Genomic DNA, 576,716 nt, shown 5'->3' on the forward strand with positions numbered 1-576,716 from the left:
TGCTGATGGGATTCTTCCTCTTGCTCAGAATAATCGCCTGAGAGGGCATAAATTCAAATTGTGGAAAGACGGTTGTAGGATAGATGTGCGGAGGTTTGCCTTTAGCCAGCGGGTGGTTGATTGCTGGAACAAACTTCCATCTGTCACTGTAGAAGTTGATAGCTTAAATAGATTCAAGGCAGAATTTGACAAACATTTGGAGAGAATAGATGGGTAAAAAAAAAAAATTTTTTTTTTTTTTTTTTTTGGCTGATGCTATCTAAGCTTGCATCAGGTGCCTTTGCTAATGTTAATGCTAATATTCTAGCTCAATTTACTGTTACACTTAATTCAGTGATCCATATTACTTTTCTGAAAATGATACATGAATTTCTGATGATACATGGCTAGTCATTATAAGAAGTTAAATGAAATAAATACACTGTTGCACCATGAAAGTAAGTCTTAAGATATTTTAAGGAAGTGTTATCATATCAATCTACACTTAATACACTGGCTATGTTTCAAACTTCTGCTGAACCCTGCGCTCAGTCCTCTTATGGTTATAGAAAAATAAAAATCAATTACGTAACAGGATACAGATATTCAGAAAATATACACTGATGTAGTAACAATAGTAAATTTAAAGAAGCTAAAAAATTAACTGAAGAATTTAAAGCCGAATCTTAAGACAGCTGAGAATGCAGCTGATAATGTTAGTTCATAGCCTCCTTCTGAAGAATAACATATCATTTTAAGCTATTAATAAGACCAGCCTTATTAATAGCTTTAAAAAACTGCAGATAACTGAGAGTTACAACAAACAAAACCAAATGATATCATCTAGTAACATAAATAATATTATGAAAAGTACTCTTCATTCATATCACCTATTGTTCATTGTAACTCTTTTTTTTATCTGCAATTTTTTAACCCAGAATTAGGGCTGTGTAGTTTCTTTAGTTAAATGATATTATGTTATTCTTTAGATTCATCAGTTCATTTTTTAGTTGCTTCAAATTTACTACTGTTACTATCAGATGTACTCTCTGATCATCTGTATTCTCACATTACTGAATTGTACTGCAATTTTTTTTTTTCTTCAGGCCTCCTAGGAATACAGAAGAATAAAAATCATTGCCAATTGTATTAATGGCAGAATGATGTGATAACACCATATTTATTTTAACTTATAATGATATTACTTTTCCTGCCGTATGATATATTTGAGTCACATCAGCACAAACTGAAAAATATAGCCCCCCCCTTCCATTTTCTGACTCCAGATTACAGCACATGCCCTAATATATATAAAACATGCTGTATATAGAAATTAATATTCAAGACAATTCAAGAAAACAATACCAAGATAGATTTATAGAAAATGCAAGGGATAAAGTAAGGTTAGTAGAAGAAGAAAAAAAAAAAAAAAAAAAAATATATATATATATATATATATACATACAAAAAGAGGGAAAGAAGAGAATATAAATTAAAATGTATACAAACCTAGGTGACTTCAGTCTGGGTGGTTGGCCCCAGACAAAGTCACCTAGATTGTGGGTAAATAGCAATAAGTTTCGTGTATATATTTTAATTTATATTCTCTTCTTTCTCTTTTTTTTGTGTGTGTGTGTATATATATATATATTTTTTTTTTTTTTTTCTCCTACTAACCTTACTTTATCCCTTGCATTTTCTATAAATCTATCTTGGTATTGTCTTCAATATTAATTGCTATATACAACAATTTTATACACATTATGGTCATAATGCATCATTGCTGTTGCAAGTGTGTTGACCCATAAGTATTAGTTACAGTTTGTTCTAAATTCTTGAAATTTAAATTAGCATTTATCATTTGACATTACTGCTTGTATTTGAAGTAAATATAAAAACTTTTTCCGATTAAATCTTGACTTTTATAAACTAGGCTGGACATAGTTCACAACCATGCAAAGTAATGATAATGAATACTAAAGGAAATGAATGAATGGTAGGCATTACATTATATAGCAAAGAACACTAAGTGAAAATAAAGCAGCATGTTTTTCACATATTAAATTTAAGAATTTTTTTAAATTCCCAGATAAATGGCCATCAAGCTTCTTCATCTGAGCTGAAAAGAGAATTGTAAGAACATACAGGAGTGGTAGCAAGTGTAGTAACAGTCAGAAGACGCCTCTTCAAAAATGGACTTGTAGCCTATCGTCCCCTCCTCTCAAAAAATGAAAACGGTTTGATTAATTTGGTGTAGGGAGCATGTCAATTGGACCCCACGAGCAGTGGAAGTCAGTTATTTTCTCGGATGAGAAGAAAAAATTCAACCTGCATGGCTCTGATGGGAGACAAACGATTCGCCGTAGGCATGGTGAAGAATACCATCCAGACTGCATGGTGTCTAAAGTGAAATTCCCTATCAGCCAAATGATATGGGGGGTGCATTTCGTATTGCGGAGTAGGTCACCTGCAGTTTATAAAAGGTTCCGTAAATGCCAATGGATACCTGGCTATAATGGAAGGCAAATTGCTGCCAACCATTAGAGACCATTTCAACTTGCCAAATAACTGCATCTTTCAGGATGACTCTGCCCCTTGTCATTGGGCAAAAAGTGTAAGTAGGCACTTCTGTAGTTACTTTAGCTTCATTTCTGCACTAGAGGTTCGACAGTAATGTCTTTACATTGTTACAGGTGAAAAAATGGGTTGGAAAAACGGTTCATTGCAACTCTTAGCTGGCTAGGAAACAGCCCAGACCAGAATCCTATAGAGAACTGTTGGCATCGTGTGGAATTTGCAGTTACCAGAAAGAAACCAAAGACCCTTCATGAACTTCAGGAAGCCATAATTGGTGTTTGTAACCACGAACTATCAGTTGATTATCTTCAGAAATTGATCTTGTCAATGCCTTGATGGTGAAGACAGCAGCACACCATCAATGCCTTGATGGTGTGCTGCTGTCTTCAGGGCCAGAGGCAGTTCAACTAAATATTAATTTGCATCTGGTGAACTTTTCATTTTGTTTTCCATTTAAAATGATAAACTGAAGCAAATTGAGGGCTTCTGATAACATTTCAGTCACAATTGCTGTGTTTACCAAAACTGTTGTATAAAGGTTGCAAATGTTCATTTTGGAATATTTTGAGAGCACCTGCCAAATATTACTTAGCTTTGCCTTACTATTAATAAATATCTTTTGTTTTTATTTCTATTTGTGATGCTAGTCATTAACGTAACATACTATCGCGAAAAAGGATTAAAAATGTGAAATTCCTAGGTGATGCACTTTCTTTGAACACCAGTGTATGTATTTCACATTGTAAATATGATTAAAATATTGTTTTCCAAAAATGGGAGAGCTTTTCTGGAACATCTGATTTAAGTGGTGCGCGTAAAACCATCAACTAAAATAGCCAGTTTATCTGATTCCTCTGAGACTTTTTTTTTTTTTTTTTTACTACCACAGTAGTTTATGGGAGATGGCTATTTCTATCTATGCGTATTTTAGGTGCACATTGTTAAATTCAGTATATAAAATTAATGTATCCGAATAGGTAAAAAACAAACTTGACCAAAAAAGTCTGAAGAAAACTGAATTAATAGGAAAACAGGAAGCCCTATTCAATTATCTTATCAGGAAACTTCCAACTAAATTGGAAGAGGAAGCAGATATATATATCTATGTGAGTGAAAACAATAAAAAAACTGACATATGCAAGTTAAAAATAATTTTCAATTATCCATGATTTCCACGAAATTAATGCCAGTGTAATTTGCCTGATTTTACTGATTTATTTTAGCTACTGAACTTTAATATTTTAATTTAACAGCTATTTGATTAACAGCATAGGTCAGATATGTTAAATTGGAGGTAATAATTTTACTCACATGTTCGATATAACCTATTTACAGAGGTTATATTGGACATATGGGTTAAAATAATCTCCGATTAATTTGTGCATCTTTCTCTACCCACCTGGATAGTCAGGAGCTTACTATATAAGCATCAAATAAAAACAAAATTATTTACAGCATAGATAATCAAGATGTTATATTTTCTCTGAGCTGAGCTTAAGTTTAAACAACAATACTAATACAAAATGTAACACAGATGGAAAAAACTTAAAAATTAGCAAACCCCCCCCCATGTTTCTTTAGTGACCTTGTCCACATTGTGTAATGCAGATATTTGTTATGAGAATTTTGTGATGCTTCCTAACCATTTTTTTAAGAGATGAAATGGAGTCCTTATTAAAACAGGTGTGAAGCTGACAGTATAACTAGGACAGTAACTCAAGTCACTGACAAAGTGATACAGGAAGAGAATTATCTATATTTATTCCTTTGTGATTTTAAGGAGGGATTTTACTCTATGCAAGCTGAATTTCTTAAATTATTGCTTTACTCCACTGAAAAAAATACAAACTAGACTAATGTGGTAAACTGCATTATGCTCATTTAGATGTAATGAAAAGGTGAAATGAAACTAAAAAAAAATATATATATATAAATAAATAAAATACAATAAGAAAACTTATTTGCAGCTGGCATGAAAGTATAACAGAATATGACAAAGTTAAAAAGGGCCATGGTGATATGATCTGTTAACTGTTTCACTGGATGTGGGGAAAAGACAATGAGACACTGTGTGCCACTATAGTTTAATCACTGGAAAGATCTCTCCCCATCTGGTAGTTAACATTAGATGGATAGTGGAGAGTTCAATGGATCTCTCCCTCCATCTAATATAGCTTCACTGTAGGTTTAGTTGCAGTAACAATCCTACAGTGGGGTACTACTGCAGACTTCTCTTCAATATTCAGAAATTTATTTTTGAGGGGGGGGAGGCCTGTTCAAATGTGAATTTGATATGCCACCAGTCTACCATGATTCGCCTTTAATAACAGTGGGCTATTTAGTAGAGAAATTTATTGAGTAAAACTTTACTCCCATTGATTCAAGCAAGAAGTAACTTGCTGGATGAAAGTTTAAAGTTTTGCTAGGCCAATATTAGGAGAATATCCTTGAGATATTGCATGTAAGCTGACATCAGTATGTTAATAGTCAGACATAAGGCTTTTTAGCAAAAGGTGTTATCAATACTATCAGCAACTTTCCCATTATGTGCTCAGTAAACCAAGAATATGTGCACTTGGTCAACAGTGTTCCAATACCCAGGACAGGAAAATGCAAATGGAAGTAAATCAAGGCTGGTTTCACATAAGGATATGCATAACTTTTTTTTTTTTTTTTTTTGGTAGTTGTTGTCGCATTGGCTTCTGTGGCCATAATGCACCTCCCAAGGTTTTTGCAGTACTTTGATCCAAGCCCGAGGCGGGATTCGAACCCGCGACCTTCGGGTTGCCAGGCAGGCACTTTACCCACCTGGCTAGCCTGGTCGGCTATGCATAACTAAGATAACGATAAACCATTAAAGCTAGTGGAGCCTTTCAGATGGCAATGTGTATTGTATGGTGATACACAATTTGAGTATCGCTACTGCCTGAACCACTGTCACCAGTGACAGAGGTATCTAGGCAGCTGATGTATTGTTGTTGGCTACTGCACCATTCACAGACAGGATTCTGTATTGGATGCTTCACAAATAATGTTCCTCCTCAAGCTTTCTATTCTTATTTTGCTATTTTATATTGTTTTACTATTTCCGAACTTGTGATGGAGGGAGTCTTTGACAATAATAAATTCATTGCTATTGTAGTGTCCCTACTTTGTGGGACAAATCCCACAGTGATTAAGCAGACAAAGTGAAGAGGGAAGATACATGGAGGAATGTCAAGCAATCTATGTATGCAGAGGAATTTGACACTTGGGATCAAGAAAAGCAAAATGAAGTTGGTAAGTTTCCTTTAATTAATGACATTCAAGTAACAAATAAATTTACTGATACACCAATAAATAATACATTCAAATGTAAAAATTATTGACACATTCAAAAGTAATTGAAAAATTTATTGGGATCACACAGAACTTCTTTGAAGAGTAAATGAAAAGTTTCATTCAAAGCTATGCAATAGTATTTATTTATGCAAACTCATGATTAGATGAATCCAACATTTCCTTTCCCATTTTTTACTTGTCAGTTTTTTTGTACAAAATTCGAAAGAGAGTTGTGTCGGCTCTGTTCATAATAAACAAACAAAACTCTTGGCGGCAATGCGAGCAATCAGCTGGGGAGAGGAGCACTTGGTCGTACCCCAATTCTTGGCCCAAGCTGCCTAATACTGCACTGCTCATGTGAAATCAGTACCTCGGTATCGTAGATATGCATATCCTTGTGTGAAACCAACCTAAGAACAAGTGACTACAAGTTAGCGAACAGTCCTGCCATGTGAAGGAACATTGTAACATCAGAAAAGACAAAACTGCTCATTCATATGAATTCCAAATTCTAACGGGCCATTTTGCAAATTTCTTTAACAACCTAGCTAATCGTAATGAAACATTTAATTTTATGTAGCGAAATAGTTGCTGATAGCATTATCTTGTGCTCTCAGTAAGCATAAATCACCAAGATGACAATTTGGTTATAGTGAACACTAGGAAGCTTGAGTTTCACATGTAAAAGAGCAGAGCACTGATGGTAGTAATTAGAAGTACACTTACTACATGGATATTTTTTAACAGCCCAAAGGGAGATCCCATAAAGCAACAAAAGTTAAAAATTAGGTATCCCTTATGTTGTAGGTTAAAATTTTATGCCATCACATCACATCTGATTTCAAAGGAAAATGACTCCAATTAAAATCAGAAAGCCTGTATTGCTTGAGATTTTTCTACAAATTGCATAAGTTAATAGTTATCTAATTCTTTGGTAAAACAAATTATATATATATTTTTTCTTTTCTTTTTTTTTTTTGATAATAGTATGATATGTTAAAAGAATCTGCAAACTAGTGAATTAAAGTAAATTTTACTTTAATGGACCTAATTAAATGGACTTTGTAAATAATGGGCAGAATCCAGTGAAGCATGCTTTTAGTTGCATGGAACCTGGTGACATAATTTCCTCAGTCTGACAGTATTTATCATCTCTTAAAATATTTTTACAATGAAGCAGAGTGCCAGGATTTTCCACAACATTTTCTACTGAATGAACACCCAGAAAATGTATAAGACTGACTCTCCACAGCCACTATCATGACATGGAAAAATTTAATGCTCTTCTATACCATACAATTAGTGCAGTAAAATACAGTATTGCAAAATTTAATGTTTTTTTTTTTTTTTTTTATTTATTTCACAGTATAGCATTTCTTTTTCAAATTTACTGTGTTTCAAAAACAGTATTTCAAAAGAAACAGTATTTCTTTTAAATTTAACAGACAACAGGATTTAATGGACAGGCCTTATTCCAATATAGTTTGTGAAAGCAGGGTTTTATTGTATTAGTTTGAAATAATCACGCAGGCTCTTAGAAAGGGTTATAATACATAACTGCTGCCTTTTCAAACAGATTATACCTGCGTTCTCTTTATTAGAAATATCACAGAAAAAGTTTCACACTTTCAATAACTCCACTCACATAATTCCTTCCAGCTTTCACAATAAGGTAGTAGTTTGGTCATATCATATAGTAATCCCACAGATAAAAACATTCACCAAGTGCCACAAGTATTAATACAAATTGATCTTTCCCTATTTTTCTCATTCTATTATCATATTAGTACTACTGTCAATAAATGCAATAATAATTTAATTTGTGACTAAAATAATGCTGTTATATGATTTCCTGCCAGAGCAGTTGTGACGTAAAAATATATTAGCATTATTACAAGATATATGTTGTCCAGAAACATGAACATACTGTCATAAAAAAAAAAAAAAAAAAAAAAAAAAGAAGTCTTGTGTCTAATTATAGTCACACTGGGATGAGTTTACCATTGTCTTACAAGAAATTCTTCTAGTATTGACCAGCTGAAACTCAATTAAACTTACACATTTAGCAAGCTAATTCTTATTTATGAATTTACAGCAGTAAATCACTCTTATACTAAATTTTAATTGCCAATAAATGCACACACTCCTCCCCTTCATTATCACAGTTGTCTTCATGTTCTTTTATATACTTTTTGCAAAAAGTGATGATTTGAGATACAGCAATGGGATACAACTCTGGCAGTAGTTTTTTAAGGTTTTATTCAACAAACTGAGGTATTCAATGGATGCATTGTGATTGGTTTAAAAAAAAATTTTTTTTTTAAATTTCTAATTCAATTTTATTTTTTTTAATGAGTTTCATATCCCTTTCATCACATATAAATGAATATATACAGTTTACAAGGTGAATATGGTTTTTCCAGCCATGCTGTCATTTTGTATTACTAGAGAATAACAAAAAGTTTTGAAACATCAACTGAAGCTCTCTCTCTCTCTCTTTTTTGGTTTAGGAATGTAAGCTGCTTGATCCAGAAACTTAAGGTCTGCTTTACTGGTTAACTCTATGGTGATGACCTAATGCAGTAGAATGTGTCATCTTTATACATAAAGGCTAAGCTTTTAAAAATTGAATTTCTCATCCTGTTTAATTAATATCACATTAATTCCTAGAAAAATGAGATTTTTGCAATTTTTAAAGGGAAAGTGAGTTGTATGATCCTCATTTAAAACTTAAGGTCTCCGTTAGTAGTTAACTTTCTATGGTGATTTGATGTTTTCAAGGCTTTTAAAAATTTGATTTCTCATCCTGCTAAATTAATATTTCATTAATTCCAAGAATGAGGACTACTGCTAACCTTTCATTTTAGCAAACTAAAATAAAGATATATATATATATATATATATATCTAAAACCCACTGTCAGATGGCAACAAACAATTAGCTCTCATTATGCTGTATCGTATGCATATACATAACCTTGGTTTTGAAGTACATAGAGTCTTCGTTCTACAGCATTGGTATCTGAAAAACAGCCAAAACGATTTCTTTTTTAATATTTATTATAATTATAAATATTTATATGAAAATAATTTTAAATTATTTATAATTAATTTTTTTCTTGTCCTGAAACAAAAATGCTTGAAGTGTGTGTTTTTTTTTTTTTTTTTAATGCTCTTAATTTCAGGTTTAAAAGCTCAAGTTTTCATAACATGAATAGAGTAAAAGCAGTTTTCTTGAAACCAATTGAGGTTGGGTGATGCTGCTTTTGGAAGTATGCATGCAGGAGGTGCATTCAGATAATGAGGAACAGTTAATAACCCATGATTTTATGGACCTTAATTTATTGGATGAAAAACTTTCACTGACACTGGAGTTTATCTTGAGTGTGCTTGAGATATGGAAAACTAGGAACTTGCTATCATATTGTTAAGTGCTTGCCTGTGCCTCCTTCTTTCTCTATTATAACCTCACACAGCATACCATAATGGCCCTAAGAAAAACTGGTGAAAAGAAGTTATATTCTGGTGAGTCTGTTTCTCAGATCTGTGAGGAATACTGAATGAAAAAAAAAATCAGATATTGTAAAAAACAAGGCTTGAGGAATTTTTAAGAAGTCTGAGCCTGAAGATACACCAGTATCTCAACTTTGGGTTCTCCACCACCTTGAGTGTTGAGTGTAGTGGAAAATGAAGAGACCTAGGGATAACTGTACAGGCCATGAAGTTTCCTGAGCAGCGCAGACAGGCTGCTAGGACAGCTCATCAGGTCTGTCGATATACAGGAATTTTGTCAGCAGGGATAAGGAGATGTTTATGCCATTGAATAAGACAATGGTTAGGCCAAACCCTGAGCACTGCATAGAGATCTAGTAGCCTCATTTTAAGAAGGATGTGAAACTGTTGGAATGGGTGCAGTGAAAGAGTAACAAGATTAGTAAAGTACAACGGAGTACTCTTACCACTAAATACTTAGTTTTTCAAACTGCAATGCTAGGAAACTAGATACCTGCTAGAACACTTAACTAAAGTGAATTGAATGCTTTAAATGAATTGAATAAACTAAATGATATAAGAGGTGAACGATGTGGAATTTGCAGAATCTTGAGGAATGTCAGTAATGAACGCTTTTTTCAAGAAAAGGGTGAACAGAAAGAGGACATGGAAGAGCCCAAATGGATTAACAACTAATGAAGTCGACTTCATCCTCACTAACAGAAGATATATCGTGAATGATGTTACTGTCCTGAACAAGGTAAGCGTTTGAAATGATCACAGAATGGTAAGATGCACACACTTGATATAAATGTAAGAAAAGAAAGGAAAAAACTGACTAAAGTAAATAATATGAAGGTCTTTGAGATAACAGACGAGGAGAGAAAGCAGTATGTACTGGAACTTAAGAACAAGTTTGTGCTTCTACAGACTTTTCAGGACCAAGATATTGACATGGAATAAAACAACTTTTTGAAAGTGATAAAGCCCGAGAAACCTATAGGTAAAAGGAAATCCAAAGAAGAAAAAATTAGTCAAGAAGCACTTGTCATGATGAACCAAAGACGACAAATGAAGAGAAAGATAAACACTGACAAGGAGAAAATTGAGTATACTGAGTTATGCAAAGCCATTAGAAAGAGATTCAGAGAGGACATAAGAAGATTTAACACAAGAAAAGTAGAACAAGCATTAAGGGAAAACAAAGGATTTAAATCAACAGCCATGAGCAGTAATACAGAAAGACAAATAATACTGAAACTGAAGAACAGTGATGGTGTACTTATAAATAGCAGAGAAGGCATAATTCAAATAGCAGAAGACGACTACAGAGAATTATACAAGGAGCGAGGGAATGATGCCAGCAGTGGGGAAGATGGATCGCAAATTAGTAACACATACGACATACCCGATATCCTTCCTGATGAGGCAGAACATGCGTTGAAGAAAATGAAGAACCAGAAAGCCCCGGGGGAAGATGAAGTTACTGTAGAGTTGTTAAAATTGGGAGCAAGAGACATGACACAAAAACTGGTAAGACTCTTCAAAAAATGCATTAGAAAAGGTGTGACGCCTAAGCAGTGGAATAATGCAATCATAGTTTTGCTGCATAAGAAAGGACATAAATCAGAAATTATAGACCAATTAGCTTGTTATCCCACATTTACAAGTTGTTCACAAGGGTCATTACTAACAGATTAGAAAGAATACTTGATGAAAATCAACCGAAAGAGCAAGCTGGCTTTAGGATAGGATTCTCAACTTTGGATCACCTTCATGTAATATCATAGCTAATGGAGAAAGCAAATGAATATAAAACACCATTATGCCTGGCATTTGTGGATTATGAAAAGGCATTTGACTCCATAAAGCATAAGGGAATGTTTTGGGTACTGGAAAGACAAGGCATAGATACCCCATATATTATGATTTTGAAGAAAATATATGAGAATCCTACCTCCTTTATTAGACTGGACAAAGACAGTAGTAAATTTAAAATTGAGAACTGAGTTCAACAAGGAGAACACAAAATCTCCGAAGTTGTTTACTGCTGTCCTTGAGGAAGCTTTCAGAAGATTAGACTGGTCACAGAAAGGAGTCAATGTGAATGGAGAGTACATTAAACCAGCATAGAGTAATTTAAACTCTGTTTAAATTACTCTATGCTGGTTTAATGTCATCTGCCACAATCCCAAAGAATTATGCAGAGTTAGTAAGGATTTTGGACTAAAGATGAATATGGCTAAAACTAAAGTAATGATGAACAAGTATGCCAAAGAAAGGGATATAATGATTGAAGGAGCAGTAATTGAAAAGGTGGAGTCATGTACTTATCTTGGACAAGTCATTAGCTGTAATAATGATAAATTGGCTTGAAGTCAAGAGGAGAATAAATTTTGGATGAATGGCATTCAGGAAATATAGTCACATACCAAGGAGCAATATCTCAGTTTGTCTGAAACATAAAATAATGAACCAATGTATACTCCCCACCATGACTTATGGAAGTGAAACTTGGGCACTCACCAAAAAGATGGAAGAGAAGCTGAGAACTACACAGTGAAGAATGGAACGAATTATATTGGGAATCAGACTGTTAGATGAGAAGAGAAACACATGTATTAGGCAGCAAACTCAAGTGAACGACATTCTTATTAAAACTAAAGAACTAAAACAGCCTTGGGCAGGACACATAGCTCGAAGATATGATGACAGATGGACTAAGAAAATAACAGAATGATACCCAGGAGAAGCTAGAAGAAAACCTGGAAGACAACGACGGAGATGGACAGATGAAATTCACAAGTTCGTGGGTAGTAGTAAATGGATGGCCATTGCACAAAACAGAAGGAATTGGAAAGTTACTGGAGAGGCCTTCATCTTGCAGTGGATTGAAAATGACTGATGATGATGATTAAATGGTATAAGCTTCACATACACTTGATTGGAAAAAAAAAAAAAAAAAAGGTGGCTGAAGGACAGATGTGTGAAAATTCACTTTCAGTCAGAGAGTAATTAATTTTAAAAAGAATTAGACAAATTACTGGAGTGGGGGGAGATATATTAGGTGGATAGGCTTTTTTTGGCTCATGCTGTATAAGCTTAATTCCTTGCATTGTTTGCCACTAGTAACACTTGCTGATCCCCTTTCTTATCTATTTGCCAACTACTTGCCTATGGATATAGTGCTGCTGAGGAACACCATTTTCTGTGGGATGTTTTGGTTTTCAACTGAATTGAAAGAAATCAGAATAATAATAATAATAATAATAATAATAATAATTTGTTCTGGATATTGAGATGCATAAAGTTTAGCTGGTTTTCTATAGTTATTTGTACATTTGCCTAATACTCTGGGGCCTCAAAATCAGCAAAAGTAAAGATATAAAGTAAAAATATGAAAATAAATTACTTATATATTCCTGACATAAGTCAAATTTCAGTTCCCAACTCAGAAAAATGGAGAGACGTGTGTTTTATTTTCTTTAAAAGAAACTATATATACTATCTCTACACTTATTCTATGAATAGAGTTGGGGAATAAATAATGATCATTTTCTACCAACCAACCACCTCTTTACCCATAACAGTAACTTGCTCCTAATGCCACACTGCTCCAATTTGTATAATAGTCAATGATTAGATAAATAATGATCACTATTTGTCTAAAGAGCAAATGTTATAAAAACAATAGGTAGTCAGAATGTGCTCAGCAGTGGTACAAGATAAGAAAAAATTCTACAAGAAATTTACTCAGTTCAGCAAGAACTATCAGAATATGTAATTACATACTATTGTGCCATTTTAAATTGAGGTACAGTAAACTCGATTTAATGTACTAATAGGGGGAAGGGAATGTCCGTTAAATTGAAAGTTTCTTTCCAAAGGCCATTTGTACCTCACAATTTAAAATTTAAACAGTTACTCTGTTTATGTATTAGAAACACTAAAATAAAGTTCTGCCTCCTCTCAGCCCATCAGCAGTAGATTTCTTCTTTTTCTTTTTTTTTTTCTCCTTTTTTAAATCCCAAGCATGAGAGGTATTATAACCTATAATACTTAATACGATGCATGGGCTGAATGCTGAGAAGATGAAAGATACTTGTTGACATGCTTTGATTCCTGTCATTAACCATCCTACTTAGACAATAAGATTGTAAACTTTGACAATCGTATTGATATGCTTTCATCAATATCGTTAATAAATATTGAATCAGGAAGGGGCCCAGCACTAAATCCCGAGGGACATCACTAATAACACAAGCCCAAGAAGGACAGTGTTCATTTATAACAACCCTCTGCTTTCTACCAACCAACCACCCACCCCTTTACCCATAGCAGTAACTTGCTGCCGACCGGGCTAGCCAGGTGGGTAAAGTGCCTGCCTGGCAACCCAAAGGTCGCGGGTTCGATTCCCGCCTCGGGCTTGGATCAAAGTACTGCAAAACCTTGGAAGGTGCATTATGGCCACAGACGCCTATGCGCCAACAACTACCAAATAAAAAAAAAAAAAAAAAAAAAAAAAAAGTAACTTGCTCCTAATGCCACACTGCCAAAAGCTTTTCTGAAATCTAAGTACAGGTAACCTTGTATAACACGGTAGTTTGGTTCCTACAATCTCCGTGTAATGCGAAACCGTGTTATACGGGTTTGGTTTGATTGTGGGTTTTGCGGCGCAAGAGCAACATGGCCATAATGCGCCTAATGTGTTATACGGGACTAAGAACCAGTACAAAAAAAAAAGGGGGCGGCTACATTCCAAAAGCTAACAAAAATACACCATTTTTTTATAACTATCGGAAACTTAATTTTTATAGTAGTGATAACTTAATTATTAATAACTGAACAAACTACTTACCTTACAAACTGTGATACTTATATATCAGATAATGTACGTTCATTTAACTAAAGAACATGACAAGCACAAGTTGCAACAAACATGATACGCACAAGTGAGATAGGGATTAATGAGTTTCTGAGCATTTATTTATGTTTTTTATATGACTGAATATTTCATGGAAGGTGAAATATATTTCGCTATAATAACGTGAAAACCCACAGAATTCCAGCTATCAGTATTATTGCAAATGCAAGAAGATTGAGTTTACTAACCGTTTATAACTGATTACACTAACAGAAAAGACCAATAAACCGGAAACTGCAAATTGTTTTTATTGTTTTATGGTAGTGACCTGCAGAAATGTGCTTTAGAAAAATACCATGAAGGCGATAACAACTAGCAAGTTAACAGCAGGGATTCATAAAACGGAATGGAAATGTTAAAAATTAAATCTAACATAATAGCAGGGTTTCCCCAGCACAAAAGCTCAAAAATACAGTGTTATGCAAGGTTTCCCAAAATTCATGTTAGAGTGAAATCTTGTTATATATTCCTCGTTCCTCTCTAGCATACTACAAATGGGTGATATTCCAAAATCTCTCAAATATGCGAAAATTGTCATCCGGAGCCAGGAAAACCAGCACACCACAAAGTTATCGTCCTATTGCTTTACTAAGTGTAACTTATAACCTACTTGAAACGCTACTCTACAACAAGATCAGCTCCAAAATACTTGAAAAAATTCCCATCGAGCATGTAGGATTCCGCCCAAACTGAAGCTCAAGTCCTCGCCTTAATAACGCATACATCGAGGCAGGGTTTCAAAAACAACTTGAAACCTCAGTGGTCTTCATTGATCTAACTGCAGCTTATGACACTGTTTGGAGACATGGCTTAATGTATATAATACTCTGTACAATAACTTGCAAAACAACTGTCAGACTTATTGATAACATACTCACAAATAGAACTTTCCAGGTGATAATGGGACACACAATGAGCAACAAAAAGAAACTCAGCAATGGCCTACCTCAAGACTGTCCTTGCTCCATTACTTTTCAGCCTTTACATTGCAGACATGCTGAGACTCGCTCCAGAAAGTTTGGCTATGCGGATGATTGGACAATAGCAATGAGACACAAATCAGTTGAAAAAACAGAAGGGATTTTAACAACTTACCTATCCACCTTGGCAAAATTCTTTCCCAAGTGGAGGCTCCAACCTGGCGCAGCCAAGACTGAGGCATCTTGCTTCCATCTCAATAATAAGATGGTGACTAGACAGCTAAACATACACTTCGAGAATGCCCGTCTTAACCACAACAAATATCCGAAATACTTGGGTGTCACACTACACAGAACCTTATCTTTCAGCGAACCTTTGACAAGGACTGCAGCAAAACTGAAAACAAGGAATAAAATTCTGCGAAAGCTGTGTGGTACCACATGGGGCTCCTCTGCCTCGACCTTATATTCGTAAGCTCTCAGTCTTGTCTATGCAGCTGCTGAGTACTGTACTCCAGTTTGGCTTAACGGTAACCACATAAAAAGGTGGATGTACAGCTAAATAACACCATGCGCATCATAACCGGAACAGTCAGGTCCACCCCTACCTTTTGTCTATCCGTCTTGAGCCGCATCCCCCAATAGACCTCAGAAGAAAGTGTGCCCTCATCAGCGAATACAAAAAAATAATAGACAATCTGAACTACCAACAAACTCTGACATTCGAGACCTAGGAATAAACAGGCTCCATTCCAGACATCCAACAATCCTGATGGCTAAAACATTGCAACAAGCCAATTTCAACCTTCTGGATATCTGGACACAAGAGTGGCTACAAAACTCTCCTCCTCAATGTCATACCATGCCTTGTATCTCAGAAACACCACCTGGTTTTGACCAGCCTCATAGGAAATGGCTAGCATTAAACAGGGCACGACCATGCCATGATAGATGTGCAGTCCTTCTCTATAAGTACGGCAAAATTCCTTCCCTGGTGTGTGAATGCAGAGCCGATAGACAGACCATCCAACACATAATAGAGGACTGTGCCTTGTGAGCCTATGAAGGAAACCCTGGAGACCTCCTGATGGTGATCGATGTGGCAATTGACTATTTATATAGGTTAAATGTTCATCTGTGATTATTGTTCTATTTAATTTAATTTTATACTTAATTTTATATCAAACATTCTTGAGTCATTTAATTTGATTCCATGTGTACTGTACAAGCCATACGATAAATAAATAAATAAACTTGTTATATATGCACAGTGTTGTGCGAGGATTGCCACAATTTATCAATCGTGTTAAAGTGAAACTGTGTTTTATGAAAACTCCAAACACGAAAGGTATCAAACCTATATCTTTAATCTAAGTCTTAGTCTAAGATGCTGGAAGTTTTGTAGAAGTATTGTGTTAAAACGGTCAGGGTTAAGTATAGGTTGCACAAAAGCTATAAATTGTGAATACTTTGCTCCGGAGACTAAACATGTCACCACTTCAAGTCTCCAATAAGCAAAGTGATGGTATTGCATTGGTTGATGAGAGTCATCTACTACCTGGTTGTAGTTATTATATTACTATTATATTAGAGCATCATATTATTAGTGTTATATTATATTATATTATTTTTATAGTGGCACTAGTTAGTAGTAATGTGCATGGGTTGAAGGAGATGGAGTGGAAGGGATGCCAGAAACTCTGCTCTGGAGACTAAACATGGGATGCACCACTTCAGGCCTCCAGTTAGCAGAACAGCAGTAGTACAACAGTTGATGAGAATCATCTACCACCTAGAATTGCCAGGTGAAAATTTCTAATCATCCCTTAAATATGACAAAGGGAGCATTAAGATAATATAATTGCAACATTTATTTTCTTTAACTACACCAATTAACAAAATTTCCCTTTTTGCTAAATTCAGTGAAACAGTTTTAAGTCTTCAGCAGAGCCAAATTTACATATAAGCTAAACAAAGTTTAGGGCCTCACATTACAAGGGGTCTTGCTCCATCTTAAAAAATCCTTTTTTAACATTGTCACAGGTGAGCAGTAAGAGAGAAGGGCCTCATACATGTTATAGCTTAGGGCAACAACAAGTTTAAATCCAGCCCTGGTCTTCAGTAAGGCTTGAAATGAGTTTCCTCATTTACCATGAAAAACTGAAGATGTGTTATGGTTTATCCTTGCTTGTAACTATAAGAATCTGTTCTGCAAAACATAGCTAAATTCCCTTGCTCATTACAGTGTCCATTTGATGATTATTATTTTATTTTATTTTTTTTACAGTTTTTTTAAAGAATGAATGTAAGGTCAGTTACCCTCCTTTCTGTGTTTGGATCCAAGTCTAAAACAATTTTTGTCAAAACTTTAATGCTTTTACAAAAATGCTTTTTAATGATTTTTTTTTTTTTTTAAATGTATTTTACAGGATCTTCCAGAAATTTTTTTTACAGAAATGAATTCAGTGGATTTATTTTCTGCTAAGGAATAGCCATTCTGTTGCACCCATGATTCTATTTTGGTGATGGATAGTTGAAGTTGCCTTTCAATGGCATTCATAGATTGTGAATGACAAGAGTTAATGAGGTCATCAGCAACCATGTACGATTCAACTGCTTTTGGCATATCTTGCGTCATATTTGTAATTCTTATTGTAAACTTGTAATTCTTGTTCAAATTATTTGGATAAACTGTTCATATATCTGACCTGACACGTTCTGTGGTGTAAGAAGTTATGAATTGCAGTAACTACCCCCTCAAACCAGAAGAACGAATGAGCATTCTGTGGTGTAAGAAGTTTTGTATGAGTTGTGGTAACTACTCCCTCAAACCAAAAGAACGAAGGTCCTGGAGGACACCATATCGCCAAGTGGTGATGAAGGCTTTTTCTCAATATCGAGATTAACCTTGACCAGATGTTGTCTCCATACGAAAGCACTGCGGATATTTGCTTCTGCATTGATCATCACATCTAAGGTTGAGCAATTCTTCCGAAACTCATATACTGGTTTCTGATTAGCAGATTGTTAGTTTCCAGAAACCATTTTAGCCGTCTGTGACCCATTTTTCCTAAAACTTTGCCTAAACAGCTAGTCAGTGAAATCAGCCTGTAATTATGCAGGATGGTATGCTAATACAATTGAGTGATGCCAGGAGTGCGGATAAGTATTTTGTAAAAATATTCAGTTGACGAAATTCAACAAGAAGGTTATTGTTTTAAGTGCTGGGTGTTCACGGTTGCACTATTCATAAATAAGTCATGTTTTTAATTTAGTACTGAAATTTTAAATTAGTACTATTTCCCCCACCCCCCAAATCATATTACAAATAGGATTTACTGACATTGGTTTTTATATTTATTAATGATATTAATAAAGGCAAATCAGGCTTAAAGTCTAGGTTTGCAGATGATATGAATGACAGTAATCAGGGTATGTTACTACAACAACATCAAGAAAAATTAGGCAGATAGGCCAAGAAGTGGCAAGTGAAGGTCAACGTTGACAAATGCAATGTACTGTATGGGTAGCAGTAATATCAGATTACCATACCAATCACTTGGCACCACACCCAAGGTCGTGGAGAACATAACAGATCTGGTTGGATAACTGTGAAGTCAGATATGAAGTTCTCTGAGTAGTGTAGAGAGGATGCCAGGGCAGCTGCTGGAGCTTTGCTAATAACATACTGGAATTTTGTCAGCAGGGATAACGAGATGATTATCCTCCTGTATAAGGCAATGATTAGGCCACATCCTGGGCATACAGGTCTATAAGCCTCATTTTAGGAAGGATATGGATCTGTTGGATGGTACAAGAATAGTGAGGGGAACAAAAGGGTAACTTACCAGGAAGGGCTTCAGTTCTGAAAATTGCAATATTTGGAGATTAAGATCCTGCGAGATTTGACTGAGGTGTTTAAAGCTTTGAACGAACTGATTAAGCTCACTGAAAATAAAATCCTTCCTCTTGCTCAGAGTCGCCTCCGTAGCCAGGTGGGAAGGAGCAGCAGTGCATAGCACACACTTCTTGATTAGACAGGGGTTCGAGCCCGTCACCACCAAATATGGAGGATGCGGAAAGGTCAAGGGAATGACCACCACATATTCCCGGAGCAATATGGCCTTAGTTGCTAATGATCCTAAAAACCAAATAACAAACGAACAACCTCTTGCTCAGACTGCACACAAGGGCATAAATTCAAATTGCAGAAGGAGGATTATAGGAAAGATATGCGGAAATTTGCCTTCACCTGGAAGCTAGTTTGAATAGATTTAATGAAGAAGTAGACAAACTATTAGAAGGAGTGGGAGGTGATATAAGAAGGGTTTTTTTTTTTGGCCATTTTTTTGGCATGTGTTTGAGAATCTCTTCCAATGTCTTTACAACTTCTGACAGCTAGCAACGTTTTCCTCACAGCTCTTTTAACTTTGGGGGGGCAGAGTGCAAGGTCAGGGCTTTAGGGTGAATAAGGAACACATCTTACATTAATGCTGGCTAGTATAACAATATAAACAATGTGAGGTTTTGCATTGTTGTGATGCAGCAGCTACTCATCTGCATGCAGCTGCGGTTTGCAACAAATGTGATCCTGTACGGTTCTGTAGTAAGGTCCTGTAACAGTTGTATGACACGGAACAACATGCTGGTAAACCATATCTTGAATGTCAAAAATAGAGATGACCATAACCTTTTCTGCAGAAGCCACAACTTTTGCTTTTTTTTTTGGTGTTGGCAATGGCACAGACTTTCAAACAGAGCTTTGCTACTTACTTTCTGGGTTGAAATGATCAAGTCATGTCATATACCATTTATCACCTCGTGCAGAACCTCACCATCTTCAATAACTATCTGTTGCAGCTCCCGACAAATCTCCTTGCAAACTTGCTGTTGCTCTTGTAGTAGTAGTAGTGGCATGTGATGCAAGAAAGCAAATGTATGAGCTTATGCAGCATCAGCCAAAAAAAAAGAAAAAAATTCACACCATTCCCTCCAAATGCCTGTCCAGTTCCTCCTTAAATTTATTCAACCTATCAACTTCCACGACAGATGGAAGTTTGTTCCAGCAATTAACCACCCGCTGGCTAAAGGCAAATTTCCACACATCTATTCTACATCTGTCCTTTCTTAATTTGAATTTATGCCCCCTTAGGTTCGTAATATGAACAAGTGGAAGGATCCCATCAGAATTCAGCATGCTCAACCCATTCAAGGCCTTATACACCTCAATCAGATCACTGCGCAGGTGCCTAGTCTCCAGCCACTGCAATTTGCAGAACTTAAGCCTCTCTTGATAAGAGGATCCCTTCATTCCCCTCACCAATCTTGTTGCCCTTCTCTGTACACGCTCAAGTAAATCTACATCCATCCTAAAATGAGGCCTCCAGACCTGTACGCAGTACTCAAGGCGTGGCCTGACCATTGCTTTATACAGAGGGATAATCACCTCCTTTTCCCTGCTAGCAAAATTCCTATATATCATTGACAAAACCCCATGACCTGCCCTGGCAGCCTGTCTGCATTGCTCAGAAAACTTCATATCTGCCTGCACAATTACTCCCAGGTCTTTTTCATTTTCTACCACCTTAAGTGTAGTACCACACAGTTGGTACGTTTCTCTGGGGTTACTTCTACCCATATGCAGTACTTTGCTTTTGTCAATGTTAAACTTCAGTTGCCACTTCTTAGCCCATCTGCCCAAATTATCTAGATCCTGCTGCAGTAGCACATTGCCATTACTGTCATTAACAGCCGACCGGGCCAGCCGAGTGGGTAAAGTACCTGCCCGGCAACCCAAAGGTCGCGGGTTCGATTCCCGCCTCGGGCTTGGATCAAAGTACTGCAAAAACCTTGGGAGGTGCAATATGGCCACAGAAGCCGATGCGCCAACAACTACCAAATCAAATCACTGTCATTAACAACCCTGCCAACCTTTGTATCATCTGCAAACTTCGACACTAAGCCTGATATACCTTCATCAATATCATTGATAAATATACAAAACAACAGTGGACCCAACACCGAACCCTGTGGGACTCCACTAATAACATTAGTCCAAGAAGAGCAGCACCCATCGATTACCACCCTCTGTCTTCTCGCACTTAACCATCCTTTTATCCATTGTAGCAACTTACCCTTAATACCATTCTGCTCCAATTTGTACAATAGTCTTCCATGCGCAACAGTGTCAAAAGCTTTCCTGAAATACAAATATATGATATCAAAATTATTTTTTGCATCCAGTTCCTTTGTAACCACATCATAATATCCTATCAAATTTGTCAGACAAGACTTTCCCTTAACAAACCCAGGCTGTGTCTGAATTATTGCTGCAGTCTTGTCTAGATGATCCTGCAATGCATCTTTCACCAGCGACTCCACTATTTTACCCGGAACAGAAGTTAAGCTAACTGGTCTGTAATTACTCGTGTCACCCTTCGATCCCCATTTGTGAATTGGGGATACATTTGCACATCTCCAGTCCATGGGAACCTCCCCTGAGTCCAAGGATGCTCTCATAATTATGGCTAAGGGTTTGCTTAGTTGCTTTGCTGCCTCCTTTAATATAACTGGATAGATCCCATCCACCCCAGGTGCTTTTCTTACGTTTAACTTCAACAGTTTCTCTTCCACTTTGCTCTCAGTTATTACAAAATCATTAAGTATCCTGCTACAATTTGATAACCTTCTGACATTTTCAAACCTTAATAATTCCTCACGTGTGAATGTAGATTCAAAATACTCATTCAGTTTGTTTGTTATCTGAGCAGGATCATCAACAGTCGAACCATCAATGTCAAGTGGACCAATCAGATTCATCCCCTTCCTTTTAGAGTTTATATAAGTAAAGAAATCGTTGCTGTTTTTCTTAGCATCTTTTGCAAAGGATTTCTCGTAATCTGCCTTCGCCTGCCGAACCTCCTTTGTGATCTGATTACAGATTAACTTATATCTGCCATAGGCTTCTGAGTTTCTTGATAATTTATATGCATCCCATGCATTTTTCTTCTCTGTTACGAGTTAGTTCATTTGACAACCATTTAGGCCTAAACCTTGAACAATATTTCTTAATAGGTATGAAACTTTTAGTAGCATCCACGATTAATTCCTTGAATGCTTCCCACTTAGAATTTACTGTTGGTAACATCGTCAGTTGATCCCACTGTACAGAATTTAAAAACTGTCGGAGACCACTGTACTCGCCTTTATGAAAGCAAAAACCCTTTCCTTTACCCCTGATGGTAATTAAATCTTTAAGTAAATCCCACATCAGTACACTGTGATCACTGCCTCCTAGTGGTTCTTTTATCTGCAAATTCCTAATACATGAATGATCACTGCTGATAATCAGATCAAGAGTATTACTTTCTCTGGTTGCCTCTCGAACATGCTGCTGCAGAAAACAATCATCCAATAAATCCACAAAAGTCTGACTAGTGTGTGAGTGCCCAACCCACAAGTTCCAGTCAATATCTGGGAAGTTAAAATCCCCCATTATAAGATATTCCGATTTACTAGCCCACTCTATTTCTCTGTACAATTGTTCATTGTACTCATTCGAGTCATTAGGCCTATAACACACTCCTACTCTTATTTTTGCTTTCGCAGTGCTTATGTCACACCAAACTGACTCGACAGTGCCTATTCATCTATATCAACTGGATGCACTTCTTTTGATTTTATGTTTTTCTTAATTAACAGCATAACACCTCCTCCCTTCCTATCCTTTCTGTACACATTGTACTCCCCAAATTCCAGTTCGGCATTCCTTATATCAGTGTGACACCATGTCTCTGATATCTCAACAATATCCGCCTTTGATGTCTTGACCAACACTTCAAATTCATCAAATTTATTTACTATACAGTAATACCCCGAATGTTACGCGATAGGTGGGTCCGACGAAAATCGCGTAAGTCGAATTCGCATAAGTCGGGGTACAACTTTGCATATAAATACATATAAATTTTGCTTAATTGGGACCAAGGACTAACAAAAACACTAGTTTAGAAGAAAAATATTAATAAAATTGCAGTTCTTTATACATATTAATACAAAATATGTATTAAAAAACAAATGACTTACGTTAAAAAATTATTTCAATGTCGATGTCTTCATAAAATCTAACAAATTCGTCTGACGACACAGCGCGTTCTTTTTTTCACGCAGAATTTCTTCGTAGCAAGCTAATAATTTTTTTATTCCTTGCTTTGTAGCTATAACGCGTTCTTCGTTGGAGTCTATGTTTTCTAAAATTTTTAAGCCCTTTTCAATTTTCAACCTGTCAAGTTTGCAATTGTCATGTGCTTTTCGCCGTTGCTTCGTTTAGGCCTGTATCACGTGCAATACTATCACATGGTCTTTCATTTCGCTCAAAGCGTTTCACAATTTTATATTTTTTCTCTATCGACAGAGGCGGACTGGCCATAAGCCTTACCGGGGAAACCCCGGTGGGCCAGTGTGATTTTGGCCATAAACCATAGTATGAGGCCACTATAAATTTTCCCGGGTAAGAATTTTTGATCCAGTCCGCCTCTGTTCATCGATAATTGCTTTTCTTTTTCTCTTTGAATCTGCAGTGTCTTCAGTACGCTTCCTTTTCACACATTTTAAGTATTTTACTCATTTTTAGGGAATAAAGCACAATTACAAAACGAGGAGGCACGCTTGATACGCATAAACAAAGCTGCGTGCATGTAGCAACTGAATAAACAACACCATAAAGGCAGAGATACACTATTAATTAACACCTCACATTTCTAGGGGTTACTACCATAAAACAATAAAAATCCAGTTGCGTTTCTGCTAGTGAAATCTGTTATAAACTGGTAGTAAACTCGATCTAATTGCATTTGCGATTATACCGATAGCTGGAATTGTGTTGGTTTTTACGTTATTATGGTGAAATGTGTTTCCCCTTCACTGATATAAAAAACATAGCAGCAAAGTTGAATTTTGTTCATCTTTCGCTTTCATTCTCCGCCGTCGCACCGTATATCGATAACATATGAAAAACGACCTTGAAGATAGTGGGCGGCAGCGTTGCCAAACGAAAAAATCAAGAACCGCGTAACTCCGAGTTCGCGCAAGTCGGGGTAGCGTAAGTCGGAGTATTACTGTACTTCTAGCATTGGTATACATGCACCTATTCTTATTCTTATGTGTGAGTAGTCTTAGAACCCAGTGTTCACAAACAAATGTCATATGGAAATGGTCATGAAGAATACTGTGCATGCTTCCTACAGATATTCTCAACATCTCTGCCAGTTGCCTTACTGTTACATAATGATCTTTTCTCATGATTACAGAAGCAGTGTTTATTATTTCTGCGGCGACAGCAGCAGCTGGAGCTCCAGGACTGCCAATTTTTGTGATTGAATCATGTCCATCTTTAAACATTCTAAACTACCTGCAAGCTGGATCTGTGCTATATGGAAGCATAGCTTTACCATAAGCCCTTTTTAACATTTCATATACTTCAGCTGTTTTTTGAGATAGAAACAAAACTTGAGATCAACATTGTTCAAGGTTTAGGCCTAAATGGTTATCAAATGAACTAATGAAACTCGTAACAGAGAAGAAAAATGCATGGGATGCATATAAATTATCAAGCAACTGAGAAGTCTATGGCAGATATAAGCTAGTCTGTAATCAGGTCACAAAGGAGGTTAGGCAGGCGAAGGCAGATTACGAGAAATCCTTGGCAAAAGATGCTAAGAAAAACAGAAAGGATTTCTTTATTTATATAAACTCTAAAAGGAAGGGGATGAATCTGATTGGTCCACTTGACATCGATGGTTCGACTGTTGATGATCCTGCTCAGATAGCAAACAAACTGAATGATTATTTTGCATCTACATCCACATATGAGGAATTAAGGTTTGAAAATGGCAGAAGGTTATCAAATTGTAGGAGGATACTTAATGATTTTGTAATAACTGAGAGCAAAGTGGAGGAGAAATTGTTGAAGTTAAACATAAGAAAAGCACCTGGAGTGGATGGGATCTATACAGTTATATTAAAGGAGGCGGCAAAGCAACTAAGCAAACCCTTAGCCATAATTATGAGAGCATCCTTGGACTCAGGGGAGGTTCCCACGGACTGGAGATGTGCAAATGTATCCCCAAGTGACACGAGTAATTACAGACCAGTTAGTTTAACTTCTGTTCTGGGTAACATAATGGAGTCACTGGTTAAAGATGCATTGCAGGATCATCTAGACAAGACTGCAGCAATAATTCAGACACAGCATGGGTTTGTTAAGGGAAAGTCTTGTCTGACAAATTTGATAGGATATTATGATGTGGTTACAAAGGAACCGAATGCAAAAAATAATTTTGAAATCATATATTTGTATTTCAGGAAAGCTTTTGACACTGTTGCGCATGAAAGACTATTGTACAAATTGGAGCAGAATGGTATTAAGGGTAAGTTGCTACAATGGATAAAAGGATGGTTAAGTGGGAGAAGACAGAGGGTGGTAATCAATGGGTGCTGCTCTTCGTGGACTAATGTTATTAATGGAGTCCCACAGGGTTTGGTGTTGGGTCCACTGTTCTTTTGTATATTTATCAATGATATTGATGAAGGTATATCAGGCTTAATGTTGAAGTTTGCAGATGATACAAAGGTTGGCAGGGTTGTTAATGACAGTAATGGCAGTGTGCTACTGCAACAGGATCTAGATAATTTGGGCAGATGGGCTAAGAAGTGGCAACTGAAGTTTAACCTTGACAAATGCAAAGTACTGCATATGGGTAGAAGTAACCCCAGAGAAACGTACCAACTGTGTGGTACTACACTTAAGGTGGTAGAAAATGAAAAAGACCTGGGAGTAATTGTGCAGGCAGATATGAAGTTTTCTGAGCAATGCAGACAGGCTGCCAGGGCAGGTCATGGGGTTTTGTCAATGATATATAGGAATTTTGCTAGCAGGGAAAAGGAGGTGATTATCCCTCTGTATAAGGCAATGGTCAGGCCACGCCTTGAGTACTGCGTACAGGTCTGGAGGCCTTATTTTAGGAAGGATGTCGATTTGCTTGAACGTGTACAGAGAAGGGCAACACGATTGGTGAGGGGAATAAAGGGATCTTCTTACCAAGAGAGGCTTAAGTTCTGCAAACTGCAGTGGCTGGAGACTAAGCACCTTCGCGGTGATCTGATTGAGGTGTATAAGGCCTTCAATGGGTAGAGCACACTAAATTCAGATGGGATCCTTCCACTTGTTTAGATTACGAACCTAAGGGGGCATAAATTCAAATTAAGAAAGGACAGATGTAGAATAGATGTGCGGAAATTTGCCTTTAGCTAGCGGGTGGTTAATTGCTGGAACAAACTTCCATCTGTCGTTGTGTAAGTTGATAGGTTGAATAAATTTAAGGAGGAACTGGACAGGTATTTGGAGGGAACGGTGTGATTTTTTTTTTTTTGGCTGATGCTGCATAAGCTCATACACATGTCACTACTACTACTTAGTGTTCCTCACGTGTCATGTCCATTGTTATGTAAGCAAAACTGAACAAGCATAAACCTGACAAAGTGCCGAGGTCACACAGTGTACACAGGTCAACTGCGCAGTTGCTTGGTGATGCAGCCTGGTCTGGTTCTGAATTCTGTAGCTCAGCTAGAAATAATATGGTTGTTCATGAAATACGATCATTCTTTATTGAACAGCTCTCATAGAAGTCAGAGCCATCTATGAGGTCTGTTGTGGTTGTTTGCACTGAATGTGATCCTGCAAAGTGTGCAGTACAGTTCTGTAACAGTCGTATGACATGGCACAACATTCTGGCAAACCATTTTTTGAATGTCAAAAATAGCACCTATCATCACCTGAATTGAGAGGTTGATGAATACCCACAAAAACAGAAGGCAAACCATAAGATGGAAGCTTGTTTAGAAGATTATTACTAAACATAATACCACTCTTATACCACATGAAATTAATAATATAGTTTATTAAGCTATTTGCCTTAACTATTATATATTAAGGTAACATTTCAGGTATCTCACCGATACCCATCATCAAACTGTGCTGTTGGGGGGGGGGGGGGGGGGACAAAAATAGAAGGGTCACAAATTTGAATACAATTAGCAATCTTGATATTAATAATTGTAACCCTTTCTATTTTTGTTCCCGCACAGCACAGCACAGCACAGCACAGCACAGCACAGTCTGATGGTAAGATACCTGAAAACGTTACCTTAATATATAGTAGTTTAGGCGAATAGCTTAATAAATTATATTATTAATTTCCCTTGGTATTATATTTAGTAATAATCTTAATGGAAAACAACCACGTAATGTCCTTCTCTAACTATATCAGAACTTGTTTAGAAGGTTTTTACCAAATACAAACAAAATTCTTAGAACTGTCAGGAGTAACAGCTTGAATTTAACAACTTTTACACTGAATTTGTCCGCAGATGAAATCCATACTGGAAATCTTTAATCAGAACTTTTTGAGAAGGTGTGCGAGTTGCCAGTTAATTTTTTATTCATTGTTTTGAAAGAGTAGAGGTAAGTGCAAAGGAATAATAATTATTCTTCTATTTAGGATAAATTTTCATGCCGAAGGAAATACACCAATAGACTCAAAACAGCAGGTTAAGCTCTAGAACAGAGGTTCCCAACCTTTATAAGCCTGCATACCAGTCAATTGGTATCTTGTGACGTACCAGTGTGTTAATTAATGAGTACATAAATCTGTTTTGAAAAGTCACATAAATAATTAGGTAAGCAAAAACCGAGCTATTCTACTAAAAACAGAAAAACATTAATTAAGAAAATACAATTTATAAATGAGGTTTTTATTTTTTCACATAACATATGGTTTAAACTCTTCAAACAGGCCTCTGAGGTTGGGTATATTCATACTGTAGATTTTAGTGTTTTGCACCAACCTTACGTAAAAATAAAAACACAAAGGAAACTGGACTTTTAATAACTGTGTTTATAATAAATTATAATAACCTGTATTTACAATAAATTTAACTTTACGATAAACTATACATATAAAATATTAAAATCTGCTACATTAAGAACAATAAAATGCATTAAAATATACTAAGTTAAAAGCGATAAAAAACCATAGCTTTCAAAGGCTCCAGCCTTCTTCTTCAGCGGTATTTTCTTATTCTGCAGTACATCTTTAAATATCAGCAGGTTCATGGTACTCATCACGTGTTTCATTCTCACGCGTTCCGTTCTCTTGCGTTGTGGAACCGGAAGTGGCTCGAGCGGGAGTCATACGGAACCGTTCATCCCTTCTGAGGATAGTGGCCTCAAAGAGGGGATGAATCCGAGTACCTCTATCTCTATAACATTCCCCACAATCCGGGCATCTAATGCTATATACGACCCCACTTGTGTTCTCTTTTTGAATGGGGTCCTTAACCTGAGACACGATTGTGTGCAGCCTCCGCCCCGGAAGCTGCACACAATGTGTCTGGTACTTTCTTAGTATTCTAGCTATATGATCAGTCAGACCCGGATAATAGGGAATGTATGCAGTGGATGTTGGTGTAAAAGACTCGCCTCTCCTCTGATTTCCTTTAACATATTTATCTATAATCCTCTGGGGGTAACCACATTTTGCAAGATCCGTCGTGACCCGTTCATACTCTAACTTCCTATCATCGGAGGCACTGCAATGTGATTTTGCTCTATCAACTAATGTTCTTATCACACTCTTCCTATGATGGTTGGTCTGAGCTGAACTGTAGTGCGAATATTGCCCTTTACACATGGATTTCCTGTATACCTTAGTCTTTAGCTGTCGGTCTTCCCTACAGACCAACACATCTAGGAACGGCAAAACTCCTCCTTCTTCTGCCTCCGATGTAAATTGTATGAATGGGGAGAAGCCATTTAAGATGTTCAACACCTGATCTTCACTCCCCTTCTGAATGATAGAAAACGTATCATCTACATACCTTTTCCAGGGGCGCATAGGGAGAACACTACCATTAAATATTCTGGCCTCGAGCTCCTCCATAGCTAAATTAGCTACAATTGCGCTAATGGGGGAGCCCATGGCTGTACCATTAACCTGCTTATACATAGTATTGTCAAACACCATAGTGGTGCTTGAGAGGCATAACTCTATTCCTTTCCCAATATCCTCTAGCTTTAGTTGTGTTCTAGTATTTAGGGTGGTGTCCCTCCGTAATGCCATGTGTGCACACCACACCCCATGGTCAATCAGAATACATGTAAATAGCGATTTCACGTCGAAAGATATCATGATTTCATTCTCTTCTATGCGTTGGCTTCTAATAAAATCATGATATCTTTCAAAGGTTTCAAAGAGAATTGCCAAAATTTACATCGAGGCTGTTTTCTGACAAAGGACATTAGAAGAATCCTGTGTTTAGTAAGGTAGGAAGTGGTTCACCAAGATTGTCAATGTAAGAGTTAGTAAGAAGTATAATTTCTTTGTGTTGACTGATGATTTACTATGGAAGATGTAATGTGGTGAGGTCCTGATCTCTTCCACAAGAAAAGTATAACAGTAATAAGTCAGCTTCATCTTTAGAAGAGGTTATAACCCGATGGCTCTGTTGCATCCTTTGTTATACTTTTCTTGCAGGGGTGAAAGTTTGAACGGACAGAAAGTTGCAGCCAATACTCTAGCTGCAAATCAAAAGACCTTACCACCACTTTGACAAGAAAAGTTTACTACTCTATACTACCATTGTTTAAAATCCATTTTGAACTGATTAAAACTTTTTTCCCCTAAAGGAAAATGAATGGTGGTAAAGTGAAATGAAATTTCACTTTACCACCATTAAAATGAAAGAAATCACAGAACAAATAATTAGAAAATACAGAATGTCATCCCTACAAAAATTGTTTCACTAATGCAATCTGAGCAAACATTAGGATTGGCAGATTTAAAACAGAAATACAATCTAGGAAAATAGGAAGGGAAATCATGTGGATCATTCCATTTTTTATGTAATGCTAAATAACACATGGCTGAGAATGGCCATAGGGCACAATACCCAAAGAAGAGCTGTTTTGAGTCTACTGATGTTTCTGTCAAGTAGACGAGGTATCTTGAAGACCATTAATATTAACCATCTACTTTCAATGGTTGCAGTGAGAAAATCAAGAGTATTAAGTGTGCGGTTAAGATTGTCCGATATTCTAGCATATAAATAAACAAACAGATTGTGTAAGGTCATTAGTAATAGCAAATTCCTCAGCATCTTTACCAGTTCAGTCTGTGAAATTAGAATATTGAAGCCAGCTGGAGCATATTTACATTAAAATCACCAAGGAGAATTACTTTACTGTATTAAAGTGAGACCAAGAAATTGAGTTCCAAAGAAAGAGAGAAAGGAAGTTAAAGTTCTCAGTAATTTGTAGATTTGGGAGGATGGTAGAGGTAAGAGATAAAGTTGACAGAATCGGAAAAGAAGTTTTAAGCCAAAGGAGATCAAAAGAAGGAAATTTCGACTATAAATTGACTGATTAGGGATATCATAGGAAATATATTCATTTCACTTTACTACCATTAAAATGAAAGAAATCACAGAACAAATAAGATGACCAGCAGTTGAGGCAAAGTATGATTCAGATCCCATCAAAAAAAAAAATAAATAAATAAATGGAATTTAGCAGATTGCACGTGGAAATGAACATCATGGAGATTGGAACTGAAACCACATATATTTATGAAATGAATTAGGAACTTTTTGGGAGGTTTATATCTTTCCACAAATGAATATGTTCCATTACTTTGCTCATGATGCACTGATGTAGATGAGATAAAAGTTGGGAGAAGGGGGGGAGGCATGCATGACCTGATGTGGTGTGCATACAGCAAAAATAAACCCATCTCCTTTTACGTAACACCTTAGCAGTTCCCACATCATACACACTACTTGGACTCTCCAGTCACAGATGAAAGAATACAATGAGATTATGCACTAATCTGAATGCTTCTATTCTGATCTAGATGCCTGCTAGAGCATTACCAATAGGTTCTGTTCAGCTATCCAGTGGATGGCCTGCAAAAACCCCTTTACAGCTGCACCCTCAAAATATACATATATAAGATTATCTTGATTTCCATCATAATATCAGAAGGAAGGCCAAACTGCATTAAAGAAGAGATGGGAATGAATAAAAACCATGAATAACATCAAATTAAAGCGAGTAAATGTTGAATTCTAAAAACTTTTATATTTAATGCAAAATATAAAGCACTTTTTGTATTTCAATTTTTTCTTGAAACTGTGAGTAAATGCTGTTTTCCTAATTTTATATTGTTTTATATGTATCAATAATAAATTCATAATTAATATTATTCTTTGTTTTTATATTTTATATTTCATGTGTGCTTGGAAATATTGGTCAAATTATCTTTTTTTTTTTTTTTTTTTTTTTAATCTAGTTATACTGTTATATAGTCATATTTTAGTAAAATAGAGCACTATATAAAGAGCATGATAGATGCCTGAAACAAGACTAGATAATCAGTAATCAAATGAATTAGAGCTGTGAAACAATTTTTTGGCATGCAAAGGATTGCTAATTTATTATTGTAGCTCTCAAATGCTTTACTTTACTTTTCTTAAAGCAAAATGATATAGTTACTGTAGTTGCTAATTATGGTATATAGAATGAGCTATTTTATATAATAATAACTTACATTTGCTAAGCAGTTTCTTATCTTCTTCATGTTTGACCTGTTGTGCAAGACTGTGGAGTAAAATTTGGGCAGTTTGGTAGCGACGGAAGCACTGTAAGTGAGAAAATATTGTTAAACACATGGAACACTGGTACAAATCAAATGTGAAATTTATGGTTAAATTTTTAATTTTGTTAAAAGAGAGAATTTAGTTAGCAACTTGGAGTTCAACACTTTCAAATTTACATTTAGACATTCTAGTACACATGACAAGAGTTAATAAAAAATAAAAAAAAAATTATTCTCGACACTTTTACTTTTAATATGGCACAATCTTTCACCTCATGAAATATTCAAAACTCATATTAGTTAAAATGCCTACACTCAAGAAAATTCACAGCAGTAGAGAAAAGCTGAATTTAGGTTATTGTGGTAGGGTTTAGGAGCATCAGCTACTAAAGCCATATTTCTCCATATAAATAAATTGTATGTTCTATGGTTGATTTTTGGGAAAAAAAAAAAAAAAAAAAAAAACCCATGCTACCTTTGCCTGAGACTAACTAACTAACTCAGCCACGTTGTGAAAAAAGTCCATAAAAATTCATCATATCATCGATGGGACTTGAACTTGGGTCTTTTCAACCTGGTGGGGGAAGGTGGTGGTTCTACCAACTGTGCTATCCACGAGGGCCTGAATTTATGTGTCCAGCAGCCAATGAAAGTGTCCAGGCCATGCTGAGAATTAAGAGCTATATATTACTGCAACTGAATATTGCTTTCGAGATTCTAAAGTATAACCAAAATATGTTTTTCAATATCCAGGTGTAATCTGTATATGTTATCCAAAATTATACAATCAACTAGTTTTAAAATATGTAATTGTTTCAATAAGATTTTAGAATTAAAAAAAAAAATGGGTTAATACATTTTTATAACATGATCATTAGATTCTTCAGGATGGCTCAAATGAAAATGAGCTCAACTGCATTGAAATTAATTAGAATACTTTTCTTATTTAGTAAGTCATGATCCTTAGCATAAATAAAAAAAAAAAAAATCAAGCAAAATAAAAATTAACAAAGAATTTGTAATATAATAAACCAGACTACAAGAGTACAGAAAACCCTAATTTTACAATGTTTGTTTTGCGATAATTCACAATAATGATGGTTTTGAAACCAGAAGACCAAAATTATCAAAAAAACTATCCCCATCTACCATTTAAGACAATCAGGGATGAGGTGGCTGGAGATAAGAGGAGAGGAACACTCAGTTTGCTTTTTGATGTATTATTCTTGGGTCACTATTCTATAGTGTCAATTTGTGAGTTTTAATTAAAAATTATCGATTAAATTAATAAAATAAGAGTTGCCATGTCTAATAAGAAAAGTGCAGTAAAGTCAAGTGAATGTGAAAATGTGGCTAAAAAGTCATGTAGATCTGTGATCATGTGGGAAAAAAAAGATGGAGGTAATTAGTAGAATGGAAGATGGTCAGACATGTCCTAACGTGTGTAGAAGTATGAAATTGCCTCCACTGTCTCGAGTACCATAATGAAAAATGCAGATAAATTAAAACAACAGTCAATGCAACATGCTATGACAGTAAGTGCAACACAAGTGAGTTAGCATTAGCATTAGTTGAGGCATATGATGCAAGAAAGCAAGCCAATAGAGCATCAGACAAAAAAAAAAAACTCCCCATTTCACCCATCCGGTCACTCCAAACATTTGTCTAGTTCAGCCTTAAATTTATTTAAGGAATCAACTTCCACAACAACAGATGGAAGTCTATAGTCACAGCAGAAGTAAACTTAAAAAAAAAAAAAAAAAAAAAAAAAAACAGGTGACATAAGTTATTACTGATAAGGCAAAGTCAATTTTTGAAGATCTTAAGAAAAAAAAAGAGGGTGGTGATGAGACATTTTTAGCAAGGGATGGTTAATGCAATTTAAATCTCAACATGTCACTGTGTGAAATTAAGTGGAGAGGTGGCAAGTGCAGATCCTGAGGCAGCATTTCGTGCAGAGTTTCAAGCCATTGTAGAGGAGGGTAATTATTGTCCTGATCTTATTTTTTAATGTTGACGAGACCGGGCTTTATTGGAGGAAATTGTCATCACGAACCTTCATTGTCCATGAAGAGCAGTCTGCACCAGATTTCAGGCCTGCTGCAAAAGACAGGCTCACTGCTGGGTGCAAATGTCTCTGGCACATTAAAACTAAAACAATTCACCAACAATTGTTGGTGAATTGTTTCACAGACACCATGTGCTCTGATGGAAATGAAACAGGAGGGCTTGGGTGACACACGAAATCTTGGTTTGGTACACAAACTATTTTTGAACAATGTCCCTGGCCATCTTGTAAACCTTGCTGAAGTCAGAACATCTCTGGACATCAATGTCGTTTACATGCCACCAAACACCACTTCAGTTTTGGAACCAATTGACCAGAGGGTAATAGCAACTTTTAAAGCCTATTACCTCTGCCAAACCTTCATGGAAATGGTAAGAGTTTTGGCCAGGTCAGACAAAACTGTGAAGGATTATTGGTGCTCATTCAACATTTTGAAGGGCATTAATAACATCAGTGCAGATTGGGAGGTAGTGTCAGTGAACTGCTTGAATGGAGTGTGGTGCAAACTTCTTCCAGAATTTATGCACGACCTGACAGAATTAGAGCCAGTGGAGAACACTTAAAGAAGATGTTAGCAGGCTGGAGTAAGAGGTGGGATTAGACGAGGTTACAGATGAAAATGTAACAGAGCTATTGGATAGCCACAGACAGCAGCTTTCCAATGAAGACATGGCTAAAGAACTAGGACAAGAGAAGGAGGAGGAGAACAAAAAAAGATGAAGAGCCTCCTCTAAAATCTATGAATACAAACGATCTACAGTGCATCCTTTCAGCCAAGCCATGGAGACCGTCAATGATCAGCTTCATTAGAGAGAAGTGTGAAAGTGAAATGAAGCGTAATTGTATCCATTGTCTCTTATTAATGTCCAAGTTTGCAAACGATACAAAGGTTGGCAGGGTTGTTAGGACACTACTGACGCTATGCTGCTGCAACAGGGATGGGATACACTTAAATAGAAAAAAAGTAAAGTAAAGTGCAGCCATTATCAACCCACTGCAGGGTGGAAGCCTCCTCAACAATTCATGCTGAGGGAAATGGACCATAATCTGCCACGCTGGTCCAGTGCGGGTTGGCAGATCGACCGTATTCAGCAGTCAGGGGCTTGAACCCCGGTCTACTCAAAGAGCATGTGCTACTGCACTCCCGCTCCTGCCCGCTCGGCTACGGAGGCTGTTTGGGTGCAAGAATGTTTGCTGATGCTATCGAGGCAGTGTTAGGTGGGTTGGAAAACTGCTAGATTGGGGGGGGGGGAAACAAGGACTAATAGATTAACAGTAGCCACTGGCAGAGGTGAAAGTGATTCTTGCACTGCTTCTATTGGAATGAGCCGCAGCCTGGAAAATAAGATGCAGGATATTTCAGAGACTGCTGGGAATCATTGGGGTACAAGTAAACACATGGGTTGTGTTAGGGTAGCTAAGAAAAAGAACAGGTGCATGAATACTTGCGTGTACACCAATGCTAGGAGTTTAGTAAATAAATTTGATGAATTTGAGGTATTGCTCAAAACATCAAAGGCAGATATTGTGGGGATTTCAGAGACGTGGTGTCACACAGATATAAGGAATGCAGAACTGGAATTTGGGGAGTACAATGTCTACAGAAGAGAAAGAGAGGATAGGAAGGGAGGAGGGGTTATGCTATTAGTCAAGAAATACATAAAATCCAAGGAAGTGAAGCCAGTGGACATTGCTGGACAGTGCAGTGTTGAGTCAGTTTGGTGTGACATAAGCTCATTGGGAGATCAAAATGGAGAGTAGGAGTGTGCTATAGGCCTAATGACTCTGATGAGTATAATAAGAAATTGTACAGGGAAATAGAGTGTGCCAGTAAATCAGAGAGTCTTATAATGGGAGATTTTAATTTCCCAGATATTGACTGGAATTTGGGGGCTGGTCACTCAGACAACAGCAAGGCTTTTGTGGATTTATTGGATGATTGTTTTCTACATCAGCATGTTCGGGAGGCAACTAGAGGGAGTAATACTCTTGATTTGATTATCAGTAGTGATTCTTCATGCATTAAGAATCTGAAGGTAAATAAACCACTAGGTGGCAGTGATCACAGTGTGCTGAAGTGGGATTTACTCAAAGAGGTAACTACCATTAGGGGTAAAGGGAAGGGTTATTGCTTTCGTAAAGGCGACTACGATGGTCTGAGACAGTATTTAAATTCTATACAGTGGGACCAACTGATCATGTTACCAACAGCAAATTCAAAATGGGAAGCATTCAAAGAACTTACCTTGGAAGCTACTAGGCTTTACATACCAACTAAGAAATATTGTTCAAGGTTTAGGCCTAAGTGGATGTCAGATGAACTAATGAGACATACGGCAGAGAAGAAAAATGCATGGGATGTCAGATGAACTAATGAGACATATGGCAGAGAAGAAAAATGCATGGGATACATACAAATTAACACGTGACACAGAAGCCTATGATAGATACAAGTTGATCTGTAACCAAGTTACAAAGGAGGTTAGGCAGGCGAAGGCAGATTACGAGAAATCTTTGGCAAGGGATGCAAAGAAAAACAGCAAAGAGTTCTTTACTTATGTAAACTCTAGAAGGAAGGGGATGAATCAGATTGGTCCACTTGATATCGATGGGTCAACTGTTGATGATCCTGCTCAGGTAGCTAACAAACTAAATGAATATTTTGCATCGACATTCACACATAAGGAGTTATTCAGCGAGGGGAATGCCAGAGGTGTATTCAACTCTTGCAGTAAGCTAGAGAATCTTGTAATAACTGAGAGTAAAGTGGAGGAGAAATTGTTGAAGATAAATACAAGAAAGGCACCTGGGGTGGATGGGATCTACCCAGCTGCTGCAACAGGGATGGGATACACTTAAATAGAAAGGGTGCAAGAATGTTTGCTGATGCTATCGAGGCAGTGTTAGGTGGGTTGGAAAACTGCTAGATTGGGGGGGGGGGAAACAAGGACTAATAGGTTAACAGTAGCCACTGGCAGAGGTGAAAGTGATTCTTGCACTGCTTCTATTGGAATGAGCCGCAGCCTGGAAAATAAGATGCAGGATATTTCAGAGACTGCTGGGAATCATTGGGGTACAAGTAAACACATGGGTTGTGTTAGGGTAGCTAAGAAAAAGAACAGGTGCATGAATACTTGCGTGTACACCAATGCTAGGAGTTTAGTAAATAAATTTGATGAATTTGAGGTATTGCTCAAAACATCAAAGGCAGATATTGTGGGGATTTCAGAGACGTGGTGTCACACAGATATAAGGAATGCAGAACTGGAATTTGGGGAGTACAATGTCTACAGAAGAGAAAGAGAGGATAGGAAGGGAGGAGGGGTTATGCTATTAGTCAAGAAATACATAAAATCCAAGGAAGTGAAGCCAGTGGACATTGCTGGACAGTGCAGTGTTGAGTCAGTTTGGTGTGACATAAGCTCATTGGGAGATCAAAATGGAGAGTAGGAGTGTGCTATAGGCCTAATGACTCTGATGAGTATAATAAGAAATTGTACAGGGAAATAGAGTGTGCCAGTAAATCAGAGAGTCTTATAATGGGAGATTTTAATTTCCCAGATATTGACTGGAATTTGGGGGCTGGTCACTCAGACAATAGCAAGGCTTTTGTGGATTTATTGGATGATTGTTTTCTACATCAGCATGTTCGGGAGGCAACTAGAGGGAGTAATACTCTTGATTTGATTATCAGTAGTGATTCTTCATGCATTAAGAATCTGAAGGTAAATGAACCACTAGGTGGCAGTGATCACAGTGTGCTGAAGTGGGATTTACTCAAAGAGGTAACTACCATTAGGGGTAAAGGGAAGGGTTATTGCTTTCGTAAAGGCGACTACGATGGTCTGAGACAGTATTTAAATTCTATACAGTGGGACCAACTGATCATGTTACCAACAGCAAATTCAAAATGGGAAGCATTCAAAGAACTTACCTTGGAAGCTACTAGGCTTTACATACCAACTAAGAAATATTGTTCAAGGTTTAGGCCTAAGTGGATGTCAGATGAACTAATGAGACATACGGCAGAGAAGAAAAATGCATGGGATGTCAGATGAACTAATGAGACATATGGCAGAGAAGAAAAATGCATGGGATACATACAAATTAACACGTGACACAGAAGCCTATGATAGATACAAGTTGATCTGTAACCAAGTTACAAAGGAGGTTAGGCAGGCGAAGGCAGATTACGAGAAATCTTTGGCAAGGGATGCAAAGAAAAACAGCAAAGAGTTCTTTACTTATGTAAACTCTAGAAGGAAGGGGATGAATCAGATTGGTCCACTTGATATCGATGGGTCAACTGTTGATGATCCTGCTCAGGTAGCTAACAAACTAAATGAATATTTTGCATCGACATTCACACATAAGGAGTTATTCAGCGAGGGGAATGCCAGAGGTGTATTCAACTCTTGCAGTAAGCTAGAGAATCTTGTAATAACTGAGAGTAAAGTGGAGGAGAAATTGTTGAAGATAAATACAAGAAAGGCACCTGGGGTGGATGGGATCTATCCAGTTATATTAAAGGAGGCAGCAAAGGAAGTAAGCAAACCCTTAGCCATAATTATGAGAGCTTCCTTGGACTCAGGGGAAGTACCCATGGACTGGAGATGTGCAAATGTGACCCCAATTCACACAGGAGGATCAAAGGGCGACACAAGTAATTATAGACCTGTTAGTTTAACTTCTGTTCCCGGAAAATTAATGGAGGCACTGGTTAAAGAAGCACTGCAGGATCATCTAAACAAGACTTCAGTTATAGCTCAGACACAGCATGGTTTTGTTAAGGGGAAGTCTTGCCTGACCAATTTGATTGGTTACTATGATGCAGTCACAAAAGAACTGGATGCAGGGAATAACTTTGATATTATATACTTGGATCTTAGAAAGGCTTTTGATACTATTGCACATGGAAGACTGTTGCACAAATTGGAGCAGTGTGGCATTGGAGGCAAATTGCTGCTATGGATAAAGGGGTGGTTGAGGGGGAGAAGACAGAGAGTGGTAATCAATGGACACTGCTCATCGTGGACTAATATTATTAGTGGAGTCCCTCAGGGTTCAGTGTTGGGTCCATTATTGTTTTCTGTATTTATAAATGATATTGATGATGGTATATCAAGCTTAATGTCCAAGTTTGCAGACGATACGAAGGTTGGCAGGGTTGTCAAGGACACTACTGACACTATGCTACTGAAACAGGACCTGGAAAGTTTGAGCAGATGGGCTGAGAGGTGGCAAATTAAGTTTAACATTGACAAATGTAAAGTACTACATATGGGAAACAGCAACCCCAGAGCAACGTATCAACTCTGTGGTACTACACTGACAGTGGTAGAGAATGAAAGGGACCTGGGGGTGGTTGTGCAGGCAGATATGAAGTTTTCTGAGCAGTGCAGACGGGCTGCAAGAGTAGCTCATGGTGTATTGTCGATGATATATAGGAATTTTTCTAGCAGGGATAAGGAGGTGATTATTCCCTTGTATAAGGCAATGGTCAGGCCACACCTAGAGTACTGTATACAGGTCTGGAGGCCTCATTTCAAGAAGGATGTAGAGCTGCTGGAATGAGTCCAGAGAAGGGCAACAAGATTGGTGAATGGAACAAAGGGTTACTCTTACGAAGAAAGGCTTAAGTTTTGCAAATTAGTGTCTGGAGACTAGGCACCAGCGAGGTGATCTGATAGAGGTGTATAAGGCCTTGAATGGTTTGAGCATGCTCAATGCTGATGGGATTCTTCCTCTTGCTCAGAATAATCACCTGAGAGGGCATAAATTCAAACTGAGGAAAGACAGATGTAGGATAGACGTGAGGAAATTTGCCTTTCGCCAGCGGGTGGTTGGTTAGTGGAACAGACTTCCATCCCTTGTTGTGGAAGTTGATAACCTAAATAAGTTTAAGCCTCAGCTGGACAGGTATTTCGAACGAACAGAGGGGTGAAGTGGAAGTGGTTATTTTTTATTTATTTATTATTTTTTTTTTTTTTGGCTGATGCTGCATAAGCTTGCTTTCTTGCATCAAATGCCTCTACTAATGCTAATGCTAATATTACTTATGTCAATTTTGAGAGGGGCCTGAAATGTAACTCCCTGACTTACATTATATAATTAGGCTCATTTTACATTGAATGGAACCCTGTCGAAAACTGAGGGTTACCTCAGTTTGCGACAGGGTTCCATTTGATGAAATTTTATTGTATTCATAATATAATAAAATTTCTTAAATCCATCACTTTTTAAAAATTTTACCAGAATGAATGAAATGAAAAGAGAGATGAGGAGAAGGGGGAAACTAGAAATCATTGAAGTTTTTATTCCCTTTTTTTTACGAAACCCCACACACAGAATTAGAACCTACAGTACTTGGTACCATGCATGGGTTGAGAAGATGAAAGAAGATACTTGCTGACATTAGACTTGAACTTCTGTAGATAATTTTCAGGAAATATGTATGAAGGTAGAAGAAAAGTTCATGCCAATGTATCTCGATTACTTAGTGGGTCTTTTATATGATGAAGAATTATCAAGGGTATTGCATTCTTTCGTTTTCCTCTCTCTAACATACTAGTGTACAAAAGTCATTCACAAAAGTCTTGGTATTGTGTTGGCGACCAAACTAAAAGTTCCCCTCAGTATGTGGAAAGTTAAATCACACATTTTAAGACATTCTGATTTGCTGACCCACTCTCTTTGTCTGTACATTTATTATGCTTAGTCAGTCATTAGGTCCATAACTTACTCCTGTTCTCAGTTTGGTCTTCCAGTGCTTTTCATACCAAACCAACTCAACATTGCACTGTCCACCCAGGCCAGTGATGCACCTTAGATTTTATAGTGCTTCTTAACTAAGAGTATAACTTCCTCCTCCCATTCTGTCTGTTTTTCTAAACAAATTGTACTCCCCATACTCAAAAATTATCAGTCCCTTATGTCTGACTGACACCATGTCTCTAATATCCCTACAGTATCTGCATCTGGTGATTTAACCTTCATATTTTTCAAATTTATTTATTATCATAAAGGATAAAGGGAATGGCTTTTGTTTTCATAAAGGTTACTACAATGTCTCAGAACAGTTTTTAAATTCTCAATGGGAAAAATTCAAGGACACAGTTGTAGAAGCTACTGGGCTTTCATACCAAGTGAGAAATACAGTTCAAGGCTTAAACCAAAATGGATTTCAGATGAACTAATGACTTGTGGCAGAGAAGAAAAATGCATGGGATGCATATAAATTATCAGGTGATACAAAAGCCTATGGTAGATATAAAATAGATTGCAATTAAGTCACAAAGGGAGTTAGGCAAGAGAAGGCAGATTATGAGAAGTCTTTGGCAAAGGATGCAAAGAAAAACAGCAAAGACATTTTTATTTATGTAAACACTAGAAGGAATGGGATGAATCACATTAGCCCACTTGATGTCTATGATTTAACTGTTGACGATCCTGCTGAGAATGCTGACAAACTGAATAGATATTCTGCATTTACACTCATATATGTAAAAGTAAAGTAAAGTGCAGCCATTATCAACCCACTGCAGGATGGAAGCCTCCTCAACAATTCATGCTGAGGGAAATGGACCATAATCTGCCACGCTGGTCCAGTGCGGGTTGGCAGATCAACCATATTCAGCAGTCAGGGGCTTGAACCCCGGTCTACTCAAAGAGCGTGTGCTACTGCACTCCCGCTCCTGCCCACTTGGCTACGGAGGACTCATATATGAGGGGATGCCAAAAGTTTATTAAACTCTAAACAGGGCACTGAATGATTTTATGGATATCTGAAAGAAGATGGAGAGAAATTGTTGAAGTTAAACAAAAAAAAAAAAAAAAGGGGGGCACATGGGAGAGTGGTATCTATCCAATTATATTGATAGTAATAGCCATACAATGTAAGGAAGCTGCAGGCTTTTGCTGCACTAGCTGGGGGAGAAAAAAAAATGAGTAGATAAGAAAACACAAAATGTTTACTTCCCTCCTCACATAGGTAACTATCCAGTTGACCAGTGAATTTATTCAAACTGTCAGCCTCAACTACCTGTGAAGGCAACATGTTCCAGCAATCAATGACTCTCTGCCTAAAAGAAAACTTCCTGGAATTCTCTATAAAATTCCACCTTCATTCATTTTACTAACCCCTTTCAGAGATTTATAAACCTCAATGAGGTCACCTCTGGGGTTCCTGGTAGCCAAGCTCTATAATCCACATGTACAGAGTCTTTCCTCATATGGTCGTCCTTTTGCCGATCTCCCTATGTAAGTTACTATTAGTAATGAGTAATGGCCATATGGTGCAAAAAAAAAAAAAAAAAGAGAAAAATAATAAAAAAAATTAAATAAAATTAATAAATAATAAAAAAAATTAAATAAAATTAATAAATAATAAAAAAATTAAATAAAATTAATAAATAATAAAAAAAATTAAATAAAATTAATAAATAATAAAAAAATTAAATAAAATTAATAAATAATAAAAAAAATTAAATAAAATTAATAAATAATAAAAGAAAAAGTAACCGGCAACTTATGCATTTCCCTCCTCCCGTAAGTAACTATCCAGTTGACCTTTCAACTATCCAGCTGACCTTTGAATTTCCCCAAACTGCAACCTATACCACTCACATAGGTAACTTATGCCAGTAATTAATAACTTGCTGGCTAAAATAAAAACTTCCTGCAATCCAGTCTAAACATCTCCTCCCATAATTGAAATTATGGACCCTGGTTCTAGAATCATTTATAATCACGAAAATTCCATCTCATTCATTTTACTTTTGCCTCACAGAGCCTTAAACACCCCAATCAAGTCTCCTCTAAGGTGTCTAGTTTCCAAGCTGTTCAACCCACATATTCGAAGTTTTTTTTTTTGATTTGGTAGTTGTTGGCGCATCGGCTTCTGTGGCCATATTGCACCTCCCAAGGTTTTTGCAGTACTTTGATCCAAGCCCGAGGCGGGAATCGAACCCGCGACCTTTGGGTTGCCGGGCAGGTACTTTACCCACTCGGCTAGCCCGGTCGGCATATTCGATGTCTTTCCCCCTTTTCCTGATCTCATCAGGCAAGTTACCTATTTTTGGACCCTTTCAAGAAGCTTGATGTCTTTTTTTAGGTGTAGTCTCCATACTTGAACAAAGGATTCCAAGTGTGGTCTAACAATAGCCTTGTATAATGGGATTATGACGTCCTTATCTCTACTAGCAAACATTTGATAAATCATCAAGAGGACACCATGGACCTTCCTTGCAACCTGTCTACAAATGCTCGGAGAACTTCATGTCTGACTGTATCGTAACTCCCAAGTCCCTTTCTTCCATACTGACTTTAGTTCAACTCCACCAAGTGTATAACTTATTTTAGGATTACTATTCCCCAGGTGTAAGACCTTGCACTTTGCTGGATTAAAGCAAAGCTGCCACTTTTCTGACTATCTCTGAAGTCTATCTAGGTCACTCTGAAGAAGCCCTACTGCTTGGCAGTGATCATTAACTGCTCTACCAATCTTTACATTACATCATTTTCAAATTTATCTGCTTTACATCATCTGCTAGATATGATATTCTCTGAGCAGTGCAGAGAGGCTGACAGGCTAGTTCATGGGGTTTTGTCAATGATATAAACAGGAATTTTGTCAACAAGGAGTTGATTAATCTGGTGTGTAAGGCAATGGTTAGGCCACATCTTGAGTACTTCATATAGGTCTGGAGTCCACATTTTAGGAAGGATGTGGATCTTTTGGAAAGAATGGGGGAGAAGAGCAATGAGATCAGAGACAAGAATAAAAGGACACTCTTATCAGGAAAGGATGATAAGAGCACCCCTTTCGTTCATTATTTATATCATTTATGCAAGCTGCACCATTTGGAGACTAGGCATCTGTAAGGAGCCTAGTCTCCAAATTTTGTGTAAGTGCATTGGTAACGGAATCCTTCTTCTTGCTGACAATATACACACAGGAGGCATAAATTCAAAATGAAAAAGGATCATTACAAGAGAGATGTGCAGAAGTTTGCCTTCATCCAGTGCTGTTAAAGTGGGTAGTTTGAATAAATTCAAGGAGGAACTTAACTATTAGAGGGGATGAACAAGTGATATGGGAAGTGGTTTTATTTTATTTTTTGGCTGATGCTGTATAAGCTTGTTTTTTTGCATTTGCTACTATTAACGCTAATAGCTACCACTTTCATGCTGGTGGATAATGGCACATGTAGAAATAGGATGTGATTGCCCACAAGGATAGCAACTTCGCCATGGAGAGAACCATCCCCAGTTCTGTCCATATAGAGGATGGTAATGTTATTCAAGAAAGGGTGTACATTTGTCTTTAAGTTTGTCTTCTGCAAGGAAAAGCACCAGGACCAGATTTACATATAAGCTAAACAAGTAAGGCCTCACATTACAACCCCAGGGGGCTCACATCTGGTGAGTGTGGGTTTGGCACACCCAGGGTCCTGAGCTGGATATCATCATTCTTCTCTTTCTTGGTGATTCCCTTCTACTTCTCTCTCTCTCTCTCGGAGTGGTTCAGAAATTTTTTTTTTCGCTGATGCAGCATAAGCCTCAAGCTTCCTTGCACCATATGGCTAATACAATGGATTCCGGTTATTTGGGCCACCGTTTATATCGGGGCAGCCGTTTATACGGGGCAAATCTTAAAAAACAAAAAGCAATCGAGAAAATAGCCAGGGTTTACTTCGCTTAATTGGGACAAAATGCCGTTTAATCGGGGCAGGAAACCTCGGCACTGGAGATTACCCTACGATTGTCTCCGACCGTACCGCATAATTCGATCGGATTTCTGGAGGTCACAACCATAAAACAATAAATACAATTAGCAGCCACCTATTTATTGGGCTTTTCTGTTAGTGCAATCTATCATAAACGGACAGTAAACTCGATCTTATTGAATTTGCGGTAATACCGACAGCTGGAATTCTGTGGGTTATTATGGTAAAATGTGTTTACACTTCCATGGAATCTTCAATCATATAAAAAAAAATTATTTTCACAATCTTCTCTTCATTCCAATTTTAAAGCTTCGTAATTTGTTACTCCGTTCTCACTTGGGCGTGTTGTGTTACTTGCAATTTGTGTGTGCCGTGTCCTTTGTTATTGATTGCTTATCTTTTTACTGTTTTAAATTTTAACCCCCACCCACAAATGTCAGTGAACAGAATTGTCAACTAGTTAGTATGTACATATTACAGTACGTATTAATTATTCCGATTATCACGTATCATTTAATTTTTTAATTAGTAAGGTAATAAAGAGTAAATTTATGCTTAATATATCTTTACTTTTATAGCCTGTGGATAATATTCCTCCTATTTTCGCTAATTAGAATCGCTGTTTAATAGAATTAAAATTCAATTCACAAACGTGATCACAATGACCGATGCTTACTACACATCGTATAGTGAACGGTACTTTACTGTGGTGAGTTCGTCGTAACGTGATTTGATTGTACAGTGAACTAATTGTAAAGGGGGGAGGGATAAATTGTATTTTTAACTATTTACGTGAAACTTCGGATAATCGAGGCAGCCGCTTAATCGGGCCAAAATGCACTAGTCCCGATGTGTCTCAAATAACCGGAATCGACTGTAATAATAATAATAATAGTTCTCATCAATGAGAACTAAATCAACAACTAATTCTCATCAATGACAAAAGAAGTTTCTAGAATCCTTAGTTAGTTGATCTCAGGTAAAGGAGTAGGGTTCCCCCTGAGCTATAATCAGTTTTTCAACCAGCACAACATACAAATCAGCCCACGAATAAACAATTTTACAGATTAAACATACATATATGGATTTTGGCAAATGGGCAATAAATGCTATTTAGAAATTATTTCATTTAATATGAATAAAATAATAATCAGGCACAGAAAAAATAATTTATATCATGAAAATGAAAACCAGAAGATATGCATTTTGAATTACAATTAAGCAAAATGATTAGTCTATTTGTATGTTAACACACACACACACACACACACACACACACACACACACACACACACACACACACACACACACACACACACACACACACACACACACTTTTGTTCATAGCAAAATCTTATTTTACTGAAGCATGTGCATTTTTTTTGGCTGGTCCCATATATTATCAATTATGAAATGTCTATATTTATCAAACATAAAAAACGACAATACGTACTTCTTGGGAATTCCCAAATAATTCATCCAGAGCTGCTGATTGGCACTGTAAATGAGATAAGAAAACATCACAAAATATAAATAGATTATATTATAATATAAAAATTCTCATTATATTAAGTGCATTTATCTGTACGTTCTTATTCATGATGTAATATATCTTCTATTTCTGGAAGAAAAGCAAAGGAAAAAAACACATTTCTTAATAATTCTCATAGTGTGTCAAATGTTTCACAATACAGAGGGAATTCTTAGCATACATCACTCTGCAAATAACGAAGAATAAAGTAATATGAAAAACTAATTTAAATGATTAAAGTTAATTTATCTTTTTGTGAAGTGATTTCACTGCTGATTAAACTGAAAGTACTTCTAATTGGCACATACTCTATAACCTGCTCACTTACATATCTTTCGTGACATTTTTTTATATTCCGTAGGAAAGGATATAAATAGGGATGAAGAGATGACACGCATAAATCAGTGCTTTTCATACTTTATTTATAGTTGGGGAACATTTTTATAAATAAATATTCTGTGGAAATCATATCTTTAAAAATAGTATTAATTAATAATAAATTAAAAACAATACTACATGTACAAATTACATACAGTGGATCACCCAGCATTAAGAATGGACTGTCAATAATAAAAAGTTGTTTGCAAATTGAATTTTAATTCTATTAAATGGCGATTCTAATAAGTCAAAATAGGAGGAATATTATCCACAGGCTATAAAAGTAAAGCATATTAAACACAAATTTACACTTTATTACCTTACCAATAAACAAAATTAAATGATATGTGAAAATCAGAAGAATATTTTCCACAGGTTAGCTTTTTTTTTTTTTTTTTTTTTGATTTGGTAGTTGTTGGCGCATCGGCTTCTGTGGCCATATTGCACCTCCCAAGGTTTTTGCAGTACTTTGATCCAAGCCCGAGGCGGGAATCGAACCCGCGACCTTTGGGTTGCCGGGCAGGTACTTTACCCACTCGGCTAGCCCGGTCGGCCCACAGGTTAGCAAAATAAAAATAAATTTATGCTTACGTACATAGCTTAATACGGTAATATGTACATATTAACTAATTGATATTTCTGTTCACTGACTTTTTTTTTTGGGAGGGGGGTGTAAAATTTAAAACAGTAAAAAAGATAAGCAATCAATAAACACACACACACACACACACACACACACACACACACACACACACACACACACACACACACACACACACACACACACACACACACACACACACTCACTCACTCACTCACTCACTCACTCACTCACTCACTCAAGTGAGATATGGAGTAACAAGCTTAAAAATAGGAACAAAGAGAAGATTCTGAAAATTTATTTTATGTTTTTACATGATTGAAGAGGAATGGAAAACACATTTTGCCATAATAATGTATTTTTTTGGTATTTGATTTGGTAGTTGTTGGCGCATCGGCTTCTGTGGCCATATTGCACCTCCCAAGGTTTTTGCAGTACTTTGATCCAAGCCCGAGGCGGGAATCGAACCCGCGACCTTGGGGTTGCCAGGCAGGTACTTTACCCACTCGGCTAGCCCGGTCGGCCTCATAATAATGTAAAACCCACAGAATTCCAAATATTGGTATTAGCATATATGCAATCAAATCAAGTTTACTACCTGTTTATAACAGATTGCACAAACAGAAAAGCCCAATAAACCAGAAACTGCAAATTGTTTTTATTGTTTTATGGAAGTGACCACCAGAAATGTGCTTGAGAAAAATATCATAAAGAGGCATTCAAAATTCATTCTTATAACCAAACATATAACGATGAAAGTGTAGTGCATTTTAATGATTTAAATTGTTTTTTAAATTTGATTCTATAAAGCTGCTGATTCTACTAACTAGAGATCATGTTAACCTGCACCTACTTATTTCACTTTACAATGGGCTTACGACTGTCTCCGATTGGACCACGTGGTTCTTCCTTTCAGCCAATGGTAGCATTTGTAAATGTGTTGGCTGCATGTTTTGTTTTTGCATCCTTTAGTCGAAGTGATTTTTTGTGTTGTGTTCATTTGACATAAATTTACTGTATTGAATTCATGTATGTACAATGTTGTATGTACACAAACTATTTAACTAAATACTATATAACTAAATAGCTTAGTTATATAGTGAAAATTTCAACTTCCGAGGTCTTGGAACGAATTATCAAAAAACTCCGTTTTATTGGGTTTGCATTACAATACAAAGGGTACTAGGAAAGTTTTGCAATACAGCTTTGTTTATTTAATTTTTTCAAAGTAATTTCCTCTACATTCAATACACCTCTCCATCCTCCAAAACCAATCTTTAAACCAGTTCTGCCAAGTTTCACTAGGGAGTAAAGCACACTCGTTTTCCCAAGCCCGTAGAAGGTCCTCATCACTGGAAAACCACCTCCCTTTTAGCTTCATTTTCACATACGGGAACAGTGCAAAGTCGCAGGGAGCAAGGTCTGGACTGTAGGGAGGGTACTCGAGAAGTTTCAGTCCTGTCGTGGTCAAATATTCGGTGAAGGCTTTGGCGCGGTGAGCTGGAGCATTATCGTGATGGAGGTACCAGGTGTCCATTCTTGACTTTGGCTGCAGGTTCTTCATAGATCCAATGACTTTAGGCAGGCATTGTTCAGTATACCACTTAGCTGTGACTGTCTTCTGCGTGTCCAAAACGACACGTTCCACAATTCCACTCGATTTGAAAAATACAGCTATCATTTTCTTCTTTACAGATCGGGATTTTCTGACAATTACGGGTGTGTCGTCATCACCAAAGACCCAAACTTTGTTTTGAGCCTTGGTCGGCAGATCGTAATAGTACAGCCAAGTCTCGTCACCTGTCACGATGTTGTTCACATACCGAGATTGTCCCTTATCAAACTGTTTTAACATCTCCCGGCACCAAGTCACACGTCGTGTCATCTGCTCTTCAGTCAGTTGATGCGGCACCCAGAGAGAACAAAGTTTCTTCACGTGCAAGTGATCTTGCAGAATCGAACGAATTGCTGGTGCATTTAGGCCCAAAGTATCCTCTATCTGTTGGTAGGTCACTCGCCTGTTTTCGTCAAGCATTTTCCTCACAGCAGTAACGTTTTCCTCCGTAACTGACGTTCGTGGCCTTCCCGGCCTCTCAGAATCCTCCAGAGTGAAATTTCCCCTTTGGAATTCTCTATACCACCTGAATATCGTTGTACGATGTGGACAATCATCATCTAGTGCAAGGGTCATTTCTTCTAAGCACTGGTCTATGGTTAAACCACACGAAATTATACTGCAAAACTGTCCTTATCTCATTTTGTGACCACGATGCCATCGCAAGCACTTTACACTCTCACTACTAATGAATAACTGAGCCCATCGACTTGGCCCGGCGGCTACTATGCACGTATGAACATGTCTCAACATGCAGCAACAAGCAGCTTCCTGTGATTCATTGTTGCATCATATTGCAAAACTTTCCTAGTACCCTTTGTATTTTCATTAAACGATACTATGGTGTCTCTGGAACGGATTAATATCGCAAAGCGAGGGTTCACTGTACAAGAAAGAACAGAATTAAAGAACATTTGTGGAAGCGTTTGCCTGCTTATGATGGCACAAGAATTAACTTCCTCATACACTATTTTTCTTCTCTATTAAACTGTTCACTTCCTTATTTGTCCATCTCAGCATTTTCTTAATGGAATATATGTATTTGCGGCTTCTGTGGCTACTTCCTTAAAGAGGTGTCCAAATTTTTTCTTATATATCAGTGAAAGTATGCCAATTTAAACTGCATGTTACTTCAAGTCTAAGTACTAACATTTTCTATTCCACATATAAACACTGCTTTGTATACATTTTCTCTACTGCTTCGCTAGACCCTGCATCTCCTCCTGTAAAAGTTGCTGTTGCAAAAGAACCACTTCTTGATTGGTTGCAATGACAGCAGTGCTGTAAAGCAGCGTTTCCCACAAAACAGAGTGGACTAGTAAATCAGAATGTCTTGTTTTAACTTTTTAGATAATGATTGGAACTCGAGGGTTGGCAGCTTGCTCACAGAAGAACATCTCTCAATTTGCTTGATGACTGTTTTCTACAATGACAAGGGAAAGCAATAATCTTGATCTATTATTTAGTAAGTCAACATATATAAAGGAACTTTTAGCTGGCACTGATTAATATGCATTGATGTGAGATTTGTTGAAAGAAATAATTACTGGTGAGGGTAAAGGAAAGGGTTTTTGTTTTCAAAAAGGTGACTATAATGGGTGCAGGCATTTATAGATTATAGTATTCATTAGTTCAATAAACAAAATCATAAAAATTCTTAAAATACACATATCTGATACAAATGATCGCATCTCCATTTTTATATCTGTAATACTTAGCATCTTATAATGCAGCTGCAAATGAATACAGTAGACTCTTGATTTTCCAGGATAGACGGTAAAAAAAAAAAAAAAATCCTGGATAATCGATTTCCCAGTTAATCCAAAAATAACAAAACGTGTTCAGCAACCAAAGTAAAAAATATGGTGATAGATAAAAAAACTTACCATGCTTCCCTTTATTTTTTCATGTGGTTTAGTTACCAACACTATAATGGTTCATTAAAGATTTAATGGATGCAATTGAAATTATTCAAACTTTTGAATAATTTCAAAGTTTTTGTTCAATTGAAAGCACAACTCTTTTGCATTTATCCATCATCTTCGCGATTTCTAAAACAAAAAAAAAATTGATATCTCTGGCAAATAACAAAACAAAATGTGTCTTTTTCTTTTTGCAGTGCGACGGAACACAACAATTGATGCAACGGACTAAAACAAACTAAACATTTGTTCTCGGTCTCTCTCTTTTTTTTTTTTTGAGCAGTGGGTTGAAGACAGCAGGGTTGCGGGATAATAGGTACACATGTTAATCTTCCAATCACAACTTATAACGCCGTTTCTCACTTATTTACAACTTGCAAAACATCTGTTTATACCCACTATTCTATTTACTAATTGAATTTTATGATTTCCGGTTGATTTTTTTTTTTTTTTAATTTGGAATCTTGAAGTGTTCAGGTAAATCGAGAGTCTGCTGTACTTGTTAAATATTTTTTTCCATGTTGAACAATGCTATGCACAGTATAATAAAATATTGTATACACACTAAAAAATTTTTTTTATCACAAATAAACAATGACTCAACGAATAATAGACATGAAGTAGTAAGGAAGCATTTTTATTTTAAGCAATTTAATTTTGCATTTTTTTTATTTTTTTTTTATTATATTTTTAAATTTACTATTTTGGATGAAATATTAAATTTTAAAAACCAGTAGATGAAATGGGCTCAACAATTTAAATGGCAAATGTACTTTTTATTATTATTTTTAATAATATTGTACTTTAATCCTAAAGTAGTCACAAAGTAACAAAGACCAAGTACTTGAAAAGGCCCAGGAAGGAGATGCAAAGGAAATTCAATACTGTGCTGATAGCTGTGTAAAATTCTGAATGTCTTCCCCCTGAATGTACTTTTTATTATTATTTTTAATAATATTGTACTTTAATCCTAAAGTAGTCACGACAAAGACTGTTACACAAGTACTTGAAAAGGCCCAGGAAGGAGATGCAAAGGAAATTCAATACTGTGCTGATAGCTGTGTAAAATTCTGAATGTCTCCCCCCCCCCAGGTTAGTAATACTGTTTAGTTGGCAGAACCAAACTTCCTTGATAATAATCACAATTTAATTTTTTTTAAAAATTCCATTTACTAAATTTTGTTCTTTTTCTTTTTTTGACTTGATGCTGAATAAAATTCTGAATGTCTTTCCCCCCCCCCCCCCCAGGTTAGTAATACTGTTTAGTTGGCAGAACCAAACTTCCTTGCTAATAATCACAATTTAATTTTTTAAAAAATTCCATTTATTAAATTTTGTTCTTTTCTTTTTTTGACTTGATGCTAACTTTGCAAGTTTATAATGCAAACTAATAGATAAATTTCCTTGAAATTATCTTATTATATTAAATCAAATACATATAAAAGAAAGATTTTGTACCATATAAATTTCAGAAAACAATTTGTTATGAATAGCTAATTTTTTCCTCCCTTTCTTCTGTGTGCAAGTTTTCATCAAGACATCCATATTCAGAAGTTTATAGGTAGCTTCCAACAAATATTCTTCCTGTTTGTTGGTCAACTTCTTCTCCATTTTTATCTACAATTAGTGAATTTATAGCCATCTTACATTAAGAAGATACAAAAATACTCCTAACTGCAAAAACAGCAAAAGGGAAATGACAAACTGGCAATATTTCTCTCTCTCTCTCTCTCTCTCTCTCTCTCTCTCTCTCTCTCTCTCTCTCTCTCTCTCTCTCGCGTGTGCACACATGCATGCACGGACGGACGGACAGACAGACAGAGAGCAAAAGCTATAAACCTTGACAGTTTTAGCATTGTGGAAAAAAAAAAAAAAAAAATTACAGAAAGAAGGTTTTTCTGGTCCATTTTTATAATTTGTTACTAACAGGTGGTCATACAAATGGAAAATGTTTTCTGATTTATCATTCTATAGGCAAGAATTACTTAGCAACTGGCAGCACGAGTAACAGAGAGTATTTCCACAGTGGGGGGGGGGGGGGTCATCTAATAGCTAATGTGCAATATGTAGTGGGCATCTCAAGAGTAATTATGATCCAAACCTTTCACATACACTACAGTTGTTACAAAAAAATAAATAAATTTTTTGTAATGAAATATATTTTTTTTCTGCAGGAATAGAAAATGCAGACTTCATAACAGTTACACAATAACAGTACAGCCAGGCCTCGCATAACGCGAGTTCGATTAACGCGATTTTCAGTTAAAGCTATTTGAAAAATTACACCACTTTTCAATTTACACGATGCAAATTTTCAGTTAACGCAATCTTTTTTTTTTTTTTTATGCGATAGTTGAAAAAGATTTGAATCACGCATTAAGCTTACCGTGAGTCATACGGTCAATAAACAAACGTTTGCCTGCTGCCCGCCTCGGTGTGTTCCATCAACCATCGGAAGAAGACGTATTACTTGTTTGTCTCCTGCTAATAAAGTCAATGCACACTTGAATAAAAATTAAAATTTTTAAATGAGCCAGATGAAAATATTACCGCGAAGGAGATAACGGTAAAAGAATTAGATGAAATCTTTCGTATCGCAGAGAACCTCAAACAAAAGGTTTGAGGTTTTCTGCGATATTTATTTCGCAAGGGCCCAGAGAAGATTGTTGTCGGCTATCGGAAATTGATTGATGAAAAGAGAAAGTCAACACTGTCCAAATATTTCCGCAACAGTCATTTCTTTATTGTGTATTTTATGTCATAGGTTCCCAAACTTTCTCGGTTCACGGCACCCTTAGTGTCTCAGTAATTTTTTCAAGGCACACCCAAACCAAAAGAAATACCTAACAGTTCCATTTAGTAGTTAGGTCCAAACAACTTAATAAGAGAATTACTTAGCATAATTGTATAATGTAAATTGCATAATTGTAAAACAGTATAATGTATTTAGGAAGGATAGGGTAGATAGAAGGGGTGGTGGGGTAATGCTTCTTATCAGAAGCAGCCTGAGTGCGACGATAGCTTTCCCGGATTCAGACATTTCACATGCTAGTATAGAGTCTGTATGGTGTGAGATAGTTGGAAACAAAGGTACAATGCGAGTAGGAGTAATCTACAGACCAGGTGATTGTGAAGACTATGACAAAAGCCTCTACATGCAAATGGAATGGGCAAGTAAGCGTCAATGCCTTATTATGGGTGATTTCAATTTGCCTCTAATTGATTGGAGTAAATGGGAAGGAAACTCGACATGGGGAACAAAATTTTTAAATCAACTAGATGACTGTTATTTGTATCAACATGTCAGGGAAAGTACTAGAGAAAAGAATATCCTAGACCTCATCATCACACATGAATCAGATGACATAACAGGGCTGACAGTAGAGGAACCAGTAGCAGGAAGTGATATCATGGAGTTCTACGGTGGATGATGACGAGAGAGGTAGCAGTAATTAAAGGCAAAGGAATGGGTTTTAATTTCAGAAAAGGAAATTACGATGCCTTAAGGTACTACATGGCCTCTATTAACTGGGTAAATGCCAAGAAGAGCAGGACAAACCAGACTGGACCTTTACGTAAGGGAAAGGGGATAGTATTAAATACACCAGCTGCCGTTGCAGATGAACTAAACAGTTATTTTGCATCGATATTTACAAATGAAAAACCTTTTGTGGCAATGGGAAATTGTGAGAGCGAAGTTAAAAAATATGTAATTAACAATATTGAAATTTCGCAAGATTATTTAATGAAAAAACTTTCGAGCCTACAGACCAGTAAGGCTCCTGGAGCTGATGGAACATACCCTATAATCTTAAGGGAGGCAGCAAGCGAGCGCATTGAATTATTGAGGCTAATTATGCGAGCATCGCTAGACTCTGGGGAGATTCCCTTGGATTGGAAAAGTGCAAATGTATCTCCCATACATAAGGGTGGCTCTAAAAGTGAAGTTGGAAATTATCGACCTGTCAGTCTGACTTCAGTAGTAGGGAAAATCATGGAGGCAATGATTAAGGGTGGAATTCAGGATCATTTGGATCGAATTGAAATTCTCAAGGATACTCAGCATGGTTTTGTAAAGGGAAAATCATGTTTAACAAATCCAGTTCACTATTTCGAAAGGGTCACTCACGAGCTGGATTTAGGGAATAATTTCGACATTGTTTATTTAGATTTCAGCAAAGCTTTTGACTCAGTCCTACATGAGCGGTTGCTTTATAAGCTGGAACAGGTTGGAATCACTGGGAAAATCCTTAGATGGATATCAGGATGGCTTCAGGGCAGGAGGCAGAGGGTTGTGATAAATGGCTATTCCGCAGATTGGGTTGATGTAAGAAGTGGGGTTCCCCAAGGATCAGTATTAGGACCACTGTTGTTTTTAATTTTCATAAACGATATTGATGAAAGGATAGAGGGCGTGATGTCTAAATTTGCAGATGATGTTAAAATTGGTAGAGTAGTTAATGATCACTGTCAAGCTGAGCTTCTTCAGAGAGACCTAGATAAACTTCAGGAATGGTCAGAAAAATGGCAGCTATACTTTAATCCAACAAAGTGTAAGGTATTACACATGGGAAACAGTAATCTCAAAATAACCTATTCACTTGGTGGAGTTCAACTTAACCCAGTACTAGAGGAAAGGGACTTGGGTGTTGTGATACGGTCAGACATGAAATTCTCTGAGCATTGTAAACAGGTTGCAAGGAAGGCCCATGGTGTCCTATCGATGATCTATCGAACTTTTGCAAGTAGAGATAGGGACGTGATAATCCCATTATAAGGCTTATGTTAGACCACACTTGGAATACTGTGTTCAAGTATGGAGACCACACCTAAAGAAAGATATCGAGCTTCTTGAAAGGGTGCAAAGATGGGTAACTTGCCTGGTGAGTTCGGCAAAAGTACGTCCTTATGAAGAAAGACTTCAAATATTTGGGTTGCAGAGTTTGGAAACTAGACACCTTAGAGGAGATTTGACTGCGGTGTTTAAGGCTCTGAGAGGCATCAGTAAAATGAATGAGGACGAAATTTTCAAGATTGTAAATGATGCTAGAACTAGGGGACATAAATTCAGGTTACGAAGGGAAATGTTTAGATTGGACTGCAGGAAGTTTTATTTTAGCCAGCGAGTTATAAATTACTGGAATAAGTTGCCTTCATGGGTGGTAGAAGCCGACAGTGTGGGGAAATTCAAAGGTCATCTGGATAGTACTTTCAGGTAAGGGAAGCGCATAGGATGATAGATTTAATTTCCCTTTTTTTTATTAATTATTATTATTTATTTATTTTTTTGTTTTTATCATTGTTTTGTTCGGATTTTTTTTTTTTTTTGGATGGTGCAGCATAAGCCATGGGCTTTCTTGCACCATGCGGCCATTGCTAATACTAATACTAAGAAATGCTGAAACTTTGAACTACCTCAAGCTAGTAGTTCACGCGTAGTCCGACAGATGTAGAGTATCGCTGTGTTTCCCTCGAAAATTTAAAATATTCCATGGCGCGCAGTTTGGGAACCACTGTTTTATGCAATAAACATTTAATTCCATAATTATTTTCATTATCTTTTACATTGTATACAGTTAAAAAGTTATTTAAAAGGTATTTTTGAAATTCTTTATGGAGATTCCTGAAGGTCAAGGGCCAATTATAATTTTTCCTATTGATTATTATATTCGATTAATGCGTTTCCGTTTTGCGCGCGGGACGAATTACGCGTTAATCGAGGCCAGCCTGTATTTGATACTCAAGCTTGCATTTTTCATGTTTGAATGCTATCTAACAGAGAAATTTTTCTTGAAATTTTGTGATTATGCCATACACGTTTTAAAAATAAAAGAGATCTCTAATAATACAATTTTCAAAGAGCAATCCAATATGCATAGCACAAGCTTTTGTCTTTAGCATGCAAAGTAACAATGAAGGTGAAGTTTCAGATTAGATACTGCTTTTTGAATATTTATAACACGGCTGCCAATAAATATTTTTTTCTTGAAATTTTGTTACAGGATCAGATACACATCCCAGATAGCATGTGATGCAAGAAAACAAACTTATACAGCATCAGCAAAAAAAAAAAATAATAATAAAATAAAATAAAATAAACAAAACACCTTCCCATTTCATCCGATCATTTGCTCCAAAGGTTTGTCCACTTCCTTGAATTTATTTAAGCTATCCATAATGACAGATGGAACATTGTTCTAGCAATCAACTACTCACTGACTAAAGGCAAACTTCTGCATATCAATTATTGCCTTACACAAGGGAATAATCACCTCCTTATCTCTGCTAGCAAAATTCCTTTGACTACACACTTACAGCGTTGTTGTAATGCTGCAAAAAAACTTCATCTTCATAGCCCGAAGTAACCAGCATATTCGATTTGCTCACTGGTGTAAGACTTGCCACGTCATTCCAAAGGGCTTTCTCTACAGAGCTCCATTTCACAATGAATGCATGCAGTGTGCCAGTAGCAACTTCAGTTTCAGAACCCTATAAATATTTGGATGTCTTCACCAGGTCCTGTGGGGAGCTTCCATCAGCAAAGACATCCTCATGTTCGAACTGAGGAGCCTGGTCCCCTCCTCCGTATATTCCAATGTGATCGGAACCTTATGTAACCAAGCAGTCTGGGAATCTGACCGTTATCGCTCTCATCAGCAAAGTAAGTTTAACGAATTAGTTCAGGAGGACCATAACATCGGTCAACAGCAAAGAGCCCCTAGCATGGACTGCTCTCAGTTTGTACTAAACCTGTGTGACAAAACACGTGTCAAATGAGTAGTTAGATTTACTCACTCTAGGGAAGAAGTTCGCTGCTCTTCCCCGCAGCCTCCCGGTCACGGAACTTACTATGAGTGTTGAGGCATCATTGTCACGATTGACTGAAGAGACGGCTAATGCAGTTCACCTAAAAACTGCATTAGCCGTTTTTAAGTGAAACTGGGGTCAAATCTCTGCCTTCAACTTGTTGAGTCGGGATGATTCCACTATTGTTTTACCAGCAGATAAGGGAGGTTGAACAGTCATTCTAAATTGTTCCGGCTACAATATGAAAGCCCTATCTCTGCTACAAGGACACCTCCGTCTATGAGCCTGTATCCGACTCTCCCGTGAAGATCCTAGAGCAATGGGAGGTCAAAGTCTACAGCCTGGTCTACGGTTGGTTCAAGTCTGGCAAAATCTCTGGATCCTTGTGCTGGCGACTACATGCCTCTGGATGCCAGATTCCAGTTTGATGGCTTAACGAAAGTCCACAAACAAAGTGTCCCCTTACGACCCATCATCTCCAGTTGTAATTCCCCAGCGTATGATTTGTCAAAGTTCGTTACAAACCTGCTTTCACCCCTGGTAGGCAAGACTGTTCGCATGATTTCCGACAGCGGAGAGTTTCTAAACCTGGTTTCTGGTTTAACGATTTCAGAAGATCAGCTTGTGGCCTCGTTCAATATAGTATCACTCTTCATTTCAATTCCTGTCCAACTGGCTATCACACGTGCCAAACAACTCCTGGAAAATGACCAAGCCCTGGGCAGCAAAACTTCATGATCTGCAAACAACGCTTGTGTCGGCATCGAGTTGTGCCTGACTGGTGGTGTTGTTATGTACGGTGAATCCCTTTTCCATCAAATGCATGGCACTCCTCACAGTGATGGGTGCATCCGTCAGCTTGGTCACAACAAACATCGCTATGGAGGAACTGGAGATCGCACGTTTATGGGTCTAACAGATCCTATAGTCTTTTGGTGTCGCTATGTTGACGATGTGTTTGTCATCATTCACTGCAAGTCAGGAGACTGACTTTTATGACACCTCAACTCTCTGTTACCCTTTATTCAGTTCATCACTGAACTGGAGTTGGGCAATGCTCTTCATTTTTTGGATACCCTTGTTCGGCACGAAGACAACATTTAAAAACCTCTGTCTATCCCAAACTGATGTGTGCTGGTCAATTCAACTACCAGTCAGCATATGCTCACAGTCAGCTTCTCAGTAGCGCACGAGCCCTATTAACCGACACCTGGAACCACTCCAGTTCTGTGGATGAGAGGCTCACCAAGATTGTTAGAGTAAAAGCGAACCTGGCTAAATGTGGCTACCCTAGCAGTGCCTATTCAACATTCTTATCTTAAACAGCATTTAGCACAGTTACTGGAAAACCAGAGGTTAGATAAAGGTTGGGATTTTAAGATGGAGTGTGGAATAAAGAATTTCATCCCTACAAGGATAATTTCTCTAACACGATCTGAGTAAACAGTGACATCAGAAAATTTGAAACAGTTTTTCCAAATAAGGAAAGAAATCTCAGATCATCCCAATTTTGTATTTTTGTAATGCCAAACAACATGAGGTTGAGAATGGCCAAGAGAGAAAGACATCATTGAAGAAGAAAGTTATTATATGAAGTATCAAGAGGGCCACTCACTTCTACAGTTTACTTAGAAGGGTTGTTTGTGCAAAAAAGATCAAGTGTTGGCTGTGTGGTTAGGATTGTCTGGTGTTCTGATAAATGAACACCAGACAATCACTAGATAAATGAAGAATATGCGCAAGTTTACTAATAATTGCAAAAGTCTCAGCATCTTGAACAGTAGGGTCCATGTAACAAGTAAACGGAAGCCAACATTAAAATCACCAAGAAAAATTGCCTCACTGTTAGGAAATTTGGACTGGACAAAGTCAAGTTTCAAAGAGAGGAAGTCAAAGAGTTCCAAGCGATTGGTGCAGTTGGGAGAATGATAGAGGCAACAGATGAATTTGATAGAATGTAGTAGAGAGGTTTTAAGCCAGAGAAGATCGAAAGGAGGTGATTCCAAATTACTAAGTCTCTGACAGGGAAATATCAGAATGACATATATGCACAAGTACCACAGTTGAACCAAAAGAAATCATGAAGTGAAAATTTAGGACAACTGAGATGAGAGTGATTGAATCAACCAATAATTGGGATTCTATCAGAAAAAGTACATGACATTTGGCAGATTGTAAGTGGAAATGAGACCAAGTTTATTTGAGAAATGAACGAAAAGTGTTTGGGAGATCCAGCTCTTTTCGGCAATAAGTTTGTTCTATTAGTTTGACCAGTGATCATGATATATTCAGTAGTAAGAAAAGGTGCAGAGGACATATCGTATGACGTAATTAAATTTTTGAATATGGCGTACATGTGGTAAGAATATACCCAGCTCCTTGATATAACGTGGACTTGACAATTCCCCCTGCATACATACTATTCAGACCCCCTCCAGACACTATCTTGCAGAGGTGATGCATTGAGTTTATACACTAACTGATCCAGAAGCCTCCTAGAGAGTTAAGTTAACAATAGGTTCAGTCCAGGGGAATATCTAGCTGCCAGTCTGCAAACACTGTTTTAGAGAGCTGTACTCTCAAAGTGGGTTGTTAATGACAGTAATGGCAGTGTGCTACTGCAACACGATCTAGAAAATTTGGGAAGATGGGCTGAGAAATGGCAACTGAAGTTTAACATTGACAAATGCAAAGTACTGCATATGGGTAGAAGTAACACCAGAGGAACATACCAACTGTGTGGTACTACACTTAGGGTGGTAGAAAATGAAAAAGATCTGGGAGTAATTGTGCAGTCAGATATGAAGTTTTCTGAACAATGCAGACAGGTTGCAAGAGCAGGTCATGGGATTTTGTCAATGATATACATGAATTTTGCTAGCAGGGAAAAGGAGGTGATTGTCCCTCTGTATACGGCAATGGTCAGGTCATGCCTTGAGCACTGTGTACAGGTCTGGAGGCGTCATTTTAGGAAGGATGTAGATTTGCTTGAGCGTGTACAGAGAAGGGCAACAAGATTGGTGAGGGGAATGAAGGGATCATCTTACCAAGATGAGGCATAAGTTCTGCAAATTTCAGCGGATGGAGACTAGGCACCTGTGAGGTGATCTGATCGAGGTGTATATGGCCTTGAATGGGTTGAGCACGCTGAATTCTCATGGGATTCTTCCACTTGCTCAGATTTCAAACCTAAGGGGGCATAAATTCGAATTGAGGAAAGACAGCTGTAGAATAGATGTGCAGAAATTTGCCTTTAGCCAGCAGGTGGTTAATTGCTAGAAAAAACTTCCATCTGTCATTGTGGAAGTTGATAGGTTAAATAAATTTAAGGAGGAACTGGACAAACATTTAGAGGGAATTGTTTTGTAAATTTTTTATTTTTTTTTTGGCTGATGTTGCATAAGCTCACACACATGCTTTCTTGCATCACATGCCACTACTACTACCTCAAAAGCCATGTGTCATACTGCATGACGGAAGAAATTGTTGGGGGGGGGGGGGGTTCTGGAGAATTTCATAGTCCTACACAATTACCTGCAATCAAAACACTATTCCATGACTCTTGAGAACAGTGTCTACCTAAGAAGACTGCTGCTCATTAAACATGATTTTAATTGAAAACAGTTTGTTAACTTTGTTACTTCCTGCAGCTACATTTCACCTATGTATGGCTTTCATAGAATATTTATATTTTCTATTAAAGTCAAAAAGGAGGCAAGTTATTAAATGCTTTATTTAAAGAATTTCCTTTCACTTTTAAAGGAATAACAATTACTTTAAGAAATGAAAAATTCTTACCATTTCAATAGCATAATTATAGATAAGGTGATCAGCTGTGATGTTGGATGAATTCGGATCTACACCAGCAGCTTGAAGTATACCAGGCGTGTTCAGAGATTTGCACATGCTCAAACAAAAGTGATAATGATCCTTCATTGTCTGAAGAACTGAAACATAAGATTATTTTAATGTAAAACTCTTTAAAATTACAACTTAACAGCAAGCTAAGGGCTAATTTCCTTATGTCATAAAAAAACAGTAACAGGAAGTACTGAAAGAAAGATATACACCGAATGGACAGAAATCATGGGATATCTACTTAGTAACGGGTAGGCCCAACTTTCGCCTGGATAAGGGTAGTCACATGGCAAGGCACTGAATCCACTAGTTCACAAAGCGTTCCACAGGTATTTCCATCCATGCTTGTTGCATTGCTGTCCATAATTCCGTTGCATTCCTGGGTGGAGGATCCAAAGCTCAAACGGACCTTTCCACAGCATCCCAAAGATACTCCACAGGGTTCATGTCTGTGAACAGGGAGGCCATTCCATGGTGGTAAAATTTGAAGAATGCTTTTCAAACCATGTTCTAGTCCCACGGCTCTGTGGGGAGGCGCATTGTCCTGCTGGAAGAGTCCATTGCCTTGTGACCACGATGATCATGAAGGGATGCAGATGGTCTGCAAGAATAGACACGTAACCTGGACCGCTCTGGGATGTCTACCAGAGGTCCCAATGTGTGCCCGTTGAACACCCTCCAGACCATTACCGACTGTCCACCTGCCTGAACAATTCCTTGACATAGCAGGTGCACAGTTTCGTGCAATTTCCCCCAGATATGCACCCTCTCGTTCGCTTGAAATAACTGGAAATGGGACTCACCGGACCAGGAGACCAGTCTCCAATCACTCAAGGTCCAGTGACGATGTTCTTTCACCCAGTTGAAGTGTAGAGTCCTGTGTCATGGTGTTAGCAATGGGACTCTGGTGGTCGGCAGCTCCCATAACCTATTGCTGCTAATGATCGCCTGACAGTCTTGGTGGAGACGCTTCTGGCACTTCCCTTGTTGAAGTTGGAGGTGATTTGTGTCACTTTTGCTTTTCGGTTGGCTGAAACAATGCAAGACAGATGTTGACAGCCATGTTCATCCACCACCTTTCTCCATCCACAGCGCCGTCCATGATGAGATGTTATTCTGGAAAAAATGGCATATTCCCGATACACTCTTGATACTGTGAAACGGGGTTAGTGCAATTTCTGTACCATCTCCACGATAGAGTGATCCATGTGTCGGGCACCCACTATCATCCTCTTTCAAAGTCGGTTGTTAACTCACAACGTTTATCCATACCGACATCGAATTACCGCCTACGTGAGCAGTGTACCTATATACCTGCCAGGCAGTGGATTTGTCCACCAGCGAGAGGGGTGACAGCGTTGCATTGCCCAGGAACCAGGTATCCCATGAATTCTGTCCTTTCAGTGCATACAGCAGTTCCTCACAAAATAGTGCACTATTACCAGTGGTTTGCACATGAATAATTGGAATAACACACACACACACAATTTATGCATTTATTGACTTCCACACAGTTTTCTGCAACATCTTTAGACATCAATGCCAGTAGCACCCTCAATTTAATGATTTTATTACTCTACTAAATTAGCATTAGCATTAGTAGAGGCATACGATGCAAGAAAGCAAGCTTATTCAGCATCAGCCCAAAAAAAAAAAAAAAAAAAAAAAAACCCTCACCCATTTCACCCCTCCGTTCGTTCGAAATACCTGTCCAGCTGAGCTTTAAATTTGTTTAGGCTATCAACTTCAACAACAAGTGATGGAAGTCGGTTCCACCAACCAACCACCCGCTGGCCAAAGGCAAATTTCCGCACATCTATCCGACATCCGTCCTTCCTCAATTTGAATTTATGCCCTCTGAGGTGATTATTCTGAGAAAGATGAAGAATCCCATTGGCATTGAGCATGCTCAAACCATTCAAGGCCTTATACACCTCTATCAGATCACCTCGCCGGTGCCTAGTCTCCAGACTCTGTAATTTGCAAAACTTAAGCCTTTCTTCGTAAGAGCAACCCTTTGTTCCATTTACTAATCTTGTTGCCCTTCTCTGTACCCGTTCCAGCTCTACATCCTTCTTGAAATGAGGCCTCCAGACCTGTATACAGTACTCGAGATGTGGCCTAACCATTGCCTTATACAAGGGAATAATCACCTCCTTATCCCTGCTAGAAAAATTCCTGTATATCATTGACAAGACACCATGAGCTACTCTTGCAGCTCGTCTGCACTGCTCAGAGAACTTCATATCTCCCTGCACAATTACCCCCAGGTCCTTTTCATTCTCCACCACTGTCAGTGTGGTACCGCAGAGTTGATACGTTGCTCTGGGGTTACTGTTTCCCATATGCAGTACTTTACATTTGTCAATGTTAAACTTCATTTGCCACCTCTCAGCCCATCTGTTCAACCTTTCCAGATCCTGTTGCAGCAGCATAGCGGTCTAGTAGTGTCCTTGACGACCCTGCCAACACTTTGTATCATCTGCAAACTTGGACATTAAACTTGATATCCCATCATCAATATCATCAAAAACACCGAAAACAACAACGGACCCAACACTGAACCTTGAGGAACTCCACTAATAACATTAGTCCACGTTGAGCAGTGTCCATTGATTACCACTCTCTGTCTTCTGCCACTCAACCATCCCCTTAATCCATAGCAGCAATTTGCCTCCAATGCACACACTGCTCCAATTTGTGCAGCAGTCTTCCATGTGCAACAGTATCAAAAGCCTTTCTAAGATCCAAATATATAATATCAAAGTTATTCCCTGCATCCAGTTCTTTTGTGACTACATCATAGTATCCAATCAAATTGGTCAGGCAAGACCTGCCCTTAACAAAACCATGCTGCGTCTGAGCTATAACTGAATTCTTGTCTAGATGATCCTGCAGTGCTTCTTAACCAGTGCCCTCCATTAATTTACCTGGAACAGAAGTTAAACTAACAGGTCTATAATTACTTGTGTCAGCTTTGATCCTCCTTTGTGAATTGGGGTTACATTTGCACATCTCCAGTCTATGGGTACCTCCCCTGAGTCCAAAGAAGCTCTCATAATTATGGCTAGGGGTTTGCATACTTCCTTTGCTGCCTCCTTTAATATAACTGGATAGATCCCATCCACCCCAGGTGCCTTTTTTATGTTTATCCTCAACAATCTTCTCTCCACTTTCCTCTCAGTTATTACAAAATCATCCAGCTCACTGCCAATGTTTACTTTACCTACATCATTCTCCTTCCTGAAATAACTCCTCATGCGTGAATGTAGATGCAAAATACTCGTTTAGATTGTTAGCCACCTGAGCAGGATCCTCAACCTGTTGAACCATCAATATCCAGTGGACCAATCTGATTCATCCCTTTCCTTCTCGAGTTCAAGTATGTAAAGAACTCTTTTCTGTTTTTCTTTGCATCCTTTGCCAAGGATTTTTAGTAGTCTGCCTTTGCCTGCCTAATCTCCTTTGTGACTTGGTTACAGACCAACTTATATCTATCATAGGCTTCCATGTCACCCATTAATTTATATGTATCCCATGCATTTTTCTTCTCTGCCACATGTCTCATTAGTTCATCTGACAACCATTTAGGCCTAAACCTTGAACAATATTTCTTAGTTGGTATGTAAAGCCTGGTAGCCTCCAAGATTAGTTCCTTGAATGCTTCCCATTTTGAGTTTGCTGTTGGTAACATCATCAGTTGGTCCCACTGTATAGAATTTAAATACTGTCTCAGACCATCATAGTCGCCTTTACGAAAACAAAAACCCTTCCCTTTACCTCTGATGGTAGTTACCTCCTTGAGTAAATCCCACTTCAACACACTGTGATCACTGCCACCTAGTGGTTCATTTATCTGCAGGTTCTTAATGCATGAAGAGTCACTACTGATAATCAGATCAAGAGTATTGCTCCCTCTTGTTGCCTCACGAACATGCTGGTGTAGAAAACAATCATCCAATAAATCCACAAAAGCCTTGCTAGTGTGCGAGTGACCAACCCACAAATTCCAGTCAATATCTGGGAAATTAAAATCCCCCATTATAAGACTCTCTGATTTACTGGCCCACTCTATTTCCCTGTACAATATCTTATTATACTCATCAGAGTCATTAGGCCTATAGCACACTCCTACTCTCAATTTTGATTTCCCTATGCTTATGTCACACCAAACTGATTCGGCACTGCCCTGTCCATCGATGTCGACTGGCTTCACTTCCTTGGACTTTATGTGTTTCTTAATTAATAGCATAACCCCTCCTCCCCTCCTGTCCTGTCTATCCTTTCTATACACATTGTATTCCCCAAATTCCAGTTCCGCATTACTTATATCTGTGTGACACCACGTCTCTGATATCCCAACAATATCTGCCTTTGATGTTTTGAGCAATACCTCAAATTCATCAAATTTATTTACCAAACTCCTAGCATTGGTGTACACGCAGGTATACATGCACCTGTTTCTATTCTTAGCTACCCTAACACAACCCATGTGTTTACTTGTAACGCAATGACTACCAGCAGTCTCTGAAATATCCTGCATCTTGTTTTTCAGACTTCTGCTCATTTCAATAGAAGCAGTGCAAGAATCACTTCCACCTCTGCCAGTGGCTACTGTTAATCTATTAGTCCTTGTATCCCCCCCAACTAGCAGTTTTCCGACCCACCTAACACTGCCTCGACAGCATCAGCAAAAATTCTTGCACCCTTTCTATTTAAGTGTATCCCATCCCTGTAGAAGCAATCTCTCCTGTTAACAAGTACAGTCCAGGCTGAAAAAAATTCTACCCCTTGAGCCTTGCACAATCCCTCCAGGGCCGAATTGATCGACAAGGCTCTCATCATATACTCCCTCCTATCGTGTCTGGGCAGAATTGCAGACACTTTCAAGTTCAACCCTAATTCACGGCTTTTTTTCAGCAGTGACCTGTACTTGCTAAGTAATTCCGCCGGTCTCCTACTCTTAATATCATTCGTGCCAACGTGTACAACTATATCACCTTTTGTGCCCTTAAAAGATGATATCCGCTCTACAATGTCATCAACCTTTGCCCCTGGCAGACATACCCTGGTCCTATTCCACCTATCCTTTTTACAAAGCATGTTCCCCGTTTCCCTGACAATAGAGTCACCAACAACTACTAGTTCCTGTGGGACCAGCGCATTCTGCCTAGGGGGCTGCTTCTGTGTTGCCTGATGACCAAGTGCAAGCTCTGGCGTTGATGTGGGCAGCTGAGAACTTGATGGGCCCCTCAATTTATTTCCTTCGAGGGCATCCACCCTGTCCCTCAAGCTCTCATAAAGGCCCATAACAACGCTGAGTTGTCGCCTGATTTCCTTGCACTCCTTACATCGTGCACACACAAAGACATCCCCCTTGGCAGTATCATGTCCCGTACCCAACTGCTCCGCAAACATCAAGCAAACAGTGCATTTTAATAGACTGTGATTCAGAGGGCAACTGGCCCCCTCAGTTCTCCCCTGAACCACAGCACTCCCATTAGCTTGAGCCTTTTGCTTTGCTGCTCTGGTTAGAGTCATGATTCCAATGTAATTCAATAAAATTTAAAACAAAAATTAAATCCTTAAGTTATATTATATATATATATATATATATATATGGATATATATATTGTTTTGTTTTTTTTTTTTTTTTTTTTTTCGGTATCTAGTGTTCCCTTTATACAACTTCCGTATCACGTGTACCACTATAGTTATGTATTAATTATTTGTTACGATTAAGTCGTTATATATATTTATAGAGTTAAAAATACAATTTAATTGACAATAAAGTTTATCAAGATTAATAGATTTACTGAATAATTGACAATATTATATTATGCACTATACTACACTAAGCTTATGCTATCGTGTAAAAATGGCGGGAATTCACGAACGAGTATCAAGTATGTATTAATTATTTGTTACGTTTGTACTCTAAGTCGTTATATATATATAGTTAAAAGAACAATTTAATTGACAATGAAGTTTAACAAGATTAATAGATCTACTGATTAATTGACAATATTATATTATGCACTATACCAGACAAAGCTAATGCTATCGAATTCCGGATATGCTGTGTCGCGTTTCAGTAACGAGTGTTATCTACGAAGTCCCTTTATATAACTTCCGTATCAAGTTATGTATTAATTATTTATTTTTACTAATTATTTATGTTCCGTAACCTATTTGGTTATATGTATAGTTAAAAGTACAATTTAATTGCCAATGAAGTTCGACAAGATTAATAGATTTACTGATTAATTTTCACGTAACTATGGCGGCTGTCTATGAACGGTAAACTCGTGTATTTGATACCCTTTCCGATACTAAGTAATACCTACAAATCTCTATCTAAGTTACTTTAACTTTAAGTACCGTAAATAGGAATATAAAGCTACTCTAGAAATAAGTTAATATGTCAATTTAAACTAATAAAGCAGAATATAAATCAGAGAAAACTTCTCTGTTCATTAACTAACTTTTTTTTTTTTTTTGTAATTTTATATACTTAAAATTTATTTTACTGCTTGCCAAATCTAAAGGCCGTTTTCTACTTATTCATATCAAAAGGACTGTAGTGAAATAAGACATGTTCATTTTGCATTTATAATCTGTGATATTAGTGACTCATTCTGCTTGGATGACATCTAGAGTAGTTTTATAATTTTAGAAGGCAAATGCTAACTCATTGCATGTAATGCTTTCTTTTATAACAAGAACAAGGCTGCCATATAATGTTCTTTGTAAAGAACATTATATGGCAGCTATTATATAAACAATAGGTAATATCCTTTTATGCATTTTAGTTTACTAACGAAGAGGTGCATCCCCTCCACCTCCAAACACTTTCAATACTAAAATATACAGTTTGATTAAGTTCTGGATTCTTATTAACCTTGGCATACAGAAAAAGAGCATCAGTGAAGAACTTCATCTTAATGCTGTGATATGAAGCACCAGATGAGAGCCACAAGGCTCTCCTCTAGTGACAAGTGTGAACTGCTCTTTATGGAGTTATTGGCAAGAAAAAGTGTCATCAAGGGTGTTGAATGAGTAGTTAGCACTGTCTAGTAATTTAATATGTAAATGAATAATTTATTAGTATTCATAATGTGAACAATGCAATTAAGCAAACTTATATAACATCAGCCAATAAAATCAGATCCTGTCCACCTCCCCCACCCAACAGTCTGCCTAGTTCTGCCATGAATTTATTCTACCCACTTCCAAAACACCAAATAAGTTTATTCCAACAAACTACCAACTGGCTGAGAGCAAATTTCCACACATCAATCCTGCAACCATCCTTTGCAATTTGAATTTATGCCTTACTCAATTCATTTTTTCAAGCCTTAAACATCTTGATCAAACCTTCATGCAAGTTCTCCAAGCATTGCAGTTTGCATAACTGAAGCCTTTCCTGGAATGAACACCCTTTTATTCTCTTCGCTAATCTTGTTGTGCTTCTCTGCAGATGTTTTTACATCAGTCCTAAAATGAGGCTTCCAGCACTGTATGCAGTAGCCAAGGTGCAGCCTAAGCATTGTCTTCTACAATAGTATAATCACCTACATATTTCTGCTAGCAAAATTCCACGTCATTGATAAAACCCCATGAGCCGTCCTGGCAGTTGGTAAGCACTGCTCAGACAACTTCATACTGCTGACACAATTACCTCCAGATCTTTTTCACTCTCCACTATCCTCAGTATGGCGCCATACATTTGGAACATTAGTCTGGGATTACTGATACCCATATGAAGTGGCGTGCATTTGTCAATATTTAATTGCCACTTCTCAGTCCATTTGCCTAATTCCTCTAGTTCTTGCTGCAGTAGCACACCCTGATTACTATCATTAACCACTCTACCAACTTTAGTATCATCTGCAAACCTGCCATGCCTTCATCAATATCATTAATAAATGTAGAAAACAATGAATCCAGTACCGAATCCTGCAGGAATCCACTAATGACACTAGTTCAAGAAGAACACTACCCACCGACAAACATTTTGTCTTCTCTCACTCAACCAACCATTTATCCATAGCAGTAGCTTGCCCTTAATGCCACACTGCTCCAATTTGTACAGTAGTTTTTTTGTGTAACAGTCAAAAGCTTTTCTGAAATCCAAGTATATATGATATCAAAATTATTTATTGCATCCAGTTCCTTTGATAGTGCATCATAGTATCCAATCAGAGTGTCACCACTTAACATATCCATGCTGTGACTGCAGTATCACTGCATTGGTTCTTTAACGAGTGATGCTGTTATTTTTCCTGGAAAACAATCACACTAACAGCGCCTCCGTAGCCAGGTGGGCAGGAGCAGCAGTGCGTAGCACATGCTTCTTGATTAGACCGGGGTTCGAGCCTGTGACCACCAAATACGGATGATGCGGAAAGGTCAAGGAATAACCACCGCATATTCCCGGAGCAATATGGCCTTAGTTGCAAATGTTCCTAAAAACTAACAGGTCTGTAATTATTCATGTAACCCTTTGATTCCACTTGGTGAACTGGGGATACATTTGCACATTTCCAGTGACTGAATCCAAGAACACTCTTAAAACATGGCTACAGGTTTGCTTACCTCTTTTTCTTCCATCCTTAATATAACTGGATAGATCCCAACACCTAGGGGCTTTTTTACATTTCGCTACAACAATTTCACTTCAAAATTTTTTCTCAGTTGTTACAAAATTATTCAGCACTTTGTTAGAATTTAATATACTTGTATCTGGCATACTCTCCATAAAAAATTTCTCCCGTGCGAATGCAGATGCAAGATACCTATTCAGTTTGTCTGCAACCCAACAGGGATCACAAACAGTTAGAAGATTCGTATCTAGTGTACCAACACGATTCATCCCTCTTGTTTTAGTGTTTACATAAATAACGAAGTCTCTGCTGCTTATCTTTGCATTTTTTTGTAATCTGTCTTAGTTTGCATAACCTCCATTATGACTTGATTACAGACTAAGATTAAGAAAAACATAAAATCCAAATAAGTGCATTCAATTGAAAAAAGATGGACAGTGCACTGTTGAGTCAGTTTGGTGTGACATAAACACTGCGAAAGCAAAAATAAGAGTAGGATTGTGCAGGCCAGAGTAGGCCTAAATGATTCGAATGAGTACAATGAACAATTGTACAGAGAAATAGAGTGGGCTAGTAAATCAGGATGTCTTATAATAGGGGATTTTAACTTCCCAGATATTGACTGGAACTTGTGGGTTGGTCACTCACACACTAGTAAGACTTTTGTGGATTTATTGGATGACTGTTTTCTGCAGCAGCATATTCGAGAGGCAACCAGAGAGGGTAATACTCTGGTTATCAGCAGTGGTCATTCGTGTATTAAGAATTTGCAGATAAAGGAACCACTAGGTGGCGATGACCACAGTGTACTGATGTGGGATTTACTTAAAGATATAATTACCATCAGGGGTAAAGGAAGGGATTTTTGCTTCCGTAAAGGTGACTACACAGTGGTCACATACAGTTTTTAAATGCTGTACAGTGGGACCAACTGATGATGTTACCAACAGCAAATTCTAAGTGGGACACATTCAAGGAATTAACTTGAATGTGTTAATTCAAGGAATTAACTATTAAGAAATACTGTTCAAGGTTTAGGCCTAAATGGTTGCAAATGAACTAATACCCGTGGCACAGAAGAAAAATGCATGGGATGCATATAAATTATCAGGCGACACAGAAGACTATGGAAGATATAAGCTAGTCTGTAATCAAGTCACAAAGTAGGTTAGGCAGGCGAAGGCAGATTACGAGAAATCTTTGGCAAAGGATGCTAAGAAAAAGGGATTTCTTTACTTGTATAAACTCTAAAAGGAACAGGATGAATCAGATTGGTCCACTTGATATCGATTGTTCGACTGCTGATGATCCTGCTCAGATAACAAACAAACTGAAGAAGTATTTTGCATCTACATTCACACATGAGGAGTTATTAAAGATTGAAAATGCCAGAAGGTTATCAAATTGTAGCAGGGTGCTTAATAATTTTGTAAGTTAAACATAAGAAAGGCAACTGGGGTGGATGCAATCTATCCAGTTATATTAAAGGAGGTGGCAAAGGAACTAAGCAAACCCTTAGCCATAATTATGAGAGCATCCTTAGACTCAGGGACTGTGCAAATGTATCCCCAATTCACAAAGGGGATTGAAGGGTGACACGAGTAATTACAGGCTAATTAAACTTCTGTTCTGGGTAAAATAATGGAGTCTCTGGTTAAAGATGCACTGCAGGATCATCTACACAAGACTGCAGCGGCAATAATTCAAACACAGCATGGGTTTGTTAAGGGAAAGTCTTATCTGACAAATTTGATTGGATATTATGATGCGGTTACAAAGGAACTGGATGCAAAAAATAATTTTGATATCATATACTTGGATTTCAGGAAAGCTTTTGACACTGTTGTGCATGGAAGACTACTGTACAAATTGGTGCACAATGGTATTAAGGGTAAGTTGCTACAATGGATAAGATTGTTGTTGTTATTTAGTTTTTAGTAGCATTAGCAACTAAGGCCATATTGCTCCAGGAATATGCGGTGGTCATTTCCTGACCTTTCCGCATTCTCCGTATTTGGTGGTCACGGGCTCGAACCCCGGTCTGATAAAGAAGCGTGTGCTACGCACTGCTGCTCCTGCCCACCTGGCTACGGAGGCGCCTCAATGGATAAGAGGATGGTTGAGTGGGAGAACACAGAGGGTGGTGAGAATGATGGTGCCTTGTGTTTGAGTTGTTTTCTGTTGGCTCCTGGTTCCTCTTCCGTTCATTCTGGTGGCCGCTACAGAGGTACAGTAAAGGGCTGTGTGGATGGTATCTAGTGCATTCAATGTTCTTGAGGTAATCTGGTATTACACACTGCTAGATGGTCTGCAACTTGCCACAGGATTTTGAAGGGTCTCTGCTTCAGTCCGTGTCTTTGTGTGGGGGGGGGGCCCTGCCCTTGAATTCTGCAGGGGGGCCTTCTTCCATTCTTATCTATTCTGAATATCATGATCTCATCTGTTTCCACCTTGGCTGCTATTGGTTGCAGTTCTACTTGGTGTTCCTCCAGTTCTGGTTCAGTTGTGTCTATATTCATTGTTCTTTGTAGTTGGTCACTCACACCCTGCTTGACTTTTTCCAAGATTGCAGGTGCTATCAGTTTCTTTGACGACTGTTTCTGGTCTGCTATTCACTGTTTAGTGAATTCAACAATCAGGAACCGTTCAAACCACTTGGTGTATGGTTTCATTTTGCACATTCTCATGTCAATCTCTAGCTTCATTACTACACAGCATGTTCAAATGATCAATATATTCATTTCGTTGCTCCATTTCACATGTTGGCTCTTTCTTATTTCCTGGATGGTCACTTGTGCAGCAATCTCTAGCTTCATTACTACACAGCATGTTCAAATGATGAATATATTCATTTCGTTGCTCCACTTCACATGTTGGCTCTTTCTTATTTCCTGGATGGTCACTTGTGCAGGGAGCACTTCCAGTTGGTCGGCCTGGATAGTCTTGCCCTTCTCTTGTGGTAGCCATAGGGGTGACAGCACCGGCACCCTTTGCTCCACTACCTTCCTCAGGAGATAGTCTCCAGCTTTTCAAACCAACCCTTCTGCCTGAGGACTAACCATGAGTGATTTTATCCTGTGCCACACTTGATGCAGTATGTTCAATATTTCTACTTCTCGTCTTCATCCAAACATGGCGGTGGACCTGCTTAGGCTTTTGCATCCAGTGGTGAGTGAGAGATTGGAACTTGGGTCCATGATATTGCTGGTCCCAGCATTTGTGCCCCTTATTATTATTATTATTATTAGTAGTAGTAGTAGTATGGGCAAATAATGCAAAAAAGCAAGCTTATGTAGCCAAAAAAAAAAAAAAACCCTCCCATATCACCTGTCCATCCTCTCCAATAATTTGTTTAGGTCTTCCTCGAATTTATTCAAACTGCCCACTGCCAAACAGTTTGTTCAACAATCAAACACTTTTGGCTGATGGCAAATGTATGTACATCTACCCTACAACGATCTTTCCTCGATTTGAATTTATGTCCCATCATATGTAATCTGAGCAATAAGAGGAATGTTAAACTTGATTTTACTGCAGTTATTTTGTTTTCTCAATATGATTGTGATACAGAGCGAAATAGATTAAGAGCAGCTGCAGACAGAGGAAAGTGATTCTTGAACTACTTCTATTGAAACATGAAGCAGCAGCCTAGAAAGCAACGTGTTTGGGATCACACATGTTGGGAGGAGTAGGCTCTCATGATAAAAGCAAATACAAGAACCTTACTGAGCACAAGAACAGGTGCTTGTATACTTGCATGTACTAATGCTCAGAGTATAGTAAACAGATTTGATGAATTTGAACTACTGGTTATTATTATTATTAGCCATGTGCTGCAAAGGGGCCTGAGACTTATGCTGCACCAACTGGGGGGGGGGGGAGAGAGAGAGAGAGAGAGAGAGAGAGAGAGAGAGAGAGAGAGAGAGAGAGAGAGAGAGAGAGAGAGAGAATCAGAAGTAGGAGAGAAGGGAATCACCAAGAAAGAGAAGAATGATGATATCCAGCTCCTTTGTGGAAGTTTGTTCCAGCAATCAACCGCCCGCTGGCTAAAGGCAAACATCCGCACATCTATCCTACAACTGTCTTTCGTCAATTTGAATTTATGCCCTCTCAGGCGATTATTCTGAGCAAGAGGAAGAATCCCATCAGCATTGAGCATGCTCAAACCATTTAAGGCTTTATATCAATAAAATCACCTTGCAGGTGCCTAGTCTCCAGACACTGTAATTTGCAAAATTTAAGCCTTTCTTCGTAAGAGCAACCCTTTGTTCCATTCACAAATCTTGTTGCCCTTCTCTGAACTCGTTTCAACAGCCCTACATCCTTCTTAAAATAAGGTCTCCAGACCTGTAAAGAGTACTGAAGGTGTGGCCTGACCATTGCCTTATACAAGGGGATAATCACCTCCTTTTCCCTACTAGAAAAATTCCTGTATATGATTGACAAGACACCACGAGCTACTCTTGCAGACCATCTGCACTGGTCAGAAAACTTCATATCTGCCTGCACAATTACCCCCAGGTCCTTTTCATTCTCTACCACTGTCAGTGTGGTACCACAGAGTTGATACATTACTCTGGGATTACTGTTCTCATATGTAGTACTTTACATTTGTCAATGTTAAACTTTATTTGCAACCTCTCAGCCCATCTGCTCAACTTTTCTAGATCCCGTTGCAGCACTGTACTGTCATTAGTGTCATTAACAACCCAGCCAACCTTCATATCGTCTGCAAACTTGGACATTAAGCCTGATATACCATCATCAATATCATTTATAAATACAGAAAACAACAATGGACCCTGAGGGACTAAACTAATAACATTAGTCCATGAAGAGCAGTGTCCATTGATTACCACTCTCTGTCTTCTCCCGCTCAACCATCCCATTATCCATAGCAGCAATTTCCTCCAATGCCACACTGCTCCAATTTGTGGCAGTCTTCCATGTGCGACAGTATCAAAGGCTTTTCTAAGATCCAAATACAGTCCATTCCGGTTATTTGGGACACATTGGGACTAGTGCATTTTGGCCCGATTAAGCGGCTGCCCCAATTATCCAAAGTTTCACGTAAATAGTTAAAAATACAATGTACCCCCGGCTCTTTACAATTATTTCACTGTACAATCAAATCACGTTACGACGAACTCACCATAGTAAAGTACTGTTCACTATATGATGTGTAGTAAGCGCCGGTCATTGTGATCACATTTGTGAATTGAATTTTAATTCTATCAAACAGCGATTCTAATTAGAGAAAACAGGAGGAATATTATCCACAGGCTATAAAAGTAAAGATATATTAAGCACAAATTTACCCTTTATTACCTTACCAATTAAAAAATTAAATGATACGTGAAAATCGGAAGAATATACGTAATAATCGGAATAATATGTACATACTAACTAGCTGACATTTCTGTTCACTGACATTTGTGGGTGGGGTTAAAATTTAAAACAGTAAAAAGATAAGCAATCAATAACAAAGAACACGGCACACACAAATTGCAAGTAATACGATACGCAAAAATGAGAACGGAGGAACGAGTTACTAAACTTTAAAAATAGGAATGAAGAGAAGATCCGAAAATTAATTTTTTTATATGATGGAAGATTTCATGGAAGTGTAAACACATTTCACCATAATAACCCACAGAATTAGCTGTCGGTATTAATGCAAATTCAGTAAGATCGAGTTTACTGTCTGTTTATGATAGATTTCACTAACAGAAAAGTCCAATAAACAGGTGACTGCTAATTGTTTTTATTGTTTTATGGTTGTGACCTCTAGAATTTCGTACTGAACCATGTAGTACCGTCGGAGACAATCGTAGGGTAATCTCCAGGGCTGCAGTCTCCTGCCCCGATTAAACCGCATGCTGTCCCAAATAAGTGAAGTAAACACTGGCTATTTTCTCGATTGGTTTCTGTTTTTTAATATTTGCCCCAAATAAACGGCTGCCCCGATTAATTGGTGGCCCAAATAACTGGAATCCACTGTATATGATATCAAAGTTATTCTTTGCAACCAATTCCTTTGTGACTGCATCATAGCATCCAATCAAATTAGTCAGACAAGACTTCCCCTTAACAAAACCCATGCTGTGTTTGTTATTTCCTTTGCTGGCTCCTTTAATATAACTGGATAGATTCCATCCACCCCAGGTGCTGTGTTGCATGATGATCAAGTGAAAGCTCTTACACTTGATCATCACGAACAGTCTCTGGCAATGAATGTGAAAAAAAACGAAGGGAGGACTTCATTATTTATATTAGCATGCTGACAAAGTGAATAGATATTTTGCATGTACATTCACATAAAGAATATTTTAGATGCGGGGATGTCAGAAGTATGATTAACATACCAACAGTTGAATACTACACTCAGTGTAGTTGAAAATGAAAAAGACCCAATGGTAATTGTACAGTCAGATATGAAGCTCTCTGAGAAATGCAGACAGGTTTTGAGTACATCTCATGAGGTTTTGTCTATCATATACAGGATCTTTGTTCAAAGAGATAAGGAAGTGATATCCCATTGTATAAGGCAATGGTTAGGCCATATCCTAAGTACTGCATACAGGTCTGGAGGCTTCATTTTAGGAAAGATGTAGATCTGCTGGAACAGGTTCAGAGAAGAAGAGATTAGTGAGGGGAAGCAAAAGAGTGGTCTCACCAAGAAGCTTCAGTTCTGTAAATTTCAATGTCTGGAGTTTAGGCACATGTGAGGTGATATAATTGAGTGGTTTAAGGTTTTGAATGGATTGAGAAAACTCAATATTGATGACATTCTTCTTAAATGACTGTCAGCAGTGTAGATATGGAAAAGGTGTCAAGCAGCAGGGTCAGCAATTGTCATCAAATAAAATTTTGAAGTACTGTCTAAGCTGTTGTTGGAAGCCCAACAATAAAAATGGTTGAGATCATATTACAGTAGAAAAGCATTATTTAAATTTATTACCATCCTATAAAATTTTATATTGGTTGCAAGTGCCAAGAATTTTGTACCAACAACAAACAGCTGTGTTAACCCTGTGGCAGTATAATCAGTAAAGTCAAAGTGCACTTTGGCTTTTTTGTGTCTATTTTTATTCTCTGTCGATTTCAGTTAAATTTTTCTCCTCTCAGTGTTCATCTTATGCATGAAGAAACCAAAGCATAAACAGTCCTGCATAGTTGGTTCACGTGAGAATGTGATAAAAAAGAAAAACCACAAGTTTTACATAAAGATTTTTAGGGACACCGAAAAAAGGAGGGTATCAGAACTACAGTACTCTAGTATGTGATCCTCTGTGAAACTTCAGTCAGTATAATACATCATCCTTGTCAGCCACTCATTTAGAGAGATCTGGTTTTATTTCCTGCTGAAAATTGGAGGAATTTTTAAAGTCCTTTTCAATAGAGGCTGTAGTTAATTGATCTGAGGTGAAGGTAGTAGGATCCCCCCCCCACAAGTTATTCTGGGGTTTTCAGCCTGAATAATATGCAAAGCAAGAATATACGCTTCTTTAGACAAAAAAAAAAAAAAACCCAGATAATGAACATAAAGCACTGGTGCTGTTAAAATAATAATTTTGAATTAAGACGAGAGAATAAGCTATTAATTTTAAATACAAGAATGGGACAATTAACAAGCAACTTCATATTATGGGAGGTATGATGCTCCTGGTAAGAAGCTTTGTTTGCTAATATAGTTACACACAAAAGAATGCATTCATACTACTTGTATCTATCTCTAATTTTTAACAAACCAGGTTTACTTTATTTCATATTCTTAGAGGCAGCTCTAGAAATATAAAAAATTGAAGCTAAACCTAATTCATTTTGAGTGAATTGGGCTTACTTTATTTCAAATTTTTAGAGGCACCTCTTTATCTACCATGTCCTCATAGTAATTTCAGTCAAGGTTATCTGTTGAAAGACTGATAGAACTTACAGAAATTTCTGAAATTTAAGCTTACATTTATCTGGTTATGATGAAATTTATGACGTGATGCCTCAGTTAACACTTTTTTTTTTTTTTGGAAATAAAACCGAAAAACTATTTTACCATTCCTCACAGAAGTGGATGGTTGTAAACGGCCTGCTTGAACTTCAACTCTAGATAACTGAAGGGAAGAAGAGAGTAGCTGAAGGGCTCTCATATAAAGCACTAGTTGCTCTGCCCGACGGTAACCTTCACTCGATATCATAAGCTGATCTGTACTCTAAAAACAAAAACCTAAATTTATGAATACATTATGAAAAGAGACATATCAGTAAAATTTTTGAATACATTATAATTAGTATTAGCACTGAGCCAATGTTTCAAAAACATGGATGAAACTAGTTATTTAAAAACCTCTTAGTATATCAGTTAGGTTTAACTTCTGTATAAATTGCATTATGCATTATTTTTGTCTAACACTTCTCATTGCTTAGCTCAACTGGCTATTTGAATAGACATTGATCTTTGAAGTAACATGCAAAAAATGAAATGTAAACCTGCAGGCGAATACCACTAAGTTTTGTATATATATAAATTATGTTATAAAAGAATGCTATTCCAATTACATGTCCTATGAGTGTTTTGTCAACTTAATTTAATCAGATCAGTTTCAAAAACACAGGAATAATTTCAAAATCTTTTTGTATATAGAGTAATTCCATTATTTTTGTCCAGTAATTCCCTTTGCAGTGTGTATGATATAACCTCTTAATATCTTCATTAGTATCATTTTAATGTTTGGTAACTGGATGATGATAACCAGATTATAAAGTGTTCCCCTCTTCTGTTTAAATTTTAAACAATTTTATTAACTATTCAAACAAAACAAACAAATAAAAAAAAAAAATTATGAATGTTTGATTCAATGATGGAAAGTTGAATGATAAAATCTGATTCTACATTTGACCAATTCCTATACCAGGTTTCCATAAATCTGCTTGAAATTCCCCAATAATATGGAGGGGTTTGTAAGCAGATTTGAAGAAACAAGTTCTTACTGTACTTTACACTTCTACTTATTTAGGTAGTACTTATATATTTTTAGAAACAGTATTATATTATCAGTATTAATATCATAAAAATTATAAAAGGATTTTAGTAAACTTTGAGAGGATATCTCAAAAAAATATACAAGAATAGGAAGTGAAATAAAGACTAAAACTAAAACTAAAACTATATAACTATACAAGTTAATAATTTGTATAGTTATGTGTCAATTGTTCTTAAAAATTTTAAAAACAATTGACACATGGTCATTGTCTGATAAAACCTGAGTAAAAGCAGTAAAACATTTATTTTATTTACTGGTAAAATTACTACAGTCAAGTCATGTTGGACTATAAAAATGTAGTTACAGCATTCACACATAAGTGGGTCACCAATCCTTAGCAGAGCTGAAAAAGAACAAATTCCTCTTCATGATTTCTGCCCAGAGCAGACCACCATATTCTGATTACAAGCTTAATCTGATGTCATTTGTCAATAACCTGCCAAAGAATCTTGCCACTGGGAACATAGCATATTACCCATTATTTGCCTGCAGCATGTACGGGGGAATGATAGGCAAATTTATTGGTGGGAATTGCTGGTTTGGCAGCAGCAGCAGACATCACATTCAAGTACATAAAGAGAATGTATTGTCTGCTGTATCTGGGACAGGGCTGAGTGAACTGAATATCTATCACTGGTAATGCTAATAACGCAATGTTTCAAAAAAATGTTTCAAATAATCTCAAATAATCTGTATATATAATATATTAATGGTACTGGCAGATTCTTAGGTGATTTGAAGCTAACTCTATGGTATGCAACTCTGCAGTGTATATGCTGCATTGACAAAGAGTCTGGATAGTAATATCTACAAAGACAGAAGCAAATCACTCAGTAACTCTGACTTCAAACCAAATTATTTATATAAATTGAAAAGAAGTCAGGATGTTTGGCTCTGGGTGACAGAGTTTCAAGTTGAGTAGTTGGAAAGCGGCCTTCCCCAATTCTGGAGAGAGAAGTTCATGTTGGTACATTAGCATGCCATGATGGGGGGGGGGGTGCCTTGGTGAAATGGGAACCTTGTCTACTGAAATACAGTCAGTCCTCGTATAGCACGATAATTGTGTTCCTAGAAACCCTCGTGCAATATAAACAACAGGCCCTATGGGAAAAATAGGGTTAGGTGCTGACCACCCAAGATTGAACACACATTTGTAACCAAAACATTACCAAACACAATAAATAATCGAAATAAAATACTTAGGTATTTTATTACGACTATTACGTAATAAAATATTGCTACTGCTTTTGCTTTTATGGTAAGCAAACTTGTTTTTTTTGTTTGATTTTCTATCCAAACAGATGAAAGCTGTTCCATCTCTTCCAATTCTTTGTGTCTTAATCTAATGGATTTTAATTACACTTTGAGTTGTTCCTGCTATCAAAGTTGTTTTTATTTTCTCTGCATTCTTTGTAATTCTCGGCGTTGCCTCATTTAGGTCTGTAGCATATGCAATATCACATGGTCTTTCATTTCGCTCAAAGCGTTTCACAATTTCATATTTTTTTTCTCTATCGACAGAGGTGGACTGGCCATAAGCCTTACTGGGGAAACGATGGTGGGCCGGAGGCCGGTGTGATTTTGGCCACAAATATTTGGCCCATAGTATGAGGCCACTATAAATTTTCCCGGCTAAGAATTTTTGACCCAGTCCGCCTCTGTTTATCGATATTGCTTTTCTTTTTCTCTCTGAATCTGCAGTGTCTTCACCAGGATGCTTCCTTTTCACACCTTTTAAGTATTTTACTCATTTTTAGGGAATAAAGCACAATTACAAAAAAATAGGAGGCATGCTTGATACACAAACAAAGCTGCGTGCGTGTAGAAACTGAATAAACAATACCGTAAAGGCAGAGATTAACACCTCACTAAAGCACATTTCTAGGGGTTACTACCATAAAACAGTAAAAACAATTTCCAGTTGCATTTCTGCTAGTGGAATTTGTTATAAATTGGTAGTAAACTCGATCTAATTGCATTTGCGATTATACCGATTGCTGGAATTGTGCTGGTTTTTATGTTATTATGGTGAAATGTGTTTAAAACAAATACATTTTCAGAATATTCTCTTCATTCCTATTGTGTTGCGTTCGGTTGGGGTGATTCTGCGTTCGACTGCCATTTCATGTAAACACAAAGGCGAATCATGCATAAGCGAATTCGGTTCGTGTTATATAAGATATCGTTCCCCTATTTATAAATCGTATATGATCGAATTCGTGTAGTGTAAACATGTGTTATACGAGGACTGACTGTATATTTATATATTAACATTAGTAGAGGCATACGATGCAAGCAAGCAAGCTTATGCAGCATCAGCAAAAAAAAAAAAAAAAAAAACCTCATTTCACCCCTCCATTCATTCCAAATGCCTGTCCAGCTCACTCTTAAATTTATTGAGGCTATCAACTTCCACAACAAAAGATGAAACTCTGTTCCACCAATCAATTACCCGTTGACTAAAGGCAAATTCTACACATCTATTCTACAACTGTCTTTCCTTAATTCGAAACTGTGCCCTCTCAGGTTCTTAATCTGAGTAAGAGTAAGAATCCCATCAGAATTCAGCTTGCTCAACCCATTCAAGGCCTTATACACCTGAATCAGATCACCTTGCAGGTGTCTACTCTCCAGGTGCTCCAATTTGCAGAACTTAAGCCTTTCTTGGTAAGAGCACCTCTTTGTTCCCCCTCACAAAACTTGTTGCCCTTCTTTGTACTCATTCTAGCAACTCTACATCCTTCCTAAAATGAGGCCTCCAGACCTGTACACAGTACTCTAGGTGCCTGACCATTTCCTTGTATAAGGAGGTAATCAGCTCCCTGTCCCTGCTAGTAAAATTCCTATATATCATTGAAGTCTCTATGACCTGTCCTGGCAGCCTGTCTGCACTGTCAGCAAACCTCATATTTGAAGGCACAATTACCCCCAGGTCTTTTTCACTTTCCACTTTCCTGAGTGTAGTACCATACAGTTGGTATGTTTCTCTTCGGTTATTGCTACCCATATGCACTACTTTGCATTTGTCAATGTTAAACTTCAGTTGCCATTTCTCAGCCCATTTGCCCAACTTATCTAGATACAGTTGGAGTAGTATACTGTCTTTACTGCCATTTACAACCCTGCCAACCTTTGTATCATCTGCAAATTTGGACATTAAACCTGATATACCTTCATCGATATCACTGATAAATATACAAAACAACAATGGGCCCAACACCGAACCCTGGGGAACTCCACTAATAACATTCGTCCACGAAGAGCAGCGTCCGTTGATTACCACTTTCTATTGTCTCCCACTCAACCATCCCTTTATCCATTGTAGCAACTTACCCTTAATGCCATACCTCTCCAATTAGTACAGCAGTCTTCCATGTGCAACAGTATCAAAAGCTTTACTGAAATCCAACCAAGTATATGATATCAAAATTATTTTTGGTATTCAGTTCCTTTGTGACCACATCATAGTATCCATTCAAACTGGTGAGACAAGACCAATACCTCCAAGTTTGCAGACGATACAAAGGTTGGCAGGGTAGTTAAGGACACTACTGACGCTATGCTACTGCAACAGGATCTGGAAAGGTTGAGCAGATGGGCTGAGAGGGCAAATGAAGTTTAACATTGACAAATGTAAAGTACTACATATGGGAAACAGCAACCTCAGAGCAACGTATGAACTCTGTGGTACTACACTGACAGTGGTAGAGAATAAAAAGGACCTGGGGTTAATTGTGCAGGCAGATATGAAGTTCTCTGAGCAGAGCAGATGGGCTGCAAGAGTAGGTCATGGTGTCTTGTCAATGATATACAGGAACTTTTCTAGCAGGGATAACGAGGTGATTATTCCCTTGTATAAGGCAATGGTCAGGCCACACCTAGAGCCCTGTATACAGGTCTGGAGGCCTCATTTCAAACAGGCTGTAGAGCTGCTGGAATGAGTACAGAGATGGGCAACAAGATTAGTGAATGGAACAAAGGGTTACTCTTACGAAGAAAGGCTTAAGTTTTGCAAATTACAGTGTCTGGAGACCAGGCACCGGCGAGGTGATCTGATAGAGGTGTACAAAGCCTTGAATGGCTTGAGCATGCTCAATGCTGATGGGATACTGCCTCTTGCTCAGAATAATCACCTGAGAGGGCATAAATCCAAATTGAGGAAAGACAGATGTAGGATAGATGTGCGGAAGTTTGCCTTTAGCCAGCAGGTAGTTGATTGGTGGAATAGACTTCCATTTTTTGTTGTGGAAGTTGATAGCCTAAATAAATTTAAGGCAGAGCTGGATAGGTATCACAGAGGGGTGAAATGGGAGTGGTTTTTTTTTTGGCTGATGCTGCATAAGCTTGCTTTCTTGCATCACATACCTCTACTAATGCTAATATCAGCCACAGGCTTCTGTGTCACCTGATACTTTATATGTATCCCATACATTTTTCTTCTCTGCCACGAGCCACATAACTTCATCTGACATCCAATTAGGCCTAAACCTTGAACCGTATTTCTTAGTTGGAATGAAAAGCCTAGTAACCTTCAAAATTAAGTCACTGAAGGCTTCCTACTTAGAATTCAACATTGGTAACATCATCAGTTGATCCCATTGTACAGAATTAAAAACTGTCTGAGACCTCTGTAGTCACCTTTACGAAAGCAAAAGCCCTTTCTTTTAGCCTTGGTGGTAGTTATATCATTAAGTAATTCCCACATCAGTACATTGTGATCACTATCACCGAGTGGTTCCTTTATCTGCAAATTCTTAATATACGAATGATCACTGCTGATAACCAGATCAAGAGTATTACCCTCTCTGGTTGCCTCTTGAACATGCTGCTGCAGAAAGCAATCATCCAATAAATCCAAAAAAGTCTTGCTAGTGTGCGAGTGACCAATCCACAAGTTCCAGTCAATATCTGGAAAATTAAAATCCCCCATTGTAAGACATTCTGATTTACTGGCTCACTCTTTCTCTGCACAATTGCTCATTATATTCATCAGATTAATTATGCCTATAACACACACCTACTCTCATTTTTCCTTTTCCAGTGCTTATGTCACAACAAACAGACTCAACATTGCATTATCTGCCAACATCAATTGGATGCACTTCTTTAGATTTTATGTGTTTCTTAACTAACAGCATAACCCCTCCTCCCTTCCTGTCCTGTCTATCCTTTCTGTACACATTGGAATTTGGGGCGTACACATTGTACTCCCCAAATTCCAATTCTGCATTCCTTATCTGTGTCACACCACATCTCTTATATTCTGACAATATCCAGCTTTTATGTCTTCACCAGCACCTCAAATTCATCAAATTTATTTACTATACTCCTAGCATTGGTGTACATGCAAGTATACATGCACCTATTTTTCCGACCCACCTAACACAGCCTCAATAGCATAAGCAAATATTCTTGCACCCTTTCTATTTAAGTGTACCCCATCCCTGTAGAAGCAGTCTCACCTGTCAACAAGCACAGAACAGGCTGAAAAAAATTCTACCCCTTGAGCCTTGCACAATCTCTCTAGGGCCAAATTGATCAAGAAGGCTCTCATCACAAACTCCCTTTTATCATGTCTGGGCAGAATTGCAGACACTTTCACATTCAACCCTAACCTGCAACTTTTTTTCAACATTGACCTGTATTTGCTGAGTAAATTTGCAGCTCTTGACGTAGCCCAGTGGTCAGGAGTGAGAGTGTATAGCACGCATTCCTTGAGTGGACCTGGGTTCAAGCCCGTGACTACTAAATATGATAAATATTTGTATTTACGATTTATTGTAAACTCGACTGACTTGGTTGTCGTGCCAGAGTATAAACAGAAATTTAACTAATTAATGTCATTAGTGGCAACGTGTACAACAATATCACCTTTTGTGCCCTTAAAAGATATCTGCTCTACAACGTCATAAACTTCTGCCCCTGGCAGACATATACTGGTCCTGTTCCGCCTATCCTACTTGCATATTCCTCATCTCCCTGACAATAAGGTCACCAACAGTAACTAGTTCCTTTGGGACCAGCACATTCTGCCTTGGAGATTGCCTCAGTGTTGCCTGATGCACAGGAGCAAGCTCTGCCATTGAGCTGGGGAGCTTAGAGCTTGATGGGCCCCTTCTTCGAGGGCATTTACTCTACACCTCAAGCTCTCATAGACGCCCATCAGAATGCTGAGTTGGCGCCTAATTTCTTGACAATCTAGACACCTAACACACACAAAGGCATCCTCCTTGGCTAGATCATGTCCTGTTTTAGAAAAGTTGGCAAACATTTCACATTTCGCACATTTTTTGAGACTGTGATGCGTTGGAGAATCGTACCCTTCATTTCTCCCCCCGAGTCAAGCACTCTCGCTAGTCTGTGAACTTTGCTTCGCAGCTCTAGTCTGGGTCATGATTTCCATTAAAAACAATTTAATTAACAATGAAATTTAATAAGATTAATAATAATATTTTTGATTAATTGATAATACTGTAATAAGCAAACACATTCCTAATACAGTGCTTCGTATTACGTTATCTAGTTTTACTTTATTCTTTACGCTATCAGTTTCAGATATATATACGTTACACTATTTCTTATCGACTACAATATGCGGCTAGTTCAACAATATTGATGCCAAAACCACGTCATAACTTCCAAAAATCGCTGGTTAAATTCAAAATAAGAAGCAACGACTGCTACTAAACCTATTTAATATCTCTGTAAAACACAATGTACTATGTTAATTAACGAAGAATAAGGTAAAAATTAAAAATACTTATCCCTTTACAGCAGCCAAAAATCCACGGACTGTTCTCCTCTGCGAAACATCTCTATCACTTCTGCATGTGAATACCGGATAGGCAGTTTCGATGTTGGATGTTATACAAGTGTGAAAAATGTTATAGAAGTTTTCCATTGGGCTTGAAAAATAGATGTCCATGTTGGGTGATCTATCAGGGATTTCAGTTTGAGGGAGTAATGGATAAATAGTTGCTTCCACCAGAGCAATAAAGACAGCTCATTTGTTTCGACATACAGACTCTGGACAGAAAATGTCCAAAATGCTCCAGTACAACAATATGGATTGCCAGATTTGGATGGGATCCAGCCATCAAAGTATGCTGTTTCTAGAGGATGCATATACACGAGACCCACAGTATAATTTACTTCACCCCTTGAAGTAGATGAGAGAACACAAAGGATATTCAAACCTCCTGTGCACTCTGTGCACAGCTGTCAGTTGAAGGAGAATCAACTTTTAATCAAACATAAGCTGCAAGAATTTTGTTTCTTGTTCTACTGGAATAGCATTTTGATCCAAGCCTCAATTCAGAATTAAGATGAAGATTAGGCTTAAGATAAAAATGTATCAAACTGTCTTCTGTGGCAAGAACCTAAAGCCATTAACCAGTTCCCAGGAACTGAGGTGATCAATGGCTTTCTGCAGTTATCTTTCAATAACTCTCATGTTGCATGACTGGAAAAATATGCTAAGTCACACAAAGAGCAACGTTTACAACTGGATGAAGTTGTTCAGTAACGGAATTCACTTTGATTACAAAAAGCATAACACTTAAAACTGATCCCTGGGAAACTCCCTCCTTTTGGCAGAAGGATCAACAGGAGGGAGTTTCCCAAGTGGATCTTACACAAACTTGGAAAGATAACAAGGATAAGGATAACTATTATAAGATTCTAATAAAAACTGGGAGGTGACTTCTAAGACCACAGCTATAATGGACTTTTAAAATACCAGGTGCACTTGCTTTAGGAAAGTAAATCAGACAGATGTTTACAGCCTAATTTAAATGGTCAAAAGTAAATCCGTTCTTTTAGAAGCTGCACTGCTTAACTGTAGAGAATGTCAATTGCTTGTAAATACCACATAAGGCTAGTGCTGAATTCTGTCCAGTTTCAAATGCTGGTCAGAATGATGGAACTAAACATTTGGAACCTTTCCTGACTTAGAAAAGATAAGAACAGTTGCCTTGTATAAATTATGCTTCAAGAAAGACTGTGGTATATATAAGAAGAGCAGGTGTTTCATAGATTTTAGTGAAAAGTGCTTAATAATTTCATAACTATTTCATAGTCCAGTAGCACTTGCCTTTGTAAGGATGAGAGCTGTTTTCAAGTCTTGAATGTAAATGGCTTATTGTGTGTGTGTGTGGGTCACCCTCAACACGAAGTTAAATATTTGCCTGTAATTTTTTTTTACGTGAAAACATCTTTGGCAGCATCTACTAAATTTTGGACTGAAGTAAAACCAATTGGTCAAGAAAAATGGAAATGATGCAAATTGTGTCACTTCCTAAATGACGCTAATGGCAAAAATTCTTGATTCTTGATGTAAAAATTTAATATCAATGTGAAAAAATCTTTGGTGGCACATACTAAATTTCAGACTGAAGACTAAATTTCAGACTAAAACCAAATGGTCATGAAAATGTGAAGTGGAAATGACACAAGTCACGAATGAGCATAAAATGTTACATTGTTCATACTAAATATTTTGGACTGAAGTAAAACCGATTGGTGATGACATTTAGGAAGTAGCGTGTGTGAGCATATGCTCATGGCCACTACTTCCTAAATGATGCTCACCCAGTCACTAATGTTTATTCGGTAGAGTAAGTAGGCATAAGCATAAAACATCACATCATTCATAATTTTGGTTCTAGCAGTTCAATTTTAAAATGGTGCTGATTTTCGTCAAAGATGTTTTCACATAAAACATCTTTCGTGCGTACAGGCTACACATGAACTTTTCTTTTTGTTTTCAGGACCAGGACTCTGGGGAATAAAATGTTGGAGAGATGCTAGAAAATGTTCTCCCCAAAGAGAACATTTTCTAGCAAAGAGAACCAGTTATTACATTGAATCTGCAATACCTCATACATTACATTCCAGGATAGATGAAAGGTGAAAAGTGCATTTTCCCTTCATTTTCTGGATTTTGTCCCACATTGCCTTATTGCTGGATAATAGAGGATTTGATTTGATTTCGATTTTTTGTGGCGCAAAAACAGATCATAGAGGATGTAAGGTAGATTCCACAATACCTTTTGGTTCAAAGGCAAAAAAAAAAAAAAAAAAAAAAAAAAAACGACGACGACAAAGAAAAAAGCATGCTCTGGTGCAAGGCATGGTTAACGGATTTGAAGTGATATCTTCTGAATATCCACAGAAGCTCTATTTTGAGCCTTTTTTTTTTTTTTTTCAATTGCTGTGCATTCTACCATGGTTTTAGAAATGGTAGAAATTGAGTTCATGTTTTTGGAATTGCAAATGCATGGCAATATATTTGGTATGTAGGCTGTTGATTAAATGTAATGATGTTAAACTCTGCCAGTTGTTGGAAGGCATTCCAATCGACTTAATCAGTCTTTCACCAGGATAACCTTGAAGGAAAAGACATGGTTCCCACTAAGTAATGATGTTATCATAGGGAAGTGATTACCGACATACATGTTCTCCTCCACCTACCAAGTAAGAGAAGGGGAGGAGACAGAAAGATCAATGGCAGAAAATGTACAGATAAGCATGTGGAAGAAAGTGTTAGTTTAGAATGGATAGGTGATTGTCAGTAAGTATATGCTCTATCGTACATCCCTTCCATTAATGTCCATTGAAATCATGGATAAGCTGGTGGGGAGCTCCTTGTTAAAATTATGGGGATTATTCGAATCTTCATTAAAAATTTAGTTCCATAAAATGAACAGACTATTTAAACTCATAATTACCCTAGGGTGAAATTCTTTTCAAGCGAACTCCTTTTTAGCAATTTGGCTGTACACCCCTAATTGATATCCAAGAAGTAAGACCGGAAGGCAACTGCATGATATGATCATCAAGGTCAGTTTTTTTTTTTTTTTTTTTGGGGGATATCAGTCCTGGGTGTGGGATTTTGTGCACATATAGGATAGTAGAACCAGGCCGGTTTCATCGTACCTGGGGATGGGTACCAAGTGTTGGCTGCTCCCTGGTAGCAAGTGACCCAGAGTTTCTACATCACAGAGAACAAAGGTAGAGATGGGGTATTGCCTTGGAGCCACCATGACACACACACACTGGATGATGTGAATGGAAATGTATCTATAAATCTTCTATATAAGTTTTGTATATATATATGAATGCATGTATTAATAAATGGAAGGGAGTCCTGGGCGACAGCCCCCCACTGGTATTGCACTACTTCCGGTGGGTGCAGGATTTGTGCATTACAGCACTTACAAAACACACGCGCGCGCGCACATCCTTGATGACAAATACACGGAGCAGAAGACCTGTTAATAAAAACCTACAGTAAGGTTACTGTACATTTTATTAACAGTCTTCTATATTTTAGCTTTACTGCTATTGCTTCTACGTTGTTAGCAAGTGGCATAGTTGCTATCCTTATGGTCAACCCAATCCCATTGGGTTGACCATAAGGATAGTACTCTTCCACGGGCAGTTCCAAATCCATTTATTATTATTATTAGACATATGATGCAAGGAAGCCTGAGGCTTATGCTGCAACAGCCAAAACAAATTTCCGAGTTACCCTGTGAGAGAGAGAGAGAGAGCAAGTCAGAAGTAGAAAGGAATCACCAAGAAAGAGAAGAATAATAATATCCAGCTTGGGACCCTGGGTGTGCCAAGCCCATACTCACCAGATGTGAGCCCCTGGAGTATTTCTATCCTTTAGGATGATAGCAAGTTATGTGAAAAGAGTTGCAAGAATAAATGTGGGGTACAAGATTATAAGTGCCAGGATACAGAATTTTGAGCTTGTAGGAACACTACGTTTTTTGGAAATTTTTATCATCTTTTTTGATTAATTAACATATTAGATAGCCAACTCAATGCCAGAGCTCACTCTTGTGTATCAGGCAACACATTGGGAATCTTCAGGGCAGAATGTGCTGGTCCTACAGGAGTTATTGTCGGTGACTCGACTGTCAGGGAAACGGGAAATATATCGTGCAAAAAGGATAAGTGGAACAGGACTAGGGTATGTTTGCAAGGGGCAAAAACAGATGATGTTGTAGAGCAGATATCATCTTTTAAGGGCAAAAAAGGTGATATTGTTGTACATGCTGGCACTATTCATAAGAGTAAGTGATCTGAGGACTTGCTTAACAAGTACAGGACAATGTTGGGAAAAGTCATGAATTAGGACTGAATTTGAGTGTCTGCAATTCTGCCCAGACATGATAGGAGGGAGCATATGTTGAGAGAACCTTGTCAATCAATTCAGCCGTGGAGAGAATGTGCAAGGTTCAAGAGGTAGAATTTTTGTCAGTGTGGTCTGTGCTTGTTAACAGGAGAGACTGTTTTTACAAAGATGGAATATGCTTGAATAGAAGGGGTGCAAGAATATTTGCTGATGCAAATAAACAGAAAAATTTTGGGTTGGAAAACTGCAAGCTTGGTGAAATGCACCGACTTATAGATCAACAACAGCCACAGACAGAGGTGAAAGTAATTCTTTCATTGCTACTATTGGTACATGTAGCAGGCTGGAAAGCAAGGTGCTGGGATTTTAGGCACTGCTGTCGGTCATCACGAAATAAATAAATACACGGGCTGTGTTAGGGTAACTAAGACTAAGAACGTGAATGTACACTAATGGTAGGAGCATTGTAAATAAATTTGATGAATTTGAAGTATTGATTAAGACATCAAATGTAGATATTGTAGGAATAGCGGAAACATGGTGTCACTCAGACATAAAGGGGTAGTCTTGCCTAACAATTGATAAGTTACTATGATGCTGTGACCAAAAAAAATGGATGCTAAAAATAAATTTAACGTCATATACTTGGATTTCAGGAAAGCATTTGATACTGTTGCACATAAAATACTTAATAGATAAAAGAGTGCTATACAAGCTGGAGCAATATGACATTAAGGGCAAGTTACGGCTATGGATAAAGGGATGGTTAAGTGGAAGGCAGAGAGTGATTATCAATGGGCACTGCTCTTTGTGGACTAACTTTATTAGTGGAGTTCTCCAGCATTCAGTGTTGGGCCCATTGTTATTTTCAATATTTATCAATGATATTGATGAAGGTATATCAGGCTTAAGGCAGGTGATCAGGCTTTACAGATGATACAAAGGTTAGCAGGGTGGTTAATGACAGGCATCAGGGTGAGCTACTGCAACAAGATCTAGGAAAATTGGATTGATCAGCTGAGAAATGGAAGTTTGACGTTTAACATTGACAAATGCAAGATACTGCATATGGGTAGCAGTTACTCTAGAGTAACTTATCAACTGTATGCAGAATGAAAAAGACCCTGCAGATAATTGTGCACTCAGATATAAAATTCTCTGAGCAGTGTAGATATGCTGCCAGGACAGCTCACAGGGTTTTGTCCATGATATACAGAAACTTTGCTAGCAGGAATAAATAGGTGATTATCCCTTTGTATAAGGACACATCTTGAGTACTGTGTACAGGTCTGGAGGCCTCCTTTTAGGAAGGATGTAGATTGCTGGAATGGGTGCAGAGAATGGCAACCAGACTGGTAAAGGGAACAAAAGGGTGCTGTTACCTAGAATGGCTTAAGTTCTGCAAATTGCAGCAGCTTGAGACTAGACACTGCAGGAAGATCTGATTGAGGTGTTTAAAGCTTTGAATGGATTCAGTAAGCTGAATGTTAATGGCATTCTTCCACTTCCCAAGACTGCCCAAACACACATGAGTGGGCATAAATTCAAATTGAGGAAAGATGTTTGCATGATAGATGTGTGGAAATTTACCTTCAACCAGCAGGTAGTTGATTGCTGGAACAGGCTTCCATCTGTTGTTGTGGAAGTGGATGGGTTGAATTAATTCAAGAAAGAACTAAACAAATTCTTGGAGGGTATGGATGAGTGAACTGTGTAATTTTATTTTTGGCTGATGCAAGGCAAGCTTCCTTTCTTGCATCATTTGCCATTACTACTACTATTTGGCACCTCCTTCACATTGACATCCATTTTTTTCATGTGTTCAAAGGGTACTTCAATTTTTTCCTTTACCATTGGTTTCACACAAAGGAGATACAGGCACAGGAGTAACAGTTGACTGGCTTTGCTGTGTTTTTTTTTTTTTTTTTTTTTTTTTTGCTATCTATGTGTTTCACCACTTTTCTTTCCTTCTGGAATTATATGTTCAACTCTGCCTTTGGCATGCTTAGGAGCATGCATGATGTCAGTCGATACACGAGTTTTGGAGATTAACACAGTAAGTTTGGAGTCCTTTTCACCAGCACCCTGACAGGCTATTTGTGAGTGTCCATATTTCTGACACTTAAAGCACTTTAGTGGGTTAGGTTTATATGACAGTATTGGGCAGTGCAAGTACCCAGCTGTAACTGAATTTGGAGGTGTCAGTGAATTGAAAGTAAGGATGATGTTTCTATTGGGTACTCGATTCGCGTACTTATGTACAAATAGCAGGATCCAATTGAGATAGCACACCTGAGGATCAGTTTAGTGCCCTAATGGGCATTATAGTGACTGGCATTCCCCAATAGAGGTGGCCTGGAGGAGCTGTTCTGAGTGCTTGTCACTTTTTTTTTCAATTAGAAAGTCTTAATCCTGATAATATAACCCCTTCTTCTGGGATACAACGATGTCCCAATCACAAAATTTAGATGCTGATCCAGGTAACTGTTACCTCAGTACCAATGCCCCGACACCTAATAATTCATTCTACAAATTAAGAGAGTCTGTTAACCTCAAACCCTTCTGGATAAAGCGTGACATTTTCCTTATGGGCTTCTCATTTGTAGAATGAATTATCAGGTATTGAGGCATTGAAGCTGATATAAATTCAGTTCTCTGTCTTTTTTCTTTGGTCAACATCTAAATTTTCTGACAGAGACCTTGTTGGGATACCAGAAGGATTTATATTATCAGGATTGACAGAAGCTCATTTATTTATTTACTTTTTTTGTTTTCAGTGCTTGGGCTATTCACTCACCATGGAGCCCAAAAGGATGCTTATTCTCATGGCATTGATGCAGTTGACTCGCAGGCAAGCCTATTTAGCTGATTGATCCAGGGGGAACCATTCTAGGATCTCCTGGCTTGTAGAAAGAGGGCCCAAAGTGAAATTTTTAAGCTGGCCACGTCAACCATCAGAACCCCATTTCGAACTTCCATGGATTGTAGCACACAGAAACACACTGGATTCCTGTGATGTTAGCTTGGAATCTAAGCTGTGGATGTTGGGCTTACTGTACACGATGTGTACAGGTGCACACGTCAAAAGGAAAAATTAAATGTTCTTGCATCATGTTCAGAAAATGATTCAAAAACTGAAATTCCATGCATGCATTTCTTATATACATATATACTTCTTTTTTTTTATGAAAAGGTACTCAGTACCTATAGTACTTAGTATCGTGCTTCGGTTGGAGGTTGAGAAGATGAAAGAAGATATTTGTTGACATCAGACTTGAACTTCTGTAGACTGTAATTTTCAGGAAATACGTATGAAGGAAGGTTGTTCCAGAAAATGGCAGTTGAATGAATAAATGAGGAAGATGAAAAGTTGATTCTGTGAGTTTGAAGTTGGACAATAAACGGATGTTGGCACGTGTTCGGACTGTTTTGAAAAAGAGAGTGGGAATTATAGAAGCCAATTCAGAACAGTGCCTATGGAATTATCTGTAGAAAAGGCATGCATCAGAAACCGTAGATCTATCAGATAGCGAGTGGAGAGACTCTATTAGAGATGAGTCATTAATTAACCTAATTGCCCTGTTCTGAATGGAATCTAGAAGCCTCAGATTGGTTTTGGGGGCACCGCCCCAGATGTGGGAAAAATATTCCATGATAGGGCAGATTTGTGATTTGTACAGAGTGAACAGATGTTTGGAAGAAAAGTAAAGGCGAGAGCGAAAGAGAAAACCAAGTTTTTTAGATGCAGAGGAAGCAATATTTGTAATATGCTTGTGCCAGGAGAGATTAGAAGTCAGGGTAATCCCCAAAAGAGATATATCATTTTGCCTAGAAATCGGAGTGTCACCAAAGATAAGCATAGGAGCAGAAGAATCCTTTTTGCGAGATATAAGACTCAGAAATCCCAGGTCCCAGGTCTTTTTCATTTTCTACCACCTTAAGTGTAGAACCACACAGTTGGTACAATTCTCTGGGGTTACGTCTAGCCATATGCAGTACTTTGCATTTGTCAAGGTTAAACTTCAGTTGCCACATCTTAGCCGATCTGCCCAAATTATCTAGATCCTGTTGCAGTAGCACACTGCCATTACTATCATTAACAACCCTGCCAACCATTGTATCATCTGCAAACTTCGACACTAAGCCTGATATACCTTATCAATATCATTGATAAATATACAAAACAACAGAGGGCCCAACACCTAACCCTGTAGGATTCCACCAATAACATTAGTCCACGAAGAGCAGCACCCATTGATTACCACCCTCTGTCTTCTCCCACTTAACCATCCTTTTATCCATTGTAGCAACTTACCCTTAATACCATTCTGCTCCAATTTGTACAGTAGTCTTCCATGCGCAACAGTGTCAAAAGCTTTCCTGAAATCCAAATATATGATATTGAAATTATTTTTTGCATCCAATTCCTTTGAGACTACATCATAGTATCCAATCAAATTGGTCAGACAAGACTTTACCTTAACAAACCCATGCTTTGTCTCAATTACAGCTGCAGTCTTGTTTAGATGATCCTGCAATGCATCTTTAACCAGTGACTCCATTATTTTACCTGGAACAGAAGTTAAACTAACTGGTCTGTAATTACTCATGTCACCCTTCGGTCTCCCTTTGTGAATTGGGGATACATTTGCACATCTCCAGTCTGTGGGGATCTCCCCGGAGTCCAAGGATGCTCTCATAATTATGGCTAAGGGTTTGCTTAGTTGCTTTGCTGCCTCCTCTAATATAACTAGATAGATCCCATCCATCCCAGGTGCCTTTCTTATATTTAACTTCAACAATTTCTCCTCCGCTTTGCTCTCTATTATTACAAAATCATTAAGCACCCTGCTACATTTTGATAACCTTCTGCCATTTTCAAACCTTAATAACTCCCCATGTGTGAATGTAGATGCAAAATAATCACTCAGTTTGTTTGCTATCTGAGCAGGATCATCCACAGGCGAACCATCGATATCAAGTGGACCAATTAGATTCAACCCCTTCCTTTTAGAGTTTATATAAGTAAAGAAAAAAAAAGTAAAGCAATCCTTGTTGTTTTTCTTAGCATCCTTTGCCAAAGATTTCTCATAATCTGCCTTCGCCTGCCTAACCTCCTTTGTGAGCCACTGGCAGAGGTGAAAGAGATTCTTGCACTGCTTCTATTAGAATGAGCAGAAGCCTGAAAAACAAGATGCATGGTATTTCAGAGACTGCTGGGAGCCATTGCGGTACAAGTAAACACATGGGTTGTGTTAGGGTAGCTAAGAATAGAAACAGGTGCAGGTATACTTGCGTGTACACCAATGCTAGGAGTTTAGTAAATAAATTTGATGAATTTGAGGTATTGCTCAAAACATCAAAGGCAGATATTGTTGGGATATCAGAGACGTGGTGTCACACAGATATAAGGGATGCAGAAATGCAATTTGGGGAGTACAACGTCTACAGAAAGGATAGACAGGATAGGAAGGGGGGAGGGGTTATGCTATTAGTTAAGAAACACATAAAAACCAAGGAAGTGAAGCCAGTCGACATCGCTGGACAGTGCAGTGTTGAGTCAGTTTGGTGTGACATAAGCATTGGGAGATCAAAATTGAGAGTAGGAGTGTGCTATAGGCCTAATGACTCTGATGAGTATAATAAGGAACTGTACAGGGAAATAGAGTGGGCCAGTAAATCAGAGAGTCTTATAATGGGAGATTTTAATTTCCCAGATATTGACTGGAATTTGGGGGCTGGTTACTCACACACTAGCAGGGCTTTTGTGGATTTATTGGATGATTGTTTTCTACATCAGCATGTTCGGGAGGCAACTAGAGGGAGTAATACTCTTGATTTGATTATCAGCAGTGATTCTTCATGCATTAAGAATCTGCAGATAAATGAACCACTAGGTGGCAGTGATCACAGTGTGCTGAAGTGGGATTTACTGAAAGAGGTAACTACCATTAGGGGTAAAGGGAAGGGTTATTGCTTCCGTAAAGGCGACTACGATGGACTGAGACAGTATTTAAATTCTATACAGTGGGACCAACTGATGATGTTACCAACAGCAAATTCAAAATGGGAAGCATTCAAAGAACTTATCTTGGAAGCTACTAGGCTTTACATACCAACTAAGAAATATTGTTCAAGGTTTAGGCCAAAATGGATGTCAGATGAACTAATGAGGCATATGGCAGAGAAGAAAAATGCATGGGATACTTACAAATTAACACATGACACAGAAGCCTATGATAGATACAAGTTGATATGCAACCAAGTTACAAAGGAGGTTAGGCAGGCGAAGGCAGATTACGAGAAATCCTTGGCAAGGGATGCAAAGAAAAACAGCAAAGAGTTCTTTACTTATGTAAACTCTAGAAGGAAGGGGATGAATCAGATTGGTCCACTTGATATTGATGGGTCAACTGTTGATGATCCTGCTCAGGTAGCTAACAAACTAAATGAATATTTTGCATCGACATTCACACATGAGGAGTTATTCAGCAAGGGGAATGCCAGAGGTGTATTCAACTCTAGCAGTAAGATACAGAATCTTGAAATAACTGGGAGTAAAGTGGAGGAGAAACTGTTGAAGATAAACAAAAGAAAGGCACCCGGGGTGGATGGGATCTATCCAGTTATATTAAAGGAAGCAGCAAAGGAAGTAAGCAAACCCTTAGCCATAATTATGAGAGCTTCCTTGCACTCAGGGGGGGTACCCATAGACTGGAAATGTGCAAATGTGACCCCAATTCACAAAGGAGGATCAAAGGCTGACACAAGTAATTATAGACCTGTGAGCTTAACTTCTGTTCCAGGAAAATTAATGGAGGCACTGGTTAAAGCAGCACTGCAGGATCATTTAGACAAGACTTCAGTTATAGCTCAGACACAGCATGGTTTTGTTAAGGGGAAGTCTTGCCTGACCAACTTGATTGGATACTATGATGCAGTCACAAAAGAACTGGATGCAGGGAATAACTTTGATATTATATACTTGGATCTTAGAAAGGCTTTTGATACTGTTGCACATGGAAGACTGCTACACAAATTGGAGCAGTGTGACATTGGAGGCAAATTGCTGCTATGGATAAAGGGGTGGTTGAGGGGGAGAAGACAGAGAGTGGTAATCAATGGACACTGCTCATCATGGACTAATGTTATTAGTGGAGTCCCTCAGGGCTCAGTGTTGGGTCCATTATTGTTTTCTGTATTTATAAATGATATTGATGATGGTATATCAAGCTTAATGTCCAAGTTTGCAGATGATACAAAGGTTGGCAGGGTTGTCAAGGACACTACTGACACTATGCTGCTGCAACAGGATCTGGAAAGGTTGAGCAGATGGGCTGAGAGGTGGCAAATGAAGTTTAACATTGACAAATGTAAAGTACTACACATGGGAAAAAGCAACCCTAGAGCAACGTATCAACTCTGTGGTACTACACTGACAGTGGTAGAGAATGAAAGGGACCTGGGGGTGGTTGTGCAGGCAGATATGAAGTTCTCTGAGCAGTGCAGACGGGCTGCAAGAGTAGCTCATGGAGTATTGTCAATGATATACAGGAATTTTTCCAGCAGGGATAAGGAGGTGATTATTCCATTGTATAAGGCAATGGTCAGGCCACACCTAGAGTACTGTATACAGGTCTGGAGGCCTCATTTCAAGAAGGATGTAGAGCTGATGGAATGAGTACAGAGAAGGGCAACAAGATTAGTGAATGGAACAAAGGGGTGCTCTTACGAAGAAAGGCTTAAGTTTTGCAAATTACAGTGTCTGGAGACTAGGCACCAGCGAGGTGATCTGATAGAGGTGTATAAAGCCTTGAATGGTTTAAGCATGCTCAATGCTGATGGGATTCTTCCTCTAGCTCAGAAAAATCACCTGACAGGGCATAAATTCAAATTGAGGAAAGACAGATGTAGGATAGACGTGCGGAAATTTGCCTTTAGCCAGCGGGTGGTTGGTTGGTGGAACAGACTGCCATCCCTTGTGGTGGAGGTTGATAGCCTAAATAAGTTTAAGGCTCAGCTGGACAGGTATTTTGAACGAACAGAGGGGTGAAGTGGAAGTGGGTTTTTTTTTTTTTTTTTTTGGCTGATGCTGCATAAGCTTGCTTTCTTGCATCAAATGCCTCTACTAATGCTAATGCTAGTGACCTGATTACAGACTAGCTTATATCTGCCATAGGCTTCTGTTGCTCGATAATTTATATGCATCCCATGCATATTTCTTCTCTGTCACGAAACTCATTAGTTCCTTTGACAACCATTTAGGCCAAAACCTTGAACAATATTTCTTAATAGGTATGAAATTTTTAGTAGCTTCCATGATTGCATGCTTCCCACTTAGAATTTACTATTGGTTACATCGTCAGTTGATCCCACTGTACAGAATTTAAAAACTGTCTGAGACCACTGTACTCAACTTTACGGAAGCAAAAACCCTTTCCTTTACCCCTGATGGTAATTATATCTTGAAGTAAATCACACATCAGTACGGTGTGATCACTGCTACCTAGTGGTTCTTTTATCTGCAAATTATTAATACACGAATGATCACTGTTGATATCCAGATCAAGAGTATTACCCTCTCTGGTTGTCTCTCGAACATGCTGCTGCAGAAAACAATCATCCAATAAATCCACAAAATTTTCTTACTAGTGTGTGAGTGACCAACCCACAAGTTCCGGTCAATATCTGGGAAGTTAAAATCTCCCATTATAAGACATTCTGATTTATTAGCCCACTCTATTTCTCTGTACAATTGTTCATTGTATCATTCGAGTCATTAGGCCAATAACACACTCCTACTCTTATTTTTGCTTTCGCAGTGTTTATGTCGCACCAAACTGACTCAACAGTGCACTGTTCATCTATATCAACTGGATGCACTTCTTTTGATTTTATGTTTTTCTTAATTAACAGCATGGCACCTCCTCCCTTAGTATCCTGTCTATCCTTTCTGTACACATAGTACTCCCCAAATTCCAATTCTGCATTCCTAATACCAGTGTGACACCACGTCTCTGATATCCCAACAATATTCACCTTTGATGCCTTGACCAACACTTCAAATTCATCAATTTTATTTACTATACTCCTAGCATTGGTATACATGCACCTATTCCTATTTACCTTGACACATCCCATATACCCACCTGTTTCACGATGACTGCCATCAGCCTCTGAAACTCCAGCACCCCTCACTCCAGGTCGCTACTTATTCTAATAGAAGTTGTGCAAAAATCACCTTCACCTCTGCCTGCGGCTACTTAATTATAATGGTAATTATATCTTGAAGTAAATCACACATCAGTACGGTGTGATCACTGCTACCTAGTGGTTCTTTTATCTGCAAATTATTAATACACGAATGATCACTGTTGATATCCAGATCAAGAGTATTACCCTCTCTGGTTGTCTCTCGAACATGCTGCTGCAGAAAACAATCATCCAATAAATCCACAAAATTTTCTTACTAGTGTGTGAGTGACCAACCCACAAGTTCCGGTCAATATCTGGGAAGTTAAAATCTCCCATTATAAGACATTCTGATTTATTAGCCCACTCTATTTCTCTGTACAATTGTTCATTGTATCATTCGAGTCATTAGGCCAATAACACACTCCTACTCTTATTTTTGCTTTCGCAGTGTTTATGTCGCACCAAACTGACTCAACAGTGCACTGTTCATCTATATCAACTGGATGCACTTCTTTTGATTTTATGTTTTTCTTAATTAACAGCATGGCACCTCCTCCCTTAGTATCCTGTCTATCCTTTCTGTACACATAGTACTCCCCAAATTCCAATTCTGCATTCCTAATACCAGTGTGACACCACGTCTCTGATATCCCAACAATATTCACCTTTGATGCCTTGACCAACACTTCAAATTCATCAATTTTATTTACTATACTCCTAGCATTGGTATACATGCACCTATTCCTATTTACCTTGACACATCCCATATACCCACCTGTTTCACGATGACTGCCATCAGCCTCTGAAACTCCAGCACCCCTCACTCCAGGTCGCTACTTATTCTAATAGAAGTTGTGCAAAAATCACCTTCACCTCTGCCTGCGGCTACTTTTAACCTTTTAGTCTGTGAATCCCCCCAAGTTAGCAGTTTTTCGACCCATCTAACAATGCCTTGATAGCTCAGCAAATATTCTTGCACCTGTAGAAGCAGTCTCTCCTGTTAAGAAGCACAGACCACATTGAAAAAAATTCTACCCCTTGAACCTTGCACCTTCCCTCCCGGGCCGAATTGATTGACAAGGCTATCATCATGTACTCCCTCCTATCGAGTCTGGGCAGAATTGCAGACACTTCCAAATTTCACCCTAACTCACGACTTTTTTTGCAACATTGACCTATAGTTGTTAAGTAAATCTGCAGATCTTCTACTCTTAACGTCATTGGTGCCATTGTGTACACCTTAAAAGATATATGCTTTACAACGTCATCAACTTTTACCCCTGGCAGACATACTCTGGTCCTGTTATATCCATCCTTTTTACACAATATATTCCCCGTCTCCTTGACAATAGAGTCACCAACAATAACTAGTTCCTTTGGGACAAGCGCATTCTGCCTCGGGGATTGCTGCTGTGTTGCCTGATACCCAGGAGTGAGCTCTGTCGTTGAGTTGGGCGGCTGAGAGCCTGATGGGCCCTTCATATTAATTTCTTCGAGGGCATCTACCCTACACCTCAAGCTCTCAATAGACGCCCAATAGAACGCTGAGTTGATGCCTAATTTCTAGACACTCTGCACCTGGCACACACAAAGACATCCTCCTTGGCTAGATCATGTTTTGTTCCAGAGAGTTCGGCAAACATTTCACAAGTTGCACATTTTTTAAGGCTGTGATGCATTAGAGAATTCTCCCCCGAGTCACAGCACTCCTGCCACTTTGTGCCCATTGCTTTGCTGCTCTAGTCTGGGGCACGATATTTTAAATTAATAAGATCAATAAATTTAATTAATTAATTGTCAATACTACTCTATCTAATAGAATCCTAAATGCAGTGATGCATATTACGCTACATAATTATACATTAGAGCTACCTAGTTACCACAATTAAAAATTTGAATTCCCTACTATATAAAAACAATGGCTGCAAGATTCAAACGAAATAACGGTTTTACATATATTAAGTAGTAATCTATGAAAACTGTTTATCTAAATTAAAAATAAATATAACCAGCGTAGCTATAACTATAAGACTACATATAAAGTACAATATAAAATAACAATTAGGTAAATAAAAAGGCAAACACATCGCTTTTTCAGAGCCTGTAATTCACAGCTGTAATTTTTAAAGAGAGTCAGCACCCTCTTTCCAGTGTTACTTTTGTTCTTCAGATGGGAAAGACAGTGGACTTAAGCGAGTTTGACAAAGTACAAATTGTAATGGCCAGACAACTGGGTCAAAGCATATCCGAAATGGCATAGCTTGTGGGTGCTCATGATCAGCTGTGGTTAGTACATACCGAAAGTGATCTGAGAAGGGGGAATCCATGAACTGCCAGCAAGGTGTTGGACGACCACAGCTCATCAATGCTCAAAGGCTCTCCTGGATGGTATGTGGCAACAGAAGGGTGACTGTGGAAGAACTCGCTGGTAACTGGAATGCTGGTGACTGGAGTAATGTGTCACAACACACAGTACATCGAACCCTGCTGAAAATGGGGCTGCGTAGCCACAGGCAGCTCTGAGTGGCCATGCTAACCACGGTTCACCAGTGACAATGCCTACAATGGGCACGCTAGCATCGAAACTGGACCTTGAGTGACTAAAAGGTCATCTGGTCCGATGAATCATGTTTCCTGTTGCACCATGTGGACAGTCGGGTACATGTGCTTCGTTTACCTGGGGAAGTGATGGTGACTGGATACACTGTGGGACGAAAACAAGCCGGTGGCGGTTGTGTCATGCTTTGGGTGATGTTCTGCTGGATACCCTGGGTCCAGTCATCCATGTGCCGTGCACTCTGATATTTACCACCTACCTAAACATCATTGCTCACCAGGTACACCCTTTCATGACGTTATTCCCCACTGGCAATGCCATCTTTCAGCAGAATAATGCGCCATGCCACACCACCTGGATTGTTCGAGACTGGTTCGTGGAATATGAGGTAGACTTCCAGGTATTACCCTGGCCTCCAAATTCCCAGACATCAATCCCATCTAGCATCTGTGGTTTGTGTTGAAACAGCAACTCCGATCTGTGGTGTTTGAACTACAGACCATACAGGAGTTAAAGGATCTGCTGGTTACATGTCGGTATCAGATACCACAAGACACAGTTAGTAATCTTGTAGCATTCATGCCTCACTGGATACAAGCTGTTTTGCTGCACGTGGAGGACCAACACCATATTAGGTAGGTTGTCATAAGGTTTTGGCTCATCAGTCTATATAACTGTAGGAATATTGTTGGAATATATCATCGAGCCTTCTTTGGAAAAATAAGGAACCAATTCTTTCTCACGATGTCTGTGCCATGAAAAGACTGTTTCTGGGCCCAGCAGATACTTGGATTTCAGCTGTGATCCTAAAAACTCTGCTGATGCTTTGCATAAATTTAAATCTTTCACAAGATTGTAAAGGTTCATTTGGTGTGAACAGCGGCGATCTAGAGTTATGAATTTAACTATCACAATAGTTACATTACCCTCTAGATAAAAAATGTCAGATTTGGCATTGATGACATATGTTCAAGAAAGTAGCAGAGATGGTACTGTTAATTCTGGCTTGTGCGTTACTGGACTTAGCTGAATGCTGCTGGGGTACACATTGATTCTTTGCATTATAACATATTACATTTATGGAACAAACATAGCGGTCATTAATATGATCATGAGGTTCCATCTATAAAACGGGGAATGACAAATGTCATGGCTTTCTTTTTACTACTTTTCCACAATCACAATCCCTCTATATGGGAGGGCCCAATTCTTCATAAATGATGTTATATCCTGCTGTTATTTCACCATAATAGATTTTTCTATATATAGTCACCACAAACGTAACAAAATATATTTGGTTTGTTCACACAAGTTGCCACTGTGAAATATACAGAATAGGAAAGTTGCCTTAGAAGCAGATATCAGTTAGAACGACCACCAAAAAACAACCAAATGCAGGTCTTGAAATATCTAACATGTCTGGGTATGTCATACCTATCAGTCACAAAGGAAGTAGTACACGTTTCATGTATTTGTAAAATAATAAGAGAAGTTTACCTCAATATAATACGTAGAATACTTCCGTATTACTCTGGAGCAATTAAAACGAAAAAAATCAAAAATCTTACACTACAATAAACAAATAATTAAAAATCAATTGAACACAATTAAAAATCACATGAGCACAATTAAAAATCACATGAGCACAATTAAAAATTAAATTAATTAAAAGAAATTTAACGAAAAAATTGCAAATCGATTTCCCTTCCCGAAGCTAACAATGCTTTTTGCCCATATATCGTGATCAGAGGAAAGAAACTTACCGAATATGGGTGAGCATGAAATTTCAATAGGGATTATTTGTCTTCGTGCATGCATGTAAAAGCCCACGAATTGGAGATCAGAAATGGCAGGCGAACGTTAACAGAATTCTCATTCTCATATTGAGGTAAACTTCTCTTATTATTTTACAAATATTGATATCAACGTAGAACATATTGAACATTACAGTTCCGGTTCGTACTATCAAACATTTCATGTATGCAAGGAATTTGTATCTAAGAAAATAATTCTTACCATTTTTAAAAAAAATGTACACAATGGGGAAAAACAGTTTGGATTTTTAGAATTACAGTGGTACCTTGGATTGCAAGTATCTTGGTCTGAGAGTGTTTTGCAGGATGAGCAAAAATTTTTAATAAATTTTAACTTGATAAATGAGCGAGGTCTTGCAATATGAGTACAGTCAGTCCTCGTATAACACGTGTTTACATCACACGAATTTGATCATACACGATTTATAAATAGGGAAACGATATCTTATATAACACGAACCGAATTCGCTTATGCATGATTCGCCTTTGTGGTTACAAGAAATGGTAGTGGAATGCAGAATCACCCCAACCGAACGCAACACAATAGGAATGAAGAGAAGATTCTGAAAATGTATTTATGTTTTTTATATCAGTGAAGGGGGAAACACATTTCACCATAATAACGTAAAAACCAACACAATTCCAGCAATCGCAAATGCAATTAGATCAAGTTTACTACCAATTTATAACAGATTCCACTAGCAGAAATGCAACTGGAAATTGTTTTTATTGTTTTATGGTAGTAACCCCTAGATATGTGCATTAGTAAAATGTGAGGTGTTAATAGTGTATCTCTGCCTTTACGGTGTTGTTTATTCAGTTGCTACACGTGCACAGCTTTGTTTATGTGTATCAAGCGTGCCTCCTCATTTTGTAATTGTGCTTTATTCCCCAAAAATTGTCTGCCAAGTGTCACGTGATCACATGCTGATGGTGATTGTGGGTAATCATCTCACATGCTCTGTCTCAGTCGACATACTTCATTAGTATACAGTCAACATTCGTGCTAGCGTTGTGACCACGTGTGTATGTGCGTAAAGCATTTTTTTATTTTGTGTTCAAATGTAGTGACTGTTCTTTATTAACTGTACACTACGAAAATGGCCCCAATGAAGAAAAGGGTTGAAAAGGAAGGCGGTAAGAAGGAAATGATTACGGTAGAAGTTAAGAAGGAAATCATCGGGAAGCACGAACAAGGTATGAAAGTGGCTGCCATCGCAAGATTTTATAAGAAGTCTATGTCAACGATTTGCACAGTATTAAAGAAGAAAGAAGAACTAAGGGGACTAGATGTAGCAAAAGGAGTCACAAGAATATCAAAGCAACAGCCATGTATTCTGGAAGATGTAGAAAATTTGCTTTTGGTGTGGATAAATGAGAAGCAACTAGCAGGTGATACTGTGACCGAGAACTTGATCTGTGAGAAGGGAAAGGCCATGTCCGCCGACCTCTTAAGTAAACTGCCAGGTACGTCTACAGAAAACGAAGAAGGCTTCAAGGTGAGGCAGGGGATGGTTTCATAACTTTAAGAGGAGAAGTGGCATCCATAGTGTTGTGAGGCACGGAGAGGCTGCGAGTTCGGACACTAAAGCAGCTGAGGCGTTCGTTGCCGAGTTCCAGAAGCTCATGGTTTCCAAGTGTTACCTGCTGCAGCAAGTTTTTAATTGCGATGAGACAGGGATTTTTTGGAAAAAGATGCCAAAGAGGACCTACATTACAGCAGAAAAGAATGCAATGCTCGGTCACAAGCCCATGAAAGACCATCTCACCCTCTTGCTGTGTGCTAATGCAAGCGGTGATTTCAAAGTCAAGCCCCTGCTCGTGTATCATTCTGAGAATCCACGAGCCTTCAAGAAATCAAAGGTGGAGAAGAGCCAGTTAAATGTTATGTGGAGGTCCAACAGCAAGGCTTGGGTCACTCGTATCTTGTACGTTGAGTGGATCAACGAGGTCTTCGGTCCTGCAGTGAAGAAATACCTTTTAGAAAAAAAAAACTGCTACTCAAAGTCTTGCTGGTTATGGATAATGCTTCTGCTCATCCTCCAGGCCTTGAGGACGACTTACTGGAAGAATTCGAGTTCATTAAGGTCAAGTTCCTTCCTCCCAACACTACTCCATTACTCCAGCCCATGGATCAGCAGGTCATTTCGAACTTTAAAAAGCTTTACATCAAGGCACTATTTCAGCAATGCTTTGAGGTGACCGAAGGAACTAACCTTACTCTCCGAGAGTTTTTGAAAAATCATTTCCACATCGTAAACTGCCTCAAGATCATCGATAAAACCTGGGATGGGGTCACCAAGAGAACCCTCAATTCTGCTTAGAGAAAACCGTGGTCTGATTGCATTGAGGGGTTTGCTCATGAACAGGAGGTGAATAAGGACGACATTCAAGAGCTGGTGGAGGAATATGGCCAGGAGTTTACCACCGACGAACTGATGGATCTGCATCGCGAGCAACAGAGAGGTTATGGAGGAGATCTCGTCTGAGGAGGAGGAAAAAAAAAAATGGAGACATCTCTCTCTTCAGATGAGATTAGGGAGGTGTGTAAAATGTGGGAAACAGTGCAAAATTTTGTAGAAAAGCACCACCCGAGTAAGGCTGTGGCAGTGCGAGTGATGAATCTGTTTAACGACAATGCAATGTCATATTTCCGTGAAATCCTCAAAAGGAGGCAAAAGCAAGTGTCATTAGATAGATTCCTTGTTAAAGTCACACAAAAAGGAAAAGTCAACAGATAGCAGTGATTCCGTTAGTGACAGTGAAAATCGTCCTACCCAATAATTAATAAATTCGATTGCTTTATGTATATTAAATTTAAATATTAAAAATATAAAAAGGTATATGTATTTTGTATTAATCATTTTTACAGTATATGAATATTTTTGAGTTTTGGAACAAATCATCTGGGTTTCCATTATTTCTTATCGGGAAATTCGCTTTGATATACGAGTGCTTTGGATTATGAGCACGTTTCCGGAACGAATTATGCTCGCAAACCAAGGTACCACCGTAAGTAAACCTAGAAACACTATTAATTTGGAAACATTTTGAATCATCAAAATCTAGGCAGGCCAGTTAATTAATCAGTGGCATATTTAAATTTTTGAAATTTAAAAAAGGGTGAAAACACAAACCCTGAAAGATACTGCAAGTTGCATTGAGCTGACAATGTGATCAAAGAGCCAGAGATTTTATTTCAGTCAGTGTGTGTGTGTGTGTGTGTGTGTGTGTGTGTGTGTGTGTGTGTGCGCGCGTGTGTGTTGGTTTGAAGAACTCAGAAATGAATGGTTAATGGGTTATAAAAAGGTGATCAGATATTCTAGAATTTCTATTATGTTATTTAAATGGAAGTTATGTAGTTGTAAAAATCACAAATCACTCCATTAAAAACGAAAATATATGAGAAATAAACAAGGCCAAGAATAAACCTAAAAGACAGATAAACTATTTTCTTACCTCTTTTTTTGGAAAAGAATCTGTTAAAGCAGAGAGGGGATTTGACTTAATCTTTGCCAGTTCCAAAATACATTCGACCAAAGCTAATACGAAATTCAGCTTTGCTAAAGTCTGACTGTGCTCTTTCTGCAAATAATTAATTAGAACAAATAAATCTAAATGCAACCATATTGAATTATAATGATATATACTGAAAAGCAAGCACAATAAAATAAAATTATTACACTGAAAGTTAAATACATGTTCACAATGAAATACTTACACAATGGGAAGCCTTCTGTAATTGCTGATATATGATCATCTGATTCTTGGAGACTACTGTAGCAATAAAGCAGAAACTAAGTCTGTATTACTGAAGCGGTTGTATATTTCCATCAAGAAGTGAATCAAATGTTTTATTGCAAATTTACTGTAACCAACTGGGCTGGTCAAGAATAGTTGAATCGGTTCACAATTGGGAGATAACAGACTTCGAATTACATGTATGAGTAGAATCTTTTGCTTGTCATTGGCCATTCTCATTAAGTTGCAGAAGTTCTCACATTTCTTTCGAATTGTGCTGAGTTGGTTGAGCGTGGTGAGCTTTAGATCCTCATTCATCTTCGCTGTTTGGATGACTGTAAAAGCTTTGAAAGGGGTTTTCTTCTTGCAGTCATGTTACAAGGCTATGCAGGTCATTACCGCATGCTTCGCCAGGATCAACCTCGTTGTTGTTTTGACACATCTTACATATTTCAATCATTTTGTGAATGTCCAAGTCCAATTCATACAATTTACGATCTAATATGAGCACTTCGTTGTCATTGTACATCTTGATATATTTCATCATTGACAGTATCACTGTTTTCTCATTGCGAAATGGAATGTACAGTGTTACCATCTCACGCTTGTACTCTGAGATCCTGAGCCAAGTTATAGTTTTGTCGATAGGGTATTATGCATGGATACTGCTGTTTCTTGCATATCTCGTAGGGCTGCATGTGCAATCTGCGACAAACCATGACAGAGTAACGTGATCCAACATGAATCGGTTCACAATATAGTATGATTGTAACAATACAAATACTTGTATTGTTGCAACCATACTATTCAACAAATGGCTACAATTAAATGGGTAATTAGGCTATTGGCCTAATTACCCTAATTAACCTCTTCCAAGTGTTGATTCAGTAGAGTAAGCAGCAGGCGTGGGTATCCTATTTATCACTAAAATCGATTCAGTTAGAGTAAGTAGCGGGCGTGAGCATAAATTACATCGTTCATAATTTTGGTTCTAGCAGTTCGAAATTTAGTAGGTGTCTTCAAAGATTTTTACACAAAAAACATCTTTTGTGCGTACAGGGTACACGCGTGGTTTTTTTTTCCTGGCAGTCTCAATTATTGTCTTAATCACTACACATTTCAGTTGCCCTAATTATTTGCCTAATTATATGCGAAATTTATCTAACAAACTACCTCCAAATGCAACTTGTGCTGTTGCAGCCAACTGAAATGGGCATTATTAAAGGCTTCAAGGGTTATTCCAGGCAATTCTTGGTTCTCCAACTGACTGATGGAAGATAATGAGGGTCACATTAGAGTGTTTCTTGGATTCCATTCATTTAATGAAAATACCATAAGTATTTTCATCAAATGAATGAAAATAGTCTACAGGATACATTTCTAAACCTTCGGGCTGTTTAGGAAAAGATACCCAATGTTGTATCCAGTAGAGTCACCTTCTAATGCACACTGAGAGCATGCTGCTTTTGATTTAATGATATTTTTTTTAAATTATGAAAGTGATTCCAATCTATATCCCACAGTGGGATATAGATTGGAATCGCTTTGATTACTGCCATCTGTAGCAATCAAAAATTACCCATTTTTGGCCCCCTAATTTTGAATAATTTACAAGAGTGAAGAATTTGCCCTCACTCATTTCATCTTTTTTTTTTTTTACTTTCACCAAAAGACCTTGCATTTTGTTGTATTGAAAGAGCTGCCACTTTTTTGACCATCTCTGAAATCTAAATTGTCCAGATGATCTGCTTAGCACTGATAATTAACTACTCTACTGACCTTGACATCATCTGCATATTTTTACATTGTGCCCTCTATCCATTCATCAATGTTATTTAAGAAAATCAAAAAAAAAGGGTCCCAGTACTGACCTTTGAGAAAGCCCAAATTATTACAATGGTCCAATTATTTCAAACTTTCTTGTGTACTTTTCAGTTCCATAATCAAGAACCACTGTGCATCACTTCTTTCTTCTTTCATAACAGCATCTGGTAGGTTCACATACTGCAACTGACAGAGTTAGTGCTGCAGAACATCAGTTTTATCTGTTTTCTCATATATATAATGACACCAAAAAGTAACGTATCCACAAAAAATATCAAATTTAAAAATGACACAGTGGCAACTTATTTAATCTATACTCCCTCAACATATATTAAGGACATAATTTTTCAATGAGAACTTGTGCATTGTGCAGCGATAATGTACTTCCCCACTGAGCAAAAGAATATAATCTTCTCATGAATGGCACTCCTCTTGCTGAGACTACACATGAGGGGGCATAAATATAAGTTGAGGAAGGATGGTTGATTGTTCGAACAGGCTTCCATCTGTTGTTGCAGAAGTGGATACTTTGAACAAATTGAATCTTCTAATGAATGGAATGGCACTCTTCCCCTTGCTGAGACTACAAACGAGGGGGCAAAAATATAAGTTGAGGAAGGATGGTTAACTGTTCGAACAGGCTTCCATCTGTTGTTGCAGAAGTGGATACTTTGAACAAATTGAAGGAAGCACTAAACAAATTCTTGGAGGTATGGATGGGGGAGTGTATTGTTTTTTTTTTTGTTTTTTTTTTGCTAATACTATATAACCTTGCTTTCTTGCATTATTTGCCACTACTACTACCACCACTACCACTACAACCATGACAGTAGAAACCTATGGCTAATTACACTCATCCTTCTGGTTTAGTCTGGAGATTTATGTGGTACCACAGTGAAATTATATTTGTTACTGAGTAGCAAACTTAGGCAGAGTGCTCCCATTTACAGTTGGAACATTTCGGATTCTGAGCCACCACAGATGTTTGATTAGCATTAGCATTAGCATTAGTAGAGGCATATGATGCAAGAAAGCAAGCTTATTCAGCATCAGCCAAAAAAAAAAAAAAAAAAAACCCACTCCCATTTCACCCATCTGTTCGTTCCAAATACCTGTCCAGTTGAGCTTTAAATTTGTTTAGGCTATCAACTTCTACAACAAGTGATGGAAGTCGGTTCTACCAACCAACCACCCGCTGGCCAAAGGCAAATTTCCGCACATCTATCCGACATCCGTCCTTCCTCAATTTGAATTTATGCCCTCTCAGGTGATTATTCTGAGCAAGATGAAGAATCCCATTGGCATTGAGCATGCTCAAACCATTCAAAGCCTTGTACACCTCTATCAGATCACCTCGCCGGTGCCTAGTCTCCAGACTCTGTAATTTGCAAAACTTAAGCCTTTCTTCGTAAGAGCAACCCTTTGTTCCATTCACTAATCTTGTTGCCCTTCTCTGTACCCGTTCCAGCAGTTCTACATCCTTCTTGAAATGAGGCCTCCAGACCTGTATACAGTACTCAAGGTGTGGCCTAACCATTGCCTTATACAAGGGAATAATCACCTCCTTATCCCTGCTAGAAAAATTCCTGTATATCATTGACAACACATTATGAGCTACTCTTGCAGCTCGTCTGCACTGCTCAGAGAACTTCATATCTGCCTGCACAATTACCCCCAGGTCCTTTTCATTCTCCACCACTGTCAGTGTAGTACCGCAGAGTTGATACGTTGCTCTGGGGTTACTGTTTCCCATATGTAGTACTTTACATTTGTCAATGTTAAACTTCATTTGCCACCTCTCAGCCCATCTGTTCAACCTTTCCAGATCCTGTTGCAGCAGCATAGCGTCAGTAGTGTCCTTAACGACCCTGCCAACCTTTGTATCATCTGCAAACTTGGACATTAAACTTGATATCCCATCATCAATATCATTCATAAACACCGAAAACAACAACGGACCCAACACTGAACCTTGAGGAACTCCACTAATAACATTAGTCCACGTTGAGCAGTGTCCATTGATTACCACTCTCTGTCTTCTGCCACTCAACCAACCCCTTATCCATAGCAGCAATTTGCCTCCAATGCCACACTGCTCCAATTCGTGCAGCAGTCTTCCATGTGCAACAGTATCAAAAGCCTGTCTAAGATCCAAGTATATAATATCAAAGTTATTCCCTGCATCCAGTTCTTTTGTGACTACATCATAGTATCCAATCAAATTGGTCAGGCAAGACCTGCCCTTAACAAAACCATGCTGCGTCTGAGCTATAACTGAATTCTTGTCTAGATGATCCTGCAGTGCTTCTTTAACCAGTGCCTCCATTAATTTACCTGGAACAGAAGTTAAACTAACAGGTCTATAATTACTTGTGTCAGCCTTTGATCCTCCTTTGTGAATTGGGGTTACATTTGCACATCTCCAGTCTATGGGTACCTCCCCTGAGTCCAAAGAAGCTCTCATAATTATGGCTAGGGGTTTGCATACTTCCTTTGCTGCCTCCTTTAATATAACTGGATAGATCCCATCCACCCCAGGTGCCTTTTTTATGTTTATCCTCAACAATCTCTCCTCCACTTTCCTCTCAGTTATTACAAAATCATCCAGCTCACTGCCAATGTTTACTTTACCTACATCATTCTCCTTCCTGAATAACTCCTCATGCGTGAATGTAGATGCAAAATACTCGTTTAGATTGTTAGCCACCTGAGCAGGATCCTCAACTGTTGAACCATCAATATCCAGTGGACCAATCTGATTCATCCCTTTCCTTCTCGAGTTCAAATATGTAAAGAACTCTTTTCTGTTTTTCTTTGCATCCTTTGCCAAGGATTTTTCGTAGCCTGCCTTTGCCTGCCTAATCTCCTTTGTGACTTGGTTACAGACCAACTTATATCTATCATAGGCTTCCATGTCACCCATTAATTTGTACGTATCCCATGCATTTTTCTTCTCTGCCACATGTCTCATTAATTCATCTGACAACCATTTAGGCCTAAACCTTGAACAATATTTCTTAGTTGGTATGTAAAGCCTGGTAGCCTCCAAGATTAGTTCCTTGAATGCTTCCCATTTTGAGTTTGCTGTTGGTAACATCATCAGTTGGTCCCGCTGTATAGAATTTAAATACTGTCTCAGACCATCATAGTCGCCTTTACGAAAACAAAAACCCTTCCCTTTACCTCTGATGGTAGTTACCTCCTTGAGTAAATCCCACTTCAACACACTGTGATCACTGCCACCTAGTGGTTCATTTATCTGCAGATTCTTAATGCATGAAGAATCACTACTGATAATCAGATCAAGAGTATTGCTCCCTCTTGTTGCCTCACGAACATGCTGATGTAGAAAACAATCATCCAATAAATCCACAAAAGCCTTGCTAGTGTGCGAGTGACCAATCCACAAATTCCAGTCAATATCTGGGAAATTAAAATCCCCCATTATAAGACTCTCTGATTTACTGGCCCACTCTATTTCCCTGTACAATATCTTATTATACTCATCAGAGTCATTAGGCCTATAGCACACTCCTACTCTCAATTTTGAGTTCCCTATGCTTATGTCACACCAGACTGACTCGACACTGCCCCGTCCATCGATGTCGACTGGCTTCACTTCCTTGGACTTTATGTGTTTCTTAATTAATAGCATAACCCCTCCTCCCCTCCTGTCCTGTCTATCCTTCCTATACACATTGTATTCCCCAAATTCCAGTTCCGCATTACTTATATCTGTGTGACACCACGTCTCTGATATCCCAATAATATCTGCCTTTGATGTTTTGAGCAATACCTCAAATTCATCAAATTTATTTACCAAACTCCTAGCATTGGTGTACACGCAGGTATACATGCACCTGTTTCTATTCTTAGCTACCCTAACACAACCCATGTGTTTACTTGTACCGCAATGACTACCAGCAGTCTCTGAAATATCCTGCATCTTGTTTTCCAGGCTTCTGCTCATTTCAATAGAAGCAGTGCAAGAATCACTTCCACCTCTGCCAGTGGCTACTGTTAATCTATTAGTCCTTGTATCCCCTCCAACTAGCAGTTTTCCGACCCACCTAACACTGCCTCGACAGCATCAGCAAAAATTCTTGCACCCTTTCTATTTAAGTGTATCCCATCCCTGTAGAAGCAATCTCTCCTGTTAACAAGTACAGTCCAGGCTGAAAAAAATTCTACCCCTTGAGCCTTGCACAATCTTTCCAGGGCCGAATTGATCGACAAGGCTCTCATCATATACTCCCTCCTATCGTGTCTGTTTCAAGTTCAACCCTAATTCACGGCTTTTTTTCAACAGTGAGCTGTACTTGCTAAGTAATTCCGCCGGTCTCCTACTCTTAATATCATTTGTGCCAACGTGTACAACTATATCACCTTTTGTGCCCTTAAAAGATGATATCCGCTCTACAACGTCATCAACCTTTGCCCCTGGCAGACATACCCTGGTCCTATTCCACCTATCCTTTTTACAAAGCATGTTCCCCGTTTCCCTGACAATAGAGTCACCAACAACTACTAGTTCCTGTGGGACCAGCGCATTCTGCCTAGGGGGCTGCCTCTGTGTTGCCTGATGACCAAGTGCAAGCTCTGGCATTGATATGGGCAGCTGAGAGCTTGATGGGCCCTCAATTTATTTCCTTCGAGGGCATCCACCCTGTCCTTCAAGCTCTCATAAAGGCCCATAACAACGCTGAGTTGTCGCCTGATTTCCTTGCACTCCTTACATCGTGCACACACAAAGACATCCCCCTTGGCAGTATCATGTCCCGTACCCGACTGCTCCGCAAACATCAAGCAAACAGTGCATTTTAAAAGACTGTGATTCAGAGGGCAACTGCCCCCCTCAGTTCTTCCCTGAACCACAGCACTCCCATTAGCTTGAGCCTTTTGCTTTGCTGCTCTGGTCAGAGTCATGATTCCGATTTAATTCAATAAAATTCAAAACAAAAATTAAATCCTTAAGTTATATCCCAAAACAGTTATGTTATATATATTTTTTTTTTCGGTATCTAGTGTTTTCTAAGAGTTCCCTTTATACAACTTCCGTATCACGTGTACCACTATAGTTATGTATTAATTATTTGTTACGATTAAGTCGTTATATATATAGAGAGAGAGTTAAAAATAGAATTTAATTGACAATAAAGTTTATCAAGATTAATAGATTTACTGATTAATTGACAATATTATATTATGCACTATACTACACTAAGCTTATGCTATCGTGTAAAAATGGTGGGAATTCACGAACGGTATTTCTACGGACTCCTAAGTATTGATTAGCTTTCAAATCTCGCTATCTCAATTTAGAATAAACTAAGGATCCTAACTAGGTCTATAAATGGTGGGAATTCACGAACGGTATTTCTACGGACTCCTAAGTATTGATTAGCTTTCAAATCTCGCTATCTCAATTTAGAATAAACTAAGGATCCTAACTAGGTCTATAATCTACTTATAGAAGATAATTTGATATAACAATTGGTTAATAAATCGACTAAATTTGGTTAAAAAAAAAAAAGACCTCTCGTTCAATTTGTGACACGTGATTGTTATGGTTGGAAGACTCACAAATAGTGCACATTGTTATTCCACAGAATGCTACTTGTGAATACCAATTTCTTTGACACTTGAAGCATTGGAACAATATTACCATTTATTTATCCTGCTTTAATTGACTTAGGTGGAGTTTGAGCATTGCAAGTGAGGATCAAAATACAGTCATACCTCGGTTAACGTTACCTCTGATAATGAAGCTTCGATATAACGAAGTCCGCAATTTCAAGCTCCATTTAACATGAAAAATATTCCAATTTAAGGCCAACACCCAACAATCATCTAATTGGTGACTACGGCGACTCGTTGCATACTCCGGAGTGCACCTGAGCTGTGGGTATGTCTGTTATAACAGTTTTGCGCGTCATTGCCTAATTTAGTCATTGTTTACACTTCACAGGGTGTGTTTCAGTGTGGTACATTGCAAGGATCCATATCTGTCAGTTTTCTTGGCATGCCAGATCGTGATTTTTAACTGTCCTCCATTTCCTTTACATGACTGACGTTGTTTCAGTGTGTCGCATTGCAATAATTGACATAGGTTCCTTGATAGCATTACATAACGTAGATTTTATAAATTTTAATAGAAATATTTTTTTTTAGTTAAAATGTCAGAATCAAAGAAAAGCAATTTCTTTGGAAACTAAACTAAATATCGTACGATGTGTTGAAAGCGCCAAAAGAAAATCCGATGTGGCACATTCTTTAGGATTAGCGCAATCAACTTTAACAACCATACTAAGTCAATCAGAAAAAATAAAATAGTCTGCTCAGAATTGTACAGATGTTACAGCGGCAAAATTAACTCGTTTAAGGAGTACAATTTTAGAAAAAATGGAGAAAATGTTAAGTTTGTGGATAGATGATATGTCACAATGTCATATGCCTTTAAGTCAAATGGTGATTCAAGAAAAAAGCATTATTTTTGTTTAATCACCTGAAATCTAAACAAACTGAAGAAATTATGGAAACTTTGTGGCTTCTCGTGGTTGGTTCGAGAAATTTAAAAAACAGGCCAGGATTCATAGTGTAAAATTAACAGGAGAAGCTGCAAATAAGTTTCCAGAAAAACTAAAGGAAATAACTGAATGTGAAAATTTTCCACCAAATTTGGTGTTCAATGTTCATGAAAGCGGTTTGTTCTGGAAACTGCTACCAACAAAAAGCTTCATTTCTATTGAAGAAAAATCAGCTGCTGGGTTCAAAGCAGCCAAAGACTGTTTAACGTTTGGATCAAATGCCTCTGGCGATTATAAATTAAAATTGTTATTAGTTTACCATTCAGAAAATCCGAGGGCGTTAAAAGGTAACATAAAAACGAATTTACCTGTAATATGGAAAGCAAATAGAAAAGCGTGGGTTACCAAGGAGTTATTTACTGATTGGTTTGTTAACCACTTTTGTCCTGAAGTAAAACGGTACTGTCAAAAAAACAACTTTGAAGAAAAAGCTCTTTTGTTGTTAGACAATGCTCCGGGACATCCTACTAATCTTAACATGTTGGACACATGCATTCCAGTCAAAGTTGTGTTTCTTCCAGCAAACACAACTTCCCTGATTCAACCATTAGATCAGGAAGTAAAAGCATCATTTAAAGCTTATTATCTGCGTCAAACATTAAGCAATTTAACTGAACTAGAGGATAAAGAGGAAATGACAGTTAAAACTTTTTGGAAAAACTACACCATTAAAAACGCAATTGAAAACACTGATAGTTCTTGGAAAGAAGTCACTAAGAAATGCTTAAATGGAGTTTGGCGCAAATATTGGCCAGGAGTTGTACTAGAATAAGTTGTACTAAAATAACATCCAAGAAGTTAGAAATGAAGTTATCCAGATGGCTCAATCAATAGGTTTCGAAAATGTTGATGAAGAGGATGTTAGAAATTTATTGAATGCAGAAGATGATGGTTTTTCAGTGAAGATTTAGAAAACCTTGTTAGCAACGAAGCAAACAAAATGAAGACGAAGTTAAAGAAGTTCCTGCCGAAAAAGTGTTAACAATCAAAGATTTAAAAAGGTGCTTAAATGACATTGAAAACATTGAATGACATTTAAATTTTTTTAGTGAAAATGATCCTGATTTAGGAAGAAGTGTTATTGTTAAGCGATCAGTGTTAAATGCAATAACTCCGTATAGGCAATTGTTAAATGAAAGAGAAAAAGAGCATAAACAATCAACTTTAGACTCATATTTTAAAATGTGATTTCACTTTGTATGCAAGTTGACTGTTTATTTAATAAAACTTTTCTTTGTTCGAAAAAAAGCTTTTCATTTTCTTTACGTAGGAACGTATCCTTATTCTGGCCATAGTATTTTTACCTATGAAAACGAAGTTTTGCTTAACGAAGTAATTTCATGGAACGCATCCTATTCGTTAATCACGGTATGCCTGTATATGTTGGCCTACTAATCACTTCTTTTTTAATTGTGATTCTTTTTACATCTATTACTCCTTGTTATCACAGTTTGTTGTTTTTTATTTCATCCCACTCTCAAATAAATCCTTTCGTGAATTCAGTGCATTATGAGGGGAAAAATGTTGTTGGAATTCCTCCAAAAGCTTTCATCTGAAATAGACTCTCTGAATTTGGCACTGGTTGTCTCAACTAGAAGTTCACCTGATCTCAGTCTTTTTAAAATTTTTCAGTGATCCCACTATGCTCTCCGAGATTTTCTGGATATGGAATGATGACAGATTTCTTATGAGTTCTGTGATTGAGCATATAACCAAGAACAATGGTGAATGAAGAGAGTTCAAGTCTATTTTTGTCATTTTGTTGAGATGGGTTCATTTTCTCATTTTTCTTACTAGTTTGGGCCAGAACAATGGAGCCCCAACTGTGTTCAAGTCAGTGCAGTCATTTTTGCATCTTTCAGCCCCAAGAAAGAGTGACTTTCTTCTCCCAGGTTCCCAGCTGTACCATGTGGAGGCAGGAGCAATGGCACTAGAGTGACCAAGTGGTTTAAAGTTAGTTCGTTAGTTTAAAAAAAAAAAAAAAAACGTATTTCTTTTCTGTAGGACTTGATTTCAGTTCATAAGTGAAAAACTACTTTTTTTATATATAAACAGCCAAAACACATTTAAACTTTATAAGAACTGCAGATGATAGCTTCAAAAGTTGCTTTGTTAATCCTAAAGAGTCAAGTCATTTGGCCACGTGAATGCTGCTTGGCAGCACTCTGGGCCTAAGAACAAACACAGGAGTGTTATTTTCAAGGGTCACCTGTCAGGTGGTCAGCAACCACTGCCACCAAGTTAAATGCACTTTTGTTTATGCCAAATGATTTGGTATAGTTGTATAAACCCGAAAAAAAAAATTTTCAGCATACTCCTTCCTGTACATTATTAAATTTATGCATTATAATGTATGTATATTTATTCTAATATATATACAGGGTGGCCAAAAATTAACATTACAACTTATAATGGCCACCATTTTGGTTTGGTTCAAATGTGACAGTGCATATTTGACCATCAAGCAGTGTAGACACGGAAAATTTGTTATGGAGCGCTTAAAGATTCAACAAAGGATTTCTATTATTAAAACGTACTACGAAAATCAGTCATCAGTAATGGTGACCATCAGAAAATTGCGTTCAATTCTTGGCAGAAACAATATGCCTTCCAGACCCACAATTATTCATTTAGTGGCTAATTTCGAGGAAAGCGATGCTGTGGCAGATAGACCAAGGTCAGGCGGTGTTAGAAGTGCACGCTCAGTGGAGAATACTAAAATCGTGCGTGAAAGTATATCTGAAGAACCGACGTCCTCAAGGCGACATTCCCAACAAATTGGAATTTTGTGGCCGTCTCTGCAGAATATTCTCAAAAAATATTCGAGCCACAATCGAAACTTTGAATAGAATGTTTCCACACCGATTAATCTTTGGACGCGATGACATCGACTGGCCGCCAAGATTGCCAAATTTAACTGCTGCAGACTTTTTTCTGTAGGGTTATCTTAAAGAACGTGTCTATGTCAATAAGCCAACGTTGAAATATCGCCTGAAATTTGTGTAAATGTTATGAGAAATGCTCTTGAAAGAGCTCGTATTTGTGTGGCAGCAAGAGACGGCCATTTGGCTGACATTATATTCCACAAATAATTGCAAGGCCCAAATAAAGTATTTATGTTAAATTATTTATTGTTTTGTCTTTATTATAAGAATTATTTGAAATGAAAGTTGTAAAGTTAATTTTTGGCCACCTTGTGTATATATACAGGATGTCCCAGGAAGAAAGGTCAATATTCCAGGAGATGAAAGGATAGGTCATTTTAAGCAAAAAAGTTCATATAAACATGTGCCCTATCCCGAATGGTTTCCGAGATAGAGCTACTTTAATGTACATTAGTTTTGAAATTGATGCACAATATTTTCCTTCCCTCCCATCAGACTGCAGCATTTGATTGTCAGTTGCCAGTTACCAGTTGATTGTTGTGACTGTAGAAGTGAATCAGACTGCGAGTGAATCAGTGAGTAGCGTCAGTTGTCAGTTCTGATTGTAGAAGTGTTTTCTAAAAATATCCACATTTTTACTAATGCCGAATATGCAGATATGCTGTATGTTTACGGCTTCTGCAATGGTAGTGCCCCTGCTGCTGTTGAAGAACACCGTCAGCACTTTCCTACACGTCGAATTCCAGATCGTAGTGTTTTCCGAAGTTTTCAACACATTGCGTGAAAGTGGTATGCTTCCCAGTGCTCATGTTTCATCTGAACGAGGACGTCAAGAAAATGTGCAGGAACAGGAATACATTCTGAACATGGTTCAGCATAGTCCTACAATTAGCACATGGAGACTTTCTGCACATCTTGGTGTTTCACGAACACTACATGAAGAGAGCTTGTACCCATTTCACCCACAGCATGTGCAAAATCTTCACATAGGGGACAGTGCCATGTGTCTTGAATTTTGTCATTGGTTAAATGCCAATCGTGAAGTGCTTCCATCAATACTATTTACTGATGAAGCCACGTTTACCTGGAATGGAATCAACAACACATGTAACACTCATCGATGGTCGCATGAGAATCCACATGGTACAGTGGAAACAAATTTCCAAGTTCGTTTCTCAATCAATGTGTGCTGCGATATGATCGATAACCTGTTGATAGGTCCCATTATTTTAAAACATCGAATGACAGGACACAATTTTTTTACCTTCAGTTTTGCAAAATACATTAGCTGAACAACTAGGGAACATTCCTTGGCCACACGGTGTGCTAGGCGCCTCCGTAGCCAGGTGGGCAGGAGCAGCAGTGCGTAGCACATGCTTCTTGATTAGACCGGGGTTCGACCCCGTGACCACCAAATACGAAGGATGCGGAAAGGTTAGGGAATGATCGCCGGAGCAATATGGCCTTAGTTGCTAATGCTCCTAAAAACCAAACAACAACAACGGTATGCTATGCACTTTCAGCATGACGGAGTCCTTCCCATTCTACCAGACGTGTGAGGCAACATCTGGACCGAATTTTCCCTAATCGGTGGATTGGTCGTGGTGGTGCCATTAACTGGCCACCAAAATCAGACCTAACCTCATTAGATTTTTGCTTATGGGGTTGGATGAAGAGTGAAGTGTACAGAAGAAAGGTGGATACAAGAGATGATCTGCTAGCTCACATAATGGATGCTGTTGCCCATATAAAGGAACGTGAAGATACTCTTTGACAAGCAACACGCCATGTTCTCATGAGAGTAGAAAAGTGCATTGAAGTTGATGGTGGCATTTTTGAAAATTTATTATAAACTGTTCTAAATTTGTCACTTGAAAAATAAATATTCAAATGCTTCTATCTTGGAAACCATTAAGGGATAGGGCACATGTTTATATGAACTTTTTTTGCTTAAAATGACCTACCGTTTCACCTCCTGGAATATTAACCTTTCCTCATGGGACACACACACACACACACACACACACACACACACACACACACACACACACACACACACACACACACACACACACACACACACACACACACACACCTTGGGCAGAGTGCTCCCATTTACAGTTGGATCATTTTGGGTTCTGGGCCACCATAGAGGTTTGACTGTTATGATTAGAAGACCCACAAATAGTGCACATGGTCATTCCACAGAATGCTCCTTGTGAATACCAATATCTCTGACACTAGCATTGGAACACATGGCCAGATTTTCCATTTATTTATCCTGCTTTAATTGACTTAGGTGAGTTGGAGCATTGAAAGTGTGGATCAAAGTACATGTTGGCCTTTTAATCACTTCTTTTTTAACTGTTTACATCTATTACTCTTTGTTCTTGGAGTTTGTTTTTTATTTCATCCTCTGGGACGTACATCGAAAAGTTTATTTCATCCCACTCTTCATTTCATCACCTGTTTAGTCTGCACTTGAGGAATTTGGGAATCTAGAAAAACTTTTAATATGGAAATGGACAAGCTCCAAGGCTGGTGGATTTCAGAGTATATACTGACGTTTATTTTGGTGACAACAAACACAATTAAATTCTAACAGTGCCGACTTTGAATACCCTGTGAAAAACATGTTTTTTTTTTTGTTTTTTTTTATGTAAACCCCAAACACGAGAGGTATTAGAACCTATAGTACTTAGTGCCGTGCTTGGGTGTTGGAGGAAATAAATAATTGAGCAAAAAGAAAAATGGATCGGGATAAATCTTTACTATTACCTCTAGAAGAGTTTCTTCTGGAAGATCTGGGGCAACAAACATTAAAGATCCTTCCATATTAGGAGGTGAAGTGCCATAATGAAATAAGGTTGGTCCTGTAGGTGATGGATCTGTAAAGATGCCTCCATAAGTAGTAGAACTTCGTCTTACACGACCACATGAGCTGTGTGTTTCCCAGGCTCCTCCTCCTCCCCCTCCCCCCTGCCAACACTGATGATAAGGATGATTATAAGGCAATAGTGCGGTTGGCGGGGGGCTATGAGAAACTGAAAGAAACAACCATTTCATACAAAACTTCAAAATCTTTCAATATTATATTATCAAAGTAGTTATTAAACTTGAACTGGTCAAAAAAATATTCTAATCAAAATTTCAATGTGTTAATAAAATCACAATTTGATTACTTTACCCTTTTGTTTAGGAAGAATGATACTTAAATTCCTTACCAACTTTATTCCCTCATTAAAAAATCCACAGTTGAATCATCATTATAAGCTTGTTTCATTAAAAAATATATATATATGGGTTGAATCTGTATCTTGAAATTGCAGTGCTGTAGTAGGTTTCAACTTGTAGAAACACGTTCAGTGACTCAGCCACAGTGAGCAATGCATCACCTGTTTAGTCTGCAGTCAGTCTGAATTAGTGCACAATGACTACAAGTCATTTTTATGTAATTTGTCACATTTTAGAATGAGCGATTTTACCAAGTAGTGATTTGCATCAAATTTTGTTTCACATTAAGGAAAAATAGAACAGAAATCTACAAAATGTCAAAAACAAATTTCAGAGAAAATGCTATGTACACTTCAAGACTTTTTAGTGATTTGCAAAGTTTAAGCCACTTTCTTTGCTCTAGCTGTTCTTCAATTTCAAAAACCAATGATGAATGGCCTGTGTTTGTGTTCCGATCAGGAGAGACTGATGTTTAATGATTTGTGAAGCCGCTAGTGAAATTGTTATTTCTTATAAGACACGGCAATCAGTTTTAACACAAGATCTGGCAATGCAATGCATTTCAGCAAAGATTGTGTCTTTTTTTTTTTTTTTGGTAGTTGTTGGCGTATAGGCTTCTGTGGCCATAATGCACCTCCCAAAGTTTTTGCAGTACTTTGATCCAAGCCCAAGGCGGGAATCGAACCCGCAACCTTTGGGTTGCCAGGCAGGCATTTTACCCACCCGGCTAGCCCGGTCGGCTGATTGTGTCTTGCATCCTCACTAATGATCACAGAGATCAGTGAATTCTTGCATGTCAGGATCTCCATCAAATGCAGCAGCTGATCCACATTGTCTTCGATCATTACTCGTGTTAATTATAGGTGATGGCTATGACCCGTAAATAAAGGCACAATCTTCTCAATGGAAAACTTGAATTTTTCTTGCTTTGCCCAAATAATGCAAGACAATCTCAATGAAATGCCTGTTTATTTGTTTCAAATCGATTGGAAGATGCTAAGTAATTTTATGGCACTGAAGAAAAACCTCACCTTGCCAACAAGAAAAGGGGAATCAAATGGCCGATTTCTTCCCCTACTCCATTATATGATGCAGTGCTGGTAAAGCAGAGTTTTTTTAGTGCTGAGGAAAATATAAAGTTGACATGAGAAACTGAGAGGAGGAAAAAGAAGGCTGCTGTTCGATGTTAGTTTTGTTATATCACGGTCCATACAATTTTGGATAACAGAATATCCATCAGATTGAACTCAGTGAAAGGACATACGATACAAATGATGGGAGAGCACTGATTTTTTTGACTGAATAATCACTGTGAATTTTTTTTATTAATTTAATTTTTATAGCAAACATTAGATTTTTATGTCCTTTTTGTATAAATTGTACTGACCATATTCAAATTCCGCCTCCCCTATGTCTGACTGGCATGATCTTTCCAATATACCTATAATGTCCACATTTGATGACCAATACTACAAAATTCAAACTTATTTACTACACTCCTAGCATTAGTGTATAAGCATGTAAAAGTGTACTTGTGTTCACTCTTAATAATCCTAACACAGCTCATGTATTTGACTGTTCCATGAGGAATCCCCCCCCACCCCCATCAGCAGGCATTGTAATCTCTGACACCTTGTTTTTTCTGGAGTGCTGCATTTCCAAAAGAAGCAATGCAAGATTCAATTTCGACCTCTGCTTGTGCCAACACACCCAATGCTGACTCGATAGCATCAATAAATATTCTAGTACCCCTTCTATTTAAGTATATCCCATCCCTGTAAAACAGTCACCTCCGCCTGTGCAGGAGGACAGACCATATGAGAAAATTTTTATCCTAAGAGCCTTGCACAATCTCTACATATAAGCTTGCATCATGTACTCTCCTGTATTATGCCTGGACAAAACAGAGAGAATAACATTATGATATGTTCAAATGTAAACCTAACTTGTAACTTTTCTCAACACTGCCATATAAGTAGGTAATTATAATTCTTAAGATTACCTATTTTTAATATCATTGATACTAATGTGTACAATGTCACCTTTTTTTTCCCTTAAAACATGAGAACTGTTCTACTACATTAACTTTTTCCCTTGGCAGACAATGGGGTCAGATTTGTAGAGAATATTTGATTGATCTAGCCTTAGTGAGGTGAGATGTAAACCACTATTAACAACCAGCAGCATAGCACTAAATTCAAACTTTAAACTGAAACAAAAGCTGCTTCCTTTCCGTTTTTAGATGTCAGACTCCAACATAATCCAGACAAATCCATACACAGGTAACCTAGTGAATTTTAAATCCAACCATTCAGACAGCACAAAATCGGCTGTAAAGAATGTTGTGGTCCAGAACATCCTTCTACAAAATGATTATGAAGACATTTCACAGACTCCATAAATATCAATGACAAGAGACAAATTCAAAAAAATTCAAATTATTATCATAGTGGCAGAACAACTTGTCATTCATACCCGTATTGTAAGTATATGTCTTCATGGGCTGATTTGCATGTTGTATGGACCCAAAAGAAAATATGAATGGTGAGGTGGGGGAAGCTGCATCTAAAATTGGTTAACTAAAGTCTCAATTGAAGAGAACTTTAGAAATTCTAGTCATCAACAATAAATGAACACTGCCCTCTCCAGGTAAGATGCACAGAATGATATATATTGTGCCCACTAAGCTGCCATAGAAAAAATTACCAAGAAACAAAAAAATAAATAAAAATAAATTATTTTTGTGTATTTGTCTGTAGAACTGCATGTGTTCAGGTCAATCAGCATGATGTAAGGACTGAAACATTATAATCCCAAAACCTGAGACTGGCTACTGTTGAAAGCTTCAACTGGAGAGGAACTCAAATACTGTAGTGAACTTGGAATATGTTGAGGACTTCTCACTATATTCCCCAGCTTCCAACTTTTCAACGATGATCTACAGCCAAGCCTTGAATTCTGACTATCAATGATGGAAATCAAACCCAGACTTCTCCAAACAAGTGGCAGTTTGCCATGGCCCCTATCACAGGCCGAAAGTAGTAGACCATAAACAGGCATATAAGGGTTGGTCTGTAAGTATAAAATATACTGTTAGTATAGATATGAAGACATAAATATGCTAAAATAAAAGTTTTTGTCTATTAAAGAACTGTAAGAGACAAAAACTGAATAGATAAACTGATGTCTGTTTCTGCAATGGTTGGTAAAAGTTCCTTTTCAAGTCAAGAGAAACACAGCTATCTGTATTTTATACTATTGGATATAAGCAATTCATAGATGGCTGCCACGTTTTAAATGAGTTGCTGATATTTGTGACCAGCCAAGGAGCAGAACACTAAAGTCTGTGTGTACTGAAGAAAACATTAAGATTTTCGATGAAATGATATATGCAATGAATGTTAGGGTGTTGTTGTTGTTTGGTTTTTAGGAGCATTAGCAACTAAGGCCATATTGCTCCGGGATATGCGGTGGTCATTCCCTGACCTTTCCGCATCCTCCATATTTGGTGGCGACGGGCTCGAACTCCGGTCTAATCAAGAAGCGTGTGCTATGCACTGCTGCTCCTTCCCACCTGGCTACGGAGGCGCCTATGTTAGGGTGTTCAAAAGGAAATATATATTAACCATTTTAGATATTAGATTATAGGAAAATATGCTGCAAATGGGTACTCAAGCTGTTAACAAAAGAAATCACATTCTCCACGAAAATGATCTGTAGGAGTGCAATAAATTTCAAAATTTTTTTAAAGACTTGATAACAGGTGGTGAGACCTCACCTTCCATTACAACCCTTATTCTAACTGCCTGTCTAAAAAATGGACACACATACCAACTCCAGTGAAGAAACAACCTTGAACTGTCAAATCATCAAAAATTACGGTTGCAGTGTTTCGTGACAGAGAAGGCCCAATTTTGGTTGATTTCATAGGTCAGATTATAAATAAAGATACTACCAAAAACTTTATAAGCTTAATATGGCTATATAAAAAAAAAGGAAGGTTCTAACATGACATTATAAAATCACATTTTTATAATGCCAAGCCCCACACTGCCAATGTGACTCAGTTGAAAACTGTAGACTTGCAAAACTCTCCACACCAATGGTGTGGAGAGTTTGCCTCATCTTGCATGTAATTCTGATTTGATTCATTAGATGTAGCCATGCATTTGCACTGCTGGATGCAGATGTCACTTTCATTTGTTTTTTAATTTTATGATTTCAAAATGAAATCATAAAAGATGTGATACACAAGCAGCAACATTGCAACTTGACAATTTTAACATTAACTGTTGCATTATACTATACTAGCTTAATAGTTTAATAGTGTTTCTTTCTTTTCAACAGTCTTGAAGACACTGTTAATGTTTAAAATCTTTACAGCACATAGGCATAATGTGCCAACAATGGCTATTTAGTAACAGCTGTACAAAGAAGTAAGAAAGCCCTTAGTCACGATTATGAGGGCATACTTGGAGTCAGGGAAGGTCCCCACGGACTGGAGATGTGGGGACCTTCCCTGCGAAATTTGTTTTTTTTTTGGCTGATGCTAGATAAGCTGATACACTTGCTTTCTTATATCACATGCCTCCATTACTACTACTACAGTAGATTTTCGAAATAATGGCACCCCAAACAACGGAATATTGAGATCGGATGTTTACATACAGAGTAGATGTCTTGCAGTGGCGAAAAAAGAAAATGACAAGTCATGTGATTACTGTATTTGTTACGTTCGCCGTTTTGAAAGCGAATTCTGTACTGATATCACAGATTATATCACTGTTTTACATTTATTTTAAATTAAAAACCTCTCACTGTGGCTCCTAAAGTTAATAAACCTGATACAGAGAAGAAAAGGAGAACAACATTAAAGCTTAGTGACAAACTTGATATAATCCAAACTATTACATTATGGTCACCTGGAAAGTTAATTCATATTTACAGGCACAATAGCCATGTGTATTGTGTATGTAAATTGCATATATTTTCTGGTCGATGTGCTTGTTTTGCTGGACAAAAAACCTTGCTATCTACACCCAAAACTGACTAACTCAGCGACAGCGTGAAAAAGCCCATAAAAGTTCCTCGTGTCATCAACAGGATTCGAACCCTGGCCTTTTTTACCCGGTGTGGGGAGGACGGTGACGATACCACTGTGCTACCCACGCAGACTAAACTTGATATAATAAAGAAAATCGGTAGGGGCATAAGTAGGAGTGTATTAATGGCAGAATATAACATTAAATAGTCAACATGTTTGCTTTTTATGTGTAGTTAATAAAATTGCATTCTTAATCTCTCTATTTCTTATTTGGCCTCATTATTTCTGCATTAAATAATTAAAAAATAAGCACCATGAATCCCCAAAGGTGCCGTTATTCTGGAAGTCTGCTGTACTATATAGACCAACAGAGCACAAAGTAATTCATATAGCAGTTCTTAAACTGTGGTTCACAGCAAATATTGATAAATGTGAGTAAATTAAATATCTATTATAGAATTATTGAAATTATTATACACTGCAGCCTTTCAATTCTATATTTGTTTAGTTTATTGCAGAAATAAATGTCTTCAAGCATGATGACATGAACACAATTTCAATAATCATTTGTATTATTAACTAAGATAAACTAATAGCTTCCAGTGGTTGAAAAAGAGCAGTGGGAAAAAATTTTACTTTAATATGAATAACATGAGAAATTATCTCCAAATATGACAACAAATACTGATTTTTTAAAATTTGATTCAAATCTTCGAATCAAATTTTAAAGTTGAATTTTCAAAGAAAACCTTGAATGTCTTTTGGTTTATCATCAAGGTTGAATACCCAGTACTCTGAATTAGCACTGTCTGTTCTCCTACCATTTGCAACCACATATTTGTGTGAGTCAGCATTTTCAACATTAGTTGTAATAAAAGCAAAATAAAGTTCTCGACCTAACAACATGGAAATTGCCATGAGACCAGTGCTATCCATTATTAAGCCAAGACTGGATTTATTGCATGAAAATAAGCAAGCTCATCCATCCCATTAAATTTTTTTGATTATTATTATTTATTCGTAACAGTTACCTTTTCTAATTTTTTTATCTGCATATGTAAAGTTCGTAAACTATAAAAATTCAATTATATAATATTAAATATATAACTGTACGTGTATATAATATTTTTTGCAATAAATATGTTCATTATTTCTATTAATCACTTTATTTAAAACTGCTCAAAAACTGACACTATACTCTAGTGGTGGGTTTTTTATACTCTAGTCACTAAAGTATAAGAAACCTAACTTAACCAGTACTGCCAAGGGTCACTAATAATTTCGTCTTATGAAAAGAAATCGCAGATAAAAAAAGTTTAAGAACCTGTGCCATAAGGTGGTCTATAAGTAAGGAAACATGTGTTCTGTTTCCTTACTTATTTAAATTTAAACTAATTTAAATATACATTTTAATTAATGCCAGTACAATAGAATGGTCACACAAACTTAAAAAAAAAAATTCCATCTGTTCAATATGGCTGCCATATTGGTCATTACAAAACTGCAGTTATTTGGGCACAGATTAATAAACAGCAGAGCACAATTAATTAAAAATATTATCAAACTCTCTGGTAACTGTTAAGTGAAGCACAGGTCTCTGCTGAAGCTCCAGCAGAAACCTGTGCTTATTACTAAATACTTTATCCTTTAAGAATCTCTACAAGAAATTGCAAGGTGTAAAAAACAGGGAATGCAGTGAGCATCCAATGAAACCCTACTGATCAATTCACCTGAGAACCTTTCATTGATTTTGTGGACAATTTTTTCATAGTGGGCTGGCTCAATTTCCTTGTTCCATAAAAAAGCAATGCAATACTATCGATTGTTATGCAATTTCTGCAACACTTTCATTGCATGTCATTTTACTATTTCGATTGTTTCCTTCATTGTAAGACTCACAGTACTTTTCCTCTTCAAATTATGCTGAAACAATATATATATATAAAAAAATTATAAATATAGTTTTCAAATGATTTATACATATTTACAACAGCAGTTATTCAGAATAGAACTCATCCTGTAGAAGACTCGTATTAGTCCACTAAATAGACTAATATAAGCACAATGCCTTGAAATAAATAGAAGGAAAATCAGCAAGAATAAAAATTAATGGACAATAAAAAAAAACTTACCGAAGCTGCAAGGAAATGCACGTTTCCCTATACCATGATCACTCAGCCTTCCAGAGCTTCCTGATCGCTGCAGTCTGTCCTCTGTTGATACTGATTCTTTCATAGGTGTTCCTAACCAAAAGGCAACCCATATTAATTCATACATTGCAGAAAATTTAACTGGTCATCACATTTCTAAGACTGCAAAATTTTTTTCATTCTTACTACTAGTAAGAACATGATCTTCTGTGAGGTGATCTGATTGGGGTGTATAAGACTTTGAATGGTTTGAGCAAGCTCAATGCCGATGGGATTCTTGCTCTTGGTCAGTCAGATTACGCACTTGAGGATGCATAAATTCAAATTAAGAAAAGACAGATGTAGAATAGATGTGCGGAAATTTGCCTTTAGCCAGCGGGTGGTTAATCGGTGGAACAAACTTCCATCTGTCGCTGTGGAAGTTGACAGGTTAAATAAATTTAAGGAGGAACTGGACAGGCATTTGGAGGGACAATGGCGGCAAGTTATGAAGGGTATTTGGAAGTATTAATCAACTTCCAAATCTCGCTGTCTCAATTCAGAATAAACTAAGGATCCTGACTAGGTCTATAAGCTACTTTTAGAAAATAATTTAATATAACAATTGGTCAATAAAGTGGCTAAATATGGCTAAAAAACTTCTCGTTCAGCGGAGCTGCAACTTGTAACACGTGGATTTGATACCCTTACCGATACTAAATAATACTTACAAAATCTTATCTAAGTTAAACTTTAAACTAAGTATCGTAACTAGGAATATAAAGCTACTCTAGAAAATAAGTTAATATGCCAATTTAAGCTAATAAAACAAAAAACTTCTCTATTCCAGGAGCAGTAAAAACTTCACCTGCACAACGCTACTCAGGAGTAAACAAATACAAATAATGTATTTGTTTACTCTAGGCTAGAGTGAAAAATGCAAAAAAAGGTGAAAAAGTGAGATATAAGCAGATATAATGTGGAACAAATTACATTTAGGAGAAAATGAAGTATTATGTATCTGAAAAAAAGTTTTGATAAATAAGCCAAAAAGTTACAAATTAAGCCCAATGTGGGTAATTTAGACCATTGCCTGGCAGTAACACTGAAGCCAAAAGTGTATGCAATATCATAATGAGATAAACAATGCCAACTACAGAGAGAGAATGACATCTCTAATAAGTTAATGGATTTAAAAAAAAAAAAAATTATGATTGATTATGTTAAGAGCTTTATGACAATGATAATTTAAATAAGAGAAAGGAAAAGAACTGACACAACAGATCAAGGTTACGCCCATGGATAACCCTTCTTGTATTGTTGCATATTCATATCTTTACTGGTCTGAAATTTCTCTTCCTCAAAATATCCTGTTATTTAGGTATTTGATGACCTTTGTATACAGGTAACCCTCATATAACACACCAGTTTTGTTCCTACAAAACCATGTTATACAGGACTAAGAACCAGTACAAAAAAAAAGGTGTTACGTTCCAAAAGCTAACAAAAATATGCCATTTTTTTTATAACTATTGGAAACTTAATTTTGATAGTATTAATAACTTAATATTTTAACTTTATTTTTATAATAGTAGTAACTTAAATAGTCATAACTGAACAAATGTCTTACCTTACAAACTGTGATACTTATATGTCAGATAATTTCTGTTCATTTAATTTTCTTTCTCTTCCTTGCTGCTAAGCACAATCTCTTCTACAGTATCTACACTGTGCTGCCACTTTATTAGATACATCTACCTAATAAAGGAGGCTCAACACCTACCTAGTAGTGTGTTGAGCCTCCTTTAGTCTTCAAACAGCCTGAATTCAGATAGGCATGGATTGAACAAGATGCTGGTGCAGGAATGGAGTACCATGCAGACATGAGTGTGTCACGCAGCAAACAGCCCTTTCCAGCTCATCCCAAAGATGTTCAATAGGATTGAGATCCGCAGACTGAGAGGGCCATTGCAGCAAAGAAAAGTCATTGTCATGTTCCTGGAACCATTCCACAGTGATTCGAGCTTTGTGCACTAGTGCATTATCCTGCTGGAAGTAACCATCTGATTGAGAATAAACTGTCAACATGAACGGATGCACTTGGTCAGCAAAGATGTTTAGGTATGATATGGCATTCAGACGTGAATCTATGGGTATCAATGGACCCAGCATGTGCCAAGAAAACATTCTCCACACCATAACATTGCCCCACCACCTTGCAGAGTAGTCGTCAGACATGACGGGTCCAGGGATTCATGTTGTTTTCGCCAAATTCTGAGCCTTCCATCAACATGATGCACCAGGAACTTGACTCCTCAGACCAAGCAACTGTTTTCCAATCCTCGATAGTCCAATGCTCGTGTTGCTGTGCCCACAGGAGGTGTGCTGTCTTGTTCTTCATTGATAACAAAGGTACGCGATGTGGCCATCGGCTGTTGTAGCCCGTTCATGACAAAGTGCGACTAGTGGTCTGTTGTGATATTTCGTTTTGCACACCAAGGTTGTATTTTGACGTGATGTGTGACATTGTGGTCTGTCTGTTTGCTTGCACAATTCTAGACAACATCCTCTGACCTCTCATCAACAAGCGATTTTCTTCCTCAGGAGTGCCATTGAGAGGATGTTTTCTGTTCGTTGCACCATTCTCGATACACCCTTGAAACTGTGGTGCGTGAAAAGTTCGGGAGAACTGCTGTTTCAGAGATGGTTTGTCCAGCACGTCTTGCATCTACTACCATGCCATGCCACGTTCAAAGTCCGCTAGATCACTCCTTTTCCCCATTCTTGCTACTGTTTGTACACTTAACTGATACTAGAAAGGTTGTTCTGTTGCACTTATATCCACAACTGTGTCATGTGACTTGCAATGTTGTGGGACAAGCCATTTTCACTGCAGAAGTGTACCTAATAAAGTGGCAGCACAGTGTAGATTTCGTGTACCTTCTGCTCTCTTTAAAAGTCACAAACTGCACGCTTTGAAGTCACAAACTGCACGCTTTGAAGTCACAATTTTTTATGGTCTCAAACAAGCACAAGTTCAATAGCATAGAACCTAACCCAGGGATCTCCCAACAAAATACAGTGGACCCCCGCTTTAAATGATACGTGAAAATCAGAAGAATATTTTCCAGTTAGCAAAATAAAAATAAATTTACACTTACGTACATAGCTTAATTAATACATACTGTACTATGTACATACTAATTGATATTTCTGTTCACTGACTTTTTTTTTGTTGAAAAATTTAAAACAGTAATAAAAATGATAAGCAATTAATAACAAAGAACACGGCTCACACAAGTTGCAACAAACATGATACGCACAAGTGTGATACGGTGTAATGAGTTTCCGAACATTTATTTATGTTTTTTTATATGACTGAATATTTCATGGAAGGAGAAACACCATAATAACATGAAAACCCAAAGAATTCCAGCATCGGTACTACAGCAAATGCAAGAAGATCAAGTTTACTACCCATTTATCATTGATTACACTAACAGAAAAGAACAATAAATCGGAAACTACAAATTGTTTTATGGTAGTGACCTCCAGAAATGTGCTTTAGAAAAATATAATGAAAGTGATAACGACTAGTGAGTCAACAGCAGGGATTCACAAAAAGGAATGGAAACGTTGATAATTACATTTAACATAATAGCAGGGTTTTCTCAGCACAAAAGCTCAAAAATACTGTGTTATGCGAGATTTCCTGCAATTCTCAAATCTCAAATCTTAGAGCAAAACCGTGTTTAGAAGTACCGTGTTATATGGGGTTTGCCTGTAATTAATTATCCAAATTTTATTAAGGATTTTGGCCATTTGTATCCTCGACAACTTCCTTTAGAAAAAACTAATTCTGGAAACAACACCGCTAATTATTTGTACCTAAACCTTAGTATTGTTAATGACCATACTTTGGTTGATTTTTATAATAAAAGAATATATGTGCATTCTTTTTTTTTTTTTTTTTTTTTTGTTATCTTCTATCTCCCTCACTTTATTTATTTTTTTCTAACTTTATTATCCATGCTCTGCTTAGGTTTAGCATTTACTGCCATTGTCTGCACTAGACCACTTCCTCATTTTTCTATTTTACTTCCAGTTTTCTACCTCTTGTTATTCCATAAACATATATATGTTAATGGAATAACACATGTATATATAAAATTTGGAAAATCTAATATGCATGTGGTCTGGATATAAACAAAAGGTAAAATTTAAAAAAAACAATAAATTTCCATTTATTCTCAACATGGTTGAGATCAGAAGAGATTACCGTTTTCTTCTTTTGAATAATAACTGAGGTGCAGCAATTTTCTTTCATAATTTTCTGTTTACAACATAAATATATATATATATATATATATTTATACATTCTTTCTTCATCTACTAACAAAAGTTTAAGGTGATCTGAAAACTGACGTGAAACTGAACCTTTTAGCATCTATCTTAGCTTGGACGAGAGAGAGAGAGAGAGAGAGAGAGAGAGAGAGAGAGAGAGAGAGAGAGAGAGAGAACGTTTGGTACTTTGAATGAAGTGTTGTAACTGGTTACAAGCTCAAAACTTTTAAGTTGATTTCACAACAGTGAAATGAAAATTTTCTTTTGGAGTTATGAATAAAATAAATTGTTATAACAATTTGTTCATTTGAAAAATTAAATTTAAATAAAAATACACCAGGGACAGACTATCACTGCTTTTCTGTTAGATACTGGTTTCCAAGATATGGGGCACTATATATTTTGAAGAAATATTTCCTTTGAGAAATAACAGCACTATATTTTGTGAAAAAAAGGCCTACATACCCAGGATTCATTCTTGGAAAAATAATGTTGTGTCACTGGGAAAAACAGAATTAAATAAATGGGTTGAATTAAAATTTGTTTAAAACTAGGAACAAAAAACAAAAGTAATAAATGCAAAAGCTTTCGGATGGAGGATGTCCTTCTTCAGTTGTGACTGTGACCATTATTGTAAAAATACAGAATATCATATGCGTGCCATGGTGGTCATGTGTGGTGAAAATCATGTGCTACGGGTGCTTGCAACAATTAGTTGGTTGAAGTTGTAATACTTGGGAATGCTCTGAGTGCCAATGTTGGTCAGTTGAGGCAACCAGCAACCATCCTCCTAGCTGAGAAACGTTGCCGCTCAAAGCATTCCCAAGTATTACAACTACAACCTCAAGCCTCCACTGAAACCAGCTAATTGTTGCAAGCACCTGTAGCCCGTGATTTTCACCATGCATGACCACTATGGCATGCACATGATATTCTGTATTTTTACAATAACAGTCACAGTCACAACTAAAGAAGGATATCCTCTGTCCAAAAGCTTTTGCGTTTATTACTTTTGTTTTTTGTTCCTAGTATTAAACAAATTTTAATTCAACCTGTTTATTTAATTCTGTTTTTTCCAGAGATGCAACATTATTTCTCCAAGCATTATATTTTTTTACAGTAAAAAAAAAAATCAACAGAACAGGTTAAAGAAATGGGAACTTAGATTAAAAAGATGCTAATTTTTGTTCAAATGCTATTATCATAATAGGACATATTCATGAAAGTAAAGACTTACAAAAAATTCAAACAATGAAAGAGGAAAGAATCTCTTAACTGAATATTTTTCATTGATAAGGATAAGCAGTTTGATTCACTCATTGTAAAATAGAATGATTCAATAATGTTACCCTGGGAATTATATCATATATTTTGTCAACTGCATCTGAAGCTGCTAACAAATCTAAACAATAAGGATGCTTACATCTACCTTCATCAACAAGCCTTGCATTTCCGTCTCATTCATATGAAACCTTAGTTCTGTAATATATTTTTACAGTGTAAATTATCATTCATATAATAGATAATAGATAACTCATCCAAAGATAATTTCAAACATTCTACCTTAGACATAGCATGTCTAGCAATCATTTCAGGCCTTGATAGGTGGGTAAGGATGTTGAGAACTGTAGCAACTGTTTTTTTTTGTTTTTTTTTCCATTTTCTTTTATATACAGTCGATTCCAGTTATTTGGGACACATCGGGACTAGTGCATTTTGGCCCGATTAAGCGGCTGCCCCAATTATCTGAATTTTCACATAAAAAAAAAAAAAGGTAAAATTACAATGGACCCCGCTTTATAATTGGTTCACTGTACAATCAAATCACGTTACAATGGAGTCACCATAGTAAAGTACCATTCACTATGTCGACGTGTAGTAAGCGCCTGTCATTGTGATAACGTTTGTGAATTGAATTTTAATTTTATTAAACAGCGATTCTAATTAGCGAAAATAGGGGGAATATTATTCACAGACTATAAAAGTAAAGATATATTAAGCACAAATTTACCCTTTATTACCTTACCAATTAAAAAATTAAATGATACGTGAAAATCGGAATAATATACGTGATAATCAGAATAATTAATACATACTGTAATATGTACATACTAACTAGTTGACATTTCTGTTCACTGACATTTGTGGGTGGGGGTTAAAATTTAAAACAGTAAAAAGATAAGCAATCAATAACAAAGAACACGGCACACACAAATTGCAAGTAACACTATACGTGCAAGTGAGAACGGACTAACAAGTTACGAAGCTTTAAAAATAGGAATGAAGAGAAGATTCTGAAAATTAATTTTTTAATATGATTGAAGATTCCATGGAAGTGTAAACACATTTCACCACAATAACCCACAGAATTCCAGCTGTCAGTATTATCGCAAATTCAATAAGATCGAGTTTACTATCCGTTTATGATAGATTACACTAACAGAAAAGTCCAATAAACAGGTGACTGCTAATTGTTTTTATTGTTTTATGGTTGTGACCTCCAGAAATCCGAACGAACCACATGGTACAGTCGGAGACAATCGTAGGGTAATCTCCAGTGCTGCGGTCTCCTGCCCCGATTAAACGGCATTTTGTCCCAATTAAGCGAAGTAAACCCTGGCTATTTTCTCGATTGGGTTCTGTTTTTTTAAGATTTGCCCCAAATAAATGGCTGCCCCGATTAACCAGTGACCCAAATAACCGGATGGATTCCGGTTATTTGGGTCACTGGTATTTACCTATATAATAAATTCCATTACTAGTCTGTTTTTCTTCTGCTCTTTCTCATCTTTCATTATTGTCCTCTCAATTTACTGTCAAATCTCTTTCCTAATTAGCAGCAGGCTATTACATTCAATACTGTCATGGCTAAATCATGGCTATTACATTCAATACCGTCAGCTTCAACATCATTGTCTCGATCTTCAGAATTTAGTTCATCATTTGTAGATTCATTTAACCACCGTAATAACAATGCTTCACTCTCAGCAATAAAATCACATACTCTAATTCTTTTAGAAAACAGGACATGGCAAACTCTACGTACACATAAAATAAAATAAGCACAAAGAACAATGAACTCTAAAATTAATTTTAGGTTTCTCTAAAATCTAAACAAGGCTGAAATTGTAATAAGATCGGAAGAAAATAATTGTGCAACGAACAATAAGCTGCAATCTGAAACTGAAACACGGTAAGCTATGTCGATCACTACTGATCTTTGGGACAATATGTGCACTAATTACTCTGTGTGAACTGATGACTATCTGACCTAGAATCTAAATAATTAGCTACTGAGAGCCATTTAAGAGCCCTTCATCCTCTGCAAAGATTTAGCAGTGCAGGCCCAAAGCATTTAGGCACCCTGGGCGGAAAGACGTTTATACGCCTCTCTCCATTCACAGGTAATGAAATGCATAAGGAATTTTAATTGAATTTATTTTTAAGATATGAAACTGCAATAATGTAATGAACTGTGATTGAACAACATACTACTTTCAAGGCTATATCATATCTTATCCATTATTTAGTTGATGATCAGAATGAGATTATAAAAATATCAGTAATATTATAATAACATACTCTAATACATACACTGATGAGCTAAAAAAATATTATGACCAGCCAGTCGTTATGCAAATCGAAGCAACTGCAGTTGAACTATGGTGCGTGCACAGGTCGGGACATGGTATAAAAAAACACCTGACACCGAGCTCCATTAATCAGTGTTACTCTTGTTCTACAGATGGGAAAGGCAGTGGACTTAAGCGAGTTTGACAAAGTTCAAATTGTAATGGCCAGACGACTGGGTCAGAGCATATCTGAAATGGCACGGCTGGTGGGTTGCTCACGGTCAGCTGTGGTTAGTACCTACCGAAAGTGGTCCGAGAAGGGGATAACCCACGAACCGCCAGCAAGGTGTTGGATGACCACGGCTCAACGGGAAGCGAGGTGAGTGAAGGCTCTCCCAGATGGTACAGGGCAAAACTGTGGTGCAACTTGCCAGTAATTGGAATGCTGGTGACGGGAGTAATGTGTCACAACACACAGTACATTGAACCCTGCTGAAAATGGGGCTACATAGCCGCAAGCTGCTCCGAGTGCCTATGCTAACTACGGTTCACTGGCGACAGCACCTACAATGGGCATGCGAGCATCGAAACTGGACCTTCAGTGATTGGAAGAAGGTCGTCAGGTCCGATGAATCACTTTTCCTGTTGCACCATGGACAGCTGGGTATGTGTGCATCATTTACCTGGGGAAGTGATGGCACCTGGATGCACTGTGGGACAAAAACAAGCCAGTGATGGTGGTGTCATGCTTTGGGCGATGTTCTGCTGGGATACCCTGGGTCCAGTCACCCATGTGATGGGCACTCTGACATCTATCACCTACCTAAACATCATTGTTGACCGAGTACACGGTTTCACGACAACGGTCTTTCCCTCTGGGGGTGCCTTCTTTCAGCAGGATACTGTGCCATGCCACACAGTCCGGATTGTTCGAGACTGGTTCGCGGAACACGAGGAAGATTTCCAGGTATTGCCCTGCCCTCCAAATTCCCCAGACATCAATCCCATCGAGCATCTGTGGTTTGTGTTGGAACAGCAATCCCGATCTGCGGTGTCTCCAACCACGGACCTTACAGGAGTTAAAAAGATCTGCCGGTTACGTGATGGTACCAGATACCACAAGACACATTTAGAAATCTTGTAGCATCCATGCCTCGCTGGGTTCAAGCTGTTTTGACAGCACGTAGAGGATCAACATCATATTAGGTAGGTGGTCATAATGTTTTGGGCTCATCGGTGTACAATCTAATTAATTCCAACAAGAGAATACACATTTCAATACACTTATTAAAGCTATCAATTATTATAATCATCGATCTCATAATTTACATGAACAATATTTTAATATAACACAATAGAAACATTAATTAGTCTTTCCATTAATTAATGCTTTAATCAAATGAAATCAATAACATTTCTCTTAATGTATCTTCTTTCTAGATTTCATTTTGGCAAAGTTATTAATAATTTATGATAAATCCAATTTTGCTACTGTGTCATTTTCGATAGATAAAATTGCCAGCGAATTCAACCTTGTCTCTGTCTTGGATGATTGCCTGTATGTTTTAATTATCCTTAGTTTACTGAAACTTCTCTCACCACTTGCCACAGTTATAGGAATGGTTAGCATAATTCGCAATTCAATCCATAAGTTTGCTAGCATACCTTGCATCTTGTTTGAATTTATAAACTTTAAAATACCCAAAGTATTATTAGGTACAGTTTCAGGCAAGTACCACCAATGCCTCAATTTCTTGGCATAACTCTTCACCATTTACATCACATTCAAGTTTTATTTAAAGTTTTTTGAACCTTTTAATAATTCATCATGGCCCACGTCTTTTTTGATATACAAAAAAACCCCAATTATCATAGAGCTCTTCCATTTGTTGAAATAGTTCTGTCAGGAACATGACTGCATTGTCTAATATCACATTAAAAACGCTGTTTTGAAATTGTTTTTCTTCGCTTTCTTGTAGTGATTGGCCATTAAAATGATTAAGTTGGATGAATCTTGTAGTGATTGGCCATTAAAATGATTAAGTTGGATGAATCGGATATTTTTAAATTCACATTTCACATCTAATTTTTCTGCCAAACATTTTATTGATCCCAAAGCTTCTACATAACCAGTTTCTGTATACCTTTAGAAATTCTGTACAGTTCTTTATAAGCATGGCTGTAGTGCCTACGTCCATGTCAGGGCCCTGCACTGATTTGCTTACAATATTGGTTTTAAATAAAATATCATTCTACATGCAAAGGGTATTCAAAAAGCTAAAATCTTCAATTTTTACTATTAGAGATTCAACTTCAGATACATCAATGGATTCAGCGTTTGGGCGGTTTTTGCCCAACTCAGCTAAGGAGTTCATTAATTCTAAAATTTCATTTTTAATAGCTTTAACGCTATCAACTCTATCCCCGATTACTAAATTTAAAGAATGACATCCACAAGGCATAACAAAAATGCTCGAGTTGTGCTTTAAAATTCTAGCCTGAATTGTTTCTGAGAGTGGACAGAAAGTCCACTCTCAGAAACAATTATTGTTTCTGAGAGTGGACCTATTGTTTCTGAGAGTGGACCTAGTGTTTCTGAGAGAGCACCTATTGTTTCTGAGAGTGGACAGAAAGAAAATGTTATTGTATTTTGATTTCATCAATATCTACAAATCTGATTGTTAACAAAAGCTGTTCAATGTAACTGACTTCCATACTGCAATCAGCTATTATGCCAAAGTACTTTGCTTTCCTTGCTGACTTCAGTATATTTTCCAAAGTAGAATTTCCTATTCCTATAACACGGCATGCCCGCTCATGGGTTAACTTTTAGATGATGAATCACCAAAATTCAGCACCCGGGCAAGATTTAGTCAGAGAATCCACTGCTATTATATGGCTGCAAAATTTCACGCACTTTCATTCCACAAAAAGAATTGCAGCAAAATACAATATTTAAGTACAGTGATTTGATTTTTCATAACCACATGTATTTAGACCTGGTGAGTGAGTGAGTGAGTGAGTGAGTGAGTGAGTGAGTGAGTGAGTGAGTGAGTGAGTGAGTGAGTGAGTGAGTGAGTGAGTGAGTGAGTGAGTGAGTGAGTGAGTGAGTGAGTGAGTGAGTGAGTGAGTGAGTGAGTGAGTGAGTGAGTGAGTGAGTGAGTGAGTGAGTGAGTGAGTGAGTGAGTGAGTGAGTGAGTGAGTGAGTGAGTGAGTGAGTGAGTGAGTGAGTGAGTGAGTGAGTGAGTGAGTGAGTGAGTGAGTGAGTGAGTGAGTGAGTGAGTGAGTGAGTGAGTGAGTGAGTGAGTGAGTGAGTGAGTGAGTGAGTGAGTGAGTGAGTGAGTGAGTGAGTGAGTGAGTGAGTGAGTGAGTGAGTGAGTGAGTGAGTGAGTGAGTGAGTGAGTGAGTGAGTGAGTGAGTGAGTGAGTGAGTGAGTGAGTGAGTGAGTGAGTGAGTGAGTGAGTGAGTGAGTGAGTGAGTGAGTGAGTGAGTGAGTGAGTGAGTGAGTGAGTGAGTGAGTGAGTGAGTGAGTGAGTGAGTGAGTGAGTGAGTGAGTGAGTGAGTGAGTGAGTGCGTGCGTGCGTGCGTGCGTGCGTGCGTGCGTGCGTGCGTGCGTGCGTGCGTGCGTGCGTGCGTGCGTGCGTGCGTGCGTGCGTGCGTGCGTGCGTGCGTGCGTGCGTGCGTGCGTGCGTGCGTGAGTGAGTGAGTCAGTCAGTCAGTCAGTGAGTGAGTGAGTGAGTGAGTTAACAATTTCAATCGTAGCCAGAATCTGAAACCAAACAAAGACATAATTTATAGAATTTGAAAGTATTTCTATAATATATACAGAAACCATGAAAATCAATGTGGGATTCCTTCCCACATGCAAAGTAAAACCAAAAATACTCAAAAAATAACCAAACTCTTGAGCAATTATGTAATAATATTGAAAAATCAACATTAACTTTTATTATACAGTGCTATTATTGAGAGAGATCAGATGGTGAAATTTTCTTTAAAATGGTATTCAAGTATTTGTAATCTTGTATTTTTCTAATCAAAGATGAGAATTAATATAAATTGGTTCAAGATCAATAAGTAATTTCTCACCAGGCCACAGGTCCTTGGAATGTATCTCTGGTAAGGTTACAGTTCGAGCTCCAAAAGCTATCCTTAAAGGAGAGGCAGCAGCATTTACATTCCTATAGTCTAAACCTCTAAGTGTGGCCAAAGACGGTTCTGTATGGCACCTAAATGTTGATAGTTCTCCTTGAGGAGATGCCAAGATAGGTGAAAGGGGATTAACTGTTCCTGAAAATGGCAAATAACTTGAAACAGGTGCTGAATTTCCTGCAAGACAAAAAAATAATAATAATAAAATAATAAATATATTACACATAGACAATACAGGAATGAATGCAAATACAAGTCCATAAAGGTACAAGATAAAAGTACATTGAGAAATAGATCTGCAGATTTGTACCACATTATTTAAAAAATATATAATATATATATATATATATATATATATATATATATATATATATATATATTAATAGTTATATTAGTGATAAAAGGAAAGCAAGAAATAAAGCAAAGCAAGAAAGTTAAAAGACAATAACTAATATTTATGGGTTAATGCAGTTGCAAGCAATCATGCAATACACCCACAATGTCTATAGAATATCATTAGAAAAAGTAAATCAATCCAATAATAAGAATACCATCAAGGACTTAAGAAAACGCAAAAAAAAAAAAAAAAAAAAAAAAATATTATTATCGCTTTTTACCGACAATCTAGATGACTTCAACTGGGGCCAACCACCCAGAATGAAGGCAAAAAACGACAAGAAGTTCTCTGTTTCTGTGATGATCAATATATGCTAAGTAATTTAAATCTAAACCAAATATAAACCAGTATAGGCCGAACATAAATCGAATATAAATAAATCGAATGAAGATAATTAATTAAGAAAAATTTTGAAATATTAGAATCAAAGGTAAGAAATATAAGTAAAATATAAATGTAAGCATATATTAATCATCGTTGACCCGACAGAGAACGTAATTTGAGGATTAAAACAAGATTAAATATATAATACATACTACATTTGACCGTATCTAGGACATAATGTAATAGTCGTCAAAATAATATGTGGTGCCCCCTATGTGATGGATACGGTAAAAATAAATAATTAAATTAAATTAACGCAAAGAGAAACATGCAGATAGTAAGAAGAAAAACTAAAGGAGTAGGAAAAATAGAACCTGAACTCCACAAAGGCGAAAAATAGTGGTATAGATAAGAAATAGTTTCTCCTACGTCCTCGGATTGCCCTAATAATTTCGGAGAAATAAAAATAAAGAGTGTAGGACAGCTTAAAGGCATTACAAGATATAAGTTGTGGCTCGGGTATGCCCGGGATCGCAAACCCGTTCCTATAGTAGGACCCTGAGCTGAATTTGCATGTTATCTCAGCGTGAATTTAAGTAAATTTAAATGAAATTAACTATATGTATTAAAAAAAAAAAAAAAAAAAAAAATGATACACTGTAATTTGCAAGCCAGTGGGTACAAGTTTTCTACGCCGTAAGACACCAAGAATGCAAAGTGTATCCTATTTACATATATACATGGCACTAAATATAACGATTTTATTGAAAATTATATTGAAACGATAGGTTCAGAAAACAAATTTTTGAAATTAATTATGCTAATTGCTTTCCTGAAGTGATATTTCAGGTAAGCGATAGGGAAATTATTATTAATCAACTTGCCGTACAACGCTGTTAAGCCTGTTGAACAATTTTTATTACTATTGCAGATATAAGCAATCCTTAAACATTGCGATAAAATTATATTAGCATGCACCGATTTTGATACATTTGATTTCCAGTTTGTAAGGCTGACTACGTTAAAATTAAATGCATCTCTTTTATTATATACGTTTACGTCTATTTTATTATTATGTAATATTTCTATATGAAGATCCAAGTAATTTGCTATAGTATCGGAACTATTAGTTTTTTCCAACACAAGCTCCCCTGGATATAATCCACTGTAATCCTGGACAAAATGTGGACAATTAAAAACACATATCATCTACGTATCTGTATATAAGTAGGTTATCTTGAAATTCTCTTTCTGTATAATACAGATAAAGGTTTGCGATTATGCTTGATGCTGGACTTCCCATAGGGGTGCCAGTGACTTGCAAATATAACGATGTTCCGTCATATACATAGTTATTAAAGATGCATAATTTTATTAGAGAATTCCAATAGGTTAAATCAACCTTTATAGCATTTTTATTTTCTAAATATAGTTTCTGGAGGACGACTTCTAAGTTATTAAGGTTAATGCTCGTAAATAGACTGTTAAAGTCAAAAGTTTGTATTTGATGAATATTATTATTTTTTAGAGCATTTATAATAGGTAAGTTATTATTTATTATAATAGTTTTATTTAAGTTATTTAATATACTTTTAAGTAACTTTTCTAACGTTTTTCCGGGAAATTTAGCATAACTATCTCTACATGATGTTATGAATCTAAAAGCAATTGGTGTTTTGTGAAATTTGGGTATGCAATATATAAACGGATATTTTAGGTTATTATACTTTAACTCTAATTTTTTATGCAATGCAATTAATTTTTTGATTATTATATTAGAAGAAGATGTTATCTGTTTATATGTACGGCTAGACTGTAGTTCATTTTTTATAATATCTATATAATATGATTTACATATGATTGTATAATTGCAAGCAGCTTTGTCAACGGGAGTTATTATAAAATGTTCATGTATATCTTTGAGCTGCCTATTTATTAATTTGGTATTATATAGATTATCCTGTACGAATTTCAATTGATTATATTTATTAGATATGATATTAAGCATTGTAAATAACCACATGTGATAAGCTTCAACCGGTATATTATGTTTGTATGCTGATCTTATGCAGTATTTTAGTAAATCTAGATATAACAATTTTTTAAAATTAGATTTATTAATAGGTGGATTAGGTCGAAATTTAAAACCCAGTGATAAAATATCTCTAAGTTCGGGATATGGGATTATATCTAAATTGCCGGTTATAATGTGATTATGGTTAGGATCCACGTATCTATGAAATGAAGGTTTGTGACAAACACATGTATCCTGTCCGATGTTAATATTGTGAAGGTTTGTAGCTATTGTTTTATAGTTACACGCTTTAAGACCAAATGGTTTAGAATATCTAAATCTGATATTAATATGTAAGTTATTAATAGGCAGCAAGTCATTACGTAAATTAATAGTTTTATGTATATCTAAATCATCCATCATTTTATTTTGAAAGTATAAGATGAGGACAGAGTTTTCAGGCTGCTTGCTAACATTCAAAATATTAATTCTGAATTTAAAAATATCCAATATAATGTGCATAAGGTGGGAGGATGCAAAGACGTAATCATAACAAGACGTAAAATTCACAACACACTTTTCAGTATTAAACTTAGTGTACTCAAAGCACTATATAGAAAAACCAATGATTACGTCTTTGCATCCTCCCACCTTATGCACATTATATTGGATATTTTTAAATTCAGAATTAATATTTTGAATGTTAGCAAGCAGCCTGAAAACTCTGTCCTCATCTTATACTTTCAAAATAAAATGATGGATGATTTAGATATACATAAAACTATTAATTTACGTAATGACTTGCTGCCTATTAATAACTTACATATTAATATCAGATTTAGATATTCTAAACCATTTGGTCTTAAAGCGTGTAACTATAAAACAATAGCTACAAACCTTCACAATATTAACATCGGACAGGATACATGTGTTTGTCACAAACCTTCATTTCATATATACGGGGATCCTAACCATAATCACATTATAACCGGCAATTTAGATATAATCCCATATCCCGAACTTAGAGATATTTTATCACTGGGTTTTAAATTTCGACCTAATCCACCTATTAATAAATCTAATTTTAAAAAATTGTTATATCTAGATTTACTAAAATACTGCATAAGATCAGCATACAAACATAATATACCGGTTGAAGCTTATCACATGTGGTTATTTACAATGCTTAATATCATATCTAATAAATATAATCAATTGAAATTCGTACAGGATAATCTATATAATACCAAATTAATAAATAGGCAGCTCAAAGATATACATGAACATTTTATAATAACTCCCGTTGACAAAGCTGCTTGCAATTATGCAATCATATGTAAATCATATTATATAGATATTATAAAAAATGAACTACAGTCTAGCCGTACATATAAACAGATAACATCTTCTTCTAATATAATAATCAAAAAATTAATTGCATTGCATAAAAAATTAAAGTTAAAGTATAATAACCTAAAATATCCGTTTATATATTGCATACCCAAATTTCACAAAACACCAATTGCTTTTAGATTCATAACATCATGTAGAGATAGTTATGCTAAATTTCCCGGAAAAACGTTAGAAAAGTTACTTAAAAGTATATTAAATAACTTAAATAAAACTATTATAATAAATAATAACTTACCTATTATAAATGCTCTAAAAAATAATAATATTCATCAAATACAAACTTTTGACTTTAACAGTCTATTTACGAGCATTAACCTTAATAACTTAGAAGTCGTCCTCCAGAAACTATATTTAGAAAATAAAAATGCTATAAAGGTTGATTTAACCTATTGGAATTCTCTAATAAAATTATGCATCTTTAATAACTATGTATATGACGGAACATCGTTATATTTGCAAGTCACTGGCACCCCTATGGGAAGTCCAGCATCAAGCATAATCGCAAACCTTTATCTGTATTATACAGAAAGAGAATTTCAAGATAACCTACTTATATACAGATACGTAGATGATATGTGTTTTTAATTGTCCACATTTTGTCCAGGATTACAGTGGATTATATCCAGGGGAGCTTGTGTTGGAAAAAACTAATAGTTCCGATACTATAGCAAATTACTTGGATCTTCATATAGAAATATTACATAATAATAAAATAGACGTAAACGTACATAATAAAAGAGATGCATTTAATTTTAACGTAGTCAGCCTTACAAACTGGAAATCAAATGTATCAAAATCAGTGCATGCTAATATAATTTTATCGCAATGTTTAAGGATTGCTTATATCTGCAATAGTAATAAAAATTGTTCAACAGGCTTAACAGCGTTGTACGGCAAGTTGATTAATAATAATTTCCCTATCGCTTACCTGAAATATCACTTCAGGAAAGCAATTAGCATAATTAATTTCAAAAATTTGTTTTCTGAACCTATCGTTTCAATATAATTTTCAATAAAATCGTTATATTTAGTGCCATGTATATATGTAAATAGGATACACTTTGCATTCTTGGTGTCTTACGGCGTAGAAAACTTGTACCCACCGGCTTGCAAATTACAGTGTATCATTTTTTTTTTTTTTTTTTTTAATACATATAGTTAATTTCATTTAAATTTACTTAAATTCAGGCTGAGATAACATGCAAATTCAGCTCAGGGTCCTACTATAGGAACGGGTTTGCGATCCCGGGCATACCCGAGCCACAACTTATATCTTGTAATGCCTTTAAGCTGTCCTACACTCTTTATTTTTATTTCTCCGAAATTATTAGGGCAATCCGAGGACGTAGGAGAAACTATTTCTTATCTATACCACTATTTTTCGCCTTTGTGGAGTTCAGGTTCTATTTTTCCTACTCCTTTAGTTTTTCTTCTTACTATCTGCATGTTTCTCTTTGCGTTAATTTAATTTAATTATTTATTTTTACCGTATCCATCACATAGGGGGCACCACATATTATTTTGACGACTATTACATTATGTCCTAGATACGGTCAAATGTAGTATGTATTATATATTTAATCTTGTTTTAATCCTCAAATTACGTTCTCTGTCGGGTCAACGATGATTAATATATGCTTACATTTATATTTTACTTATATTTCTTACCTTTGATTCTAATATTTCAAAATTTTTCTTAATTAATTATCTTCATTCGATTTATTTATATTCGATTTATGTTCGGCCTATACTGGTTTATATTTGGTTTAGATTTAAATTACTTAGCATATATTGATCATCACAGAAACAGAGAACTTCTTGTCGTTTTTTGCCTTCATTCTGGGTGGTTGGCCCCAGTTGAAGTCATCTAGATTGTCGGTAAAAAGCGATAATAATATTTTTTTTTTTTTTTTTTTTTTTTGCGTTTTCTTAAGTCCTTGATGGTATTCTTATTATTGGATTGATTTACTTTTCCTAATGATATTCTATATATATATACACACATATATATACACAAGGTATGCCAATAAAGTTCCTGGACTGGTGTTGCAGTCATGTTGAACAAGTTTAAAAATAAATGAAAGTGATGCAAAAAAAGAAGTAATATAAAAAAATTTTTTTTAAAGTCAATTCCTACTTAGGTCAACAAAGAAAAATTTTATTTTAGTTACTTTTTATTGAATAATTACAATAATATAAATATGTATATACATATGACAGAATCACAATATTAAGTGGCAAAATAGAAAGCGAATTTCCTTGCAATTTTCCATTTTCCTTTCTATATATGGTGTTGGACTATTATTTTTATTCACATGTTTCATTTTATTAATTTAATTAATTAATACTAAAATTAATTAATTAAATTTAATTAATATTTGAAAAAACTATATTAACATCAATTGTCATCCCCTACAAGTTTAAAAAAATGTATTTGAACTTGAGTGGATGAATAACAAAAATTTCTCAAAAATTATTGATTTTCGGAAGAATTGAAATCACATTCTTCACCTTCACGTGAAAAATACTGAAATCCTTGCATTTTACCGATTGAGCTACTGCCTGTTGATTTCAATTTTATTCCTAAATTTATATCCTGCTAAATATCTTATATAAGAGAAATTTTTTTCTCCATATAAAACTGAAATTAATTAATTAAATTTAATTAATGAATTAATATTTGAAAAAACTGTATTAACATCAAGTGTCATCCACTACAAGTTTAAAAAAATTTATTTGAACTTGAGTGGATGAATAAAAAGTATTTTATTAACGATTGAAAATTTGAACAAGATATATAAATATATATAGGGAGAATAGTAGTAGGAATTGAATAAATAAATGAAAGTGAAAAGTTAAAACTGCCTCCACAGATGGTGATACAGATATTTCGAATAGGCTGAAAAAGTTGCAAGTAACAACCATTTTCGTTAGTAGTGCTAATGTTTGCATGATTTTGCAATGAAGGAATGAACAAAAATCAAACTTTACTTTAAACTGGGAAAATCTCAAAAATGGATGAACTGTTAAGCCATACCAGTGTGCATTTGATAGTATAATTGATTCAAAGGTGAATATCAACATTTCACCTTTGAATGGTTAAAGAATTGGACATCCATTAACCCCCTGAAATGAGGATAGAATTGCAAAAGTTCGGGAAATTGTGGCAAGAGATCATCATTTCAGCCTCTGAGTGATGGCTGAGGAGTGGATATGAACAAAGATGATTCATCAAATGCTGCATGCAGATTTAGGGAAAAGGAAGGTCTGAGCAAAACTTCTGCTATACTGCATCATCATTTTTTGCTATACTGCAAAAAAAGTGTCATCAAGTGACACTTTTTTTGGTTCTGACAATTACGACTGTCTTGACAAATAAGGGCTTCATCCTTACTTGTCAAGACAGTTCTAATTTCCTTAATTGTATTGTCATTGGAGATGAGTGCTGGGTGTTTCAGTACAATCCAGAGATGAAGCATAAGGGCTTACAGTGGACTTTAAAGCCATCACCAAGGCCCAAAATGTTTTGCTTACAGAAATCCAGGATCAAGATGCTGATCAAGTTTTGACAAACAAGATGTGATTCACACAATTTGTTTGTGAGAGAGAGAGAGAGAGAGAGAGAGTCAATGCTGCATTCTATTTAATTTATTGATTTTATTAATTTAAAATATCATGCCCCAAATTAGAGCAGCAAAACAACAGGCACAAAGTGGCAGAAGTGCTGTGACTAGGGGAAGAACTGAGGGGAGCGATTCACCAACGCATCAGAGCCTAAAAAAATGTGCGGCTTGTGAAATGTTTGCCGAACTCTCAGGAACGGAACATGATATTGCCATGGGGGATGTCTCTGTGTGTGCGCAATGTAAGCAGTGTAAGGAAAGATTGTGCAAGGCTCAAGGGGTAGAATTTTTTTCAGCCTGGACTGTACTTGTTAACAGGAGAGATTGCTTCTACAGGGATGGGATACACTTAAATAGAAAGGGTGCAAGAATATTTGCTGATGCTATCGAGGCAGTGTTAGGTGGGTCGGAAAACTGCTAGCTTGGGGGGAGACAAAGACCAATAGATTGACAGTAGCCACTGGCAGAGGTGAAAGAGATTCTTGCACTGCTTCTATTAGAATGAGCAGAAGCCTGGAAAACAAGATGCATGGTATTTCAGAGACTGCTGGGAGCCATTGCGGTACAAGTAAACACATGGGTTGTGTTAGGGTAGCTAAGAATAGAAACAGGTGCAGGTATACTTGCGTGTACACCAATGCTAGGAATTTAGTAAATAAATTTGATGAATTTGAGGTATTGCTCAAAACATCAAAGGCAGATATTGTTGGGATATCAGAGACGTGGTGTCACACAGATATAAGGGATGCAGAACTGCAATTTGGGGAGTACAACATCTACAGAAAGGATAGACAGGATAGGAAGGGGGGAGGGGTTATGCTATTAGTTAAGAAACACATAAAAACCAAGGAAGTGAAGCCAGTCGACATCGCCGGACAGTGCAGTGTTGAGTCAGTTTGGTGTGACATAAGCATTGGGAGATCAAAATTGAGAGTAGGAGTGTGCTATAGGCCTAATGACTCTGATGAGTATAATAAGGAACTGTACAGGGAAATAGACAGGGCCAGTAAATCAGAGAGTCTTATAATGGGAGATTTTAATTTCCCAGATATTGACTGGAATTTGGGGGCTGGTTACTCACACACTAGCAGGGCTTTTGTGGGTTTATTGGATGATTGTTTTCTACATCAGCATGTTCGGGAGGCAACTAGAGGGAGGAATACTCTTGATTTGATTATCACCAGTGATTCTTCATGCATTAAGAATCTGCAGATAAATGAACCACTAGGTGGCAGTGATCACAGTGTGCTGAAGTGGGATTTACTCAAAGAGGTAACTACCATTAGGGGTAAAGGGAAGGGTTATTGCTTCCGTAAAGGCGACTACGATGGACTGAGACAGTATTTAAATTCTATACAGTGGGACCAACTGATGATGTTACCAACAGCAAATTCAAAATGGGAAGCATTCAAAGAACTTATCTTGGAAGCTACTAGGCTTTACATACCAACTAAGAAATATTGTTCAAGGTTTAGGCCAAAATGGATGTCAGATGAACTAATGAGGCATATGGCAGAGAAGAAAAATGCATGGGATACTTACAAATTAACACATGACACAGAAGCCTATGATAGATACAAGTTGATATGCAACCAAGTTACAAAGGAGGTTAGGCAGGCGAAGGCAGATTACGAGAAATCCTTGGCAAGGGATGCAAAGAAAAACAGCAAAGAGTTCTTTACTTATGTTAACTCTAGAAGGAAGGGGATGAATCAGATTGGTCCACTTGATATTGATGGGTCAACTGTTGATGATCCTGCTCAGGTAGCTAACAAACTAAATGAATATTTTGCATCGACATTCACACATGAGGAGTTATTCAGCAAGGGGAATGCCAGAGGTGTATTCAACTCTAGCAGTAAGCTACAGAATCTGGAAATAACTGGGAGTAAAGTGGAGGAGAAACTGTTGAAGATAAACACAAGAAAGGCACCCGGGGTGGATGGGATCTATCCAGTTATATTAAAGGAGGCAGCAAAGGAAGTAAGCAAACCCTTAGCCATAATTATGAGAGCTTCCTTGGACTCAGGGGAGGTACCCATAGACTGGAAATATGCAAATGTGACCCTAATATACAAAGGAGGATCAAAGGCTGACACAAGTAATTATAGACCGGTGAGCTTAACTTCTGTTCCAGGAAAATTAATGGAGGCACTAGTTAAAGAAGCACTGCAGGATCATTTAGACAAGACTTCAGTTATAGCTCAGACACAGCATGGTTTTGTTAAGGGGAAGTCTTGCCTGACCAACTTGATTGGATATTATGATGCAGTCACAAAAGAACTGGATGCAGGGAATAACTTTGATATTATATACTTGGATCTTAGAAAGGCTTTTGATACTGTTGCACATGGAAGACTGCTACACAAATTGGAGCAGTGTGACACTGGAGGCAAATTGCTGCTATGGATAAAGGGGTGGTTGAGGGGGAGAAGACAGAGAGTGGTAATCAATGGACACTGCTCATCGTGGACTAATGTTATTAGTGGAGTCCCTCAGAGCTCAGTGTTGGGTCCATTATTGTTTTCTTCATTTATAAATGATATTGATGATGGTATATCAAGCTTAATGTCCAAGTTTGCAGATGATACAAAGGTTGGCAGGGTTGTCAAGGACACTACTGACACTATGCTGCTGCAACAGGATCTGGAAAGGTTGAGCAGATGGGCTGAGAGGTGGCAAATGAAGTTTAACATTGACAAATGTAATGTACTACACATGGGAAACAGCAACCCCAGAGCAACGTATCAACTCTGTGGTACTACACTGACAGTGGTAGAGAATGAAAGGGACTTGGGGGTGGTTGTGCAGGCAGATATGAAGTTCTCTGAGCAGTGCAGACGGGCTGCAAGAGTAGCTCATGGAGTATTGTCAATGATATACAGGAATTTTTCCAGCAGGGATAAGGAGGTGATTATTCCATTGTATAAGGCAATGGTCAGGCCACACCTAGAGTACTGTATACAGGTCTGGAGGCCTCATTTCAAGAAGGATGTAGAGCTGCTGGAACGAGTACAGAGAAGGGCAACAAGATTAGTGAATGGAACAAAGGGGTGCTCTTACGAAGAAAGGCTTAAGTTTTGCAAATTACAGTGTCTGGAGACTAGGCACCAGCGAGGTGATCTGATAGAGGTGTATAAGGCCTTGAATGGTTTAAGCATGCTCAATGCTGATGGGATTCTTCCTCTAGCTCAGAAAAATCACCTGAGAGGGCATAAATTCAAATTGAGGAAAGACAGATGTAGGATAGACGTGAGGAAATTTGCCTTTAGCCAGCGGGTGGTTGGTTGGTGGAACAGACTTCCATCCCTTGTGGTGGAGGTTGATAGCCTAAATAAGTTTAAGGCTCAGCTGGACAGGTATTTTGAACGAACAGAGGGGTGAAGTGGAAGTGGGTTTTTTTTTTTTTTTTTTTGGCTGATGCTGCATAAGCTTGCTTTCTTGCATCAAATGCCTCTACTAATGCTAAATCTCATATACGCCCATAACAACTCAGCGTTGTTATGGGCCTATATGAGAGTTTGAAGGACAGGGTAGATGCCCTCGAAAGATCTAAATTGAGGGGCCCATCAAGCTCTCAGCTGCCCACATCAACGCCAGAGCTTGCACTTGGTCATCACACAACACAGTGGCAACCCCCAAAGCAGAATGCGCTGGTCCCATAGGAACTAGTAGTTGTTGGTGACTCTATTGATGACTCAGGGAAACGGGAAACATGCTTTGTAAAAAGGATGGGTGGAAGAGGACCAGGGTACGTCTGCCAGGGGCAAAGGTTGATGACGTTGTAGAGCGGATATCATTTTTTAAGGGCACAAAAGGTGATATAGTTGTACACATTGACACTAATGATATTAAGAGTAGGAGACCGGCAGAATTACTTAACAAGTACAGGTCACTGTTGAACAAAAGCTGACAATTAGGGTTGAATTTTAAAGTGCCTGCAATTCTGCCCAGACACGATAGAAGGAAGTATATGATGAGAGCCTTGTCGATCAATTCGGCCCTGGAAAGAATGTGCAAGGCTCAAGGGGTAGAATTTTTTTCATCCTGGACTGTACTTGTTAACAGGAGAGACTGCTTCTATAGGGATGGAATACACTCAAATAGAAAGGGTGCAAGAATATTTGCTAATGCTATCGAGGCAGTGTTAGGTGGGTCGGAAAACTGATAGCTTGGGGGGATACAAGGAATAATAGTTTAACAGTAGCCGTAGGCAGAGGTAAAGGTGATTCTTGCACAACTTCTATTAGAATAAGTAGCGACCTGGAGCATGGGGTGTTGGGGGTTTCAGGGACGGATGGGAGTCATCCTGAAATAGGTGGGTATATGGGATGTGTTAGGGTAACTAGGAATAGGAGTAGGAGCTTGTATGCTTGCATGTATACTAATGCTAGAAGTATAGTAAATAAATTTGATGAATTTGAAGTGTTGGTCAAGACATCAAAGGCGGATATTGTTGGGATAGCAGAGACGTGGTGTCACACAGATATAAGGAATGCTGAATTGGAATTTGGGGAGTACAATGTGTACAGAAAGGATAGACAGGATAGAATTAAGAAAAACATAAAATCAAAAGAAGTGCATCCAGTTGATACTGATAAACAGTGCACTGTTGAGTCAGTTTGGTGTGACATAAGCACTGCGAAAGCAAAAATTAGAGTAGGAGTGTGTTATAGGCCTAATGACTCGAATGAGTACAATGAACAATTGTACAGAGAAATAGAGTGGGCTAGTAAATCGGAATGTCTTATAATGGGGGATTTTAACTTCCCAGATATTGACTGGAACTTGTGGGTTGGACACTCACACACTAGTCAGATGTTTGTTGATTTATTGGATGACTCTTTTCTGCAGCAGCATGTTCGAGAAGCAACCAGAGAAAGTAATACTCTTGATCTGGTTATCAGCAGTGATCATTCGTGTATTAAGAATTTGCAGATAAAGGAACCACTAGGTGGCAGTGATCACAGTGTACTGATGTGGGATTTACTTAAAGATTTAATTACCATCAGGGGTAAAGGAAAGGGTTTTTGCCTCCGTAAAAGTGAGTACAGTGGTCTCCGACAGTTTTTAAATTCTGTACAGTGGGATCAACTGACGATGTTACCAACAGTAAATTCTAAGTGGGAATTCAAGGAATTAATCGTGGATGCTACTAAAAGTTTCATACCTATTAAGAAATATTGTTCAAGGTTTAGGCCTAAATGGTTGTCAAATGAACTAATGAGACTCGTAACAGAGAAGAAAAATGCATGGGATGCATATAAATTATCAAGCGACTCAGAAGCCTATGGCAGATATAAGCTAGTCTGTAATCAGGTCACAAAGGAGGTTCGGCAGGCGAAGGCAGATTACGAGAAATCCTTGACAAATGATGCTAAGAAAAACAGCAAGGATTTCTTTACTAATATAAACTCTAAAAGGTAGGGGATGAATCTGATTGGTCCACTTGATATCGATGGTTCGACTGTTGATGATCCTGCTCAGATAGCAAACAAACTGAATGAGTATTTTGCATCTACATTCACACATGAGGAGTTATTAAGGTTTGAAAATGCCACAAGGTTATCAAATTGTAGCAGGGTGCTTAATGATTTTGTAATAACTGAGAGCAAAGTGGAGGAGAAATTGTTGAAGTTAAACATAAGAAAGGCATCTGGGGTGGATGGGATCTATCCAGTTATATTAAAGGAGGTGGCAACGCAACTAAGCAAACCCTTAGCCATAATTATGAGAGCATCCTTGGACTCAGGGGAGGTCCCCACAGACTGGAGATTGCAAATGTATCCCCAATTCACAAAGGGGGATTGAAGGGTGACACGAGTAATTACAGACCAGTTAGTTTAACTTCTGTTCCAGGTAAAATAATGGAGTCACTGGTTAAAGATGCATTGCAGGATCATCTAGACAAGACTGCAGCAATAATTCAGACACAGCATGGGTTTGTTAAGGGAAAGTCTTGTCTGACAAATTTGATAGGATATTATGATGTGGTTACAAAGGAACTGGATGCAAAACATAATTTTGATATCATATATTTGGATTTCAGGAAAGTTTTTGACACTGTTGCGCATGGAAGACTATTGTACAAATTGGAGCAGAATGGTATTAAGGGTAAGTTGCTACAATCGATAAAAGGACGGTTTAGTGGGAGAAGACAGAGGGTGGTAATCAATGGGTGCTGCTCTTTGTGGACTAATGTTATTAGTGGAGTCCCACAGGGTTCGGTGTTAGGTCCACTGTTGTTTTGTATATTTATCAATGATATTGATGAAGGTATATCAGGCTTAATGTCGAAGTTTGCAGATGATACAAAGGTTGGCAGGGTTGTTAATGACAGTAATGGCAGTGTGCTACTGCAACAGGATCTAGATAATTTGGGCAGATGAGCTAAGAAGTGGCAATTGAATTTTAACCTTGACAAATGCAAAGTACTGCATATGGGTAGAAGTAACCCCCAGAGAAACGTACCAACTGTGTGATACTACACTAAAGGTGGTAGAAAATGAAAAAGACCTGGGAGTAATTGTGCAGTCAGATATGAAGTTTTCTGAGCAATGCAGACAGGCTGCTAGTGCAGGTCATGGGGTTTGGTCAATGATATATAGGAATTTTGCTAGCAGGGAGAAGGAGGTGATTGCCCTCTGTATAAGGCGATGGTTAGGCCATGCCTCGAGTACTGTGTACAGGTCTGGAGGCCTCATTTTAGGAAGGATGTAGATTTACTTGAGCGTGTACAGAGAAGGGCAACAAGATTGGTGTGGGGAATGAAGGGATCCTCTTACCAAGAGAGGCTTAAGTTCTGCAAATTGCAGTGGCTGGAGACTAGGCACCTGCACGGTGATCTGATTGAGGTATATAAGGCCTTGAATGGGTTGAGCATGCTGAATTCTGATGGGATCCTTCCACTTTTCAGATTACAAACCTAAGGGGGCATAAATTCAAATTAAGAAAAGACAGATGTAGAATAGATGTGCGGAAATTTGCCTTTAGCCCGCAGGTGGTTAATTGCTGGAACACAAATTTCCTTCTGTCGTTGTGGAATTTGACAGGTTAAATAAATTTAAGGAGGAACTGGACAGGCATTTGGAGGGAATGGTGTGATTTTTTTTTTTTTTTTGGCTGATGCTGCATAAGCTGATACACTTGCTTTCTTGCATCACATGCCACTACTACTACTACAGGTACTTCAAAGACTATTGAAGAGCATTTCACAGGTGAGCCCACAATTTTGAGTGAAAGACAGCTGGTTCTTGTTGGACAATGCCCTCATGCATTCTGCACTTGTGAAGACATTTCTGATGAAACATGGCTTTGTACAGTTCAACCATCCACCCTACTCTCCTAACCTGGCAACAGCTGACTTCTTCCTCTTTCCCAAGCTGGAAACTGTCAACAAAGAAAAGAGATTTCAGGACTTTACGTCCGCAGGATTTGAAGACATTAACCTTCACATTTTTCACAGTATCTGTATAAAAAAGCAAAGAAAATATCCATAAAATATATGTTTTTAGACTCTATTAGTAATGAAGAGATTCTACACTTTACATAGGCAAAATGTTTCACTTCATGTTCCTAAAAGTAGATGAATTATAAATAAATCATTTATGGTCCACGAGAAAAATGTTTCAATCTGTGGCAGAATTCCCGATAGACTTAGCAGGAGCATAGCTCTGGAAGAGCTACAGTTTATGAATACCTTCTTTTAATTGAACAGTGCAGTTGTGTTGTTAATGCTTAGTTAGAACAAGTAAAGAAAAATAGGTGAGTCTCAACAAAAATTATTGTGGTCCATTTTGATTTACATACACGCATGCATGTACTCTCAATTTCAGATCAAGAAGGAGAAGAACTCTTCATTGTATATAAAAGCATCAGACTATGAAAAAATTCACTAATAGAACAAGACAGTGTATAGCATCATGTTAGTTCGTTGTAAATCACCAAAGTATGTGAAATGGCATCGTTTTTAAGAACTAACATGATACTATGCTCTAATCTGCATGATTAGCAAATTTTCGAAATCTGAGGCTTTTAGCCCTAAAACCCTTTTTTAGTCTATAGTGGCATTTTAAAAATAGAATAAAAATTAAGTATGTGTCTGTTGTTTGTTTGTTATTTGGTTTTTAGGAGCATCAGCAACTAAGGCCGTATTGCTCTGGGAATATGTGGTAGTCATTCCCTGACCTTTCTGCACCCTCTGTATTTGGTGGTCACAGGCTCGAACCCCGGTCTAATCAAGAAGCCTGTGCTGCGCACTGCTGCTCCTGCCCACCTGGCGATGGAGGTGCCATATGTGTCTGAAGACAAATTCTAAATTTAATAAAGTTATGAGGCCAAGGCCAAAAAAGGAATATATACGTGTAAGAGGATAAGTTACTTATATCCTCCTGCCCATATATATTCCTTTTTTGGCCTTGGCTTCATAAATTTATTAAATTTACTAAATGCATTATAAAAGTTTTAATTCTTTGTTTTACCCTTATTTTTTGGCATGTACTTTGGGTCAAAAATGGAGATTTTGTATTGTCATCTCTTTGTACAAATCTTGTTGGTTGACTCTTAATAATGACAGTGGAGTGTGTTATATGACAATATACTTTTCTATTTTTATTTGTATTTTTTAAATGTATATTATTACTATTTATTTTTTTTTTTAAGTGAAAGTGATTTCTATCTTTCCTTTACTTTTTTCCAATAAGATTTGTAAAACACAGCTACTAGGCTCAGTAGCTTCTACATTGTAACTATATTTAAAAGAATAAGAGATTACCTCAATCTTTTGCGTAAAATGCTTCCGGTCGATGCTCTCTAAATGTAAACAAATAAAATAAAATAAACAGATAAAAAGATATTAATGAATTCTCTCACTCGTAGAGACATGACCGATCTGATGCACAACAGAATCGAAAGCTAAAGCCCCAACCTGACCCCGAAGCACATCGTCAGAATAATTAAAATAATTGAAATAGTTAAAGTCGGGAAAACCGTATACAAGAATAAATAATTAAAATCCCGATTATAAAATTTGGATAAACACATTGACATACAAATTAAACAAAATTCACTGTATTTTCCCTCCTTAAGCAAACAACGCTGTTCGACTATTTGTCTTGATCACAGATCGGATATAACGCAAAGTGTGTGTTAAGTTCTTAAATGGAGAGATTATTTGTATTAGTGCATGCATAAAAAAAGACCAGAAATCCGAAATTAGGTAAGGAAGGCACACGTTGATAGAATTTGAGAATTTCAGTGAAGCTTCATTTCAAGGGTCTCAGTGATAAATAATTTTATGTAATTATGTTGTACGTTTAAGATTTCCGCTTCATTAAAAATGAATACGTCACTCACTGATGGCACGAAATGCCAATTTCAATGCATTTGTGATGTGTGGACCAAAGCAGCATGTAGTTTCACGTGCAAGCTGAGAGCACACAGAGTCGACCCTTGATATGATGAATCGCACTGACCGTAACAAATGGCAGAGATGTGGGAAACCCCTGGTGTCATCAGACAATTAACACACTTGACCACAAGAAATATTGTATACAAGATCATGTACTTGTATCGAGAGAGAGAAGGAAGAACTGTGTGATTTCTCAATATATTATGGAGCTTCTGCAGAGGCCTGGCTACAATTATGAATTCTGTATCTTTAAAGAGTTTATTGAGTTGCCTATACCATTGTTTGATGTATGGAATATAAATAAAATATTTTTTTATTGGTTTCATTAATAGGTATCATATTTTCTGACTTATTTTTAGCTTGTAATCTGATATCCTTAATAATGGAAAGTGGATAGCCCCTATTTAAAAACCTATTGGTTAGTATATCAATTTCTAAGTTTAAGGTGGGTTCAGAAGTAGAAGACTTTAACAACATTCATATGAAACTACATTTTACATTGAAAGAAGAACATATAGAAACAAAAGCTCTAAATTTCTTAAATTTCACTCTTACACAAGATATGCAAAAAGTACAATTTAGCATCTACCAAAAACCCACCAATACGAGGGATGTATTAGTATTAGTTACGGCCGCATGGTGCAAGAAAGCCTATGGCTTATAATAATAAATAAATAAATAACTAATTAATAATTAAAAAAAAAAAAAAAAAAAAGGAAATTAAACCTATCATCCTAGGCGCTTCCCTTACCCAAAAGTACCATCCAGATGACCTTTGAATTTCCCCAAACAGTCGGCCTCTACCACCCATGAAGGCAACTTATTCCAGTAATTTATAACTCGCTGGCTAAAATAAAACTTCCTGCAGTCCAATCTAAACATTTCCCCCCCGTAACCTGAATTTATGTCCCCTAGTTCTAGCATCATTTACAATCTTGAAAATTTCGTCCTCATTCATTTTACTGATGCCTCTCAGAGCCTTAAACACCTCAATCAAATCTCCTCTAAGGTGTCTAGTTTCCAAACCCTGCAACCCGCATATTCGAAGTCTTTCTTCATAAGGACGCCCTTTTGACGATCTCACCAGGCGAGTTACCCGTCTTTGCACCCTTTCAAGACGCTCGATGTCTTTCTTCAGGTGCGGTCTCCATACTTGAACACAGTATTCCAAGTGTGGTCTAACATAAGCCTTATATAATGAGATTATCACATCCCTATCTCTACTTGCAAAAGTTCGATAGATCATTGATAGGACACCATGGGCCTTCCTTGCAACCTGTTTACAATGCTCAGAGAATTTCATGTCTGACCGTATCGTAACACCCAAGTCCCTTTCCTCCAGTACTGGATTTAGTTGAACTCCACCAAGAGAATAAGTTTTTTTGGGATTACTGTTTCCCAGGTGTAATACCTTACACTTTGTTGGATTAAAGCATAGCTGCCATTTTTCTGACCATTCCTGAAGTTTATCTAGGTCTCTCTGAAGAAGCTCAGCTTGACAGTGATCATTAACTACTCTACCAATTTTAATATCATCTGCAAATTTAGACATCACGCCCTCCATCCCTTCATCAATGTCGTTTATGAAAATTAAAAACAACAGTGGTCCTAATACTGATCCTTGGGGAACCCCACTTCTTACATCAACCCAATCTGAGGAATAGCCATTTATCACAACCCTCTGCCTCCTGCCCTGAAGCCATCCTTCTAAGGATTTTCCCAGTGATTCAAACCTGTTCCAGCTTATAAAGCAACCGCTCATGTGGGACTGAGTCAAAAGCTTTGCTGAAATCTAAATAAACAATGTCGAAATTATTCCCTAAATCCAGCTCGTGAGTGACTCTTTCGAAATAGCGAACCAGATTTGTTAAACATGATTTTCCCTTTACAAAACCATGCTGAGTATCTTTGAGAATTTCAATTTGATCCAAATGATCCTGAATTCCACCCTTGATCATTGCCTCCATGATTTTCCCTACTACTGAAGTCAGACTGACAGGTCGATAATTTCCAACTTCACTTTTAGAGCCACCCTTATGTATGGAAGATACATTTGCAGTTTTCCAATCCAAGGGAATCCCCCCAGAGTCTAGTGATGCTCGCATAATTAGCCTCAATGGTTCAATGCACTCGCTTGCCGCCTCCCTTAAGATTATAGGGTATATTCCATCAACTCCAGGAGCCTTACTGGTTTGTAGGCTCGAAAGTTTTTTCATTAAATAATCTTGCGAAATTTCAATATCATTAATTACATATTTTTTAACTTCGCTCCCACAATTTCCCATTGCAGATGTTCCTGCACTACAGAAGTTATCATCCCTCGACTTATAAAAGGTCCATAATATTTAACCAGTTCCTTAACACTCACAAATATTCAACTTCTGAACCCACCTTAGACTTAGAAATTGATATACCAACCAATAGGTTTTTAAATAGGGGCTATCCACTTTCCATTATTAAGGATATCAGATTACAAGCTAAAAATAAGTCAGAAAATACGATACCCAGTGCTTTTTTTGGGACGGTAAGCAATGGTATGGCGTATCGGCACCTTTATAACAGTGACGTGTGACATTTGGATGCATTGCACTTCGAAATTTGTAATACTGAATTCCGTAAATTTTTTTCACATGTTTACCTACTATTCAAATAAGCTTAAAATTATTTAACTAAATTTGCATTTTTTACTGTCTATTGTTAAGATGTTTACTATATAAAACTGTATAACCATTTTTATAATTCTAAATTACTCAGTTGGACCTCTGTTTAACGAAGTCCTTTTATTGTGAATTATTTTGAATTCCCCTTGGAAGTTACATTTAAAATAGTTTTCGTTGAGCGAAGCAAATTTTCATTAAGCGAACAGATTAAGAGAGAATTAACTCGGTATGCACTGTTCGCATTTAGGCAATTAGTGCTGCTGCATGAATTAAGAGAGCTAAAGGGATTACCATTCTACAACTTGGTGGTACCTGGCAAAACCTATACGACTACCTGTCCCACATACGGATAAGTCGTGCTGGTCAAGAGTGAGCAGTTAAAGGTTTATTCCCAATGGGCTCTGGCCCACCTTCTACTGTAGCATTGTCCAACCTTTTCCCGTACAGTGGCCATATTCAAAAAAATTAAAAGTTAGATTTCTTTAGTGTGCTACATTTTCCATATCTTGTTGCATGTAAAATTAAAATTGAAAATATTCAAAACTTTTATTAAGTACAATACAATTATAATACAAATTATTTTTACTTGTGATATTATTTTTTACTTATTTTATTCACATTTTACTTATTTTTTTATATACTTGAATAATAAATTTATGCTTAATAAACTCTGTTAATATACTTAATTTGTTGTTCTTATTCTAAAAACATTACTACTAAAGTAACAATATCAGGAAAAAAAAATTTTAGAGTAAAAATTTAAAAATTTTAGAGTAAAAAAAAAAAATTTAATCATATCCTTTTAATTTTCAGTTTTTCCTGATAGCAAAGAATCAGTACCGGCACCTATTTTTTTTTCAAAAAGAGCACTGACGATACCTATTAATGAAACCAATAAAAAATACTTTATTTCTATTCCGTACATTGAACAATGGTATAGGCAACACAAACTCTTTAAAGATACAGAATTCAAAATTATAGCCAGGCCTATGCAGAAGCTACATAATATATTGAGAAATCACACAGTTCTTCCTTCTCTCTCTTCGATACAAGTAAATGATTGTGTATACAGTATTTCTTGTGGTCAGTGAGTTTCATCATATCAAGGGTTGACCATGTGTACTCTTGCTTACGCATGAAACAACACGCTGCTTCATTCTGCACATCACACGCGAACACATTGGAATTGGAATTTCATGCAGTCAATAAAGGTATTCCTTTTTAATGAAGTGGAAATCTTAAACATACAACATAATTACATAAAATTATTTATCGCCGAGACCCTTGAAATGAAGCTTCACTCAAATTCTTTCAACATGCTTCCTTACCTAATTTCAGATTTCTGGTCTTTTTTACACATGCGCTAATACAAATAATCTTTCCATTTAAGAACTTAAACACACACACACACACACACACACACACACACACACACACACACACACACACACACACACACACACACACACACACACACACACACACACCGTGTTATTTCCGACCTGTGATCAAGACAAACAGTCGAAAAGCATTATCTGCTTAAGGAGGAAAATACAGTGAATTCTGTTTAATTTGTATGTCAATGTGTTTATCCAAATTTTAAAATCATGATTTTAATTATTTATCCTCGTATATTGTTTTCCGACTTTTAACTATTCTGACAGAATGTCTTCTCGCACTCATGGTTTTTCCTGATCCCCCTTTGTGAATTTGGGTTCATTTGCATATCTCCAGTCTGTGGGGACCTCCCCTGAGTCTAAGGATGCTCTCATAATTATGGCTAAGGGTTTGCGTAGTTGCTTTGCTGCCTCCTTTAATATAACTGGATAGATCCCATCCACCCCAGGTGCCTTTCTTATGTTTAACTTCAACAATTTCTCCTCCACTTTGCTCTCAGTTATTACAGAATCATTAAGCACCCTGCAGCAATTTGATAACCTTCTGCCATTTTCAAACCTTAATAACTCCTCATGTGTGAATGTAGAAGCAAAATACTCATTCAGTTTGTTTGCTATCTGAGCAGGATCATCAACAGTCGAACCTATCAAGTGGACCAATCAGATTCATCCCCTTCCTTTTAGAGTTTATATAAGTAAAGAAATCCTTGCTGTTTTTCTTAGCATCCTTTGCCAAAGATTTCTCGTAATCTGGCTTCTGCTGCCTAACCTCCTTTGTGACCTGATTACAGACTAGCTTATATCTGCCATAGGCTTCTGAGTCACTTGATAATTTATATGCATCCCATGCATTTTTTTTCCTTCTCTGTCGCGAGTCTCATTAGTTCATTTGACAACCATTTAGGCCTAAACCTTGAACAATATTTCTTAATAGGTATGAAACTTTTAGTAGCTTCCACGATTAATTCCTTCAATGCTTCCCACTTAGAAATTGTTGTTGGTAACATCATCAGTTGGTCCCACTGTACAGAATTTAAAAACCGTCTGAGACCACTGTACTCACCTTTACAGAAGAAAAAAACCCTTTCCATTACCCCTGATGGTAATTATATCTTTAAGTAAATCCCACATCAGTACACTGTGATCACTGCCAACTGGTGGTTCCTTTATCTGCAAATGCTTAATACACGAATGACCACTGCTGATAACCAAATAAGTTCGAGAGGCAACCCTCTCTGGTTAGAGGGTTGCCTCTCGAACATGCTGCTGCAGAAAACAATCATCCAATAAATCCACAAAAGTCTTATTAGTGTGTGTGTGACCAACCCACATGTTCCAGTCAATATCTGGGAAGTTAAAATCACCCATTACAAGACATTCTGATTTATTAGCCCACTCTATTTCTCTGTACAACTGTTCATTGTACTCATTCGAGTCATTAGGCCTATAACACACTCCTACTCTTATTTTTTCTTTCGCAGTGCTTATGTCACACCAAACTGACTCAACAGTGCACTGTTCGTCTATGTCAACTGGATGCACTTCTTTTGATTTTATGTTTTTCTTAATTAACAGCATAACACCTCCTCGCTTCCTATCCTATCTATCCTTTCTGTACACATTGTACTCCCCAAATTCCAATTCTGCATTCCTAATATCAGTGTGACACCACGTATCTGATATCCCAACAATATCCGCCTTTGATGGCTTGACCAACACTTCAAATTCATCAAATTTATTTACTATATTTCTAACATTGTATACATGCACCTATTCCTATTTCTAGTTACCCTGAAACATCCCATATACCCACCTGTTTCACGATTAATGCCATCAGTCCCTAAAACCCCAGCACTCCCTCACTCCAGGTCGCTACTTATTCTAATAGAAGTTGTGCAAGAATCACCTTCAAGTTAAAACTACTTTTAACCTTTTAGTCTGTGAATCCCCCCAAGCTAGCAGTTTTCCAACCCACCTAACACTGCCTCGATAGCATCAGCAAATATTCTTGCACCCTTTCTATTTAAGTGTATCCCATCCCTGTAGAAGCATTCTCTCCTGTTAACAAGCACAGACCACGCTGAAAAAAATTCTACCCCTTGAGCCTGCACATTCCCTCCAGGGCTGAATTTATTGACAAGGCTCTCATCATGTACTCCCTCCTATCGTGTCTGCAACACTGACCTGTACTTGTTAAGTAAATCTGCAGATCTTCTACTCTTAATGTCATTGGTGCCAACATGTACAACAATATCACCTTTTGTGCCCTTAAAAGATTATATATGCCTTACAACCTCATAAACTTTTGCCCCTGGTAGACATACCCCGGTCCTGTTCCATCTATCCTTTTTACACAATATATTCCTCGTCTCCCTGACAATAGAGTCACCAACAATAACTAGTTCCTTTGGGACCAGCACATTCTGCCTTGAATTTTGCCTCTGTGTTGCCTGATACCCAGGAGTGAGCTCTGGCGTTGTGTTGGACAGCTGAGAGCTTGACGGGCACCTCATATTAATTTCTTCGACGGCATCTACCCTACAAGTCAAGCTCTCATTCTACTGGACATCTATGAGAGCTTGACTTGTAGGGTAGCTCTCATCTATGAGAGCTACCCTACAAGTCAAGCTCTCATAGATGTCCAGTAGAATGCTGAGTTGATGCCTAATTTCTAGACACTCTGCACCTGGCACACAAAAAGACCTCCTTGGCTAGATCACGTTCTGTTCCAGAGAGTTCGGCAAACATTTCACAAGTTGCACATTTTTTTAGGCTGTGATGCGTTGGAGAATCTCCCCCCCCCCCAGTTCTCCCCCGAGTCACAGCACTTCTGCCACTTTGTGCCCGTTGCTTTGCTGCTCTAGTCTGGGGAATGATATTTTAAATTAATAAGATCAATAAATTTAATTAATTAATAGTCAATACTATGCTTTCTAATAGAATCCTAAATGCAGTGATGCGTATTACGCTATATAATTATACATTAGAGCTACCTAGTTACCAAAATTAAAAATTTGAATTCCTTACCACTCTATACAAAAACAATGGTTGCAAGATTCGAACGAAATAATGGTTTTACATATATTAAGTAGTAATCTACAAAAACTCTTTATCTAAATTAAAAATAACAAGCGTAACTATAACTATAAGACTACGTATAAAGTACAATATAAAATAACAATTAGATAAATAAAAAGGCAAACATAGCTTTTTCGGAGCCAGTAATTCACAGCTATAATTTTTAATGAGAGTCAGCACCCTCTCCTCCTTCGAATGCTATCACCTTCTTTGATCTTTTCACAATTCCCTCGTTATTTGTGGCCATATTTTTGTAGAGGTTAGAAAAGAACTTGTCCACAATAAAGTCACTTAGTTTTAACTGTTAACACACTCAAAAAAAGTCTGTTTACAATAACACACTGCAAAACAGTAGATTTTTCACTTTTGTAAGCATATTAATTAAAAGCAAATGATGAAACCTTCCACAACAAGCACATAACATAACGATTAGCAGAAAACATCCATGTTTGTGATTTTGTCACCCCTCTCCCCCCCACACACTGAGAGCTGTTTTGACTGAGCAACATGATTTTAGCCACGCCCATGTTTTTTATGGCGAAAAATATTAACAGTGCTTTAAAATTCACATTTTTTTTAGATTTCATTTTATATTAAATCAACGACTGTGAATAGTGGGGGTTTACTGTACTACCTTGCTCTTTTTCCCCATCTCTTTGTTATATTACTTACATACTGTGTATGTATACACACACACAAATTTTAAAAAACAGACAAACAAATTTGGTGCATCTAATGGGGTAAAGTGATTGATATGTGCACCTACAAAACACCAGATGATATTTCTTCTTTCCAGAATATTAAATAACTTTATGATTTCAGAAATCACAGATGTCTACAAAATAATTACAGGATATGCATGAAACCGTGTCTTTGTGATCAGGTATAATAATAAATCAACATCATGGGATACCTGATCGGCGCAATGGAGATCCAGAAAAGGTAGGTGGAGTAGTCATTTGCTGTCTCCAGTTATTAGAAGTTTGTCGCCCAGGCGGTGTGCCTCCACTATAGCTTCGCATTCTTCCACCTGTTGTTGTCGGCGGCGGTGTGCCTATTGTGAACTGAACTACAAATGAGAAATGGAAATAATCATTATTTTTGGAAGTATTTACAGCCCATTAATGAAAACTTAATGTCAGTAAAAAATTATTGAATGCCATAACTCAGATGTGTCAAATATGGCACATTCAAAAAAATAGCTGTTTAACTGATCAAGTTGAACTAGATATAAAGCTGTAAAAAATCTCACATTAAAGTTGTCAGGCAATTTTTTCGGGATAGTGAAAACCTGTAATTCAATGTTAAAATATGCCATTTTATTGGGGTGTGACTTCTAAACTAAGTTCTGCACCTCGTACAATTAAGTTTGTGATTAAATTCTTGTAACCTTTTGACTATTAATAATTAACTAAGGATAAGTTTTTCCCTAGACAGTTAGTATTAAGATCTTAAAATCACAGCTAAGTTTTCCTATTTTCTTTCATCTAAATCTTAACCTTTATGTACTGCCAGTGCCACATTTGTAAAGTGTAAATTGAAAATGAGCCTGTATTAAGTAGTATCAACCCATGACAACCAAAGCACCTGCTTAACAGAGGTGGCCAGTGTAATGTTGAATCAGTTTTGTGTAATAAAAACTGCAGCCATTATCAACCCACTGCAGGATGGAAGCCTCCTCAACAATTCATGCTGAGGGACATGGACCATAATCTACCACACTGTTCCAGTGTGGGTTGGCAGATCGACTGTATTTAGCAGTCAGGGGCTTGAACCCCAGTCTACTCAAAGAGTAGTGTGCCACTGCACTCCCGCTCCTGACCACTCGGCTATGGAGGCCATAATACGAGCACTGAAAAACAAAAATGAGGGTAGGGGATATGTTATAGGCAAAATGACTATGACGAAAATAATGAAGAGCTATACATAGAAATAGAAAGGACCAATAGATCAGATTGTCTTATGGGGGATTTTAAATTTGCAGATAGTGACTAGAATTTGTGGACTGGTCACTCATAAGGTAGAATCTTCCTGATTTGTTGGATGACAGCTTTCTATACAAGCAAGTAAGAGTCAACAAGAGAAAAGCAATATTCTTGATTTGATTATCACCAGTGACTCTTCATGCATTAAGGATCTGCAGATAAAGAAACCATTAAGTGGAAGTGATCACAGTGTATTATTGATGTGAGATTTACTTCGAGGTGTAACTAAAAAGGGTAAAGGGTAGGAAACTTTTGTAAATTTTTCCAAAATTTCAAAATCATTGTAGAAGCTACCAAGTTTTACATATCAACTGAAGATATTACTGAAATTTGATACTCGTGGATGACAATGAACTAATGAGATCAGTGACAGAAAAGAAAAAAAGAGCAGTGTGCGTACCCTTACATGCACGAAAGATTTTTATTTTATGTGAAAACATCCTTGGCTTAGACGAGGTTAAAGGATTTTAGGAATGAAAAGAATCCGAATGTGTTTAACATTTTAAAGCATTTATCTTTTTTAGACAGTTTCATCAATTTGAGGTTGTACCGCTTACACCGTTTCCCATATTTGAAAAATAAATCTGCAAATGATTATAAAAATTCTGTGTTAAATTCATCCTTGGATACCATTATGTCAATTGCTCAAGACATATTTGTCGGGTGCAGAACGTGAGGATCATGTGACACTGGTAGATTACCGTATGGACCTCCTTTACTTATTGGCAAACCATAGTCGGTAACCACTAATAATGACGTATCCAATTGTTTGGTTAATGGAGCTTTAGGAGAACTGGCATGTAATGAATATGATGAAGAGAATAATTCTATTCTAAATTTCAGCCAAAGACATTTGTCTTTGGCTGAAATTTCCAGGATTACCTGCTGTGGGTCAACTTGCTAGAACGAAGGTTCGCTGATTTGCTATGGCTTGAGAAATCAATTTAGAAGCCATACCAATCACAAGAAGAACTAAAAGTGTTTTGTTGAATAACAATGGAACAATCTCGGCTAAACGAAATCATTTACCGCTAATATCGGCTTGTGCTATTACCATCCATAATCTCAGGGAAGTACTTTCGATTCCATAGTTTATGAATACGAGAAATGTCACGAACAACTAGCTTATGTTGCATTATCTCGAGTTACCCATATCAATGATTTTTACATTATTGGTGCAAATGGAGAAAAGAAATTTTATCATGGACTGAGAAATGCTACATCCACTATGGCACTTCAAGCTGAAATGCAAGAGTGGTGAAGTTTTTTAGATGCAGAGGAAGCAATATTTGTAATGTGCTTGTGCCAAGAGAGATTAGAAGTCAGGATAATCCCCAAAAGAGATATATCATTTTGCCTAGAAATCGGAGTGTCAATAAAGATAAGCATAGGAGCAGAAGAATCCTTTTTGGGAGATATAAGACAAGACTGAGTTTTAGAAGGGTTGAAATCAACTAAGTTGTCTTTGCCCCACTGGAGAATTACCTGAAAATCGGCATTTAAGGAATTGGTAGCAGATTTTCGAGAAGTTGAAGCTGATTGAGCAGGACAAGGTTTCTCAAAATGGAAAGTGGAATGCAATGTGCTATCATCGGCAAAACTATGGATAGGATTTCCAGTCAATGGAAGAAGGTCATTAATATACAAGAGGAAAAGAGTGAGGAAAAGAACTGAACATTGGGGGACACCGGCATTAGTAGACCTTTATGCCAAACACGATCAAAAGCCTTTGATCGTGTTTGGCATAAAGGTCTACTACTTGTGTACAAAAGAGCAACTACTTGTGTTTCACCGAACCTTTCCATTGAATTAGTCCATAAATGGGTAACATAAGCCAGAATATCACCAGTGGATCAACACTGACGGAATCCATACTGGCGATCGTTGATCGGACGGAAGGTTTCTAGGTAGTTTAAGAGTTGATGGTTAATTGATTTCTCCATTACTTTAGAAAGAGTAGAAGTAATTGCAATGAGATGATAATTGGATGGGAGGGATTTGTCACCCTTTTTAGGCGGATATGAGCAAATTTCCAAGCAGAAGGAAAAACACCTTTGGAATAAGAAAGTGCAAAAGGCAGCAAAGAATAGGAGTAGTTCAGGAGCACAGGTTTTGAGAACAAGTGGAGAAATACCATCAGGACCTGGAGCTTTCTTAGCATCAAGATTCATCAAAATCCTTCTGATATCCTTCTGACGGTAGACCACAGGAGGCATTGAATGGAGCGTGTTGGGAATGGTGGGAGGTGTTTTACCAAGATCATTAATACATGAGTCGGAAGAAAAATGGGATGTTAGCAGCTCAGCTTTATCCTTGGCTGAAGTGACAACAGAACCATCTGGTTTGAACAGAGGTGGGAGCAGAGATGGGCAAAAGTTGCGGCCAATAGCTTTGGCAAGAGACCCGAATGCTCGGCTACCATTAGGGCAAGAAGCAAGTTTTCTACTCTTAGCCTGTTCAAACTCTAGTTTGGACAGATTAATAACTGCTTTACAATTGTTGCGAGCTTTAGTGTAGGCAGAAAATGAAACTGAAGAATTAGAAACAAGCCAATTATGATATGCAACATTCTTCTCTTGAACAGCTTTAGCACATTTATTTGAAAACCAAGGTTTAGATAAAGGATGAGATTTTAAAGTGGAGTGTGGGATAAAGGATTCCATTCCTGACACGACATGATTCTGAGCAAACGTTGACATCAGAAGTTTTGAAACAGTAATCCAACCAAGGAAAAGAAAAAAAGAAGTCTCGCAGGTCATCCCATTTTGCATTCTTGTAATGCCAAACAACACGAGGTTGGGAATAGCCATGAGATAAAGGTTCCATTGGAGAAGAGACAATCACCAAGTTGTGATCTGAAGTGCCTAAAGGACCTGTCACTTAAAAGTGAGAGGTTCTTTGACGACCGTGTACTTAGAAGAGTTGTTTGTGAGAAAAATCAAGCATATTGGCTGTATGATTAGGATTGTTCGGTATTCTTGTTGGTAAATGAACAATCTGTGCTATGTCATTAGTAATTACAAAAGCCTCAGCATCTCGACCTGCTGGGTCGGTGTGACTAGAAAACGGAAGCCAGCTGGAGTTGTGAACATTAAAATCACCAAGGAAAATTACCTCACTGTTAGGAAAGTTGGAGTGGAGAAAGTTAAGTTGCAAAGAGAGGAAGTCAAAGAGCTCCAAGTGATTAGTGGAGTTGGGAGAACGGTACAGACAACAGATGAATTTGACACAATGAGGTACAGAGATTTTAAGCCAGAGAAGATCAAAGAGAGGAGATTCCAAATTGCCAAGTCTCTGACAGGGAATATCAGAACGGACATATGTAGAAGTACCACCTTTGAGGCAAAAGGAATCATACAGCAAATAATTTGGGCATCTGAGATGAGCAGTAATTGAATCAACCGATAACTGAGATTCTGTCAGAAAAAGTATGGGGTTTGGCAGACTGCAAGTGGAAATGGACATCGTTGAGATTAGAATTGAGACCACGTATATTTGTGAAATGAATTAGGAAGTGCTTGGGAGGTTTAGATCTTTTTGCAGATAAGCTTGCTCTATTAGTTTGACAATTCATGGTGTATTCAATAGTAAGAAAAGTGGGTGGGACATGCTGTATGAAGTAATGAAATTTTTGGATGTGGTGTACACGTGGTAAGAATATACCCAGATCCTTGACATAACGTGGCCTCGACAATGCTCCCTGCATACACACTATTCGGACTCCCTCCAGTCAGTATCTGGCAGAGTAGAGGTAGCAACATTATACACTAGCTGATCCGGAAGCCTCCTAGAGAGTTACCAACAGGTTCAGTCCGGTGTACTAACTAGCGGCTGGCCTGCAAACACCGTTTTAGAGCTGTACCCTCGAAATGTAAGGAATATTGGATCTCGCCACGACATTCATCATAACCTCAAAAGTCATCAATCATACTGCATGATGGAAGAGATAGGGAAGGGTTGACCGGAACTTAGCTCTAGAGACTAAACATGGGTTCCACCACTTCAAGCCTTCAAAGCCTACTGTTGAAACCTGTGGAGGGTATCAACAGGCGATTGAGCCAAAATATGATTTTGTTTCTTTTTGGATTATGCAGTCGAAGCTGGTTGTTGTAGTATACTCTGTTTAGCTGGTTCAGGAATCAATCGAAAATCCTCAATTCATTTGAACTGAAATCTTCTGGATCGAAATCTTCAGGAAATTCTTGTGATGTCGACGGTCCAGCTTCTTGATAAGAAGTCGATGTTAGTCAAAATCTTGAGAAGCAGATTGTATTAAACTGCATTTTTTTTTGTTCTCTATGTTTTTAACTTGGTATTTTGTCAACATGTGTAGGCGATCTAAGTGATGGATGACTCGCGAATTGTAGGCTCCCTCTTTCTCCCTTTGTCTGGCACACCAATTGTAGGCGACTGCTTTTCTTATTTAGTTCCTTTCTTACGTTAATTTTAGGGAGAATGCCTACTTTAAAATATGAGTAACTGACAAGTAATATCAACTGATCAGTACTGATGTGTACTCACCTTGTTAAAATACTTCAACCCTGTTTAATCGAAAGGAAGTTAAGAATTATCAAGGGAAGACTATGTGTGCATGTATGTGTAAAGTATAAGACTGCAATGTTATATCTGAATTTTAACCAAAATTTTAACAAAGGCACCTAAGGGCATGATGCTTCATGTTCTCTGCTGCCTTAGTTAAAATTCTGTCTGGAAATAACTTACTCTTCAATTAGTTTTGTCTGCTTGTTGATGGAAAACTAGAGTTTCTGGGGAGAAAATATGTAATGCTCAAATCCAATTTTCTAGCTCTGCCACATATTAGGGTAGGAACTGAACTCAAGCCTTTTGATTTCATGACAGGGAAATGCAGCAATTCCTCTTAATTTACTGTATTTCACTACACCTTAATCATCTGATAAATAAGATATCTTGTAATGAAGGGTAATGCAGAAAGAACTTTCCTCCACTTGTTGAATTTATCTTTTAGGACAGAGCAGTCTTTGAACTAACTGCAGTGAGATGCCATTTTCCTTCTCTGTATCACTATGATGCTGAAATTCATTCTTGCAGCGAATTTCAGCATCTGTGAAAAAAAAAACATGAAATATTATCATTAGAGAAGGAGATAAAGACTTCTATTTTAATGGACTATAATTCTCTTTATGAAAAGTGAAAATAAAATTTTCACAAGCATGAAAGAAACTAATGTTTGTTTGTTTGTTTGTTATTTGGTTTTTGGATTAAAGCAAGAAATTCTCAAACTGCACATAAACCCAAAATGTGAAAATTATTTTGCACTGTGAAGTAAACCAATGAGTTTATTGAAATATAACTAAGGAGCAACTCTTTGTGCAAACGAATTTTTTTTTCCACACTAAAAAATCAATTCAGAACTGATAAAACTGCTCTTCCCCCCCAACACACACAGCATAAGATAAATAAGATATCTTGTAATGATATGTAATGAGATATAAAAAATAGTCTCAAGTGAAACTATTTTACAAAAGATATCTATTTTAACTGCTTAAAACAGAAAATGCTGACTAACTGTTAGGTTTCAGAGACATTTCATAAATGATCTTCTATTTTGCCTATTTCCTTAATCGACAAAAAGTTTCTTGGCTGCTTCTCAACTGAAATCAAGCAGTTTTTTTTGAAGAAAAGAGTTAATTATAAGGAAACTAAACAAACCCATGTACTTGGCTATGGATTCCCTAACTTAACAAAAGAGGATGAGTAAGAGCCATTAGCAAAGTTCAACTGAATGGCAAGGTAATTATTATCTTTGTTACACTTATAAATTTCTTTTTAAATATATTCAGCATCACAGTACAATAAAATTTACCTGTAGGTGGTGATAGAGAACTGATGTCTGTTATCATCTTGCTATTCTCACTACTCTGAGAGCTTACAGAATCCCGGCGTACTGGAATAGGATCTGAACGTGGTATAATTGGCTATTAAAAATAAAGTGATTAATAAATCCAAGTTTGTTAGAAATGAAAAAAAATTAACAGATTTTAATTTTCCATGTGAATGGGATCTGCGACTAACTTTTTAAAATAATGTGGTTAAAATGTTGTTTATCCATAAGTTATGGTAACTAAATTTAAACAGGAAATAAAAGTTTCAGTTCATAGCTTAGCATAGATTTAATCACATCTAACATAGTACTGAACAGAGTTTTTCCTAGTACTGAACTAAAGGATAATCTCAAAACCCATATCAGAAGCATAAAAAAATAATTCACAGCTGTAATCAAGTTCCAAGGGTCACAACAATAATACATTTACTGTAAAAGCAACTAGTTTCAATGATACCGAAATCAACAAGTATACAGAAATAGCTAAAATTATACAAAATGCAAAACTTTTAAAATCTTAACTATAACCTTTAAATCTTAATCACTGGGCCTTGAGATTGTCACAAACATTCTCTCAGATATGCCAGGCAAGCTGTACTTGCTACCTGGGAGTCTAAAGCCCTGATGGAACTGATATTCGGGTGACACTCAAGTCAAGTGGACCCAATTTTGGCGAAGTCCGGAGGATCTGTGACAGCCAAATCCTCTGCTTGCACTTTCACGATGGTGGGACTATTAGTAATCCTGGGTATAACCTCCATGCACAAGCACAAGGTGGGTGATGACCCAGGTGTGAACCAAAGCAAGCAGGGGTCGAGGTGTGGCATCCACACCACATGGAAGAATGCCACCCCCTCTGTGTTACCAAGCAGAACTAGGTGGTAGTTGACTCTCATCAACCAGTGAAATACCACCACTTTGCTTATTGGAGTCGTGAAGTGGTGGAACCCATGTTTAGTCTCCAGAGCTAAGTTCTGGTCATCTCTTCCATCATGCAGTATGACTGATGGCTTTTGAGGTTAAGATGAACATCATGGCAAGAGCCAATCTTCCTTACATTTCAAGGGTACAGCTCTAAAACGTTCACAGGCAAGCGGTTAGTTAGTACACTGGACCGAACCTATTGGCAACCTAAGAGGCTTCCGGATCGGCTAGTGTATGATCTTGCTACCTCTACTCTGCCAGATAGTGACCGGAGGGAATCCGAGTAGTGTGTATGCGGGAGGGGGGGGTGCATTGTCGAGGCCACATTATGTCAAGAACCTGGGTATATTCTTACCATGTGTACGCCATATCCAAATATTTCATTACTTCATACAGCATGTCCCACCCACTTTTTCTTACAATTGAATATACCATGAATTTTCAAACTAATACAGTAGGCTTATCTGCGAAAAGATCTAAACCTCCCAAACACTTCCTAGTTCATTTCACAAATATATGTGGTCTCAATTCAAATTTCAACGATGTCCATTTTCACTTGCAATCTGCCAAACCCCATATACTTTTTCTGACAGAATCTCAGTTATTGATTGATTCAACTACTGCTCATCTCAGTTGCCCAAACTATTCGCTGTATGATTCCTTTCGCCTCAAAGGTGGTACTTGTGCATATTTCCATTCCGATATTCCCTGTCAGAGACTTGGTAATTTGGAATCTCCTCTTTTCGATTTTCTCTGGCTTAAAATCTCTCTATCTCATTGTGTAAAATTCATTTGTTGTCTCCGCCGTTCTCCCAACTCCTCTAATCACTTGGAGCACTGACTTCCTCTCTTGGCAACTTGACTTTCTCCAGTCCAACTTTCCTAACAGTGAGGTAATTAATTTTCCTTGGTGATTTTAATGTTCACAACTCCAGCTGGCTTCCGTTTTCTATTCACACTAACCCAGCTGGTCAAGATGCTGAGGCTTTTGCAATTACTAATGACCTTGCACAGATTGTTCATTTACCTACAAGAATACTGGACAATCCTAACCATACAGCCAACACACTTGATCTTTTTCTCACAAACAACCCTTCTAAGTACACGGTGAGTGGTCCTTTAGGCACCACAGTTCACAACTCGGTGGTTGTCTCTTCTCGAATGGAGCCTTTATCTCACGCCTATTCCCAACCTCGAATTGTTTGGCATTACAAGAATGCAAAATGGGATGACCTGCGAGATTTCTTTTCTTCTTTTCTTTGGTCGGATTACTGTTTCAAAACTTCTGATATCAACGTTTGCTCAGATCATGTAAGTGAAATTATTTTTGAAGGAATGGAATACTTTATCCCATACTCCACATTAAAATCTCGTCCTTTATATAAACTGTGGTTTTCAAATAAATGTGCTAAGGCTGTTCAAGAGAACAACGTTGCATATCGGAATTGGCTTGTTTCTAATTCTTCAGTATCATTTTCTGCCTACACCAAAGCTCGCAACAGTTGTAAAGCAGTTATTAGTCAGTCCAAACTAGAGTTTGAACAGGCTAAGAGTAGAAAACTTGCTTCTTGCCCTAATGGTAGCCGAGCATTCTGGTCTCTTGCCAAAGCTATTGGCCGCAACTTTTGCCCATCTCTGCTCCCACCTCTGTCCAAACCAGATGGTTCTGTTATCACTTCAGCTAAGGATAAAGCAGACCTGCTAGCATCCCATTTTGTTTCCAACTCATGTATTAATGATCTTGGTAAAACACCTCCCACCATTCCCATCATGCTCCATTGAATGCCTCCTGTGGTCTTACATCAAAAAGATGTCAGAAGGATTTTGACAAATCTTGATGCTAAGAAAGCTCCAGGTCCTGATGGTATTTCTCCACTTGTTCTCAAAACCTGTGCTCCTGAACTTGTGCACCTATTCTTTGCCGCCTTTTTTCACTTCCTTATACTAAAGGTGTTTTTCCATCTGCTTGGAAATTTGCTCATATCCAGCCAGTTCCTAAAGAGGGTGACAAATCCCTCCCATCCGATTATTGTCCCATTGCAATTACTTCTACTCTTTCTAAAGTAATGGAGAAATCAATTAACCGCCAAATTTTAAACTACCTAGAAACCTTCCGTCTGATCAACGATCGCCAGTATGGATTCCGTCAGTGTCAATCCACTGGTGATATTCTGGCTTATGTTACCCATTTATGGACTAATTTAATGGAAAGGTTCGGTGAAACACAAGTAGTTCCTCTTGACATCTCAAAGGCTTTCGAATGTGTTTGGCATAAAGGTCTTCTAAACAAGCTTCCATCTTATGGTTTGCCAACTGTTTTTAGTAATTGGCCTTCTTCCATTGACTGGAACTCCTATCCATAGTTTTGTCGATGATAGCACATTGCATTCCACTTTCCATTTTGAGAAATCTTGCCCTGCTCAATCAGTTTCAACTTCTCGAATATCTGCTACCTATTCCTTAAATGCCGATCTCATGATAATTCTCCGGTGGGGCAAAGACAACTTAGTTGATTTCAATCGTTCTAAACCTCAGTCTTGTCTTATATCTCGCAAAAAGGATTCTTCTGCTCCTATACTTATCTTTGGTGACACTGCGATTTCTAGACAAAATGATATATCTCTTTTGGGGATTACCCTTATTTCTAATCTCTCTTGGCACATCGTCATGATCAGCCATTTTCAATCCACTGCAGGATGAAGGCCTCTCCAGCAACTTTCCAGTTCCTTCTGTTTTGAGCACTGGCCATCCATTTACTACCCACAAACTCGTGAATTTCATCTATCCAACTCCGCCTTTGTCTTCCAGGTTTTCTTCTAGCTCCTCTTGGGTACCATTCTGTTATTTTCTTAGTCCATCTATCATCATGTCTTCGAGCTATGTTTCCTGCCCAAGACCATTTTAGTTCTTTAGTTTTGATAAGAATGTTCTTTACTTGAGTTTGCTGCCTAATCCATGTGTTTCTCTTCTTATCTAACAGTCCGATTCCCATATAATTCAATCCATTCTTCGCTGTGTAGTTCTCAGCTTCTCTTCCATTCTTTTCGTGAGTGCCCAAGTTTCACTTCCATAAGTCATGGTGGGGAGTATATATTGGGTCATTATTTTACGTTTCAGACAAACTGGGATATTGCTCTTCAGTATGTGACTATATTTTCTGAATGCTATCCATCCAAAATTTTTTCTTCTCTTGACTTCCAGCCATTTATCATTATTACAGCTAATAACTTGTCCCAGATAAGTATATGACTCCACCTTTTCAATTACTGCTCCTTCAATCAATATATCCTTTTCTGTGGCATACTTGTTCATCATTACTTTTGTTTTAGCCATATTCATCTTTAGTCCAAAATCCTTACTAACTGTGCATAACTGATTAAGATTTTCCTCTAATTCTTTGGGATCGTGGCTTATGACCACAATGTCTGCAAATCGTAAATGGTTTAGGTACTCTCCGTTCACATTGACTCCTTTCTGCGACCAGTCTAATCTTCTGAAAGCTTCCTCAAGGGCAGCAGTGAACAGCTTAGGAGATATTGTGTCTTCTTGTCGAACTCCTTTCTCGATTTTAAATTTGCTACTGTCTTTGTCTAGTCTAATAAAGGAGGTAGCATTCTCATATATTTTCTTCGAATTCATAATATGTGGGGTATCTATGACTTGTCTTTAAAGTGCCCGAAACATTGCCTTATGTTGTATGGAGTCAAATGCCTTTCATAATTCACAAATGCCAGGCATAATGGTGTTTTATATTCATTTGCTTTCTAGGAGGAATTATTAAGGTTTGAAAATGGCAGAAGGTTATCATTTTGTACCAGGATACTTAATGATTTTGGAATAACTGAAAGCAAAGTGGAGGAGAAATTGTTGAAAAGCACCTGGGGTGGATGGGATCTATCCGATTATATTAAAGGAGGCGGCAATGCAACTAAGCAAACCCTTAGCCATAATTATGAGAGCATCCTTGGACTCAGGGGAGGATCCCACGGACTGGAGATGTGCAAATGAATCCCCAATTCACAAAGGGGTATTGAAAGGTGACACGAGTAATTACAGACCAGATAGTTTAACTTCTGTTCCGGGTAAAATAATGGAGTCATTGGTTCATCTAGACAAGACTGCAGCAATAATTCAGACACAGCATGGGTTTGTTAAGGGAAAAGTCTTGTCTGACAAATTTGATAGGATATTATGATGTGGTTAACAAAGGAACTGGATGCAAAAAATAATTTTGAAATCATATATTTGGATTTCAGGAAAGCTTTTGACACTGTTGTGCATGGAAGACTATTGTACAAATCGGAGCACAATGGTATTAAGGGTAAGTTGCTACAATGGATAAATGGATGGTTAAGTGGGAGAAGACAGAGGGTGGTAATCAATGGGTGCTGCTATTCGTGGACTAATGTTATTAGTGGAGTCCTACAGAGTTAGGTGTTGGGCCCACTGTTGTTTTGTATATTTATCAATAATATTGATAAGGTATATCAGGCTTAGTGTTGAATTTTGCAGATGATACAAAGGTTGGCAGGGTTGTTAATGACAGTAATGGCAGTGTGCTACTGCAACAAGATCTAGATAATTTGAGCAGATGGGCTAAGAAGTGGCAACTGAAGTTTAACCTTGACAAATGCAAAGTACTGCATATGGGTAGAAGTAACCACAGAGAAACGTACCAACTGTGTGGTACTACACTTAAGGTGGTAGAAAATGAAAAAGACCTGGGAGTAATTGTGCAGTCAGATATGAAGTCTTCTGAGCAATGCAGAGAGGCTGCCAGGGCAGGTCATGGAGTTTTGTCAACGATATATAGGAATTTTGGTAGCAGGGAAAAGGAGGTGATTATCCCTCTGTATAAGGCAATGGTCAGGCCACGCCTTGAGTACTGCGTACAGGTCTGGAGGCCTCATTTTAGGAAGGATGTAGATTTACTTGAGCGTGTACAGAGAAGGGCAACAAGATTGGTAAGGGGAATGAAGGGATCCGCTTACCAAGAGAGGCTGAAGTTCTGCAAAATGCATTAGCTGGAGACCAGGCAGCTGCATGGTAATATGATTGAGTGTATAAGGCCTTGAATGGGTTGAGCATGCTGAATTCTAATAGGATCCTTCCACTTGTTCAGATTACGAACCTAAGGGGGCATAAATTCAAATTAAGAAAAGACAGATGTAGAATAGATGTGCGGAAATTTTCCTTTAGCCAGTGGGTGGTTAATTACTGGAACAAACTTCCATCTGTCGTTGTGGAAGTTGATAGGCTGAATAAATTTAAGGAGGAACTGGACAGGCATTTGGAGGCAATGGTGTGATTTTTTTTTTTTTTTTTTTGGCTGATGCTGCAAATAGCTCATACACTTGCTTTCTTGCATCACATGCCACTACTACTACTACTACTACTACTATCCTATCCTAAAGCCAGCTTGCTCTTTCAGTTGATTCTCATCAAGTATTCTTTGAATCTGTTAGTAATGACCCTTGTGAACAACTTGTAGAGGATAACAAGCTAATTGGTCTCTAATTTCCAATTTCTGATTTATCTCCTTTCTTATGCAGCAAAACTATGATTGCATTATTCCACTGCTTAGGCGTTACTCCTTTTCTAATGCACTTTGTGAAGAGCCTTGCCAGTTTTTGCGTTATGTCTCTTCCTCCCAATTTTAACAACTCTACAGTAACTTCATCTTCCCACGGGGCTTTCTGATTCTTCATTTTCTTCAATGCATGTTCTACCTCATCAGGAAGAATATCGGGTATGTCGCATGTGTTGCTACTTTGCAATTCATCTTCTCCACTGCTGGCATCATTCCCTCGCTCCTTGTATAATTCTCTATAGTAGCCTTCTGCAATTTGAATTACGCCTTCTCTGCTGTTTATAAGTACACCATCGCTATTCTTCAGATTCAGTATCATTCGTATTTCCCTTAATGCTTGTTCTACTTTTCTTGTGTTAAATCTTCTTATGTCCTCTCTGAGTCTCTTTCTAATGGCTTAGCATAACTCAGTATACTCAATTTTCTCCCTGTCAGTGTTTTTTTTGCTTTTCATTTGTCGTCTTCGGTTCATCATGACAAGTGTTTCTTGATTAATTTTTTCTTCTTTGGATTTCTTTTTCCCTATGGGTTTCTTGAGCTTTATCACTTTCAAAAAGTTGTAATATTCCTCTTCGATATCTTGGTCCTGAGCAGTCTGCAGAAGCTCAAACTTGTTCTTAAGTTCCAGTACATACTGCTTTTTCTCCTCTTCTGTTATCTCAAAAATTCTTTGTATTATTTACTCGAGTCAGTTTTTTCCTTTCCTTTCCTACATCTATATCAAGTGTACATCTTACCATTCTGTGATCACTTCCAACATTTACCTTATTTAGGATGGTAACATCATTCACAATATATCTTCTGTTAGTGAGGATGAAGTCGATTTCATTAGTAGTTAATCCATTTGGACTCTTCCATGTCCACTTTCTGTTCACCCTTTTCTTGAAAAAAAAGTGTTCATTACTGACAGTCCTTGAGATTCTGCCACAAGTCTTTCACCTCTTTCATTTCTTTCACCAATTCCAAAATTTCCTTTGGTTGTTCCCCTTTCTGCGCTGTTTTGTCTTTTTCCAACCTTAGCATTGAAGTCTCCCATAATAACAGTATAGTGAGTTTTCTGCTCATCTAGAAGACTCTCAATTTCGGTGTACATTTCTTCAACCTCTTCATCATCGTGGCTCGATGTTGGTGCATAAATCATTATAATCTTTAGCTTGTACCTCTTAGAAATCTTGAGTATTAGTCTTGACACCCTTGGTGATGTACTTTTGAATTCCAAAATGTTGTTTTTAAAATCTTTATGGACCAGAAACCCAACTCCACCTTCACTCCTTTCACTGTTTCCATTGGTGTACAGCAGATTTCCACTTGATAAACTTAGCACACGCTTCTTGATTAGACCGGGGTTCGAGCCCGTCACCACCAAATACGGAGGATGCGGAAAGGTTAAGGAATGACCACCGCATATCCTGGAGCAATATGGCCTTAGTTGCTAATGCTCCTAAAAACCAAACAACAACAACAACAACTTGATAAACTTATATGTGTTTCATTTCTTCTTCTTGTTTCAGCCAATCCAATGATATTCCCTTGGATTATCATTCAAAAGTACATCACCCTTGGTGATGTATTTTTGAATTCCAAATATTGCTTCCTCTGCCTCTAAAAAATTTGGTTTTCTCTTTCGCTCTTGGCATTACTTTTCTTCCAAACAGCTGTTCACTTTGTAGAAATCGCAAATCTGCCCTACTGTGGAATATTGTTCCCACATCTGGGGCAGTGCCCCCCAAACCTCTCTCAGGCTTCTTGATTCCATTCAGAAGAGGGCAGTTAGGTTAATTAATGATTCATCTCTAACAGAGTCCCTCCACTTGCTGTCTCATAGACGTACTATTTCTGCTACATGTCTTTTCTACAGATACTTCGATGGGCACTGTTCTTCTGAACTGGCTTCTATAATTCCCTCTCTCTCTCTCTCTCTCTGAAAACAGTCCGAACACGTGCCGTCACCAACGTCCATTTACTGTTCCAACTTTACAGTCTACAAAAGATCAAGTCTAATGTCAACAAATATCTTCTTTCGTCTTCTCAACCTCCAACACAAGCATGGTACTAAGTACTATAGGTTCTAATACTTCTCGTGTTTGGGGTTTTCATAAAAAAAAAAATAATAAATAAAATAACTTTAACCACAATTTCCTGCTTACTGAAATCCCAACAAATACTCAGACAAACTGCAATAGACAATACCACGTGTGTCTGTTACAAGATTTCCAATTTCCCCTGCAAATGTTTTTATTATACTGCAAATATAAGAGAAATGAATTATACATTTGTTGAAAAGTTGGAGATTAGGTATTGGTAGGCAGGAGGAAAATTTGGATTTTTTTTCAGAAAAAGGTGGTTTTCTTTCAAAGACCACACTACAGCAGAAACTGACAATATACTCATTTTATATTAAAATAGGATTGTTTACCAGTACAGTAGGCTTTTAAACATTATTTTACCTAGAATTTTTCTTCCAGTGTAGTACTGTGTACTTTGTCTCACTTAAACTGTTTATGACTGTTTCAATGAAGATAGTGTGTATCTTTCTTGAAAATACTTTCAGAAATGTTCAGTCAAAGTTTTTTTTGTATAAGGACTTCACTACTTCCGATGTCAAGTGAACATTCCAAACCTGCACTAGAAAGAAAATATCGAAATTAGTTTTTTTTTTTTTTTTTTTTTTAACTGATTGAATATTCTGTGACGCTCAACAGTGCCATCAGGATGTATTAAAGTGCCAAAAAGACCTAGGATAACTTGTTACATTTCATGCCTCCTTGTGTACTTTCATTTCCCAGACCAATGATTCTTGTAGAATGCTTCCTTCTCTTTTCATAATAGAATCTGGTGCACTCTTACACTGGAAATGACAGAGAACTTATCTCTAAAGCAGGGGTGGGCAACTTTTTTCGTCAGCGGGCCGAATAAAATTTTTGTATCATGATGCGGGACGAATGAAATTTTCGCATCATGATGCGGGCCGGAATAGATTGGACAATTTAATAAAAAAATCAGAACCTAAAAAATGTTATATTACTTGAATTACCAAATTATTAATGTATTTTTAAAAAAAATATCTGAATGTCCAATTATCATTGAAAATGCGGCATTCGGCATCAATTTTTCTTTTTTTTTTAATTGGCTCATTTTATGGGCTATAAATTATATTAAATTAAAAATTGTAATAATTAGAAAAGGCATAAAACATAAAATATCTCGCACCAATATTATTTTTTTCAATAAGAAGTCAAACCCAAAGGAACTTTGTTCGATCGATGCTACAATAATAATTAGGAAATAACTCTTTGACACTGCGTAGAATCACTTGGTTACTGTTGTACTGGCTGCGATTCCCGATTGAACTGAATTAAGCCGAACGTTTATGGCGAGTGTAGTCAGGTATGGATTTTCTATATTTATGTATTTACCGATGGGGCCGGATTCAACATCGTCGAGGGGCAGATGTGGCCCGCGGGCCGGCTGTTGCCCACCCCTACTCTAAAGTATATATTTCTTTACCTTCAGTGATAGCAAAAAGTATTGACACCCTTCCTTTTTTTCTTTTTTTAATTTTATCTTGCAAAATTGATTAGTTTCAATTTAGTTAAAAAAGTTGTATTCCAAACCACATTACTGTGTGATGAACTGGTTCTCCAAATATTACATTTCAACCAAAGTTAAATAATATTCAACTTAACATTTCTGATAAGCCAGCTGAATAACTTGTTATCTATGAATTCTGTTTGTAGCTAGCAGACTTTTGATTGCTGTAAATAAACATGCTTCATTTAGGAATGAAGGAATTCAGAACAGGAATTCAGAACAGAAAGTCACTGCTACCAAACTAAGTCCACAATTTACCAAATTAATTCATGAAGTCATAAAACTTCTGTTATTTTTTTTTTTTGATTTGGTAGTTGTTGGCGCATCGGCTTCTGTGGCCATATTGCACCTCCCAAGGTTTTTGCAGTACTTTGATCCAAGCCCGAGGCGGGAATCGAACCCGCGACCTTTGGGTTTCCGGGCAGGTACTTCACCCACTCGGCTAGCCCGGTCGGCAACTTCTGTTATGAGCATATTAAATATTTCAAGTTGTAACACTTCATTGGATTGCATCATCATACAAATCACCTTGAGTGTATAATGTGTAAGCTTGCACTAACACTTCCCCCCCTCTTCTTTCTTTTATATTTCCATTGTTTGTATAAAAACCCTCAGGTAGTTTTACCATGTCAACCTGCTTTGATGTTCAACACACTTTTTTCTATACTTGTCTCTCCAAGGTCTCTTGTAACTGTGAGTAACAAGGGAGGAGGCCTTTACTAATTTATTTATAGGGGGGGGGATAGTAGTATTTCAGCTCATATTTCTGGATATTTGTGCTCCTAATTTGAGTCGCCTATTGGCAACTCAAATTAGGAGTTTGAAAATGCATAATTTATTTTAAATGAAACAATCTTCAATTACTTTAAGTTCTAATAAACCTTTCAAGTTCTTTTATTAATCTTTATTGCTCCTTCTATATTGAGAGAGATATTGTGCCTAGGCAATACTATGGATTGCATTAGAAATGAAAACCTGCAGAAAGTGTGTGTGTGTGCGTGTGTGTGTGTGTGTGTGTGTGTGTGTGTGTGTGTGTGTGTGTGTGTGTGTGTGTGTGTGTGTGTGTGTTTAATAGCAAACCAAACAATTATAACAAATTTTTGATTCTCAGGTGCCAATAATATCCATATCTTTAATGGAATTATGAAAAGAATTCCCTGGATTTTTCCACCTTTTAATCATTTTTTGAGAAAATTATAAAAAAAAAAAAAAAGATAAAAATGTATTAATAAATATGATAGTATAAACCAGAGCTGTGATGCTCATTAATAAATACAAAAAAACAACAATGGACCCAACAGTGAACCTTGGGGGGACTCCACTAATAACATTAGTCCACGAAGAGCAGTGTCCACTGATTACCACTCTGTCTTCTCCCACTTAACCATCCCTTTATCCATAGCAGCAACTTGCCCTTAATGCAATACTGCTACAATTTGTACAGCAGTCTTCCATGTGCAACAGTATGAAGAGCCTTCCTAAGTCCAAGTACATGATATCAAAATTCTTTGCATCCAGTTCCTTTGTGAACACATCACAGTATCCAATCAAACTGGTCAGACAAAACCTCCCGTTAACAAACCCATGCTGTGTTCGAACTATAACTGAAGTCTTATCAAGATGGACCTGCAATGCTTCTTTAATCATTAACCAATGCCACCATTAATTTCCTCGGAACAGAAGTTAAACTAACAGGTCTGTAATTACTTCTGTCACCCTTTGATCCTCCTTTGTGAAATGGGGTCACATTTGCACATCTCCAGTCCATGGGTACCTCCCATGAGTCCAAGGAAGCTCTCATAATTATGGCTAAGGGTTTTCTTACTTCCTTTGCTGCCTTCTTTAATATAACTGGATAGATCCCATCTGCTCCAGGTGCCTTTCTTATGTTTATTTTCAAAAATTTCTGCTCCACTTTGCTCTCGGTTATTACAAAATCATTTAGCTCACTGCCAGAGTTTAATACATCTCTGGCATTCCTCTCCCTGAATAACTCATGTATAAATGTTGATACAAAATACTCATTCAGTTTGTTAGCTACTTAAGCAGGATCATCAACAGTTGAATCATCAATATCAAGTGGACCAATCTGATTTATCCCCTTTCTTCTAGAGTTTACATAAGTAAAGAAAGAACTCTTTGCTGTTTTTCTTTGTATCCTTTGAAAATTAACCTGAATAATGGTAGGACATAACTGTAGTTGTAACTGTGCTACTTTTATTACTAGTGGTGGTTACTGGCAAAGTTGATGGCCTCTGTGTTGCTTGGTATGTCCTGACAGGAGTATATGCTGTACCAACTTTGGTCAGATTAATATTTACATTCTCGCCTAGCCTTTTAGGTGAATGATTACTAACTGGAATCTTTGATGGCAAACTAAGAATATATTTCACTACAATCACTATATGACTGATGACATGAAGTTACAAGGGAGTGTAAAACACAATCACATAATTTAACTACTGATTGAAATAACTGCAAGAATGAGCAAGAGGTCTTTTTTTTTCCAATGAATGTTCACTATCAAAAAATTAAATTTCCTTCAATTTTACCAAATAATGTAATTCCCCTTGCAAAACATGCAACAGTGCATATAGCACCAGTGGTAGATATCCATCAGCATGAGGATCTTTTTTCTAGGGTATGGGGCTATTCATAATTTCAGAAATTTCAAGAAGGTAGGGAACATATCACTGCACTCACTTAACTCAGATGAAAACATTTAAGCAGCAAAATATCAAACAAGACAGAAAAATTTGCATTTTTAACTGTAAACAATTAAATTCAAGTAATAAACACTTTTTATAGAATACCAGGACACTGATAGTGCATCAACTCACAATATGATCTTTTTAATATAATAATAATAAAAAAAAATATATATATATATAACAAAACACATTCACACAGCTCGATCATCTAACTTAATCACTAAATTTGGCCTCTCATGAATTTAAATGGACCTAAGTAATAACAAAAATCATGAATAATTTATTATTACCTTTGATGATAATGGAGATAATGACAATGGAGGTGATGATGATGCCTGGCTCCTTCCTTCAACAGATCGGGGTGATGATGAAGGCGAATCTTGTAAGCTCCGCTGAATTTGCTCATAAGCTTCTTTTTGAGATGGTACAGGAATTGGTTCTGAATAATGGTAGGACATAACTGTAGTTGTAACTGTGCTACATTTATTACTAGTGGTGGTTACTGGCAAAGTTGATGGCCTCAGTGTTGCTTCGTATGTTCTGACAGGAGTATATGCTGCACCAACTTTGGTCAGATTAATATTTACATTCTCGCCTAGCCTTTTAGGTGAATGATTACTAACTGGAATCTTTGATGGCGAACTAAGAATATATTTATGTCAAAGTATTAATAAACTGTAAATTGAACTTCATTAGATAAAGTATTTTTACATGCATATGAGAGAAGGATATGGGGGGGGGGAGTAAACCAATGCAAATTAAATTTACATATATTATTCTATAAAGGATATCACAGTTCGGTTAAAAATTAAACTTGCATATAAAATTACAACTGAATTCACACAGAGCAAACAAAGCCCACATCTTTTCAGCATGAGCTTCATGAATATTCTCCATATTCCCCTACTTCCCCAGAAAAGTCTGAAACTAAGTACTGGTCACAGAAATAAGTCTTACTGGATACAATCTAATATGATGCTCAACCTCAACCCAAAGGTGATCAGATAAATTCAAACCAGGTTAGAAATTTGAACCTGAAAACAGATAGTTTTTTTATATTGTTATACTGAAATCAGAATTTCACATTATCTATCATATATGTTGGCATGCTGTCATATTAAACAAAACAAGCTAGCTCTACTCATATAGTCAGACACAGCAAAATGATCCTAAACATCGCAGAAGGATACAACGCTCACACTAAAAAGAACATCAACTAAGTCAGTGTTTCACAAACTGGGATCTGCAAAACATTCAGAAGAGGTATCAAGTAATGTGTTTATAAAATATATATGCAAGGGAGATCTGCAAACTTTTTTTTTTTTTTTTTTTTTTATTTTTGAAGGGGTCCATAGATCTCAGTAGTTTGGGAGCTGCTGAACTAAGTGTTTCAGGATAAACCTAGAGAAAGAGAACACACTACAATCCACACTTCAACAGAAATTAGAACGCCTCTAGATATGTTCACAATGCTTTCTTTACACTTCATATTCTGTTGTTGAAAAACGTGATTTATCAGTACACAGAATCATTTATCACAGTTTTATTTAAGAATGATCATAAATAAAGATCTCTGCATATAGCTTTGGGAATTAATATGAATAACCATAAAGCTCAATTGGAGAGCTCTATTGCTTGCAATATTCCAATTGCAGCTAACCTCCCAGCAATCAGAATAATATGAAAATAATGGAGCAAAACAAACAGGATCACAGGAGAATCAAAAATCATCTTTAATAATTCTTCACCCTAGAATTATACTATGAGGTCTCAGTGACCCACCTTTAAGTAAATTTGCAATTTCCCCACCCACCTTTAAGTAAATTTGCAATTTCCCCACACATGAAATTATGGTAGACAAGACAACTCTAGCTCTACCTACTTTCAGTTTTTGCTGAGCTATTGATGAGGAGACCACATTGAAATTTTGTAATCAGCCCTAATCACCACTGTTTTGTTATCTATGCTCCCTGACTTTTTTTTTTTCTTTTATGCTGCACTCTTTCATAAATAGAAAAACAATGATATAATGATGCCACTACATGATTAAAGATGGAGAAAATTTTGACAAAAGAATTATATCATGACAGTTATGATAGTGTATCTGAGGTGAATACTGTAGATCAGGGATAAGTAACCTCCGGCCCGTGAACTTGTGTGATCTGGCCTGCGGTCGTTTTCAAAATACATACAATAAATAGATTGCCATTTATTATATATATTTTTGAATTAATGGAATTTCTTATGAAAATTTAGAAAATACTCTGCGCATTGCTATGACAAATATCGATCCACTGATTAAAACACACAGTATCAAATCTCTCTCATTACATATTATAAAAATAAAATATTGCAATTACCATTCCAATGTTGCAAATATTGCAATATTGGAATGGTATTTGTATTTTGCTACTATAACTGTATTTTTTCTGACATTTTCGGGAAAAATTGAGGAGTGTGTGTGTGTGGACCTTTTAAAGAACAGAAAAATAAACATACTTGGATCGAGTGAATCAAAATGGAAAGGAAATGGGCATAGAGAGTTATGAGGAGGCTATTACGAATATTGGTATTTAGTATTAGTAACGGCCGCATGGTGCAAGAAAGCCTATGGCTTATGCTGCACCAGCCAAAAAAAAAAAAAAAAAAAAAAATCCGAACAAAACAATGATAAAAACAAAAAAAAAAATAAATAAAATAAATAACTAAATAATAATAATTAATAAAAAATAAAATAATAAAATAAAATATAAATAAAAAGGAAATTAAACTTATCATCCTATGCGCTTCCCTTACGTGAAAGTACTATCCAGATGACCTTTGAATTTCCCCAAACTGTCGTCCTCTACCACCAATGAAGGCAACTTATTCCAGTAATTTATAACTCGCTGGCTAAAATAAAACTTCCTGCAGTCCAATCTAAACATTTCCCCCCGTAACTTGAATTTATGTCCCCTAGTTCTAGCATCATTTATAATCTTGAAAATTTTGTCCTCATTCATTTTACTGATGCCTCTCAGAGCCCTAAACACCTCAATCAAATCTCCTCTAAGGTGTCTAGTTTCCAAACTCTGCAACCCACATATTCGAAGTCTTTCTTCATAAGGACGCCCTTTTGCCGATCTCACCAGGCGAGTTACCCTTCTTTGCACCCTTTCAAGAAGCTCGATGTCTTTCTTCAGGTGTGGTCTCCATACTTGAACACAGTATTCCAAGTGTAGTCTACTAACATAAGCCTTATATAATGGGATTATCACGTCCCTATCTCTACTTGCAAAAGTTCGATAGATCATTGATAGGACACCATGGGCCTTCCTTGCAACCTGTTTACAATGCTCAGAGAATTTCATGTCTGACCGTATCGTAACACCCAAGTCCCTTTCCTCCAGTACTGGGTTTAGTGTAACTCCACCAAGTGAATAAGTTATTTTGGGATTACTGTTTCCCAGGTGTAATACCTTACACTTTGTTGGATTAAAGCACAGCTGCCATTTTTCTGACCATTCTTGAAGTCTATCTAGGTCTCTCTGAAGAAGCTCAGCTTGACAGTGATCATTAACTACTCTACCAATTTTAACATCATCTGCAAATTTAGACATCACGCCCTCTATCCCTTCATCAATGTCGTTTATGAAAATTAAAAACAACAGTGGTCCTAATACTGATCCTTGGGGAACCCCACTTCTTACATCAACCCAATCTGAGGAATAGCCATTTATCACAACCCTCTGCCTCCTGCCCTGAAGCCATCCTTCTATCCTTCTAAGGATTTTCCCAGTGATTCCAACCTGTTCCAGCTTATAAAGCAACCGCTCATGTGGAACTGAGTCAAAAGCTTTGCTGAAATCTAAATAAACAATGTCGAAATTATTCCCTAAATCCAGCTCGTGAGTGACTCTTTCGAAATAGCGAATCAGATTTCTTAAACATGATTTTCCCTTTACAAAACCATGCTGAGTATCCTTGAGAATTTCAATTCCATCCAAATGATCCTGAATTCCACCCTTGATCATTGCCACCATGATTGTCCCTACTACTGAAGTCAGACTGACAGGTCGATAATTTCCAACTTCACTTTTAGAGCCACCCTTATGTATGGAAGATACATTTGCACTTTTCCAATACAAGGGAATCCCCCCCAGAGTCTAGTGATGCTTGCATAATTAGCCTCAATGGTTCAATGCACTCGCTTGCCGCCTCTCTTATGATTATAGGGTATATTCCATCAACTCCAGGAGCCTTACTGGTCTGTAGGCTCGAAAGTTTTTTCATTAAGTAATCTTGCGGAATTTCAATATCATTAATTACATATTTTTTAACTTCGCTCCCACAATTTCCCATTGCCACAAAAGGCTTTTCATTTGTAAATATCGATGCAAAATGACTGTTGAGTTCATCTGCAACGGCAGCTGGTGTATTTATTACTATCCCCTTTCCCTTACGTAAAGGTCCAATCTGGTTTGTCCTGCTCTTCTTGGCATTTATATATGTGAAGAATTCTTTATCCCCCCTCTTTTCTCTGTTTGCTAGTGATTTCTCATAAACTGCCTTTGCCTGTCGAACCTTTTCTGTGGCTCTATTACAGATCACCTTGTGGTCTGGGGTTCATGTAGCAAGGAAGGGTGTAGCCATCATTACAGATCACAGGATTAAGGAAAGGCTACTGGAGGTGAATAATATCAGTGACAGACTCATGTAAATTAAACTGCAAATGAATGACGGCGAAACATTGAAAATAGTACAACGTTAGCACCGCAAACTGGTTGCAAACAAATGGAGAAGCTGGAGTTTGAGGACAAGCTGGAGTTTGAGGACAAGCTCGAAGAGAACATCATAGGTAGAGATATAGTCATCATGGGTGACTTGAACACAAGAGTGGAGAGACAAGAACTAGAATACATTATGGATCCACATGGTTGGGGACCCAGAAATGATGACGATGACAGGCTGTTATATTTCTGTTTACGGAACAGCTTGGTCATAGGAAACACCTGTTTCAAGAAGAGAAAGTCACAAAGTGACAAGATACGGTTGGGCCGGTCAACAAGAATCCCTCCTTGACTATATACTTGTGGATAAAGAGCGAGACACAGAAGACTAGTGGATGGCAAGGTCATTCCTGTCTCCCTGGTAGTGATCACAGGTTAGTTGGAGTTTTAAGATTTCCTAAAATGAAGAGGATGAAAATAACAAGAGAGAGAAAATAAGGGTGTGGAAGTTGAAAGAAGAGGAAAAAGGGGTGATGTTCAGAGAAGAGTTCAGGAATGTTGTACCTAAGACAGTGGTGAACAGTGTGGAATCAGAATGGAAAGCATACAAAGACTGTATAGTAGGACTGAAAGAGCAGGTTGGAGAAGGACAAGCAATAGAATGAGATGGAAAGAAACCTCAGGGTGGAATGAGAGTACAAGAGAGGCTGCAAAAATCAAGAATAATGCATTCAGGACCTACTTTCAGAACAGAAATGATGAAAATAAAGAGATATGAAACTGTGAAGAGAGAAGACAAGAGGATAGTTAACGAGGAGAGAAGACTGTGGTTGGAAGAACGGAGAAACTCGACAAGATATCGAAATGGTAATAAAAAGACGTATAGTATGCTGAGGAATAGAAGAGATGGCGAACAGAGTAAATACTTATTGGATGAGAAGGAGAACCTAATAAAAAAGGATGAAGAGATAGAAGAAACATGGAAGTATTTTGAAAATCTGTTGAATGTGCGGGACAGCCAGCAAAAGGGACAAAGGCAGGTGATCATAAGAGCGGACAAAAGAGAAGATACGGAGAGAGAATAGACAGACTTGATGTGGAATGATGTAGAAAAGGCATGGAAATACATCAAGACAGGTAAGCCTACTGGTATAAATGAGATAAACAGAGATATGCTGAAGGCTACAGGTGAGGCAGGGATAGAGTGAACATATACACTGTTCCGCAAGATCTGGAATGAGAAATAGGTGCCGAAGGACTGGAAAGAAGGTTTGATCATCCTGTTGTTCAAGAAAGGGAACAGGAAAAAGTGTTCGAATTATAGAAGCATCACACTGACATCACATGTGAGCAAGCTGTATGAGAGGCAAACGCCTCTCGTTCATCCTCTTGACTTGCCGAAACCATTTCAAACGGGACCTTTCAATCCTATTCTGGAGTTTTTCAACCTGAATTCTCTCCCTAATCACATCATTCCTGATTTTGTCGCATCATGTCTTTCCAGCTATGCTCCCTGAATTCTGCTTTCATCCTTTTTCCTCATAGTCCAAGATTCGGATGCATACATCAGAATTAGTACGTAATAGGTCTTCTTACACTTCAGTGGTATGTTCCTGTTTCAGATCAGATCTCTTATCTGCCTATAGAAATTTCAACCTGCTTGTTTATCACTCCAGTCTTTGTAACGGTGCTTCCTAGATACTTGAAGTTGTTAACCATTTTTAACTCTTTCCGTACTATTGTTATGTATCCGTCAGGCTTGCCACTCCTCTTTAGAACCATTACTTCACTCTTCTCCTGACTGAAAACCAGTCCAAATTCATTGGCTGTACTAACCCATATATCAGCTTGCCACTGCACTTGTTCCCTGCTCTCTCTCCCCATATACAGAGGTCATCTGCAAAGAGCATGACTTTCACTGATCTTGTCCAAGTTGTTATGCCACTCTACATTGCACATCATTCATGACAGCTATGAGCAGTAGTGGTGACGGGACACATCCTTGCCGTAAACCTGATGTTATTTCAAAGTTCTCCGTCATCCCCACAACTGTTCTTACTTTGTGCACTGTATTGTGTACATATTCTTAATTCTGTCCACAAGATGTTCCTCTATTCCCAAGTTTCTCAAAACCTCCCACACTTTTTCTCTCTTCACGGCATCAAATGCTCTCTTTATGTCCAAAAATGCCATCCATAATTCTTTATTGTGTTCATAACACTTTCCCATCAGTTGCCTGATGCAGAAAATTAGGTCCTCCATCGACCTGCCAGACCTAAAGCCATACTGTTCCTTAGCCATGCTATTTTCAATCATTCCTCTCATCTTCCACTCTAATACTCTCACATACAACTTATTTGATATGATTAGGGCAAGAATTCAGGTTGAAAAACTCCAGAATAGAATTGAAAGGTCCCATTTGAAATGGGCTGAACATGTCAAGAGGATGAACAAGAGGTGTTTGCCAAAAAGAATGTTTGATTTACAATTAAGGGACAAAAGACCAAGAATGAGGAGGCAGGACATGATAAAGACGGATGTCATTAAGAGAGGAGGAAACTGGCGTGAAATCAATGACACAGAGAAGTACACGGACAGGGCATGGTGGCAAGGCTTCATTCATCGACCCGTGGATTGGCGGAATGATGACAGATGATAAATTGTATTTTTGTAATTTTATTTTGAATTTGCATTTTGTTTTTCTTATTAATAAAATTAATTATATGTATGTGTATGTATAAATATTACAATAAATAACATAAAACTGTTTATGTATTATATAATAATGCATAAACAGTTTTATGCATTATTATATAATGCATAAAATAATCCACTCTATAATATTCCTAAAAATCAAGGAAAACTAAAAAAAATTGGCTCATGTGTACCTCACAGACATTTTATTTGGCCCGCCATTTACAAAGGTTGCCCACCCCAGCTGTAGAGGAAGGAGTGAATGATGAGGGTTTAATTATCCATGACTGTGAATATAACAAATTATTGAAAACATGAAAACAAGACAACTTGAGAAAACCTGTGTTTTCTCATGAGCAGTTTATTCCAGCATTCAATCCTTCTTGAGTGGGATTGCTGATGGGATTCATCATGGAATCCAGAAATGATGCACATCAAGTTGAAACTAACATGCAAGTAATTCTATTGTCCTTAAACAGGGTGTCTCAAAAATATTGGTACAAACGTTTAGGAGAGGTAGATAACATCTAAAGGAATGTGAATCGCATAGGAAACCATAACTGGAAACGTCACCATAAGTCAGTACACGGCGCTGTTCATCAGTTCGCGAGGGGGAAAATTTCTGGTTTACTCATTCAGGCAGTAGTCGCTGCACGAAGAGCATGCATCGATATACGAACTGTGAGCTGGCAGACATGCCACCTAGTGTATGGATTAGCAGAGGGCCCACATGGTGTGCGCCCCCATAATATCGCGGCGCAATATCGCTTTGCAATAAATGTGTGGGCAGGTATGGTCGGTAACTGCTTAGTCGGCCCATACCTGTTACCATCCTGCATGAACTCCGTTAAATATCGAATCTTTCTTGAACAAGTTCTACCAGGGTTACTTGACGATGTTCCAGCAAATATGAGATGCAACATTTGGTTTCAACATGACGGGGCACCTGCCCATTATGAAAGGTGAACAGGCGTTTTGGGCATCGATGGATTGGCCGTGGTGGACCCATTGCCTGGCCCCCATGCTCACCTGATTTATCGAGCTTTGATTTATTTCTGTGGGGGCCCTCAAATCTATCGTGTATGAATCGCCTGTGGAGACAGAAATGGATTTCGTGGCGAGACTCGTATGCGCTGCTGCTACTGTCAAAGAAACTCCAGGTGTGTTCGACCATGTCCGCCAATCCATGCTGTGTCGGTGTCACGCATGCATCGCATCTCATGGTGGAACCTTCGAGCATCTGTTGCAACATCATGAAATGCATCTATCTCGTACTCCATTGTTAATATTATGTCAAATAAATGTTTGCCACTAATTACTGTCTTGTGTTATTTCTGCTTCTTGTGCCTCTGCTACTACTTTCCCGTGACGTTTCCGGTTATGGGTTCCTATGCGATTCACATTCCTTTAGATGTTGCCTACCTCCCCTAAACGTTTGTACCAATATTTTTGAGACGCCCTGTATACTGTAACTCTTTGTACCCAATTAATTTTATTCATATGTCACAGTATTTAAACCTATATGTCATAGGTTTAAACACAAAAACCTGCCTTTTTCTGAACACATTATCACTATTTAATATTCATTATTGCAATTATAACAAGTGTAGTTACATATCAATGAAATTTTATTCTACTAAAACATTAGTAAAAAATAAATGAACATTACAGAGGTAATAATTATGATTCGTTAAATTACTGTATTAAATAAAACAATGAATGGTGCTGTACACAACCCCCAAATTGTGGTTCTAGGGTTACACTTTTCTTTTTTCATGTGTTCTTCATTATCCATTCCCAAATAAACCCTACTAAATCATATTACAGTAATCCGGCCCACACAAAGATTTTCACCATTTGCAAAGTTGAAGTGATCATAGAAAAGGACAAAGTTATTGTAGTCACTATTGTTGTTGTTGTAATCTCACCGTTATTGTAATCTCCATTGCCCCTATATTATTGCTAGGACTTGTTACAATATTTTTTGGTACGTTAAGTCACAAAATAAGAAGGCATGTGAGTTCGCAGGACAATTTTTATTTTGCAAAGACTGAAAAATCCAAAATAACTTTTGTGGGGACCACTCACTTGAGATTGGCTAACTACAGCACCAGTTGAAGTCTTCAAGAACTCCTCTAGTCTTGGATAGAATTCAAACCCAGATCTCTCCAAAAAATGATAAATGGCAAACCTACTATACTGTGACAGAAAGACGAATTCCAGCAGTAGCAACCAGATAACAATTTGACAATGATAATCACCTCATCAGTGGGTGATCCATAAACTAGCTACTTAAAAATGTACTTTTAAGTATATTTTTAAGTGACTAGTTTTTTAGCAGCACTGAAGACATTCTTGGGTGTCACCAATTGATTAGTGAGTGCATGAATGGCTCCCAGGATTATGCACTAACCACATAGGATACTAGTAACTGTCAAAAAGTGAACTGTATCCTAATTAATTACCATTATATTTTTATTTTCAATGGGGCAGATGAGGTCTGTTCCCTCCATCTGAGATTGGATAATTACAACCCAAGTTGAAGATGCCTTTAAGAATTCTTCATTCTTTAATGTGATGTGAACCTAGACTTCACCATGAAGGACAGAATTACAGTGCAATCAATCAGATGGTGATTATTATCTCATTAGTGGGTGACCCAAGACCTACTCCCAGGAAATGTATTTTTGTATAATATCATGCTGCACTTAAAACTTTGTGTGGACATGCATCAATCACCAGTAAGATGGATGAAATCATAAATTGTGCACTGAATATTAGCATTACATTCTTATTTTCAGATGTGCTGTGTATCTACAAATTGTTCTCTATATATAAAATTCCTATAACTCCTATTGTTATAGATTAGCATTGATGATATTTCTGGCAACTCTTTTTATTTGACTTATTTTAAATATTACGTTCATAAAGTTCACTCTAATTTCATCCTCTCTTAGTGTATCAGAATTTCCACCACTTGCAATGACTCCAGTATTAAACTCATTGGAAATCCTTTTCCTTTGTCCTATTTGCAATATTGTTTTCATAAAGCTCTTAACATTATCAATTTTAAAAAAAATTTTCCAGTTCATATTAACTTAAAGCAGATTTCTTGCTAAATTTTCATCAACTACAACTTAATCTTGGCATGGTGTTTTGGTTAATTTTATTCACTATTTCTCATTTTCAAGGTTTGTACATTCTGTAAATATCACACATTGTATGATGTATGACTATTTACGATGCTTGACACCAATGTATGACTCCATTTTTCTCCCTCACTTATTATTAGTTTATTATCCCTACTTTCACATTATTTTTCATGATTCATACTCTCAGAACTCAATTCAGGGAACTTTCTGTAGGAATGGGATTTGTGACTACTTAAGCCCTTCTATTTTGCTACATTTCCCCACCCTTTTTTACGCATTTCTGCATTCTTCCTATATTTCTTGTGAGCAATTAGTTTTACAAACACATAACAGAAAACTATTTTCTTCCTATATTAACTTTTTTCACTTTCACAAAGTTTTCAGTACTTTTCCTTTCTGCTTAGTTCATTAATTACCTTCTTATCTATATAGCTGTGTTCATCATGAATTTAACTTCTCATTTGTTTTTCAATAGAGGTCACTAGTCTGTGCTGTATATATTAAGCCATTTCTAGTTTCTGCTTTCTTTTTTGTGCCTCATTGCAAATGTCAATGTACCATTGATTTGTAATGAGTTCTTCATCTGTTGTATATGCTTTCTCTTTAGCATCAACTGTAAATTACATGCCTACTACATAATATTCCCTGCCTTTTTTTGCATCCACTTCGGCTTTAACTTCCTTATTTCTGATTTCAATAAACTTAATCTACATTTCCATTATTTATTTACTTTAATTTTGACAACTTTTTTTTTGGCATGTATATCGCATTGGTCAATGTTAATGATTGACATTGACTCCATGAAGAAGACACCAGTGTTGTAAGGTATGAAAATATTCTTTTCTAGTATATTTGTATAATTTTTTTAAATATATACTTCGATTTATTTAATTTCCTTACTCGTTGATTCCTTTTTTATTTATATTCAATCCTCTCTTTCCCTTTTTATCACTTACCTTATATATTCACCTTAATCATTAGGTTTTTCAGTGGCCCTAGTCCTCGAACCTTCTTATTTTTCTCTCCCTTTTCTTATGCACACACACACACACACAGTGGCAGCCACAGAAATTGCATCATCTTACAGTTTAATATTTCCTTAACTCCCTCTATAGGTAAAATTGTCATTTCAAAACACTATAATATCAACCTGTAAAACTAGTATGATATTGCATCGTTATAATATAATAATATTAGAGCAGTATTGTATTATCTCGTTTATGAAAGCATCCACCTGTTGCTATCTATTTTCACTTCCTGTTCAGCACCAATCTGGTATGCACTCAGTTAACTCCAAGGAAGAAATGTATAATTATTGCTCTTGACAGGGAGGGCTTCTTGAGTCAATAAACAACTGTAAAAGTGATCCTATAGCATATTTGACATTGTAAGAAGCCCTTCACAAAATCTATGAGGAAAAATAACTAAACTGGGCTAAAGAACATGCTAATTAGGCAACTGAACAATGGGAATCTGTAATTTCCCTGATGAATCCAAATTTAACCTCAATGGATATGATGGTAAACGACATTCAGATCTAACAAACCTCGTCACCACACAGTATTCAATCAATAGTAAAAATTTTTTTTAGATTGGGCCAGATGGTTTAGGAATGCTTAACAAGCAAAGGAGTGAGCAGAATATATTTTGTGAATGGTACTGTAAATGGTGACTACTACATAAAAATTTATGGAGGCTCTTCTGCACATCATCAGAGACCTATTTCAAGGAAGAGAAAATGTGGAATGTGTTCCTTTTCCAACATGACTCTGTGGTTTGCAATACTGAAGGTCAGCACAACATTTCATAATCATTTAACACAATTTCTACTATGCAAATTTTAGCTTGTTTCAAATACTGACTGTTTTAGTAATTTCTGTTTTTAACTTTCAAGTGAACAGTTCATGTAAGACTGCAACATCCAATCCTTATTGTGGCCAGTATATAGTGCTGATCGGAACCGGTTGAAAAGTGCTGGAGTGTTACGAGACAGAAAATTGCTGCTAAAAAGCCACGAAGCAAGATACCATTGTAAGAAACCATTATTTACAATTGATAGCATGCAATAAGCATCAATTTTATCAAGTATCTGATACAATGCATGCTAGACAGATGCAAGGCAGTAATATTAAATGTTGTGGCAGGCTAACTACTAATATCTGTTATAGAAGACCTAATGGTATCGCAACCATATTTGCTTGCTGGTGGTATACTTTTTTTAGACCCCCATATTATTGCATAATGCTAATTTTAAACACTGATCACAATGAAAAATCATTCATATGGCCTGTAGCGTATTTCTGTGATTATTTGTAAATAAGTAATGTCTAAATGACTCTTGTGCTTTTTCATTAATTCATTTGCTTATCAATAAAATGCATAATCATTTTACATCAGTGCATAACATTTAAGAATATATACAAGAAATTTACCTTTATTCTGTCTTATAGGAATTCTTCTTATCCTACCCCCCCTACTCTACTATTCATCAGCAATACTGATGAATTAACAAATGATAATTTAACTCAAAATGTGTTCCACACCTTCAGCACATGAATGATTCAATACCCCAGGATTGCAGCCGAAGACCTCAACCCGACACCATAGATTCCTTTATATATTCTTAAATGTTAATATAATGTAGGATATATTGAGCCTTTGAAAGCTCTTATTTAAATAGTAATCAGTGCATAACAAATTTGAGGTATACGGGCAATTATTTTGATTGTAATGTTAGTTTTGGAATAAAACTAACATTGGATGTTAAGAGGAATAAAATCTACAAGAAATTCGCAATCTACGTGGCCACCAATGCACACACATTCATTTTAAAAATATATCAAAGAATAGATGCAGAGTTCAGTACATATATTGCCGAACCTTGAAAGTGTTAGCAAAGTAGGAAGAATGAAAAGATGGAAATGAGAGTACAGAATATGAAAATTATAAGTAAACAGCAGTTTAGTTTATAATTAAACTGCATAAATAAATGGCTATACTTGTATTAATGCACTTTTGGGGGGAAAAACTGCCATGACCAAAACAGATACATATGAAAAAACTGAGAATAATCAAATTACATAAAAAATATACACATAATTAAATTTCAGACAATGTCTGCACAATAAAATAAAATATATACAATGAAAGAAAACGATGTAGATTACGGGATATCGAAGCTTTCAGAGGTGTCCGCTTCCTTTATCAACAGTAAAGCTTAACGTACAGTACAACCCCTATATATCAGCAGGCTCGTAGCATGTGTTTTCACAGGAGCATGGGCAGTACTCTCCATATGAGCACTGGAACTGGAAATGGCTCGGGAGCGTACCAGGTGGAACTGTTCACCCCATCCAAGAATCACAGCTTTGAAGAGGGGATGAATGCAGACTCCCCTGTCTCTATTAATAGTTGTTGTTGTTATTTGGTTTTAAGGAGCATTAGCAACTAAGGCCATAATGCTCCGGGGATATGCAGTGGTCATTCCCTGACCTTTCCGCATCCTCCATATTTGGTGGCTCACGGGCTCAAACCCCAGTCTAATCAAGAAGCATGCACTATGCACTGCTGCTCCTGCCCACCTGGCTACGGAGGCACCTCTATTAATGGTGTTATGCTCAGAGGAGTAAATTCTCAAGCTCTTGAGCCACTTGTGGTCCCAAAATCTGTGTGACCAGTTGACGATAACAGCCTTGCCAGGAGAGATTTGATGGTTCTACTCTCAATAATGCTCCACCACAGCGATCCTTCCATAATCCACAATCTTTATCACACTGATAATGGTCCCCCATACAATCTTTAAACCAATGCTTTGTTTCCAAACGATGCTTTTAAGCCAAGCAGAGAAAACATTCAACATTTAAGGTTTGCAAAGCATATGGTTTTATGCCCCGTGGATTCAGTGTTAAGTTGCCTTTTGAGGATGATCGTCTGTTGTGTACTACTAAATGGTACTAGAAGAAATTGTTAAACATTTGGATTGGAAAGCTAGATAGTAGTCTGAACTATATTAGGAGATGAAAAGGTTTGTTTTTGGGTAATTTAAGTGGCAGCGTGACTCCTGCACACCTTTTGCTTATTACGCGGGTAGTGTCGGCCAAAGCAGCTGGAATTTCAGATATTTACAGACAAACGCAAGTGGGTGAGTTCAATAGACTAATGGAGGAGGCCACGGGCGAATGTAATGTTAGAAACAGGAATGTAATTTGAGCAGCAAGCAATTAACTAAAGAACAAAGGGGGGGTTTTAAAACTAGGTACGAAGTTTGCGGTGATCCCTCCAAATCTGACAATAATGGAGGTGGCTGTGGACATCGAAAGAGCTGTGAGTAAACTATCGATGGTCGTGGCTAATGAGATCCGTACAAGAACCTCAGCAATTTTGAGTGAGGCCCGGGAAGCTCCCTCCAATCTTAGCATTAGCCAGAGGAAGGCCCTTAAGGAGCTGAAAGAAGACAACAGCATCGTGGTTTTGCTCACGGATAAAAGGAAGTCAAGGGTGATCCTTGACAAAGAGGAGTATTGTAATAAAGCCTTGGAACTTTTGAATGACAGAATGACTTACAGGGTTACTCGTAGGAATCCGTTAGTAGGATTAGAACGGCAGGTAAACAAGACTTTACAAGGTAGGTTAAAGGCTGAGAAGATTTCTAAAGATGTTTATTGGACACGGCATGCCAACAAACTAGGTTCTACGTCCTACCAAAGATTCATAAGGTGGCGGTTCTGCTTAGACTGATTGTGTCGTTTATAGGTAGCCTTACACATGCTTTGTCCAGGTTTGTAGCCAGTCTAATTTTTCCTATCGTTGGACGTTCCAATTTTACTATCAGGCATAGTGGAGACTGTACAATTTATAAGGGATCAGTTGAAGAAGAGGGTGAGACCATGGTGTCATTTAATGTGATATCCTTGTTTACAAGTATTCCTATTGACCATGGGATGAAATGTGCATGTATGGCATTAGAGAAAGATGATACCCTAAAGGATAGGACTCAGTTAAGTGTGGAGGATATTTGTAGTGGGGTGGAGCTGTGTCTCTCCAGTACCACCATAGTATTTCAAACCACAATGTATAAGCAGGTTCACGGCACAGCAATGGGCTCCCCTATTAGTGCTGTCATAGCAAATTTAGCTATGGAGCAGCTCAAGTCCAGGGTTTTTGATGGGTCTGTTCTAACCCATGCATGCATGGAAATGATACGTTCGCAATTATTCAGAGGGGGGGAGAGAGAGAGGACGAGGTACTTGGTTTCCTCAATAGCTTCTTCCCATTTATTCAGTTCACCTCGGAGATGGAAGTAGAGGGTACCCTCGCTTTCCTTGATGTGTTGGTACATAGGGAGAACCCTAGAGTGAAAACCAGTGTGTATAGGAAACCCCATGTGCCGGGGCCAATACACACATTACAATATGGCACAAGCTAAGTATCACAAGAATAGTGTCATTAGGGCATTACTGGATAGGGCTGGGTCCCATTGCAATACCTACGAGGATAGAAAAGAAGTTAAATGTGCCACAGCAGATCTCAGGAAATGCTGCTACCCCTGAAGGGTCATAGATAAACTTATCTGAGAAGCGGGGCATGGGTGTAGAGAGCCGTTTACACCCATTTCCAACGCATACATTCCCTACTATCCAGGCTTAACTGAGCATATAGCTGAGGTGTTGTGCAATCTGCCAGACACGCTGTGTGCGGCTACCAGGGCTGAGGCTGCACACAGTTGTGTGCAGCCTCATACCTGTGGAATGTGTAAGTGTCATATACGATCCCCATACCTGTGGAATGTGTAAGTGGGGTCATATACGAAATAAAATGCCCGGATTGCGGGGAATGTTATGTTGGTGGAACGAAGTGTCGATTTAAAGATCGTATGGGGAGCATATATCAGTGTGATAAAGACTGAGGATTATGAGAGGTCTGCTATGGTGCAGCATTTTTGTGAGAACCATCAAATCTCTCCTGACGAAGCTGTTGTCATCGACCAGTCACACACAGATTTTGGGACCACACATGGCTCAATAGCTTGTGGTTTGGTTTGGTTTAATGGAAGTTTATTGGCACAAGGGCAACTAAGGCCAAATTGTGCCTGTCACAGTAATTCTGCAAATGCTATATATATATATATTTTTTTTTTTTCCAGTCATATGTCAGATAAGTTCATATAAATGAATTTGTTTTAAAAATACAATAAATCGGATAAATTTGCGTCATCACTGAGAATATGGTTCATCTCTAATGAATTGTTTTGAGTTAAAACCGATTTAAAATTTGTTAGTTGAGCAGCATGATTGTAGGGACACTCGAGGAGAATGTGTTTCACTGTAAGTATGGTGGAACAATGACGACAGTGAGGAGGTTCATCCCCTGTCAACAAATGGAGGTGGGTCAGATGGGAATGGCCAATACGTGTCCTTGCAAGGACACATATTGGCCATTCCCATCTGACCTGATTAAACAGACGAGAAGAGTCTGATTAAACAGACTCTTCTCGTCTGTTTAATCGCGAACTAGATTTCCAGTATTGTGGCTTTTGCTTTATTTGGAAAAGTTTGTTATGGGTCTGTTGCTGTCATACTGATGTCCATTGGTCAATACATAACTGTTTTATGATGAGTTTACAGTCCATATAAGGAATCGAGGCAAGTGAAGACACGGGGTTGATTGGATTTTTTGCTGCCTGATCTGCTTTTTCATTTCCCTGGATTCCAGCATGCCCGGGAATCCAGCAGAATCTTACGTTTGTTTTATGCTCTGTGAGATTAGTTAACTTTGCTCTGATTTCTTTCAGGATAGGATGAGAGTTCGGACATTCCTCGACTACTCGAGGAATCGGTATAGATTATTATCTCTTCATTAGACCTGTTTTTGACGTGTTCGATAGCCATTTTTATTGCATGAAGTTCAGCGGTGTAAATACTGCAACTTGGGAAAACTTTTTGAGAGATTGCACAAGTGGGAAGAACTACTGCAGCGCCCACATCTGTATCAGATTTGGATCCATCAGTATATATTTGCAGACAGTGTTTGTTTGCTGATGCATGAGCTAAATGTAGCTGCTGTATATTTTCATTGTTCAGTGCCTGTTTTCCCCATTTTCGAAAAAAGTCATCACAAAGTTTTAAAAGTGGACCATGGAGGCTCTATTTCTCCGGTATCTTGGTGGATATTGTCGAGTGGGACAATCCAATACTGAGCAACATACTTCAATCTGATTTCAGCAGGTTTATTTTCATTTGGTTTATTCCTGTAGAAATTTATGAGACGGGTTAAAGAGGTAAGGACACATAGGATGTGAGGGCATACTCCGAAGTTTTGCAGCGTATGTAAGCAGCAGCATCTGTCTCCTTAAGGATAATGGAGGTTCATGTGCATCAATATATAGACTATGCACTTGAGATGTTCGGAAGGCACCTAGAGCTATTCTACGTGCATTATGTTGAATGGTATTTAGGGACTGTAATGCTGACTTTCTAGCTGAGTCACATACAGGTGCACCATAGTCTAGTCTGGATCAGATTATGGTTTTATATAAGTGAAGAAGGGAGTATCGGTCAGCTCCCCATGATATTGCAGAAAGAACTCTAAGGATATTCATTTTTTCCAAACAAATAGTTCGTACATGCTGTATGTGTTTCAGGAAGTTTAATTTCTTGTCCAATATTAAACCTAGGAATTTAATATTGTCATTGACTGGAATAGCATGATTTCCCAGGCGCAATTCAGGATCAGGGTGCAGTTTTCGTTTCTTGCAGAAGTGTATAGCAAACGTTTTCTGAGGAGATAGTCGGTAGCCATTTTGTAACATCCATGATTGCATTTTGTTTATTGACAGTTGGAGTTTCCTTTCAATGGAGAACATATTTTGCAAGTGACTGGATATAGTGAGATCGTTGTGTGTATTCTAACTGCGAAGAGTGTGGCACTGAGGACTGACCCTTGTGGGACTCCTTCCTCCTGTATGCAGATTTTCGAGAGTGAACTTTGAAAACAAACCTGAAAGGTTCGATATTCGAGAAAGCTCCGAATTAATGATGGTAAATGTGCCCTTAGTCCTAGGGCATGTAAGTCACGAAGGATGCCATGACGCCACGTGGTTTCAAAAGCTTTCTCTATATCTAAGCTCACCACGACCAAATGTTCGTTCTTTATGAATGTATTTCGCACATTTGTCTCAGCCTTAATCATAAGATCTAGGGTAGACCTGTTTTTATGAAATCCAAACTGATCGTTGTTCATAGTAGTTTGAGTTTCAAGATACCAGGTGAGGCGACTGTGTACCATTTTTTCCAGTCTTACCCAGACAGCTAGTCTGGGTAAGACTCTTATGCGGGTCTGATTGGTCTTTTCCTGGTTTTGGAATGGATAGAACAACAGAATGTCTCCAGGAAATGGGAAAATAATTTGCAACAAATATTCGGTTGAAAAGTTTTAGGAGAGAGTAACGAGTGCCCTCATTTAGATTCTTTAACATTAGGTAGTATATGCCATCTGGACCAGGTGCACTACTGGCTGAATTTTTTAAGGATTCTTCTAATTCATACATGGTTAGTGGTTTATTATAAGAGAGGGCTGACTTCGTTCCGAAATTTATTTTATATTTTTCAGTTATTGTTTTGGCTTTTAGGAAAGTTGGATCATATGCAGTTGAGGGAGAATGGTGAGCAAAAGATTCCGCAAGGATGTTTGCAATATCCTCTGGAAGGGTTATCTCCTGTCCTTTATAGACGATGATTGGGGAAGGAATTGATGGAAACTTACCAGTAAGGCATCTTATTTTCTGCCAGATTAGTCCTGCACTTGTGTCTTTAGTGACAGATGAAGCAAAACGAATCCAAGATTCCTTTTTAGCTTTTCGCCGGTGTAGCGGGCATGGGCTTTTAGTTTCTTGTATATAATGAGATTAGCAGTGGTTGGATTCTTTCAAACTGATTCCACGCCTTGTTCTTCTCTCTCTCTCTTAGCAGTGTTACATGCTGAATTCCACCAATAGTTTTTGTGTTTGGATCCTTTATTTGAAGTTTGAGGAATGGTAGTAGCAGCAGCTGTCAACATTTGTTCTGTGATATGTTTAACGGCATTATCTGTGGAGTGATGTTGGATAATATCATCCTCTAGTGTAATACTAGATGCATATTTGTTCCAGTCAGCTTTTGAGAATTTCCATTTAGATCGACTGCTTACTGGTAAGTTTGTCCTTGTGCACAGCTTACAGATTATAGGAAAATGATCACTATTTAATGGGTTCTCTGAGACTCTCCAATCGAAGTCTGGAAATAATGTGGGTGAGCATATCGACAGGTCTATAGCAGAGGTTGAGCCTGTTGGGAAATGGACATAGGTGTGGGAGCCTGTGTTAAGCAGAGTGAGATTATTCTTTACAAGAAAAGCCTCTATCGTGCATCCCCGATTGCCTGTTCTGCAAAGATCATCATAACTGGTGATGCGCATTAAAATTGCCCAACAGGCAGAAAGGAGAGGGTAGTTGTAGGATAAGGTCATTTAGTTCAATTATCGAGCAGTTCTGATTTGGTGAGATATATATTGATACAAGTGTCAGCGTTTTACCAAGAGTAGCGTACTGCAACAACTTCTAAAGGTTTGTAGGGGTATACGTCTGGAAGGGATTTTACTATCAATCAGTATAGCTACACCACCATGTGGAGAGAGATCCTGTCATGCCTGAATATTTTATAGTTTTTAACTGAAAGTGTCACTTGCGGAGAAAGATTCGTTTCTTGTAGACAGATGCCTACTGGATGATGCTGATTTATCAAATCGTGAATATCGTCTATGTTACTACGGAGGCCTCTACAATTGCATTGAATCAACTGATCCATTATTCAGTTTTTGAAGTAGGTGTTTCTGACTGTTTTTTAGATCCAATCTGTTTATAGCATTCCAATTTTATTTTATCTTTTCTCGGGAAAGTGGGTCGTGCGGTATCCATGTCTTCTTCGGCATGTATTTCTAAAACTGTTTCATCATTATGAGTTTTGTCATCGATTTCCATATCTGCGGTTAGAATCTTTTGAGGTTTAATATTTCTCAGACTCTCAGTATCTGAGTGTGAGGGAGTAATAGTTGGTGGTACGGTGACTGGGGTATTATTTGCTTGGCCTTTTACATGTTTTTTTAGGGGACTCCAGCGGACTCGCTAGGACAGCTCGTGCCCAGTCGGAAATGGATGTAGCTGGTGGTATGGACACTTCAGTTTGAGTTCCTTCCGATTTGTGTTTTTGTGTTGCGGCTGCATATGTGAGTTTCGGTACTGAGAGTAAAACTTGTTTCCTAGCTTCTTGGTAAATCACTTTGTTTTCTATTTTGTACTTTTGTATCTTCTTTCCAGTTTTCCAGGTTTCACAGATTTTCGAGTAAGCTGGATGGTTACCTTTACAGTTTGGACATACTGATGTTTGTGCTGGGCAGTCTGTTTGTGTGTGTTCCTTAGATCCACAGTTGGAGCACACTGAAACCCCTCTACACACTGTTTGAGCATGGCCGAATTTTTGGCACTTGAAGCACCTGAGAGGATTGGGGATATAAGGTCGAATATGGCAGTTCAGATATCCAGCCTTAACTGTAGCTGGAAGGATTGGTGTAGAAAAGGTCAGTATAACACTGTGAGTGGGAACTAATTCACCGTCTTTCTTGATTTTAATTCGCTTTGCCTGTACAACTTTTTGGTCTTGTAGCTCTTGGACTAATTCCTCTTTTGTAACATTTATTAAGTCCCATTCAGACAACATTCCTTCGGATGAATTTAAGGTGGAATGTGGAGTTACTGTGACAGGAATATTCGCGAATTTTGAAATTCTTTGCAGGGCTTCAGAGTGCCTGCTATTTACTGTCTCTATAAGTAGATCTCCAGAGCAGAGTCTTTTCACCATTTTAGGTGGCATTTCTGGATAAGAAATGGAGAAAGTGCACCTACTTGTTTGAGAATGTATAATAGAAACAGTGGTGTTTCCTTTTTGGATCCTTCTGTTCTTTGTTTCTTGGGATGGGAAGTGTCAAAGTCAGTTTGGTCTGTCCTTGAATAAGTTGAGGCATGAGGCTCAACAGATGGATTACGGACTTCGCAATCCATGTTAGCTCCTTTTAGCCCTTGGCAGAGAACCTTTTCTGCCAAGGTTACCGGCCCCGCCACAGGGAGGCAGGAGCAGTGCCGCTAGAGTGACCAAGCGGTGTAAGTTAGTTTGTTAGTTTTAATGAAAAGAAAAGAAAGGTGGTTTTCCTTTCTTAAACTTACTTACAAATCGTAAGAATAAGTTAATGGTAAATTACCTTAAACGTAAGAAAAACTTTCGAAAATTAACAAGATCTGTTGCACTGAGAAGACGCTCTGTAAATCGCTCGATCACAATAACGCTTGGCACCCGGGGCCAATAGCTTCTGAATTTGCCCCTCTGAGCATGACACTTAATAGAGACAGGGGAGTCTGCATTCATCCCCTCTTTGAAGCTGTGGTTTGGACAGGATGAACGGTTCCGCCTGGCACGCTCCCGAGCCATTTCCAGTTCCAGTGCGCATATGGAGAGTATTGCCCATGCTCCTGTGGAAACACGTACTGTGAACCATGAGCCTGCTGATATTTAAGGAACATTAAGTCTGCTGTACATTAAGCTTTACTGTTGATAAAAGAGGTGGATGCCTCTGAAAGCTTTGGTGTTTTATCGCTTTTATCCCATGATCTATTTCATTGTTTTATTTCATTGTACAGACAGTGTGTCTTATTTTATCAATTTTAACTGGGTTAATTATACTATTCATTTTACCTATTTTATCTTATTATTATTATTAACAATTTTAATTAATTTTATTTTATTTCAATAAAAGTTTATAAAGGTTGGTGTAGTATCGTTGTAGTCAGTATGAACCTATTAGATATTACAATTTTTCAGAGATTAAAACACAATTTCAAAAAATACATAAGGATTTTGTTATTACACAGGTAGATCAAGCCTCCAACAACAATGCCTTTATATGTAAGGCTTTCTATATTGATACATTGAACAAAGTGCTACAAGACAATGATACAAACTGGTGCCTTCCTCTCCTAACATTATCACTAAAAAATTATTAGCTTTAAATAAGAAATTAAAACTAAATATTAATAATTTTAAATTTTTCTTTGTTTATTTCATTCCTAAGTTTCATAAAACACCTGCCAAATTCAGATTTATTACTTCTTGTAAAAATAGTTATGTTCACCTTCCTGGAATTGCATTAGAACAGTTACTTAAACCTGTCTTGGGCATTTTACCTGAGAACAAAATTATTCTTAATAATTTACCAGCCTTGGAAATATTAAAATCTAATAAATTACAAGATATTCAAACTTTTGATTTCCAAAGTCTAGTAGTCTCTTTACTAGTACAGATCTGGCTGATTTAAAAACAATTCTTTAAGAAATTTTCCATAAATATAATCATGTTCTTAATAGTAACATCACTTTTTGAAACAACATGATCAATCTTTGTCTTTAATAACTATGTTTTTGATGGTTTCCAGGTCTTTCAACAGATTAAGGGTACCCATGGATAGCCCTGCCTCCTGTAACCTTGCAATATCTTTACAATTTAAAAAATCTGTAAAAAAATACATTTACAGGTCCAAAATTTCTCTTCCTCAAAATATCCTGTTATTTGGGTATATTGATGACCTTTGCATAATCAATTATCCCAACTTTATTAAGGATTTTGGCCATTTTGTATCCTCATGAACTTACTCTAGAAAAAACTAATTCCTGTAATAACACTGCTAATTATTTGCACCTGAACATTAGTACTGTTGGGAGCATAAAAGAAATCTCCTTGTGGTGCTCCTAGACAGCTTAGCCGACTGGTTCTTTCACAACGGATCGCACAACCAGATAATCAATGCATACAATTTTTCTAACAGGCAGAACTCAAATAATGAGAAACTGAAACTGCAGTCCCTCTCAGGACTTATTATTAAAATAATATCCATTAATATTGAAGGTCTCTCTTTAGGTAAGGAAGAACTTCTCCATGAACTAAGTGCTATTCCAAGTGAGACATACTCTGTATCCAAGAAACCCACCATGGTCCAAATCATCAACACCCTTATGTGAAAGGCATGCAAATGATATGCAAAAGACCAAGTGACAAATATGGCAGTGCAATTTTCACAAAGCAAGGAATTTTGATTGTCCCAATGGTGAGCTCTGCAGACAAAAATTCTGAAGTACTGAAGATTGAACTGGACAAATGCTTTGTTACACCAATTTACAAAACTCCAGATACCACTTTTGAACCCCCAGAAAGACTCATTCAGAGAGATGGCAAAATACATTTTGTCATCAGACTTCAACAGCCATAGTATCAGCTGTGGCTATCCTGAGACTGATGATAACGGGTGGGCAGTTGAAACCCAGGCAGAAACAAATAATTTAACCCTTATCCACGATGCAAAACTACAGCATCCTTCAACAGTGGGAGATGGAGGCAAATGAAACTAATGAACTCAGTAAACCTTTTATTCTAACACGGTGCTTTTCCACCAGGGTGCTGCAACAACAACATTCCAGGGGTGCCACATAATTTGGGTTTAAGTTACTTAAACTTTTTTTTTTAAATTTATATATTTATTTCATTATAAAAAGGTATACAGTATCTTTTTAATTTTGTGGTGATCTACAATTGATGTTTATTTCGTACCTCTATATAAAGAATAAAATTATTATATATATATAATTTGTATTGTGAATTGTAATTTTATTTATAGTTCTTATTATTGTAATAACTATCACATAACATATTTTTTTTAACATTAGACTTGGGGGCTTTGCCCCCTGCTCACTGCACTTGCTTCTTTTGATAAAATAAAATAAATATTTACAGAAGATTCGACTCTGTGTATGTCTTTTCCTCAGCTATGAATACATAAATAATTACTATATCAATATAATATTGGTGTAGATATACCACTGACAACTCTTAAAGAAAAACTATGATCGTAGTGTGAAAAGCATCATTTCATCTGTATCTCATAATGTGATCATCCTTCACAATGAGTTACCTTTTTTTATTCTAGTTGTTGGCGCATCGGCTTCTGTGGCCATAATGCAGCTCCCAAGGTTTTTGCAGTACTTTGATCCAAGCCCGAGGCGGGATTCAAACCCGCGACCTTTGGGTTGCCAGGCAGGCACTTTACCCACCCGGCTAGCCCGGTCGGCACAATAAGTTACCATGTACTGCATTACCTCGAATAAGTAACGCTTCACTAATAGTGAAGACTATTGTCACTTATTCTCGGTAGGCACCACCAGCACCCAGAAGGACCGTTGTTGGCTTTTCGTTGGTGGGGACCTTTCACACTACGATCGTAGTTTTTCTTTAAGAGTTGTCTATAGTGTATTTACACCAATATTATATCAATATAGAATCTTAAAATATTATGCCTTGTTGCATTTAATTTACCGTATTTAAATAAATACGTTACTCTTGATATTTTAAGGAGTCCTTATGTGCTGTAATGTAATAACTAGATCGTATGTATAGCTTAGCTTAATTTTCAGCACTCACCTCATAGTAATCCGCTTAGCTGGTGGAGGGTTTTACCACATACATAGTGGTTATAGGATTCTAATACTTTACAGGGATTATGGGTTTAAAATTAAGTTATGGGCTGTAGAAAAATTTTTAAGAAAGGAAAGTGCACCTTCCATGGTTGCCTAATTAAATTAAATTAAATTAAGAGAAAAAAAGAAAGGAAAATATAAGTTAATAATCGCGCACGAGTGACTTTCGAGTTTCCTCGTCTTCAGTTAGCTATAGTGGAGGGGGGGAGAGAGCGCGCTTGTGTTATATACGGGTTGGGTTCCCGAAATGCATTTCAGTGCACGTGGAAACTTGATACGTGCTAAATTCCAAATGGGGGAGAAATTGGCGGGAATCTTTTTGTTTAACACGTTGAGTGATGTATGGCGCTTAAACCATTCAATAACGAGGGCTTCGTTTTCAAGGATTTTGTAGCTAGAATTTAATTTAATTACTGTGATGGCCGAATCGATGAGTGGGTTGTGATTTTGAGATTGGACGTGTTGTGTTAGTTCTGTACTTGCTGAATTAGTTTTGAAGCTATTAAAGTGGTAGTATGCACGCGTGTTGGAAATTTTTGATGTCCCGAATTTTGCTGTTGTACTGCCTATGTAATGTGCTTGGCAATCTGATTGGCATCTGATCAAATATATAATGTTGTTGTAATCTTCTGTCTCGTACTCGTGTGTTGTCTTGTATGAATTGAATTTGGAACTTAATTTGTTATACGATGTGAATATTAATTTGATATCTGTATTTTTAAAAATCTGTTGAAGTCTTCTAGCGTATTGTTGATGATATGGGAGCGCGATAAGGGGTTTGTGTGTCTTATTCTTGTTCACGTGGTTAATAATTTTGTTTGGGTTATTAGTGTTATTATGAACTTTGGTGATGGTTTCTTTTATTAGTTGTGGTGGGTATTTTCTGTCGATGAATTTTTTGGTGAGGTATTGTAATTCTATAGTTAGGTCTGTTTGTGTGTGGCTATATTTTACAGCGTTGTATATCTGGTTGTATAGAACTGCTTTTTTGATGTATAGAGGGTGGTGTGAGTGATAAAGTAAGAATTTACCTGTATGTGTGTTTTTTCTGTATATTTTGGTGCCTAAAGATGTGTTTATTTTGTATACAGTGAGGTTTAGAAAATTAATTTTGTTATCGTTTTCTACTTCGAGGGTGAATTTGAGTCTTTCATGTGTTGTGTTAAAGGTGTTCAGTAAAGTATCGATAGTTCAGTAAAGGTTCTGTTGCCTATTAAGAGGACGTCATCTGCATACCTCATGTATAGTTTAATTCCTGGGGTAAAGGGTTGGAGAATTTTTTCTTCGATAGATGCGAGGTAGATCTCGGATAAAGGGGCAGAGATACCGAGGCCCATGAGAAGGCCGAAAATTTGTTCGTAGACGTTATTTTGGAATTTAAATTGTTTGGCGTCAAGTAACAGTGATGTGAGTTCTAAAATATCATTAATGTTTAAGTCGGTACGTTTTGTTAATGTGTCGTCTTTGATTAATAGATCTTTAAAGGCCAGTAGCATGGATTCTATGTGTACGTTTGTGTATAGGGAGACGACGTCGAAGGACGCGAGAATATCGTTTTCAGATATGGTTATGGAAGTTATATATTCGTGTGCTTGTTTAGTGTTGTAGACCCTGAACCGAGAAAATCTCATTAAAGGTGAAATGATTTTGACCAGGAATATGGATAGGTTAGCATAGGCGGACTGTTTATAAGAAACGATGGGCCTTAAAGGATAATCTTGTTTATGGAGTTTGACTATTCCAAAAATGTGTGGGAGAATGTTATTGCGTATGCCTATTTGCTGGAGGGTATGTAAATTAATTTGTTTGTTGGCTCTGAGTCTTCTTAGGATCCCATCAAGTTTATTTTTAAGCTTGTTAATATTAAACGTGTTGCAAGTTCTGTATGTTGTTGAATCTGATAAGATGTGTAACATTTTCTTTGTATATGTGTTTTTGTCCATGATTGCGATGGTATCCCCTTTGTCTGCCTTTTGTATTTAAATTTCCGGGTTTTCATGAAGTCTCGTATGTGGATTAATTGTTGTTGGGGAATGTTAGGTTTACTGGTTAATTGGGAGTTAAAAACAGCGTTAGTTTCATGTATGATTCGATATTTATCTGGGTGGTTATCAAGTTTGGTTTGTATTTCTATCATGGCGTCTTTAACTGGGTAGTTGTTGCTGTTAATGGCGAAATTGAATCCGTATTCTAGACTGGCAAGTTCGTTAGGGGAAAATGTTTGTGTGGAGATATTAACAACTGAGTTTGTGGGGAGTATTTTGTGTCTCCTAGTGAGTGTATCCCATTTCTTGGAGTGCTTTTGGGTAATCTGATTTAAAGTTGCTTGAATTCGTGTGTTGTTTTGTTGTACGTAATCGTACCAAGTCGTGGGGGTTAGTTCTCTTTTAAGTTTGAATTTAAGGGTATGTATTTGATCTAAAAGGAGATATTTTTCTCTGTATCTTTTCCGTAATTCGGCTTTAATTATGGCAATGGAGGCTTGGTGTATGATAAAAGGGTATTTTTTAACAGTGTTTTTGGTGCAGATACGAGCGAAATTGGGGATTATGTCATATGTAAGACATTTCTTTAAGAATGTGATGTGGAGTTTGTCTGAAAAGTATTTAACTAATAGTTTTGTGAAATGGAGTTTCCTATCGTGCAGATCTGAATGCATTGGAGAAAATGTGGAAATGATAGGCGTGCGGAAGAGGTGTAATATATAGTTAAAGGATTTGTGTTAAATTGACTCTTGATATTTTAAGGAGTCCTTATGTACTGCACTAGGAGACACAAAAAAACTCCCCACAAACTCAGTTGTTAACATCTCCACACAAACATTTTCCCCTAACGAACTTGCCAGTCTAGAATACGGATTCAATTTCGCCATTAACAGCAACAACTACCCAGTTAAAGACGCCATGATAGAAATACAAACCAAACTTGATAACCACCCAGATAAATATCGAATCATACATGAAACTAACGCTGTTTTTAACTCCCAATTAACCAGTAAACCTAACATTCCCCAACAACAATTAATCCACATACGAGACTTCATGAAAACCCCGAACATTATAATACAAAAGGCAGACAAAGGGGATACCATCGCAATCATGGACAAAAACACATATACAAAGAAAATGTTACACATCTTATCAGATTCAACAACATACAGAACTTGCAACACATTTAATATTAACAAGCTTAAAAATAAACTTGATGGGATCCTGAGAAGACTCAGAGCCAACAAACAAATTAATTTTCATACCCTCCAGCAAATAGGCATACGCAATAACATTCTCCCACACATTTTTGGAATAGTCAAACTCCATAAACAAGATTATCCTTTAAGGCCCATCATTTCTTATAAACAGTCCGCCTATGCTAACCTATCCATATTCCTGGTCAAAATCATTTCACCTTTAATGAGATTTTCTCGGTTCAGGGTCTACAACACTAAACAAGCACACGAATATATAACTTCCATAACCATATCTGAAAACGATATTCTCGCGTCCTTCGACGTCATCTCCTTATACACAAACGTACACATCGAATCCATGCTACTGGCCTTTAAAGATCTATTAATCAAAGACGACACATTAACAAAACGTACTGACTTAAACATTAATGATATTTTAGAACTCACATCACTGTTACTTGACGCCAAACAATTTAAATTCCAAAATAACGTCTACGAACAAATTTTCGGCCTTCTCATGGGCCTCAGCATCTCTGCCCCTTTATCCGAGATCTACCTCACATCTATCGAAGAAAAAATTCTCCAACCCTTTACCCCAGGAATTAAACTATACATGAGGTATGCAGATGACGTCCTCTTAATAGGCAACAGAACCACCATCGATACTTTACTGAACACCTTTAACACAACACATGAAAGACTCAAATTCACCCTCGAAGTAGAAAACGATAACAAAATTAATTTTCTAAACCTCACTGTATACAAAATAAACACATCTTTAGGCACCAAAATATACAGAAAAAACACACATACAGGTAAATTCTTACTTTACCACTCACACCACCCTCTATACATCAAAAAAGCAGTTCTATACAACCAGATATACAACGCTGTAAAATATAGCCACACACAAACAGACCTAACTAATGAATTACAATACCTCACCAAAAAATTCATCGACAGAAAATACCCACCACAACTAATAAAAGAAACCATCACCAAAGTTCATAATAACACTAATAACCCAAACAAAATTATTAACCATGTGAACAAGAATAAGACACACAAACCCCTTATCGCGCTCCCATATCATCAACAATACGCTAGAAGACTTCAACAGATTTTTAAAAATACAGATATCAAATTAATATTCACATCGTATAACAAATTAAGTTCCAAATTCAATTCATACAAGACAACACACGAGTACGAGACAGAAGATTACAACAACATTATATATTTGATCAGATGCCAATCAGATTGCCAAGCACGTTACATAGGCAGTACAACAGCAAAATTCGGGACATCAAAAATTTCCAACACGCGTGCATACTACCACTTTAATAGCTTCAAAACTAATTCAGCAAGTACAGAACTAACACAACACGTCCAATCTCAAAATCACAACCCACTCATCGATTCGGCCATCACAGTAATTAAATTAAATTCTAGCTACAAAATCCTTGAAAACGAAGCCCTCGTTATTGAATGGTTTAAGCGCCATACATCACTCAACGTGATAAACAAAAAGATTCCCGCCAATTTCTCCCCCATTTGGAATTTAGCACGTATGAAGTTTTCACGTGCACTGAAATGCATTTCGGGAACCCAACCCGTATATAACACAAGCGCGCTCTCTTCCCCCCCTCCACTATAGCTACTGAAGACGACTAAACTCGAAAGTTGCTCGTGCGCGATTATTAGCTTATATTTTCCTTTCTTTTTTTCTCTTAATTTAATTTAATTTAATTAGGCAACCATGGAAGGTGCACTTTCCTTTCTTAAAAATTTTTCTACAGCCCATAACTTAATTTTAAACCCATAATCCCTGTAAAGTATTAGAATCCTATAACCACTATGTATGTGGTAAAACCCTCCACCAGCTAAGCGGATTACTATGAGGTGAGTGCTGAAAATTAAGCTAAGCTAAACATACGATCTATAAATACGTTACATATGGAAATCAAGAATGGTACTGTGTGGTTGTGTCAGATAAACATAGCTGGTGACCACGCTTAAAGAGAAGCTTGTTTTACCACAGTAAAATAAGTTTTTGTTACATATTTTTGTATTGGTTACATATGATCATGTAATCCACATACCTCTTCTCCCACTGGCTGAATAAAAATCATTAGGAGGAAAACTATTTTAATGTATATATATATACGGAGCGAGAGAGAGAGAGAGAGAGAGAGAGAGAGAGAGAGAGAGAGAGAGAGAATCAGATCTAACAGGCAGAAAATTGAGTAAGGGTGCCACAAAATAAAATAAATTACTTAGGGGTGCCGTTATTAAAAAAAAGGTCGAAAACCACTGCTCTAACAGAACTCAAATCTGGAATCTGTGAGTTAAAAATGTGGAAAGATGACATCAAAATTAACAAATTTATAACTTTGAAGTTGGAACCAGGAAGTGAGTTGTTGATTCAACAACCCAAACAACTATATACCTATTGCCTTACTCTGTTATTTATATAAATTCTTTCAACGTATTCTTCTTAAATGCCTTACTGCCTTTGCAGATCCGAAACTTATCCAAGAACAGGCAGGATTTAAACCAGGAAAGTCAACCACAAATTATTACTACTGACTAAGAGTCAACCTTAGGACTTTAAGGCTGGACTTTAAGTGGCAAGATATTGCCTCGAAACATTGTAATGCCCCAAAATATCTGGGAGTCTCGCTAGACCGAGCCTTAATATACAGGAAACTGTGAAAACATTAAACAGAAGGTTGCTACATGCAACAATTTTCTAAAAAAAATTGAAAAATTCAAAGTAGGGGTGCACAGCCCAATATCTTAAGAACAACAGCCTTAGCAGTACGCTATCCCACAGATGCAAAGAAGGTAAATGTAACAATGAATGATAACCGGTGGCTTATAGGCAACTCCAGTTGAGAAGATATACATCCTTGTTAGAACAGCCCCCACTGGATGTGAGAGAGAAGATACAGATAGACACAGACAGACAGAAGATACAGACGAAACACAAAGTGACGGATAGTCCATTACACCCAATGTTCCAACAACAACCTTCTGTTCAGACTGAAATCAAGAAGAGAATTTTTCGTTATGATAAATGAACTGCTTAGCATACCATCATTGGCATGCATTGCCAAACGGAGAGCTAGAAGTGAAATGAACTCAAAATCAGATGACCCCACAAGAAAAATTAATCCCTGGACATCTGTATGGATGGAATTTGGCCATCACTCAACCGTCTTAGAACTGAAAAATGATAATTTTGGGGAGTATACAATTCGTGTAGTGCAAACACGTATAACACGTGTTTGCACTACACGAATTCGATCATACACGATTTACAAATAGGGGAACGATATCTTATATAACACAAACCGAATTCGCTTATGCACGATTTGCCTTTGTGTTTGCAAGAAATGGCAGTGGAACGCAGAATCACCCCAAACCGAATGCAACACGATAGGAATGAAGAGAAGATTCTGAAAATCTATTTATGTTTTTTATATCAGTCAAGGGGAAACACATTTCACCATAATAACTTAAAAACCAACACAATTCCAGCAATCGGTATAATCACAAATGCAATTAGATCGAGTTTACTACCAGTTTATAACAGATTCTACTAGCAGAAACGCAACTGGAAATTATTTTTTGTTTTATGGTAGTAACCCCTAGAAATGTGCTTTAGTAAAATGTGAAGTGTTAATAGTGTATCTCTGCCTTTACGGTGTTGTTTATTCAGTTGCTACACGCGCGCGCAGCTTTGTATATGTGTATCAAGCGTGCCTCGTCGTTTTGTGATTGTGCTTTATTCCCTAAAAATGAGTAAAATACTTAAAAGGTGTGAAAAGAAAGCATCCTGGTGAAGACACTGCAGATTCAGAGAGAAAAAGAAAACCAATATCGATAAACAGAGGTGGACTGGGTCATAAATTCTTAACCGGGAAAATTTATACTGGCCTCATACTATGGTTTGTGGCCAAAATCACACTGGCCTCCGGCCCACCGGGGTTTCCCTGGTAAGACTTATATCTAGTCCGCCTCTGTCGATAGAGAAAAAATATGAAATTGTGAAACGCTTTGAGCAAAATGAAAGACCATGTGATATTCCACATGCTACAGACCCAAATGAGGCAATGCCGAGAATTACAAAGAATGCAGAGAAAATAAAAACAACTTTCATAGCAGGAATAACTCAAAGTGTAATTAAAATCCATCAGAATAAGACACAAAGAATTGGAAGAGATGGAACGGTTGTCATCTGTTTCGATAGAAAATCAAGCAAAAAAACAAGTTTGCTTACGATAGAAGCAAAAGCATTAGCAATATTTTATTATGTAATAGTCGTAATAAAATACTTACGTATTTTATTACGAAATTGTGAAAAAAAATACGTAAGTATTTTATTACAATTATTTATTGTGTTTGGTTATGTTTTGGTTACAAATGTGTGTTCAATCGTGGGTGGTCGACACCTATCCCTATTTTTCCCATAGGGCCTGTAGTTTATATTGCACGATTTTTCATTGCACGAGGGTTTCCTAGGAACACAACTATCGTGCTATACGAGGACTGATTGTACTGACATCCAGGGACAATTTGAAGAAATGGGGTCATCATCAGCATCAGCCATTTTCAATCCACTGCAGGATGAAGGCCTCTCCAGCAACTTTCCAGTTCCTTCTGTTCTGAGCACTGGCCATCCATTTACTACCCACAAACTCATGAATTTCATCTATTCATCTCTGCCTTTGTCTTCCAGGTTTTCTTCTCACTCCTCTTGGATACCATTCTGTTATTTTCTTAGTCCATCTGTCATCATGTCCTCGAGCTATGTGTCCTGCCCAAGACCATTTTAGTTCTTTAGTTTTGATAAGAATGTCCTTTACTTGAGTTTGCTGCCTAATCCATGTGTTTCTCTTCTCATCTAACAGTGATTCCCAATATGATTCGTTCCATTCTTCGCTGTGTAGTTCTCAGCTTCTCTTCCATTCTTTTGGTGAGTGCCCAGGTTTCACTTCCATAAGTCATGGTGGGGAGTATACAATGGTTCATTATTTTACGTTTCAGACAAACTGGGATATTGCTCTTCAGTATGTGACTATATTTCCTGAATTCTATCCATCCAAAATTTATTCTTCTCTTGACTTCCAGCCATTTATCATTACTGCAGCTAATAACTTGTCCCAGATAAGTATATGACTCCACCTTTTCAATTACTGCTCCTTCAATCATTATATCCTTTTCTGTGGCATACTTGTTCATCATTACTTTTGTTTTAGCCATATTCATCTTTAGTCCAAAATCCTTACTATCTGTGCATAACTGATTAAAATTTTCCTCTAATTCTTTGGGATCGTGGCTTATGACCACAATGTCAACTGCAAATCGTAAATGGTTTAGGTACTCTCCATTCACATTGACTCGGAGTAAACAGCTTCGGAGATATTGTGTCTCCTTGTTGAACTCCTTTCTCAATTTTAAATTTCCTACTGTCTTTGTCTAGTCTACTAAAGGAGGTAGAACTCTCATATATTTTCATCAAAATCATAATATATAGGGTATCAATGCCTTGTCTTTCCAGTGCCCGAAACATTGCCTTATGCTGTATGGAGTCAAATACTTTTCATAATCCACAAATGCCAGGCATAATGGTGTTTTATATTCATTTGCTTTCTCCATTAGCTGTGATATTACGTGAAGGTGATCCATAGTTGAGAATCCTGTCCTAAAGCCAGCTTGCTCTTTCGGTTGATTCTCATCAAGTATTCTTTCTAATCTGTTAGTAATGACCATTGTGAACAACTTGTAGATGTGGGATAACAAGCTAATTGGTCTATAATTTCCAATTTCTGATTTATCTCCTTTCTGATGCAGCAAAACTATGATTGCATTATTCCACTGCTTAGGCATCACACCTTTTCTAATGCACTTTGTGAAGAGCCTTGCTAGTTTTTGTGTTATGTCTCTTCCTCCCAATTTTAACAACTCTACAGTAACTTCATCTTCCTCCGGGCCTTTCTGATTCTTCATTTTCTTCAATTAATGTTCTACCTCATCAGGAAGAATATCGGGTATGTCGTATGTGGAGCTACTTTGCAATCCATCTTCCCCACTGCTGGCATCATTCCCCTGCTCCTTGTATAATTCTCTATAGTAGTCTTCTGCTATTTGAATTATGCCTTCTCTGCTGTTTTTAAGTACACCACCGCTATTCTTCAGTTTCAGTATCATTTGTCTTTCTATATTACTGCTCATGGCTGCTGATTTAAATCCTTTGTTTTCCCTTAATGCTTGTTCTACTTTTCTTGTGTTAAATCTTATGTCCTCTCTGAGTCTCTTTCTAATGGTTTTGCATAACTCAGTATACTCAATTTTCTCCCAGTCAGTGTTTTTCTTGCTTTTCATTTGTCGTCTTCGGTTCATCATGACAAGTGTTTCTTGACTAATTTTTTCTTCTTTGGATTTCTTTTTCCCTATGGGTTTCTTGAGCTTTATCACTTTCAAAAAGTTGTAATATTCCTCTTCGATATCTTGGTCCTGAGCAGTCTGCAGAAGCTCAAACTTGTTCTTAAGTTCCAGTACATACTGCTTTTTCTCCTCTTCTGTTATCTCAAAAATTCTTTGTATTATTTATTCGAGTCAGTTTTTTCCTTTCCTTTCCTACATCTATATCAAGTGTACATCTTACCATTCTGTGATCACTTCCAACATTTACCTTATTTAGGACGGTAACATCATTCACAATATATCTTCTGTTAGTGAGGATGAAGTCGATTTCATTAGTAGTTAATCCATTTGGACTCTTCCATGTCCACTTTCTGTTCACCCTTTTCTTGAAAAAAAAGTGTTCATTACTGACAGTCCTTGAGATTCTGCCACAAGTCTTTCACCTCTTTCATTTCTTTCACCAATTCCAAAATTTCCTTTGGTTGTTCCCCTTTCTGCGCTGTTTTGTCTTTTTCCAAACCTTAGCATTGAAGTCTCCCATAATAACAGTATAGTGAGCTTTCTGCTCATCTAGAAGACTCTCAATTTCGGTGTACATTTCTTCAACCTCTTCATCATCGTGGCTCGATGTTGGTGCATAAATCATTATAATCTTTAGCTTGTACCTCTTAGAAATCTTGGGTATTAGTCTTGACACCCTTGGTGGTGTACTTTTGAATTCCAAAATGTTGTTTTTAAAATCTTTATGGACCAGAAACCCAACTCCACCTTCACTCCTTTCACTGTTTCCATTGGTGTACAGCAGAGTTCCACTTGATAAACTTATAAGTGTTTCATTTCTTCTTCTTGTTTCAGCCAATCCAATGATATTCCAATTCACATTTTCTAATTCCTTTTCCAGCTCTAATATCCTGTCTTCACCGATGAGTGATCTTACGTTATAACAGGCCAAGTTCAATTTCCGTGTATGGCAGCCTGGTCGCACCCAGAGATTCTTAGCACCCTCTGCTTCCACTCTGATCCACTCACTGCAGTAAGAGGTAGAGTGAAAGCTGCCATTTGTTTCGTCGTGCTGTCATATGCTGGAGGGTTTGGTGTTTTCCTGTTCACGCTGACCAGGCGTCTTGAAGAGAACCACTCTACACATTCGTTGCCACCTAAGTGACGTAACAGGGCTTACCATCGAGAAGGTGTGCATGAGTGAATTTTTGGGAGGCAGGCCAACTGGACGTCTCCTAAATCTTCTGTAATAGAGAGATATTGGATCCATCAGTGTTTTAGGCTGAGTGTCTGATAACACACAGGATACCTGTTCCTCTCTAAGCAATGGGGTATCCTACCCCAAATTTCAAATCTGTGTGAATGTGGTGCTAAAAAAACAATAAAACATCTCATCAGCTCCCCTCCCCCCCCATTAACGCATACACACCTTTAAGGAATTATTGCAGGAGGAGGATGCCAAAATTGATGACTGCCCATATAGAGTAGAAAAAATAGAATGGGGCAGTTACAGAGCAATGAAAAGTACTGAAGTCTACAACAGGTACAGGTTGATCTGTAAAAGTACCATAAATTAGGTCAGGGAGGTCAAGGCTGTGTATAAGAAAGTATCGACTAAGAGAGAGAAAAGAAAGGAGACAAGGAATTCTTCATGTGTGAATACAGCAAAGAAAGCTAATCAGATTGGACCATTGTGTGGGATGGGAAAGTCTTAGACAATCCAGCTGATGTTGCGGACGAATTGAATAGGTACTTTGCATCAGTCTTGATTGAAACTTCATGAAATTTTAAGATCAGAAGGGGTTATGTGAGTGAGGCTGAGCCATATTAAATTAATGTTTTCACTAGATCGTACGTATAGCTTAGCTTAATTTTCAGCACTCACCTCATAGTAATCCGCTTAGCTGGTGGAGGGTTTTATCACATATATAGTGGTTATAGGATTCTAATACTTTACAGGGATTATGGGTTTTAAAATTAAGTTATGGGCTGTAGAAAAATTTTTAAGAAAGGAAAGTGCACCTTCCATGGTTGCCTAATAAAATTAAATTAAGAGAAAGAAAAAAAGGGAAATATATAAGCTAATAATCGCGCACGAGCGACTTTCGAGTTTCCTCGTCTTCAGTTAGCTATAGTGGAGGGGGGGGGGAAGAGAGCGCGCTTGTCTTATATACGGGTTGGGTTCCCGAAATGCATTTCAGTGCACGTGGAAACTTGATACGTGCTAAATTCAAGAGTCAATTTAACACAAATCCTTTAACTATATATTACACCTCTTCCGCACGCCTATCATTTCCACAATTTCCCCAATGCATTCAGATCTGCACGATAGGAAACTCCATTTCACAAAACTATTAGTAAAATACTTTTCCGACAAACTCCACATCACATTCTTAAAGAAATGTCTTATATATGACATAATCCCCAATTTCGCTCGTATCTGCACCAAAAACACTGTTAAAAAATACCCTTTTATCATACACCAAGCCTCCATTGCCATAATTAAAGCCGAATTACGGAAAAGATACAGAGAAAAATATCTCCTTTTAGATCAAATACATACCCTTAAATTCAAACTTAAAAGAGAACTAACCCCCACGACTTGGTACGATTACGTACAACAGAACAACTCACGAATTCAAGCAACTTTAAATCAGATTACCCAAAAGCACTCCAAGAAATGGGATACACTCACTAGGAGACACAAAAAACTCCCCACAAACTCAGTTGTTAACATCTCCACACAAACATTTTCCCCTAACGAACTTGCCAGTCTAGAATACGGATTCAATTTCGCCATTAACAGCAACAACTACCCAGTTAAAGACGCCATGATAGAAATACAAACCAAACTTGATAACCACCCAGATAAATATCGAATCATACATGAAACAAACGCTGTTTTTAACTCCCAATTAACCAGTAAACCTAACATTCCCCAACAACAATTAATCCACATACGAGACTTCAAAAAAACCCCGAACATTATAATACAAAAGGCAGACAAAGGGGACACCATCGCAATCATGGACAAAAGCACATATACAAAGAAAATGTTACACATCTTATCAGATTCAACAACATACAGAACTTGCAACACGTTTAATATTAACAAGCTTAAAAATAAACTTGATGGGATTCTAAGAAGACTCAGAGCCAACAAACAAATTAATTTACATACCCTCCAGCAAATAGGCATACGCAATAACATTCTCCCACACATATTTGGAATAGTCAAACTCCATAAACAAGATTACCCTTTAAGGCCCATCGTTTCTTATAAACAGTCCGCCTATGCTAACCTATCCATATTCCTGGTCAAAATCATTTCGCCTTTAATGAGATTTTCTCGGTTCAGGGTCCACAACACTAAACAAGCACACGAATACATAACCTCCATAACCATATCTGAAAACGATATTCTCGCGTCCTTCGACGTCGTCTCCCTATACACAAACGTACACATCGAATCCATGCTACTGGCCCTTAAAGATCTATTAATCAAAGACGACACATTAACAAAACGTACCGACTTAAACATTAATGATATTTTAGAACTCACATCACTGTTACTTGACGCCAAACAATTTAAATTCCAAAATAACGTCTACGAACAAATTTTCGGCCTTCCCATGGGCCTCGGCATCTCTGCCCCTTTATCCGAGATCTACCTCGCATCTATCGAAGAAAAAATTCTCCAACCCTTTCCCCCAGGAATTAAACTATACATGAGGTATGCAGATGACGTCCTCTTAATAGGCAACAGAACCACCATCGATACTTTACTGAACACCTTTAACACAACACATGAAAGACTCAAATTCACCCTCGAAGTAGAAAACGATAATAAAATTAATTTTCTAAACCTCACTGTATACAAAATAAACACATCTTTAGGCACCAAAATATACAGAAAAAACACACATACAGGTAAATTCTTACATTACCACTCACACCACCCTCTATACATCAAAAAAGCAGTTATATACAACCAGATATACAACGCTGTAAAATATAGCCACACACAAACAGACCTATCTATAGAATTACAATACCTCACCAAAAAATTCATCGACAGAAAATACCCACCACAACTAATAAAAGAATCCATCACCAAAGTTCATAATAACACTAATAACCCAAACATAATTATTAACCACGTGAACAAGAATAAGACACAAAAAACCCCTTATCGCGCTCCCATATCATCAACAATACGCTAGAAGACTTCAACAGATTTTTAAAAATACAGATATAAAATTAATATTCACATCATATAACAAATTAAGTTCCAAATTCAATTCATACAAGACAACACACGAGTACGAGACACAAGATTACAACAACATTATATATTTGATCAGATGCCAATCAGATTGCCAAGCATGTTACATAGGTAGTACAACAGCAAAATTCGGGACATCAAAAATCGCGAACACGCGTGCATACTACCACTTTAATAGCTTCAAAACTAACTCAGCAAGTACAGAACTAACACAACACGTCCAATCTCAAAATCACAACCCACTCATCGATTCAGCCATCACAGTAATTAAATTAAATTCTAACTACAAAATCCTTGAAAACGAAGCCCTCGTTATTGAATGGTTTAAGCGCCATACATCACTCAACGTGTTAAACAAAAAGATTCCCGCCAATTTCTCCCCCATTTGGAATTTAGCACGTATCAAGTTTCCACGTGCACTGAAATGCATTTCGGGAACCCAACCCGTATATAAGACAAGCGCGCTCTCTTCCCCCCCCCCTCCACTATAGCTAACTGAAGACGAGGAAACTCGAAAGTCGCTCGTGCGCGATTATTAGCTTATATATTTCCCTTTTTTTCTTTCTCTTAATTTAATTTTATTAGGCAACCATGGAAGGTGCACTTTCCTTTCTTAAAAATTTTTCTACAGCCCATAACTTAATTTTAAAACCCATAATCCCTGTAAAGTATTAGAATCCTATAACCACTATATATGTGATAAAACCCTCCACCAGCTAAGCGGATTACTATGAGGTGAGTGCTGAAAATTAAGCTAAGCTATACGTACGATCTAGTTATTACATTACAGCACATAAGGACTCCTTAAAATATCAAGAATTAATGTTTTCATAATTACAGATAATTTGTTTATTAGAAAAACCTTTGAGCATAAAGGCAAGTGAGGCTCCTGGATTTGATTGCACCAGGAGCGGGAGTGCAGTAGCACACGCTCTTTGAGTAGATCGGGGTTCAAGCCCCTGACTGCTGAATACAGTCGATCTGCCAATCCACACTGGACCAACGTGGCAGATTATGGTCCATTTCCCTCAGCATGAATTGTTGAGGAGGCTTCCATCCTGCAGTGGGTTGATAATGGCTACACTTTACCTTTTTCTTACCCTTTAGCTTTGAGGGAAAGTGCAAGGGAGTGTTAAACAACTGGGGTTAATTATGAGGGCATCTTTGGACTCAGGGGATATTCCTTTGGGTCGGAGAAGTGCCAATATCACCAATATATAACAGCAGTTCTAGGAGTGAAGTTTGGTAACTACGTACCGGTTACTTTTCCTAACACCGAGGTCATCAGACCTCAGTGTTAGGAAAAATCTTAGAGGCAATGATAACAGTGCAATCCAGGGACATTTAGATAGATATGGCATTCTGAAGGGCACACAACATGGGCTTGTTAAGGGTAAATCATGCTTAACTAACTTAGTAAGCTATTAAGCTATTTTGACACAGTTCGTCTCGAGCTCGATTTAGGTAACAATTACAACATAATTTATTTGTATTTTAACAAAACATTTGACTCAGTCCCTCATGTGACATTGCTTTATAAGCTTGAACAGGTTGGGATTACTGGTAAGATTCTAAGATGAATTCATGGGTGACTAGACATCTCTAACATGTTCCCAGACTTCTTGCAGTTTCCCCCCCCCCAAATACAGGCAATTATGGCAATTTACCCTGCCATTAACGTGAAACATTGCTTCACCACTAAACACATTGTCAAGATATAAGATAATGGGTCCAACTTTTCATTAAACTTGACAAAAGCATATCTTGCATGGTAGTCCTCTTTCAGCAACATTCAATGCATTTGAATCTTGTAAGGTCACTTGTGCAATTTCACTCTAAGAATTTTGTGCAATATTACTTTAGGATCATTGAGTTTCAGAGATGCCCATCTCAGTGATTTTTGTGGGCTTTGCTGAAAAGCTTTCTCTACAAATGCCATGGTCTTCTTGTTTAATCCAGGCCTTCCAGTTTGTAGGTTGGTATAAATTTAAGCAGTTTCTTTAAATTCTTCATCCAATTTGATACTGAATTTCTATGTTGTGCTTCCTTTGTGCACTGCATTGTAAATTTTGCTCTAACTGCTTGTTAAGACTTATTTTTTGAGGCAAAAACTAGAATAAATTGTCTTTCCAATGCATTTTACAGGATGTTTTCATCTCATATAGAATATAGTAATTTGTTTTTTGTTTTAGTTAGTTAGTTGTTGTTGCATCGGCTTCTGTGGCCATAATGCACCTCCAAAGGTTTTTGCAGTACTCTGATCCAAGCCCAAGGCGGGATACAAACCCATGACCTTTGGGTTGCCAGGCAGGCACTTTACACACCCGGCTAGCCCGGTCTGCCAGAATATAGTAAAAACATGGAAACAATTTTATTTATTCAAGACAGAGATTTATTCACTGGCAAAAAACATGTTATTGAAAGTGTATAAGGACTGTGTGTCACTTGGTAACAAGGTATGGAACTTAACTTTCTAGATCACTGGTAGTTAAGTTAAAAAGAAAATTTTGTATTTCTAACTTATAATTATATGTGATGCTAGCCTTCGAACTTACCCACTGACATCAGCTGGTTGCCTTTTTAGAGATTCTCTATGTTTTTTCTGATCACCTATGGTATTGGAATCCACAGTTATAATAATTAAAATTAATAAAATAAAGATATAAAAATTGTAATATAATAATATTTGAAAAAATGTAACACCTATAAAATTACAAATTTAATGAAAACTTACAAAAGGTTCACTAAAAATCATATGGAGAAATTTCAGATTTTGAAAAACAGTAGAACTAAGCATGCAGCTATATGTTTTAAAATTTGAAAGAAAATGAAAATAAAATTCTTTTCAATGATTTCCATTTTCTCCTAAAAATTAAATGGCACATACCACATTTGCTTCTGATATATTTGAGAGAGTACATGCAATGTGCTATAATTTTCACAATGTTGACAAACAACAACGTTCCAAAATCCTCAACATTCCAAAAATTCATAAATAGTGTCTGAAAAGTAAACACCTGGAATTCAGAGCTAAAAGCTTTTGGGCTGAGCTGTAAATCAAAACAAACCTCAGCCCAAAAGTAAGTGATTGCTTTTAGCTCTGAATTCCAGGTGTTTACTTTGCAATCAAGTACAGTTGTAACGTTACTATATAACACGTGTTGCTGACAAAAGTTCAATCAATCAACCTGTCACAGAATTGAGCAGTTATTAATTTCACGTGCCTTTACTTTTACAGACTTGTTTATTGACCACTTAAAAACAGCAACCCATATACATTATGGCACATCACTTGGGTGTTTCTGGAACACTTATATGCATAAAGGAAGTGAATAAGCTAAACTTACCAAGTTGCTAGTCAAGCCAAATACGGGAAATCCCCGACTTAGGTAAGGATTACGTTCCACGGAACGCTATGTAAGATAGATTTTATGTAAGTCGGGGAATTTCTCCCATGCTTGTGCAGCACTTGCAACTGTGCTCGCTGAATTGATTGAATCAAAAACGAAATGTTCGACGAACATGTAAATAGAATAATTTATTGTATTTATTCAATTTTTTATCTCATGCGCAGGAAAAATTACAAAAGTGTGCAATATTTTAAAAATTTCAAAATTATAAAATTACAAAAAAAGAGGAGACAGAGAGGAGAAGTTTTACGTCAGTAAGTCTTACCTCTCAAGCATCATTGCCAGAATCGACGTCTTCAGCTAATAAGTACGCTACTGTGGAGGTTGAGGGCTATGGAGATTTAGAAGGGGTCGGCTGATCAACCTTACGAAAGACTAATGGATGACTGGATAGGGACTTTTTTCTTTTCACCGTAGATTTATTTGTAGCAAGCAAGCATATCATTCACCCTCTGTTAACTTTTAAGAATCATTCGCTGTCAGGATCCATCTTTCAAACCTTGCCACTGCCATCTCTCTGGCAATGAAGCGTCTTGGCTGCTCATTTGGTTCATCATAATCTTCGTCAGCATTTTCTTCTTTCACTATTGCTGCCTGCAAGTCAATATATTATTCGTTAGATAATCCCTTCTCTTTGTTCTCTATTAACTCCTCCATGCCTTTGGCATCAACCTCCAACTGAAGTAGCTCTGCAACCTTTACAATCTTATCTGTAACCTCTTCATATGATTCATCTTTTTCAAATCCATCCTCTGTAGCCTTTTACGTACCGTGGGCATATTTTCTTCCACAAGTCATTTAAACAACTTTTAGTAATTTCCGCCCAGGCCTTATTAATGTTTAAGATAGAGTAGTAAATATTATAAGATTTCCAAAATCTCAACTTTAAAATTTTTCTCATTGTCTGCTGCAGACAAGGCCTGAACAAATGTTGTGCATAAATACTATGCTTTTAAATTCGAAATAACACCCTGATCCATAGGTTGGATGAGTGAAGTCGTCTTTTGCGGTAGATATATAACTCTCGCGTTCGAATTGAAATCATCTAGATGTGTAGGATATTCAAGAACATCATCTAATAGAAGTAAAATCTTGAAAGGAATATAGTTGTCTTTACAATATTTTTCAACCTCGGGAACGATGCAGCATTTAAATCAATCCTCGAAGAGAGATATTGTTATCCATGCTGTCTGGTTTGATCGGAAGTGCACAGGTAGGGTGGCTTTATTGATGCCCTTAAATGCATGAGGATTTCCAGAATGGTGCACAAGCAGTGGTTTTAATTTATAATCTCCCACTGCATTAGCCCCAAACAAGAGTGCGGCCCTATCTTTTGACGCCTTGAAACCTGGCACTGTATTTTCCTCTTTGGCAATGTCTGTTCGATCCGGCATTTTTTTCCAATACAGAGCAATCTCATTAACGTTAAAAATTTGCTGCATTGAATAGCAGCCTCCATCAATAATTTTTTCCAACACATCACAAAATTTCTCTGCAGCTGCAGAATCGGCACTGGCAACTTCACCACATACTTTAAGGTTGTGGAAACCAGTGCGATGCTTGAACTTGTTAAATCACCTGTTGCTTGTCATGAACTTGGGTTGGGGTTCGCCATACTTATCCTTAATATCTTTATAAATACTTCTTGCTTTTGCTTGAATGTTCATTAGAATCAGGGGCACTTGCTTCTGAATCTGCTTTTCCATCCATATTATTAACAGCTGTTCCATCTTCGATATAGCACCTGAACCACTGTAGATCTTAAATGTGTTGAAACATTAATATGTTCTTTTATACGTGCACCTTCCTTTAAAATAGTATTCGCTGTTCAAGCAGCGAGACTTAAATTCCCTTGCAAGAGATGACATACTTTGTTCTGCTTCATGCTTAATCATTTTCGTCTTCATTTCTAAATCAATTTTGTTTCGTTTTCTGGTGCTACCACCAATTGCACTTTTCGTTGGTCACTTTCCCTTCATCATTGTAATACATAAATAGGAATGAAGAGAAAGTTCTGAAAATTTGTTTTTTATTTGATTGAAGATCTCAGTGAAGGGGAACACATTTCATCCCATAATAGCATAAAAACCCCACACAGTTATCGGTTGTATTCCAAATACAATAAGATCGAGTTTACTACCCATTTATAATTAGATGCACTAAAACAGAAAAGCCCAATAAATCGGAAAGTGCAAATTGGTTTTATTGTTTTTTGGTTGTGACCTCCAGAAAAATATCACAAAGGCATTCAAAATTGATTCTTAAAATGGAAACATATGAAGACGATGAAAGGATAGTGCAATTTCCATTATAGATATAACCTTTTGGAGAGATAAATAGCTTAGTAACATAGCAAAATTTTCAAATTCCAAGGACTTGGAATGAATTAAAAAAAAAAAAACTGTTATTGGGTTCACATGATATTTTCACGATACCTCCATTTATTCCTATGGGATGCAGAATATGTTTCTACGAATTTTTTAAGTTTGCACCGGCCGGCAAATATGGAAAGATTGTGCAAGGCTCGTGGGGTGGAATTTTTCCCAGCATGATCTCTGCTTGTTAACAGGAGAGACTGTTTCTAGAGGGATGGGATACACTTAAATAGAAAGGGTGCAAGAATATTTGCTGATGCTATCAAGGCAGTGTTGGGGGGGGGGGGCAGCAAAATGCTAGCTTGGGAGGAATTCACAGACTAATAGATTAACAGTAGCTACAGGCTGAAGATTCTTGCACTGCTTCTATTGGAATGAGCAGCGGCCTGCAAAGTGAGATATTGGGGATTTCAAGGGCTGCTGGGACTCGTCATGGAACAAGTAAAATACATGGGTTGTGCAAGGGTAACTAAGAGTAATATTAGAGACATGGTGCCACAGGTGTATAAGCAGTGCAGAATTGTAATTTGGGGAGTTCAGTGTACAGAAAGAATAGACAACACAGGAAGGGAAGAGGAGTTATGCTGTGAGTTAAGCAACACAAAATCTAAGGAAGTGAATAAAACTGACACTGGTGGACAATGCAATGTTCAGTCAGTGTGGTGTGACGTAAGCACTGAGAATGGGAAAATGAGAGTAGGTGTGTGTTATAGGCCTAATGAAACTGATGAGTATGAGCAATTGTGCAGAGAAATGGAGTGAGTCAGTAAATCAGATTATGTTATAATGGGGGATTTTAACTTCCCAGATATTGACTGGAACTTGTGGGTTGGTCACTCGCACACTAGCAAAACTTTTGTGAATTTATTGGATGACTGTTTTCTTCAGCAACATGTCTGAGAGGCAACCAGAGGGAGAAATACTCTTGATCTGATTATCAGCAGTGATTCTTCATGAATTAAGAATCTGCAGATAAAGGAACCACTAGGTGGCAGTGATCAGTGTACTGATGTGGGATTTACTCAAAGATGTAACTACCAACAGCAGAAAGGGGAAAGGTTTATGCTTTTGTAAAGGTGACAATAGTGGTCTCAGAGAGTTTTTAAATTCTATACAGTGGAAACAACTGATGATGTTACCAACAGTGAATTCTAAATGGGAGGCCTTCAGGGAATTAATCTTGGAGGGTACTAGGCTTTTCATACCAACTAAGAAATACTGTTCAAGGTTTAGGCTTAAATGGATATCAGATGAATTAATATGGCTCATGGCAGAAAAGAAAAACACATGAGATGCATAAAATTATCAGGCTACACAGCAGCCTACAGCAAATATAAGCTAGTCTGTAATCAGGTCACAAAGAAGATTAAGCAAGCAAAGGCAGATTACAAGAAATCATTGCCAAAGGATACAAAGAAAAACAGCAAAGAGTTCTTTACTTATGTAAACTTCAGAAGGAAACGGATGAATCAGATTGGTCCATCTGATCCTAGATGGTTTGACTATTGATGATCATGCTCAGATAGCTGATTAACTGAATGAGTATTTTGTATCTACATTCACAAATGAGGAGTTAGTCAAGGAAGGGAACGCGAAGTTTATCAAACTCTAACAGGGAGCCACATGATTTTGTAATAACTGAGAGCAAAATGGAGGAGAAATTGTTCAAGTTAAACATAAGCAAGGCACCTGGGGTGGACAGGATCTATCCAGTTATATTCTTCCATAATTATGGAAGAATATAACTGGATTCCTTAGACTCTGGGGAGGTTCCCATGGACTGGAGCTGTGCAAATGTGTCCCCAATTCACAAAGGGTGATCAAAGTGTGATACGAGTAATTACAGACCTGCTAGTTTGACTTCTGTTCCAGGAAAAATAATGGAATCACTGGTTAAGAAAGCGATGCAGGATCATCTAGACAAGATTGCAGTTATACTTCAGACATAGCATGGGTTTGTTAAGGGGAATTCTTGTCTGACAAATTTGATTGGATACTATGATGTCGTGAGAAAAGAATTGGATGCAAAGAATAATTTTGATATCATATACTTGGAATTTAGGAAAGCTTTTGATATTGTGGCACATGGAAGCAGTAGTGTAGGAATGCCTTGTCATTGGGGCAGGTGCCAAGGGTGCTGGTATCAGAAGGGCGCCACTGACAGCTCACATCAGTTCCGTGCCAAGCTATTTCGACACCCGAGGCTAGCTCAGGCGTCAAAATGGCGACAATGTCGAAATAGCTGAAGAATTGGTGTCCCTAAATGATGTCCCATCAGCATGAAAGCAGGAGTGTGAAAATTAATTTTCACCAAATGGCATGTTTTCAGAGGGCGATTCAAGCTTGCACGCATCCTTAAATCTGAGTATAGATCTATTTGCCGTCCAGAACATAACTCTGAAGGGCCTAATTAGGCTACCACTTCAACAGCGCAAGCTGAAATGCATCTTCTTCTTCAGGTTCCATATTCAATTTGAATGTTGTAGAGCAACGTTTTCCAGCCAATTCTGTCTCTTGCTTTGTGAAATACTTCTTGTGTCGTAAGACCCCCCCCCCATTCTTTGATGCTATCAAGTCACTTTTTTCTTCGTCTTCCTTCTGCTCTTTTGCCTTTAATCTTCCATTGCAGGATTAGTCTCTGCAGGTCATATTGTGGGCCTCTTATAATATGCCCAAGGTAGGCAGACTTTCTGTTTGCAATTGTAGTTAGTAGTGTGCTTGTGGTTCTTGCCCTCTTAAGGATCTGCTCATTGGTGACCCAATCTGCCCATGGCATTTTGAGCATTTTTCTGAGTGTCTCCACACCTTGAAGGCTTCCAGTTTCCTGATTTCCACATGATCCAGGTCTCACATCTATATAAGAGAGTGCTCCATGTGTAGCATTTGGCCATTCGATATCTTTTCTGGAAATCCACATTTGTGTCACAGAGGAAGTTCTTACGATTCTTAAATACCTCTTTGGCCATACCAATTCTGCTTCTAATTTCTGTGCCTTGGTCATTATTATTTGTAAAGATCTTCCCTAGATATTTAAAGCTACTCACTTGTTCAATGGGGAGTTGCCATAGCGTATTTTGATTCCAGGCAAGGTGTTTGCTTATGACCATAGTTTTGATCTTTGGCATGAATTGTAAAGCCTACCTGCTCACTGGCTGTTATCGCTTTGTTGAGGAATGTTTGTAGCTTTTCTTCTGAGGTTGCAATGAGGACAGTATCGTTTGCATATCGCAGGTTACTGATTACTGTTAATTAACCATAAGAAATTACTGTTAATGAACCATTAACAGTAATTTCTTCTTTAGAAACTTGTATTAAATCTATAATGGTTTCAGCATAGAGGTCATACAGCATAGGAGACAACACACACATCTTCACCTTTCTGGATTTGTACCCACTCTGTTTTCTCCCTCTACAGCGATTGCCGCTTCTTGCTCAAGGTATAGTAACCGTATAATATCCTTAGTTCCTTGGGATTGACGTTTAGATTGTTCAAGAGTTGGAAGAGGATATCATGTTTCAAGAAATCGAATGCTTTGTTAAAGTCAATGAAGCAGACAAACAGGTTTTGCTGGTGCTCAATTGCTCTTTCTGCCAGTATATTCAGAGCAAATATTGCTTCTCTTGTGCCAACCCCCTTTTTAAAACCCATCTGGTCTTTTCAAATTTGTTCTTGAATCTTGCCTTCAATTCTGTGTAGAATCATCTTCAAGAGGACTCTCATGGAGTGGCTTATGAGGCTTATTGTGCAGTGCTCTACACAATTTGCTCATCTTGCCTTTTTTTTAGTATGGGAATAAAGACAGATCACAGAAATTCAAGGGGTAGTTTCCCTCCATTTAGGATATTAGCATTAGCAAAGGCAAGAAAGAAAGTTTATATAGCATCAGCCAAAAAAAAAAAAAAAAAAAAAACCACTTATTTTACCCATCCACTCGCTCCAAATGTTTGTCAAGTTCTGTCTTGAATCTATTTAAGCTATCAACTTCTACGACAGATGAAAGCACATCAAACTTCCTCACATCTATCCTACAACTGTCTTTCCTCAATTTGAATTTATGCCCTCTCAGGAGATTATTCTGAGCAAGAGGAAGAACCCCATCCGCATTGAGCATGCTCAAACCATTCAAGGCTTTATACACCTTAATCAGATCACCTCACAGGTGTCTAGTCTCCAGACACTGTAATTTGCAAAACTTAAGCCTTTCTAATAAGAACAACCCTTTGTTCCATTCACTAATCTTGTTGCCCTTCTATGTACTCATTCCAACAGTTCTACATTCTTCTTAAAATGAGGCCTCCAGACCTGTATTTCAATACTCAAGGTGTGGCCTGACCATTGGCTTATACAAGGGGATAACCACCTCTTTATCCCTGCTAGAAAAATTCCTGTATACCATTGACAAGACACCATGAGCTACTCTTGCAGACTGTCTGCACTGCTCAGAAAACTTCATATCTGCCTGCACAATTACCCCAGGTCCTTTTCATTCTCTACCATTGTCAGTTGCTCTGGGATTACTGCTTCCCATATGTAGTACTTTACATTTGTCAATGTTAAACTTCATTTGCTCAGCCCATCTGCTCAACTTTTCTAGATCCTGTTGCAGCAGTGTACTGTCATTAACAACCCTGCCAACCTTCATATCGTCTGCAAACTTGGACATTAAGCGTAATATACCATCATCAATATCATTTATAAATACAGAAAACAACAATGGACCCAACACTGAACCCTGAGTGACTCCACTAATAACATTAGTCCACGAAGAGCAGTGATTGATTACCACTCTCTGTCTTCTCCCACTCAACCATACCTTTATCCATAGCAGCAATTTGCCTCCAATGCCACACTGCTCCAATTTGTGCAGCAGTCTTCCATGTGCAACAGTATCAAAGGCTTTTCTAAGATCCAAATATATGATATTAAAGTTATTCTTTGCATCCAGTTCCTTTGTGACTACATCATAGTATCCAATCAAATTAGTCAGACAAGATTTCCCCTTAACAAACTGTGTTCAAACTATAACTGAAATCTTGTATAGATGATCCTGCAATGCTTCTTTAACCATTGCCTCCATTTTTTTTCCCTGGAACAGAAGTTAAACTAACAGGTCTGCAATTACCTGTGTCTCACTTTGATCCTCCTTTGTGGATTGGGGTCACATTTGCACATCTCCAGTCCAACTCCCCTGAGTCCAGGGAAGCTCTCATAATTATGGCTAAGGGTTTGCTTACTTCCTTTGCCACCTCCTTCAATATAACTGGATAGATTCCATCCACCTTAGGTGCCTTTCTTGTGTTTATCTTCAACAATTTCTCCGCCACTTTACTCTCAATTATTACAAGATTATCTAGCTTACTGCCAGAATTGAATACACCTCTGGCATATTATCGAAAATATTGAGGAGCTGTTGTTTTCCTCTCAGTCTGAGGCATTTGAACATTTCGGCTGGGATGTTATCAATGCCAGTTGCTTTGTTATTTTTCATTGATTTAATCGCTTGCTCCAGTTCTTCCAGCAGAAAGTCTTGCTGTTCGCCTTCTGTTTGGGTGTTGTCATTTCCTAGCTGCCTGTTGTCCTCGCAGTATAGTTTTCAGATATTCTTGCCATCTATCCTTTTTCTGTTCCTTTGGGTCCATCCCAAATTTGCATTTACAGCATCTGTCATTATCTTCTTGAACAAAGTCCACTCAGATTCTGGATATCTATCTAGTAAATCACTTGAATAGCAGTTACGCAATTCATGCAATGTGTACGTTCTATGATACAGTACTGAATAAGCTAGAAGTTATAAATAATGTGTATAGTGTTTCTGTGCTTGCTATGTAAATAGGTAATTGTGAATATTGTGATTTATAATTTAAATAAAACAACAAAAAAGCCCAATTAATTTTAGACATGCCATCGTTGTAATCCATTCGATATATGGAAAATTTTCGTCATTCTACGGAAACCATTTTAAATTTAATTACCAAGGGGATTCAAAAAAATTCACTAAACAGAAAAATTTGCTATAAAGAAGATCATTAAACAGAGGTTGGACTGTATTTTATATTATTTATTATGATTTTACCAATTATCGAAAAAAGGAGAGTAGCCACAAATTTGCCAAGGGCGCCTAAAAACCTAGTTACACCTCTGCATAGAAGACTACTGTACAAATAGGAAAGAGTTACTAAGAAAGGCATTAAGGGCAAGTTGGTACAATGGATAAAAGGATGGTGGAGTGGAAAGACAGAGAGTGGTTATCAATGGACATTGCTCTACATGGGCTAATGTTATTAGTGGAGTCCCCCACGGTTTTTTGTTGGGCCCATTGTTGTTTTTGGTATTTATCAATGATATCGATGAGGGTATATCAGGGTTAATGTCTAAGTATGCAGGCGATATGACGGTAGCATACTATCATTGCTGTCATTGTTAATGACAGCAATGATAGTATGCTACAGCAACAGGATCTGGAAAAGTTGAGCAGATGGGCTGAGAGGGGGCAAACGGAGTTTAACATTGACAAATGAAAAGTACAGGTAACCTTTGTATAACATGGTAGTTAGTTTCCTATAAAATGTTGTGTTGTGTGAAACCGTGTTATACAGAATTAATAAAAAGTACAAAAGGGGGGGGGGGGGTTACGTTCCAAAAGCTAACAAAAATACACTATTTCATTAAAAAAAAATGTTAACAAAAATACACCATTCTAGATTTGAGTATCTTCTGCTCTTTTTAAAAAATGAGTAATCTGGGTTTGTTTGCTTTTTCTTGATAAATCTCTTGTGAATTTCATCATATGGAACTAAGCATTTTTGAAGCTCCCTTTTGAACTTTGAGCTCCTTTCATTTAAGAATCTGCATTCAGAAAATAAGATTCTAATTGCTCGGCTAACTTTATGCCTTCCTGTATGCTTTTTAGTGTAAAACGTGGAAGTTTAGAATTTTCGTTTGCGATATTATCTTCTGAATTGATTTTACCTCTGATGCCATTTGCACACCAGATTCTTTTTCTACCAGTAATGGTTGAACGTCTTCAGTAATCATATCGTTTTTTATTTTTTTAGGAGCATTGGCGACTAAGGCCATGTTACGCTGTGTATATTGTCTATAAATTTTGTGTGTCCTGAGATCGATTTTCTGTTTTGTTGGATGAAAAACCATGCAACCCTCCCCCAATCCTGACTAACTCAGCCATGTTGTGAAAAAGACCTAAAAATTCCTCTTGTCATTGACGGGGTTCGAACTCAGGTCTTTTCCACCCGATGTGGGGGGGGGGCAATTCTATCAACTGTGGTACTCACGAGGGTGTCAGTAGTCATATCATCAAAACCTTCCCCTCCTATTTAACAAGTAATACTATCACACCGATTCCGTTTTCTGCCAGTTCAACCACATTTCTTGAATGAACTGACTCTGGCTATACATTTTTCCACATGCATTTAACGTTGATAGTTTTACTTCTTTCAGCGATAAAGCTATGGTTCTGATAGTCCACAACTGGGAAATGTTTCAATGCTTCCATTAGATTCGGAATCAATTTTTTCCAGAATCCATTAATGATTTTCTGATGTAACGAGATTTAAAGGTGGATATAATGCCTTGATCTAATGGCTGAATGAAAGAAGTTGTTTGTTTGTTTGTTTATTTATTTGGTTTTTAGGAGCATTAGCAACTAGGGCCATATTGCTCCGGGGATATGCGGTGGTTATTCCCTGACCTTTCCGCATCCTCCGTATTTGGTGGTCACGGGCTTGAACCCCGGTATAATCAAGAAGTGTGTGCTACAGCCATATTGCTCCGGGGATATGCAGTGGTTATTCCCTGACCTTTCCGCATCCTCTGTATTTGGTGGTCACAGACTTGAACCCCGGTCTAATAAAGAAGCGTGTGCTACGCACTGCTGCTCCTGCCCACCTGGCGAAAGAAGTTGTATTAACCAAGTACAACTGTGGTGGCAGGAATATAATTGCAATGTTTGGATGAACTAAATGTTTTGGATGGCCTGGTGTGCTATCCAATAGTAATAAAACTTTGAAATCTAAGTTCGATAGCACAGAACATAACATGGGAATTTCCCAACAAAATAAAATACAGGGATTTCTCAATAATTTTTTTTGACTAGCGAGTCAACAGCAGGAATTCAAAAAGAGTGGAAATGTTGAAAAATTACATCCAACATAATTGTAGGGTTTTCCCTGCACAAAAGCTCAAAAATACTCTGTTATGCGAGGTTTACCGAACTTCTCTAACCGTGTTAGAGCAAAACCGCGTTATATAAGTATCACGTTGTGCAAGGATTACCACAATTTATCAATCATTTTAGAGTGAAACCGTGTTATACAGCGGTTGCCAGTACTGCACATGAAAGGCAGTAACCCAGAGTACCGTATCAACTGGATAGTAATGCAAAAGATCTGGGGTGTAACTGTGCAGTCAGATATGAAGTTTTCTGAACAGTGCAAAAAAGGCTGCAAGTGTAGCTCATGGTGTCTTGTCATGATATACAGGAATTTGGCTAGCAGGGATAAAGGGGTGATTGTCCCCTTGTATAAAGCAATGGTCAGGCCACACTTCGAATACTGTATACAGGTCTGGAGGCCTAATTTTAGGAAGGACATAGAGCTACTGGAACAGTACAGATAAGGGCAACGAGGTTAGTGAGTGGAACAAAAGGTTGGTGTTACTAAGAAAGGCTTAAGCTCTACAAATTGCAGCTTCTAACTGAGGTGTATAAGGCCTTGAATGGTTTGAGCAAGCTCAATGCTAATGGGATTCTTCCTCTTACTCAGATTACTCATCTGGGGGGGGGGTGTAAATTCAAATTGAGGAAAGACAGTTGTAAAATAGATGTGTGGAAATTCGCCTTTAGCCAGCAGTAGTTGATAGTTGGAATAAACTTCCATCTGTCATAGTGGAGGTCAGCAATTTAAATAAGTTCAAGGCAAAACTAGACTAACTTTTGGAGTGAATTGGATGGGTGAAATGGGAAGGATTTTTTTGGCTGATGCTATGCTATATAAGCTTGCTTTCTTGCATCATATACCCTGCTAATGCTAAAAAGATAATGCTGGTTTCACATATTTTATAAATTTTATTATTACTGAATGCATGGCAACAGATCCTGTCCATGAACGTGCTTTATAAGAGAATGGACAGGACACTAAACTTATTCCTTGTTTAGTAAAGCAACCAGTTTCCCCAAGGTTGCCATGTGTTACAAACATTAAAAGAAATCGATTGCTTTGATTTTTGCAATTCAATTTCAACGGTGGGTCTCAAAAAAATGCAACCAGCTGGTTAAATGCTGATTAATTGTAAATTAATCAGCATAACCAAAAAATTGTAAATTTCAGGAGTCAGGGTCTAGTAATGAAAAGACCTCAGAGTTGAAGATAGAGTAATATCCTTGAATGAAAAGGTTACCTTGAACAGTTGGCAGTGAGACATTTTCGCAACAATACCTGAACAGGATGTCAGGGAATACCAATGTCAGCATTTTCTATATGAACAACGTTACAATGCATGAATGTGAAGTGCCGTGCCATGTCATAAGGTAAGAGAAGGGCTGAAAGCAGTTTTGATCAATGTTGGAGGTTTGGGGATATCAAATGTCATGATTATGTTCCATTTTAAAACTAGAGCATTGTCTCCTTTAGTATATATGCGACATCAATTTTACAACGAATGGACATAGGTGTAATCAAGAGTTTAAAAGGATTTTATAGAAGATTCCTAATTCTACATGTGATCAGTCAAAGGGAACAGAAACTTACCGAGTCTATATCAATATTAGATGCTATAAATTTAGTGAATCATGCGTGGAACAACGTTACTTTAACAACCATATCCAATTACTTTAAGAAATCGAAATTAAATTCAAAATTTTAATGGTGGATAAAGAATATGGAAACGAAAAAAACAACTTACCATTATCTAAATGGTTGCTATGTAACAACGTTGAAGGTTTTAATACATATAACATCAATGAATTTGTACGAATAAATGACAATTTGTTAACTAGTGGTCTTCCTACAGAGAGTGACATTGTAGATGCTGTACTCAACAAAGACTATGATGACAAGTGAAAGTGAATCAAAATCAGTATTGACATAATATAGGGGAAGGAAACTGCGGCAAGTAATGAGACTTTTAAAGCGTTGAGTGTTTTAAGGGGAAACTTAAGAAATATCTAAGCAAAATCTTTAAAACAAACATCAATTTTAAGATTCATAAATAAAGACTAATTGAAACCATGTTTATTATTAAATAGCACTGCCTCCCAGAGAAATTACAGAAAAATAAATTGCATTTAGTATTAAGTGTACTGTAGTTTATACAAGCATATTAATACATAATAACATGTAGCTATATACTTAAATTATTTTTTTCTCTCTAATACTTTTTTGTTTTTTGAATCTATCTTTTAATCAAGTTATTGAGAATTTTAAAAACAGGAGATAGATTTAACTCATCACTGATATAACCATTACTCGCTATCGCTGATATAGCGAGTAATCATTATAATGAGGAAATTTTGTTGGTCCCTTGATGCTCGTTATAACCAAGTTCAACAGTATTTGTTTTCAATCCTCAGTAATAATCTTCCTTCATGCAAACTGAGCTAACAGAAGGCCTAAATAAAAGCCAAATGTTCTTGAAATGTTTCCATAAAATGTTTCATACAATATAGGGAGCAGAAGTACCTTATAGTTAAGAATCGAAGATTCAATGTCCTCCTGTTCTATGACAATATGCCAGGCATCTCAAAAGTTTGCTGTTTACCCAAATAAATGTAAAAGTCTCATATAATCTACAGGTGGTTCTTGACTTTATGAGTTAATTCGTTCCTAGGGAGCACTCATAAAATGGGAATTTATTACCCATAGAAAATGCTAAATATAGGGGCTACATTATCAACAATGAAATTAGTTAGCTAATTAGTTTATGTTTAAACAATGATTGACTTATCCAAAGAAAGGAAAACAGCCTGTAAAATCAAGCAAATTATAATAATAGAGAAATTATTTATGACTTACAAATGTTAAAGAATGTTTATTCTTTACCATCATCATCGACTAAATGCACACTCGTTGATCGCTCATTATTGGCTCGGCAATTGTTGATATGTTGCATAAGGAGTCTTCTTCAGAAATGCTTTAAGAGGCATTTATTTCCAAGATAATCTTCTCTTTTCTTTATAAATTTCATCAGCATGCATAAGCATTTTTTAACGGAATGCACAAATTGCAACTACGAATGAATTGAAACTGCAGGTTTACGAAACTTAAAAGAAAAACAGGAATGAAGAGAAGATTCTGAAAATTTCAGTAAAGGGGAAACACATTTCACCATAATAATGTAAAAAAACCACACAATTCCAGCTATCGGTATTTCCGCAAATGCAATAACATCAAGTTTACTACCCATTTATAATTGCTTGCAGTAACAGAAAAGCCAAATAAACCTGGAAAGTGCAAATTGTTTTTTATTGTTTTATGGTAGTGACCTTCAGAAATGTGCTTTAAAAATATATCAAAGCCGTTCAATATTGGTTCTTACAACCGAACATATAACAAATGCAGTGCATTTTAATGATTTGAATTGGTAACTGATACAATTTACACTATAAAAACAAACTTTCAGAGAGTTATACAGCGAAAATTTCAACTTCCGAGGTCGTAGAACAAATTACCAAAAAACAATGTTTTATTGCATTAAGATATTTTCATGATACAATGGTGTCTCTGAATAAATTAATATCGTAAAGCGGGGTACACTGTATCGTATAGCTATGTGGGTGTTTGAAATGCAATATTTATGAGTGTTTAACATTCATTTTCTGCAATTAGCATTAGCATTAGTAGAGGCATATGATGCAAGAAAGCAAGCTTATTCAGCATCAGCCAAAAAAAAAAAACACACACACACACACACACCACTCCCATGTCACCCCTCCGTTCGTTCGAAACACCTGTCCAGTTGAGCCTTAAATTTGTTTAGGCTATCAACTTCAACAACAAGTGAAGGAAGTCGGTTCCACCAACCAACCACCCGCTGGCCAAAGGCAAATTTCCGCACATCTATCCGACATCCGCCCTTCCTCAATTTGAATTTATGCCCTCTGAGGTGATTATTTTGACCAAGATGAAGAATCCCATTGGCATTGAGCATGCTCAAACCATTCAAAGCCTTATACACCTCTATCAGATCACCTCGCCGGTGCCTAGTCTCCAGACTCTGTAATTTGCAAAACTTAAGCCTTTCTTCGTAAGAGCAACACTTTGTTCCATTCACTAATCTTGTTGCCCTTCTCTGTACCCGTTCCAGCAGCTCTACATCCTTCTTGAAATGAGGCCTCCAGACCTGTATACAGTACTCAAGATGTGGCCTAACCATTGCCTTATACAAGGGAATAATCACCTCCTTATCCCTGCTAGAAAAATTCCTGTATATCATTGACAAGACACCATGAGCTACACTTGCCGCTCGTCTGCACTGCTCAGAGAACTTCATATCTGCCTGCACAATTACCCCCAGGTCCTTTTCATTCTCCACCACTGTCGGTGTAGTACCACAGAGTTGATATGTTGCTCTGGGGTTACTGTTTCCCATATGTAGTACTTTACATTTGTCAATGTTAAACTTCATTTGCCACCTCTCAGCCCATCTGTTCAACCTTTCCAGATCCTGTTGCAGCAGCATAGCGTCAGTAGTGTCCTTAACAACCATGCCAACTTTTGTATCATCTGCAAACTTTGACATTAAACTTGATATACCATCATCAATATCATTCATAAACACCGAAAACAACAACGGGCCCAACACTGAACCCAGAGGAACTCCACTAATAACATTAGTGCACGATGAGCAGTGTCCATTGATTACCACTCTCTGTCTTCTCCCCCTCAACCACCCCTTTATCCATAGCAGCAATTTGCCTCCAATGTCACACTGCTCCAATTTGTGCAGCAGTCTTCCATGTGCAACAGTGTCAAAAGCCTTTCTAAGATCCAAATATATAATATCAAAGTTATTCCCTGCATCCGGTTCTTTTGTGACTACATCATAGTATCCAATCAAATTGGTCAGGCAAGACCTGCCCTTAAAAAAACCATGCTGCGTCTGAGCTATAACTGAATTCTTGTCTAGATGATCCTGCAGTGCGTCTTCAACCAGTGCCTCCATTAATTTAACTGGAACAGAAGTTAAACTAACAGGTGTATAGTTACTTGTGTCAGCCTTTGATCCTCCTTTGTGAATTAGGGTTACATTTGCACATCTCCAGTCTATGGGTACCTCCCCTGAGTCCAAAGAAGCTCTCATAATTATGGCTAGGGGTTTGCTTACTTCCTTTGCTGCCTCCTTTAATATAACTCGATAGATCCCATCCACCCCAGGTGCTTTTTTTATGTTTATCCTCAACAATCTATCCTCCACTTTCCTCTCAGTTATTACAAAATCATCCAGCTCACTGCCAATGTTTACTTTACCTACATCATTCTCCTTCCTGTATAACTCCTCATGCGTGAATGTAGATACAAAATAATCGTTTAGATTGTTAGCCACCTGAGCAGGATCCTCAACTGTTGAACCATCAATATCCAGTGTATCTGATTCATCCCTTTCCTTCTTGAGTTTAAATAGGTAAAGAACTCTTTGCTGTTTTTCTTTGCATCCTTTGCCAAGGATTATTCGTAGTCTGCCTTTGCCTGCCTAATCTCCTTTGTGACTTGGTTACAGATCAACTTATATCTATCATAGGCTTCCATGTCACCCATCAATTTGTATGTATCCCATGCATTTTTCTTCTCTGCCACATGTCTCATTAGTTCATCTGACAACCATTTAGGCCTAAACCTTGAACAATATTTCTTAGTTGGTATGTAAAACCTGGTAGCCTCCAAGATTAGTTCCTTGAATGCTTCCCATTTTGAGTTTGCTGTTGGTAACATCATCAGTTGGTCCCACTGTATAGAATTTAAATACTGTCTCAGACCATCATAGTCACCTTTACGAAAACAAAAACCCTTCCCTTTACCTCTGATGGTAGTTACCTCCTTGAGTAAATCCCACTTCAACACACTGTGATCACTGCCACCTAGTGGTTCATTTATCTGCAGATTCTTAATGCATGAAGAATCACTACTGATAATCAGATCAAGAGTATTGCTCCCTCTTGTTGCCTCACGAACATGCTGATGTAGAAAGCAATCATCCAATAAATCCACAAAAGCCTTGCTAGTGTGCGAGTGACCAATCCACAAATTCCAGTCAATATCTGGGAAATTAAAATCCCCCATTATAAGACTCTCTGATTTACTGGCCCACTCTATTTCCCTGTACAATATCTTATTATACTCATCAGAGTCATTAGGCCTATAGCACACTCCTACTCTCAATTTTGATTTCCCTATGCTTATGTCACACCAAACTGACTCGACACTGCCCTGTCCATCGATGTCGACTGGCTTCACTTCCTTGGACTTTATGTGTTTCTTAACTAATAGCATAACCCCTCCTCCCCTCCTGTCCTGTCCTGTCTATCCTTTCTATACACATTGTATTCTCCAAATTCCAGTTCCGCATTCCTTATATCTGTGTGACACCACGTCTCTGATATCCCAACAATATCTGCCTTTGATGTTTTGAGCAATACCTCAAATTCATCAAATTTATTTACCAAACTCCTAGCATTGGTGTACACGCAGGTATACATGCACCTCTTTCTATTCTTAGCTACCCTAACACAACCCATGTGTTTACTTGTACCGCAATGACTCCCAGCAGTCTCTGAAATATCCTGCATCTTGTTTTTCAGGCTTCTGCTCATTTCAATAGAAGCAGTGCAAGAATCACTTCCACCTCTGCCAGTGGCTACTGTTAATCTATTAGTCCTTGTATTCCCCCCAACTAGCAGTTTTCCGACCCACCTAGCACTGCCTCGACAGCATCAGCAAATATTCTTGCACCCTTTCTATTTCAGTGTATCCCATTCCTGTAGAAACAATCTCTCCTGTTAACAAGTACAGTCCAGGCTGAAAAAAATTCTACCCCTTGAGCCTTGCAAAATCCCTCCTAGGCCGAATTGATCGACAAGGCTCTCATCATATACTCCCTCCTATCGTGTCTGGGCAGAAATGCTGACACTTTCAAATTCAACCCTAATTCACGGCTTTTTTTCAACAGTGACCTGTACTTGCTAAGTAATTCCGCTGGTCTCCTACTCTTAATATCATTAGTGCCAACGTGTACAACTATATCACCTTCTGTGCCCTTAAAAGATGATATCCGCTCTACAACGTCATCAACCTCTGCTCCTGGCAGACATACCCTGGTCCTATTCCACCTATCCTTTTTACAAAGCATGTTCCCCATTTCCCTGACAATAGAGTCACCAACAACTGCTAGTTCCTGTGGGACCAGCGCATTCTGCCTAGGGGGCTGCCTCTGTGTTGCCTGATGACCAAGTGCAAGCTCTGGCATTGATGTGGGCAGCTGAGAGCTTGATGGGCCCCTCAATTTATTTCCTTCGAGGGCATCCACCCTGTCCTTCAAGCTCTCATAAAGGTCCATAACAACGCTGAGTTGTCGCCTGATTTCCTTGCACTCCTTACATCGTGCACACACAAAGACATCCCCCTTGGCAGTATCATGTCCCGTACCCGACTGCTCCGCAAACATCAAGCAAACAGTGCATTTTAAAAGACTGTGATTCAGAGGGCAACTGCCCCCCTCAGTTCTCCCCTGAATCACAGCACTCCCATTAGCTTGAGCCTTTTGCTTTGCTGCTCTGGTCTGAGTCATGATTCCGATTTATTCAATAAAATTTCAAAACAAAATTAATTCCTTAAGTTATATCCCAAAACAGTTATAACGCTATATTTATTTTTTCGGTATCTAGTGTTTTCTACGAGTTCCTTTTATACAACTTCCGTATCACGTGTACCACTATAGTTATGTATTAATTATTTGTTACGACCAAGTCGTTATATATATATATATATATATAGTTAAAAGTACAATTTAATTGACAATAAATGTTCACATTTCAATTTTGTTGATACTTGATACCTGAAAAAAAAAAAAAAAAAACATAAACCCGGGAACTCGTAAAGCAGGAACTACCAGATCTATCTTTCTCCAACTGATGGATTAATGCATTATCAAAACATTTAGGAATGTAAACCCTTTATTTCATGAAACAGTAAACCCTTGATTTCATGAAATAATAGGGGAAAGAGTGCCTCTATTATTGCCAAATGTCTGTTAAATTGCAAGCTATTTTTCAAGATTATTTTTATCCTGCATAATTGAAAATTTAAATACTTATTTTTTTAAAAATTTTTTTAATGAAAACCCCAAACATATAGGTTCTATAGGTTCTATAGCTTTAGAACTTATAGAACTTAGTACCGCACTTGTTTGTTATTTGATTTTTAGAAACATTAGTAACTAAGGCCATATTGCCCTGGGGATATGCGGTGGTCATTCCGACCTTTCTGCATCCTCCATATTTGGTGGGCATGGGCTCGAACCCCGGTCTAATCAAAAATCATGTGCTACGCACTGCTGCTCCTGCCCACCTGGCTATGGAGGCGCCTTAGTACCGTGCATGGGTTGGGGGTTGAGAAGACAAAAGAAGATATTTGTTGACATTAGACTTGAACTTCTGTAGACTGTAATTTTCAGGAAATACATAAGAAGGAAGTTTGTTCCCGAAAACAGCAGTTGAATGAATAAACAAGGAAGATGAATAGTTGGTTCTGAAAGCTTGAAATTGATCCATAAAAGGATGTTGGCTGGTGGCGGCACGTGTCTGGATTGTTTTGAAAGAGAGAGAGAGAGAGAGAGAGAGAGAGATCAGGAATTGTAGAAGCCAATTCAGAAAAGCAGTACCCATGGAAGTATCTGTAGAAAAGGCATGCAAGAGAAGCAGAACATCCATGAGACAGAGAGTGGACAGACTCTGTTAGAGATTAATCATTAATTAATCTATGTGGTAGGGCAGACTTGCGATTTGTACAGAATGAACAGCTGTTTCGAAGAAAAGTAACTCCGAGAGCAAAAGAGAAAACCAAGTTTTTTCGATGCAGAGAGAGCAATATTTGTAATGTGCATGTGCCAAGAGAGAGAGAGATATTAGAAGTCAGGGTAATCCCCAAAAGATATAAATCATCTTGGCTAGAAATTGGTGTATCATTGAAGATAAGCATAGGAGCAGAAGGATCTTTCTGGGAGATATAAGACAGGACTGAGTTTTAGAAGGATTGAAATCAACTAATTTGTCTTTACCCCACTGGAGAATTACCCAGAGATCGGCATTTAAGGAACTGGTAGTGGATATTTGAGAAGTTGAAGCTGATTGAGCAGGGCCAGATTTTGCAAATTGGAAAGTGGAATGCAATGTGCTATCATCAGCACATTGCATTCCACAATGGATAGAATTTCTGGACTGTGGAAGAAGGTCATTAATACAAAGGGTACTAGGAAAGTTTTGCAATACAGCTTTGTTTATTTAATTTTTTCAAAGTAATTTCCTCTACATTCAATACACCTCTCCATCCTCCGAAACCAATCTTTAAACCAGTTCTGCCAAGTTTCACTAGGGAGTAAAGCACACTCGTTGTCCCAAGCCCGTAGAAGGTCCTCATCACTGGAAAACCGCCTCCCTTTTAGCTTCATTTTCACATGCAGGAACAGCGCAAAGTCGCAGGGAGCAAGGTCTGGACTGTAGGGAGGGTGCTCGAGAAGTTTCAGTCCTGTCGTGGTCAAATATTCGGTGCAGGCTTTGGCGCGGTGAGCTGCAGCATTATCGTGATGGAGGTACCAGGTGTCCATTCTTGACTTTTGCCGCAGGTTCTTCATAGATCCAATGACTTTAGGCAGGCATTGTTCAGTATACCACTTAGCTGTGACTGTCTTCTGCGTGTCCAAAACGGCACGTTCCACAATTCCACTCGATTTGAAAAATACAGCTATCATTTTCTTCTTTACAGATCGGGATTTTCTGACAATTACGGGTGTGTCGTCATCATCAAAGACCCAAACTTTGTTTTGAGCCTTGGTCTGCAGATCGTAATAGTACAGCCAAGTCTCGTCACCTGTCACGATGTTGTTCACATACCGAGATTGTCCCTTATCAAACTTTTTTAACATCTCCCGGCACCAAGTCACACGTCGTGTCATCTGCTCTTCAGTCAGTTAATGCGGCACCCAGAGAGAACAAAGTTTCTTCACGTGCAAATGATCTTGCAGAATCGAACGAATTGCTGGTGCATTTAGGCCCAAAGTATCCTCTATCTGTTGGTAGGTCACTCGCCTGTTTTCGTCAAGCATTTTCCTCACAGCAGTAACGTTTTCCTCCGTTACTGACGTCCGTGGCCTTCCCGGCCCCTCAGAATCCTCCAGAGTGAAATTTCCCCTTTGGAATTCTCTATACCACCTGAATATCGTTGTACGATGTGGACAATCATCATTTAGTGCAAGAGTCATTTCTTCTAAGCACTGGTCTATGGTTAAACCAGGCACGAAATTATACCACAAAACTGTCCTTATCTCATTTTGTGACCACGATGACATCGCAAGCACTTTACACTCTCACTACTAATGAATAACTGAGCCCATCGACTTGGCGCGGCGGCTACTATGCACGTATGAACATGTCTCAACATGCAGCAACAAGCAGCATGTTGAGACATGTTCAACATGCAGCAACAAGCAGCTTCCTGTGATTCATTGTTGCGTCATATTGCAAAACTTTCCTAGTACCCTTTCTATACAAGAGGAAAATAGCAGTGGAAAGAACTGAACCTTGGGGAACCGTTTCCATTAGTGGAAAAGGTAGAAGAAAGAGAGCCATCTACCATCATCCTCAGTGAGCGATAAGAGAGAAAACTGAATAACCAATTACAAAACACAGTAGGCAAGCCATAAGATGGAAGCTTGTTTAGAAGACCTTTATGTCAAACCTGTTCGAAAGCCTTTGAGATGTCAAGAGCAACTGCTTGTGTTTCAACGAACATTTCCAATGAAATTGCCATAAATGGGTAACATAAGTCAGAATATCACCAGTGGATCGACACTGAAGGAATCCACATTGGTGATCACTGATCAGACAGAAGGTATCTAGATAGTTTAAGAGTTGGCTGTTAATTGATTTCTCCATTACTTTAGAAAGAGTAAAAGTAATTGCAATGAGATGATAATTGGATGGGAGGGATTTGTCACACTTTTTGGGAATTGGCTGGATATGAGCAAATTTCCAAGCAGAAGAAAAACAACTTTGGAATAAGAAAGTGAAAAAAGTCAGGAAAAGAACAGGAGTAAGTTTAGTTATTTTGTATATTTATGTATTATAAACATTGAAATAAAGTAAAAAATACAAAGAAAAAAAACTTTAATTTACCTTGCCTTTATTGGTGGATTCACAGCACATAATTAGTAAAAAATAATAGTGTGATGATACAGTAGTATTCTGGTGATCAAACTTTTTTCCCTCTATTAAATTGAGGGTTTACTGCATTATACCAGCCACACATTTGGAAGAATTTCTATCAATAACTCTGTCAGTCAGTGATTGTTATGAAGAGGAAATCACTGACTTCAAAAGTAATTCTGGGTTAAAATCACATTAAGAACATATCGATGGCAGAAGAAAGAAAGGCGACTTAAACAACATGAAGATGTGCTAAATAACAATTTCAAATGAAAGCTATAATGTGGCATGCCACCAGTGGAACTAGTAGTACAGTGGAGTAAGAATCTGACATATGATGTAGAAGAAAAAGGGTTTTGATGACCCCAAAGGGAGCATCGAGAACATACAAAGAATCAGGCTTCAAAAAAATACATTAGCATTAGTAGAGGCATACTATGCAAGAAAGCAAGCTAATGCAGCACCAGCCAAAAAAAACGCTCCGATTTCACCCCTCAGTTCGTTCCAAATACCTGTCCAGCTCAGCCTTCAATTCATTTTGGCTATCAACTTCCACAACAAAGGATGGAAGTCTGTTCCACCAAACAACCACCCGCTGGCCAAAGGCAAACTTCTGCACATCTACCCTACAACTGTATTTCCTCGATTTGAATTTATGCCCTTTCAGGTGATTATTATGAGCAAGAGGAAGAATCCAATCAGCATTGAGCATGCTCAAACCATTCAAGGCTTTATACATCTCTATCAGATCACCTCGCCAGTGCCTAGTCTCCAGACACTGTAATTTGCAAAACTTAAGCCTTTCTTCGTAAGAGCACCCGTTTGTTCCATTCACTAATCTTGTTGCCTCTGTACTCGTTCCAGCATCTCTACATTCCTTCTTGAAATGAGGCCTCCAGACCTGTATACAGTACTCTGGGTGTGGCCTGACCATTGCCTTATAAAAGGGAATAATCACCTCCTTATCCCTGCTAGAAAAATTCCTATATATCATTGACAATACACCATGAGCTACTCTTGCAGCCCGTCTGCACTGCTCAGAGAACTTCATATCTGCCTGCACAATTACCCCCAGGTCCTTTTCATTCTCCACCACTGTCGGTGTAGTACCACAGAGTTGATATGTTGCTCTGGGGTTACTGTTTCCCATATGTAGTACTTTACATTTGTCAATGTTAAACTTCATTTGCCACCTCTCAGCCCATCTGCTCAACCTTTCCAGATCCTGTTAGAGTAGCATAGTGTCAGCAGTGTCCTTCACAACCCTGCCAACCTTCGTATCGTCTGCTAACTTGGACATTAAGCTTGATATACCATCATCAATATCATTTATAAATACAGAAAACAATAATGGACCCAACACTGAACCCTGAGGGACTCCACTAATAACATTAGTCCACAAAGAGCAGCACCCATTGATTACCACTCTCTGTTTTCTCCCCCTCAACCACCCCTTTATCCATAGCAGCAATTTGCCTCCAGTGCGACACTGTTCCAATTTGTGCAGCAGTCTTCCATGTGCAACAGTATCAAAAGCCTTTCTAAGATCCAAGTATATAATATCAAAGTTATTCCCTGCATCCAGTTCTTTTGTGACTGCATCATAGTATCCAATCAAATTGGTCAGGCAAGACTTCCCCTTAACAAAACCATGCTGTGTCCAAGCTATAACTGAAGTCTTGTCTAGATGATCCTGCAGTGCTTCTTTAACCAGTGCCTCCATTAATTTTCCGAGAACAGAAGTTAAACTAACAGTTCTATAATTACTTGTGTCGCCCTTTGACCCTCCTTTGTGAATTGGGGTCACATTTGCACATCTACAGTCCATGGGTACTTCCCCTGAGTCCAAGGAAGCTCTCATAATTATGGCTAAGGGTTTGCTTACTTCCTTTGCTGCCTCCTTTAATATAACTGGATAGATCCCATCCACCCCAGGTGCCTTTCTTGTGTTTATCTTCAACAATTTCTCCTCCACTTTACTCTCAGTTATTACAAGATTTTCTAGCTTACTGCCAGAGTTGAATACACCTCTGGCATTCCCCTCGTTGAATAACTCCTCATGTGTGAATGTCGATGCAAAATATTCATTTAGTTTGTTATCTACCTGAGCAGGATCATCAACAGTTGACCCATCGATATCAAGTGGACCAATCTGATTCATCCCATTCCTTCTAGAGTTTACATAAGTTCTTTACGAACTCTTTGATGTTTTTCTTTGCATCCCTTGCCAAAGATTTCTCGTAATCTGCCTTCGCCTGCCTAACCTCTTTTGTAACTTGGTAGGCATCCCATGCATTTTTCTTCTCTGTTACGAGTCTCATTAGTTCATTTGATAACCATTCAGGCCTAAACCTTGAACAATATTTCTAAATAGGTATGAAACTTTTAGTGGCATCCACGATTAATTCCATGAATGCTTCCCACTTAGAATTTACTGGTAACATTGTCACTTTATCCCACTGTACAGAATTTAAAAACTGTCTGAGACCACTGTACTCACCTTTACAGAAGCAAAAACCCTTTCCTTTACCCCTGATGGTAATTAAATCTTTAAGAAAATTCCCACATCAGTACACTGTGATCACTGCCACCTAGTGGTTCCTTTATCTGCAAATTCTTAATACATGAATGATAACTGCTGATAACCAGATCAAGCGTATTACTCTTTCTGGTTGCCTGTCGAACATGCTGCTGCAGAAAACAATCATCCAATAAATCCACAAAAGTCTCACTAGTGTGTGAGTGACCAATCTACAAGTTTCATTCAATATCTGTGAAGTTAAAATCCCCCATTATAAGACATTTTGATTTACTAGCCCACTCTATTTCTTTGTACAATTGTTCACTGTACTCATTCGAGTCATTAGGCCTATAACACACTCTTACTCTTATTTTTGCTTTCGCAGTGCTTATGTTACACCAAACTAACTCAACAGTGCACTGTTCATCTATATCAACTGGGCACACTTCTTTTGATTTTATGTTTTTCTTAATTAACAGCAAAACATTTCCTCACTGCCTATCCTTTCTGTACACATTGTACTTCCCAAATTCCAGTTCTGCATTCCTTATATCTGGGTGACACCACATCTCTGATATCCCAACAACATCCGCCTTTGATGTCTTGACCAACACTTCAAATTCATCAAATTTATTTACTATACTTCTAGCAATGGTATACATGCAAGCATACATGCACCTATTCCTTTCCTAATTACTCTAACACATCCCATATACCCACCTATTTCACGATGACTGCCATTCGCCCCTGAAACCCCCAACACCCCTCACCCCAGGTTGCTACTCATTCTAATAGAAGTTGTGGAAGAATCACATTCACCTCTGCCTGCGGCTACTGTTAAACTATTAGTCCTTGTATCCCTCCCCAAGCTAGCAGTTTTCCGACCCACCTAACACTGCCTCGATAGCATCAGCAAATATTCTTGCACCCTTTCTATTTAAGCGTATCACATCCCTGTAGAAGCAGTCTCTCCTGTTAACAAGTAGAGACCAGGCTGAAAAAAATTCTACCCCTTGAACCTTACACAATCTTTCCAGGGCCGAATTGATTGACAAGGCTCTCATCATATACTCCCTCCTATCGTGTCTGGGCAGAATTGCAGACACTTTCAAATTCAGCCCTAATTCATGGCTTTTGTTCAACAGTGACCTGCACTTGTTAAGTAATTCTGCCGGTCTCCTACTCATAATATCATTAGTGCCAACATGTACAACTATATCACCTTTTGTGCCCTTAAAAGATGATATCTGCTTTACAACGTCTTCAACCTTTGCCCCTGGCAGACATACCCTGGTCCTGTTCCACCCATCCTTTTTACAAAGCATGTTTCCCGTTTCCCTGACAATAGAGTCACCAACAACTACTAGTTCCTGTGGGACCAGCGCATTCTGCCTTGGGGATTGCCGCTGTTTCGCACGATCAGCAAGTGCAAGCTCTGGTTTTGATGTGGGCAGCTGAGAGCCTGATGGGCCCCTCAATTTAGATCCTTTGAGGGCATCCACCCTGTCCTTCAAGCTCTCATATAGGCCCACAACAACGTTGTGTTGTCGCCTGATTTCCTTACATCGCACGCACACACAAAGTCATCCCCCATGGCAATATCATGTTCTGTTCCAGAGAGTTCGGCAAACATTTCACAAGTTGCACATTTTTTTAGGCTGTGATGCGTTGGAGAATCGTCCCCCCCCCAGTTCTCCCCCGAGTCACAGCACTCCTACCACTTTGTGCCCTAGTCTGGGGCATGATATTTTAAATTAATAAGGTCAATAAATTTAATTAATTAAATGTCAATACTACGCTATTTAATAGAAACAGTGATGCGTATTACGTAATATATAATTATATGTTAGAGCTACCTAGTTAACACAATTAAAAATTTGAGTTCTCTACCACTCTATACAAAAACAATGGCTGCAAGATTCGAACGAAATAACGGTTTTACGTATATTAAATAGTAATCTACAAAAACTATCTAAATTAAAAATAAAAATAACCAGCGTAACTATAAGACTACGTATAAAGTACAACATAAAATAACAATTAGGTAAATAAAAAGCAAACACATCGCTTTTTCGGAGCCTGTAATTTACAGCTGTAATTTTTAAAGAGAGTCAGCACCCTCTCTTTAAAAGAGCAGTGATGGATTTCTGCTCAACAAGATGATATCCATTACGTAAGGTCCAGGATTCTATTCTGGAAAGAGCAATTTGTAACTGTTTTTTAACAGTATTCATACTTTGTGACTGGCAGGATATGGTAATGTCATCCGCATACATGTATATTTGAATGATTTTTGGAGGATCTTCCAATATGTTGTTGACCCGAATCACAAACAGGGTAGCACTCAATATGGAATCCTGCGAGACACCCTCTTCTTGAATGTCAGATGCTGACAGCATGTTTTGATATTGGACCTGAAAGGTGGATAATCTTAAAAAGTTCTGAATGATTTGAAGAAGGTAGCCTCTCAGCCCCAACTGATGCATATCTTCAGTATTTAGTATTTTATTATTTAGTATTAGTAATGGCCGCATGGTGCAAGAAAGCCTATGGCTTATGCTGCACCAGCCAAAAAAAAACAATGATAATAAAAAAAAATAATAAATACAGTAAATTCCCCCTATTCGCGGTCGCTGATTTAATATAAAATGAAACCTAAAAAAATGTGAATTTTAAAGTGCCGTGAACATTTTCCGCCATAAAAAAACATGGGCGTGGCTAAAATTATCTTTCCTGGTCAAAACGCGAGCGTGGATGTTTCTCGCTAATCCTTGTTCAGTATGTGTTATGCGCTTGTCATGGAAGGTTTCGTCGTTTGCTTTTAATTTATACTTATAAATAGAATAAATTTGTCAATTTATAAATTGATATGCGTACAAAAGTGATAAATCTAGCGTTGGAGTGTAAAACAGACTTTTTCGAGCATATTAACAGAAGAAAGTGACTTTATTGTGGACAAGTTCTTTCTAACCCGTACAAAAATATGGCTACGAATAACAAGGGAAATGTGAAAAGATCAAAGAAGGTGATGACATTAGTGAATAAAATTGAGTTATTAGACAAAATTTCTAATGGTGAAAGTGTGTCCTCAGTGGCAAAACATTATAAAAGCAATAATGTCAACAGTATGATCAATCAAATAATCGGAAGAAAAAATCCACCGTAGTGTCCGTGAAAACGCGCTAATTGCTTCAAAAATTTGCTCTGTAACTAATGATGTTAAATTAGAAAAAATGGAAAAGCTTTAAATCTGTGGATAGAAGACCGAATTCAAAATAAAATTCCATTAAATTCACTCATCATTCATGAAAAGGCAAAACTCCTTTATCAACACTTTAGCGGAACTGGTGATAGAACTGGCGGTATAAGTTTTTTTAGCCAGCAAAGGCACTGGTTTGAAAGATTTGTTTGAAATGTCTAATAAATATTACATTTAATATTAAATTGTTTCTTATTTTAATTTCGATGCCATATGCTTGCATTTCACTATTTACTGTCTATGTACTTAGTCATATTATGAAGTCACATATAATACATACATAGACAAAATTTTAGACTAGTTTTTCTTATATATTTCATACTTTGGAAAGGAACCCCTTTATTACTATGGGAGCCATAACTCAGTATTCGCGGCATTTTCAGGAACGCAATCCCCGCGAATAGCGGGGGTTTACTGTATATAAATAAATAAATAATAATAATTAATAAAAGAAAAGGAAATTAAACCTATCATCCTATGCGCTTCCCTGACCCGAAGGTACTATCCAGATGACCTTTGAATTTCCCCAAACTGTCAGCTTCTACCACCCATGTAGGCAACTTATTCCAGTAATTTATAACTCGCTGGCTAAAATAAAACTTCCTGCAGTCCAATCTAAGCATCTCCCCCCCGTAACTTGAATTTATGTCCCCTAGTTCTAGCATCATTTATAATCTTGAAAATTTTGTCCTCATTCATTTTACTGATGCCTCTCAGAGCCTTAAACACCTCAATCAAATCTCCTCTAAGGTGTCTAGTTTCCAAACTCTGCAACCCACATATTCGAAGTCTTTCTTCATAAGGACGCCCTTTTGCCGCTCTCACCAGGCAAGTTACCCGTCTTTGCACCCTTTCAAGAAGCTCGATGTCTTTCTTTAGGTGCAGTCTCCATACTTGAACACAGTATTCCAAGTGTGGTCTAACAAAAGCCTTATATAATGGGATTATCATGTCCCTATCTCTACTTGCAAAAGATCGATAGATCATCGATAGGACACCATGGGCCTTCCTTGCAACCTGTTTACAATGCTCAGAGAATTTCATGTCTGACCGTATTGTAACACCCAAGTCCCTTTCCTCCAGTACTGGGTTTAGTTGAACTCCACCAAGTGAATAAGTTATTTTGGGATTACTGTTTCCCAGTAATCCCAAATCACTTACACTCTGTTGGATTAAAGCATAGCTGCCATTTTTCTGACCATCCTTGAAGTCTATCTAGGTCTCTCTGAACAAGCCAGCTTGACAGTGATCATTAACTACTCTACCAATTTTAACATCATCTGCAAATTTAGACATCCTCTCTATCCCTTCACGATGTCGTTTATGAAAATTAAAAACAACAGTGGTCCTAATACGTATCCTTGGGGAACTCCACTTCTTACATCAACCCAATCTGAGGAATAGCCATTTATCACAACCCTCTGCCTCCTGCCCTGAAGCCATCCTTCTAAGGATTTTCCCAGTGATTCCAACCTGTTCCAGCTTATAAAGCAACCGCTCATGTGGGACTGAGTCAAAAGCTTTGCTGAAATCTAAATAAACAATGTCGAAATTATGCCCTAAATCCAGCTCGTGAGTGACCCTTTCGAAATAGTGAACCAGATTTGTTAAACACGATTTTCCCTTTACAAAACCATGCTGAGTATCCTTGAGAATTTCAATTCAATCCAAATGATCCTGAATTCCACCCTTAATCATTGCCTCCATGATTTTCCCTACCACTGAAGTCAGACAGGTCGATAATTTCCCACTTCACTCTTAGAGCCACCCTTATGTATGGGAGATACATTGGCACTTTTCCAATCCAAAGGAATCTCCCCCAGAGTCTAGTGATGCTCGCATAATTAGCCTCAATGGTTCAATGCACTCACTTGCCGCCTCCCTTAAGATTATAGGGGGTATATTCCATCAACTCCAGGAGCCTTACTGGTCTGTAGGCTCGAAAGTTTTTTCATTAAATAATCTTGCGAAATTTCAATATCATTAATTACATATTTTTTAACTTCGCTCCCACAATTTCCCATTGCCACAAAAGGCTTTTCATTTGTAAATATCGATGCAAAATAACTGTTGAGTTCATCTGCAATGGCAGCTGGTGTATTTATTACTATCCCCTTTCCCTTATGTAAAGGTCCGATCTGGTTTGTCCTGCTCTTCTTGGCATTTATATATGTGAAGAATTCTTTATCACCCCCCCCTCTTTGCTCTGTTTGCTAGCGATTTCTCATAAACTGCCTTTGCCTGTCGAACCTTTTCTGTGGCTCTATTACAGATCATCTTGTAGCTGTTATAGGCTTCAGTACTTTTTATTGCTCTGTAACCTTTCCATGCCACCTTTTTCTGCTCAAGTAATGTGGCAACTTCACTATTCATCCAACTTGGAACCCTCCTCGTGGAGTATTTTTTTAATGGTAAATACGCATTCAAGGCATCTGTGATTAATGTTTTAAAAGCATACCACAGTTCAAATGTATTCATTCTCTGTGCGATATCTACCCAGTTAATAGAGGCGATGTAGTATCTTAAGGCATCGTAATTTCCTTTTCTGAAATTAAAACCCATTCCTTTGCCTTTTACTGCTGCTTTAATAATACCACGATGCCAAGTGGTATCAAATGCTTTCTGAATATCTAGATTCACCACCACTCGATGTTGCCTCATGACGAAGGCATTACGAATGATTGATTCAATTTTGACAAGTAAATCTAGGGTAGAGCTGTTTTTACAGAAGCCATATTGGCAATCAGAAAGCAGGTTTTGGGAGTCTAGAATCCAGGTGAATCGCTTATGCACCATCCTTTCGAAGATCTTGCCCAAACAGCTTGTCAGTGATATTGGTCTGTAATTCTGAACTAGAGAAGGATCTTTGCTTGGTTTTGGGATAGCACAAATACAGGAATGATGCCATGAAAGAGGATATGTATTTTCTGAGAAGATCCGATTATGAAAAGGGTAATAGTATGTAGAGATCGGCTTCTCATAGATGTTTTAGCATGTTTTAGTGAATGCTGTCTGGTCCTGCTGCACTATTTGAGGATTTGCTTAAGGAGTCTCCGAATTCAGATAAAGTAAAGGGCTGGTTATACAGAAGTAAGTGTCTAGTTGAAAAATTCAATTTATGGCATTCTTCATCAATTTTTAATTTCAAAGGACTCAGAAAGGAGGTCACATAAGAGGAGGAGGAGGCAGAAATGTTATAAAAGAATTCTGCTACAGCATTTGCAATATCAGTTGGGGAGGATAGGTCATGCCCATTCCAATGTATTATTGGAGATTGCAGCGGTAGAAATTTCTCATCGAAGGCTTGTATTTTTTCGAGATAATTCAAGTGTCAGTATTTTTGTTGATAGTTGAGACGAAGTTAATTCAGGAGTCACGTTTTGCTGTCTTGCTTTGGCTCTTGAGTTTTTTGTAAGCAGTCAGGTTGGTGGTAGTTGGAAATTTTTGGAACAGGTTCCAAGCACGGTTTTTTATTTCGCTTCACTTTGGAGCATTCTTCATTCTGCCACAGATTTTGGTGAAATGAAGCGGGTCAGATTTTGGAATGGAAATTTATGCTGCAGATAATATATGGCTGGTAATATGATTAGTTACATCATCGATATGCTTTTCTGTACATATAGTTTGTCAAGTAGGACACAACTGAAATGGTTTTTCCAGTCTGCTTTATGAAAATTCCAAGACGTACGGCCTTTAGGACATGACACGACCTGTGTTTGAATTGAACTGATGATATGAAAACGATCACTGTGGAATGGATCATTCAGCACTGACCATTCCATGCTTGGAAAAAGATGCTGAACTGATGGATAAGTCTATGATTCATGTAGCATCTGTAGGTAATTGAATTGGAGAGCCAGAATTTAACAGAGTCGGGTTGTTGTTATCCAGGAATTTTTAAATTAATTGGCTCTCGTATCGAAGAAAGTGAAACGCTCGATTTAAAGGACTCTATGTTCCCGTGATGCTCTTTGATACAAGTGGGAATCTCAGGTGCGTGAGATTCTAAACCAGAGAGAGGTTATAGGGAAATTTGGCATTTATTACGTTAAAATTAGAATGATGGCGAAACCATTCTATGATGAGGGCTTCGTACTGAAAAATTTTAAAACTAGATTTTAATTTAATAAGGGGTGGCTGAGTCAACTAAAGGGGGGTGTGATTGTGCAATTGTACATATAGTGTGAGTTCTGTGTTTGATTGTCCTGTTCTAAAGCTATTGTAATGATAGAGGGGATTTGTTTCATTTTATCAATATATGTACTTTTATTTCAGATCATTATGGTTTTGCCTTTATCGGTTTTCTAACAACAGTTAACAGACATACAGAAAATACGACATAATCCCAACATTATTATACAGAAAATGAAACAAATCCTCTCTGACCAAGATACATACAAACCCGATAATACGTATATTTCCAGACACAAAAATAAACTTGATACCATTCTAAGGAAATTAAGGGCAAATAATGAAATTAACTTAGATACTTTGCAACAAATCGGTATAAAAAATAATATCCTTCCGCACATGTTTGGTATCACCAAACTACACAAACCCAACCATCCATTAAGACCAATAATCTCATTAAAAAAAATCAGCTTTCGCCAACTTATCCTCCTTTCTAGTAAAGATCATTTCCCCCCCCCTTACAAGATTTTCAAAATACAGTGGATTCCGGTTATTTTGGCCACCGGTTAATCGGGGCAGCCGTTTATTTGGGGCAAATCTTAAAAAAACAGAACCGAATCGAGAAAATAGCCAGGGTTCACTTCGCTTAATTGGGACAAAATGCCATTTAATCGGGGCAAGAGACCGCAGCACCGAAGTTTACCCTACGATTGTCTCCGATCGTACCACGTAGTTCGGTCGGATTTCTGGAGGTCACAACCATAAAACAATTAGCAGTCACCTGTTTACTGGGCTTTTGTGTTAGTGAAATCTATCATAAACTGATAGTAAACTCGATCTTATTGAATTTGCGATAATACCGACAGCCGGAATTCTGTTGGTGATTATGGTAAAATGTGTTTACACTTCTATGGAATCTTCAATCATATAAAAAAAAGAATTTTCAGAATCTTTTCTTCATTCCTATTTTTAAAGCTTCGTAATTTGTTACTCCGTTCTCACTTGCGCGTATCGTGTTACTAGCAATTTGTGCGTGCCGTGTTCTTTGTTATTGATTGCTTATCTTTTTACTGTTTTAAATTTTAACCCCCACCCACAAATGACAGTGAACAGAAATGTCAACTTGTTTAGTTAGTATGTACACATTATTACAGTATGTATTAATTCTTCCGATTATCACGTATATTCTTCCAAATTTCACATATCATTTAATTTTTTAATTGGTAAGGTAATAAAGGGTAAATTTGTTCTTAATATATCTTTACTTTTATAGCCTGTGGATAATATTCCTCCTATTTTCGCTAATTAGAATTGCTCTTTAATTGAATTAAAATTCAATTCACAAACGTGATCACAATGACCGGTGCTTATTACACATTGTATAGTGAACGGTACTTTACAATGGTGACTCCATCGTAACGTGATTTGATTGTACAGTGAACCAATTGTAAAGGGGGGGAGCATTGTATTTTTAACTATTTACGTGAAACTTCGGATAATTGGGGCAGCCGCTTAATCGGGCCAAAATGCACTAGTCCCAAATAACTGGAATCGACTGTATAAAGTTAATAACACCATCCAAGTATTTGAAAAAATAAGTCCTATTACAATCTTCAACAAAGATATTTTAGCATCTTTCGATATAGTCTCTTTATATACCAATGTACAATGTACGCTTGCCATCCACTCTACAAGCCTTACGAAATTTCCTAATGGAAGACAGGACCTTAACCAATCGCACCCCTCTCTCAATCAATAGTATACTAGAACTCACATCACTTCTATTAGATGCCAGATATTTCCAGTTCCACAATCAGATATAGCACCAGATATTCGGTTTACCCATGGTATTGGGAATTTCAGCCCCCCTATCCGAAATTTACCTAGCCTCCACAGAGAATCAAATATTACAACCTTTCCCTTCAGAGATCAAATTATATGCAGATGACATCCTTATAATGGGGAACAAAACCATAATTGATAACCTTTTCATTAAATTTAATTCAATACTCAAAAATTAAAATATACTCTTGAAATAAAAGAAAACGGACAAATTAATTTCCTTAACCTTACTATATACAAAATGGACACCAAACTCTGAACTAGAATTTTCAGGAAAAACACCCACACTGGAAAATACTTATATTTTGAGTCACACCATCCACTTAGTACAAAAAAAGCTGTCCTCTATAACCAAATTTATAACGCCATCAAATACAGTTCCACACAAGATGATCTATCCAACGAACTTCAATACCTTACAGAAAAATTCATATCTAGGAAATACTGTTTTCAGTTAATTCAATAAACTATTTCCACCACCCAAAATAATACCAAAAAACCATCCAAACACATTACATGCAGTAACATACGTATTGTTCTTCCTTACCACAGTAATCTTGCCGGACAATTCCGTTGAGTATTTGCCGGTACTGACATCACTCTCACATTTTCAGCATATAATAAACTAGGATCAATGTTTAATTCATATAAAGATACACATAAATATCAAATCTGTGACATGAATAATATAGCTTATTTAATTAAATGCCAACAAAACTGCAATGTATGCTACACTGGTAGCACCACCTCTAAATACAAGCATATTATCATTAACAATAGCTTTAGAACAGGACAATCAAACACAGAACTCACACTACATGTACAATCCCACAATCATACTCCTTTAGTTGATTCAGCCATCCCCATTATTAAATTGAAATCTAGTTTTAAAATTTTTCAGTACAAAGCCCTCATCATAGAATGGTTTCGCCATCATTCTAATTTTAATGTAATAAATGCCAAATTAACCTATAACCTCTCTCCGGTTTGGAATCTCACACACCTGAGATTTCCACATGTATCAAAGAGCATCACGGGAACATAGAGTCCTTTAAATCGCGCGTTTCACTTTCTTCTCATTATCGCCAACTGAAGACGTTAACAACGAAAGCCAATTCGTTACGGCTATTGGCCTCCTCGGTTTACAGATATAGTTCAATCATTTTCAACCTTAAATAATATGACAACCAAGGACAAAGATGTGCACTTCTATTTCCCTGGGCATATTTTAACTTTCAAAATTAAATTTACCTATATACCTATATTTACCTATATAATCCCAATTTAAATTCAAATTAGTATCCATCCTATCTTAAGTATCAACTGCAGATTATACGAAAGGTGAGTACCGTAAAAATAAGCTACGCTATCAACTTGAGTCAATCTAAATCGGTATCTTAAGAAATTCTACAAATCATTCACTTGGAAATTGATAGCTTAAATAAATTCAAGGAAGAAACAGACGAATTTTTGGAGCAAAGGGATGGGTGAAGTGGGAAGAGGAGTTTTTTTTTGCTGATGCTGTATAAGCTTGCTTTCTTGCATCATATGCCTCTACTAATGCTAACTCCAGCTGGCTTCTGTGTTCTAGTTATATGGACCAAGCTGGTCGACATGCTGAGGCTTTTGCAATTACTAATGAACTTGCACATATTGTTCAATTACCTAACAGAATACCAGACAATCCTATCCACACAGTCAATGCATTTGATCTTTATCTTTCGGCCAACACAACCTTTTTCTCACAAATAACTCTTCTAAGCACCTCATATCACAACTTAGTGATGGTCTCTTCTCGAATGGAGCCTTTCTCTTGTGGCCATTCTGAACCCTGAGTTTTTTGGCATTACACGAATGCAAAATGGAATGATCTGCTAGATTTCTTTTCTTCTTTTCTCTGGTCAAATTACTGTTTCAAATCATCTGTTGTCAAAGTTTGCTCAGATAGTGTCAGTGAAATTATTCTTGTAGGGATGGAAGCTTAATTCCACACTTCCACTTAAAATACTGCCCTTTATCTAAACCTTGGTTTTTCCAATAAATGTGGTAAGGCTGTTCATGAGAAGAATGTTGCATACCTTAACTGTATTGTTTCCAAATATCCAGGATCATTTTCTGCCTATACCAAAGCTCACAATAATTGAAAAGCAGTTCTTAATCAGTCCAAACTAGATTTCACACGGGCTAAGAGTAGAAAACCTGCTTTACTTCTTGTCCAAACGGTAGCCAACAGTTTCTTGACAAAGCCATTGGCCACAATTTTGCCCATCTGTGTGCTCCACATTTGACAAAAGCAGATAGTTCTATTGCCACTTTAGCCAAGAATAAAGTTGACTTGCTAGTATCCTATTTTGATTCCAACTAGTGTATTGATGATCTTGATAAACCACTTCCCACCTTTCCCAGTAGACACCATTCAATTCCTCCTGTGTTCTTCCTTCAAAGGATGAAGAAGGTTGATCAATTTTGATGCAAAGAAAGCTTCAAGTCTCAATGGTATTTCTCCACTTGTTTTCAAAACCTCTGCTCCTGTTCTTTATCATCTTTTTTTTCACTTTCTTATTCCAAAGGTGTTTTTTTCCCTTCTGCTTGGAAATTTGCTCATATCTAGCCCGTGCCTAAAAAAGGGTGACAAATCACATGCATCCAATTATCATCCCATTGCAATAACTTCTGCTCTTTCTAAAGTAATGGAGAAATCAATTACACACCAACTCTTAAACTATCTAGAAAACTTCAATCTGCTCATCAAAGATCATCAGTATGGATTCCCTCAATGTTGATCCACTGGTGACATTCTAGTTTATGCTACCCATCTGTGAACAAATTCAATGGCAAAATTTTTCTTGAAACTCAAGCAGTTGCTCTTGACAGTTCAAAGGATTTTGATTGTGTTTCCTAAGCTTCCAACTTATGGTTTGCCAACTGTTTTTTGCAATTGGTTATCCAGTTTTCTTTCTGACTGCTCACTGAGGGTGATGGCAGATGGCTCTCTGTCTTCTAACTTCTGCCGGTGTCCCCCAAGGTTTAGTTCCCCCCCCACTCTTTTTCTCTTGCATATTAATGACATTCTTCCATTGACTGGAAATCCTACCAATAGTTTTGCTGATGATAGCACATTTCATCCTTCCAGTTTGAGAAACCTTGCCCTGCACAAACGCCAACTCGAATATCTGCTACCAATTGCTTAAATCCCAATCTCCAGGTAATTCTCCAGTGGGGGCAAAGACAACTTAGTTTATTTCAATCCTTCTAAAACTTAGTCCTCTTATACCTTGCCAAAACGATTCTTCTGCTCATACACTCATCTTCGATGACACTCCGATTTCTAGGCAAGGTCATATATCTCTATTGGGGATTACCCTTACTTCTAATCTCTTTAGCATAAGCACATTACAAATATTGCTTCCACTGCTTCTAAAACACTGGATTTTCTCTTTTGCTCTCTGCATTACTTTTCTTCCAAACAGCTGTTCACTCTGTAGAAATAACAAATCAGCCATAACATGGAATATTGTTCTCACATCTGGGGCAGTGGTCCCAAAACTTTCTCACACTTCTAGATTCCATTCAAAACAGGGCAGATAGGTTAATTAATGATGCATCTCTAATAGAGTCTCTGCATTCTGTCTCATAGACATTCTGTTTCTGCTGCATGCCTTTTCTATAGATACTTCCATGAGCACTGCGCTTCTGAATTGGCCTCTATAATTCCTGCTCTCTCTTCCAAAGCAGTCCGAACACGTGCCACAACCAGTCAACATCCTATTACTGTCAAACTTCGAACTCACAGAACTAACTTTTCTTCCATTCTATGGAACAACCTTCCTTTGTATGTATTTCCTGAAAATTTCGATCTACAGAAGTCCAAATTTAATGTCAACAAATACCTTCTTTCATCTTCTCTACCTTCAACGCATGCATGGTACTAATTACTATGGGTTCTAATACCTCTCGTGTTTGGGATTTTCATTAAAAAAAAAAAAAAAAAAAAAATTCATTAGAAGAAGCAAAATTTAATTAAAAATTAAAAAGTAAGAAATTTGGAACAATACAATTACAGAGCATACTCACACTGAAGATCATCTGGAAGACTGGGAGGTATCATGACGAAGTCCTATAACAAAAATAATGACAATGTTAACTTTTTTATAATGTAAAATTACCAAGACACTTGTATATATGGTAATGCTATAAATCACTCCATATGACCATCAGCTGTTTTTTTATGTATATATTTGTGCTCTTTCTTCATTCAAATCAACAAAATGACTATAAAAAAACATGACAGTTTTTCATTAAATTCATAAAATTTAAAAAAATACCTCCACTGCAATAATTCTAGCACCATTGTATTGAATAGAGCTAATGCAGCCCAGTTCATTCAAAACACATTTTTGTATAGTTAAATGGAATTTTTACTTCCATTTACACACAATATTCACATTCAAATATACTCCATTATTCACAGTTAAGCATATGTTCAATAATAGAGATTTCTGAATGCTGATAAGTTTCAAAACAGTTGACTGGTGGCATCTCATATTTTTAAATGGATAGCAACACAATTTAACAACATTTTGACAATTTAGGCAGAAGCATGAATAACAGTAGGTGGCTCAAAGCTGAACACAAGCCCATGCCTTAAGGCTGAATACTTTGAATCAGTCCTCAATGGGAGCAGCAGAATAATCCCTATGATAGAAATGAAAGACAGCAAAGCATACAAAATTTTTAGTTGAAATGAAATTTGTTACATTCACAACCAGTGGCAGATTCAGGATAGGGGCATGTGCTCCCCGTCATTTTTCGGAGAATATTCACCAATCATTTAAATTCCCTTTGGCAACAAAAAAAAAAAAAAAAAAAAAAATTTTTTTTTTTTTTCCATTGTTAACATAGGATTTTATCGATTTTTGCATTATGGCTCAGCTAGTTTCATCAACTGACTACAGTTAGCAACACTGATGCTGATGTGATCAGCATTCTAGTTTGAGGCATCACAGTTTGGTCATGCATAATGTTTACTTCAAAGTAATTCAGACTTTAGCTGTGTGCCTGTGTCTGTCAAGTCACACTATGTGTGAGTGTCGTATTTGTTTTGTTCTGTGCATTATTTTGTGCCTCGTTTGTGCACAAACAAGGCACAAAATGGTGCACCCCCTGTCACAAATGGTGCCCTTCCTGTCATTTTTTTTCTGGATCCGCCACTGTTCACAACTATATTTATTTCAAAAGCATGTTTTTTTTTTTTTTTTTAAAGTAACTTACAACGTCCCTGTGCAGTATCTCTCAATCCAATAAATTAAACATATAATCACAAGACTATATAAATGACTGGACTTACCTTCAAACTCTCTGACATAATTAACTAAATTATTTATTATATAATCAAAATGAGATTATAAGCTGTAATAGAGCTCAGGACGTGGAAAAGCTTTTATTTTGATATTTTAATTGCTTTAACTCTACACAATAGAGAAAAAAAAAGTTATGTGATACTGTTTAACTTGTAAGTGGCGCTGCTACCAGTTATAACTAATAATAGTGCCTGGTTTGATGGACTTCAAATTTTATTATTTATTTCTGATTTTTTTATTTTTTTATTTTGTTTGGTGTATATACCAAAAATTAAACTTTTTACTAATGGGTGGATTTCAATTGTTATTAAACTTATTTTTTTAAGATTTCTAAATTTTAAAAACAGTTTCTTTACATGTTATTTTAATTGAAACGGTGTATTAAACCAGCTCAGAAACCAAAACACATCAGTTCCCCCTTGTATCCATTTCACATACAGCGGGTGCAACACCTTTAACCAAGAGATGACACCCAGCAATTGGAATTCTGTCGGTGTGTAAATGCTAATCACCAATTAATTCCATCAATACTGTTCAGCGATGAAGCTGCTTTCACCTGTAACTCTCATAGGTTAGGTGGTCAGATGAAAATCCAAATGCCACTGTAGAAACAAATTTTCAACATAACTTCTCTGTAAACATGTTTTTTTTTTTTTTTTTGGTAGTTGTTGGCACATTGGCTTCTGTGGCCATAATGCACCTCCCAAGGTTTTTACAGTACTTTGATCCAAGCCCGAGGCGGGATTCAAACCCGCAACCTTTGGGTTGCTAGGCAGGCACTTTACCCACCCAGCTAGCCCGGTCAGCCTGTAAACATGTGGTGCAGTATCATTGCCAATCAACTGATTGTCAAAAATCAGTTGATTGGCACTCATTGGCAATCATTTGTAACTGTATTACAAAATCGTCTTATAGGGCCTATTTACCAAGAATTTCTGCAAAACCAACTTCCACTTCTATTGGAGGATGTTCCCTTGGCTACAAGGATTGGTATGTACAGTAATACCCCGACTTACGCTACCCCGACTTACGCGAACTCGGAGTTACGCGGTTCTTGATTTTTTCGTTTGGCAACGCTGCTGCCCGCTATCTTCAAGGTCGTTTTTCATATGTTATCGATATACGGTGCGACGGCGGAGAATGAGAGCGAAAGATGAACAAAATTCAACTTTGCTGCTTTTATGTTTTTTTATATCAGTGAAGGGGAAACACATTTCACCATAATAACGTAAAAACCAACACAATTCCAGCTATCGGTATGCAATTAGATCGAGTTTACTACCAGTTTATAACAGATTCCACTAGCAGAAACACAACTGGATTTTTATTGTTTTATGGTAGTAACCCCTAGAAATGTGAGGTGTTAATAGTGTATCTCTGCCTTTATGGTGTTGTTTATTCAGTTGCTACATGCGCGCAGCTTTGTTTATGCGTATCAAGCGTGCCTCCTCGTTTTGTAATTGTGCTTTATTCCCTAAAAATTAGTAAAATACTTAAAAGGTGTGAAAAGGAAGCGTACTGGTGAAGACACTGCAGATTCAGAGAGAAAAAAGAAAAGCAATTATCGATAAACAGAGGCGGACTGAGTCAAAAATTCTTACCCAGGAAAATTTATAGTGGCCTCATACTATGGTTTATGGCCAAAATCACACCGGCCCACCGTTGTTTCCCCGGTAAGGCTTATGGCCAGTCCGCCTCTGTCGATAGAGAAAAAATATGAAATTGTGAAACACTTTGAGGGAAATGAAAGACCATGTGATATTGCATGTGCTACAGGCCTAAATGAAGCAACGGCGAAAAGCACATGACAATTGCAAACTTGACAGGTTGAAAATTGAAAAGGGCTTAAAAATTTTAGAAAACAGACTCAAACGAAGAACGCGTTATAGCTACAAAGCAAGGAATAAAAAAATTATTAGCTTGCTACGAAGAAATTCTGCGTGAAAAAAAGAAGTCTCTGTGTCGTCAGACGAATTTGTTAGATTTTATGAAGCCATCGACATCAAAATAATTTTTACGTAAGTCATTTGTTTTTTTAATACATATTTTGTATTAATATGTATAAATAACTGCAATTTTATTAATATTTTTCTTCTAAACTAGTGTTTTTGTTAGTCCTTGGTCCCAATTAAGCAAAATTTATATGTATTTATATGCAAAGTTGTACCCCGACTTACGCGAATTCGACTTACGCGATTTTCGTCGGACCCACCTATCGCGTAACTTCGGGGTATTACTGTACTTTCAAGGATGACTTGCATTTTGTGTCCATATTGCATGTTGTGGTCGCAGACGTCATAGCAGTTTAGCTAACAGGGGGGAAAAATTAGATAAGGAATTATGACAGAAACCGATGCCCTCATATAAACTAATAGACCAGAGGGTGGAAAAAAATTAATTGGAAAAAAGTGAACAGTATAAGAATGAAGAATATAAATCTAGTGTTTGGGTAATCTGGAAGTGCAATTTCCCATTTGTGCTAGTAATGGCACTGAGCATTGTAAATATGTGGATCAGTAAATGGTTGCATGTATACAAATATATTTTTGTTGCTGGATTAATAAACCTTAGAATCTAATACTTAAATATTATCTTAAACTAAGAAATGAATGAATTACATTTCAGATGTAGCCTCTGGAAGGATATACTTATGGGAGAAGTTAACACAATATAATTTGGTAAATATGCAGTAAAGCACAAAAAATAAATAAATAGAATAAATGTGGTAAAACACGAAAAAAATATACATACATACACATATCTATAATAACTAATTCTACACAGCTTATATTCTATCTACCTAAGCTACACTAAATTAAAGCACATTAAACTAAACTAATGACTTCACAAAACTTCCCTCCCTCCCACACAGAGGGTATTCTCTTTACATTCTACAGAGCACACTTTAGATTGTAAAGGCTGATTAATGTATTAACAAAATATTTTATAAAATTTACATAATGGAACTTCCTTGATGTTTGGAGTTTAGATAACAATCTGTATTTGAAGATACAAATTATTTTATTTTAAAAAAAATTTAAATTACAATTGGAGAGCATTGATTCTCCAAATGTAATGAATAAAATAAAGTAAACAGATAAAATAATTTAATGAATTCTTTCACTCATAGAGATATGACCGATTCGACATACAATGGAATCAAAAGCCAAGAGCCCCCATCCAACCCTGAAACACATCAAACCTCAGCAAGACCATGAGTCTGAGAAGACTGTGTCAGAATAAATAATTAAAATCACGATTAAAAATTTTGGATGAACACACAAATTAAAGGAAATTCACAGCTTTTTCCCTTCCTTAAGCAGACAACACTTTTCGTCTGATCGTCGTGTTCACAGGATGGAAATATCGGCAATTTTTCCATTATAAATTATGTTACTTAAGTAGTATTGCATAAATCTGTTGGAATTCTGTTCTTTATAATAAGTTTATGTTTTAATAACTTCAGGGACTCAGATTTTTTTATTTTTTTTATTATTATTATTATTATTGCATATGCTTATTATTCTATTGCTTGTAATGTTATTATATTCCTCTGTATCCTAACTAGTATATTGGAATTCTGTTGCTTAGATATGTCTTCCCTTTTTAACTTGGTTATAGTTTTATCGTAAAATTAATTTCTGATTAATTTTCATTTTAAGGTAAAAAAATATTACTTTCCTGTTCATTCATATGTGTGTATGTATACAAATGTAAATTATAACTGTGAACCAGAAACATAATTGTTAAGTAATGCAACAATATTCTTTTATAGTGTATTTGTACCATTTTTTTTTTTTTTTTTTACTTTGACTTATTTCATTTCCTTATTCCTTTTCTATTTATTCCCTCTTTTATTTCCCTTTCTCTCCATTACTTTTATCACTAAACTAATATTCATCATGGTTGTTGATCTTTCTGACTATCAATGGTGCTAGTCTTTGAACCTTTTCCTTATTTTTCTCTCCCTTTTTTTACTTTTTTGCCTTTACTTTTCTTATTTGCTTATTCTTCCATTTTATATTTTATTTTGTACACACGCACACACACACTTACTGAAACAACAGTACTCAATGAGTTGCAAGACTTGTGGAACATTTTCTATATTTCACTATATTTTAAAATATCCAAGAAAGAATATATAAGATGCTCAGCCAAACTAGTCTATTTCCTGTTGGGAGAAATACAATAGTTTGGCTGAGCATCTTAAAATTCGGTGTTAACTATAATATAAATATAATAAGGACATTCCATTTTTATAATAAGCCAAGCAAAAGTATAAAAACACAGACACAAAAAATTTCCAAGAAGTTTACTTGTTCAACTGGAGAAGGAGATGAATTTCTGTTCCTCATTACAGGAGATGACCTAATTTCTAAAGAAGGAGAAGCAGCCATAGGAATAACTGCCATGTCTTCTCCTCCTGCTTCCCTGCTCCATCCATGTGGAGAGGCAGAACCAAATGGTGAAACCGGGGAGGCAAGTTCTGGAGAAACAGTAGTTCTATTAGGCACAGGAACAGGTGAACCTGAAACATAAGCAAAATTATGTTGACATAGAATTTAAATTAACCAAAGAGCTTCCAAACAGTTTAAAAAACAATGAAAAATTAAATTTAATACAGTGCATTCCAGTTAATTGGGGCAGCCGCTTATTTGGGGCAAATTATGAAGAACAGAAACAAAACAAATATTTAGCCTGAATTTGTTCTGCTTATTTGGGCCAACTCGCTGCTTAATTGGGGCAATGAAGATCTTGATTGAACAATAAACTATATTTAGATGGCACGCACAAACATCTAAATATAATTTATTGAACAATAAACTAATTTAGATGGTTCGTAACAAAGATCATGTGGGCAGCAGTCGAATCAGTTATTGCGAAGTCGTGCTGCACAGTGGTTGTTTTACGTTTGTTCTGTGTCGTGGTAATCGGATTCTGAAGATATTTTGCTTGCAGTTGTTTACGATCACACTAGGTACATATGTATACATCTTATGGGTTAGAATAGATTAAAAACTGTACCAAACAGTGCACTGATTTTGGTTCCCCCCCTTTTTTTCAGTACATTTAAGACCCCTGTCAAGATGCCACGTAAAGATTTGTCGCTTTCAGAAAAAAAATCACTATTCTTGACAAGATAAAGTCAACCTCCTAACATCAGTCATCATCAGCTAGCGGAGATAAAGGTGCCAAAATCTACAATTTCACAACTGCTACAGCAACAAGAAAAACTTAGAGAAGAGTGGACATTGCGCGTGGATTTAAAGAAAACATCTCATAAGCAAAAGAGGGAAGGCAAAGATCCAGACATCGAAGATGATTTGAATCAATGGTTTTCCACTGTATCTAAACGAGGAGTGTGTGTAAGCGACCCTATGCTAAAAACCAAGTCAGAAGAGTTGGCCAAAAAGCTAGGTCACGTAAATTTCAACGCGACGGATGGTTAGTTGTCTCCATGGTGGAAGTATAGACATGATACTAGTTACAAAAAAGCACAGGGCGAGAAGGACAGTGCTGATGCTACGAGTGCTGAGCAATGGAAATCTGAAAAACTGCCAGAGTTGCTTAAAAAATTTAGTGGGGATGACATTTACAACGCCGATGAAACAGGTCTGTATTATCGTGCTACGCCGGATGGTTCCCTCAGCTATCAATACATAACACTGTCCGGTTCAAAGAAAGCAATGGATCGTGTAACAGTGTTGTGCTGCTCAAACATGTCAGGAAATGATAAACTCAAATTTTTGGCTATAGGTAAAAGTGCCAAACCTCCTTGTTTCAAGGGGCTTACAATAGGAAGTTTGCCAGTTTCGTATTATGCCAATAAGAAGGCGTGGATGACCACATATTTTTATGCAATGGCTAATGAACTGGGACGCGGCACTGCAATGGAAGTCCAGAAAAATTCTGTTGACATTGGACAACTGCACCGCACACTAATGTAGCTGGTTTAAAAAATATTGAACTGGAATTTTTGCCCCTTAACACCACATCCCTGATACAGCCTATGGACGTGGGAATTATAAAAAATTTGAAGACCTATTATCATGGAAAGCTGGTTAATCACATCCTTGAAGCAATTGAGGAAAATCTGCTGACATCATCTTCAAAATCAATAGAGATTAGTGCAAAAGTTTCAATGTTAAAAGCTGTACAACTTATCGCCGATAGCTGGCGAGGAATAAGCAGCAAAACAATTTGGAATTGTTTTGCTGCTTATTCACGACTGTGTGGTTTCATGACTAATTGTGATTCAGACGCGATAAGCTGTACAGAAAATGAAATGGCTTTGGAACTGCAACAGGTCCAAAATTGTGAAGAATTTTTAACGATTGACGATAACCTTCAATGCCACAATGAAGATTATGAGAAAACGATTATTGAACAAATTCCGGCAAAACACTCAGAGACACCAAAAGACCAAGAAAATTTTCACGATGATATACCTAAGCGAGTGACTAACCAGGATGCCAGGAAATGTATCACTGAATTGAGATGTTATTTCATGCAGGAAGGCAATGAAGGCAGTCCTTTATCAGCATTAGATACCTGCACTGACTTTGTTCAATTGCAGTCCATAAAGAGAACACGTCAGGGTACACTTCATAATTTTTTTCAAAGTAAGAACCCTTAAGTAATGTGTAACCTTTGCTTGACACAGACATTATTCTGTACTGTATCTTCATTTTACATATGTACATACGTACATTTTATTTGCACCAATATAACTTAAATACAGTATGCTTTCTTTAAATACCACATTCCCTTTATTTTATTCATACCTTTTTGCCTCCGTTTAGAATGTGCTTTTCACTCATTAAAATTTCGCTTAATTGGGCCAAAGCGATCTGTCCCGATGTGCCCCAATTAACCGGAATCGACTGTGTATATATATATATATATTTTTTTTTTTCTCCCCCTAAATCTAATTCACAATGAAGGAAATGCTGCTGTTCTACTCAAATCACATATGGAATGTTGTGATTTATACTGATATCCGCTGGGAACCCCCAAGGATGAGAACAGGAAATGTGACCCCAAAAGATGAGAATATCAATGATAACAGCTGCTACCAAATCAACCTATCAAACTTTGGCCTTGATTCCTTAAAATTGACTTTGTTCACATCATGTCAGTGCAAAGTTGTGCACTGAAACCATATTAATTTGGATATACTCCTCTCGCAGTAGTTTATATAACCCACAGCATTTATTACTGTCTGATACGGAGGTGCCAGCCATTGTAATATGCCCCATGTTTAAAGGCATGCACACACAATCTGTGTCATATGTTGAATCAGATCTTTTCTTCAATACACATATATTCAGTATTTTATTTGTCGGCATACATTCACTCACAGAGCCTACTTGTCATGATGAGAGATAAGTAGCCATAAGGCTTGGTTTGGTTTTTTTTTTAGGAGCATTAGCAACTAAGGCTATATTGCACTGGGGATATGCTGTGGTCATTCTCTGACCTTTCCACATCCTCTGTATTTGGTGGTCACGGGCTCGAACCCTGGTCTAATCAAGAAGCGTGTGCTACGCACTACTGCTCCTGCCCACCTGGCTACGGAGGTGCCAGCCATAAGGCAGTTCTCAAGAAATGCCTTATGACTATATAGGCATAGAGGTTCATGTCTAGAGTGAAGCCATCAATTATGCCTTCTACACATATACTCGATTCAAATGAGCCAAAGTATAGTGCACTGCTAAGGGAAAATGGCTTTGTTGGTACTTCGACTCAAACTATACTTTATTAAAATAGTAAAAAATGCAAACTTAAGCAAAATCATGAAGTTCAGAACAATTTCAATAACAATAATATGGTAACACACAAGAAAATGTATCACATTTTACAAGGAATAACTCTCCATGGCTAAAGAATGCAGGGAGAGGGCTTTTTCTGTATTTGATGGGGGGGGGGGGAGAAGAGGAAAGAAAGAAAGAAAAGAAAATATATTCTATAATCATTCATACCAGACAATCACTACAAAGTGATTAAGCAATACGAAGTGATCACTAAAAAAGTGATTATATAAAAATTCACTTTGAACTTTACTGAACTCTCCACCTTGACCCTATGATCAGTAATCTATTCCGGTAATGGATAACACACACGAAAATTTTATGGGATCCATCCTTCTTTTATTCTCTGAGATTTTATATGTAGTACATTCAAAAAGTTCCCAGAATCACACACTAGTATTTAAGTAGTTTGCACTTCAGTTGTGAGGTTTCGTGAGGTGTTGATATTGACCTTGGTGCACACTCATGCTAAGTGTGAACTGGCTCAACCACTTCTCTCGTGTCACAGTTGACTGATTGCCAAATGTTGAATTTGAACACCACACTAGATAAAGCTCTTTAAACTTGGGAAAAGTACCACAGAAATGCTGCAAGAATTTCAGGAACTTATATGCAAAGGATCCATGCTTCTTAAGAAAAGTGGTCATTATGAATGATAGTTGGGTGTTTGCCTATCACCCCAAGACAACATGGAATCATCCGAATGGCACACAAAAATGTCCCCATAATCTTGTGCAACAAAATCCAATAACAAAGTCACACATTTTTTTTTTCGACAATGAGGGCATAGTGCCACAAATTTGTAACTAGGGAAGGAAGCATTGCTGCTGTTTCAAAGTTGAGGTTTGGACAACTTATGAGGAAAAGACAACCTCAAAATGGTAGGATGGCTGGAACCTACACCACGACAATGTGCCCAGTCACACTGTGATACCAGTTCAGCAATTCATGGCTGCAAAAAAAAAAAAAGAAAAAAAAAAAATCATAATCATGCAGCAGCTTCCCTACTATTCCCCTCTCCCTTCCCCAACCTTGCACTGACTGACTGAACCGAAAATAGGATGTCGAAGTAGTCATTTTGCTACAGTGAATGACATCAAACGCTGAAGCGGCCCTGTGTGTCTAAAAAAACATGACTTTAGAGCTTGGGAAGACCAATGGAGTGTGCACGTGTGTGTGCACGTGTATGTGTGTGCATGTGCTCGCACAAGCATGATGTTCTAGTGTAGTTCTAGTTCTGATGTTGTTCTAGTAGTGATGTTCTAGTTTCCCGATCTTCATACGAAGATCTATTAGCATTTCTTGACAATCTAGCTGACAAAGAGAAAAAAAATACAGCCTTCTCTATAACACAAAGATGTACAGCCTCCTCTGCAAACTCCATGCCTTTCTCCAGATGTTGCCTCAACACCCAAAGAATGTTCTAATGCAGTCTCATCACTGTCTTACTCAGAAGGAAAATCACATCCTTCATCATAATTGCAAAGGTCCTGGAAATCATATACAGGAGAACATGATCTTCCTGGCTACCTCTTTACATTTCACTGTAAATTTAATATCAAATAATACCATAACTCTCAGTATTTTTTGGTCCTTGACCACTTTTAACTCCTCTCGCAGCAGTTTATATAACCCACAGCATTTATTATTGTCTGGTATAGCGAAAATGTGCCCCATATTGTAATATGCCCCATGTTTCAAGGTGTGCGCACACACACAATCTGTGTCATATGTCAAATCAGATCTTTTCTTCAATACACATATATTCAGTATTTTATTTGCAGATCGGCATACATTCACTCACAGAGCCTACTTGTCATATGATAAGAGATAAGTAGTTGTAAGTCCCAGTAGTATATAAGTATTTGGTTTCCGGTTCCCCAAGTGCAAAAACTACTTAACATTAAACAATTTTTCTGACCACGTTTGCAACAGATCTAATCAATTTTTAACCTTTGCCTTTAAAATCATCAGCAAAGTTTCTCATTTATCCTTCTTCATTTATTCCCCAAATATACAGCCTTAGTTCCTATCTCAATGGCTCCCACTTTACTTTTTCTGCTAAAATTACAATTAATGGTTGCTTCAACCATTAATCATCTTACTTTACCTAATTTTTGATTCATGATTTCAATATTTGTGCATATGTCCACTCATATTTCTTGTCAGATTTTCTAATTTGGAATCTTCTCTGGCTTAAAATATCTACACCCTACTCTGTCAATACATCTGTTGCCTTTACTGTTATCCTAACTCCACTCTACAATATACCTCTCAAAACAGTACGACAATTTTCCTTGAATTTAATATTCACAACTCCATTTGCCTTGCGTTTTCCATATGCGCAGACCCAGCTGGCCAAGGTTACAATGCTTTTGGAATTCCAATGATCTCACTTGGCTTTTAATTTACCTACCAGAATACCAGCAAATTGTAATCCCACACTCAATATTCTTCTCACAAACAATCCTTCAATATGGTCAACTAAATGGAATGTGTACTGGGAATTGTAGGAGTTGGTAAACGAACCCCCTACATTACCAGTACACTCTACTCAATGCCTCCAGTGATTTTCCAAAAGAAGGATGTTAAAAGAATTCTGAATCTTGACACTAAAAAAGCTCCTTTTCACACTTTCTTATTCCACTAAATTTTTTTCCTTCTTGGAAATTTACTCATATCTAGCCAGTTCCTAAAAAGGCTGACAAATCTCTCCCATCCAATTATTGCTCTATTGCACTTGCTCCTAGACTTCACAAAGTCTAGACTATCTTCAAACCTTTTATCTGATTGATTGCCAATATGGGTTCCAGATTCCATCAGTGCCAATCTACTGATGCTATACTGTCTTATGTTAGTCATCTTTGGCTATATTTGATGGAAAATGTCTGGTGAAGCTCATGAAGTTGCTCTTGACATTTGTGTGTGTTTGTTTACCGAAACGGGAGTCCCCACCAACTTGAGAATGCAGTTTGAGAATAAACTTTACCCCCCCTAAAATCCAACACCTTCCCCTCCTCACCCCCACCCGTCTTTGCCTGGTGGACTATCACCCTATATACCTTCAATTGCTCATATCAGTTCCCCCTGTAAAGGGGTTACCTTTCCAGAAGTGTCTCTTCTGTTCCACATTCTATTTCCTCGTGGAAAGCCTTCCTAACATCCAGCCACTTTCTCTTTACCTTTCATCCCTAGCTCAAACTGTCATTCCTTACAGAACTGGACAAGCAATGTTGGATTCTTGGTTTCTCAGGGCCCAAAAGCTCAGAGGTCAGGTGAACAACAGATCAATGTAATCCAACACACAGTGGCGGCTCGTGACTCTGATGTATGGGGTACTGCTTATTAAAGTTACATTAAATTGCCTTGATTATAAGACATCTAGACATAGATGGTAATAATAATAAACAAGTTAAAAATACTACAAAACATTAACTGGACACTTACCATTAACACACTTGAATAATCTCAAAATCTTATTTAAAAATAAAATCCATTCTTCAGTTTTTATTTGTTGAAAATAGCTTAACTTTTTCATTCAAGTTTGGTGCACTGTTGAAATCGGCACTGCTCACTCCGCAGTTCCGTTGACTCGTTATCATCTCTAAAAAGTGATATATCTTATTGAAATAAGATATATCACTTAATAGCAGAAATGCATGCTAGCCAATTTTATAGATTTTGCTGGTGCTTTTAACATCCTGTGGTGGTCCAGCATTCTAAGGAGGATATGCCACACCAATGTACCGATTAATCTGTATAACACTATCTGCAGTTATCTTGATAATAGACATGTAATAGTTCATAGTAGGTACCAAGAAACATGCAGAACGGTAAAAAAAAAAACATTATGTACCACGTACATAATGAGTTGCTGCCGCTCTACTCTGAGACTGATAGTGTCACTGATAATGTCACAGCAGCATCTGTTAAAAATGTCTTTACTGCAGGAACTCATTATGAAACTGGTACGGTAAATAAATAAAAAAAGTACTGATGCATTATTTTTATTGAAAAAATAATTTCAGTACAATGAAATACAGTTGAACAGACAACTTGAGTAGTCGAGACCCGCTCATTTTCGTAAAACCTGACAAATGTTAATAATTTATTGTAATTTTTCCTTGTAGTTGATCTGTGATCTCATTATAGATTTAAAATAAACTTTTAAAGAATCACTTTTGCCTCTGCCAGCGGCTACTGTTAATCTATTAGTCAGTGTATCCCCCCCCCAAGCTAGCAGTTTTCCTACCCACCTAACTCTGCCTCGATAGCATCAGCAAATATTCTTGCACCCTTTCTATTTAAGTGTATCCCATCCCTGTAGAAGTCTCTCCTGTTAACAAGCACAGACCAGGCTGAGAAAAATTCTACCTCTTGAGCCTCGCACAATCTCTCCAGGGCTGAATCGATTGACAAGGTATACTGTCTCCTATCGTGTCTGGGAGAATTGCAGACACTTTCAAATTCAACCCTAACTCACGGTTTTTTTTTTCAGCATTGAGTTGTACTTGTTAAGTAATTCCGCCGGTCTCCTACTCTTAACATCATAAGTAATAAAGGCAAATTTCCACACATCTATTCTACAACTGACTTTCCTCAATTTGAATCTATGCCCCCCTCAGGTTCATAATCAGAGCAAGAGGAAGAATTCAATCAGCACTGAGCTTGCTCAACCCATTCAAGGCCATACACACCTCAATCAGATCATCTCGCAGGTTCCTAGTCTCCTGGCATTGCAATTTGCAGAATTTAAGCCTTTCTTGGTAAGAGCACCTCTTTGTTCCCATCACCAATCTTGTTTCCCTTCTTTGTACTCGTTCTAGCAACTCTATATCCTACTTCAAATAAGGCCTCCAGACCTGTACACGGTGCTCAAAGTGTGGCCTGACCATTGCCTTGTACAATGGGATAATCACCTCTTTATCCTTGTTTAAATGTGTGTGTGAATGGCAGGTCATCTGTGTAAACTCTGCAGTAACTCAGTGAATGCTTGTGACGAGTATTAAAAAAAATAAATAAATAAAAAAAACATGATATCTTAGTAGTTGTCGAAGATGCACAATTCTTGGAGCTCTGTCTGGTGTGAATGCTGCCATTCAACCTTAAGTGGCACCTATGTCCTGTTTAGTTTTATGATGATGAATGGAAGATGGCAAATGTGTGAGAGAATGTATGTGTTGTAAATCAGTCTGCCCTAAATCTATGTCACAAAAAAAAGTGTATACCTATGTGTAAGTATGACAGGTGTGCCAGTGGGTTGAGGATACGTAGAATACGTGTTGTTCTGACAGGCTCCCTAATTAGATTGGAAAATGGAAGTTCCCTTTAACTTTTGTTTTCCGAGTAGAAAAGTGAAAGCTCTCCTAGAATCCACCTTCTATTCTTCATCTGTGTTCCTTTACTCAGTGTCCACCACATTCTTTTCTAAGAAAAACTTTCTTTTTTAGGGCCCTCCCTGGTAAGCTTTGGTGAAGCCAGGGTTTGCCACAGCCAGAGAACCTCTCATACCCTCTGACCTGGCCCACCTCCTTGTGATGATGGAGGGCAGTGGAGGACCCCCATTCCTGGGAGCCAGCAGCTAAGTGGCCAGAAGAACAACAGACCACCACAACCCAACACTACACTATGCAGACTACACTAAAACTCACACCATCTCTGGCTTTTAGAGTTTGTACTGTGATACAAAGTATAAAACAAAGAGTTGGGGGGGGGGGGAGTGCCACACGACATTGAACACTACACACTATCACTCTAAACTTGGGAGTTGAACCAAAGAAAAAAAAAATGGGAAAAAACGCCAATGAGCTTGCATGGCAGTGGAAAGCAAACTTGGAACAGTCCACAAAGGGAGAGGTGAAAAGGCACTTCATAGCCTATGGTTCCCCCCCCCCCAAATCAGGGTTTGCCCCTGGACTGTATATAACAAACCTATTGGTTAATCAAGGATTCATGATGGCCAAGTTGACAAGCTTTGGCTTACCTGATTACCCACACCATGCTTGTGGTGCACCTAAACATTGTTATACAAGTGTCCAAACTATGACCCCCCCCCACCAAAGCCTGCTGTCAAGAATTGGTTGGTTCCCCGCAGATCAATAACAGCCCTTTATAACTGAAGAGGAATACTACAAACCTCTCAGAGTACACCCAAACTATATTTACAAATGCTTTCTTGTTGAAACAAGAAGGCAGAACCTTATACAACATACAAATGCCCCTCCCCGAGGCACCTTGAAGTTTTAAACTGTATAGGGCACCACATAATTCAGGCTCAAAACCATCAGGCTGATTCTGACCCGTCTTGATGCTACCAACCAGATAGAGAGCCATGAATGAATCTTGTGAATGCTGCTATCCAGCCTTAGCTTGAAAAAAAAAAAAAAAAAAAAAAAAGTATGTGATGTTTTATGTTTTTATTCAGGTGTTGTTTTTTCTGAGCGAGGGAATGAGTGATAGGCAAATGATGAGTGAATGCAACTGTGTCAGTATTACAATTAATCGTGCACCTGAATATATGTTTTAAAAAAAAAATGTGCCTTGTAGGAATGATAGGTGTGCCAGACTGGTGTGCATGTTGTGTTCTCATGGTAGACAGGAACCCCCCATTATAACTGAGAGGCAATCTGTCATATTGAAATTGCCCCATTTCATCATTTTTCTCCCCTTTTAGGCAGCATGATGTTGGGTGCTAACACTGGTTGCAGCTGGCATAACCAGTAACCAGTGTGGGGGGGGGGTCTCATTTTGACTAAGCAACCAGGGGTGTTCCTCTTTCGCCTTATCTTCTAGTTCTTGGTGGAAGTCTTCTCATACCATCCAACCCTTTACCCCTTCCTCCTAGTCTCAAATTGCTACCCCTGTGCTCGTTTCCAATCTTTTTTTTTTCCCCACCCAGGCAAAGCAATCCCTGACAAGCCTAGGAATTGTCAGGGATTGCTCTGCCAGAGACTTATGCGAGCCTCCTGCCTAGCTCAACTCCATGTAGTAAAAGATGGGCAATGGAGGGACCCTGGCTTCCAAGGACCCAATGGCAAAGAGACCAGACCAACACTAGACTATAATCACCACTTTTCTGGCTGTGTCACCAAACATCATGGTAGACCTGGAAGAAACCCCTTGTGGCTGCAAGACCTGTAATGCTATCACTATATTATGTTGGCTGGGCCCAGTGTAGGCCAATGTTCAAAGCAGCAACCATAGTGGACACCATGTCTCTATGACTTTGATTCTGTCACTGCTATTGTAAGAGATTTTCATCCATAGGAATCCTGTATCCCCTATTTCCATTTTGTGTGGATACTTCATCCTCCCATCCACCACTACTTCTTTCCTTTAACTTATCTCTCTTGTGCCCCATTTCAATGATTTTTTTCTTTTTTACATGGGACATTCAGTCACTATGATTTTGCTCTTGTACTCGTATTCTTGGGGACTCCCAAGGAACCCTATCCTCTACTTCTATTTCATATGGTAGGTGCCTCTTCCTCCCATCCACCTCCATATTCTACCCTTTTACCTACCAACAGTAAACCTATACACTTGTGCTCTATTTCAATAAAAATCTGATTTTCCCCACCACCCTGCCTTGAATAACCACCCTACTTACCTGGCCTGGCACAGATGAATGACAACTTGGGATTTGTACTGCGACACAAACCACCAGGCTAAGATGTCAGACGAATAAACATACCACAAAATGCATCACACACACAATGTAATAAGTAAATAGGAATGAAGAGAAGATCCTGAAAATTTATTTATATTTTTTATATGATTGAAGATTTCAGTGAAGGGGAACTCATTTCACCATAATACCGTAACGTAAAAACCCACACAATTCCGTTATCGGGATTATCGCAAATGCAATAAGATCATGTTTACTACCCATTTATTGCGCTAACAGAAAAGCCCAGTAAACCGAAAAAGTGCAAATTGTTTTATAGTAGTGACCTTCAGAAATGTTTTAGAAAAATATCAAAGGCATTCAAAATTGATTCTCATTAACAGAACATATGATAACAATGAAAGTGTAGTGCAATTTCCATTATAAAAATTACCTTTTAGAAAGATAAATAGCTTAGTTAATTAGCGAAATAAATAAATAGCGAAAATTTCAACTTCCAAGGAACGAATTACCAAAAAAAAAAAAAAATGTGTTATTCGGTTCACATTATATTTTCACGATATTTCCATTTATTCCTACAGGATGCAAAATATGTTTCCAAGATTTTTTTAAGTTTGCACCGGCCAACAAAAACTTACATAAAGTCAAATTTCCATAAGTCGAGTATATTGCTTAAGCCGGGGAGTGGCTGTATATGTAAACACCACAGAGAAACTATTGCAGAGTTACTATTACAGCAGCTTGTGGAAACCCCAGTGCCACAAGACAACATATACTATATTTCTTTTCTGTGCACATTGTACTCATCATCATCATCAGCCATTTTCAATCCACTGCAGGATGAAGGCCTCTCCAGCAACTTTCCAGTTCCTTCTGTTTTGAGCACTGGCCATCCATTTACTACCCAAAAACTCGTGAATTTCATCTATCCATCTCCGCCTTTGTCTTCCAGGTTTTCTTCTAGCTCCTCTTGGGTACCATTCTGTTATTTTCTTAGTCCATCTGTCATCATGTCTTCGAGCTATGTGTCCTGCCCAAGACCATTTTAGTTCTTTAGTTTTGGTAAGAATGTCCTTTACTTGAGTTTGCTGCCTAATCCATGTGTTTCTCTTCTTATCTAACAGTCTGATTCCCAATATAATTCGTTCCATTCTTCGCTGTGTAGTTCTCAGCTTCTCTTCCATTCTTCTGGTGAGTGCCCAAGTTTCACTTCCATAAGTCATGGTGGGGAGTATACATTGGTTCATTATTTTACGTTTCAGACAAACTGGGATATTGCTCTTCAGTATGTGACTATATTTCCTGAATGCTATCCATCCAAAATTTATTCTTCTCTTGACTTCCAGCCATTTATCATTATTACAGCTAATAACTTGTCCCAGATAAGTATATGACTCCACCTTTTCAATTACTGCTCCTTCATTCATTATTTCCCTTTCTGTGGCATACTTGTTCATCATTACTTTTGTTTTAGCCATATTCATCTTTAGTCCAAAATTATTACTAACTGTGCATAACTGATTAAGATTTTCCTCTAATTCTTTGGGATCGTGGCTTATAACCACAATGTCATCTGCAAATCGTAAATGGTTTAGGTACTCTCCGTTCACATTGACTCCTTTCTGCGACCAGTCTAATCTTCTGAAAGCTTCCTCAAGGGCAGCAGTAAACAGCTTCGGAGATATTGTGTCTCCTTGTCGAACGCCTTTCTCGATTTTAAATTTGCTACTGTCTTTGTCTAGTCTAATAAAGGAGTAGCACTCTCATATATTTTTTTTCAAAATCATAATATATGGGATATCTATGCCTTGTCTTTCCAGACATTGTACTTACTATATTCAAATTATGCATCTCTTCAAGTCTCCAATGTAACCCCACAATGGCTGAATTTGACAACCTGACCTTCTAATTCAAATGTATTCATTATTATTATTAGCCATACGGTGCAAGGAAGCCTGAAGCTTATGCTGCACCAGCCAAAACAGAGAGAGAGAGAGAGAGAGAGAGAGAGAGAGAGAGAGAGAGAGAGAGAGAGAGAGAGAGAGAGAGAGAGAGAGAGAGAGAGAGAGAGGAGTCACCAAGAAAGAGAAGAATGATGATGTCCAGCTCAGAACCCTGGGTGTGCCAAGCCCATACTCAACAGACATGAGCCCCTGGGGTTATGCTCCTGGCTTAGTGTAATAAATGCAAGTATACATATACCTGCCTTTTTCTTTAATTTCCTGGTTTATATTGTAAAAATGTTAAACCTGAATGGAAAGAGAGTATTTTTTTCAGTAGGTGCAAGCAATTATAATATATTACTTCAGTTCAGAATTTAGATGAAATTTTTAGTAGTGTTTGATTGCAACTCGTGCATATGATTTAATTCTACACAATGGGACATAATAAAGAATACACATTCAGGGAAAAAAAAAAGAATTATAATTAACAATTATGACTGACATAGGTTTATTTAGTTGCTTTAATATGCCCATATATATATATAATGAAATTACCATTCTACATCCAACTTAAAATAAGCTAAAGAAATATTGAGAGATAACTTGTTACTCACTTATCCTTGTGGCTGGTTTCAGGAATGGGTGTCTAAAAAACTCATCTAGGATTTAAAAAAAAAAAAAAACTGTCAAAATTAAATAATGAATATTTGAATATTTTAAAGCTCAAGTTTAGAACTCAGTTTTGGATTATTTTCTATAATTTAGCATCATATTAATATAATCTTTCCACAATTATCTCTTCTATCACTCTAGAAATTATACCCATTAAGTAAGCAGCCAGCTAATAGTACTGCAGTGGCTTTTATTCCTTATCATGTTTCCTATGAATATGAAACTATTGCCTACAGCAGCTGATTAAATTGTGCATAATTAACTACACTATGTCTGTGTTTGCCTCATTATTTATTAACTACTACAGAAATAATTTTGTGCTTCTTCAGGTATATGAATTTTTTTTTTTTTTTTATTAAAGTTTTCATCATAGGTTTTTTTTTTTTTTTTTTTTTTTTAAATCTATAATATAGTGGAAAAGAAATAGAAGATGAGTTGAACAGATACTTTTTTGATGATATTAAAGGTTGAAGTGGAACTATAATTGCTTGGAAATGTTAAGGAGCCTGACTGCTGTAAAATAAATGATATAATGATCTCAGAAAAGCATTTTTTTACAAAATGCTGCTGAGGCTAAAGAGAGAGGCTCCAGGGAGGATGGTATATATTCAGTTTTAATTAAAATAGCTGCATATCAATGTATCACACAGTTGGAAATGTTAATGACAGCATCATTGGAAATGGACTAATGTCCCCAAAATACACAAGGATGGTACTAACCCAGGAGTTAAATATCTTGAAAGATCCAAGTATGAATTTGTTAAGAGGAAGTCAGAGATTTTTTTTCAGAGGTTTGTTGGGGGGGGGGGGGTTGCCATAAAAGGCTAGTCTTCAGAGTGGATCACTTCAACTGCCGAGGCAAGCCTAGTTAACTGTAACAAGTAATCTCTGTGTTAGGTACCCTCCTATTTTTAATTTTCATAAATAATACTGATGAGGATATCCAAAGCTATCAATGTTTGCTGATGATCTGAAAGTGGAAAAAGAGTAGTTAATAATTTGAGTCAGGCCATGATGCTTCAAAACGTTTAATGTTTCTAAATATAAGGAAAATGAAGGAAAATTATTATTAGGAAAACTCAGACTAGAGAAAGTAGTTTCAAAGAAACAAAGTCAAATTCCAAGAGATAGATGGGAGAATGACAGATGCAACAGATGAGACAGAAATAAATGGAGGTAAGCAGCTTTGAAGACTCATGGAAATGGACATCACTGGGATTCAAACTAAGACCATGTATATTTGTGAAATGAATGATTAAGTTTTTAGGAAGTTTCAATATTTTTTTTACAAATGAGTAGGTTCTATTAGTTTGACTATTTGTGGTGAATTCAGCAAGAAAAGAAAACAGAATGGAGGACATGCTCTGTGAGTTAATGAGTTTTTTGGATATGGCATACACACAACATGAACATACCCAACTCCTTGACATAACGTAGCCTTGACAATACCTCCAACATACACCCTATTCAGGCTCTCCCTCCATTTGATGATCACACTGTGTGTGTGTGTGTGTGTGTGTGTGTGTGTGTGTGTGTGTGTGTGTGTGTGTGTGTGTGTGTGTGTGTGTGTGTGTGTGTGTGTGTGTGACCTCCAGCATACTAGATGCAATGTTTCAGATCTTGAGCATTTCACAGTACTGCCCCCAAGAAAGTGGAGAGCTGACTATCACAGAACCTGACTGCCAAAATTTGGTCTACCTGACTCACAAATGGCACCCGAACACAGCAGTTCCATCAAAATTTTAGGCATGCAGATAGCAAGCCCCAGTTGGATTACCTCAAAGAATGTTTGCAACAAGCCTTAGGGACTCCTGCACCTTTGAATCGACCAGAAATATTGCCCACAACAACCGGTTAGAGTTATTTACATATTTCTTAAGGGCATGTTACAGCTATCTACTTGGTTTGGTTTGTAAGTCTATGAGCATTATTTACTGGCAACCACAATATAACTACCTCAAGGCTATGCTAACACTCCTTGAACACAGTTAATAACTTGTATAATTACAAATATAATAAAATCACCTTCCTTGTACTTGTGTATTACAAAATTAAGTATTATAACCTCTCATTTGCATTGTTTGATTTTGACTTGCTGTAACTACTCTTACTTTCACACAGATTTTAAACTACACCTAATTCACATGAATTGTAACTCCTTTTCCTTATGCGAATATATTCCATTTCTACATACAGTTGTTCAACCTTTATTTACTTTATGTAACAGAATAGCAAATATCAGTTTTCCTAATCACCACTTATAATCCCAACTTCTTTGTCATGTCTTCCTAATGAAAAACAGGAATCCTTGTTCTTCTTCGGCTCAAATATAATATATATTATATTATCAAATTCGTTATCTGTCTTGAACACTGCAAATTTCTCAACTTTTTTGGCTGTCTTTTATTTGAAACTTGAAATTGTCCAGCCAAACTTTCCTAAGAATGATATTTCTTGATGTTGTTAATGTTCCTTAAATGTAGCTGCTTTCAATGTTTCAGTATACTGATCAAGAACAGTGGTTCCCAACCATGTTCCTTTTGCAGTACATTAAGTCTCATTACCTTCATGTTTGTGTTCCCATCACCCCCCCCCCAAGTTACCATGTAATACCACCACTTCAATTGTTTTATTGTTTATTGATTATAAATAATATAATAATATATATTATAAATCTTCTGATTGTAATCACGTTCCGTACAATTATTCCTGTAGGTATGAAATCCTTTATTCTCGATTCCACCCTAAAATCTCATCCTTTCCAGAACTTTGGATTTCCAATAAATGTGCTAAGGCTGTTCAAGATAAAAATGTATAATATCACAATTGGCTTGAATGTAAATATCTCCAAATTCATTTTCTGTAAAATAATTCTTAATCAATCCAAACTCAGTTTTGAACAAAATTATTAGCTGCAACTTCTATCCACCCATACTTGCTCCCTCTGTTACAATCTGTTGGTTTCGATGCATCTTAAGCTAATGATAATGCTGCCTTATTTATTAGCATCCTGCTTTCCTCTAACCCTTGCATTGATAATATTGGAATTATATAGAACTTCCTACTATATTAAACATATTCCACTCAATACCATGTACTTGAACACAAGACCATTAGAAGAATTGAAAACAATCTTGATGACAAGAATTCTCTGTCTTGATGGAATTTCAACAATTGTTCTCAAAACCTGTGCTCCTGTTTTGTGTCAACTTTTTATTCTCCCTTATCCCACTAGTGTGTCAACTTTTTATTCTCCCTTATCCCACTAGTGATTTTCATGGAAATTTGCTCTAATCCAGTCAGTTCCTAAAATGGAAGAGAGAATGGCAAATCCTTCCTTTGCAGCTATCATCTCACCTCATTCTACTCACCTCTAGCTTTCCAAAGCAACAAAGAGATCCAACACTCATGTGTGAATGTAGATGTAAGATACCTATTCAGTTTGTCAGCAACCTGACAAGGATCATCAACAGTTAATCCATTCATATCTAGTGGGCTGATGTGATTCATTCCATTCCTTCTAGTGCTTACAAAAGTAAAGGAGGTCTATGTTGCTTATGTTTGCATTTGTTGCCAGGCAACAAAACCTTTTCATAATCTGTTTTAGCTTGCCTAATCTCCTTTGGGATGATTGCAGACAAGTTTATATCTACTGTAGGTTTCTGAAATCACCTGATATTTTTTGTATATGTAATTTTCTTCTCTACCACAAATCTCATTAGTTCATCTGACATCCATTTGGGTCTAAGACTTGAATTGTATCTCTTAATTGGTATAAAAAAACCTAATAGCTTTGACAATTATGTCCCTTGATGCCTCCCATTTAGAATTAACTGTTGGTAACATCATCAGTTGGTCCCTCTGAATAGAATTTAAAAATTGTCTGAGGCCTTTAGTCATCTTTGCAAAAGCAAAAACCCTTCTGTTTGTACTTAAAAGTAGTTACCTCTCTAACTAAATTCCACACTAATATACTGTGATAACTGCCACCTAGTGCTGTTTCATCTAGAGGTTCTTAATGCATGAAAAGTTGCACCTGATAATCAGATCAAGAGTATTGTGTTCTCACACTGTCTTTCTAACATGCTGGTGCAGAAAATAGTCATCCAATAAACCTACACAAGTCTTGATACTGAGTGAGTGACCAACCCATAACTTCCAGTCAATATCTGGAAAGTTAAGATCCCCATTAAAAAGACAATCTCATTTACTGGCTGACTATTTGTCTGTTCAAATGTTCATTATACTCACCACAGTCATTAGACCTATAACGCATTAATACTCTCCCTATTTTGTTTTCCCAGTGCTTATATCATAACAAACCAACTCAACATTGCACTAGTCACTTATGTCTACTAGATGCATTACCTTTAGATTTTATGCTCCTTTAACTAAGAGCATAACTCTCCCTCTCCCCGTCCTACCTGTCTGTCCATTCTGTACACACTACTCCCCATGTTCAAATTCTGCATCCCTTATGTTTGAGTTACACCATATCTCCTATATTCTTACAATGTCCACATTTAATGACTTAACCAATAATTTTGCAAGGATATCGTTGATACCATGTCTCCAATATCTCTGCAATTTTGGCATTTGATGATTTGACCAGTACTTCAAATCCATCAGCTCTATTTGCTATGCTGCTAGCATTAGCTTACACACAAGCATACATCCACCAGTTTTTCCATCTACTAACCCTAACACAGCCTAAGTATTTGCTTATTCCATGAGAACCCCTCCCCGACCCAACAGGCCTTCAAATCCCCAACAATTTGCTTTCCAGGCTATTGCATGTTTCAATAGAAGCAGTGCAAGAATCATTTATGTCTCTGCCTACAGCTGCTGTTAATCTATTTGTCTGTGTATTCCCCACCATGAACTGGCATTTTTCCAACCCACTTAACACTGCCCTGATCGCATTAGCAAATATTCTTGCATGCCCTCTACTTAAGTGTATCCTATCCCCCCCCCCAAAAGTCTCTTCTGTTAACAAGCACAGACCACACAGAAAAATCCTTCTGCATCAGCTTTGCGCAGTCTCAACAGCACAAACTGATTGACAAAGCACTCATCATATACAACCTACTATTATTTCTTAGCAGAATTATAAACATTTTCAAATTTATTACCCATGACTTTTTCTCAACATTGACCTGTACTTGTTAAATCAATGTTCAGATCTCCTACTCTTAATACTGTTAGCACAGTTAGAAAAATCCTAGTCCTCGGAGTCTTGCACAGGCTCTCCAGGGCTGAACCGACTGACTGACAAGACTCTCATCATCTCATCTACCTCCTATATGTCTAGATAGAATTGCAAACACTTTAAAATTTAATCATAACTCATTACTTTTCCTCAACGTTTTCCTGTTAATTAACTCATTAATTAAATGCTCAGATCTCATTCTCTTAATGTAATTAATACAGACATGCACAGCAATATCACCTTTTGTGTCCTTAAAAGATGTTAGCTGCTTTACAATGTCATCAACATTTGCCACAGGTAGACATACCCTGGTGCTATTACACCTACCCTTTTCATAAAGGATATGTCAATTTCTCGGATAATTCAGTCACTGACAACAGTGACCTGGAGGATCTCATATCTTTTGCTACCTGAGTATATCTAGCATTGTGCTGGATGCCTGAGTGCTTTAATGATCCATCTTTTTTAATATATTTGCTGGCATCAACACTATTCCTCAAGTCCTCATATAAGCCTATCAAAATATTGACTTGGTGCCTAAGATCCTCACAACTCTACAATGAAATCACAAAAAGAATTCCACTTGGCCATATCATGTCCCATTACAGATATTCTGCAATTATCACAATGAATGATTTGCAAGAGAACTGTCATCGACAGTTCTCTCCTGAGCCAAAGCATTCCCACCACTTAAATCTTTTTTTTTGCATTGCAGCTCTTGTTGAGGCATGATTCTAGTGAACAGTTAATTAAAAATTAAATTACCACATTAATTAAGAGGTATAATAAATCATGCTATTTCAAAATTATGTTCTGACTTTCTAATTTCTTAGCTAAAAATAAAAAAAATGCCAATCTATATGACTAGAAGCTACTTATGTACTACATTTAAAATACAACACGATACATTACACACAAGTTACTAATTACAAGATACAATATTTGTGGTGAAATCTGTGGTCTTACAATAACTAGTCAAAATCACTGTTATGACAGCACTGTCACGCTGATGTGAGAGTATCACATATAAAAAGTTAAATTCATGTATGAATTTTTTAATTCAGTTCATAAATAAATGTTTGAGTAACCAAAGAGGACTAAAAACTCACCAAATTCCATTCTATCTTTTGCATTCCTTTTCAATAGCCATAACAGCAAATCAGTCAACTCTGATGAAGTTCCATTTGGAATTCTAAATGAACAAAAACAAACAGTAATTATATAAAAAAAGGTGCTTTATCAACTTCAATTTTTTATTATATTTCATTTAAAAGAACAACAATCCTTTGACTTTGAGTAAATAAGTTAAATGCAATATGCTCCAAATGGATTGAATTCAAGCTGTGTCTGAAATGTTTTACGACTACATTCATAAAAAATCGAAATCTCAAGGGAAAAAAATTTATTACCATTTAATCTTCAAAATACATTCCTCATATCTCAATACACCTCTTTGTATGGTCGTACAGTTTCGGGATGGCTTTGTGAAACTGATCTTGTGAAACCCTAGTTAATTCCCACGTCATTCTGGTTTGGATCTCTGAAATTTTGTCAAAATGGTGCCCCTTCAGGAAGGGGCACCATTTTGACAACATTTCAGGGTTCCAAACGGTGCCCCTTCAGGAAGGATTTCACTTTGGAGAACAGATAATAATCAGGAGGTTCCAAACCAAAATAAGGGAAGGGGGCACTGTAACACCCTTCTGTGCAAAAACTGATGATGGTTGCGTTGTGTGAAGGTGCACTGTCGTAAAGCAAGAACCGCTCACCTGACTCAGTCACATCTGGCCTAACACACCAACTTCTTTACAGTCTGTCCTTCTGGTACAAATTCATTTGTACAGTTTCTTGCCAATCAAAAAAAAAAAAATCATTAAAATCATTTTGGTTTAAAACTTTTTGGAACCAGAGTTTCTTCAGCCTCAGTGAATTTTCTCCAATCCATGCAGCTGATTGTCTTTGGTTTCAGGTTCATACACAAAACACGGTAATTCATCAACCATTATGATTTTTTTAAAACAAGTCTGGATCGCTGTCTGCCATCTCGATCAAATCTCGACACGCAGCAACTTGTTCCTCCTCCTGCCCACCATCAATGCATGCAGTACGAAGTGCAAAGCACACTTTCCTTTTTTTTTTCAAATCAAATGCGGGGTATCCTTGCTGATGTGAAGCTAGTCTGCTACCATACAGAGGGACAGATAATGATTTTCCATTAACAGCTGCCAAACTTTTTCGATGATCAAGTCCGTATGAGACTGGGGAACCACTCCACACATCAACCTGAGCATCTTTCCACCCTTCATGGAACCACCCATACCAGCAAAAAATGTGGGATTGTGTTAGTGCTTCATGTCCATACACTCACCATTTCAACTGTTTCAGTTGCACTTTTTCTGGCTTAAAAAAAAAGTTTTATCACCACTCTTTGCTTAGTCCTTAAATCCATGATGATGATGTGGTTTTACTGCACCAACTTAATCATGACTTTCTAGAACACTTTTGTGCACACTGATGAAACTTGTCACAGGCCAGTTCAGACTTGATATTGTTTAAACTATTCACTATTGATAGTGAATAGTTTAAACAGCGGCCAATGTGTGGGCTAGTAGTATCATTAAAAAAAAAAAAATCAGCCCTAAAACTTTTCGAACACACCTTGCTAAGAGCACATTAAAAGAAACATCTGCAAATTTACAAACGTAAAAAAGGAATGATTATTCACATTTTGACACGTGCAACAGTTATTGTTTTATTATTTTTTTTTAATGGGTGATACTGTCTGAAATAAGGTATAGGACTACCTTAATAGCAGGCAACAGTACAGCAGAACCAAACTTCACGGTGACAGAGGCTCTGCACACTATGAAAAATGTTTTTAGTTTGCATATTTTTAACTGTAGCAAAAATGTACTATCAAAATTTTGAAATATAACCTTTTGCATCGAGTATTGTGATTTTTTGAAGCCAATCTGTCTTCCATAATACTCTACTATTTCTGTTACAGTATGATATTATTATTATTTTGTTTATTTATTTAATTAATTTTGATGCAAAGTACTTCTATATGTTCAACACAGGTGATACAACTAAGCAGATAAATTGGGATGTTGCTATTGCATTAACACATCAGTTAGTTGAAACAGTTGATTTTGAAGAATCAGTTTAAGTAACCAAAGCCCAGAGCAGTAATCGTAGTTTAGTACAGGTGGGTAACTTCTGGCCTGTGGTCATTTTCAAAATATGTATAATAAACGGTCTACCGCTTATTATATATATTTCTAAATTAATGGAATTTCTGACATAAATTTATAAAATAATCTGCACATTACTACAACAAAAATCAATCCAGATATTGATTAACGGCAGGCCATTTATTATACATATTTCTAACGATAGAAATAAACAGTATCAAATCTCTCATTATAAAGATAAAATATTGCAATTTTTGTTAATGGAATTGTATTTTTATCTTTAATTTGTATTTCATTTTTCTTATTAATAAAATTAATTTGGGGGGGGGGGCAGTTGCTGCAATGGGCTAGCTCCTTGTTCAGTGTAAAAAATACACAAATGCTCAACGACCTACAAGTCAAAATGAAAAACGGACTGCACTTTCAGTAACGACTCGGCAAACAGAAGGACAATGATTTTTGGGATGCTGGAATATTCAAGGTCTTTCAACTAAAAGAAACTTTCTTGCGGATGAACAGAAAAAATTCAATTTAGACATCGTTATGTTATCAGAGACAAAGAAAAAAGGATATAGAGAGGAAAATAATGGAAGAATACTACCATTTTTGGAGTGGAGTCGATAAGAGTGAAAGAGCAAGAGCAGGAGTTTCTATTGCTATTAAAAAGAAATTGAGACATAACATCAACAGGTGGCAATTTATTAATGACAGAATGATCTCATTGGAATTGACAATGTATGGGAGACAAATATGTATTTTGGGAATATATGCCCAAACTAATGACATGGCTGATACCTTGAAGGATGAATTTTGGGAGGATCTGAGAGAACTAATAGAAAATATCCCAAAATTTCAAAGAGATATTTTTAATGTGGGATTTCAATGCAAGAGTAGGAACTGAACAAAATAGCAACGTTATTGGAAGAGTTAGAGGAGATAGACTATTCAACCTTTGTGAACAGTTCGACTTGAGAATAAACAACACATTTTTCCAACACAAGGATATCCATAAATATACTTGGTCACAGGAGACAAGACAAATTAGATCAGGTACAGATTAGATTATTTCGAAACATTCAGGGACATAAGTACTGAAAGATGTCAGAGTTTATAGAGGAGCCGAATGTGGATCTGACCATTTTCTTATTAAAACAACACCGAGATGTAACTGAATTAAGAAAATAAGCATGGACAATCAACAATGCAGGGAAGGAGAAATGCTACAGTGGATCAATTTAACGTTAAACTACTTCAGGATGACAGCATTAGAAACAACTTCACCCAGAGATTGGATTCCGCAATTAACATAGAGATAAAAGGTAATACTGAATGCAAGAAATCAGATATCCAAAGGCTATCCTCGAATGGACACCTCCTGGAAGAAGGAGAAGAGGAAGACCTAGGATGACATGGATGGATGGAGTATGGGAGTGCATGACAGCCAGAGGCTTAACTGACCAAGACGCCTTGAATAGCACTTTATGGCAGGAAAAAATTCCTACTAAAAAATAACTTGTGGGCTGAGGAAACCCATTGTAAATGGAAACACTCCTCTTGAAGAAGAAGATAAAATTAATTATATGTACAAATACGTATAAATATTACAATAAATAACATAAAACTGTTTATGGCAATTTTTTCATTATACACCATTTTAATAATCCAAAAAATCGTGGAAAACTAAAATAAAATTTCGTCTTCATTTTATTTGTCCCACCATTTATAAAGGTTGCCTACCACTGGTTTTGTAGCTCAAGTGATGTCAGAATGGAAGTGGCTAGCAAAAATACAAAATCCGCAATAAAAGCATATGATATATTATATAAGAATAGAAGTATTTAAATATATTTTATTAATTTGTTATTATTTTTTATTCTATCATTTTATTTTATTATATTTTATTTAGAAAACAAAAAATAAAAATAATTTAATTAGTTTTATGCATATTAAAAATAAACAATTCATTTTTTTTTTTCTTTTTAAAATCTCAGTGGCATGGTAACTAGCGAGTATTTTATTTGTCAGTACTCTGTCAACTAAGTTTCCTAAACTATGAACAATAACTTCATTCAGAGGGGTTGAGGTAACTTGAGCACACTGGTACTGCAATCCTGTGACTACAATCAGATAAAGCTAACATTCAATTCTGTTTTCAGGAGGTTCTTCATTAGTTCTGCTAGTTTCTACTCTGTTTTCTAAGTGTTAGCAGATACTGCAATCAAATGGGTTAAAGAGAAATTCAAAAGTCTGTATTTCAGTGATATTATCATTACCCTATAACTAAACTTGTTCCCATTAGTCATTTCTCTAGTCAGTATTATCAGGTTCAAGTGTATTTAAAGCACTGTTTAAATTAGAAAAAATAAACTATTTTTACAAAGGAAAAAATAGGTTTTTTTTTTTTGCATAAGCAAAATTTTTTGTATTTTGGCAGAAAACTTTTTTTTTTTTTAGAAATGCAAATATTTAACACATTGTATGATGGTACTTTTGAATTTGAGTTTTGTTATTTAAGGTGTTACATCAAAAAGGAATCTTAGCAGAATCAAAAGAGAAATTAATAGGAAGATGCAAAAAAAAAATCTATTAAGCTAATGGCAGGCTTAAAAAAAAAAAAAAAAAAAAAAAAAAAAAACACAGTCTGAAGATGATGAAAATTCAGAATCAATACAAACATGACAGCAATCACTCAGACATTTTATAAAGAGAGAACTGTGAATTAAATGAGGGGAATGAATAGCACAAATTCAGAGAAGGTAATACAAGCATTGCTGATAAAAGTATAGGTATATATCATAAAATATAACCCCTATTACAATAAAGTTAGTATTTTGTACTAACCATTTGAAAGACACAATAGAGGTGGCAGCCTATGTGTCGTAAACTCCACCACAACAACAACAGTAGCTGATAAAATAGTTTGCAATGTCTTTGAACTCATAGAAAAGATAATATTAGTCAAGAAGAAAATGACAATAAATCAGATTTGTCTAATACGGAAGTTAAACTGGTGAAATATCTAAAGAAAATAATTCCGGATGCACCCAAGTTCAATGACCTTACAATAAGCTAAAACATCTAAACTAGCAGATTGCATGAATTTCAAAACAAAAATGTTGCATTTGCAGCCTTGCAGAAATTCACTTTCTGCAAGACTGCAAGAATACTGTACAAATTGGAGCAGTACTGTATTAAGAGCAAGTTGCTGGAATGGATAAAATGAGGGTTGAGTGGGGAAGACAGAGAGTGGTAATCAATGGACACTGCTCTTCGTGAACTAATGTTATTAGTGGAATCTCCCAGGGTTCAGTGTTGGGCCTAGTGTTGTTTTCTGTATTTATTAATGATATTAATGAAGGTATAGCACAGTTGTTAATGACAGTAATGATAGCATACTACTGCAACAGGATCTAGAAAAGTTGAGCTGATGGACTGAGAGGTGGTAACTGAAGTTTAACATTGACAAATGTAAAGTAATACATATGAGTAGCAGTAATCCCAGAGTAATGTACCGTGTGGTACTACACTCAGGATAGTAGAGAAAATGTAATGAAAAGGACCTGGGGGTAATTGTGCATTCAGATATGAAGTTTTTTCAGCAGTGTAGACAGCTTGCAAGAGTAGCTCATGGTGTCTTGTCAATGATATAGAGAAAAATTTGTTAGCAGGGATTAGGAGTTGATTGTCCCCTCGTATAAGGTAATGGTCAGGCCACACCTTGGGTACTGCATACAGGTCTGGAGGCCTCATTTTAGTAAGAATGTAGAGCTGCTGGAACGAGTACAGAGAAGGGCAACAAGATTGGTGAGTGGAACAAAGGGTTGCTCACCAAGAAAGACTTAAGTTCTGCAAATTGTAGCGTCTGGAGACTAGGCACATGTGAGGTGATCTAACTAAGGTACACAAGGCCTTGAATAGTTTGAGCAAGCTCAATGCTGATGGGATTTTTCCTCTTGCTCAAATTACTCACTTGAGGGGACGTAACTTCAAATTGAGGAAAGACAAGTGTAGAACAGATGTGCACAAATTTGCCTTTAGCCAGTGGGTTGTTGATAGTTGAAACAAGCTTCCATCTGTCATAGTGGAGGCCAAAAACTTAAATAAGTTCAAGGCAGAACTGGACAAGCATTCGGAGTGTATGGATGGGTGAAATAGGAAGGTGGTTTTTTTTTTTTTTTTTTTTTTTTTGTTGATGCTATATAAGCTTGCTTTCTTGCATCATATGCCTCTACTAACACTAATATGGAGTCTTTTGAAGTGGAATTTAATGATATTGAGGACTGTTTTCGTGAAAATACATAAAAACTGTAAAAACAAAATATCAACAATAAGGAAGACAGCAACTAAAAGACAGAAGAGATGAAGGGGAGCCCAGAGAAGTAGCTCAAGCAACAGAGAGTAGGAGAAGGAGATTATGCATGTAACAAAGAATGTAAAAAACCTTCAAAAAAACTATACCGATTGTGGTCATTTTTATGTATCACTGAAGGCAAAGAACTGGAAAGAACCAAAAATTTACTTTGCATATTTTAGCATAATTTTAGCATAATTTATTTCAGCATAATTTCGAGTGAACATGTTTTTGTAAATCTACACATTGCACTGCATATTCTGACATCTGCAGTGTGTATTGTAAGCTGAAGTTAATTCTCTCCTACTTAAGAACATCAATGGGACAAGATTCACTTAGTGATCTGCCCATACTAAACATAAAAAGAGAATACTGAAATACAGGAACACCCTGACTTACGGAAATTCGACTTTATGCAAGTTTTTGCCGGCCCATGCAAACTTAAAAAAAAATTATGGAAACGTATTTTGCATTCCGTAGGAATATCATGAAAATATTGTAATGTGAACCCAATAATACTTTTTTTTTTTTTTTTTTTGGGATTTGTTCCAAGTCCTTGGAAGCTGAAAATTTTGCTATATTACTAAGCTATTTGTGTCTCTAAAAGGTCATATCTATAATGGAAAATTGTACTACCCTTTAACTGTTATCATATGTTTCCATTATAAGAATCAATTTTGAACACCTTCGTGATATTTTTCTAAAGCACGTTTCTGGAGGTCACGACCAAAAAACAAAAATAATTTGCACCTTCCGGTTTATTGGGCTTTTCTTTTAGTGTATCTAATTATAAATGGGTAGTAAACTCGATCTTATTGCATTTGGGATACAACCTATAACTGCAAATGTGGCGGGTTTTTACACTATTATGGGGTGAAATGTGTTCCCCTTCACTGAGATCTTCAATCATATAAAAAACAAATTTTCAGACACTTCTCTTCATTCCTATTTATGTATTACAATGATGAAGGGAACGTGACCAATGAAACGTGCAATTGGTGGTTGTAACGTCAGGAAACCAAAATTCATTTAGAAATGAAGATGAAAATGATTAAGCAGGATGAAGCAGGACAAAGTTTGTCATCTCTTGCAAGGGAATTTAAGTCTCGCTGCTTCAACAGTGAATACTATTTTAAAGGAAGGTGCACGTATAAAAGAACATGCTAAAGTTTCAACACATTTAAGATCAACAGTGGTTCAGGTGCTATATCGAAGATGGAACAGCTGTTAATAATATGGATGGAAAATCAGATTCAGAAACAAGTGCCCCTGATTCTAATGACCATTCAAGCAAAAGCAAGAAGTATTTATAAAGATATTAAGGATAAGTATGGCAAACCCCAACCCAAGTTCGTGGCAAGCAATAGGTGGTTTAATAAGTTCAAGCATCGCACTGGTTTCCACAACGTTAAAGTATGTGGTGAAGTTGCCAGTGCCGATTCTGCAGCTGCAGAGAAATTTTGTGATGTGTTGGAAAAAATTATTGATGAAGGTGGCTATTCAACGCAGCAAATTTTTAACGTTGACGAGACTGGTCTGTATTAGAAAAAAATGCCAGATCGAACATACATTGACAAAGAGGAAAATACAATGCCAGGTTTCAAGGTGTCAAAAGATAGGACCATGCTTTTGCTTGGGGCTAATGCAGTGGGAGATTACAGATTAAAACCACTACTTGTGTACCATGCTGGAAATCCTTGTGCATTTAAGGGCATCAATAAAACCACCCTACCCATGCATTTCTGATCGAACCAGAGAGCATGGATAACAATATCTCTCTTTTAGGATTGATTTAAATGCTGCTTCATTCCCCAGGTTGAAAAATATTGTAAAGACAATGGAGTTCCTTTCAAGATTTTGCTTCTATTAGATAATGCTGCTGGACATCCTATGCATCTAGATGATTTCAATTCCAATGTGAGTCATATTTCTACCGCCAAACACAACTTCACTCATCCAACCTATGGATCAGGGTGTTATTTTGAATTTAAAAGCATACTATTTATGCACAACATTTGCTCAGGCATTCTCTGCAGTAAATGATGAGAAAATGTTATGTTAAGAGACTTTTAGAAACCTTACAATATTGACCACACCATCTTAAACGTTAATAAGGCCTGGGTGGAAAATACTAAAATTTGTTTAAATGGCATATGGAAGAAAATATGCCCACGGCACATACAAGGCTGCGAAGGATTTGAAAAAGACGAATCATATTAAGAGGTTACAGATAAGATTGTAAAGGTTGCAGAACTACTTCCTTTGGAGGTTGATGCCAAAGATGTGGAAGAGTTAATAGAGGAAGAGGAGAAGGAATTATCTAACGAAGAACTTATTGATTTGCAGGCAGCGATAGTGAAAGAAGAAAATGCTGACGAAGCTCAAGATGAACCAAATGAGAAGCCAAGATGCTTCATCACCAGAGAGATGGCAATTTTCATAAAAATTCAATGCAATTTCAAAAGAGGAATCCTTCGGTTTGAGAAGATGGATCTGGATGGTGAACGATTCTTAAAAGTTAACAGAGGGGTGCTTGCTACAAAGAAATCTACAATGAAAAGAAAAAAGCCACTGTCCAGTCATCCATTATCCATTAATATGTTCTTTCATAAGGTTGAACGGCCGACCCCTTCTAAATCTCCACAGCCCTCAACCTCTGCAGCGACATACCTATCAGCTGAAGACTGATTCTGGCAGTGATGCTCAAGAGGTAAAACTTAATGACGCTATGCCTGTCTTCTCTCTTTTTTTATAATTTTTAAATTTTTTTTAAATTGCACGCTTTTGTAATTTTTTTCTGCGCATAAAATAAAAAATTGAATAACTACAATAAATAATTCTATTTAGAAGTTCGTTGAACATTTCTTTTTTGATTCAATCAATTCAGTGAGCAAAGTTGCGAGTGCTGCACAGGCATGGGGGAAATTCCGACTTATGAAGCGTTCCGTGGAACACAACCCTTACGTAGGTTGGGAGTTCCTGTAGTAGAAAAAGAAATAACTCCACAGAATATTGGTTTCAATGATATTATTGAGAAATCTGCAACATTGAGGCCAGAAAATTAATCTTTAGGTTTTTTTTTTTTTTATTATTATTATTTATTTATAGAATTTATCTTTATTAACATAATAGTTCTTAGTGATAACGAATACACTGAATACTTTTTTTTTTTTTTTGAGTGACACTATTTTTATGTTTGCATAGTCTTCTTTTGTGAATAAAACAGTAATAAATATTATTTTATTTTTGTATTTAGATAGTTTACAACACTTTGCACTCCTTATAGTAAACAATTTATATAAACAGGGAGCAAACATATTGCTCTGCCCCTGGATGCAATAATAATAATTACTGTCAATCCAGCAGTAACAAACTTCCTAGAAGCAACCATTGCAAAATGGTTTTGATTTTATTTGATTTTGGCTTTTATGGCACATGGGTGAGCGACTAAGGAGGTGAAATAGAGTACCACCATCAAAGTCAAGAACATCACAACCAGACCAAACCCCAATAATAGAGGAATCCTTTGGGAAGATATCCTGAGCCAACTATGGTACTGTCTAGCATTCAACTCACTATTCACCATGCTCAATTACAGCAAGTACAGGTATACCCTAAAAGAAGGAAAAAAAAAAAACCCTGTATATCCTCTCTCACCTAATGTGCATGGATGCCACAACTGAGAATCAACTCCAATAGCTACTCTGAATCACCGAAGAGTTCAGCATCAAGATGCAATCTGGCCTAGACAAATGCAAAACCCATGGATTGCATTAAGGACATCCAGTTTAATGAAATTACCAGCTAAGGACTGCTGAAGAGAGTGAAGCCATGACAAAGGGACAGACATATTAGGCCTACATCTAGGGATGATGTAGGCCTACCAGTTAGGATACAAGGAGATCAAGGCCCACCCGACTGAGAAATACCATTAGAGACTGAGAAGCCTGCTAAAATCAAAGATGAATGGTGGGAACATGGTCAGGACAATTAACAGTTATGCGGCAAGATATTAATATACTCCTTTGGGATCACAGATTGGACCAACACCGAACTGGAGGAGATTGTGAGATCGACCAATATAATGATCACCATTATCAGAGGCACCAAAACACCACCCAAAGTCATGGTCAGACTCTCCTATTGAGAGTCTGACCACGGCCCATAAAGGAGGAGGGAGGGGATTGACTGACCACAATTGAACAAGGGAAGGCAATTACAGAACCTGCAAGATTACTCCTAGGCAAACACAGCACCAATCTACCAAAGTAATTACTGCCAGGTAATACATCACTAAGGACTCCGAAGTAATAGATGACACATGTAGATGCCACTGAGCCTCAAAACCAATCCAGGAAATCAGCGCAGGATGATCACCCATGAGTACACTGACAGACACATCCAGGTCACCAGGATAATACATCAGAAACTAGCACAAAAATACCAAAGAAAGTTTATCATAGTACAAGTACATGTCTCAGACTGTACTAGAGACCTCTACTCAGGACTATATTGGGACAGACAAGTCAATCTCATACAATAACCCAGCCATAACCCTCATCGACAAGAAGGAAATGGCTACCTACTTGATCAACAATAGCAACACCTGCAACTTTCAAAAGCATACGAGGAAAAGATCAGGAAGTACTCAGACCTAAGGCTGGAAGTCAAAGATATGTGGCATACAGAACAAGTAACGATCATCCTGATCATTGTGCCAATCACCAGCATGGTGCCAAAAAGCCTGCATAAGAACCTAGCAACAATAGGTCTCCCTCAGAACAATTACAAGGAACTCCAGAAATCCACAATCATGAACACCTGTAGGATAGTAAGAGAGTTTCTCATCCGGTTACTATTATAATAATAATAGTAACCAGACACAACCAATCACCTCATGCACTTGGTACCATTACCCGTCATGTGGTAGAAAACGTCCCATAAAGGAGAAGTGGTTTTTTTTTTTTTTTTTTTTTGTAATAATGATTAGCCCAGTGGTTATGATGCCAGACCAGTAATATCATCGATCTAGGTTCGATTCCCACCACAAAGAGAAGTGGGAAAAACTACAAAAGTCACTTCATCAGACCTACCTACCCAACATAAAAGAGGTACAGAGTGGTGCCACATGGTGTCTTTTTAAGTTTTATGACCGACAACTACTAGTATAGTATTGGAAAATAAAAAGATAAGTGAAAAAGAGAACATGGGAAACAATTTTGGATTAAGCAGCCACTCTAAAAAAAAAAAAAAAAATCGATATATTCAGCAAAGTACAATGGTTATATGCTAGTGAAACTTAAAATGGTTTTGTTCACAACAGCACCTGATCCATATATGAAATTTCTCACTGACCCAATTATTTTCATTAGAAATTAAAGTTCTATAACTAATAACAGGTTATTTGTTTTTTTTGTTTTTTTTTTCAGGAGCATTAACAACTAAGGCCATATTGCTCCGAGGATATCGTTCCCCGATGGTCGTTCCCCGACCTTTCCGCATCCTCCGTATTTGGTGGTCACGGGCTCGAACCCCAGTCTAATCAAGAAGTGTGTGCTACGCACTGCCGCTCCTGCCCACCTGGCTACGGAGGCACCACTAATAACAGGAGGAAAGCTCCAAATAAACAAGGTTTTAAAGATAATAAAAAATTATTTTATATTAATTGTTAATGTATCTTAGCACTCAAATAGCCTGGTCTTTGAAGTTGTCACAGACAGTTTCTCAGATATGCCAGACAAGCTGTACTTGCTACCTGGGAGTCTATAACGCTGATGGAACTGATATTTGGGTGACATTCAAGTCAAGTGGACCCAATTTCTGGAGTTCCTTGTAAGTGTTCTGTGGGAGGCCTATTGTTGCTAGGTACTTATGAAGGCTTTTTGGCACGATGATCAGAATTAACATTACTTGTTCTGTATGCCACATATCTTTGACTTCCAGCCTTAGGTCTGAGTACTTCCTGACAGCCAAATCCTCTGCTTGCACCTTCACGATGGTGGAACTGTTAGTAATGCTGGGTATAACCTTCATGCACACTGTGGGTGACCACCCAGGTGTGAACCAACATCAGCAGGGGTCAAGTTGTGGCACCCACACAACATGGAGGAATGTCGCCCCTCTATGTTACCAGGCAATACTAGGTGGTAGATGACTCCGCATCTATCAGTAAAATACCACCACTTTGCTTATTGGAGGCTTGAAGTAGTGAAACCCATGTTTAGTCTCCCGAGCTAAGTTCCGATCAACCCTTCCCCTATCTCTTCCATTATGCAGTATGACTGATGACTTTTGAGGTTATGATGAACATCATGGCGAGATCCAATCTTCCTTACATTTCGAGGGTACAGCTCTAAAACGGTGTTCACAGGCCGGCCGCTAGTTAGTACACCGGACCGAACCCATTGGTAACTCTTTAGCAGGCTTCTGGATCAGCTAGTGTATAATCTTGTTACCTCTACTCTGCCAGATAGTGACTAGAGTAGGGCTTACAATACCGAGATCCCAGAATCCCGGTCGTTTCTTTCTGGTATTCGGTATTCAAATATCGGTATTGATACAAAAATACCGGTTTTTCGGTACTAATTTTTTTTAAAAATAGTTTATGATTTAATCATATAGCGGTTATAAAATCACCTTTATGTGATTATGATCCTTATCTCTACGTTAATGTTAGATAAATCATCGATAGGACACCATGCAACATTGCAACCTGTCCACAATTCTCAGACAACTTCATGTCTGACCGTATCGTAACTCCCAAGTCCTGTTCCTCCACTGCTGACTTTAGTTAAACTCCACCAAGTGTATAAGTTATTTTGGGGTTGCTGTTCCCCAGGTGTAAGACCTTGCATTTTGCTGAATTAAAGCATATGGCTGCCACTTTTCTGACCATCCTGGAAGTCTATCTAGGTCACTCTGAAGAAGCTCTGGTTGGCGGCGATCATCAACTCCTCTACTGATTTTTACATCATCTGCAAGTTTAGACATCACACCCTATATCCCTTCATAGATGTCATTTAAGATAATCAAAAACAACAGTGGTCCCAATACTGATCCTTGGGGAACCCCACTTCTTACACTAACCCAATCTGAGGAATAATCATTTATCACAACCCCCTGCCTAGTGCCCTCAAGCCAACGTGCTATCCATCTAAGGATTTTCCCTATGATTCCAGCCTGCTCCAACTTATAAAGTAACCGCTCGTGTGGGGCTGAGTCAAATGCTTTGCTGATATCTAAATAAACAATGATGTTTATTTAGATATCAGTTAAACAATATTCTCTAAATCCAGTTCACGAGTGACCTGTCAAAATGGCTAACCAGATTTGTTAAACATTATTTTCCCTTTAAAAAACCATGCTGTGTATCGTACAGAATTCCACTTCCATCTCCATCTAAAAATGATCCCGAATTCCACCCTTGATCATTGCCTCCATGATTTTCCCTACTACTGAAGTTAGATGGGCCAGTCAGTAATTTCCCCGTTACACTCCAGAACTGCCTTTATGTTCCAATTTACACCAATCCAACGGAATCTCTCCTGAATCCAGTGATGCTCTCATAACTAACCTTAATGGGTTCAATACACTCACTTGCTACCTCCTTTAAGTTTATAGGGTATATGCCATAAACCACAGAAGCCTTACTCGCCCGTGGGGGCGAATGTTTTCTCATTAAATCAACATGTGGAATTTCAACATTATTAATTAAATTTTTTTCAACTTCACCCCCATAATTTCACGTGAAGGGTTTTTCTTCTGTATATATATTGATGCAAAGTAACTGTTGAGTTCATCTGCAACATCAGTTCGGGTATCTAATACTGTCCCATGCAATCACATATGCGTCCGATCTGATTTGTCCTTCTCTTCTTTGCATTTATATATGTGAAGAATTCCTTAACTGCATTCTTTGCTCTCTTTATTCTTTATTCCCACTCTTCGCTCTCTCCCAGACTCAGTAAAGATATTAAGAAACTATACTGAAAATTATACTTCACTGAATAAAATGTATTTCTCCTTCAGAAAATGATGAACATAATTCAGCCTTGGAAGACCAACATGGAACAGAACATCAGTGTTGTGCAAATTCTTTCCAAAATAAGAAATTGCTTAACTCCAATGAGATTTTAAAACATGAACTTGAGTCGGAAATTAATGAAATACTTTTAACTATTTTTGCTAAAAAAGTTCAAAGCCTAGAAAATATGGACTGAGATCATCTACGATTAGCTCAGTATAATAGTACCAGAATAGAATCCGAAAGGGCGTTTCTGTTGCTATCAAATATGTACCAAAATTAGATCAATTTTAAATGATCATACTATTGGTTGCTTATGTTTCTTAAGAACTCACTTTATTTGGACAGGTAGTGTGGATGCTTAAACATAACTAAACTTTGCATTAACAATATGTATTTTTTTGTTTTTAGAATAACTGTATTTTTAATGATTTTCTTTCAGAATATTTATTATTGCAATAAATGTTTATTTAAAACTTGAATTCAAGAAATTACAGCTTGTTTTTTTCCTTACTTTATTGCACCTAATTGTCATCAAAATTTATTGAGAAAAACATTTGTTTTTGGAATACCGGTATCATAAATTAATAATACCGAAATAAGCATTAACATTAGCAAAGGCACATGATGCAAGAAAGCAAGCTTATATAGCATCAGCCAAAAAAAAAAAAAACAAAAACCCCTCATTTCACCATCCACTAGCTCCAAATATTTGTCAAGTTCTGCCTTGAATCTATTTAAGCTATCAACTTCTACAACCACAGGTGGAAGTTTGTTCCAGCAATCAACCACCCGCTGGCTAAAGGCAAACTTCCGCACATCTATCCTACAACCATCTTTCCTCAATTTGAATTTATTCTTAGCAAGAGGAAGAATCCCATCAGCAATGAGCATGCTTAAACCATTTAAGGTTTTATACGCCTCAATAAGATCACCTCGCAGTCGCCTAGTCTCCACACACTGTAATTTGCAAAACTTAAGCCTTTCTTCATAAGAGCAACTCTTTGTTCCATTCACTAATCTTGTTGCCCTTCTCTGTACTCATTCTAACAACTCTACATCCCTCTTAAAATGAGGCTTCCAGACCTGTATACACTCAAGGTGTGGTCTAGTCTTATACATGGGGATAATCACCTACTTATCTCCGCGAGAAAAATTCTTGTATATCATTGACAAGACACCATGAGCTTCATTTGCTGAGAGGTGGCAAAACTTCATTTGCCACCTCTCAGCCATTCTGCTCAACTTTTCTACATCCTGTTGCAGCAGTGTACTGTCATTACTGTCATTAACAACCCTGCCAACTTTGGCATCATCTGAAAACTTGGACATTAAGCCTGATATACCATCATCAATATCATTTATAAATACAGAAAACAACAATGGACCAACACTGAACCCTGAGGGACTCCACTAATAACATTAGTCCATGAAGGGCAGTGTCCATTGATTACCACTCTCTGTCTTCTTTCACTCAACCATCCCTTTATCCATAGCAGCAATTTGCCTCCAATGCCACACTGCTCCAATTTGTGTAGCAGTCTTTCATGTGCAACAGTATCAAAGGCTTTTCTAAGATCCAAATATATGATATCAAAGTTATTCTTTGCATCCAGTTCCTTTGCAACTACATCATAGTATCCAATCAAATTAGTCAGACAAGACTTCCCCTTAACAAACCCTTGCTGTGTCCGAGCTATAACTGAAGTCCTGTCTAGATGATCCTGCAATGCTTCTTTAACCAGTGCCTCCATTAATTTCCCTGAAACAGAAGTTAAACTAACAGGTCAGTAATTGCCTATGTCTCCCTTTGATCCTCCTTTGTGGAATGGGGTCACATTTGCACATCTCTAGTCCATGAGTACCTCCCCTGTGTCCAGGGAAGCTCTCATAATTATGGCTAAGGGTTTGCTTACTTCCTTTGCCACCTTCTTTAATATAACTGGATAGATTCCATCCACCCCAGATGCCTTTCTTGTCTTTATCTTCAACAATTTCTCCTCCACTTTACTCTGTTATTACAAGGTTATCTACCTTACTGCCAGAGTCGAATACACCTCTGGCATTCCCCTCCTTGAATAACTTCTCATGTGTGAATGTCAATGCAAAATATTCATTTAGTTTGTTAGCTACCTGAGCAGGATCATCAACAGTTGAACCATCGATATTAAGTGGACCAATCTGATTCATCCCTTCCTTCAAGAGTTTACATAAGTAAAGAACTCTTTGCTGCTTTTTTTTGCATCCTTTGCCAAAGATTTCTCGTAATCCACCTTTGCCTGCCTAACCTCCTTTGTAACTTGGTTAAAGACCAGCCTATATCTATCATAGGCGTCTGCGTTACATGTTAATTTATATGTATCCCATGCATTTTTCTTCTCTGTCACATGTCTAAATAGTTTATCTGATATCCATTTAGGCCTAAATCTTGAACAATATTTCCTCGTTGGTATGAAAAGCCTAGTAGCTTCCAAGATTAATTCGTTGAATGCTTCCCATTTTGAATTTGCTGTTAGTAACGTCATCAGTTGGTCCCACTGTATAGAATTTAAATACTGTCTCAGATCATCGTAGTCACCTTTACGAAAGCAAAAACCCTTCCCTTTACCCTTGATGGTAGGTTTTTTTTTTTTTTTTTTTTTGGTAGTTGTTGGCGCGTAGGCTTCTGTGGCCATAATGCACCTCCCAAAGTTTTTGCAATACTTTGATCCAAGCCCAAGGCGGGAATCGAACCCGCGACCTTTGGGTTGCCAGGCAGGCACTTGACCCACCCGGCTAGCCCGGTCGGCTGATGGTAGTTACCTCTTTGAGTAAATCCCACTTGAGCATACGGTGATCACTGCCACCTAGTGGTTCCTTTATCTGCAGATTCTTGATGCATGAAGAATCATTACTGATATTCAGATCAAGAGTATTATTCCCTCTAGTTGCCTCCTGAACATGCTGCTGTAGAAAACAGTCATCCAATAAATCCACAAAAGCCTTGCTAGTGTGTGACCAACCCACAAGTTCCAGTCAATATCTGAGAAATTAAAATCCCCCATTATAAGACTCTGATTTACTGGCCCACTCTATTTTCCTGTACAGTTTCTTATTATACTCATCAGAGTCATTAGGCCTATAGCACATTCCTACTCTCAATTTTGATCTCCCAATGCTTATGTCACACGAAACTGACTCGACACTGTACTGTCCAGCGATGTCGACTGGCTTCACTTCTTTGGATTTTATGTGTTTCTTAACTAATAGCATAACCCCTCCTCCCTTCCTATCCTGTCTTTCATTTCTGTATACATTGTATTCCCCAAATTCCAGTTCTGCATTCCTTATATCCGTGTGACATCAGGTCTCTGATATTCCAACAATATCTGCCTTTGATGTTTTGAGCAATACCTCAAATTCATCAAATTTATTTACCAAACTACTAGCATTGGTGTACACGCAAGTATACATGCACCTGTTCCTATTCTTAGCTACCCTAACACAACCCGTGTGTTTACTTGTACCGCAAAGACTCCCAGCAGTCACTGAAATACCCTGAATCTTGTTTTCCAGGCTGCTACTCATTCCAATAGAAGCCGTGCAAGAATCACTTTCACCTCTGCCAGTGGCCACTGTTAATCTATTAGTCCTTGTATCCCCCAAGCTAGCAGTTTTTCACCCCACCTAACACCCTTCCGCCTCGACAGCATCAGCAAATATTCTTGCATCCTTTCAATTTAAGTGTATCCCATCACTGTAGAAGCAGTCTCTCCTGTAAACAAGTACAGACCAGGCTGAAAAAAATTCTACCCCTTGAGCCTTGCACAATCTTTCCAGGGCTGAAATGATCGACAAGGCTCTCATCATATACTCCCTCCTAACGTGTCTGGGCACAATTGCAGACACTTTCAAATTCAATCCTAATTCACAGCTTTTTTTAAACTGTGACCTGTACTTGTTAAGTAATTCCGCCGGTCTCCTACTCTTAATATCATTAGTGCCAAGGTGTACAACTATATCACCTTTTGTGCCCTTAAAAGATGATATCCGCTCTACAACGTCATCAATCTTTGCCCCTGGCAGACATACCCTGGTCCTGTTCCACCTATCCTTTTTACATATCATGTTCCCCGTTTCTCCTGACAATAGAGTCACCAACAACTACTATTTCCTGTGGGACCAGTACATTCTGCCTTGGGGGGTTGCCGCTGTGTTGCGTGATGTCCAAGTGCAAGTTCTGGCGTTGATGTGAGCAGCTGAGAGCTTGATGGGCCCCTCAATTTAGATCCTTCGAGGGCATCCACCCTGTCCTTCAAGCTCTCATATAGGCCCATAGCAACGCTGAGTTGTCACCTGATTTCCTTACATCGCGCACACACAAAGACATCCCCCATGGCATTATCATGTCCCGTACCCGATTGCTCCATAAACATCAAGCAAGCAGTGCATTTTAAAAGGCTGTGATTCAGAGGGCACCTGCCCTCCCCCCCCCCTCAGTTCTCCCCTGAGCCACAGCATTCCCATTATCTTGAGCCTTTTGCTTTGCTGCTCTGGTCTGGTTCATGATTTCGATTTAATTTCAATTTCAGTACAACAATTATAACTCTAAACTTATATCCCAACACAGTTATAACGCTATATATATTTTTCGGTATCAAATATTATCTATGAGTTCCATTTATATAACTTCTGTATCAAGTTATGTACCAATTAATTATGTTATGTTTGTAAAATCTAAGTCATTATATGTATTTAGTTAAAAAGCACAATTTACTTGACAATGAAGTTTAACAAGATTAATAGATTTTACTGATTAATTGACAATATTATATTATATACTATACTGTACTAAGCTAACACTATCTAGTTCGGGATATAACATTGTATTATATCCATTGGCAGTATAGATTCTGGTATTTCTTTTATTCTAGGCCTTTTGCTGTGGTGATAGTATACTAGTGAAGTGATTGTTATCTGTTAGGGATATATACAATAATCTAATCTAAAAGTTTAAATTATCAGAATTCATGAGTGTTTTTTGGGACTATCTGGCTGGTTCACTCTCCAACTACAACATAATCCAACATACCCAACAAACAATAAATGCGGGCTACCCAAACACCATACCTGCACTTCTGCCAGCCTGAAACCTGTCCATCATACCATGAACATGGCTTCGCATAGTTGATCCTTGCAGGAGAACCCACTAGCTAAATGAACTTGGGCAAGCCATCCCAAGTCCTCCCATCCTGTTGAAGCAGGGTTCCTCAACCACCACAGTCCCCCCCTTTCATAATTTCCACATGAAACAATTCCTATGGCATACCCTGGAAACTAGGCTGTGGGCTTTGGATCCCAGTAATGCTAATCTGGGGGGGGGGGGGAGACAGAACCAGCAGTATCACTGAGAGGTCCACTGATGTCTGTTTCCACTTGCAGTCTGCCAAACCCCCATGTACTTTTTCTGACAGAATCTCAGTTATCGGTTGGTTCAACTACTGCTCATCTCAGTTGCCCAAATTATTCACTGTATGATTCCTTTCGCCTCAAAGGTGGTACTTGTGCATATGTCCATTCCGATATTCCCTGTCAGAGACTTGGTAATTTGGATTCTCCACTTTTCGATCTTCTCTGGCTTAAAATCTCTTTACCTCATTGTGTCAAATTCATCTGTTGTCTTACCATTCTCTCAACTCCACTAATCACTTGCGGCTCTTTGCCTTCCTCTCTTTGCAACTTGACTTTCTCCAGTCCAACTTTCCTAACAGTGAGGCAATTTTCCTTGGTGATTTTAATGTTCACAACTCCAGCTGGCTTCAGTTTTCTAGTCACACTGACCCAGCTGGTCGAGATGCTGAGGCTTTTGCAATTACTAATGACCTTACACAGATTGTTCATTTAACTACAAGAATACCAAACAATCCTAACTATACAGCCAACACGCTTGATCTTTTTCTCACAAACAACTCTTCTAAGTACACGATCGAAGTGAGAGGTCCTTTAGGCACCTCAGATCACAACATGGTGATTGTCTCTTCTCCAATGGAGTCTTTATCTCATGGCTATTCACAACCTCGTATTGTTTGGCATTACAAGAATGCAAAATGGGATGACCTGCGAGATTTCTTTTCTTCTTTACCTTGGTTGGATTACTGTTTCAAAACTTCTGATGTCAACGTTTGCGCAGATCGTGTCAGTGAAATTATTCTTGCAGGAATGGAAACCTTTATCCCACACTGCACTTTAAAATCTCGTCCATTATCTAAACTGCGGTTTTCCAATGAATGTGCTAAGGCTGTTCAAGAGAATAACGTTGCATATTATAATTGGCTTGTTTCTAATTCTTCAGTTTCATTTTCTGCCTACACCAAAGCTTGCAACAATTGTAAAGCAGTTATTAATCAGTCCAAACTATAGTATGAACAGGCTAGGAGTAGAAAACTTGCTTCTTCGCCCTAATGGTAGCTGAGCATTCTGGTCTCTTGCCAAAGCTATTGGCCGCAACTTCTGCCCATCTCTGCTCCCACCTCTGTCCAAACCAGATGGTTCTGTTGTCACTTCAGCCAAGGATAAAGCTGACCTGCTAGCATCCCATTTTTCTTCCAGCTCATGTATTCATGATCGTAAAACACCTCCCACCATTCCCAACATGCTCCATTCAATGCCTCCTGTTATCTTCCGCCAAAAGGATTTTGACGAATCTTGATGCTAAGAAAGCTCCAGGTCCAGATGATGTTTCTCCACTTGTTCTCAAAACCTGTGATCCTGAACTTATTCCTCTTCTTCGCCGCCTTTTTTTGCTTTCTTATTTCAAAGGTGTTTTTCCTTCTATTGGAAATTTGCTCATATCCAGCCAGTTCCTAAAAAGGGTGACAAATCCCTCCCATCCAATTATCATCCCACTGCAATTACTTCTACTCTTTCTAAAGTAATGGAGAAATCAATTAACCGCCAACTCTTAAACTACCTAGAAACCTTCTGTCTGATCAATGATCGCCAGTATGAATTCCATCAGTGTCGATCCACCAGTGATATTCTGGCTTATGTCACCCATTTATGAACTAATTCAATGGAAAAGTTCAGTGAAACACAAGTAGTTGCCCTAGACATCTCAAAGGCTTTCCATCATGTTTGGCATAAAGAAACTTCCATCTTATGGTTTTCCAACTGTTTTTTTGTAATTGGTTATCCAGTTTTCTCTCTGATTGCTCACTGGTAGATGGCTCTCTGTCTTCTAACTTCTCCACTAATGCTGGTGTCCCCCCCCCACTCTTTTCCTCTTGTATATTAATGACCTTCTTCCATTGACTGGAAATGCTATCCATAGTTTTGCCGATGATAGCACATTGCATTCCACTTTCCATTTTGAGAAAACTTGCCCTGCTCAATCAGCTTCAACTTCCCGAAAATCTGCTACCAATTCCTTAAATGCCGATCTTCAGGTAATTCTCCAGTGGGGCAAAGACAACTTAGTTGATTTCAATCGTTCTAAAACTCAGTCTTGTCTTATATCTCGCAAAAAGAATTCTTCTGCTCCTATGCTTATCTTTGGTGACACTCCGATTTCTAGGCAAAATGGTATATCTCTTTTGGGGATTACCCTGACTTCTAATCTCTCTCTTGGCACAAGCATATTACAAATATTGCTGCTTCTGCATCTAAAAACTTGATTTTCTCTTTCACTCTCAGCGTTACTTTTCTTCCAAGCAGCTGCTCACTCTGTACAAATCGCAAATCTGCCCTACCATGATATATTGTTCCCACATCTGGGGTGGTGCTCCCAAAACCTCTCTCAGGCTTCATGATTCCACTCAGAAGAGGGCAGTTAGGTTAATTAATGATTCATCTCTAACAGTGTCTCTCCACTTGCTGTCTCATAGACATACTGTTTCTGCTGCATGTCTCTTCTACAGATATTTCGATGGGCACTGTTCTTCTGAATTGGTTTCTATAATTCCCACTCTCTCTCTCTCTCTCTCTCTCTCTCTCTCTCTCTCTCTCTTCAAAACCGTCCGAACATGTGCCGCCACCAGCCAACATCCATTTACTGTCCAACTTCAAACTCACAGAACCAACTTTTCATCTTCCTCGTTTATTCATTCAACAGCCGTTTTCTGAACAACCTTCCTTCATACGTATTTTCTGAAAATTAGTCTACAGAAGTTCAAGCCCAATGTCAACAAATATCTTCCTTCGTCTTCCCAACCTCCAACCCAAGCACGGTACTAAGTACTATAGGTTCTAATACCTCTCGTGTTTTTTTGGGTCTACATAAAAAAAAAAACTCACCATGTACAGTTGTCCATGTCAAAGAGACAAAACATGAAAATAACCATGCAGCACATATGATGTCAAAACTGTGAAATGAGGCATCTACTTTTGTATTTCATATGCCTTGCATGCTATACTAATGCTTGTTTGTTTACAAATGTCTGATTACATTCTATTTCCTGAAAAATCGCATCTATGTACATAAGGCAAACACAAATCTTTTTCAAATTTAACAATAAATTACTTAACGACATTTCACAGTACATACTGTAAAATACTATAATATAATCACACATTACAGAGAACAGTGCTTTTATCCCACACTGCTGTGTACCTAGCAATGTAAATTTTTATTTTTTTAATGTAGACTAATGCACTCGAGAGCCATTCTGCTCACAATAGACTAACGCACTTGATAGCCATTTTGCCCTAATTATATAGCTTTACTTTTCTTTTGCAAAATAAAAAATATTGATAAAAACTTAGTTTTACAAAAAGATAAAGAAACTCTTTGTCAAAACTATATTACAATGTTGAGACAGACAGGGATAAAATTGGGAAATAAAAAAAGGGCAGATACTGTCTCTCATAAATCAGAAGAGTTGACAGTTATGATATTATTATTATTATTCTAAGAACTTACCTTGGGGTCAAGTTATCATTCTTCTCATAAAACTGTTTCAATGCTTGAGGTGTCTGAGCCTATTGACATAAAAAAACAGCTAAATGATATATAAAATAAACCAACCAATTTTAGTAATTTTTACTAAAAGTAAAATTACACAAAAAAATACTCCTTTTAAAAAGCATTTGATGTGCTATCCTTATAGCTGCATATCTGAGGATGTGCTGCAAAGTTCTGGAACACGGCAAGAAAACCTGTGGAGACTGAGTATACTTCGTGTTCTATTACCTCTTAAATTACATATATGGATTGGAGATATTTTCAAATGAAATTCATCATAGTTTAAAAATATGATTTAATGGAATCTAGCTGTGAGCTTTATCACTTTCAGAAAGTTGTTGTATTCTTCGTCGATATCTTGGTCCCAAAAGTCTGCAGAAACTCAAACTTGTTCTTAAGTTCCAGTGCATACTGCTTTTTCTTCTCTTCTGTTATCTCACAGACCTTTGTATCATTTACTCAAGTCAGTTTTTCCTTTCTTTTCTTACATGTATATCAAGTGTGCATCTTACCATTCTGTGATCACTTCCAACATTTACCCTGTTCAGAATGGTAACATCATTCACAATATATCATCTGTTAGTGAGCATGAACTCAATTTCAATAGTTGTTAATCCATTTGGGTGTCCACTTTCTGTTCAACCTTTTCTTGAAAAAAGTGTTCATTACTGACATTCCTCGAGATTTTGCAAATTTCACAAGTCTTTTACCTCTATCATTTCTTTGGCCAATTCCAAAATTTCCTCTAGTTTCCATTTCTGTGCTGTTTTGTCACTTTTCAATCTTAGCATTGAAGTTCCCGTAATGATGGTGTAGTGAGTTTTCTGTTCACATTTCTTCAACCTCTTCATCATCATGGCGCAATGTTGGCACATATATCATTATAACCTTTACTTTGTACCTCTTAGAAATCCTGAGTAGTAGTCTTGACCCCTTGGTAATGTACATTCGAATTCCAAAATGTTGTTTTTAATATCTTCATGGACCAGAAAGCCAACTCTACCTTCATTTTTTCACTGTTTCCATTGGTGTACAGCAGATTTCCACTTGATAAACTTGTAAGCGATTCATTTCTTCTTCTTGTTGCAGTCAAGGAGATGATAGTGCAATTCACGTTTTCTAATTCCTTTTCCAGCTCCACTTCTATCTTCACTTATTGGTGATCTTACATTACAACAGGCCATGTTCAGTTTCTGTCAATGGTAGCCTGGTCGTACCCAGAGATTCTTTGCACCCTCTGCTTCCACTCTGATCCTGTCGTTGCCGTGAGAGGGTGAGTGAATGCCATTGGGGACTGAGGGTCATTTGTCATATTTAATAATTCAATTTAATACATATCACAGGGCTTAAAGTACAGGAACCATTGGAAGGAAGTGATCATGCCATCATCAGTTGAAAGATGAAGAAAGATGGTGCAGCAGTTAAAGGTAAAGGCACAGGTTTTAACTTCAGAAGAGGGAATTTGATAGTTTAAGGTGTTATATGGCATCTGTGAGTTGGGCAAATTGCTGAGGAATATTGAATACATTTGAATTATGGAATACTTTAAAACAAAAAAAATCACAGAAGCCATGAACACATACATACCTTTAAGAAAATACTGCAAGAGGAGGTTGCTGAAAAGAGCAAGGCAAAAAAAAGCAAGTCTTAGACAACCAAGCTGATGTTGCATATGAATTGAACAGGTAGTTTGCATCTGTCTTTACTGATAAAAGACCCTTCAAGCTGAGAAGAGGCTGAGCCATATGAAATCGTAATTACAGATGATTGTTTATTTGAAAAACTTTTGAGCATAAAGGCAAGGAAGGCTCCCAGAGTTGATGGCATGTAACTTGTAGTTTTGAGGAAAGTTAATTATGAGGGGCATCTTTAGACTCAAGGGAGATTCCTTTGGATTGGAGAAGTGCCAACGTATCACCAACACAACAGCAATTCTAGGAATGAAGTTGGTAACTACGGACTGGTTAGTCTGCCCTCAGTGTTAGGAAAAATCTTAGAGACAATGAGAACAGTCAATCCAGGGACATTTAGATAGATATGGCATTATAAAGGGAACACAATGTTTACCTTTAAAAGTTCTGTTCCAAATATAATAGTTTTTATCTTCCATGAAGATAAAAACTTATCAGAGAATTCAATATGGTATGAAAATAAAATTCCTTCCTCACATTAAACACAATTTTCCATATACGAGGTTTGAAAATAAAGTTTCGAGAATAATTCATTTAAAAATTTTATTTTAAAAATTATACAGGTGAGGCCATTGCCTTCAAAGTAGTCTCCTTCAGACTGTACACATGCATTCCAGTGTAGGATCCACTGATCATAACATTCCTGGTATTCACTTTCTGGTATCTGTTTTAATACTCACATTACATTACTCTGAATTCCAGAAATTGACTGAAAATGCATTCCTTTCATGACTCCTTTTAGTCGAGGAAATAAAAAGAAGTCACAAAGAGACAAATCAGGTGAATACAGAGGGTGCTGCAAAGCTGTGATCGATTTTTAAGTTAAAAACTCTTTCACTACACCAAATTTCTTTCTGCTCATGAGAGAGGTTTTTCAGTACCAGCTTTTCACACACTTTCCTCACCAACAAATTTTCAGTCAAAATTAATCTAACACTTTCCTGATTAATGTTTACTTTTTCAGAAATCATTCTTGTGGTTAACCGCCTATCGCTTTGAACAAGATTACGCACATGAACAATGTTTTCATCATGTCGAGTCGTGGACGGACGCCCTGAATGCTCATCATCTTCGATGGATTCACGTCCTGCTCGAAACTGTTTTGCCCAAATGAAAACGCGTGGCTTCGACATGGTATCATTTCCATAAACTCTGGTCAACTTTTCATAAATATCCGTTAACGATTTGTCACTTTTCACCAAAAATTTTATCACAACTCTTTTCTCTAAATTGTGTTTGCTCTAAATTCCATTTTTTCAATACAGAACTCCAACACGTTTTTACGCGAACCAACTTGTACAATGACTGAAATGACTGACTACATTTACCCTTTGCATGTAAGTAGAGGGGGGTTCAGGCTACACAGCAGGAGGACGTAACAGTTTACAGGGCGGCCATTTTTACGGAAACAAAATTATTCTCGAGACTTTGTCATCACACCTCATATGTGAGCAATGATCACTGAATAAACTTCCAATTTCTCAACCTGCGCATTCAAGAATAAATCTCAAAGTTAGGAGGGTTTTTTTTTTTTTTTTTTTTTAAATTCAACCTTTCAGATAACAGTTATTGTTCATAATGCAATGTACTCCACTACATTCTCTTATCTTGTTTAGTAACATAGCAGCAACAAACTCTTCAATCTTCCATGCGTGTTTTCACTGCATGCATCATTACACATTTTAAATATAAGGCAATTGTTTGAATAAGCAAATACAGCTACAAATACTATATATTTAAAAGTAATGATTATGGATGCAGGTATAGAGTACAATTTCTCTACAATTATTTATACAAATGCAATATTATAAATCCCTCATCATCAGGGTTATACAATGTAATAAACCAGTGGTTTTAAAAGTGTGTTCCACAGAACCCTGACGGTCCACAAGTGTTTTTATTGATTTTTTTTATTTAATTTTGATAATGCATGATTTTTTAAAATATATTGGCATTCTGTGAAAAAACCAAGTTTTTAAGGTGTTCTGCTGCTGAAAAAAACTGAAACTATTCAATTTCATTAACAAAAACGCAAAATTGCATGATGAGAGAGAGAGAGAGACATTACTCATGACAGTTCATTATTCTTTCCGGAAAGTGTTTTGGGTGGACTGTTCGCTTAAGTTTTAACAAGTACTCATTCATAACTCACTCATCATTGGCTGATGCTGTATAAGCTTGCTTCCTTGCATCATGTGCCTCAATTAATGCTAATGATAACAGCAGTTTATAGCAAAACACGAATTTCACAATAGACATTAGCAAAAGCAGACCTTATACCTCACAGAGTGAAAACAGATACAGTAATGGTTTCCAAAGTGTGGATGACTGAGCTATTGTATTCACTTCTGCAGTATAAATGAAAATAGACCTGTAGTACTGGATTCCATGGTTTGAGATAATAATAATAATAGAGCACATCCAGTAAAGACAATAACTATATTTTTAATAACTAAGATTAATTCATAGCTTTCAGGGTAAACAAACCCCTTCTTCAGCAAGTGAATAAACACATACAGAATACTAACAAAATTAATCTTAGAGATAGAATAAAATAAATACTAAATGAGTTGTGCATGCTCAGATGCGCATATGGTCGCAAGATTGTGCAAACATTATTCACTAGATCAGTCTTCATTGTTGGTGCACAGGTGTGTATGGGATAGCTGCCAGCATTTGTTGAGTTTCAAAGCTGATTCAAAGATGGGGTTGTAGTCTTGTACCCTTGCAGCGATTTAAGGCTTTTGCAGAGCTCGATATATTTAACGATTCTAGCCACAGGTGGTGACGGTAGTACCGGGATTGGTCAAGCACCTCACAATCGCATCTTGGGTTAAGGTTGACCAGAAATGTTCCACGATTGCAGAGTGAACAGTGTCACCTAGGCAAATTGATCTGTCATGCTCTGCGATGCAACCCTGAAGGCGTCTTGAGCTCTCCCCTATATAGCAACTGCTGCAATCATGGCAAATTACGCGATATACTATTCCACTACATAAGAGAGGGGCAATGGGAGTTTTTATACGTTTGAGACCAGAGAACGAAAGCTCCTACCAGGAAGTTGTACGCTTTTCATGCGGTACTCGCGTAGGATCTTAAAAATCTGGTCAGGCTGGCCCAGATAGTAAGGAATGTAGGCAGTAAGCATACTGTCACTTGGGAATGACGGCCTCAGATGAGTTGCAAGTTCTTGTGCTTGTCGCAAGCATCTGTCTAATACATGGATTGGGTACCCACAACTGACTAGGTCAGCTTTTACTCTGGAAATCTCGGTGCATCCAGCTTCCTCTGAGCTGGAATGGCCTGGGCTGATCTATAGTTAGTAAACTGCCCGCACCACATTGGCCTACAGTACACCAAGGTTTCCAGGTGTGGGCCCACTCGCTTCACTAGAACATCCAGGAATGGAAGGGACCCGTTCACTTCTAACTCCAAACTGAACTGGATGAACAATGATAAGGAGTTAAGATACTCTAAAAGTGTTGACTCTGAACCATGTGGGATGAGGGTGAAAATATCATCAACATATCTGCACCACATTGTAATCGGTACAGGCGGGCTCAGGAATATCTGTTTCTCTAATTCCTTCATAGCGATGTTAGCAATGACACATTAACAGGGGCACCCATAGCCATACCGTGTATTTGTGTGTACAGAGAATTGCCAAAGGCGATGACACCGCCCAACAAGCATAGGTTGAGGGTAGTACAGATGTCCTCTGCAGATAGTGATGTTATATTTGATAGGTTGTGGTCACTCTCTAGAAGTCGCATGGTACAGACAACAGCCTGTTGGATGGGTATGGATGTAAACAAAGAGACAATGTCGAAGGACGCTATGATCTCACTGTTGTTGACTGTATGGACGGTATTTCACACTAGAGGAGTCGCATGATGCATTTAGACGGTTCGTACGTCGGCGAATTGCAACAGGACACAATGGGTCAGAGAGGAACGCCAGACTTGTGAACCTTTAGAAGTCCATAAAATTGCGGAAGTTGGCAGCCCGTGGCATGCAATTGCCATCGCATCGATGTTGAAATCTTTCCAGATTTGAACCATTTGTAGATCAGTTTGTTGATGTTTGATTCTAGATGTCCTAAGACTGTGATGAGTGGGTCACTTACAGGCTCATAAACATTGGGATCTTGCAGGAGGGCAATGGCTCTGTCCAAATACTCCAACTGGTCTAATATAACTGTGCGACGTCCTTTGTCGACGGGAAGCACGGTGATGCTGCTGTCTTTTCTGATGTAATTAAGAGCAGTGTGCTGATGGTTGAAGTTGGAGTTCGCTGGTTGTGCGCGTCGAAGGACAGAGGCCGTTCTAAAGCGGATGTCATTAGCAGTCTCTTCAGGGAGGTTGGCTATGGATGCCTCTACCTCATGGCGATTTGTGTGATTGGTGTTCTCAACGGTAAAATGGCAAACTTCATACTAGAGCCAAGAACATTGATCTGTTCAGAAGTTAATTGCTTACTGCTTAAATTCAGAATTTAAGCAGTAAGCAATAAACCTCTGAACAGATCAATGTTCTCGGCTCCAGTATGATGTCCGCCGTCTTACCGTCAAGAACACCAATCACACAAATCACCATGGGAGTAGAGGCATCCATTGTGGGAACTTTCAATCTTTACCTTACTGAATGGAGCAACTGGGAGGCAGCTCCCCATGGAAGGGGGACAAATTTTTTAAATCCACTAGATGATTATTATTATGTTTTCACTGAAAGGCACAGTTTAATGCAGGACAGAGCTGTAGCTTGCAAAAGAACACTTCCCTGCACTGATTTTAAAACAGTTTAATAAACCAAATCAGTTATAAATTTTTGTAAAAGCATGCTATATTCTTTAAAACCATTAGTTTTAAAGAATTAAAAAGAAAAAAAAATTAGTTTTGTTTTCACTTTCATTGTTTGGCCACTTCATATTGGAGGCTCTTAGATTGTGACATGATTATTAATGGTGTTTGTTTCTTTCTTTCCTATTTATATAATATGCCATAAATTGGATCACCCACAAAAATTGATAATTCTGAAATTATTTTTTAAGTATATAAAGTGTTGCTGTGTAATATTTTAAAATCAGCATCATTAAACAAACAAAAAATTACCCTACAGTAATGGTGCAATTTGTCATTTAAAATGTTTATCCCCTTTTGTTCACTGATAGTAAATTAGTAAACTTAAAATTAAAAAAAATAATTAAAAAAAATGCAAAATTATGGCATTTCTTATATAAAAATGTTTGCTTAATATATTACCTTTTAGTCATTGGGTATTCAGGTTTAAAAAAACTAATTAAATTTTATTTTACATCTATGTTACATTATACTGTATTGGTATTTATTTTTTTCAATACTGATTAATGGTATTATAAGCATTATGGAAAAGAAATATCATATTCACGACTATAGTAGTTTTTCATTAATTTTTTTTAAAAAAGTAACTTTTAAAATATTTATAATACAACCACATATTAATATTTTTATTCATTTTTTCAGAGAAATGGGTGTAGCCAAAACTGGTATAAAGTTTTATGTTCATAGTTGTGATAACTTCTTTTTTTTTTTTTTTTTTTTTGAAGAAACTTTCTTCAAAGGTCGTACCATTGCTATAAACAAATTAACACAAACACACTATACATTTTTACAGTAGTTATTCAGTCTCTAAGAGACACTGGGTGCTAAAGTTTAAAGTTTCAGTAAACACTGGCCTCCCTACTAAACAGGAATGCAATGTGTCATTAGAAAATGAAACCAAATCATTTTAAATTTGAAGCCAATGAGAAAACCAGAAAAATGAATACCCTTGAAAATGAATAATTTACTACATCAATGCTTATGCATTAACATTGCAGTAATTATGAAATAATGCATATATCAAAAAGATGACTAGGTGTGGGGGTGGGGACTTGAAGTCACTCAGGAACTTCACAAACTAGAACAATTATTTGTATGTAAAAAATGGCTTGGGAATATATGGGGGCCATGAAGAAAGTTCAACCTCAACTTTGAAAGGTAATGATATGCTCAAGGAAAACATATTTTATTACACACAATGTATATTCTTACAATATGCAAGCCCTTCAAAATGGTTTCAAAACTTGATTACAGAATGAATGTAGACAAGCAGCTGGTGACATCATAAAGAAGTTACTTATTAAATTTCTCTACGTCTGTAATATATATGATAATTATGCAATCATATATTATATGAGAAAGTACTGTTAGAATTAGATGAGCTTACACAATCATAGTAAATTTTATTGTGTGTACAAAATATAACAAAAACAGTGTATTACCAAATTTAAAATAAAATTTCTCAAATTATCTGTGTAATCCTAAAATCCAAGAAAAATTAACAGTTACGTCAAATATAAATTTTTTGTGCTGCATTCATACTCTGTTCAAAATGCTTCACTAAGTGGCTTTTCAGATTTCGGTAGTGATTACGATTCGTTAAGTACAATTTTGGCTATAATTCTTGATTATAATTTTGGCCAGTGATGCACGGGGGGGGGGGGGGGTAATTTCAAATTGTTAGAAATGAAAGCAGAGTTTAAGTTCCACAAGTAACATGTTAAATAACATGTACATGTATATTTAGATGAGAAAAATATATATATATAATAAAACACTTTTCCATACACAGCAGTCATTTGTGAAAACATAGCAAATCGGGATAAGTAAGAAATTTTAAATTACTTTAACAGTCTTCATTAATGACATGACCGTTTCGGTGTTTTTTTTTGTTTTTTTTTAATGATGCATCAGCATTTAGTAATACTGTTACATCAAGGGATAGGCAATATACTTGCCAAAGCTTTGACATCTTAATTTTTGGGTTATAAATGTGTGTAATCCTCAATTGCCATAAAAAATATATATATATATACATATAACAATACCCCAGAACCTTAATATTACTAGAGAGGAGTTTGCATCAGAATTCATGCAAAAGTAGACATAAGTGAAGCTATGAAATCAATGGGATGAGGTGCAAAGTCATAATCAAAAGGATAATGATGGTACTTTGTTATAACACTTACTGTCACAAAGATCAGGTAAGATGCAAAATTGCAATCAAAAGTTTGTACAGATGAGTGTAACCTTCCCTTGCTTGAAAGAAGGTGTCCAGAACAAGGTATGTGTCCAAAGCATGTCAACTGCAGTATACCAAACATATTGCTAATGAAACATGAATCCAAATTTCTGATGCAGGAAACAAAGGATGATATCTCAAAAAACACCATCAAATCTTCCAGCAACACACATATGTTGAGGCTTTCTTTATAGCCAGAAAAGAAGAGCTGAACTAATCATTCAATATCAGGATGTTCATCATAATAAGAAGAGGAAGAATGTTCGTGTGTAGGGAAATGAGATATTTTCAGCATCAGATATATCAATGCATAAACTACCTCACTGTGGAGGTGCATTTTCCTTCACTTCCTTATACATACATATATAAGGAAATCGCATCTTCACTTCCCTATACATAAATATAAGGAAAATGCATTTTCACAGTGAGGTTGCTGAATAAAATGAACTCACATGAAGCAGCTGGAATGAAGCTTTGGAAGTAGAAAACACCAAATAACTGAAGCAAATATAAAAAAAGAAGTGGAACACAAAATGAAAGTACTTTGTACTTTTCATTTCAGGTTCCACTTCTTTCAGGTGCCAAGCCAGAATTCAGAGACTCCCCCCCCCACCCAAGATGAACTTAAGAATGAATGAATGAAGTACAAAGGTTTAGAGAAGTGAGTGGAAAACTAACTTGGTATCCAGATGAAATAGGAGAAACTGCAAACAAATGACCTTACACACATACACAATACATATACACAATGGAGAGAACCACAGAAGACTGAGATATGAGCAAAATCATCATTAGCATACTTGGTTTTGAAACCATAAAAAATATATGTATTCGTGTAAACAATACCCCAGAACATTAATATTACTAGACGAGTTTTGTATCAGAATTCATGCAAAGGCAGAAAAAAAGTGGAGCTATGAAGTCAATACAATGGGTGAGGTGCAAGGTCATAATCAAAAGGACAAAACCAAGTACATTGTTCTAAGCTTCAAAATATATGTCACATTGCATAGAAATAGAAAATCCTAGTGGGAGTAGCCAACAAGATCAAAATAAAGTAATATAAAAAAAAAATAATTAAAAAACACAGTTAAAAAATTGGTGATAAGAAACAAAGGCAGATAACATCAGCAGAGGAACAAAACCTGGAGCAGTCATTAAAGAGAGAAAGAGATTTGCCCAAATGTTTTGTAGTAGTGATTATTAGTGAGTGAAGATGACTCAATTCAGTGAGTTGCAGACAACTACCTTCACCAAAATTGACAGCTGATATACCAATATTCCAGTTACAAACTGGCCAGAACCAACTAAGTACATTGTCCTAAGCTTCAGGTAATATATGTAATATATTACATATTACATGTAATATACAGGGTGATTCACTACAAGTGCGACAAACTTGCAGGAAGTGTAGGGGGCACAAAGACGAATTGGAATCACATAGCATTGCAGGGTCCGAAATGCCTTCGTCATGCAGTAGAGGACGTTGAACGGGAGGTCACGTGAACAGCAATCCCGCTGGAAGTCAGCATTTGCAAACTGTTTCTGTTGAAGAAACCAAGTAGCAAAAGTCCTCCAGAGTGGATAATCCACAGGCTCCAATGATTGGAGGCATTGCAGATGGTATGAACTCATTTGGTTTGTTGACAGTATCCTCCATACAGTGGATTGGGAAATACCCAATCATTGGCCTATCGCTCGAGTACTCGTACTCGGATTGCCTTCTGCAAGACGTAGGACATTCTCCTCATTGTCTGGCGTCCTCGTCTTTCGCTCTCGATTCATGGTACCTCTCGTGAAACAACCAGTCTCACGTAACCTTCTCATCATATGATTAAAATCGTATGATGAGGAGCACGCCTGTGCGGGAAACGTTCCTGGTACCAGCGCAGAGCGGCGTGCCTGTTACAGTTCGCAGCTCCATACACGAGGTGCACGTCGGCCAGTTCAACGTTTGAATACTCGTCCATCCTACTGCCTCGGGAACCGGTTCGCAAATGCTGACTTCCAGCGGGATCGCTGTTCACGCGAACTCTCGTTCAACGTCCTCTACCGCATGACAAAGGCACTTTGAACCCTGCAATGCTATGTGATTCTGATTCGTCTTTGTGCCCCCTACACCTCCTGCAAGTTTGTCGCACTGGTAGTGAATCACCCTGTATGTCGCCTTGCAAAGAAATAGAAAATCTTAGCACATCCAGAATTGTTAGAGAATCTTATATATTTTGATCTTTCAGATAGTCAAATGTTTTTGGATAACAGATTTTAAAAACAACCTAGCTACAGTATAAAAAAGTAAGAAAGGAAAAAAATAAGAAAATTACAGTAATAAGCATTTATTATTTACCCATTACGTACTTGTAAATACTTAAGCAGCTTTAAAATAATTGACATGGATTCAGATTAATATTTAATGATGAAACTATTTCCTCATTTCTTAAAAATGGCTCACTTTGTCTGGCTCACTCCAAACAGTATATCACCTGCATCGGGGTTTGGTAAGCCCCTTGATGCAGGTGAGCTACAGTGTTTAGTCAGTAAATTAAAATACCACATGCATACAAATTTTCATAAAAAATGCAAAATCATTAAAAAACAAGCAACAAGATGGAGATTTGATCAAATTTGGCATACACAGAAAAACATGTAAAAAGAGTGAAAGCCAATCAAACTTGGCAAGTAAACTCCGTGTTCTGTGGTCGATTTGATGTTTGCTGGACAAAAACCTGAATTTCTGGGAGAAAAAACCATTCTACCCTCGCCTGGCACTTTTAAGCAAACTAATGATTTAGTTTCAGAAATCAACAAATTTATCTATTTTTACTATTTGGGAGCACTATTGTCCTTCTAGTTAGAGTAACATGAATTTGACTATGCTCACTTTATAAAGTGAGCATAGCCAAATGATATTGTTTTTTTAAATGAATCATTTTTAATTGAATGACATAGCTCAAACTCTGTCATTGGAAGAGCAAGTCCCCGAGGATAGATAAGACAAAAATACACATAAGAGTAATAACATTCTTCTTTTTCTCAAAACATTTCAATAACTTTGTTACTATTTCATCATAATTTCATCATAAGTCGTATGTATCTCCTTAAGGAGGAGATACAGACATTTTTAACAGTTGAGGGGCATAAGTATGCAGAGTTATTTGCAGATGATGAATGGGTGACTAAGTTGGCATATCTTTCTATATTTTCATTCACTTGAATGAGCTGAACCAAAAAATGCAAGGCAAGAACAAAAATCTTTTTATGAGTATGGATAAGGCCAAAGCTTTCAGAATAAGCTGGATTTATGGATACAATGCATTGCAAATGGGTTATTTGAGATGTTCCCAACTGTATGGCCACTTGCTGCTAGTAATAAAGTAATGATGATGGACTTCGTTAAAGAACATTTAGATAAGTTGCAGCAGAAGTTCAAGGATTATTTTGGAAAGAACACTGAAGATTTCTACTGGGTTTGTGATCCATTTGTTGCGGATGCAAAATCTCTTCCGATGAATGTACAAGAGTAACTAAATCTGAAGGCCGGCAGAACATTGTAATTAAAACATATTGAAGTGCAGTTGGATACATGTTGGTTGACAATAAGGGAAGAATACCCAGCTAGCTCCGAGATGGCAATTAATGTATTATTGCCATTTTCGACTACATATTTGTGTGAACTAGGCTTTTCGACACCTTGACTGAAATTAAAAAGTCAAAGAGGGAGAAACTCCGATCCACTAATGAAGAATTGAGACTTGAATTGTCAACGATTCCATCAGGCATCAGTCATCTGTGTTCGGCAAAGCAGGCACAAGTATCACATTGAAGGTAAGCATAATTGTTTGGTTTAATACTAATAGAATTTTTATTTTGGCTTTGCTTTGCTTTTTTACAGTGATTTAGGGTTCATAAAATGTTAATATATGCATGAGCCAATTTCTGTTGGATTGTTGGTTGGAACAATAATAATTCATTCTATTGTGTCTTACAGCATATTTATATTAACATTTCCGTAAACTATGCTTTTTGGGAGATTAACATTTTGATGTGCCTATTGTGTCATGAATAAATTAAGGCGTGCAGTGAAGAGAAAAAGGTTGCGGAACAATGTCATTTCCTAATTAGAATAGCCTAAGCTCTCTCACATTTACTGGAGCAACAATAATGTTCCCAGACAGTAAAAAAATAATAATAATAACAAAGAGTAGAATACTTTTCTTAAACTAAACTGTGCTGAAATAGTATGCCACTTCTTTAATAATTGGATGATCAAACAGAATAAAGGGGTAGGGGTTTTGTTTTATATATTGAATGTTTATGGGCAGAGTGGTGAAGAAATTTAAATGTGCCACACTAGTAGCACACATTTAATAGTGAGCCCATTAAGAAGTCAGCCAATACAAAGAATGTACATAGTATGCCACTTCTTTAATAATTGGATGATCAAACAGAATAAAGGGGTAGGGGTTTTGTTTTATATATTGAATGTTTATGGGCAGAGTGGTGAAGAAATTTAAATGTGCCACACTAGTAGCACACATTTAATAGTGAGCCCATTAAGAAGTCAGCCAATACAAAGAATGTACTGTTTTAAAGAAAATCTCACTATAATGAAAATACCTTCAGGTACCAGAACACTTCGTCTTATTATGCTTGTAAGTTTTGTCCAACAAAATAGTTCAAAGGAAAATTCAGTACAATAAACTATTTTAGCATCCATCAATGCATAAAAAGTACTGACTTACAAATAAAGAAAGCCTTTGTGTAAGTCATTTTAAAGGTGGTTGGAGCATCATAAATTATTTTGAGAACACCAAGTGAAAAAATCTCCACAGCACCAAAAGTATTTAAAAATAAATAAATAAATATAAAGAATAATAAAAAAAAAAAACTGACAATCCAGAAAATCAAATACTAGATTACTGGATTTCTACTGTACTTTGCTATTTGGAGCAATGATTTTTTATTTAAAGTGCTTAGTGCATATGACAGGAAAACTTGCAACAAATATCAAATTTATATGTTTGTAGCAACAATAACTAAAAGCATTTCTATAATCTGCACAATTATGTAATGCCACCTTACATTGAATACAGTTTAAAAAGAAAGAAAGTATTAACTAGTAGAGAAATATGTTGTTGTTATTTGGTTTTTAGGAGCATTAGCAACTAAGGGACATTTTGCTCCGTGGATATGCAGTGGTCATTCCCTGACCTTCCCACATCCTCCGTATTTGGTGGTCATGGGCTCAAACCCCGGTCAAATCAAGAAGCATGTGATATGCACTGCTGCTCCTGCCCACCTGGCTATGGAGGTGGCCAGAGAAATATGTGAAGTGTAAATTACGTTTATTCTAATGTTTTTATAATATATCTAAATTAGATATCACTATTATATCAAATATTTATTCAATTTAAATAACAATATTTCAAATTTTGAAATTTGAAAATATTGTTATTTTCGTTGTCTGTCTTGAAAGAATGAGAATACTGAAAAATTTAAAGACTGAAACACTATACAGGCAGTTCCCACTTTACAAGTTTAGGAGTTACGAGTTATTTTTTTCAAACATCAACGAAATCGAAAATATGAACATTAATTTCAATAAATAAATGCTAAACGTTTGAAATGCCATATTTATGAATGTAATACATAACGTATAGCTATATAATACAGTACTACTGTGCATGCATTTTTTTTTCAGGCAGAGATAAGGAGGGTGGTCCAACTCTTAAAGAATTTTGAAAAGAATTCCATATTTTAGATGCAATCAAAATAACAAAACAAGCGGGACAAATTAACACAGAACATGAAGTGCGTTTGGAATAAACTCTGTCATCACTTTATTAAATAATTAGACAAAAATAATTAAACTATTTCATAATTAGACAAAAATATCACTTTCTTATTTAGTTTCCACAAAGGTTATTATAAAATAAGTTTTGTGGTTGCTGTATTTTTTTTTTTTTTTTTTTTAATTCCTGCTGAAATATTGTTATTTAAATCTAGTTCTAAAGTCTAACAGATGCTGAGAACGTCTTCCTTTACAGAACACAAAGAAGGCACTTTGAAGGATTTCAAAAACCAGCAGAGATCGTACAAAATGAAACAGAAGCAATCGTAATGTTGCTAACCAACTGCAGCTTCAGGTTTCTACAACTGATGTCACTAATCTGCTTCAAGTATACAATGGAGAGCTCACAAACAAAGACCTCACTTCGTTTGTGAAAACCTCACCAATGGAAAAATGTGAAGAAGCTGAGGAAGAAGATGGTTTAACAGCTAAAACTCGTGTTCGTTCTTTCACTCTCAGGAGGCTTGACGAAGTTTTCAAAACAGAAAAAGCAATTGAGATATTCGAATCACAAGATTCAAATTTCGAGCACACCAGAAAAGTTGCTACAGAAAAATGCTTAGCATGCTATCATGAAATTTATAAAGAAAAGACTGTCTTGGAAATAAACGACTCCTGAAGCATTTCCGAAGGACAACTCCTTGTCCAACAAAAAACGAGTGTTGAACCAACAATGAATGATGAACCATCAACAAGTGCACATTTAGTCAATGATGATGAAGAATAAACATTCTTTAACATTTGTATTACATAAATAATTTACTTATTATTATAATTTGCTTTATTTTAAAGGCTATATTTTCATTTCTTTGGTTGAATAAATCATTGTTTATGCTTAAACTATTGTTTTGTTGAGCTTTACTTAATATGGTCAAATTTCATTGTTGAGAATGTAACCCCTGTTTACAACATTACGTCTATGGGAAACAAATTCCTGCTTTATGAGGGCATGCTGGGAATAAATTAACTCGTAAAGTCAGGAGCTAACTGTACCTAAGTTTTACATTGGTCAATAATGGCAGTGCTATATCACAGCCTAAAAATGAAGATTTCATAACAGGTTCTGAACTGGTTAAAATAAAAAAAAAAACTTTAATTAATCAAGAAACACAATCTAATCAAATCAAATCTAATCACGGTCTAATCAAGAAACACACGCTTCTTGATTAGACCTGGGTTCGAGCCCGTGACCACCAAATACGGAGGATGCGGAAAGGTCAGGAAATGACCACCGCATATCCCAGGCCTTAGTTGCTAATGCTCCTAAAAACCAAATAACAACAACAACTAAAAATTGTTCCAGTGTACTACTCCAATAAATTAATATTTGACTAGTAAGTAACATATTTTTAATTTCAAGATTAGTTTCATAATTAGACAAAAATATCACTTTCTTATTTGGTTTCCACTAAGGTTATTATAAAATAAGTTTTGTTGTTGCTGTATTTTTTTTTTTTTTTAATTCCTGCTGAATAACATTAGTTCTAAAGTCTAACAGAATCTGAGAATGTCTTCATTTACAGAACACAAAGAAGGCACTAAAATTTTAATTTTCTAGTGCCAGGTAGGTACTTAAAAATCCTTCATATGTGGTCAATGATGTCTTATTTTCAGGAAAAAATAAAAATAGATGAAGATTATTTGATAGAAAACACTGAATCTAATGGGCTGAATAAGAAATATCCAAATTCTATCCCAACACTACTGCTGAACCAAACACTCAGAATTAAATGAATATCTATTTCAAAAATCAGAGATTCACCTAATACTCTGATCTTGATTACTGCTAATGAAAATTACAGGTATTGCAACTTTTGCCTAAGTAACATTTACATCCTGGAAATATGAGCTAATCCTCTGACAATGAAACTTTGTTATATTAATTTTTCATTTACATTTATTTTTCTAAAATTATTTAAAAAAAAAAAAAAAAAACCACACAGGTGACTACTAACTTAATACGAAATGCATTACTTTAAGCAAATTTTTCCAACTTATTATATTACTTAGTTACTTGGGACAAAAATAAGTTAAAAGTTAACTAAAAAGATAACAACTAACATAACTTTCAATTCCGTAACTTAATTTGGGTGGTAATGCCCATGTGTAGTTTTTAAAAGAATTAAAAAATAAATTCTAGAAGTATAATTACTTCTAGAATTAATTATAAAAATGATTAAGTTCTAATACACTATTGATTGAGAGAGGGTGCAGTTGGTTAAGGTGCTATCATCTATTAGGAAATTACGTAAAGCTTGTAGTGTAATGGATGATAGCACCTTAACCGCACCTCTCTCGCAATCAATAGTGTATTAGAACTTACATCATTTTTATTAGATGCTAAATATTTCCGGTTCCACAATCAGATATACCAACAAATATATGGTTTACCTATGGGATTGGGAATCTCAGCCACCCCCCCCCATCCGAAATATACCTAGCCTCCATAGAAAATCAAGTTTTACAACCTCTCCCTCCATAGATTAAATTATATACCCGATACGCAGATGACATCCTTATCATAGGAGATAAAACCATAATTGATAACCTTTTTATTGAATTTAATTCAATGCACGACAGATTATAATTTACCCTCGAATTAGAAGAAAATGGACAGATTAATTTCCTTAATCTCACCATATATAAAACAGATACTAAACTCGGAACTATAATTTACAGAAAAAATACTCATACTGGAAAATATTTACATTTCGAGTCGCACCATCCACTTAGTAGAAAAAAAGCTGTCCTCTATAATCAAATTTATAATGCCAACAAATACAGTTCTACACAAGACCTATCCAACGAACTCCAATACCTTATAGAAAAATTCATATCCAGAAAATATCCCCTTCAGTTAATCCAACAAATTATCACCACCATCCAAAATAATATCAACAAACCATCCAAACACATTACACGCAATAACACACATGTTGTTATTCCTTACCACAGTGATCTTGCTAGACAGTTCCGTCGATTATTTACCGGTACAGATATCACTCTCATATTTTCAACATATAATAAACTAGGATCAATGTTTAATTCATATAAAGACACATAAATATCAAATCAGCGACATGAACAATATTGTTTATCTAATTAAATGTCAACCAAACTGTAATGCATTCTACATTGGTAGTACAACCTCTAAATATGGCTCCACAAAAACAACAAACACATGCGCATATTACCACTACAATAGCTTTAGAACAGGACAATCAAATACAGAACTCACATTACATGTACAAGCCCACAACCACACCCCCGTAGTTGATTCAGCCACCCCTATCATTAAATTAAAATCTAGTTTTAAAACTTTTCAGTACGAAACCCTTATCATAGAGTGGTTTCGTCATCATTCTAAATTTAATGTATTCTTAAGGCCAAACTACCCTATAACCTCTCACTGGCTTGGAATCTCATGCACCTGAGATTACCACATGTATCAAAGAGCATCACGGGAACATAAGTCTTAAATACACGCGTTCACTCCCTCCCACTATCGCCAACTGAAGACGTTAACAACGAAAGCCAATTCGTTACAGCTCTTGGCCTCCTCAGTTTAACTTTCCTAGCTTTATCATTTCAACTTTTAATTCATGACAACCAAGGATGAAGACGTGCACTTCTATTTCCTTGAGCATATTTTAAACTCCGTTTCCAAAATTTAAACGTATCCATATTAATTCCAATTTTTAAACTCAACTACCATTTTATCTTATTTCAACACGTCGATTGCAGATTATATAAAAAGGTGAGTACCACAAATTAAGCTATGCTATTAATTTGAGTCAATTTAAATCGGTACTTTAAGAATTCTACAATTTATCTAATTGAAATAAAACATCATTATAATTTTGAAACTTGTATTCTTGGAGAGCCAATGATGATTGATTACATAAATATCAACTTAATAAATCTACTTTTCCAACTCAAAAAACAGTGCTAGTATTAAGAAACAATAAATACAAAATTCCTAATTAACTCACTTGAAATGGAGCCTTCCCTGTTAAACACTGAAAAACTATGGTTCCTATACTCCAAAGGTCTGCTTTGGCATCATACTGGAGGGACATTATAACTTCTGGAGCCTATAAATTAAGAATTCAAGTCACACATATAAAACTAAATTTCACCCAAATTTATCAATTAAACACTATCTCAGAACTCAAATTCTTTGAAGACAACACAAAACAGTTAGCAAATTGAAACCGTACTGCACTCAAAAAGTTGGTCATTATAACATAAGATTGAAGTTATAATAAAAATATAAAATGATGCAATTAGTGATGTAATTATGTATAAGTGATATAAGCAAGTAATTACAGACCTGTAATTACTGATTGAGGTGTATAAGGCCTTGAATGGGTTGAGCACGCTGAATTCTGATGGGATCCTTCCACTTGTTCAGATTACAAACCTAAGGGGGCATAAATTCAAATTAAGAAAAGACAGAGGTAGAATAGATGTGCGGAAATCTGCCTTTAGCCAGCGGGTGGTTAATTGCTGGAACAAACTTCCATCGGTCGTTGTGGAAGTTGATAGATTGAATAAATTTAAGGAGGAACTGGACAGGCATTTGGAGGGAATGGTGTGTTTTTTTTTTTTTTTTTTTTTTATTTGGCTGATGCTGCATAAGCTCATACACATGCTTTCTTGTATCACATGCCACTACTACTACTGTAAGCTTGATTCTATTACAGGGAAAATAATGCAGTTCATCTAAAAAGGAATGCAGTTATATGGCATGCACTGCATGAACCTGTGTAGGGGCTACCTTGTCTGACCAATCTGATTGGATACTATGATGGAAACAAAGGAACTGGATGAGAAAATCAAAAATCTATGATGCAGTAACAAAGGAAACGGGTGGAAAAAATTATTTTGACATCAAATACTTAGGTTTCAGAAAGGTTTTTGACACTGTACATAAAAGACTGTTATACAAATTGGAGCAGTGTTGCATTAAGGGTGCATTACTGATATGGATAAAGGGATGGTTCAGTGGGAGAAGACAGAGTTCTTATCAATGGGCACTACCCTTCTTGGAAAAATGTTATTAATGGAGTCCCCTGGAGTTGACGTGCTGGGCCTTTTGTCGTTTTCTATATTTATTAATGATATTGATGAAGGCATACCATGCTTAATGTCTTTAAAAATGATACAAAGGTATGGAGGCTAATGATAGTGATCAGGCTCTGCTACTGCAACAAGATCGGAAAATGCAGGCAAAGAGGCTGAGAAGTGGCAACTGAAGTTTAACACTGACATATGGAAGATATTGTACAAGGGTCACAGTAATCCTAGATTAAAACTGAGGTATTGCACTCAATGTAGTGAAGAATGAAAAAGACCTGGAGGTAACTGTGCAATCAGGTGAATTCTCTAAGCAGTGCAGACAGGCTACTAGCAGAGATGATAGGTTTTTGTCAATGATATAAAGGAATAGTAAGGCTATGGAGGTAATTATTCAAATAAATATGACAATGGTAAGAACACTTCCTGGTTATTGCACACAGATCTGGAAGCCTCATTTTAGGATGGATATAAATCTGTTGAACAGGTGCAGAGAAGAGTACAAAAGTACTTAAGTTGTGAAGAAAACAACAGCATCTGGAAACCAGGCACCTGTAAAGAGATCTGATTGAGATGTTTAAGGCTTTGAATGGGCAACGCAAACTAAATGTTAAGAGCACTCTTATTCTTGCTCAGACAACACAGGTAAAGGAGACATATATTTGAGCTGAAGGATGGTTGCAGGAAAGATTTGGAGAAATTCACTATCAGATGATGGCAGAACAAATGTTCGTCTGTTATTGTGGAATAAGCAGTTTCAATAAATTTAGGGTAGAATTAGACAAATTATTAGAGGGAATGGACAGTTGATGTAGGATGTTTTTTTTTTTTTTTTTCTTTTGTTGATGATGTATAATCTTGATTCCTTGCACCATTTGACTTTACTAATATCAATAAGCAAATTCATGATTTATATATTTTATAAACTAATAGCAAAAATACAGCTCTACAAAAAAAAAAAAAAAAAAAACAAGCAGTGCCTTCAAATATACAAATTGAGAATATTTCCTTTTTGTGCATCCCCCATATTGGCTATTCATTCCTGAAATCAGCACATGATAGTAAAAATTACATTCAGTGATTCAGTTACAATATACAGTATATTCATGAAGATGGTGAATAGGTTTGTGAGCACTGTAATCAGTCTCATCACAAAAATTAAACACACTAGAGGAAAATTGAAAATGGATTCAAAATCAGCATCCACAAATCTATCCAGTCAGCATGTTTTTATTTTCCTAATGGGGAAGGGGGAAAAAAATGCTGACCTATTTTATTGAGAATAGGCTTAACCTGATTCTGAAATTTCCCGGTTTATGTATTAACAGAAATTTCTGGAAATTTCAGTGTATACAGGCACTCACTGATTAACATAAGGGTTGCATTCTGCGGAATGTTACGTAAGTCGGAATTTCCCTAAATAAGCATTTAGGGAAATTCCGCACTCACAACGACAGGTACTGAATTTGATAGAAGCAAAAATGAAATGTTCGACGAGCATGTAAATAGAATTGTTCAATTTTTTTATCTCGTGAGCGGGAACAATTACAAAAGTGTACAAAATTACAAAATTTTTCAAAATTATAAAAAGAGAGGGGAGACAGGCATAACGTCAGCAAGTTTTACCTTTCGAGCATTGTTGCCAGAATTAACTCAGCAGCTGATAAGCACACAGCTGCGGAAGTTGAGGGCTGTGGAAATTTAAAAGGGGTTTTTTCCAACACATCACAAAATTTCTCTGCAGCTGCAGAATCAGCAGTGGCGACTTCACCGCATACTTTAATGTTTTGGAAACCAGCATGATGCTTGAAACTATTAAAAAACCACCCGTTGCTTGCCCCGAACTTGGCTTGGGGTTTGCCGTACTTATCGTTATCTTCATAAATACTTCTTGCTTGAATGGCCATTAGAATCAGGGGCACTTGCTTCTGAATCTGATTTTCCATCCATATTATTAATAGCTTTTCCATCTTCGACATAGCACCTGAATCGTGTTTTGTAATCACTGTTGGGGTGGACTGGCCCCAGTGCAAAATATATTAATCCTTTAACATGTGCTTTTATACGTGGACTGTCCCTTAAAATAGTATTCACTGTTGAAGCAGCGAGACCTATTTCCGTGCAATAGATGACAAACTTTGTTTGCTTCATACTTCTTAATTAATCATCTACATTTCTAAATCAATTTTGTTTTGTATCCTAGCACTTTCAGGCACTTGAACTTTCCCTGGTCTTTGAACTTTCCGTCGTTATAAATACATATACGACCTAGTTTTTACAAACATAACATTATAAATTAATACATATAATGTATTAATTTATAATGTTCTTTGTGTGTGGGCACTGAAATACATATATATAGTGTTATAACTGCATTGGGATATAAGTTTAGGGTTATATTTTGTATTGGAATTTTATTTGAAATTGAATAGAAATCATGTCTCAGACAGAGCAGCAAAGCAAAAGGCTCAAACTAATGGGAGTGCTGTGGCTCAGGGGAGAAGGGGGAGGCAGTTGTCCTCTGAATCACATTCTTCTGAAATGCACTGCTTGTTTGATGTTTGTGCAGCAAACAGGAATGGGACATAATATTGCCAAGGGGCAATATCATGTCCCGTTCTTTGTGTGTGGGCAATGTAAGTAGTGTAATCAAATCGGGCACCAACTCAGCATTGTTATGGGTTTATTTGACAGCTTAAAGGACAGGGTGGATGCACTCAAAGGATTTAAATTGAGGGACCCATCAAGCTCTCAGCTGCCCACTTGAATATAATGCAACACAGCGGCAACCACCAAGGCAGAATGAGCTAGTCCCAAAGGAACTAGTTGTTGTCAGACAATCTACTGTCAGAGAAACAGGGAAATAATGTGCAAAAAGGACAGGTGGAATAGAATATTGTTGTACACGTTGGCACTAATGATATTAAGAGTAGGGGACTGGCAGAATTACTCAACAAGTACAAGACAATGCCGAAAAAAAGCCGAGAGTTAGGGTTGGATTTGAAAGTGTATGCAATTCTGCCCAGACACAATAGGAGGGAGTATATGATGAGAGCCTTGTCGATCAATTCTGCCCTGGAGAGACTGTGCAAGGCTAAAGGGGTAGAATTTTTCTCAGCCTGGTCTCTGCTTGTTAACAGGAGAGACTGCTTCTACAGGGATCGGATACACATAAATAGAAAGGGTGCAAGAATATTTGCTGATGCTATGAAGGCAGAGTTAGGTGGTTTGGAAAACTGCTAGCTTGGGGGTAATACACGGACTAATAGATTAACAGTAGCCACTGGTAGAGGTGAAAGTGATTCGCACTGCTTCTATTGAAATGAGCAGCAGCTGGAAAACAAAGTACAGGGGATTCCAGAGACTGCTGGGTGTCATAGTGGAACAAGTAAATACATAGACTGTGTTAGGGTAGCTAAGAACAGGAACAGGTGCATGTATACGTGTGTGTGTACACCAATGCTAGGAGCTCTACATCCTTCTTGAAATTGGTAAATAAATTTGATGAATTTGAGTTGTTGGAGAAATTTCAAAGGCAGATATTATTGGGATAACAGAGAAGTGGTGTCACACAGATACTGCTTATCCTTCCTGTATCCTACAGGAAGGATAAGCAGGATAGGAAGGGAGGAGGGGTTATGCCATTGGTTAAGAAACACATAAAATCCAAGGAAGTACAGCAAGTCGACATGGCTGGACAGTGCAGTGTCAAGTCAATTTGGTGTGACATAAGCACTGGGAAAGCAAAATTGAGAGTCAGAGTGTGTTATAGGCCTAATTAGCATTAGCATTAGTAGAGGCATATGATGCAAGAAAGCAAGCTTATGCAGCATCAGCCCAAAAAAAAAAAAAAAAACCACTTCAGTTGCCACCTCTCAGCCCATCTGCTCAACCTTTCCAGATCCTGTTGCAGCAGCATAGCGTCAGTAGCGTCCTTAACAACCCTGCCAACCTTTGTATCATCTGCAAACCTGGACATTAAGCTTGATATACCATCATCAATATTATTTATAAATACAGAAAACAGCAATGGACCCAACACTCCACTAAGGGACTCTACTAATAACATTAGTCCACGATGAGCAGTGTCCATTAATTACCACTCTCTGTCTTCTGCCACTCAACCATTCCTTTATCCATAGCAACAATTTGCCACCAATGCCACACTGATAGAATTTGTGCAGCAGTCTTCCATGTGCAACAGTATCAAAAGCCTTTCTAAGATCCAAATATATAATATCAAAGTTATTCCCTGCATCCAATTCTTTTGTGACTACATCATAGTATCCAATCAAATTGTTCAGGTCAGGCCAGACCTTCCCTTAACAAAACCATGCTGTGTCTGACCTTTAACTGAATTCTTGTCAAGATGATCCTGCAGTGCTCCTTTAACCAGTGCTTCCATTCATTTTCCTGGAACAGAAGTTAAACTCACAGGTCTATAATTACTTGTGTCAGCCTTTGATCCTCCTTTGTGAATTGGGGTTACATTTGCACATCTCCAATCTGTGGGTACCTCCCCTGAGTCCAAGGAAGCTCTCATAATTATGGCTAACGGATTGCTTACTTCCTTTGCTGCCTCCTTTAATATAACTGGATAGATTCCATCCACTCCAGGTGCCTTTCTTGTATTTATCTTCAACAATTTCTCCTCCACTTTACTCTCAATTAATACAAGATAATCTAGCTCACTGCCAATGTTTATTCATCTATGGCATTCCCCTTCCTGAATAACTCCTCATGTGTGAATGTAGATGCAAAATATTCATTTAGTTTGTTAGCTACCTGAGCAGGATCATGAACAGTTGAACCATCGATATCAAGTTGACCAATCTGATTCATCCCCTTCCTTCTAGAGTTTACATAAGTAAAGAACTCCTTGCTGTTTTTCTTTGCATCCCTTGCCAAAGATTTCTCATAATCTGCCTTCGCCTGCCTAACCTCCTTTGTAACTTGGTTACAGATCAACTTATATCTATCATAGACTTCTGTGTCACATGTTAATTTATATGTATCCCATGCATTTTTCTTCTCTGCCATATGTCTCATTAGTTTATCTGACATCCATTTAGGCCTGAACCTTGAACAATATTTCTTAGTTGGTATGTAAAGCCTAGTAGCCTCCAAGATAAGTTCTTTGAATGCTTCCCATTTTCAGTGTGCTGTTGGTAACATCATCAGTTGGTCCCACTGTATAGAATTTAAATACTGTCTCAGATCATCGTAGTCGCCTTTACGAAAGCAGTAATCCTTCCCTTTACCCCTGATGGTAGTTACCTCCTTGAGTAAATCCCACTTCAGCACACTGTGATCACTGCCACCTAGTGGTTCCTTTATCTGCAGATTCTTAATGCATGAAGAATCACAACTGATAATCAAATCAAGAGTATTGCTCGCTCTAGTTGCCTCCCGAACATGCTGATTTAGAGAACAATCATGCAATAAATCCACAAAAGCCTTGCTAGTGTGTGAGTGACCAACACACAAATTCCACTCAATATCTGGGAAATTAAAATCCCCCATTATAAGACTCTCTGATGTACTGGTCCACTGTACAGTTTCTTATTATACTCATCAGAGTCATTAGGCCTATAGCACACTCCTACTCTCAATTTTGATCTCCCAGTGCTTACGTCACACCAAACTGACTCGACACTGCACTAACTAATAGCATAACCCCTCCTCCCTTCCTATCCTGTCTATCCTTTCTGTAGACGTTGTACTCCCTAAATTCCAGTTCTGCATTACTTACATCTGTGTGACACCACGTCTCTAATATCCCAACAATATCCGCCTTTGATGCTTTGAACAATACCTCAAATTCATCAAATGTATTTAACAAACTGCATTGGTGTACACGCAAGTATACATGCACCTGTTCCTATTCTTAGCTACCCTAACACAACCCATGTGTTTACTTGTACCCCAATGACTCCCAGCAGTCTCTGAAATATCCTGCATCTTATTTTCCCGGCTGCTGCTCATTCCAACAGAAACATGCAAGAATCACTTTCACCTCTGCCAGTGGCTACTGTTAATCTATTAGGCCTTGTATCCTCCCCCAATCTAGCAGTTTTCCGACCCACCTAACACTGCCTCGATAGCATCAGCGAACATTTTTGCACCCTTTCTATTTAAGTGTATCCCATCCCTGTAGAAGCAGTCTCTCCTGTTAACAAGTACAGACCAGGCTGAAAAAAATTCTACCCCTTGAACCTTGCACAATCTTTACAATGCCGGATTGATCGAAAGGGGTTCTCATCATATACTCCCTCCTATCGTGTCTGGGCAGAATTGCAGACACTCATGACTGATGACTCTGATGACCGTAATAATCAACTGTACAAAGAAATAGAGTGAACCAGTAAATCAGAGTGTCTTATAATGGGGGATTTTAATTTCTCGGATATTGACTGGAACTTGTGGGTTGGTCCGCTCACACACTAGCAAGGCTTTTGTGGATTTATTGGATGACTGTTTTCTACAGCAGCAGCATGTTCAGGAGCCAACTAGAGGGAATAATACTCTTGATCTGATTATCAGTAGTGATTCTTTATGCATTAAGAATCTGCAGATAAAGGAACCACTAGGTGGCAGTGATCACAGTGTGCTGAAGTGGGATTTACTCAAAGAGGTAACTACCATCAGGGGCAATGGAAAGTTTTTTGCTTTTGTAAAGATGACTACAGGTGGTAAAGTGTGTTAGTTGTCTGATGGCACCGGGGGTTTCCCCCATCTCCGCATTGTATTCTTTGTGAATGACACAGAATACTGTGGAGGCTAGAGATTTAAAAATTGTGTGGGGAGTGGTCTGTTCTGTTGTTTTTCTGACCATTTAGCCGCTGGGCCACTATTGGACCCACCTTTGCCCATACTTTGCCATGAGGAGGCAGATCAAGCACCCAGTAGATTATTTAAATACTCTGGCAGGTTCCACCATGTAATTTCCAAGGATTTCAGTGGCAAGGCCCAAAAAAAAAAAAAAAAAAAAAAAAGTGTGGGGGGGGGGGGGGGGTTCATAAGAATTTGACCAAAAGAGATTTTGGTCAATTTTCTAATGTACAAGAAAATGGAAGAATTTAGACGTTGATTAGAATTTAACGGCATTGTTAACAGGTGTACTTGGTTGGTTTAGTGAGGGGGGGGAGAGACTAAAGAATAGGGGGAAAGCAGACATAAAAATAGGGACAATAGAGTAGGCATCCCCAAAGAAGTAGTGGAGATGAGCCGCACCACGCAAAGTATGGGGGATAGGCAGGAAAGAGAGGAGACCTGTCTCCTCCCTCCCCTGCCCAGGGATGGGGATTTAAAGAGAACCGGGTTAAAATATCCAGTTCACATCGCCAATGGGTATCTTGGCAGCAAAGCAGCAGACATGACAGCCATCAGTGATGGCTGTCATGTCCAAGTAGTGTCTAATCCAGTAGGAAGATCAATCTGCCCATCCCGCTCTGGGGATGGGATATGTTAGTTGGCAGTGAGGAACCCACCAGGCAAAGAGGTGGGAGAGACACACTACGGTGGTCTGACACTATTTAAATTCTATACGGTAGGACCAACCGATGATTTTACAAACAGCAAATTCAAAATTAGAAGCATTCAAAGAATTAACCTTGGAAGTTACTAGACTTTTCCTACCAACTAAGAAATATTGTTCAAGTTTTAGGCCTAAATGGATGTCAGATGACCTAATTAGACATTAGCATTAGTAGAGGCATTTGATGCAAGAAAGCAAGCTTATGCAGCATCAGCCAAAAAAAAAAAAAAAAACCCACTTCCACTTCACCCCTCTGTTCGTTCAAAATACCTGTCCAGCTGAGCCTTAAACTTATTTAGGCTATCAACCTCCACCACAAGGGATGGCAGTCTGTTCTACCAACCAACCACCCGCTGGCTAAAGGCAAATTTCCGCACGTCTATCCTACATCTGTCTTTCCTCAATTTGAATTTATGCCCTCTCAGGTGATTTTTCTGAGCTAGAGGAAGAATCCCATCAGCATTGAGCATGCTTAAACCATTCAAGGCTTTATACACCTCTATCAGATCACCTCACTGGTGCCTAGTCTCCAGACACTGTAATTTGCAAAACTTAAGCCTTTCTTCGTAAGAGCACCCCTTTGTTCCATTCACTAATCTTGTTGCCCTTCTCTGTACTCGTTCCAGCAGCTCTACATCCTTCTTGAAATGAGGCCTCCAGACCTGTATACAGTACTCTAGGTGTGGCCTGACCATTGCCTTATACAATGGAATAATCACCTCCTTATCCCTGCTGGAAAAATTCCTGTATATCATTGACAATACTCCATGAGCTACTCTTGCAGCCCGTCTGCACTGCTCAGAGAACTTCATATCTGCCTGCACAATCACCCCCAAGTCCCTTTCATTCTCTACCACTGTAAGTGTAGTACCACAGAGTTGATACGTTGCTCTGGGGTTGCTGTTTCCCATGTGTAGTACTTTACATTTGTCAATGTTAAACTTCATTTGCCACCTCTCAGCCCATCTGCTCAACCTTTCCAGATCCTGTTGCAGCAGCAGCATAGTGTCAGTAGTGTCCTTGACAACCCTGCCACCTTTGTATCATCTGCAAACTTGGACATTAAGCTTGATATACCATCATCAATATCATTTATAAATACAGAAAACAACAATGGACCCAACACTGAGCCCTGAGGGACTCCACTAATAACATCAGTCCACGATGAGCAGTGTCCATTGATTACCACTCTCTGTGGACATGTAGCAGAGAAGAAAAATGCATGGGATATATATAAATTAACAGGTGACAAGGAAGCCTATGATAGATATAAGCTGGTCTGTAACCAAGTAACAAAGGAGGTTAGGCAGGCAAAGGCAGATTACAAGAAATCTTTGGCAAAGAAAAACAGCAAAGAGTACTTTACTTATGTAAACTCTAGAAGGAAGGGGATAAATCAGATTGGTCCACTTGATATCAATGGTTCAACTGTTGATGATTCTGCTCAGGTAGCTAACAAACTAAATGAATATTTTGCATCTACATGCACACATGAGGAGTTATTCAGGGAGGGGAATGCCAGTCCATAGGTACCTCTCCTGAGACAGCAAAGGAAGTAAGCAAACCCTTAGCCATAATTATGAGAGCTTCCTTGGTCTCAGAGGAGGTATCCATGGACTGGAGGTGTGCAAATGTGACCCCAATCCACCAAGGAGGATCAAAGGGGGAGACAGGCAATTACTGACCTGTTAGTTTAACTTCTGTTCCAGGGAAATTAATGGCAGCACTCGTTAAAGAAGCATTGCAGGATCATCTTGATCATCAGGATCATATTGTTAAGGGGAAGTCTTGTCTGACCAATTTGATTGGATACAAAGAATAATTTTGATATCATTTATTTGGATCTTAGAAAGGCTTTTGATACTGCTGCACATGGAAAACTGCTGCACAAATTGGAGCAGTGTGGCATTGGAGGCAAATTGCTGCTATGGATAAAGGGATGGTTCAGTAGGAGAAGACAGAGAGTGGGAATCAATGGACACTGCTCTTCGTGGACTAATATTAGTGGAGGTCTGCTGACGAGGCTACTAGTGACGGTCGTGTTCAAAGCCGCTAAGTGGATTTTTCTTATTTATTGATTTGAAATTATTGTTTTTCTAAAACTTTTGATTTAAATTTAGTAGTATAACATTATTTTGTGATTTTTTGATTAATTTGGTGTATTTATTCTTTACTCGGCCTTGTAAAAGTATCGGTAAGGGTTTCCACGTGTTCGTAACTACCGTCACCGTTAGTAACTTTCCCGCCATTGTGATACCGTACTAGATATACCGTAGGTTATATACCGTACTAGATAGCGTTAGTTGAACTTCGTTAGCAGTTAAATTGTACGTTTAAATAAATACATATAACGACTTAGATTACAAACGTAATATAATTAATAACATAACATAATTAATTAATAAATTAATAGAATCATGACTCAGACCAGAGCAGCAAAGCAAAAGGCTCAAGCTAATGGAAGTGCTGTGGCTCAGAGCAGAACTGAGGGGGGCAGTTGTCTCTGACTCACAGCCTTATAAAATGTTTGCTTGATGTTTGCAGAGCAATCGGGTACGGGACATGATACTGCCAAGGGGGATGTCTTTGTGTGTGCGCGATGCAAGGAGTGTATCGATATCAGGCAACAACTCGGCGTTCTTGTGGGCCTATATGAGAGCTTGAAGGACAGGGTGGATGCCCTCGAAGAAACTAAATTGAGGGGCCCATCAGGCTCTCAGCTGCCCACATCAACGCCAGAGCTTGCACTTGGGCATCGCGTGACACAGAGACAACCCCTAAGGCAGAATGCGCTGGTCCCGAAGGAACTAGTAGTTGTTGGTGACTCTATTGTCAGGGAAACGGGGAACATGCTTTGTAAAAAAGATAGGTGGAACAGGACCAGGGTATGTCTGCCAGGGGCAAAGGTTGATGACGTTGTAGAGCGAATATCATCTTTTAAGGGCACAAAAGGTGATATAGTTGTACACGTTGGCACTAATAATATTAAGAGTAGGAGACCGGCAGAATTACTTAACAAGTACAGGTCACTGTTGAACAAAAGCCGGGAATTAGGGTTGAATTTGAAAGTGTCTGCAATTCTGCCCAGACACGATAGGAGGGAGTATATGATGAGAGCCTTGTCGATCAATTCGGCCCTGGAAAGATTGTGCAAGGCTCAAGGGGTAGAATTTTTTTCAGCCTGGACTGTACTTGTTAACAGGAGAGATTGCTTCTACAGGGATGGGATACACTTAAATAGAAAGGGTGCATGAATATTTGCTGATGCTATCGAGGCAGTGTTAGGTGGGTCGGAAAACTGCTAGCTTGGGGGGAGACAAAGACCAATAGATTGACAGTAGCCACTGGCAGAGGTGAAAGAGCTTCTTGCACTGCTTCTATTAGAATGAGCAGAAGCCTGAAAAACAAGATGCATGGTATTTCAGAGACTGCTGGGAGCCATTGCGGTACAAGTAAACACATGGGTTGTGTTAGGGTAGCTAAGAATAGAAACAGGTGCAGGTATAATTGCGTGTACACCAATGTTAGGAGTTTAGTAAATAAATTTGATGAATTTGAGGTATTGCTCAAAACATCGAAGGCAGATATAGTTGGGATATCAGAGACGTGGTGTCACACAGATATAAGGGATGCAGAACTGCAATTTGGGGAGTACAACCTCTACAGAAAGGATAGACAGGATAGGAAGGGAGGAGGGGTTATGTTATTAGTTAAGAAACACATAAAAACCAAGGAAGTGAAGCCAGTCGACATCGCTGGACAGTGCAGTGTGGAGTCAGTTTGGTGTGACATAAACATTGGGAGATCAAAATTGAGAGTAGGAGTGTGCTATAGGCCTAATGACTCTGATGAGTATAATAAGGAACTGTACAGGGAAATAGAGTGGGCCAGTAAATCAGAGTGTCTTATAATGGGAGATTTTAATTTCCCAGATATTGACTGGAATTTGGGGGCTGGTTACTCACACACTAGCAGGACTTTTGTGGATTTATTGGATGATTGTTTTCTACATCAGCATGTTCGGGAGGCAACTAGAGGGAGTAATACTCTTGATTTGATTATCAGCAGTGATTCTTCATGCATTAAGAATCTGCAGATAAATGAACCACTAGGTGGCAGTGATCACAGTGTGCTGAAGTGGGATTTACTCAAAGAGGTAACTACCATTAGGGGTAAAGGGAAGGGTTATTGCTTCCGTAAAGGCGACTACGATGGACTGAGACAGTATTTAAATTCTATACAGTGGGACCAACTGATGATGTTACCAACAGCAAATTCAAAATGGGAAGCATTCAAAGAACTTATCTTGGAAGCTACTAGGCTTTACATACCAACTAAGAAATATTGTTCAAGGTTTAGGCCAAAATGGATGTCAGATGAACTAATGAGGCATATGGCAGAGAAGAAAAATGCATGGGATACATACAAATTAACACATAACACAGAAGCCTATGATAGATACAAGTTGATATGCAACCACGTTACAAAGGAGGTTAGGCAGGCGAAGGCAGATTACGAGAAATCCTTGGCAAGGGATGCAAAGAAAAACAGCAAAGAGTTCTTTACTTATGTAAACTCTAGAAGGAAGGGGATGAATCAGATTGGTCCACTTGATATTGATGGGTCAAGTGTTGATGATCCTGCTCAGGTAGCTAACAAACTAAATGAATATTTTGCATTGACATTCACACATGAGGAGTTATTCAGCGAGGGGAATGCCAGAGGTGTATTCAACTCTAGCAGTAAGCTACAGAATCTTGAAATAACTGGGAGTAAAGTGGAGGAGTTACTGTTGAAGATAAACACAAGAAAGGCACCCGGGGTGGATGGGATCTATCCAGTTATATTAAAGGAGGCAGCAAAGGAAGTAAGCAAACCCTTAGCCATAATTATGAGAGCTTCCTTGGACTCAGGGGAGGTACCCATAGACTGGAAATGTGCAAATGTGACCCCAATTCACAAAGGAGGATCAAAGGCTGACAAGTAATTATAGACCTGTGAGCTTAACTTCTGTTCCAGGAAAATTAATGGAGGCACTGGTTAAAGAAGCACTGCAGGATCATTTAGACAAGAAACTTCAGTTATAGCTCAGACACAGCATGGTTTTGTTAAGGGGAAGTCTTGCCTGACCAACTTGATTGGATACTATGATGCAGTCACAAAAGAACTGGATGCAGGGAATAATTTTGACATTATATACTTGGATCTTAGAAAGGCTTTTGATACTGTTGCACATGGAAGACTGCTACACAAATTGGAGCAGTGTGACATTGGAGGCAAATTGCTGCTATGGATAAAGGGGTGGTTGAGGGGGAGAAGACAGAGAGTGGTAATCAATGGACACTGCTCATCATGGACTGATGTTATTAGTGGAGTCCCTCAGGGCTCAGTGTTGGGTCCATTATTGTTTTCTGTATTTATAAATGATATTGATGATGGTATATCGGGCTTAATGTCCAAGTTTGCAGACGATACAAAGGTTGGCAGGGTTGTCAAGGACACTACTGACACTATGCTGCTGCAACAGGATCTGGAAAGGTGAGCAGATGGGCTGAGAGGTGGCAAATGAAGTTTAACATTGATAAATGTAAAGTACTACACATGGGAAACAGCAACCACAGAGCAACGTATCAACTCTGTGGTACTACACTGACAGTGGTAGAGAATGAAAGGGACTTGGGGGTGGTTGTGCAGGCAGATATGAAGTTCTCTGAGCAGTGCAGACGGGCTGCAAGAGTAGCTCATGGAGTATTGTCAATGATATACAGGAATTTTTCCAGCAGGGATAAGGAGGTGATTATTCCATTGTATAAGGCGATGGTCAGGCCACACCTAGAGTACTGTATACAGGTCTGGAGGCCTCATTTCAAGAAGGATGTAGAGCTGCTGGAACGAGTACAGAGAAGGGCAACAAGATTAGTGAATGGAACAAAGGGGTGCTCTTACGAAGAAAGGCTTAAGTTTTGCAAATTACAGTGTCTGGAGACTAGGCACCAGCGAGGTGATCTGATAGAGGTGTATAAAGCCTTGAATGGTTTAAGCATGCTCAATGCTGATGGGATTCTTCCTCTAGCTCAGAAAAATCACCTGAGAGGGCATAAATTCAGATTGAGGAAAGACAGATGTAGGATAGATGTGCGGAAATTTGCCTTTAGCCAGCGGGTGGTTGGTTGGTGGAACAGACTTCCATCCCTTGTGGTGGAGGTTGATAGCCTAAATAAGTTTAAGGCTCAGCTGGACAGGTATTTTGAACGAACAGAGGGGTGAAGTGAAAGTGGGTTTTTTTTTTTTTTTTTTTTTTAGGCTGATGCTGCATAAGCTTGCTTTCTTGCATCAAATGCCTCTACTAATGCTAAATGCTAATGCTAATGGAGTCCCCCAGAGTTCAGTGTTAGGTCCATTGTTGTATTCTGTATTTATTAATGATATTGATGATGATATATCAGGCTTAATGTCCAAGTTTGCAGATGATATGAGGATTGGCAGAGCTGTTAATGACAGTACGCTGCTGCAACAGGATCTAGAAAAGTTGAGCAGGTGGGCTGAAAGGTGGAAACTGAAGTTTAACATTGACAAATGTGAAGTACTTCACATGAGAAGCAGTAATCCCACAGTAAAGTATCAACTGTGTGGTACTACACTGACAGTGGTAGAGAGTGAAAAGGACCTAGGGGTAATTGTGCAGTCAGATATGAAGTTTTTTGAACAGTGCAGATGGTCTGCAAGAGTAGCTCATGGTGTGTTGTCAGGATAAACAGGAATTTTTCTAGCAAGGATAAGGAGGTGATTATCCTGTTGTATAAGCAATGGTCAGGCCACAATTTGAGTACTGTACACAGGTCTTGAGGCCTCATTTTAAGAAGAGGTAGAGCTGTTGGAACGAGTACAGAGAAGGGCAACAAGATTAGTGAATGGAACAAAGGGTTGCTCTTACGAAGAAAGGCTTAAATTTTGCAAATTACAGTGTCTGGAGACTAGGCACCTTCGAGGCGATCTGATTGAGGTGTATAAAGCTTTGAATGGTTTGAGTATGCTCAATGCTAATGGCATTCTTCCCATTGCTCAGAATAATCGCCTGAGAGTGCATAAATTCAAATTGAGGAAAGACAGTTGTAGAATAGATGTGTGGAAGTTTGCCTTTAGCCAGCGAGTGGTTGATTGCTGGAACAAACTTCCATCATTCGTTGTAGAAGTTGATAGCTTATATAGATTCAAGGCAGAACTAGAAAACATTTGGAGCGAGTGGATGGGAATGAGAAGAGTGTGTGTGTGTGTGTGTGTGTGTGTGTGTGTGTGTGTGTGTGTGTGTGTGTGTGTGTGTGTGTGTGTGTGTGTGTGTGTGTGTGTGTGTGTGTGTGTGTTTATTGGCTGATGCTATATAAACTTGCTTTCTTGCATCATGTGCCTTTGCTAATGCTAACTTGCACAAAGACATATCAAAACTATGCCTAAGTTTTCTGATGACACAAAAGTTGGCAAGATGGTTAATTACAGGAATCAAGAAACAGCTCCATTTCCAATGTCTCTTAATCAGAAGGGTACTCAAGATAGGATAAACAAATATGACGTAGAAAAATTAGGCAGCTGGGCTGAGATCAACAGTAATCTCAGAATAATATATCAACTGGATGCTAACACACTCAATAATTAAAGAGGGAAAGAAACCCAGGGGAAGCCTTATGTTCCAACATGAGGTTCTCTGAGCAGCACAGACAAGCTGCTAGGACAGCTCAATCAATGAGCTGAAACTGAAGGGACACTGGAGGTAATTATCTCATTGTATAAGGCAATGATTAAGATGAAATTGAGTAATGTATACAGGTCTGAAAGCCTCATTTTAGAAAAGATGTGGATGTGCTGAAATGGGAACAAAGAGCAACCAGATATGTCTGGGGCACAAAGGTGCTCTTACTAAGAAAGACTAGTTCTGTAAGCTGCAACATCTGGAAACTAGGCACCTGCAATAAGACTTGACTAAAGTATTTAAGGCTTTAAATGGATTGAATGAATGGCATGGTTATTCTTTCTCAGACAACACACATAAGCAGACAAACTTAAATTGAAAAAAATACTGTTGCAGGTTAGATGTCTGAAAATTTGCTTTCAACTAGAGAGTAACTGACTGGTGGAACAAACTTCCATGTAATAATGTGGAAGTGGGTAGTCTGAATAAATTTAAGGAAGGCTCAGACAAATTATTAAATTACATGGACAGAAGATGCGGGCCAGAGTTTTTCCTCTACTCATCATCATCGTTCTGCTATTCCATGGGTCAATGTATGAAGCCTCGCCATCATGCCCGGTCCGTGTACTTCTCTCCGTCGTTGATTTCACTCCAATTTCCTCCTCTCTTAATGACATCTGTCTTTATCATGTCCTGCCATCTCATTCTTTGTCCCCCTTAGTCTTTTGTCCCTTAATTGTAAATCAAACATTCTTCTTGGCAAAAAGCCTCTCATTCATCCTCTTGACATGTCCAAACTATTTCAAACAAGAGCTTTACATCCTATTCTGGAGTTTTTCAACCTGAATTCTCTCCCTAATTACATCATTCTTGATTTTGTCATGTCTTGTCTTGTCTTGTCTTTCCGGCTATGGTCCTCACAAATCTCATTTCTGCCCCCTGAATTCTGCTGTCATCTTTTTTCCTCATAGTCCAAGTTTCAGATGCATATGTCAAAACTGGTATGTAACAGGCCTGATATATAGCCGTCTTACACTTCAGTGATATGTTCCTGTTCCAGATCAGATCTTTGTCTGCCTATAAAAATTCCCACCCACTTGTATCCTTCTACTTATTTCTTCATCTATTACTCCAATCTTTGTAATGATGCTTCCTATATACTTGAAGTTGTTAACCTGTTTCCCTTCCATTGTAATGTATCCGTCAAGCTCGCCACTCCTCTATAGAACCATTATTTCACTCTTCTCCTGACTGAAAACCAGTCCAAATTCATTGGCCGAAATAGCCCATATATCAGCTTGCCGCTGCACTTGTTCCCTGCTCTCTTCCCATATGCAGAGGTCATCTGCAAAGAGCACGACTTTCATCTGGTCGTGTCCAAGTTGTTCCATCACTCAACATTGCACATCATTCACGAGAGCTATGAACAGTAGTGGTGACAGGATGCCTCCTTGCCTCAAACCTGATGTTATTTTGAAGCTCTCCATCAATCCTATCACTGTTCTTACTTTGCTCACTGTATTGTGGTGCACATATTCTCAATTCTCTCCACCAGATGTTCGTCTATCCCCAAGTTTCTCAAAACCTCCCACACTTTCTCTCTCGCTCTCTCTTTACAGCATCAAACACTTACGTTATATCAAAAAATGCCATTCATAATTCTTTATTGTGTTCATAACACTTTTCCATCAGTTGCCTGATGCAGAAAATTAGATCCACTGTCGATCTGCCAGGTCTAAAGCCGTACTGTTCCTCGGTCATCCTATTTTTAATCGTTCCTCTTATCTTCCTCTCTCATAAAGCTTACTTACATGTAATGTCAGTGCGATGCCTCTATAATTGGAACACTTTTTCCTGTTCCCCTTCTTGAATAATGGGATAATCAAACCTTCTTTCCAGTCCTTTTGCACCTGTCTCTCATCCCAGATCTTATGGAACAGTCTGTATGTCTGCAGTCGTTTGGAAAACAAACGACTACAGAAACTCAGTTAAGATGTGATATCATATCAAAAGCAGCTGTAAAATATGCAAGTGAAAACTGGGTTTTTAAGCAAAGAGACAGTCAGAGATTGGAAGCAGCAGATGAAATTCTTACAACCCCTTCTAGGTATGACAAGGTTAGATTAAAAGAAAAACAGATAAGAAAATTAACAATCGTAACCAATATATTAAATGAAAGAGATCATCAGAAAAATTGGCTTAACCAATTGCAAAGAATGAATAAAAATAAACTTCCCCGACAAGCTCTAGATTATAAACCTAAAGGAAGAAGACCACAGACAACCAAGATGGAGATACTAACCTCACCTTGAGATCTAGGAACAGGCTTTCTAAAGCCTAACCCTAAACTGTTAAAAGAAGAAATCAGTAAGCTGTTAAGAAGGTTAACATTTCTGACTGAGCAGTAATACTAATGAATAGCATCATACAGCACATGAGAAACATCACCAATAATGTTTAGTTCAGCAGTTACCCTTTCCATTGCCGACCGGGCTAGCCAGGTGGGTAAAGTGCCTGCCTGGCAACCCAAAGGTCGCAGGTTCGAATGCAAAAACTTTGGGAGGTGCATTATGGCCTTAGAAGCCGATGCACCAACAACTAACAAAAAAAAAAAAAAAAAACCCTTTCCATTACTTGGTTTCGGATTCTACTAAACCACAACAATATCACACCGAGGCACACAGAAAGTACTTAACAATTACACTAATACCTATTTGGAAGAGGAGATAATGTAAGGTACGGTACCATACTCTTAATATTGTGGCAAAATCGTTGACAAGTGATACCACATTTTATGTTTGGCAGAAAACGTTGATACATAAAAACATCAAACAACTGCCAACTTTGACTTTTAGAAAGCTGGACATTGGGTGTTTGAGATTAGCATTTGTAGGGCATATGATGCAAGAAAGCAAGTTTATATAGAATCAGCCAAAAAAAAAAAAAAAACCTTTCCCATTTCACTAATCCATTCGCTCTAAATGTTTGTCTAGTTCTGCCTTGAACTTATTTAAGTTGCTGACCTCCACTACGACAGATGGAAGTTTGTTCCAGCTATCAACCACCCACTGGCTAAAGGCAAATTTCTGCACTCTATTCTACAATTGCCTTTCCTCAATTTCATGCCCCCTCAGGTGAGTAATCTGAGCAAGAGGAAGAATTCCATTAGCATTCAGCTTGCTCAATCCATTCATGGCCATATACACCTCAATCAGATCACCTTGCAGGTGCCTAGTCTCCAGAAGCTGCAATTTGCAGAACTTAAGCCTTTCTTGGCAACACCAACCTTTTGTTCCACTCACCAATCTCGTTGCCCTTCTCTGTACTCATTCCAGCAGCTCTACATCCCTCCTAAAATGAGGCCTCCAGACCTGTATACTCAAGGTGTGGCCTGACCATTACCTTATACAAGGGGACAATCATCTCCTTATCATAAGCAAAACAGGAAATTTTGCAGAAAAGCAGGTTTTGTTGAAATCTACACTGCACTATAAATTAAATTTTGCTTATTACATATTTTTTATTAAAATTCATTCACAGGACAGTTTACAAGTATGGTATGCTTTCAAATATTAGCTAACCCAGGAATTTTTTATCTCTGGATTTCTGCTTGAATTGTCTTGGCTGAAATATCTCTCCTGCTGAGCACTGCAAAGAGGAACTGTTCGACATGAATTGGGATATAGTTCAAGCTTCCTTGAAAAGGAATCTATTCCAAGCTTCAAATTTTAATATAGTGTTATTTTTATTAAATAAAAAAGGGAAAAAACTATTGTTTTTGCCAAAAGACAGAGAAACTAACCCTTTGTAACCAACTATATTAATACAAAGTGTAAAGTGTGTTATTTGTCTGATGACACCGGGGGTTCCCCCATCTCCACGTTATACTCTTTGTAAGTGACACAAAACTCTGTGGAAGCCAAAGATTTATAAAGTGTGTGGGGAGTGGTTTGTTGTGTAGTGTTATTGTTGTTTCTCTGACCATTTAGCCGTTGGGCTCCTATTGGGACCCATCATTGCCCACACTTTGCCACAAGGAAGCAGGTCAGGCACCAAGCCAATTATTTAAGTACTCTGGCAGGCCCTGCCATCTATTTCCCAAGGATTTCATGGCAAGACCTATATTAAAAAAATGAGGGGGGAAGTGAACACTAGAATTTGGAAAGGCCGAAAGAGGTTGAATTTTTAGAGGTTGATTAGAATTTGGCAGTTTATTTAGAGTTTTGGGGGACTGGAAACTGGGGGGAAACAGGCAGAAGGATGGGTACGATAACATATGCATCCCCAAAGACGAGCCCCACCAGGTAAAGTATGGGGGAGGCAGGAAGGGGAGGAGACAGACTCGTCTCCTCCCACCTCTGACTGGGAATGGGGTTTTAAAGGGAACCAGGTTAGAGTACCCAGTTCAGATTGCCAAATGCCGTGTTGGCAGCAAAGCTGAAGTATGTCTTCCTAGGTGATGATTGTCAGGTCCATGTCTTGTCGAATCCAGTAGGAAGGTCACACTGTGCATCCCGCTCTGGGGGAGTGGGAGAGACACACATTTACTTCATTCATAATCTGCATTCTCACTCTACTTGCATTCTATTTTTATACTTTTTTCTTATAGTTTATAATAATTTTTTTTTTCCTGTTAGGTTTTATATATATATATATATTTTTTTTTTCCTCAGTCAGTCATTCATCTCTTCTCACACACCAGGGGGGGGGGAATGCAACGGTGTGTAATGCAATTTAAATACTAATGCTTAATAATTAAGCTAAATAAGAAAGAATATAAAATATTAGTGTGTATTTAACTGTAACATTTATCGTTTGTGTTCTTTTTCTCACACACACTCTCATTCATTCTTTTCGTTTTCATTTCACTTGTTCGACTCTTGCTTTCTGCACTACACTCTCTGGGCACCTCAACTTAACTGTTATTCTTCAGTTGAGGTGCAGGCCTACCCGCAAGTTTTTTGCAAGCCAGAGGAGAATGCAGTGATAGTGTTTGTGTTGTTAGTAAATGTTTGTTAGTATATATAAAGTAGTGTAAGTTATTATTAACTTTGTATTCTTTCAGCCAATTAGATTTGATTTCCACTCATTCCCATTCACCATAACACTCATTCACTCTCTTTACCTTGTGATGGTCACTCTTTCTTTCACCAAAACTGATATTTATTCCCTTTTACCATAATTCCTAATTTACTCTTTCACTCAGTGACAGCCTATTCATTCTGTCTTTCATTCTACATTGCATCCCCTTGCTACCAGCTTACTGATATTTTTCAGCTAATCTGCTTCCCTGGCTGCCTGTACATCTCCTTCCCCCACATGGTTACTTATTTGGTGTGGAGCCCGAGGTTCCTACACATGGCAGGCCAATCAAGTTTTGTTGTGTCGTGGCACAGAATACTGCTGTCCTGACAGTTATTAGGTCGTGGGTGGGAGACGTGGGCAATTTTAAATATTAATTATTATTTAATTGCTGGGGGGCTGAATTGCCATTCTTTGGATAGTTCTGTGCATTTCGAATACTTTCTGTGTGAAGGTTGTAAAGGCTTTATAATTTTCCTCTTCTATAATGAATAGATGTTCTTCTCCCCTTGGAAGGAGCCAATCTGTGCTACTAGCTGTGTTCTGGGGGATGTCATAAATTATACATTCATATAGATAATAGAGAGTTATTAATAGAGAGTTATCAATTGAGAGTTATTAACTCTCAATTGATAATAGAGAGTTATTAAGTTCTCGATAATTCCTATATTCTATTATATTATGAAATCAACGGTGATTACCTTTATTTTTGATGTAGGATACTTCTTTTTCAACCAACTCTCCTAGTCCAACGCATTAACACAATTCTTTGTTAATGCGTTGTAAAGGTGATATAAAATTTATAAAAAATGTTAAACATCTTCCCCACTGTCAGAACAATAGTGTTCATAGTCTCAATATTGAGCGCTCAATCCAACTTCAGTCTACAACCACCATACCTCTGCCAGCAAGGAAAACATTACGTCACTCAACATTAAAATTGAAATTAAATGGTCTAAAAAACTTAGCTGTATATGGAGCCATTATTATCTTCATTCCTTAAGTTGGACTAAAACTTTTTGAAACAACATGTTCATAGAAATAAGAGCAATACACAATTAACCCGAAACCTTTGTCTTATGTTGTAATGTTTATTCTTCACGCATTCATATAAATGACTAATTGTCGGATGATAAGAATGGTCTATGGATATTGATTGAATTTTTACATAGCTTCATCTCTAGGGTTTCCACAAAGTAATTTATGGTAGTTATGTTGAATATTTATTATTTGTGTTTCATTAAAGGCGAATGAATGTTGTTCATTTATTGAACGAAACAAAAGTTCCAATGCATTTGAATGACCCGCCCAAACTGAAGCTTCATGTTGTTTTGCTCAAAACAGTGCCCCCCCCCCCATGGTAGATCCTACATAAACGGCTTCCCAATTTTTACATGCGATGCTGTATAAGAGGTCATGTTGTGATTGGAAGGTAGTGCTTGACAGTCAATTTCTAAAAAACATGTATAATTTATTCATGAGTTTTGCTATAATTTTCAAGTCGGTGCCCCTGCATATTTAGTTAAGTTTATTGTTCCTTGCTGGCAGAGGTATGGTGGTTGTAGACTGGAGTTAGATTGAGTGCTCAATATTGAGATTGACCATTGCCACCCGTGGCAGAAAACGTTTGGTAACTAGACCTCTGGTTTGTTGCTCCCATTTTGTTTGCCATAGCTCATGGAGCTTTGTGGCAATTATTTTTCTTTCAGCATTGAAGATGTTGGCTGTATCAAGGACTATCCCCAGAAATTCTGTGGGTATACCCTTTTTAAGTGTATAATACAACCTCTTTTGGCTACTTCCAGGTAAAGTGGGAGAGCTACAGCCAGCAATTGTAACACAGGTGTGCTCACTGTGCGACATGTCCTGGTAATAGTGAGAAGCATTGTCCTTTGTATCGATTCTAATTTGTTCCTTTTTCTTACTATGGTCAAGCAGGTGAACCATGTACTGGCTCCAAAGGTGATAAAAGGTAGGAACAATGCATGGTATATGATTGCCAGGGTCTTTCTTTTGAGCCCCCAGTCTGCCCAACTGATCCTGGCAATTATACCTGCATAATTTATCACTTTCTTCCCCAAGTAGGTCAAATGTGGATAAAAAGTTAATTTTGAATCGAAGACTACTCCAAGATATTTTAGTTTGTTACCATTTTTATAGTGGTGGTATTAATTTTGATTTGTGGACATCTTGTGTCCAAATTGCCTATTAGAAGTATTTGTTTGGTTTTGTTGATGATCTCAACCTCTAAGAGGTCAAAACCTGGACATTTATTGTTTTTGTTTTAGATAGTGCTATTTCTAGGTCTTGTACATTATAACTAAATTACTACAGTGAGAGGGAGAAAAAAAAAATCAAGTCAAGTAAAAAATATGGCTTGTCCATCATAAACCAGAGAGTAGGCAGTTTAGTTTAGTAGGCAGAACAGTTTTCTATTGTTTTCAGTTCCCCAACCATGGCCCACTGCATATTGTCCAGAGATTCCCACACCGAAAGTCACAAAACTGATGATGCAAAACCTATTGCTTCATCTATTAACAACACCAAGAATTACTCAAAACTTGTCAATAAAAGATTTCAAATTTTAAAATGATGCACCGCAAACTGATGTAATTTTTATTACCTCAGGATTTACAATAACATCATTTTTCTAATGGACCTTTTGAGTAATTAGTTAGTTATTTGGTTTTTAGGAGCATTAGCAACTAAGGCCATATTGCTCCGGGATATGCGGTGGTTATTTCCTGACCTTTCCGCATCCTCCATATTTGGTGGTGACAGGCTCGAACCCCGGTCTAATCAATAAGCATGTGCTACGCACTGCTGCTTCCCACCTGGCTACGGAGGCGCCTCTTGTGAGTGATGTAGTCACATTCAGTAATAAAACACTTCCTCATCACTGAACAAAAGGACAAAATCTTCTCTTGTTTTAGACTCTCTGAAAACGTAACAGAATGAATGCCTACAACTAAGTCAGAATGGAAATCTTTCAAAATGGAAGCAGAAGAAACTTTGACCCGACATTTGAAAACTTTTGGTATAACAAATTCACATATGACATTCTTCAACATACCTAGCAGTAATTACCTCAGTACATGGATGTGAAGAGCAATATCTCAGTACACATGACTGAAGAGTTATCGGAAGACCACTCAGCTATGGCTACCGTAGCCGAGTGGTCAGGCACGCGGGTGCATAAGTACACGTGCCTCGAGTGACTGGGGGTTCAAGCCAGTGCTGTTTCTTGTATTCTGTCTATCTTGTGAACTCCTCTGACCATTTGATCATCCCAGAGTATAAACAGAAAATTTATTTATTTATTTATGTTCAAGCACTTTATTCAAACCAGAATAAAAGAATACAAACAGACTTTCTGCTTGAGTGAGTAGAACATGTCTAGCATTATCTGCCTCTTGGCCTACTTAGGATTGCTTTCTGGTGAAATTAATCCTAAGCAAAGCAAGTGATCGCTTATACTTTGTAATTTAAAAAGTATAAGCAAAAGTGCTCATCCCTTCTTTTAAGCATCCCTGCTACTCTAATGTTTAGACTGTATCCACAACAGGCACATTATTAGCACTAAGTACCAGTTTCTTGAAAAAATCCCTATCTTTCTATATCAGTATTGGTAAGGGATTTCATAGTATAACATTAGGCATCTCCTTATGAATAACCTGAAGCATTTACCAATACTGATAGTGAAAAATCTTGCGCATATGTCCTCTGAAATTTTATGTCGTATTTCTTTGGAATCTTACTGAAAGGTACTATTAAATACCTTTTCTTCACACAAATATGATGAAATGATCACATATTACATGAAATTATTTCAGGCTATTATCCCACATATCTATTTTGCAAAATAGATGAGCACACCCAGTGGCCAATCAATTAATAAAAATGAGCAGAAATTCAAATAATTCTTATAAAAATTAAAATTTTAACATAGTTTTACTATTTTCTTGCTAAAAGAGAAAGAAAAATTTTTGCCCAAAAAAAAATAAATAAATAAAATAAATTCTTTGTAACCGACTATATTACTGTGAGATAGAAATTAGGTCAATTCGAGTAAAAAGTATGACTTCTCTGTCATAAACCAGAGTTGGCAGTTCAGATTAGTATGCAGAACAGTTCAGAAGAAACTGCTCTGCTTACTACCCATATTATTACAGTAAGATGGAGATGAGGTCAACGGCGCCTCCGTAGCCAGGTGGGCAGCATGTGCTATGCACTGCTGCTTGATTAGACCGGGGTTCAAGCCTGTGACCACCAAATACGAAGAATGCAGAAAGGTCAGGGAATGACCACCGCATATCCCCGAAGCAATATGGCCTTAGTTGCTAATGCTCCTAAAAACCAAACAACGAACAGATGAGGTCAAATCGAGAATAAAAAAATATGGGTTCTCCATCATAAACCAGAGCGTTCGCAGTTTAATTTAGGGTAGAGCAGTTTATAAAAAAGTAACACTAACAGCAAACATGAGAACTTCATTTTTTTAAATGCAGAAGGAGCAATATTTGTGATATGTTTATGTAAAGAAGAGCAATTGTTGGGGTTATCCCTAAGGATACACTATTTTGTCTAGAAATGTGTGTCGCTGAAGATGAGTGCGGAAGCAGCATTTATTATTTATTTTTATTTTTTTGAAAGAAAAAAGACAAGACGGGATATAATGACAGTAAGATGCTGTATGAGCAAATCAAGAAAAAAATATGGTTTCTTTCGTAATTCCTGAGAGAGAGTGATCAAACAATAAAGTGACAATGTTGCCATGCCAATTTTAGTTCTTGTTTTCATCTCAGTAAGCACAACACTGTGCATACTGACAACTGAATCCACAACCCAACTTGCAAGAGATTTTTAAAAAAATTCAAATTTTAACATTTTTAATTTTTATTTATTTTTTTTTTTGATAAAAGAGAAAGGTGGATAAAAACTATGTTTTTGCCAAAAGAGCAAGAAAATCTGTTGCCAACTATATTACTACAGTGAGATGGAGAAAAATGGTTCCCAATGGAGAATTTTTTAAAATTAATTTTATTTTTTATATAATTGTCATCTGCATCCTCTGAAGAACGTACCTACCAAATTTTGTTGCATTACTTTCACACGCTCCAGACAGTGCTATGTTCTACTCAACTTTGAACTTAATCAGACCATCCACCTCAGCCACAGTTGCAGGCAATTCATTCCAGTGATATCCAGCACATTCCAATATGAAATCCGGTATTCTGTTATTCCTCCAGAATTTTGTATTTTGCTTCCTGGTTCTTCTCTCTCTTTTGCCAGTGAAAATATAGCTCATTTTACTGATTCCTTTCAGGGTCTTATACAACTCCATCAGGTCCTGCTCCCCAACAAGATGTCTAGTTGCCAAGTTTTGTATGATACAGTTTTTAAGCCAATTTTCATATGGGCATGGAAAGAGTGCCCCTCTCTGAACCCTTTCTGGAAGTTGTCTTCTTCATGGTCTCCAAACTTAAACACAATTTTGTAAATGTAGTCTCACTATTGCCTTATATGAAGGAACAATGGCACCCTTTTCCCCCCTTGTCAAGGTCTTTGTATCATAGGCAAAACACACATGCCTTCTTAGTTATCTGCTTAAATGTATGAAAAATTTCATGTTTGAGTGAATCGCAATCCCAAGTCTTTGGCCTAGAACACTTTTAATTCCCCCCCCACCTCCGCTTGAAGTAACTCCTGGATTTCTGTGCCCTAGGTGGAAACCTCATATTTAGAAGCATGTGGTTCTTGCTGTTAGCACAATACTACCTTTAAATCATCATCAAACTTTCACACTTCCCCTGCACTCCCTCATCAGTGTCATTAAGGAAAATAAAAAAGAGAAGTGGCCCCCAGCACTGATCCTGAGGGAATCAACTTTCTACACTGGTTACTCCAGAGGTATGCCCACTTATGACAACTGTCTCCTATCATCCCCCAACCAAGTACCCTTCATGATGATAGTGTATTCAGACAACCGCGCTGTCTATTAATGAGACAATGTGCCCTGCTAAAAAACCCAGCAGGTTGCTAACTGGTTTCAGAATGAATTTTCCATGGCTACATTATGGACACCTACCTAATACCCACAAGGTATTAGGTAGGTGTCCTAATACCTTGTGGGTATCAGGTAGGTGTTGCTAATGCAAAGCCAACTCAACATGTATATTATATATATATATGAAATAACAGCCTGTTTTTTTTTTTTTTACTCACCATGTACATCGGGGAACCACAAAGAGTAGCAGCCATAACACCATCCTGTAAAGGTAGGTGTCCTAATACCTTGTGGGTATTAGTAGGTGTTGCTAATGCAAAGCCAACTCAACATGTATATTATATATATATATATGAAATAACAGCCTGTTTTTTTTTTTTTACTCACCATGTACATCGGGGAACCACAAAGAGTAGCAGCCATAACACCATCCTGTAAAAATCTTGCAAATCCAAAATCTGCAATCTTTAGAGTGATCTCACCAGGAGACGGACAGGGTTTCCCAGAATGGCAGAGAAGGATGTTCTGAGGCTTTAAATCCCTATGAACTATTCCTTTTCCATTTAAGGCTTTCATTGCTCCAGCTAAAAATAATTTAAAAATAGAAAGTAGTGTTAAATACTATTTTAGCCCACTGACAATGCATAATGTAGTAATGGATAAAATCACCCAGACATATCAAAAAATTGAAGGAATTATAATTTCCTGACATATAAATAATGCTATACTAGAATTAGTTAAAATATTTATTAAATTCAACTTCAAATTTAAGGGTTTAGTCTGTTTTTTTCCTGTTATATATTTCATTAGGGGAAACTCCACTTCAGAATAATTATGTTAATATATGGTAAGATATCCCATTATTACATTTTATTTGTAATATCAATACAAAAAAAAACAAAAAACAGGCAGTTCTTTACGATAGTCCTGTGGCTACAATGCTATTAATTTCCAATAACTGGTTAAGGCAAATAGTCGATGTCGTTTGCAGTGATCACTAATTATCAGATTCAACTGCTTTACAAAATAAAAGCCAGAAAACAGATTAAAGTCATCATTAAAGTCAGTCATGGAATCAAATTTTCAGTTATAAGAATGAAGTGTTGTCTATAATTACTTTTCTTCTAGAATCTGAAATACCAGAATGACACGAAATCTTTCAAACCAAATCAGCCTCTGACACCTTGCAATATGTAGTCACATTATCAATGCTATCAGTAGAAAAAGTATTAGTAGTAGCAAATAATACAAGGAAGCAATCTTATAAAACAGTAGCCAAAATAAAAATAAAAAAAGTACCCACCTCATCTGTCCATCCCCCCTCTAAATAATTGATCCTTTCTTAAATATATTAAAATCACCCATTTCCAAAACACTAGATGGCAGTTATTCCAGTAATCAAATACTCTCTGGCAGCTGAAAACAAATTTTCACACAGTAACCTGCAACCATTGTTTCTCAATTTACGTTTGTGTCCTTTTATGTCTGTGATCTAAGAAAGAGGAAGAATGCTATTGGTATTTAGTAACCTAAACACAGAGTCCCCTAAAATGTACCTAGATTCCAAGTGCTGCAGTTTGTAAAACTCAATTCTTTCATGGTAAAGATATCCTTTTGTATGATTAACTAATCTTGTAATTCTTCTCTGCACCTGTCCCACATCTCTTTTAAAATGTTTCCAGACCTATGTGAAGATACTGTCTAATCATTCCCTATGCTATGAGATAATAACCTCCTTATCCTTGCTGGCAAAGTACCATTACAGTAAAATCTTGTTAATACAAACTTGGTTTATAAAAGTACTCGTTTATATGAAGCACATACCATTCACCTGCAAAAGGATGGACTTTTCTATGTAAATATATTTGTTTATTACAAAATTCAGTTAATATATATTACAAAGTTCATTTAACCCTGTGAGAAATAAATATTGCTATTTTGTATGTTTAATACATTTCTTGGCACAGTTGTCTCATTATTTCCCTATTATTGCCTCTGGCCACCTGGTTTCCGGCTTCTCGAAGAATGGCATCGACTTTTAGAATTTACTTTTGTGTGAACAAAACCAGTTTATGGTAGCTACAACGTAAGTGCACTCTCAAAAACATCATTGTGAAGGATGAGCTGTTAAATTAACATAAGAATAAAAACAGAGTTTCTATGTTGTTTACATACACTCCCTCGCTCTCCACGGAATTAAAGTCAGTTGCAATTTGTATGCCAATTCAAAGTCTTTTGCTACAGCATAATCTATTTTTTTGTGTCATTTTATCTGAGCTGATATCTTCTTTGGAACTTGTGTCTTTAAATTAAAGTTTGTTTATATTACATCTCGTCTAGTAGTGTAATGGCAACAAAACGTAAACGGGCAGAATTAAGCCTGGAAATTAAATTGAAAATAATACAAGATGATAGGATGCAACAAAGCAGAACAGACATTGCAAAAGAATACAACATCCCTTTACTACTATATCTACAATACTGAAAAACCAAAAAAAAAATTTAAGCATGACACTGGAGCAACGATAAAAAACAGGAAACGAAATCGTGGTGCAAAACACGAGAATCTTGAAACAAAACCTTTCGAGCAGTACCAACAAATGTGTGCATTTAATTTGTCAATATCAGGTTTGATTTTGCAAGAAAAGGCAAATTATCTAGCTCAGAAACATGGAATTAGCGACTTCAAATGCACCAGTGGATGGCTCCAAAGATTTAAAGACAGGAATTAGTTTCGCAAAATGCCTGCGTGAGTCTGAATTAGCATTAGAAGAGGCATGCGATGCAAGAAAGCAAGCTTATACAGCATCAGCCAAAAAAACACCTTCCCATTTCAACAGTAGTTCATCTGACACCTTTCCATTTCAACAGTAGTTCATCTGACATCTGCCATTTCACTCATCCATTCACTCCAAATGTTTATCTAGTTCTGCCTTGAATTTATTTAAGCTGTCAAGTTCCACGACAAATGGAATTTGTTCCAGCAATAAACCATCTACTGGCCAATGACAAATTTCCACACATCTATTTTACAACTGTCTTTACTCAGTTTGAATTTATGTCCCCTCAGGCAATTAATCTGGGCAAGGGATAGAATCCCATTAGCACTGATCTTGCTCAAACCATTCAAGGCCTTATACACCTCAATCAGATCACCTCGCAGATGCCAAGTCTCTATTGTTGTGACAACATTAGAGACTAGTCTCTAATGTTGTCATTATTGCAACAACAGGGTACCTGTCCACACAAATGAAAAGACAATAAGCTTCGAAACAGTGCTATCTGGGTGATGGTATCCACTGAGAATAAGTAACAATAGTCTTCTCCATAGATGAAGAATTACTTATTCAAGGTAGTGCAATACCAAAGTAACTTGTTGTGAAGGTATTCACAATAAGAGATATAATTAAAACTATGCATTAAAACTACCTTGGTAGTAGAAATGATGTATGTGCATTACCCATGCATAAGTAAACTCCTTCATACTCTTAGACATTTAGCCAAGAAATATCTTTTAGAGGCCTGTAATTACCTGTGTCATCTTTCGATCCCCCTTTCTGATTGGGGATACATTTGCACATCTCCATTCCATGGGATCCTCCCCTGAGTCCAAAGATGCCTTCGTAATCATAGCTAAGGGCCTGCTTACTTCCTTTGCTGCCTCCTTAATATAACTGGATAGATCCTATCCACCCCAGGTGCTTTTCTTATGTTTAACTTCAACAATTTCTCCTCCACTTTGCTCTCAATTCTTACAAAATCATTTAGTTCCCTGCCAGAGTTTGATAAACTTCTGGCATTCCCCTCCCTGAATATCTCATGTGTGAATGTAGATACAAAATACTCATTCAGTTTGTCAGCTACCTAAGCAGGAGCATAAACAGTCGAACCATCAATATGGTTCGACTTTTAAGGGGACCATTCGATAAGTGGAACATTCTGATTCATCCCCTTCCTTCTAAAGTTTACATAAGTAAAGAATCCTTTGCATCTTTTGCCAAGGATTTCTCATAATCTACCTTCACCTATCCAACCTCCTTTGTGACTTGATTACAGACCAGCTTATATCTACCACAGGTTTCTGTGTCATCTGACAGTTTATATAAATCCCACACATTTTTCTTCCCTGCCACGTGTCTCATTAGTTCATCTGACATCCATTTAGCCTAAACCTTGAACAATATTTCTTAGTTGTTATGAAAAGCCTAGTAGCTTCCAAGATTAATTCTTTGAATGCTTCCCATTTAGAATTTGCTGTTGGTAACATCATCAGTTGGTTCCACTGTATAGAATTTAAAAACTGTTTGAGACCACTGTAGTCACCTTTAAGAAAGCAAAAACCTTTCCATTTACCCCTGATGGCAGTTACATCTTTGAGTAAATCCCACATCAGCACACTGTGATCACTGTCACTTTACCTCATGAAGAATCACTGCTGATAATCAGATAACGGGTATTACTCCCTCTGGTTGTCTCTCGAACATGCTGCTGTAGAAAACAATCATCCAATAAACCAGGGATGTGCAAAGGTACTTGGGAGCCCCAGATGCAAAAGGGGTTAAGAGACAGCATTTATTTATGTTGAGGCAAAAAATAATAGACATATTGGGGTCCCTAGATTGGGGACCCTGGTGGTGCATCCAGTGCACCCCCCCCATTTGCACAGCCCTGCAATAAATCCACAAAAGCCTTGCTAGTGTGCAAGTGACCAATCCACAAGTTCCATTAAAATACCCCATTAGTTGACAAAGAAAAGGCTACAGACTTTTTTTTTTCTCAATGCTCCATTCCAGCAGCATAATGTAATAGCAACACTGAGGAATCGGTGAATTTGAAGGAACATATGAATTTTGTTGGCAAATTTGAAGAGTTTGTGATGGTGAATAATGAAGTTTCTACCAAAGCAACACCAACACCAGAAGAATGGCTGAGCACCAAGCAAAACAATGTTTTACCAAGACCAACGAAAGTGAGGAAAAGCACCCCCCCCCCCTCCACACACAGACAAAATACACACATACAAAGCCATCTAAAAAAAATGCCCAGAATGCACAGAGCATAATAAAGAATGTGTAGGCCTGCAGGAACATTGATAAAGAAATAACCGTTGCATTTCATAATGTCTGCCCTGTAGTTAAAAATGCAAATAGGACAAAAACTGTGCAAACAACATTGGATTCTTTCTTTAAATTAGATTAATTTATTAAAAAGTTAATGGTTTGGTTGTTTCATTTTATATTAAGATTGTAATTATTTTTACTGTGATACTAAAATATTGTATTAGATAATATGAATCAGAGCTGTAATACTCAATACATTCTACGTTGATATTAATATTTGTAAAATAATAAGAGGAGTTTACCTCAATATGGTACGTAGAACACTTCCGTATGATACTCTCCAGAAGGAAAATCGTTTTGAATATTTTAGTTAGATTCTTTTTAATTTTTAATTGCGTTAAATTGGTTTTTAATTATTTATTTTTTACTCTAATGTAAGTTTTTGATTTTTTTCGCTTTAATTTCTGGAGAGTATCATATGGAAGTGTTCTATGTACTATATTGAGGTAAACTCCTCTTATTATTTTACAAATAAAATATTGTATATATCAAAATATAGACTGTACAATATTTTCATTTCCGTTAATTTCTTTTCTCTTAGTTTATCTAACAAATAAAATTAAATCTTTAAAAAATGTATTCCTATAACTGTACTGTTAGACAAAGCTTTTGTTTTTATTACTTTTTTTATTTTTTTATTTATTTTTGATATTATCATTCTTAGATATTTAGTGTGTACCAAAAAAAAAAAAAAAAAACATAAAATGTTGACACTTTTAGTTCCTTTGAACTTTGTATTATTAACAAGATCACAAACAGAACCACAAGGGCCGCCATTGCAGTCAGTCTGCACTACTTGCACTACTTCAATTTGGAATGAACAATCACACGTAGGTATATTTCATTCTCTAACCCATTGAGCATGTTATGAGAGCTGTTCAATAAAGAGTGATCGTAATTATTTTTTATTTTTTTTTTTTCCCCATAATACAAGGGGGCTTTTCCCCCTGGTCGCCACACTCGCTTCTTTTGATAAAATAAAATACAGAAGCTTTCAACACTACGTGTGTCTCTTCCTCAGATATGAATACATAAATGCATTACAATATCTATATAATATCAGTGTAGAAATATTACAGACAACTCTTAAAGAAAAACTACCATTGTAGTATGAAAGGCATCATTTCATCTGTATCTCATATTGTGCTCATCCTTCACAACGAGTTACCAAGTATTGCACTAACCCGAATAAGTACCACTTCACTAACAGAAAAAACTATTGTTATTTATTCTTGTTGGATAGCACCACCCAGACGGACCATTTCAAAGCTAGTTGGCTTTTCATCGATGGGTGCCTTTCACACTACAACCGTAGATTTTCTTTAAGAGTTGTCTATGGTATATCTACACCGATATTATATATATATATATATATATATATATATATATATTTTTTTTTTTTTTTGTCCTCGCTTTTTCCCATTATATATGGGGTCAGCATTTTTATTATTTTGGCATGCAATTTTTACGGCGCCCTTCCTGACGCCAACCTTCACCCTTTATCTGGGCTGGGGATATGCAGTGGTCATTCCCTGACCTTCCGCATCCTCTGTATTTGGTGGTCACAGGCTTGACCCCCGGTCTAATCAAGAAGCGTGTGCTATGCTCTTGCCCACCTGGCTACGGAGGCACCATATTATATAGACAGATATATAGAATCTTAAAATATTATGCCTTGTTGCAATTAGTTTATTTAAATAAATACATTACATATGGAAGTGAAGAATAGTACTGCGTGGTCATGTTAGATAAACATAGCGTGCTTAAAGACCTCATTTAAAGAGAAATTTGTTTTACCACAGTAAAACAAGCTTCTGTTATGTACTTTTGTATTTGTTACATATTACACGTAACCTGCATCCCTCTTCTCCCACTGGCTGAATAAATATCATTAGGAGAAAAATTATTTTAGTATATAGAAAGATGCCTTTATTAATCATCCATCCAAATTTTTATGGTCTTTTCAAAAAATTCCCCATTTGATGAAATTCACTTACTCCAACGTTTCTTCTATTCTTTGACATGAATTTGAGAATCACTTCCAATGTTTTTAGGACTTCTGATTATGACTGGAAACTTTTTTCACAGCTCCTCCTCTTATTTTGATTTTCACTTTGAAAATGAAAATAAAAAACCCAGGGTGCACTAGGCAGATAAAGAACACATTTCACAATAATGCTGGTTAAGTACTCGATGACAGTATGAGCAATGTGAGGCCTCACACTGTCATGATGCAGCATTCACTCATATTGGAAAATGTGCCAAGCAACTCTGTTCGAAAGGTATTAATTGTGATATTTGTCAATAACTTACACACATAACAAGGAGGCATGGACAGCAAGGGAGAAATTCAAATTTTTTTTAAAATAAGAATGCAAAGACATATGACAGTGCAAAATCCCGTTGACACTAGACAACTGTTCTGCTCACCACATAGATAGATCACACCCAATGTTGAATTGCTGTATTTAGCACCAAACAAAACCTGTGTTCTGCAGCCAACCAACCAAGGCATCACTCAAAATATAAAGAGCCATTACAGAAAAATACTTTTGTAATCATATTTGGTGCAATTTACATATGGATGTTCATAGGATAATTTACAAAAAATGGATGATTTTAGACACGTTGGGCCTTGTCATCAGTGTGGCAATTTGTAACTCCTCCGACAATAGCCAACTGTTTAAGAAAAGTGGGCTATCTTCATAGTGATTAACAGCAATATATATGTCCCAATGGTTCTGGAGACTGTTGCCTTCGATAACGACTTAGCTACTTCAGTTGTGTGTGACCCCCATGACTGACGAATCAAAAACTGCTGCGAGAAATAATGTCAATACTACTTTGCCAACTGAGGAGGTTGTTTTTAAGGCTTTAAATACCCTTAAAAGGTATGTGTCCAGGATGCCAAACATGCCGATTGATATCTGTGAAAAAGTTGAAGCCATTAAGCAACACACTGCACTAGGGAAAACTGGAGCACTAGGAATTGCAAGGTGGCACCATTTTTGCTATTATAAGGTTTTGGCCACAGTAAGGAGCTGTGTATTTAACAGTGTATATCGTCATTAACCTGGCAGGTTAATAACAATATACACTTTTAAATAACTAGTGTGAATTCATAGAATTAATGCATTAAACAATAAATAAATAATGAGGTGCACATGCTGCACACCTCAAGAGAGCCTTCACAATGCGTGCAGTTTCGGACTTCACTGTCCAAGTCATATATTGACACTATTTTATTATTAGAAATTATATAAATAATATAAAAAATAACTTACCTATCTGCCTTAAAAACAGCCTGATGGTGTCTTCACTTAGAGTACCCTTAGCTTAAATGAGATAAACTAGATTAAAATGTATATAGGACAATTCCAAATTAAAACAAATTTTATAATATACAAAAGATGCAGCAAAAAATAACCATAAATATCCAGCAAATAAACAACTTCTGAAGAATACAGAAGTTTCAAATATACACATATGGTGTTGTGAGACTTATTTTAGTAGGTGTTCTGTGTCGCCATAACCTTATAAGCCAAAATGAAATGATTTAGAACAATCCCCTCTATCTTACTCAGTCACAGAACCATTTTCTAAACCCAATTTTTTGTGGAAAATTTAGGTTTGCACAACATGTTTGAAAACAGCATATATATTTATACAAGGTAGGATCAAAGGTTCTTGGCTGAATCTGTTAAAAACTCTGAACATCAAATAAAAGAAACTTTATTTTGTAACCTACATTCCAGAATTTTTACCACTGGTGATGTTTTGGTTGTACGTGTGTAAAAGTTTATTTTGATATGTTGTTGGTAATAAGTAATTTGATATTAATAATTTTAATTTTAAATAATAAAAATAATTTTAACTTTTTGAAGAACGATTTAAAAATTTCAAAGGAAGTATGGCCTTCAAAGATGGCGAATTATGAGGTTATTGAGTAAAATTATAACTACAAGGTTAGAGTAGAGTACTGATTTCTGTGTGTTAAAAGAAGAGGATGGGTTTACCGCTAGAAAATTATGAATTGATATTTTCACTTTAAGGCAGATCATACAAAAAAAGAATCGCCAAAAGGCAAGGAACACATTTTGCTTTGTGGACCTTGAAAATACCTAATATTCAGTTTCCATTAGCAGACTCTGGGGAATCAATGTGGAGGATGAATGTGAGCAAGTTGATCATCAATTCGATTAAGAGAGCGTATAAAAGTTGCAGAGTAAAATGTGGCAGACTGGTATCACCTCAGTTTGTGACATACAAAGGCCTGAAACAAGGATGCAAGATGTCACCGACCCTATTTAAGATCTAGCTGGATGCAATAGAAGTGTATTGGAACACTTCATGTAGAGTTATGGGAATTGAGATTGGGGCGGTGTCATTCATTGCTATTATTGGCCGACAACCAAGTGATAATTCTCAGGATCAGAAATGACATTGACTTTGTGGTAAGGAAATTGGTAGATATTTACAGCATGGAAGATACTAAAGTTAGTTTTACAAAGATATAGTATTAAGTTCTTTTCTTCTTTTCCTTGGTCGGATTACTGTTTCAAAACTTCTGATATCAACGTTTGCTCAGATCGTGTCAGTAAAATTTTTTGTAGAAATGGGATCCTTTATTTCACACTCCACCTTAAAATGTCGTCCTTTATCTAAACTTTGGTTTTCCAATAAATGTGTGCTAAGGCTGTTCAAGAAAAGAATGTTGCATATCGTAATTGGCTTGTTTCCAATTCTTCATTTTCATTTTCTGCCTACACCAAAGCTCACAACAATTATAAAGCAGTTATTAATCAATCCAAACTAGATTTTGAACAGGCTAAGGGCAGAAAACTTGCTTCTTGCCCTAATGGTAGCCGAGCATTCTGGTCTCTTGCCAAAGCTATTGGCCGCAACTTTTGCCCATCTCTGCTCCCTCTGATTGTCACTTCATCCAAGGATGGAGCCTACCCCCTAGCATCCCATTTTTCTTCCAACTCATGTATTAATGATCTTGGTAAAACACCTCCCAACATTCCCAACATGCTTCATTCAATGCCTCCTATGGTCTTCCATCAAAAGGATGTCAGAAGGATTTTGACGAATCTTGATGCTCAGAAAGCTCCAGCTCCTGATGGTATTTCTCCACTTGTTCTCAAAATCTGTGCTCCTGAACTTACTACCGTTCTTTGCCGCCTTTTTTATTCCAAAGGTGTTTTTCCTTCTGCTTGGAAATTTGCTCATATTCAGCCAGTTCCTAAAAAGGGTGACAAATCCTTCCCATTGCAATTACTTCTATTCTTTCTAAAGTAATGGAGAAATCAATTAACTGCCAACTCTTAAACTACCTAGAAACCTTCCGTCTGATCAACGATCACCAGTATGGATTCCGTCAGTGCCAATCCACTGGTCATATTCTGGCTTATGTTACCTGTTTCAAATTCAATGGAAAAGTTCAGTGAAACACAAGCAGTTGCTCTGGACATCTCAAAGGCTTTCGATCATGTTTGACATAAAGGTCTTTTAAACAAGCTTCCATCTTATGGTTTGCCAACTGTTTTTTATAATTGATTATCCAGTTTTTTCTCTGATCACTCACTGAGGGTGATGGTGGATGGCTCTCTGTATTCTAACTTCTTCACTAATGCTGGTGTCCCCCAGGTTCAGTTCTTTCCCCCCCACTCTTTTCCTCTTGTATTTATGACCTTCTTCCGTTGACCGGAAATCCTATCCATAGTTTTGCTGATGATAGCACATTGCATTCCACTTTCCAGTTTGAGAAACCTTGCCCTGCTCAATCAGCATCAACTTGTTGAAATATCCGTTACCAGGTCCTTAAATGCTGATCTCCAGGTAATTCTCCAGTGTGGCAAGGACAACTTAGTTGATTTCAATCCTTCTAAAACTCAGTCTTGTCTTATATTTCGCAAAAAGGATTCTTCTGCTCCTATAATTATCTTTGGTGACACTCCGATTTCTAGACAAGATGATACATCTCTTTTGGGGATTACCCTGACTTCTATTCTCTCTTGGCACAAGCACATTACAAAAATATTGCTTCCTCTATATCTAAAAAACTTGGTTTTCTCTTTTGCTCTCGGCATTACTTTTCTTCCAAACAGCTGTACAAATCGCAAATCCACCCTACCATGGAATATTGTTCCCACATCTGGGGCGGCGTCCCCAAAACCTCTCTTGGGCTTCTTGATTCCATTCAGAAAAGGGCAATTAGGTTAATTAATGACTCCTCTCTAACAGTGTCTCTCCACTCGCTGTCTCATAGACATACTGTTTCTGCTGCATGCCTTTTCTACATCTACTTCCATGGGCACTGTTCTTCTGAATCTGAATTGGCTTCTATAATTCCCGCTCTCTCTTTCAAAACAGTCCAAACATGTGCCGCTGCCAGCCAACATCCATTTACTGTCCAACTTCAAACTCACAGAACCAACTTTTCATCTTCCTTGTTTAATCGTGGTCTAAAGTTGAAGATTCTGCTCGGACTGCAAACAAACTGAATAGGTGTTTTGCATTTGGGTTGGGAGAGCAGTAATTTATCAAATTCAATCACAGATCTAAATAAATTTTGTAATAACTGAGAGGAAAGTGGAAGAGCAATTATTGAAGAAAAACATAAAAAAAAAGACACATGGTCTTGATTACATCTATCCAATTATATTAAGAAAGGAGCAAAGGAAGTATGGCCTTCAAAGTATGTGACGGGCAATTAGGAGGTTACTGAGTAAAATTATAACTACAGGGTTAGAGAAGAGTACTGATTTCTGTATGTTAGAAGAAGTTGATGGATTTACTGCTAGAAAATCGTGAATTGATATTTTCACTTTAAGGCAGATCTTACAAAAAAAGAATTGCCAAAAGGCAAGGAACACATTTTGTCTTTGTGGACCTTCAAAATACCTAATATTCAGTTTCCGTTAGCAGACTCTGGGGATCAATGTGGAGGATGAATGTGAGCAAATTGTTCATCGATTCGATTAAGAGAGCGTATAAAAGTTGCAGAGTAGTTATTAAGTGTGGCGGACTGGTATCACATGACTTTGTGATATCCAAAGGCCTGAGACAAGGATGCAAGATGTCACCGACTCTATTTAAGATCTACCTGGATGCAGTAGCAGTGCATTGGACCACTTCATGTGGAGCTATGGGAATGGAGATTGGGGGCGGTGTCATTCATCACTATTACTGGCCGACAACCAAGTGATAATTCTCAGGATCAGAAATGACATTGACTTTGTGATGAGGAAATTGGTAGATATTTACAGCATGGGAGGTACTAAAGTTAATTTTACAAAGATATAGTATTAAGTTCTTTTCTTCTTTTCCTTGGTTGTTTGTTTGTTTGTTATTTGGTTTTTAGGAGCATTAGCAACTAAGGCCATATTGCTCCGGGAATATGCGGTGGTCATTCCATAACCTTTCCGCACCCTCCGTATTTGGTGGTGACGGGCTCGAACCCCGGTCTAATCAAGAAGCGTGTGCTACGCACTGCTGCTCCTTCCCACCTGGCTACGGAGGCGCCTCTTTTCCTTGGTCAGATTACTGTTTCAAAACTTCTGATGTCAACGTTTGCTCAGATCGTGTCAGTGAAATTATTCTTGTAGAAATGGGATCCTTTTTCCACACTCCACCTTAAAATTTCGTCCTTTATCTAAACTTTGGTTTTCCTATAAATGTGTGCTAAGGCTGTTCAAGAGAAGAATGTTGCATATCATAATTGGCTTGTTTCCAATTCTTCAGTTTCATTTTCTGCCTACACCCAAGCTCACAACAACTGTAAAGCAGTTATTAATCAATCCAAACTCGATTTTGAACAGGCTAGCTAACGATAGAAAACTTGCTTCTTGCCCTAATGGTAGCCGAGCATTCTGGTCTCTTGTCAAAGCTATTGGTCGCAACTTTTGCCCATTTCTGCTCCCACCTCTGTCAAAACCAGATGGGTCGACTGTCACTTCATCCAAGGGTAGAGCCTACCTGCTAGCATGCCATTTTCCTTCCAACTCATATATTAATGATCTTGGTAAAACAACTCCCAACATTCCCAACACGCTCCATTCAATGCCTCCTATGGTCTTCCATCAAAAGGATGTCAGAAGGATTTGGACAAATCTTGATGCTCAGAAAGCTCCAGGACCTGATGGTATTTCTCCACTTGTTCTCAAAATCTGTGCTCCTGAACTTACTACCGTTCTTTGCCGCCTTTTTTATTCCAAAGGTGTTTTTCCTTCTGATTGGAAATTTGCTCATATCCAGCCAGTTCCTAAAAAGGGTGACAAATCCCTCCCATCCAATTATCGTCCCATTGCAATTCCTTCTAACCTTTTTAAAGTAATGGTGAAATCAATTAACCGCCAACTCTTAAACTACCTAGAAACTTCCATCTGATCGCCAGTACGGATTCCGTCAGTGTCAGTCCACTGGTGATATTCTGGCTTACGTTACCCATTTATGGACAAATTCAATGGAAAAGTTCGGTGAAACACAAGCAATTGCTCTTGACATCTCAAAGGCCTTCAATCGTGTTTGGCATAAAGGTCTTCTAAACAAGTTTCCACTTATGGTTTGCCAACTGTTTTTTTTTTTTTTTTAGTAATTGGTTATCCAGTTTTCTCTCTGATCGCTCACTGAGGGTGATGGTAGATGGCTCTCTGTCTTCTAACTTCTCCTCTAATGCTGGTGTCCCCAAGGTTCAGTTCTTTCCCCCCCCCCCCACTATTTTCCTCTTGTATATTTATGACCTTCTTCCATTGACCGGAAATCCTATCCATAGTTTTGCCGATGATAGCACATTGCATTCCACTTTCCAGTTTGAGTAACCTTGCCCTGGTCAATCAGCTTCAACTTCTCGAATATCCATACCAATTCCTTAAATGCCGATTTCCAGGTAATTCTCCAGTGGGGCAAAGACAACTTAGTTGATTTCAATCCTTCTAAAACTCAGTCCTGTCTTATATCTCGCAAAAAGGATTCTTCTGCTCCTATGCTAACTCCCCTTCTCTCTTTCAAAACAGTCCAAACATGTGCTGCCACCAGCCAACATCCATTTACTGCCCAACTTCATACTCACAGAACCAACATTTCATCTTCCTTGTTTATTAATTCAACTGCCGTTTTCTGGAAAAATCTTCCTTCATACATATTTCCTAAAAATTACAGTCTACAGATGTTCAAGTCTAATGTCAACAAATATCTTCTTTCATCTTCTCAACCTCCAACCCATGCACGGTATTAAGTACTAAAGGTTCTAATACCTCTCGTGTTTGGGGTTTTCATAAAAAAAAAAAAAAAAAAAAAACCCAAATTAAGCACTACATTTATCAGTGTTGAATGTCAATTGGCACTTTTCAGTCCATATGTCTAATTTGTTCTTACGATAATACACTCTGATAACTTCCGTTAACCACCCCTGCAGACTTTTTTCTTATCATCGGCAAACTTTAACTTTTAACTTGATATTCCTTCATCAATATAGTTAGTAAATGCTGAAACACCTGGGAGACTCCATTAATAATATTAGTTCTATAAGAACAGTGGTCATTTATAACCATTTATACAGCATATTTTGACTCACCCTGTGTATATGCTCCAGTAAACATGTTTGTGTACCATGTTGAGGACAGATACAGTTTTGTTGAGAAGTGTATTTATTTACTGTTTGGGAGAGCTGCACTTGGCTTCCACCTGAGATCAGCTAACTAGAGCCATAAATGAAATGGTCTTTAAGAAATTTCCTCAATCCACAAAAGGATTTAAACCCACAGCAAAAAGCCAAGTTACCATTATTTCAAAGAGGAAATTTTTAATTATTCAAGAAATGAAAAAAGAACAGATAACATTTGTAAAGGAAAAATTGACATGTGAAAATAAATTTTCTGTTTATACTGAAGGATGACTATACAGTCAGTTAAAGTATGTGCATAAGATTTTTGACTATAATTCAGTCAAAAAACTTATGCACTCTTTTAGTTGACCACTCAGCTATGGCAGGCCTTAAAAAAAAAAAAAAAAAAAAAAAACGATTACTTTAAAAAGCAAGTATTAAATGATGAAAGCAGTGAAACAAGGAATCTTTAGAACAAATTAACTCAATTAATTGTAACAGAACTCAATATTTTAAAATTTCAAAAAATTATAACTTTCCATTTATATTAAGCAAGAAAATTACCCTGAAAAGAATTTTTGTTCCTTAATATAAATGGCCATAATTCAACATGTTATTATCTAAAACTATAAATATGTAATACTATGACTGTTTACTCACCATGAAGATAGTCTGCCAAATCCCCTCCATTGCAATACTAATAATGATAATAAAATTATTCAAAAACATCAAATTGGAAATAAAATGCAATGCATAGTGCACAATAAGTGCATCAGCATTAGTAAAACATTCAATAAATATAAAATTGAGATTCTAAGTGAGAGCTATAAGCAGTTTATTCACCAAATTACTTTATGCATGAAGAGAAAAAAATATATACCATATACTCTGACATATAAGTTGACTCAGTGTCAATGTACTGTATATGCAACTTATAAGTACGCTTTATTTTCTGCCTTGAAAATTCATCATATATTTGCCATATAAGTCAACCCCTTTATTTTTGCAATCATATTTTATATCTCACACAGTGATGTATTATAATAAAATTTACTTTTTAATTTAATTATTTCTGCCCTTCCTTTTAGAAGTTTGCATTGTGATGTTATTATTTGAACACTAAACTGTAAAGAAATGTGGTATGCTTAGACAGCACTCTTTTACATAGGTCACATAAGTCACTAAAATCATGAAACCAAAATCTAGACAAAGGTGACATCACTTTTATTCATGCAATATGTGTATACAGGTGGCTTTGAGCATATAATGCCATTTTCAGAATAGTGTTAAACAACAACAAAATGCACTTCAAAAGTGCATTTTGTTGTAATATTGATAGTGGATGTTATTTCTAACTGCCATCATCATCATAGCTTCTACTATAAAGAAGATGAAACAAAATAAGGTTTCACGCACAGAGACATGGAATTTGCCAAAAAATCGAATATATGTGCTGCTACAAGAAAAGAAAAGAAAAGGGAATAAAAAAATTGCGTTATGAAGATGTTGCAAATAAATTATTAATTAAAATTATTAATTAAAAATTAAATAAGAGTAGGAATAAATTACTGGCCTGAGTTGAAGAACCATGTACTGCAATGAGATTGAAACCCAGCAGAATGGCAACATTATCACAAAAAATGAGGTCTGCTTATTTCCACAAAAGTGGGTCAAATGAAAACTTGAAAAGAGTAAGGATTTCAAGGCAAAAGCTAGCTGGTGTATTTTCTTTATAAACAAAAAATTTCTAGTTTTTTGAAACAGAAGATCAGGCAGACAGAAGCCAATCTCGATAACAAACTCGTCAGTCTTCACAAATTTATCATAAAAATTCAGAAAATGTATGAATGTCCATTATTTCTGATTGCTAAGATAAATGAAATATTGATTAATTTTAATATGACTGGAACATCATAGTACAATTTCTGCAAACCAAGTGTTCAACAGACTTTAATGCACCAGTGTTAAAGGAAAATAGTTCAAACAATCGAAATAAGTTACAAAGTAAGCAAAAAAATAAATAAATAAAAAAAAATACACACACACACACACACACACACACTGGTGTTCAAAGAAAGTGCATCACCACTTAAAATTGTAATTGTCGTCCGAATTATGTACATATATGGCAATATTTCTTATAGATTGCATCAGATAAGATTTACACGTGCAGGTGATGACGTAATAATGCATCAGCTGTTACTTTCAGCTATATAAGCATGCTCTGGAAGAGTTGCAGTCATTCCTTGCTTGTGTCAGGATGGCGAGTTACGTGCAGTTGACGCCAAGAAGAAAGAGTGCTATTGTGGCTTTACGTGAGGAAGGATGTTCTTCCCTTCATATTGCTTATGGAGTGTCTTGTAATCAATCGACAGTGAGTAGATTTATTTCCAAACTCAAGAATACTGGTTCTGCTGATATGAAATGATATGTAACAAGTTTCTACGCCAAAACAGGACTGCGTTCTGAAGCACTTATGCCTTAAAAACCGTAAAGCTTCTTCATCTGAGCTGAAAAGAGAATGGGAAGAACATACAGGAGTGGCAGCAAATGCACAGTAACAGTCAGAAGACGCCTCTTCAAAAATGGACTTGTAGCCTATCGTCCTAAGAAGGCCCTCCTCACACAAAAAATGAAAACAGCCCAATTAATTTGGTGTAAGGAGCATGTCAAATGGACCACCAAGCAGTGAAAATCAGTTAATTTCTTGGATGAGAAGAAATTCAACCTGTATGGCTCTGATGGGAGACAAACAATTCGTTGTAGACGTGGTGAAGAATACTATGCAGACTGTATGGTGTGTACAGTGAAATTCCCTACCAGCCAAATGATATGGGGATGCATTTTATATCATCCGCAGTTTATAAAAGGTTCCGTAAATGCCAATGGATACCTGGCTATATTGGAAGGCAAATTGCTGCCAACCATTAGAGCCCATTTCAACCTGCCAAGTAACTGTATCTTTCAAAACGACTCTGCTCCTTGTCATTGGGCAAAAAGTGTAAGTAGGCACTTCTGTAGTTATTTTAGCTTCATTTCTGCATTACAGGTTCAACAGTAATGTGTTTACATTTGCTACAGGTGAAAAAATAGTTGGAAGAACGGTCCATTACAACTCGTAGCTGGCCAGGAAACAGTCCGGACCTGAATCCTAGAGAACTGTTGGTATCATGTGGAATCTGCAGTTGCCATAAAGAAACTAAAGACTCTCCGTGAACTTCAGGAAGCCATAATTCTTGTTTGGAACCAAGAACTATCAGTTGTATCTTAGCAATAAATAAACTCATACACCAACCATAAGAATAAGTATTTTACTGCAACTGAAAATTTACAAATTAAAAAAAATAAAATTAGTACACTATGTATTTACAAAAACTGATATTATAATAAATTAAATTATGTACATTGTGGAAACATTAAAACTGTAATAAAATCCTTGCAATAAAATACACTAAAATAAAACGGATTAAAAGCGATAAAAACGATAAGAAACCTGGAGCTTTCGGAAACATCGGCTTCCTTCCTCAGCAGTAACAAAACTTCCTGCAACACTTCCTTATATAACAGGCTCACGGTACTTATTCACGTGGTTCAGCGTGTATACTGTTTCCAGTTCAGACCATCGGCGGATGACCATGGGACCGAGTTCAGACCATGGGAGTTTAGATAATTTTAAATACAACACGCGCTCACTTTTCTTCCATTTGCCAACTGATGACGGTTTACTCACAAAAGTCCTTCGTAACGACTATTGGCACCACCGGTCTTCTCTCTTTTTTCATTTACGTTTTTTAACCTCTTTATGACAATCAAGGATTGGAGATCTGCATTTCTACTTCCTTGCGCTCATTTTAAAATCTGTTTAAAATATTTTCACCCCATTTCCCGCCTTAGTTCTTTTTAATGCTTCTTCCAACCTAAATTTAACCACCATCTACCAAAAAATATTTTATTGCAGATTTATACAAGGTGAGTACCGTTTTCTAAGCATTTGCTATTCATTTTTTAGTCAGATTTATCACGGTATTATAAGGTTATTTCACTATTGTTTCCCTTGAAACTGATTGAAGTGATACTTCGTTAAGTTTTCGAAAAACCCAAAAATCAAATCTGAATCTCCTTCGCTTTCTAAAAAACTAATTAGCATATCAAAAAGTTTACAAATCTTGTTAGACAGTTTCCTTTAGAAAGCCATCTGACTTCTGTATGGAAAAGAACCCTCATATACTGTTCTTCATTATCGACACAAAATTTTCTGAAAAGACGACCATATTTGCTATGTGACTTTATTTTATTGATGTTTGTTTGTTTGTTTGTTATTTGGTTTTTAGGAGCATTAGCAACTAAGGCCACATTGCTTGAGGATATGCGGTGGTCATTCCCTGACCTTTCCGCATCCTCCATATTTGGTGGTGACGGGCTCGAAACCAGGTCTAATCAAGAAGCGTGTGCTACGCACTGCTGCCCCTTCCCACCTGGCTACGGAGGTGCCACTTTTATTGATGGTTTTAATAACTATACTGAGAGATTGACAAAGAACTGGACTAATATTTTTTTGCAACCAGATGATGTCAGTGCACAATGCAGTGTATTGCAAGAACGTCGGGGCATACCTCCTTTAGATAGGCTATAAAACCTTTATGCCTTCCAACCATGGTGGTAACACCATCAGTGGCACAAGATACCAAATTTTCCAATGGTACTTGTTTTTCATCAAACCATGTTTTTACAGCAGCAAAAAGGGATGCTCCAGTACAGTCAGTTTCTATAGATTTTACAAACAACATCTCTTCTTGTAATTTACAAGCATCATCAAACGTACGCCATTAGAAGGGCCTTATTGTCAGTAACTGTGGATTCATAAATTTGAATAGAAAATTTTCTCGTTTTTAGAGCATCAATTGGCTGCTCTTAAATGTTAACCGACATCTCATCGATTTGTTTTAGAATTGAATCACTGCTCAATGGCAATGCTTTTAAAACACTGGAAGGATTTTGATGCATCACTTGAAATTATAGTCTTTATTGCAGGTCATACAACACTCAGCAGCTGTATGAGCACTACCAGTTTGTGCAATGATTTCTACAATTTTATAAGACGCAATCATTCCGTCGTCATTTGATTGTGTGTTCTTCTTAAATAAGGAAATAACAGTGCCGCGTTGCTCGATATTCTGTTTTAAATTTTTAAAATATTTGATATCCTGATACCTTTTTAGTCAGATTTATCACGGTATTATAAGGTTATTTCACTATTGTTTCACTATTGTTAATCTAAATTTCTTGATAGTCTCATAGCCCCATTTGAAAAAAACTATTACACATAAGAAGTGTAATATTACCATAAGCTAGGTATTCATCCAGATACTGTGGACACTTTCTTTTCAGCACTTGACATGACTGATGATGGGTTGAATAACTACAAAGAATTAAATAATAAAATATAAACTATTTTTATTTCAATCTCATAGCTCACAAAAGCACTGAGGATCAATAATAACCAACTTCTACAAGGAAGCAAATCAATAACTGTCACTTAGAAAGTAGAAACAATAGACAGAAACATTTCCCCATCCCATCCTTGCCTCATATATTGACCAATGCAACGAAAGAACAATAAATAAACCACGCCCATCACGCTATCAGAAAGGAACAAACACCAAAGATTGCGGAGACATTACCTCTGAAAGCACTTAGGCATTTAATGTCTATGAAAAGCAAAGGTAGTTGAATTAAACCATGCCCACTATCTTCTTCCTTTATCAAAATTTCTAACTCACTCCTAATATAATACACCGATGAGCCAAAACATTATGACCACCTACCTAATATGATTTTGACCCTCCACATGCAGCCAAAACAGCTCGTATCCGGTGAGGCATGAACACTACAAGATTTCTAAATGTCTTGTGGTATCTGGTACCAACACGTAACCAGAAGATCCTCTAACTCCCGTAAGGTCCGTGGTTGAGATGCCGCAGATTGGAGTTGCTATTCCAACACAAACCACAGATGCTCGATGTGATTGAAGTCTGAGGAATTTGGAGGCCAGGGCAATACCTGGAAGTCTTCCTCATGTTCCGCAAACCAGTCTCGAACAATCCGGGCATTGTGGCATGGCACATCATCCTGCCAAAAGATGGCACCACCAGAGGGTAAGACCACCATGAAAGGGTGTACCTGGTCAGCAATGATGTATACGTATATTTGGGTCTAACGCTCCTGGGATTTCTCCCATCTCCGTGTATGTACACTGTATCTGACAAACCAGAGATTTAAAAGTATATGGGTCATGTGGTGTGTAGCATGTTGTGCCTGTTGTCCATCCGACCTGTTAGCTGCCGGGCCCCTAATCGGACCGGATGTTACCATACCTCGCAATGGGGAGGCCGGCCAGGTGTTACCTATATAGTATTCGGGCAGGTCCTGCCTACTTTCATAAGATTTCAGTGGCTAGAACCTAAAAAAAAAAAAAAAAAAAAAGCGCTCGCTTTTAGTATTAGCGTTTGTTACAATAATTTAGAAGAAGCTTGTGAGGGGCTATAGAGAGTCTTATAATGGAGGATTTTAATTTCCCAGATATTGACTGGAATTTGTGGGTTGGTCACTCACACACACTAGCAAGGCTTTTGTGGATTTATTGGATGATTGTTTTCTACATCAGCATGTTCGGGAGGCAACTAGAGGGAGTAATACTCTTGATTTGATTATCAGAAGTGATTCTTCATGCATTAAGAATCTGCAGATAAAGGAACCACTAGGTGGCAGTGATCACAGTGTGCTGAAGTGGGATTTACTCAAAGAGGTAACTACCATCAGGGGTAAAGGGAAGGGTTATTGCTTTCGTAAAGGCGACTACAATGGTCTGAGACAGTATTTAAATTCTATACAGTGGGACCAAATGATGATGTTACCAACAGCACATTCAAAATTAGAAGCATTCAAAGAACTTATCTTGGAAGCTACTAGGCTTTACATACCAATTAAAAAATATTGTTCAAGTTTTAGGCTTAATTGGATGTCAGATGAACTAATGGGACATATGGCAGAGAAGAAAAATGCATGGGATACATACAAATTAACACATGACACAGAAGCCTATGATAGATACAAGTTGATCTGTAACCAAGTTACAAAGGAGGTTAGGCAGGCGAAGGCAGATTACAAGAAATCTTTGGGAAGGGATGCAAAGAAAAACAGCAAAGAGTTCTTTACTTATGTAAACTCTAGAAGGAAGGGGATGAATCAGATTGGTCCACTTGATATCGATGGTTCAACAGTTGATGATCCTGCTCAGGTAGCTACAAACTAAATGAATATTTTGCATCGACATTCACACATGAGGAGTTATTCAGCGAGGGGAATGCCAGAGGTGTATTCAACTCTGGAAGTAAGCTAGATAACCTTGTAATAACTGAGAGTAAAGTGGAGGAGAAATTGTTGAAGATAAACACAAGAAAGGCACCTGGGGTAGATGGGATCTATCCAGTTATATTAAAGGAGGCAGCAAAGGAAGTAAGCAAACCCTTAGCCATAATTATGAAAGCTTCCTTGGACTCAGGGGAGGTAACCATAGACTGGAGATGTGCAAATGTGACCCCAATTCAAAAAGGAGGATCAAAGGCTGACAAGTAATTATAGACCTGTGAGTTTAACTTCTATTCCAGGAAAATTAATGGAGGCACTGGTTAAAAAAGCACTGCAGGATCATCTAGACAAGACTTCAGTTATAGTTCAGACACAGCACGGTTTTGTTAAGGGGAAGTCTTGCCTGACCAATTTGATTGGATACTATGATGCAGTCACAAAAGAACTGGATGCAGGGAATAACTTTGATATTATATACTTGGATCTTAGAAAGGCTTTTGATACTGTTGCACATGAAGACTGCTACACAAATTGGAGCAGTGTGGCATTGGAGGCAAATTTCTGCTATGGATAAAGGGGGTGATTGAGGGGGAGAAGACAGATAGTGGTAATCAATGGACACTGCTCATCATGGACTAATGTTATTAGTGGAGTCCCTCAGGGTTCAGTGTTGGGTCCATTATTGTTTTCTTTATTTATAAATAATATTGATGATGGTATATCAAGCTTAATGTCCAAGTTTTCAGACGATACAAAGGCTGGCAGGGTTGTTAAGGACACTACTGACGCTATGCTGCTGCAACAGGATCTGGAAAAGTTGAGCAGATGGGCTGAGAGGTGGCAAATGAAATTTAACATTGACAAATGTAAAGTACTACATATGGGAAACAGCAACCCCAGAGCAACGTAGCAACTCTGTGGTACTACACTAAGAGTGGTAGAGAATGAAAAGGACCTGGGGGTAATTGTGCAGGCAGATATGAAGTTCTCTGCGCATTGCAGATGGGCTGCAAGAGTAGCTCATGGTGGCTTGTCAATAATATACAGGAATTTTTCTAGCAGGGATAAGGAGGTGATTATTCCCTTGTATAAGGCAATGGTCAGGCCACACCTTGAGGTCAGGCCACACTGTATACAGGTCTGGAGGCCTCATTTCAAGAAGGATGTAGAGCTGCTGGAACGCGTACAGAGAAGGGCAACAAGATTAGTGAATGGAACAAAGGGTTGCTCTTATGAAGAAAGGCTTAAGTTTTGCAAATTACAGTGTCTGGAGACTATGCACTGGCGAGGTGATCTGATGGAGGTGTATAAAGCCTTGAATGGTTTGAGCATGCTCAATGCTGATGGGATTCTTCCTCTTGCTCAGAATAATCACCTTAGAGGGAATAAATTCAAATTGAGGAAAGACAGAAGTAGGATAGATGTTCGGAAATTTGCCTTTAGCCAGCGGGTAGTTGGTTGATGGAACAGACTTTCATTCCTTGTTGTGGAAGTTGATAGCCTAAATAAATTTAAGGTTCAGCTGGACAGGTATTTCGAACGAACGGAGGGGTGAAGTGGAAGTTTTTTTTTTTTTTTTTGGCTGATGCTGCATAATCTTGCTTTCTTGCATCATATGCCTCTAGTAATGCTAATGCTATACGCCGAAATAATATTTTCTATATGCCTAAATGGGCTGGGAAAGAAATTTTGATGTAGTTAAATTTGTTTACATATGGCTGAAAATGCTGTGAAACTCAACAGTAAAGCATGTGGGAAGACTAAAGACTGGAGGGAAGAAAAGGAAGTAAGGGGCCGATAGAGAGGATGGCCCCACGATTGTAGTGGAACAGGCCCGTGCCCCACCAGAGGGAAGGGCTTTCCCCCCCTCTCCCTACAGGAGGGGAAAGAAAACATCATTCACGAGAGAAACAGTGTATAATGAGTCATATGGCCACCTTGGATGTCCTTTAGTCCTGATGCCCAACAAGGCAAGATGAAGTTCTTCTGGTCTTCTGTGGTGTCTCTGACCAAGTTGAGTCATAGTCTTAGTTGTGTTTCCATTACTCTGGGCCATTGAGGGATGGCTGTTGTCTCATGATTGATATTGTCCTATTCGTGGATTTATGAACTTTTGGGATACCTCCACTCAAGGGAAGGGGAAGGTCCGTTGTCTTGTGAATAGATTTTGCGCAAAAGGTGTGAAGGCTTTGTAAGTCTCTTCCTCTTGCAGAACAACAGCCTCCTGGTTTTGAAGAAGCGAGTGAATCTTGGTGTATATTGACATCTGAAGTCGTCGTAGTGATCACAGTCATAGACCAGGAGTTCCCAGGACTCCTCCCTGTCCACAGGAGCACCGCAGAGTAGATGAGATTCCAAAGTCATATAGCCTCTTTCTAAATGAGCCATGTCCAGTCAATAGGTAGGTGGTTTGGAGTCCGGGCAAAAACCAGACTGGGGAGAGTGGATAAACTTGTCCGACATCCAGTATAAACCTCTTAGTAATGGAGCCTTTGTTAGTGAGGTTCCAGAGATTTTGCCATAGTGAAAATCCGTCTGTTTTAAGATGAGTTTTATTCGTGCCATTTTCTACAAGGCCAGGAAGTAGCCCACTGAGAGACAACGGTTGAGGAGTCCTAATATTGTGTTTGGTACATTTTCTACTACCATCTTGAGCATCTTGGGGTCAATTTTATCTATACCAGGGGTCTTTCTATTTTTCATCCTCGCTGCCGCTATGCTGAGCTCCATTGGTGAGAAGGCAGGTTCAACAGCTGTGGTTGTGTATAAGTTAACTTGAGGCTCAGTTGCAGTGGAACAGGCCCGTGCCCCACCAGAGGGAAGAGATTTAGGGAAGGGGAGGAGTGTGGGGAAAAGCTCCCTCTCCCTACAGGAGGGGAAAGAAAACACCATTCACGAGAGAAACAGTGTATAATGAGTCATATGGCCACCTTGGATGTCCTTTAGAAGTAGCCCACTGACAGACATCGGTTGAGGAGTCCTAATATTGTGTTTGGTACATTTTCTACTACCATCTTGAGCATCTTGGGGTCAATTTTATCTATACCAGGGGTCTTTCTATTTTTCATCCTCGCTGCCGCTATGCTGAGCTCCATTGGTGAGAAGGCAGGTTCAACAGCTGTGGTTGTGTATAAGTTAACTTGAGGCTCAGTTGCAGGAAGGAAGCTACGGTGCGAGATATTGTCTATAGAGGATTTCCATGTTCTGGTATAGGTTCCCTGAGCTGTCTCGGTTGCCATTATGACTTCCTCTCTGCGGAGTTTGTTTGTGGTGACCCAATACACCACTCCCCAGGGATCAGCATTTCCTTCTGTATTTACTAGGTTTTCCCATGAGGCTTTCTTTCTTTTCTTTATTTTAGCTGTGTAGTCATTTCTGATCTCACAGCACTGTTGATGTAGTACATCGACATCTGCCTGTGGCCAGGATCTACGTGCCTTCTGAAATGCCTTGGGGGCACTATTTACCCTTTTCTGGAGATCTGTGAGCTCTGACACTTGCAGAACAGATTTGATGAAGGCATCTTCTTCTTCTTGACGGCTATATCTACCACTTCTGTGATTAGTATGAGTTTAGGTACGTGGTAGACATCAGAATGCCAGGCACATGGGATGGTTGGACCCAGGGTATCCCAGCAGAACAATGCCCAAAGCATGACACCACCACCACCACCGGCTTGTTTTCGTCCCACGGTGGATCCAGGTGCACCACCAAATACGGAGGATGCAGAAAGGTCAGGGAATGACCACCGCATATCCCGGAGCAATATGGCCTTAGTTGCTAATGCTCCTAAAAACCAAATAACAACAATAACAGCATCCAGGTGCCATCACTTCCCCAGGTAAACGACGCACACATACCTGGCCATCCACATGGTGCAACAGGAAACGTGATTCATCAGACCAGACAAACTTCTTCCAATCACTCAAGGTCCAGTTTCGATGCTCGTGTGCCCATTGTAGGCACTGTCGCCAGTGAACCGCAGTTAGCATGGGTACTCAGAGCAGCCTGCGGATACACAGCCCCATTTTCAGCAGGGTTCGATGTACTGTGTGTTGTGACACATTATTCCCTTCACTAGCATTCCAATTACCGGCAAGTTTCACCACAGTCACCCTTCTGCTGCGACATACCATCCGGGAGAGCCATTCACTCACCTCGAGCCATGGTCGTCTATCCACCGGCGGTACGTGGGTTCTCCCTCCTCGGACCACTTTTAGTAGATACTAACCATGGCTGACCATGAGCACCCCACCAGCCGTGCCGTTTCAAATATACCCTCAACCCAGTCGTCTGGCCATTACAATTTCGTCTTTGTCAAACTCGTTTAAGTCCACAGCCTTTCCCATCTGAAGAACAAGAGTAACACTGATTAATGGAGCTCAGTATTAGGTGTTTTTAATACTATGTCCCAACCCGTGCATGCGCCGTAGTTCACCTGCAGCTGCTTCAATTTGCATAACGACTCGCTGGTCATTATGTTTTAGCTCATCAGTGTATACCTATATGTTAAAAATTAGTTATCCGAGGGAAAAGCCCAATGAGAGAAATTAAATATTAAGGAATAAGATGTCATTGGACAGGGTTGAACTTTGGAGGGTCACAAACCATTATAATACCCATGATTTTTCCCACCCCCCCAAAAAAAAAACAATTTTCGCCACCTTGGGGGAGATATCACCCCTGTTAATAACCTCTATGATAGAGTAAGAGCAGCGGGCTTGTGTATCCTATTTATCACTAACGTTGATTTGGTAGAGTAAGTAGTGGGCATGAACATAAATTACACTGTTCATGATTTTGGTTCTAGCTGTTCGAAATTTAGTAGGTGTCATCAAAGATGTTTACACAAAAAAACATCTTTCTTTCGTGCGTGGAAGGCGCGCGCACACACACACACTTTTTTTATTTATTCATTTTAACTTCGCTCACATGTTATATTATCACTGTTAACTCCTGGCCTGAATGGCATGAAGGGCAATATTACATTGTCTTATGTCTATTAGTATTATTATTGCAATAAAGATTTCTACTATTTCTACTGAGTCTCCTTTAAAATTTTTATGTGTAGCCACCATTAACACTACCATTTACAAAATGCATTCTACCCAGCATCCCAATGGGAACTTTACTGATGATTGAATCCAGTTGGGCTGGGGGTGGGGGGGCCTTTGTTAGATCTATGCGAAATGCAGCATTTACCAACTGATCTGTGAAAGTTAATGGATTCATCAGAGTATTATAGATTCCCATTGCTGAACTATGCAATTAGCAGGTTCTTTAGCCCAGGTTAGTCATGTTTCCTTATGGAGTCTATGAATAATGGCTTCTTATGTGGTCTATATGCTTTCAGACCACTCATCACAAGTCTCTGTCAGAGAGGTTCTGTCACTTGCATTTACTCCAGTATATTCCTTCCACATGGATTTTGTCTGTGGAACTTGCATGATGATCATGATCACCAGGGCATAAATGCTTCAAAACTGTCCTATGCTGCAGTACGTTTCTATTTCAGTGTAATTCCAGATTTTATTTTGACATCTCTGATGTCATATTTTTTTGAATAACCTTAACACAGTAGATTGATTACGGCCAACTTTTGCAGCTATATGTATACTATAAAATCCCTCCCAATCAAGAACAATAATTACGCATTTCTTCCTTAGAGCTAACTGAGTGTATGCAATATCACAGCAAAACAGAGAGTGAGGAGAGATAGCAGCATGAGGATGCTTTTATAAACAAGACAATGAAATAATTGAATGTTGATGCAATATCACGCTAGTTTTATAGGATGATGTAACAGTGTCTATAGATGACAATGTTACATATAGATGGAGTTAAGAAAACATTAAACTTTAAAATGGTGATGCAATTTACATGGCCATCACTATATACAGAGTAACCATTTAAATTTTCAATTATGTGGGGTATATATAAATGGTCTCAAAAAAAAAAAAAAAAAAAAACTATCAATTTAATAGACATTCAGCACACCATTCACCTTGAAGGAATGAGGCAGGCACCCCATTCTTCTATTAGTTCATAAAACTGAGAGTTTACTGTATCTTCAGTATAAAAGGGAAAAACATAAGGAAGAATGATTCCTTCTTGCAAAAAAAAAAAAAAAAAAAAAAGCAGGATGGATGAGTGGAGCTATTAAATATTTAGGTATAGTACTAATATTCCAAATCACAGTATATTCCCACCCTGTTTATACTAATATTCCTTTTTATATTAACCTCCCTATCATCAAGGCAGTTGATTTTGAAGTTGGGAGATTACATTCCCAGTATGCCAAAGTACTTAACAACTCTACTGTTCCATCTGTTCTCTTTTGCTTTTTCCTATGATTCTGATGAATCCGCTACCAAAAGTTTTGCATTAATATTTATAAAAATTTCAGATATTTTGCATAGTATATACAAAAATGGTGTATAAAAAAATTAAACCTTTTTTTTTTTTTAATCTAAAAACCAGAAAACAGAGAAAACCATAAGCAGGACCTACAGTTAAATAATAACATTTTAATGCATACTTTTTATGTGAAATGTGTTTTTGCATTTCAGAGAGAGAGAGAGCTGTACACTTACCTCCATCACTAGAAATACATGTTGCGTAGTCTCCTGAAAATGATAAAGTTTCTTTCTATTATTAATATTATTTTAATTTACATGTTTTCATAATTATTTGCTGGCTAACCCTTAAAAAGTAAAGTTATGAGATTTTAGATATTTATTTACAATAATTTGTAATTGTATTTCATATTTATAAACAATCCCACACTGCACTTTTGTTTACATTTAAACATTTTTTTTTTTTTTTTTGGCTGGTGCAGCAAAAGCTTCAGGCTTCCTTGCACCATATGGCTAATAATAATAATAATTTTCCTGACAAATTCTCTTCAACCTTTATGTAATATATTCAGATATTCTTAAATGGTCCATAAAAAGTAGCAATAACGTGCAGTCCTACCTCTCCATGACTGCCGCAATGCTTGTGGCTGCCAGTGTAAGAAAGGTTGTCTGAAATCCGCAAAAAAAAGTTAATCCCAGAATAACACACTAATTGATAATATCACACTCAAAATAGTGGAGAATGAAGAAACCTAGGGTAATTGTTCATGCCAACATGAAGATCTGAGTAGTGCAGAGATGCTGCTAGGACAGCTCATGAGGTCAATGATATACAGGAGTTTTTCCAGCAGAGACAAGGAGGTGATTATTATGTATGGTAAGGCTACGCACAGGTCTGTAAGCCTAATTTTAAGAAGGATGTGATGCTATTGGAGCAGCTGAAGGGAGAAAAAACAGGATTAGTCAGCGCTTGGATGTACGCACCTGTGAAAAAACCTGATTGCAATGCTTTAAATTCAATGTTTAAATGGACTGAATAAATTACATGCTGATGGTATCCTTACTTTCTCACACAGCATAAATAGGTGATATAAATTTAAATTAAAAAAAGATGGTTGCAAGAGACAGATATGTGAAAATGCATTCAACCAGAGAATAACTGACAGCTGAGTGTAATCCATCTGGTGTTGTGAAAATGAGTAGTTTGAATAAAACTTAAGGGAGAATTAGACAAATTATAATACGGGATAGATAAATAAGCTGCAGGGATTTTTTTTTTTTTTTTTTTTTCTGTTTTCTTTTAACTGGTGCCACATGAGCTTGTTTCCTGGAATGACTGGCTGCTACTAATAATAAATACGGAAAAATTTTGAAAACCACACATTCAGAAATATTTCTCCAATAATAATATGTAAATTTTTATTTTTAATGTTTTTTAAGTCTTTTTGTCACATATTACTTCAGTACAAATTGTGGGTCCTGATTATACTAAGTTGATTACACAAATTCTAATTAATTCCTTCCTTTCCACCCCCAACTCATTCTCGACAGAGCAAAACAATATGGTCAAAAGTCTGATTTTGTATGCTTTTTTTCATTTTAACACTTTTTTTTTTTAACTTCACATAAAAAGAATAAGAACACAAATTCAGTATCCCGCAGACAGCATTATCACACAAAGTAGAGGCACTGTTGTGGCCTGGGAAAGAACTGAAGGGAACAGTTGTCTTCCAGATAATGGCCTCAAAAAATATATTACTTTTTTTTTTTTGATGTTTACAGATCTATCTGGAACAGGACATGATACAGCCAGGGTGGGGGGGGGATGACTTGTGTGCGTAAGTGCGAAAAGAGTGTCAAGATATTAGGCATCAACTCACTCAGCATTCTGATGTGCATTTATGAGAGCTGGAAAAACGGGGTGGATACCCTCAAACAAATTAAGTTAGGGGCTCATTAAGCTTTCAACCGCCCACCACAATGCGAGAGCTTGCACCTCAGAGAACATGCTGGCAAACTCTAAGGCAGAATGTGCTGGTATCCTACAAGAGTTAGCTATTGTAGTTGACTGTATTGTAAGGGAAACAGGAAATGTACAGGAATACCTTGCATAGCGCGGTTTCACTATAGTGTGGTTTACAAATCGAAAAAAAAAATTAACTGAGTTATGCACCAATACATTTGATATGTATGTATGTATTAAAATGCCAGCACATAGGCCAATGCGTTATGGATTCAAGGCCACGCTGACTGTTGTTGCAACTGCCATTATATACGAACTCTGCTAGCATTCATGCATTAGTAAACACTCTAGATTTCGAGCAGTGAGGTCGTTCACTGTGCGTAAGCTGTATAAATATTTTTCACTGTGTATTTTTATTAAAGATTATTTTTTAAACGTTACATGAGTGCATTTTGCAAATATCAGTGGAAAGAAGAAATGTAATGGCGCTGAGAGTTCTTTTAGATCCAAACATCGAACAAGGTATGAAAGTAAGGCAAGCGTTGCAAAATGACATTCGATATAGAAGATATTCGTTGCAAAATGACATTCGATATACAGAGATGTATGCAGATAAAAAGAAGAAAAAACTGTGCACACTAAGGTGATGAGTTATTTTTCAAAATAAAAATACAGTACATAATTTACTTATATTCTTTTGGTATGTACATACTGTAATAAAAATCATTTGTGCTGTACTTACTGGTATGTTTCATTTTTATCATTTTAATTTCTTTTTTTGCAAAAACTTCATATGCGTCAATTTATGGTAAACAAACACCTATGCAGGCTGGCCTCAATTAACGCGATTAATTCATTACACAAGTGCATTGCGCAAAATGGAAACGCGTTAATCGAATATAATAATCAATAGGAAAAATTATAATTGGTCCTTGACCTCCTGGAATGTCCATAAAGAATTTTAAAAATACCTTTTAAATAACTTTTTAACTTTATACAATGTAAAAGATAATGAAAATAATTATGGAATTAAATGTTTATTGCATAAAACAGCAGTTCCCAAACTGCGCTGTGGAATATTTTAACTTTTCGAGGGAAACACAGCAATACTCGACATCTGTCGGACACTGCGCGAACTACTAGCTCGAGGTAGTTCACACTTTCAGCATTTCTTATTAAGTTGTTTGGACCTAACTACTAAATGTAACTGTTAGGTATTTCTTTTGGTCTGGGTGTGCCTTGAAAAAATTACTGAGACACTAAGGGTGCCGTGAACCGAGAAAGTTTGGGAACCTCTGACATAAAATACACAATGAAGAAATGACTGTTGCGGAAATATTTGAACAGTGTTGACTTTCTTTTCATCAATCAATTTCCGATAGCCAACAACAATCGCAGAGGTTCTATGCGATATGAAAGATATCATCTAATTCTTTTACCGTTATCTCCTTCACGGTAACATTTTCATCTGGCTCATTTAAAAATTTGAATTTTTATACAAGTGTGCATTGACTTTATTAGCAGGAGACAAACAAGTAACATGTCTTCTTCCGATGGTTGATGGAACACACCAAGGCGGGCAGCAGGCAAACGTTTGTTTATTTTCCGTACAACTCGCGGTAAGCTTAACGCGCGATTCAAATCTTTTTCAACTATCACATAAAAAAAAAAAAAAAAAAAATCACGTTAACTGGAAATTTGCATCGTGTAACGTGAAAAGTGGTATAATTTTTTCAAATAGTGTTAACTAAAAATTGCTTTATGCAAGGCCTGGTTGTATATTTGTGTAACTCGACCCATATAATCAAATTGTCGGAACATATTACATTAAAATACTTACTAATAATACCTCGATCAGCACGGTTTCGCATAGCGCGGTATTTTTTGGCACGAATTAACCGCACTATGCGAGGTATTCCTGTATTGTACAAAAAGGAAAGGTGGAATAGGACCAGGGTATGTCTGCAGGGACAAAGGCTGATGACACTATATAGCAGATATCACCTTTTAAGGGCATAAAAAGTGATATTGTTGTAAACATTGGCACTAATGGCATTAAGAGGAGATCTGAGGACTTACTTAACAAGTACAGGGCAATGTTCAGAAAAAGTTGGAAGTTAGGGTTAAATTTGAAAGTGTCTGCAATTCTACTCCAGAGATGACAGGAGGGAGTACATGATAAGTCTTATCAATCAATTCAGCACTGGCACTTTTGCAAAGATCATAGGGTAGAAATTTTCTCAGTGTAGTTTCTGCTTGTTAACAGGTGAGACTGCTTCTACAGGGATAAGATACACGTAAATAGAGGGGGATCAGGAAAAGTGGCCCCTCGCATTTCGCCCCCTGTAGATAATGAGTAGGCTACAAAAATGTAAATATTACACCTAATTTTTTAATAATTCTAATTTATTTTGTTTTAATAGAATAAATGCACATTATTATTGTTTAAAACTCGAAGTTATGTGCAATGCCTCTAAGGTAAATAATCACATTACGATTTTGAAAATCTTGGACTATTCTTTTGATTCTAGCAAAAATTGCAGCATACTTCTTGTTTCTTTGATTGCCTGAAGTACAGGCAATTAGTTGTGTAATTTCTAAATTATGCAGCCCTTGTTGTTTCTTTAAAGAATCAATGAATCAGTAAATATTTGGGAATAAAGCAGCACAAGTTTCCTGAAATCCCCTGTGCCACCCCTCCACGCTGTTGTTGGTACGTGCTGATCATTCGGTGTTCGTGTGTAAACATTCCACAATTCGATGGCAAAAATGGGTAATTGCCGGCCTCTCCATTGTCTTCTTCCAATATATGTATTTTCAAAGTAGTTTGCAATCACCATAGCTTCAATGGGGAAGTCATCAGCTTCAACTAAATCTTCAGATGCTTGAATAACGTTAGCAGGAGAAATGCCAATGCCGGAATCATTCGGATCCGACGAACAAATTCGTGGTCTTGTTTGTATCGGGCTTTTAAACCTTCATTCTGTACCTTTCACCAAATGCTTTGGGAAAGATGAAAAAAACAACCGGTATTTACAGGAAATTCTTGTTGGAAGGCTTGCATCGCATTTTGTTTGAAATCTGTAATAAGTCGCTAGGGGTGGAGAACCGGTTGTAGATTTTTAACTTCTTGAAGCAACTTGACATATGTGGAAGAGGTTTTGTTTGGCAGAAGCGCGTAGACCACTGGAATAACTGTATTGAATTGAACCACATGGATTGTATAAAGCAACTGGAAATGCATGGGTACTGTGCTAAAAGTACCATCAGAAAACCACTCCTGGCTAAGCGCCAATAATTGAAGATTGTTACTAGTGGAAAAAATAAGCATGTGACCTGGGAGCAGTTCGTCCTGAGAATTATACATCAAAAACTGTTGTACATTGCCATCGATAATGATTTCTTGATAATTTTGTGGAATTACTAGGTCCTGGAGATTGCTCGGTAAAGCAGGAGTACCATTGTTGCATTGAACATGACGAATGGTTCGTTTAAGTGAACCCTTTTTAGAAAGTAATGCAGTGACATTGGCATGAGCCTCTGCAATTACTGATGCAACGATTTGCTGTGGCCGTTCGTTCATGTTTGTTGCATGTTGCCGTATTTGACCAATCAATTGCAATGCTTTTGATCTTGCAGCTTGAGCTGCATGGTTATGTTTAGTTACGACTTTCACAACTGAGCTTTCCAAACCCTCTCTCCAAACACGCCCTTTGCAGGTGGGACGTTTTTCACAAACTCAGATTCCATCTTGTTCATCTACAGTTCTCTTTGAAAACACGTAAATGTGGTTGTCATCGTCTACCAATTTTCTTTTGCCTCTTATTGATGGAACACTTTTTTCCATTGTACATACAGGATTAATCAATCAAAATGCAAAAATTGCACTGCCTGCAATGCTCAGCTTGTTCACACGATGCACTGCCGATAATGAGGCGGCGAAAACAGCAAACACACTATCCACTGCTGTTTGTTTGTTTTGTTTATTTGGTTTTTAGGAGCATTAGCAACTAAGGCCATATTGCTCCGGAGATATGCGGTGGTCATTCCCTGACCACTGCACCAGAAAATGTGAGGAGAGCCAGATGCAGGAACTTTTGTTTGAATTTAAACAAATCAGAACAAGATTCATTTGTTACTGAAAAGACTCCTGTAAGATTAGTCACGGTTCCTTCCCCACCATGTCTGTCACTAACCACGTGACTATCACCCTCGTGGTCGAGTATCTATTCTTTCCATTGTGAAAGGATTAACAGTTCCAGCTAATCCTTTCACAATGGAAAGAGAACCCTGAAGACATACAAAAGGGGAGATATTATTTTAAAAGCTACGTGGGAATTTGTACACGAATGTAATTTTGAAAATTTGTTCGGAAAAGTTAAGAGTTATTGGAAATTCAGTTCGAGTAATCGAGAGACTTTAATATTGAATCTCCACTAAAGGGGCTGGGACTTCAATAAAAATTCGAGTTATCGAGAGTTGACTGTATTTACATATTTGTAACCTACTCATTATCTACTGGGGCAAAATGTGAGGGGCCACTTTTCCGTAAAGCAAATAGAGGGGGTGCAAGAATATTTGCTGATGCTATCAATGCAGTGATCAGCAGTTGGAAAAACTGCTAGCTTGGAGGGATACACAGACTAATAAATTAAAAATATCCACAGGCAAAAATGAGAGTGATTCTTGCACTGTTTTTATAGAAACATGCAGCAGCCCAGAAAGCAAGGTTCCAGGGATTTCAAGCCATGCTGAGGATTATGGAACAAGGAAATACATGGGTTGCATTATGGTAACTAAGAGCAAGAATTGGTGTACATTGCATGTACACCAATGCTACGAACATAGTAAATATGATGAATTTGAAGTGCTGGCCATGTCATCAAATACAGACATTATGGGAATATCAGAAATGTGATGTCACTCAGATATAAGGAATTTGAATATGGGAAGTACAATATATACAGAAATGACAGGTAAGAGGGGGGGGGGGGGAGTTAGGCTCTTAGTTAAGAAGCACATAAAATTTAAGGCAGTGCATCCGGTTGACATGGGTGGCCAGTGCAATGTTGACTCAGTCTGGTGTGTCATAAGCACTGGGCAAGCAAAAATAGTAGTAGTCCGTTATAGGTCAAAGAAGTTCACAGAAATAGTTTGCCAGTAAATCAGAATGACTTATAATAGGGGATTTTAACTTTCCAGATATTACCTGGAACTTGTGGGTTGGTCACTCAAACACCAGCAAGATTTTTGTGGATTTATTGGATGACTGTTTTCTAGAGCAGCATGTTAGAGGAAACAAGAGAGAGCAAAACTCTTAATCTGATTATCAGATTAAGTATCAGCAGTGATTCTTCATGCATTAAGAATCTAAAGGTAAAAGACCTCTCTGAGGGCAATATACTGACATGGGATTTACTCAAAGATGTAACTACCATCAGGGGTAAAGTGAAGGGTTTTGCTTTCGTAAAAGTGACTACAAGTCTCAGACAGTTTTTTTAATTCTACATAGTGGGACCAACTGATGATGTTACCAACAGCAAATTCTAAATGGGAAGCACTCAAGGAATTAATCTTAGCAGCTACTCTAGCCTTTTCACACAAACTAAGAAATACTGTTCAAGTTTTAGGCCTAAATGTGTACTGGACATGTGCATGTGTGTCCCCAATTCACAAAGGGTAACAGGTTATTATAGACCTGTAAGTCTAACTTTTGTTCCAGGGAAAATAATAGAGTCACTGGTTAAGGAAGCGATGCAGGATCATCTAGACTGATGAATCTCATCAACCGGTGCAATACCACCACTTTGTTTATTGGAGGCTTGAAGTGGTAAAACCCATGTTTAGTCTCTAGAGCAAAGTTTCCTGCATCCCCCTCCCCATTCTTCTCCTTCAACCCATGCACAGTACTAAGTACGATAGGTTTTGATATCTTTCGTGTTTCCATAAAAAAAGACTACAGTTATAGTCCAGACACGGCATGGGTTTGTTAAAGGGAAGTCTTGCCTGACCAATTTGATTGGATACTACGATGGGTCACAAAGGAACTGGATGCAAAAAATAATTTTGATATCATATACTTGCATTTTAGGAAAGCTTTTTAAACTGTCCCACATGGAAGGCTACTGTACAAATTGGAGCAGTATGCCAATAAAGGAAAGTTATTACAATGGATAAAAGGATGGTTGAGTTGGAGAAGACAGAGAGTGGTTATCAATGGATACTGCTCTTCATGGACTAATGTTATTAGTGTAGACACCAGGGTTCAATGTTGGACCCATTGTTGTTTTCACTATTTATCAATGATATTGAGGCAGGTATATCAGAGTTAATGTCTAAGTAGGTTGGTAGGGTTGTTAATGCAGGAATTGACAGTTAGGAAAGTATGCTGCTGCAATAGGATCTAGAAAAGTTGAGCAGATGGGCTGAGAAGTGGAAAATGAAGTTTAACATTTGACAAATGAAAAATACTGCATATGGGTAGCAGTAATCCCAGAAAAATGTACCAACTGCATGGTGTTACACTCAGGGTAGTGGAGAATGAAAGACACCTGTGGGTAATTGTGCAGTCACGTATGAAGTTTTCCGAGCAGTGCAAAAAAGGCTGCAAGAGTAGCTCATGGTGTCTTGCTCAGAAAACTTCATATGTGACTGCACAATTACCCCCAGGTGTCTTTCATTCTCCATTACCCTGAGTGTAACACCATGCAGTTGGTATATTTCTCTGGGATTACTACTACTACCCATATGCAGTATTTTGCATTTGTCAAATGTTAAACTTCATTTGCCACTTCTCACCGGTTGATATACAGGAATTTTGCTAGCAGGGATAAGGGGGGGGGTGATTGTCCCCTTGTATAAAGCAATGATTAGACGACACCTTGAGTACTGTATACAGTACTCAAGGTGTATACAGGTCTGGAGGCCTCATTTTAGCAAAGATGTACAACTGCTGGAACGAGTACAGAGAAGGGAAACAAGATTGGCAAGTAGAACAAAGGGTTGGTGTTACCAAGAAAGGCTTAATTTCTGCAAATTGCAGCTTCTGGAGACTAGGGACCTGCAAGGTGATCTAATTGAGGTGTATAAGGGCTTGAATGGATTAAGCAAGCTCAATGCTAATGCGATTCTTCCTCTTGCTCAGATTACTCACCTGAGGGGGCATAAATTCAAATTGAGGAAAGACAATTGCAGATTAGATGTGCAGAAATTCACCTTTAGCCAGTTGGGTGGTTGATAGTTGGAACAAACTTCCATCTGTTGCAGTGGAGGTCAGCAACTTAAATAAGTTCAAGGCTGAACTAGACAAACATTTGGAGTGAATGGATGAGTGAAATGGAAAGGGTGTGGTTTTTTTTTTTTTTTTTTTGGCTGATGCCATACAAGCTTGCTTTCTTGCATCATATGCCCTACTAATGCTAAATGGATGTCAGATGAACTAATGAGACTTGTTCAGAGAAGAAAAATGCATTGGATGCATATAAATTATCAGTGACGCAGAAGCCTATGGTAGATATAAGGGAGTCTGTAATCAAGAGTGGTCAGGAGTGAGAGTGCATAGCACGCGTTCCTTGAGTGAACAGGGGTTCAAGCCCGTGACTACTAAACATGATAAATATTTGTATTGACGATTTATTGTAAACTCTATTGACTTGGTTGTCGTGCCGGAATATAAACAGAAATGAGGTTAGGCAAGCGAAGGCAGATTACGAGAGATCTAAAGGATGCAAAGAAAAATGGCAAAAACTTCCTTACTTATGTAAACTCTAGAAGGAAGGATGAATCAGATTGGTCCACTTGATATTGAAGGTTTGACTGTTGATGATCCTGCTCAGGTAGCTGACAAACTGAATGAATATTTTGCACATACATTCTCACGAGGAATTCTGTAGGGATGTGGAGGAGGATATGATTTGGTCTAGAAATCTGAGTGTTGTTGAAGAGTAGAATGGATCAGCATTTTTTTTAAGTAAAACAAGAAACCATTTTACATTGATAATAATAAATGAGGGAAAAAACATTTTTACAACAAGTAAGAAAAGCAAAATGGAATTGTTTTTGTAAAATATGCCTCTGCTGCACATCAGCCAATGTGTGGCAATGGCATCTTCTAGGTGAAACTAGCACATGAGGAGAAAAGCAAAAATTGTAAACACTCATGCTAGACCTAACAGGTCCTTTGCCTGTATAATTCCAAGTAAACAATTTTTCATTTCCAAAACATCTCAAAATTTTACTATATTTAGGAGGATATATACAAAAATTCAGATTTTTAATTTTTAATTAACTGTTAATGTGCAAAATCTAGTTCTGAGACACACCTGTCAAGTACAGTGTGAGTGCTGCCAAGTTAAGAATAAAACTTAAATTCTATATCTGTTTATTACATATGATTAGATCATATATTGTTCATTTTATTGTTGATGACAACATATCTCTTATGCAATTATGATGTTATGCCTAATATCTTTGTTTCTTTTGACATCTTTACATATAGCAATGACAAAAATAAATAAAATTAATTACTTGAGTTAATAGATCTGCTGTTATATACATATTTGTTTCTCTCTGTATGCTTCACTTTATTACTTCTTTTGTGCGATGGGCACAGCAGTGCATCCTCCTGTTTCTAAGCCAGAAAATGGCATTCAATATGTCACATAATTTTCTGTAGTTCTGGGAAGAGTAGAGAAGCATAACAAAAGAGCAGATAATCTTCAGTTGCTTGAAAGAGGTGGGGGTGAGTTGACACAATGAGAGAGGAAAATGGTATTTTTTAATATCTTTTGTGAATAAACGGATTTTGTGCATTTATATTAATGGCCTGGTAACAGTGAAAAGATGGATCAATGGAATTATACTGTGTTGCCAATAGTAACAACAAACTTACAATACTTTGGTGACAGAGCATACATACAAAAATAATCTATAGGTCACTAGTCTAATAATATCAAAAATATATAAATAAATAAATAATAAAAATAAAATAATTCTTTGCTCATATTAACACTAAAAGAAAAAAGATGAACCATATTGGCCCACTAGATATGAATGGCATAAATATTGATGAACCAGTTCTGGGTTTGCTGATGCCGAACAAATATTTTGTATCTACGTTCAATTCTTGAAGGAGTTTTAATGGTTGGGGATAACAGAAGTGTACCAAGTTATAACTGGGAACCATATTATTTTATGAAAATTAAGAAGAAATTAGTTGTTGAAAATAAATAAGGTACTGGCAATGATGGAATCCATCAAACAGCATTAAACAAAGCAATAAAAGAAGAAATAAACCCTTGGCAATAATCATGAGAGCATCCTTAGAGTCAGAAGGTCCCTACAAACTGATGTGAAGATCTCTCTCTCCCTATTCACAAAGGAGAGAAATTAAACAGTGAAGTGAGTAATAACAATGAAGTGAGTAATTACAGACCCACAAGCCTGACTTCTGTTCCAGGGAAAACAATGGAGTCAGTGGCTAAAGAAGTGATGCAGGATCATATTGACAGGAACGCAGTTATATGGCAATCATAGCGTGGACTTAAGGGAAGATCATGTCTAACTAATCTCATTAGCTACTGATTATAACAAAGGAATGCAAAAAGCAATTTTGGCATCATATAGTTAGAGTAGTATCAGTTATTAAAAGTGACAAATGTTGCAAGGAAGCAAGCTTATATGGTATCACGCTAAAAAAAATAATTTTAATATATAAAACTACCCACCTCATCTGTCCATCCCCTCCAGTAATTTGTCTAATTCTTCCTTAAATTTATTTTAAATAAATTTTAGGAAGAATTAGATTTATTTTAAATAAATTTATTTTATTTAAAATTTATTTAAATAAATTTTAAGAAGAATTAGACAAATTACTGGAGGGGATGGACAGATGAGGTGGGTAGTTTTATATATTAAAATTATTTTTTTTAGCGTCATACCATATAAGCTTGCTTCCTTGCAAAATCTGTCACTTACCCACTTCCACAAAACCAAATAGATACTTGTTCCAACAATAATTCTGGCTGAAAGCAAATTTTCACATATCTATCCTGCAAACATCCTTTCAGTAAAGCTTTTGATAATGTTCCACACTCTAGTCTGTATATTGGAAGAAGAATTGTTGAAAAATTGTTGAGTGGGCAAGTTATTGCTATGGATAAAGGGACTGAGTGGCAGAAGATAGAGGGTGGCTATTAGGTGCCCTGCTCTTCCTGCACTAATGTTATTAGTAGAGTCCCTCAGTGTTCAGTGCTGGGACCTTTATTATTCTTCTTCTTCCAGTCACATAGCTCCCTGAGGAGCTGTTGTGGCCACCAACAAATTCCTCCAACTGCATCGATCATGTGCTATATGAGCAGCATCGCAAAGTGTCATGCCCAGAAGTTCACTGATCCCATCCATCCATCTAGTTGCAGGTCTTCCTCTGCACCTCTTCCCCTCGGTTTTTCCTTCCGTTATATTCTTCAACAGGAAGTTTTCCCTTCTTACTATATGACCAAAAAACTTGAGTTTTCTTTTGCTGATGCCATGAAGAAGAATTTTAGGCCTGCCAATTTTATTCAATACCCACTCATTTGTTCTTTGATCCAAGTAAGAAATACGCAGTATTCTCCTGTAACACCACATTTCAAATGCCTCAATTTTCTTCCTGTCAACTCTTTTCAGATTCCACCCTTCACATTCATAAGTGGCAACTGGAAAAATTAACGAATCAGTGATTCTCAGCTTCGTCTTTAGGGACAGATCATGATCTCTCCATAATTTTATCAGATCAGCAACCAACGTTTTAGCAATTGCCTGTCATCTCTTTGCATCGTTTGAGCAGTCACTATTTTTATTTATTCTTGACCCTAAGTAATCAAATTCATCAACTTCTTTGATATCTTACCCATTAACCTTCACATCGAGATTATCACCAATCATCAAAATTTTAGTTTTACACACGTTCAGAAACAATCCTTTATCTTACTTGCTTCATATACTCTCCTCAGAGTTTCTTTAAGATAATCCTTAGAATTACAAATTAGCACAGTACCATCTGCATAACGAAGACTGTTTATCTTCAGTCCTCCAATTTTGATGCCAGTCTCTACATCAGTAGTTCTCAAAGTGGGTGCTACTTACTCTTTATAGGGTTGCCGTGACGTCAAATTTAGCATTGGCTTACATCGTGGCTGTCACTACAAAAGGTCGTTGAATTTCATGCAACTATGTAAATTAGAAGTCGTCATGAAATAATTGTTGACCGCATCGCAGTGTTTATGTACATACACCTACATATATGGAACAGCTGAGCCGTCCGTTACGTACACTGTATTTGAAACAGCACCACCTTACAAAATATTCTGCCAGCGTCCATTGCACCCGGTGCTGGGGTTGCTGGGCATTTTTCATAATGGATTTAGGGTGCCTTCACATTAAAAAGTTTGAGAACCACTGCTCTAAATCTTCCAAAGCTTCACACATGATATCTTCGGCATAGAGATTAAAAGGGTGAGGTGACAAAATACAGCCCTGCCAGATACCGTTACCTATGTGAAAAAGTCTGTGTTTCCCATGTTCGTTCTCACAGTTTCTTCCTGGGTACAGTAGCTTAATCAGCCGAATTATGTGGATTGGGAAATCCATAATAGTCATTGTTTCCCATAGTTTCTCATGTTGAACACAATCAAATGCTTTTGCATAATCTATAAAACACAAAATGACTGGAACATTGAATTCTTTGCATTTTTCAATAATCAGTCACAGACTTAATATCAGATCTCTGATCTAAGTCAGTATAATACTGACTACAGTGGTGCTGCGTGTAGTAGCTGTGTTTAAATGTGCTCTCAAGTTTATTAAAATTTGGTGGTTTGAAGCATAAAAAAATTGAAAATACATCTTACGGTAAGGAAGAAGAGATAAAGAGGATTCATTAGACATATATTTTATGACTGAGTGGTAAATATTTAGGCTCTAAGACTAAAATAAAACTTTAACGGTTAGTGAGTTCGAAGAATACTGAAGATTATGCAGCAGTTTAACGCTAATGAAAGGAATTTAAATTTTGAAATATAGGAGCGAATATTTAAAAACGTATGAAATCAGTGTCACCTTATGAATAAATTCATTGACTGAAGTTATAAAAATTAATTGTGCGAATATACTGAAAAATTTGCGGAAAGGACTGTAATCAGCCTTTCTGCAATAAGCAGAGCTCTGCTGTAGCCAACTTTCTTTTCCTGAGCATCTGATGAGATGCATGATGATGACTCTTCGTATGATTAAAGCCGGCCCCTTTCAAAATCGGCCATGTGGTAGGCAATGGCATACCACCATATTATCTGATGCCACAGAGACCACAACAAAAACAACTCCATAAACTGCTGTTAACCAGATCCCGGATGCCATTGTGTGCCCTGCAAAATTAAATTTAAGAAAGAAGAGGGGTAAACGTGGCCACATGGAATGTAAAAAGTTTAAAAGAGGGCAAGATGGATAGGGACAACAATGAAATGGATAAGTATAAAATTGACATTTTAGGAGCAACCGAAGTCATTGACAAGGTCAGTGACTTCGGTTGAAGTTATTGAAGACAAGGTCATTTCAGAACTGGAAATGGGTTTTTGATATTTTTTTCTGGAAGTGACCAAGTAAAAGAACATGGTGTCACTGTCATTTTAAATAAGGAATGTTCAAGGTCTCTTCTTGGATACAATCCTATTAATAATAAAATGATGACGGTTAGATTTCAGAGCCAGCCAGTAAACCTCACAGTTTTAGTTGCATTTGCACCGACATCAACATCCACAGACGAAGATATCGACATGTATTATGAAAATCTCCAATCAGCTCTTGATCTGGTCCAAAAAAGGATGTTTTGATACTCACGGGTGATTTTAATGCAAAAGTAGGCAAGACAGTTTCTTCTAGTCCAGAATGTGGTAGGTTTGGTCTTGGCACTAGAAATGAGTGGGGTGAAAGTTTAATTGAATTCTGTCATCTGAAGAGTCTTGTCATATTTAACACCTGCTTTCAGCAGTACCTGAGAAGGCTCTACACATGGAAATCTCATCATAAAACAAGAAATCAGATTGATTACATCCTTATGTAGCAAAGGTGGTGTTCTAGTAAATGCACAGCAAAAACACTTCCTGGAGCAGATTGTGGCAGTGATCTCAGCTACTCCACATCGTTCTCAAGCTTAAGCTGAAAAAGATCATGAATAAGGTTTTCTCTGGACGATTGGATGTAGAAAATATTCCAAACAATTATATGCTTGAAACAGGCAATAGTTTTCAAGCTCTATTAGAACTAGATGATGATATGCTGCCTGAGGAAATGTGGGAAAATACAAAAAGTATTATTGAGTGAGGATTCAGTAAATACACATTAGAGAAAGGTCAAAGATCAAGGAAGCCTTGGATTACAGAAGCCACTTTTAAACTTATTGAACAGAGAACTGCAAAAGCCCAGGGTGTACAAGGAAATGAAGAGTATCAGGAACTAAGCAAAGTCATCAAGCGCTGTTTAAGCCAGGACAAACAGAATTATATCAATCGAAAGTGTAAAGAAATCGAATACCACAACAAATGAAACAACATTAAAAAGATGTATGATGTAATTAAGTCTTTAAGACAAAAGTTCTGACCAAAACTTAATGTAAAGGACTCCAAAGGAGAAATTTTAACAGAGGAGAAGAACACAATCAAAGGAAGGTGGAAAGAATACTGTGAGCAGCTCTTCTGAGTACCTGCTGGCACTTGATCTGTCCCCCTCCCTTTTCAAGAGTGTGATCATGAACCAGTTCCACTGAAGGAAGAAGTCGAAAAAGCCATCGGAGAACTAATGTGTGGCAAGTCACCTGGAATTAATGAAATCCCAGCAGAATTGATTAAAGCTACAGGTGTGAAGAGTGCAGAGTTTTTTTCATAAAATGATTGTAAAAATTTGGGAAACGGGACAGTGGCCATCAGATTGGAAGAAATCAATTTTCGTCCCCTTATCAAAAAAAAAGGAGATCTGAAAATTTGTTCAATTACAGCACTATTAGCCTAATTTCTCACGCTAGCAAGATTCTTCTTAAAATCATATTGAACAGAATCTCAAGAAAACTTGAAGAAGAAATGCCAGAAGAGCAAGCAGTTTCAGAAGGGATAGAGGAGTGTTTGAACAGATCTACATCATTCTAAAAATGAGGCTGCCAGAGTGAGAAAAGATTAATAAGATTAGTCAAGGGCAAAAAAAGCTTAATAACATTAGTAAGAATGGGAAAAGATCAATAACATTAGTCAAGGATGAGAAAAGAGAAAATATCAATAACATTAGTCAAGGATGAGAAAAAAGAAAAGATCAATAATGTTAGTCAAGGATAAGAAAACAGAAAAGATCAATAACATTAGTCAAGGATAAGAACAGAGAAAAGATTAACAAGATTAGTCGAGGATGATAACAGAGAAAGGATTAATAAGATTAGTCAAGGACAATAACTTTCTTGGTATACTTACCAAGAAAGACTAGTTCTGCAAATTAGAGCATCTGGAAACTATGCACCTGCAGAGAGATCTGAATGAAGAGTTCAAGCCTCTAAATATCTTGGAGTAAATTAAAATGCTGATGGCATCTCTTGCTCAGACAGCACACAAGTGGGGCATAAATTTAAATTGGAAAAGGATGGTTGCAGGATAGATGTATGTAAATTCTCTTTCCACAGAGAGTAACTATTTGTTGGAACAAACTTCCATCTGGTGCTGTGGAGGGATAACATGAATAAATTCAAAGAGAGGCTAAACAACTTATCCAGAGGAGATGGGCAGATCTCTCCACTCTTGTCCCTTAGATATTCAGTTTCTGTTGCATCCTTTTCTAGAGATATTGCCATGGGCATTACTCTTCTGAATTGGCATCTTTATTTCCCATGCTTACTTTCAATGTTTCAGTGAATGGATGCTGACTGCAATCAGTCAGCATCCATTCACTGAAACATTGAAAGTCCATTCGCTTCCCAATTCTAAACTAATAGAACCAATTCAACAGGTATCATTTGTCTTCTCAGCCTTCATCCCGTACACAGCACTACAGGTTCTATTTTGAAATAATGTGTTTGGGGTTTTCATAAGAGAGAGATGATGTGGGTACTGGTTTTTGTTTTTTTTTGTTGATGCTGTATAAGCTCACTTCCTTGCATCAGTTTCCACTACTAATACTAATGATGCTTCACATTAATCAAGGAGCCCAAGGTTCTTGAGGTGGCATCTAAATATGAAACATGTATCCAGGTCCAACCTATAGGCACTTATTTCTATCATGTTGGGTTAACCATAAAAATAATTAATTAATAAAAAAACTAATAGTGACATTTTTATACAAAGAAAAAAAAAGTAGTGTTACATACCTTGCAATCTAATAGAGCTACAACGTTTTCATGATGCAATTCGGCTAGTTCCTGTAAAATGGATAAATACATATACATAAAAAACATTTTCTCTCTATACATTAAAAAGGTTTTCCTCCTATTGATATTTATTCGAGCCAATGGGAGAAGAAGGAAGGCAATTATGTCACTACAAATGCACAGGTAAATAATTACATAGGTCATTTCCTGATTTTATTTCAATCTGTGTGTTATAATGTTAGTATAATGTTATTTTTATACAAATAATATCATTATATAATACAAATATTCACAAAAAACTAAACTAGTTACAATCATACCTCTATTATATCAGGATAAATGGTCCGTTCATCAGCTAACATTAATATACAAAAATCGTTACAATGGAACATCAAATGATGCCAGGAATGGTCATGTATTAGACAGTGAAGCATGTGCACAAGGTTGGTGAATGTTAAATGGAAGGCACACAAATGGGTTACTGGGCAGAATCAGACACTAGGCATTGACAATGAAGAGCACGTAAGTGCTCTACGTTGTCAATGCCACATAGCAAGACAACTGCCTCCATAACGTTTGTATATTTGTAAATAGTTTGGTGTTTTGTAAACATTTTAAATATTTGTATAGTTTGTAAATATTTTAAATATTTGTATAGTTTGTAAATATTTTAGTTCTGCTCTTTCAGATGCAACAATATTCCTCATGCATTGTGGAAACCGAAGCAAAAGGCCTTTTCCTAAGTGACCTATGTAAACGCAGGTAAATAGTTACATAGTGTTATTTATTCAACTTTGAGAATTCCGCATGGTGGAGTAGCCAATGGAAGAAGAGGGATGATGCAATTACATCACTACAAATGCACAAGTAAATAATTACATAGGTCATTTCCTGATTAGATATCAATCAGTGAGTTTCAACAGGTGTGTCTTTTACATATAAAAGGTTCGACTTACACCATCATACCTCTACAGTTTAAGTAGAAAAGCGTTCATGGAGACTGGCTAGCAAAGAGAGCAGGGGGTAGAGCCCGCTAGTAACGCAATTAAAAAAATATGCACAGGTAGGTGTATGTGTGCACGTACAGTTTTCAAACAACTCGAATGTATTCTACTCCATCATTTATATATTTTTCATGGATTGTGTGTGTGTGTGTGTGTGTGTGTGTGTGTGTGTGTGTGTGTGTGTGTGTGTGTGTGTGTGTGTGTGTGTGTGTGTGTAGAATACATAAAAGTTTCATTTTACTAGTGAAATGCACTTATGTATGAAAACTGTGTGAACAAATGTGGAAACTATAATGAAATAGCACCCAGACAGTGTAGCTACATGCTATTTTATGCATTTTAATAAACAGTATGTTATGTCCTTTACTATATATCTTTCCTGTTTTTATTTCTCTAGTAAAACACACACATGCACGCACGCGCGCACACGCACGCACACACACACACACACACACACACAAAATTAACTCTCACTTTAATAGAACTGAATTTAATGTACTTCAGAAATAGAAATAACAGACAGCATCCAGTGATCCAGGCTTTTCATCCAAAAGGGACCTGGTTATGAAACTGCAGTCTAATAGGATTTACCAACAGATAAATTATTTTCCCACTAAAGTAGAGTGAGTCAGATAGGCATTTCCTCACCATTACCTACCATCAACCTGCTGAGCATATCAGAAATAGGTGAGGGAGTCATCTGAGCCTCCAGCAAGGGTTTTCAAGAACTCCTGTGGCTTCAAATAAGCTTTAAGCTTTCCACTTTCACTACAGGACAGCAAAATTTCAAGCTCTTCCAACCCACACAATAAGTGCAGTAAAACAGTATTATAACATTTACCTTTTTTTTTTTTATTTAGTAGTACATAACTTTTTAATAGTTAATAGTTTAGCAACTGTTCCAACTATGTACAATCTTTCAATTTCAAGTAAATATTGTCCCCCATAAAGTGCATAAGGTTTTACTATAAAAGGACATACCTAGAATATTAATACTACCAGAGGAGCTTATAATGAAATTGGAAAATTAAGAGTTGTTCACAGCAGACTGAAAGAAATCAGGGGTAAACTACAAAGTCACCATATCAGGATTAGGTGTAAAGCAATCAATAGACAATGTTGGTTATCATAGCTGCAAGGGAGAACAATACAGTACAATCACAATATCCAAGAAGCATGGAGAGTATTAAGGAAAAGTCCACATGGATGTAATACAGTTGGGGAAGGAAGTTACGTGGTGATTTGCCAGCGTATTATACTTCAGTCAGAAAAGTGGCAGCTAAGTTTTAATGCAGCAAAATGCATGATCTTACATTTGGGGAAGACCAACCCGAAAATAAATTATACACTTAGTGAGAGCTGAATTAAAAAACAGTAGAGGAAGAAATGGATCTGGGAGTTCAATACAGGCAGATATGAAATTTTCTGTACAGTGTAAACAGACAGCCAGGAAAGCCTAAGGTGTCCTATCGATGATTTATCAAACAGTATCCTGTAGAGATAAGAGTCCCATTGTATAAGGCAACTGTAAGACCACATTTGGAAAACTGTGTTCAAGTATGGAGACCTCATCTGAAAAAAGACATTGAGCTTCTTGAAATGGTTCAAAGACCAACAAATTGATAAGACTCCAATTATGTGGGCTACAGAGCTTTCAACAAGTCACCACAGAAGTAACCTGATGAAAGTTTAAGGCACTGAAGGGATTAGTAAAATGAATGAAGGTGGAATTTTCACTGTTATAAAGAATTCCAGAACTAGGGTTCATAAATTCAAATTAGAGGGATTGAGGTTTAGATTAGACTATAGGAAGTTTTCTTTTAGCCAGTGGATCACCGATAGCTGGAACAAGTTACCCTCACAGGTAGTTGAGGCTGACAGTTTGAAAAAATTCAAAGGTCAACTGGATAATTCCTGTGTGAGGAGGGAAGCATATAATTTGTTTTCTTATCTATTTGGTGTTTTTTTTTTTTTTTTTTTTGCCAGTGCAGCAAAAGCATGTGGCTTCCTTCCAAGTAAGGAAGCCACATGCTTTTGCTGCAATGACAAAAAACTATCACTTTTAGTGATAGTTTTTTGTCATTTTGTCACTCTTATACCATGTGAATATTAAGATAGCTTATTCAGTTAATAACTAAATTCCTATACATTAAGGTGATGTTTCAGGAACCTTGCCAGTACTCATCAACAGACTATATATAGGCTGTCGTCAGCCCCCTACTTGCAGAGTGTCTCGATCCCTATTGCAAAAATGCACGGTAGAGATTGAGACACTCGGCAAGTAGAGGGCTGACAACATCCAATATATATATATATATATATTAGATAGTATGAATCAGAGCTGTAATACTCAATACGTTCTACGTTGATATTAATATTTGTAAACTATTAAGAGGAGTTTACCTCAATATAGTACGTAGAACACTTCCGTATGATACTCTCCAGAAATTAAAACGAAAAAAATCAAAAACTTACATTACAGTAAAAAATAAATAATTAAAAACCAATTTAACACAATTTAAATCAATTTAACACAATTAAAAATCAATTTAATGCAATTAAAAATTAAAAAGAATCTAACGAAAATATTCAAAACAATTTTCCTTCCTGAAGCTGACAACGCTCTTTGAACGTATGTCATGATCACAGGAATGAAAATTACCGAACAGGGCTGAACCTGAAACTTAATGATTATTTGTCTTCACGCATGCGCGTAAAGGTCCATGCATCGGAGATCAAATATGGCCACCGAACATTAACAGAATTCTCGTGTAATTTAATTTCTATGGTTTCTGCAATTAATAGTGGCGTATAATTACATTGAACATTAAGTATTTTGGCCTTGTTAAATAAAAAAGTATGTTTTTCGTTAATGGTATGAAAGGCTAATTCTGTCGCTGCTGAACGAGAAGCATGAACTGAGGCTTCATACCGAGCCCTCAAATGTTAGCACTCATGCTGAAATGCTGAAACCATCAAATATATAGCCAGAAACGAGCTAACTGACCATTCAAGAGCATGTTAGTCACCATCATGAGAACAATTAGAAACTTTGTGTGTTGGTGCATTAGGATCATGAGTAAGGAAAATGCATCTTCACAATGAAACGGCAAAATAAAAAGAACTCACAAGAAGCAAGTTGCTGGGTTGAAATTCAGAGCAGATAAACAAAATAACTGCAACATACATAAAAAGGCAGAAAATAAAGGTTTTTTTTTTTTTTTATGATAATCCCCCTATACAAAATGTTTAAGAACCACAGTACTGAGTATGAGTTGAAGGCTGACAAGACAAAACTTGTTGACCTGAATTTCACAGTAGATTACAACTACTAAAGTAACTGGGGTGGAAGGGTTCTATCCAATTATGTTAGAGACAACAAAAGAAATAAGCAAACCAATGAGATTATGAGAGCATCCTGATTCACAAGGACCAGGGGTGGTCCTTGTGAAGTGGAGATATGTGAACATATCCCAGATTCACAGAGGGTGATGAGAGGATGACATCGGTACATACAGACATGTCAGCTTGACTATGTTCCAGGGAAATAATGGAGTCAATAAATAATGATTAAAGAAGTAATGCATAACAATCTGGACAGAAATGCAGTTATACTGAAGTCACAGCATGGATTTGTTAAGGGGCAATTTTGTCTGACCAGTCTGATTGGATACTATGATACAGTAACAAAGGAACTGGATGTAAAAATTTTGACATCACATACTTAGATTTAAGAAAAGTTTTTGATCTGTTGTAGATAAAAGGCAACTATACAAATTGTAGCAGTGTGACATAAGTTACTGCTATGGATAAATGGATAGTTGAGTGGGAGCTGAGAGGGAGAAGACAGGTTATCAACGGGCACTGCTCTGCTTACACTAATGTTATTAGCAGATGTCCTAGGGTTCAGTGCTAGGATCACTGTCGTTTTCTATATTTATTAATGATATTCATCAGGTTTAACATCTACATTTGCAGGTGACACCAAGGTTGGCAGGGTAGTTAATCACAGTGATCAGGGTATATTACTACAACAAGATTCATAATAATTGCAATGCAACACACCAACTGTACAACTAAACTTTATTAAAATAATAATAATATAAAACCAGATAAAATTTTAGAAAAATAAAATGACAAATAAAATAAATACACTGATTGTACAATAAAAGCAATAAAATAATAGATAAAATTAAAAATTTAGAAATTACACAAAATACGGAATTAAAAGCAATAAAAACAACCGTAGCTTTTAGAGGCAACTGCCTCCTTTGTCAACAGTAACACTTAACTTGTCATGGTACATCCTTAAATAAATGCAGGATCCCAACTTGCAGCATGTGTTATCGTAGGAGCATGGCCACTCATGCTCCTGCGATAACACTTTTATCGCTTTTAATTCCATATAGTGTAATTCCTAAATTTTTAATTTATCTATTTTTTTCCCCGCTTTTATTGTACGATCAGCATATTTTATTTTATCTTTTTTTTTTTTTTTTACAAAATTTTATTCGGTTTTATATTATTATTATTTTAATAAAGTTTAGTTATAGAGTTGGTGTGTTGCTTTGCAGTTATGAGTCAGAGCTTTCCCAACCCCAGAGGCCTATTTGAAGAACTAGACCAGGGGTCGGCAACCTGTGGTTGGCAAGCCGGATGCAGCTCTTTGAACATGTAACTGCGGCTCTTTAACTTTTAGCCCAAATGAAGCCCAATTTAAAATGGGGTTAGAGGATTTAAAAATCAAGGACATGTGTATTGCAAGACTAAAATGCCTTAAAACTGAAATTGAGGAAATGGAAAGGCAAAAGGTTGCCCTTGCAATTCTACACAAATGGATGGTGATAGATGAGTTGAAAAAGCAAGACCAAATTGTGTTCGATGTGTCGAGTAGCTAATCAGACAAATATATATATTTTTGAAAATACTTGCGTTTGGACGTCTCTCTCTGTTTTCTTATCAACGTATTTCTGCAGGCAAATATTTTCAAACATGAACCATATTAAAAAAAAATCAAGAAACCATCTGAATAATGCGAGTCGCTCAGCATCTTTAAAGAAGAAAAATACGGCATACCCACCTGATGATGAGAGACTCACTCAAGAAGTTCAACAGCAAAAGTCACATTAATTCATACCTGATTGAAAGGATTTATTCAGTATTAATAAATAACATTTCTACATTTTTTGCCTTCCCACTATTTCATTACTTAAAAATTCCCCCCTCGCCCCAGCTTGAGCTGAGGTTCTTCGGATTCTCTCTTTTTTTAAATTAGATCAAAAATGGCTCTTCACTCAAAAAAAAAGGTTGCCAGCCCCTGATCAAGACAAATTAGATAGATGGGCTGTGATGTGGCAATTGATGTTTAATATTGACAAATACAAGGTACTTCAAGTGGGGAGCAGTAATCTCAGCTTAACAAACCAAGTGTGGTACCACACTCAGGGTAATAGAAAATGAAAAAGACCTGGGATGATTGTGCAGTCAGATTCTCAGAGTTCTCTGAGCGGTGTAGAAGGCTGCCAGGACAGCTCATGAAGTCTTGTCAATGATATACAGGAAATTTGCTAAGAGGGATAAATGATTATTATATAAGATTATTCCACATCTGGAGGACTCATTTTAGGAAGGATGTGGATCTGTTGGAATGGGTACAGAGAATAACAACGAGATTGGTGAAGAAACAAAAAGGCACTCTTAGGAAAAAAGGCTTCAGTTCTGCAAACTGCAGAACTGGAGACTAGGGCTGCAAGATCTGATTCAGGTGTATAAGACACTGAATGCATTGGGTAAATTCAATGCTGATGGTATCCTTCCAACTGCTCAGCCTACACATAAGGAGGCATAAATTTTTGCCTTAGTCAATGGGTAATTGATTGCTGGAGCAAGCTTCCATCCACTGTTGTAGAAGTTGATAGTTTAATAAATTCAAGGAAGAACTAGACAATCTATTGAAGGGAATGAATGGGTGAAATGGAATTTTTTTTTTTTTTTTCCAACAACACTATAAGTTTGCTTTCTTGCATAATTTGCCACTACTAATATTAATACTAAAATCTCATCCTTTATCTAAACCTTGTTTTCCAATAAACAAGCTAATGTTCAAGTTAAGGATGTTGCACATAACAATTGGCTCCCATTCAAATCTCCAGGTTCATTTTCTGCCTACATTAAAGCTTACATCAATTGTAAAGCAGTTATTAAACAATCCGAACTACATTTTTAACAGCCTAAGAACACTAAAACTTGCTCCTTATCCAAACAAAAGAACATGCTAGCCGTTTGCCAAATGCTACTGGCTACAACTTCTGCCCATCTATACTTCCACCTTTGTAGTAGTAGTAGTGGCATGTGATGCAAGAAAGCAAGTGTAGGAGCTTATGCAGCATCAGCCAAAAAAAAAAAAAAAAAAAAATCACACCATTCCCTCCAAATGCCTGTCCAGTTCCTCCTTAAATTTATTTAGCCTATCAACTTCCACAACGACAGATGGAAGTTTGTTCCAGCAATTAACCACCTGCTGGCTCAAGGCAAATTTCTGCACATCTATTCTACATGTCTTTTCTTAATTTGAATTTATGGCCCCTTAGGTTCGTAATCTGAACAAGTGGAAGGATCCCATCAGAATTCAGCATGCTCAACCCATTCGAGGCCTTAAACACCTCAATCAGATCACCGTGCAAGTGCCTAGTCTCCAGCCACTGCAATTTGCAGAACTTAAGCCTCTTTTGGTAAGAGGATCCCTTCATTCCGCTCACCAGTCTTGTTGCCCTTTTCTGTACACGCTCAAGAAATCTACATCCTTCCTAAAATGAGGCCTCCAGACCTGTACGCAGTACTCAAGGCGTGGCCTGACCGCTGCCTTATACAGAGGGACAATCACCTCCTCCCTGCTAGCAAAATTCCTATATATCATTGACAAAAACCCCATGATCTGCCCTGGCAGCCTGTCTGCATTGCTCAGAAAACTTCATATCTGACTGCACAATTACTCCCAGGTCTTTTTCATTTCCTACCACCTTAAGTGTAGTACCACACAGTTGGTACGTTTCTCTGGGGTTACTTCTACCCATATGCAGTACTTTGCATTTGTCAAGGTTAAACTTCAGTTGCCACTTCTTAGCCCATCTGCCCAAATTATCTAAATCCTGTTGCAGTAGCACATTGCCATTAACAACCCTGCCAACCTTTGTATCATCTGCAAACTTCGACACTAAGCCTGATATACCTTCATCAATGTCATTGATAAATATACAAAACAACAGTGGACCCAAACCCGAACCCTGTGGGACTCCACTAATAACATTAGTCCATGAAGAGTAGCACCCATCGATTACCACCCTCTGTCTTCTCCCACTCAACCATCCTTTTATCCATTGTAGCAACTTACCCTTAATACCATTCTGTTCCGATTTGTACAATAGTCTTCCATGCGCAACAGTGTCAAAAGCTTTCCTGAAATCCAAATATATGATATCAAAATTATTTTTTGCATCCAGTTCCTTTGTAACCACATCATAATGGTTACAAAGAAACCATTATGAAAGTTCCAAAGAAAATTGTTAAAACCTAATAGTTCTATTGCCTCCTCTACTAAAGATAAGAGCCAACTTACTAGCACCCTACTTTTCTCCTAACTATTCTTCCCAGTACACTCTCACTCAATGCCTCCTTCTGTGGTCTTCCAACAAGAGGATGCCAGAAGAATTTTGAACAATCTTGATGCTAAGAAAGCTCAAGATCCTAATAGTTTCTTTCCCTTGTTTTCAAAAACCTGAGATTGCTTCTGTTCTGTGTTGTCTTTTTTCACTTTCTTATTCCACTGGTGTTTTTTTTTTTTTTTTATGTAAACCCCAAACACGAGAGGTATTAGAACCTATAGTAATTAGTACCATGCTTGGGTTAATACTGGTTAATACTTAATACTTGGGTTTTTACTTCTGTTTGGAAATTTGTTCATATACAACATGTTCCTGAAAAGGGTAACAAATCCACATCCAATTATATCCTAATGCACTTACCTCTACTCTTTCCAAATTAAGGAGAAATCCATTAACAGTCAACTCATGGGAGATCATACCTTACATAAATAATTAGCTAATATGAGGTTGTCAAAGAGGAACGATGCAAAGAATAATTCTGACATCAATGTCTACTTATATTTCAGTAAAGCTCTCATACTGTACCACTTAAATGACAGCTGTATTAATTGGAAAATTGCTTTTAATATGGATAAAGGAATGGCTAAATGGTAAAAGATAAAAGAGTAGTTATAAATGGCCAATGATTATCATGAACTAATGTGATGAGCAGGCTATCACAGGGATTTTTTTTTGGTTGGTGTTGTTAATTTTGCTTCCTTGCATCACATTGCTAATGCTTATACTAGGGAGATGCGGGTCCCTTCAAATTTGTCTCACTGGAACACTGCTTAACAAGGGAAAACAGATCTGTCTTTTAGATGATTATGGTACCACATCTTCAATTTTAACTTAATGTGAAAGCCATCTCATATCATGCTGCACTTGTGGTGTTTAGTTGTTGAATTCTACATCCATGTTTCCATTAGGTTAGAGTGACTAAATGCTGATGGTCACAACTGGGATAAAAATGAATGAGTCTGGGACAAAGAACTTCTTATAAATGCTTATAAAAGAGAATGCTGGTTTAATATATTACAAAAATAATTATATTAATATATTTAAGGAATAATTAAGCAGTATTACAATAAAATTAATCTGGATTGGGTGAGAGAGTACATCTGAATAGGCAAAGTTTTTACAGCTTCAGCAAATAGAGAAGTTTTTGCTTTTTTATTGACTTAAATTGGCATATCAATTTATTTTTTAGAGTTGCTTTATATTCCTAGTAACAATACTTTAGTTTAAATTGAATTCAGATAGAGATTTTGTAGGTTATTACTTAGTATCAGTAAGGGTATCAAATCCACGTGTGGACAGGTTTTGCAGCTCCCATGAACGAAAAGTTTTTAATTATACTTAGCCGCTTTATTGACTTAATTGTCAGATTAAATTATTTTCTATAAGTAGCTTATAGACCTAGTCAAGCTCCGTGGTTTATTTTGAATATAGATAGCACGATTTGGAATCTTGTGTCCGTAGATTAACCGTTCGTAACTTGCTGCCATTATATGATACAATGTGTGTGAGCATAAGGTTTAATGGAAAACTAGATAGCGAGTATAGTAGTATCAATTAATCGTAAAATTTATTAATCTTATTAAATTTCATTCTCAATTGAATTGTACCTTTTTAACTAAATAAATATAGTGACCTAGTTATTACAAACGTAACATCATAAATTAATGCACATAAGTTGACAGGGGATAAGAAAGTCATATAACGTAACTCGGAGATAATTCGATACCGAAATACATATATTTTAGGTGGTAGATGACTTTCATCAACCAGTGAAATACCACCACCTTGCTTATTGGAGGCTTGAAGTGGTGAAACCCATGTTTAGTCTCTAGAGCAGAGTTTCCGGCATCCCTCTCTCCCCCATACTACTCCTTCAACCCATGCACGGTACAAAGTACTATAGGTTTTGATACCTTTCGTGTTTGGGGTTTTCATAAAAAAAATATATATATATATATATATAGTGTTATAACTGCATTGGGATATAGGTTTAGGGTTGTATTTTGTATTGGAATTTTATTGAACTTGAATAGAAATCATGACTCAGACCAGAGCACCAAAGCAAAAGGCTCAAACTAGTGGATGTGCTGTGGCTCAGGGGAGAACTGAGGGGAGGGGGGGCAGTTGTCCTCAGAATCACAATCTAATGAAATGCACTGCTTGTTTGATGTTTGTGGAGCAATCAAGAACGGGACATGATATTGCCAAGGGGAATGTCTGTGTGCACCATGTAAGGAGTGCGAAGAAATCAGGTGCCAACTCGGCATTGTTATGGGCTTATATGAGAGCTTGAAGGACAGGGTGGATGCTCTCAAAGGATTTAAATTGAGGGGCCCATCAAGCTCTCAGCTGCCCAGATTAATGCCAGAGCTTGCACGTGAACATCACGCAACACAGCAGTAACCCCCAAGGCAGAATGCGCTGATCCCAAAGGAACTAGTGGTTGTAGGTGACTCTATTATCAGAGGAAACGGGGAACTTATTGTGCAAAAAGGATAGATGGAACAGGACCAGGGTATGTCTGCCAGGACAAAGGCTGATGAAGTTGTAAGGCAGATATCATCCTTTAAGGACACAAAGGGTAATATTGTTGTATACGTTGGCACTAATGATATTAAAAGTAGGTTTGTTGTTTGGTTTTTAGGAGCATTAGCAACTAAGGCCATATTGCTCCGGGAATATGCGGTGGACATTCCCTCACATTTCCGCATCCCCTATATTTGGTGGTGACAGGCTCGAACCCCGGTCTAATCAAGAAGCATGTGCTACGCAACACTGCTCCTTCCCACCTGGCTACGGAGGCACTATTAAGATTAGGAGACCAGCAGAATTACTTAACAAGTACAAGACAATGCCAAAAAAAAGCTGTGAGTTAGGGTTGGATTTGAAAGTGTCTGCAATTCTGCCCAGACACGATAGGAGGGAGTATAAGATGAGAGCCTTGTCGATCAATTCTACCCTGGAGAGATTGTGCAAGGCTCAAGGGGTAGAATTTTTCTCAGCCTGGTCTGCACTTGTTAACAGGAGAGACTGCTTCTACAGGGATGGGATACAATTAAAAAGAAAAGGTGCAGGAATATTTGCTGATGCTATCGAGGCAGAGTTAGGTGGGTTGGAAAACTGCCAGCTTGGGGGTGATACACTGACTAATAGATTAACAGTAGCCGCTGGCAGAGGTAAAAGTGGTTTTTTTTTTTAAGCATAAGCTCATACACTTGCTTTCTTGCATCACATGCCACTACTACTACTACTACATACCTGTTAGTTTAACTTCTGTTCCAGGTAAATTAATGGAGGCACTGGTTAAAAATAGCATTGCAGGATCATCTACACAAGACTTCAGTTATAGCTCGGACACAGCATGGGTTTGTTAAGGGGAAGTCTTGTCTGACTAATTTGATTGGATACTATGATGTAGTCACAAAGGAACTGGATGCAAAGAATAACTTGGATATCACATATTTGGATCTTAGAAAAGCCTTTGATACCGTTGCACATGAAAGACTTCTGCACAAATTGGTGCAGTGTGGCATTGGAGGCAAATTGCTGCTATGGATAAAGGGATGGTTGAGTGGGAGAATACAGAGAGTTGTAATTAATGGACACTACTCTTCATGGACTAATGTTATTAGTGGAGTCTCTCAGGGTTCAGTGTTGGGTCCATTGTTGTTTTCTGTATTTATAAATGATATTGATGATGGTATATCAGGCTTAATGTCCAGGTTTGCAGACGATACGAAGGTTAGCAGGGTTGTTAATGACACTAATGACAGTACACTGCTGCAACAAGATGTTGAAAAGTTGAGCAGATGGGCTGAGAGGTAGCAAATGAAGTTTAACATTGACAAATATAAAGTACTACATATGGGAAGCGGTAATCCCAGAGTAACGTATCAACTCTGTGGTACTACACTGACAATGGTAGAGAATGAAAAGGACCTGGGGGTAATTGTGCAGGCAGATATGAAGGATTCTGAGCAGTGCAGACAGTCTGCAAGAGTAGCTCATGGTGTCTTTTCAATGATATACTGTATAGGAATTTCTCTAGCAGGGATAAGGAGGTGATTATCCCCTTGTATAAGGCAATGATCAGGCCACAACTTGAGTACTGTATACAGGTCTGGAGGCCTCATTTTAAGAAGGATGTAGAGCTGTTGAAACGAGTACAGAGAAGGGCAACAAGATTAGTGAATGGAACAAAGGGTTGCTTTTACAAAGAAAGGCTTAAGTTTTGCAAACTAGTGTCTGGAGACTAGGCACCTGCAAGGTGATCTGATTGAGGTGTATAAAGCTTTGAATGGTTCGAGCATGCTCAATGCCGATGGGATTCTTCCTCAGAATATTCACCTGAGAGGGCATAAATTCAAACTGAGGAAAGACGGTTGTAGGATAGATGTGCGGAAGTTTGCCTTTAGCCAGCGGGTGGTTGATTGCTGGAACAAACTTCCATCTGTCATTGTAGAAGTTGATAGCTTAAATAGATTCAAGAAGGCGGAAATTGACAAACATTTGGAGCAAGTGGATTGGTGAAATAAGGGTTTCTTTTTTTTTTTTTTTTTTTTTTTGGCTGATGCCAAAAAAAAAAAAAAAAAATATAAGCTTGCTTTCTTGCTTCATGTGCCTTTGCTAATCTCTACATGTTACAAACTCTGTTTCCAAAATACAAACTTCAAAAAAAAAAAAAAGAAAAGACCGCAAGATCTATTAAGCCAGCCATTAACTTCTCTTTTTCAACACTTGCAGAATGAAATTATTTTTAAGCAGAAAAACTCAACTATGTATTAAGCTTGTCAATTTTAAATGGAATGTAAATATTTTTACACTTATTTTCAATCTTTAAAATAAAATCTTTAAGTGGAGAAAACCAAATAAATATTAAGTCAGTCAATATAAAAAAATTATGACATACATGTTTTTACACTTATTTTTCACTTTCAGAATGATATACTTTTTGAAAGCACCCATTCCATATAAATTTATTGAAGGTTTCAGCCCACTTTTATAGGTAAAGGAGAGTGTCAGTTATCCGGAATAATTGATGTCAGGCCTCTTCCGGATAATCAAATGTAAGGCAAGATTAAATAAATTTAATCTTACCTTACGATTAAATTAAATAATCGTGATTCATTAAATTAAAAAAATTATTAACCAATCTCGGAACAGAAACATCCATCCAGGCAATTTTTATAACTTTTATACAAAACAGGAAAATTAGAAAGATTTTTAAATGCTCTTGGTTTTTTCAACTTTACTGATAACGAGCATGGACAATCGTGAGTCCAGGGAATTGTATACATAGCAACTGTAACTCGCTCTTTTTTCATCTTAAAACCTGGCATTTCTCTTTTAGTGGCTAGGGTTTTTCTAGGTAATGCTTTCCATAAGCCAGTCTAATAAATATTATAAATGTTTTCTTTCTCATAGTAAAAAAAAAAAAAAAAAGTAAACTGCAGCCATTATCAATCCACTGCAGGATGGAAGCCTCCTCAACAATTCTCGCTAAGGGAAATAGACCATAATCTGCCATGCTGGTCCAGTGCGGGTTGGCAGATCGACCGTATTCAGCAGGCATGGGCTTGAACCCCGGTTTACTCTAAGAGCTTGTGCTACTGCACTCCCACTCATGACCACTCAGCTACGGAGGCCTCCTTTCTCATAATTTGTTATAACTGAAGCAAACTTACTTTTAAAGGATGCCCGCTGCTGATTCTTCTTCAGAAAGTTTCTCACCTTGAATAGCTAGTTCACGTATAAGATGACTCAGTTTAAAGTTTTTCAGCAAATCTGTGCTTGCCTTAAACTCTTCATTACCTCTTAATTTCTGATTAAAATCCAATGCATTTCACACAACATTGGGCCAGACACTGGTTCACCTAAACTTCACTTCTGAAGAAACCACAATTAAAGTGCACTCTCTAAAGTGGCATTTTCAGGTTTTGACATCGTGTTTTATCTTCTAGATCCTCCTTTGCTATCCATAATCAACACAACTTCTGTTATAGCATTGGAATTTTCCTTGATGCTGTAAATTGTTGAAGTCCCCACGTTAAACTATTTGGAGAGATTTTCTAATTCTATTAATAATTTCCGTTTTTTGTTGCAATGTTAAAACTACGCATTTTCTTTTCTTTCACATTTCATCGTAAAATATTGAGAAAAATAATAAATCGCACAGGTTCAGGCCGATATTATTCTTACCAAATCTGGAGCTAAACTAATCTGAAATTCACTCATGGTTTCCGAGAAAACCCAGTAGTCTCTGTTATATTTTTCTAAAGCACAGTTCTGAAGGTCATACAGAATTCTAGAGGTCACAACCATAAAACAATAAAAACAATTTGCAATTATCAGTTTTCTGGAATTTTTGTTTGCACAATCTGTTATAAACAGGTAGAAAACTCAATCTTTGGCTTAATAGAATCAAAATTCAATTTGCAAAAGTGATCACTATAAACGACACTTACTGTACTACCGCTAATTAAAAAAAATAATAAAAAAAAGAAGAAGAACGATCAGCCTTTGAAATAATTTCAGATAACTAACATTCCGGATAAATGAAGTTCTACTGTATTCACAATTTGTTTCATACACATTAAATATTTCAACTTTAAATGATTTCATTTCTTCACTATAATTGTAATCAGTTAAAATTTTACAAGCACTTTTTTTTATTTGTTCACTTTCTTTACAAGCAAAGGAGTAAATTTTTCTGAAAATTTATAACTGAAATTATGACTATTATGAAATTTACTGTGCATGCAGTTTTATTTACTTAATGAACATGCTTACTATTCCCATATTATGCATAGTGCATAATATAGTGTTAGCATTAGCATTTAGCATTAGTAGAGGCATATGATACAAGAAAGCAAGCTTATGCAGCATCAGCCAAAAAAAAAAAAAAAAACCACTTCCATTTCACCCCTCTGTTCGTTCGAAATACCTGTCCAGCTGTCCTTAAATTTATTTAAGCTATCAACTTCCACAACAAGGGATGGAAGGCTGTTCCACCAACCAACTACCCGCTGGCTAAAGGCAAATTTCCGCACATCTATCCTACATCTGTCTTTCCTCAATCTGAATTTATGCCCTCTCAGGTGATTATTCTGAGCAAGGGGAAGAATCCCATCGGCATTGAGCATGCTCAAACCATTCAAGGCTTTATACACCTCTATCAGATCACCTCACAGGTGCCTAGTCTCCAGACACTGTAATTCGCAAAACTTAAGTCTTTCTTCGTAAGAGCAACCCTTTGTTCTAATCACTAGTCTTGTTGCCCTTCTCTGTACTTGTTCCAGCAGCTCTACATCCTTCTTGAAATGAGACTTCCAGACCTCTATACAGTACTCAAGGTGTGGCCTGACCATTGCCTTATACAAGGGACTAATCACCACCCTATCCCTGCTAGAAAAATTCCTGTATATCATTGACAAGACACCATGAGTTACTCTTGCCGCCCATCTGCAATGCTCAGAGAACTTCATATCTGCCTGCACAATTACCCCAGGTCCTTTTCATTCTCTACCACTGTCAGTGTAGTACCAGAGTTGATACGTTGCTCTGGAGTTGCTGTTTCCCATATGTAGTCTTTACATTTGTCAATGTTAAACTTCATTTGCCACCTCTCAGCCCATCTGCTCAACCTTTCCAGATAGTGTTGCAGCAGTATAGCGTCAGTAGTGTCCTTAACAACCCTGCGAACCTTTGTATCGTCTGCAAACTTGGACATTAAGCTTGATATACCATCATCAATATCATTTATGAATACAGAAAACAATAATGACCCAACACTGAACCCTGAGGGACTCAATAACATTAGTCCACGATGAGCAGTGTCCATTGATTACCACTCTCTGTCTTCTCCCACTCAACCATCCCTTTATCCACAGCAGCAATTTGCCTCCAATGCCACACTGCTCCAATTTGTGCAGCAGTCTTCCATGTGCAACAGTATCAAAAGCCTTTATAAGATCCAAATATATAATATCGAAGTTATTCCCTGCAACTATAGTTCTTTTGTGACTGCATCATAGTATCCAATCATATTGGTCAGGCAAGACTTTCCCTTAACAAAACCATGCTGTGTCCGAGATATAACTGAAGTCTTGTCTAGATGATCCTGCAGTGCTTCTTTAACCAGTGCCCCCATTAATTTTTCTGGAACAGAAGTTAAACTCACAGGTCTATAATTACTTGTGTCACCCTTTGATCCTCCTTTGTGAATTGGGGTCACATTTGCACATCTCCAGTCTAGGGGTACCTCCCCTGAGTCCTAAGAAGCTCTCATAATAATGGCTAAGGGTTTGCTTACTTCCTTTGCTGCCTCCTTTAATATAACTGGATAGATCCCATCCACCCCAGGTGCCTTTCTTGTGTTTATCTTCAACAATTTCTCCTCCACTTTACTCTCGGTTATTACAAGATTATCTAGCTTATTGCCAGAGTTGAATACACCTCTGGCATTCCCCTCACAGAATAACTTCTCATGTGTGAATGTTGATGCAAAATATTCATTTAGTTTGTTAGCTACCTGAGCACGATCATCAACAGTTGACACATCGATATCAAGGGGACCAATCTGATTCAGCCCCTTCCTTCTAGAGTTTACATAAGTAAAGATCTCTTTGCTGTTTTTCTTTGCATCCTTTGCCAAAGATTTCTCGTAATCTGCCTTTGCCTGCCTAACCTCCTTTGTAACTTGGTTATAGATCATCTTATATCTATCATAGGCTTCAGTGTCACATGTTAATTTATATGTATCCCATGCATTTTTCTTCTCTGCCATATGTCTCATTAGTTCATCTGACATCCATTTAGGCCTAAACCTTGAACAATATTTCTTAGCTGGTATGTAAAGCCTAGTAGCTTCCAAGATAAGTTCTTTGAATGCTTCCCGTTTTGAATTTGCTGTTGGTAACATCATCAGTTGATCCCACTGTATAGAATGAATTTAAATACTGTCTCAGACCATTGTAGTCGCCTTTACGAAAGCAAAAACCCTTCCCTTTACCCCTGATGGTAGTTACCTCTTTGAGTAAATCCAACTTCAGCACACTGTGATCACTGCCACCTAGTAGTCCCTTTATCTGCAGATTCTTAATGCATGAAGAATCACTACAGATAATCAGATCAAGAGTATTACTCCCTCTAGTTTCCTCCCGAGAATGCTGATGTAGAAAACAATCATCCAATAAATCCACAAAAGCCTTGCTAGTGTGTGAGTGACCAACCCACAAATTCAAGTCAATATCTGGGAAATTAAAATCCCCCATTATAAGACTCTCTGATTTACTGGTTCACTCTATTTCCCTGTACAGTTTCTTATTATACTCATCAGAGTTATTAGGCCTATAGCACACTCCTACTCTCAATTTTGATCTCCCAATGCTTATGTCACACCAAACTGACTCGACACTGCACTGTCCAGCAATCTCGACTGGCTTCACTTCCTTGGATTTTGTGTTTCTTAACTAATAGTATAACCCATCCTCCCTTCCTATCTTGTCTATTCTTCCTGTATACATTGTACTCCCCAAATTCCAGTTCTGCATTCCTTATATCTGTGTGATACAACGTCTTTGATATCCCAACAATATCTGCCTTTGATGTTTTGAGCAATACATCAAATTCATCAAATTTATTTACCAAACTCCTAGCATTGGTGTACATGCAAGTATACATGCAACTGTTCCTATTCTTAGCTACCCTAACACAACCCATATTTACTTTTGATCTGGTTATCAGCAGTGATCATTCGTGTATTAAGAATTTGCAGATAACGGAACCACTAGGTGGCAGTGATCACAGTGTGCTGAAGTGGGATTTACTCAGAGGTAACTACCGTCAGGGGTAAAGGAAAGGGTTTTTGCTTCCGTAAAGGGGAGTACAGTGGTCTCAAACAGTTTTTAAGTTCTGTACAGTGGGATCAACTGACGATGTTACAAACAGTAAATTCTAAGTGGGAAGCATTCAAAGAATTAATCGTGGAAGCTACTAGACTTTATATACCGATTAAAAAATATCGTTCAAGGTTTAGGCCTAAATGGTTATCAAATGAACTAATGAGACTCGTGACAGAGAAGAAAAATGCATGGGATGCATATAAATTATCAGGTGACGCAGAAGCCTGTGGCAGATATAAGCTAGTCTGTAATCAGGTCACAAAGGAGGTTCGGCAGGCGAAGGCGGATTACGAAAAATCTTTGGCAAAAGATGCTAAGAAAAACAGCAAGGATTTCTTTACTTATATAAACTCTAAAAGGAAGGGGATGAATATGATTGGTCCACTTGACATCGATGGTTCGACTGTTGATGATCCTGCTCAGATAGCAAACAAACTGAATGAGTATTTTGCATCTACATTCACACGTGAGGAATTCTTACAATTTGAAAATGGAAGAAGGTTATCAAATTGTAGCAGTGTGCTTAATGATTTTGTGATAACTGAGAGCAAAGTGGAGGAGAAATTTAACTTCTGTTCCGGGTAAAATAATGGAGTCACTGGTTAAAGATGCATTGCAGGATCATCTAGACAAGACTGCAGCAATAATTCAAACACAGCATGGGTTTGTTAAGGGAAAGTCTTGTCTGACAAATTTGATTGGTTATTATGATGTGGTCACAAAGGACCTGGATGCAAAAAATAATTTTGATATCATATACTTGGATTTCAGGAAAGCTTTTGACACTGTTGCGCATGAAAGACTACTGTACAAATTGGAGCAGAATGGTATTAAGGGTAAGTTGCTACAATGGATAAAAGGATGGTTAAGTGGGAGAACACAGAGGGTGGTAATCAATGGGTGCTGCTCTTCGTGGACTAATGTTATTAGTGGAGTCCCACAGGGTTCGGTGTTGGGTCCACTGTTGTTTTGTGTATTTATCAATGGTATTGATGAAGGTATATCAGGCTTAATGTCGAAGTTTGCAGATGACACAAAGGTTGGCAGGGTTGTTAATGACAGTAATGGCAGTGTGCTACTGCAACAGGATCTAGATAATTTGGGCAGATGGGCTAAGAAGTGGCAACTGAAGTTCAACCTTGACAAATGCAAAGTAACTGCATATGGGTAGAAGTAACCCCAGAGACACGTACCAACTGTGTGGTACTACACTTAAAGTGGTAGAAAATGAAAAAGACCTGGGAGTAATTGTGCAGTCAGATATGAAGTTTTCTGAGCAGTGCAGACAGGCTGCTAGGGTGGGTCATGGGGTTTTGTCAATGATATATAGGAATTTTGCTAGCAGGGAAAAGGAGGTGATTGTCCCTCTGTATAAGGCAATGGTCAGGCCACACCTTGAGTACTGCGTACAGGTCTGGAGACCTCATTTTAGGAAGGATGTAGATTTGCTTGAGCGTGTACAGAGAAGAGCAACATGATTGGTGAGGGGAATGAAGGGATTCTCTTACCAAGAGAGGCTTAAGTTCTGCAAATTGCAGTGGCTGGAGACTAGGCACCTGCGCGGTGATCTGATTGAGGTCTATAAGGCCTTGAATGGGTTGAGCACGCTGAATTCTGATGGGATCCTTCCACTTGTTCAGATTACCAACCTACGGGGACATAAGTTCAAATTAAGAAAGGACAGATGTAGAATAGATGTGCGGAAATTTGCCTTTAGCCAGCGGGTGGTTAATTGCTGGAACAAACTTCCATCTGTCGTTGTGGAAGTTGATAGGTTAAATAAATTTAAGGAGGAACTGGACAGGCATTTGGAGGGAATGGTGTGATTTTTTTTATTTTTTTTTTTTTTGGCTGATGCTGCATAAGCTGCTACACTTGCTTTCTTGCATCATGTGCCACTACCACCACTACTACTACTTTTACCACAATGACTCCAGCAGTCTCTGAAATATCCTGCATCTTGTTTTCCAGGCTGCTGCTCATTCTAATAGAAGCAGTGCAAGAATCACTTTCCCCTCTGGCAGTGGCTACTGTTAATCTATTAGTCCTTGTATCCCCCCAAGCTAGCAGTTTTACGACCCACCTAACACTGCCTCGATAGCATCAGCAAATAATCTTGCACCTTTTCTATTTAAGTGTATCCCATCCCTGTAGAAGCAGTCTTTCCTGTTAACAAGTACAGACCAGGCTGAAAAAAGTCTACCCCTTGAGCCTTGCACAATCTTTCCATGGCCGAATTGATCGACAAGGCTCTCATCATATACTCCCTCCTATCGTGTCTGGGCAGAATTGCAGACACTTTCAAATTCAACCCTAATTCACAGCTTTTTTTTCAACAGTGACCTGTACTTGTTAAGTAATTCTGCTGCTCTCCTACTCTTAATATCATTAGTGCCAACATGTACAACTATATCACCTTTTGTGCCCTTAAAAGATTTGTTAAGAATAATATACATAAAAGTGTTAAGAATACTATACATATCATGGAAACATGCTTCATTTAATAGTGTTCAAAAAATTTTTGAATAAATTTTAGTGGCTTTTCTTCTGCAAATATATGTTTAATACTTTTTAAACTTTCAATACTCAAATCAATTGCTTGGTGCAAACTTAACCAGAGTTTTTTTTAAATGTGTCAGTAGTTTGTTATGTTACATCATCTAATGACAAAACTCTCTTGATTATTTATTACCCATGTGTACTACATAGTTTGCCACATGTGACAATAATTTTCATGACAATTTGCCAGCACAAACTGCTTCTATGAAGTTCTATTTGGTATATCTACTGTGAGATATAGTTTTATAAAACAGGACTGATAATAAAGATGATAAAAGCTGCTGGGTCGACTACACTTACAATTTTAAAAAACCGGAATATTTGTGTCCTAAAAAAAAAAAATATTTCACAAGACTGGGACACACACTAAAAACCAGGGCAAATCCCAGAAAATCAGAGTGATATTCCAACATAAGATAAATTATATTGTTTTCAAAACAGGCATATCAGTTCAAGTGAGTCAAGCTTATTTCTAATGCTAATCAAATTATGATAGAAAATATACAGCTGATGGGATATATGTTCTTACTTGACATCTCAAAGTACAATTCTGTATGGAAAAAGGTTATATGGATGGCAAGTGATTCTGACTGGGATTGTGCTAGATGGCAATTCCTAACAGCATTTATGCAGACGGAGTCAGTTTATGGGATCTTCTTTGTTAATTGGTGGAAGGGGTGGCAATGTCACAAAAGTTGCAAAGAAAAGTCAATTTGATGGTTTTCAAATAGCTTGTTGAGTTTACACTAATAATGGAGTATTTTTATCATTACATGAAAGATATTCTTTGCATATGTATGTTGTGCATGTTATATACTTTTTCTATTAATTGTTGGTCACCTTAAAAGAAGCTACCCTGACTTTTAAAAAGTTAAAATGTTTTAAATTATTTCCCATGAATAATACCTTTTGATTTCCTGGAAGAAGTAAATTGGTCGTTCTTACTATATTTTTACAGTAATTAAGCAGACTTTAAGGCTTAAGGTAAAAATTAATAATACTTAAGCATGAATTTTCCTCACTGAAGGAAGTATGAATAATCGTATATCTCGAACTTGATTGCGTAATACATAGCGTAAAACTAGATAGTGAAATATGTAGGACTGCAGTAAGAATTTGTTAGCTTAGTATAGTTGGCAATTAATCAATTAAATTTATAAATCCTTTTAATTTTTATTGTTAACTAAATTGTATTTAAACGGAAATCATGGCCCAGATTAGAGCAGCAAAGCAACTTGCGCATAGTGGCGAAAGTGCTGTGGTTCACGGGAAAACCCCAGGGGACGATTCTCCAACGCACTGCAGTCTAAAAAAATGTGCAGTATGTTGACATGTTTGTGGATCTATCCCGAACAGTACATGATCTAGCCATGGAGAATGTCTTTGTGTGTGTGTGTGTGTGCTAGGTGCAGAGAATGTGAAGAAATAAGGTGTTTTTTGCCAACTCAGCATTCTGATGGGAGTCTACGAGAGCTTGAAGAGATGGGTGGATGCCCTCGAAGGAAGTAAAATGGGGAGCCCATCAAGTTCTCAGCTGCCAAACTCAACTTCAGGGCAGAATGTGCTGGTCCCACAGGAGCTAGTTATTGTTTGTGACTCAATTATCAGAGAAATGAGAAATATACTGTGCAAAAAGGATAGATGGAATAGAACCAGGATGTCTGCCAGGGACAAAAGTTGATGACATTGTAGATCAGATATCATCTCTTAAGGGCACAAAAGGTAATATCGTTGTACACGTTGACACTAATGACATTAAGTGCAGGAGATCTGCAGATTTACTACGCAAGTACAGGTCAATGCTGAAAAAAAGTCGTGAGTTAAATTTGAGTGTCTGCAAACCTGCAAAGACAAGAGAGGAGGGAGCATATGATGAGAGCCTTTGTCAATCGATTCAGCCCTGGAGAGATTGTGCAGGGCTCATGGGGTACAATTTTTCTCAGCATGGTCCATGCTTGTTAACAGGAGAGATTGCTTCTACAGGGAAGGGACACACTTAAATAGAAAGGGTACAAGAATATTTGCTGATACTATCGAGGCAATGTTAGGGTCAGAAAATTGCTAGCTTGGGGGAATTCACACACTAATAGGTTAACAGTAGCTGCAGGCACAGGTGGAAATGATTCTTGCACTGCTTCTACTGGAATGAGCAGCAGCCCAGAAAGTCAGTTGCTGGGGGCTTCAAGCACTGCTGGGGGTCATGAAACAAGTAAATACATGGGCTGTGTTAGAGTAACTAAGAGTAAGAACAGGTGCATGTATACTTGCATGTACACCAATGCTAGGAGTGTAGTTAATAAATTTGATAAGCTTGAAGTGCTAGTCAAGACATCAAAAGCAGATATTGTTCGGATATCAGAGACATGGTGTCACACAGACATAAACAGTGCAGAATTGGAATTTGGGACATACAATGTGTACAGAAAGGATAGACATGACAGGAAGGGAGGAGGGGTTAAGAAACACATAACATCTAAGGAAGTGCATCCAATTGATGTTGGTGGACAATGCAATGTTGAGTCTGTTTGGTGTGACATAAGCACTGGGAAAGGAAAAATGAGAGTAGGAGCATGTTATAGGCCTAATGACTCTGATGAATACAATGAGCAATTATACAGAGAAAAAGAGTGGGCCAGTAAAGAGTATCTTATAATGGGGGATTTTAACTTCCCAGATATAGACTGGAACTTGTGCGTTGGTCACTTGAACACTAGCAAGGCTTTTGTGGATTTACTGAATGATTGTTTTCTACAGCAGCATGTTAGAGAGGCAACAAGAATGAGTAATACTCTTGATCTGATTATCAACAGTGATTATTCATGCATTAAGAATTTACAGATAAAGGAACCACTAGGTAGCAATGATCACATACTGATGTGGGATTTACTTAAAGATGTAACTACCATCAGGGGTAAAGGGAAGAGTTTTTGCTTTCATAAAAGTGACTACAGTGGTCTCAGAGATTTTTTAGGTTCTATACAGTGGGACCAACTGATGATGTTACCAACAGCAAATTCTAAATGGAAAGCATTCAAGAAAGTAATCTTGGAAGCAACTAGGCTTTTTGTTCCAACTAAGAAATACTGCTCTAGCTTCAGGCTCAAATGGATGTCAGATCAATTAATGAGGCTCGTGGAAGAGAAGAGAAGAGAAATGCATGGGATGCATATAAATTATCAGGTGACACAGAAGCCTGTGGCAGATATAAGCTAGTCTAATCAAGTCATAAAGCAGGTTAGGCAGGTTAAGGCAGAAAAATAGCAAAGAGTTCTTTACTTATGTAAACTCTAGAAGGAACAGGAAGAATCAGATTAGTCCATTTAACATAGATGGTTTGACTATTGATGATCATGCTCAGGTAGCTGATAAACTGAATGAGTATTTTGCATCTACATTCCATATGAGGAGTTATTCAAGGAGGAAGAAGAGAGGGCCAGATGTTTATCAAACTCTAACAGAGTTAAATGATTTTGTAATAACTGAGAGCAAAGTGGAGGAAAAATTGGTGGAGTTAAACATAAGAAAGGCACTTGGGGTGGATGTGATCTATGCAGTTATATTAAAGGAGGCAACAAAGGATGTAAGCGAACCCTTAGCCTTAATTATGAGAGGATCCTTGGACTCGGAGGGAAGTCCCCACAAATTGGAGATGTGCAAATGTATCTCCAATTCACAAAGGGGATACAAGTAATTACAGATCTGTTAGTTTGACTTCTGTTCCACTGAAAATAATGCATTCACTGGTTAAAGAAGCATTGCAGGATCATTTAGACAAAACTGCAGCAATAATTCAGACACGGCATGGGTTTGTCAAGGGGACGTCTTGTTTAACCAATCTGATTGGATACTATGATGTGGTCACAAAGGAATTGGATGCAAAAAATAATTTTGATCTCATACTATATTAGGATTTTAGGAAAGCTTTTGATACTGTTGTGCATGGAAGACTACTGTACAAATTGGAGCAGTATGGCATTAAGGTCAAGTTGTTACAATGGATAAAAGGATGGTTGGGTGGGAGAAGACAGAGTGGTGGTCAATTGTTGTTGTCTGTTATTTGGTTTTTAGGAGCATTAGCAACTAAGGCCATATTGTTCCGGGGATATGCAGTGGTCATTTCCTGACCTTTCCGCATCCTCCGTATTTGGTTGTCAAGAGCTTGAACCCCGGTCTAATCAAGAAGCGTGTGCTACGCACTGCTGCTCCTGCCCACCTAGGTACGGAGGCGCCAGGTGGTCAATGGGTACTGCTGTATGTGGCCTAATGTTATTAGTGGTGTCCCTCAGGGTTTGGTGTTGGGCCCATTGTTGTTTTGTATATTTATCAATGATATTGTTGATGGTATATCAAGCTTAATGTCAAAGTTTGCAGATGATACAAAGGTTGGCAGGGTTGTTAATAACAGTAATAACAATATGCTGCTGCAACAGGAGCTGGAAAAGTTGGGTAGATTGGCTGCGAAGTGGCAAACAGAAGTTTAACATTGAGAAATGCAAAGTACTGCATATGGTTAGCAGTAAACCCAGAGAAATGTACCAACTATGTGGTGTTACGCTCAGGATAGTGGAGAATGAAGAGACCTTGAGGTAACTGTGCAGTAAGATGTGTACTTTTCTGAGCAGTGCAGACAGGCAGCCAGAGTAGATGGAGTCTTGTCAATGATGTACAGGAACTTTGCGAGCAGTGACAAGGAGGTGATTATACATTGTATGGTCAGGCTACATCTTGAATACTGCATACAGGTCTGGACGCCTCATTTTAGGAAGGATGTAGAGTTGCCAAAACGAGTACAGAGAAGGACAACAAGACTGGTGAAGGGAAGAAAGGGGGGGTGCTCTTATGAAGAAAGGCTTAAGTTCTGCAACTAGGGCACCTGCAAGGCAATCTGGTTGAGGTGTATAAGGCCTTGAATGGATTGAGTAGACTTAATACTGATGAGATTCTTCCCCTTGCTCAGATTAGAAACCTGAGGGGGAGTATAGATTTAAATTGAGGAAAGACAGTTGTAGAACAGATGTGCAGAAGTTTGCCTTTAGTCAGTGAGTAGTTGATTGCTGGAACATACTCCCATCTCTTGTTGTGGAAGCTGATAGCTTAAATAAATTCAAGGCAGAACTAGACAAACATTCGGAATGAATGGATCAGTGAAATGGGAAAGCTTTTTTTTTTTTTTTTTGGCTGATGCTGTATAAGCTTGCTTTCTTGCATCATAATGCTAATATCATCCCTCATAAAAAAGATTTACAATGATATTTAAAGCAATATTTGAATTAATCTGAAATTATTACAATTCAAGAGCACTAACTGACCTTTAGGATCTTGATTTCTTTACCTAGCAAATTTTGAGATTTAGCCAAGTTTTTCTTTGTAATACTTTTGATTGCAACTGGATCATGTGACTAAAAATAAAGTGAAGGAACATTATTAAAAAGTTGTCCAAAAATTGGACCTGAAATACTGATTAATTTGCAAGTGGCTATGAATGGTATAATTCTAGTTTATGACCACAACATAAAAATGCAACTAGCATTCGCAATATAGAGCAAATAACAAAGTTTTATATATTATACAAAAACTAAAATCATGGCAAGTAAACATTGCCATCTGCATAAAATTTACATGCTTAGTATACAAACTTGAAATTTAGACAAAAGAAATGTTTTTTAAAATATTGCCTCTTTACTATTAATTTATACTGTAAACAGTAAGATAAAGTATAACTACTTAAATATGTAAGTAATCATTATGAAATAAAGGTAAATTCACACAAAAAATACATTCAAATTTCAAGGGCAAAAAAAATTTATTAACCCAATGTTTTCATTAACATCTTCATTTTAAATTAATGCAAGGTAAATACCAAATATTCATGCGAAAATTTATTTTTATTTTGTTACACAGAGCATTAATAAACTAAAATAAATAAATTAGCTTTCGGCTGGGTGGCAGCCTTCATCGGATTAAAATACTTGAATGGCAGTTGGAATAGAGATGCACTGCCAGGATGGTGCGTGAGGCACGTGGTTAACTGTTTGTTGATGTTTGTGGCTGTGACGTATGGTGGTGACGTGACCAGCATTTGTCTATGGATAGAATTACTGACTCTGTGATGGGGTTAACTTGACAACCACTGTTCCTGTTCAAAGCGGTGTCCGGGCATTTTATATTTAGCGATTCCAACCAGGTACGCCTCAGGTAATGGTGGGACCTGTCCACAACCACGACATCGCAGTGTGGGTCGATGTCGTGGTGGGTTGTCCAGACATGCTCGGCGATAGCTGAGTGTTCTACATCTGCCAAACGGATCGCCCTTTTATGTTCTGAGAGACGTTTCTCGAGTCGACGTCCAGTCTCTCCAAAGTAGCAGCTCGTGCAGTCACGGCAAGAGATGCGATAGACCAAACCACTCTGTAGAAGGGTGGGGACAGGTGTTTTTATGTTGGAAAGGAGAGAATGCAGTTTCTTTCCTGGGAGTTGGATGCACTTTATCCCATGCGATCTTAGGATTCTACCGATCTGCTGTGACAGGTTGAGGTAGTATGGGATGAATGCCCTCGTGGATGACTCGTCACTGTTGGCGTTGCTGTTGGTCGTCACATTGTCGCGTGCTTGTAGATCACACCTGTCAAGGACGTCGATGGGGGTAGCCACACCTCGTAAGGTCTACTTTGACTCTGGTGATCTCTTTGCGTCTTTCATCTGCGGAGCTGGAGTGTGTCCAGGCGCGAGTTAGCAAGGTTCGGGCAGTTGAGAGGAGGTGGTCCCGTGCGTGTGCTGACTGGAAGTTGGTAAATTGGCCAGCACACATAGGCTTACGATAAACTGTCGTCTTCAAGCATGTGTCTTCGCGCCGGACAAGTGTATCTAGGTATGGTATAGAGTTGTTCGACTCCAGCTCAATCGTGAATTTTATGAAGGGCGATAGTGAGTTGAGGTGGGTTAGGAGTCGCTGACCTTAGTCTCTAGGGATGACTACGAACACATCGTCTACATAGCGACACCAAAAGGCAATGTGATCTGGTGCGTGTGTAAACGCACGTCCCTCTAACTCCTCCATCACGATGTTTGCTGTGACCGAGCTGACAGGGGAACCCATGGCTGTGCCATGTATCTGCTGGTAGATCGAGTCATTAAACATGATTGCACCCCCTGTTAAGCACAGTCTGAGGGCGGCGGAAATGTCATCAGGTGTCAGTCTAGTTCTGCCGCTAAGGGTTCCATCATTATCCAAGAGTTGTTTTGCACAAGAGATGGCAAGTTCCACTGGGATGGAGATAAAGAGTGATACGACATCGAACGATGCCATGACTTGATCTTGCGAGATGGATATAGTGCGGATCCTTTCTATGAACTCAACACTGTTGGAGACGGTGTAGGTGGTCTTGCCAACTAGAGGAGAAAGAAGTCTCGAGACAAATTTAGACAGCTCGTAAGTCGGTGATCCACAGCAGGATACAATAGGTCTTAGTGGTGTGCCTTCTTTGTGCACCTTCGGCAGGCCGTAAAACTCCGTGCCTCCGGGTGTCAGATCCCACGGTTTTACGGCCTGCCGAAGGTGCATAAAGAAGGCACACCACTAAGACCTAATTTTCGCATTATGAATCCAGAGCACGTAGGCCTGTTTTATTACCAAATATTCATGCCAATAATTCAAATTAAATAGTACAAAGGAAAAATTCCAAACATATCTGAACCTGTTTGGGGAATAGTGTTACGTTAGTATAAGCAGATTTGGCTCCAGAAGCAATAATGACAATTTTTTTTTTTTTTTTTTAATAGTGGTGCAGAACAAGATGAGATGAGGTGAGATGACTATGGATATGCTGCATCATGTGGAGAAAAAACATGCAAGGTTCATATTAGTCTGGGTGTCCAGCAGACAGAAGACAAATTAAAAGTAATTGTAATGCTTTAGGAAGGCATCTTTTTTTTAGTAACAGCTAATAAATAATGCTGGTCAACAAAACCTTTAATAAAATAAAACTAATTTTTTAAATTAACTGTTACATTAAATTCCAAATGTGGGCAAATTTTATATCACATCACAGTTTTGGGAAAAACAGTAACTGATTTTCATATAACAGTATCAAATAAGCATTACTTAACATGTTCACTGCTTCCTCCCATAAATATGCAGGTTTGGATTTTTAATGTGTACTGATGTGGGATTTACTTAAAGTAGTAACTACGACCAAGAGTAAAGAGAAGGGTAAAGCTTTCGTAAAGGATACTACAGTGCTCTCAGAGATTTTTTTAAATTCTATACAGTGGGACCAACTGATGATATTTCCAACAGCAAGTTCTAAATGGGAAGCATTCAAGGAAGTAATTCATGGAAGCTACTAGGATTTTTGTTACAACTAAGAAATACTGTTTAGGCCCAAATGGATGTCAGATAACCTAATGAGACTCGTGTCAGAGAAGAAAAATGCATGGGATGCATATAAATTATCAAGCGACACAGAAGCTTAAGATATTATAAGCTAGTCTGTAATCAAGTCACAAATGAAGTTAGACAAGCAAAGGCAGATTACAAGAAATCTTTGGCAAAGGATGCTAAGAAAAACTGCAAGAACTACTTTAGTTATATAAACTTTAGAAGGAATGGGATGAATCAGATTGGTCCACTTGATATCAATGGATTGACTGTAGATGATCATTCTCAGATAGCTGCCAAACTAAATTAGTATTTTGCATCTACATTCACACATCAGGAGTTATTCAAGGAGAAGGTCAGATGTTTATCAAACTCTAACAGAGAATTAAATGATTTTGTAATCACTGACAGCAAAGTGAAGGAGAAAGTGTTGAAGTTAAACATAAGAAAGGCACCTGGGGTGGATGGGATCTATCCAGTTATATTAAGGGAGGCGGCAAAGAACTTTCTTTGCAGACCCCCAGCCATAATTATGAGAGCATCCTTTGACTCGGGAAGTCCCCATGGACTGGAGATGTGAAAATGTATTTCCAATTCACAAAGGGGATCAAAGAGTGACACAAATAATTACAAACATGTTAGTCTGAATTATGTTCTGGGGGAAATAATGGAGTCACTGGTTAAAGAAGCACTGCAGAATCGGTTCCCTGACAAAAGCCCACACGAAAATTCTGCACAGAAAAAACCCCACTGTCATAAATGCTCACAAGAAAAGTGCACACACGGATAAATATTCACACAGAAGAATGCACACATTATTTTTAATTTACAAAAAACAAATTATTTCATATTTCAAAACACAACAATATGTTGAATTTATATATTTTATTTCTACTTCTATACGATGTATTTTAATATAACTTTTGACGTAAAACTTTTTATTTTAATATAAAATAGAATATTTGGATGTAAATGTTTGTAAGGAAAATAAAATGCTCTGGTTTTATTGCAACTAAAGCCTTTTATTTTATTTATAAAAATAAATTATTTTTTCTCTGCCTTACAAAGTGAACAGTAAACACTTTTTTGGTTTTTTATGAACAAACAACTAATTCAGACATATTTCAGTGATTTATTTATTTGTCAAGGATTTGAATAGAATTTTAATTACTGTAAGTTAGCCAATCTCTGCAAGTATTTCAGTTTGTCTTCTACCTGCACAAAAGTGGCAACCAAGTCATGCAGTGCATCATATCTTCTCTATTTCAACTCTAGACAACCTGCCTGTGCATTAGGCAGTGTCAATCTGTGGCAAGTCAGGTCCCTTTTCAGTCCATCAAACAAAAACCACACGCTGGGATGACTGCAGTGGAATAGGGAATTAAGTGCATTGTGAAATCCCTCACAGTTTGTAGTTTTAGGTGACCATTCAAGAGCTGCATCATGATGATTCTATATTCTTACTGGAAACTGGTGATCTCTACCTGCTGCACCCTCAATTGTCATTCAGTTATGAAATTGTCAATTGTCATTCAGTTATGAGGACAAAAGATGACAACATAGTACAACAACCAACTGAACATTATCATGTTTTCTGTCCTCAAAAAGCAGAAGCCAACATTGCCAGAAGCAAAATGAGGCAATACATGAGAGTAGTTAGTTCTATTCCTCACACATGTGATGGGGAACGTGTTGTCAGAGTTGATTAACGATGTACTGGCCTATATGCCCTTGTGAGAAATCTTCTCAATCACAGAATAGACAGTCATTTGCCTAATCCAACAACAATAAATTTTGACATTCCTGAGAAGTACCGTCAACTGATACTTCATGATTCAGTGTGGATGATCCAGATAGAATTCTGGTTTTAGGTGACAAAGAACTCTTGGTTGAATTGAACAAAAATAAATTATGGAGATGGCACCTTTGATAAAGTTCCAAACATGTTTTACCAACTGTATACATAGCATGCCAAGGTGGGTAACTCATATCCACAATGTATTTACACTTTGTTACAGAAAAAGAAGTTGGATACTTATAAGAGAATGTTTGAAATCGTGAAGCTGTTGGTTCCAAATCTGGTGTCTCAAAAGGTTTTAGTGGATTTTGAGAAGGCTTGCATGAATGCAGTGAGGATTGCCTTTCCACACCCTGGGGTCAAAGGGTGCTATTTCCATCTGTGTCAGAGTCTCATCAGGAAACTCAGCAATGTTGGCTTGAAGACTAAATTTTAAACTGATATAAATATAAAACTCAGGCTGAAGTCTCATGGTGCATTAACCTTTGTTCCAGTCCATGATGTTGAGCTACTAGAACAAATACAGAGAATGGCAACAAGATTAGTGAGTGGAACAAAGGGTTGCTCTTATGAAGAAAGGATTAAGTTCTGCAAATTGCAGCGTCTGGAGACTAAGCACCTGAAAGGTGATCTGATTGATGTGTATAAGGCCTTGAATGGTTTGCATAAGCTCAATGCTGGTGGGATTCTTCCTCTTGCTCAGATTACAAACCTGAAGGGGCATAAACTGAAATTGAGGACAGTTGTCGAACAGATGTGCAGAAATTTGCCTTTAGTCAGTGGGTAGTTGATTGCTGGCACTAACTGCCATCTGTCCTTGTGGAAGTTGATAGCTTAAACAAATTCAAGGAAGAAGTGGACAAATGTTTAGAGCGAATGAATGGGTGAAATGGAAAGGGGTTTTTTTTTGGCTGATGCTGTATAAGCTGGCCTTCTTGCATCATATGCCTCTATTAATGCTAATATTCCCCACATTTACATATGTATTATTTTGTTTAATAAAGAAGCAGGGTTCGTGAAGCATGCCTTCCAAATATGATAAGCTAAGATTTACTGCTTGGAGTCTAAAATACCAATGGAACTGATATTCAGGTCTCACTTATGTGTGAGTTGGACTGAATTTTGGTGGCCTTGTAATTCTGTGCGAATGAATGGGTGAAATGGAAAGGGGTTTTTTTTTGGCTGATGCTGTATAAGCTGGCCTTCTTGCATCATATGCCTCTATTAATGCTAATATTCCCCACATTTACATATGTATTATTTTGTTTAATAAAGAAGCAGGGTTCGTGAAGCATGCCTTCCAAATATGATAAGCTAAGATTTACTGCTTGGAGTCTAAAATACCAATGGAACTGATATTCAGGTCTCACTTATGTGTGAGTTGGACTGAATTTTGGTGGCCTTGTAATTCTGTGACAACCAAATTTTGTGCTTGCACCTTCATGATTGTTCAAATTTTCATAATCCCTAGGTTCCGAAAGCAATACACCTATTATACTGGAGATAATCACCTTGTGAAGTAATGTAAACAGGATGTTGATGCTCATCACCAGTAACAATACTGCCTTACCACTTTCCTTAAAGTGTTGAGCCCCAAGTTTAAACTAAAGAGCAAAGCTCAAAGCCATCTCTTCTGTCATGCAATGTGAGTGATGTCTTTTGTGTTTATGATGAGCACTATGGCAAAATCTGGTAGTTCTTACATTGAGGCTATAGCTGAAAACTAGTTTTCACATGCCAGCTGTGAGAAAATTCACCAGACCAAACTTATTGGTAACAATCTTGTTGCCTCTGTTCTGCCAGCTAGTGACTGGAGGGAGTCTGAGTAATGTGTATGTGGAAGACTATAGATGCTGGATCTGTTCTTGATGTGTGTAAACTATATCCAAAAATTTCACCAATCCATATACAGTAAGACACCCATATCTACGGGGGATACGTTCTAAGACCTACTGTGGATGGCTGAAACCGCGGATATAAGCGAACACCTGCTGACCCCATATATAATGTGATTTTCTTGTACATACATACATACACACAATAAAGTTTAATTGATAAATTAAACACACAGTAAGACATTATCAACATTCAATACAGTAATAATAAAGTACAGCAGACTCTCGATTTACTGGGACACTTCAAGACTCCAAATTAAAAATAAAAAAAAAAAAAATCAACAAGAAATCATAAAATTCAAGTAATAATTAGAATAGGTATAAACAGATATTTTGCAAGTCATAAATAAGCGACAAGAACCGGCATTATAAGACTTCATTGGGAGATTAGTCTACCAATTATCTTGTAACCCCACCTAGTGCTCAAAACAAAAAAAAAAAAAAAAAAAAAGAGACCAAATGTTTAGTTTGATTTAGTGCGTTGCGACGATTGTTGTGTTCTGTCGCACCGCAAAAGGACAAATTTTGTTTCATTATTTATGTCAGGGATGTCGGAATTTTTTTTTTTTTTATAGTAACTATTTATTATTATTATTTTTTTTTTTTTTTGTTTAGAAATTGCGAAAATGATAAGCAAATGCAAGGGTTGTGCTTTCCAATTAAACAAAAACTTGAAATTATTCAAAAGTTTGAAAATGATGCACCAGTTAAATTTCTAAAGAACCATTATAATGTTGGTGACCAAAACAAACGCGACATTGTAAAAAATAAAGGGAAGCTATTCAATTTAAAATCAATATCGTAAAAAATAATGGGAAGCATTGTATTGGACATGCGAGCAGTAAGTGTTAAGTTTTTCCGTGGTTAACTGAATCAGTGGATACAGGAACAGCGGATACAGGGACACAACTGTATATCTCTGCACTTTAAATGTTTAACTCATCAAGTACATCATGAACAAAACAAAGTTTTCTGTGAAATTATATAAATCTTCCAAAAATTTACTTATTCATTTTACAAATATATGTGGTCTCAGTCACAATCTATGTTGTGCATTACTTTTTCTAATAGAATCACAATTATCAATTGCCTCAACCACTACTTATCTCAGTTTCCCTCATAATTTGCTCTAAGATTTTGCTTCAAGGGCGATACTTGAGCATATGATCGTGCTGATATTACCCATTAGATATTTCCTGATTTGGAATCTCCTAACTTGATCTTCTGTCTTAAACTCTGTCTCCCCCATTGTGTAAACTTTATCTGTTACACTTATTATTCTCTAAACTCAAGTAATCACTGGGAACTCTTTGATTTCCTTTTTTTTGAAACTTAACTTTCTCTGGTCTAATTTTGCTAACAATGAGGTAATTTTCTTTAGTGATTTTGACATTTAGAAGTCCAAATGGCTTCAATTTCTGGTTAAGGACCCAAGTGGTCGACTTTTGCAAATACTAATAATTAAGGAACCAACTGGTCGACCTTTGCAAATACTAATAAAATATTAATAATAATGAGGCTTTTGCAAATAGTAAATAACCTCAGACTGTTCATTTACCTACAAGAACAGCAAATATTGGAAAGACTGATGATGATGAATGTACTATTTGTTGCATGCTACAAGTTTCCAACTTCCCCATTTTTACCAATTACCAAAAATGCATAAACTGGGTGTCAACATTGAATGAATTTTACTGGATCACACACATATAAACTTGACAGAAGAAAAACTGGATCACCACATAAAGCTTTATGTAGAAAACTGTATTCCCATTTGTAATATGGTTTATACTGTAAAAGATAGCATGAGTTTTGTAGGAATTATGCAACAAATGGGATAATGAATGATGGAGCATTTGTATGTTTAATGAATGACAGAATCCCAATTATGTCTATACAAATTTATGTCTATTCAAACTAGTTATGCAGTGAATTATTTAAAAGAACCATTAAACAGGTAAGTCACTTTGAACACTAGTTTCGCATTAACTGTTTTGAATATATGAGTGGGTCAGGAGGGTGAACCAAGTAACTTTCAAATAGTATTGAAAAAAAATCAACTTTTACATATGAACCAATCAAAAATTCATTGTTAGATAAATTTAAATTATGTCAATATTTATTTGAAAATAGTTATTAATATCTTGTCTTTCAATTTCCTAGGAATTTTAAATGTTTATCCTTAAAATTTGGGTTTAAACAAAAAAAAATGGACTTATTATTATTATTATTATTAGCCACATAGCACAAGGAAGCATGTGGCTTATGGTGCAGCAGCCAAAAAAAAATTTCCAAGTTACCCTGAGAGAGAGAGAGAGAGAGAGAGAGAGAGAGAGAGAGAGAGAGAGAGAGAGAGAGAGAGAGAGAGAGAGAGAGAGAGAGAGAAATAGGAAGGAATTACCAAGAAAGAGAAGAATGATATCTAGCTCAGGACCCTGGGTGTGCCAAGCCCATACTCACCAGTGTGAGCCCCTTTCGTTCACTAACTGGAATATTTTCCCACTTCCATTGAATACAAAGTCCTATCACTAACCATTTTTATTATTTAGGATTGAATGAATAAGTAATATTACATTTTCTTTTACCAATGCTGTTTTATTTAAACAAATAATGTATTACTGAAATTAAAATCACAATTTTTTTGGCCAAAAAAAATTATAAAAGTGGGTACACCTTTCATCAGTCATAACATATATTCGTGCATAATCTGACTCATCTTCAGGCACTTCGGCAGATCCAGTGTTTCTTTCCATGGACAACCCTCTGTAGAAACTATGGTGACAAGGAGAAATATAAGGCAATAAAGAAATCATATCTGCTTTCTTTTTACTTGTTACAGACCATCGGTCTTTGTATAGTTGATTTTGTTTAACTTGCGCCAATGAAGACAGAGGTCTACCAATTTTCTCCTTCTTTTGCACGTCAATTTCTTCGAATGGCATTAAATCGCTTGATGAGTTTTTGTAAAATATTGAGAAGGGACATCCTCTTTTATTTAAACTGAAGCCATTGAAAGTTAAGCCAGTTGACAGGTTCCTTACTGTTTTTTTTTTTCTATTGATTATGTGATTTTTTTTCTATTGATTTTTTGTCATCTGAGCCTTTTCTAGAGGCTCAGATGACAAAAAATCATTGTGCTTAAGTTCACTTACTTTAAATGGTGGATCATTTTCCTTTGAGTTTATTATATTAATCCAGTTGTAAGGGCCTTATATCAATGAATATTTCTTACTAAACTTTTCTATAACTCCAAAATTGGCATCATTTGGTAAGTAGGAGTGACAAGAAACTATGAATACTATGTCAATTGTATTGACAGCCATAGAAGGGTCATTGCACAACTTAAGTGCAAATGAGTAAGTGCTTAAGTGCAACCTTTATATTGTAGTTTTGCTCCCCACAAGCGTCACAATAGCAAGTAATGTTGGTGCACTGGCTGGCATTATCTTTTAAATGCTTTATAATAAATCATTTAAAACTCAAATAACAGTCGAGATTTCTTGAGATCCTCTTCTACCTTCTGTCTCATTCCACGTATACATTACAGAGCATCCAGATTTAATTGGGTAGACACCACAATTGAATACGTACAAATTTCTCTTGTAATAAGTGCGGATGTGGTTAGTTTTGAAAATGCAAGAGCTTTTTGAAAATCAAAAGTGCAAGCATAATAATTATCAGAAACTTTGTCAGCCTCTTCCAGTAACTAAAATTAGTAACAACAAACACTATCATATGTTCTTCAGCTTTATAAGGCACCACTGCTCTCTATCAGCCAGCTAAAGAACTAAGGACTGTCCATATTTTCACTGAATAATTATTGGCTAGAAGGGACTTCGTATGCCTGTAGCCTGATGAAGACAAATTGGACTTGGTTCACTATACTTCTGATCCACTCATATGTAGTACTGTGAGATTGTTTGTCTAGTACCAATAAGGTTTATGAAAATCAAATGTATAAGAAAGTATATGGCAAAGCTATGGGTTCTCCCATTAACATCGTTGAGGCCAATACTGCGATGAAGGCTTTAAAACTGCTGCTGGTCCTCTCCAGTACAGATACATATGTCCTTAAGTTAAGTGAATGATGTTATTCACTTTTATTCCTCGGGGTAGGGAAGCTGAACGTTTGCTTATTTTAACAGCTCTTCCAAAAAAGAGGTGGATGGTGCCTTGCCTTTATTGGATGTTTTGGTTTAGGAGGGTTGGCTTGTGTATTAGGACTATGGTTTATAGGATGGCATTAGTGGGCTAGTTCACAAATTATGCTTAAGTTCATGTACCCACACACTATTCTTATGTGTGGGTACATGAACTTAAGCATAATTTGTGAACTAGCCCACTATGTCATCCTATGTGAGAGCACTGGAGAGGGCATGATCACACTACAGTACCTGAAGCAGGTGAAATTAATAGGATAATATTGAATCTTTGACAGTTCATGGCTTCTTCACAGACAGTGCTGGATCAATATACTGGTAGAGGGGGTTAGGAGGAGAGGTAGCACGATTTCCTACGTTCCTGTTACAATGGCCTATGTTCCCTTTTATACAGGTATAATAGAACATATTTCTAGGATTCTGAAATCATGTAATGTCTGCTGTGTGCAGCTTCCTGGCAGGAAGCTTTCCACAGATGGTACATGTATTCTGAAACTTCAGCATTCAGAGTGGAGCTATGGGTTCTCCCATTAACATTGTTGCGGCCAATACTGTGATGAAGGCTTTAAAACTGCTGCTGGTCCTCTCCAGTACAGATACATATGTACTTAAGGTAAGTGGATGATGTTATTCACTTTTATTCCTCGGGGCAGGGAAGGTGAACGTTTGCTTATTTTAACAGCTCTTCCAAAAAAGAGGTGGATGGTGTAAGATCCAGTGCCTGGAGTGTGAGAGACAATATGTTGGCAAGACAAATAGTCATTAATTACATGAAGGAAAACAAGGGTGCTATCAGGGCATCTGATTTTGTTTGGCCATCAACAGTGCACACAGATTTTATGAAAATGGAAATAACTCTAGTGTCTTCATATAACAATAACACAAAAGGTTATGAACCATGATCAGGGATGGCACATGTATCTCTGCATTGTAGTTCTTAGGCAGGATGGTTGCTGACAACCATCCAGATGAAGAGACACTTCAGGTGTCACGACAGGATTATGACCAGTCACACACTGTAATCAGCAATCAGAACATATAACCTATTGAGTAGGATCATGGCTTTGAAAAGCTCTGAAATTTGTATATTTCTTTTTATGTAATTTTATTTTAAATATAAAATTATATTAAATACCGGTTTAATTTTATGAAAGAATAATGTTTTATGATTCTTCCAGTGACTTAATATTTGCAGAAGAATAAGAGAAATTTACCTGAATATGATATGTAGAACACTTCCTAATGAGGTAAGTTTCTTGTAATAAAATTAATTAAAAAAACAATTAAAAAATTAAAACAAGCAATGCACATTTAGAAAAAAAGACTCCTTTCTGAAGCTGACAGGACTTTTCAAATTTGCATTGCTTGTTTTAAGACGCTGTTTTTTTAATTAATTTTATTACTGTAATCATTTTGTGTTAATTTTATATTTGTTTATTTGCTGGAGAGCGTCATTAGGAAGTGTTCTATGTATCATATTAAGGTAATTTCTCTTATTCTTCTACAAATATTGAAATACAACGTAGAATATATTGAGCATCATAGCTCTTTTATATTATTCATTTTCAGCGACTTAATTACAATGATAACATTGTATTCGAGAAACTAATACAATAAATATTACCAATGCAACAGGCCTTTTTGCTAAATAACCTTTACTTCAGTTCCACAGAAAATGGAGTCACTGGTTAAAGAATTGATAATGCAGGACACAGGAATGCAGGACACAGGAATGCAGTTATACATCAATCACAGCATGGATTTGTTAAGCAGCAATCTCATTTGACCAATCTGACTGGATATAACACACTAACAAAGGACATGGATGCAAAACAATTCTGACAATTGTATACTTTCTGATGCTATCCCATAAAAAAGGTTTGGTTGGTTTTTTTTTAGGAGCATTAGCAACTAAGGCCATATTGCTCCGGGATATGCGGTGGTCATTCCTTGACCTTTCCGCATTCTCCATATTTGGTGGTGACGGGCTCGAACCCCATAAGAAAGACTGTTGGTTGAATTGGGGTAATGTGGCATTACGTGAAAGTTACTGTACAGATAAAGGGATGGTTGAGTGGAAGAAGACAAGAGTGTTTATCAATGGGTGCTGCTCTTCTTGGGCTGTTATTAGTGGAGTCCCCCAGGGTTCAATACTTGGCCCATTTTTGTTTTCAGTATTTATTATTGAAGGCATATCACTCAATGTCTAAATTAACAGAAAATAAATATGCAAAGGCTGGCAAGGTGGTTAATGTCTCTAATCAAACTATGCTACTGCAAAACTGATCCAGAAAAATTAGCAAGACAGGTTGTGAGGTAGCAACTGAAGCTTAACACTGACAAAAGCTATATGTGGATACCAGTAATCCCAAAATAACATACCAACTGTATGGTACTACTAGAGTTGCCAGATTTCTATGACTGGATTAAAGGACATGCCAGATTTCTATGGCTGGATTAAAGGACACTCAAAAATAATTAATGCTACCACTCTCCAACTCTAACTCCATCCATCCCATCCCACCCCAAAAAATTAAAATTGAATGATTTTTTAGTTAATCATTAAATCATCAGTTAATAATTAAAACATTTTGTTTATTTTTTTTAGATTTTGGTTTAAAAATTATAGTTTTCATATTAACTATACAGTAATACCCCGAAGTTACGCGATAGGTGGGTCCGACGAAAATCGCGTAAGTCGAATTCGCGTAAGTCGGGGTACAACTTTGCATATAAATACATATAAATTTTGCTTAATTGGGACCAAGGACTAACAAAAACACTAGTTTAGAAGAAAAATATTAATAAAATTGCAGTTCTTTATACATATTAATACAAAATATGTATTAAAAAAAACAAATGACTTACGTAAAAAAGTTATTTCGATGTCGATGGCTTCATAAAATCTAACAAATTCGTCTGACGACACAGCGCGTTCTTTTTTTCACGCAGAATTTCTTCGTAGCAAGCTAATAATTTTTTTATTCCTTGCTTTGTAGCTATAACGCGTTCTTCGTTGGAGTCTATGTTTTCTAAAATTTTTAAGCCCTTTACAATTGAGCCCTTTTCAATTTTCAACCTGTCAAGTTTTCAATTGTCGTGTGCTTTTCGCCGTTGCTTCATTTAGGCCTGTAGCACGTGCAATATCACATGGTCTTTCATTTCGCTCAAAGCGTTTCACAATTTCATATTTTTTCTCTATCGACAGAGGTGGACTGGCCATAAGCCTTACCGGGGAAACCCTGGTGGGCCAGTGTGATTTTGGCCATAAACCATAGTATGACGCCACTATAAATTTTCCCGGGTAAGAATTTTTGACCCAGTCCGCCTCTGTTTATCGATAATTGCTTTTCTTTTTCTCTCTGAATCTGCAGTGTCTTCACCAGGACGCTTCCTTTTCACACCTTTTAATTAAGTATTTTACTCATTTTTAGGGAATGAAGCCCAATTACAAAACGAGGAGGCACGCTTGATACGCATAAACAAAGCTGCGCGCATGTAGCAACTGAATAAACAACACCATAAAGGCAGAGATACACTATTAATTAACACCTCACATTTCTAGGGGTTACAACCATAAAACAATAAAAATCCAGTTGCGTTTCTGCTAGTGAAATCTGTTATAAACTGGTAGTAAACTCGATCTAATTGCATTTGCGATTATACCGATAGCTGGAATTGTGTTGGTTTTTACGTTATTATGGTGAAATGTGTTTCCCCTTCACTGATATAAAAAACATAAAAGCAGCAAAGTTGAATTTTGTTCATCTTTCGCTCTCATTCTCCGCCGTCGCACCGTATATCGATAACATATGAAAAACGACCTTGAAGACAGTGGGCGGCAGCGTTGCCAAACGAAAAAAATCAAGAACCGCGTAACTCCGAGTTCGCGTAAGTCGGGGTATTACTGTAAATATTTGCAAATTTTAGTTTAATTTAGAATTTAAAATATTTAATGGTAAACTATAGTTTCTATGGGCAAGGATATGGATTGATATATAAGGTTAATGAACGATATGGATGATATAAAAAGCATGAATTGATCCAAATATTTTAATGCAAGTTTAGTGGATTAATTGGCATCAAGCTAAAGTAATTTTAGGCAGGTGAAAAAAAAGCACTGGTTTAATAGCTGGAAATCACTCACACTGAACATATTTTGTACTACTTCGAGCATCCTTAAGAACTTTTTAATTTTCTCAGAAAAATCTAAACAATTATCTTTAATCTTAGTTCGCTTTTTATGAGTGAAACTGAACATCTATTTTGTCCATCCCTCCGCTTTGAGTTCGTTACCCTAAAAATCCTTTCTGAATTTGACGAAGCCCACGGCACTGAAAAAACATATGACATGACCTTGAAAATATTTGAAAGCTTAAAATCAACACTTTTCAAAATGAAATGCCATTGACTCAAAGTACTCGAACAAACTTAAATTTTTCAGAGGTTGACAGTTTCATAATTTGTTTTCGGTACTGAAACCTCATTAAATAAATCATTCATATCCAACTTTAGTTTTTCTATTAATTTAAAATATTCTGCTACTTCAACAAATAAGTCATAGTTAGGACAACCATTTTTAAAGCTTAATTTGCTGAGTTTCAAAAGAGGGGTATTTTCATTACAATTAAATTTCTTTCCTAAATATTTCAATGCAGCATTATAAAATGCTTTGAAATCATTTATTACTGTGCTTTTAACTACAGGGTCTAATTTCTGAAAATGTTGATGAACTTGATACCCAAAATATTCTTGATCAAGACAAATTTTTTAGATCATTCATTAAATAAAAAATATCACTGGCACACGTTTCATTCTTTTCAAGCTCTTTTAATGCTTTGCAAATTATTTTGATCGCATACATTGAGAAAAGAAAATATAATCCTATAATTATAGGGACCTCTGTTGAATTTTCATTAATTTGAAGGATTTTAAAAAGCTGTTTGGAACAGTCTTTTGGTTTGCTTATGAAATAAAGGCTCAAAGCCTTCCAGGAAAGCAAAATTCATTCTATACATGGTTGTAAAGAAAGCCATCAAGTTGGTGCCTTAAAATTTTCTTAAACTCTGTTTCGGTAAACTCATGAAATTCTTTAAGGTTATCCCTTCTTTTAGCTGAAACAGAAAAATGACCATATCCTGAAAGAGGCCTCTGATGTCGGGAAAACTCATGTCTAAGAATATATAAATTCATACACCGACCATTGAATAAAATTTAAAATTTAATATGACTACAATCTTTACACAAAAAAAAAAAAAAAAATATTTACAATAAACTATTACGGAATGCTAAAAACTGTAATAAAAGATCATTTACAATAAAATTTTCTAAAATATAAAACATTAAAAGCGCTAAAAATCTGAAGCTTTCGGGAGCATCAGCTCCCTTCTTCAACAGTGATATGACTTCCTGCAACATCTCCTTAAGTAGCAGGCTCACGGTACCTCCACAAGTGGTATTTCTCCACGTGGTTCAATCGGCACATGGTCAGAACTGGAAGCGGAAATGTCTCGGGAACGTGGCAAAGAAAATCGTTCATCCGACCTTAATATAATTGTTTCAAAGATAGAATTAATACGTATACCTCTATCTCTGTTTATTGTATTCCTACTGGATGAACTAATCCGTAAACCCTCGAGCCATTTACGCTCCCAGTATCCATGTGCACGATCCAAAATAATAGCGTCCTCCGGGGAGATTTGATGCTGCTTCTCCCAAAAATGTTCGGCCACAGCAGACTTGTTGTATTCAGTGGTTCTTATGGCATTTAAATGTTCCCCCAGACGATCCCTGAGCCGTCGTTTTGTTTCCCCCACATAACACTCCCCACAATCCGGGCATTCTATTCTAACATTTAAATGCCATAAGAACCGCTGAATACAACAAGTCTGCTGTGGCCGAACATTTTTGGGAGAAGCAGCATCAAATCTCCCCGGAGGACGCTATTATTTTGGATCGTGCACATGGATACTGGGAGCGTAAATGGCTCGAGGGTTTACGGATTAGTTCATCCAGTAGGAATACAATAAACAGAGATAGAGGTATACGTATTAATTCTATCTTTGAAACAATTATATTAAGGTCGGATGAACGATTTTCTTTGTCACGTTCCCGAGACATTTCCGCTTCCAGTTCTGACCATGTGCCGATTGAACCACGTGGAGAAATACCACGTGTGGAGGTACCGTGAGCCTGCTACTTAAGGAGATGTTGCAGGAAGTCATATCACTGTTGAAGAAGGGAGCTGACGCTCCCGAAAGCTTCAGATTTTTAGCGCTTTTAATGTTTTATATTTTAGAAAATTTTATTGTAAATGATCTTTTATTACAGTTTTTAGCATTCCGTAATAGTTTATTGTAAATTTTTTTTTTTTTTTTTTTTGTGTAAAGATTGTAGTCATATTAAATTTTAAATTTTATTCAATGGTCGGTGTATGAATTTATATATTCTTAGACAGAAAAATGACCACATATTTTCAAGACAATATTTTCTATATCAATATCTAAATTACCAAAAGCATATTTAGCTAAATTATGAATAATGTGGGCATAGCAGTTTACTTTAATTACGTCTTCATTTAATTTCTTAATATTTTGAAATAAGGATTTATTACTCCCAAAATTACAATTTGCATTGTCTGCACTGAAACTAGATTTTTTAGGCACTCAAACATTCCATCTGCAATTTCATCGGCATTTTCAAAAAAATCAACTAAATAGTTCGTAGGACCATATTCTTTGTTGAAGTACTGAATTGACAAAGGAAATATTTTCATATTCTTTCTATTAGAAGCATCAATCTGTAAACAAAAAAATAATGGTGGATCATGATGTTTTAAATCATCCAAAACAATTTGCAATGCTTTTTTAACTAAAACATTACAAACAATGGCAGCAGATTTAGTTCTTCCACATGATATATTTGGTGCAATTTTTAATCATTGTAAAGTTTAGAGTTCAATTTCATGCTACAATCTAATGAGATATAAAAATGGTGATGCTTAGTTGAATGATAAATGAGTTATTTTAGCTGCAGTAACTAAATCCTCTTCTTTCATATTCTTTTTCACAAGAAATCTATCAAGAAGATTTGAAGAATTTGATGATTTAGCGTGTTAGGGTCAAACGGCACCAGGGGATTCCTCCATCTCTGCATAGTATACATTATCATGTATTAGAGTACACTGTAAATGCCAGAGATTTAAAAGTGTATGGATATTGTTAAGTGTAATGTTGTGTACCGTTGTTCATCTGGCCATTTAGCCGTTGGACCCCTATTGGGTCCCACCATTGCACACACTTGGCCCCGTGGAGACAGACCAGGTACAACAGTACAGGCAACTCTCGGTTTACGAATAAGTTCCATTCCAAGACGTTGTTCGTTATATGTATGCTAGCAGCCATTTTAAAGCATTAAAACCATCAAATGGTCTATACAATACGTTTTATTATAATGTATGCATGCATTATGGTTTTCTGTATACAATACGTAACGTAAAATAAAATAAGAAAAGAATGAAAAAACAAGACATCTTACTTGTTCATTTTAATTAAGAACATAGAGTTGCAAAATAGAAATAAAGAAAATGAGTACAGTACTAACGTAATATATGTACTGTATTTACTCATCAATATCTTCATCAGAGTTTAATAATTTCCACATAAGTGACACTAGGTGCAGATGAGGTCGATGGAAAGGCATCTGATAATGAAGAAACAGCTGGGTTTCCACTTTATTAAAATATGTTTTTATAGAAGATTGCACAGTTATTTTCTTTTTTTCTTAAAAAAATCTCACTGCAGCATGTTAGACAGTCATAAACGCCTCCATATTTGCATCTTCTTCTTCAAAGATTGCCAACTCCTCAGAAATTGATTTAAAAGCTGCAGCCATTTTCTCCCAGGAGAAAACATTCTACAACAGCATGACATGTAAACCAACGTTTTTTTACTGGCTAGATTAGTTTTATTAACCAAGAACAGTTCAGTATAATTATCATATAATAATTTTCTGATAATTATTGCAATGAATACAATTTTTAAAAGTTTATTTATTTAAATCTTACAATTATGGTCACACTACGTTTGGCATTTCGTTTTATAAGGAACTCTATCTACTGGCAACTTTTAAGAAAATTTGAATGAATTGTGACATTTGTTACAGTGAATGTTTGTAAATCGAACGTTCATAAACCGAGAGTTGCCTGTATTTTAAATGGTACTCTGGCAGACCCTGCCACCTAATTTCCTGAGATTTCAGTGGCTAAGGCCTATGTAAAAAAATAAGGGAATGGGGGGGGGGGATTATGCTAGAATTTTGCTAGGCCGAAAGGGTCATGATCCGATTTATGAGCTTGTGAGTCTTTATGCTGAATAACTGCTAAGATGTCCATATAACCAACTTTAAATACATTTCTGCATAGGAGACATCTCGCTTCATGAGAATCATTTGTTGAAGCTAGCCATTCGTATTCTTGTTCCCAATTTTTGTTATCAGAACAAAGCCTCCTCTTCTTTTTTGGGGGAAATTCTATTTTTGATGGCTAAAAAAAATAAAATATGTTTTCAAAATATGTCTGTACATAACATGAAATATGTAGGTGCCTATAACCATATAAATGAAACAGATAAATGTTTCTTTGTAAAGTTATAGAAAAAACAGTTTAAACAAAGCCATAACTCTATATTATAAAAAGCGATCATGGCCACACAGGTGTAAGTTTTTATGGTTTGTAAAAAAAATATAATTTCATCGAGAAGTATTAAGTTAAGTGCATGGTGTTCGTGAAACTACATATATGAGCCAGAGAGGCTAGAATAGGTTAAGATTTTCTCTTCATGATTCATTTCTGAGTGGTGGATTTTGCATTTGAAGGGTTTTCTAACATATTCCCTGTTAGAGCTTTGAAACGAAAATGTAATTTTTTGTTAGTTTGGGGGGACACTGGGAATGTGGGGTCAAAGCGTACACCTGTGCGAAAATCCGTCACTGCCATTACGAGGCATTGAAAAATGAAAATAAAGGACAAATTGTGTCCTTTCTCATTTCAATAAAGGACAAGGTCAGTTTGGCTAAAATAAAGAATTGTCCTTTGAAATAAAGGATGACTGGCAACCCTAGGTACTACCCTCAAGATAATGGAGTATGTAAAAGACCCTGGAGATAACTATTTAGTCATATGAAGTTCCATTAGCAGTGCAAAAGAGCTAATAAAACAGCTCTTGGGGTTTTGTCAATGATATATACAGGAATTTTTCCAGCTGGAAATAAGGAGGTCATTCTGCAGTATAAGGCAATGGTTAGGCCACATCTTGAGTACTATATAAACGATCTGAAGTCTCATTTTTTGGGAGGATAGTGATCTATTAGAACAAAAAAGAACCGAGTTAGTGAAGGGGAACAAAAAGGTTTTTTTTTTTATGAAAACTCCAAACACGAGAGGTATTAGAACCTATAGTACTTAGTATCGTGCTTGGTTTGGAGGTTGAGAAGATGGAAGGAGATATTTGTTGACATTAGACTTGAACTTCTGTAGACTAATTTTCAGGAAATACATATGAAGGAAGGTTGTTCCAGAAAATGGCAGTTGAATGAATAAACGAGGAAGATGAAAAGTTGGTTCTGTGAGTTTGAAGTTGGGTCCACACAATTCCAGTTAACGTATTAAATGGACATTGGCTGGTGGCAGCACTTGTTCGGACTGTTTGGAAAAAAGAGCAGGAATAATAGAAGCCAATTCAGAAGAACAGTGCCCATGGAAGTATCTGTAGAAAGAGCATGCAGCAGAAACAGTACGTCTATGAGACAGAGGGAAGAGACGGTTAGAGAGGAGTCATTAATTAACCTAACTGCCCTCTTCTCAATGAAATCAAGAAGCCCGAGAGAGGTTTTGGGGGCACTGCCCCAGAAGTGGGAACAATATTCCATGGTAGGGCAGATTTGCGATTTGTACAGCTGTTTGGAAGAAAAATAATGCCAAGAGTAAAAAAGAAAACCAAGTTTTTTTAGATGCAGAGGAAGCAATATTTGTAATGTGCTTGTACCAAGAGAGAGAGATCAGAAGTCAGGGTAATCCCCAAAAGAGATATATCATCTTGCCTAGAAACTGGAGTGTCACCAAAGATAAGCATAGGAGCAGAAAAATCCTTTTTGCAAGATATAAGACAAGACTGAGTTTTAGAAGGATTGAAATCAACTAAGTTGTCTTTGCCCCACTGGAGAATTACCTGGAGATCGGCATTTAAGGAATTGGTAGTGGATATTCGAGAAGTTGAAACTGATTGAGAAGGGCAAGGTTTCTCAAAATGGAAAGTGGAATGCAATGTGCTATCATCGGCAAAACTATGGATAGGATTTCCAGTCAATGGAAGCAGGTCATTAATATACAAGAGGAAAAGAGTGGGAGAAAGAACTGGACCTTGGGTGAAGGGGAAACACATTTCACCATAATAACGTAAAAACTCACAATTCCAGCTAACGTATTATCGCAAATGCAATTAGATCGAGTTTACTACCCGTTTATAACAGATTCCACTAGCAGAAACACAACCGGAAATTGTTTTTATTTTGTTATGGTAGTGAGCTCCAGAAATGTGCATTAGTAAAATGTGAGCTAGTGAGGTGTTAATAGTTGGTCTCTGCCTTTACACTGTTGTATATTCAGTTGCCACACGCACGCAACTTTGTTTATGTGTATCAAGCGTGCCTCATTTTGTAATTGTGCTTTATTCCCTAAAAATGAATAAAATACTTAAAAGGTGTGAAAAGGAAGCATCCTGGTGAAGACAATACAGATTCAGAGAGAAAAAGAAAAGCAATATCGATAGACAGAGGTGGACTGAGTCAAAAATTCTTACCCAGGAAAATTTGTGGCAGCCCCATAGTTATGGCCAAAATCACACCAGCCTCTGGCCCACCAGGGTTTCCACAGTAATCTTATGACCAGTCCGCCTCTCTCGATAGAGAAAAAAAAAAATTAAATTGCAAAACACTTTGAGCGAAATGAAAGAACGTGATATTGCACGCGCTACAGCCCTAAATGAGGCAAAGCAAATTAGAAATAATGCAGGGAAAATAAAAACAACTTTCATAGCAGGAACAACTCAAAGTGTTTTTTTTTTTTTTTTTTTGGCTGATGCTGCTTGCTTTCTTGCAAGCTTATATAGCATCAGCCAATTCTAAAAATCCATTAGATCAAGACAAAGAATTGGAAGAGATGGAATGACTGTTGTCTGTTTGGATAGAATATACAAGTTTGCATATGATAGAAACAAAAGCATTAGCAATATTTATTACGTAATAGTCGTATCAAAATACGTATTTTATTACTATTATTTATTGCATTTGATAATGTTTTGGTTACAAATGTGTGTTCAATCTTGGGTGATCAGCACCTATTTTTCCCATTGGACCTGTTATTTATATTGCACGGTTTTTCACTGCACGAGAGTTTCTAGGAACACAACTATCGTGCTATATGAGAACTGACTGTATATGAAATAAAACACAATACAGAGCTACAAAAATGCAATACAGAGCTACAAAAAATAAAATCAAATTAAAAAAAATAATAATAATAAAAAAAAATCCCTATAAGTTGTTGTAAGTCCGGGTTTTTTGTTTAATATGTTTGTTGCAAGACGTCTTCTTGAAGATGATTGGTTTTTTTGACCACCGAGTGCAATCTTTAATCAAAATTGCATTTGCAGGATTATTATTTTCACTGTTGTCGTCAGATAATTCATTAGCAGCATTTGCAGAATTATCGCTTTCACTGTCTTCGTCGGATGAATTGCTACTTTGAGTGAGAGAGAGAGAATCTTTTATTGCACCACCTTCGATCGTAACAGTTACATGATTGGATAGCGTTGCCATGTCCCTTCACGGCCAAAAGGCCAGGGGTTGACACTTATAGAGACGATAACAACCAGATATATTACAGAAATAAATAAATTGACATTAAATGATATAGGACATTAAACAATTAAAACAACATAAAATGACATAAGACAAATGAAATAAGATGATACAATGACGTATATGATGGCATTAGGTTACATAGAACATTAAGATGACAGAAAAATGACATTAAAAAAATTACATTAAATAAATACTGGTGTAACCTAACATTAAAATAAAATAAACAAAATTACACTTGAAAGTCCCGATATTTGTCTTTGCAGTTCATGGGAGAGAACAGCATGAACAGAGTCACGTGATGCATATACTGCTAGCTCCTCCCCTGGTATGCTCAGTAATTAACTGCAGCATTAAAGCAGTGAATGCAGGGCATGTTGACTTGGATTGGACGAAGAGAAGGCTTTTCATTTTGCAGTGTCCAGACCTTTGTTGACTATTCCTTAATGGAGGGATGAATTTGCATGCGACTAGATGGTTTCAACAATGCCCTCTGTCTGTTCTGAGTGATTGGAGGGCATGGGATGTGTGGGGCTCAGAATCCTGTATCTATAGCTTCGGTTAACAGAAAGTTTCTTTAAGTTGGCATAAATGTCCTGGATTCGTCCGAGCATCTGGTAGTATAGGAAGCAATCTGATAAGTGGAGGCATGAGTGAAGAGGACAAATTGTTGGGGTGGCTCTGAGCTGGGCAGATGGAATCCTCCAGCAACAGATATCCCAGAATGAAGAAGATATGATGAGACCGATCAGCATCTTTATCATGATTACCAGTCTTCTTTTTTCAATGAGAGAGGGAAGCCTGGAAATTCCCGGGGCCAGGGCCATTTCAGTCGTATGGGCTTGGGGGGGGATATCCTGTGTTTGTAGGTTACCCACTTGAAGAGCCAGTACTCTGTTGCCCAGATGGGTTTTGTGTTCGTGGATGCTGACAATGCCCAGATTTCTGCTACATAAAGTAGCAGAGGTATATGATGGTCCTGACATGTTTTGTTGCTGTAACCTTGTCTGAGACATAATGCAGGTACTGCTTCACTCTCCATTTCAGGTGCACCGCCCGCCTGATGAGTGTTTCAATGTGATGGTTAAATCTCAGCATTGTGTCAAAAACCACCAACAAATCTAAATGATATGAAACAGGAAGTATGGATACTCCGTTAATCTTTGGCAAGATGGTTGTGGGCTCTTTCTTCAAGGAGTAGAGCATGCACTCAGACTGCTGGGTTAAGGCCAAATTGTTTGAGTAGCCTACTAGTGCAAGAAGCACACTGTTAATTTCCTCTGTGATCATATTGGGGTCTGTATTTGTTTGGATGGTGGTCAGTAATTTTAAATTGTCAGCATAATAAATTATATCTGGTCTCTGGAGGATAAAAGAGGATTTAACTGCAGTAAAGAGGAAGCTGGGGAGGACTCCCCCTTGTGGTACTCCTGTAGATATTTGCTTAGTATACATTTTGTCAGAATTATGGAATATGATTGTTGGGTTCTGAAGGAGTGATGAGAGGAAGTGCAATGCATCCCCACCTATGGTGTAGTGGTCTTCAAGCAATTGTAGGAGGGCAGGTACTTGTACGGCATCAAATGCTGCTTCGATATCAAGGTAGGTTATGAGAAGATAGGTTATTTGTTGCCTTTGTGAAATGTCTTCCAGTAACACATCTTCATCTTCCGACAATTCCAGTTCATTGGGAATATCCTCAAACTCTTCGTTTACTAACTTTTCAAGTTCGACTTCAGTCAGCTACTTATGTGACATCGTCTAGCTATGGACTGCCAAAACCAAGCACACAAGAATATTACGCTGTGAGCAACAATGCAAACATGTCGTGACAGGTCCTAACATGCTTTCAAGCATCTCTGACCAGAACAAAACGGGCACAAATGAATAATTGCACTCTATAATAGTTAACAATTTTACAACATTGATGGCCATGTGACCACTAGGTGACCCCAATCAAGAATTATTTTTTTATAAGTTATGTATTTAAATTTTCTAAGCAATTACCCTATAGAGATCTGGAAAACAGTGAAAAACTCAGCTAAAAAATAACAAAGCCTCTAAGACATTAATTAAGAAAAATATTGTAAAAAAAGTAGTGTTGGGGTCACATAGTGATCCCAACTGATCATCAAAAGGTTAAACTGTCCACTTCCAAGACACCAGATGACAACTTGTTTCAACAATCAAATATCCTCTTGCTGAATGCAAATTTACTCAAGCTTCATTTTGAAGCTTGTGTTATATTTATTTCAGTTTTTTTCATTTCTGAAATTTCCCTATTATAATAATGATGAATACAGGATAAATAACAGAAAAGAGCATTTTTTTTGTGCAAGATTCCAAAAAATATATAATAGGTAGTCGAAAACGCAAATTTCACAAAAAAAAAAAGAAAGAAAAGCAACAAAACTGATGTGCTATGCAGTGCATATATATGCACCCTATAAAAGGGTGGACTGAAAAGCTATGCCTTAATTCATAACTCTAAGCTAAGTTATGAACCAAGTTTCGGGGAGGTCCACCGAAAGCTAATACAGGGTATCCAAAGCTTGCAATTAAATTATTTTATTTTTATTTATTATTGTTGCAGGTGTACAGGTGTATATGGCCCATAGAGGTTTACTTATTTCCTCAAATCTTTTCCAGTTTTCTATTGAAGCCTGACATATTACTTGTTTCTTTCCCGCCTGAAAGACTGTTACTTAACTATGCAGCTATCTCTGTATTCGTACTTCCCATTACTGAACAGCATAATTTACATAGCTTCTTATAAACTTAAGGCCATGATTATTACATATGGGCAACACAAACCTGCAATAAAAAAAATTTAAAAAATTTTTTTAATTTTAAATATAAAATTTAAAAAAAAATCAATTTACACTGATTTCAGTTTATGGGCACCCTGTAATTTCAAGTTAATAAACATGAAATTATATTTCAACATGGTTAGTCATTTACAAGTTATGATGTTGTACATTAATGCATCTTTCAATAAGCAGTACAACACCAATGGACAGATTTTTTGTTTTTTATTTTATGAAAATCCCAAACATGAGAGATATTAGAACCTATAGTACTAAGTACCGTGCATGGGTTGGAGGTTGAGAAGATGAAAGATTTGCTGACTTTAGTCTTGAACTTCTGTAGACTGTTATTTTCAGGAAACATGTATGAAGGAAGGTTGCTCCAGAAAACTGGCAATTGCATGAATAAACGAGGAAGATGAAAAGTTGGTTCTGTGAGTTTGAAGTTGGACAGTAAATGGATGTTGGCTGGTGGCAGCACGTGTTCGGCATGTTTTGAAAGAGAGCAGGAATTATAGAAGCCAATTCAGAAGAACAGTGCCCATGGAAGTATCTGTAGAAAAGGCATGCAGCAGAACCAGAATGTCTATGAGACAGAGAGTGGAGTTTGTTATTTGATTTTTAGGAGCATTAGCAACTAAGGCCATATTGCTCCGGGATATGCGGTGGTCATTCCCTGACCTTTCCGCATCCTCTGTATTTGGTGGTGACGGGCTCGAACCCCGGTCTAATCAAGAAGCGTGTGCTACGCACTGCTGCTCCTTCCCACCTGGCTACAGAGGTGCCTACAGAGAGTGGAGAGACTGTGTTAGAGATGAGTCATTAATTAACCTAACTGCCCTCTTCTGAATGGAAGCTAGTAGCCTGAAAGAGATTTTGGAGGCACCACCCCAGATGTGGGAACAATGGGAACAATATTCCATGGTACGGTGGATTTTCGATTTGTACAGAGTGACCAGCTGTTTGGAAAAAAAGTAACACAGAGCAAAACAGAAAACCAAGTATTTTAGATGCAGAGGAAGCAATATTTGTGATGTGCTTGTGCCAAGAGAGAAGTCGGGGTAATCCCCAAAAAAGATATATCATCTTGCCTATACATCGGAGTGTCACCAAAGATAAGCATAGGAGCAGAAGAATCCTTTTTTATGAAATATAAGACAGAACTGAGTTTTAGAAGGATTGAAATCAACTAAGTTGTCTTTGCCCCACTGGAGAATTACCTGGTGATCGGCATTTAAGGAATTGGTATTAGCATTAGCATTAGTAGAGGCATATCATGCAAGAAAGCAAGCTTATTCAGCATCAGCCAAAAAAAAAAAAAAAAACCCACTCCCATTTCACCCCTCCGTTCGTTCGAAATACCTGTCCAGTTGAGCTTTAAATTTGTTTAGGCTATCAACTTCAACAACAAATGATGGAAGTCGGTTCCACCAACCAACCACCCGCTGGCCAAAGGCAAATTTCCGCACATCTATCCGACATCCGTCCTTCCTCAATTTGAATTTATGCCCTCTGAGGTGATTATTCTGAGAAAGATGAAGAATCCCATTGGCATTTAGCATGCTCAAACCATTCAAAGCCTTATACACCTCTATCAGATCACCTCGCCGGTGCCTAGTCTCCAGACTCTGCAATTTGCAAAACTTAAGCCTTTCTTCGTAAGAGCAACCCTTTGTTCCATTCACTAATCTTGTTGCCCTTCTCTGTACCCGTTCCAGCAGCTCTACATCCTTCTTGAAATGAGGCCTCCAGACCTGTATACAGTACTCAAGATGTGGCCTAACCATTGCCTTATACAAGGGAATATTATCTAGACGTATTATCTAGATGTTCTGGGGGCAAAGACGTTTCACGTGAGCAGGTAGCTAATATCAGGGAAGAGAGCCTAAAAAACTTCAAGGGTTGTGTTAGGGTTGTTAAATATACAAGAACAGTAAATCTTAATTGTTTATACAGTAACGTTAGAAGTGTCGTCAATAAAATGAGCGAATTCGAACTGCTGGTTAAAACAAGTAACGCGGACATAATAGGGCTTACGGAGACGTGGTGCCACCCGGAAATTGGGGATGAGTTTCAGTACGGCTTGTATAATGTATTTAGGAAGGATAGAGTAGATAGAAGGGGTGGTGGGGTAATGCTTCTTATCAGAAGCAGCCTGAGTGCGACGATAGCTTTCCCGGATTCAGACATTTCACATGCTAGTATAGAGTCTGTATGGTGTGAGATAGTTGGAAACAAAGGTACAATGCGAGTAGGCGTAATCTACAGACCAGGTGATTGTGAAGACTATGACAAAAGCCTCTACATGCAAATGGAATGGGCAAGTAAGCGTCAATGCCTTATTATGGGTGATTTCAATTTGCCTCTAATTGATTGGAGTAAATGGGAAGGAAACTCGACATGGGGAACAAAATTTTTAAATCAACTAGATGACTGTTATTTGTATCAACATGTCAGGGAAAGTACTAGAGAAAAGAATATCCTAGACCTCATCATCACACATGAATCAGATGACATAACAGGGCTGACAGTAGAGGAACCAGTAGCAGGAAGTGATCACGGAGTTCTACGGTGGATGATGACGAGAGAGGTAGCAGAAGTAAAAGGCAAAGGAATGGGTTTTAATTTCAGAAAAGGAAATTACGATGCCTTAAGGTACTACATGGCCTCTATTAACTGGGTAGATATCGCGCAGAGAATGAATACAATTGAACTGTGGTACGCTTTTAAAACATTAATCACAGATGCCTTGAATGCGTATATACCATTAAAAAAATACTCCACGAGAAGGGTTCCAAGTTGGATGAATAGTGAAGTTGCCACATTACTTGAGCAGAAAAAGGTGGCATGGAAACGTTACAGAGCAATAAAAAGTACTGAAGCCTATAACAGCTACAAGGTGGTGTGTAATAGAGCCACAGAAAAGGTTCGATAGGCAAAGGCAGTTTATGAGAAATCACTAGCAAACAGAGCAAAGAGGGGGGATAAAGAATTCTTCACATATATAAATGCCAAGAAGAGCAGGACAAACCAGATCGGACCTTTACGTAAGGGAAAGGGGATAGTAATAAATACACCAGCTGCCGTTGCAGATGAACTCAACAGTTATTTTGCATCGATATTTACAAATGAAAAGCCTTTTGTGGCAATGGGAAATTGTGGGAGCGAAGTTAAAAAATATGTAATTAATGATATTGAAATTTCGCAAGATTATTTAATGAAAAAACTTTCAAGCCTACAGACTAGTAAGGCTCCTGGAGTTGATGGAATATACCCTATAATCTTGAGAGAGGCGGCAAGCGAGTGCATTGAACCACTGAGGCTGGTTATGCGAGCATCACTAGACTCTGGGGAGATTCCCTTGGATTGGAAAAGTGCAAATGTATCTCCCATACATAAGGGTGGCTCTAAAAGTGAAGTGGGAAATTATCGACCTGTCAGTCTGACTTCAGTAGTAGGGAAAATCACGGAGGCATTGATCAAGGGTGGAATTCAGGATCATTTGGATAGAATTGAAATTCTCAAGGATACTCAGCATGGTTTTGTAAAGGGAAAATCATGTTTAACAAATCTGGTTCGCTATTTCGAAAGGGTCACTCACGAGCTGGATTTAGGGAATAATTTCGACATTGTTTATTTAGATTTCAGCAAAGCTTTTGACTCAGTCCCACATGAGCGGTTGCTTTATAAGCTGGAACAGGTTGGAATCACTGGGAAAATCCTTAGATGGATAGAAGGATGGCTTCAGGGCAGGAGGCAGAGGGTTGTGATAAATGGCTATTCCTCAGATTGGGTTGATGTAAGAAGTGGGGTTCCCCAAGGATCAGTATTAGGACCACTGTTGTTTTTAATTTTCATAAACGACATTGATGAAGGGATAGAGGGCGTGATGTCTAAATTTGCAGATGATGTTAAAATTGGTAGAGTAGTTAATGATCACTGTCAAGCTGAGCTTCTTCAGAGAGACCTAGATAGACTTCAAGAATGGTCAGAAAAATGGCAGCTGTGCTTTAATCCAACAAAGTGTAAGGTATTACACCTGGGAAACAGTAATCCCAAAATAACTTATTCACTTGGTGGAGTTCAACTAAACCCAGTACTGGAGGAAAGGGACTTGGGTGTTATGATACGGTCAGACATGAAATTCTCTGAGCATTGTAAACAGGTTGCAAGGAAGGCCCATGGTGTCCTATCGATGATCTATCGAACTTTTGCAAGTAGAGATAGGGACGTGATAATCCCATTATATAAGGCCTATGTTAGACCACACTTGGAATACTGTGTTCAAGTATGGAGACCGCACCTAAAGAAAGACATCGAGCTTCTTGAAAGGGTGCAAAGAAGGGTAACTCGCCTGGTGAGATCGGCAAAAGGGCGTCCTTATGAAGAAAGACTTCGAATATGTGGGTTGCAGAGTTTGGAAACTAGACACCTTAGAGGAGATTTGATTGAGGTGTTTAAGGCTCTGAGAGGCATCAGTAAAATGAATGAGGACAAAATTTTCAAGATTATAAATGATGCTAGAACTAGGGGACATAAATTCAAGTTACGCGGGGAAATGTTTAGATTGGACTGCAGGAAGTTTTATTTTAGCCAGCGAGTTATAAATTACTGGAATAAGTTGCCTTCATGGGTGGTAAAGGCCGACAGTTTGGGGAAATTCAAAGGTCATCTGGATAGTACTTTCGGGTAAGGGAAGCGCATAGGATGATAGGATTAATTTCCTTTTTATTTAATTTTTAATTTTATTTTATTATTTTTATTTATTTATTAATTATTATTATTTATTTATTTAATTTTTGTTTTTATCATTGTTTTGTTCGGATTTTTTTTTTTTTTTTTTTTTTTTTGGCTAGTGCAGCATAAGCCATAGGCTTTCTTGCACCATACGGCCGTTACTAATACTAATACTAATAATCACCTCCTTATCCCTGCTAGAAAAATTCCTGTATATCATTGACAAGACACCATGAGCTACTCTTGCAGCTCGTCTGCACTGCTCAGAGAACTTCATATCTGCCTGCACAATCACCCCCAGGTCCTTTTCATTCTCCACCACTGTCAGTGTAGCACCGCAGAGTTGATACGTTGCTCTGGGGTTACTGTTTCCCATATGTAGTACTTTACATTTGTCAATGTTAAACTTCATTTGCCACCTCTCAGCCCATCTGTTCAACCTTTCCAGATCCTGTTGCAAGAGCATAGCGTCAGTAGTGTCCTTAACGACCCTGCCAACCTTTGTATCATCTGCAAACTTGGACATTAAACTTGATATACCATCATCAATATCATTCATAAACACCGAAAACAACAACGGACCCAACACTGAACCTTGAGGAACTCCACTAATAACATTAGTCCACATTGAGCAGTGTCCATTGATTACCACTCTCTGTCTTCTGCCACTCAACCATCCCCTTATCCATAGCAGCAATTTGCCTCCAATGCCACACTGCTCCAATTTGTGTAGCAGTCTTCCATGTGCAACAGTATCAAAAGCCTTTCTAAGATCCAAATATATAATATCAAAGTTATTCCCTGCATCCAGTTCTTTTGTGACTACATCATAGTATACAATCAAATTGGTCAGGCAAGACCTACCCTTAACAAAACCATGCTGCGTCTGAGCTATAACTGAATTCTTGTCTAGATGATCCTGCAGTGCTTCTTTAACCAGTGCCTCCATTAATTTACCTGGAACAGAAGTTAAACTAACAGGTCTATAATTACTTGTGTCAGCCTTTGATCCTCCTTTGTGAATTGGGGTTACATTTGCACATCTCCAGTCTATGGGTACCTCCCCTGAGTCCAAAGAAGCTCTCATAATTATGGCTAGGGGTTTGCATACTTCCTTTGCTGCCTCCTTTAATATAACTGGATAGATCCCATCCACCCCAGGTGCCTTTTTTATGTTTATCCTCAACAATCTCTCCTCCACTTCCCTCTCAGTTATTACAAAATCATCCAGCTCACTGCCAATGTTTACTTTACCTACATCATTCCCCTTCCCGAATAACTCCACATGCGTGAATGTAGATGCAAAATACTCGTTTAGATTGTTAGCCACCTGAGCAGGATCCTCAACTGTTGAACCATCAATATCCAGTGGACCAATCTGATTCATCCCTTTCCTTCTCGAGTTCAAATATGTAAAGAACTCTTTTCTGTTTTTCTTTGCATCCTTTGCCAAGGATTTTTCGTAGTCTGCCTTTGCCTGCCTAATCTCCTTTGTGACTTGGTTACAGACCAACTTATATCTATCATAGGCTTCCATGTCACCCATTAATTTGTATGTATCCCACGCGTTTTTCTTCTCTGCCACATGTATCATTAGTTCATCTGACAACCATGGTAGCGGATATTCGAGAAGTTCAAGCTGATTGAGCAGAGCAAGGTTTCTCAAAATGGAAAGTGGAATGCAACGTGCTATCATCGGCAAAACTATGGATAGGATTTCCTGTAAATGGAAGAAGGTCATCAATATACAAGAGGAAAAGAGTGGAGGAAAGAACTGAACCTTGGGGGAAAAACCAGCATTAGTGGAGAAGTTAGAACACAGAGAGCCATCTACCATCATCCTCAGTAAGCGGTCAGAGCAAAAACTGGATAAGTAATTACAAAAAACAGTTGGCAAATCATAACATGGAAGCTTGTTTAGAAGACCTTAATGGCAAACATGATCGAAAGCCTTTCAGATGTCAAGAGCAACTGCTTGTGTTTCCCTGAACTTTTCCATTGAATATGTCCATAAATGGGTAACATAAGCCAGAATATCACCTGTGGTTCGACAATCCATACTGGCATTCATTGTTCAGATGGAAGGTTTCCAGATAGTTTTAGAGTTGGCAGTTAATTTATTTATCCATTACTTTCGAAAGAGTAGAAGTAATTGCAATGGGACGATAACTGGATGGGAGGCATTTGTCACTCTTTTTAGGAACTGGCTTTTTAGGAATTGCGGCCAAGAGCTTAGGCAAGAGACCAGAATGCTCGGTTGCCATCAGGGCAAGAAGCAAGTTTTCTATTCTTAGCCTGTTCAAAATCTAATTTGATTAATAATTTCTTTACAATTGTAACAAGCTCTGGTGTAGGCAGAAAATTAAACTGAAGAATTGGAAACAAAACAATTACAATATGTAACATTCTTCTCTTGAACAGCCTTAGCACATTTATTGAGAAACCAAGAAACCAAATAAGGGACAAGATTTTAAGGTGCAGTGTGGAATAAAGGATTCCATTCCTACAAGAATAATTTCACTGACACGATTTGAGCAAACGTTAACATCAGAAGTTTTGAAACAGTACTCCAATCAAGGAAAAGAAGAAACGAAATCTCGCAGGTCATCCCATTTTGCATTCTTGTAATGCCAAACAACATGAGGTTGGGAATAGCCATGAGATAAAGGCTCCATTAGAGAGGAGACAATCGCCAAGTTGTGATCTGAGGTGCCTAAAGGACCACTCATTTCGACGTGACTTAGAAAAGCTGTTTGTGAGAAAACGATTGAGCATGTTCGCTGTATGGTTAGGATTGTGTGGTATTGTGGTAGGTAAATGAACAATCTGTGCAAGGTCATTAGTAATTTAAAAAGCCTCAGCATCTCGACCAGCTGGGTCTGTATAACTAGAAAACGGAAGCCACCTGGAATTGTGAACGTTAAAATCACCAAGGAAAATTACTTTACTGTTAGGAAAGTTGGACTGGAGAAAGTCAAGTTGCAAAGAGAGGAAGTCAAAGATTTCCAAATGATTAGAGGAGTTGGAGAACAGTAGAGACAACAGATGAATTTGACAGAATGAGATAGAGATTTTAAGCCAGAGGAGATTCCAAATTACCAAGTCTCTGACAGGGAATATCAAAACAGACATATGCACAACTACCACCTTTGAGGCGAAATGAATTTTGGGCAACTGAGATGAGCAGTGGTTGAATCAACCGATAACTGAGATTCCGTCAGAAAAAGTACATGGGGTTTGGCAGACTGTGAGTGGAATTGACATCACTGAAATTAGAACAGATACCACGTATATTATATTTGTGAAATGAACTAGGAAGTGTTTGGGAGGTTTAGATCTTTTCGCAGATAAGTTTGCTCTATTAGTTTGACAATTCATCATGTATTCAATAGTAAGAAAATGTGGGGGGGAGGGGGGGAAACATGCTGTATGAAGTAATGAAATTTTTGGATATAGTGTGCCATCAAGGTTGTCAAGGATCTGGGTAAGAATATACCCAGATCCTTGACAATAAAGTGGCCCCCCGCATACACACTATTCGGACTCCCTTCAGTCACTATCTGGCAGAGTAGAGGCAGCGAGATTATACACTAGCTGATCCGGAGGCCTCCTAGCAAGTTACCAATAGGTTCGGTCCTGTGTACTAACTAGAGCCTTCAAACACCATTTTACAGCTGTACCCTCGAAATGTAAGAAAGTTTGGATCTCGCCGTGGTGTTCATCATAACCTCAAAAGTCAATCATACTGCATGATGGAAGAGATGGAGAGGGTTGATTGGAACTTTGCTCTGGAGACTAAACATGGGTTCCACCACTACAATAAGTAAAGTGGTGGTATTGCACCAGTTAATGAGTCATCTACCACCTAGTATTGACTGGTAACGGGGGGGGGGGTGCATTCCTCCGTGTGGTGTGGGTGCCGCACCTCAATCCCTGCTTACATTGGTTCACACCTGGGTGTTCAGCCAGGTGTGCTTGCACATGGGGGTTACACCCAGGATTACTAACAGTCTCACCATCGTGAAGGTACAAGCAGAGGAACTGGTTGTCACAAACTTTGCCAAAATTAGGTTCACTTGACTTGAGTGTCAATAAAATATCAGTTCCATCACTGTTTTAGACTCCCAGCTAGCAAACACAGCTTATCTGGCATATCTGAGAGATTGTCTGCAACAGCCTCAAGGTTACTTTCTGATTGCTGAAAATGTTACTTATTGTGACTGAATATGAATCCTGTATTTGCCACTCTGATGAAGAAAATAAGACAGTTCAAAGTATTTTGAAAAAGAAACTATATTGAGAATCTGCAGTTTCTCAAAAAAATAATTAAACACGTAAGGAAATATAGCAATGTCATTCTGACATAAGATTGAGTGATCTCACTGCAGTCACATGTAGCACATAGGCAAAAATTTCACAGTTCGGATTAAGTTAACCCAAGAAATTTTTGTTTACAAAGCTCATATCGCGGGAACAGATGTGGCTCTGATGAAGTAGTTAAAGTTGTCCTGAAGACATGGTTGGCAGTTATAAAGAGCAGATGTTTCTCTCTCTGCTCTATAGTGTGGATTAAAGCCTATAGAACAGGAATCTGAATTCAGTAGTGTTAATTTTTGTGCTTTCTTACTTTCTTTAGTATATTGTAAATTTAACTTTTATAATATTATACATAAATATTAGTGGCAAATGACACAAGAAAGCAAGCTTATATGCAATTAAACAAAAAAAATTACCAACCTCAATTGTCAATCCACTTTGACACATTATGAAACATGTGAAATATTCTTAATGACTCTGCAGATAACACAAATGTTTGCAGATGTTTAATGACAGTAATTAGAGCATGCTACTGCAACAAGATCTAGATGGGCTAAGAAATATCAACTGAAGCCTAATGTTAAAAAATGCAAAATAGTATATCCCAGATTAACATACCAACTGTGGGATACTCACTCAGAGTAGTAGAAAAATGAAAAAGACTTGCAAGTAATTGTGCAGTCACATATGAAATTCTCAGTGCAGATGGGCTGCCAGGACAGCTCATGGCCCTTTGTCAATGATATACAGAAATTTTTGCTAGCAGGGATAAAGAGGTGATTTCTATAAGGCAATAGTAAGGCCACATCTTGAGTACTACATAAAGGCCCAGAAGCCTCATTTTAGGAAGGGTGTCAATCTATTGGAACAAGTGCAGAGGACGAGGAGATTGGTAAAATGCAGAAAAAGGTCCTCTTAGGAAAAAAGGCTTAAGTTCTGCAAACTGCTGTGTTTGGAGACTAGGCACCTGCGAGGAGATCTGATTGAGGTGTTGACTTTAAATGACTGAGTGAGCTCAATGCTGATTGCATTAGCATTAGAAAGGGGACATGATGCAAGAAAGCAAGCTTATATAGCATCAATTAAAAAAAAATAAAATAAATAAAAAAACACACACACACACACACACACACACCCTTCTCATTTCACTCATCCATCAGCTCCAAATTTTTGTCTAGTTCTGCCTAGAATCTGTTTAAGCTATCAACTTCTACAATGACAGATGGAAGTTCGTTCTAGCAATCAATCACCTGCTGACTAAAGGCAAACTTCTGCACATCTACCCTACAACTGTCTTTCCTCAATTTGAATTTATGCCATCTCAGGCGATTATTCTGAGCAAGAGGAAGAATCCCATCGGCACTGAGCATACTCAAACCATTCAAGGCTTTATACACCTCAATCAAATCACCTCGCAGGTGCCTAGTCTCCAGACACTAATTTGCAAAACTTAAGCCTTTCTTCGTAAGAGCACTAATCTTGTTGCTCTTCTCTGTACTCGTTCTAGCAGCTCTACATCTTTTTTGAAATGGGGCCTCCAGACCTGTATATAGTACTCTAGGTGTGGCCTGACCATTGCCTTATACAAGGGAATAATCCTCCTTATCACTGCTGGAAAAATTCCTGTATATCATTGACAATACTCCATGAGCTACTCTTGGAGACCATCTGCACTGCTCAGAGAACTTCATATCTGCCTGCACAACCACCCCCAGGTCCCTTTCATTCTCTACCACTGTCAGTGTAGTACCACAGAGTTGATACGTTGCTCTGGGATTGCTGTTTCCCATATGTAGTACTTTACATTTGTCAATGTTAAACTTCATTTGCCACCTCTCGGCCCATCTGCTCAACCTTTCCAGATCCTGTTGGAGTAGCATAGTGTCAGTAGTGTCCTTCACAACCCTGCCAACCTTCGTATCATCTGCAAACTTGGACATTAAGCTTGATATACCATCATCAATATCATTTATAAATACAGAAAACAATAATGGACCCAACACTGAACCCTGAGGGACTCCACTAATAACATTAGTCCACGATGAGCAGTGTCCATTGATTACCACTCTCTGTCTTCTCCCCCTCAACCACCCCTTTATCCATAGCAGCAGTTTGCCTCCAATGCCACACTGCTCCAATTTGTGCAGCAGTCTTCCATGTGCAACAGTATCAAAAGCCTTTCTAAGATCCAAGTATATAATATCAAAGTTATTCGCTGCATCCAGTTCTTTTGTAACTGCATCATAGTATCCAATCAAATTGGTCAGGCAAGACTTCCCCTTAACAAAACCATGCTGTGTCCGAGATATAACTGAAGTCTTGTCTAGATGATCCTGCAGTGCTTCTTTAACCAGTGCCTCCATTAATTTTCCTGGAACAGAAGTTCCAGGAAAATTCCAGGAAAAACTCACATCTATAACTGCTTGTGTTAGCCTTTGATCCTCCTTTGTGAATTGGGGTCACATCTGCCCATCTCCAGTCCATGGGTACCTCCCCTGAGTCCAAGGAAGCTCTCATAATTATGGCTAAGGGTTTGCTTACTTCCTTTCTCTATCCTTTCTGTAGACGTTGTACTCCCCAAATTCCAGTTCTGCATTCCTTATATCTGTGTGACACCACGTCTCTGATATCCCAACAATATCTGCCTTTGATGTTTTGAGCAATACCTCAAATTCATTAAATTTATTTACTAAACTCCTAGCATTGGTGTACATGCAAGTATACACCAACTTTTATTCCCCAAGAGCTACTTTTGCATTATAATGGTTTCATGTCACTAAGTTTAAAGGCACAACTATGAAAATGATTAAGCACATCTAACGTGACAGTACTCATTCCAGAATCTGCACAACCTTTAAGAACTAAACTGAGATTTCTGTTTTACATGCTTAGATTTATACTGCTCTATTTAACAACTTTCCAACCATTTCACAACTAAAAAATGTCCTCCATATAAATCAAAAAAATAAAGGTAAATCATTTATGCCCGAAAAATGTACATAACAACATCGTAATAAACAGTGTAATAAAAACATTGTGAACAAAATAATACCATATCATTTGGGGGGGGGGGGGAGTTAAAGGTTAATTAAACTAACGGTCGCACTTCTCGATGGCACTTAATTAGAAACATTCTGACACATTTCAAAATAAAAAAAATAATAAAATTTTTGAAGCTATGCATATTTCTAAGATTAGAACACAGGTACGTTACCTTTCTATATCTCCCTTTAAAGACAACAGCAAATGCGCCATGTCCTATTAAATCTTTTGTATTATATTCAAATTCACCTATACTTTCCATTTCGCTAACATCAGGAGGTGCTAAGCTCTTCCATAAATACAAATATTATAATCATCGATAATTCTGAAGCACTCTAGGTCTGTGAAAATAAAAAGGCATTGTATTATTTCTGCCTTGCCATCATCGAACGTTAATAACTATAACCAAATTTTACTTAAACAAAACACCAAAAATCGTACTAACAACTGCTTCACCATCGTAATCATCACATTAATTCAAGAAACAAAATTTCAGCAAAACGTAAACTTCACTCACATCACCAGTTACAACAAACACACATAACAAAAAACGCATACTAACACCCCCAAATGGCTGCAATAAGTACTATACACCGATAAGGCAAAATTGTAAAAATCAAAATTAATAGAATGACGCTAATTGTAAAAATCTAAATGAATAGAATAACGCTAATTGTAAAAATATTTCTTCGCTAAATGCCTAAGAGTATGAAGGATTTGGTTTATTCATGGTTACTGCACATACATCATTTCTACTAACAAAGTTGTATGAATGCATCATTCAATTATATCTCATATTGTGAATACCTTCCCAACAAGTAGCCAAGGTATTGCACTGCTTTGAGGGAGTAACGTTTCACCAGTGGAGAAGACTAATGTTACTTATTCTCAGCAGATAACACTACTCAGTGTGTGTGGTGGATATGTTATCCGTCTGGACGGATCGACCCGAGAATAAGTAACATTAGCCTTCTCCACTGGTGAAGCGTTATTATTCAAAGCAGCCGAACACCTCGGCCACTCGTTGTGAAGGTTTCACAATATGAGATATAATTAAACATTGCATTCATACTACCTTGTTAGTAGCAATAGTGTATGCGCAGTAACCATACATGGCATTCCCAGAGGCTCATATTTGGTGAGTATGGGCTTGGCATATCCAGAGTCCTGAGCTGCATATCATCTCTCTCTCTCTCTCTCTCTCTCTCTCTCTCTCTCTCTCTCTCTCTCTCTCTCTCTCTCTCTCTCTGGGTAACACAGAAATATTTTTGGCTGGTGCAGCATAAGCCTCAGGCTTCCTTGTGTTCCACAGAGTGTTGTATTGTGCGCTTGCCATTAACGTACTCGTGGATCACTCTGCTCTCAGCAAGACTACACGCTACCATGTGTTTCCAGAAGACCTGGGTTTAATATGATCTTCTAGCAGTTAGATTAGGACAAAGAAATCCAGTGTTCTAAATTTACTCTGAGAAGTAAAGAGCAAATTGCAACATCTAAACGCGTTGTGATTTTTCACCCAAGGGTATCTCTTAGATAAGGGGGCCTCGGAGTGACCGCAATTAATGGTTTGTTAAATAAGCTTATTTAGTGAATTATGTGCAATTAGGAAGAATGGTCAAGAGACAAAACAGTAAACAAACAAAACATGGTTTATTAATATACTAAATTGTACAGCACAACATTAAAGAGAATATAGGATTTGTGTCACTTCTAGGGGAGAGGTCAGATACAACTATACAGCAGGTTGAAACATTTACTGCTGTTGATATAGCTGGACAACAGTGTTCTTAATGTTGGCTTATGCCCATCCTCTTAGAAGTATCAAAATGATTGTTGATTGTCATAACATACACAGCTCTAAAACTAGAACAGGAAACTATATTAATTTAATAGTGTAATTAGTATTTTGACAACTAGGTTGATAAGTCACATTATCTGTTAAAACTAGGTTCGGCAGGCAAAGGCGGATTACGAGAAATCTTTGGCAAAAGATGCTAAGAAAAACAGCAAGGATTTCTTTACTTATATAAACTCTAAAAGGAAGGGGCTGAATATGATTGGTCCACTTGACATCGATGGTTCGATTGTTGATGATCCTGCTCAGATAGCAAACAAACTGAATGAGTATTTTGCATCTACATTCACACGTGAGGAATCATTACAGTTTGAAAATGGAAGAAGGTTATCAAATTGTAGCAGTGTGCTTAATGATTTTGTAATAACTGAGAGCAAAGTGGAGGAGAAATTGTTGAAGTTAAACATAAGAAAGGCAGCTGGGGCGGATGGGATCTATCCAGTTATATTAAAGGAGGCGGCAAAGCAACTAAGCAAACCCTTAGCCATAATTATGAGAGCATCCTTGGATTCAGGGGAGGTTCCCACGGACTGGAGATGTGCAAATGTATCCCCAATTCACAAAGGAGGTTCGAAGGGTGACACAAATAATTACAGACCAGTTAGTTTAACTTCTGTTCCGGATAAAATAATGGAGTCACTGGTTAAAGATGAATTGCAGGATCATCTAGACAAGACTGCAGCAATAATTCAGACACAGCATGGGTTTGTTAAGGGAAAGTCTTGTCTGACAAATTTGATTGGTTATTATGATGTGGTCACAAAGGAACTAGATGCAAAAAATAATTTTGATATCATATACTTGGATTTCAGGAAAGCTTTTGACACTGTTGCGCATGGAAGACTACTGTACAAATTGGAGCAGAATGGTATTAAGGGTAAGTTGCTACAATGGATAAAAGGATGGTTAAGTGGGAGAAGACAGAGGGTGGTAATCAATGGGTGCTGCTCTTCTTGGACTAATGTTATTAGTGGAGTCCCACAGGGTTCGGTGTTGGGTCCACTGTTGTTTTGTATATTTATCAATGATATTGATGAAGGTATATCAGGCTTAATGTCGAAGTTTGCAGATGACACGAAGGTTGGCAGGGTTGTTAATGACAGTAATGGCAGTGTGCTACTGCAACAGGATCTAGATAATTTGGGCAGATGGGCTAAGAAGTGGCAACTGAAGTTTAACCTTGACAAATGCAAAGTACTGCATATGGGTAGAAGTAACCCCAGAGAAACGTACCAACTGTGTGGTACTACACTTAAGGTGGTAGAAAATGAAAAAGACCTGGGAGTAATTGTGCAGTCAGATATGAAGTTTTCTGAGCAATGTAGACAGGCTGCTAGGGCAGGTCATGGGGTTTTGTCAATGATATATAGGAATTTTGCTAGCAGGGAAAAGGAGGTGATTGTCCCTCTGTATAAGGCAATGGTCAGGCCACGCCTTGAGTACTGCGTACAGGTCTGGAGGCCTCATTTTAGGAAGGATGTAGATTTGCTTGAGCGTGTACAGAGAAGAGCAACACGATTGGTGAGGGGAATGAAGGGATCCTCTTACCAAGAGAGGCTTAAGTTCTGCAAATTGCAGTGGCTGGATATTAGGCACCTGCGCGGTGATCTGATTGAGGTCTATAAGGCCTTGAATGGGTTGAGCACGCTGAATTCTGATGGGATCCTCCCACTTGTTCAGAATACGAACCTACGGGGACATAAGTTCAAATTAAGAAAGGATAGATGTAGAATAGATGTGCGGAAATTTGCCTTTAGCCAGCGGGTGGTTAATTGCTGGAACAAACTTCCATCTGTCGTTGTGGAAGTTGATAGGTTAAATAAATTTAAGGAGGAACTGGACAGGCAATTGGAGGGTATGGTGTGATTTTTTTTTTTTTTTGGCTGATGCTGCATAAGCTCCTACACTTGCTTTCTTGCATCAAGTGCCACTACTACTACTACTACTACTACTACTACGTACTAAGAAATTGTTACAACTTGTTTGGGTATATTTATGAAGAAAGATGTCTTGTAGATGCTTCAAAACGTGTGTAGGTCCGACTTTGGGGCAATTTAGAATAGTTTGCCATCCAGTAACAAAAGTTGACTTACCCGAAAAAACTCTGCGCATTCTCGGGGGGGGAGAAGAAGAAGAAGTTCTGGTCCACATATTCATTATGGCACTTTTCACATTTTTTCTTAGAGATTATTCTCCTTCTTCTTTGCTGACCCACATTATCAAAAGTCGGCCAAACACTACCACTGCTCACTCTTTTCTGTCAAGTCTCACTATCACTCAAAGTTAACTCCGCTTGCTTTCCCCTTCCCAATTATATATATCTCTACGTCCCCCTATCTGAATATTCCCATGGCCTTTTACTCACATGTCAACAATGTGGGGAAAAGCACTACACTTGTGACTGCCAACACGTGGGATTTGACACTCTAAAAATGATATGTTATCTTAATGTGGTTATAGAGTTCTGATTACACAAGACGTGCTGTGTCTTGTCCTGCTAATTCTACTCTTATAAAAATAGTCGCCCTCCGTATACACCGTTATTGGGACATTACGTGTTCGACGCTCCCGTTACACAGGAGAATGGCGTGACATCATCGACCGACTAATAGTGGTGTAATATTACCGCGGCCGCAACTCCTGGAGCGATCGAAAACGAAAGTAGAACGCCAAGCTCCGACGAAATGACGCTATTTCATTGTTGTACAGACCGTGGAAAAAGTATGGGGCAATTTGAGGCATATAATACTTCTTATGGGCAAGCGAAAGGACTAGAGATGAAAATATTTTTCATCTCTAGTCCTACACTGATGAGCCAAGCCATTATGACCAGCGAGTCGTTATGCAAGTCGAAGCAACTACAGGTGAACTACGGAGCATGCGAAGGTCGGGACACGGTACAAAAAACACTAATGCTGAGATCCGTTAATCAGTGTTATTCTTGTTCTTCAGATAGGAAAAGCAGCGGATTTAAGCGAGTTTGACAAAGGCCAAATTGTAATAGCCTATGACTGGGGTCACAGCATATCCGAAACGGCACAGGTGGTGGGATGCTCACGGTCAGCCGTGGTCAGTACTTAGCGAAAGCGGTCCAAGGAGGGGAACCCACAGACTGCTGGCGAGGTATTGGACAACAATGACTCATCGATGCCCGAGTTGAGCAATGGCTCTTCCGGATGGCACGGGGCAACAGAAGGGCGACTATGGCGCAACTAGCCGGTAATTGGAATGCTTGTGACAGGAGACACAACACACACACAAACACACAACAGAACCCTGCTGAAAATGGGCTGGGTAGTCGCAGGCCGCTCCAAGTGCCCATGATAACCACAGTTCACCAGCGACAGCGCCTGCAATGGGCAGGCGAGCATCGCAACTGGAGATTAAGTCATTGGTCTGAGGAGGGAAAACCCACGAACCGCCGGGGAGGTGTTGGATGACCATTGCTCATCGATGTTCGAGGTGAGCGAAGGCTCTCCCGGATGATATATCGTAACAGAACGGCGACTGTGGCGCAACTCGTAGATAATAATTGGAACGCCAGTGAAGGGAGTAATGTGTCAACACACAGTACATCGAACCCTTCTGAAAATGAGGCTGCATAGGCGCAGGCCGCTCTGAGTGCCCATGCTAACCGCCGTTCACCGGCGACAGCGCCGACAATGGGCACACGAGCATCTAAAATGATTTTGAGTGATTGGAAGAAGGTTCTGGTCCAATGAATCACGTTTCCCATTGCACAATGTGAAGGGGAGGAGATGGTTTCCTTATCTCCTCCCCTCCTTACCCTCCTTTTCCTCCTGGTGAGACATGGGCCTTCCCCAGTCACTACAGGAATCACCTCCTCTATGGACCCTTTACTTCCTCTTTCCTCCCCCCCCCGCATTCAATCTATCCCCAACCGTGTTCACTTTCACAGCGTAAAATTCTACAGTCTAAATTTAAATTTAAAACTTTGACGTGGGGTCGCCTTCCCTATTGACTCCATATTTCTGACTTCCTTCTAAATTCAGTATCCCCCCCCTACTCTGCCTAAACACCAGTGAACGCCCCACACAATGTAAAAATTTTAAAAAAATTTCAAAATTCCAACTGCATACGAAAATACCTCTCGACCTAAACTTTAAACTACTTCCTAATTTTATTAAATTATTATTTATTTTTAAACTTTTATTTATTTTTTTATTTTATTTATTTTTTTATTTTATTTATTTATTATTTTTTTATTTTTTAGGTCCTTGTCACTGAAATCTCAGTAAATAAGGTGGCAGGAGCTGCCAGAGAGAAAACTTAAAATTACTTAGTACCTGAACTGCTCCGCGAAGCATAGTTTGAACAACATTGGGCCCCAGCCGAGGTTAGCAGTTAAATGGCCAGATCCTGCTCAGGTAGCTAAAAAACTGAATGAATATTTTGCATCGACATTCACACATGAGGAGTTATTCAGCGAAGGGAATGCCAGAGGTGTATTCAACTCTGGCAGTCAGCTAGAGAATCTTGTAATAACTGAGAGCAAAGTGGAGGAGAAATTGGTGAAGATAATACAAGAAAGGCACCTGGGGTGGATGGGATCTATCCAGTTATATTAAAGGAGGCAGCAAAGGAAGTAAGCAAACCTTTAGCGATAATTATGAGAGTTTCCATGGACACAGGGGAAGTACCCATGAACTGGAGATGTGCAAACGTGACCCCAATTCACAAAGGAGGATCAAAGGGCGACAAAATTATTATAGACCTGTTAGTTTAACTTCTGTTCCCGGAAAATTAATGGAGGCACTGGTTAAAGAAGAACTGCAGGATCATCTAGACAAGACTTCAGTTATAGCTCAGACACAGCATGGTTTTGTTAAGGGGAAGTCTTGCCTGACCAATTTGATTGGATACTATGATGCAGTCACAAAAGAACTGGATGCAGGGAATAACTTTGATATTATATACTTGGATCTTAGAAAGGCTTTTGATACTGTTGCACATGGAAGACTGCTGCACAAATTAGAGCAGTGTGGCATTGGAGGCAAATTGCTACTATGGATAAAGTGGTAGTTGAGGGGGAGAAGACAGATAGTGGTAATCAATGAACACTGCTCATCGTGGACTAATGTTAGTAGTGGAGGCCTCAGGGTTCAGTATTGGGTCCATTATTGTTTTCTGTATTCATAAATGATATTGATGATGGTATATCAAGCTTAATGTCCAAGTTTGCAGACGATACGAAGTTTGGCAGGGTTGTCAAGGACACTACTGACACTATGCTACTGCAACATGATCTGGAAAGGTTGACCAGATGGGCTGAGAGGTGGCAAATGAAGTGTAACATTGACAAATGTAAAGTACTACATATGGGAAACAACAAACCCAGAGCAACGTATCAACTCTGTGGTACTACACTAACAGTGGTAGAGAATGAAAGGGACCTGGTTGTGCAGGCAGATATGAAGTTCTCTGAACAGTGCAGATGGGCTGCAAGAGTAGCTCATGGTGTCTTCTCAATGATATATAGGAATTTTCTAGCAGGGATAAGGAGGTGATTATTCCCTTGTATAAGGCAATGGTCAGGCCAAACCTAGAGTACTGTATACAGGTCTGGAGGCCTCATTTCAAGAAGGATGTAGAGATGCTGGAACGAGTACAGAGAAGGGCAACAAGATTAGTGAATGGAACAAAGGGGTGCTCTTACGAAGAAAGGTTTAAGTTTTGCAAATTACGGTGTCTGGAGACTAGGCACCGGCGAGGTGATCTGATAGAGGTGTATAAAGCCTTGAATGCTTTGAGCATACTCAATGCTGATGGGATTCTTCCTCTTGCTCAGAATAATCACCTGAGAGGGCATAAATTCAAATTGAGAAAAGACAGATGTAGGATAGACGTGAGAAAATTTGCCTTTAGCCAGCAGGTAGTTGGTTGGTGGAATAGACTTCCATCCCTTGTCGTGGAAGTTGATAGCCTAAATAAGTTTAAGGCACAGCTGGACAGGTATTTCGAACGAACAGATGGTTGAAGTGGAAGTGGTTATTTTTTATTTATTAATTTATTTTATTTTATTTATTTATTTATTTTATTTTATTTTATTTTATTTTTTTTTTTTTTGGCTGATGCTGCATAATCTTGCTTTCTTGAATCAAATGCCTCTACTAATGCTAATGCTAAAAATCTTGTTTGGGGAACAACGAAACACAACACTACACTTATAAAATCCATAAACTTTTAAATCTCTGGCCTTCCGAGTGAACTGGTGCACCTACAATGAAAGCAACGTGCAGATGGGGGAAACCCCTGGTACCAATAGACATGAACACACTATATGCACTATGTGGACGGCTGTGTACGTGTGGGTCGTTAACATGAAGAAGTGATGGCGCCTGGACGCACCATGGGATGAAAACAAGCACGTGATGCTTGTTTTGGAAGATTTTCTGCTGGGCCAGCCTGGGTCCAGTATTCCATGTGAAGGCCATTCTGATGTCTATCATTTACCAAGACACCTTTTTTCACTTTATGGCTGAGTTAGTCGGTCTCAGACGTAGAGAGCAAAGTTTTTATCCCAGATATTAGGGCTTTTTCATCCAGCAAAACAGACAAATCGACCAGAGGACACATGCAATTTACAGTCATAATAGATATGTGGGTATAAGTAAGAGATTACGGATGGCTCTAACATAATAATTTGAATTTGTACTGTGAAGTTTTCACTATCTACCTAGATACCATAATATGGTGGCTGAGTGTCCATGCCAGACTGAGAAAAGTATGCATGCCAATCAACTTGTATAATGTGGTAATAGTCGTGGCATGTGATGCAAGAAAGCAAGCGTATAAGCTTATGCAGCATTAGCCAAAAAAAAAAAAAAAAAAAAAAAAATACAAAACAATCCCCTCTAAATATTTGTCCAGTTCCTCCTTAAATTTATTTAACCTATCAACTTCCACAACGACTGATGTAAGTTTGTTCCGGCAATTAACCACCCGCTGGCTAAAGCAAATTTCCGCACATCTATTCTACATCTGTCCTTTCTCAATTTCAATTTATGCCCCCTTACGTTCGTAATTTGAACAAGTGGAAGAATCCCATTAGAATTCATCTTGCTCAACCCATTCAAGGCCTTACACCTCAATCAGATCACCTCGCACATGCCTAGTCTCCAGCTGCTACAATTTGCACTACTTAAGCTTCTCCTGGTAAGATGATCCTAAATCCCCTCACCAATCTTGTTGCCCTTCTCTGTACACGCTAAAGTAAATCTACATGATTCCTAAGATGAGGCCACCAGACTTGCACGCAGTACTCAGGGCGTGGCCTGACCATTGCCTTATACAGAGGGACAATCACTTTCTTTTCCCTGCTAACAAAATTCCTGTTTATCATTGACAACACACCATGACCTGCTCTGGAAGCCTGTCTGCATTTCTAAGAAAACTTCATAACTGACTGCACAATTACTCCCAAGTCTGTTTCATTTCTACCTCCTAAGTGTAGTACCACACATTTGGTACGTTTCTCTGGGGTTACTTCTACCCATAAGCAGTACTTTGCATTTTTCAAGGTTAAACTTCAGTTGCCACTTCTTAGCCCATCTGCCCAAATTATCTAGATCCTGTTGCAGTAGCACACTGACATTAACAACCCGGCCAACCATTGTATCATCTGCAAACTTCGACATTAAGCCTGATATACCTTCATCAATATCATTGATAAATGCACAAACAACAGTGGACCCAACACCGAACCCTGTGAGACTCCACTAATAACATTAGTCCTCGAAGAGCAGCACCCATTGATTACCACCCTCTGTCTTCTCCCATTCAACCATCCTTTTATCCATTGTAGCAAATTACCCTTAATACCATCCTACTCCAATTTGTGCAGTAGTCTTCCATGCGCAACAGTGTCAAAAGCCTTCCTGAAATCCAAGTATATGTTATGAAAATTATTTTTTGCATCTAGTTCCTTTGTAACCACATCATAATAAACAATCAATACTTTCAAGACTTTTCCTTAACAAACCCATGCTGTGTCTGAATTATTGCTTCAGTCTTGTCTAGATGATCCTGCAATGCATCTTTAACTAGTGACTCCATGATTTTACCCGGAACTGAAGTAAAACTAACTGGTCTGTAATTACTCGGGTCACCCTTCGATCCCCCCCTTTGTGAATTGGGGACACATTTGCACATATCATTAAAATATTATACAAATTGATCTTATCCAACAGGAAGATAGAAGTAAATGCACCCTGCAGAAAGCGCACCAGACAGGTCTTTAGGGGGTTCCCCCATGGCTCAGTTCTGGGGCCACTCCTTTCGAACCTCATCTTAGACTAATTCATGGCGCTGGACCTGAGAGAAGTGAGATCTCAGGCCTTTGCAGACAACCTCGTTCTTACTCTGGCGGCAAGCTCTCGAGTCCAGCTCTAGATTATGGCAAGTAGGGCACTCGACTTCTGGCAAACTTGGGCTGCGACCCTTTTTCCCTCAAGATCTCACCCACGAGGCTTCATCAATACTGCTCAAAGGAACCCTTGACACCCATAGGCCATCACAGATTAAAATTGAAGGTAAAACTATTAAATTGTCCAAATTAAATACCTGGGGATTATCTTGGACTCCCATCTCTCTTTCCGACCACATCTAATATACATCAGAGACAAGATTCGGAAATATTCTGCGATGGTCGCTAGAGTCTCCAGAAGGATCTGGGCCTCCACAGATGAACCCTGTTGCCGTGTCATGGCAGCATTAATAGTAAACTTTTTAAACTAGAACAGTCTGTGCAGTAGCACTGTGGTATCGTCACCGTCCTACCCATATCAGGTGGAAAAGGCCCGGGTTCGAATCCCATCAATGACGCGCGGAACTTTAATGGGGGTTTTTCAATCCGTAGCCGAGTTAGTAGTTCTCATGCGTGATAGCAAGTTTTGCTTCCCCCCCATAAACTGGGGTTTTTTCGTCCAGCATATCGTTATCATATGTTCCGTTATAAGAATCAATTTTAAAAGCCTTTGTGATTTTTTTCTAAAGCACATTTCTGGAGGTCACGACCATAAAACAATTTGCACTTTCCGGTTTATTGGGCTTTTCTGTTACTGCAAGCAATTATAAACTGATGGTAAACTCCATCTTCTTGCATTTGCGAAAATAGCGATAGCTGGAATTGTGTGGTTTTTTACATTATTATGGTGAAATGTGTTTCTCCTTTACTGAAATCTTCAATCGTATAAAAAAACATAAATAAATTTTCAAAATCTTCGCTTCTTTCCTGTGTTTTAAGCTTCGTAAACTTGTAACTCCCCACAAATCGTGTTAGTTGGAATTTGTGTGTGCGGTTAAAAAATGCTTATGCATGCTATTTAAATTTATAAAGAAAAGAGATTATCGCCGAAATAAATGCCTCTTGAAGCATTGCTGAAGAAGACGACTCCTTGTGCAACTGTAAAATAGCTTTATTTTATCTCTTGGACTTCTTTAATAAGTAATCCTTGTAACACCCAATACTTTGCCACGGCCTGTAAAAGTAAAACTTCCTCCCTCCCCAACGGAGAAGCTTGCGTCGCTGCCCCCTGTGGTGTGCAGGTGACGCCACGCGAGTGAAACAGTATCGCCCAGTCATGTGCCGCCAGCTAGCGGAGAGTGGTCATCTGCCCCAGGCAGCGTGCTGACGCATGTTTACAAAAAAGAGAGTGAGATGTGACACTCTGCAGAGAGAAAAGTCGCCCCTGTAAGAGTCATACTACTGATGCCGACTGAATCACGTATCAGCGGAATGTTTGGTAGTGGGGAGACTAAAAGGGGAGAGGTGTATGTCACATAAACTTCTCCAAAGCATCCCTGCACGAATATGCAAGCTCCTTCATAAATATCGTCCCTGGGTGAGTCAGGTCCTAAAAGTGTCAAGCAAAAACCCTTTTTGCCTGGCCGTCAAAATGAACACCTGCATATGAGAGGGAAAAGCAGAAAGGGGACAAACTTATATATATAGAGATGGAGAACAAAGGAGAAGAGGTCGAGTCGAGTCTGGTTGTCTAGGGGTCGAGGGAGTGGTCCAGTTAGTTGGTCAGAGAGTTGTCGAGTTGCTGTCCAGTAGTCGTAGTCCAGTGGTCGTAGTCTAGTTGATTAGAGAGAAGTAAGAAGAAAGAGGCAGAGAGCGGTATTTTCCTGATTAGAAGTGAAACGAGATGATGACAGAGATAATGAAGTCCTTGCTCCGACGTGGCTCGGAACTGTGTGGTAAGTTCATTCTGTCTTACCAATAGAATTGCACATGATAGAAGGCTATATTTCTCTATACATTAATCAAACATATTGTACCCACTTTTCTTCTCATTAAAGTAAGCTTCAAGATGTATTTTGATGTGATTGTAACAGTAAAGTAACATTATCCAGTGATACTATATTGCTTTTATATTATTACCTTGGCTACTTACTTAACACGAAGATAGGAGAACATCTATGTCATCATTTAAAGGAAAGGAATCGTTGTTCGCCTAACTACATGAAGATACACAGACTTAATGTACCAACCAAATTTCCCGTAACTAACTTACCAATTATCTTGATACTAGATACTATTATATTGAGTTTATTGTACGTTTATATGCAATGTTGTTATGTAATGTTGTTGTTTAATAAACCATGTTTGTTTGCTAACTTTGCCTCATGACATTCTCTGGTTACACACGGACCACGGAATCCAAGTTAAGAAAGAACCTTTATTTGCGGCCACTCTAGAGGCTCTGTTAATTCAATAGAGAATCGGGGTGGAGAACACAACGCCCTCCGATGTTGGCAATTTTATTCCACGAATAAGATTGAAGAACACGTGAGGTTTATGTCCTAATTCAAACTGGTAGACGAACACATTAAAACCCGACTCTCTGGACATTCATTTTAGTGTTGAGCATGCTTGAAAGTTGTATGGATATTGGTGAAAGTTACACAGCATGCCCGCGCTATAACGGAGAGAAAAGGCGGCGTTACAACAAACCAACGAGTGCCGAGCCAATAATAAGTGATCAACGAGTGTGCATTTAGTAGATGATGATGAAGAATAAACATTCTTTAACATTTTAATAAGTTTACTAACATTTTTGTAAGTCGTAAATAATTTCTCTATTATTATAATTTGCTTGATTTTGCAAGCTACGTTTTCATTTCTTTCGATAAATCAATCATTGTTTAAACATAAACTAATTAGCTAACTAGGTATATCTGCCAGGGGCAAAGGTTGATGACGTTGTAGAGCGAATATCATCTTTTAAGGGCACAAAAGGTGATATAGTTGTACACGTTGGCACTAATAATATTAAGAGTAGGAGACCGGCAGAATTACTTAACACGTACAGGTCACTGTTGAACAAAAGCCGAGAATTAGGGTTGAATTTGAAAGTGTCTGCAATTCTGACCAGACACGATAGGAGGGAGTATATGATGAGAGCCTTGTCGATCAATTCGGCCCTGAAAAGATTGTGCAAGGCTCAAGGGGTAGAATTTTTTTCAGCCTGGACTGTACTTGTTAACAGGAGAGATTGCTTCTACAGGGATGGGATACACTTAAATAGAAAGGGTGCAAGAATATTTGCTGATGCTATCGAGGCAGTGTTAGGTGGGTCGGAAAACTGCTAGCTTGGGGGGAGACAAAGACCAATAGATTGACAGTAGCCACTGGCAGAGGTGAAAGAGATTCTTGCACTGCTTCTATTAGAATGAGCAGAAGCCTGAAAAACAAGATGCATGGTATTTCAGAGAATGCTGGGAGCCATTGCGGTACAAGTAAACACATGGGTTGTGTTAGGGTAGCTAAGAATAGAAACAGGTGCAGGTATACTTGCGTGTACGCCAATGCTAGGAGTTTAGTAAATAAATTTGATGAATTAAAGGTATTGCTCGAAACATCAAAGGCAGATATTGTTGGGATATCAGAGACGTGGTGTCACCCAGATATAAGGGATGCAGAACTGCAATTTGGGGAGTACAACGTTTACAGAAAGGATAGACAGGATAGGAAGGGAGGAGGGGTTATGCTATCAGTTAAGAAACACATAAAAACCAAGGAAGTGAAGCCAGTCGACATCGCTGGACAGTGCAGTGTCGAGTCAGTTTGGTGTCACATAAGCATTGGAAGATCAAAATTGAGAGTAGGAGTGTGCTATAGGCCTAATGACTCTGATGAGTATAATAAGGAACTGTACAGGGAAATAGAGTGGGCCAGTAAATCAGAGAGTCTTATAATGGGAGATTTTAATTTCCCAGATATTGACTGGAATTTGGGGGCTGGTTACTCACACACTAGCAGGGCTTTTCTGGATTTATTGGATGATCGTTTTCTACATCAGCATGTTCGGGAGGCAACTAGAGGGAGGAATACTCTTGATTTGATTATCACCAGTGATTCTTCATGCATTAAGAATCTGCAGATAAATGAACCACTAGGTGGCAGTGATCACAGTGTGCTGAAGTGGGATTTACTCAAAGAGGTAACTACCATTAGGGGTAAAGGGAAGGGTTATTGCTTCCGTAAAGGCGACTACGATGGACTGAGACAGTATTTAAATTATATACAGTGGGACAAACTGATGATGTTACCAACAGCAAATTCAAAATGGTAAGCATTCAAAGAACTTATCTTGGAAGCAACTAGGCTTTACATACCAACTAAGAAATATTGTTTAAGGTTTAGGCCAAAATGGATGTCAGATGAACTAATGAGGCACATGGCAGAGAAGAAAAATGCATGGGATACTTACAAATTAACACATGACACAGAAGCCTATGATAGATACAAGTTGATATGCAACCAAGTTACAAAGGAGGTTAGGCAGGCGAAGGCAGATTACGAGAAATCTTTGGCAAGGGATGCAAAGAAAAGCAGCAAAGAGTTCTTTACTTATGTAAACTCTAGAAGGAAGGGGATGAATCAGATTAGTCCACTTGATATTGATGGGTCAACTGTTGATGATCCTGCTCAGGTAGCTACAAACTAAATGAATATTTTGCATCGACATTCACACATGAGGAGTTATTCAGCAAGGGGAATGCCAGAGGTGTATTCAACTCTAGCAGTAAGCTACAGAATCTTGAAATAACTGGGAGTAAAGTGGAGGAGAAATTGTTGAAGATAAACACAAGAAAGGCACCCGGGGGGGGATGGGATCTATCCAGTTATATTAAAGGAGGCAGCAAAGGAAGTAAGCAAACCCTTAGCCATAATTATGAGAGCTTCCTTGGACTCAGGGGAGGTACCCATAGACTGGAAATGTGCAAATGTGACCCCAATTCACAAAGGAGGATCAAAGGCTGACACAAGTAATTATAGACCTGTGAGCTTAACTTCTGTTCCAGGAAAATTAATGGAGGCACTGGTTAAAGAAGCACTGGAGGATCATTTAAACAAGACTTCAGTTATAGCTCAGACACAGCATGGTTTTGTTAAGGGGAAGTCTTGCCTGACCAATTTGGTTGGATACTATGATGCAGTCACAAAAGAACTGGATGCAGGGAATAACTTTGATATTATATACTTGGATCTTAGAAAGGCTTTTGATACTGTTGCACATGGAAGACTGCTACACAAATTGGAGCAGTGTGACATTGGAGGCAAATTGCTGCTAGGGATAAAGGGGTTGTTGAGGGGGAGAAGACAGGGGGAGAAGAGTGGTAATCAATGGACACTGCTCATCGTGGACTAATGTTATTAGTGGAGTCCCTCAGGGCTCAGTGTTGGGTCCATTATTGTTTTCTGTATTTATAAATGATATTGATGATGGTATATCAAGCTTAATGTCCAAGTTTGCAGATGATACAAAGGTTGGCAGGGTTGTCAAGGACACTACTGACACTATGCTGCTGCAACAGGATCTGGAAAGGTTGAGCAGATGGGGTGAAAGGTGGCAAATGAAGTTTAATATTGACAAATGTAAAGTACTACACATGGGAAACAGCAACACCAGAGCAACGTATCAACTCTGTGGTACTACACTGACAGTGGTAGAGAATGAAAGGGACTTGGGGGTGGTTGTGCAGGCAGATATGAAGTTCTCTGAGCAGTGCAGATGGGCTGCAAGAGTAGCTCATGGAGTATTGTCAATGATATACAAAAATTTTTCCAGCAGGGATAAGGAGGTGATTATTCCATTGTATAAGGCAATGGTCAGGCCACACCTAGAGTACTGTATACAGGTCTGGAGGCCTCATTTCAAGAAGGATGTAGAGCTGCTGGAACGAGTACAGAGAAGGGCAACAAGATTAGTGAATGGAACAAAGGGGTGCTCTTACGAAGAAAGGCTTAAGTTTTGCAAATTACAGTGTCTGGAGACTAGGCACCAGCGAGGTGATCTGATAGAGGTGTATAAAGCCTTGAATGGTTTAAGAATGCTCAATGCTGATGGGATTCTTCCTCTAGCTCAAAAAAATCACCTGAGAGGGCATAAATTCAGATTGAGGAAAGACAGATGTAGGATAGACGTGCGGAAATTTGCCTTTAGCCAGCGGGTGGTTGGTTGGTGGAACAGACTCCCATCCCTTGTGGTGGAGGTTGATAGCCTTAATAAGTTTAAGGCTTAGCTGGACAGGTATTTTGAACGAACAGAGGGGTGAAGTGGAAGTGGGTTTTTTTTTTTTTTTTTTTGGCTGATGCTGCATAAGCTTGCTTTCTTGCATCAAATGCCTCTACTAATGCTAATGCTAATGCTAATTTGCATCTTAGAATAACCTTTGATACTGTTGCACATGGAAGACTGCTGCACAAATTGGAGCAGTGTGGCATTGCAGGAAAATTGCTTCTTCTTCAAGAGGAATGTTTCCATTTACAATGGGTTTCCTCAGCCTGCAAGTTATTACTTGTTAGGAATTTTTTCGCGCCATAAAGTTCGGTTCAAGGTGTCTTGGTAGGTTAAGCCTCGGGCTGTCATGCACTCTCGTACTCCATCCAGCCATGTCCTCCTTTGTCTTCCTCTTCTCCTTCTTCCAGGAAGTATCCATTCGAGGATAGCCTTTGGATATCTGTTTTCTTGCTTCTGTTTTCCATGTCCATACAATGTTAGGCGCTTTTCTTTGATGGTCGTCAATAATAGTCGTTTTCACTTCCATTTTTTCCCTTATGTCTTCATTCCGTTTTCTGTCTCTTCTAGAAGTTCCTGCTGAGCGTCCCCAAAGATCGATTGCTGTGGAGAGCAATTTGTTTTCCGCTCGCCTATTCAATGTCCAAGTTTCCGCTCCATACAATAGAAGACTTTGTACAATCTTTTGAAATATAAGTTTCTTTGTTTTATTTAGTATGTTTTTGTTCTACAGAACAGAGTTTAACATGCCGATAGCCTTTCTGCCGTCTGTAATTCTCTTATTAATCCATCACTTTGTAAGATTGATCCCAAATATTTGAATTTATCGACTTGTTTGATTTAAAAACTGCAATATTTAGAACGTGTCCTGGCCCTGAAGACAACATTTCAGTCTTGCTAAAATTGATTTTTAGACCCCATTGTTTATATTTCTCAAACAATTGATGACATGCATACTTTGCATCTTCTAAGTCTTGTGATATCACCACCTGATCATCTGCAAAAAGTAAATTGTGAATATCGGTGTTCTTATTAATCGGCAATCCCATTTCATTACATTTTTTGACCAGAATCTTAGGCAAATGTCGATATAAATTTTGAAAAGTGTTGGTGACATGCAACAACCTTGTAATAAGCCTTTTGAAGTGTGGAATTCAGGTGACAAAGCTGATCCCACTTTTAATTCTGCATCTGTTATTCCTGTAAATTGCCTTAATAATGTTAATCACTTGTCCATCGATATTTGCCTCTTTCAGTGCTTCCCATAATAGTTTTCTTGGAACAGTGTCATATGCCTTTTCAAGGTCAGTGAAAATCATAAAGTCTTTTTTCCTTTTGATTGGCATTTTTCAAGGATCTGTCGTACTGTTGAGATATGATCCATACATGACCTCTCAGCAGAAAAACCACTTTGTTCTTCTGATACCTCGATTCGGGCTTCTAAATGGTTCCTGATCCATTTTCCAAGGATCTTTAACAGCGGGTTCAGGACGCATATTCCTCTGTAATTTGAACAGCTTTTCCGACCGCCCTTCTTATAAATCGATGTAATATATCATGTTATCATTTCTTTCGGTATTTCTTCTCCTCTCATTATACTATTTAACAGTTTTTGTATCAGAACAGCCACTCCTCTTCCTCCATATTTCAAAAGTTCCATCTAATCTCCAGATCCAGGTGATTTGCCATTCCTTCCTTCCTTTAGCAGGAGTTCCACTTCCCTAACAGAAACTTTTAAGCCCGAGTCTTCTACACCAAAATCCTCCATCGTCTTGAACTCTTCTAGGTCTTATTTAAAAGTCCTTCATGGTACTCCGTCCAGTCCCTCAAAGGTATCAATTGCAAACCAGCGTTGTCTTTATTCTGTTTTCTCAAGTCTTTAAGGACCTTCCACGATTCCGCTGATTGCTTGAAGCCCAATTTGCTATTAATAGTTGCGCATTTCCTTTCCCATTTTTCATTTTTCTCTTCTACTACGAACCGATTGGCTATTTTCTTTTTTTAAACATAAATGTTCCTATATGCATTATTTCTATCATCCAGACATTTTTGATACGCAAGTTTCTTTTCCTCTACAGCAGCAGCTCTTACTTTCTCTGTAATCCAGGTCTTTTTTGGTCCTTGCCTCTTCTCTTTGCCTAGGATTTCATGAGCTATATTTTTAACAGTATTTTTTAAATTGCTGCAATGGATAAAGGGATGGTTGAGTGAGAGAAGAGAGAGAGAGAGAGAGAGAGAGAGAGAGGTAATCAATGGACACTGCTCTTAGTGGACTAATGTTATTAGTTTAGTCCCTCAGAGTACAGTGTTGGCTCCATTGTTGTTTTCTTTATTTATTAATGATATTGATGAAGTTATATCATGCTTAATGTCCATGTTTAAAGACAATAGGAAGGTTGGCAGGGTTGTTAATGACAGTACGCTGCTGCTGCAACAGGATCTAGAAGAGTTGAGAAGCAGTAACCCCAATGTGATGTATCAACCGTGTGGTAGTATACTGGCAGTGGAAAAGAATGAAAAGGACTTCGGGGTGAAATTGCTCAGGCAGACGGCCTGCAAGAGTAGCTCATTGTGTCTTGTCAATGATATACAGGAATTTTTCTAGCAGGGATAAGGAGGTGATTATCCCCTTGTATAAGGCAATGGTCAGGCCACACCTAGAGTACTGTATACAGGCCTCGATGCCTCATATCAAGAAGGATGTAGAGCTGCTGGAACGAGTACAGAGAAGGGCAACAAGATTAGTGAATGGAACAAATGGGTGCTCTTACGAAGAAAGGCTTACGTTTTGCAAATTACAGTGTCTGGAAAATAGGCAGCTGCGAGGTGATCTGAGTAATGTGTATAAAGCCTTGAATGGTTTGAGCATGCTCAATGCTGATGGGATTCTTCCTCTTGTTCAGAATAATCGCCTAAATTCAAATTGAGGAAAGACAGTTGTAGGTTAGATTTGCGGAAATTTACCTTTAGCCAGCGTGTGGTTGATTTCCGGAACAAAGTTCTATTGTAGAATTTGATAGCTGAAATAGATTCAATGCAGAATTACACAAAAAAGCGGAGCGAGTGGATGGGTGAAATTAGGTTTTTTTTTTTTTTTTTTTTTTTTTTGGCTGATGCTCTATAAGCTTGCTTTTTTGTATCATGTGCCTTTACCAATGCTAATGCTAATTTCTGCAAAGTCTCGTGGTTCTACGAGAACAAAATCCTCTACATCACCTTCACGATGGCGAGACTGTTAGTAATTCTAGGTTACTAGGTATAACACCTGTGTGGAAATAGTAAAATACAGCATCTAGTATACTGGAAGCGCCCACTCAGGTGTGAAGCAATGTGAGCATATGTCAACGTTTGGCTTCAACACGACACAAAAGAATGCTGCTCCCCTGTTTTATCCCAAATATTATTGGCTTGTAAGTGGTAAACCACTTACAAGCCAATAATATTTGGGAGGTGACTCTCAACCAAAAAAAAACCCTGTTGTATTAGGCCATCAGAATATTTTTTTTTATTCAACTGCCGTACATTGTTTATTGTGTCCGTAAATTGCATGTTTTGTATGGTCGATTTGCTGTTTTGCTGGACAAAAAAATCCGAGTTACCAGGGAAAAAATCCTTGCTATCTACGCCTGAGACCGACTAACTTAGCCCGGCGTAAATTATGTCCGAAAATGGCATGTGTGGTATGGTCGATTTGCTGTTTTCCTGAACGAAAAAACCCGAATTATCGGGGAAAAATCTTGCCATCTGCTCCTGAGACAGACAGACAGACTCATTTAGACACGAAGAGAAAAAAGTCCATTAAAATTCCTCGCGTCGTATTATCTCCGTAAATTGCATGTTTTGTATAGTCGATTGCTGTTTTGCTGGACGAAAAACCAGAGTTACCAAGGGGGAGACCCTTGATATCTACGCCTGAGAGCCACTAACTCAGCTACGGAGAGAAAAAAACCCAATAAATTTCCTCGAGTCATTGACGGCATTCAATCCCGTGCCTTTTCCACCATGTGTGGGGAGGACGGTGATGTTACCACTGTGTAACCTGCAGACAACTCTTATCAATTTTCATCAACCAAACAAAAAACCAAACTATTATTTTTTGGCCTCCCGAATAACTAAATTCATCTGTTGTGCATTGTGTATTATGTCCATAAGTTGCGTGTGTTCTCTGGTCGCTTACTTGTTTTGCTGGACGAAAAACCGAAGTTTCCGGTGGAAAAAACCTTGCTATCTACCCCAGAGACCGAATAACTCAGCCATAGAATGAAAAGAGCCCATTAAAGTTCCTCGAGTCATCGACGGTATTCGAACCCAGGCCTTTTCCACCACGTGTGGTGAGGACGGTGATGTTTTTGTAGTTTTTGATAATATAATGTTGATAAAATAAAATTAAATTTTGATAATTTAAATAAAAATATAAATCAAATAAAACTACCAGAACAGATATTGAAAATTATGGTTGTCCCTCTGTTTTTTATTTATTCGTTTCGGAATTAACTGTCGGGCTTACTGTTATCTTGCCTGTTCGCTGCTAAAATTTAAATTTTAAGCAAATTAACCTTTACGTTTAAGTTTAATAATTGCACTTAGTTAAACAGGCAGATGGCAATCAGAAACATATAGCTCTGTTAATTATTGGTGGGATATATCGAAAGGGGTTAGCCCTCGAAAAAGTTTATATATCAATAATTAGCTACATAATCATTATTGTATTATTATATATTTATATATTATCACTAATTATATGTTTATTTCCAGCGCATGGCATTATATATATATATATATATATATATAATGTTTGCAGAGCAATCGGGTACGGGACATGATACTGCCAAGGGGGATGTCTTTGTGTGTGCGCGATGCAAGGAGTGTATCGATATCAGGCAACAACTCGGCGTTCTTGTGGGCCTATATGAGAGCTTGAAGGACAGGGTGGATGCCCTCGAAGAAACTAAATTGAGGGGCCCATCAAGCTCTCAGCTGCCCACATCAACGCCAGAGCTTGCACTTGGGCATCGCGTGACACAGAGACAACCCCTAAGGCAGAATGCGCTGGTCCCGAAGGAACTAGTAGTTGTTGGTGACTCTATTGTCAGGGAAACGGGGAACATGCTTTGTAAAAAAGATAGGTGGAACAGGACCAGGGTATGTCTGCCAGGGGCAAAGGTTGATGACGTTGTAGAGCGAATATCATCTTTTAAGGGCACAAAAGGTGATATAGTTGTACACGTTGGCACTAATAATATTAAGAGTAGGAGACCGGCAGAATTACTTAACAAGTACAGGTCACTGTTGAACAAAAGCCGAGAATTAGGGTTGAATTTGAAAGTGTCTGCAATTCTGCCCAGACACGATAGGAGGGAGTATATGATGAGAGCCTTGTCGATCAATTCGGCCCTGGAAAGATTGTGCAAGGCTCAAGGGGTAGAATTTTTTTCAGCCTGGACTGTACTTGTTAACAGGAGAGATTGCTTCTACAGGGATGGGATACACTTAAATAGAAAGGGTGCAAGAATATTTGCTGATGCTATCGAGGCAGTGTTAGGTGGGTCGGAAAACTGCTAGCTTGGGGGGAGACAAAGACCAATAGATTGACAGTAGCCACTGGCAGAGGTGAAAGAGATTCTTGCACTGCTTCTATTAGAATGAGCAGAAGCCTGAAAAACAAGACGCATGGTATTTCAGAGACTGCTGGGAGCCATTGCGGTACAAGTAAACACATGGGTTGTGTTAGGGTAGCTAAGAATAGAAACAGGTGCAGGTATACTTGCGTGTACACCAATGCTAGGAGTTTAGTAAATAAATTTGATGAATTTGAGGTATTGCTCAAAACATCGAAGGCAGATATTGTTGGGATATCAGAGACGTGGTGTCACACAGATATAAGGGATGCGGAACTGCAATTTGGGGAGTACAACATCTACAGAAAGGATAGACAGGATAGGAAGGGAGGAGGGGTTATGTTATTAGTTAAGAAACACATAAAAACCAAGGAAGTGAAGCCAGTCGACATCGCTGGACAGTGCAGTGTGGAGTCAGTTTGGTGTGACATAAACATTGGGAGATCAAAATTGAGAGTAGGAGTGTGCTATAGGCCTAATGACTCTGATGAGTATAATAAGGAACTGTACAGGGAAATAGAGTGGGCCAGTAAATCAGAGTGTCTTATAATGGGAGATTTTAATTTCCCAGATATTGACTGGAATTTGGGGGCTGGTTACTCACACACTAGCAGGACTTTTGTGGATTTATTGGATGATTGTTTTCTACATCAGCATGTTCGGGAGGCAACTAGAGGGAGTAATACTCTTGATTTGATTATCAGCAGTGATTCTTCATGCATTAAGAATCTGCAGATAAATGAACCACTAGGTGGCAGTGATCACAGTGTGCTGAAGTGGGATTTACTCAAAGAGGTAACAACCATTAGGGGTAAAGGGAAGGGTTATTGCTTCCGTAAAGGCGACTATGATGGACTGAGACAGTATTTAAATTCTATACAGTGGGACCAACTGATGATGTTACCAACAGCAAATTCAAAATGGGAAGCATTCAAAGAACTTATCTTGGAAGCTACTAGGCTTTACATACCAACTAAGAAATATTGTTCAAGGTTTAGGCCAAAATGGATGTCGGATGAACTAATGAGGCATATGGCAGAGAAGAAAAATGCATGGGATACATACAAATTAACACATGACACAGAAGCCTATGATAGATACAAGTTGATATGCAACCAAGTTACAAAGGAGGTTAGGCAGGCGAAGGCAGATTACGAGAAATCCTTGGCAAGGGATGCAAAGAAAAACAGCAAAGAGTTCTTTACTTATGTAAACTCTAGAAGGAAGGCGGTGAATCAGATTGGTCCACTTGATATTGATGGGTCAAGTGTTGATGATCCTGCTCAGGTAGCTAACAAACTAAATGAATATTTTGCATCGACATTCACACATGAGGAGTTATTCAGCGAGGGGAATGCCAGAGGTGTATTCAACTCTAGCAGTAAGCTACAGAATCTTGAAATAACTGGGAGTAAAGTGGAGGAGAAACTGTTGAAGATAAACACAAGAAAGGCACCCGGGGTGGATGGGATCTATCCAGTTATATTAAAGGAGGCAGCAAAGGAAGTAAGCAAACCCTTAGCCATAATTATGAGAGCTTCCTTGGACTCAGGGGAGGTACCCATAGACTGGAAATGTGCAAATGTGACCCCAATTCACAAAGGAGGATCAAAGGCTGACACAAGTAATTATAGACCTGTGAGCTTAACTTCTGTTCCAGGAAAATTAATGGAGGCACTGGTTAAAGAAGCACTGCAGGATCATTTAGACAAGACTTCAGTTATAGCTCAGACACAGCATGGTTTTGTTAAGGGGAAGTCTTGCCTGACCAACTTGATTGGATACTATGATGCAGTCACAAAAGAACTGGATGCAGGGAATAACTTTGATATTATATACTTGGATCTTAGAAAGGCTTTTGATACTGTTGCACATGGAAGACTGCTATACAAATTGGAGCAGTGTGACATTGGAGGCAAATTGCTGCTATGGATAAAGGGGTGGTTGAGGGGGAGAAGACAGAGAGTGGTAATCAATGGACACTGCTCATCGTGGACTGATGTTATTAGTGGAGTCCCTCAGGGCTCAGTGTTGGGTCCATTATTGTTTTCTGTATTTATAAATGATATTGATGATGGTATATCGGGCTTAATGTCCAAGTTTGCAGACGATACAAAGGTTGGCAGGGTTGTCAAGGACACTACTGACACTATGCTGCTGCAACAGGATCTGGAAAGGTTGAGCAGATGGGCTGAGAGGTGGCAAATGAAGTTTAACATTGATAAATGTAAAGTACTACACATGGGAAACAGCAACCCCAGAGCAACGTATCAACTCTGTGGTACTACACTGACAGTGGTAGAGAATGAAAGGGACTTGGGGGTGGTTGTGCAGGCAGATATGAAGTTCTCTGAGCAGTGCAGAAGGGCTGCAAGCGTAGCTCATGGAGTATTGTCAATGATATACAGGAATTTTTCCAGCAGGGATAAGGAGGTGATTATTCCATTGTATAAGGCGATGGTCAGGCCACACCTAGAGTACTGTATACAGGTCTGGAGGCCTCATTTCAAGAAGGATGTAGAGCTGCTGGAACGAGTACAGAGAAGGGCAACAAGATTAGTGAATGGAACAAAGGGGTGCTCTTACGAAGAAAGGCTTAAGTTTTGCAAATTACAGTGTCTGGAGACTAGGCACCGGCGAGGTGATCTGATAGAGGTGTATAAAGCCTTGAATGGTTTAAGCATGCTCAATGCTGATGGGATTCTTCCTCTAGCTCAGAAAAATCACCTGAGAGGGCATAAATTCAAATTGAGGAAAGACAAATGTAGGATAGACGTGCGGAAATTTGCCTTTAGCCAGCGGGTGGTTGGTTGGTGGAACAGACTTCCATCCCTTGTGGTGGAGGTTGATAGCCTAAATAAGTTTAAGGCTCAGCTGGACAGGTATTTTGAACGAACAGAGGGGTGAAGTGGAAGTGGGTTTTTTTTTTTTTTTTTTTTGGCTGATGCTGCATAAACTTGCTTTCTTGCATCAAATGCCTCTACTAATGCTAATGCTAATGCTAATGCTATATATATATATATGAATACAGATGCATCATTGCCAAAGAAATGATTGAATAAAATACAGTTGCTATCCTATGTACTTTCCTAACATCATTAGCTGATAGCCAGACATGGACTGCTTATGGAAACAACATACACTGGTGTGAAAAACTTAAGGACCAGTCAGGTTTTCACGTGTAGCTTCTCATAGGAGTGGCCTGGATATGGGGAAAAGTATACCTACCGAACCTCATGAGTTACAGAAATGGTGAAGGAAACAACAACAACGCAACAACGGAAACAAAATGGTACAGAGGGACTTTGTTCAAAAATGGCAACATAGCAGTGGCTGCCATAATATAGATGCATCATTTCCAATGATGGAACAAAGGGAAGAGGTAGTCCGCAATAGGAGATATGGCCACCCCTAATGTCGGCGCACGCTTTGAACCACCTGTCCTTACTTAGAACAATGTTGTTGATAAGTTTTTGCGATAACATCGTCCATTCATCTCTAAGCGACGCACTGGGAAACTTGCTAAGGATTTTCCAGGATTGTAGACGAAAGTATCTGCTGCTCATCTCTGTTGACTTTGCTGGGGCGTTTGATTCACTTTGGTGGCCAAGCGTCCTGGCAAGGTTGAGGGAGGCTGAGGTGCCTCTTAACCTCTACAAAGTAATCGAAAGCTATTTAACACAAAGAAGAGTGGAAATCAATGTACACTATCAAAAAATAACAAGAGAGGTGCACAGAGGATGTCCGCAGGGATCGGTGCTTGGGCCGCTTCTGTGGACAATGGTCCTCGATGAATTCCTGACTACTGACCTGGGTTCTGTGGCAGTACACGCCTTCGCGGACGACTTGACATTGACGGTAGAGGCGGACTCCAGGGCCCAATTGGAGACGCTGGCAAATCAGGCACTGCAGCGGCTGCAGCAATGGGCATCAAAGAACCAGCTGAAAATATCGTCAGACAAGACCTCATCGATCCTGCTAAAGGGGACTCTGCAACTACGACGACCCCCGCAAATTAAAATCAACAATGTAACAATCAAATTTGTGAGCCAACTGAAGTATCTGGGCGTTATCCTAGATAAAAACATGACGTTCCAGCCGCATCTGAAATACATCAGAAGAAAAATCAGAGGATACTCTGGACTGGTAACCAGAATCACAAGGAAAGATTGGGGACTCAAGAAAAAAGCACTGATGCTTTACTATAAAACAACCTTCCTGCCTGCAATCACCTATGCAGCAGCGGTTTGGTATCCAAAAACGACACTGGTAGTCAACAAAAGAACACTAGAAATGACCCAAAGGACCATACTGCTATCAACAACGCGCGCCTGCAGCACGGTAAGTACCCCAGCATTGCAGGTACTTGCTGGAGCGCTCCCTCTGGACCTGGAGGCAGTTCAGGCCGGGCTACTGTTTTTGCTGGCCAGGGGAGTGGCCGCTACCCACCAAGGATACACGACTGACCCGGCGGGCAACCTAAAACACGAAAAAAATAGGCTACAGACCCACCTCCTAGATCTTTGGCAGAGAAGATGGACAGAGACTACAAAAGGCGAAGTAACAAAAAGATTTCTACCAGACCTCCAGAAAATATACCCAAAGCAGCCACCGTGGTACTTCCCAGGGTACCATATGACAACACTATTAACCGGACACGGACCCTACAAGGAGAAGCTGTTTGGCTTCCGACTTGTTGAGGACCCCAACTGCATATGTGGAGAAAGTGAAAGCTGGAGCCACATAGTCTATGATTGTCAACACTATGAAGACCTCAGAGGGCTACTAATAACAAGGTTAAGATACTTCCCAAAAGGACTGGAGCACCACTTCCTGGACACTGAGGATGAATATAGGGCACTCTCCCAGTATGCGCAAGACTTATTCACCAGGAGAAAAACACTAATAGCTATCTACAGCAACGTACACAGAGATTGACAAAAATCGGCGCCAAATGTGACAAAAAAACTGAAACCTTGCAGAGGACCAGTACTTGGAAAAGAAGAGTGCTGATCACACGGAAGAGAAAAGCAAGGACGGGGGAATGCAGCACAGACAGTAGAGAACAGACTAAACGCAGCACAGTTGCAAACAGCTTGATGGCGATCTGAAGAGGACACCCTCGCCCTCTTCACCTATTATTCCCACTTCCTTGGGGGGAGGGGACATTTTTTGTTCCTTCTCCTCCACCCCCAAACTTCTACTCTGGTGGGGCATGGGCATGCCCCACTGAAAACTGGGGCTATCTACTCTATTGGCCCCATATTTCTGTCTTTTCCCCCCAATCTTCGGTCTCCCTCCCCTCTCTACCTTCATCATAGCGAAAGCCCCACACGTCAAAAACTAAATATGATAAAATTACCTTACGCCCAAAACTCGGCCTAGCAAACCAAAGCGACATTACCCCAGCGCAGATTTTTTATTTACTTATATATTTATTTTTATTATTATTTTTTTTATTTATTTATTTTTATTTTTTTTTTTTTTTATTTTATTTATTTTTTTTTTTTTAAGGTCCTAGCCGCCGAAATCCCAGGAAATTAAGCGGCAGGACCTGCCAGAGTGAATCTACAGCTACTGGGTTCCTGGTCTGCCTCCACGGGGCGTAAGTGGGACAACGTTGGGCCTCAATAGGGGTCCAACGGCTAAATGACCAGATGAACAACGGTACAGAACACAACACATGAACAATTCCCACACACTTTTAAATCTCTGGCATTTCCCAGTGAACTGGTTCACCACAATGAAAGCAACGCGGAGATGGGGGAAACCCCTGGTGCCGTAAGACAACAACACACACTTACACTTACACTTACACTATCTTCAGCTGGTCCATCGTCCTGGACGAGTTCCTTGGGATGGACATGGGGATGACTCAACCCCTTGCGTTTGCTGACGATTTAGTTTTGGTGGTACATGGTGACACAAGAGCTGATTTAGAGGAGAGAGCAAATTGTGCACTAACTAAGCTCCAGGATTGGACAGCCATTCACCGACTAAAGATCTCGGGAGAGAAAACCAAATCTATATTGCTCAAGGGAACGCTCCAACTACGAAGACCACCGGTTATCAAAATTGACAACACCTCCATAAAATTATACCCAGAAATCAAGTATTTAGGAATGGTCTTAGATATGAAGCTAAATTTCCATCCTCACTTGAAATATATGTCACAGAAAATAAAAAAATACTCGGCCATGATCATCCGTATAAGCCGTGCAGACTGGGGCCTTAAGCGCCGGGCTCTGGCCCTCATCTATAATGCCATATTTGTGCCAATAGCTTGCTATGGAGCCTCAGTATGGTGTACTAGGGCCTCCCTCGACCGAAATCGCCGTAAACTAGACTCCATACAGCGTTCTATGCTCCTTGCCGTAACAAGGGCGTGCCGTACAGTAAGCACCCCAGCTCTGCAGGTTCTAGCTGGATGTATACCCCTACACCTAGAGGTAATAAGAAGAGGATTATATCAACGATTGAAGAAGAATATTCCCACCGAAACAGCAGGCATCACTCTTAACCTTGATAACAACCCCAAAGAGGAAAGGAAGAGAATCTCTGAAATTATGTACAGGACCTGGCAAGAGACATGGGACACCACCAACAAAGGATTGATAACCAAAAAGTTCATTGCCTCTGTGAACCTCATCAGTCCAAAGCCTCCTCCCTGGTACTCACCAGACCTCCAAACTACATTTCTATTTACAGGCCACGGACCCTTTAAAGCGAAGATGACATCCCTAGGCATTGAAGAAGATCCGCTGTGTCACTGCGGGGATGAAGAAACGTGGGATCACGTGATGTATGATTGCCATGAATATGACGAGTTCCGGCTAAGGTTTGCCACTAAAATGCAAGGAAATCCCCGGAATTGTGAGCACCTGATTATAATGGACGAGCAGCGCTATGCCGCCTTTACCGAGTTTGCGCAGTCTGTCTTCACTGCTAGACGGGTTAGGCACCCAAACACCACCCATTGAAGATCAAAGTAAGAAACTTCTTGGATATGACAGTCCTCTCAGGAGAAGGAAAAAAAAAACAAAAAAAAAAACACTCCTTTCTTCCTTCGTCCCAGGAGTGACAGAACCTTCACCAGCACAGCTCAGCTGCTGCCTTTAGGCCTCCCTAGCCACGCTCCCTTGAGTGGTCCTTTGCCTCCACTCCCTGGCGGGAGGGGGAGTTCATCGCTGGTGTCCTCCCCCCCTCGCCACCCCTCTTTTTCACTCTGGTGGGGCATGGGCCTGCTCCACTGACTTGGGGTCATCTTCCCTATGGACCCCGTATCTCTGTCTTTTCCCCCTAGTCTTCAGTCTCCCTCCCCTTCTCTAACTTACAACTAGTGTCTGAATCAACCCCAAATTGTTTGAGCCCTACATCCAAAAACTTAACAACATCAAATCGCCCAACTAGTACTCCCTTTGTTTTGGCTGACCCCTATCTATAGCGTGTTTTTTTTTTTTTTTTATAGGTCCTTGCCACTGAAATCTCAGGAAATTAGGTGGCAGGACCTGCCAGAGTAAATAACTAAGTAGTGTACCTGGCCTATCTCCACGGGGCGGAGTGGGGCAACGTTGGGTCCCATTAGGGGCCCAGCGGCTAAATGACCAGATGAACAACGGTACACGACACTACACAAATACAAAATCCATATACTTTTAAACCTCTGGCATTGACAGTGTTCTGTTTCACACCCACAATGTATAGCACGCGGAAATGGGGGAAACCCCTGGTGCCGTTTGACACTAAACACACTCTACACTCTACACTCTACACTCTACACACATCTTCAGCTGGTGAACATTTTCTGGTGGGTGTGGGTGTGCCACTAGGCGTCTCCCAAGAGCGTCCCACATGTGTTAATTGGGATTTAGAGCGTTGGAACAGGCAGGCCAATCCATACGAACAATATCCTCACTTTCTAAAAGCATATCAACAGCTGCAGTGCGACAGGGTGTGCGGTTATCATCCATAAACACGAATTCGGGGCGAATGGCACCTCGGAACAGTAGCGTGCACCGGTTACAGTACCGCCTTCCATTATATCCGGAGTTGTATATATCCATCCAAGATAACGCTTCCCCAGACAAGAACAGCTCGATCGCCATATCGATCCCTTTCAGTGATGTAAGCGGGGTGATACCGTGTGCCAACCTGTGACCAGATTAGCTGACATACAGAATCGCTGCTGAGACTGAATCTACTCTCATCAGTAAAGAGTACATTATCTCATTGCGCTGCTGTCCAGTCCTTGTGTTCGATGCACCACTGTAAACGGTGTATCCGATGAGCAGGTGTTAAAGGGACACAGCGTGCTGGCCGTCGGGCAAATAGTACACTTTTGTGGACTGTTTCCTGCCACAGTAAACCACGATATCCCGCGTCCTGTCCTCCTGTTCAGCTGGTTTTCAATGGATCCTGCTGTCTGGTGTCGGTCCCTCTTGGCCTGTAGGAGTATATACTGATCATCATTGGGCGTTGTGTTTTGTGGACGACCACCACTGGTCTTTCGAACAGCTGTACTTGTCGTTCTGAAGGCTGACCATGCAAGTCGGACGATGCTATGGGCGATACCGAACTGTGCAGCCACACTTCTCGCACTTCGACCGTCCCAATTATTCGACACCGGGAAAGTCATCCAGATGTTGTCTACTGGCAATTTCGTTGACTATAGTACTGTATGAAACCAATTGAACGTCTGTAACAATCGTGCTCACCCATTCGGTTATTTGCACATGACTTCTGAACTGCTGCTTTTACCTGTCCATGTGAGCCCTCTCATTACGATTGAAATTTTTGCATGTGCACCAGCTTTCTACTGAACGACCACAGTATGCAAATCCCCAAGAGCTGGTTCCTTTGATTTTGTGGTTGTAACCTTTAGAAATAGTGTTGGTCCTTAAGTTTTACGCAGCAGTGTACATTTAGATAAATCTATACAAAAAATACACTTACTGGCTCTATCTTTGCAGCCAGCGAAAGATAGTCAAGTATTTTCGAACAAATATATTTTTAAAAAATTACTTAAACAAATAATCGCTTTGAATATACATATACATATACTGTATATATATATATATATATATATATATATATATATATATATATATATATATATATATATATATATATATATATATATAGGGTGATTCACTACCAGAGCGACAAACTTGCAGGAGGTGTAGGGGGCACAAAGACGAATCGGAATCACATAGCATTGCAGGGTCCGAAATGACTTCGTTATGCGGTAGAGGACATTGAACGGGAGGTCGGTTGAACAGCGATCCCGCTGGAAGTCAGCATTTGCGAACCGGTTCCCGAGGCAGTAGGATGGACGAGTATTCAAACGTTGAACTGACCGACATGCTCCTCGCGTATGGAGCTGCGGACTGAAACTTGCGCGCCGCTCTGCTCTTGTACCAGGAACGTTTCCCGCACAGGCATGCTTCTCATCATACGATTTTCGCACGTGTGCACAGAAGGTTAGGGGAGACTGGTTGTTTCACGAGAGGTACCATGAATCGAGAGCGTACGACGAGGACGCCAGACAATGAGAAGAATGTCCTACGTCTTGCAGAAGGCAATCCGGTATGAGTAGTCGAGCGATAGGCCAACGATTGGGTATTTCCCAATCCACTGTATGGAGGATACTGTCAACAAACCAAATGAGTTCATACTATCTGCAACGCGTCCAATCATTGGAGCCTGCAGATTATCCACTCTGGAGGACTTTTGCTACTTGATTTCTTCAACAGAAACGGTTCGCAAATGCTGACTTCCAGCGGGATCGCTGTTCACGCGACATCCCCTTCAACGTCCTCTACCGCATGACGAAGGCATTTCGAACCCTGCAATGCTATGTGAATTGCATTCGTCTTTGTGCCCCCTACACCTCCTGCAAGTTTGTCGCACTGATAGTGAATCACCCTGTACATATATATATATATATATATATATATATATATATTTATTTCAAATATTTTTTCCTGTGTCATTCATCATATCTCACAAACTGGGGGGAAGTAGTGGGTGTGTTTATTCAATAATAAAACTGATGGCTACTAAACAAGAAATGGCATGTGAGTCTCATATGGGAATATATCTAAGTAAATATAACTAAGAGTGTAAACATTTGCACAATCCTGGCAGTCAGTTACATTTATCGCAATTCAGTAATTTCCATTAACCATGACACTCAGTCACTCACATTTACCAAGGTGTTCTGTCATTTCCCTACACCATAACCTCAGCCCCTCTTTTTCACCACAATTTCAGTTTCTCGCAAGGTTTACCCCTCTCATGCTCAGACATATTGCAATCACTCAGCGTCATTGCTAATCAGTCTTTCAACATTGCACTTCACGACTCTCAGCTTACTAATGAGGTTCAGCCCTGCCCCATATAGGTGTTTTAATTTGGTCCCATCATGTCTCCTCGGTCCCCCACCACGGCAAAAAAACAAACTATTATTTTTTGGCCATCTGAATAATTAAATTCTTCTGAAGTGCATTGTGTATTATGTCCGTAAATTTCGTTTGTTGTATGGTCGATTTGTCTATTTTACCGAACGAATAACAGAGTTGCCGGGGAAAAAAAACCTTGCTATATACGTCTGAGACCGACTAATTCAGCCATGGAGTGAACAAAGCCCAGTAAAGTTCGTCTGGTCATCGACGGCATTCGGGCCTTTTCCACCCGGTGTGCAGAGGACGGTGACGATACCGCTGTGCTACCGCGGAGACCCCCCCCTCCCCACCATGGCATGAGGACATGCGTTATTGTTAGATCGGCTCCTAGAACGTTTGTTCAAATGCGCTTCGTATTACTGTAGGTTTTAACACTCTATAAACTAGGCGAGACTTGGAGTAGTGTGATGTTTGTGTATTTTTGGTATGTTGTGATGTACTGTCCTCTTTACCTAGAAGCAGCGATTGCCAGGAAGGCTGATTCCAGATACCGATCCACACCACGGAAAGTTGGGCCAGTTGCATTAGATGAGACGCCTTAGGTCTCAGTTTATGAGATAAAACGAGATAAAAAAAAAAAAAAAAAAAAGATTTCATCCTCCGCTAGGGGGATGATTGTGTCCGGCTGTCTGTATGATATGCTCCGTAAACTTTTCTTGTTTTGTGTGTTTTTTATTTAAAGTATTAAGTTCCTATTAGTGCCACCACATAAGGATAGGCCCTTGGATTGCCAGGTGCAAGTACTGTATTATTTGAACGGACAACAGATAAGTATTAAATGAATTTCTGCATGTTCATTCCGCTACTCCATATAAGCGCTTTCAGCCATTATCTTGTAGTTCAACTTATACATGTGTCCAACAGACACTTGACCTTGACCAGGCATTAGAGTTTTGCCTAGCCGCTCTGTTCTTCCCTCCCTACTTAGTCCCCTGCTCCCTGTGGATTTCACTGCAGGGCAACTAAGGCGACCGGCTGGTCACAGTGCCTATTGCTTGCTAAACCACAACTGTGGTGATATTAAATTATCTAGTAAAACTACAGTAACTGAATTCAATATGACAAATACTACTTCCTGTCAAAATTCTAACGTCTGCACCATCTGTGGGACCAGCTCTGACCCCATTGTCCAATGTATTGAGTGCAAACAACTAATATGCAATGACTGTACACATTCTGACCTGAAAAAATTAAATAAAAGTCGGCGGAAATCATTCTGTTGTGATAGATGTCGACTCAGAAATTCTCAGAAAAGCCCTATAACTGTTGCAACGCCAAACAGCACGGAACCTGAGTCACTTTCCTCCTCTTCGGCTAACAAAGTTGAAATGCCGTACTCTAGTACATTTGAGACAAATATCATGCCAATAACTAGAAATACCGACTCTGAATCGTACATGGATGAAGCCTCTAATCCTTCTTTGTTGTCGCATCAAATCTCAGATGCATCAACTCAAACGTCTGTGCTGTCAGAAGATCTCAGCGCTAACTCCTTCCCTACGGAAACTCTGAATCCAACCTTTGGTATTCTGCAATCAACTGAATTCCAGGAACTACTCTTTAACACTATGCAGAAAATCCTCATTCAAACTCATCTAATCAGCGCACCTCATACTGCAAACTCTGAAATTCTCCTGGATTCTAATACACTCAATGAAGGAAACAGCGAGCTATACACGGAGATTTGTGGTATAAAAACAATATTAACTAATCAACAGGCTGAAATTTCTGACATTAACGCCCAAATTAAAAATCTGACATTAATTATGTCTTGCCACTTAAGGGAAGCTAGGAAGAATTCTGAACCTACTCTCGACACCAATGGGCTCAAAGTGAATACGAATTCTTCATTAACTGACGATGCCCTCAGTACTGAGACCAGATCTTCACCTTCCACCGGCCTCAATAGTTCTACTGCTGCAAATATTAACTTGCCCAAGCCTGCTAACATTCATGATTCAAGTCATTCAACTGAGCAATTTATTGCCAAACAGACTCTGTTAGATGATTCTTCTGATGTAAATAGAACCACTCCTCCCACCTACTCTCCTCTGCGGAACAGTTCTGTCTGTACTTCTATTTCACAAGCTCAGAGTCACCAAGCGGAATCCTCTTCAAAATCAGTTAAGGCAACATATGCAAAAATAACTGCTGCCACATCTAATGAGGTCTGCAAACCTGTCTGTAGATCTGCCGCCACAGTGAGTAAACCTGTTTCTAATTGCCAGTCTCAAATATCGCACCAAAGATCAAAACAGAACAAACCGTCAGAAAATATTAAAGCATCTATATCTCAAGGTACTTTCTCCAAGCTTCCAGCCATAACTCATCAAACACAGAATGTAACTACTGCAGAAAAATCTCAGTTACTCAAACACAAGTATAATATCACAATTATTCCCACAAAAGACCGAATTTTTCTTTCTAGACTTGGACCCTCCACTAAATCTGAAGATCTTATCAACCTAATTAAAGAAGAATATGGTTTCGGAGTAGATGTCCGTTCTCTGAAGACACGATGTCCCGCCTACTCATCTTTTATAATAACATGCCTTCCATCACAAACAGAAAAAGTGTTGAATCTAAGATCCCTTTTATCAGGGGCTCTAGTAAAACGCTTCACGGACAGACCATCAAGGGAGTCCAAAATCTCCTCTCCACCGGCATAGCAATCAGATACCCTGCTATCTACACATACTACGTTCTCCTCTCGTCATAGAATCCCCAGATCCCAACTGTTCAGTGTTTACCTTCAGAATTGCAGGAGTATAATTAGCAACCTAAACCACTTCAGAGCAATCCAAGGCTCACATATTTACGATATTTACCTGCTCACTGAAACCTGGCTCTCCATAAATATTGATGATCAGGAGATTATAGATGGACAATATACAATCCATAGAAAGGACAGAGGATCTCGTGGAGGCGGAGTAGCTATTATACATTCTAACCATATACTCTGTGAAACTGCATCAAATTTCACAAATATTGAATCAGTATACTGCCTTCTTCATCTTGGCAAGTTAAAGGTTTTAATAGTATTGCTTTATTTTCCACCTCCTTTAACTAATATAGACCTCCAGTACTTAGAAAGCTCGCTGGAATCAATCTTCCCACTAATTCAATCTGCCGACATAGCAATGGTTTTGGGTGACTTTAACTGTCAAATGGCCAATTTAGAATCTTCTTCTCCATCACTGCAGACTAGGGCTCTCTTTAATATGCTTCACAGCTATGGTCTGGAACAAATTTGCAACTTTCCAACCAGAGAAAATGCCTACCTCGACCTAATATTTTCCTCTACTCATATAGATGTTCACACCGACAACCCCATATTTCACTCGGATCATTCACCTATTACTTTTGACATCACAGTGACTTCTCATAACTTCAAATGCAGCTCCCGTACTCCTCGATTCAATTTCAGAAAGGCTGACTGGCCTCTGCTCAACCTAGCTCTAAGAAACGTAGACAAGCAGCTCGCTGACGCTATGGATGACATCGATGTGCTCACCAACAACCTGATTAACTGTGTCCATTCAGTTATATCTGACATTGTTCCTCAATCCCATCTTACCGCACGCTCTACCTACCCGCACTGGTATAATAGTGAACTAATACGTAAAATTAAATCCAAAGAATTCTACAGAAACAAATATAAGCAAACAGGTGACAGTCAATACTATGAAATATTCAGCCAACTCCGCAAAGAAGTGAAAACTCTCATATTAAACTCCTACAACTTGTATACAGAGTCAGTTCAGGATAGTCTGCTTACTCACAGAGATATCAAACCATTCTGGAATTTCATGAAGCATAAGAACATAACCAGTAGAAAGTTACAACTCCGAAACGCAGATGGAATTCTCTTATCTGACGAATTCAGTATTGCTCAAGAGTTTGCCAAACACTTTTCTAGAATTCAAACAAATGATACATTGAGACCTGCCTCATTTCCTGACTTCACACCTGTTAAAGATGATATCCTCATTAATCTCTTTATCACTGATGAAGATTTAAACTCGGCATTAAAAAGCATGAAAAATGACTATACTAGAGGCCCAGATGACATTCCAGGCCTATTTTGGAAAAGGACTGTCACTACATTGAAACCCCTCATACTGCGGATCTTCAACCTGTCTCTCAGGCTGGGGAAGTATCCTAATCACTTTAAGCAGGTCAATATAGTTCCTATTTTCAAAAAAGGTGATAAAAATGACGTATGCGATTACAGACCCATAACCTTGCAAAACAGCCTGGCTAAACTCTTCGACACAGCAGTGCACAAACATCTCTTCGAATTCTTCAAGCCTTTTATCGATCAGAATCAACATGGTTTCTGCAGTGGCAAGTCAGTAGTCACAAATTTACTTCCTTTCTGGCAATACACCTCTGAAGCTCTTGATAACCACCTACAAGTTGATGCAGTCTACACAGACATATCTAAGGCATTTGATAAAGTCCCGCACGAACAACTTCTGGAAAAACTTAAGCTGTATGGCATCCGTGACCCTTTGCTCTCATGGCTACGCAGCTATATTACGCATCGTTCCTTGAGCGTTATCATCGATCAAGTGAACTCAGACTGTTTTATACCACTAAGCGGAGTACCACAAGGCTCTCCCTTAGGTCCTCTTCTCTTCATTGTTTTCGTAAATGATCTTCCTTCTTTCATCTACACCTCCAATGTTCAAGTTGCTCTCTATGCAGATGATCTTAAGATCTACTCAGCAGTGAAGGAGACTACCGATTCTCAACAACTTCAATGTGCTCTCAATAAATTCTCTCTGTGGCTATCTCTGAATGGCTTGTCTGCTAACCCCTCGAAGTGCAAAGTTATCTCTTTCTCATCTTGCAGATCTCCACAACTAATGAATACGGAGTATAGTATTAACTCTGTGATCATCGAAAGGTGTGACCAAGTTAACGACTTAGGGATTCTCTTTTCCAGCAGTGCTAAATTCGATGCCCATGTCCTTAAAATCACCAGCAAAGCATTCAAAACACTGGGATTCATCAAACGGAACACATACAAGTTCAAAAACTACAGATATGCGGTTATCCTTTATAAAACTATTGTTCTGCCAATCCTTGAATTCAGTTCACCCATCTGGAATCCTCACACAAAGACTTTAACTAACAAAATTGAAGCAGTCCAAAAAAACTTTATCCGTTACCTTACGTACCGCAATCCTCTATTCTATCACTCAGTGTATTATGAATCGCTGTGTGATTACTTTCATCTAAGGCCTCTGTGCACTAGAAGAGTTACTGCTGACATCGCCCTCCTAGCCAAAGTAATCACTGGAATTTATGAAGCATCTGATATCCTGAGTAAAATAAACTTCAATGCTCCCTGTAGACAAGTCAGGAACCTTACACCGTTTCGCCTTGACTCTGCCAACACGGACTTAATGAAGTTCAGTCCACTGAACAGAATCAGCAAATCAGCAAATGACTCTCGCATTGACTTCTTTGACAACTCCCAATCACTGATGAACTCCATCCACAAGTTTGCCTCTTCACTTAAACTGCAAAGTGACTAGCTCACATCTAATTATTGTAGCTTATTATTTGTTATATTATTTTTCTATTCTCTAACGGATTAATTATTACTTGTTTTACCGGTAACTTAACTTAATACAATCCTCTTTTGTACATATGCTTTTATTGTTTGAATCTATATCAATGTTTATCGTCCTGTAGGATTTCACATTATTGTTATTATGTTTATTGATCTGATCTCAGATACACTGTTAATGGTTACCTGTTGTGTATCTTTTTCTTAATAAAATAAAATAAAATAAAATAAAATAAAATAAAATATAATAAAAACAAAACAAAACCCAACTCTGGGGGCCCGATCCAGAGTTGTTAAAAAAATAATAATAAAATAAAATAAAAAAAATAAAAATAAAAAAATAAATAATAATAACAAAATAAATAATAAAATAAATAAAAAATAAATAGATAATAATAATAAAATAAAATAAAATAATTAAATAAAAAAAGTAAAAATAAAATCTCGCCAATTGTAACTACAAACACTACGTTAATCACAGTTAATTTTCCAAAGTTAAACCAGTTCTTAACTGTGGAAGCATTCTTCTTCTTATATCAAATGCAGTTTTAGCAAAGGTTTGTGACAGCTGAAGTTTATCTCGTTCCATCAAAAGATGAAATGCTTGTCCAGGAATCACATTCAGAAGATCACTAATTATTGATCGCGCATTATCATAAATATTACATTCATACAAAATGTGAAACCAATTTTCCTTGGCTCCATTAAACCCAATTCGTTATTTGTTAATCCTAGAGCAAATAGTTTCTCATTCAATGAGCCATGGCCTGTTATTATATATGGCAACTCAAACCCATTTGTAAATCATTCAGCTACCATTTTATCTAGGAGAAACGCCACCTCAGAAAGAAATAACTTTGTCACCCTTCCCGCAGTTCCAGTGTCCCATCTCGTTTTCCATAGGTTAATTATCTCCTTTATAAACCACTTCTTTTCCGTTATAATATATCTACCTGAGTATCAATTGCAATGTTATGAAAGGTAGCCAGAATCTTCTTCTTAATCCGATAACATAGTCCTCGGTATAGCAGGAACAAGTCCAAAGGAAACGCTCCGGCTAAAACCTGAATTGCTGCAGTAGATACGGTCCTACACGCTCAATAGTGTGTAGGACAATTTATACAATAGTCTTCAATGCGCAACAGTGTCAAGAGCTTTCCAGAAATCCAAATATACGATATCAAAATTATTTTTTCCATCCAGTTCCTTAGTAACCACATGATAAGATTTCCTATCAAATTTGTCAGACAATACTTTTCCTTAACAAACCCATGCTGTGTCTGAATTATTGTTGCAGTCTTGTCTAGATGATCCTGCAATGCATCTTTAACCAGTGATTCCATTATGTTACCCGGAACAGAAGTTAAACTAACTGGTCTGTAATTACTCGTGTCACCCTTCCATCCCCCCTTCTGAATTGGGGATACATTTGCACATCTCCAGTCCGTGGGGACCACCCCTGAGTCCAAGGATGCTCTCATAATTATGGCTAAGGGTTTGCTTAGTTGCTTTGCAGCCTCTTTTAATATAACTGGCTAGATCCCATCCACTCCAGGTGCCTTTCTTATGTTTAACTTCAACAATTTCTCCTCCACTTTGCTTTCAGTTATTACAAAATCATTAAGCACCCTACTACAATTTGATAACTTTCTGCCATTTTCAAACCTTAATAACTCTTCATGTGTGAATGTAGAAGAAAATTACTTATACAGTTTGTTTGTTATCTGAGCAGGATCATCAACAGTCGAACCAACGATATCAGGTGGACCAATCAGATTCATCCCCTTTCTTTTAGAGTTTATATAAGTAAGGAAATCCTTGCTATTTTACTTAGCATCCTTTGCCAAAGATTTATCGTAATCTGCCTTGTCCTGCCTAACTTCCTTTGTGAACTGATTAGAGACTAGCTTATATCTGCCCTAGGCTTCTGAGTTGCTTGATAATTTATGTGCATCCCATGCATTTTTCTTGTCTGTCACAAGTTTCATTAGTTCATTTGATAACCATTTAGGCCGAAACTTTGAACAAAATTTCTTAATAGGCATGAAACTTTTAGTAGCTTCCACGATTAATTCCTTGCATGCTTTCCACTTAGAATTTACTGTTTGTAACATCGTCAGTTTATCTGTACAGAATTTAAAATCTGTCTGAGACCACTGTACTCACCTTTATGGAAGCAAAAAACCTTATCCTTTACCCCTGAGAGTAAGTATATTTTTAAGTAAATCCCACATCAGTACACTATGATCACTGCCACCTAGTCGTTCCTTTATCTGCAAATTCTTAATACACGAATCATCACTGTTGATAACCTGATCAAGAGTATTACCCTCTCTGGTTGCCTGTCGAACATGCTGCTGCAGAAAACAATCATCCAATAAATACACAAAAGTTTTACTGGTGTGTGATTGACCAACCCACCAGTTCCAGTCAATATCTGGGAAGTTAAAATCCCTCACACACTCCTACTCTTTTTTGCTTTCGCAGTGTTTATGTCACACCAAACTGACTCAACAGTGGACTGTTCATCTTTATCAATTGGATGTACTTCTTTTGATTTCATGTTTTTTCCTAATTAACTGCATGACACCTCCTCCCTTCCTATCCTGTCTATCCTTTCTGTACACATTGTACTTCCCACATTCCAATTATGCATTTCTAATATCAGTGTGACAACGTCTCTCATATATCCCATCAATATCCACTTTTGATGTCTTGACCTACACTTCAAATTGATCAAATTTATTTACTATACGTCTAGCATTGGTATACATGCAAGGATACATGAACCTATTCCTATTCTAGTTACCTTGACACATCCCATATACCCACCTGTTTCACGATGACAGCCATCAGTCCTTGAAATCCCCAGCACCCCTCGCCCAGGTCGCTACTCTATGAGAAGTTGTGCAAGAATCACCTTCACCTCTGCCCGCGGCGACTTTTAATCTTTTATTCTGTGAACCCCACCCCCCAAGCATCCACCCACCCAACACTGCCTCGATAACATCAGTAAATATTCTTGCACCCTTTCTATTTATGTGTGTCCCATCCCTATAAATGCAGTCTCTCCTGTTAACAAGCACATTCCACGATGAAAAAAATTCTTCCCCTTGAGCTTTGCACATTCCTTCTAGGGCCGTATTGATTGACACGGCTCTCATCTTGTACACCCTCCTATCGTGTCTAGGCAGAATTGCAGACACTTTAAAATTTAACCCTAACTCACGACTTTTTTGCAATATTGGCCTGTACTTGTTAAGTGAATCTGCAGTTCTCCTACTCTTAATGTCATTGGTGCCAACGTGTACAACAATATCACCTTTTGTGCCCTTAAAAGATGAGATATGCTTTACAACACAAACTTTTTCCCCCTTATCCTGTTCCATCTATCCTTTTTACACAATATTTTTCCCGTCACCCTGACAATAGAGTCACCAACAATGACTAGTTCCTTTGGGCCCAGCTCATTCTGCCTTGGAGATTGCCCCTGTGTTGCCTGATGCCCAGGAGTGAGCTCAGGCGTTGAGTTGGGCAGCTGAGAGCTTGACGGACGGGCCCCCTCATATTAATTTCTTCGAGGGCATCTACCCTACACCTCAAGCTCTCATAGACGCCGAGTAGAACGCTGAGTTGACGGCTAATTTCTAGACATTCTCTGCGCCTGGCACACACAAAGACATCCTCCTTGGCTAGATCATGTTCCGTTCCAGAGAGTTTGGCAACGATTTCACAAGTTCCACATTTTTTTAGGCTGTGATGCGTTGGAGAATCGCCACCCCTCAGTTCTCCCCCGAATCCCAGCACTCCTGCCACTTTGTTCCCGTTGCTTTGCTGTCTAGTCTAGGGAATGATATTTTAAAATAATACATCAATAAATTTAGTTGATTAGTTGTCAATACTACGCTATCTAATAGAAACCTAAATGGAGTGATGCCTATTACACTATACAGGTGATTGACTACCAGTGCGACAAACTTGCAGGAGGTGTAGGGGGCACAAAGACGAATCGGAATCACATAGCATTGCAGGGTCCGAAATGCCTTTGTCATGCGGTTGAGGACGTTGAACGGGAGGTCGCGTGACCAGCGATTCCGCTGGAAGTCAACATTTGCTAATCGGTTCCCGAGACAGTAGGATGGACGAGTATTCAAACGTTGAACTGGCCGACACGCATCTCGCGTATGGGGTGCGGACTGTAACGGGCGCGCCACTCTGCGCTTGTACCAGGAACGTTTCCCGCAGAGGTGTGCTCCTCATTATACTTCTCATCATACCATTAAAATCGTATGATGAGAAGGATACGTGAGACTGGTTGTTTCACGAGAGGTACCATGAATCGCGAGCGAACGATGAGGACGCCAGACAATGAGGAAAATGTCCTACATCTTGAAGAAGGCAATCCGAATACGAGTACTCGAGCGATAGGCCAACGATTGGGTATTTCCCAATCCACTGTATGGAGGATACTGTCAACAAACCAAATGAGTTCATACCTTCTGCAACGCGTCCAATCATTGGAGCCTGCGGATTATCCTTTACTTGGTTTCTTCAACAGAAACGGTTCTCAAATGCTGACTTCCAGCGGGATCGCTGTTCACGCGACCTCCCGTTCAACGTCCTCTACCGCATGACGACGGCATTTTTGACCCTGCAATGCTATGTGATTCCGATTCGTCTTTGTGCCCCTTACACCTCCTGTAAGTTTGTCGCACTGGTAGTGAATCACCCTGTATAATTTTATGTTAGAGGTACCTAGTTACCACAATTAAAAATTTGAATTCCTTACTACTCTATACAAAAAGAATGGCTGTAAAATTCGAATCAAATAACGGTTTTACATATACAAATGTAAATGTATTAAATATAAATCTACAAAAACTCTTTATCTAAATTAAAAATAAAAAAAGTACAAATTGGAGCAGAATTGTATTAAGGGTAAGTTGCTACAATGGATAAAAGGATGGTTGAGTGGGAGAAGACAGGGGGTGGTAATCCATGGGTGCTGCTCTTCGTGGTCTAATGTTATTAGTGGAGTCGCAGAGGGTTCGGTGTTGGGTCCTCTGTTGCTTTGTTTATTTATCCATGATATTGATGAAGGTATATCAGGCTTAGTGTCGAAGTTTGCAGATTGTACAAGGGTTGGTAGGGTTGTTAATGACAGTAATGGCAGTGTGCTACTGCAAGAGGATCTAGAAAATTTGGGCAGAAGGGCTAAGAAGTGGCAACCGAAGTTTAACCTTGACAAATAGAAAGTACTGCATATGGGTAGAAGTAACCCCAGAGAAACGTACCAACAGTGCGGTACTACACTTAAGGTGGTAGAAAAAGAAAATGACCTGAGAGTAATTGTGAAGTCAGATATGAAGCTTTTTGAGCAATGCAGACAGGCAGCCAGGGCAGGTTATGGGGTTTTGTCAATGATATAGAGGAATTTTGTTAGCAGGGAAGAGGAGGTGATTGTCCCTCTGTATGAGGCAATGGTCAGGACACGCCTTGAGTACCGCGTAAAGGTCTGGTGGCCTCATTTTAGGAAGGATGTAGATTTCCTTGAGCGTGTACAGAGAAGGGCAACAAGATTTGCGACGGGAATGAAGGGATCCTCTTGCCAATAGAGGCTTAAGTTTGCAGTAGTTGGATACTAGGCACCTGCGCGGTGATCCTTTGTATAATCTGCAAAATTCGACACTAAGCCTGATATACCTTCATCAATATCATTGATAAATACTGAAAACAACAGTGGACCCAACACTGAACCCTGTGGGACTCCACGAATAACATTAGTCCACGAAGAGCAACACCCATGGATTACCACCCTCTGTCTTCTCCCAGTCAACCATCCTTTTATTCATTGTAGCAACTTACCCTTAATACCATTCTGCTCCAATTTGTACAGTAGTCTTCCATGTGCAACTGTGTCCAAAGCTTTTCTGAAATCCAAGTGTATGATATCAAAATTATTTTTTGCATCCAGTTCCTTTGTATCCACATTATAATAAACAATCAAATTTGTCACCAAACAATTCCTTAACAAACTCATGCTGTGTCTGAATTATTGCTGCAGTCTTGCCTAGATGACCTTGCAATGCATCTTTAACCAGTGACTCCATTATTTTACCCGGAACAGGAGTTAAACTAACTGGTCTGTAATTACACGTGTCACCCTTCGATCCTCCTTTGTGAATTGGGGACACATTTGCACATCTCCAGTCCGCTGGGACCTCCGCTGAGTCCAAGGATGCTCTCATAATTATGGCTAAGGGTTTGCTTACTTCCTTTGCAGCCTTCTTTAATATAGCTGGATAGATTCCCTCCACCCCAGGTGCTTTTCTTATGTTTAACTTCAACAATTTCTCCTCAACTTTATGTCAGTGATTACAAAATCATTAAGCACTGAGAAGAAATTGGAGGAGAAATATACCTACCAACACCTGTAATGCTCGTGTACTCACTGAGCAACTTGATCTGGTGATTGTCAACAATATGGTTCTCTGTCATTTTTCTTGTTTCACCCTGTTTCTAAATATGACTGTGTGGTGAATCGAGGAAAGTGGCACTATATGAGATGACAAGAATAAAAACTGCAGGGCATATTATTGTTATCATTATTATTAGCTATATTGTGCAAGGAAGCGTGAGGCTTATGCTGCACCAGTGGAAAAAAATTCCCCAGTTACGCTCAGAGAGAGAGAGAGGGGACACACACACACACAGACACACACACACACACACACACACACACACACACACACACACACACACACACACACACACACACACACACACAAGTACAAGGAGATCACCAAGCAAGAGAAAAATGATGATATCCAGCTCAGGACCCTGGGTGTGCCAAGCCCATACTCATATGATTGCCAGGGTCCTTCTGGTAAGTCCGCAGTCTTCTCGACTGATCCTTGTACTCCCAGTATATTTTCTTACTTTTTTGCGAAATAGGTCATGTTGGCAGAATGCTAATTTTGAATCTTCAACAGATACTTCAATTCTGGTACCATTTTGATTGTTTTCCTGCCAATTTTTATTACGAGAGGTCTCCTTATATCCAAATTTCCTTTAAGTAAGATTGCTAAGTAAATAGCAGGTATTGCAAGATTCAAGATTGTAATCTTCACCCCTCCCCCAAAAGTTTTTACCTGTGTGATCTGAATGATAAAGGACCATAGCCTTGGCGGTGTGTCTGTTATCATTTTGTATGCTTCTTCTTTGTATAGCCACCTTTTTTAAATAAATAGATATATACGTCCCCTTTCAATTTATGAAAAAAAGAACCAAAGCCATTCCAAAGAGATAGGCAAGAACGTCGATAGCCAAGGGGTAAAATTGGTGTCGAAAATGTAAAAATGAACTTTATTTAATATGTGTTCTTCGTGTGTATTCAATCCATATTTATATTTATCCCAATAAATATAAATGCCATATTTATCCCAATAAATATAAATGCCATATTTATCCCAATAAACATGATTATTAAACCTGTGTATTATGTTTCTCTTTTTTCTCTCAGATGGAGAGGGGGTGAAAAGGCATAAATCTGTTACTGCGTCAGGATCGTATTAGCAGTGCATATGAATCGTAAAAGGAACTCAGTGTTTATTTTTGTGTTTAGAACGATTATATTTTGATTGATAATTAACCGCTAAAAAAGTTATAATTGTGTCAAGTATGAAAATACTAATAATGACCGTTATGATTACTGCTGAACTTTATTATTAAAAAAAAACAAAAAAAAAAAACGATTATTCGTTCTGTTCTATCTCGTATGAAAACTAGCGGTGGGGGCGAGTTGAATATTCTATAATCTGTTTTCACTCATGGCGAGCGAAAAGACGATCCACGTGGTAGAGCTATTTTTGTTTTATTCACATTATTTTGAAATTATGAAATAAGTGATTTATTGCAGATTACGGTATAAGTAAATTAGTTCATACATATGTTATAAGAAGCTTTGACAGCTGTGGTAAGGAATGTTATGGAATTAATTTAATTGTTTATTTCTAGAAACCCACCATATTGTTGAAAACATAATTTCATCACATAAGTTGACCTTGCGATTGCCTCTCGGTCTGTGTAGTTTATTTATATTCTTATGGAAAATTGCTTTGTTTTTTTTGGTAATTGTTTTGTTATAATCTAATTTTAGATCTGAAACTAAGTATATGATTTCTTTCTGAAGTGTGACATTGTCAATTGGAGTGTGTGAAGTTTTGAAGTTTATATATATATTTTTTCTTTCACTAACGGATTTTTTTAACATGTGAGCTCACTCACCCCGTTCAAAGTTACCTACTAATGTTGAAAACAGTAAACTTTGAAATAAGTAGACAGCCTACCACTTCTCTTCGGTGTCTCAAGAATATTTCCATCAGTAACATACTGTCAGCGTTTATCGAGTTGCTCTGAGAACTGCCGTGTAAACACGTTTGTTTAGTGTCAAGGCTAAGTTTATACGATGTATTTCATTTAGTAAGGTAGGGAAAAATAGAAACTGAGGTAGTGCTTCAAAATGATTTGCAAACTTCGTGTTTTTTTTTTTTTTCTTTTTTGGAGTCTGTTATAATTTTTTTTTTGTTTTACATTTGCATTTTGTTTACAATGGAGGCTTATTTTTTTTTTATGTTTTGATTTTTTTTTTTTTTTTTTGTAATGTAGTGCGTTTTGCATCATTTAAACCCATTACTGTTTAGGTGGTTGATTGCTCGAACAAACGTCCATCTGTCGTTATAGAAGTTGATAGCTACGCCCCAACTGACGCAAATCGGGTTAAATGACTCATCAACCGGTGAAATACCACCACTTTGCTTATTGGAGGCTTGAAGCAGTGAAACCCATGTTTAGTCTCTAGAGCAAAGTTTCGGCATCCCCCCCCATACTTCTCCTTCAACCCATGCACGGTACTAAGTACTATAGCATTAGCATTAGCATTAGTAGAGGCATTTGATGCAAGAAAGCAAGCTTATGCAGCATCAGCCAAAAAAAAAAAAAAAAGTAACATAAATAAATAAAAATAACCACTTCCACTTCACCCCTCTGTTCGTTCGAAATACCTGTCCAGCTGAGCCTTAAACTTATTTAGGCTATCAACTTCCACGACAAGGGATGGAAGTCTGTTCCACCCACCAACCACCCGCTGGCTAAAGGCAAATTTCCGCACATCTATCCTACATCTGTCTTTCCTCAATTTGAATTTATGCCCTCTCAGGTGATTTTTCTGAGCTAGAGGAAGAATCCCATCAGCATTGAGCATGCTCAAACCATTCAAGGCTTTGTACACCTCTATCAGATCACCCCGCTGGTGCCTAGTTTCCAGACACTGTAATTTGCAAAACTTAGCCTTTCTTCGTAAGAGAACCCCTTTGTCCCATTCACCAATCTAGTTGCCCTTCTCTGTACTCGTTCCAGCAGCTCTACATCCTTCCTGAAATGAGGCCTCCAGGCCTGTATACAGTACTCTAGGTGTGGCCTGACCATTGCCTTATACAAGGGAATAATCACCTCCTTATCCCTGCTAGAAAAATTCCTATATATCATTGACAATACACCATGAGCTACTCTTGCAGCTCGTCTGCACTGCTCAGAGAACTTCATATCTGCCTGCACCACCACCACCCCCAGGTCCCTTTCATTCTCTACCACTGTCAGTGTAGTACCACAGAGTTGATACGCTGCTCTGGGGTTGCTGTTTCCCATATGTAGTACTTTACATTTGTCAATGTTAAACTTCATTTGCCACCTCGAAGCCCATCTGCTCAACCTTTCCAAATCCTGTTGCAGCAGCATAGTGTCAGTAGTGTCCTTGACAACCCTGCCAACCTTCGTATCGTCTGCAAACTTGGACATTAAGCCTGATATACCATCATCAATATCATTTATAAATACAGAAAACAATAAAGGCCCCAATACTGAACCCTGAGGGACTCCACTAATAACATTAGTCCACGATGAGCAGTGTCCATTGATTACCACTCTCTGTCTTCTCCCCCTCAACCACCCCTTTAGGTTTTGATACCTTTCGTGTTTGGAGTTTTCATAAAAAAAAAAAAAAACAGATTCAAGGCAGAAGTAGACAAATATTTGGAGCCAGTGGATGGATGAATTGAGAAGGTTTTTTTTTTTTTTGGCTGATGCTATATAAGCTTGCTTTCTTGCATCATGTGCCTTTTGCTAATGCTAAAAGCTCCTCTCCCTCAGTGGTGTATTTGGCATGAACAACATTTCAGTACTTTGTTCAAAATGTCATAATAGAAAATCATTAAATTTATACACCTCATATTATGAAACAATGGCATAATTCAAAGGGGAGGGAAAAATATCTATTTTACCCATTGCTACTAAAAATATATATTAATAGTAAACTTTAAAATTAATAGATTTCTTTAAAGTTATTTAAAAACAAAAATCTAAATTTTGCAATGAAACTGGACGTTTCTTACTAAAGTAGGATGTGTTAGATCAGTGGTTTTCGACCCTTTTTTTTTAATAATGGCACCCCTAAGTAATTTATATAACTGCACTCGTACTCAATTTTCTTCCTGTTAGATCCGATTCTGCATCTGTGTGTGTGTGTGTATATATATATATATATATATATATATATACAAAGGGTACTAGGAAAGTTTTGCAATATGACGCAACAATGAATCACAGGAAGCTGCTTGTTGCTGCATGTTGAGACATGTTCATACGTGCATAGTAGCCGCCGCGCCAAGTCGATGGGCTCAGTTATTCATTAGTAGTGAGAGTGTAAAGTGCTTGCGATGGCATCGTGGTCACAAAATGAGATAAGGACAGTTTTGCGGTATAATTTCGTGCGTGGTTTAACCATAGACCAGTGCTTAGAAGAAATGACTCTTGCACTAGATGATGATTGTCCACATCGTACAACGATATTCAGGTGGTATAGAGAATTCCAAAGGGGAAATTTCACTCTGGAGGATTCTGAGAGGCCGGGAAGGCCACGAACGTCAGTTACGGAGGAAAACGTTACTGCTTTGAGGAAAATGCTTGACGAAAACAGGCGAGTGACCTACCAACAGATAGAGGATACTTTGGGCCTAAATGCACCAGCAATTCGTTCGATTCTGCAAGATCATTTGCACGTGAAGAAACTTTGTTCTCTCTGGGTGCCGCATCAACTGACTGAAGAGCAGATGACACGATGTGTGACTTGGTGCCGGGAGATGTTAAAAAAGTTTGATAAGGGACAATCTCGGTATGTGAACAACATCGTGACAGGTGACGAGACTTGGCTGTACTATTACCATCTGCCGACCAAGGCTCAAAAGAAAGTTTGGGTCTTTGATGATGACGACACACCCGTAATTGTCAGAAAATCCCGATCTATAAAGAAGAAAATGATAGCTGTATTTTTCAAATTGAGTGGAATTGTGGAACGTGTCGTTTTGGACACACAGAAGACAGTCACAGCTAAGTGGTATACTGAACAATGCCTGCCTAAAGTCATTGGATCTATGAAGAACCTGCGGCCAAAGTCAAGAATGGACACCTGGTACCTCCATCACGAAAATGATCCAGCTCACCGCGCCAAAGCCTGCACCGAATATTTGACCACGACAGGACTGAAACTTCTCGAGCACCCTCCCTACAGTCCAGACCTTGCTCCCTGCGACTTTGCACTGTTCCCGCATGTGAAAATGAAGCTAAAAGGGAGGCGGTTTTCCAGTGATGAGGACCTTCTACGGGCTTGGGACAACGAGTGTGCTTTACTCCCTAGTGAAACTTGGCAGAACTGGTTTAAAGATTGGTTTCGGAGGATGGAGAGGTGTATTGAATGTAGAGGAAATTACTTTGAAAAAATTAAATAAACAAAGCTGTATTGCAAAACTTTCCTAGTACCCTTTGTATATATAATAATTTTATCCTTTATATAGAGGTACTAAATAAACATCAATTATAGATCACTACAAAATTTAATAGATACCTTACACCTTTTTATAATGAAATAAATATATAAATTAAAAAAAATAAGTTTAAGTAACTTAAACCCAAATTACGTGGCACCCCTGGAATTTTGTTGCGGCACCCCGGTTTAAAACCACTGTGTTAGATAAAGAGATCCAACAAATGAGATATACTGTGATGCGTGCGAACGCTGCATTTTGATTTGCCATGAGCTGAAAGCTAGAACTGGTTGTTCTATGATGAGTCTGAAGTCTGATTCAGTTACTGGACAGTTGATGTGACTTTATCACATAGTCTTCTGGAGAACGAGCGTTCCAGTACTATTCTTTTTTACGACGAGCATTCCGGTACTATTTTTTTTTACGACGAGCATTCCAGTACATTTGTTTTAGCAATACACCTCTGCTTTCCCTGTATAGATTGGGTCTGTTAGACCCATGGACAAAAATGTATGGCAGAAATAGAATTAAAAAAAAAAAAAAAAACACTGAATGAAGATTTATTAATTTTCATGTAGTATGAGGGGCATTTGATTAGTTCATTGCATGAGTGTGAAGAGTTTATTTGAGGAGTCTGGTAACGTTACTATTCGACATAATCCCTTTTGAAATCTACACTTTTGCCACAGAAGTTGCAGTCTGTTGATTCCAGCTGGGAAGAATATTTCTTTGGCTCCTGGAATGCATCCACTGCAGCAGATTTGTCACTGGTGGACAAATGAATGCTAGCTAAGCATTTTTTCAAATTAGGAAATAAGTGAAATTTTGATGGTGAACTGTGAATATGGGGGATGGTCCAAGATTTCAATGCCACACTCATAATGTGGAGCAATATCATTGATAGACTTCTGAGCAGGCAAGTTGGCCTGGTGGAACAAGACTCCTTTGCTGAGTTTCCCTTGGTGTTTGCCTCTGATGCTTTTGTGTGAATGTCTTGCAAGGTTTGCATAATGTGCCCCACTGATTGACTGGCCTTTCTGAAGGTAATCAATCCACTAGCATCCCCCTTCGGAATCCAAAAAAAAAGATGCCATCACCTTGCCACCAGGAGGACTCAACTTGCCTTTCTTTGTAAGTAGTGAACAGATCAGTTTGGACAGCTCCTTTGTCTGGGTGAAAGTGATGAACCCATGTCTCATCTGTAGTCATAAACTTTGTAAGGAAATTTCTGGATTTCTTAAAAATGTTGCAAAGTGTTCAGTTGACTTGACAAGTGAACATTTGTCAAGTAAAGAAAACCTCTCCTATTAGTTGATACATGCATGACCACGGTAGCATTAGTTGAGCCGAAAAAAACCAAATAAAAAAAAATCCCTTCCCATTTCGCCTATCCGGTCACTCCAAGTGTTCGTCTAGTTAAGCCTTAAATTTATTTAAGCTATCAACTTCCACAACAACAGATGGAAGTATATTCAAACAATCAACTACCCGCTGGCTAAATGCAAACTTCCACACATCTGTTCTACAACTGTCTTTCCTCAATCTGAATCTATACCTCCCTCAGATTCTTAGTCTGAACAAGTGGAAGTATCCCGTCAGCATTCAGCTTGCTCAAACCATTCAAGGCGTTGTACACCTCAGTCAGATCACCTCGCAGGTGCTTAGTCTCCAGATGCTGCAACTTGCAGAATTTAAGCCTTTCTTCGTAAGCCCACCCCTTTGTTCCTCTCACCAATCTTGTTGCCCTTCTCTGTACTCGTTCTCTACATTTTTCCTAAAATGAGGCCTCCAGACCTGTGTGGAGTACTCAAGGTGTGGCCAGATCATTGCATACATGGTCCTTGACGTTGTCACAGACATTCTCTCAGATATGCCAGACAAGCTGTACTTGCTACCTGGGAGTCTAAAACGCTGATGGAACTGATATTTGTGTGACACTCAATCAAGTGGACCCAATTTCGGCGAAGTCTGGACGGTCTGTGGCAGCCAAACCCACTGCTTGCACCTTCATGATGGTGGGACTGTTAGTAATCCTGGGTATAACCTCCATGCACAAGTACACGGTGGTGACCACCCAGGTTTGAACCAACGTAAGCAGAGGTCGAGGTGTGGTGCCCACACTCAATGGAGGAATGCCGCCCCCTCTATGTTACCAGGCAGTACTAGGTGGTAGATGACTCGTCAACAGGTGCAATACCACCACTTTGTTTATTGGAGGCTTGAAGTTGTGGAACCCATGTTTAGTCTCTAGATCTAAATTCCAGTCAACCCTTCCCGATCTCTTCTATCATGCATTATGATTGATGAATTTTGAGGTTATGATGAACATCGTGGCGAGATCCAATATTCCTTACATTTCGAGAGTACAGCTCTAAAACAGTATTCACAGGCCGGCCGCTAGTTAGTACACCGGACCGAACCTTTTGGTAACGCCCTAGGAGGCTTCGGGATCAGCTAGTGTATAATCTTGCTACCTCTACTCTGCCAGATAGTGACTGGAAGGAGTCCGAGTAGTGTGTATGTGGGGAGCATTGTCGAGGCCACGTTATGTCAAGGAACTGGTCATATTCTTACCATGTGTACACCATATCCAAAAATTTCATTACTTCATACAGCATGACTCGCCCTCCTTTTCTTACTATTGAATACACCACGAATTGTCAAACTAATAGAGCAAGCTTATCTGCGAAAAGATCTAAACCTCCCAAGCACTTTTTAATTCATTTCACAAATATACGTGGTCTCAGTTCTAATCTCAACGATGTCCATTTCCACTTGCAGTCTGCCAAACCCCATGTTCTTTTTCTGACAGAATCTGTTATTGGTTTATTCAACTACTGCTCATCTCAGATGCCCAAATTATTCCCTGTATGATTCCTTTCGCCTCAAAGGTGGTACTTGTGCATATGTCCATTCTGATATTCCCTGTCACAGACTTGGCAATTTGGAATCTCCTCTCTTTGATCTTCTCTGGCTTAAAATCTCTCTACCTCACTGGGTAAAATTCATCTGTTGTTTCTACCGTTTTCCAGACTCCACTAATCACTTGGAGCTCTTTGTCTTCCTCTCTTTGCAACTTGACTTTCTCCAGTCCAACTTTCCTAACAGTGAGATAATTTTCCTTGGTGATTTTAATGTTCACAACTCTAGCTGGCTTCCGTTTTCTAGTCACACCTACCCAGCTGGTCGAGATGCCGAGGCTTTTGCAATTACTAATGACCTTGCACAGATTGTTCATTTACCTACAAGAATACTGAACAATCCTAATCATACAGCCAACACGCTTGATCTTTTTCTCACAAACAACCCTTCTAAGTACACGGTCGAAGTGAGAAGTCCTTTAGGCACTTCATATCACAACTTGGTGATTGTCTCTTCTCCAATGGAGCCTTTATCTCATGGCTGTTCCCAACCTCGTGTTGTTTGGCTTTACAAGAATGGAAAATGGGATGACCTGCAAGATTTCTTTTCCTTGGTTGGATTACTGTTTCAAATCTTCCGATGTCAACCTTTGCTCAGATCTTGTCAGTGAAATTATTCTTGCAGGAATGCAATCCTTTGTCCCACACTCCACTTTAAAATATCGTCTTTTATCTAAACCTTGGTTTTCCAATAAATGTGCTAAGGCTGTTCAATAGAAGAACGTTGCATATCGTAATTGGCTTGTTTATAATTCTTCAGTTTCATTTTCTGCCTACACTAAAGCTCGCAACAATTGTAAAGCAGTTATTAATCAGTCCAAACTAGAGTTTGAACAGGTTAAGGGTAGAAAACTTGCTTCTTGCCCTAATGGTAGCCGAGCAAATTGGTCGCTTGCCAAAGCTATTGGCTGCAACTTTTGCCCATCTCTGCTCCCACCTCTGTCCAAACAAGATGGTTCTGTTGTCACTTCAGCCAAAGATAAAGCTGACCTGCTAGCATCCCATTTTTCTTCCAACTCATGTATTAATGATCTTGGTAAAACAAGTCCCACCATTCCCAACACGCTCCATTCAGTGCCTCCTGTAGTCTTCCGTCAAAAGAATGTCAGAAGGATTTTGACGAATCTTGATGCTAAGAAAGCTCCTGGTACCGATGGTATTTCTCAACTTATTCTCAAAACCTGTGCTGCTTACTCCTATTCTTTCCCGCCTTTTTTCACTTCCTTATTCTAAAGGTGTTTTTCCATCTGCTTGGAAATTTGCTCATATCCAGCCAGTTCCTAAAAAGGGTGATAAATTTCTCTCATCCAATTATCGTCCCATTGCAATTACTTCTACTCTTTCTAAAGTAATGGAGAAATCAATTAACCGCCAACTCTTAAACTACCTAGAAACCTTCGGTCTGATCAACGATCGCCAGTATGGATTCCGTCAGTGTCGATCCACTGGTTATATTCTGGCTTATGTTACCCATTTATCGACTAATTCAATGGAAAGGTTCGGTGAAACACAAGTAGTTGCTCTTGACATCTCAAAGGCTTTTGATAGTGTTTGGCATAAAGGTCTTCTAAACAAGCTTCCATCTTATGGTTTGCCAACTGTTTTTAGTAATTGGTTATCCAGTTTTCTCTCTGATCGCTCACTGAGGGTGATGGTAGATGGCTCTCTGTCTTCTAATGCCGGTGTCCCCCAAGGTTCAGCTCTTTCCCCCACTCTTTTCCTCCTGTATATTAATGATCTTCTTCCATTGACTGGAAATTTTATCCATAGTTTTACCGATGATAGTACATTGCATTCCACTTTCCATTTTGAGAAACCTTGCCCTGCTCAATCAGCTTCAAGTTCTGGAAAATCTTCTACCAATTCCTTAAATGCCGATCTTCAGGTAATTCTCCAGTGGGGCAAAGACAACCTAGTTTATTTCAACCCTTCTAAACCTCAGTCTTGTCTTATATCTCGCAAAAAGGATTCTTCTGCTCCTATGATTATCTTTGTTGACACTCCGATTTCTAGGCAAAATGATATCTCTTTTGGGGATTACCCTGACTTCTAATCTCTCTTGGCACAAGCACATTACAAATATTGCTTCCTCTGCATCTAAAAAACTTGGTTTTTCTCTTTCGCTCTCGGCATTACCTTTCTTCCAAACAGCTGCACACTGTATAAATCGCAAATCTGTCCTGCCATGTAATAATGTTTCCACATCTGGAGTGGTGCCCCCAAATCCTCTCTCGAGCTTCTTGATTCCATTCAGAAGAGGGCAGTTAGGTTAATTAACGATTCATCTCTAACAGAGTCTCTCCATTCGCTTTCTCATAGACGTACTGTTTCTGCTTTATGCCTCTTCTACAGATACTTCCCTGGGCACTGTTCTTCTGAATTGGTTTCTATAATTCCCGCTCTCTGTTTCAAAACAGTCCGAACACGTGCCACCACCAGCCAACATCCATTTACTGTCCAACTTCAATCCCACAGAACCAACTTTTCATCTTCCTCATTTATTCATTCAACTGCCGTTTTCTGGAACAACTTTCCTTCATACGTATTTCCTGAAAATTACAATCTACAGAAGTTCAAGTCTAATGTCAACAAATATCTTCTTTCGTCTTCTCAACGTCCAACCCAAGCACGGTACTATAGGTTCTAATACCTCTCGTGTTTGGGATTTACATAAAAAATATATATATATATACAAAAGGATAATCACCTCGTTTTCTCTGCTATCAAAATTCCTATATATCATTGACAAAACTCCATGACCTCCTCTTGCAACCTGTGTGCACTGCTCAGAGAACTTCATATATGACTGCACAATTACCCCCAAGGTCTTTTTCATTCTGCATCTCGCTGAGTGTAGTACCACACACTTGGTAAGTATCTCTTGGGTTACTGCTACCCATATGCAGTACTTTGCATTTGTCAGTGTTAAACTTAGTTGCCATTTCTCAGCCCATCTGCCTAACCTTTCTAGATCCTGTTGCAGTAGTATACTGTCTTTAGTGTCATTAACAACCCTGTCAACTTGGACATTATGTATTCATCATATGTAGCCAATTTGTATCATCTGCAATCTTGGACATTATCTGATACGCCTTGATCATTATCATTAATAAATATAGAAATAACAATGTGCCCAACATTGAACCCTGGAGGACTCCGCTAATAACATTTATCCACTTAGAGCACTGTCCATTTATTACCACTCTCTGCCATCTCCCACTCATCCATCCCTTTATCCATTGCATCAACTTGCCCTTAATGCCAGACTGCTCCAGTTTGTACAGCAGTCTTCTGTGTGCAACATCAAAAGATTTCTTGAAATCCAAGTATATGTTATCAAAATTATTTTTTTTGCAACCAGTACTTTTCTGACCACATTGTATTATCTGATCAAATTGGTCAGACAAGACTTCCCCTTAACAAACCCATGCTGTGTCTGATATATTACTGCAGTCTTGTGTAGGTGATCCTGTATCACCTCTTTAACCAGTTACTCCATTATGATATATATTTGTATCACCCTTAGTGATAAAGAGAAAAAAGGCACCTGGGCTGGATGGAATCTATCCAGTTATATTAAAGGTGGCGGCAAAAGAAGTAAGCAAACCCTTAGCCATAATTATGATAGCTTTCCTGGACTCAGGGTAGGTATGATCCCAATCCACAAAGGATGCAGGTAATTACAGACCTGTTAGTTTAACTTCTGTTCCAGGGAAATCAGTGGAGGCACTTGTTAAAGAAGCATTGCAGGATCATCTAGACATGACTTCAGTTATGGCTTGGACACAGCATGGGTTTGTTAAGGGGAAGTCTTGTCTGACTAATTTGATTGCATACTATGATGTAGTCACAAAGGAACTGGATGCAAAGAATAACTTTGATATCATATATTTGGATCTTAGAAAAGCCTTTGATACTGTTGCACATGGAAGGCTGCTGCACAAATTGGAGCAGTGTGGCATTAGAGGCAAATTGTTGCTATGGATAAAGGGATGCTTGAGTGGGAGAAGACAGAGAGTGGTGATTACTGGACACTGCTCATCGTGGACTAATGTTATTATAGTCTCTCAGGATTCAGTATTGGATCCATTGCTGTTTTCTGTATTTATAAATGATATTGATGGTGGTATATCATCAATATTTGGACAAAAACTTGGACATTAAGCAGGCTTAATGTCCAAGTTTGCAGACGATACGAAGGTTGGCAGAGTTGTTAAGGACACTAATGACAGTATGCTGGTGCAACAGGATCTAGAAAAGTTGAGGAGATGGGCTGAGAGGCGGCAAATGAAGTTTAACATTGACAAATGTAAAGTACTACATATGGGAAGCAGTAATCCCAAAGTAATGTATCAACTCTGGCACTACGAAGTGTAGAGAACGAAGAGGACCTGGGAGTAATTGTGCAGGTAGATATGAAGTTTTCTGAGCAGTGCAGATGGTTTGCAAGAGTAGCTCATAATGTCTTGTGAATGATATACAGGAATTTTTCTAGCAGGGATAAGGAAATGATTATCCCCTTATATAAGGCAATGATCAGGCCACACCTTGAGTACTGTATACAGGTCTAGAGGCCTCATTTTAAGAAGGATGTAGAGCTGTTGGAACGAGTACAGAGAAGGGCAACAAGATTAGTGAATGGAACAAAGGGTTGCTCTTATGAAGAAAGGCTTAAGTTTTGCAAATTACAGTGTCTGGAGACTAGGCACCTGCGTGTTGATCTGATTGAGGTGTATAAAGCCTTGAATGGTTTGAATGTGGATGGGATTTTTCTTCTTGCTCAAAATAATCACCTGAAAGGGCATAAATTCATATTGAGGAAAGACAGTTGTAGGATAGATGTGTGGAAGTTTGCTTTTAGCCTGCGGGTGGTTGATTGCTGGAACAAACTTCTATCTGTCGTTGTAGAAGTTGATAGCTTAAATAGATTCAAGGCAGAACTTGACAAACATTTGGAGCGAGTGGATGGGTGAAATAAGGATTTTTTTTGGCTGATGCTATATAAGCTTTCTTTCTTGCATCATGTGCTAATGCTAAAACTCTTTTGCATCATGAAAAAAGAACATAGGAAAGTTCTCTTATGTTTTTTTTTTTTTTTTTTTTTGTCTGCTGCTGTATTAAGCGTGTTTCCTTGCATCATTTGCCATACTGAAAGTTTCAGTATTAAAAGGACCACCAAAAAAAAAAGCATTGGTTTTTAATTCACTCTCTTTGTGTATGTTATTAGCATTTGCATTAGTAGAGGCATATGATGCAAGAAAGCAAGCTTATGCAGCATCAACCAAAAAAAAAAAAAAAAAAAAACACGCTCCCATTTCACCCCTCCGTTCGTTCCAAGTACCTGTCCAGCTCAGCCTTAAATTTATTTAGGCTATCAACTTCCACAACAAAGGAAGATAAATTCTTTGAATGCTTCATCATCAGTTGGTCCCACCGTATAGAATTTAAATACTGTCTCAGACCACCGTAGTTACCTTTACAAAAGCAAAAACCCTTCCCTTTACCACTGATGGTAGTTACCTCTTTGAGTAAATCCCACTTCAGCACACTGTGATCACTTCCACCTAGTGGTTCCTTTATCTGCAGATTCTTAATCCATGAAGAATCACTATTGATAATCAGATCAAGAGTATTACTGCCTCTAGTTATCTCCCGAACATGCTGATTTAGAAAACAATCATCTAATAAATCCAGAAAAGCCTTGCTAGTGTGTGAGTGACCAACCCACAAATTCCAGTCAATATGTGGGAAATTAAAATCCCCCATTATAAGAATCTCTGATTTACTGGCCTACTCTATTACCCTGTACAGTTCCTTATTATACTCATCAGAATTAATAGGCCTATAACACACTCCTACTCTCAATTTTGATCTCCCAATGCTTATGTCACACCAAACTGACTCGACACTGCACTGTCCAGCGATCTCGACTGGCTTCACTTCCTTGGATTTTGTGTTTCTTAACTAATAGTATAACCCATCCTCCCTTCCTATCTTGTCTATTCTTCCTGTATACATTGTACTCCCCAAATTCCAGTTCTGCATTCCTTATATCTGTGTGATACGTCTTTGATATCCCAACAATATCTGCCTTTGATGTTCTGAGCAATACCTCAAATTCATCAAATTTATTTACCAAACTCCTAGCATTGGTGTACATGCAAGTATACATGCACCTTTTCCTATTTTCAGCTACACTAACACAACCCATGTGTTTACTTGTTCCACTATGGCTCCCAGCAGTTCTGGAAATTCTCATTGCCTTGCTTTCCATTCTGCTGTTCATTCCAATAGAAGCAGTGCAAGAATCACTTTCGCCTCTGCCAGTGGCTACTGTTAATTTATTAGCCCTTGTATCTCCCGAAGCTAGCAGTTTTCTGACTCACCTGACATTGCCTTGATAGCATCAGCAAATATTCTTGCACCCTTTCTATTTAAGTGTATAATTTTTAAGTGTATAATTTAAGTGTCAAGGAGGTAGAATATTAAAATATTCTACCTCCTTGAGCCTTGCACAACCTTTCCAGGGCCCTATTGATTGACAAAGCTCTCATCAAATACTCCCTCCTATCGTGTCTGGGCAGAATTGCAGACACTTTCAAATTCAACCCTAATTCACGGCTTTTTTTCAACAGGACCTGTACTTGTTAAGTAATTCTGCCGGTCTCCTACTCTTAATATCATTAGTGCCAACGTGTACAACCATATCACCCTTTGTGCCCTTAAAAGATGATATCTGCTCTACGTCATTAACCTTTGTCCCTGGCGGACATACCCTGGTCCTGTTCCACCTATCCTTTTTACACAGCAAGTTTCCCATTTCCCTGACAATAATCACCAAAAACTGTTAGTTCCTGTGGGACCAGCACATTCTGCCTTGGGGGTTGCCACTGTGTTGCTTGATATTGAAGTGCAAGCTCTGGCGTTGATGTGGGCAGCTGAGAGCTTGATGGGCCCCTCAATTTAGATCCTTCAAGTTCTCATATGGGCCCATAACAGTGCTGGGTTGTTGTCTCATTTCCTCACACTCCTTACATCATGCGCACACAAGGTACGGGACATGATATCCCGCCTTGGGAATATCATGTCCCGTACCTGATTGGTCCACAAACATCAAGCAAGCAGTGCATTTTTAACGGCTGTGATTCAGAGGGCAACTGCCCCCCCCCCCCCCCCCCCTCAGTTCTTCCCTGAGCCACAGCACTCCATTTAGCTTGAGCCTTTTGTTTTGCTGCTCTGGTCTGAGTCATGATTCCGATTCAATTTCAATAAAATTTCGATTTCAGTACAAAATTATAACCCTAAACTTGTATCCCAACGCAGTTGTAAAACTATATATATATATCTTTTTTTTTTAAAGTGTCAAGTATTATTTTCGAGTTTCTTTCTATAAGTTCTGTATCAAGTTATGTATTAATTAATTATGTTAGTTCATAAAATTAAGTTGTTATATGTATTTAATTAAAAGTACAATTTAATTGACAATGAAGTTCAACAAGATTAATAAATTTACTGATTAATTGATAATATTATATACTAAACTATACTAAGCTAACGCTAACTAGTTCAGGATATAACGATCTGTCGTATAACAATGTCGGTAAGTTAGAAAAGGTAAATCTACGGACATTTAAATATTAATTAACTTCCAAAATCTCGTTGTCTCAATTCAGAATAAATCAAGGATCTTGCCTAGGTCTATAAGCTACTTATAGAAAATAATTTAATATAACAATTGGTCAATAAAGCGGCTAACTATAGCTAAAAAACTTCTGGTTCGCCGGCTCTGCAAAATTTGTAAAACATATGGATTGGATACCCTTACCGATACTAAGTAATAACCTACAAAATCTCTATCTACATTAAAATTTAAACTAAGTATCATAACTAGGAATATAGAGCTACTCTAGAAAATAAGTTAATATGCCAATTGAAGCCAATTCAAGTTAATAAAACCGAAAAAACTTCTATGTTCCTCAGCCATAAAAATTATTAGTGATATTATTCCATGTTTTAGTCTGTGCAAATCATTTTAATACATGCAACACAATTTTTTTTTTTTTTTATATATTTCTATTGCTAAAGTACATTAACATAATGGCAGAATCATCAAAGAACTACACCATTTTAAAATCTGAACTACATAATTTTAAAATCTGATATAGAAACTATCACTGTTAGGGTTGAGTCCATTGAGCTTTACTGAAAAAAAAAAATTAAATATTTCCCAAAGCCCCACTGACAGTACAATTGATTACATTCACAAGATAAAGCGAAAATTAAAGGAAGGCACAGGATTATTAACAATGCCCCCATAAAATGACTCTCTCTCTCTATGTACCGTGTCCTTTACGGGCGTTTGTGATCATGGTCTTCCACAGCTCTCGATCTTTTGCTGTTCTCAGCAGGTCTAGACTCCGTACATTCATCCAGTTGGTCAGACTACTAATATAGTTTATTCTTTGTCTTCCTCTGCTTTGCTTTCCATTCACCTTGCCTGTCATGATGATCTCCTCCAAACCTTCCTTCCTCATGATGTGCTCAAAAAATTTCAGCTGCTTTTCTCTTATTTTTCTCAGTAATGATCTTTGCGTTCCTGCTCTTTGTAGTACCTTTACATTCGTGGTATGTTCAGTCCAGGATATTCTGAGCCTCCGTCTATAACATCATATTTCTGTCGCCTCCAAATGCTTTGCCATTTCTCGGGAGATTATCCTGCATTCACTACTGTACTTAAGGACAGGTATAACATAACAGTTCAAAATTCTGTTTTTCATTTTCAAATAAAATGACTAAAACAAAAATATAAATGCACCTGTATGTCAGACTCCACTGGAACACTGAAGGATTAATATGTATTCGTATTTTTAAAAAAGGTCTATCAGAATTCATTATTTGTTACTTATTTCTGTGTTAATAAATTTTTTCTGTTTATAATCCAGGCCATTCATATAGGGTCAGACAAGCCCAGGCGCCTCTGTAGCCAGGTGGGAAGGAGCAGCAGTGCGTAGCACACGCTTCTTGATTAGACCGGGGTTCGAGCCTGTCACCATCAAATACGGAGGATGCGGAAAGGTCAGGGAATTACCACCGCATATCCTGGAGCAATATGGCCTTAGTTGCTAATGCTCCTAAAAACCAAATAACAACAACAGACAAGCCCACAAGATAGAGAGAATACAAGAACATCGTATTTATAATGGGCTTGAACCCCCAGTCAACTCATTTGACTGCTCAGTCAAAGCTACCCCTTCCTACTCGAGAAATATACAGTCGATTCCAGTTATTTGGGACACATCAAGACTAGTGCATTTTGGCCCGATTAAGTGGCTTCCCCAATTATCCAAAGTTTCACGTAAATTGTCAAAAATACAATAGACCCTGCTTTACTACACATCGCTGTACGATGTGTAGTAAGCACCGGTCATTGTGATTACATTTGTGAATTGAATTTTAATTCTATTAAACAGCGATTCTAATGAGCGAAAATAGGATTAATTTTCACTTCCATGAAAATTAATTTTTTTATGTGAGTGAAGATTTCATGGAAGTGTAAATATTCACCATAATAACCCACAGAATTCCAGGGGTCGGTATTATCGCAAATTAAATAAGATCGAGTTTACTATCCGTTTATGATATATTGCACTAACAGAAAAGCCCAATAAACAGGTGACTGCTAATTGTTTTTATTGTTTTATGGTTTGTGACCTCCAGAAATCCGACTGAACCACGTGGTACAGTCAGAGACAATCTTAGGGTAATCTCCAGTGCTGCGGTCTCCTGCCCCAATTAAATGGCATGTTGTCCCAATTAAGCGAAATAAATCCTGGCTATTTTCTTGATTGGGTTCTGTTTTTTAAGATTTGCCCCAAATAAACAGCTGCCCCGATTAACCGGTGGCCCAAATAACCAGAATCCACTGTATTTTGTGTTTATGGTTTGCTGTCACAATGGTAACCACATGCATGTGCCAGAATCTCAAGTTTTCATGTGCTTATAGGTTAAACACTGTATGATATTTTCATTTATTATAATTTTTTAATTTTACTATATGACGTTAGATATTGATTTTAGTATGTGGTAATTGACAGATATGATTTCATACTGTTTAATTAAAGAGATCAAACAAATTAACTTAAATAAAGATAAATTTTACAATCATATAAATAAAGATAATATGACATCTTATATGGACCACTGTTCTCATCTGATGTTGTTTCTTCATTCTTTCCTCCTCATTTTTTAACAAACAGACCATGATTACCTGGAACATTTGGGCTCATAATGCATTTTGTTTTTTAAGACAGGCCATCTTTGGGTTTTACAAGTTATGAAACACTCTTCAAACAGGCCTCTGAGGTTGGGTATGTTCATATTGTAGTTTTAAATGTTTTTCACCAACCTTATGTAGAAATAAAACACAAAGAAAACGAAAACTGGAATCTTGATAACTATGTATTTATAATAAGTTATATTTGTCTGTATTTACAATAAATTATATTTAACTTTACAACTAAAATATATGAAATATACATATAAAATATACATTAAAATATATTGGGTTAAGAACAATAAAATACATTAAAATATACTAAATTAAAATCGATAAAACCAAAGCTTTCGAAAGCTCCTGCCTTCTTCTTCAGCGGTATTTTCTTTGTTCTGCGGTGCGTCTTTAAATACCAGCAGGTTCACGGTACTCATCACGTGTTCCGTTCTCTTGTGTTACGGAATCGGAAGTGGCTCGAGAGTGGGTCATGTGGAACCGTTCATCCCTTCTGAGGATAGTAGCCTCAAAGAGGGGATGGATCCGCATTCCTCTGTCTCTATTAATGTTCACTGTGGAACAGATCCGCAAACTCTCAAGCCACTTCTGGTCCCAGAACTTATTCGCCCGATCGGTGATGATAGCCTCGTCCGGGGAGATGTGGTGCTGCTTCTCCCAAAAATGCTCGGCCACGGCGGACTTACCATAGTCCGCACTTCTTATTGCCTTAGTGTGCTCCCCCAGACGGTCTTTGAGACGGCGTTTTGTTTCCCCTACATAACACTCCCCACAATCCGGGCATCTAATACTGTATACGACCCCACTTGCATTCTCTTTTTGAATGGGGTCCTTTACTCGTGACACGATTGTGTGCAGCCTCCGCCCCGGAAGCTGCACACAACGCGTCTGATAATTTCTTAGTATTCTAGTTATGTGATCGGTTAGACCCGGATAGTAGGGAATATATGCAGTGGATACTGGCGTAAAAGATTCGCCTCTCCTCTGATTTCCTTTAATATATTTTTCTATAATCCTCTGGGGGTAGCCACATTTTGTAAGATCCGTCGTGACACGTTCATACTCTATCTTCCTATCCTCGGAGGTACTACAGTGTGATTTTGCCCTGTCAACTAATGTTCTAACCACACTGTTCCTATGATGGTTGGCCTGAGCTGAATTGTAGTGCGAATATTGACCTTTACACATCGATTTCCTATAGACCTTAGTCTTTAGTTGTTGGTCTTCCCTACAGACCAACACATCTAGGAACGGCAAAACTCCTCCTCCTTCTTCTGCCTCCGAGGTAAATTGTATGAATGGGGAGAAGCCATTTAAAATATTCAACACCTGATCTTCACTCCCTTTTCGAATAATTGAAAACGTATCATCTACGTATCTTTTCCAGGGGCGCATAGGGAGAACACTAACATTAAATATTCTAGCCTTGAGCTCCTCCATAGCTAAATTAGCTATAATTGCGCTAATGGGGGAGACCATGGTTGTACCGTTAACCTGCTTATACATAGTATTATCAAACACCATAGTGGTGCTTGAGAGGCATAATTCTATACCTTTCTCAATATCCTCTAAATTTAATTGTGTTCTAGTATTTAGAGTAGTATCTCTCCGTAAGGCCATGTGTGCACAACGCACTCCGTGGTCAATCGGAATACACGTAAATTCAGAGATTTCACATCGAAAGATATCATAATTTCATTCTCTTCTATGCGTTGGCTTCTGATAAAATGCACAAAGTCTTTGCTGTCCTTAATACTAAATTCAGAAAGTCCTACTAATGGAGATAATAATTTGGCTAAGAAACCAGATAGTGCATATGTGGGACTGCCTATAAATGAAACTATGGGTCTAAGTGGTACACCCATTTTATGAATTTTGGGCAAGCCATAAAATCTTGGTATTTGGCTCCCTGTAGCATGCAGTACCCAATATTGTTCTTTGGAAATTTTGCTAGACTTAAGCCAACTCTGTACCATTCTATTCACTTGCCGTTCCAAGCTAAGCAGTGGACTTTTCTGAATAACCTTATAGGTTGTATGATCATTCAATGAATCCAACGCCTTATTTAGATATGCTTCCTTATCAAGAACCACCGTTGCCCTACCTTTGTCCGCGGGTAAGACCACAATGCTATCATCTTCCTTGAGGCTTTTTAGCGCTAATTTTTGCTTCACATTGAGATTACAGGGGGCGTTTTTAGCTTGACTGAGGATGGCTGCTGTTTTAACTCTAATTTCATTAGCCATATCTTCGGGAAGTTTATTTATAGCTCTTTCCACGCCCATTGCTATTTCTGCAACGGGTATTCTGGACGGAATCATGGAAAATTTTGGTCCTAAATTTAGAACCTCCAATTGATCTTTAGTTAGTTGTTTACTGCTCATATTCACTATAAAATCCTTGGCAGTACTATCACTATTGCCTCTGAACCTGGTTTGTTCTCTAAGTCTGTCAAACTTCCCCATTTGTCTTCGTCTATAGATGTCAGAAATTTGTTTTGTTTTAGTTGCCACCACACTAATCACTTCTGACAAGTGCACCGGAGTCATCTTGTCACTAATCTTAGTAAAGCACTGTCTTTTGTCTCTCCTAATGTGGTATAAATTCCTATGCAATTTCTCAATCCATATATTTAAGATCTTCTTTTGATACCACTTGGAAACGTTAAATAGTCGTTCATCTTCAAAAGGTAGCTTTGTTTGAAAGCCTCGAGGTATGAGATTGTGTGTCTTACATCGATGGGCAAACCTCAAACATGAGCAACATTTGAGCTGCTTAGCTTGGAACGGCAAGTGAATAGAATGGTACAGAGTTGGCTTAAGTCTAGCAAAATTTCCAAAGAACAATATTGGATACTGCATGCTACAGGGAGCCAAATACCAAGATTTTATGGCTTGCCCAAAATTCATAAAATGGGTGTACCACTTAGACCCATAGTTTCATTTATAGGCAGTCCCACATATGCACTATCTGGTTTCTTAGCCAAATTATTATCTCCATTAGTAGGACTTTCTGAATTTAGTATTAAGGACAGCAAAGACTTTGTGCATTTTATTAGAAGCCAACGCATAGAAGAGAATGAAATTATGATATCTTTCGACGTGAAATCTCTATTTACGTGTATTCCGATTGACCATGGAGTGCGTTGTGCACACATGGCCTTACGGAGAGATACTACTCTAAATACTAGAACACAATTAAATTTAGAGGATATTGAGAAAGGTATAGAATTATGCCTCTCAAGCACCACTATGGTGTTTGATAATACTATGTATAAGCAGGTTAACGGTACAGCCATGGGCTCCCCCATTAGCGCAATTATAGCTAATTTAGCTATGGAGGAGCTCAAGGCTAGAATATTTAATGTTAGTGTTCTCCCTATGCGCCCCTGGAAAAGATACGTAGATGATACGTTTTCAATTATTCGAAAGGGGAGTGAAGATCAGGTGTTGAATATTTTAAATGGCTTCTCCCCATTCATACAATTTACCTCGGAGGCAGAAGAAGGAGGAGGAGTTTTGCCGTTCCTAGATGTGTTGGTCTGTAGGGAAGACCAACAACTAAAGACTAAGGTCTATAGGAAATCAATGTGTAAAGGTCAATATTCGCACTACAATTCAGCTCAGGCCAACCATCATAGGAACAGTGTGGTTAGAACATTAGTTGACAGGGCAAAATCACACTGTAGTACCTCCGAGGATAGGAAGATAGAGTATGAACGTGTCACGACGGATCTTACAAAATGTGGCTACCCCCAGAGGATTATAGAAAAATATATTAAAGGAAATCAGAGGAGAGGCGAATCTTTTACGCCAGTATCCACTGCATATATTCCCTACTATCCGGGTCTAACCGATCACATAACTAGAATACTAAGAAATTATCAGACGCGTTGTGTGCAGCTTCCGGGGCGGAGGCTGCACACAATCGTGTCACGAGTAAAGGACCCCATTCAAAAAGAGAATGCAAGTGGGGTCGTATACAGTATTAGATGCCCGGATTGTGGGGAGTGTTATGTAGGGGAAACAAAACGCCGTCTCAAAGACCGTCTGGGGGAGCACACTAAGGCAATAAGAAGTGCGGACTATGGTAAGTCCGCCGTGGCCGAGCATTTTTGGGAGAAGCAGCACCACATCTCCCCGGACGAGGCTATCATCACCGATCGGGCGAATAAGTTCTGGGACCGGAAGTGGCTTGAGAGTTTGCGGATCTATTCCACAGTGAACATTAATAAAGATAGAGGAATGCGGATCCATCCCCTCTTTGAGGCTACTATCCTCAGAAGGGATGAACGGTTCCACATGACCCACTCTCGAGCCACTTCCGATTCCGTAACACAAGAGAACGGAACATGTGATGAGTACCGTGAACCTGCTGGTATTTAAAGACGCACCGCAGAACAAAGAAAATACCGCTGAAGAAGAAGGCAGGAGCTTTCGAAAGCTTTGGTTTTATCGATTTTAATTTAGTATATTTTAATGTATTTTATTGTTCTTAACCCAGTATATTTTAATGTATATTTTATATGTATATTTCATATATTTTAGTTGTAAAGTTAAATATAATTTATTGTAAATACAGACAAATATAACTTATTATAAATACATAGTTATCAAGATTCCAGTTTTCGTTTTCTTTGTGTTTTATTTCTACATAAGGTTGGTGAAAAACATTTAAAACTACATTATGAAACACTCATTTTAATCAAATTAGTTTAGTTACCTCTGAAGATATTGCAGCCCACGAATCTACAAAGTTGGTGTTAAGTCTGCAATGCTGATTCTTGTGACTGTTGATAAGATACTGGATGGATTAAATAGAAAAATTATTGCACAGTTAGGATGTGTTCATGCAGTTTGAACTTTGAAGTAGGTATTCTCAAAACTAGGGTTACCATATTTTTAAATCTTGAAATTTTATCAGAAAGAAGCTAATCAAATTGCAGCCTTCAGTGGTTTTTTTTCTCCACGTTTTTAGATAGATGTCAGAGATATTATTCAGTCGCGGATGTCGAATATGTTGGTTTATATGAACAGATAGTGGCAAAAAAAAAGGTAAACTGCAGCCATTATCAACCCACTGCAGGATGGAAGCCTCCTAAACAATTCATGTTGAGAGAAATGGACCATAATCTGCCACGCTGGTCCAGTGTGGGTTGGCAGATTAACCATATTTAGCAGTCAGGGGTTGAACCCCAGTCTACTCAAGGAGTGTGTGTGCGCGTGCTACTGCACTCCCGCTCCTGACCACTAGGTTATGGTTGCATTCAGGTACAGATGTTCGTTCTGGTAGTATTTAAGGTAAATATCAGCAGAGTTATGATGCTTAATGAATTCTATAATTGTATGCTTATATATATAAAAAATAAGAGAGTTTACCTCAATGCTCTTTTGTAAAATGCTTCAGCATGCCGAACTCCTGAATTCAATCAAACATAAAATTAATTAATGACTTCTTTCTTCCAAAGATGCATGAATGGCTCGACACGTCCGCAGTCGATAGCTAAGAACCCCCAATCCGACCGCCAACACGTCAACCCGCCAACACGTAACCCTGTATTACAGAAGGCATTATGTCTAACAAAATCAAATAAAAGTGTTGTGGATAATAGTTAAAAAAATAAATTACTTAAAATTAGTTAAAATAATTTAGAAACAAATTTGACTAACCTCCTTCCCAAAGCAGACTGGGGCGTTTCAACGGTATGTCTTAATCACAGGATAGGAGTTAAATGAGTGAGACTTTAATATAGAGATTATTTGGTATCTTGGTGCATGTGCAAAAATGATCACGAATCAGATGAGATATGGGTGCCATAGATTAATTGAATTTACATGCATTTTGATTTCCATGGTTTCAGCGATTAATAATTTAGTGTAGTTACACTGTATACTAAATATTTTAGACTTGTTAAATAAAAAAGTGTGTTTTTGTTGATGGCATGAAAAGTTAATTCTGAGGCGCATTCTCTAGAAGCACGAACCAAGGCCAAGTGTTGTTTCACTCTCACATCCATTGCACATTGTGCCAATTCTTGATAGGTTGAGTTACCTTCACTACATGAGAATTCTAGTATTGTATACTCAATCATTTCTGTTTCAAAAATGATGACATGATTGAATGATTTAGTTCAGCAAGTAATTTACATATGGGTCTGGTGACAATTTTAAATTCTGTATCCCTGAAAAACCTGTTTAGTTGTTTATGCCATTGTTTGATGTAGGGATTGGAAATAAAGTATTTTTTGGTGTTATTTCTATTGACCCCTGTAATTTATTTTGAGCCTGTTTTTTAATTTAGTTAATGGTGTATAGAAAATAACCTCTATTTAAAAATCTCTCAGTAAGTGCCTGGACTTCGGTGATTAACGATGATTCCAGCGTGGAACATTTATATACATTCAGAAATTGGTTAAAAAGAATAGATTATTTGTACATAAACCAATGATAGCTGTTGTAATGAAGAAATATGCCTGTGTTTGTCGGTTTATGATAAATATTGAATTGGATACTGTTCATATAATGGGTAAGTGTAAAGTTTAAGAAATTAAGTGATTTTGTTTCAAAGTTCTCTTTTTCTAACGTGAAACTCAGTCTGGGGGTGGATATTATTGAATGAATATAACGTCATAGCTCTGTTGATATTTACCTTAAGTTGACATTTAATATTCCTTTGACTATTTCTTTGACTTCGGCACCACTTCTATTATACTTCCTTAAATTTAGCAATCACAAGAGATTTTTTTTTAGCTATCTCGGTGCAAAATTACATAAAAATATCATTAAAATATTCAGCCCAAAAACGCCATATATTATTTTTAAAATATTGTCTTCATAAAAATATAATTCCGAAATTCACCAAGGTTAATTTTAATCATAAAGCCTTGAATGGTTTAAGCATGCTCAATGCTGATGGGATTCTTCCTCTAGCTCAGAAAAATCACCTGAGAGGGCATAAATTCAAATTGAGGAAAGACAAATGTAGGATAGACGTGCGGAAATTTGCCTTTAGCCAGCGGGTGGTTGGTCGGTGGAACAGACTTCCATCCCTTGTGGTGGAGGTTGATAGCCTAAACAAGTTTAAGGCTCAGCTGGACAGGTATTTTGAACGAACAGAAGGGTGAAGTGGAAGTGGGTTTTTTTTTTTTTTGGCTGATGCTGCATAAGCTTGCTTTCTTGCATCAAATGCCTCTACTAATGCTAATGCTTTCTTTCTAATCACAAAATTCCTGTTATAATAAAATTGGCTACTAATACGTATCGTAATAATATTAAATTATCTTTGAAATCTCGGTATTCTGTCAAACAGAGGTATCTTACCCAGGTTCGCAATAGGCTAAAAAAATTTTTACACCTTAATGATTGGTTATCATTGAAAACTACTATTAATGTACGCCACGAAGCATTAGCTGTCGATATCAGAAACCATCATATTATTAAGTTGAATGCATTATTACATACGTCTCACCATATTCAAGCGAAATTCATTACATACCCTAATCACACTTATAATGAAGCAAAATGTAATTTCGATGTATTATTGCATAGTCCTGACCAGACTCACACTAGTTCATCCACTACTCCCCCTTCAAACTGGTAACAGCTGCACATAAACAAGTAACTAATCTGTATTCATACAAGTTACGACAGGATCAGATTTCACTTCTTTCTAAGGGACTGAACTATAACCTACCACCTCGTTTTTTACCCAAGGAACAATGTGTAATTGATATTGAATTTGGACTCTGAAATATTAACCAAAAAGACTTAATTGTACAGCAGGTAAACCAGGTGATTAACAACTCAAAAAGTCAGAATTTACCAAAATTAAGCAGGTATAAAAGTAAGGCCTTATATGACCTATGGAAGAACAAGGATATTATGATTCAAAAACTGACAAGATACAGTAGTAATTCTCGATAAATCAGATTATATCAGTAAGTTAAACTCAATTATCTTGGATACTTCTACATATCTTGAAGTATGTAGAAGTATCCAAGTATCTACATATCTTTGTTTATAAACTTGGTTAATCAATACAAAAAACTTTTAACTACTTATCGAAAAAACGATTTTATCACAATGTCCCACCTAAAAGATTTGAAAGCCAGTACTTATCTACTTGTACAATATCATCAAACCCTTTAGACAGTCAATTAAATTGGTATTAAGAATTATGATACATTATTTATTAGCATTAGTTGAGGCATACGATGCAAGAAAGCAAGCTTATAGAGCATCAGACAAAAAAAAAAAAAAAAAAAAAAACCTTCCCATTTCACCCATCCTGTCATTCCAAAAGTTTATCTAGTTTAACCTTAAATTTATTTAAGCTATCAACTTCCAACTATTTAAGCTATCAACAGCAGGTGGAAGTCTGTCCCAACAATCCACTACCTGCTGGCTAAAGGCAAACTTCTGCACATCTATTCTACAACTGTCTTTCCTCAATTTGAATCTATTCCCCCGCAGGTACTTAATCTCAGCAAATGGAAGTATCCCATCAGCATTGAGCCTGTTCAAACCATTCAAGGCCTTGTACACCTCAATCAGATTACTTTGCAGGTGCCTAGTCTCCAGATGCTTCAACTGACAGAATTTAAGCCTCTCCTGGTAAGAGAACCCCTTTGTTCCTCTAATCAATCTTTTTGTCCTTCTCCAACTCTACATCCTTCCTAAAATGAGGCCTCCAGACCTCAAGATGTGGCCTGACCATTGCCTTATACAAAGGTATAATCACTTCCTTCTCTATGCTAGCAAAATTCCTATATATCATTGACAAAACTCCATGACCTGCTCTGGCAGCCCATCTGCATTGCTCAGAGAACTTCATATCCGACTGCACAATTACCCCCAGGTCTTTTTCATTCTCCATCTCCCAGAGTGTATTAAACTTCATTTGGACAGACAATTTGAGTTAGCCGGTCTCGACTACTCAAGTTGTCTGTCCAACTGTCTAATAAAGTTTCGAGACTTTAGGACCTCCACATATTTTTTTACTCTATATTAAACTTCAGCCCATCTATCTAACATTTATAGATCCTGTTGCAGTAGCATACTGTCATTAACAATCCCGCCAACCTTTGTATCATCTGCAAACTTGGACATTAAGCCTGATATACCTTCATCGATATCATTAATAAATACACAAAACAACAGTGGGCCCAGCACCGAACCCTGGGGGACTCCACTAATAACATTAGTCTACGTAGAGCAGTGTCCATTTATTATCATTCTCTGCTGTCTCCCACTCAACCATCGCTTTATCTATTGCAGCAATTTGCCCTTAATGCCATACCGTTCCACTTTGTACAGCAGTCTACCATGTGCAACAGTATCAAAAGCATTCCTGAAGTCCAAGTATATGATATCAAAATTATTTTTTGCATCCAGTTCTTTCATGACCACATCGTTGTAACCAATCAAATTGGTCAGACAAGACTTCCCCTTAACAAACCATGCTGTGTCTGAGCTATTACTGTAGCCTTATATAGGCAATCCTCTATCACTTCTTTAACCAGTGACTCCATTATTTTCCCCGGAACAGAAGTTAAACTAACAGGTCTATAATTATTTACATCATCCTTTGAACCCCCTTTGTGAATTGGGGATACATTTGCACATCTCCAGTCCATGGGGACCTCCCTTGAATCTAAGGATGTTCTCATAATTATGGCTAAGGGTTTGCTTACTTCCCTCGCTGCCTCCTTCAATATAACTGGATAGGTTCCATCGTCTAAAGTATACTCAACGTAAACGTTGAGTATACTTTAGACGTGCTGTGGAATATGTTAAGCAATAACGCTATACCCATTAACCATACAAAACTGCCCATTAAAGAGATTTTTCATCTGATTAGACTTCTGATAGAAGTCTAATCAGATGAAAGAAGCAAATTTTATTACATTTTGCGATAAAGTATATAAACAAATATTTGGTCTGCCCATGGGCTTAAATCTCAGTGGTCTCACATGAGGTTTACCTTTCCACCATTGAGTGCATATATTTGACACCTTTTTTACCCCAAATTAGATATTATGGGAGATACTTAGACAACATTCTCTGTATCACTGACAGTAGTATTATTTATGATATTTTACATTCATTCAGTAATATCCACCCCAGACTGAGTTTTACGTTAGAAACAGAGAACTTTGAAACAACATGCTTAATTTCTTAAACTTTACACTTATGCATTACACGAACACTATCCAATTCAATATTTATCAGAAACTAACAAACATTGGCATGTTTCTTTACAACAACAGCTAATATCCGTTTACATACAAACGAGATATTATTTTTAACCAATTTCTGAATGCATATAAATACTCCACGCTGGAATCATCGTTAACCACCAAAGTCCAGACACTTACTGACAGACAGAGGTTATACTCTTTCCATGATTAACCAAATTAAAACACAGGCTAAAAATAAATTACAGGGAGAAAACACTAGTCAATAGCAACCAAAAAATACTTATTTACAACCCCTACATCGAACAGTGGCATTAACAACTAAACAGGCTTTTCAGGGATACAGAATTTAAAATTGTTTTCAGACCCGTATGTAAATTACATGCCAAACTAAATATTTGTTTAATCGTATCGTCATTTTCGAAGCAGATAATTGATCTAGTATACAATATCTCGTAGTGAATGTGACTCAACCTATCAAGGATCAACACAACAATGTACGATGAATGTGAGAGTGAAACAACACTTGGCCTCAGTTTGTGCTTCTAGGGAAGGTGCCTCAGAATTAGCTTTTCACGGCATCAGCAAAAAAACTACACTTTTTTATTTAATGAGTCTAAAATACTTACTATACAACGTAACTATACTAAATTATTAATTGCCGAAACCCTGGAAATCAGAATGCACGTAAATTCTATTAATGTACGCCACCCATATCTCATCTCTGATTTGTGGACATTTTCATGCATGCACCAAGATACTGAATAATCTCTATATTAAAGTCTCCCTCATTTAACTCTCATTACTCCTATCATGTGACCAAGATGTACTATTGAAAAGTCCAGTCCACTTTAGGAAGTAATTCAAATTTGTTTCTAAATTATTTTTAATTATTACTCTCCGCAACCCTTTTTATTGATTTTATTAGACATAATGCCTTCTGTAATCCAGGGTTATGTGATGGTGGTGGTTTGATGTGTTGCAAAAGTTGCAAAACTAGGTTGAATTTCTAGTGGAAGAAATTCCTGTACCTTCCTAACAGGAACCTTCCTAACCTTCCACCAAAGTGTGGAAGATGTTCTGTGTGTCCCACAATTACAGACTGTAAAACAGAGACCTACTGCATTATGTGTTTTCATCTCATTTGTGAAGAACACGCAAAATCTCTCTGTGAAAATAAGAAGTAAACTGAAGAAAATTTTTGAAAGTAGTGATAGCACTGAATCAAAAAAAAAAAAAAATATATATATATACAGGCATACCTCGGTTAACGTTACCTCTGATAACGAAGCCTCGATATAACGAAGTCCGCAATTTCAAGCCCCATTTAACATAAAAAAATATTCCATTTTTGTTTAATCACCTGAAATCTAAACAAACTGAAGAAATTACGGAAACCTTTGGGGCTTCTCGTGGTTGGTTCGAGAAATTAAAAAACGGGCCAGGATTCATAGTGTAAAATTAACAGGAGAAGCTGCAAGTGCAGATGTTGAAGCTGCAAATAAGTTTCCAGAAAAACTAAAGGAAATAATTAAACGTGAAAATTTTCCACCAAATTTGGTGTTCAATGTTGACGAAAGCGGTTTGTTCTGGAAACGGCTACCAACAAAAAGCTTCATTTCTATTGAAGAAAAATCAGCTGCTTGGTTCAAAACAGCCAAAGACCGTTTAACGTTACTCTTTGGATCAAATGCCTCTGGCGATTATAAATTAAAATTGTTATTAGTTTACCATTCAGAAAATCCGAGGGCGTTAAAAGGTAACATAAAAATGAATTTACCTGTAATATGGAAAGCAAATAGAAAAGCGTGGGTTACCAAGGAGTTATTTACTGATTAGTTTGTTAACCACTTTTGTCCTGGAGTAAAACAGTATTGTCATAAAAACAAATTTGAAGAAAAAGCTCTTTTGTTGTTAGACAATGCTCCGGGACATCCTACTGATCTTAACACGTTGGACACATGCATTCCTGTCAAAGTTGTGTTTCTTCCAGCAAACACAACTTCCCTGATTCAACCATTGGATCAGGGAGTAATAGCATCATTTAAAGCTTATTATCTGCGTCGAACTTTAAGCAATTTAACTGAACTAGAGGATAAAGAGGAAATGACAGTTAAAACTTTTTGGAAAAACTACACCATTAAAAACGCAATAGAAAGCATTGATAGTTCTTGGAAAGAAGTCACTAAGAAATGCTTAAATGGAGTTTGGCGCAAAATATGGCCAGAAGTTGTACTAGAAGAAGAAAATAACATCCAAAAATTAGAAATGAAGTTATCCAGATGGCTCAATCAAATAGGTTTCGAAAATGTCGATGAAGAGGATGTTAGAAATTTATTGAATGCAGAAGATGATGGTTTTTCAGTGGAAGATTTAGAAAGCCTTGTTAGCAACGAAGACAAAGATAGTGAAGGCGAAGTTAAAGAAGTACCTGCCGAAAAAGTGTTAACAACCAAAGATTTAAAAAGGTGCTTAAATGATATTGAAAACGTTTTAAATTTTTTTAGTGAAAATGATCCTGACTTAGGAAGAAGTGTTATAGTTAAGCGATCAGTGTTAAATGCAATAACTCCGTATAGGCAATTGTTAAATGAAAGGGGAAAAAAGCATAAACAATCAACTTTAACCTCATATTTTAAAATGTGATTTCACTTTGTATGTAAGTTGACTGTTTATTTAATAAAACTTTTCTTTGTTCGAAAAAAAGCTTTTCATTTTCTTTACGTAGGAACGTATCCCTATTCTGGCCATAGTATTTTTACCTCTGAAAACGAAGTTTCGCTTAACGAAGTAATTTCGTGGAACGCATCCTATTCGTTAATCAAGGTATGCCTGTATATATATACAGGGTGATTCACTACCAGTGCGACAAACTTGCAGGAGGTGTAGAGGGCACAAAGACGAATCGGAATCACATAGCATTGCAGTTCAACGTCCTCTACCGAAATGCCTTCGTCATGCGGTAGAGGACGTTGAACGGGAGGTCGCGTGAACAGCGATCCCGCTGGAAGTCAGCATTTGTAAACCGTTTCTGTTGAAGAAACCAAGTAGCAAAAGTCTTCCGGAGTGGATAATCCGCAGGCTCTAATGATTGGACGCGTTGCAGATGGTATGAACTCATTTGGTTTGTTGACAGTATCCTCCATACAGTGGATTGGGAAATACCCAATCATTGGCCTATCGCTTGAGTACTCGTACTTGGATTGCCTTCTGCAAGACGTAGGACATTCTCCTCATTGTCTGGCGTCCTCGTCGTTCGCTCTCGATTCATGGTACCTCTCGTGAAACAACCAGTCTCACGTAACCTTCTGTGCACATATGCGAAAATCGTATGATGAGGAGCATGCCTGTGCGGGAAACGTTCCTGGTACAAGCGCAGAGCAGTGCGCCTGTTACAGTCCGCAGCTCCATACGCGAGGTGCATGTTGGCCAGTTCAATGTTTGAATACTCATCCATCCTACTGCCTTGGGAACCGGTTCACAAATGCTGACTTCTAGTGGGATCGCTGTTCACGCGACCTCCCGTTCAACGTCCTCTACCGCTTGACGAAGGCATTTCGGACCCTGCAATGCTATGTGATTCCGATTCGTCTTTGTGCCCCCTACACCTCCTGCAAGTTTGCCACACTGGTAGTGAATCACCCTGTATACATATACACTAATCCGTGCTATATTGTTTTATAAGCATATAGATGAAACTTGTTTTATGGATATGCTAATGCTTTGTAATTTTATTATTATTTTTTTTATGTCAACTTCAACATTTTTGGCAGTTTACTTCTTAAGAGAAGTAATTTTTCAGAAGTTAATTTTGTGCTTTTCTTGCATGTCAGTTTGAAGAACACAGTGCAGAAAGCTTTTTTAGTTTTGTTCTGCCTTGGTGCACTTATAAATTGCCTCACTAAATCTATTTTATTTCATTTTTTTCAGTTACAGATTAGTATAACTTCTTTAGGTGTGGAAGTTGAGACGGCGCAGTAAACTTTTAGTTGAATGCAATCTTTAGTTTTGCAGCTTTTACCTAAAGTGATTGCATTCTCAAGTGCAGTCTTTGTGTGATTGTTATTCACTTCTAGATAATTGCTATGGGGGAGTATGCTTATGGTATTGATTTTCAAAATATCGTGCATCCCAAAAATAATAACAGAGGTCACTCTCTGCCTTTCTAAGAAGTGAAATGAGATTGTACATTTAATCGCATATAACTGTAATTTCTTGCTCTTTGCTGTCACCACTGTTGTTATTCTACAGAGTTATCAAAGTGGGGTGTAGGAATTTTTTTTTTTTTTTTTTTTTTACAGTCAGTAACCAAATCAGCAACCAAGCTGATATATCACAAGACTTGTTGAAAAAAGAAGTTGGTATATAAATCCCTATATTCAGTCATTACAGCAGGCACCAGTTATAATACGGTTCGCTTTACGCTGATTTGTTATAACGCTGTTCTTATATTATAACCCGTATCTGACTATAACGCTGTCACAGATCACTATAACGCTCTTTTACAGATTGCATTTTTGGCATATTTAACGAAATCGTTTCATATGGAGTCGATAGCTTGAAAATGAATATAAAAATATGGTTAAAACTTTTCCCATACTCAGTGAAGTTTTCTCGCACGCTAATTTAATTGCAGTACAGTGACTTATTACGTAGGTCCAAGATCAACATTTTAAAAAATGATCAAGTATATTGCTTGTAATATTTCCATTATATGCATTTATCCGAAGTCTAGTCATCACTCAGTACAGTGTTAGACATCGTGGGTAACGTACAGTTTACTTGAACATTGTATCATAATGAATGCAACCAACACAGTTACATTTTCGAAGAGTTAATAAAAATTAAAAAAAAAAAAAAAAAGAGGGAGAGAGAGAGAGATTAGTCTATATGATGATCTGAAGAAAACTCGCCTAAAAAAAAAAAATTGGAACCATTTAAAACTAGTAAGGGCTGATTGAATAGATTTAAAATCCAGGGAGAAGCCGCAAGTGCAGATCAAGGAGCCGAAGCTTTCAAAAAAGAACTTGTTAAAATTATTGAAGAGGGGTATTGTGTGTTATACTTCTCAACAAGTTTTTAACACAGATGAAGCAGGACTTTTGTGGAAACGAATGCCTAAAAGAAGTTTCATATTGAAAGAAGAAAAAAACATGCCAGGTTTCAAAGCGGCGAAGGATCAGTTGACTTTATTGTTGAGTGGTAAAGCTGCGGTGGATTTAAAATTAATACCCTTTTTAGTTTATTTGGAAGAGGGCCAAAGTTCAACCCAAAATCGACACATTTTTCATGATTAAATTCATCAGTTAAATTAAATCAATTTAGATCAATTAAATTCATGATTTTAATTGGAATTTTAAGTTTAATTTTGATACTTAAGTAGTTACTACATAATTATATACGTATGTAATGCAGAATATTTTATATGTAGAAATATTTGAATATTAAATATTTTGACCGACATTTGTGCATCTTTTCACTACCGTTTATTATTGATTAGGAAATATCCTATGGCACTGACCGGAACTCACAAATACATATGTTACCTTATGGGAATGCGGTGCTCGCTTAGCGCGGATTCACTTAGCGCTCTGTTTTTCTGGAATGAATTATCAGCGTTAAGCGCGGGTCACCTGTACATTGCATATTGTAAATATATGGAACTTTCTATTTTGCCATTGCACTGGTACATACTGGAAAAAGAACATCTAATAGTGAAAGAATCTAGTTGTTATTCTGTTGTAGTATATTCAAAGATAATGTAATTTCTTTGGCATCTAGCTAATAAAAAAAATTTTAAAAAATCTTTAAATGCTGCTACTTGGTCTGTTTTTTTTCCTTCCCTTTTGGATCTGTCATAAAGCATCACTGAGACAACCATTCTTATTCCACAGATTTTCCATGTGTTGGCTACCTGAGAGATACATTTCTAAAAACAGTTTTGTTGAGAAGTTAATTTTATATTCATCTGTTCTAGCATCTGGTGTGAATCGCTATGTGCATTATCATTACATTCTTGGAAAGAGAATCCTGTAGTGATTGGTGTTCTTTGCTGTAGCCTTCATACATGGTAGATGACTTGTGATATTCTGGGGAAATGTGGATGTTTCAGAGGCTAGCACTCTGCTTCATTTGGTGGTTCTTATCCTTTCCAATATACTTTGTTTATTTCACTGTGATGTTGAAATTGTCTGAAGTCAGTTTCATCAAGGGATGAAATAATGAAAGTACCAGAAAGGAAGGTGGGGAGCTGCCAAAGTGAATTTGAAGGAGCCATGCATTGTGACATCTGATTGGCTATGGAACTCTGTTGATATATGAGAAAGAGTAAAAGAAAACATTTCCTCTGATAAAGAATACTGTTGTGAAAGTTCCTATGTACAGTTTCAGAAATGTAAAAAAAGTGATTCAGAATCATCCATTCTGACAGTTTGAGTGATGGTGATTGTTTCTAAGGATGGAGAAACAAACACAAACCCAAGAAAACCTTAATAATAGTGATAAACATAGTGTGGATGAAGTTGAGAATAGTGATAGAGAATTCATTGGATAAGTAAAGGAAGAAATGTCAGCAGCTATAGACAGAGAATCTCTAAGTTCATAATATTCTCTTTTATGAGAAATGTATATAAGTGCATAGTCAACCAACCATTCATCATCTCATTGTACATTATTCCTACCATTCTCCAAAAACTGTGTAAAGTAAAATGTTTTTTCTTGGAAATTGTTATGCTTTTGATCATATTCATCATTTCCCAAAAAAGTGATGAATATTCAACACAAAATATTTCTTTCATATACAGTGGGGCTTCGACTTCCGATATTCTCAGGAACCAATTTTCCTTCCGTACAATCTTTTATTTTAAGAACCAATGCCTTTCCGATATAGCTGGAATGATACATTGGTGGAAATTTTCAGACTCGTGGCGAGCGGAACATTATTCGTATGATTATTTTCAACCAATTGGCATCTTTGTTATTGTTCAACACAACATTCCCGCATGTTACAGTACTTAGAACAGTTTCTTTATCTTCTGTTTGATGCACTTGTCCAGTATATAAGCAGAGTGCATTTTTGTTAATTATATGAAACTGGCATCTTCTGGAAGCGAATGCCCAACGTACCTCACGAAGGATGAGGCTAGTTTACCTGGACATAAGCCTATGAGAACGAAGATAGGCTCACTCTTCCGTTGGTTGCCAATGCATCTGGAGATTTTAAGCTGAAGCCTTTGCTGGTGTATCACTCTAACATCCCCAGAGTGTATTTAAACAACAAAACGTCAACAAAAGCATGCTGGGAGTGTTTTGGCACAGTAATAAGGCCTCGGTTACAAGATGTCTTCAATGAATGGGCACCTGAAGTTTTCTGTCCTTCAGTGAAGAGTTATCTTGAGAAAAATAAGCTTCCTGCGAAGGCACTGCTTCTGCTGGCTAACTATTATTATTATTATTATTAGCCATATAGTGCAAGGAAGCCTGAGGCTTATGCTGCACCAGCCAAAAAAAATTTCCAAGTTACCCTGAGAGAGATAGAAAGAGAAGGGAATCACCAAGAAAGAGACAGGCCATGAACCCAACCTTGTTCGGTCTCTTGGGGCACAATTTTACTTTGTTCAAGTCAACTTTTTGCCACCCAACGCCACTCTTCTTCTTCAACCAATGGACCAGCAAGCGATTCCAAACTAAAAGAAAATTTATACCAAGAAAATATTTGCAAGTTGCTTTGCAGCAACCTCCGTTGAAAATGCTGTCACCCTCAAAGATTTTTGACGGTCGAAGTTCAACCTAGACTGTGTGAGGCTAATCGTAAGTTCTTGGAATGATGCTTCCACCAGATGCTTAAATTCAGCCTGGAAAAACATCTGGCCTTTAATCATCTATAACTTTGACTGATTCGAAGATGATGGTGCTTTGACAAATGATATTGTCACTCTTGGTAAATCAATGGGGAAGTTAACGAAGAGGATGTGGAAGACCTTATTGACACTCATTGGTATGAGCTAATGACAGAGGAGCTACAACTGTTGGAGAAAATTACGAAGAGTGACACTGGAGAGGAAGAAGAGGGCACCCAAAAAGTATCAGCTGAAGAGTTGAAGACTGTCATTTCTTGTTGGGAGCATTTAAGAGAAGTGGTAAAAAAACACCCCAGCATTGAAAACACTGAACTCATGATGTGCAAAATGGAAGACTAAGTCATTTCTTACTTCAGGAGACTACAAAAAAAGTCTTAAAAAACAGTCCACTTTGGACCGTTTCTTTGCTAGCAGCAAAACACAAAAGACTGAAAAGACACATGACGTCTGATCATGTGTCTTTTCAGACACACGATCAGACGTCATGTGATTTCATCAGCCCTGCCCATCAAGTCTAAGTTAAATGCTAATTTATTGTCTGGTTTTTATTTTAAGATATTTTATAACTATTTATTAAATAATCTTTATAAAACACTCATTTTTAATGTAAAAATCAAGTATAACATATAAGAAAATCCTATTTTATGTGTTGTTGGGGTTGCCTGCTGAACGTTTGGAATAAATTACAAGAAATCAATGTACAGTCGTGCCTCTGTATCTGCTGATTCGGTATCCACAGATTCAGTTACCTGTGATTAAACACGAAAAAAAAACCGAAAAAACTTAATACATACTACTCGCGTCTCCAATATGATGTTTCCCTTTATTTTTTACGATGTTGATGTTGCGTATGGTTTGGTCACCAAAATTATAATGGTTCTTTAGAGATTTAACGAATGCACTGTTTACAAGTTTTTGTTTAATTTGAAAGCACAACTCTTGCATTTGCCTATCATTTTTGTGATTTCTAAACAAAAACAACAAAAAAAAATAGTTACTATAAAAAAAAATTCCGACATCCCTGACATAAATAATGAAGCGATTTCTAAACAAAAACAACAACAAAAAAAAATAGTTACTATAAAAAAAAATTCCGACATCCCTGACATAAATAATGAAACAAAATTTGTCCTTTTGCGGTGCAACAGAACACAACAATCGACGTGACACACTAAATCAAACAAAGATTTGGTCTCTCTCTTTTTTTTTTTTTGTTTTGAGTGGTAGGTGTGAAGACAGCGGGGGTTGCAAGATAATAGGCACACTAATCTCCCAATGACGACTTATAACTTATAACGGTTCTTGTTGCTTATTTACAACTTGCAAAATATCTGTTTATACCTGTTCTAGTTATTACTTGAATTTTATGATTTCTGGTTGATTTTTTTTTCTTTTCTTTTTTTTAATATTTTTTTTTTATTTGGAGTCTTGAAGTGTCCCGGTAAATCGAGAGTCTGCTATACTTTATTATTACCATATTTAATGTTGATAATGCATTACTGTGTGTTTAATTTATCAATTAAACTTTATTATACGTATGTACGTACAAGAAAATCACGTTATATATGGGGTCAGCAGATGTTCACTTATATCTGTGATTTCGGCCATCCATCCACAGTAGGTCTTGGAACGTATCCCCGTGGATACAGGGGTCTTACTGTATTATTGGTTTCAACTTGCAACATTTTCAACATACAGTGGGTTTTATGGAACAAATTGCCATTGGATGTTGGATGTTGGGGCCTCACTGTAGTTATTTGTTACATTTGTAATATTTCCATGCATATGATTACAGATTAGCAAGATATTTTGAGGGCAGAAATGTTTCAAATGAGCAGGTGGCTAATACCAGAGAAGTAAGCTTAAATAACTTCAAGGGGGTGTGCCAGAGTAGTTAACTACACAAGAACACATTCTTAATTGTCTATACAGTAATGTCAGAAGTGTCGTCAATAAAATGAGTGAATTTGAACTGCTGATTAGGACAAGTAATGCTGACCTAATAGGGCTTATGCAAACGTGATGCCACCTGGAAATAGGGGATGACAAGTTTCGGTATGGTATGTACAATGTATTTAGGAAGGATAAGGCAGAGAGAGAGAAGTGGTGGTGGCCTCTTATCGAAAGCAGCCCAAGCATGATGAAAGCTTTTCTGGATTCAGATGTTTCACATTCTAGAATAGAATCTGTATGGTATGAGATAGTTGGAAGCAAAGGTATAATGAGAGTGAGAGTAATCTACAGGCCAGGAGATTGTGAAGATTGTGATGAGATCCCTCTGCATGCAAATTAATGGGCAAGTAAGTGTGAATGTCTTATTATGGGGATTCTAATTTGCTTCTAATTGATTGAAGTAAATGGGAAGGAAACTCGACACGAGGGATAAAATTTTTAAATCAACTAGATAATTGTTATTTGTATCAACATGTCAGCGAAAGTATCAGGGATAAGAATATTCTAGACCTGATCATCCATGAATGTGATGACATAACAGGGCTGACGGTACAGGAACCAGTAGCAATTGCAGGAAGTGATTATGGAGTTCTATGGCTTTGATTTTCTTAAATGACATTGGGTAATATCATTAATGATACTGCCAAGCAGAGATTCTTTAGAGTGACCTAGACAGACTTCAGGAATGGTCAGAAAAGTGGCAGCTATGCTTTAATTTAGCAAAATGCAAGGTCTTACACCTGGAAAACAGCAATCCCAAAATAACTTATACTCTTGGTGGAGTTGAACTTCAGTTGGTAGTAGAAGAAAGCTATTTGGGAGTTACAATATAGTCAGACAAGTTCTCCGAGCATTGGGCAGGTTACAAGGAAGGTTCATGGTGTCCTATTGATGATTTATTGAACATTTGCTAGTAGAGATAAGGATGTTATAATCCCATTATATAAGGTTATTGTTAGACCACACTTTGAATACTGTATTCAATATGGAGACCACACCTAAAAAAAAAGGCATCGAGCTTCTTGATAGGGCCCAAAGATAGATAACTCATCTGGTGAGTTCAGCTAAAGGGCATCGATATGAGAAAGGTCTTAGAATATGTTGGTTTTGGAAACTAGGCATGTAGAGGAGACTTGAGGTGTTTATGGCTCCGAGAGGCAAAAACAAATGAGGACGAAATTTTCACGGTTATAAATGATTCTAGAACTAGGCGCCATAAATTCAAGTTATGGGGGGGAACATATTTAGACTGGATTGCAGGAAGTTTTATTTTAGCTAGCAAGTTACAAATTACTGGAATAAGTCACCTACATGGGTGTTTGAGGCTGACTGTTTGGGGAAATTCAAAGCTCAGCTGGATAGTTAGTTGTGCGAGGAGGGAAATGCATAGGTTGTCTATTTCCTTTTCTTTTATTATTATTATTATTTATTTTATTATTATTTTACTGTTTTTTTTTTTTTTTTTTTTTGACTGGTGTAGCTTAAGCCTTAGGCTTCCTTGCACCATATGTCCATTACTAAACTAATATTAATATTTAAGTTGTAAATATTACTATGACTAACAAAAATTAGTCATGCCTTTTTATAGTTTTCATTATAAAAATAATTTATTTCAACTTGATATTGTTTTCATTGGGTTAAATGTGACATTATCAAAAAGTTGCCGATTTTCAGAGAAAATATCAGTATATTGCATCCATTAGAATCTCATAAACAAGGGACAAAATGAATGTAAAAAAAAAAAAAAATGAAAAACCTCATACCTTGCAAAAGCTTTACCTTTTCAGTTTTGTTGACAAGAATAAACTCCACACAAACCTTTTTTTATTATAAAACTCCAAGGTCAGGATCTACAACCACTTCAAAGTGGTTGTATCTGCTGGTCTTTTGCAATTCTACTCTGTCCATAAATGTGTTTTTGTTAATTCCTCTCCTCCATGATATGACTGGAAAGAATCCTCCCCTGCCCAAATGGAATAAATGCCTTTTGTTCGGATCTGGCACTGAATGATTTAGAAAGGCTTCCTGAGATTTTCGCTTGTAGCTATCCAGGAGAGCCCTTTTTTCCTTCATTAGTAAACTACTACTCTTCCAATGCAAGTGAAGTAGTTCCTCTTTTTTTTTTTTTTTATTTTACTTAGAAAATGAAACATTGAGAACATGTCTGGCAAAAGTTTCATTACCTCAAATCAGTGATATACAAAATGTGGATAAAATGAAACTAGAATTTGTTGCTTACTGATGCCTTACTACTGCGCATGCCAACAACATTCATATCCTGCTGTAGTTTTTTTTTTTCCTGTATAGATCATTTTTTTGTTTTGTTGCAATCAGTAAGTTTGATTGAACTGTGCCTCTTTAAGTGGATCAGTGTTTTAACCCTTTGGCAGAAAAATTAGTGATGGTAATTTAGAGCAAAGAATTGTTATTTTGTTATTAAATTTTTAGTGAAACAATAAAAATGGTATGGAAATGTTAGAGATATTATGGAAAGTATATGGTGTTGAAACCAGGAGTCAGCAACTTGTGTGCAAATGGCACAAAACGGTTCAGAGAGGGATGTCCACGAAGACAAGACTGTCGACTTCAATGACAGATGACAATGTTGAAAAAATTTGAGAGAACTTGCACCAAGATCATCATATGAGCATTCGACTAATCATAGAACAGTTACACATTAACAAAGTAAGAACAATTTTGACAGAGCAGCTGCACATGAGAAAGGGGTGTGCACGAAACCCTGACAGATGATCAGAAGCAGAAATATGGGTAAATTTGCAGTGCATATTTGGAAAAAATTTGTGAAACTCCCAATTTTTTGGATTTGGTGATAACAGGAGATGAATCCTAGGTCTTTCAGTATGATCCACAAACCAAGTGGCAAAGCATGTAGTGCAAATTCTCCCTTTTAAAAGAAAGCAAGAGTATTTCGATGAACGATCAAGTCCATGCATTTTCCTTTCTTTTTCTTGTTCATCATGAATTTGTTCTACCAAATAAGAATGTTAATCAGACACTCTATATTAAGATTTTAGGAAGACTTTGTGAAAAAATATAAAACACACGGCCCAGTTAATGGCTGGACAAATGGTTTTTGCATCATGACAATGTGCCGTGTCATTCCTCCGTTGCAGTGAGAGTTTTTAACAAAAAAAAAACAAGACCAAACAAAACAAAAGCACCACCTTATTCTTCAGATCTGGCAGTGTGCAACTTTTACTGTACCCAAAAATTAAAATCCACCTCAAAGGAAATGAGCATTTGAAAACTTAGCATTAGCATTAGTAGAGGCATATTGATGCAAGAAAGCAAGCTTATGCAGCATCAGCCAAAAAAAAAAAAACAAACACTCCCATTTCACCCCTCCGTTCGTTCGAAATACCTGTCCAGCCTGAACCTTAGATTTATTTACGCTATCAACTTCCGCAACAAGGGATGGAAGTCAATTCCACCAACCAGCTACCTTCTGGCTAAAGGCAAATTTCTGCACATCTATCCTACATCTGTCTTTCCTCAATTTGAATTTATGCCCTCTCAGGTGATTATTCTGAGCAAGAGGAAGAATCCCATTGGCATTGAGCATACTCAAACCATTCGAGGCTTTATACACCTCTATCAGATCACCTCACCGGTGCCTAGTCTCCAGACATTGTAATTTGCAAAACTTAAGCCTTTCTTAATAAGAGCAACCCTTTGTTTCATTCACTAATCTTGTTGCCCTTTGTACTCGTTCTAGCAGCTCTACATCCTCCTTGAAATGAGGCCTCCAGACATGTATACAGTACTCAAGGTGTGGCCTGACCATTGCCTTATCCAAGGGAATAATCACCTCCTTATCCCTGCTAGAAAAATTCCTGTATATCATTGACAAGACACCATGAGCTACTCTTGCAGCCTGTCTGCACTGAGAACTATATGCTCAGAGAACTTCATATCTGCCTGCACAATTACCCCCAGGCCCTTTTCATTCTCTACCACTGTCAGTGTAGTACCACAGAGTTGATATGTTGCTCTGGGGTTACTGTTTTCCATATGTAGTTACTTTACATTTGTCAATGTTAAACTTCATTTGCCACCTCTCAGCCCATCTGCTCAACTTTTCTGGATTCTGTTGCAGCAGTCTACTGTCATTAACAACCCTGCCAACCTTCGTATCGTCTGCAAACTTGGACATTAAGCTTGATATACCATCATCAATATCATTTATAAATACAGAAAACAATAATGGCCCCAACACCGAACCCTGAGGGACTCCACTGACAACATTAGTCCACGATGAGCAATGTCCATTGATTAGCACTCTGTCTTCTTCCCCTCAACCATCCCTTTATCCATAGCAGCAATTTGCCTCCAGTGCCACGCTGCTCCAATTTGTGCAGCTGTCTTCCATGTGCAACAGTATCAAAAGCCTTTCTAAGATCCAAATATATAATATCAAAGTTATTCCCTGCATCCAGGGAATAACTTTGATATTATATATTTGATTTTGTGACTGCATCATAGTATCCAATTAAATGGTCAGGCAAGACTTTCCCTTAACAAAACCATGCTGTGTCCGAGCTATAACTGAAGTCTTGTCTTGATGATCCTGCAGTGCTTCTTTAACCAGTGCCTCCATTAATTTTCCTGGAACAGAAGTTAATCCCACAGGTCTATAATTGCTTGTCAGCCTTTGATCCTCGTTTGTGAATTAAGGTCACATTTGCACATCTCCAGTCTATTGGTACCTCCCCTGAGTTCAAAGAAACTCTCATAATTATGGCTAAGTGTATGCTTACTTCCTTTGCTGCCTCCTTTAATATAACTGGATAGATTCCATCCACCCCAGGTGCCTTTTTTTTGTTTATCCTCAACAATTTCTCCTCCACTTTCCTCTCGGTTATTACAAAATCATCTAGCTCGCTGCCAGAGTTTACTTCACCTCTGGCATTCCCCTTCCTGAATAACTCCTCATGTGTGAATGTAGATTCAAAATACTCATTTAGTTTGTTAGCCACCTGAGCAGGATCCCCAACTGTTGAACCATCAATATCCAGTGGACCAATCTGATTCATCCCATTCCTTCTAGAGTTTACATAGGAAAATAACTCTTTTCTGTTTTTCTTTGCATCCTTTGCCAAGGATATCTCATAATCTGCCTTTGCCTACCTAATCTCCTTTGTGACTTGGTTACAGACCAGCTTATATCTATCATAGGTTTCCATGTCACCCATTAATTTATATGTATCCCATGCATTTTTCTTCTCTGCCATATATGTCTCATTAGTTCATCTGACATCCATTTAGGCCTAAACCTTGAACAATATTTCTTAGTTGGTATGTAAAGCCTAGTAGCTTCCAAGATAAGTTCTTTGAATGCTTCCCATTTTGAATTTGCTGTTGGTAACATCATCAGTTGGTCCCACTGTATAGAATTTAAATATTGTGTCAGACCATCGTAGTCGCCTTTACGAAAGCAAAAACCCTTCCCTTTACCCCTGATGGTTGTTACCTCTTTGAGTAAATCCCACTTCAGCACGCTGTGATCACTGCCACCTAGTGGTTCCTTTATCTGCAGATTCTTAATGCATGAAGAATCACTACTGATAATCAGATCAAGAGTATTACTCCCTCTAGTTGCTTCCCGAACATGCTGATGTAGAAAACAGTCATCCAATAAATCCACAAAGGCCTTGCTAGTATGTCAGTGACCAACCCACAAATTCCAGTCAATATCTGGGAAATTAAAATCCCCCATTATAAGACTCTCTGATTTACTGACCCACTCTATTTCCCTGTACAGTTCCTTATTCATCAGAGTCATTAGGGCTATAGCACACTCCTACTCTCAATTTTAATCTCCCAATGGGCCCCGGGTGCCAAGCGTTTCCGTGGCCAAGCGATTCTCGTGCTATTAAAGAGCGTTTTTTGGTAAGCGACTAGGTTCTCTTTTGTTTTCTCCCTTACTTATTAAACCTTTTCGTTAAGTAGCTTCATTTTCTTAAAAACACTTAAGAGGTGAGCCCAGAAGAAGGAAAGTACCTTTTTCTTTAATTTAGCACTTCTACTAACTAAACTAACCTCTACGCTTGGCCACAAGCGGCAGTGCTCCTGCCTCCCCGTGGCAGGGCCGGTAACCTGGGTGGTAAAGGTAAACCCCCAGGGCCAAAAGGAGCTAATATGGATACAAATAGTTATCCACCTTTAGAGCCATTGAGCTTAAGACAAGAGACTTCTGAAATTGACCATGACTGTGTTCACCCAAAAAGGCTTCGAAGGGAAGCAAAATGTCAAAATGATATACCGAATTTCTTGGTGGTACATTCGTTATCTGCCCAACCTGTAGGCAAGTTATCACCATTCTTGATACAAAAGTGTTTAGAGTCTATTGCAGGGTCACCAAAAATGGTGAAGCGACTACAATCCGGAGACCTCCTGATCGAAACAGCCACCTCAAAACATTCTGAGCAGCTGTTAAATACAACATCTTTTGGGGGGCTAACAGTATCAGTTACTCCCCAGAGAACCTTAAATTCATCAAGAGGTGTGATCAGTGAGTGGGACCTAACTTCAGTCTCCGAAGAAGAACTACTCCAAGAACTTAGTAGTCAAAAGGTAACAAGTGTAAAAAGAATCATGACTAAAAAAGATGGGAATCTAACTCCAACTAGAACCATCATTTTAACATTCAGTACTCCAGACTTACCATCCTCAATCAAAGCTGGCTATTTGAATTGCCGTATTAGACCATATATCCCGAATCCCGTTCGTTGCTTCAAATGCCAGAAATATGGTCATTCACAGCAGGCATGTAGAGGTGACTCCATCTGTCCCATATGTGGATCTAAAGACCATACTCAAGCTGATTGCTCAGTGGCAACCCCTGCGTGTCCAAACTGCAAGGGAAGTCACCCTGCCTTTTCCAAATCTTGCGAATTATGGATTACAGGGAAAAAAATTCAAAAATATAAAGTAGAAAATAAAGTTACGTTTCCTGAAGCACGTAGGCAAGTTATGTTGAGCATGCCTAGCAGTCGATCCTACGCTGTTCGCACTAGAAACTATGTATCCACTGGAGCACAAACAGATGTATCAATTCCGCCTAATACCTCAATGGCTAATTGGCTTAAATCTACCCTTTCAAATTCAAAAAAAGAAAATCCTCAAAATAAAACTAGCGAAGCTACAAATACCCCAATCAGTATCCCTAGTGATACTCCATCGGTCTCATATGACACAGAGCAAACGAAATCTGACACAGGTTCAAAACAAATGGAAACTCCTACCAACAGTATGGAAGTAGATGAGCGTTTAGATAATGGGGAACCCATTTTGGAACTCCATGCAAATGACACCATGGATTCAGTACGCCCCTATTTTCCGAAAAAAGATAAAATAAAACAAGACAGACCGAAATGCTCCACTTCTAAAAAACAGTCAGACCAATCGACCACAACTAAACTCAAATAATGTCTAATATCATACAGTGGAACTGCAGAGGACTAAGAAGCAATTCTGACGACATAAAAGATTTACTGATTAAATATAATCCGATAGGAGTATGTCTACAAGAAACTTTCTTATCATCTCAAGCTTCACCAAAATTTACAAACTATACAATATACATTATATATACATATAATGTATATAATATATACATAAAATTTACAAACTACACCAAAATTTACAAACTATACAATATATAGAAAAGACAGGATTTCGGAGTCTCCTGCTCGCGGAGGAGTAGCTGTGCTTATAAAATCAAACATACCGTCCAGGCAAATTCAATTACAAACTAGTCTAGAAGCTGTGGCAGCACGTATTTCAATCGGTATATCAATTACCCTAACTTCTATATATATATATCCCCTTCTCAACCATTGTCAAATACTGAACTTGATAATTTGGTTATGCAACTACCATCTCCAATCTGCCTTTTTGGTGATTTCAATGGCCACCATCCATTATGGGGGTCGCCTGCGATTGACACAAGAGGCAAATTAATAGAAACATTCATGAATAATAACAACCTAACTATACTAAATTCTGGATCTCCCACTTATATTCACCTATCTACAGGATCTACTTCTGCAATAGACTTGTCAATCTGCTCACCAGCAATTTTCCCAAGTATGACATGGTCAGTGCTAAACTATCCTCTAAACAGTGATCACTTCCCAATCCATTGCTCATTACAAACACGGGTAACTGCAAATCTCGAGCACCGATCCACCTGGAAGTTCAAGAAGGCAAACTGGGAGAGCTACTGTACCCAGGTCCAGTTAGATAGGAGTTATGTTCAGCAACATCCAATTGAAGACGTAACTAACTACATTACCAATCAGATACTAAATGCAGCAAAAAATTCAATTCCGAAGTCACGACCCCACAGGTGCTCCCACCATAACAACTGGTGGAACACAGATTGTTCTAATGCCAAGCGTGAGAAAAACCGTGCTTGGAACAAATTCCGTAAGTTTCCTACAACCAGTAATCTAATAGAATACAAAAGACTTAAAGCCAAAGCAAGGCAGATTAGGAGAAAAGCCAAGCGTGACTCCTGGATCTCATTTGCCTCAACTATCACCAAAGACACTGACCCACGATTCATTTGGAGAAGAATTAAAGCGCTAAATGGAAAATTCATTCGACCACCCTCTCCAATACTCTGTTGGAATGGAAAAGATCTCTCGGCACCTAAGGAAATCGCGAATGCGCTACAGAATCATTTTCTTCAATATCTGCTTCTGCTTCCTACTCCATCTCCTTTCAGCGCATCAAGGCAGATGCAGAACGCCGCAAAATTAACTTTTCCACACGGCTCTCACTTCCATACAATCAACCATTTAATATAACAGAACTCAAAGAATCCTTAAATAAATCTTCAAATAGTGCTGCCGGCCCAGACGACGTACATTACATCATGCTAAAACAATTACTTGAAGAGGACTTACGTACCCTATTGATCTTCTATAATAGAATCTTCTCAGAAAATGATTATCCACTTCCGTGGTGTCATTCTCACATACTTGCCATACCAAAACCAGGCAAAGACCCTTCTTTGGTTGACAATTATAGGCCAATATCTCTCACAAGCTGCATGGGGAAAGTTTTTGAAAGAATGATACATACGAGGCTTACCTGGATCTTAGAAGCAGAGAACCTTTTAACAGATCATCAGAGCGGCTTTCGTAAGAACAGATCCACTCTTGATGTCCTTATCAAAGCTGAATCGAATATTTGGAATGCCTTTGTCATGAAGCAACATCTAGTCATGGTCAATTTAGATATTCAAAAGGCATTTGATACTACCTGGCGACATGGTATTATTATGGACCTTTATCACCTAGGATTAAGGGGTCATCTCCCTCAGATAATTCAGAATTTCCTGCGCCACCGCTCTTTTCAGGTCCGTTATCAGAACGTACTGTCTACACCCCATATTCAGGAAGAAGGAGTACCACAGGGATCTATACTCAGCGCAATATTATTTGCAATTCGAGTCAACAGCATAACTAGAGACATCCCCAAAACTGTGGAGGCTTATATGTACGCGGATGACCTCGCCATCTCCTGCCAATCTCAAAGCATGAACACCATTGAGCGTCAACTCCAACTTGCCATTAACAGAATTGAATCCTGGATGTCACGCAACGGATATCAACTAGCTGAACAAAAGTCTACCACCACTCACTTTTGTAAGAAACGTGCTGTCCACCACCATCCTGAATTACGGCTAAACAATTGTCCAATACCAGTAGTAAACAGCATCAGATTTCTCGGTCTGATATTAGATAGTAAGCTTAACTTCCAAGCACATATCACATATCTACGAACTACTTGTCTAAAACAGTTGAACATGCTTCGATCAGTCTCATCCATGTCATGGGGAGCTGATCGGTACTCCTTACTTCACCTGTACAAATCTCTGATCCGTTCACGCTTAGATTATGGTTCTCCCGTATATGACTCAGCTAGGAAAAGCACATTAGATCGGCTAAATGTCATCCAGCACAGTGCCCTGAGGACTGCTCTGGGCGCATTCAGGACTTCTCCCATGCAAAGTCTTTATATTGAAGCCCACGAGCCTCCATTACATCTTCGTAGAAAAACATTATTGCTTTTCTATGCTTCTAAGATCCAGAGTCTTCCATCGCACCCCAGTTGGGAGTATCTTTATCACACTCGGTGGGATTCCTTTTATGAGAATAAGTCACATGAAAATCGACCTGCTTCACTCAGGATCAAAGATCTTATTCTGAGTTGGAACATTGATTTAGCTGATATTTTTCAGAACACCACTGCACCTATTCCACCTTGGAAGTATGTTTGTGCCTCACATGACCCACATTTTCTCCAGTGGGGGAAGAATGTCATATCTCCCAATAACATGAGACAGTTGCACTCAGCTCATGCTACCCTTAACTCCGATTTCTGTAAAATATATACTGATGGGTCCAAAACTGATAGTATGGTAGGGGCTGCAGCTGTTTTTCCTACATGTACAATTTCAGTCACACTACCTTTATCATGCAGTGTCTTCACTACTGAACTTTATGCCATCAAGTTAGCACTTAGTAAGATTATTGAACTTTGCATCTCACCCGCAATAATCTACACGGATTCCCTCAGTGCTATCAATGCCATAAGGAAGAATTTCTCCTCTTCTCATCCTACATTGAAAGAAATTCATTCCCAACTATTTTCCTGTAGTGTGTCCAATCAGTCAATCACATTTTGCTGGATCCCTGGCCATTCTGGCATTCCGGGAAATGAAAGTGCAGACTTTGCCGCTAAACATCCTCAACCCACTCTCTCACAACATCCTAAGGTTCCATACACTGATTTTAAACCTGTAATTCGTAAAGCATGTTACAACAACTGGTCACAGATATGGAAAAGGAATACTAACAGCAAACTTTACCAAATAAAACAAGAACCAAAGCTGTGGCTCTCTTGCTTCAGACCAAACAGACGTGAGGAAGTGGTTTTGGCAAGGCTAAGAATTGGACATACGCATCATACCCATCTGTACTTGCTATTGGGAGAAATCCCACCTCAGTGTTCATCTTGTAACAGTCGGCTTACGGTCCGCCATTTTCTGCTTGATTGTCCCTTGCATTCAACCATCTGGTCAAACACTTTTCAATCAGTTTCCAGTCTTAACGTATCACCTGATTTATCTCATATTCTAGGAAACAATGCAAATATTGAAGAACTTTTAATATACTTAAAATGTATTGGCCTATACAAAAGTATATAATTTAACAATCATAAAGAATAGGGTCATGCAATTAAACGATGAATAGACACAATTTGGCCTCATTTGCCCTTGTGTCTTTAAACCCAATATCAACAACAACAATCTCCCAATGCTTATGTCACACCGAACTGACTCGACACAGCACTGTCCAGCAATGTTGACTGGCTTCACTTCCTTGGATTTTGTGTTTCTTAACTAAAAGCATAACCCCTCCTCCATTCCTATCCTGCCTATCCCAAATGCCAGTTCTGCATTCCTTATATCTGTGTGACACCACATCTCTGATATCCCAACAAGAGCCGACCGGGCTAGCCGAGTGGGTAAAGTACCTGCCCGGCAACCCAAAGGTCGCGGGTTCGATTCCCGCCTCGGTCTTGGATCAAAGTACTGCAAAAACCTTGGGAGGTGCAATATGGCCACAGAAGCCGATGCGCCAACAACTACCAAATCAAAAAAAAAAATATCCCAACAATATCTGCCTTTGATATTGTTGCACACACATCCAGAACACAATGTAACAATTAAAGGCAGTATTCTCTGAAGACTTCCGCTGCTGTTTTAGATCCTGGAAATCACAAATGTAGCCCTGCGTAGGCATTGCAGAGAGTACTTTGAAGGGGATAAACATTGAAATTGTATCATAGAATAACTACACATTGACTTTTACACATTTATAATAAACAATTTAAAAAATATTTCTTATTTCTTTTTTAGCTGCACTTGTATATTTGGAAAATTAAATTGTGCACAGTAGTGATGCATACAAAACTGAAGTACCCCTTTAGTCAGGGTTGAATTTTTTTACAAACAAAAATCATTGATTTCTTCTTTTGAATAATCACCTCAATACAGAAATTTTCTTTCATGTTTTTACATAAAAAAATTACCTAACAGTTGGCAACTGTTCAAAAAAGGTCCAGTAGTAAAACATATTCAAGAAAGAGCGAGCGAGAGTGAGAGAAAGTGTTTGCAACTGCAAAGAATTCCCTTACTTTGTGCACAAAGAAAGTCAAAGTGGGCTCTCTTCACAAGGAATTGTTTTTTTTTTTTTTTTGTTTTATTTCTTCAATGCTATTGCATCTGCTAACAAAAGATCAAATAAATTTATGTACTGGCAGTTGTGTTATAAACTTCCAAAAACTAATATCAGACTAAAACTTCAGCTTGTTTGCAAAAAGGAAAAATAAAGTGCTATTCACTGTTTTTTGAAATTTCTGTGGTTACGTAATCTTTCTGTTATGTCTATTTGACTTAATAAGATTTTAAGGCAAAATTTTTTTGCCTTAAAATCTTGCTAGTGTGTGAGTGACCAACCATTTTATTGAAGGCCACATCAAATTGAAAACAAAATTAATGGGTTAACTTGTCGCAGCAGCTCGTCCAACTGTTGCATTACTTTGGCCATACACCCTTGGTTTGATTGTTTTTCAAGCCATTTTTGTTGTTGATTCAGCAGAATTGAAAATATAAAGTTGTCCATATCCTGGCTTATTTACCTCGTTTGGATATAGCAGTGAGATTTGCTTCACGTGTATCCCCTGTAAGCAGCTCTCGTAATAGAGTAGGTGTCTCAGACAGTGGGTCAAGTGAAACCTTTCGATCATGACAGCATTCAGTCATGCTCTTCCACATTAATTACGGCTTGTTGATTATTTGCATCTGGTACTAAATTGAAGACAGTTAAAATAAACATACATTGAGAGCTTTCAGGCATAGGTTGCCTTTCTTCAGTTGAAAAACTTTAGTACAAAAATTAATAAAGAATGCCTGGTATGGTGGTCATGCGAAGTGAACCTCGTGAATGGGTGCTGGAAACAATTAGTAGTTGTAAAATTTGGGCAGCATACCTAAGCGTTTTATATATATAGATGCTTGTAAGCCTTTAAGGTACAGTTGTGAATGCAAGATGCCACGATTTATTATTATTAGCTTTATGGTGCAAGGAAGCCTGAGGCTTATGCTGCACCAGCCAAAAAAACATTCCTGAGTTACACTGAGAGAGAGAGAGAGAGAGAGAGAGAGAGAGAGAGAGAGAGAGAGAGAGAGAGAGAGAGAGAGTCAAAAGCGAATCACCAAGAAAGAGAAGAATGATATCCAGCTCAGGACCCTGGGTGTGCCAAACCCATACTCACCAGATGTGAGCCCCTGCAAGTTATGGAATTAATGACCCCCATTAATGAGGACTGATGATCCCTAGATTGACAATTAGTGATGTGATTTACAAATGGAGGCAGATTAGTGCTGAAGCCATCATGAAATGACTTGGAAATATCTAACAGAATGTGACAGAAGAGCTTTGCTAGTCTACCTTGTTGCCAGTACACACACAAGCGCGCACGCACACTGGGACATATTAGCACCAGTACAGTGTGCAGGACACTGTATGATATGGGTTACCACAGTAATATAGCTATCCAAGCCACTAATCACCCTGACTAATGCCAGATGCCATCAGAAGTGGTGTAATCCCATCATTCTTACTGTAGACCAGTGGAAATCAGGTCATACCTGGTCATGGCAGATGCCCAGAGAAAGTTACTTGCTGGACTGTGTTGTTCTGACAAAGAAGTTTGATGGAGGCAGCTTAATTTAGCTCCTTTTTAGAATTTAATGTGTCTGCTACATCATCCCCACCCTTAAAAATTTCTCGTGTAAATGTAGATGCAAAATACCAATTTGTCAGCAACCTGAGCAGTATCATCAGTAGTTAAACCCTTCATCACCCTTCCTCCTATTGATTACATAAGTAAAGAAGCATTTGTTGCTTTTCTTTGCATTCTTCCCCAGAGACTTTTTGTAATCTACTTTAGCATTTAGGCACATTTGGATATGTGTATGCTAAGTGCTTATTATATTCATCATGTCCATTCGCATGTAACAGAGAGATTCCCAGTGATTTTCATAAAATTTCATACTTGTTAAAAATATTTGTTGAGCCAAACCAAATTTCATTAAAATCAGACAAACAGAAATACAGAAATTATATTTCTTTTCTCAAGTTGTGTGGAAAAAAAAAAGAAATAAGACTTTTGAATGTGATGATGCTTGAGAAGAGAGAGAGGAGAACAGACGTAGAAAAAGAGTAATATAGGAGGAGAGTAATAAATATTGTACAGTTGTAGTTAATTGGCTAAGTTTACGGAATGTAAACCTATAGTTTTATGTTTTTTAAGTGTTTTATAAAGTGATAATCTTAGTAATGAGATAACTATACAGGTAGTTCTCGACTTTACAATATTAAAAACGGGTTACGTTCTAGGTGATTCACTTTTTTTGTTTGTTAGGAGCATTAGCAACTAAGGCCATATTGCTCCGGGATATGCGGTGGTCATTCCCTGACCTTTCCGCATCCTCCATATTTGGTGGTGACGGGCTCGAACCCCGGTCTAATCAAGAAGCGTGTGCTACGCACTGCTGCTCCTTCCCACCTGGCTACGGAGGCGCCTTGGGTTACGTTCTAAACAATGAAATTTGACCATAGTAATGTTAAATAAAGGTCAACAAAACAATGGTTTGTGCTTAAACAATGATTTATTTATCCCAAGAAATGAAAACATAGCTTTTAAAATCAGGCAAATTATAATAATAAAGAAATTATTTATGTCATACAAATGTTAAAGAATGCTTATTTTCATCATCACCGACTAAATGCACATTCGTTGATTGTTCATTACTCATCATTGGTTTGTTGGAAGCACAAAGAGTCATCATCTACAGAAATGCTTCAAGGGTCGTTTGTTTCCAAGACAGCCTTCTTTTTTATTTATAAATTTCATGATAGCATGTAAAGCATTTTTTAAATCTGTAGCAACTTTCTAGTACACTCGAAATTTGAATCTCATGAATCAAAATCTCAGTTGCTTTTTCTGTGTTGAAAAGCTTCATAAAGCCCCTTGAGAGTGAAAGAGCGAACAGGAGTTTTAGCTGTTAAACCTTCTTCCTAAGCTTCTTCACATTTTGCCATTTCAATGAGGTCTTCAATTGTGAGCTCTCCATTGTGTACTCGAAGCAGATCAGTAACGTCAGTTGTAGAAACCTGAAGCTGCAATTGGTTAGCAACATTATGATTACTTCTGTTTCATTTTGTACGGTCTCTTCTGGTTCTTGAAATCCTTCAACATTATCAATAAACTGATGACAGTGTTTATTCCAAACACAATTTTGATTGCATGTAAAATGTGGAATTCTTTCCAAAATTTTTAAGAGTTGGACCTCCCTCCTTATCTCTGTCTGAACAAACAAATGCATGCAAAGTATCACTGCAGGATCATCTGGACAAGACTTCAGTTATAGCTTAGACACAGCATGGTTTTGTTAAGGGGAAGTCTTGCCTGACCAATTTGATTGGATACTATGATGCAGTCACAAAAGAACTGGATGCAGGGAATAACTTTGATATTATATACTTGGATCTTAGAAAGGCTTTTGATACTGTTGCACTTGGAAGACTGCTGCACAAATTGGAGCAGTGTGGCATTGGAGGCAAATTGCTGCTATGGATAAGGGAGTGGTTGAGGGGGAGAAGACAGAGAGTGGTAATCAATGGACACTGCTCATCGTGGACTAATGTTATTAGTGGAGTCCCTCAGGGTTCAGTATTGGGTCCATTATTGTTTTCTGTATTTATAAATGATATTGATGATAGTATATCAAGACGATACAAAGGTTGGCAGGGTTGTCAAGGACACTACTGACTCTATGCTACTGCAACAGGATCTGGAAAGGTTGAGCAGATGGGCTGAGAGGTGGCAAATGAAGTTTAACATTGACAAATGTAAAGTACTACATATGGGAAACAGCAACCCCAGAGCAACATATCAACTCTGTGGTACTACACTGACAGTGGTAGAGAATGAAAGGGACCTGAGGGTGGTTGTGTAGGCAGATATGAAGTTTTCTGAGCAGTGCAGACGGGCTGCAAGAGTAGCTCATGGTGTATTGTCGATGATATATAGGAATTTTTCTAGCAGGGATAAGGAGGTGATTATTCCCTTGTATAAGGCAATGGTCAGGCCACCTAGAGTACTGTATACAGGTCTGGAGGCCTCATTTCAAGAAGGATATAGAGATGCTGGAACGAGTACAGAGAAGGGCAACAAGATTGGTGAATGGAACAAAGGGTGCTCTTATGAAGAAAGGCTTAAGTTTTGTAAATTACAGTGTCTGGAGACTAGGCGCCAGAGAGGTGATCTGATAGAGGTGTATAAAGCCTTGAATGGTTTGAGCATGCTCAATGCTGATGGGATTCTTCCTCTTGCTCAGAATAATCACCTGAGAGGGCATAAATTCAAATTGAGGAAAGACAGATGTAGGATAGACATGAGGAAATTTGCCTTTAGCCAGCGGGTTGTTGGTTGGTGGAACAGACTTCCATCCCTTGTCGTGGAGGTTGATAGCCTGAATAAGTTTAAGGCTCAGCTGGACAGGTATTTCGAACGAACAGAGGGGTGAAGTGGAAGTGGTTATTTTTTATTTATTTATTTTATTTTATTTTATTTTTTTTTTTGGCTGATGCTGCATAAGCTTGCTTTCTTGCATCAAATGCCTCTACTAATGCTAAATGTGGGAAGTTTAAAAAGTAGTACTTTATTGTATTATATTGTATAGTATAGTAACCTTAAATTATGGGTGAAAACCTCATACCTTTTTAGTAGGACATAATTTAAGATTCGTTGGATATAGTTTCACATAATTTAAGATTATTATTTTAATAATAGGACTTATTGGGCTTCATAGTCCCTTTTGATTTGAATTAGTATAGTAACGCGCATTGTTTGAAATGCCATATTTATGAATGTTTAGCCTGTATTTGTTGCAATTAATGTTCATATTTTTGATTTTGTTGATACTTGAAAAAAAGAACTCCTAAACCTGGGAAAAGCGAGAATTGCCTGTATTTACTTTTCATTTATATTAATCACAGAAAATGAAAAAAATCAATTTAAAAGAAATAAAAGAAGCCTGAAGTATAATGCACAGTCTACATTAACTAACTTGTCTTCTCTCTCTCATGAGTCGCACCAGTTCATCTGACATCTATTTATAGGTTTAGGTTTGAACAGTCTCGTAGTTGGCATAAAAGTCCTTGTAGCTTCTGTGATTACCTCTCTGAATGCTGTCTATTTAGAATTTACTGTTGGTAACATTATCAGTTGTTTTCACTTGCCCAGAATTTAAAAACTGTCTCAGACCTGTGTACTCACCTTTACGAAAGCAAAAGCCCTTCCCTTTGCCCTTGACATTAATTGCGTCGTTAAGTAAATGCCATGTCAATACACCGTGATTATTGCCACCTGGTGGTTTTCAATGCACAAAGAGTCTACTGAAATGAGATCTAAAAGTATTGTTTTTTTTTTCTTGTTGCCTCTTTAACACTCTTTGTAGAAAACAATCATCCAGTAAATCCACAAAAGCATTGCTACTGTGTGTGTGTGCCACCAACCCACATGTTCAAATCAATATTTGGAAAGTTTAATTCCCCCATTATACTGATCCACTCTAATTGTCTCTGTAGTTGTTCATTGTGCTTATCACAGTCATTAGGCCTATAACATACTCCTATCTCATTTTTCTTTTCTTGTTTATATTCTGGCATGGCCACTAGGTCAGAGGAGTTTACAGTAAATCATAAATACAATCATTAATTGTATTTAGCAGTCACTGACTTGAATCGCGGTCCACTCAAAGACTCAGTGTGTGCTACTGCATCCTCGCTGCTGATCACTCGGCTACATATCACTGCTTAAGTTACACTAAACTGACTCAGTATCACACTGGTCACCATGTTGGCTGGATTCAGTGCCTTAAATTTTATGTGAATTCTTAACTAAGAGCAAAACTACAGATGGTGCATGTTATTGGTACTGGCAGTAGAAGTCGTTTTCCTATTTTAAAACAGGAAGAAGAGGGGATAAATACCCTAAGGCTGAGGCAGTCTGGAGGGTGTACCCATAAGTAAATTTCAGCAGCGAAAGCACTCATGAACTACAATAACCTGCTTTTAATAATGAGAAAAAACTAACCAACACATTGATATCAATTTCTACTGCCGCTACCAATAAGATGCACCATCTGTTTGCCAAGAATGCGGCGCCTCCGTAGCCAGGTGGGCAGGAGCAGCAGTACATAGCACACGCTTCTTGATTAGACTGTGGTTCGAGCCCGTGAGCCACCAAATATGGAGGATGCGGAAAGGTCAGGGAATGACCACTGCATATACCCGGAGCAATATGACCTTAGTTAATAATGCTCCTAAAAACCAAATAACAGGAACAACAACCGAGAATGCAGGGAAACCAGTTTGTCTGCTAAGGTTACCATGATTCTCATGTTGGCTTTCTTTACCTTAGCCCATTGTGTAACTTCTTGCAGCTTGTGATGAAGCAGGGCAAAATTTGGTATGATGGTATACCATAGAATAGCGATGAAATGAGGAGACAGGCAGAAACTTCGGACAGTTACAAGGTATATTTATAGGGATTGTATGAGAATTACAAAAAAAGGTCACATTGCAGAAGTCAATACAAGATGCTTCAAAATATGGTCACGTGATATTAGTATGGTGTATGATCCTCTCCAAGGGCTAAACAGGCCTAACAGCGGTGAACCATTCTCGGTATAAGGGTGTCTGTAAGATTCTGTGGCAAAAAAATCCCATTCTTACAGCAATGCAGACCTTAGTTCATCAATTGACTGAAAAGTTGCTTGTCAGTGTGCAATGCGCCACCCAAGGGTGTCAAACAATGTTCAATCACATTTAATGCTTCTTTACTTATGTAATGGGATGGCCATGGCAGTTGATGGATATTAGCATTAGTAGAGGCACATGGAGCAAGAAAGCAAGCTTATACAGCATCAGCCAAAAAAAAAAAAACCATTCCCATTTCACTGATCCATTAATTCCAAATGTTTGTGTAGTTCTGCCTTGAATTTATTTAAGCTATCAACTTCCACAACAACAACAGATGGAGGTTTGCTCCAGCAATCAACTACCCGCTGGCTACAGGCAAACGTCCACACATCTATTCTACAAGTGTCTTTCCTCAGTTTGAATCAATGCCCCCCTCAGGTTTGTAATGTGAACAAGAGGAAGAATCCCATTAGTATTGAGCCTGCTCAATCCATTCCTTATACATCTCAATCAGATCGCCTTGCAGGTGCCTAGTCTCCAGCTGCTGCAATTTGCAGAACTTAAGCCTCTCTTGGTAAGAGGATCCCTTCATTCCCCTCATCAATCTGGTTACTCTTCTCTGTACATGTGTAAAATGAGGCCTCCAGTCCTGTACTCAGTATTCAAGGCGTGGCCTGATCATTGCCTTATACAGAGGGACAATCACATCCTTTTCCCTGCTAGCAAAATTCCTGTATATTTACAAAACCCGTGTCTGCATTGCTCAGAAAACTACATATCTGACTGCACAATTACTCTCAGGTCTCGTTCATTCTCTGCTACCCTGAGTGTAACACCATAAGATGTTTCAATGAAAAGGAAGCATGGTTGAGGGCTACATGTCATCTGTACCAGTTTTACCATTTGGTCTGAAATTTTTGAATTTGATGTTAATTACTCTTTAGATTTTATGATTTCTAAATTTAAATTTTGCCTAATTTTATATTTCCCTTAATAAAGTTGTTTTCCCATATTTAATTTAGAATAAACACATCAATGATACAATTCTGAAACAAAAGAAAACTATTTTATGGTCACTGTATTTGAGTAGTAAGGTGCTAGGGTACAGAAGTATGCATGTTTGAATGACTGTGGTTCAAGCTCATGTGGCTACTAAATATGGTGATGTTTTTGTATTCTCTCTCTCTCTCTCTCTCTCTCTCACTCTCTCTCTCTCTCTCTCTCTCTCTCTCTTTGTCTGTCTGTCTGTCTGTCTGTCTCTGTTGTTAGTTCCTCTGACATTGTATGGTCATCGTGGAATATAAATAGAAAATGTAGTTATTTATGTTTAGTTTGCATTTGATAACAATATGTAATTCAATGTGTGCATGTTTTCAGGTTTCTAAAGAACTATATCTGCTGCATCAGTCCACATAACCATTTAAAGATTTGTAGAAATTGATGAATTGATCTGCAGTAGTGGAGAATTTTGCCGTTTGTTTACAGACTACCCTCTGTAAACAAACGGCAAAACAAACGGCAGATATTAGATGACTCCACATTTAAAATGTTTTTTCATAGCAGAACATCTCCAAAATATGTTTTGTCAGACAGCATTCTGTCTGACTAGATTTAACGCATTATAAATAAATAATTTTTAAGTGGTTGACCCTTTGTGAAAACTGTGTGAGAGCAAAATGTTCCTTTTGTTTTATTGCATTTCTTAGATATATTTGTTTGCATTATTGATGTACTTATTTTTTTTTACAGACGGCCATCTTGTTCAGGCGAGCAACTGGGGTGGTGTAACGTGAAGACACTAATCAACGTGGCCCATGGCTGGTCATGTTACACCCCGCAGTCTTTTGGTATGTGCCATTCCAGCAGTAATTGCAATCCTATCATTTTTCTGGTTTCGAAAGAAGAGATCATTAAGAAATCATCAAGTCATTGAAACACCAGGAAGTTGTCAGATTTGTTTCAGTCCCTCTGAGCTGTCTGTTGAAAATAATGAAGCAAAATTTACAGATTATAAAGAGACCACAATTACAACTGTATCAGAACATATGCCTGTGATGTTGAATGACTGTTCAGTACCATCAGAGGAATTAAAAGAGTCAACAGAAGAAGTAATAGTTACAAGTTCATTACTAGATAATGGTGCAGAAGCTATTAGTTCGGCATCCCCAAGTCCATTTAGAGAAGATGCAGGTATTTTAGAGGAAAAGCAATCTCATAGTGAGATGGTACAGATAAACAGAGGTAATCAAGAATATGAGGAAGCATTTTGTGAGAATGATTGCAAGATTAGTGACACTGAAGAAATATCTCTGGGGCAGACTTTGATTCAAGAAAACACAAACGAAAATTCCAACCATACAAGAACTTTCTGTAGAAGTGAAATTAGGAAAGCAAATTGCATTGAACCTCCCTCAGATACAGCAGTAGAAGCTAAGTCAAGTTCATCTCTACATGTTCAGAATCAAGACCAACCACCCATTGCAAGTACTCACATATCAGATGTAGGATATGTGGAAATCAAAGAAAAATTGACTGAAAACGGAATTCCTCTCTATGCTGTAGATAGCAGTGCTTTAGATAGTGACATTATAGAGAGTGATATATTTAACGATATTATAGATCTAACTAAATTTGATACAACAGATGTGGATTCTTCCATTAAAGTTCCTGAAAATGAAGAAACAGAAGAAAGCCAAAGAGTGGGAGAATATAAAGAAATTTTTAACGAGGATTTGAAAATGGTGACTTCGTTAGAAGTTATTGAAAATTCAAATGACGTTTATCAGAATAATACATCTTCAGAAGTGTTTTCTGCATGTGGTATTTCTAAAGTGATATCTAAGCTTGAAAACAGTACATGTGAACCACTAGATAATCAGGAAGCATTGTCTAGTTTTCCTGAAAGCTCTTTACAGAAAGGTGATTCTTTTGGAAATCAGGATTGTAGCGAACACCTGTATCATACACCTATAACAGTTCATTCATTTCCTTCTGATGATATTATAGATAATCCTGCTCAGGGAAGTTATTCAGATGTTCATAGTGAGGTGAGTGATTATAGCTTAATTATATTGTGAAATCCTAAATATCTGCTTATTTCACTTCTCTTTGATATCTTTAGATTCATTTTAAATGATAATTTGCACTGTTGTTATCTGGATAGTAGACTTCAGTTTATGTGGCTCACATGTGATATAAGGATAATCAAAAATTAGATATATGTTTCAGTATTAGAGCTATAGCTTCATATAAAAGACC

The 576,716-nt window shown here is 37.8% G+C and overlaps 2 protein-coding genes across 2 annotated transcripts in view; one reads left to right on the forward strand and one right to left on the reverse strand.

Annotated features, from left to right (window-relative positions):
- Nucleotides 1-8,797: 8,797 nt before the first annotated feature.
- Nucleotides 8,798-471,643, reverse strand: LOC150076546 (serine/threonine-protein kinase unc-51-like). The gene is made up of 26 exons (XM_090387194.1): nt 471,601-471,643; nt 433,689-433,778; nt 407,254-407,304; nt 390,152-390,184; nt 376,851-376,887; nt 369,868-369,918; nt 361,851-362,047; nt 334,067-334,168; nt 315,391-315,449; nt 292,036-292,118; nt 285,660-285,704; nt 271,981-272,192; nt 266,379-266,421; nt 227,895-227,949; nt 186,566-186,917; nt 173,442-173,553; nt 166,525-166,680; nt 141,234-141,473; nt 129,232-129,342; nt 121,600-121,865; nt 107,244-107,369; nt 78,085-78,241; nt 61,369-61,517; nt 46,170-46,214; nt 31,874-31,964; nt 8,798-8,898 (listed from the first exon to the last, which is right to left on the reverse strand). The coding sequence occupies exons 4-26, from the start codon at nt 390,155-390,157 to the stop codon at nt 8,825-8,827; spliced, it is 2,769 nt and encodes a 922-aa protein (XP_090243320.1). The 5' UTR covers nt 390,158-390,184; nt 407,254-407,304; nt 433,689-433,778; nt 471,601-471,643; the 3' UTR covers nt 8,798-8,824.
- A 46,262-nt stretch (nt 471,644-517,905) lies between these two features.
- Nucleotides 517,906-576,716, forward strand: part of LOC150076547 (uncharacterized) — a 247,321-nt gene continuing 188,510 nt past the window's right edge. The window contains exons 1-2 of the mRNA XM_090387087.1: nt 517,906-517,980; nt 575,208-576,505. Of these exons, the coding sequence (XP_090243213.1) occupies nt 575,273-576,505 (1,233 nt within the window). The 5' untranslated portion in view covers nt 517,906-517,980; nt 575,208-575,272. The remainder of the gene's footprint in view (nt 517,981-575,207; nt 576,506-576,716) is intronic.

The sequence above is a fragment of the Mastigoproctus giganteus genome, chromosome 13, assembly GCF_048544385.1.
Source record: "Mastigoproctus giganteus isolate SK-2022 chromosome 13, ASM4854438v1, whole genome shotgun sequence".
NCBI classification, from domain to species: Eukaryota; Metazoa; Arthropoda; class Arachnida; order Uropygi; family Thelyphonidae; genus Mastigoproctus; species Mastigoproctus giganteus.

Excerpts from the sequence above, each read along its gene's own strand:
- LOC150076546 (XM_090387194.1), bottom strand. Across the intron at positions 292,119-315,390 it reads AATGATAACTTGACCCCAAG|AATTCCAAATGGAACTTCAT; the intron begins GTAAGTTCTTAG and ends TTGTTCATTTAG. Across the intron at positions 107,370-121,599 it reads CAGAAGAAACTCTTCTAGAG|AAAGAGCACAGTCAGACTTT; the intron begins GTAATAGTAAAG and ends AATTATTTGCAG.